This window comes from Ursus americanus, chromosome 34 (assembly GCF_024610735.1).
Source record: "Ursus americanus isolate L20-20 chromosome 34, mUrsAme1.1.p, whole genome shotgun sequence".
In the NCBI taxonomy this organism is placed as follows: domain Eukaryota; kingdom Metazoa; phylum Chordata; class Mammalia; order Carnivora; family Ursidae; genus Ursus; species Ursus americanus.
In genome coordinates this window covers 11,530,440-12,054,878 of record NC_142160.1, presented here as the reverse complement: position 1 = coordinate 12,054,878, position 524,439 = coordinate 11,530,440, and the positions used below count along the sequence as shown (strand labels likewise).

Genomic DNA, 524,439 nt, shown 5'->3' with positions numbered 1-524,439 from the left:
AAGACAACAGGAAGATGTAGGGTTCGTAGGGCATGATGGACTGGGGAAAGACAACAGGAAGATGTAGGGTTCGTAGGGCATGAGAGAACACGTGTCCCACGTCACAAACATTCACATTCCGATTTGTAAATACTTTGCTAGCCAAACAAACACGTCTGCCAGCAGCATTCAGTCCCAATGGCAATAGTTTGGGACCTCTGATTTAGGGCCAACCGGGATCATGTTCTTGATCTTGATACTTGGTGTACACAAGAAATACACCAAGAACTGAGGTGGGGGCGGAGAGGAACTCACCCTATTCAGGGTTACTCCTGTTCTCCCGAATGAGAGATGCATGTGTATTTGCTAGCTGCCTCTTTCTGGACCCTAACACAGGATCTTTGTGAGGGAGATTCAGAAGAGTACCATAGCATTGTATCAAGGCTTATCTGCTTCTTGTCACTACAGCGTCTAACTTGAGTTTATATTGCTGTTCCTGCTGTGCAAAACAGTACACACGGTATACTGTACTCATAGACATTTCATAATCTAGAATTTAGACTCTCATTTGTAAACATTCTAACCATAGTTTATAATGGGGGAAATTATTCAAATATCATTTTTAAATGAATTCCTATAAATACGACAATTTTGAAATTGGGTTTGTTAAATATATATACATCTTTTCCTTCTTTGTGTATGGATAGACCGCGGTTGGCATATCTATCGACATTATAAATATATATAAATCCTTAGAGGAATTGTTCTTTTTTAAAGGTCTATTATTGGATTCACAATGCACTTTGAGCTTGTTTGTTTAGATACATAATTCGAAGCAGAAGTTGGCAGATACCATGGGAAAAACTTTCTGAAATTTCTGTAACAAATGTTTTGCAATAAAAAAAAAAAAAACCTCAGTAGTTTAAAACATGACTTGGGTTTCCTTGTGCATTTATTTGCCATCACTTGATCTCCACCATCTTCCTGCCAAGAGCAGTTGGGGTACACAGAGATAATTGCCTAGGGCCACCTAAGCTAACTTATAGAGCAGAAGTTGCAAACTGGTAGCCTGTGGAAAGGGCTACCCCGGGATGTGCCTAAAGAACAGGGAGGGTTTAATAAGACACAAGGAGGACACTCCAATAAGGGGAACACCGATTTGATGAGCCTTCAAATGTTACAGTGCTTCGTCCTGGCTAGAACTTCCAGACAGCTCCATGAACCTTCAGCATCAACCCCAGTTTTGTGAATGAGGCTTTGTTCCAACTAGTCTCTTCATCTGTACCTTTCCTGTTGGCTCTGTCTACTCAATTTTTTGAAAGTGGAATGGCTGGCATAGGAATTTATCTCTTTATAAATATGCACATTTATGTAACACATACAGTCTTCAACCGCGTGCCCTCAGATTTCCTGGAAAATCGGGTCCACCTCCCTTTGCTACCAAAATCTCAGCAGCATAGAGCTTCCTTGAAGGAGATATTGATGAAGGTTGAAGAAGATTAATTCTCTAGGGCTAAATTTAAAAGTTAATTTAGATTGAAAAATAATTTGTCATTACTTGTTGACATTACCCTATTGGATTAAAAGTCAGACCGTGGCTTGTTGTATGTAGACCTAGATTACACATCCTTATTGGTGGAAAGTTCTCAGGAATTAGAGAACTTCTTTTTTACCTCTCCTGATCTCTGGTTGTTAACTTGGCCTCTGCCCAACATTCGCCACATTACTTCCTTATGGTTTCAGTCATCTCTCAGAAGCCTTGTGCTGTTTCACAGTCATTATCTTATGACATAATACAGTCACACTAGAAAGGCCTTTACTCAAAATCATGAACCATTGCCCCAGTATTCTTCATCTTAGGTACTAAACACCCTTATTTAAGACTAGATGTGTTCATTTGCTAGGGCTGCTTTAAAAAAGAATACCACAAATTAGGAGGCTTACGTAACAGAAATGTATTGTCTTAGCGTTCTGGAAGCCAGAAGTCCAGGATCAAAGTGTTGGCAGAGTTGGTTCCTTCTGAGGGCTGTGAGAATCTAGTCAATGCCTCTCCCCTAGCTTCTGGTGGTTTGCTGGCAATCTCTGGTATTCTTTGGCTTATAGAAGCATCACCCCAATCTCTGCCATCTTCGTGTGACACTCTCCCCGTGTGCAACCTGTATCCAAATTTACTCTTTTTATACTCACACCAATATGGTGCCCACTCTACTCCAGTGCAACCTCATCTGAACGAGTTATATCTGGAATGACCCTATTCACCAAAAGGTCACATTCTGAGGTTCAAGGGACTAGGATTTCAACATAGAAACAGTGGGGGAGACAAAATTCAACCCTTAATACTAGGTGAATTTATGAGTAAGAGTGTGATGGTCATTTATCTTTTTAATATCTTTTAAAGTAGAGAAATCAGAATTCAGGAATCAGTTGGAAACAATATATGTACCGATCAGTAGGAGAAAAAAACAGACCAATCGTGCCATACCATGGAGCCATTAACAATAATTAAATCTTCGTATATTGACATGAGAAGATGCCATCGGTATATTATCAAGTCTTTTTAAAAGGGAATGCAGAGCAAAATATAGGGTCTAATCTTTAATTTGTAAAAATTAAGGATATAGATGTGGATATATTTGTATGTGAATAGTAAAGATTGAAAGAATACACTAAAAGGAGAGGAAGGAGTAGAAGTTGTGTTGCAAAAGTTTTTCTTTTTTCCAAAAATTCAAATATTGTTGAAGAGTAATCCAAAGTGACGCAAGAAAAGTTGGTTCAAGGATCAACAGACACCTTTGCCTTCTTTCTGCTCAGACATCTGTTCTAGACATCGTCACAATAATCGCAAGCCCTCGAAAGGCAACATGTCTCCTCCAAGGAATGGTAAATTTGAAAGAAAAGAAAAGTGGTGGGAGTGGTTTAAGTACCAATGTCGTGAAGTTGTCATTTTAGGCAGAAATACAACCAATGTCTTTTGAGCAGCTACTTTGTTCCCCTGGAAGAACTGAAAATTTTATTAAAAAGGCAAGACTGTCATGACTAAAAAGATAATTACATGGTGTAGTTATTTAATTAGAGCTGTTGAAGAAATCGGGATGAGCGGCCCAAATTTAGCTCATCAACACTGAAAGTGTTCACGTGGAAGAAAAATGGCCGTCAGGAAGGCGGCGTATGGATGGTTTCCCACATTGGGAAGGAGCTGGACTACATAATCTGCTCTGAGACTGCATAGAACAAATGAGAGATGCTTTATCGGTAAGAGGAAGGAATGAACATCTGTAGCCTAGCAGGGCCTAATGGCACAGACGGGTCTGGGAAAACAGGAGGCGAGAAGCGGATATTTATTTCCAAAGCTGTAGCCATGAGAATAATTAAGGCCTGCTTGGAAAACTGTTAGAAGCCAAGCCGATCAGGTCGGAGGACTCACAGTAGAGATTCGTGGGAAAGTATCACAATCCCTTATGCCCACTTCATCTTCTCAGCACGTCTATGAAATCGGCATTATTGTTCTCCTGTCCCAGTTGTGGGGGAAAGGGAGGGGCTCATCATTGTACACATGAATCTAGATTAGAGTTTGGACTTTATTCTGAAAGTGACTAAAGAATTCTGGTAAAAATGTGACATGGCAGGGGAGGGAGAGGTGCCGTGGGACTGACTACAGGATTCCAGGCAAGAGGTAATAAAACCCCACCGATGAAGACACTGAAGTTTTACAACTCAACCTAATTCAATAAATGTTGCATGGAGACTCTTTTGGAAAGACACTTGGCCGAGTGCCAGCACATTCTATTCGAAATGTCACCCTCTTACTTAATTCCCTGGTGAACAGCTAGTCATCCTTTACAGAAGACTATGTTCTTGTGTATGCCCAGCTGAGCATCCCTTGTGATGCTTCCTTGCTGGCAGCCATTTTGTACATCGTGGAAGAGCTGTAGCCTTTGCCTATGGCCACAGTTTTGGGTAGATCTTTGGCAAAGGGTGACATGGACCGAAGAGTGCCAGTCAGAGATTTTCTTTGGGAGTTTGGAACAAAAATGAGGGTGTCAATCTCTGGGTAGTGAAACCATAACTTACAGGCTCAGGAATTGTTGACAATTATGTTCCTGCATATGGCTGAGTTGCAGGGAAAATCAGTCTGCCATGAGAAAGAAGGAATATAGACACAGAGACAGGAGCAAATACAGGAAACAGAAATTCTAGACTCCTTCTGGGACATAACCATAGTCCCATCGTTGGAGTCTAAAAGCATATTGGTATCCCTTAAATAAATTCCCCATGTGGTAAGCTAAGTGATGGCCTCCCAAAGATGCCCACATCCTCACCCCCAGGACCTATGCATGCTACCTTAGATGCAGATGTGATAAGAATGTTGAGATAGGCAGATAATCTTGGATTATCCAGGTAAACCCAATGTAATTAGAAAGGTCTTTATTGGGGGGTGGGAGGGTCAGAATCAGCGGGTGTTGTGACAAGGGAAAGGAAGATTGAAGTGATTCATGCTGAAGATGAGGGAAGGGCCCCGAGCCAAGGAATGGATGCATGCCACCTCTGAAAACTGGAGAAGACAAGGAATAGATTCGTCCCCTAGTCTCCAGAAGGAACCGACCTGCTGCCATCCTGACTTAGCCCCTCACGACTCATTTTTCCTTCTGATCTCCAGAACTGTAAGAGAATAAATTCATACTGTTGAAAGCCCCTGATTTGTGGTGACTTGTTGCGGCAGCAATAGGAAACGAATACACCTCGCATACACACACTTTTATTTAAAATCAAGTTGATATGTTTTATGTGCAACCACAAGAATCTAAGTACCATATTTTAATACTAGGATGCCATAGACTGTACAACACACTGCCACATGAGTATCAGTGTTGGGGTGGAAAAGAAACACTATATGCCACATTATATATATACATTGATCAAAAGACACATTCTGGTTTCAAAATGTGGGGGGGGAAATGTGCACTCAGAATTAATGAAATAAGGCAATATATCCTTCAAGTCAGACTCAACCAGCTCTACCTCTGTGAAGCCTTCTTTAATTCACCATAATAAACTCTCCTTTCTTGACCATGTGTCAAGCCTTACGTGTATCCTCCGTCAATTGTCACCCTACTTGATGGTGGTAGGTTGACTTGTTTGTCTCTCCAGGTAACCCACGAGCACCTTGGCACAGTCTCTGGTGCCTAGTTCAGTGCCTGCACCTGGAATGAATCAGGAAATAAATGAACAGACGGTCTCTGACCTCAGCGAGCTCCCAGTCCAACAGAAACAGATATGTCACTCTACAAATCAGAGTTTTCAAAGCACCATGAATAAATTACATAAACAAAGCCTTCTGGAACACAGAGTGTGCTTTTGAAATATGCAATCAAATTTGCAATAACTGGAAAGCAGGGTTGAACGAAAGTTTGGGGGAGAGGGCTTCTCAGGAGGTGTGACAGACATTTGAGCTCAAATATCTCAGCCTTAAAGGATGAGTGGATTTTGAAAGGCAGAAAAGGGGAAGAGGTGGAAGGATTACAGGCAAAAAGTACAGCATGATCAAAAAAGTCACAATGGAATGAAGAGACAAGAAAGCACCAGAAAACAGGTAAGTAATTCCTTATGTCTATAGATATGCCAACATGTCATGAAAGGACAGGGCGAGTCCAGAAAATTTGATCTAGGTGAGAGGTGAAGATGACCCGAAAGGGGAAATGAGAGAAGCCAAAGTGGAAGAGGGGCAGGACTTTCCCATGGGGTAAAAGGGCCATGGATGGGTTTAAATGCAGCGGGAGGAATCAAGTAGGGCACACATGATAGGGTGAGGATAGAAACAGCCCAATGGAAAGGGGAACATGGAAGATGACTCTGAGATTTTGATTCTCAAATGTTGATCCTAGAAATATTCTGCTGGGTGTGGGGGGGTGAGTAATTGTATATTCCAGTTGTGAGCCAATCAGCATTTACCAAATACATGAGTGAACACATAAATGCATTACAGAACAAACAACTGATGAGTTGAATGGCTGAACGTATGAATGATGGTTCTTTGGCCAAGCTATGGCAAGTGGGAATAAGGCTGAGGCAGAAGACAGATGGGACCTTTTCTGGCGTACTGGATCTGGGCTGAAAGGTATTTTGGAGACCATAGTCATAGACACTTTGCCCACCACGGTCTTTTTCCCCACTGTGGCATGTCTGAATATGCCCTCAGTGACCTCCCAATCTAGTAGAAAGGTATATAAAATCCAACAGATGTCCCATAAGGGAAATGTCAAATTCGGCATGAAAGTCACTGCAGTCGTGGGAAGATGTTGCTAACAGAGAGGTCCACTGGGTCGCTGGATGAGCAGAGGAGCTGACGGCAAGAGAAGACAGCAGAAAGGGGATTGGAGGCAGAGGGAAGCTTCCTGCATGCCCAGGAGCCACCCACAACGGGGGCAGAGGCAGCTTCAGGACACTCCAGACCCTCCATCTGGCACCCAGGTGCTGGAGCCTTTCAAAAATTCCTTAAATGGTATAGAGAACAAACTGGTGGTTGCCATAGGGGGCATGGGTGAAACAGGTGAGGGGGCTCACTTATTGTGATGAGCACTGACTCGTGTATAAAATTGCTGAATCATTATATTGTACACCTGAAACTAATTTAAAACTATGTTAATTATACTTGAATTTAAAAATTAAAAATTAAAATAAGATAAAAGTACCTAAATGGCTTGGTTATAACTATTCTCCAACCCCTTGATACACCCCTATCGTTCTCAATGTTTAATCTAAAGAATCTTTTCTGCCTGTATCTTGCTCATTAGGTAAGCACAACAATACTTCATCAAATAGAGGGCTTTCTTTGTTTCAGAAAGAAGACTGATTTTTCTTGGTTCTCAGTTCTGCCAGAACTCAGTTCTGCCAAGGGACCCACATTGTTTTTAAATGGATTGGAGGGGGCCAAGTGGAGAGGAAAGTGGGCGGAGCAATAGAATTTGTCGACATTAATTTTTCTCAACGATATTCTCTTTCTCAGAACTCAAACGTAATTCATGCCAAAGAATCCAACTGGTCTCCCCCATGTCACTGGCTTCTAGAGACTGCGGACCCTGCTCCCAAATTCTGTTGCCTTCTTAGGGATCTCAACCAGACTTGTCTCTGCTATTTGGGGTTTCTGTGCTGACAGCAAAAGCTCTCCAGTGGCTCTATTTCATTCAACCGATTTTACTGGCCCATTAGCTCAGTCTGCAGTCCCAGAAAACCAGGTCAGTTCTTTAAAGTATACAGACATTCCAAAAATTTCAATAACTGGGACTTTTTTCCTAATTTTTTCTCTCATTCTTTTCTGTCTGCTATGCGGGGTTTAGAGGTTGGACAAGATCAGTGGCTCTTAAATTTCTCGAATTGTAACCATTTATTGGAATCTGTTGATGGATAGGAACCTTTCCTAGGGAAGAGAGCTTAGATACAGGAGACTTGGAAAAGGCATTCACAGAATCCCAGAAGTCCATCCATAGTCACCAAAGGAAGAATCTACAAGCCCCAGGTTAAGAATCAAACGTCTCTCTGGGTCTAAAGCTCTGAGACCCCACACAGGCTGGAAAGACAAAAAGCAAACACGGTCCTTCTGAAACATCTGTCTGCAGAAGAAATCGGGCCGACAGCTGGATGATGCAGACGGCGGGCTCTCACCTGTCCTCCTCCACAGCTGCCGAGCAAATGCACTGAACTCAAGACCATAAGATCCTAAATTAAATAAGGCGATCTATTTCCGACGAAGGCCACGCGAACAGCCTGCGCACCTCCAAATCTCCTGCAAACCAAAGAGTCTCCCACTGTAAACTCCACCTACAAACGAAGATTAGCTAATAGTCTTGTCAATTACCTCAATTCGTCTTGACATCAGGCTCCCCGCCTCCACCTCAGGAAGGACTGTCTGCTGCTGAGAAAGTCGCCCACATCTCAGCACGGGGATTTCTCATCGTGACTTTAAGGGACTGACATGTAACTAGATTTCCTCTCTGTCACATTGAAAAGTCTAAGTGAACAGGCTTCATCTTTTTCTTTTTTAACCAGTAGGCTGCTGGTCCACAACCAGGTAACACAACGATTACCAAATCTTAGTTTTTCCAGTGTTAGCGGGAAATCTAGTACCAACTCCTGAGTCCCCCTCTCTCTTTTTTCCCTTTTCATTATGGAAATTTTCAAACATACGGAGCCATTGAAAGAATAGAATGATGACCACTTTTATACCCTCTGCCTATGTGCAATGATTCTTGACATTTTGCTCTATTTGCTTTATCTTTGTATATAGTTTTTCCAAAGCTATATGAAAGTAAGTTGCAATAATTGAGACACTTCACTTCTGCATACTTCAAAATTTATCTCCTAAGAAAAATGACATTCTCTTCCATAACCACAATACCATTATTGTGCCTATGAAAATTACCAATAATCCTTAATGTCACCTAATAATGAGTTCGAGTTCAAACTTCCCTGATTGTTTCTAAATTTACTTCTGTGGCTAATTTTTATTCTCCAAATCACTGCATTCGATTGACATCGCTCTAGCCTTTTCATCTAGAACAAACCCCCAGCACACACTTATATTTCATGACGTTGATTTTAGAGTCCAGGCTAATTGTCCTGCAGAATCCCCCACATCTTGAATGTGTGTGATTATTTCCTCGTGTCCTGTTCATGCTTCTCTCTCCCTTTTATTTCCTATACTCTGGAAGTTTGGTCTAAAGGCTTTATCAGATTCAGCTTAAACATATTTGGCAAGAATACATCACAAGTATCCTCCATACTTTTGCCTCGCCCTAGGCACGTGTGTGCACTAGGAAGAGTGGCTCTGATGACGAAGAGGTTTTTTTTTTTCCTTAAACCTATTCTGAATAAGGCACTTCTTCTGGGAATTTTAAAGTCAATAAGTAAAACCAGCAAGGGAAGATTGGGAATCATAAATTTCTATTTCCTGAGCTTGTCGCTAGGCTAAGTTGAAGTGCTGAAACATTTCCCACTTGTACATCACAAGGAAAATGACCCCAACCTCCCTTTACTTCCTCTCCTGACAACCAGTAATCCATCTCCTCCAGCTCACCTGTTGGAAAGCAAATGGCTCCAGAGCAAGTCAGAAGGTAAGTGGGGAGCAAAGTCTTTGGTTCGCCTATGGTTCGTCCACCATGCCTCCTGGGAAGCAGGAGCCAGGAGAGCAGCTATGAGTCAGAGACATGCCATGTGGCCACCAGGAAGGACCCGGCCACCGAGATGGCATCTTCTCAGCTTCATGTAACACAATTACCAATTTGCTTCTCCTCTTAATCAACATCTAAGTGCTCAAAACCCACTCCTCTGAGGCAGCCCTCCCCGTTATCAAGAGACACCCCCAAAAGACCAACCCTCCATATTATGTCTTTAGTTCTCTGTGCAGGCACTGTGAGAAAAGAGAAGGAGACCAATGTTTCATCGACTGCTGGCTGAGAGCCAGCCAATTTGACATACGTTTTCTCGTTGAACAGCTACCATAGCCCTAGACAGTGGGCATTATTACTCCATTTTTACAAAGAGATTCTATCTCTTGCTCAAGAACACACAAGTATCAGGTGACAGAGTTGAGAAATCCCAGGTCCGTGTGGCCAGAAAATATGGTAACTCTTGACCCTCGTTCCAAGTGTTCTCTCCTCTGTTCTTTGAGGACACACGGCTTCCCGGGCAAACCCATTCTGGGCTCGCTGTGCTCCCATTCAAGAAAGCACATCAGAACTCAGATAAGCAGAGTGGCATTATGATAGGAGACAATGCCAAGTATGCCTTAAATTTTTATTAAATCAATATTTCTAAACTTTCCTCTTTTGTCTGTTATTTTATCTTTCATTACTGCTCTATGTATTATTATCTATGATTTTATCATCATACTGGGTTGAAAATCTTGATTTAGTCCAACCAAGAGCCAAGGAAGAGGAAAACCCTGTGAAGACAAGCGATGGGCCCAGATCGCACCATTCCTAAGTGGTTTCACCATAACAAGTCTTCCAAAGCAGGTCTTGGTTCCCACCACTACACCATAATATCTGACTCCCAGTCCTGGGTGTGGAGGAACTTTGGTTCCTAGCACTTCCTGACTCCCCCCTCCATGCCCTCTCCTCACCCTGAGGACCCTCCTGCTACCTACTCTGATCTAAACCTGTCCTTCATGGTAGAACCCACCTTTGTCCCCACCCAACTCCCATGCCCAGTGACTTTCTCAGCTAGCTATCTCAGAGAAAAAGCAACTCAGCCCACATCCTGAAGAAGATGGCTAGGTGCCACGCTAGCTGTGCCATGGAACAGCAGTTCTCAAATATTTTGATCTCAGGATGCTTTGCACTCCTCAAAATTATTGACAATTCCAAAGAGCTCCAAAACAAACAAACAAAAAAAATTAGCAAGTAGAATGGCATTGTTTTATATGTTTGCAAACTTCCTCAGCGCCTGACTTACTAGAAGACAGCTGGATTCTCCTATCTGCTTCTGATTCGATCTGTTGTAATATCACATGTCGTGTAGCCTCTGGAAAACTCCACCATACGTCCATGAGGGAATGAGAGTTTAAAAGGCAAATATTGTCTTCGTATTACTATGAAAATAGTTCTGACTTCACAGACCCACCTCAGGACCCACAGGTGTCCTAGGAACACGCACTGAGAACTACTACAGAGACCAATAAATCTGGGGTTGGGGGAGCCCCACTGTTGGTGACCACTGACTAGCTATGTCACCTTGGGCAGGAATTCATGCGTAAAGAAGAGCCTGGCACAGACAGTAACCATATTTTAAAAAGCTTTTTTTAAAGTTTCTCCCAAAGATATTTATATAAAAAGAGACCATGCCTAGGAATGGTGTCTGAATATCAAGATATGGCTTTCTAGCGATGGGATATCAGGCAGGTAAGGAAGCAGAGATGGAAAGTGAATTTTGCAAAATGGTGGTGGTGGTGAGTGTCCCTTGGGCCACCCCTTCCCGACACGCCCTCGTTCACATCATGCACGTGCCCTCTTGATGGAAACATTCCAGCTAGGGTTTGCATGGGGTCTGTTTAGGCCGCAGTATCTATTATATTTTATCTCAATCCACACTGACTCATCTGAACTCGCTTCTGCTCAGGGCATGGAGCACGAAGTCTTCTGCGAGGTTGCCCAGTGGAAATGAGTCCTTTTGATTAAATAACCTATTTGAACCTGCCGTTGGGCCTCTCTTTCTCCCTGTTTGAGGGGCCCTCGCCCTCCCACCCCCACCCCCACCCCATGCCATAGGCAGGGATGGAGTCTGGGTCTCATCCCAATCCATTTTCTCACTAGATAATGAGCAGGAATTCTTAATTAGACTTAGTTCTTTGGGAATCGTTGCTGTGGGTGTTATAAATAATAGAGTGCGGTCTGCATTCAGAATTGTACAATTTATTTCTGGCTGCCTGGTGCACTCTGCCATCTTTCATGGCCATGCAGGACCAAGAAAAAGCACTAAGGCCACAGTCTTGCCAACAAGGAACCAGGGTTTCGAGGACCTTCCAACTTGCGTTTTAATGGAATCACATTGCCCAACCCCCAAAGGAAACAAAGGCCTGAGGAGGGTGGTGGGGCTCTAGGGACCCCGGGCCTGCAAGGGCTCTTGGTTTCCATTTGAATATGGTTGGAAACATGTGACTAAAATGTTTGAAGGGAAGACACTGTGGCAAGGGGAGAAATGCAAATGCCATTATCTGCTGCCCCAAAGTAGGCATTAACGATCTGATAATGGGACAGGTGACAGAAATAAGTCGTGCTGTCCCATGGGGACCTCAGTTAGCCTCCAGAGAGCTAATAAGGCCCCCTGTAGGGGGCGGCACCTCCCAGTGACTGCTCCCTACCACACCACACAGTGAGCCCCGAGGTGCTCAACCTTCAGATTTTTCAAGAGAACCCAGAATCTGGATTTTTTTTAATGTGAAATCTCCCAACACTTAAATTTGTTTACCCATCTTTAAACAGTGCCCTTTTCCCCAATAAAAATTCAACCAAAAAACATTTTTCCAAAACAATTTTAACCAAAAATGTCTGTGGGCTGCCAGCTTGCCTCCCGTAACCCACAGTCTCATTTCTCAGAGAGCAAGACTCCTCCCAACCCCAAACACTGTGGCTCCTGCCTCATATCGCCCAGGGCTCCCTTTTTCTTTGTTTGTGTCTTCCTCTGATGATGAAAATTTGCACTTTATACTGTCACGGAGCGCATAGTCGTGCAGCTGATATTTCACAATTTCAGGAGCTGATTTCCTGCGCTTTTTACAGATCTGACATGTTTACACAAGAAATAGTCTTCCTTCTGGAAGGTTGCAGAAACGACCAAGTGAGTATAACCTTGGGGTTCCTTCTTACTTCTCCACCGTGGTCCCCCAAGGTGCCTCGCTACCTAGTGCCGCCGCAACCGTTCTCCTGGAATGCATTGGCAAGAATGAGTCCAAGTGGAAATATCAATAAGACTAGTCAATCAAACCTAAATCCTAGGGGAAAACTGGAAGGCGAGGCAGGGCAATGGGCAGAGAAACAGAGGAAAATAATATAAAAACTGTTCAATTTATAAAGTACAATTCTCTCTTCCCAGGGAGCTCAGAGAAAGAAGGGTTTTGTTCATGTTTTGATGCTGTTACTCTCTATTTCTGTAGCCATAAACAGCACAGTATTGTTTTGCAGATTTTAATTTTACACAAGTGATATGTTACCATATTCATTCTACAGTCTGTTTTTTATTGAATAGTATGTTTTTGAAATCTATGTTGCCATATATTGATCTATTCTATCGTTTGAATATGTAATACTTTATTTAGTCATTCTCCTTTTGATGGACATTTAGGGTGGTTTCTTATTATGCCCACTATTATAAATAATGTTGTATGCCTGCAACATTAAGAGTTTCTCTAGAAAAAGAATTGCTGGGTTGGAGCAAACGTACTTTCATGTTTTCTAGATTTTGCCAAATGGCCTTTCAACATGTTCCAATGATTGACATTTCCACTAACAATGCACGAGAAGTTCTTCTAAACGGGTCTTGTTTTTCCCTGTGCGGTCCTGAACACTGTCGAGGTCTACATAGCCCATGAACATGGTTAAAAATACTACTTTATAGGCATGAAGAACATCTCCGTATGCTCCTCAGAGAACCAACTCGTTTCCTGAAAACCAATAAATAGAAGGACAGAGTCAAGCATTTAGTCTGCTTTCTGAAGGAACTGTATGTCAGGGCAATCAAACAGCTGACATGGAAAGCTTCTCTTCATCGCTGTCTCCCGGCCAATAAAGAATGACAAAATCAGAATACACCATTTTTCAACAGTAATGAATTAATATATCTAGACAATGACCATTAGTGGTTGCTCACAACCCTGAGGGAGAGATAACCAGACAGAAAATACAAGGCTGATTCTGAGCTCTTAGCAAAACGAGAAAAAGAAGAAGAACCTGACCAAAGCCCAGGTTCTAAAGACCGATGTGCATGCACCACAAAAGAATAGAGAAACACATAAAATGACACCAGGGGAAGACGTGACACAGAGCCAGCAGTATGGCCCGTTATCAGGTTGTTCTTGGACCATTACTACTGCCAAAGCACTAAAACTCTGAATGAGTCTTAATGCTCCTTGAACAATGCACTCATTTTCAGTGAAGCTGAGCCATTCCACCTCTTCTTGACTTCCACAATCGTATCCTTAAAATAAACCCCCTTTAACTGAAGTTCCCGAAACTATCTGTTCCTTCATAAAAAGGCATCCTACGCATGCAGAGGGCAGTACAAGATTCCCTCCTTGGCCCTGGGATCCAAGTACTCCCCCCTCCACGCCCCGCAGTTCCACTGACACACCCACTGAATTAATTCGGAGAACACTGGGAGCCAATGCTGAATGGGCGGCAAAGAGAAGGCTCCTTCAAGATAAAAGATGCCATTTGCTTAATTTTCATATGTCAGGCAGTCATCAGACCACCAGGAAATAGACATGATCATTCACCAAGCTTTGTCCTTTATACATAAATAAAAGCCAGAGAACGTCTCCAGAAGCTGTGACCATGCAGAGGGCTCTGACTTTTCTACAGGGAGGGGACTTCTGATACACTGTAAACACAGCATCAAAGAGATGATTCCTTAACAGAAGGACTAAAAAAAGCAGAACAGCTCCCCTGCTTCTCGTGGTGTCTCAATCTTTCCATATTTAGTGAGCAAGAGTCAAAAATACCCAAACTCCTGGGAAATTCTCAGGAAAAGAATTTATTTTTGCTCAGCATAATTTGGTTCCTTTTGTGGCTTTATCATGCGAGGCTCTTGATCCCTTATCCTTGAGAGAGAGAGAGATGGGAAACAGGATGATGCATGACTGTCAATCAAGTGACCCAAGATTCCTTTCTGGTTGGGCCATCTTTCTAGCACATTCATAGGAAATTAAGGAAAGGGAGTCAAAAAGAACAGGAGCATGGCCCCAACATATAACCCTCAGATGAAGAACACTAGGCTTGGGTGTCACCGTCTTATTCACCCAGGACGACAGAGACCTCACATCATCTGTGACCAGATAGCAAAGGAAGCAAAGTTACTGATAAACGAACCCACGCAAGGAGGAGAGTGTTGACATTAATTGCCCTTAATTTATACTGCAAGTCAGACAAAGGCAACACTTCTGAGAAAGTCATGATTCTTTTTTTTTTTTTTTTTTTAACCAAAAGCCCCGCAATCATAGTGTCCGTGAAGACAGAGAAGTGGGTTCTGCTGGAGACATTCTCTAAAACTGCAAGAAGGCATTTTTCCCATTTCTGCAGAACAGTATCTGTCCGGGGATCTGTGCCCCCTGTCGGGGGCTACGGCCCCATGTTCAAATTGGGACCCGGAGTCAGATTTGAAGTGACCATGAGTGTGGGATTCCGAGCAGCTGGGCGGGGAATTCAGGGCAGTTGCGGCTGAAGCAACCACACTCTGGAAAAGGCGCAGGATTCGCTCCAGGTGTTTCGTGTATGCTATTTTTAGCCCGTTCGTGATGGCTGCGTTAAAAGTCGGCGCCAGCCACACTGGACTAAATTTGGGGAGTAAAGCTTACTCCCAAATGACACGTCGGCTTGCTGTGGACCGAATTGTGCCCCCTCACCAAATTCATAGGCTGACCCCCCCAACCGGCGCCCCCTGACTGTATTTGGAGAGAGGGCCTGGTGGAGGTCATTAAGGCGCGATTAGCTCACAAAGGTGGGGCCCTCAAGCAGTGGGGCTGTGGCCTTACCAGAGAGGAAGGCCTCCAGCGGTCCCCTTCTCCTGTGCGCATGCGCTCATTCGTGCGCACGCTCTCTTTCTCTCGGCCCCTCTCTCTCCTGCGCGCTCTCTCGGGGCACACACCTAGGACCCGCCTTGTGAGCGCACAGTGAGAGGGTGGCCCATGTGCAGGCCAGGAAGAGGGTCGTCACCGGAAACCAAGTTAGCGCCTTGGACTCGGACTTCTGGCCCCCAGGACGGTGAGAAGTAAGTTTCTGTTGTTCAAAGCACCCCGTCGATGGTATTTCATTATGGCGGCTAGAGCTGACCCATCTACTGCTACATTTCAGATGGCCGTGCCGATGCTACAGACAAAATCCTTCATGTTTTCTAATCTCAGGTTTCTTTTTTTAAGATTTATTTATTCATCTTAGCACACGTGTGCCCAGGCGGGGGCGGGGGGCCGGGGTGGCAGTGGGGGCGGCAGAGGGAAAGAATCTCCGGGGGACCCGCTGCTGAGCACAGAGCCTGACGCAGGGCTTGATCCCACAACCCCAGGACCATAACCCAAAATCAAGAGTCGAGTTGGCTGCTCTCCAGCGACTGAGCCACCCAGGCACCCCTCTAATCTCATCTTTCTAATCTTGTATATAGCCCTACAATTTGAGAATCTTTGAGTTTCACAAAATTGTAAAAAATGTCGGTCGATCCTGGGGTATCTTGCGTTGTGTCACCGGCGATGCATGTCTGGGGCACTGTGGGGAGGACTCTGGCAATTCTTGAGCGCAATGGGAAGAGAGCTTAGATCAGTCAGATCTGTACTGCCCCCTCTTGGGCCCTGGAGCTTGTATGTGGGGGTAGTTGGGGGGGTTGTCCATTAATAGGTACCACAGATTGGCCACCCCTGCTCTGGTCCAACATCCTACGTGGAGGGCAAAGACCCAGCTCTACCTCTAAATTCTTCCACCAGCTAGTCTGGGCCAGAAACATTAGAAAGCAAAAAATAAGTCCTCTAAAAATATTTGAACCTGGGTTTGTTGACTCATTAGCAGTCCAGTGAGTATAGTAATTAGTGATAACCTGCTCCAGCTCTCAGGCTAGTTGATGAGATCAAATAAGATAATGATTATGCAAAGGCTTTATAAACCCCAAACTCTCCTATCAGATGATACGTCACTTAGATGAAACCCACAGGGACGGCTACTTATCTTTCACCCGAATGTAACCACTCATGGCTGTGATCCACACATAGGCATTTCACCATGATTACAAAATAAAATTGGATGGTTCCATTTTTAAGCATGGAGGGGTTTTGTTTTTTTTAAGGGGTGAATGTTTGCAAAGTTTCCATTTGTTAAGTATATGTGTTTGAGGATGCATACAAACCGTATAAAAGTATATGCAATAAATAATAATAGAACCACGAGGAAAGAACACTGTCAGACAAGATCGAAATTTTGGATCTGAGCTTCCTGGCAAGCAAAGAAAACATAATGCAACGACAGAGTTTTTATTTTCAGAAGGAAGAAAAGTGTTTTACTTAAGAATTGTAATCAAAAGAACCTTGTGCCTTGTGCCGAAGATAGCCAGCATTTTCCCATTGAGCCTCCCATTTGCCTCTGTTAATGTGGACCCAGTGAACAGTGTCTCTGGAGAGAACTCTAAATAGAAGATTGTCTGTGTCACCAAGAGCAAGGAGAAACTTGGTGGCAGGACATGAATTTCGGAAGCTTAGGGCAGTGCCTGTGAGGCAGCATGGAACCCTATTAAGAACACGGAACAGAAAATCTAAAACCCAGTCTCCCCATGTGTTGGTTGCATGGTCATGGACAAATATTTAATTCTGAGTCCTGGTTCTCGTAGAGGAAGGAATAATTAGACTGACCTCGGATGATTGTGAAAAGGCAAAAACAAAATCTTGGGTAGACGTGTCATCTGTAAAGTGCTAATGACGTGTTTATTAACCCTCATGTTTTACAGGCCATGAATGAGCCTAACGTAGCAATGCCCAATGTGTACTGAATGCATGCTAATCTGACACGCTCCCTCTTGGAGATTTCGTGTGTCCGTTGGCATATTGCAGGCCTGGGAAGTCCTACAAACAAAATGCTCTGTGTAGCTCATTTTCAGTCAGCATTTCCAGACTGACTTGGCTACAAAGACCCCACATCCCTTTTGCATGACCCCATTCCATGATGCATCCTTTGGGAACATGAAACTAACCCAATATTCTCTACTGGGAGTGATTTTGCCCCAGCCCTCCTGCAGGAAACGTGCAGCAACATCTGAACATATTACTGATTATTGCAACTGGAGCTGGGGCAGGGGTCAAGGTGCTCTTGTCATCTATGGGTAGAGGCCAAGGATGCTGCCAGACATCTTACAGTTTGCAGGACAACAAAGGATTACCTGACTCACCATGCCGATAATGCCGAGGTTAAGAAACTCTAAATCTGAAACTAACCCCTTCTTTGAAATTACTTATTTTTATTTATTATTTATATCCTTACAGGGCTAATAGGCCCAGAGATCTATTCTCTCTGTGATTTCACAATATCTTCCCTTCAATCCTGTGTAGTTGGCCCAGCTCACGATCTTTAGTGCCCTAGGACCTCACCCTTGATGTTTCTGATGAGACCTCCCGCTAGCCCGGTGCCTTCTGGGCCTCAGTCATAACCACACAGCTGTGATGTGTGTCAGTGCCACCACGCCAGCTTCTTCCTTCTCTCGGGACCACCCACCCTGAATCTTCTTCCAGACCATGGGTCCTTCTTGGAGCACACGGTCCAGATGCCCACCCAGTACTCCAGAGAACAGGAGAGGCTGGCAGGGAACTGGATGCTTCCAAAAAGAGATGACCAGTACACTTCCCAGGCCACAGTCAAGAACCAGAAAATGTCCCCTCCTAATTACAGTCTAGGAAATGCCTTTCTTTTTTTTATTAATTTACTTAGAGAGAGAGACAGAGACAGAGAGACAGAGCACGAGCGGAGGAGAGGGGGCAGAGGAGAGGGAGAAGCAGGCTCTCCGCTGAGCAAGGAGCCTGATATGGGCTCAATCCGAAGACCCTGGGATCATGACCTGAGCTGAAGGCAGACGCTTAACCACCTGAGCCACCTTTATGTGCCATGCATATAAATATCAGCTAAAATGTGCCCCCAGTGTAACTGTCTCGTTTTCCATGATTAAGCTTAAGTTTCCCTTTCAGCTCCCATTCTGCTCAATGGCAGAAATTTTCTCTTCCCAAATTCAGGATCCCTGTAGATGATCATTTCCTCATGTCTCCCCAGATGCCGGGGGAAGGGGTCCCTGGGCCCTCTGTGTCATCGTCTACCACTCTGGTATCACAGAGGGGTCCCCACCCTCACGGTCTTCTGCCCTGTTGTTCCGGTCCCTCCATGTGTCCCCTCTCTCTCTGTGCAGCATCCATGCGGCTCTCAGAAACTCAGGATCCTGCCCGTGTTTCTCACGCTCCCCTGGGCTTCAAGAAACCCAGAGGGTTTGTCTGAGGCTCTCCACCTTCCACACCACACTGGGCTCTTTCTTGGGCTCATCCCAGGAAAGACAGGTACAGGTCCCCTTTGGCCTCAGTTTCCCAAACCTAGCTGGGGAGGCATCATTCCCCCCCCAGATGTGACCCAGGGATGTAAGGGCCCAGGAGCCCTTGTCAGAGACCCCCTGCTCCCCAGTCTCCAGCCTCCACTCTGGGACTGCTTTTCCCTGTTTGCCTGCTTTCATTCCTTTTTCCACTCCTCCTGTGTTCTCAGTGCCCTGAGCTCCCCTTTGGAGCCATCCTTTTGAAACTCCAAAACTTAAGCTTTTGAACGTCAAAATCTTTTCTTCTTTTTCCCCCCCTCGAATTACCATCTCTGCCAGGAGCTTCAAAAGTCTGTTTAGACTCGTCGCTCTCTCTGCATTTTTGCTGAGTCATTCACTCACTAAGAGAAAAAAGCAAAACGTCTTTAGCCTGCATTCAGGGAAGGGCTATGGGGGAAAAAAAATTGGTTAAATCTCAAAATGTAATTATCACACAATTGTGAGCACCAACCTGCCCCCCCCCGACACCCCCGTGTCCACTGTGGGTCCACCTTAGTGGCCTGTTTGTGTCTTCTATGCAATCTTGAGAAGGTTTAGAGTTTCATTCACTGGAAGAAGTGTGCGTAGGGATAGCAAATAGGTTTCCATCTCCCTTGCCAAATTCAATCGATGGGTCCTGGCTGCTGGAGTAGCGTTCAGAGGCGTTTCCAGGCCTCAGCTGGGCTCCATGGGCAAAGTGGATTAGTCCCATCTGCCATGGGTCAGGGAGGAAACATAGGAGAGCCTGCATGCCAAGAACAAGCCATCACCTGCTTCTCACGTTATCTGCAAACCTGGAGATTCATCTAGAATCTGCCTTTTCCAGATCGCATAAGCAAATATTATTAGAAGGCCTGATGGCAAGCCTAGGATAAGAAGGAACCCCAAGTGTAAAGGATGTCTGGCAAAAGAGGCAGGATCATCCCTGGACCAGCGCTCCAAGTGGCATCCCCTGGGACTGGGACTAGGAGACGGGCTGGTAACAGGATCCCGGCCTATTGATCCTCGCTGCTCTCCAGCTCCCAGGCCCTCCTGCAGGGACGAGTGGCAGAGCCTATGGTTGTACTCTCTGGAGGAAGCAAAGAAGGTCTGATGGCACAAATGGGTTATTCATTCCATGGGCAGTGGGAGCCACTGAGGTTTTTGAGTGGAAGAATGACAAGCTAAGAGATGGGCTTTAGCAAAATGAAGCCAACAGCCACAGATGGAATGGAGGGGAGAGTCTGGAGTCCAGGTGTCTTTCCAGAGTCCAGGAGCGAAGTCTTCACGAATGCGCACAGAGCTAATGCTGACACAACAGAACACGGCAGCAGGACCCCTCACCTGGACACATGTCACGTCACAGGCTTTAGCAAAGCCCCAGTGTTATAAACTTCGCTAATAACTCCTTTACTTTCAAGGGAGCAAGGATTTGCAAAAGTCAGAGTACGTCAATAGAATGTTGCCAGTCTGGCCTGAGCTAGGGAGGGCCTAGCTGGGGGCCCTAAAAAGAAGAAGAATACCCCCCAGGGCCTGGTGCAGCAGGCACTGGGCCTGCCCACTTTCAGGTGCCTGCATGGCCAAGAGAAACTTCTGGCGTCTGGGTGGCTCTAGGCCATCCTGAGAAAGGTCAGGCTGCACTGGGGATGTGACCATAGCTCTGTCCCTCTGGGCATTCATGCAGCTCTCGGAATAATTCCTCCAAGGCACGAATCAGCTTCTCCCACTGAAATAAACTAAACCAGAAACACAAAAACAAAGCTGGGCACAGCCCAGAGAGGACATTGCCAAGGAGGAATACACTCTGGGCTGGGGCTCCTTTGCACTGTCAAGGCAGGTGACTTGAGGAAGACATCGTCATGTTCTCAGGGGGAGGAGGAGTAGGGAAAAGCATAGAAAGAATGGGAGCCCACGACCATGGTCTCCTCCCTTTGGCAAGATGGGAAAGATCCCACTTCCCACCAAGGTTTGGGATTCCTAAATCTATTCCCCTCCCCTCTTCCCCTCCCTTGACTTGCCCTTTCTCTCTGTTTCTGCCTTATCTTCCCTCCCCAATCTGCCTTTCTTGCTCCCTCCCTGATCCCCCTTTCCCCCATCCCTCCACCTAAACCTGGCCACAATAGAATGTACTTCTGGCCCAACCTGAAAGGACCCGAAGCAGAACATGTAAGATCATCTCTTCTCGATGCCCAGTCACCCAGCGTGACCTGGGCAGGTGTCCCTGGAAGATGTCTGGGCTATCCAGAGTCCCCTTCCTCACTCATTCCTAACATTGCACTCACCATCCAACAAAAAGCTTTGGATTCTGTGGCCTTGGCTAATCCCCCTTCTGTCTGGCTCTGCTTGTTTCCCTTTTTGAGGACACATGGCATGAGGGGGATGGTGGGTCAGCCTTCATGCTGACTGCAATCAGTGGGTCCTTCGACTCACTCCGCCCCCCAGCACAGGAGACCCCAACACATAGGAAGTCACTAGCCACGTGAGGCAGCACACACCTGCCCACCAGGGACTGACCAGGCAGCAGAGTTCAGAGAGGAGAAGAGGCTGGAAGCCCAGGAAGGGCGCGAGGAGACAATAGCAAAGAGCCTCCCATCCAGGAAGATAGGAAGCACGTTCCAGGTGGGGATTGCAGAGTGAAGGACCCCAACCCAATGGAGCGAGGCCGTTCTGGGGGCAGTGAATTGAGCAAGCCAGCCTGAAGGGAGCAGAGTTTGTGCAGGGCGCAGTGAGAAGGAAACCTAAATTGAAACTAGTTTGCAGAGGGCCTTGAATGCCAAGTCAAGAGTTTGGGATTGATCCATTCATAATAGACATGGAAAGCTGCTGAGTGGGGGAGGAACGTTATTAAAATGATGCATAAGAAGGCATCAAACAGGACCTTCCTGTGGCAGGTTGGCACTGGGGCTCGCAGCTGAAAACTATAGCAGCTAAACAGCACATACGGTCAAGAATAGAGGCGGGAAGTGGGGCCAGATGCCACGCTCCCCCAGGGCTTATTAACTGTGCTTCCGCTATCATCAGCCCACTTCAAGCTAGGTAAGCATTTTCTGCCAGGGAGGCCGTGGGAATCAGAAGACACTGGCCAGTGAATACAGTGGCTTTTTCCCTGTGCATCGGGGATGTGCTGCCTTCTCCATCTCACCCCCTGCCAGGGCTTGGTATAGCAATGTGGGTGAGCTTCCTATGGGTCACAGGGACACCTCAGAAAATGGCTGTGCTCAAAGACCTAGACTGTATGGTTCGTTTATATGTAATATCCAGAATAGGCAATTTCATAGACAGAAAGCAGATGAAGGATTGCCGGGACTGGAGAGGATAGAAATGAGGAGTAACTGCCTAATGGGTATGGGGTTTCCTTTTGGGGTGATGGAAATGTTCTGGAACGAGGTAGTGGTGATGGTTGCACACCACTGTGAATATAATAAATATCACTAAATTGTATACTTTACAATGATGCAATTGGTAAATTTCATGGTAAGTGTATTTGAGCATAATAATTTTCTTTAAAAAAAAAAATAGCAGCTGAGCTTCAGACATCTTGTCAGTTATCCCGCAGGGGGGCTGCCTGTGAGGAGTAGGGACCCAGAAGCAATGAGCCAGGAAATGTGCCTTCAGTGATAGTAGGCAGGAGTCAGCCGTGTGCAGGCTGGAGTCTGATCTCCCCTGCTAGAGAACAAGGCCGTGCAGAATTTTCTGAAGAACCCACGTGCCCTGTGGTAGACATCAGTACTGTTCCAAATGTCTCAGACCAACCCCTTCTGGGCAGGTGGAAAGAGTGCATTTCCTGGCCCCTTGCCAACTGAATGGCGTAATGTGACTAGTTCCGGCCAATGACATGCGCGCAAGTGTAAGCCACACCCTGATACATTTCAGTCCTGATACAGGGTCTTCCCTGAGCGCAGTCCTCCCGGTACAGCAGCGATGTTGGAGACAGCGGCTGTCCCATCAGCTTGAGTCCCTGAGGGATCTGATGAGCAGAGCTTCTGCTGACCTGCAGTGGACATACCACATAAAGACAAGTCAGGTTTTGCTGATCTGAATTATTCAGATTCGGGGGTGGTTTGTTACCACAGAATAACCTTGCCCCTCCTGGAAGAATCAGCATTTGGACTCTTGCCCTTAGACAGCCTCACTGGGCTCCTGGTGTCAGCCAGAGACTTTCATGGATAAGAAGGATGAAACTGTCTCGAGCTAGATGGAAAAGAGAGATTTGTCCCTTTCCCTCTCCTTCCTCCCCCAACACACAGGAGATGCCTGGTAGAAGACATAAAAGGCTCTACCACACCTTCCCCCTCACATCCCTATCCTCAAGGGGAGGACAAGAAATGAGAAATTAGAGAGGAGATGAAATTTCTAAGCACACTGGGCTCTGTTGTAATAAATTTGAGTGACCAGAATGCAGTGTGAGCTCCCTACATGACAAGAAGGGAGAGTCTATCGGATTTGACTGAAGGTGGTGACTGGGGCCCCAGGACCAGTCATTCAGGGTCCCGGCAGGAAGCAGAAGGCACGCTCAAATGAAGGTCACCCAGGAGAGTTTCATAGGACAAGACTATGTACAAAGTGGCGAATGGGTGAAGGCCAGCAGCAGGGAAGAGAGGTTATCTTCCCCAGGCCTGAAGGGGAGAAGGAGCTGCAGTACTGAGGGCCATCTGACCCCAGCTGTGGTCTGTGTGAGAGATGCACGGCCACTGCCAACCCTCTGCCCATAAGGGAGGCAGCCCAGGAGATAAATACCCCAGCCTCTTCTTCCTCCTGTCCTCTGCTGTCCTGCCAGCGCTTCCCCACTGGCTGAACCCAACAGGAGGCTAGCGGTCGAGGAGCCCTTTGTTACATCCATGCAGGTCTGTCTCTGCTCAGAGCAGGGTGGAGCGGGGTTGAGGACACATGAAAAGGGGCAAATGGAAATATCAGGAACCTCTCTATCTTGAGTGAGACTGCTCCATAAATGGGTTCTAGGTGTTTTGGGGAGATTTTTTAAAAAATGTAGTTGTATGGGGGTGCCTGGGTGTCGCAGTCAGTTTAGCAGTCAACTCTTGGTTTTGGCTCAGGTTGTGAACTAAGGGTCCTGGAATTGAGTCCTGCATCAGGCTCCGCGCTCAGCACAGAGTCCACCTGAGACTTTGTCCCTCTCACTTTGCCCCTCCCCCTGCATGCGTGCTCTCTCTCTCTCTCTCTCTCTCTCTCTCTCTCCCACATAATTAAAATCTTTAAAAATATAATTGTATGTTACTAATGTAACACATTGTTACAGGAGTTTCAGGTGTACAACAGTGATACAACATTTCTATACGTTACGCCGTGCTCACCGTGAGTGTGGCTGCCGTCTCTCACCGCACAACTCTATCGCAATACCACTAGCTGTATTCCCAATGCTGTACCTTTCAGCCCTGTGATTTATTCACTTCATAACCGGAGGCCTGTATCTAGAGAGGTTATTTTTTATCGCTGATTTCCAGATGGGGCAGGATGGAGTGGGAATAAGAGGACCACTTAAGAAAGGACTGTGATCGTTCTCGTCAGACAGTGAACAGAAAGGGAGAAGGGAAGGATGATAGAATAGCATCCAGGAGACGAAAGGAGAGACAGGTATCAAGAAAAAGAATTAACCTGGGCACAGGTGGCTAAAGAAATGGGCCAGGGTGTTCTCTTGGTGTCTTTGGTGACCATCCGGGGAGATACTCCAGAAGAGTGGCAAGGATGAAGGCTGCCTTGGTCAGCGTCCCCACGGGAAGCAGATGGGCACTCCAAAGGCTTGAACTGTAGAGAATTTAATGAAGGGACTCTATAAGGTGCAGGCCGTGTTAAGGGACCCAGAAACAGCTGGAGAGAAGAAGGCACCCGGAGACTTCTGATTGCGGGAAGCTGTTTGCGTCCCTGTGCCCGAAGGGGAAGAGAGGGAGCAGTGACAAGGAGCCAAGAGCAACCCCTGTCCCCAGGAGCTGAGACTGTGGGGGAACACGGCCCCTGCCAGACCCTTCGTGAGCCTGAGGCTGCCCTGGAGAGTCCAGGGGTGGCCCACACGTCTGGTAAGGCCCTCACACCTTCTAGGTGCCCGCTCAGCCTCCCAACTAGAAACCTGGGGGGCAAGGAGCCCAGCAGAGGCAAAACGGTGCAGAGAATGGACCTGCGGGGAGCCGAGGACAAACAGAAAAACCACCAACTGGGAGAAAAGAGGAAATAACAGCGGGGGGACAGGAAATGGCAGGTGAGGCAGCAGACTCTTTTCTGGGTCCCGGGAGAGGGATGAAGGAAAACAGCGGTGCCGAGCAAAGGTGGGTGCTGTCCAGACCCCAGAGAGCAGAGCACGCTTTACGCCAAGATTCAGTTCACCTAAACCAGACACTGGCCTCACGGCCATGGGGGAATCCTGACTCACGTCCTGTTGAGACGTCTCTCCCATTTCCGGTGTCCCAGAAGATACCAAGGATGAAGCGAAAGGGGCAACAACATTGCAAGTTCCTGTTGGCTCTCGCTATCCATCTGCCACACAAGAGAAGGATAATCTTTTAAGAAGAGGAAGACTTTCAGTCATGGTAACACAAAGGCTACTGTATTACATCCCTGGCTCCCTCGAGGCTGGCTGGATCTAGTTCAAATAATTTCTTTCCGGAGTTGCTGTTGCCAGGAGGATTTAGAACAGCAAACAGTGGTGGTCAGTCTAGGTGAAGCTGCCTGTGCTTTTCATCCCTTCTTCCTGGGCATTTCGGAGAAATCGGCATCTGACTTTCCAGCAAGAGCCAACTGTGGTGCACCGATTGCACTGGGTTCATTTTAAAGGGTGAGCCCCCCTCCGCGACATCACCCCTCATCATGGTTAGAAAGGAAGGATCCTCTCCCCCGCCTTTGGAATGGTGTGCGGTGAGCATCTGAAAAGGCCAGCCAAGTCTGAATAGCCAGTGGGTAATTAACTAAAAGAGACAGCCCGGACTGTTGCATTCAGCATGAAGTGAAAATGCGAAGGGAAGAGGAAGATGATAAATGGTCTTAAAGGCTTAGATGAACTTTGCCAGGAAAAGGAGGAGTTAGGCTTCCAGAGTTCAGCCTGCTCGTGGTTCATCATCAACATCAGGGCCACAAAGTACAGCTGTGCAGGTTGTGCACTGCACAGAACTCCCCACCCCTGCCTGGTCACCCTCCTGCCAAGGGGGCAGCAACAGCTGACATCCAGCGTGCTTTCCACTCGCCAACCCATGCCAGCTAGCAGGCAGGTGTGTCTTCTAGGGGAAGGGGTGACTTTTTCTTTGCACAGATTCTATCCACTTGTCAAGCCATGTTCCCTGGGAACTGCACCACCCAGAGGTGGAAGGAGGGGTCTGTTTCTGAATCTCATAAAGATGCCATGTAGGTTTACGGCCACATTGGCCAAATTCCTTCTAGCTGCTACTGATGCATTTACTCCCCTGTCTTGCCTGAAATCACGTTACATCATAATCAGAGAACGAGTGGGAGAAGCTCAGAAAAGACAACAGTAATGACAAACAACAATCCCTGACTTTGGTTTAGCCTTGAACATTTAAAAAAGTACTTTGCTATACAGGATCTCGTTCAATCCTCAGAATGACCCCAGAGGCAAACTGCATAAAGGTATCCTTCCCCAGTGAGCTTCTGTGGGCTGGGATCTCCTCTGATTTCAAATTCTCTGCTCTGTGCACAATATAAACCCAACAAAACCTGCACATTTGGAAAAGCTTCTAGTTACTGAGTTGGGCAGCCAGCACCAATTTGCCTGTCTCCTGGGTGACAGAACAGAAATTTTCCTCTGGGGATCGGCTGCCATTCGCAGTCCACGTTCTTTCCAGGGAGAGAGAGACACGCAACTTGGGCCTGACCATTGAGACCTCTGCCCCAGAGATTGGGGCAGAAATGGCCACGAGACCCGCCAGAGCCAATGAGAGGCCTGTGATCCACCAGAGTGATGAGACAGGAAGGGGGCCCACCTCCCTTCCTCTGGTCTTGAGCAGGGGAGAAGGGGTGTCTAGAGCTGTTGGCCGTCAACCAACGCCGTGTGGAATATGAGAATGAATAAAGTCAATGTGGGTGATAGGACAGCCAAGAAGGGACTAGAGGCAGGATCCTAGTGGTGTCGTTTGAGCCTATAGATTGAGTCACACACCCAAGTACTTTTTATTTATTTGAGCCAGTATATTTCTTTTATTACTTAGGCAGCTTGAAATGCATCATCTCTTTCTTACAACTAAAATATCTTGGCTAGTTAGGTACTTTCTTCCTCTTCTCTCTCATTTTCCATGGGCAGAGGCAGACACTGTCCTGCACAACACGGGGGACCAGCACGAGGTTCACCTGCTGAAGACTGAGCCATGGAAGTTCCCTCAGTGTCATTCTGTGGCTACTGATCAGCTCTCCGCAGCAGCCTGGAAAAGTTAGAAATGTTCCCTTTGCCTGGATGCCCAGGGGAGTTGTCTCGCCTCCTGGGAACAGTGAGGCAATTGTGTGATATAACGAGAAGGACACTCCACTTAGTAGAGGTTCAGCCCTGCTCTGATTATGCTTGGACACCTGCATCAGATAGACCCCTGATGGCGCCCACTGGGAATGGAGGTGACATGCAGGAAAGAGTCTTCTCCCCCAAGCGTGGGACATAAGCCCTTTCCTTCAGTCTGCCTGAGCCACCACAGGTCACGTACTCACCACGGGATCCACAGCAGTTACCAGGAGAATGCCATGCAGTGATTGGCTTAGACTAACCGGGATCTACCCTGGAGCTGGAAATGGTGTCACATCGGGCATCCCTTCGTCACATTGGGAAGGACAGGTTCCCCCAATTGGAATTCTTTCAAGAAGAAAGAAGTAGGGACTAGATGTTTGAGTTAGATCAAGAATGTTCAAGAATGGGGCGCCTGGGTGGCACAGCGGTTAAGCTCCTGCCTTCGGCTCAGGGCGTGATCCTGACGTTATGGGATCAAGCCCCATATCAGGCTCCTCCGCTATGAGCCTGCTTCTTCCTCTCCCACTCCCCCTGCTTGTGTTCCCTCTCTCGCTGGCTGTCTCTATCTCTGTCGAATAAATAAATAAAAAAATCTTTAAAAAAAAAAAAAAAAAGAATGTTCAAGAATGTCCTTATAGCCACTACTTGACCATGTGACCCTGGGCATATCCCTCTAACTCTTTGGGCCTCTGCATGCATGTCTACAAACTGAAGAGGTCAGAATCAAGGACACTGATTACTCTTGGAATTTTCTGATGTTTGTTTTTTATTTGAAGAATTCCAGTGTGTCTCCACACTTGAGAGAGGATTACAAGCTGTCTTCTAAAGGAATATGTGAAGGAACGAAGGTGACTTTCAAAGACAGTATGGGATCCATATGTCTACTCCCCAAATGTGCTTTTTGGCTCTCAGTGTTTTGTTTTGTTTTTTAAGATTTATTTATTTATTTTTAGAGAGAGCTCGAGAAGGAGCAGAGAGGGAGGGAGAAGGAGAGAATCCCCAGCTGACTCCGCACTGAGCACGGAGTCGCACGTGGGACTCAGTCTCACAACCCTGAGATCATGACCTGAACCGAAATCAAGAGTCAGACGCTTAACCGATGGCGCCACGCAAGTGCCCACTCAGTGTCCTGAAAAGTGACAGATTCGGTGTACAAATCCTTATGTGTGTCTTCTCCAAAAACGAAGTGGCTCCAGTCAGCCACCCCTGAGTCAATGTCGCGCCTTGAGCTAGGTGGGACCCCTGCCTTACTCCAGGCCTGTGGCTCCTTGTTGCCCCGAACCCTGCTCATCTCCTCCAGCATTTAGCTGTCTGAGCCCATCCCCACCTGGGCAAGCGTGCAAGGCCGCAAAGCCTGGTTTACGGAGCACTGCCCCCCACCCCCACCACCACATAAGCTCAGGCAGGGCTTCACCACAATCCTGTGGGACGTGCAAGGTGGAGGCTTTTCCTCCCCCTATCTACAGTCAAAAAAAAAAGAAAAAAGAAAAAAAAACCAAGAGTTTTTTCCAAATTTCTTTATTACAAAGTCATATTCTGTGGCATATAAAAAGTAAATTCTAAGCAATGATAACCTTTATAAACAAAGGCTGGATTTAGCCTTTTCTTTTTTCTTCTGCACATGGTCAAATCATACAGCTACAGCACATTATAAATAGCTGGCAAGATTTTTCAGTCCTGATGCCAGATGCACCCCAGACCACATACCTCAGACTCTTAGTGGGGTGAGAAGGGGGTGGGGCAGACACGAGTAGTTTCTTAAATCCCAGGTTTCGTTTCGTTTCTTTTCTTTTTTTTTCTTTTTCTTTTTCTTTTTTTTTTTTAGATTTTATTTTTAAGTAATTTCTACAACCAATGTGGGGCTCGAACTTAGAACCCTGAGATCAAGAGTCATGCTCTACCGACTGAGCCGTCCCTAAAATCCTCAGCTCTCTCATGTGACCTCCAGGCGGAGAGCCACTGCCAAGGAGACCCCCTGCCTTAGCATCTGCCTGAAAACCAATGTCGACCCAGCTTCGGTGAAGAAAAGCAAGTAAGTGAAATACTTCCCAACTCTTGGCTATAGGAAAAATACAACTGTTACCAGATCTTTAAAGTCTAGTGATTCCTGGGGAATTTGGGGGAGGGGAGGTGTTCTATCTCTGAAGGGAGTCTGAGCTTTCTTAATAGGAATGAGCTGAATGGGAAGTCCTACTCCTAACAGGTTCTAAGTAAATCATACTCTCTGGTAGGACTGCCCATCACCCACCATCTCACATGCAGACTAGTGGCTAGCCTTACTTCTGAACGCCCCTCTAACAGGAGCTATTTATATCCTTTGCAGAAGACCGCTATCATTATTATGACTGGACAACAGAAGGCCTTACCTACAAGGGGCCAGAGAGGGCGCCCGAAATGTTCCAGCTGTTCACCAGGCAGAAGCACTTAGGCAAGAGGGACACCTTCAGCTGGAGACGCTCCAGCTGGGGCCTGAGCCAAGGGCGTGTCCGTGTGTGGCCTTGGCTGGAGATGAGACAGAGACCTGGGAAGTCCGCTCGGGCAGCTTCAGGACATTGAAGGTAAGGCAGTGATTTAGTGCAAGCCATAACCTGTTCTGTGAAAATATTCTCAGAAATATGTGGTCATTCCTTGACCCAGGGGTGGAGATGAGCACCATATTGGGAGCCAAGAGTTTGTTCTCTTTGTGTTCGATCTTTGTCTCTAAATAACGTCGAGGCTGTAAAGCATTATTAATCACCAAAGATGTGTATTAGGCAGGTATTGGCTTAGGGCTCTGGAAGGTGTCTGGCAAGGTTTGGCTCTAATTTCTCGTCCGTGCTTATTGAATACATGCTGATGGATTGGTAAGAACTTCTCAGAGAACAGATAAAGCACACGCCTAGTAGCCCGCACTGACCCCCGGGCATTATCAAAACGAAGACTACTCTTTCTCTTTCCCGGTTCTCACTGTATCACCACCACTTGGAGTTTATAAGCGCTCTGGAGACGTCCAAGCTCATTTCTGTAACTCCGGCTCAACGCGAGGATCCTATCGCATTTCGAGATCTGCCTGTCGCAGCAAATGCTAGAGGACCGCCTCTCCCGACGATCTGCACCTACGAGGCCGCACAGGAGCTCCAAGAATACACGGAGCCGTTGAAGGCTATCAGCCCCGGGCCAGGGGCCACGGGGAGGATTTAATGCAGGGGAAGAGGCCATGCTCTTCTGTGGCAGAGCCGTGCGTAAGCGATTGATTCACTTTATTCTGACCCTCAACCCAGCCGGAGCTGGAACGGGAATGAAGCGAGGCCGGTTAGAGCCGGTGAGCAGTTCAAGGCCAGATGCCAGGGAGCTTTGCCTTGAGCTGTTCTGTGCTTGCAGATGACCGTGGAGCGTGGGTCCCCACGGATGCACGGTGACAGAGCTCTAGCAGTTGCACGTTACAGAATCTCCACAGAAACCGGCCCAAGCAAGAAAGAATGCAGTGGCTTTCGGGTACAGTAGCGGCTGGAGCCAGGTGCTTGCAAGGTCTTATCCAGAATCCCTCAGCTCCGATGTCCTCCGTGTTGGTTTTACCTTCGGACGGGCCCCCCGCAAGTCGTGGCAATAATAATTGCTAGAAGCTCCTGGCTCATGTTCCACCAGCTTAGTCGCCTCAGGTAGTTCTAGCAAGAGCTCAGGACTGATTTCCCACTGGCCTCGCCAGGCGCACACCATCTCTGAACCAATATCTGTGATCAGGGGAGTGCAATTCTCTCACAGGCCCACCCTCTGTCACAAGCCCTCTCCTCTTTGAAGGTGGGGGGTCTGGCCCTGCTCCTGCAGCTCTTCCCTGCACTGAGCTGGCCCTGTTTGTGAATTCTGGAGTCATGATACCTCTTCTTACCTTCACTGTCATCGATTTTCCTGCGTCTGAAACTTAATAGGCAATTCAATCAATAATTTTAAAATGAATGAGTGAAGGGGTGCCTGGGTGGCTGAGCTGGTTAAGTGTGCGACTCTTGATTTTGGCTCAGGTCATGATGTCAGGGTTGTGAGATGGAGCCCTGTGTCCAGCTCTGCCCTCAGCAGGGTGTCTGCTTGAGACTCTCTCTCCCTCTCCCCTTCCTGCCGCTCACACATGCCCTCAAATTCTCTCTAAAATAAGCAAATCTTTAAAAATAAGTAAATAAGATGAATGAGTGAATGAATCTGGTTGAGGGTATAAACATGCACCACTTAAATATTCTCCAGTGTTGGGTGATATTCCTCAATGGATGATACAAAAGCAAAGAGGCAAAGATAGAAGAAGAGATCAGAGGAAGCCATCGGGGCAGAGGCCAGATTGGAACGGAGTCTTCAAGGAGTCTTCAAGGATGAATAGAGAGGGGGAAGGAAGAGGTACAGTCCAGGCAGGGACCCAACACAAACCCAGGCACTGAGATCAGACAAGCCCTGTGCATCCAGGGACTAAGAGAAAACCTGCCAGGCTCAGCCACATGTGGGAAAGTCATGGGCCAGGAGTGGGGATGGTGGGTAGGGTAGGGCCAGTGGCAAGTCTGGGATGACCACGTGAAGAGAAGACTCTGATCTGGCATTGAAGGGAGAGAGGAGGGTTTCGGTTCGGGACAGGTGAGTGGGCCCGGTCAGCAGGAAGCACGAGATAGGAGAGTGATGATGACAGAGCTGTTTGGGAGAGATAAGCCTGGCGGAGATGAGGAGGTGGATGACGGACAGGGCAGGGAGGTCAAGGTGACGAGGGCCTGTCCTCTACCCCTTCAGACAGCCTTTTCCAGCCCAGCCGCAAAAGCGCATTCATCAACCTGCCCCACAGCTCCCTTACCCTTTCTCTCTGGCTGCCTTCTTTTCCTGCCTCTGCTTCTTAAATGCATGTCGGATGCTCAATTATATTCAAGAAATTTTTAAAGGCACGGAGGCCCCACCGAGAGAAGAAATAAAGAGTACTGTGAGAACAGACCCAGCCTTGCTGTGAGACCCTTGCTGAGGGACTGATGGGGATTACATGGAGTAAACCAAGGAAGATAGAGCTTATGTCACTATTCTACAAGCCAGCTGAGTTTGAATCTCAGTTCTCCATTCACTGGCAGATCATGGGCAAATTCTCTCTCAGCGCTGATATTTCTCATCTGTAAAATGGAGGTCGTAATTACCTTTCTCTCAGAGGCTTATTATGAAAATTGTTAATAATATATCTCACGTGCTTGATTCAATGCCTGTCATGAGTATTATTATTATTTGCATCAGGGAACAACGTAAGCAGCCCTGTGGGTAGAACTCACCTAGACTTACTCCCAGAGCTAAAAATTCCTCCAGGAAAGAGGGGTCTTTGGAGATGGAGTTAAATTCTTCTGCCTGGGTCTTCAGGCTGAGCTAAGGCTAGCAAGCTCTGATCTCTCCTGAAAGATGCCAACCACTAGAGGGAGAAAGCACGGCCCTTCATCCCAGCGTCTCTTGTGATATCAACTCCCTGGGACCCAGCTAGCATTGTTTTTTTTCTTACTGGAATAGAATAAAATAGAAAATAGCATCAGTTGTAGAAGATACAGGTAGATACTGTTTCATAAAGTCCTTTGTCTTAGATACATAATTCTATATGCATATGCAACTTCTGTTTCTCACTGTGGGTCATGGTCAACCATCAAGAGTTGAAATACTGCCTTAAAGGAAGTGCAGGAGAAAACTACCTATTTTCTTTCATGCTCAGACAGGCACCAAATTCTGTATTAAAGAAGATGAGTCATCATTCTTGTGGTTTTTTTTTTTTTTTAAGACTATTTATTTAGAGAACATGCATGTGCAAGTGGGGGAGGGGCAGAAGGAGAGGGAGAGAGAATCCCAAGCAGACTGCCCACTGAGTGTGGAGCCCAATGCGGGGCTCAATCCCATGACCCTGAGATCATGACCTGAGCCTAAATCAAGAGTTGGACCAACCAACTGAGCCACCCAAGCACTCCCAAATTTTTTTTTTAATTAAGTAACTCTATCCCTAATGTGAGGCTTGAACTCACAGCCCTATCAAGAGCTGTACGCTCCACCAACTGAGCCAGCCAGGCGCCCCCAATCGTTATTCTGTATTAGAGAAAAATCAGATACAGAGTGGAGAACTAGATGGTCCCCCATATTGTTAGGAATTTGAATTATTTCTAGAATGTTCTTCCTCTGGTGTTCGTTAGTATGTCTCAAGGTCTAACCTGGCCCTTGTTCCCCACAGGCCTGTAAATGACCTGCATAGCTCTCTTTCTAGGTGATAACATCTACTCTCAGGGCTTCCTTTGGTTCCTCTGTGTGGCTGAATTCTGAATTACTTTTTTAGCTCTTAACTCCAGATCTGTATTTCTCTCTCTCCTCACATTTAGCCTATCTGAAACTCAGTGTATTATCTGCCCTTTATTAAAAGAAAGGTAAAATGCTCTTCCTGTGTTCCTTCTCTTGGCCTGTCTTCGTCTGTGCAGGCTGCTATAGTGAAACATTACAGATCACGGGCGCCTGGATGGCCCAGTCAGTTGGGTGTCCAGCTCTTAGTTTCCACTCAGGTTGTGATCTCAGGGTTGTGAGATTGAGCTCCAAGTTGGGCTCCACACTCAGTGGAGTCTGCCTGAGATTCTCTCTCCCTCTCCCTCTGACCCTGCTCTCTCTCTCTTTCTCTCAAATAAATAAATGGATCTTTAAAAATAATAGTAATAAATAAAATATCACAGACTAGCTAGCTTGTAAACCACAGAAGTATATTTCTCACAGCTCTGGAAGCTGGAAGTCCAAGATCATGGCACCCGCAAGGTCAGATGAGGGCCCTCTTCCAGGTCTGAGACTTCTTGCTGTGTCTCATAGGTGGAAGGGGCTGGGGAGCTCTGGGGGTCTCTCTTATAAGGAAATAATCCCATCACAAGGGCTCCACTCTCATGACTTAACATCTCCCAAAGGCTCTACCCCCTCATGCCATCATTTTTTAGGATTAGGACTTTTTCAACATATGAATTTGGTGGGGACACATTCAGACCATAGCAAGCCATCTTGCGTCTCAGTAAACCAAATGAAAAAACTCAGTTACTGTCAAGTTTCCTTCCTCTCCCTCTGTTATCACTCATCCTACCTCCCCAGAGCCCGGTCTGTCCAACACATTTGTCCCTCCCACTCACACTGGTTAGGATGACTTGTGTAGTCTTCTTACTGGTCTCTCTGTCCCCAGTCTCCCACCTTTCCCAGGGAGCCTTCCCATGGCCAGCAGCCACCATACAGAAGCATAAATTCAATCTTGGCATTCGCTCTCATCATTCCCATTCTTAAAAACATGCAACAACTCCCCAAGAACAACCAAATAACATACAAATGTGTAAGCATAAGATTCATAGCCCAAGCAGAGAATGACAAGTGACTTTTTAAAAATTTTTTGATCTTTTTTTTTTAGTTGAATGTAGTTGACATGTAATATATTAGTTCCAGGTGAACAACATTGTGATTCAACAGTTATATACATGACAACATGCTCACCATAGTAAGTGTCGTTACCACCTGTTACCATACAAGTTACTACGGTATTATTGACTGTGTTCCCTATGCTATGCTTTTCGTCCCTGTGACTTATTTTTTTGATAACTGCCAGTCTGTACCCCCCTAATCTGCTTTACCTACTTTGCCTGTTCCTCTGCCCACCTCCCCACTGGAAACCACCAGTTCTCTATTTTTTTTTTAATTTTTTCTATTTAAATTCAATTAGACAACATATAGTACATCATTAATTTTCGATGTAATGTTCAGTGATTCATTAGTTGCATATAACACCCAGTGTTCGTCACATCATGTGCCCTCCTTAATGCCCATGTTCTCTGTATTTTTTTAGTGTGTTTCTGTTTTGCTGCTGTTTGTTTTGTGTTTTAGATTTCACATATAAGTTAAATCATAGAGTATTTGTCTTTCTCTACTTGACTTACTTCACTTAGCATAATACCTTCTAGGCCCATCCATGTTATCATGAATAGCAAAATCTCATTCTCTTTTATGGCTGAGTAACATTTCAGGGTGTGTGTGTGTGTGTGTGTGTGTGTGTGTGTGTGTCACATCTTCTTTATCCATTCATCTACAGATGGACACGTAGGTTGCTTCCATATCTTGGCTATTGTAAATAATGCTGCCATGAACATAGGGGGCAGATATCTTTTCGAGTTAGTGTTTTCATTTTCTTTGGGTAAATACCCAGAAGTGGAATTACTGGATCCTATGGTAATTCTCTTTTTAGTTCCACAGTGGCTGCACCATTCCCACCAGCAGTGCCGGAGGGTTCTTTTTTCTCCACATCCTTACCAACATTTGTTATTCTGTTGTCTTTTCATTTTTAGCCATTCTGCTGGTGCGAGCTGATACCTCACTGTGATTTTGATTTACATTTCCCATGTGATTAGTGATGCCGAGGATCTTTTCATGTATCTCTTGGCCATCTGTATGTCTTGTTTAAAAAAATGTCTATTCAGGTCCTATGCTCACTCTTTTTTTTTTAAAAGATTTTATTTATTTATTTGACAGAGAGAGAGACAGCCAGCGAGAGAGGGAACACAAGCAGGGGGAGTGGGAGAGGAAGAAGCAGGCTCCCAGCGGAGGAGCCCGATGTGGGACTCGATCCCGGAACGCCGGGATCACACCCTGAGCCTAAGGTAGACGCTTAACGACTGCGCTATCCAGGCGCCCCCTCTGCTCACTCTTACATCAGATTATTTGAGGATTTTTTGGTGTTGAGTTGTATGAGTTCTTTGTATACTTTGGATGTTAACTCCTTATTGGATTTATCATTTGCAACTATCTTCTCCCATTCTGTAGGTTGTCTCTTCATTATGTGATGGCTTCCTTCACTGTTCAAAAGCTTTTTATTTGGATGTAGTCCCACTTACTTATTTTTGGTTTTGTTTCCCTTCCTGGGGAGACATATTCAGAAAAATATTGCTAAGGGCAGTGTCCACGAGTTTACTACCTGTGTTTTCTTTTAAAAGTTTTATGGTTTCAGGTCTTACATTTAGGTCTTTAATCTGTTTGAGTTTATTTTTGTATCTGGTGTAAGAAAGCGGTCCAGTTTCATGCTTTTTCATATAGCCGTCCAGTTTTCCCCACACCATTTATTGAAGAGACTGTCTTTTCCCCATCGTATATTCTTGCCTCCTTTGTCATAGATTAATTGACCAGAATAACATGGATTTGTTTCTGGGCTCTCAGTTCTGTTCCATTCATCTGTGTGTCCATTTTTGTGCTAGTACCATATGTTTTGATTACCAGTTTTATAGTATAGCTTGATATCTGGAAGTGTGATGCCTCCAGCTTTGTTCTTCTTTCTCAAGATTGCTTTGGTTATCCAGGGTCTTTGTGGTTCCATATACATTTTAGGCTTTTTTTGTTCCAGTTTTGTGAAAAATACTGTTGGTATTTTGATAGGGATTGCACTGAATCTATAGATGGCTTTGGGTGTATGAACATTTTAATGATATTAATTCTTCCAGTCCACAAGCATGGTATACCTTTCCACTTATTTGTGTCATATTTAATTTCTTTCATTAATGCCTTAATGTTCTCAGAGTACAGATCTTTCACTTCCTTGGTTAAATTGATTTCTAGGTATTTTACTCTTTTTGATGCAGTTGTAAATGGGATTGTTTTCTCACTTCCGTTTTTTTGTTATTTCACTATTGGTGTATAGAAGCACAATAGATTTCTGTATATTAATTTTGTATCCTGCAACTTTACTGAATTCATTTATTAGTTTTAATAGTTTTTGCTGGAGTCTTTAGGGTTTTCTAAGTAGAACACTATGTCATCTACAAATAGTGTCAATTTTACTCCTTCCTTACCAATTTGGATGCCTTTTATTTCTTTTTTTATTTGATTGCTGCGGATAGGACTTCCACACTCTGTTAAATAAAAGTGGTGAGAGTGGACACCCTGTCTTGTTCCTGATCTTAGAAGAAAAGATTTCAGCTTTTCACCACTGAGGACCTTGCTAGCTGTGGGTTTGTCAGTATGGCCTTTATTATGTTGAGGGATGTGGTTTTTGTACCGCTCTGTTGAGAATTTTTATCATAAATGGATGTTAAATTTTGTCCCATGCTTTTTCTGCACCTATTGAAATGGTCATATGATTTTTATCCTTCATTTTATGAATGCGGTGGATCATGATGATTTGTTTGTGGATACGAACCATCCTTATATTCCTGGGATCATCCCATTTGATCCTTTCAGTGTATTTTCTAATTTGGTTTGCTAGTATTTTGTTGAAGATTTTTGTATCTGTATTCATCCAGGATGTTGGTCTGTAATTTTCCTTTTTTGTGCCTATAGGATCAGTGTCAGCGTAATGCCGGCCTCATAGGATGAATTCAACAGCATTCCCTCCTCTTCTGATGTTTGGAATAGTTTGAGAAGGACAGATACTAACTTTTCTCTAAATGTTGGCTAGAATTCACCTGTAAAGCCATTTGGTCCTGGACTTCTGTGTGTTGGGAGTTTTTGATTACAGATTCAATTTTGTCTGTTCAGATTTTCTATTTCTTCAGTATTCAGTCTTAGAAGAGTGTGTGCTTCTAGGGATTTATCCACGTCTTCTAGTTGTCCAGTTTATTGGCATATAATTTTCTGTAGTAGTCTCTTATCCTCTTTTGTGTTACTTTGGTGTCTGTTGTAACTTCTCCTTCATTCCTGATTTTCTTAATTCAAATCCTCTCCTTTCTTTCTGATGAATGTGGTAAAGGTTTGTCAACTTTGTTTATCTTTTCAAAGAACCACCTCTTAATTCCTTTTTTTCCTTTTTTTTTTAACTCTCATTTATTTCCCCTCTGACTTCTACTTTTCCTTCCACCTACTAACTTTGGGCTTTGTTTTTTTCTTTTTCTTGTTCATTAAGCATAAAGTTAGATTATTTATTTGAGATTTTTCGTGTTTCTTGAGGTAGGCCTCTATCACTATAAACTTCCCTCTTAGAACTGCTTTGGCTGTGTCCCAAAGATTTTGAACCATGGTGTTGGCATTTTCTTTTGTCTCCTGATATTAGTTGTTTCGTCTTTGATTTCTCTATTGATCCATCAGTTGTTCAGTAACATGTTGGTTAGCCTCCCTGTTTTTGTGTTTGTGTTTTTCCAGTTTTTTTTTTTCTTGTAATTGATTTCCCATTTCATACTGTGGCAGTCAGAAAAGATGCTTGACATGATTTCAGTCTTCTTAAATGTACTGAGACTTGTTTTGTGGCCTAGCATGTGATCTACCCTAGAGAATATTCCACGTGTACCTGAAAGGATTGGGTATTCCTCTTTGGAGGGGCATCAGACCTGGCTGAGGCTGCGCACCAGATGTGGCAGGGTGGGAGCCGCTTTGGAGGGGAGCCTCCCAGGGTGGCTTCACAGGGGAAGAGCAGGGCGGGGCCAGCAGTGCTGGCCAGGTGGATGGACCATGTCAGAGCTGGCTCCTGCCTATTTTCAGCTATCGATGCTAAAGGAGGGCAAGAAAATGGCACTCACCGACACTTCCATTTCCGTAGAAGGCTTCTGCAGATCCCTGTCCCTGTGGCACACATCCTAAAATTAGCCAACAACTCTCCTTCATGTATAATCCAGGCACTTTTTAAACTGCTACCTTTGTGCTGGGTCTCGGGGTGAGCGATAAAGCCTGCTGGCTCCTTAAGGGTGGGGACTCGGTTTCCTATAGCCCTCTGTGTCCCCAGAGTTAAGCCCTACTACTGGTTTTCACAGCCAGATGTTACGGGTACTCATCTTCCCAGTACAGGACCCCAGGGCTGAAGTGCCCAGTGTGGGGCTTGATCCCCTCCCTCCTCCACGCCTGTGATCTCCTTCCCACTTGCAGGTGGTCGTGCTGGGTATTTGGTTCCCAACCACAGCTCTTTCTCTCCCACCCTTTCCGATGTGGCCTTCTCTTTATGAGTCCATCTGTGGAAGATGGGTTCTTCTGGTCTTCAGGTGGTTTTTAGAGTGAGTTGCAATAGTTAGTGTGCCAGTATTGCCTTGGTGTTATCTCTGGGAGGGTGTAAGCTCAAGATCCTTCCACTCAGCCATCTTCCCTGACTCTGACAAGTGGTTTTATTTCAAGTGCCAATGACTGATTGGTGGTGGCTTCTTAGAGAACTGTGTTCAGTAGGATTCTGAGGTTCATACAAACTCAGGAAGAATGGTTAGCAATAGGCATAAGAGGGGGAAGTAGACATCCCCAATCTAGGCTCAGTGTATTTTTTTGCTTCTTCCTACATCCTCTGTCATCAACTGTTCAGCCAAAAGAACTACTCACTGATATCTAAATATACTGCACAATCCTATTAACCACAAAGGCTGTCTATATTTTCATGATTTCTGTATTCTGCTCTCTATACTGCCCTTGGCTCAACTTCCACTTACTAGAATCCTCGTCTTGTTCCTGTAATGCTCTGCCTTCACATTTTATAACTGGTCCCTCCGTTGAACATGTATCGACCTCATTTGTATTATAAGGAATACATAAGTATGATATGTGTATGTATGTGTGTTTGTATGTGTGTATTTCTGCCTCTCCCACTGGACAATAAATTCTTTGAAGGCAGTGAACGTATCTTCCTTATCTCCCAACCCCTAGATCCCACCCAGGAACTTAAACATAGTAAGTATTCAGTAGCATTGTATGGAATGAATGAATGAATTAACCAATATTCTGGTGGCACGTTAACTTAAAAAGAAAAAAAGTCAAAAAGTCACATGGAATGTCCAGGGGACTAGAATCATCTGAGTAGACCCTCTCATAGAAATCCCCCAGTTTCCAGCAGTGTGCAAGATCTATCAGACAGCGGGCCCCCGGTTATGAGGCAGGGGGTAGAGCTGCAAATTCAGAAGAAGACTCTCTTTTGGTCGTGTCACAGGATAGCACTCGACACTTAGAAATGACTGTACGCGTATACAAGACAAGCTCTGTGCCCCTCTCACCAGGTGAGTTTTAGAAGACATGACTTGCCCAATATCATATGTAGACTCACAAGTAGGAGACTCAGACCCACAGCTCACACTTCAAATCCATGACTCACGCAAAGTTGTGCTCTTCTGCCTTACCAGTGATTTGGGGGTAAATATGAGTACAAAGAAAGGAATCCACTGCTATTAAAAATGATAGTAAGTTGGAAAACTCCTGCTGCCTGTCCTATAGAGGTCTCACACTCAGAGCCTCCAAGCAGACCCCCTAAACTGTTTATCAGAGTGCCTCCAAACTGGAGACTGGGCCCTACAACTAGACAAAGATTGTTTTCAAAAAGGAATTTCAAGCTGCTTTAACCAAGCATTGGAGCTTCTCAAGTAGGTGATTTAATGAAGGCCATCAACCCAAAGCCTTCGCTGTCAATTCTCTCAGGACATACAACCAAATGGGGAACACTATTTGTACAATCATGATAGCCTGAACAACTGAAAGAGAAGTCACAGGCACTGGGAGCCTTTCTTTCCCTTATAGGAAAATGGCTTTTGTTGTCCTTGTCCCTTTAATGCCTTAAAGGGAAGAAAGAAAAACAGAGAGAGATGGTTAAAAGGGGGGAGGGGAGGAGGGAAAGAGAGGGGCAGAAGAAAGAAGGGAGAAAAAAGGAAGAAAGAAAATAAGGGAAAAAAGGAAAAAAATCAAGGAAAGAGAGTGACAGACTTGTTAAATTTCCAAAGTTGAAGCCTGTGCCCTGACTTAGACAAAGGACATCACAGGCATTTTGTTCTTCCAAGAACTGTAATGCTTGGGATTTTTCATTACCCGTAGTGAAAAGCAACCGATCTGGGCCAAAACGAGAGAGAACACAACGATTTCAACAATTTGGGGGTTATCTTCACTGCCTTTTCCCCTCTGTGTCTGTGTGATTCCTCAGACAAAGTGGGTTGGAGAAGTTCAAGCTCAGTTCACAGAAGAGAACATTCTGTACTCTGCACAACAGGCTGGGCTGCTCTCTGTAAAACAAAATCAACAGCATGATCTCAGCCGCGGCGGCGGCAGGCACCGCGCCGCCAACCCACGGCCCCAGCGTTTGAATAGAGCGGCTGTCAAAGGCGCCCCGCGGCCGGTCCCCGGAGGTGCAGCCGCACGCACATGCGCACCGCAGGCTCCCGCGCGCTCGCTCACACCCGCCCGCCCGGGAGCCGGAGGCCACAGAAATGCTTCTCTACCCAATTGTTACTTCTTCACCCCAGCAGGTCAAGGAAGTTGTATGGATATTTCTTTGGGGGAAGAGTAATTACAGCTGAAATTTTTCCAAGGAAACAAGCCCCTGCGTGTTCACGTCTGCTCTGGCTTTGGTGGGAGCTTTTCTGCCTGTTCGGATGTTACAGTAATCAAAAGACAGCATTAACTCTGAATCGCCCCTCTGCATCTGTACCGAGGCGGGCAAAGAGGAAGAGTTGGCTGCTGCACCCCCTCCCCCACCCCCTAAGCCTTTTCATTTTCTTCTGGATCCCCGTTTTTTCTTCTTTCATCTGGAAGTTAGCATGCAATTCAGTAAATATCAAATTGGTGCGTGTATGGTGCCAGGGACTGTCCATAGGATAATAGCTGTAGCAGGATTTTCTAGTGAAAGGAAAACCTAGTCTTGAAGCCAATCAGAAGAGGAAGAAAAGAGGGAAGTTGTGTGTGTCTACACTGCGAAGGTGGGAAGGATGTTTGAGGGGGAGGGTCTGGAGACTGGAGAGGTACCAGAAGGCCTGAATATGGGTGGGTGTTCCTCAGGATTAAGTGCAGACGTCTGGAATGGGGCTGCTTCCCCAGTGTGCTTTTCATGCTAAATTCAAACCCATTTGCTGGAGGAAGGAATGACAGCAAGAATGCAGAGCTGCCCACAGCAGGGGAGTGGCGGTGCTGCCTGGGGAGAGAGGGGAGAGGGGCCCCCCTGGAGGTCCCTCTTTCGTGCTGTTGCAGGAGGCCTAGGCCAGCAGGGGTGAGGGGCAGTGTGGAGAAATGGAAAGTGGAAAAGCAGGGGCTTCAATATTGGCCGGAGGCTTTGAATCCTGGTTTACGGTCTGTAAACCTCAGGCAAGATCCCCATACTTTGTGCCCATGAGTCTGTGTCCCCTCCTCGGTTATTAACTGGAACAAGGACTACCTATTTTGTAGAACTATTGACTGTTGTAGAATTTAAGGAAATCATATATGCCTTCGTAGGGCATCGACTAGATAATAAATAGTAACGATTGTTATTAGTAAAGGAAGTACCGTTCAGAGAAAGCTGTTAACTAGGGTGTCAGTTAAGAACTTCCACCAGTGTGTCCTCTCAAATGTTTTCTTGCCCACCCATTTGCACCATTATTGACTTAGCGTATGTCTGCGGAGCAGGTGCACGCAGCACTGTGCTCGGTGTGAGCCACTGCACCAAACACGGGGCAACAAAACCTTGTTCTCAAGATGCTTCCTCGCCTTTCAGGGGAGGGCAGTTTACACAGGACAGCGGCAGAGCCATGGGGCTTGATGAAGGCTTCCTCAGAGCCTACCTTTTTCATGCTCAGGCTCCTTCCTTCTAGGTCCCAAGCCATCCCAGAGAGAAAGCTGCTAGGGAGCAGGGATCGGTTGGGAACAGCCCTGATGCAAGACATTGCTCGGGACTGCTCTTCTAGAATGTAAATAGCCTTTCTCACTTCAGCACTAGAGCTCCTGCCAAGACTTTGAAAAACAAGTTACACAAGCACCTTTGGAGTGGTTGGACATGCCACCTCACGGTGGCTGCCTCACGGGGAGGCGGGGTAGGGGGATGGACACGACAGAGGTAGCCTCAAGGACTCAGTCAGGGACGATGTACGAACCTGAAAACACAAGGCTCACTAGACTGGGAGTTCAAGAAGACACAGGCCCTCAGGCACCATACCAAGCCCCAACCTAGGAAGGAGTCAGTCATTGATAAATTCACGGACATCCCTGCCACCATCACTGATAGGATCCCAGGGTTCAATAGAAGAATCTTCTGCTACAAGAGCCAGGGCCCAGGCCAAGGTAGGGCTTCCTTGGAACTGGTCACCATGGCATCCTTGATTCTTTCTGCTCCATGAAGATCACCTCCCTGACTATACCCACCACGTCGAGGGCCTGTTTAAAATTTTGGCAACAGATAGCAGGTCGCAAAAATGCTCCCCCCCCCGACACCCCCCATTGAACTCCTTTGCCAAGGGCTACTGCCAACTCCAGCCAGTTGCAGATGGAATTTCTCAGAATACCAGAGTGTGCATGGGGCAGTAAAAGCAAAACCCCAGGGATCTGAGGTAGACCAAGCTAAATAAATTCAAGGACTAGGCAAGTGACCAAGATCTCAGAGGGAGTAAATGAAGGGAAGTAGTTCCCAGAGAATTAAGCAAGATTTCATACAACCCACACACATTTGATGGGAGGAGAGCCTAAGAGAATGACGTTGGTTGCCCCATTCATTATGTGCCAGGCTCTTTACATACGTTCTCTCATTTAATCACCACAATAATCCTATATAGTAGGTTGTGATGTTATTCTGGACTCAAACAGCTGAAATAATGGGCCCACAGTCAGGCAGCCAAGTACCTGGCAGAGTTTGCCTTTAAACCCAGGCCGATCCAGTGTGAGAGCCCAGGTTTCCATCATTATGCTCTTCTGCCTCCTTGCATGCAAAGATCATATTAGAATACTGTTGGATTCATCTAGTACGTTTATTTAGGATTTCCAGAGGCCAAAGTCTCAGGTTGAAGTCCTGACACCAGGTCCTACTCTCCAGTCTCCTATATTTACCTTATCTCAGTAAATACACTCAATCAGTAAAAGTTATCGTATGTCCAGGGAGCCATTGTGCTATGTTCTCTGGGGGATAGAAAGGTCAGTTGTGCATGGGTGCTGACTGCCAGGAACTTACAGTCTGTCTGGATAGGATAGGTTGTGCTATCAGAACGCTTTATGTATGTTATTAATTACTCAAATAACCTCTGAATCGAGCCGGTATAACACAACCAGGGTTGACTGCTTGCTTACACCGCATGCCCACTGTGAATCAGCTGGGCCCTTACTCAAGAACCCAGACTGGTGAACAATCCCCCAGATACCTCTCACACTGCCAGGGGGAAAGACAGCATGATCAATCACTCACCAACTCTTAATGCTTCTTCCTCTGAAAGCTGCTTCCCCAAAGGGGCTCATGTCAGTTCTGCTTGCCTTTCATTGGGCAAAGCAAATTAAAGGGGTACACATAACCACATAACTTCAGGGGGTAAGATAAGCACCAGCCTAGCCCAAGTCTGGAAATGGGCAAAAGACCTGAAAATTTCAGTCAATAGGTCTAATCACGACCATGTTTTGGGAAGAGGAATGATCTCAAAACCTCATACTCTCAACTCCGCAGTAATGTAAGTCTGGACAGTTCAGTGCTATCAGAGTGGCTGCATTTGAGGCTTAAAACCTGAGGACTCAAGAGAGTGAATTTTGTCTGGACCGGAGACCTCAGTGACATATCTGGAGGTAGGCTGGGCATTGAACCTTGAAGAGTTGCAAGGACTTGAATGGATCTATAAGACCAGACCAATTGCACCCACCTTGGCCTTCAATGGGGGTGATGGTACCCCACCACCGTCCACTCTCATGAGTGATGTAGGTTATTCCAGACCTGGAGAGACGACCCAAATGAACACCTGAAGGCAAGGTTATGCACGGTGGCCTTGAGGGAAGAGGGCCCGTCATAGCCAAGCAGAGTGCTAGAGTCAGGGAGAAGTGGCAGTTGGCAGAGCAAGAGTGGAGAAGGTATGAAAGGTGTTTGAGCAGAAGAAAGCTATGGTCACAGTGGAACTTTAGGGATTTTAATCTCTGGCTATATTATTTTATCCTTTCATTTCACAAATATTTTAAATATTTTGCATCGGAGACACAAAGGTGTATAGGCTTGATTCCTACCCTCAAGGTGTTCCAGTCTTTAGCAAAAAGAGAAGAAATGTATTTGGTTTTGTTACACTTGCCTTTTAAGAGGGATCTTTGAAGAGATAGTTTGTTCGATGAAAGGCTCTAAAACTTCAAGGATGGGAAAGATTTTGAGGATTTCTCCTTTATGAAGGAGAAAGGGTTGAAAGGGCTGAAGTGCTAAATGGAATTGGGGTGACAGTGAGGCATCCAGGTGGGAGGAGGTCAGAGGAGAGTGGAGAATGGAGACAGCAGAGAGAAGCCTGCTGCTGTAATGAGAGAAAGGGCTTTTGGAATGGGGGCGATTTTATGAAGTTTATGAAGTTTGGCCATATGGTGTTCAATGTAAGCCCTCTACTTAGCTCCCTTGATATTTTACATTTCAGTAAAATACATGTTACTGAAAATGCTTTGGGAAGAGGCTTGAGAGGTCACAAGGAGACAACTGGGTAGCATTGAGGTATTGATTTTGGCCTCAAGGTGTACAGGGTGTGAGCAGGAACTTCCCAAGAGAGCCCAGTCATGTTTGTGTTAAATAGATATGTGCATTTGTGCGGGATAAAGTGGCAGTTCTAGGAGTGGGAGAATGTGTCAAGAAAAGCTTCATAAAGGAAATGAAAGGTTTCCTGGAACTGGGTATTGAAATAACAGAAAGTGTCCCCAGCCCACCCTGATTAATGGGAAGCATTCCATTCCAGGCACAAAAGGTAGCACGTGCAAAGGTACTGGGGTATGGAAGAGCCTGGTTTATTTGAGCTCCTCCAAGCAAACATTGATCGGCAGGATTATGAGGGATAAAGTCAAAAGGAGCAAGTTCAGTAATCTAGTCCAATAATCAGGGTTTGTGGAAATAAGGGCATGTGTTTACCCTCAAAATTATTTACTCAGCATTTATCGACTGTCAAATACTTTCCAGCTTTTATGTCACAAAAGTATTTTGAGTTGGTAAAAACCTGGGAAACTCATGATTTCTTATTCTACTACCTATTGCTAAGAAAAATGGTAGATTCAGAGGTGAACTTTTCTAAGGCTATCCTGACTTATTTATATTCACCCCTCACATACAGTATGCCAACGTTTACCTTGCTGCTAAGCACTACCTCTCCGTGTGCAGTGGTGAGAAGTGCCAAGATCCTTCAGGTCCTGTGTCCCAGGAGGTGAAGGATTGCCTGAGACAGCAGCACACAGCAGCAGAAAGCTGGTGACTATTAAAACACACTTCTTGATTTACAGTCAACTGTCAAGTAGGAAAATTTATCCCCGCTGATCAGAGCAGAAAGTACCCTGAGTGTGGGATATGAGCTTATGTGTGTGCCTGGGTATATTTTCACTATCCACCTGGGAAATCTCTAAATCAGCATTTATTTCAATAATCTCATACATTCATATGGCACCTTTCTCCACAGATGCTTCCAAAGCAGTTTGTAAATTCTAGATAGCTGGGGAATCATCATTGCTGCAGTAGAAGGAAAAAGGAAGCTTATCAGCTTCCTAATGAGAACTCGGGACTAAGTGTGCTTTTGACGAGAAGGACAGGGATCCAAGAATGTGTACTTAGTTCACAAAGTGTATGTACTTAGATGGCATCATATTTCATTAAAATAGTATTCAAATTTCCTGCTAATAATCCATTCAAATTTTACCCAGCCTTCCAGGCTCACGTCTGGATTCAGCTCCACAGTTGATGCTAAGTTTTGGTCCCCCGGAGCAAAGTGATGTCACCTTGCCCTAAATACCCAGAAGAACAGAAGTGGGTGGGAGGCCTTGTGTCACCCCTGGGGGGGTTATACATTATGTACTTCGGGCCCAGGCAGAGGCTGAGAAGTATCTGGAAGGCCAGTGAGCACCTGTTAAAGGAACCTCAAATCATTCTTTCAGTAAAAATTTATTGAGCAATCACTGTGTTCTAGAAACTCTGCTAGGGTGCTGGGGATACAGGCGAGAGCCTCCTGACCTCCTGGAGCCTGCAGTCTCACAGGGGAGATGGTCATCGGTGGAATAATCCAACAGATCATTGTAAACTGAGAGCTGGAGATGAGTGGCACAAAGGAAAGCAGGGAACTTCCCGTGGATGTGGAGTCAGGGAAGGCTGCCTAAGAAAGTGAAGCTCAGGTTTTTGTCTGAAGGATGAGTACGATCTAGCTAGGGGTGTGTGTGTGCGAGAGAGAGAGAGAGAGAGAGAGAGAGTCTCAGTTTCCTTATTTGTAAAACGACTGTAGTAACAGTGCTTTGTCTAAGTTTGGGGTCCCCAGACCCTGGGAGGAGGACTCATGTGAACATGATTTACTAGGAAGCGGCCCCAGGAACCACTGCTCCAGAAGTTGAGGGGTAGGGGCGCCTGGGTGGCTCAGTCACTTGAGTGTTGGACTCTTCCCTCTCTTGGCTCAGGTCATGAGCTCAGGGTTGTGCGATCGAGCCCAGAGACCGGCTCCTCCGTGCTGGGCATGGAGCTTGCCTGTGATTCTCTCTCTCTTCCTCCCTCTCTGCCCTTGCTGACCTCTCTCCCTCTCTAAAAAAAAAAAAAAAAAGTTGAGAAAAAGGAACGGGGAAGGAAAGGAGGCCAAGCAATGCTGAGTCAAGCAAAAATGCATGGGCCAGAGAACTGAAGATAAGGTAGGTGACACGGGGATCTGGAGTGCTTGTCCCCTGCCCTGTTTCGTTACCCGTAAGTACCAGGGACTTCTCTCCAGGCTGGGATGCAAAGAGTTCCAGTAGCTCAAGGGCCATCCCCCAACACGGAGCCACCATCGTGCTGGCTGCTGGGGGCACACAGCTTACAGCAATAAGTGTGCAGGAATGTGGGTGAGGGGGGCGCCTGGGTGGCTCAGTCAGTTAAGCGTCTACCTTTGGCTCGGGTCATGATCTCAGGGTCCTGGGATCGAGCCCCGCATCAAGCTCCCTGCTCAGCGGGGAACCTGCTTCTCCCTCTCCCTCTGCTGCTCCCCCTGCTTGTCCTCTCTCTCTCTCTCTGTCAAATAAATAAATAAAATCCTTAAAAAAAAAAAAAAGAAATATGATAAGGGACGTGATGGACACGGGCAGAGACTAAAGTGTTGGCCTCATAGGATACAGTGAGTATAAGGAATGGTGCACAATGCCAGGTGCCTCAGTAAATATTAGCTCTCATTGTAATTCTTATTTATCAGCTACACAACTGACATGGCCTACACTTTACCTGGTAATCTCTGCCCACTCCAGTCCTGCAGGAACCCCTCTGCCACCCGCCACTCCCTGCCGGGTCTCCTGAGGCAAACGCACATATAAATACAGCAATATATATTTATATTTCCCAGGATTGTACGTTTTGCTGAGCTCATAACGGAACGGAACAAATAGCCCTGTCATCCTCTCTAATGCGTCCTGTCACTCAGCGAGGCTTCTTCACTGTCCGTCCTCCTGGGCTCCTGCAGCTCAGAAAATCATGGGTCTGGCTGCTGCTTAAATGTTATCTGGACCAACCTGACGCAGTCCTCAAGTCTATACTTCCTGGGCAAGCTGATAGAATTTTTAGACCAGAGGGACCTCCTCGATTTGCTCCTCTTACTGAGTGGTACCTTGAACATTTGTTGGCTCCTTCAAAACTCAGCATTTTGAAGTGAAATAGCTAGACACAAAAGACTACTATGGTGTGATTCCATTTATTGGAAATTCTGAAACAGGCCAAATTAATCTCTGGTGACAGAAAGTGGGTCAGTGGTTGCCTGGGGCTGGGGTAACTGCAGAAAGCCCTAAGGGAGCTTTGGGGGTTATACACGTTCCCTGTCTTGGTTGTGGAGATAGTGGCACCCATGCAAACATTTGTCAGAACTCGCAGAACGATCTACTTAAAATGGGTGTGTTTTATTGCATGTAAATCACACCTTTAAAAAATTATTTTAAAATTAAATAGGCATTTCATTGCCTGACCAAGAGATCAAAAGTAGATCCAAGACTAATCACAGGGACCTCCGTCTGGCCCGACACACAGAATCCTTTGTATTGTTTTCCATCTCACACCCTATTTTTTTTTTTTTTTAATTTTGGCAAGAAGTTGGTCTTTATTGTTTGCACGAATGGAGGGGAACAATGGCCTGGAGACTCTACAAAGAGAAAATACACAAGTCATTTATATCCAGTGGCTCTGGAATATCTGGTGTTTGACTAGCGGTGGGCAGGCTGGACATGCCTAAAATTCACTTCACAGGAAATAATGAAGGTCCCTGTAAAGACCTGAATTGTTGGAAGCTTGGGAGCCCTTCACTTTTGCCCGCCTGACCCCACCTCTCCCTGCTCTTTCCGAGCAGGAAATGCAACGTTTCGCCCAGGCTCAGGCCTGCCCTCCAGCAGGCTGTCTGGGCCGGTGCCTCTGACTTCAGGAGACTTGCTGCCTCTGTGTTACCTTGCAGCAGACGCAGGGGGGGAGTTGAGATACTCAGGTTAGGAAAAAAGGCTCGGAAAAGTTTCTTGCAAATGAAGGGGAGTCATCGACTTGCAGAGAAATGAGAACACATCCTACGAGATTTAGTTTCTCGTATTTTGGGTGCAGTTTGGCTGGATTTGGCTCTCTGCTGGCACACCCGCACCTCCCAGGTCCTGCCGGGCCTGAGCCTGGGTTCGCTGCCCCTGCTATTTGCACCCCACCTCTCATCCCAGCACTCTGGACTTTATCCTTCATGGCCCTTACCACGTGTAGGGCAAATGCCTGTTTACTAATCAGTGTCCCGGACCTGACCGAGAGCTCTCTGAACGTGGTGTCTGCCGAGGTCACCACCGTCCATCCAGCCCCTTGAACAGTGCCGGGCTCCTAGTAGGTGCTTAATAAATAGCTCTTGAGTTATTATGATTCTGAACACATCACAACAGAGTTTATTTAAGGTTTTGAAAGTCAACTGCACAAACAGGAAAACTCTGGCACTTCCAACGGGAACTCCACCCAGACAGAGCTCCAACAGGAAATACCAAAAAGTCAGTATCTAGTGCAGAAATCACTGTGTGTGCTTCAGGGCAAACTCTCATGAGCTGATCTCTGAGGCCCCCAAAGCAGGTGACAGCCTGCAGGTGGGTGTTGGGGAGGGGAGGGGAAGTACTTGAGTGAGGAGGAACTAGAAAACCAAAAATACAGGGACCAAGGTAAATACTTAAGAAAACCAGATTAAGCATCTCGAGTCGTTTCTAGCCCGGGGTTGTAGCGAGCGCAAAAGCTTCTCTAAATATGTCCCTACCTACCTAACCACAATGCAAGCAAAGGGTTTTATAAATAACGTGGGCCAATACATTCAGTACGTATTTATCATACCTTTGGTGGGAGACGTCAGGTGAGAGAACCAAACATGAATCGTATGGGGGCTCTCCTGAAGGAATGTGGCTGGTGAATACTTGACGACTTAAATAGAAAGGTTGAGATAGCATTTTCCAGTTTATCACGTTCCGTAGCGTCTGGCTGGTCCCACTCACAGGCAGCCGTTTCCCCAGAGTTGTTGGCAAGCAACGGCGAACGGTCCATTGCTGGTCCGCCACTGTGGTCCTCACGTCACCCAATCAAGTGCCCAGCACTGTGACACCTATAAATACCTTTCTTTTAAAGTCATCTATATCATTCTTGCAACAATGGATGAGATAAGCAGTGCATGCAGCTGAAATGTCTGGATCCCGATCCTTTCCCAGCTGCATACTATGCCACTCTCCGGGGGATGAGGGCTACCCTGTCTCTTCAACCCTCACCTTCTCTCTCCCGTCATACCTTCCTCTGGCCACCGACCAGAGTCTACACCTACAGCAGGAGCTAGAGGGCTGACACTGCAGCCTCTGCCCTACTAACTGCGGTGAAACCCAGGCAGCAAAGCCTTGTCTCCAGGTCACATAGCCAGTGGTAGGGTCAGAAGAAGGACCGGGGTCCTTAACTTCCTGCCCTCCATATACTGTCTTTCTAAGGAATTCAAATCCCCAGTTGGAAGAGAGGCGTGATTCGAAGAGCTAACTAACCCTGAGCACAGCAGAAGTATGGAAACAGCCCCTTCCTTGTGTTTCTTGACTTTGAACTTAAAGGCTTGGGGAAAGTTGTTCTGTTATATGTGGCAAAAGTGTGTGTAGACACATGCTTCTTTGTGTGTACATGTATCCATCTGCAGCGTTAAATCCTAAGATGTGTGTAAATATAGCATTGTATATTATATAATACATAGCTTTATTGCATTTATTTAGCATGTCTGTATTTTATATACATGCATGTATGTATGTATTCAGACATGGCCCGGTCAGCTGTTGGGGTTGGCTCACGAAGAGTTTTATTTGCCTGAGGAACCAAGGTGCCTCCTGAGAAAGATTTCATCCTAATGAAACTTGCACCTCAATGTATCTGCTTGGCTGAAGGAGGGGCAGTTTGCATTTGAGAAGGACGAGGCTGGGTACTGCCTGGAGGGCTACTATTTGGAGTACTTCTGCCCTCTCTTCTTGCTCTCCATTCCTGAAGTTCTCCTCTCCCTCCAGTTACCAGATGGAGGGTGCTGGAAAAAAGGGTCTGCAAGCAGCTGCATCCAAACAGCAGAGGGTTACACCTCATGAGGGAGGGGCACAGCATCCCCCACAGGAGAGGGCCAGGGTAGACGTGGATGCAGGTGCACCGAAGAAGGGAAATTATTCGTTCTGTGAAAACTGGTTAAGCGCTGAACCAAAGAAACTATCTGCTTGTCCCTGGGCCTTTCAGCCAGATCAGCCCCACCCCCACCCCCACCCGCACCCTCAAAACCCTAGGCCTTAGCTGTTGATACTCAAGGAAGTCCCTTCCTCACCCAAGTTTGGAGCCAATTGAAAGTCACAGGAGTCCGGCAGAAGAAGACACAAGTACCATCTTCATTACAATTCTGTGGACCGAATGTGTGTCCCCAAAATTCACATGTTGAAACTCTAATCCCAGTGGGATGGTATTTGGAGATGAGGCCTTTGGGAGGGGATTAGATCATGAGGGTGGAGCCCTCGTGATGGATTGGTGCCTTTATAACAGACACGAGAGCACTCTCTGCTCTCCACCGGGTGAGAACACAGGGAGAAGACGGCCATCTGCCAACCAGGACAGGGGTCCCTCGTCAGAACCCAACCATGCCGGACCCTGCTCTTGGGCTTCCCAGCCTCCAGACCTGTAAGAAATAGATGCTTGTTGTTTAAGCTGCCCAGTTTATGATATTTTTGTTATAGCAGCCTGAACTGACTAAGACATGAGTCATAAGCCTGGGTGGGAAGATGTGGCTTAGGGGTGCGGCAGTAATGAGCTTTCTAATACTGAATTCCAGAATAGGGCAGACCTACCCACCCATGACGGGCAGCACTGAATGATTACAAGGCCCTCGACAAAGGAAGAGGCTGCCCTGTAGAGAGGATGCCTTAGCAGAGTGGAATGGGGGCTGTCTGCTGCCAGGTCAGTCCCCTCTCTCAGACTCCTCATCCTATTAAGTCACCAGTCCTCCCCGCGAGGCACAGAGCTGCTTCGTAAATAATGATCGCTTGGATGAATGAATGAATGAATGAATGAATGAATGAATGAATGATTTGACTTTTCTTCTGAGTCAGAGTCAAAATGGTCAAACGTGGGTTAAAATTGTTAGAAAATGCTCCAAAATTCAAAATAATTAAAATATCCAGCCGTAGGGGAAATGTAAAGAAAATCAAGGTACATCCCCTTAATTGGAAAACTATGTAGCCCTAAAAAAAGCTCATGAATGAAAAATTTGTAAAAAGATAGAAAATGTTTTATAAAATTAAGCACAAAGCACCAACATATACAGAAATAAGCAAAAATCTTCAGATGTTTTTCTTTCTGCTTCATACCACTCTTCTATAGATTCCAAATAGTTTAGAATAAAGCGTGATACTTTTAGAGTTCAAAAGTTAATTTTTCTTTAAAAATTAGGTCATACATCTAGCTAGAAATTCTAGAAATCAAAGCAAAAGACGGAACTGGTATACCCACTTCGATATTTGCCTTGAAATAATGACTAGATAGGAAAAAAAAATGGATATAGCAAATCTCATTAACCCACCTCAAATGAAGTTCTGTTTCTAAAGTTGGTTTATATATTTATTCAGTTCACTTTATTTACTTATTTTTTAAAGATTTTATTTATTTGACAGAGATAGAGACGGCCAGCGAGAGAGGGAACACAAGCAGGGGGAGTGGGCGAGGAAGAAGCAGGCTCATAGCGGAGAAGCCTGATGTGGGGCTCGATCCCATAATGCTGGGATCACGCCCTGAGCCAAAGGCAGACGGTTAACCGCTGTGCCACCCAGGCGCCCCTATTCAGTTCACTTTAACATGACTCATTCTATCATGTAGAAGCTGAGACATATATTTTATAAATCACAAAGTGGCTCATAGGCCTGACTTTTCAGTAATGAAGAGAAGTAACCCTTATAAAGGTTGCTGTGGTAGCCAGCCTACAAGGTGATCTTCAGTGATCCCCACCCCTTCGTCTTCGTGCCCTTGTGGAATTCCCTCCCCTGAGCATAAGGTAGATTCCGGTTGACCAGTCTTTCTGGCTTGCCCAGCATTGAGGGGATTCCCAAGATGTGGGAATTTCAGTGTTAACATAGGAAATCTCCCCGGGCAAATGAGGATGAGCTGGTCACCCTCGCTGGATTTAGTGACTCACTTAAAAGAACGGAATACAGCAGAAGCGATGAGTTACCACTTCCACGATCATGTTCTAAAAGACTGGCTTCCGTGTGATGCTCTCTCTCACGCTCTCTTGGTTCACTTCTTCTAGGAGAAGCTGGCTGCCACGTCATGAGGCAGCCTTGCATAGAGACGCATAGGTGTGAATTCAGAAACAGATTTGAGGCCTGCCAACAGCCACGTGAAGGCAAACAGAAGCAAATCTTCCCTTAGGCCCTCGGATGACGAGCGCCCCAGACTATGCCTGACTACAGCCTCGAGAGAGACTCAGAGCCAGAACCAACTTACAGAGAAACCGTAAGATAATAAATGTTAGTGGTTTTCAGCCACTGAACGTTGGGGAATTTGTTACACAGCACAGATAACAAATATAGTTGTGACAGCATTGGAAATCGACTCTAAGTTATAAGTTATTTTTGAGTCTAGAATATACTTCTTTAAAATGAGCTTTATCGAATATTTAAAAAGGGGGTGTGTGTGTACTTAGGTGGCTCAGTCAGTTAAGTGTCTGCCTTTAGCTCAGGTCATGATATCGGCGTTCTGGGGTCAAGCCCAGAATGGGGCTCCGAGCTCAGCAGGGAGCCTGTTTCTCCCTCTCCCTCTGTCCTTCTCCCCACTCTTGCTCTCTCTCTCTTTTTCTTTCTTTCTCACTCCCTCTCTCTCTCTTTCAAATAAATAGATAAAATCTTTAAAACAATAAAATTTAATTTAAATTTCAATGAGTTTTATCACACAAACCATAACTACTCTCCCCACCCACATTTATAGGAGTGCCCAAAAGCCTAGCATTGTCTTGTCCCACATCACCTCACCCCATTATAACCATTCAGACCAGGTCCCTGACTTCATGTAAGTAACAAACCAAGCACTTCCCAGGGGGAAGGAGTCCCTTACTTTTCCGGCTGTCCGCAGCCGCAGCGTGGGGCCTGAGCTGGTGACCCCGGTGACTAAGTAGTACATCAGTTCATCACAATTTCACAGAATCGTAGAATCCAGGATTCCTAAGACGAGAAAGAGCCTGCTGGGATTTCTTTGATTATAAATTTAACGAAGGTGAAAATGGTGTGCCCCATTGGAGAGGGAATCCTTAATACCTTTTCCTTCCCCTCTAAAGAAAAGCTAACAGAGGCAAGAGCCATTGAGTTCTTTCACTTTGCGTCATGGAGATGTTCATCCTAGAGAAGTAGAGAAAGTCCTACAATAAACCCAGAACTCTTGTAAGCATCTCTTATCTTCAACAATTACCAGCTCAGGGCCAATTGTATCTCGTCTGTCGCCTCCCCTCCCCGTTGCCGTATACTTAACCCCTACCCTGATCCTTCGGGTTATTTTGAAACAAATTTCAGACATTATATCATTTCATCCGTAAATACTTCAGTACCTATCTCTAAAAGATAAGAAGATGAGAACTTCTTTTAAAAAAAACATAATCCCAATGCCATTTAAAAAAAAAAAATTCTTCATGTCATCAACTATCCAGTCAGGGTCTTATTTCCCCCAGTCGTCTCAGGTTTTGTGAGTCTGTTTGTTTTATAGTGAGTTGGTTTGTCCAAGTCAGGATCCAAACAAGGTCTACACATTGCTTTTGGTTGCTACAGCTCTTAAATCTGTTTTAATTTATGGCTTCTCCCTCCCTCTGCCCACCACTCCCCATCTACCACGCCCTGCTTAGTCGCACATTTTGAGACCATCTTTCCAAGCTCTAGTAAACATGCTGCTTTCTGACGTCTGGTAGTGACTCATCTCTCCCGATAAACAAATGGCAACGTACCGGAGCCTCACTTTGAGAATCGCTTTTTGAGGTATGCTTGAACTTGGGTCTACTTTAAAAGTATCATAATTTATCAAAGAAAGACACTCTGATTACACGCCATACTGGAGGAGATAGAAGTCAATTTCACACTACAGTTGGTAGAAGTTTTTTAAAAAGTCACTATTAGGGGACGGTTCAGGAAAGTTAATAAATATTTTGCTCTGTTGACACTGCCCTGGGTTTCTCTTTTAAATAATAAATATATTAGCTGCATCATGGTGACGGTGGCCCTTCTTCCTAACCCTCCTTCAGTTTTTTTCTTATTTTCTCTCTAGGAAATGGGATAAAACTAATAACTTCACAGAAAAATTCTCCCAGAGGCCTTTTCCCGAGTACTGCCCAAGCTGAGGCATATCTGTGGAGGGTCGGTGTGAAGTGAAAACACAGCCAGTAACTGATACCTGCGAATTTATTTGGGTCATCATGATGCTGTTAACTGCGGGGTTCCGACAGGATTGCTGTGAAATCTCCTCCCAGGGCTGGCGTCACTCAGGACCCAGGAGAAAGCACATTCTCGGGCCCTGTTTACTCTTCAGATCGGCTCCCCTTGGGCTTGCACTTCACCTCTGCACTTACCACCTGACCAGACAGGGTCCGGGGCGGGGCAGGTGCTGTCAGGTTGGAGGTGTGAGCCTCATTACTGCGTTTCCTATGTTGCCTGCCCGGGATTTGTCCGGCACTGGAACAGGCGAGAGTTCAAAGCAGATGGCACCTTTTCATGACTTGAGTCAATTAAGGAGGGAGTCCAAGCCCAAGCCGGCCTGGAAGACCAGGCTGCCAGAAGGGCCTTGGAACAGCAGCTGGAATAAAACTAATGAAAACAACCACGAGCAATTTGTGAAAATGTCACGGCCAGCACAAACACCCTGACCCTCGTAAACCTCGAGGTGAACTTGGAGAGGCCGGCCCACCCTGCCTTCGGGATGGCAAAGGGGGAAGGAGGCTGATGGCTCCTCGCCAATATGCGGGTCTTTCCAAATCCCCCTCAGGCCTGGCTCTGTTGCCCGAGCGCCTCTCCTGAGGTGGCTCAGCCTAGCGGATCAAACATCTGGGCCCTCCACTCTTCCCTCTAGGTAGACCCTCTTTCCACACAAAACTCCCTCTGTGACAAATGGACATGTATCTACCAGAATGGGCTGAAGCCTGAGAGACTAAGAGCCAGTTGAAGAAAGCCGCTCTAGAAAGGGCGATGGATACATAGCTCCTCAAGCCTATAGAGACACCCAGAACTTAAATAAGTAAGTGTGAAGAGTCCAGGCACAACAACTCATCCTTTCTTCTCCTCCTTCCCTCCCTGTAAATGGTTTGGGGTGTACTCACCACTGTTGACACAAGAGCAAATGCCTCTGTCAAGATAAATGGACTTTCTGTAAACTCACAGCTGTATAAGCTACAAAAAGTTACAGAAATGATTAATTGAGGAAGACGGCAGCTCAGCTTATATAGACGCAAAGGGCAGCCCAGATCACAGTCCTGTTCCTACTGTAGGGACTGAACCAAAGGACCACTCCAGGAACACCCCCACCACCACCAAAGTCAATCAGACTAAGATGAGGAGAAACTAATCTAAATTGGAAAAGGGAAAATAAGAACAATGGGCTTCTGTTATTTGTTTTATTTATTTAATTAATTTGCAAATGTGTGGTTTCTTTTCAAGTGTTTTCATGAGGATGTGGTTCTCCTGGGGGACAGGGGTATTGAGGAGGAGGGGAGAGTGTCCGAACAAGAGAAGGTGACTGATAGGGACTGTGAAGGGGCTTCCTTCCGGGGTGCTGGCAGTGGTGCCCACATTTCCAGCCCAGCATCGTGGTCACACTGAGGTTTGCTCTGGGATCCATCCCAGGCTTGTACATTTCTATTTTGGTTGTACATTTCGGTATGTGGGTAATGGTTCACCTTTATGTCTGCGTATTTGTTTTCAAGATTAATAGTCCTAAATAATACACAGTTCTTAAAAGAGTTTTGCCAAAGTTTATTTTTAAGTACTTTCCTCTGAGGGGTGCCTCTAAGAACTCCCTGTCCCTTAACGTGTGTCACTCAGCCACCTGTTTCCAAGTTATCTGGAATGACTGTTAGAGGAGCAGAGAGCATGATGCCACCAGCCCAACAGATACAGACTTGGAGAAGGGGCCCAGGTGGGGGGAGTCGCATCTCCGGAGTCCCTTGACCTAGCCAGAAAACCAAGAATGATTCTTCTCACCTCTCTTTCACCTACTGGCCACATCCAGACTCAAGATGACCTGGCCTCTCGATTACTGCCTTCGTCCCCGCTGACCTCCTAATAGGTCCCCCAGCTCCATTCTTACCCTCCGCCCACTCGTCCTCCATGTTTTCTCTAGGACAAGGTTTCTTAAACACAAATGTGACTATTTAGCGAGAGACTCCACTTGCTAAAGCCCTTATACACACACACACACACACACACACACACACAGCGCAGCTCCCTAGCTAGGTCTGAAACTGTACCTCTCCAACCGCATCTCCCCTGTGTGTACCTATTGCCCTTCATGCCTCCAACCTGCTCTCTGTTCCCAAAGGCACCATGCTCTTAAATACCTTCTTGTCTTTGCTAATTTTGTCTCCTCTGCCTAGAAGGCCTGTCTACTTCTTTCTTCTCCTAGCAAAGTCCTACTTAAATGTTACCTTCTCTGCCTTCCTCTCCTGCTGCCCGAGACCCTGTGAGCTCCTCCCCCGCTGTGCTGTCACCACTAGAATGATACATGATATCTCTTCCTCGGGACAACTTCTTTACCAGATTATAAACACCTAAAGAAGGGACGGTGCCCTGTTTATCTTTGAATTCCTAAAGCCTTGCTCAGTATCAGACCCGTAGGAGGTACTCCCTGCACTGAATTTAATTGACCCTAACAACAGCCCAATAAAGCCTATTACTTGGCTCCTCAGCGTCGGCTCTCTTACCAAAACTGTTCTCTTTTGGTTCTTTTCCAGTCGTGGTGAACCCTCGATCATTTCTGACCCACGAGATGCTACTGCTTGCAGCCTTGCCTTGCAGAGCCTCCTGTCCGGGGCCAGGCTGGAGCCCGTGCGGCCAACGTGGTGCCAGCTACGGTAACTGTTACGTGCCTCTCCTGCCAACAGCGGCCACGACCCAGGGCAAGGTGAGCACGGTCACTGGAAAATGCTCAGTCTTTGCCAGTTGATGGAACCTTCTTTGGTCACCTTCCGAAGTAGGAGGCAGCAGGTAGAATTACCCTCACCTGGAACTGAGATGTCTGGTAGGATACCTTCCTCCCTCCCAACCAAACCGTCTTCTTTTCCACATTCCCTTGCGATCTAGACTTCTGTCTCTCCTCCCTAGATCTCACCTTCTTGGAGGTTGCTTTTCCAGCCTAAGAGGGCAAAGAATCATCTCGGAATGCTCTGAGTTCTGTGGGCAGTTGCACTGCTCAGCAGGGGGCGGGGGAGTTGAGGGGCCGTGACTGAAAACAGGTTCCATGTGACACGCACTGGGTCCATAAAGCATTATATTAAAAAAATTAAGATAATGGAGAACATTTAGAATTGCAGCATGTCTGCATCAAAAATGACAATAGGTAAGTGCCAAGGTGTCATAGAAGCAACTTAGAGATCAACAAGCCCACACTCCCATTTTACAGACAGGAAACTGAGGCCAAGAGATGGGGCGTGGCTTGCCCAATGTCACACAGCTGGCTCACACTGAGCTGAGCCTGCTCCAGTCGGGGCTTTTTCCAGCTTCCATACTTAAGCTCAAGGACTTACTGGCAAAAACAGAGTCCAGGGGTTCCCAGCACCTCCTCCCAGCTCAATAGCTTTTAAGGGGTTGCTTTTCTCATCCTGTGGCCTATTTATTTCAAGTGTTCGTCTGTCCCTTCAGCAGCTGCAGAGCGTGCGTGCGTCCTGCCCCGCGCACTGGGAGTGGTTCCACGTAAGCCATGGCTTCTAAACCTGCACCAGACTACCTGGAGTGAGTTTTTAAAATACAGAATCCTGGTCCTCGTTCTGGTGTTTTCCATTTCAGGAGGATGGGCCTCAGAAAGCTGTAGACTTGAACTCCTTCACGAGTTCTCCTGTAAGGCAAACTTTCAGGAACATTAAGCCAGCTGCCCTTTCTAGGTCCTTTCTAACCTGGAGATTCTGTGCTTATGTATAATATGAACTCCCTCACCTCTGATTCACTGGCAATCCATCATTCCTAATTTAAAAAAAAAAAAAAAAAGATACAATCAGAAGCATGGGTGTGTTATCTAGACTCCCGGCAAGAAAACCGGCATCCAGAGAGAATGCGAAAGTCACTCAAGGTCACCAACAGACTGCCTGCATCAGTAGGGGAGCCCAGGACTTTGAACTCGCTGACCACAAGGTGATGCTGTCCTATAGAATAAGCAGCAGAAAGGAGACCTGTGACCCTGAATGACTCAGCCATTGCCCTGCAAGGTGAAGGTCGATTAATGCCTGCACATCATCTCTTCACCCATGACATGAGAGCGATAATGTTTGCCTCCCTTTCAGGTGACAGAGCTGCTTAGAAAACACTGAAAGTATAAAAGTGTTAAGAGAAGACATGCTGCCTTTTCAAAATAACTCAGATATGATATTTCCTCTTAGGTGGTTGCGTTGAGTAAAACTTCCATCAAGATCCACATGGTAATGGGAACTATGAGAATCCTGGCATCTTAAACCCCTGTTCATATAACTTGGGCTGAATGGGTGGCCTCACTCAGTGTGGATAGTTCAATTTATAATTTATTGAAGTCAGCCTAACGCCAAGATCCGACTTTCTCAGGGCAGTTGATTTCTTTTAGTCTCTAGGCAAATCCCAAGCCCTGTTATAGACCTCGCAACAGGCAAGATGCCTCTATGGGAGAAGTCACAAACCTTTTCAACTATGAACACCAGACTCAAGAAGCTGGAAACTAAGAGCTGGCTGAAGACAGCTGCTCAGTGAGGTCCCTATAATCATTGCAGACCCCTTGGAAAATGCTTACGTTGGCTTTCTACACTGTATTTGCCCCAACTCCTGCTAATCTATGAGCTGCTAGAAACAGACTCGTTTAGTAGAATGCCTTAGAACTGAGAGCTTAAGAAAGCCTTGAATAAAATTTAACTTGGATGTGTGGGATTTCAACGGCCACGATCTCCTGAGATTTAAGATCTGATAATGCTGAAATTGTTGTTGCAATTTACTATACTCTTCCACTTCCGTGCATGTAAAGCTCACGCTTAGAGCTCCCTACCAGTTTTCCATTGGTCTGTGGGACGAAAAGCCCTCACTGATCTTCACATACATTAGTGGGAAGCCACAGAGAGAACAAGTATGTGGAAATACAGGGGAAAGAGAGAGAGATCAGAAAAAATGGAGCACTGGGACAGAGCAGAGAGAGCAAAATGGACACACTGTGAAACAATAAAGTCATGTATGGAAACCAGAGAAGCAAAGGCAAAAACAGAGCAGGAGGAGGAAGGGGAAGAGAGGGGAGAATAAGATACATATATTTCAAGGAATGCGTATGCCAGGTAGATGGTAAATGCAAGAAACAGTTCTCTATTCCTGGCTGTTTTAAGTTGAGGCAGTAGGATTAGAGGGCTGACGGTTTTACTGGGTGCGAGGAAGAAGAAAGTCATGTGCCTATCATGTGCTAACTGCCCAACGCAGCCCTGGACCAAGGAAGCTGCAGCTGACAGACTAGAATCGGCGTGGCGACATGACTGGTTTCCAAGTCCACAGGGAGTATAGGCCATGGTGTTACCTTGAGGAATAAGAGAGAATTTCCAGTGGTCTAAACAAATGAGGATCTTTCCACAGAGTGGACTGGAAACTTGAAGGGAATCCATGCTCAGGTTTGCCACCCACACCAAATGAAGGCCTTCTGGGCTGGTGTGCAGACAAGGTCCTGAGGGTGAGAAAATCAGACCACATGCTTGGGCTCTCTGCAGAGCCTAAGTCTCCAGGAGAGATCGTTTTGTCATTACACATAGCATATACCGAATGATCAATAAAGGGTAGCTAATATTCTTCCAGAATATTGTTTTCTTTTCTTTTCTTTTTTTTTTTTTTAAGATTTTTTATTTATTTATAGACAGCCAGCGAGAGAGGGAACACAGGCAGGGGGAGTGGGAGAGGAAGAGGCAGGCTCCCAGCAGAGGAGCCCGATGTGGGACTCGATCCCAGAACGCCGGGATCACACCCTGAGCCAAAGGCAGACGCCTAACGACTGCGCTACCCAGGCGTCCCCAGAATATTGTTTTCTGCACTGACTTCTGCTTGGGTTTCTCATCACCTCTGCCATCATTGTGTGCTCCCCAGTGTTCTCAGGCTTCTCTCACACAAAAAGGGTTCCTTCTGATCTTACCAGAGGGACTTACCAGTGTCCATCCATTCATTCCTCATTCATCTTTCTTTTATGCATTAGCAACTTTTCACCATAACACCTTTTGAAAGTCATACCACTGGTGACTTCTTTCTCTTATATATATAGTAACTTATATATATAGTGACTTCTTTCTCTTATATGTATAGTAACTCTTTTACTCAAAAACTCACTAAATAAATAACGAACAAGCAATACTATTTCTTCATTAGGGTTTCAAACAAAGACCATTCACCAGTTTTCTTGACACGACAGTTTATTGTAGGGAATACTATTTGGAACAAATTTGAATTGTAAGCCATGTTTGTATGAACCCAAAACATGTGCCCCACGAGAGGACTGAGGAATGGCAGCATCTGTGACTCTGTGACCTATTGTGTGCACGCACTATTTCCACATATTTCCAAACACACGCATGTTTAACTTTTATTTGACCCTGGAAATATTTTTCTGGGCCGTAATTTTATTTTTAACCCAGTGTGAATGCAGAAGTCACCAAAAGGTTAAAAAAAAGATAAGTACAAGAAAGTTTTAGTACATTACCTTTTCTGTAGAAACTATATCGATTGAACTTTCAAATTGTGCTTATTCTTTTTCTTTTTAATTAAGTCATCTCTGCACCCAACGTGGAGCTCAAACTCAAGACCCCGAGATCAAGAGTTGCGTGCTTTACCTACTGAGCCATCCAGGTGCCCCAAACTTGCTTATTCTTTAACTTAATTTGTTGCCATTGTTCCATTGATATATTGTTCTATCTGTGAAAATTGTTCGGTGTCTTGGGATGGGATACAACACAATTTTTCCCACTAAAATGAATAGAGGTTTTTAATTTTTTTTTTTCTACATAACAGCTTTTCACTTAGTAGCAGAATTTTTAGTCCATTTAAAGTCACTTAGTCGAAGATGAGTATACTATGTTCAGGGCACCCTAGGAGGCACTAGAAAGCCCAAGATGAATTGAACCCAGATCATGCCTTCAGCTCGTAATCTAATAAGAGGCACTGATGGGTAAATGGGCAATTTAGCAGTAGCAGTGAGATGAACACTCTAGAGAAGGTTCAGGGAGTTTAGTGCAACCAGGAGAGGGGAAATCTCTCAGTGGACTTAGGATTTCAAGGTGGGAGACCATTCAGGGCTTTTGTTTCATCCTTCCGTCTTGAGCAAAGCAAAGGTACTTGTATCTTATCCCCTTAGTAATTTGCAAGTTTGGTTGTTAATCTGTCATAAAGTAATTCAAGGGGGGGGGAAGTCCTCCAGCCCTCTGCTGGACAGCTCCAGGGACACCTTGAACTCAAATCACCCAAAGGCCAACTTTGTCTTGGCCACAGGCTTGTGTCCTACAGTTGTCCGATCCAGAAACTGAAGAGACATGCCCAGCCCCTTCCTTGCCCTGTTCCACCTGATCTGATTCCCAAGCCCTGTCCATTTTTCATCCTCAACTTTTCAGAATCTGCCTACTTCTCTCCATCCCTTTACCCCCATCCTATTCCAAGCCACTTCCTTTCTTCCCCAGGCTCTTCTTTCCCTTCCTCTAAGCTCAGCTCCCCTCCATTCATTGCTCAGAATGTAGACAGAGTGGTATTCCTAAAGTACAAATCTATGTCTCTTTCCAGGCTTAAGACCTGAAGGGCTTACCATTGCCCTTATGATCAAGGCCTTCTGGATATTCAGAGCCCATGAAGATGTGACTCAAGCCTTCTTTCCCAGCAACAGCTCTTCCCCCTGGGGCCTCCCCAGGCTGCACTTCTTTGTTTCTTATAGGAACCTAATCTCTCACCTCTGGACTTTGTACTTGCTATTCCCCTTCCTAGAACATCCCCCCACCCATTTCCCTTCCTTCCTTACTGAACTCCCCCTCAGCTTTGTTCTCAGTCCCTCCCTGATGCTCTGACAAGGTGAGGGACCCCTGTTATGTTATATTTTGCAGCACCCTCTAATACCCCTGTCCCAGCGCTAATCACACTGTATTGCAACTGATTAGTTTCCTTCCTTTTTAGACTGTAGGACCCGGAAGGCAGGGGTCATGGGTGTTCTAGTCAGCATTATATCCCTACTGCCAAGTCCAGTGCTGGCATATAGAGGAGGCCCAATCTATTGAAGAATGAATGAATGAATGAATGAATGAATGAATGAATGAATGAATTGCTTCCTTTATAAGTAACTGCAGAAAGTTACCTATGGGCTTTAACTCAGGAGATAGATCGTCAAGAAGGACTTTTTCGACGATGGTGGTAGGCATAGGGTAGGTATATCTGAAAGTGCCTTATCCCACATCAGCTCTTCTTGGTCCTTAAAGGCCTGGAACACAGGTCTGGGCTCCCTATGAGGTGCCTCTTCTTCCTCTCTGGGTCACCCCCTACCTCCCCAGTGACAGGGCCACACTCTGATCCTTGCTGTAATGTAACTACCCTCCCCAAATCTCAAGACCCTTCTCTGAACATCTCCCATTCCCTTCGTGTTGGTGGGTTCTTCAGAGCCAATGTGAGGACTGGTGTCTGCTTCCAGGAGCAGGTCTAGAAGCCCAACCCCCAAGTGCTGTTGAGTGACCCACCATTTCCTCTACAACAGTTATAGAAAGAGCAATAAAAGATAAATTTAATGATAGACCAGATATACAAAAGCAAAGCAATAATATATGAATTTTGAGACAACCAGTATACTCCCCAGTCAGATCCGTTTTCTCCTTTAGGGGTGAGGGGGGAGATTACACATTGGAGCACAGGGAGTGTTTCTAGTCAGACTCCCTGTCACGGAAGAGCAGAGAACCAACTTGTTGACTTCTCTGCTCTTGTGTTTGCTACTGCTGGAGACTGTTTAGGGGAACTCTTAAGAACTTCCCTATCGGCACCATAATGAATTTGTGGTTTCCCAGGCAACTCCCTACACTGGCAAGTAATTCAAACTGGCATAAACTTTGTGAAGAGCAATTTGGCAACAGAGCAGCCCTGGCATTTTCCTCTCAGCTCCATTCTTGTCCCTCCGTGCTCTGCTCGGCAGGACCAATCACATAATTTGCAGGGCTGGTGCAAAATAAAAATGCAAGACCCCTTGCTCAGCAAGTATTACAAATTTCAAGACAGTGACAGCAGGGGCTTCTCTAAGGACGGGGCTCCGTACAACTGCACAGATCCAATGTCCTTGATACTGGCCCTGCTTCTCTGTCTCAGTGGGAGCTGGATCTTGCAAATGACTTTCCCAGATGTCTTTGCCATCTTGCTTCTGCTTAGGTTCAGTCAATGGAAGGCATGGGTGGGATGGGAGGGGTGGGAGGGGCCACTGGAAGGCATGAAGGAAAAAAGCATTTGTATCCTTTTCTGCTTCCTTCTACCCATTGACCCACTTATTCAACTTCTAAGGTTTATACTAGGGAATAATCAAGGAGTCGGAAAAGATCTAGCCAAAATACTGTTTATTACAGTCTTTTCTGTGATAGCAGGACACTGGAAATAACCTAATTCCTAAATATCCAACAATGCACCCATTAACAATAAGAAGATAAGGGCAAATATTAATGGAACAGAATATAATATAAAATCCAGAAATGGATTCAGATATGAACAGAAATTTAGTATATGACTAAAGTGGTATCTCAAATCAGTATATAGCAAGACTTGACTTATAGATGTCAAGAAAGGCAGTGACAGGCCCATATCTCTCATGAACATAATATAAAATTCCTTAACCAAGTATTAGCAAAGAGAATCAAGCAATATATAAAAAGGATAGTAAGTCATGACCAAGTGGGGTTTACTCCAGACATGCAAGGTTGACTTCAGGGTCAAAAATAAATTCATATAATTCACTACATTAACAGAATAAAGGCAAAAAAAAAAAAGCATACGATCATCCCCATAGATACGGAAAAAGCACTTGTCAAAATTCATGATAAAAACTCTCACTACACTAGGAATAGAAGGGGACTTTCTAAATGTGATAAAGGGCATCTAGAACCTACAGCTAACATCATACTTAATGGTTACGGTTTCCTAGGCAACTCCAAGCACGGCAGAACGGTTCGAATTGGCATCAACTTTGTGGAGAGTAATTGGCAATGCAGAGCCAGCCCATCCTTAACCTGTTTGCTCACATGTAAGGTCAAGAACAAGGCAAAGAAGCCCACTCTCCCTACTTTAGCCAACATTTCGCTAGAGGTTTTGGTAAGTACAATGAGGTTAAAAAAAAAAAAGAAGAAGAAGAAGAAGAAAAGGCATAAAGCACAGAAAAGAAGAAAAACTGTATTTTGAGATGACATGACTATACACGTAAAAAAAAATCAACATGTGGGACCGGAAGAACTGAATATCCCTTGGAAAAAAATTAAATGGGGTACACACTCCACAAATGACACCCGAAAAAAATGTTTACTAGCTCAATAAGATCATAAAGGCATGAGAGGAGGCCATGGGACATTTATTGCATAATAAGAATACGGAAGCCCTTTCTAATTATGAAATAACATCTAGAAGGATGGAAAACTGAAAAATACAACAATAACATAAAAACTGCACGGCACAAATACAGTAAGTAAAGTTATAAAGCAAGTGACAGGTTGAGGAAAATATTTGTGATCCATACTCACGGATAGAAGGCTAATGTCCTGATACAGAAAGACTCTGTGGGAAAAAGCCTATGGTCTGAAAGAAAAGGGGTAATAGTTATGGATAAAAAAAGAAATATCAAAAGCTCTCAATCATGTGAAAAGATACTCAACCTCACCTATAATGAGAGGTTGAAAATTGAAAGCACCATTTTTATCAATCACATCAGCAAAGACGGAAAATGTTTTTAACCAACTCGTTGATGATGATGGGGTAACAAGCCTTTCTGTGTACTTACAAGGAGGCATCTATAAACCTATACAAAGCCTGCGGAAAGCAATTTGACATCTCTCAGAATTACAAACGCAGGTATCTCTTAATGGGGCATTTCATTTCAAGAACTTGATCCTACAGCCGCATTGCCCCAGTGTGAAAGAAGGTTATTTATGGTAATATTTTTTGAAATTCCAGAAGACTCAAAGTCACCTAAGTGCTGAGCAGCAGGGACTTGTTAAATAAATTAAGGTACATTTATATCAGAATTCTTTTTCTTTTTTTTTTTAAGATTTTATTTATTTGTCAGAGAGCACAAGCGGGGCAGGGGCCAGGCAGAGAAGCAGGCTCCCTGCTGAACGAGGAGGAGGAACTCATCACGGGGTTCAATCCCAAGATCCTGGGATCATGATCATGACCTGAGCCAAAGGCAGATGCTTAACTGACTGAGCCACCCAGGGGTCCCTTATAACAGAATTCTATGGCAGCCCTTAAACATGAGGAAACTATATATATTGGTCTGTAGTGATCCGCAAGATATATTATTATGTTAATAAAGTAAGGTGCGGGGGCTGGATGGTGCCTTCGGGTGAGCCTCACACTCTTGGTTTCTGCTCAGGTCGTGATCTCAGGGTGGTGAGAGGGACCCCCACCTTGGGCTCCATGCTCAGTGCAGCCTGCTTGAGATTCTCTCTCTCTCTCTCTCCCTCTGTCCCTCCTGCTCGTGCTCTCACACTCTCCCTCTCTAAAATAAATAAATCTTTAAAGAAAAATAAAGTAAGCTACAGAGCTCTGTTACGATATGAACCATTTGTGTACAATGTGAGCAAGGTATATGTATTTGCTTGGATATACATAAAATATCTCAGGAAGGATTTACCCCCAAAAAGGGGCAAGGGGGGTATAATATTTGGTTGCTTCTGAAAAAGGTAACGGGAAAAGGGACAGGGTTGGGAAAGAGAGTTTTCATTATATAGCCTTTTATACTTTTTTAACTGAACCATGTGAATGTTTACTTATTCAAAAGATAAATGATCTTTTTAAATAATAAGTTAGAAGAATGTATGTGGAATATGGAAAACATTCACAGAAAATTGTTAGCTGAAAATGAGATTTTGAAAAGTACAGCCTGATCTCACTTTTATTTTTCCTAAATGCAGAGATGCAGGACACCTGGGTGGCTCTGTCAGTTAAGTGTCCGACTCTTGGTTTTGGCTCAAGTCGTGATCTCAGAGTCATGAGATCAAGACCCACGGTGGGCTCTGTACTAAGTGTGGAGTCTGCTTAAGATTCTCTCTCTCTCTGCCCCTCCCCCTGCTTGTGTGCGTACACTCTCTGAAAAAATGTAGAGATGTTTGTGACTAGATTCACTTATGTCGTCTTACGCATCCATGTGGGGTCAGCCTGAGATTTGGATGGCATTTATTCCCAGAATTTGGAACCCTTCTTCGTTAGCTCTTTTCTGGAATTTATTCCCTTACTTTCCAGCATTGTGGGCGCCCAAAACTTATCCCGTGGCTCTTCAAGCTAATAAAGCTATTAGCTTTCTATCAGTATTTAGCCATTTTATTTTATTTTATTTATTTGAGATTTTATTTATTTATTTATTTATTTATTTATTTATTTATTTATTTGAGAGAGACAGAGAGAGAGAGAATGAGTGGGAGGGAGGGGCAGGGGGAGAGGGAGAAGCAGACTTCCCGCTGAGCAGGGAGCCCAAGATGGGGCTCAATCCCAGGACCCCAGCATCATGACATGAGCCGAAGGCAGATGCTTAACCAGCTGAGCCACTCAGGTGCCTCTATTTTAACCATTTTAAATAGTACCAGTTAGGATCTTCCCTCAGTTCAAAAGCCATAATAAACAGGAAATTCTCTTCATGTCTTTTCCATATGCCAACTCCTTCCCACTATCTGCCTGCTTTTGTTCACTCTCCAGGGACCTCAGGTAATTGTTTTTTACATTTTGTCCAGAGTTGATCACTGTCATCTGTAAGAGGATCGGTCCAACAGAAGCTTACTCAGTCACACTGGACATGAACCTAAGAAATATTTATCATTCTTGGCCTTCTGGGCGCCTGGCAAGATTGTGCTTCCTGTTTCCCTTATGGCTGGGATGGTGACGTATGAGATGTAAGTAGAAATTATGACCTGAATTTTCCAAATGGTGGCTGTTCCATCAGCCTGGGTCTTAAATTAATAGAGATCCCAGCCAATCCTTGTTTAAAAGGTATTGTGAGCAAGAAACAAATCTATTGCCCCATGCTGTCTCTTTTCTACAAATATGCCCAACATCTTCAGAAGTAGCCAAAATACTCTAGGGCAAGCCAGACACACGGCCATGTCCTTGCCCATCACTCTAACCCTTCCTTCAGCATGAGTCTGGAGTAGGGGAAGGAACCTGTGGGACCCATCTTGCTTCCACACACATAGTCATGTAACCCCTGGAGATGTCACAAGCCAGTGTGCTTCTCCATAGCTGGACTGGGACCACAACAGAAAGAACTCACTCTTGGCCTTACAGCTTACTTATTTGCAGGACCACAATAATGGAGAGCTTAGGAAACAAGAGCTCTGGACTCAAGAGTCCTGAGCTCAGCTCCGAGCTTGGCTACCGTGGGAGCCTGGCTTTGTCATTTGCCCTCTCTAAACCTTAATTTCTTCATCTGTCATCCAGGAGTGCCAAGACCACACAGTGCACGTTGGAGTGCCTGGCACATAGCCAGGGTTCAAAAAAAAAACTATAGCTGTGTGTCACCTGTTTACTCAACACTCAGCAAATTTTACTGAAAGCTTACTATCTGCCAGGCACTGTTCTAGGCACTGACTACATCAGCCAAAAAATAAAGAATAATAAAAATAAAATACATGAGCCAAGAAACCAGTTTGTATTTAGCAGGAGACAGACAATAAACAACAAAGGTCATAAGTAAGCAAACTGTGTAGCATGTCAGAATATGCTAAGTGCCACAGGAAGAAAGAAAATGTAGGAATGGGCAATCACAGTTCTTTAAATAGAACAGCCAGGGTAGGTAGACCACTTTCAGGCGGGGACAGGGGAGCAAAGACTTGAGGAAGGTGAGGGAGTGAGCCATGCCAAACCCTCTTTTGTTTTTTATAGATTTTATTTATTTATTTATTTATTTATTTATTTATTTATTTATTTGAGATAGAGCGAAAGAGAAAGCATGAGTGGGGGTGAGGGGAGCTGGGGTGGAGGGAGAAGGAGAAGCAGACTCCCCACTAAGCCCAACACAGGGCTCAATCCCAGGACCCTGGGATCATGACTGAGACGAAGGCAGACGTGTAACTGAGCCCCCCACGTGCCCCATGCAGAAACCTCTTAGAGAAGAGGGTTCCAGGTAGAAGAATGAGCCATCGCAGATAAGGTGGCAAGTGTAGCTGGTAAGTTCCCAGATAAGCGAGGCATCGGTATGACTACAGCAGAGTGAGGTGGGGTGCAAGCAGGAGAGGAGGTCAGAAAGTTGCCTTCTGGGCAGATGGAATGGGCCTCATCCCCGTCCCTGTTTTAAGGAGTTGGACACTTGATCCAAGTGAGATGGGGAGCACTGTGGAGTTCTGAGCAGAGGAGTGACGTGACCCGACACGGATGTCACGGAGAGCATTCTGGCAGTTGTGCTGAGAAAAGAAGCCAGGGCTCGGTGGGAGCATGGAAAGCAGCTAGAAGGCTACTGCACTTAGCAACCCAAGAGACAAAGGAGGTCATGAAAGTGACGAGAAGCGCCAGGTTCCAGATATATTTGGAAAATACAGCTGACGGGAGTCCCTGATGGCTTAGCCGTGGGGGTATACATTAAAGAGCCAAATGAAGGATAACTCCTCGGTTTCTGGCCTGAGCAACCAGAAGCACAGGAATGCCTTTATCGAAGATGGGAGGGCTTTGAATGGAGCCATTGTGGGGAGAAATCAGCAATAATTCCATTTGAATGCGTTGAGTTTGAGATGCCTGGTAGATACTCAAGTGGCAATGATGAGTGGACAGTTGGATAGTCAAGTGTGGAATTCAGGAGTGAGATCTAGACTGAAGATAAAAATTTGAGAGTCAGGGGCGCCTGGGTGGCTAGTTCAGTTGAGCATCTGCCTTTGGCTCAGATCATGATCCTGGGGTCCTGGGATGGAGACCCACCTTGGGCTCCCTGCTCAGCAGGGAGTCTGCTTCTCCCTCCGCCTCTTCCCCCAGCTCGTGTGCTCACACACTGTCTCTCTCAAAAATAAATAAATAAAATCTTAAAAAATTTTTTTCGAGAGTCATTGGCAGCCAGAAGGTAAGGATTACATCACCAAGAGAGTGAGTGTAGGTATAGAAAAGAGCCAAAAGACAGGGCACGGTGATGTTTAGAGAGCCAGGAGAGGAACTGAGACCAGCAAAGGAGATGAAGAATTAAACTCTTTTACCTGAAACAATGTCCTCCCTTTGCTTCTAAGAAGGCATTTTTTTGTTTTGTTTTGTTTTCCTCTTACTTCACTGCCCACTTAGTCTTCTTTGCTGTAAGTTGCATGAATTGAAATGCCTGGCCAATGGATTCAGTAGGATGGAGCTCATTTGTGACCTTGGCAAGAGCGGTTTTGGTGGCTCAAGGCGGGTGAAAGATTGGCATGAGATCAAGCGAGAATAGGAGGTGTAGACACGCAGGCAACTTTGGGATGTTTGCAGTCAAAAGGAGTAATAATGGAGGGGAATTTGGGGCTAAGGAGATACATACAAATACATATAAAGAAAGGAAGGGGTCACCTGGGTGGCTCAGTCGGTTAAGTGTTGGACTCTTGATTTTGGCTCAGGTCATGATATCAGAGTCATGAGATCGAGCCCCATACAGGGCTCTGTGCTGAGCGTGGAGCCTGCTTAAGATTCTCTCTCTCCCTCTCCCTCTGCCCCACCCCTGCTGCTTGCGTGCACATTCTCTCTCTCTCTCTCTCAATCTCAGTCTCTCTGTCTTAAAAAAAAAAAAAAAAAGGAAGGAGTACACCATGTTTTTGTGTCCATGTGAATTATTTAGGAGAGGGGGACAACTGATTAGCAGGAGATGAGCGGATAATTCTTGGAGCAGTGATTAAATAGTCGAGACAGAGGGACTGTGGTGCCAAGTGGAAGGTTCTGCTTTATATAAGGGCATCTCTGTGTGACAGGACAGAGGGCAGGGTCAGGGCAGAGAGGCAGGTGGGATGGGAGGAATGGGGCTAGGAAGATGAGGCAGTTCTTGAGAAATTGCTTTTACTTAGAGATTAAGGAACAAGGTTTTCAGCTCAGGGTGAGGAAGGAGAGAGGTGCAGGATAATTGAGGACAGAAGGTGCAGTGTCATTTCAGAGTGTGAGAGAGTAAACTGAGTAGGGAAAGGCAGAAGGGCGGTGTTGAGAACCCACTTGAGATTTATGATCGTAAAGTTGGTGACGACAGCACTGTTGTTTTTGTCCAGTGTATTAAGCTGGACAGAATCAGGGTTTTGCCGGGTGGGTGGTCCCAGGAAGAAGACAGTGAGGGGTGTATGGGTGATACAGTGATAGACAGAGACCATGAAATCTAAGCTGGATAGGAGGGATGTGAGACTATAAGGGCAACGATGAACAGTGAAAAAGTAGGTTGAAGGTCAAAATAAGGTAAAAAAATGGTTCAAGTGCGATTATTAGAGCGAATAAGATGGAAGGGAAAGACATGTTGGTCAGGGCACAGGATGGCTTGAGATGAAAAGAGCAGAGGAAGTGCTGTTATTTAGAAGTAAAAAAGGTCCAGGGTGTCCACATGACAAAGGTCCAAGGTGGAGGGGGAAGTGGTTGCAGTGTAGGGACTGGGGTTCCAGCCAGGTCATTATTCTGCAAGGCTGCTAAATTCCCCGAAAACATTAACAGGGGTGGGGAGGAGGTGGAGGACTGTGAGTCAGGTGCTAGAGTCTCCGGGAAGGAGAGGGAATCCACAAGAGACGCTGCAGAAGGGGGTGGTGTCCTCTGCTGGGGTGCAGTCCCAGCAGCTGGGGGGTTAAGGCTGGCTGGAGAGGGGAGAGGAGTCTGATTTGAGTAAGATTCACGAGCGTGGGTGGACCTGCTCTGTTCTGAATTCCTCTCTCTAGTAGCTCAATCAGCTCCTTTCCCCCTTCTGGCAGCTGAGAGGCCAAATAGGGTGAGGGATTGACTCAGGGTCATGGGGTCAGAAGGCAACCAGGGAACCCTCAGGACTTTCGTTCCCCCTTCTCCACTACCCAAATACCAAGGCTGTGTTTGGGATATTTAAAAGAACATTTAAAAGGCCCCTGTTTGTTTCCGCCTCTGTGCAACGTTTGTGCTGCCGAAGGACAGGGAGCTGGTAACCATGGCAGTAGAGCCCAGAGCTATGGTGAAGAGGTGGTTTTTAAATGGGGGTGAACTTCAGGCAGGCGGCCCCCAGAGCTCACCCTCGAGGCCTCCTCAGAGCTCTTTGTTCGTTGAGCTTACTTAGGAAGAGAGGCTGAATTCCTCCCTGCTGGGAAGCAAGCTTTACAAGGGAAGGTTTTGCCAGACTCCATAAGGAGAGGGTGTGTCCCTGGGAGCAGGTTTTGGGGGCTCTGCCTGAAAACCTTGGTCGGCAGGGAACTTCGAGCACCCTGGCATGAACAGGACAGCCTGTGATGGCAAATAAGCCAGCCCCACAGCATCCTGGATACTCAGCCCTTACACACTGTCTGTTCCCTCACTACCCCTCCCCGGACAGGTGGCCACTCATGGGGGTGGCCCAGAGCCCTGGCCAAAAAGGCAGCCAGGCAGGGCCCCCACAGGATGCTATCTGGTGCCAAGGGGGGGAGAGGAAAAGGGAGGGAGGGGGGAGGCTGTCACCTCTTCTACGTTCCTCGATGGGGAGCCCCAAGAGCCTTTCTTTCCAGAGCCCAGTGCCCCAAGTGGACACAGGGCAAGGCAGGGCAGGGCAAGGCAGGGCAGGGCAAACCCAGGCCACAGCTCGGGTCCAGGGAAATCTCATGACTGCAGTGTTTTGCTGCAGGTTTCCCAGCTGCTGGGGGGGGGGGGCGGAGGGTAGCGTGGGGTGGTGGGGGCGAGGAGGAGGGAGGGGGAAGAGGAGGAGGGAAGTAAACAGGAGACCACAGAGAGAGCCAGTTCCCTGCGTTCAGAGAACACCAGCCGCCTCCGGTCCCCGGTGGGTGGCTGGCTGTATGTGTGCAAAAGAAACCGGGAGGGGAAGGGAGAGAGGGAAGGGTAAGCACGCACTTCTCGGCTGTTATCCACCCACCTCGCTTTTCCCGCCCCTCCAGCCCACTCCCCTCTAGGGTGAGGGGGTGGGAAGGAGATGTTCACGAAGCGCCCACCCCCAAGTATGCGTCGCCGGTTTAGCTGTCTGTGAATCAGACACTGTCTCAGCAGCTCGTCACCTGCGCCCAGGAGGGGGACAGGGGGCGGCCTTGGGGCTTGGGAGAGGGGAGGTTGGGTAAGTGGAGGACCCCGTACTGGCCTGAGCAGAGGGTGACGCCTGGGGCTGGGAAGAAGAGTTGTCTACCTCCCAGCACCTACACAAACCCCGACCCGGTCCCCAGGACACCGGGCCAGAAGGGTGGGACGGCGGCTTGGGGGCACAACTTGAGCGGGAATTGGCAGCAGAGGTGGGAACAGGAGGGGGGTGGGAGTGTACCGCCGCGGGAAGCGATGGGTTGCAGGGCTGGCGGGGGCCGCAGGGCAAGCTGCTGCCCGCCGCCTGCCCGCGCGGGGTTATGCGAGGTAACCGCGAGCCGGGAGGAGGAGGGAGGCGGCGGGGGCCGCGGGCCGGGGTGTCTGGCGCTCGTTGGACAAAGAGATGATGAAACGTGAGCGCTATATTTACCAAGGGGGTGGAGACCGGGCGGGGGGGGGGGTTGGTAAAAAGGACAAACTGTTCCACAACAACCACAGGAAACACAGCCCATCTGACTCACCGGGAGGGCCGCGCCGACCCCCTCGAGGGCTTAGCCCCGAGGCGGGCGCGAGGCTGGAGGGCGTGGATGCCCCCGGGCAGACCTGAGCTGGGCTCTACGGCTGGGAGTTGGGTTGATTTAAATAAAGACACCTTAGATCCCAGGGCTGCGTGCGTGCGCACGTGTGTCTGTGGCTTTTGTGGGGCAGGAGAGAGCGCGGAATGGCAGGAATGTTTCCTAACCCCGTGGCCCGACCATCGCGGGAGAGACTGCCTGCAAACTCTTGCGAGCAGGATTCCTGCAAAGTCATCTCCTACTGCACAGCCCGGCCGGCCGGCCAGCCCCGCCCGCGGACAGCAGCACCCGCCTCCCTGCGCTCCCCTCGCTCCCGCCCCAGCCCTGCTCGCGGCGCTCAGAGTTGGGGTGCGGTGCGGGCTATGTTTAGAAGCTGATGTCATCCCGACACCCTACTCCGCAGTGTTCCCAGGGGAGACCGCAGGGCAGGTTTTCCTCTTCTTCGCGGGCGTGGGGGATGGGGAAGGTGACTCTACCCGCCTCCCAATCCCCGCCAACACACACACACACACACACACACACACACACACACACACACACACACCCACCCCTATGCTACCCCGAAGAGTTAAAAAGAAAAAATGCAACCCGATAGAGTTATGAAACAGGGTGGTGGGGGCGGTACAAGCCAGCGGAGGGCGCAAACCCAAGGGCTTGGGCCTCTAGGGGCCAACAGCCGGCCCCCGCCCACTCTCACCCCTGCCAGCCTTCCCCACCTCCCGCCGGGGTGCGGGGGCTAATTTCAAGGTTAGCTCACGTGGGCGCGGGCGCCCGGAGCTCCTTGCACGAGTTTGGGGCGGGTTCCTCATCCCCCAATCTAGGGCAGTTTGTTCAACTGCAGTAAAGGGAGCTTGATGTTCCAGCAGGGAAGGGATTTCTGAGAACTGGGGTTGTCCTCAGATGAACTCGGCTCCTCCGGCTGCTGCTGCGGCGGCCGCCTGCGGAAGACTTTTTAAAAGGGCGATGCCAGGCCGGGGCGCGCAGCCCGCAAGTGGCTGCGCCGCCCGCCAGTCTGCTGCCGGAGCCGAGCTCCCGCCCCCGAGCGCGGGTGATGCACGGTGCGCGGCGCAGGGCCTCTCCGCGCGCTGGGGGCTGCTAGCTAAACTTATCCTCCTGCATATGCATGAACGTGTGGCCTTTCTGCTCGGCAAAGGAGAGGCCTGGAGTTTTTGCGGAAGGCTGCTAAGTGGAGCGAGAGCAAAGTAGGGCGTTGTGCAAGTTTTCGCGCGGGCCGAGCCCCCCCCCCTTTCCAGCCCCTGCGTGTTAACTGACGTTATGGCCACGGGCGTTTTGGCAGATAGGTCTTTACCTGATTGTATTTCAAATCCAGGACACTGCCTTTGCTGAAAGCCCCGATCCCTTCAGCCCGCCTCGCCCTACCCAAATTCACCACCTTCCCCTAATTCCCCAGCTTTCACTAAAATGAGCGCTGCTTCGCCCCAGATAATATGCTGTGTGCCTAGGTGCAGTCGCTGAAGCTGGAGGGCCTGGGTCCTGAAAGAAGTCTGGATCCAGCCCAGAGTGAGGTCCGACACGTGATCCCCTACCCCCAGTGGGCCATCTGTTCTCCTCCTTCCTTCCCGCCTGGAGGCTGGCAGCTCTGCCCAGCACCGTCCACGCCTCCCAGCAGGAAAGAGTGAGAAAAGCCAGAGTTGGCGGAACCCACTACATACAGAGTACTGTTCTAACCTAAACCTCCCTGGGTCTTGGGCAAATACGAGACTGGCAGAGTATGTATTTTAGGTTAATCCCCAGGTGGTAAACTCCACCCAGAGAGCTGGGGCAACTCTGCCCAGGGCTCAGTTTGGATTAAAATCTCCAGGGAAGGGGACTGGGAATGGGCTGTATTCGCCTGGAAACACTTCTGCTGGGGCTAGGGTGGAAAATTTGCACAAGCTCGCTTGAAGAGAGAAAAAGCGAGACCATGAAATTAAGGAAGAAAGGATTTAAGGGATTCCAGATGAGTTTGTATTGCGCCTGCTGTCCCATTAAATATTGATTTAAGACATTCTGACCTTCATTGCCATAAAGACCTATTTGTAGATGCACAGCGGATGAGATGGTCTTGCTCAGTTTTTTTCCCTATGATTTTTTTTGGGGGGGGGAATCCCTAGAGTATTTGGAGTTTGTAAGGGACTATGGAGATGTATTCATCTAATGTCATTAATTCACAGATAAGGAAATAACTCTAAGAGGTTGCCTAGGGTCATGCTGCTCATCTCAGGCCCGGGAGGCCCCTTCTCTGCCCCAAGCTGGCCAAAGCAGGTGCTCAAAGAATCAGCTCAAGGTAGGCACTACCTCTTCTAGAGGTGATAATGGTAATTACTTTAGGATGCACAGAAAATAAGACTTCTAGCTACGGGCCCATAAATGATTGTTCTTGAGAACTTGGATAATAAAGCCAAGCCTTAGACAGAATTCAGAGAGGAAAACACATACTTATAAACTAGAAGCACAGTTATAGTCGTTGAATCCCCATGCTCCTCCCAGTTGGTTTGTGTGGATTTGAAATGTGTATTTACAAAGACTAAATTGGGGGAAAACAGACCTCTCATATTTATGTGGCATAATATATACTTTACTGGTAAATTATTCATTGTAATTAGGAATGATTCATATTAATTTGGGATAATTTACTTTGCCAGAATTTAATTGGGACAACTACATGCTGGCAAAACAGTGTAAGCTGATTTTAATCATAAAACTATTATAACACACATCCCAACAGAGCAAGGGAAGCTTGTTGTTAAATTGCACACACACAAACTCCTGATGTAGGAATTATTACTTGTGATATATGTTATTTTGTGGTGTATATAATTTGCTTTTAGCATATAAGTCTCATCGAGGATAGAGTGTCTTTTCATTTCTGTACTCCCCCATGCCTAGATCCCTGACTGAAACATAAGTCTCTGGAGAAGGAATGAGTGGAAAAAGAGATAAAGGGGAAAGTATTCTATAATTCAAGAATTTCTGGGTTTAAAAAGCTATTCTAAATCAAGTCAAACAGCAGATACATTTATAAATATGTGAGAGAAACTCATGTGCATGAAATCTCTGTTTTCTATTATTACTTTCTTCTATACCTGTGAAATGAATGAGTTGGAAGAATTCGGGGTTTACGTCCAGTCCAAACAAAATTAAATTAAAAGTAATTAATAGAAGAAGTCAAGAAGTAAGGGAGAGGAAAGTTTATATTTTTTAAAAAACCTATGATGATTGATTCATTCAAGTTCTTGGATTACAATGTCCAAGGAAAGGTACAGACTTTCCTTCTTTTCTAGAATAACCCCAATGCTAATTAACTCATGGGCTATCTGGAGGTGCCCAGTGCAATGCCTGTTGCAATGCAAGTTCAAGAGACTGTGCAAGCTGTGATCATAGAGACCCTGGAGGGATTCCATTGGTATTTGTGCCGGACCTTAAAGAAGCAAGCAAAGGTGCAATTTCTAAATGATCATGTATCCTTGGGGACCGAGTTTGTCCCAGAAAAATAATGAAGTAGGCAAACTCCCCTGTGCTTCAGTGAATTCTTTTCTAAAATTAAGGGGATTGGAATACAAGAACTTGAAGACAGCTTCACTTTTACATACCATGATGTACCTACTTTACCATGATGGTGGTGGTGATGATAATATTCTTGGTTGACCACCACCCCCTTTCCATACTTTGCTTTTCCATATAATCAACCTACTGCTATATCTTCTTGTACCACTTCAAAAGCAAAGTCAAAATAAACTATACTGGCCTTCAAACTGGGAGGGTTCATTTGGAACTCTTCCTTAAGAGACCAGGAGACTGGTGTAACTTCCCCAACCTAAACCCAAGGTTAACAGCCAGTGGGAGCCGTGGTTGGACCTCACTGGATCTCCATCACCTAAAGGCAGGCAGATACCTCCCACACCCAAAGAGGAAAATCAGTGTATTTTTAACCAATTGTGCCAACCGTTCGCTTCCTGCAAGAGACATTCGCCCCAGATTCTTTTCTCAGCTATCATGATGGAAAATAACCCATCATTCATTCAGAGGGAGAGGCAAACTGAGTTAATCAGACTCCAAGACCCATGCTAATCATTGATCAAGTAATGCCACAATATTCAATAGCTAAGGATCTCTGGCTCGTTCCAGTTCTTAAGAATCTGTTTAGCACAGTTAATATTTCACAAAATCGAAGAGCTCGGTTGTTGTAAAGCCCAAAGGGCTTGAAATCATTAGATTTATGGTTTCAACTGAGCTCTGTCACTATCTACTTGATAAGAGAAAGTCACGTCTCTGTGTCTCAGTCTTCACATCTGTGAAATAAGAGAAACAAGCCCTGAAATCCATCTGGGGGTCGATGGAAAGAAAATGGGGTCTTTTAAAAAGTTATACAAATTTTTGTCTCCATTTAATTGAAGGTGGGTTACAGTAGCTTCAAAACAAAACTAAAATAACTTACCTAGAATAAATTGCACTACGGAAGGAGAGGAATGAAAAGGCATCACAGAAGCAAAGATGGGGTGTAAGAAGAGTGAGCCAGTAAAAAAGACTTTGGTTTAAATGGAACTTTGTCAGCTCTAGGTTTTGAAGATGAATTAGTCATAGTCAATGCACTGGATAGAAGGATTATTAAAAATCTCTGAAGTATGCTGCATCCCCAGACTGAAAAAAATGAAATGATGCTTTCTCATTTGTGTTTATTCTTGGGCAACTTGGCCTGACATATTTAGTTGTTTTTTTTTTTTTAAGTATTGACTCGCATTGCATTTTTTCATCACCCCTGCCCTCGCATACATATCTCACTTTTACTACTAGCCACACAAAACACAAGGATGTGTCCAGTTTCACTACAGCTCTTGGCATTTACAAGTGTGGAGCGCTTGCTTTCGGAACGCCCTTCTGATTGGCTGAGCCAATGTCAGTGACATCAACCAACTTACTTTTGATTGGAAGGCTGGTTGCTGGGACTCTAGCGTTTGCAGGAAGTCACTTAACTGTTTGCAGACTGGAAAACCGAACCTGAAGTTTTCTTTTGTCACGGGAACGAGCGCAAGTGACTCGGGAAGGTGTGTCCCACTGCTCCGCAGGCGGGAACGCGAGCCCGGAGCCCGGAGCAGCTACCGTACGGAGAGGCGCTCCCGAGGATGAGCAGCTGCTCCCTTCCAGCCTCCCGGCTGTTACCCTTTTAAATGTCAGCGTTCGAGGCTGTAGGGGTAGCACGAGGCAGCGAAACGGAACAGTCGGATTGGCCGCACGCCTCAGTTCTAGACGCACCTCTCCACCGAAAGGCCTTTCTGACTGGCAGGGGGAGAAAGTAAACAGAGTTGAATCACCCTCCCCACTGGCCAATTGGAGGGGGTTTGGATTGTGACGTGATGGGATTCTGCGAAATTGTTACTGAGCAAGAGAATGCCGGAACGGTGCGGACCGGCAAAAGCAGGGGCTCAGAAGGCGTCAGTGGACTGGGGGAAAAGTGTCTCTTAGACCCGGAGCTCGGTCCGGCCCTCGCCACCCGCGTCGGGGTGGTCGGGTGAATGTCCCGGGGCTTTGGCTCGACGGAGAGGCGGCCGAGGGCGTGTACCTCTCTTGCAGTTTCCTCTCCCAGCGCCTCGGGGGCGTTTTCAAGCGAATAAACTTGCGGCCGCCACGTGTGGCATCTTTCCAAGGGAAGCCGGCTCGGAGCGGCCGGCGCGCCCGTCGGGGGGATCGCGCCGGGCGCGGGGCGCGGGCGGCGGCGAGCGGCGGCAGCGCGGCGGAGCCCGGGGCCGTGGATGGTGCGTGCGGAGGCGCTGCCGGTTACGTAAAGATGAGGGGCTGAGGTCGCCTCGCGCTCCTGCGAGTCGGAAGCGCCCCGCGCCCCCGCCCCCTTGGCCGCCGCGCCGCGCCGCGCTCGTCGTCCGAGGCCAGGGCAGGGCGAGCCGAACCTCCGCAGCCACCGCCAAGTTTGGCCGCGCCGCCGGGGCTGCTGTCGCCCGCACCATGTCCGCGGCCGCCTACATGGACTTCGTGGCTGCCCAGTGTCTGGTTTCTATTTCGAACCGCGCTGCGGTGCCGGAGCATGGGGGCGCTCCGGACCCCGAGCGACTGCGACTACCTGAGCGCGAGGTGACCAAGGAGCACGGTGACCCGGGGGACACCTGGAAGGATTACTGCACGCTGGTCACCATCGCCAAGAGCTTGTTGGACCTGAACAAGTACCGACCCATCCAGACCCCCTCGGTGTGCAGCGACAGTCTGGAGAGTCCGGATGAGGATATGGGATCCGACAGCGACGTGACCACCGAATCTGGGTCGAGTCCTTCTCACAGCCCGGAGGAGAGACAGGATCCTGGCAGCGCGCCCAGCCCGCTCTCCCTCCTCCACCCTGGAGTGGCTGCGAAGGGGAAACACGCCTCCGAAAAGAGGCACAAGTGCCCCTACAGTGGCTGTGGGAAAGTCTATGGAAAATCCTCCCATCTCAAAGCCCATTACAGAGTGCATACAGGTTAGCGGCGTCTCCCTCTCCCACCGAGCTCTGGGGTTAGTTAACCTTTGGCCGGGCAGTCTTTCTGGGCGTTAAGGACACCACACTCGGCCTCAAGGGTGCCAACATTTTGGATAAGATGCTGTTTAACTCTTGAAATGATTGAGCCGCGTAGAGACGGAAGGCTCCCTTTCTCCTTAATTGTCTCCAGTCTCTAGAAGCCATGGAGAGCATTAACCTGGCAGGCAGAGTGAGTGCGGAGTGCCAGCCCCTGTGCGTGGCTTCTCGGGGAGTGGTGCCGCCCCTCCGCGGCCCGCCCCGCCCCCAGGACTCCCGCACCCCACGACCGTGGGGCCACCCCACCTGGGCAGGCGCTGGCATTGGGGAGGTCAAATGGCGTATCTTTTATTTGATTCTCTTGAGGGATTGCAGCGAAATGGCCAAAACCTGGGGAGAAGCGGCACACTTTACGTGGAACCTTTTAGAGATGACTAAGGACTCATTTAGCTGTATGCTTGCTACTTTTCAGGGCTTGCCAAGGTGGTTTTAAATTTGGCCAAGAGTCCCCAGGGAGGTTTAAAATAACACTGCTTCAGGCGGCAGAGGAGTTTGATCAAGTGATGGTTGGTGGGTTAACTTCATGACTAGTTAGCCTTTTTAATGACATTCCATAGCTGATCCCCTCCCCCCCCCAATGATTGGTGGCACCCTGTACCCTGAAATGTTAGCGGGAAGGTGTGGTCCTTGCCTGAGGTCAAGGCTCAGTAGAGAACTTGGGCCTAGAGGCCTGGAAGGGTCTCTCCCAGGGAGACCAAAAGGCAAGGGCTGGCCAAAGGAATGTGGTCAGAAAGACAAATGCAGAATAAAACGGGCTTTGGAGGCTTGCAGAGCCCTTGGTCAGCCAATTCTGCTGGTTCTGTTTAACATACTCCGAAAAAGTTGCAAAGGGCTGGGCTGTGCTATCTCACCATCTTTAGTAAGGTTCTTTTACAGCTGCTGTTCTGATGAGAAAGCACAGGACCTGATCCTTTCATGGCACTTCTTTTCCTTCGACCCTCTGACACCATATTGAAGAGGCTGTTGGAGTTACTTAGCAAAGGATCGTCATTTTGGGGTGTAATTGTTGGTGCTTTTAAGACGAGGCCCTGGGCCTGTGGTTTTAAAATGATCATTCGTTGGTTTGGTTTGGTTTTGCTTTTGAAAAGCAAGGCCACGTAACTGCATTTCAGATTTTATTTCCTTTGGACGGTGTCTCTTGTGGAGGTGGCTGCTGGCACAGGAGTGCCACGGAGTTTCCTGCGTGGTGAATGCACAAGTCTGTTTGGGGTTGTCATCTAAAGCTGCCCTCAAACAGCACAGTTGGAAGTTTGTGTCTGTAAGGCTGTCGCAAGGCAGATGCGTGCCTGAATTGGGGGATGTGACCTTTAGCGTGACTCCCCTGGGGTGAAGCAGGGGTATATTAACCCGAGGGTGTTACTCACCAGCAGCTGTTGGGCGGGCCTGGCCTCGTCAGCCATGTTTCCCGGGTTCAGTGGCTCACATCGACACCCACTGCCACCTTGAGCAAAGGCACTTTCTCCTTCAGGGAGCTGCCCCTGGGCGGGTGGCCGGGGAGGCCTGCGGGGTCTCTGTGGGAGCTACCTGAGGCTTTCTGTCTTAGAAAAAAGATTCCTAGAGTTCTGAACCATTCAGCTGAGTGATTTTTCTCAGGCATTTATAGAAATGGCTGCTTCTGTGTGCGTGCATGCGTGGTGCTCTTTAATTCTCCATAAGGCAAGCTGGCTCAGCTGTTCCAGGAGAACCTTCTACACAGGAGTGGAAAACCGAGTGAAATGTTAATCCCATTTTAAATGCTACAGCCGGTCTTTTGAAACTAGTGATAGGGTGCTAGCAGGTGTCTTGTTTATGTTTTGGGGCTCTGTAACACCAGGACACTGTTGAACAAAAACCTCAGCCTCTGTAAATATTGTGGGAAGCATGCTCCTACCCAAGAAGGTATGTGTCAAGGATCCTCTGAATAAAAGACTCAGAGGTCTTGTGCATTTGGAAGTTGCAGATTCAGCCTCAAGTTAGATTGTCTTGGGGAGGGGGGGAAATGAGGTGAGGAACTTCCTGGTTTTTTCTTGTTGTTGTTGCTGTTGTTGTTTTTCTTTTTGCTCGTATTAAATCCAGAAGGTAGACCTGAGATAGCCCTTGGAATGTCTGCATTCTGTGAAGATTTTAGCAGCTAAAATTCCAGCCGCACCCCCCTGCTCCGTGTGGCCAATAAGAGTCCTTCGTGCTGCTTGCTCGCCTCCTAGAGCCTCCTACAGCTCCCACTTCCACAGACCCAGTGGCTTTAGAAGTTGAGTCATTTAAACAAAATGGTATTTGATAAGCCAGTGCAGCTACTTCTCTTTCGTCCTGAGCGAAAACAACAATTCTGAGTTGGGTTCCCCTTTGTCCTCTTGTTTTCCCAGGTGGGAGAAACTTCAGCAAGTTACTTCAATTCCAAGGTTGCAAACTAGAGGCCTGCCGCTGGGTTGGCTTTGCAAATCTGTTTGGCTTGGCCAACACAGAGTTAATGAAACATGTAATTAGTTACCAACATCTGAAAATCGGAAGATTCGGCACAAATCCAGAGTCCTGGCATCTCTGGAAAAATCGATTGATCAGGCAGTACTGGGCCTGAATGCCTACCCAGCAACAATTGGCTTGAGCTGACCGTTTTTTTACAGGGCAGCGTCCTTTATTTTAATCATTTACATCATCTCTGTTGGCGTGTAAGTTTACTACCCTCTCTTGTTTGACCCTCATTTTCTTAATCCACTGGGTAGGCTCTTATCACTGACCCCCTCATAGGTTCTTCTGCAAAGATTAAATAACATAGACAAAGCACCTAATAGGATCCCACGTACAGAAAGCCCTCAAGAAATTCTGGATCTTATAGTTTGTGTGTAATAGAGAGTTTTTCCTCCAAATCAGGAACCAGGATAAACTTATTTTTAAGTGGTACGTCAGTTTACGTTTTGTAATACTATGGTCAATTTGCTTTTCTTCAGCCTCTGGCTTATATATTCTTCTCCAGTAACGTGCCTCTAACATTTAAGTAGCAGATCCACGGTTAATCTGAAAAATGCCACAAATACATTCCTTTTCATTTCTGGACTTTTGGGACACTTTAGAGGTTATTTATGGTAACATTTCAGTTTAACAATTAGACCCATTAAAGTGCTTTGCCTGAAAACACATGGAACATATATATTTTTTTAAATGTGAGCAATTTGAAGTTTATCCTGTGACACCCCCCCCATAGACCCACACCCACATCACCACCGTCACCCATGTGCCCGTGTGCACACACATGCACGCAGAAGTCCTCTCAGAGCCCCCACATCTACACCCACACACTCCTCCCCACCTCAGAGCACATACTTCAAACGGCTCCACAAATACCCGTTCACTCAGAAGGACCTCTGCCATGCCCATGTCTCCTCAACCCCCATGAGCACTAAAGAAAAGAAAAAGAGTTTATCCTATTTCCTGACTTTGTGGTCACCTTGCACAGTTATGTATATGTGGGGGGGGTATGTTTGGGGGAAGGAAACAACAACATCCAAATTCCAGATCAAAATCTTCAGAATCAGCTAGTGTAGACTCGTGCTAGGCTGGCATCCCAATGATAGAGACCTTAGGCTTTACTCCCGTGCTGAGGACCATTTTACTTTTTCTTTTTTTTTTTTTTTAGAAGGACTCAGGTCAGCGCTCCCCAAGTGATGACAACGGGTCGAGCATGCGGACACTGGTTATATCAGTTCAGTTCTACAGAAAAAGTTTTATAAACAACAATTTTTTTTTTTAAAATGGAGCATAAGGATCATTTGTGTAAAATTAAGAAGACACAGTGTTGCAAAACCGCCAAGAGCGATTGCTTCTTTTTCTCCTTCTCCTGCTTGCACATTACCCTGGGATGTTTGAGACTATCTGGCAGAAGGGATCTGGAGGACCCTCACCCTGGAAGGTCTCCTCCAACACTGGAAATAGGTGTTCTGGCCTCTTTAGAAATGTCCATTCAGCCAGGATGTTCCCTCCCTGAGACCAAAGGTTGAAAATTTTGCTAACACAGGGGCCGGGCCTTCCCTGAGCCTCTCGTACTCTTCTCCTTTAATACTGTAAAAACCTTTAGAGTCAACTGTTTGGTTCAGGAGCGTCCAGTGCTATCAGAGGTGCGAGAAAAGACCCATTCCATTCCCCGGGAGGCAGAGGTTCAGGGACAGGGCAAGGTCTCACTTTGGCTGCAGGCCCCCCAGACTGGGGGCCTCAGTTCACAAGTAGCTTCCGGACAGGCTGTCCATTAGCCCATGTCCAGTCTCCGCCGCTTTCTCCTCTTCCTAAGTAGGAGGGAGGCCCTGCGTGTCGGTCCTTGAGGAGACAGTCTCTCTGCCCTGTTCTTTCCTTAGGGCTCCCCAAGTGATCTGCATTGTTGTATTTCATAACCTGACATATCTCATCCAAAATACATTTACAGCTTAGCCCGAGTGGGGCTTGCTTGCACAGGTAATAGTTTTTCTACTTTTTTCCCTCCCGCCGGTTTTCTTTCCCCTGAGGAGACTTTAGACATTTTTTCCCCATAATCGTCCTCCCCTCCCATGACATTTTAGTGCCACGGGAATACTGTAGAGCTGTTTATGTACTGTACCCCTTTAGAATGCGCAAACCACTGTGATAGCTAAGACTTTTTTCACCTGCCAAAGATCTGATTTTTGCCCCCTTGGGGCAATATCCACCCCAATCCCCAGGGAGACTGTCTAGACACAACCTCATGCATTCTGTCAGGGAAAAATGACAATCTACATTCGAGAAGAAGGCAGAGAGCTGAAAATGGCCTCTAGCTGTAGAGGATGGAAGGTTTCTAAGGATCGCAAGGATGGATTCCTAAAGGGATTGCTCCTGGGTTTCAGACAAGAGGCTAAAACGCCCTCTATTCCAAGGAATGGTGGCCCAGACAGCTGCCCCAGCCCCAGCCCGATGCTGGGATCTCGCCCTGGGGATTGAGGCCTTTCAGGGGCCCCAACTGCTCTTTGTTGCCAGTCCCCGAGGTAGGACACGTTGCTCCTCTTCCTCACTTCCCCCTGTCCTCGGATACCCTCCATCCAGCTGTCCTCGCAGAAACAAAGCGGGGTTGCCTTAGAAAAGCTTCTGTTGCTGGCAAGGTTACTATTTCACAACAGAAGATACACATGGAGCAGAGTTACAGGATGAAAACATTATTCCGCTCTTTTCCCCTCGGAGCTTGGATGAGTGGTGAGACGAGGGAAGGGGACAAGTGGGGGGTCGGGAGGAGGTGGAGGAGCAAATATGGAGCTGTTTTGATGGCAACACTCCATTACCTTCAGACGCAAAGATGTAACCTGAGGGAAATGAATTCTTGGATTCTGAACATAGGGTCAGATTTATATGCTTGTCTTAATTGTTGATGCTCATCCCAAGAACTAGTCATTCTGCAACGTCTGTGGGAAATTCCCAGCTCAAACTTCCCAGGGAGAACTATCATATGACATATTGGGAAAGCCGCTGACAATGGTCTTCCTTAAGAAGTTCATTGGGAAGAAAAGTGGGCGGATGGGTTCCAGTATTCACTCTTCCAGGAGCCCCTAAAACAACGTGGTGTGAGCTGGTTAGTGTCGGCTTTCTAGGCCATCAGTGTGGTTTCTGAATGCCTTATGGTCACTAGCATTCTTGATTTAAACAAACAAACAAACAAGACAAAACCAGCTTTCTCATTTCCCTTAGTCTTGACTTCCAAATTTTTCGGGTTTTTTTTCACTCCCCTTGGCTGTTCTGCAAGCTTGGAGAAAAAGCTTGCAGCCCTCCAGGCCTCCCCCACATCCGACCCTCCCACCTTATCCTAATGTTTCTCCAGCAAGCCCAGCGCCCACTGAAGAACGTAAATTAGTGCCTAGTAATTGGTACAAAGGCACTTTCTGTTTCTATGCAACACACGCAAAAAGGAGGGGCGACGGAGAGGGGGAAAAAAAACCCACAGACGGTTAAAAGGAAAGAAATGGGATCCTCTGCAGTGGTCTGTGAACAATCTTGTCTCTCGCTCCGCCCCACTTTTTGTTGGGAAGCTAGTCACAGGCCTAGGCCAGCCAGATCAGAAATCTTGGTGGCAGCAGCTGTCAGTATCGAAAGAAGAGAATTTGGAGCTTGGAAGTGACCTTGAGGGGTCATCACATCTATCATTTTGCCTGTAGAGGAGGGTCTGGCCACCCTCTCAGGTATGGGGATTGTTCTGTGGAAGCACGTTCCCTTGGAGGGTTCAGAGGCTGGCCGGCTGCCCTGACAGCCATGTGACTTTGGGCCCAGAGCCCGGTCTCCTGGGGCCCGGGTTCCTTCAGCAACACAAGAGGGCGCCCTGGACTCTGAAGGGTGGTTGAAGGCGTGCTAAAGGCCCAAGCTTGGCCTACGGAGAGACTTCGCCTCATTGTGAATTCTTTGCAATTCTTTGATCTGAATTCTTTTCCCCACGGTCTCCCGAGAATTCCAGTCTGTGGTTAACATTTTTTAAATCCTGGATTAAAGAGCTGCTTCAAATGAACCAAGTTAACCTAGCAAAAGGGCACAGGTGGAGTCAGCCCAGGACCTCTGCCCTTTTATTATGGGAGCGGCACACTGTGAGCCAGCCTGAGGCCAAGTGCCAGCGAGATTTCCTACTCCGCCCTTCCTGGAGCCCTCCTGAAACTTTAATACCTTTTTGGTGCATTAAGGCCAAGAGTAAACATTTGTCTTATCCTGGCCTCAAGCAGTCCCCTCAGCAAATAATAGGACTCACATTATTATTCATAGAGAATGCCTACCCCACTAAGGGAGTGAGGTACATACATTTTTTATGTGTGGGATCTTCCAAGGCACTCTCTTCCATTTGTGCTCCAAGCCCACGTTTATGAAGGTGCACCCACAGGCTTCCCTTTGAATCTGGGTGCATCATGAGATACGTTAGCCTCTGGAATCCTGAGGAGTGAATGAACATCTGGATCTGAAATTCAAGGATTCTAGAGCTGCAAGAACCACCGGCTAAGCCTGGGGCCACTGGGTGGTTCGAATTTTTTTTTTTTTTAATAAAATTGAGAGCAATCACAAATTTGAACAGGAGAATGGAATTCATCCCTGATTGAGCCTTTTTAAAAAGCGAGGACATTATTTACATAGATGAAAATAAAGAGAGGGGAGCTTAAGCCATGCAAAATTAATGGCCAGGATTTGAAATGCAGGCAGCAGTGTTTTGTATCAAACATTTTTCCAAGGCGAGTCTCTGTCGTTTTGGAAGTGCGTGCCTCCCAGAGTCAACTGGAACGAAAGTGGGAACCGGTGGGGCAGGCAACGGACAAAAGCTTTGCAGACATTTCAGAACTGGAAAGAATTCTATAGATCATCTTGGTTCAAAGGGAGGGAAAAGAAGGTTTCCCCAGCTCTCCCTTCCAGGGGGCCAGCTTTGATGAGGTAGAGGCAGTCAGAAGAGTGTGTGATGGGGAGACCAGGCCACTCTAAGGAGCTCAAATGCAGGGCCTCTCCAGGGCGGCCTCAGTAGGGAGAGCAGTCAGAGCATGGGCGTCGGGGCCCTCAGCCCTGTGCTTGAGTCCTGCCTCTGCCACTCTTGCGTATGATGAAAACTCTGAGCCTCAGTGTTCCCATCTGTAAAATGGAGTTCAGTGATTCGACCGAAGTTGTTCTGAGACTAATTCTGATTAGGCTTTGAAAGCATTTTGGATAGTGTCCCTGTACACCAAGAATTATAATTAAAAACAATTTATAGATGTTGCCCAGATGCCCTTGAGGTTCCTAGAATTTTTGTTTACAATTCCAGAGCAATCCAGCAACAGCTCATTCGTTGAAAGAATATTTATTTATGGAGCGACTGTTAGATGCAGAGAGCTGTCCTAGATGTTGAAAGCAGGTACAGTGAACATTGTGAATAATAGTAATAATGGAAAATGAGTAATATTAATAGTAGCAATAATAGAAATAGCAATAACATCCAGCATTTATTACATGCCAACTTCTAAGCCAAATGGTTTACGTACATCGTCATATATAAACTCATGAAAGTCCTATGAGATAGAAAAGTACTCTTGTTTTATAGGAGGAATTAGACTTGGAGTCAGTTATCTTAGTTCAAAGTTACTCTGGGATTTTCCTAGCATGTTTCTAGCTACCTGGAGTTATGTATGAATTGTTATTGACCTGAACCCCTTGGGGTCCACCAGTGGGAAGAGACCCTGTCTTGCATGCCTCTCCTGGATTTGGCCCCAAAGCCACCAGTCCTTAGCTCTCTACTCTTGCATTCTAATTCTGGCACATTGCTGGTTTTTAATGAACCTTGGTTAAGAATATCTACAGAAATCTTGGACTCTGACCAAACCTATCCTATATTTTCTAAGAGCTATTCAGAACCTGCTTCCTTCCTATTGAAAAAGACACCAGTTCTGGGTCCACAGCTGTATTAGTCAGGACTCTTGGTTGCAAGCAACTGAATCTAAACTTGGACTGGCTCAGTAAAAAAAGAGAACTTTATCGGTTCAAATTATCCACACATCCAGGGTAGCTCTCGTTTCTGGTATCTCTGGTTTCGGGGCCTTGGCGTCTGGCTCTCTCCCTGGCTAAGCTCTGCTGTCCTTTGCTTTGGCTTCATTCGTGGGCAGGCTGTCTCTGGATGGTGGTAAGGTGGCCGCCGGCAGTAGCGGACTCCCAGCCTGCCAATGCAGCAAAGAAAGAAAGTTCTCCTTTCCTAATGATTCCAGCAAAAGTCTCGGGCTCCAGTCTTCATAGCTGAGTTAGAATTTTGGGCCTGTCCCTGAACTCAATCACTGTGGCATGGCTAGGTCACATCGAAACTCTGGGCTCGGGGCGTGGGGTCACCTCTCCCCCCAAGAATTATATAGACTCAGAGTGGAGAAGGGGTAGTTTCCACAAGGAAATTCAAGGTGTGCTATTAACTACCCCAAAGAAGCAAAGGATTTCAGACAGGCAAAGCCAGCAGATACCCTCTCTATCTGCCCACATGGAATTATAGACAGGATGTTCCAAAAAGCAGAGGTTTGACAAAATGAGAGACAGATTCGTATGAGAGAGAGCATTTCCTCCTCCCCTTTGAAGAGAAAGAACTCAGCTATCTCTGGAGTTCCTCCTAAAAGATAGGCCACCAGTGCATGTACTAAATGGTCTTGGCAGAAGATAGATGGTTTCAACATGCATTTCCTGCGCTCACGCTCATACTTCATACCTCTTCAGCGGTCATTGTAGAAGCCAGTACCCAACGCCTCTCACGGAATGAGGTTAACAGCAACAGTGTGGTAAGCGGCACCATTCACTTGGTCTTAATTCCAGTTGTCTGTCTGTCTTAACGCTCGGGGAAATGAATTGTGTTTACATGAATGTTGGTCGCCCTGGGTGTGAACAGATAAAGGCCTCATCTTCACAACCATGGGCTGTTTATACGACAGTTCCCGTTGGGATTCCGGAGTCTCTTCAGCGTGCGTCATGCCCCACAAAAACACCGTAATAAATTGTTAGGCAAAAACTAGCTCTTAAAAATAACTTACAGAAAACACACAAAAATGACTAAAATTCCTGCACTGCTATAATTCTACAGTAGTTTTGTACCACTGCTGTTTTAATGAAAATAAGCAGAATGACAAGCGAACAGCCGGCTTTTCCTCGGTGTTGTTACACGTCATCCCCGTGGCCAGCCACGAAATGCTTGTCTAGGGAGCTTTATCCCTCCGAAGCAGGGGTTCCCCGTGTAAAGAAGCGGGCTCTGCCCCTCCAACCTGAGTCGTTTCCCTCGACGTCCTGCTGGCTTCCACATGGCAAAGCTCTGCCCGGGAATGCCTGCCCAAGGAGGGCGGGGGGAGCTGGAGGGGGGCTGCTTGCAGAAGGTCAGGCCGCTCAGCCCTGTGAAGCTTTGTGGTCTTTGGTGACAAACACTGGGTAATAGGAATCCATGGCTCATCCCATTAAAGCTCGAAAAACTATTTGATGGTGGCCCATGTGGCCTGTAGTCATCACAACCTTACTGTGGGGCCAGTGGTGTATAGAGGTTGAGCCCAGAGGGAAAAAAGCTGACACCATGTGCTGGAGAAGCGTCACCAGTCACTCAGAGCCACCTCAAGGGCCACAGTCTGGCTGGTGGGTAGAGCAGGCATTTTTCTAACCAGACAGCAGTCTTGTCTCCTGTATTTTTGTCTTCTGCCCATTGCTTGATCCTTGCCAAAGGCGTCAGCTCTCTGGATCGCGGTTGCTCCAGACTGGGAGCTGAGGATGCTACCTATAATTGTACCTAAGAGCACAAATGGAAAGGGTTATCCTTGCATTTGCGAAGGATGCCAGAAGTCTCAGTGGCCCTTGTAAAGCAACGGTGTGCGTCGGGCACGATTTTCCCAGTCACAGACGTGGGGTGTGCAAACATGTCACTGTCCATAACCAGAACTGAGTTCTTGAACACTGCCCCGCGTCCTGTCCCCCTGCCCCCCAACTTTGGGCTGTTGGTGGAGAAATTTTATCTTGAGTCCTATTCAGGTCTCTCTTCACTTCTCTATTGAATTGTATTCTTTAGGTAAATGTTTGCAAAATCAGAGTTCTCTCTCTGCCTCCCATTGCCTTTCTTTCTCCTGGGAGTGATCTAGTATTTGGTAGGCAAGAAGTCCTCCTCTCTTTTTTTTTTTTTTGGCATCCTGGGAGGGCTTCGACATTGCACACGATACTTTGACCTTGATGATCTCCCCCGGGGTGTCATGCACTAGCTTAGGTCTTGATCCTCATGTGCTGGCTTCCTCTGCTCAAGAGGGCCTCTGGACAGTGGCTCCAGGTGGTAGATCCTTGCAATCTGTGACTCAGGACCCCTGGAGCATTCTCCTAGCTATGCGGTCCTGGGCTCAGGAGCACACAGTCCCTTTCCCCACCCTACATTTGGAAGGGTGAGACTGTGAAGCATGCACAGAGACCCTCCTCTCAATGTGGCTGTCTGACTCTGCCAGTCAGGTGCCCTGGCACTGGGGGACAGGGGGGACTTCCCCAGAGGGGCTGGTGCTGGCTCTAGGCCAGGCAACAGTGGCCACCCTGCAGGACTGCCCACACCTGTTACTAACAGGACAGTACAGAATGCAGGATATTTCTTAGGGACCTCTACATCTGTTCTCTAAACTCAGCCCCTCCAGCCTCTCTCTATAGCTCAGGTCTTGGTAGGAAGCACTGGCCAATCAAGAGACTTGAAATTTAAGGACTTCCGGGATCTGCTTTCCATTTTTAAAACTCTAAAGCTCAGCAGCACATATCTGTTTTAAACTGTAAATGCCCTCCCTGAGCCAGTCCATCTGGAAAGAAGAGCCTGGGAGTAAGAGAGTGAGAGAAACATGTGGCATAAGGCTCTCTCTCCATTGATTTAGGGCCTTTGCTCTTCTCTCACATCCAGTCTTGTCTCATGTTCCAAGCTGAAGGAGGCGTTTGAAAACTGGTTCTCATCCAAGCATGTCCTTGGACAAGTCATCTGCCCTCCGAGTTGGCTTTATCTGCCAGGTTTGACAGGTTTTAATTTGATGGTTACAAAAGTCACCCAAAATGCAAAGATTCAAAGAATCTATGTTGTCAGGCTAGTTTTGCCATGAAACGTTTCTATCCTGCTCAATGTTTAGTGGGTTCATTTATTATTTCTCTTTCCCACAAACAACTGGGCAGAAGCAGGGTATGAGATGGACAGGAAGAGCGTGGGCATGGGAGTCAGCCAATCTAGGCCCGGACCTAGCTGTGGGCTTGTGGGGAGGTCACCCCACCTCTGCCAGTTCAGAGCTGCTGTGATGGGGCCATATGACTGAGACATCGGGACATTTCTCTTGCTAGGTTGAGAACCCAGAGTCAAGAATCTGGTGTCCACCATCTCTCCTTTTGAGGTCCCAGCACATGAGCTAACTCCCAGATCAGTTGAGGTCGGGGACACACAAGCAATATTCAGACAGGCTTGCTTCCTAGACACTAACATCAAGTACTTCATGACAGATGTTACAGACACACGCCCACTTCCCAGCTCAGAACCTAAAGAATGAGACAAGCTGCTTTCCACAGATAAACACAGGGGACAGGAAGTAAAATCACACATTCAAACTCTGAAATGACTCTGTTGTATCAACAAATAAAATATAAAAAGAAACCTAATCACAAGAAGGATTCAGAGAGGGACGAAGAGCAAATGGCAATGTAATGGGATGGCATTGAGGCAGGATGATTCTTCCAGAGCCGACGAAGTGTTATTTTTTCAGTACATCTCCATGTGCAGGTCACAATATTTCTGGCAAACAGGAGACTTTTGATTTTTCTTTTGAGTTTTGATTTCTTGATTTTTGAGGTCATACTCAGTTGGAACGATTTATGCAGGGAAGTGTAGAATTGTTTACGCCCAAAGATGGCCTGCACACCTCCTCCGTCAGGTGCAAGGTGCTGCGGCACTCGAGGGTCATGGACATGAAAGAGAATAGAACAAAGGCTCATATCCTGTACCTGCGAGTGAGCGTTGCTGTCCCGCAGGAACGAGGACAGTTGATAATGAGCAAGGGGGTGGGGGTGCCTCAGGCCCGGGGTCAGGGCAGGTCTGTGTGGGTGTGCGTCCCACCAGCCTCATCTGTGAACGCTGCATTGGACCCTGGGCTTTGCACTTCTGCACGCTCACGCTCCCCTGCTTCCCAGTGAGCTCACCCCTCGGTGAGGCAGCCTTGCCCTTACTGTCTATGCAGCTCTGAAGGCAGTTCCTTTCTGTCTTTGTGGGGGCCATTTTCCTTTCACATACAGAAAAAGTAGGAGGGGAGGGGGTGAAGGAGGAGTGAGGAAACAGATGAGGGATGTTCTGGAAGTTTCTTACTTTCTAACAGTTTGAGAAGGAAACAGAATGATACTCCTTTCTTTGGTCTTGGACACCAGAGTGTTATTTCTCAATAGAGAGTAAATACCTGCCCCCCTCCCATTCTCTGTGTAGAATATGTTCTTGATCAACGATCGACCCATTTGTGGAAAACTGTAAAATCATTGCATCAGTTTCCTTTGTTTTGTGTAAGACCTTTTTCTGACTGTCTCAAAAAAGAAATTTGAACTTAACTGTTTTTAAAAAACCAGAAATATAGGAAAATTACAGAAAGAGTTACTCTTTATCCCCCGTGACCTGTAGATAGCTGCTGTTCCTATTTTATATATATTCTTCCAGGATTTTTTCTCTCCATGGATGATGCACTACATACATACACAGCTGATCATACACTGCTCTTTTCTCCTGGTGTATTGCCAACCGGTTTCCATTTCGTTCTGTAACAATCTAGTACCTTTATAACAAGTACACATTATTCCGCTGTATGGGTACACTACAATGTATCCAAACTGCTTCTCTATTGTTAGTTGTTACCAAGTTTTAGCTTTTATGAACAACGCTGGTATCCCTGTACACGTCTGTGTTCCTATCTAATTATTACCAAAAATAATTTCTAGACGAATATATTGCCATATAGCCCTAGATCAATTATAAGACCCACCTATGCAGTAGAGGTCTGTTTCCTCATGCCTCCACCAGTGATGGATCTATGTACAAACCATTTTTTTTTTTAAAGCATGGAGCTTGAACTCATGACCCTGAGATCAAGAGTCAGATGCTCAACTGACTAAGCCACCCAGGCGCCCCATATGCACATACTTTTTAACATTTTCACCATCCTGATATATATTTCATTGGTGTTTTAATTGGCCCATTTTGATTACTTGTGAGATTAAATATATTTTCATATATTTATTTATTGGCCATTCGTATTTCTTATTTTACAAATTACAAATGTGCATCCTTGCCCAGTTTTATTAAACTGGGTTATTAATTTTGATTTGTAAGTGTCCCTTTTGTATTACAGATTTTAACCTTTTGTCTTATGCTGCAATTTCCTTTATTAGTTCACCATTCTGACTCTTAAATTTTTTCACTTATGTGAATTTTTACCATGCAGAAGTTTAAAATTTTTTTAAGTATTTCACAACTTCTTCAAAGAGGATTTTGCCTTTGGTTTCATGTTTAGACAGTCTCTCCCCATTCCAGAAATCTAAAAATAGTCACCTATATTTTCTCTCACCTCTGTGGGTTTTTTTTTTTTTTACATTTATGTATATAGCTCATTTGGAATTTATTGAAGAGAATGGCCTAAGTTAGGGGTCCAGATTTAATTTTTCAGATGTCTATGAGGTTTATTGAATTAAACATTCATTTCTTCACTAATTGGAAACACCCCATCCCTATTGAGTCTTGGGTTTATTTTCAGACTTGACTCTGTTCCACTGAGTTGTCTTTTCCTGTGCTGGTCTCGCACTATCTTAATTATTGCAGCTTTAATCATACATTGTAATAACTGGTATCACAAGTGTTCACTTATTGTTGTTCTATTGCAAAATTTTCTTGGCAAGTTGAGTGTATTTATTCTTCCAAATTCACTTTAGGATCATTTTGTCAAGTTCAAGAAAAAAGAATTTCTATGGTATGTGTTAATTTCATAGACAAATTTGTACAGCATTGCCATATTCACACCATTGAGTCCTACCCTCTGAGAACATGAGAAGTGTTCCATTTATTCATTTTCTTTTATATCAGGGTCTGATGATTTTCTTCATGCAGGTCCTGAACTTTCATTGTTAGGCTCATCCTGACCGGCTGTGGTTAGCACATAAGAAAACCATTGTGCTTTCATATATTTATACCTAAGAATGCATTTTTTAGTTTATATTACTCTTTTTAGGTATTTTTCTTCGACTTTCCAAATAGAAAGTTGTATTAGCTGCAAATAATTCTTCTATCACCTTCCCCTTTCAATGATTTACTTATTTTGTTATCTAATTGCACTCACTAGCATTTCCTGAACAGCATTAAGTAGCGATAGTGATGGGGACGGTGTCCATTCATGCCTCGAGCTTGACTTTAATAGAATGCTATCTTTATTTTACTATTGACCTTGCTGGGGAAGGGTTTCGGATCTATATTTTTCTATCCTGTTAAGGAATTATTCTCTTATTTTCCTAAAAGCTTTTATTAGGATTGGATGTTGAATTTTATCAAACACTATTTTGCATTTTTCGAGGGAAGATGGGGGGGGGGATGTATTAGTCTGTTAAAAGGGAGATATGATTATCAATATGATTTTCTAATATCAGATTATCCTTTTATCTCTGGAATCCTAGTTGCTTTTTTAAATCAAAACCCACTATTTTTTCCTCCAGAAGAGACCCTGATTTTGGACATCTGCAAGAAACTCTAATTCTTAATTGGCATTTTTGGAGTTCTGTTCTGAAAAGGAGGCCTCATGACCTTAGATTTGTTTTACTAGATAGTTATTTTGCTAGAAGCCATGGGAGGTTCAGATTTTGTATTTTTAACCTTCCTGCCTTGATTAAGGTTAGCCCATTTTAGGCTCTCCTGTGGAACTGTGGAAGGGAAGGGGAGAAAAGCCAGGTGGGAATGGGTGTGTTGAGAACATAGGCCTCCCAGGCCCTGAGCCAGTATCTCAGTGGCAGCCTATCTGAACTCAAGGGAGCCTGGACAAGGTTGAGTATAACCCGTTGGCAATCCCCACACTGTCCTCTTTCTCCCTCTGTATGGAGAACTCACCGCTTGGCGTTGTCGACTAATACCAGGTAGAGTGGAGGTTTCTTCTTAAAAGCAATGAGCCGTCCTTTGTGCTAAGTAGGCAAGTGCATAGCCAGCAGGCTCTACTCCACTCCTCTTGAACCCCTTGGAGGCCCAGGAGACTTCTGGAGGCCTGACCTGTCTCTGCAAAGAAAGGCTTTTACACACCAGGTGTGGTATTCAGTAGCCGTTTTGATCAAGTTTATTTTATACTCTGAGCCGAGTCTGTCAGCGAGAGGTGCTTAGCTGGTTGCTGGAAGGGGAGGGGAGTGGTATATAAATAATGAGAATGCAGAGGAACTTGTGGTGTTAACAGCTCTGCTCCAGTAAAGCAAGAGTTTATTGTGTTACTGCCTCTGGGTATGTTTTCCTGTAAAGGCCAGAAATAAACCACTAGTACATGCTTGTTCTTCCCCCCCTCCTCCCCTGGAGGACGGTAACTCTCTCATTAATACTAAAGACAAGTTTAAAGATTCTTTAATTGATAGTTGCTGTGCCATATGATTTGTTCGTGTGAAGAAGGTTAACTGTTCTTTTGTGGGCCTCAGCACTGAGCTGAAAGGCCTGACTTGATTTCCCCTTGGCTACTGGGTGAAGAGTTAGCCACAGGCTCTCCAAGACCTCTCTTTTCCTCCTCTGCCCATGATCTCTGGTCCCATTCAGCCTTAAATTCTGTTCCTTCCGTATGTAGGATTTCTCCATTCCATACTTTCCTAGGTACGAAACATGTATCATTTTTTAAATGATACCTTATTAGGTGTCTGTTATTAACAAACATGCCGAAGTGTATCCCAAAGTAGGTTGTATGTAGACTCTTCACTGGGTTAAAGAGGTGGGTGGTCTCAAAGGGCTACAAATTCTAAGTCCCCAAGGAGAATCCAGGCTTCCTGCACACACACATCGTTCGGCTAGCACAATGCTTTGTAAAATGTTGAATTTCAGTGCCTTTGAGGGGACAAAGCACTATCCAGGACAACCCATGAGGGAATGCACCTAGTATTTCACCCATTTTCACCATGTGTCTGGCTCCTGAAGCCACATCTGGATTTGCAAACTCTGGTGTATACCAGATACAAGTTCAAATCTTCAGGGTGAGATCATGGGTCGGCCAACTTTCTCCACAGGACCCGGTAGACTTTGTAGGCCATACAGTGTCTGGCAACTGCTTGATCCTGCTGTCAGAGTGAAAAAGCCGCGGTAGATAATAATACACAAACAGATGAGCGGGGCTGTGGTCCGATAAACTTTGTATATGGATGTGAAACTTTGAATTTCATCGCACTTTCTCCTATCCCAGAATATTATTATTCTTCTGATCCCCCCCCCCAACTATTTGGTAAAAACCAAAGTAGGAATGGTGTTTGTACCATTTTTAGCTTGTAGACTTTACAAAAATAGATGGCAGGTCAGATTTGGCCTGTGGACTGTAGTTTGCTAAACCCCTGATTTAGATCACTGACCCAAAGCTCCTAATGTTTTTCCAAAGGATCCGAGAAGAATCAAAATGATCCTGGAGCTTCTACACTAGGAATTCACTTCCAAGTAGATCTTTTTTTAAATGCTTAGAAACTTAAGGTGGAATTATACAAGTTATATGAGCCTAACAGAGGCTGCTGCTGTTGGCTCAGATTTGCTCTGCACTCAGTAGGTGGCCCTCTCTTCTCCGAAACAGGGATCAAGATGCTACGTCAATGGCAGCATCTGGGTTAGAAGCAGGAGAACAATCACACAGTGACAGCCATGAGGGGCAGTGAAGACAGTGTAGCCATAAGCTAGACTGAAGATGAATTCAATGGGAAGGGACCCTGATTACACGTGAAACATAAATCGTAAGCATAAATACTCAACAGTTCTGCACGTATTGCTGATTCAAGCTTCATGATCACTTTCCGTTGACTCTCTCTTCCATAAAGCCACCTTCCTAAATCAGAGGGAATGTCTTCTTTCTTTTCCAATCCAGAGCATAGCAGAGTGGTCTTCTGATCCATTTTCCCCACAGTGGACACAGATCCATTCCACTAAATTAACCTCTTCTCATGACTCACTTGAAAGAAACATTTGCCAGTGAGTAAGCTAAACCACATTACCACTCCTCCAAGAAAAATCACTCTGATGAGTTTTCGTCCTAACAGGCACCGAGAAAACACCGAGCCTCTCCTTTTCGTCGCTTTTCTCACCACCAAATCACAAAGCCGTGGAGGCACGGCTCCCGTACGGAGAGAGCAGTGAGGGTTGTTCTGTTCGGCTTGCTTTGGTCCTGTTTGGTTTTATAATTCATCGCTGTACGAATTCTAACTCTTCGTTATATTTTTTAACATAACATGTTTAAGAGAACATTTCTCCCATAAACCTTTTACTGGGATTAAGAGGACTTTGGCTGCAGTGTAATTCTGAAAGAGGCAGGGGTTGTCTTCCCCAGTGATCTGGGAACTTCTGAGCTGGCTTTGGTCATGTGAGCGACCTCAGCTGTACATATACATGTGCGCGTGCGTGCACACACACACACCACACACACACACACACACACACACACATTTAGGCATGAACTAAATGCTCGGCAGTATAAGTAGCACAAAAATCAGACATGATGTTGTCTTCATCCCAGGAGGCATAACCTTGTTGGGTTGTGACACCCTGCATTCCACCTTTTTGTTCCAAGTTCTGAATTGGGTAGAATGCTGTTTGATCCATTAGAAGTTGCAAACATGTGGTTTCCAGTTCCATGTTGTTGAGTTTTTCGGAGGGTTCAGTTGGAAGTGTGGTTTCTTTTTGTTTAGTTTGGTTTTTTTTTTTTTTTTTTTTGGCCCTCCTGGAGTCTTTGAGGCTCGTCAGCCCCCAGCTCAGCAAGGGTTTTATACCTAGACCCACGTATCACGAATCTACTAATACAGATTTGTTTTGCGCATATCGGGTTTCCCATAAGAACAAGGAAATTGTCCAGGGCGTGATGACCATTGCTCTGCTGAGAGAATAGCAAATAAAACCTTAGCCATGTGTGGACTGTCACGGAGATGACACAGGCTTGATTTTGTTGTGATTATCAGTATTTCTCCATCACTGGCACAGGGTAGGAGAAGCTGGGGGGAAAGGATGAGTAACATTTGGGTGACTCAGATGCGCCACACTGGACAGCCCTCGGCCTTTTGAGTCTCTGGGTTCCAGGAAGGTGGGGACAGGAGTGAGAAAACAGGCACTCCTCACACCTACCAAAGGAGTGTCTGGAGAGTTCTGTGGAAGGCACGAGCCTGTGTGCCCTGGGTCTGTGAAGCAGCTGCTTTGGGCTGTACTTGAACGAGGTGAGAAGTAGGCAGGCAGGTGCTCACAAGAGCGGCACACAAGACTCTCTCACCTTAAACAGCTCGTTCTGCCTTTCAGCTTGTGTGTGGGTCCCGCAGACGTGGCCACAGGCCCTCTCCTGCCACTGCAGGGACCAGGAGGCCCCAGTGCTAAACTGATAGCGTCTGGAGGGTGAGGCTTAGCTGCATTTTAACTAAGTGGGAGGTGGAGACAATATGCTGGATCTGAGGAAAGCAACCACCAAGGAGGGGCTGCTGGAAACACCAGCCTGTTTCCTCATCTGTGAAATGGGCCCCCTCCATGGGGCGTCCTGTGAGAAATCACTGAGATAAGGCAGGTGAAGCCCTTAGCTCTTACTATTTTAGAATAATGTTAATTCTTTTATGAGAAATATGGAAGACACTGGGACTGCTTTGTCTGAACAGAGATAAGAGAAAGACATGAGAGCTATCTTCAGGTATTTAAAGGATTATTATGTGGCAGAAGGAACAGACGTATTTTTTCTATAAGACAATATGACTTGGGGCACCTGGCTGGCTAAGTTGGAAGAGTATGGGGCTCTTGATCTCAGGGTGGTGAGTTTGAGCCCCACGTTGGGCATAGAGATCAATAAAATAATGATAATCATAATGAAGACAATATGACTTAAAATACCGCCTTCACAGGGAAGCACATCCCATGTCTCTAAAAGTCTTTGCTACCAAGATGCTCAGGAACAAGCAGGCTTTCTTGTCGGGCGCTGGCCTCCCTGTCACCAGACCGGCCCTGACAGAGGCTGGGTGGCCACGACACTCGGGAGCCCGACGGGAAACACCTGCTCCAGGTGAGAGGTCCGTTGGACTAACGCCTCAGTCCTACGGCGCCAGCAAATCCAGCAAAGGGCTAAGGTTCCTGACTCTCTGGGGGAACCTATGCCGCCGGCCACCGCCCCCCCCGCCCGAATAATCATCATAATCGCCAATGCTCTCAGGGATCCACTGGGTATAAAACAGCAAGTTCCTTTGCTTGGAGAACATAATTCTCGGAAAGTTCCTCATGGTATTTATTAGTCTGTTAGGTCCACCGAGGGGGTGGCTTACGCGACAGAAATGTGTTTCCCAGTGTGGGAGGCGGGAGTCCGCAGCGCCGGCTCTGGCCCCACGTGCAGTCCCGTCCTGAGGTCCTGGGGGTCAGGATGCCACCCCGGGGTTGCGGGGTGCGGCTGGTGGCACGGGGTGCGGGGGTGGACACGCCACCAGCCCACGGGCCTCGCCTGCGGGGCCGTGCGGCGCGCGTCCCGGGGGTGGTGGCCGCGCTCTGCGACGTCGCTGTCTCACCCGCGTCCTGTCCCCCTCCTCGCAGGTGAGCGGCCCTTCCCCTGCACGTGGCCAGACTGCCTTAAAAAGTTCTCGCGCTCGGACGAGCTGACGCGCCACTACCGGACGCACACGGGCGAGAAGCAGTTCCGCTGCCCGCTGTGCGAGAAGCGCTTCATGAGGAGCGACCACCTCACCAAGCACGCCCGGCGCCACACCGAGTTCCACCCCAGTATGATCAAGCGCTCGAAAAAGGCGCTGGCCCACCCCTTGTGAGGGGCCGGCCGCGCCCGCCGGACCGAACTGCTCCCGGCGCCCGGGGACGCGGCCGGCCGCGAGGGGGCGCACCGCCGGCCCCCGGGGCCCCGCGCTCCGGCCGCCCCCTCGTTCCTCTCCCCGCAGCGTTTTCTACAAAGCACAGCGTAGCCGAAGATCAAAGTCCACACTTGGTCCCCTTGCAGAGGCAGCTCCGAACGTCTCTGACTGTCGGAGGGAAGGCGAATGCTTTCTCTCTCTCTCTCTCTCTCTCTCTCCTTTATTTTTTTTGGGGGGGTTGAAGGGGGGTGGGGAGGGGGAGGGGGAGGGGGGCAAGGCCAAGACGGGGTAGAGTTTTAAAGATTCAACACTGGTGTACATACGTCTGACCCGGTGAGCGGACCTGTGGCGTCACACGGTGATTCTGGGCCCTTTCTGCTTGCTCTCTCTCAGAATTGTTTTCTTACCTTTTCGATGTAATGACGAGTGTGCTTCGGTTTCTTTAGCAAAACCACTCTCTTGAATCACGTTAACCTTTGAGATAAAAAAAAACCACAAAAACCGACAAAAAACACGCCATAGCACAGCTGTCTTTATGCAAGCAAGAGCACATCTACTCCAGCATGATCTGTCATCTAAAGACTTGAAAACAAAAAAAAAAAGTTACTTATAGTCAATGGGTAAGCAGTCTGAATTTAAACTAATCAAGACAAACCTCTAAAAGGTTACACTAAGTACAGAACTTTTAAACCTTGCTTTGTATGAATTGTACTTTTTGAACATAAGCTGCACTTTTATTTTCTAATGCAGAGGATGAATAAGTTAAATAACGTGCTTTAAGGATAGAAGCAGACATTCTGTTTGGAACCACGTTATAATCTGCTTTTTTTTTTTTTTATAGTATACACATTTCCCTATGAAATCATGGCAGAGTTGGGAGGGCAGAATACATACGACAGATGCTGAAGGAGAAGGAGGGTAGTATTTTTTTTAAAAAAATTCAAAAAGAACACACAGAATTTTAACTCTATTAACTTTTCCAAATTTTCCGATCCTTGTAGTTAACATCACCTTACTGTTCTAATGCCACGACGGGAGAGGGTTTTGACTCTGTTGGGTTTTATTTGAATGGGTGCGTAACAGTAACTTCTCTGGAAACACCGATTTTGTGAAGAAAAAGTGTGTTGGTCTCCTTCCCATGTTCCTACAAACTCCCACTAACAGGTGCAAGAGTTACGTAAAAAGGGAAAGGGAGCTGACATTTGAGAAGAAAAATATATCCCTGTAAGTAGTGAGTCCCAAGGGAAAATACCATGATGATTTCCAAGGTGACTTCAGAAGTGTCCCTTTCGGAGAACAGAGGCACACGGAATGCGTGTGAATGAAAACCCATCACTGTATCTTTGACATCAGAAGCCTCACCACTATATATCTTGTATCCAGGTGTCTACAATGGCCTAAACCACTACATCCATAAAATGCCATTTACCTGAAAACTTAATTTTGGCCTTCACGTGGTCAGAGAAAAAAAAAAACAACGAACTGTTCTCATAGCGAAGAAGAAACCTCAAGTAAAGGGAGTCAGCAATGATCGTGGGAGAAATGTTTACATTTTCTTTTGTCAGAAATCATGCTTTCTGGCAATTTTATCTGCTATTCAAAACAGGGAGCTACGGTGCACTCTCGTTTATACATGTGCTGTAAGCTGTGTCGTGTAAACTTCGGGCGCCTCCCCGTCAGTGAACTGGTTCCTTCACCCGACACATGCTCGTGGCCAGGTTCAGAACCAGTGTGGGCTCCTGCAGCAGGCGTGGGGCATGGCTGACTCCAACTTCCAATACAGTAGCCATCACTAGCATGGTGTTTTTTTTTTTTGTTTGTTTAACCAACGTAGTTGTATTAGTAGTTCTATAAAGAGAACTGCTTTTAACATTAGGGACTGGGAACAGTCCATTGAGATAAAAAGGAAAGTGTTTTCTCACGGGAAAACATGTCAGGAAAAATAAAGAACACTTTCTACCTCTGTTTCAGATTTTTGAAACGCTTATTTTAAACCAAATTTTAATTTCTGTGTCCAAAATAAGTTTTAAGGACATCTGTTCTTCCATACGAAATAGGTTAGGCTGTCTATTTCTTACTGAGCTCATGGAACAGTCCTGCTTGAGATCCTCTGCACGCTGCCTTTTAGTGAGTGAGGAGTTTGGGGTTGCCTAGCAACCTACTAACTTGGACAAACTCATCTTCCCCTCACAGAAAGAAATGAAGGAAAACCAAGCAAAGTCAGTGAAAGACAATCTTTGTAGATTCAGGAGTAAATCTATATGTGGCTTTTGTCCAGCACTTACTTAGATGGATATAAATGCAGCAACTTGTTTAAAAAAAAAATGCACAATTTACTTCCCAAAAAAAGTTGTTACTTGCCTTTTCAAGTTGTTGAAGAACACACATTTGATATTCTCTTATATGTTATAGTAACGTAACGTATAAACTCAAGGCTTTTTATTCTTCGTGATAAATCCTGTTTTCAAATGTCACAAAACAGGAACCAGCATTCTAATTAGATTTACTCTATCAAGATATGGTTCAAATAGGACTACTAGAGTTCATTGAACACTAAAACTATGAAGCGACTACTTTTTATATTAAAAAGACCATGGATTTAACTTATAAAAATCCAAATGCAGGATAGTAATTTTTGTTTACTTTTTTAACCAAACTGAATTTTTTGAAAGACTATTGCAGGTGTTTAAAAAGAAAGAAAAGTCATTTTATCTAATACTGTAAGTAGTTGTCATATTCTGGAAAATTTAATAGTTTTAGAGTTAAGATAACTCCTCTCCTTGGTTAGGGAAGAAGAAAGCCCTTCACCACTATGGAATGATGCCCTGGCTTTAAGGTATAGCTCTACATCACGCTTCTTTTGAGAATTATATTTGGTAGCCATATTACCGAAGTTGATTAGTTGTCAGTTTGCAGGTAGGTTTAGCACAGCGCTCATCACTCTGGATAGATTGAGATGTTCTTTCACAACAGATGAATGATCTGTAACACTGTAAGATACTGATCCTTACAACTGTTTAATCAGTTTTATTTTTGTACAGTATTAGTGACCTAAGTTATTTTGCTGTCCCGTTTTTGTAAATCAAATGAAATTATAAAAGAGGATTCTGACAGTAGGTATTTTGTACATAATGTATATATGTTGTCCAAATAAAAGTAATAAATGACAAAGATTGACTTGTCCCTGCCATTATGTGTTGTACAAGGGGTGTACCTTGCTGTAATGGGGGTCGCTTCTTTAACCCGGGCTCAAGGATTTTTATGGTAAGTCCAAAGATGATTTTACTCTATATCTTTCAACGTGTGCGATGTTTATACAGACCTGTGTGTATTTACTGTTCACAGACTTCTGAGGAAGTAGATGGAATGTGGGCTGCTTGAAACCGCTGTATGATACCGGAAGGAAATATTTATATTTTCAGGTAAATCATTTAAAGAGGTTTATAAAAGCTCGTTACCATGCTGGGGTGGGCTAGGAAGTGGGCAGGGGATGTTAGGGTCTCAGATTGTGGTCTTGAGATATGATATTGATAAGAACACACAAGTTGAGGTCTCAAAGACAGGACAGTAGAACCATTAAACCCAATGAAGGTGAACACCAAAATATGTGTGTGTGTGTGTGCGCGTAATTTATATAGATACATGCTAGCTACAGTTTATTAAGCACTTACTATATGCTAGTCACAGTGCCAAGTGTTTAGGTCTTTCTTCTCATTTAATCCATACAGCAGCTCTGTACAACCCCTTCTAGGAGATGCTTTTGTTATCCACGTATTTCAGATGAAGAAATTGAGGGTCAGATAACTTGCTAAAAGACACGTCTAATACGTGGTATAGACAGTATTGGATCTGCTGACCCAGTTCTCCGTTATTCTAGGCCCTGATGGGCAACGGGATTTATTGAGAGTCATTTTCATTTGACCCATTTTATTGAGCACCTATTAATGCCGGCATGGTTGTCACTGAGGACACAAAGGTGAAGTAAAACAGACAAGCTTTCTGCATTCAGTGGGTCTATATGTCAGTGAATGGAAACACATAAACAAGTAAACAAATTTTCCATTTAATTTCAGACAGTGATAAGCATGATGAAAATAGAGTCACATGACTTAGGGGTGGGGGAAAGGCGACTTTAGACTGAGTCTCCTTGAGGGTCCTTAAACATTTGAGCTGGGACCCGGATGACAAAGAGAAGCCAGGCCTGCAAAGGTGGAGGAACGAGGAGAGCGAGTGGGATGAGTTCAGCAGGAATGTGATCAGGACTTTGGAGGAACCCAAGGAAGGTGGGGTGGCTGGAATATAAACAGAAAGAAAGAACATGGGTACTTGGCAGGGGCCAGATCATGCAGGGGGGCCTTGTACCTCAGGTTACTATATGGTGTTTGATTTTGATTCTAAGGGCAAAGGAGTCTTTTGAAAGGTTTAAAGCAGAAGAATGCTATATTCAGATATGTATTTCAGCAAGCTCTTCCCTGTGCTGGATGGAAAATGGATTTTAGGGAGGGAAGAATGGAGCTGGGAGACTAGCAAGGAGACTGTTACATTTGTCCAGGCAGGAGGTGATAGTCGTTCAGACCAGGTTGTTAGCGGTGGAGTAGGAAAAGGGAAATAATTCCGGAAAATACATCGGAGGCAGCATCATCTGGACTTAGTACTGTTAGCAGTCAGGATAGAAAGGTCCAGTAATGACCCTCAGGTTATGGCCTGAGCAACAAGCAGGTCACTGTTAATGCAATTCGATCAGATGGAGGAAAGGAGAGATGGGCTCGAGGGAAAAGTTGTGGACTCCTGTTTGGACATGTCAGGGTTGATGCGTCCGTCAGACATCGCGCGGAAATATCAAGGGAATGATGGTATATATTAGTTTGGGGCTCGAAAAAGTGATCTGGACTGGAGATTTGGAAGTCAGTCGTATTTGGTAGTAACTGAAGCCACAAGCAGATGAAATCACCGGTGGTAGAATATAGACCGGAGGGGGGCGGGTTCGTGCCTAGTGGGGAGGGGGCAGAGGGGGAGAGAAAAGGAAGAGGGGCGAGGAAGGACAGAACGACAGCAATAACTAGACAGACAAAATCTGGAAAGGGGCAGGGTCCTAGGGTAAGGGGCAGAGCGGGAGGGCAGAGTAATCCGTGGTGTTGAATGTCACGGGGAGGGTGTAGTAAGACTAGTGGTCCTGAAAAGGGAAGTGTTCACTGTATTTAGGAATCCGAAGTTATTGGTGGCTTATTAGAGCCGTTACATGGGAATGGTGAAAACAGACATCTGGTTGGGCAGGGGGAGGAATAATCGGGAAGCGAGAGACATAAAGGGGAAGTATAGTCAAGGCTTGCACAGTGTGTAGAAAGTGAAAACAAAGCAGCCTGGATCCATGCACAGTGAAAGAAGGGAGACACAGGAAACAGACAAACTAAGAACAAAAATAGAATCCACACGTCACCTAAACGTTCTTGTTTAAAGTCAGATTTTCAATTTGGATAAAAAAATGAAGTCTTGTGTATGCGCACGTGTGCATGTGTGTACGTGTGTGCACGCGCGCGTGTGTGTGTGCGTGCGCGCGCACCCGCATTTCACTAGAGGCTCACCTAAAAATGAAACGTCACTGGTTAAACAGTGATTGGTAAAGACAAACAACGCAAAGGGTCCACAAAACAATTCAAGAGTAGACATAATGATATCAGGAAAGAATAGAATTTAAGGAAAAAATTAATTTGTATGGGCGCATTCGCTCTTGAAGACGTAACAGTGCCTCCTAACAGTCCATCAAAATATGCAAACAAAAAATGCAAAAAAACCCAAAACACAACAGCAGAAGGATTTCATGAAAACCACCGTCTTACCCAAGAAAGAGAAAAAGTATTTTTATAATATGCATATTCTTTTCAAATATCCATGGAACCTGAACAAAAATATAGGATATAATAAGACTCTAAGTAAAACATTGTAGACTACATTTTCTGACCGCCAGGCTATAAAGTGAGCAATTCATAACAAAAGGATAATTTTTTTAAATAGTAGAAATTAAAATACTGTCAAATAATTCCTAGATCAAAGAGAAAATATAAATTATAATCAGTTTAAGACAATAAAAATAGGGAAAATTATCCAAAGCTCTACATCAAGTAAAACTTAAAGCCTTTTATGCTTATATCCATGAACAAAATAAAAATAAACTAAGCAATCAATTCAAGAAACCAAAAAGTGAAAAAAAAATCTAGGAAAAGCATGAGAAAAGAATAAAATTAAAGTGGGATTGATACTTAACCCAAGGAGTGGATCTTTGAAAAAACCAATAAAATAGACACTTTTGACAAAGCGAAACAAGAAAAAGAAAATCTGAATTCATACTATGAATGAAAAGAGAAGTTAGCTATCAGTATAATACGTTAATATTTTTAGACATTTTGACCTAATGGCTCTTTTAATAAAAGAAGGTTTTGCTTGTTTTTTTAAAGATTTGATTTTTAAGTAATTTCTACACCCAAGGTGGGACTCAAATTCCCAACCCTCAAGAGTCACATGTTCTACCGACTAAGCCAGCCAGGTGTCCCAAAGAACAGTTTTAATGGGTGGTACAATTATACGGACCAAAAACTACAAAAGAAATTGACAAATGTCAGAGAACTTTAGCACCTAGAAAATGTTATAAGCAAAATCTTTCAAACCTTTAAGGAACGAATATCTCCTTTAAGATTTTACACATTAGAACATAGAGCATAGAAAATGATGAGAAATATTTCAGTTCACTATATGAGGCTAATTTAACCCTACTTGCAAGAACAGTTGAGAATATTTTGTAAAAGAAAGGGATGTAGGGGAATTTGGCCTACCATGAATTACAGCCGGTTTTGAAGACATAATAATTTATTTTAAAAGAGTGGGAGTCCAAATCAACAGGGAAAGCATGAATTATCCATTTTGCTTACCCAAATGATTATCTGGGAAAAAATTAAGATACAGTATACTCTATACCAAAATAAATCCTATATCAATTAAAGATTTAAATAAAATAACTAAAGCACCTAAAGAAAATATAGGTAAAGATTCAAGAACCATGATTGGGGAAGAATTCAAACGCGTGAATCTCAAAGTAAAAACCAACATAGAAAGATGAATAAATTTAACTATTTAATCATGTGAAATTATTATAAATGAAAAAAATTAACCTCAATGAAATCAAAAGATGTGGATATGGAAAAATGCACTTCGAAAGGGTTAACATCTTTAATATATAACTTCCTACAAGTCAATATGAAGAAATGAACACATTTAGAAAAATATAGCAAGTGATATGAATTAATACTTTACAAAATGACAGTCAACACACATTTAAGAAATGTTAATGCTTGGGCGCCTGGGTAGTGCAGTCGTTAAAGCGTCTGCCTTCGGCTCAGGGCGTGATCCCGGCGTTCTGGAATCGAGTCCCACATCGGGCTCCTCTGCTATGAGCCTGCTTCTTCCTCTCCCACTCCCCCTGCTGTGTTCCCTCTCTCGCTGGCTGTCTCTCTGTCACATAAATAAATAAAATCTTTAAAAAAAATGTTAATGCTTTCGATCAAAAATATGATATAAAATAATGAGATATAGTTACTTACCTATGCAAGTGGTGCAATATTTTAAAAACACCCATTCAGTGGAGAATTGAGGGCGATGGGCATATTGCTAGTGGGAATTCAGATTGGCACATGTCTTTGGAGGGCTGATAGAATTCAAAACTACAAAAACGTTCATAGGACTTTAAGAAGAGATTTGGGAAGGAGGGTGGATATAAGGCACCCCTGCTTCTAAACCTGTCCCTGCCCCCTTCACTCCAGCTAAATTAGGCTCCCATCTCTTAACCTGCACTCCTTGAACAGCCTCCTAACGAACCTAGTGTCCTCATTTTCCTCTTGAAATTTCACCTTGCACTTCGCAGTGTCACGATCCCAGCTGTAAATGTGTCCATCTCCTTCCTTTTTCGAGGACCTCCTAGGTCACCATCAGCAACAGGATTAAGGTCAGTCTTTTTCTTTGTTTTTTTAGAGAGAGAACATAAGAGAGGGGGTGAGGGAAGGGCTGAGGGAGAGAGAGAATCTTAAGCAGACTCCACGCCAACATGGAGCCAACACGAGGCTCGATCTCAAGACCCCGAGATCATGACCTGAGCTGAAATCAAGAGTCAGATGCTCAACCAACCAAGTCACCCAGATGCCCCGAGGTCAGTCGTCTTAATGTGGCCTGCAAGGTTCTCCATGTTCCGATCTGTCCATTTCTCTAGGCATGTCATTTCCTGCCCACCCCCATTTTGCTGTCCGTTCATAATACCTATCTGCTCGTAATTTTTACAGGTATGTTACTTCTGTTCCTATTATTATTTCAATTGGAGAGCCAGTCCTGCCCTCTCTTCCCCCATCACTCTAATGCTTTGTAGTGCAAGCTGTACCTTCCCCGGGAAGCTTTCTGTGACTTTCTAGACTGGGTTAGGTTCCCTTCTACTTAGTCCCATGAAACACTGACCTGGTTACTCCACACTGTACGTGAGGTTCATTTGTGTTATTATAAGTAGTGGCGGTTTGTTCATGCTGGTTTCTGTATTCAATTATAAAAATATATCATTATTGTTAAAGAGTTTCTCCAGGTTTTGGCTACTATGAATCATGTTTCTCTTAGCCTCCTGTGCATGCATTTTGGAGAACATTATGTATGCATTTCTGTTGGGTACATATCTAGGACTGGAACTCAGTCATAGGGGGAGGCGGGCAAAATACCACACGTGGCCCCCAGATTCCCTGCCCTAATGACAGGGATGTTATCCAGGTGGGCTTTATGATAGAGAGATGGCCAGGTGGGCCTAATCACACCAGCCACTTTAAATGCAGAGAGTTCCTCCGCAGCTAGGAGCAGAACAGAGCGTCAGAGAGGTTTGAGGCGTAAGGAATCCTTGCTGCATCGTTGCGGGCTTGATGATCCGGGGGTCCACGGCAAGGACTGCAGGGGGGCCTCTAAGAGCTGAGGGTGGCTCTCAGCTGGCCACCAACAAGGAAACAGGACCTCAAGGACCTGAATTTGCCAACAACCTGAAGGAGCTAGAATGTGGACTTGTCCCCGAGGGCTCCAGCTTAAGGCTCAGTCCTCCAAACACCTCGATTTCAGCCTTGTGTGGGAGCAGAGAACCCAGCCACCCTGTGTCAGACTGATCTACAGAACCGTGAGTTAACAATGGTTTTGTTTTAAGCCACGAAGTTTGTGGTAATTGGTTGTACGGCGCTAGAAAACTAATATGTAGAGTGTGCCTGTGTTTATTTTAGTAGACGCGGCCGACGGTTTTGCAAAGTACCAATTTGTATTTTCACCAGGAGTATATGAGAGTTTCAGTTGCTTTTTCATGTTGGTCTTAGTGTAGACACAATATTAAGCATCTAGTAGGGACTTGCGTGATTCAGTGTCTCAGTATTCATTATTAACGAAGTAAAATGAAAAGGGAAATGTAGCATTCAAGTTCTCATGTGAACCAAAGAAAATTTTAATTACAATACCCATTTCTGAAAAAAGAAAATTACAACATTCGCATCCTTGACAAAGCAATTGCATGTCCAGGGAATTACCATGAATGTGTGCAAAGATTTAGTTGCAAAACTGGACGTGGTGATATTGTTTATAATAGTTCATAATGGGTTGTTTAAATAACGGTAGAATGTTAGGCACCATTACAAATGATGTATAACAACTTTTGACCAAGGATATTCTGTAGGATATCAGTTTTCCAAATGTTACATTCCAGAAGGATCCCATGGTTATGTAAGTTTGAGATTGCCTGGCAAGGTGAGCAGGTTTCCCCACTGGAGCTCTTTGCAAACCTCGCTCTGATCTGATCGGTATCGTTAACACCTGCGGCACCGACGCGGCGCAGATTTGCACAAGCCTTTTTGATTACGCTCGTTCCGCTTTGTTTGGGGGGGACATTTTGTAAATTTGACTTTGGGAAATGACCTAGAAACACATCTGCGATACGTTTGGTGCAAAAAGCGGTGTGAATAGCGTAGTCCCCACTTCAAAACGTGTAGATAAAAGGCCAGAAAAACTTGATATTACCTAAAAAGGTGAACTGTTACTATTTGAATGGATAATTTTTAATTCGTAGTCCTTATCTATATTTTCCTCAAGTCTCTACACAGGGATTATGTGTTTGTTAAAAGACGAAAAAAATGCTAGAAGTCCATCTAAATATTGTCTCTTAGAAGAGCAGTGGTAAACCTGTAGCTCTTAGGGGGGTGGGGGGGGGTGACTTGCTCTATGGTCTGGCCTTAATTAAATTTGATTTTTAACGGTCCGCTTCTGGACCAAACCCAGTCAGTTTGGTTGATGGGGGGTGGCCTCTGGGGCTGCCCCATAGCAGGACAGTGAATGCTTGCTCTCTGATCCTCGCTTCAGGCCAGCTCTGTTCCCTGCAGCCTCCAAGCTACTGTTTCTTGGGTTTTTCCCTCTTCTCAGGGCAGCTCTTGGTCCTCCCATCTTCCCATCAACTCCACTCCTCCCTGGTCGAGATACCACACTACAGGTTTTCCAAAGACTGACACGTGTTCAAATCCTCCCTGGGAAGCCGATCTAGGCAAAGCAGTTCATGTCTCTGAGTCTCTCCTCCTCTAGGAAAAGTGTGCTTGTGTGTGTAACATCTCCTAGTATTGTTCGGATAAAATCAGGAAGGCTTAAGTGTAGCACCTGTCACAGTGCTAGGTTTTCAACAAATACTTAGGCTTCTATCCCCCACCCTGGAGTTAATACAGCCTTCAATTAATAAAAGGAGTTACAGCCCCATTTCTCCCTCGTGGGTGGGTAGAAAGAGTCTGAAGTGTGTGTGTGTTGGGGGGTTGGTGTTGGTGTTGGCAAACTTTGGCCCCTGGTCAAACCTGACCCACAGCCTGTTTTTTATGAACCCAGCAAGCTAAGAATGGTTTCCACAATTCTAAATGGTTGAACAAATCAAAAAGAATGTTATACCAGACATATGAAACTTACATGAAATTCACATTTCAGTGTTTATAAATAAAGTTTTAGTGGGACACAGCCATTCATTCATTTACATATTGTCTGACTGCTATCACGCAATGACAGAGTTAAGTATTTGTGGCAGAGACGGTACAGCCTACAAAGCCTAAAATATTTGCAATCTGGCTCTCTACGTAAAATGTTTGACCTCTGCTCTAGGCTTTTTCCTATCTGTTTCTTGAATGCCAGCTTTAAACTTGAGAGGTATTGCTCATTGGATTACATTTTTACAAAGTAACATAAATGTCTTTTGAAGGTTTAATTTTTGAAATGCCCTTCCCTTTTCTTAAATCCCAGTGACTGTGATAGATTCAGGTCTGCAAGCCCGGCACAGCTAAGGCGGTATGTTTCTCTCTAGATATCCCGCCTGGTGGCTGAGAGCTGCCAGGTGAGTGGTCTAGACAAGATTTTAGGGTAAGCTTTTAGGTTCTATATCTATTTTTAAATATTATTTTAGGTTTGTGTTTGTCATACATTCTAATTGATACTCGATCAGCGAAGTCTTCCTTTGTTATTGGCTTCCTTTGTTAATTTATAAACAAACTTCTGAGAAGATGATACTAGAAAGGGACCCTGTAATCCTTTTATAATGGGAGGTGTGATCACTTTGACCTCATTTCTGTGTAAGTGAGATGTTCAGATACTAATGGAAAATACTCTGTTTTATCCTGCAAAGGGCAGCCCTCCGAACAGTCTTGGGTGGAGCCTTTGCAGAAGGATTTTTTTTTTTCCTCCTTTCCTCTCAGATAATGGGTATTTTGGTGGAGATTGTCAGTACGCAACCAGAACTGGCAGGGTTAAATTATGGCTCCATAAAAAGTTGGAGGGTGAATCTAGCCCATCAACCATTCTGTTACAGTTTTTCTATAAAAGTAAAAATCTTTATTAATTGAAACTAACACTAAGCTGTACACAGGAGAGCAGGATTTAAAGGGCCACAGCCCTTAGAACGATAATAAACACGCCAAACCAAACTCAGTTTTGCTTATTCTAAAAGACACCTTTGTGTTGTTCTCAGGCAGAAACACCACACCCCCCCAGAGACTTCTAGCATGCAGGTTTTCCTCCAATACTAGCTCAGAACAACCGTATTTATCCAAGGAAGGATGCTTGCTTTCTATCAATCTTAGGAAAAACCTTAGAGTCTTATACCTTTGCATTTTTAAGCTGTGAACCATCAAATTTTGCAGATTTCTCCATTTTCCTAAAGCAGCAGAATACCTGCCCTTGTTTACTGCCCCCCACTCAGTCCCTTCAAAGGTTGTGGTGACTCGTCTCTACTGGGATTTTCCCCTGGCTCTTCTGATATAGTTTAGGTCCCCGCCTGGGTCAGTCTCTGTACCCGTCTGCACACTGACATACACAATAATCATGTACACATTTGACAAACCAAGACAACTCAAAAAAAAAAAAAAAAAAAAAAAAAGACCGGACAGGGGTCTCCCATAGAGGAAGTGCTAAGTTGTTTATGGCTTTTCTAAGCTTTTATTACATTCTGGGATGTATTCATTATATAATTTCATCATATTTATGCTGGCCAAGATTCCAGCTAACTTCCCCCATTTTTTTTTTCAAGACTAATGATTAAATGGATTCTTTTAAGGGTTATTTATTTCAGTTGAACAATAGTTGACATTTCATGCTGTTCAGGTGTACAAATAGTGATTGGACATCTGTATACATTACAAAATGCTCACCAGGATGTATAGTTACCATCTATCCCCATACACAGTTATTACAATATTATTGACTATATTCCCTATGCTGTACTTTACATCCCCATGACTTAATTTATTTTATAACTGGGAATTTCCGCCTCTAAATCCCCTTCATCTGTTTTGCCCATTCCTCCCCCCCCCCACCCCGGGAACCACCAATTTGTTCTGTTTATTTATGAGTCGGGTTTTTTTTTTGTTGTTGTGTTTGTTCATTTGTTTTTTAGATTCCACATATAAGTGAACTCCTATGGTATTTGTATTTATCTTATCTCTTTCACTTAGCCTAATATCCTCTAGGTCCATCTATGTGGTCACAAGTGGCAAGATTTCATTGTTTTTTATTGCTGAGTAGTAGTCCATTGTATCTGTTTACCCGTCTTTATCCATTCATCCATCAATGGACACTTAGGTTGTTTTCATACCTTGACTATTGTAAATAAGGCTGCCATGAACACAGGCGTGCACATATCTTCTTGGATTAGTGTGTTTTCATCTTCTCTGAGTAAACAACCGGAATTGGAAGTTGCTGGATCCTATGGTATTTCTGTTTTTAATTTTTTGAGAAAACGTCCTACTGTTTTCCGTACTGGCTGTACCAGTTGACATTCTCACTAAGAGTGCGTGAGGGCCCCTTTTTCTCCACATCCTCGCCAACACCTGTTATGTCTTGTCTTTTTGACTTTAGCCATTCTTCAAGGTGTGAGGAAATCTCTCACTATGGTTTTGACTTGCATTTCCCTGATAATCAGTGATGTTGAGCATATTTTCATGTATCTCTTGGCCATCTGTATGTCTTCTCTGAGAAAATATTTTTTATTCAGGTCCTTGACACATTTTTAATCAAATTGTGGTTTGAGTTGTAAGAGTTCTTTATATATTTTGGATATTAACCCTTATCAGGTGTATTATTGGCAAATATCTTCTCACATTCAGAGGCGATTTTTTTGTTGATGGTCTCCTTCACTGTGCAAAAGCTTTTTAGTTTGAAGTAGTCCCAGGTGTTTGTTTTTGCTTTTGTCTCTCTTGCCTGTGGAGACAGATCAAAATAAAATATGTGTGTGTGTGTATACACACACACACACACACACACACACACACAATCTAAGACGGTTGTCCAAGAGTTTACTGCCTATGTTTTCTTTTAGGAGTTTTATGGTTTCAGGTCTTAGATTTAGGTCCTTAGTCCATTGTGAATTTATTTTTTTGGATGGTGTGAGAAAGTGGTCCAGATTTATTATTTTGCATGCAGCTGTCCAGTTATCTCAGCACCATTTACTGAAAAGATGGTCTTTTCTCCATTATGTATTTTTGCCTCCTTTTGTTATAGATTAATTGACCATATAAGCATGGATTTATTTCTGGGCTCACAATTCTGTTCCGTTGATCTGTGTTGCCTGTTTTTGTGCCAGTACCATACCGTTTTGATTACTACAGTTCTGTAGTATAGTTTGAAATCTGGGTTTGTGCTATTTTCATCTTTGTTCTTCTTCCTTGGAGTTGCTTTGGCTATTTGGGGTTTTGTGTAATTCCATACAAATTTTAGGATTATTTGTTGTAGTTCTGTGAAAAATGCTATTGGTGTTTCAATAGGGATTGCATTGAATCTGTAGAGTGCTTTGAGTAGAATGGACATTTTAATAATGTTCTTGCAATCCACAAGCATGGGCTTTTTTTCTGTTTATGTCACCTTTAATTTCTTTCATCATTGTCTTAGAGTTTTCAGAGTAGAAATCTTCCACTTCCTTGGTTAAATTTATTCCTAGGTATTTTATTCTTTTTGATGCAATTATAAATGGAATTGTTTTCTTAATTTCCCTTTCATTATTAGTATATAGAAATGCAACACATTTTTGTATATTAATTTTGTATCCTGCAAGTTTACTGAGTTCCTTTTAGTTCAAATAGTCACGTGTGTGTGTGTGTGTGTGTGTGTGTGTATGTGTGTGTAATCTTTAGGGTTTTCTATGTAGAGTATCACGTTAAATGCCAATAGTCACAGTTTTAGTTCTTACTAGTTTGGATGCCTTTTATTTCTTTTGGTTGACTGATTGCTGTGGCTAGGACTTCCAGCACTATGTTGAATAAAAGTGATGAGATGAACATCCTTGTCTTGCTCCTGATCTTAAAGGAAAAGCTTTCAACTTTTCACCATTGAGTATGATGTTTGCTGTGGGTTTGTCATGTGTGGTCTTTAGTATGTTGAGGTATGTTTCCTCTACACCCACTTTATTGAGAGTTTTTTTTTGTTATCATAAATGAATGCTGAATTTTGTCAAAGATTTTTTTTTTTTTGGAAGCTACTGAGGTGATTGTATGAATTCCATTCTTCATTTTGTGAATATGATGTATCACGTTGATTGGCGACTATTGAATCGTCCCTGCATCCCTGAAATAAATCCCACTGGATTGTGGGGAATGAATCTTGAATTTGGTTTGCTATTATTTTGTTGAGGGTTTTGCATCTATGTTCATCAGGAATGTTGGTGTGTAGCTTTCTTTTCTTGGGGTGCTCTTTCTGGTTTTGGTATCAGGGTAATGAATGAATTTGGAAGTGTTCCTTCCTCTTCAGTTTTTTTTCTTTTTTTCTTTCTTTTTTTTTTAGTAGTTTGGGAAGTCTAGATAATAACTCTTTAAATGTTTGGTAGAATCCAACTGTGAAGACTTCTGGTCTTTGGCTTTTGTTTGCTGGGTTTTGTTTTTGTTTTGTTTTGTTTTGTTTGTTTTTTATTATGGATTCAGCTTCATTACTACTAATTGCTCTGTTCAGATTTTCCATTTCTTTCTGATTAAGTCTTGAAAGAGTGTATGTTTCTAGGAATGTGTCCTTTCCTTCTAGGTTGTCCAGTTTGGTGATGTATAATTTTTCATAGCAGTCTCAGGCAATCCCTTGTATTTCTGTTGTTTGTATTTCTTAGGTTGTAACTTCTCTTTCGTTTCTGATTTTGAGTTCTCTTGGGGGGGGGTGTGTGTTTGATACATCTGACTAAAGGTTGGTAAATTTTGTTTATCTGTGGTCAATTTTGTTTATCTTTTCAAAGAACCAACTCTTAGTTCTGTTGATTATTTCATTACTTTTTAGTCTCCGTTTCATGTATTTCTGCTTTGATATGTAACATTTCCTTCTAATTTTGGACTTGCTCTTTTTCTAGTTCCTTTATGTGTACAATCAGGTTGTTTGAGGTTTTTTTTTTTTTCTTGTTTCTTGAGGTAGGCTTAAATTGCTATAAACATCCCTCTTTGAACTGCTTTTGTTCTGTCCCAAAGATTTTGGAACCTTATGTTTCCATTTTCATTTGTCTTTGGTGTTTTGAATATTGCCTCTTTGATTTCTTCATTGACTCATTGGTTGTTTATTAGCATGTCGTTTAGCTTCATCTGGTTGTACTTCTAGTTTTTTTCTTATTTCTAGTTTTATAACATTGTCGTTAAAGAAGACGTTCAATATGATTTTAATCTTATATTTTTGAGACTTACTTTGTGGCTAACATCTTAACTGCTCTGGAGAATCTCATGTGCACTTGAAAAGAAAGTGTATTCTGCTATTTCAGGATGGAATGTTCTGTACGTTTCTGTGAAGTCCGTTTGATCTAATGTGTCATTCAAAGCCACTGTTTCCTTGTTGATTTTCTGTCTGGATGATCTCTGTGTTGATGTAAGTGGGACGTAGAAGTCCCCTACTATTATTACCCTCATTTTCGTCCTTTATGTCTCTCAGTATTTCCTTTGCATATTTAGGTGTGCCTCTGTTGGATGCAGAGATATTTGCTAATTGTAGCATCTTCTTGTTGCACTGATCACTTTGTCATTCTGTATTGTCCTTCTTTGCTTCTTCATACAGTCTTTGTTTTAAAGTCCATCTTGTCTGATAAAAGTATCGCTACCCCTGTTGTTGTTGTTGTTTCATTCGTGTGGATTGTCTTTTTCCATTCCTTCACTTTCAGTCTGTGTGTGTCTTTGGGTCTAAAGTGAGTGTCTTACAGGCAGCATATGGATGAAGTTTTTTTAATCCATTCAGGCAAGCTGTGTCTTTTGGTTGAAGCATTTTGTCCGATTACATTAAAGTAATTATTGATCGGTATATACTTATTGCCATTCTATTAATTATTTCTTGATTATATTTGTAGTTCTTCACAGTTCCTCTCTTGCTTTCTTCTCTTGTGGCTTTTCTTTAGTGTTATGCTTGGATTCCCTTCTCTTCATTTTTTAGGTATTTTATTAGAGGTTTTTGGTTTGTGGTTACCATGAGTTTCATAGATAACACCCTATGTATATAGCAGTCTTTTTTTAAGTTGAGAGTTGCTCAATTTCAACACATACTAAAAGCACTACATTTTTACTTCCTCATCACCATGATTTATGTATTTACTGTCATATTTTATATCCATATTTTAAATATATTGTGTATCTCTTACCTAATTATTGTAGATAGAGTTGACTTCACTGCTAACTAGCTTTATAAGCAATGAATCTACTACCTTCACTATATGTTTCTACCAGGGAAATTGTTTCTTTTATAATTTTCTCACTTCTACTTATGGCCTTTTTTTTTGTTTGTTTGTTTAAAGAAGTTCTCTTAACATTTTTTGTGGGGCCAGTTTAGTGGGGATGAACTCCTTTAGTGTGTTTTTGTCTGGGAAACTTTCTCTGCTTCAGTTTCAAGTGATAACCTTGCTGGGTAGAGTATTATTGGTTGTCAGTTTTTTCTTTCAGCACTTTGAGTATATCCTGCCACTTCTAGCTGCGAAGCTTCTGCTGAAAAAAAATCAGCTGATAGTCTTAGGGTGTTAGCTTATACGTAAATAGTTGCTTTTCTCCTGCTTCTTTAAGAGTCTCAATCTATTAACTTTTTGACATTGTTATTACGTGTCTTGGTGTGAATTTTTTAGGTTTATCTTCTTTTGAGCTCTGTTCCTGGACCTGGGTGTCTGTTTCCTTCCCAAAGTAGGGCAGTTTTCAGCTACTATTTCTTAAAAGAAGTTTTCTTCCCCTTTGGGCTTTTCCTTCCAGGACCCCTTTGCAATGCAGTACCCCAAAATGCAGACGTCGGTGCTAGATGTTCTCCCTAAGGTCTCTTAACCTATCCTCATTTTAAAATTTGTCTTTTTGCTATTCAGTCTGGATGATTTCCACAGTCTGTCTTCCAGATTGCCGACCCATTCTTCTGAGCCCTTTAGTCGGCTGCTGAGTCCTTGTAGCTTATTCTTCATTGCTGTTATTCTTTGGTTCTGATTCATTTTCTTAATATTTTCTATCTCTATTGAAGTTCTCCCTGAGTTCATCCACTCCTCTCCCAAGCTGAGTATCTTTAATGACCATTGTTATTAACTCTTTATTGCTTATCACCACTTCATTTAGTTCTTTCCCTGAGGTTTTGTTTTATTCTTTCATTTGGAGCATATTTCTGACTCCTTATTTTGTCTGACTCTCTGTGTTTTTTGCTATTAAGTAAATCAACTACATCTGTGGTCTTGAAGGCAGTGGTCTTAGCTAGAAGGCATGCTATGGGTCCCAGGAATAAAATCCCCCCAGAAGCAGGTGCTCCAGGGATATCCACTGTAGAGACTGCATGCACTCCCCCGTTGTGGCTGGGCCCTGACTGCTGTGCGTGTACTGTGGGTGGGGCTGGCCCCCAGCACAGCTGGCTGAGAGGCTTGGCTGCAGCTGCTGCGGGCGTGCTAGTGGGTGGGGTGAGCCCCTGGTGTGGCTGGCTGCAAAACGTGGCTGCAGCTGTTGCGGGCATGCTGGTGGTAAGGCTGGCGTCTTCCTTCCTGGGGTGCGAGACAGTGTGGAGGGGCACTGGTCCCCGCTGAGGCTGTTGGCTGGGCATGCCCTTGCTGGGGCAGATGGGTTGGGGATGGCAAATCAGCAGGGGAACACCGGAGCTGGGTGAGCGGTGCTAGCAATGCGGGCGGAGAATGTCAGAACAGAGCCAGCGAGAGGCCAGCTAAGCTGAAGGAGGACAAGGAAAACGGCTCCTGCCAGCGCTTCCATTCCTGGTGAAAGTTTCTGTGCATCCCTGTCCCTCCCAGCACATGCCCTAAAGTGACTCCACCGATCTCTTTCACACGTGGCCCATGCACTTTTCCAACTGTTGACTCCGTGCTGGGTCTCAGAGCAAGCAAGGCTGTGTGCAGGCCTCTAAGAGCAGAGTCTCCGTTTCCTGTGGACTTCTGGCTCTCCAGGTGAAGTCCTGCTGATTTCCAAAGGCAGACGTGATGAGAGCTCATCTTCCTGGTGCGGGTCCCCGGGGCAGTGGGTGCCCAGTGGGGGGCTTGAATCCCTCCCTCCTCAGTCCCTTCCCCCATTTTCAAGGGAGCCATGAATAAGTGCATTTTAAATGACTTGTTTCGCTTTCTGAGAGGAGATCGGCATTGATGTGCAGCCTGTTGTTCCTCAGTACTTCTGATGATGGCCAAAAAGATGTCCGCTTTGGAAACCGAAGTCCCTATATAAACGTTCACCTTCGATGTTTCTGTGCTGGTCATGGGTAATCAGCTTTGGGCATCCTCAAAAATAGCTTTTTTCTGTTGTCCCCACCCATGGAAATACCAGTTGGTCTCTGAGGAATTTACCTGAATGAGTCAACCTTTGTGCATGTTTCAGTTATACTTATTTTTAATATCAGGGCTTAGCACTTGTGTTTTTTCGTCTTCAGGATTCTATGAAGGAATGTCTCAACATTTAAATATTTTTAAGTGTCCTCCAATTTGAGTATCTGAAACTTTATATGTACTTAAAAGGCGTTTCAGAATGAGGATGCTTAAAGTCTGTTTTTGAAACTGGCATTTAATTTTCCTGGTTCTGCTCACCTGTCCCACCGCCTCCCCATTTGAAACCTGACATCTTAATGATGGTAATGCATACAGGAACACAACTGAAAAAGAAGCTCAACCTATTGCGGCAAGCATTCTAACTAGAAAATGTTGCTCATTTGAAAGTCGGCATAAGCCTTCTCAAGAGGAAGGAGTGGCTATTGGGAGTGAAAGTGGGGGTGGGGGTAGAAGGCGGAATAAACTGTAGAGTTTTTCTGAGGAGATGCTGTGCTGAAGAGAAACGAGGTATAAAGGTCAAAGGATTCTGTGCATTTACTCAGATGACACAACACGGATATTAATCATGGAAGGTTGACTCTGTTTTTAAAAACAAAGATTTGGTCACTCACTCTTCTGGGCTCCCATAGCACACAACATGGTGAAATACAGCAATGTATTTACTCTTCACTTTTCCAGTAGGATCTTAGTTTTTTGACTGCGTTACTTAGCTCGGTGTAGCATGGCTCCACCCCGTCCTTTGGGGACTTGCGTATCCTGTCTCTCCCAGGTACTCAGTTGGCCAAACCAATGTCAGGAAAAGATCTTTCGTCTGCTACATTGGCTAAGTTGGACTGCATGAGTCTGGCTCTGCAAGGGCCAATTTTCGAGCCAGTCAGCTGTACTTGAATCCGAGCTCCAGCCCCGTACTTCAGTTGTGTGTATAAGTGAATTTTATATTGTGTTCAAGCTGGTTCGAATTTGATGTCTATAACTTTGTCACCCTAAATAAAGCGGTTCACTGAGGCAAGCTCAAATGACCAGAAAGCGAGTTGTTTCAGGAACAGTGGCTGAATTGCAATTTAGAAATGCATGCTGTAACAAGCGACTGGGGAGACCACGGAGGGTTTGGGGCAGGCCCTATTTGGGGGCAAGGAGTACAAAGGGGAGGAAGTCCAGCCAGAGTCTAAGCAATATGTTCATTGGCTTGAGGATGGGAAGAGAGTCTTGGTGGGTGTTCATTGGTCAGGAGATAAGTCTTGGTCTTCTGTCAATCAGGAATCTACAGGAAATCAGTCTCTCAGTTCTTCAGTTTCATACTCCTGAGGGTATATGTGTGAGATCATCCATTTCATATCCTCCAGTTCTATTTTAGATAGAAATCCTTTCACGTTTACCTCTCTCAATCAGGATTGTCCACAGAAAGCATCGCTCATCAACATTGTCACGTAAGCATTATTTTCCTTTTTTTCCCTCTCAGTCAAAAACATCGTTAGGTGGAGTACACGTCCCTCAGGGCTGAGGACGACTGTCCTCAGGTGTCTTGTCCCGTGTAGCAGGGAAATGGCAAGTGGACATCATTGATCTTACTTGAACAACAAAAGGAATAAGAAATGAAGAATCTCAGCCATGCTCTTCTAGGCTGGTTAGCTCAATTTCCATGGTCAGTTCATACGCATAAAAACAATGTTCTTAATACAACTCACCAGGGAGACTACTATGATTATTGTGAGATTATAAGGAGGATAATCCCCATGATCTGGAGTGTACTTTGGGACCATGGTCCCCAAAACCCAAACCAATCAGAGTCAAATAAGTGAAAGAAAAACCTTTGTTAAAGGAGTCACTTAAAGACAACTGGCTGCTTCAGAGATCTTGTGTAGCTAAGCCTCAGCTTTTCCGGAAGAGTCCATATAACTGAACGAGTGGTGTTGGCCATAGCACAAACATTTCCCGGCTCTGCCAAGGGGTAATCAAGAACAATCCTATGATCAAGAACGGCTTTGGCCAGAGTCTAGAAATTTTTATTGGGCACCTATCTTTTGAGAAGTATTTTCTGCAGTATCTTCAAGCGTTAAGGAGAGGTTCCTCATGATAGCATCATTTGCACGTACTCCTGGCCAAAGGAGTAGGGGTCTGCCAGACGTAGTAAATTTTGAATCGTGAATGCCTCCTGGTAATTCATTTGAGTCTGTGGCTCAGAACTGGAAATGCAACAGCTATGGAGGCCAACAAAATGTAAAGGTCTATATAAACCACACAGGTGGTCTTATTTGTTATCCTTGCCTTGCCTCTTTCTTTGTACAGAGCCTGGAAGCAAGTTTGAGATGTGAGGTTGTTAACTAGGGACAGGGAAATGGACCCCTAGCTTTCGGGAGTCTGACATGATCACGACGGGGCTGTGTTTGTTTCAGAGAAACTGACACATTAGAAATCAGGGGGAAGCTTCTGAGAGAACCACAGGATCACTATCATTGTGGCAGATCTAACAGTCATTTGGAGGTTGGATTACCCCCATTGGCAGTGGGGGAGATTAGTGAACAATGGCGTTATCTTTCGGTCCAGAGCAAGATAAAAGATGAACAAAAGAATCCTAAAGATCTTCATGGTATAAAAATGAGGAAAAGACCCTCAAAGAGGGAAGAAGGAATGCAAAGAAATGTCCTTGATCCCATGAGTTGGAAGGAAGAAGTCTACTTGGATGTTGGCTACTCTTTTACTAGTCAATTTGATTTTTGAGGTCTCCAGCTTTTGCAAAGGACTTGATGGCAGGTGGAGCCATCTTCATTTGTGACAATAAGCACCCAACATTTGACACCTTGTGACTTACCAGTAGGGTCAGTGGTCAAGAGTACTTAGTAAGGTTCTTCCCATGAATCTCACTTTTGTAAAACCATAAAAGTACAAGCGTATTGGTAAACGACCAAAAAGACTTAAAAATGCCCGTGGTTACAAATCTGATGAGTTTGTTATAACGGAATTGACAAGGAAATTTGGTTATTTCTGTGACACATCACTGAGTGAGAGGAAAAATAATTTTCCCTCTACCCTTCCTTCTAGGTTTTTGTCTGAGACTAAAACCTATGTTAGGAGACAGATTGGCAGAAGAGAAACAAACAGAAGTTGAATAACAACTTGTATACCACCTGTATAAATGGGAGCTACTCAGGGAAAACTGAGTGGCTCCCTGAAATGGCCCAACCCACCAGCTTAAATAGCATCTCCAGCTAAAGACAAAAGAAAATGTTGTTGGGGAGGGCCACTTATGGGAGGTTACCATGAAAACATGGAAAACAACGGTAGGTTGTTAGGCAGTTTTAAGTCTTTGCCTTCTCCATTAGTAAGAGTTTCCAGAGATTAAGAGACCTCCTTCTCTTTTGGTACAAAGAGGAAGACCCCCTTACAAATGGAGATTTTACCTATAAATGGAAATGTTTCTTAGAAAAGGGTGATTTCTACTCAGTTTTCAGAGATTTTTCTAGGTCTGCTAAATAATACTTTGCCAAAGACTGACTTTTTGCCCCCCTTCCAGCATTTTAAGATAACTGCAATTATGACTGATAAAATTATACCAGAACATACCAGATTTCCAGGAATTTCATAAATTTATAGAAGACTTGAATTAAGAACATGCATCTATACAAATAGAAGCTAAGAAGGTTTAGCATTACTTCTTATGTGAGAACACTTCCCAGGTAACTTAACATGTCAAATAAACCTAATAAGTTTAACATTTTACCAAACAAGAGACAAGTCCTTTGAGATTTTTTTTAGTGACCCTGTGGGAAATCTCAAAGTTACTTTGAGGTTGAAAAAAAAAATTTAGAATTTGACTTGGGGAAGTCAAAGGGTTTGAACATTTGACTAAATAGGACTACAGACCATTATGAAATAATAATTATTTAACCAAAGTAAAATAGAAGATCTTAAAGGCAAAACCGGGGATGTACTGTATGGTGACTAACATAATATAATAAAAAAATCATTATTAATAATAAAAAAAAAAAAAGAAGATCTTAAAGGCAAACATGGAAGCTTACCGAGGTTGTGAACAAAACTTAGCTCTTTGAATATTGAGAAGAACGGATTTTCTGAAGTAAAGACCTGGTAAGGACAACAAAAAGCATACTCACTTATTTTATTAAGACACAAAATCTTTGCTCTCCGGGTAGTTTACCTGAAAGGTAAAGAAAAACCCTTCACCATTTCTTACCAGGAGCAGACCAATAGCCCAAAAAAAGTTTTCTTTTCAGTGGATAAAAGAAAATTAAGGTTGAGTTTTACATTAAGTATACTATTCATAGTAAAGCTTATTTAAAAGTATACTATTCATAGTAAAGCTTATTTAAAAAAAAGTTTGTAACAAATTCATTCGATTTTAGCCAGCTTGACCACGCAAGGTATGATTCTCTCTCCCCACCCCACCCATTTCCCTCTCTTCCCAACTTTCTAAATCTATTCACCCAACTTTCTAAATCCATTCATTTTGCCCTTTATTGCCTTTTTTCCATTCTGAAATAACCAAATTTACTTTGGGACAAAATTACTTTCTTTTCCTTGAACAGAAATGCACCTCCATCCCTCACATTTCCTTTTTTTATTAAAATAAACATTCTACTTTTGTGGCATACAGAGATGTTTCCTTACTATTTCTACTGGTTTTAATTACGTGTATTTGAATTCTTAACCCTTAAAAACCCTAACTCCTAGTGAGGATTAGGTAAACAATTGTGAACTGTGTGTTACTGGCAAATTTATAAAAAACATTTCCTAATTCCTAGAAGTATACACTTCTAGAGATGTATGGCATATTTACCGACATGAGCACAAGTATCTTTAGGTCCTCTGTAAATCAGAAGCCCAAAGTAGACCAACCCATGTTCAACAATTGTTTCCAGTAAACATTCAATGAATACCCATCATTTAACTTCTGTCATTATGACTTTAAGTTTTTAAGTAACCAACAAATTTGGAAACCAGTTTTAAATGCACCTATCATAAAGTACAATTACTGTTGAAAAGTTCATTACAGCAACTTCTTTCAAGACACGTCTCTAAAGACAAGGGAAACATAAGCAGAAATAAACTATTGGGACTTCATCAAGACGAAAAGCTTCTGCACAGCAAAGGAAACAGTCAACAAAACAAAGAGGCAGCCCACGGAATGGGAGAAGATATTTGCAAATGACGTTACAGATAACAGGCTGGTATCCAAGATCTATGAAGAACTTCTCAAACTCAACACCCAAAAAACAAATAATAAAGTCCAAAAATGGGCAGAAGACATGAACAGACACTTCTCCAAAGAAGACATACAAATGGCTAACAGACACATGAAAAAATGTTCAACATCATTAGCCATCAGGGAAATACAAATCAAAACCACATTGAGATACCACCTTACACCAGTTAGAATGGCAAAAATTAAGGTAGAAAACAACAAATATTGGCGAGGATGTGGAGAAAGGGGAACCCTCTTACACTGTTGGTGGGAATGCAAGCTGGTACCGCCACTCTGGAAAACAGTATGGAGGTTCCTCAGAAAGTTGAAAATAGAGCTACCCTACGACCCAGCAATTGCACTACTAGGTATTTACCCCAAAGATACAGATGTAGTGAAAAGAAGGGGCACATGCACCCCAGTGTTCATAGCAATATCCATATTGCCAAAATGCCCTTCAACAGATGAATGGATAAAGAAGATGTGGTTCATATATACAATAGAATATTACTCAGCCATCAGGATGAATACCTACCATTTGCATCAACATGGACGGGACTGGAGGAGATTATGCTAAGTGAAATAAGTCAAGGAAAGAAAGACAATTATCCTATGGTCTCACTCATATATTGAACATAAGGAATAGTGTGGAGAACCACAGGGGAAGGGAGGGAAAACTGAAGGGGAAGAAAGCAGAGAGGGAGACAAACCATGAGAGACTCTGGACTCCAGGAACCAAACTGAGGGTTACAGAAGGGAGGGAAGTGAGGGGATGGGGTAACTGGGTTGTGGGTATTAAGGAGGGCACGTGTTGTAATGAATGCTGTGTGTTATATGCAACTAAAGAATCATTGAACACTACATCAAAAACTAATGATGTACTATATGCTGGCTAACTGAACATAAGAAAAGTTCATTTATAAACTTTTATTTACATCTACGTTATTTACTTGTTCTTAATGATTAAGCTTAGATTACTCCTAAAAATTCCGTGAGACATTAAATAGCTAACCATCATCCTAAGTTCTCTCTCTTGCAGAGAAATTCTGTAACAGGGATAACATGAGCTTATTTGACCTTCAGTAAAAGTAGATAGAACAAAAGTTTAATATTTAATGCTGGCAGCTCTAAAGACAGGTTTGTTTTAATTGAACCTACAAACTAGCTTTTATTTACTAAAGATTTATCTTAGATCATGTGAACTTGAAAAACATTTGGGTTCATTTTTGTACTTCTGAGTTTTAGGAATACTTAATTTGATGAGAGCTTATTTTTCTTGAAGCCAATTAAATAGAGCTCTTTTCCAAATTAATTTTAGCAATACCATCCAGAGGTAGAAAAATGTCACACATTTATCTCATACACACACACATACATAGGTGTACGTAAAAACACAGGCAGGCACAACAGAGACCTTAGAGCTTTTGTTGTAAAATTTTAGCCATGAGTCAGGTACACTACGAAAGTCATTAGTTTTTGAGAGAACAATTGAATCCAAATTGCGTTCCTGGAAGTTGGAATAAATTAAAATTAACGGTTCAGAAAGCTAAAGTTTCTTTACTAATATTTGTGGACAAGACACTTGAGAAAATTCACCTGAGTCTTCCAAATAGTCTTTCCCTTACCCCTGAGTTTTTCTTTTGATAAGAATAAACCTGAAGAGTTTGCACTTCAAAGAGGTGGGTCTAGTTGAGAGTTCTTAGTGGCCACCAGGGAGAGAACATTGACCTGTCAGAGGCCCACAGAAAGGATGCAAGTCCCTCCAAGAGGGACATTGGTTTCCTAAGACCAGAGCTTTTATCATATCTGCAGGCCTTTTGAGATGAATAGGGGAGGATGTGAGGCTTGGTGGTTTAAAACAAGCCGGGGGGGGGGGGTTTAAATCGCTTCTAGAGCTTCATTCTTGTTCTTCAATTTTAAAAGACAAGGAACATTGCTTAAAATTCCTCAAGGAATTGGCTTGGAACTTGAATGACATCACTGGCTGACCCACCCATCCTACTACATCATCCTCAGTTTGCTTCTTTAGACCAAGGAGAAGATCTCCAACTAAGATGAAATCAAAAGATTCCTGTGTTCCAGATTTCGAGCTGTTTGTCTTTGGAATTTTTTTTTTTCTACACTTTCCCTCTGGGTCTATAGTTTCATTTTAGGTTAGGGGAGAAGGCCTTAAAAAAATGTTTCTATGAGGCCCTGAATATCTGCTTTCAATATCTGCTTTCAATTTCAACTTCTGACCATAGAGCTGCTTAAGGAAAATCTTTTCAAATGTCTTGTCAGAGTTTAGCCAGGACAAAGAGTTGAAGAACCTCTTCGATGTAAGCCTCCCCAAAGAGGGTGCAAAGGGTACTACATTCCCAAGGTTCAGAGCAACCTCCAAAGATAGCCAAAGGAAGAAAGACTTGGCCAATTCTCCTGAGGACCAACAGTAGTCAGTAGGACCCCACCTAAACATGGAGTTGAACCCACACTTCTGTCTGGCAGTATTTTAACACCCCCAACCTGATTGCCAAGCTGAGTTCTCAGGTCACAAAATGGGGAAAACAAGAAGGCAACAGCTATCCTTGGGAGATAAAGGATAAGAAAAACCCAATGGGTCTGGATTTGAAAAGGGACAACATGAAAATTTATTTTCTTTTGACTCGGCACTATAGACAGATTCGGGAAAGCTGAGTCTGATAAGAATTTTCACTTTTCACCAACGTCTCTGGTTTTCTCAGGATCCCATCTACAGGCTCTGAAGCGAGTGGGGTTCAAAGTACAGCACACAGCTCCAGTATCTACCAGAATTTGGCAAGGTTTTATATTATTTTTTCCCCCTTGGCTGTTTAAGGGAATGACTGGTAGCAATTACAGGAGAACATATCAGAGTCCCATCAACTCTAGGAGAGGCCCTTCAGGGCCCTCTGAGGGTAGACATGGGGGTGTCCTTAAAGGCTACTCACTTGGCTGACTTTTGTTTATGATCCTACAGTCTCTTCAGTATGGAAAGATGATTCAGATAGAGGATTAGTAGGCTGAAGACCCAAGTAAAGGCGGATAGGAGAAAACAGTGGGAGTCATTTGAGTCTTAACGTCTGTTTTCGGTTCCTCTTATGTTATAACATTTCATTAGCCTTTTGCAATGAATCTTCTAATGAAGCTATTACAAAATCTTCAGGGCTTCTAGAAGCTTCTGCCTGGCAATTAAAATAGGTATCCCATTCTGGTTTTTTTTGGAGGGGGGATATCCCTTTTGAGTGTACTTCATAAAGGAAGGGTCTTGTCTAATTGGGATGTTCCTTATAATGGCCATTGTAACTCTAGATTCTCTTAGTAAGATTGGTCCGTTTAGTTAAAAACATGCATAAGAAGAGACCATAATGCCTAACATAAAACCAGTTGGATTTCCTGAAGGGGGGGGCACCCTTTGACCATTTCGATGACTGGGATCCCACTTTTGGAGTTTTCTCAAGAGCAGAGAAAAATCCTAGATAGCCTGAGAGTTGGGACGTGGGTTTTGTTTAACAGTGTGCCTTTCAAGGGATACTTGTTTCTCCTGGCTGCCAGTCTCTGCCCAATTTGTCTGACTCTTGACCAGGTATCCCTCATTGCATGGAGTTTCCTTGTGGGCGGCAAGCCACCAATTGTAAAACTTACTTGTCCGTACCCATCTTCTTCTTACATGGGATTTCTTGTGCTTCTGAGACCATTGTCTGTCACATGAAAGTGGCAAGTGCTTATCCATTTTAGTTTGAATTTTTCTCTGAGGAAAATCCATAGGTTTAAATCCAAACCAAGTACACCCTAATTCACGGTCACTGTCCTTCTGGGAGTTGTCTCCTTCAGATGCCTCTTCTGACACCTGTGAAATATCAACTCAAAGAAGTCAATGGAGGAGAACTTGAATTACCAAAAAATTGAGTTTATTTGTGACTAACAGAAGAATTAGTTTGGCAAATGCATGCTGTGGCAGGGTTTGGGGCAGGCTGTATTTTTGGACAAGAGTCCAAGCAGTAAGCTCATTGGCTTGAGGATGAGGAGAGGTTCTTGATGGATCCTCATTGGTCGGGAGAAAAGTCTTGGTTTTTAGTAAGTGAGGCATTTACAGGAAATAGTGTCTTGGTTCTTCAGTTCTGTTCTTCTGAGTGTGCATGTGTGAGATTTTCCATTTCTTATTCACCAGTTCCATTTTTAAATTGAAATCCTTTCATGACATTTAACCAAGAATTCTTCCATGAAGCTGGTCAAACTTTCTATCACAAAGTTGAGAAAAATGTTCATAAACCACAAAACAATCAGTAAGCAGATTCTTTCTAATCTTTAATTTCACATTTTTTAAAGACCATGATACAGGCATACCTCAGAGATATTACAAGTTCAGCTCCAGACCCCCAGAGTAAAGTGAATGTTACAATAAAGGGAGGCAAATGAATTTGGTCTCCTGGTACATATAAAAACTATGTTTACCCTGTTTCCTATTACATATGTAATAGTATTATGTCTAAAAAAATGTATATACCTTAATTTTAAAATACTTTTTTAAAAAAAGATTTTATTAGAGTACACAAGCAGGGGAAGAGGGAGAGGGAGAAGCAGACTTCCTACTGAGCAAGGAGCCTGATGTGGGGCTTGATCCCAGGACCCCAGGATCATGACCTGAGCTGAAGGTAGCTGTTTAACTGACTGAGCCACCCTGGTGCCCCTAAAATACTTTTGCTTAAAAAAAAATGCTCACCATCATCTGAACTTTCAGAGAGTCTTAATCTCTTTTTTGACGGCTGCTGACTGATCAGGGTGGTGGTCGCTGGAGGCTTGGGTGGCTGTGGCAATTCCTCGAAATGAGACAACAGTGAAGTTTGCCAAATCAATGGACTCTTTATTTCATGAAAGATTTCTCTTTAACATGCGATGGTGTTTGTTGGCATGTTACCCACAGGAGAACTTCTTTCAAAATTGGAGTCAATCCTTGCATGTGCTGTCCCTGCCTTACCAACTAGGTTTATGTAATCTTCTAAATTCTTTGTTGTCAGGTCAACAATAGTCACAGCATCTTCACCAGGAGTAGATTCCACCTCAAGAGACCACTTTCCTCGCTCATCCGTAAGAAGCAACTGCTCATCCATTAACACTTTATCCTCGGATCGCAGCCATTCGGTCCCATCTTCGAGCTCCACTTCTGAGTCTAGTTCTCTTGCTGTTTCTACCACATCTGCAATGACTTCCTCCCCTGAAGTCTTGAACCCCTCAAAGTTCTCCATGAAGTTTGGAATTAACTTCTTCTGAACTCTCGTTCATGTTGATGTTTTGACTTCTTCCAATGAGTCATGAATGTTCTTTACGACACCCAGAATGCCAATTCCTTTCCAGAAGGTTCCCATATACTTTGCCCTGATTCATCAGAGAAACCATTGTCTAGGGCAGCTAGAGCCCATCTGAAATGTATTTCTTAAATCATAACACTTGAAAAGGAAAATGACTCCTTGTTCCATGGACTGCAGAAAGGAACTTGGCTTAGCAGGCGTGGAAACAACATTAATCTCTTTGTACATCTCCCTCAGATCTCTCGGGTGACGAGGTACATTGTCAATGAGCAGTAATATTAAAAAAAAATTTTTTTTTCTGAGCAGTAGGTCTTAATAACAGTTTAAAATATTCAGTAAACCATGTTATTAATGGGTATACTGTCATCTAGGCTTTGTTGTTCTAGTATAGAGCACGGTGGAGTAGAATTAACATCATTATTAAGGGCCCTAGCATTTTTGGAGTCGTGAATGAGCATTGGCTTCAACTTAAAGTCACCAGTCCCTGAGCCCCTAACAAGAGAGTCTGCCTGTCCTTGGAAGCTCTGAAGCCAGGCGTTGACTTCTCCTCTCTAGCTGTGAAAGTCCCGGATGGCATCTTCTTCCAATCGAAGGCTCTTTCATCTACAATGCAGATTGGTTCAGTGTGGCTACCTGCATTGTCCTAGCTCGAACTTCTGGATCACCTTGCGCTTTTATGTTATGGAGGCGGCTGCTGCTGCTGCTGCTGCTGCTTTCTTAAAGATTTTATTTGTTTCTTTTTAGAGAGAGTGTGCAAGCAGGGGAGGAGCAGAAGGGGCGGGAGAGGGAGGGGAAACAATCTCAAGCAGACTCCATGCTGAGCACAGAGCCTGATGCAGGGCTCAATCTCAGGACCCTGAGCTCATGACCTGAGCCAAAACCAAGAGTCAGATGCTTAACCAACTGAGCCACCCAGGCACCCCATGGAGATGGCTTCTTAAACCTCATGAACTAGCTTCAAGCTTTTCTTCTGCAGCTTCCTCCCCTCTCTGTCTTCATAGAGTTGAAGAGCATTAGGGCCTAGCCCTGGAGTAGGCTTGGGCTGAAGGGAATGTTGTGCTTGGTTTGGTCTTCTATCCAAGACCACTCGAACTTTCTTCATATCAGCAGTAAGTCTGTTTGGCTTTCTTAACATTCATGCGTTCGCTGGAGTAACACTTTTAATTTCCTTGAAGAGCTTTTCCTTTGCATTCACAGCTTGGCTGTTAGCCCAAAAGCTGGGTTTCTGTGTCCATCTCAGGCTTCGACAAGCCTCCCTCCCTAAGCTTAATCATTTCTAGCTTTTGATTTTCAAAGTGAGAGATGTAGGCCTCTTCCTTTCACTGGAACACTTACAGACCATTGAAGGGTTATTAATTGGCCTAATTTCAATATCGTCGCCTCTCAGGAAACAGATGCTGGAGGAGACGGGGAATGGCCAGCTTGTAGAGGAGTCAAAATACGCATAATTATCAATTAAGTTCTCCATCTTACATGGGCATCTTCATGGCACCCCAAAACAATTACAATAGTGACCTCAAATGTCACTGATCACAGATGACCATAATACAGTAATAATGAAAAAGTTTGAAATGTTCCAAGAATTATACCAAACTGATACACAGACACAAGATGAGCAAACGCTGTTGGAGAAACGGTGCCAATAGACTCGCTTGTCACAAACCCTCACTCTGTATAAACACAAAACAAAACAAAGAATCTACGAAGTATAATCAAGCAACGTGCAATAAAGTGAGGTAGGCCTGCATTTAGTTGATCTGTCAGAAGTCAAACAGCATTGTAATGTTTCATTGGCCAATTGCCCTTTTGGGACTGTTTTCCCATAATGAGAGGGGGTAGAAGACTTAGGTGGTAGTTTTAATGAACCAGGGGTTCCCCCCACCCCAGACTTTCTTGTCCCGCTCACTCTGAAATGTTTGGGTGCCTTAAGTTGTTTTCTCTCTCCTACTTAAGCAATACTTCCATTGTTTAAAATTCTTAATCTCCAATTCCTAGTAAATTGCCCAAGAGCAAACTGGTAAAAACAATGTTGGCTACAATTAATTTGAAGATAGATAACATCTGTTTACCCAAGGAACTCTTATAAATTTTCTAAATGTATTTTTTTTTTTTAAAGCAGCCACTTTTTTTCTCTAAGTTACTTAATATACTTTTTCCAGGCAGAGCTGCCCCTTGGCCTGCTTATCAACACTTTTTACATTTTCAATTGAATATTTCTCTTATATTTAGGCAGCTTTCATAGTTTGGGGGTGTTTTTGGTTTTTTTTGTTTTTGTTTTTTTTTTTTTTTTTCCAAAAAGAAAAGCCTGAAACCTCTAATAGGATGATCCATTTTTATGACCTATTCCTGAAAAGAGCAAAGAACTTTCTATACACAGCAGAGGCAGGATGTGAGAGACCTCGGTGAGGTCACTCCTTGTTAATCTTTGAGGCAGAAAAGGTCAGCTAACTCAGTGTCCATTATGGGGTCTCAGTTCAATAAATTAATAACAAACCTAGAACACAGACTAACATTTGCTCTTAAGAATGAGGTAGACCTCTGTGCGACAAGGGACACTTCTCAAGATAAATTCTGTGAACAGTGTTCATTCATTCAACAACTATGGAGTGCATGTCTTCTAAAGGCCAGGTACTATCTGAGCCCTGCGGACACAGAACTTAAGATAGACAAGACCTCTGATTCACTTGCCTACTTTAATAAAACCATATTTCTATCTGTGAGGCCTTTTTTTAAGTGTTTGTTTACTTATTTATTTTTGGAATCTCTACACCCAACTCAAACTCACAACCCTGAGATGAAGAGTCGCTGTTCTTCTGACAGAGCCGGCCAGGCACCCCTATGTGTGAGGATTTTAAAAATAAGTATTTGTGTGTGTGTGTGTGTGTGTGTGTGTGTGTGTGTGTGTGTGTTTGCGTGTTTGCTCTGCAAGTTTCTGGTATATACCTAATAAAATGTTAAAGTGATTGCCTCTGGGAAGGGGTAGGAGGGTCTGAGGTTAGAGGGAGACTTCTTTGTTTCTGTGTATCCACACACATGTATTACTTTTTCTACTTAAGATACATTTTTAAAATGAATATTCTGATAATTATAGGCACTATTTATTTTTAATAAAGATTTTATTTATTTGAGAGACAGAGCACAAGCAGAGGGAGGGGCGGAGGGAGAGGGAGAAGCAGGCTCCCGCTGAGCATGGAGCCTGACACGGGACTCAAACCCAGGATCCTGGGATCACTCGAACCCAAGATCCTGGGATCACTCGAACCCAGGATCCCGGGATCATGACCTGAGCCAAAGGCAGATGCTCTACCAACTGAGCCACCCAGGCGCCCCTGTAGGCAGTATTTATAATCATCACTGTAAATATGTAAGCATTGTTGGTTAGGGCGAAGGAGTCCTTGCTGGCTGGAAAGTTGCAAAACCATGAGTGGAAATACTCCTTGTCCAACAAACCCATCTTTTATTGGATGTATGACTGATCAGTAATGCTTGTTAAATTGAGTAAAGACTATGCTATAGAAATGGAAGCAAGAGGCAACCCCAAATGGAAAAGTATAAACACAAGAGAAATAGGACACTGTAATAATATTAAATAAACACCAGTAAAGGATGGGCTGGTGAGAATGCTTGGTCTATACCAAGAAAACAAGGAAATAGTAAATCGGGATAGGTACTATGCTCAGGGGAAATTTAGAAGTCGGTTAGAACGGTGGCGAGGCGGGTGAAGCCACGTCTGGGCACCGTATCTGACACGGTAGCTAACTCAGAAGGGCCCTCAAGAGAGGAACGCGGACAAAGCGAGGAACGCTGCAGGAGCAGGATGAAACTTCCACCCCAAATCTGGTCCAGACGTCAAAACTAATGATCCCACGCATACGCCAAGAGGTACGAAGAGGCTCGTTACTCCTATAACAAGACTTTTTGGGGTGATCAGGGCCTCCCAGGTGTATCCAGAATGGCTCGGGAGGACAGGGAGAGCAGACTGAGGGGGGCGGGGGGGGGGTCAGGCCAGCGTGAGGGTCCTGTAGGTGGGCAGTGGCTTATGAGGGTGTTTGAACCCCCTCAAAGGGGGGAGCCGCCATCAAAGGAGGGAGCCTCTCGCAGTCTGTCAGCCCAGCCATAGGTGGGGCACAAGGAGAGGAGGCTTATAAGCCTCAGAAGTCAAACATGAACGAGAGGGTTAGGCTGTTACAGAAGGCTGATGGGTGAAGAATCCTCCATCCTTGCATTTCCATGTGAAGAAGACAGACTGGGAGAGAGAATTCTAAAACCCACTGCCCTAGGTTTGAAGACTGTTAAGTCCCCAGGCTACTGCTCTGGAGAGAAAGAGACACCCAGCAGATGCAAGTAGAGGGTAAACCAGGCATGAAAAAGAGGACAGAATGAATTATAAATGCCAGGCAACCTCCAAGGGGACCTAAGGAGTGAGTGGATTTGCAGGCAGGGTCGCACAGTGTCAGAAAGCAAGGACAGAATTTGAAGTTGAAGACAAACGACAGGAACTCATGGGAGAGGTTTTACATAAGAAAGGCAAAAATAAATAAAATACCAGCGTTAAATTTTTTCTTCACATCAATTTTGCTTGGCAAAATATTTGAGGTGATAGGACCAATATAAAAACAAAGTTAGAAGATACATCTCGGAAAAAAACCAAGAAGGAAAATAGGGTCTCTCCAAAAGAAAGGGAGGGAGGGCTGATAGGGAGCAGAACAAGGGGGTTAGGACGCCGGGGCTCAGGCTCTGCAACAAGGGAGTGAAGGCTCAAAACTCAGTCCTGTGGCTTACTCCGTGTGTAACTCTGGGTGACTAAGCGACTTCACTTCTGTGAGCCTACGTCCCCCCCCCCCGCCCCCCGCCCTGCAAACTGGGGTAAGACCAGGAATGACCCAGTGAGTGTCACGAGATAGTGTACACACCCTACTGAGCACAGGGCTACAAGTTTAATGTTGGTATTTACATATGAATACAAAAAGATTTTGAGCCGACTTGGCCAACAAACAAAACAGGGAGAAAAAGGAGTGGGGGCGGTGGCGTTTTGGAGTTGACGTCATCTCATGTAATCCCCACAACAGCCCTACGAGGCACGTCAACGGCGCTCGATGGACCTGTACCAAGATGGTTTTTTTGCTACTCCTGAACGAATATCTTTTAAGTGGAAGAAGGGAGGCAGAACAATGGGTCTAGAAAAAATAGAAATGGAGAAGTCTGCAAACGTGTAGGCGTCCGAGGCATGGAAGCAGAATGGGAAAATACATTTGAGGATAAAAAAAAACAAAAGGAAAAATAATGGCCATATGTATATTGTGTTGAAAAAATATGCAGTTTGTGGGAAATTTCTTGGCTAGGCAATGGGGAAAATTGTATGTAAATGTGTAAATGGTTAAGAGAGCTATTATAATTAAAACCTGTGAGCGAGAGATAGGAAATTGGGCAAAATAAAAAGTACTTCGCCCATAAGATAGTATAGAGATGGGGTGTTCTTGAAACGGTTTTTGATAATGTTCTAACCAAGGCAGTTTTTATGGCCAAACTCTTTTAACTGTTGTTTGAAGGTGAGGGAGGTGCACCGTGAATGGCCAATATGCCCCAAATCCCCAAAACTCCTCGTAAAAGTCACTTCATTGCCACTCTCTTGTTGTTTTGTTGATTTCGTGTTCGTTTTGCCTTCACAGTCATTTCAAATGACTGTCCTGGGACAGTGTGAAAGGACAGCATTCTCTGGGTATGCGTACAAACATTAGGCGGAGAAACCAATCCCACTGCCACTTTTTCAACGGTTGGTAGCAGTCCGTGCATCTCACAGGTGGCTAGAGTTTTCCCACTTGAAATTTCTCCACATTGAGTTTCTGAAGAGCCACGAGGTTTGGAACTGAGGAGCAGAAAGAAAACGTGAAGGGAATCTCTCAAAATGAAAACAGCAGTTGGGTATTATAATTTCAAAATAATGTGAAGAACCGTTGAATGGCGAAGTCAAGAGAACAAGGCTTTGGGGGTCCTGTCCTCTGTTCCATCTGCCTTTTGTGATGTGCACTGAAACACAAGTCCTCCCCCTGGGCTCCAAGATCCAACAGGTGCTGAACTCCGGGGAGGACCCAGCCTCTCTCTGAAGACTTTTCATCCATGCAGAAGCTGTAGCTGAGGCAGGTAAAGAATGGAATCTGTCCACCCGGGCTCTGTGGGTTCTGAAGAGTTTCTGCGAAATTTTGTCAACTGAATCCAAGCTTATACAGAATGAATTTATATTTGCACATTAGAATAAAAAAGGCAAGAAGTCACAGGCCTCAGGCATACGATGGTGATCAATTCATTAAGCGGGGCATTCTACCTTCCTGGTTTATATACTCAGGAAGGGTTTGTAGGACTGAACATGGGCTATCACTTCATAACAAGCTTGGGCTGTAATTAGCTGAGAAACTGTTCTCCCTCTAATGATGACAAATGGGTCATTTTGAATTTTAAAGGAGAGGATATTTTCTAGAGGGTTTTTGCGTGTGGGATTTTGCTTACTCTATATCAAAGCAGTCTTATGGAGACTCCCAGGAACTAGTATTGAGGAAAGGCAGGACGAACAACCAACAACAATAAAACAAGCAAACCTTTGCAAGAAACAGTCTCCATGCTCTGATTTGTTCTGGAACGAGAGTCCTTTATTATGAAAGTCTTCCTTTTCCCCATCTGTTCATAGGGATGATCAGATTGATTTAAATTCTCAATATTTTATCCAATTAACAATTCTAACAGTGAGTTGTAATTTACATACAAGAAACTGCGCCTATTTAAAGTGCAGAATGTAAATTTTAACATGTGTACACCTGTAAAACCATTATAATCAAGATCATGCACATGTCTGGCAGACCCCAATATTTTCCATGACCCTTTACTGTCTCCTCCGGTTCCTTTCCACCCTCTGCTACCATCCCCAGGCAACCCCTGATCCATTTTGTCACCGTAAATCAAATTGCATTTCCTAGACTTTTATATGAGTGGAATAATACACATGTTCTATTTGGTGGGGGTGTCCGGCTTCTGGTGCTGAGTATAATCATTTGGAGACTTATCCATGTGGAATTCCGCTGGATGAATATTCTCGAGCTCCCTTACCCGTTTCTCTATTGATGGACATTTGGGTAGTTGCTAGTTTGAGGCTCTCCTAAGGAGGGCTTTTATAAACCTTGATAGAAAAATCTTTGCATGGACGCATATTAGAATCCTCTTGACTAAATACTTAGGAGTTGAAGAGCTGTATCCTCTGCTATATGTGTATTTAACTTTTTAAGAAACTGGCAAACTTGTTCCAAGTGGTGGTTCCATTCTATATTCCCATGAGCCTTGTAGGAGTTTCCAGCTCCTCCAGGGGTTGTCAACACTTGTCATTAAATATCTTCTTAATTTTAGACATTTTACCGAGTGTGTAGTGGTATGGCATTATGGTTTTAATTTATATTTCCCTAATGATTAATGATATTGAGTACTTCTTAATGTGCTGGTCCTATCTTCTCTGGTGAATTTACTGCTGAAATTTTTGGCTGCTAAAGAATCGGTTTGTTTTCTAATTATTGAGTTTTGAGAGTCCTTTATATATTCTGATACAAGTCATTGATCAGACATATGCTCTGAGATGATTTTCTACCAGTCTGGCTTGTGGTTTCTTTTTGTCTTTGTTGTTGTTGTTGTTGTTGTTTTTTTTTTTTTTTTTTATATCCTTCCTATGTGCAGAAGTTTTTTTTATTCTGATGAACTCAGATTGAACAATTTGTTTTTTTATGATTTGTGCTTTTGGTGTCGTAAGAAATCTTCGCCTAACACAAGGTCACAAAAGTTTCCCCCCGTTTTCTTATAGACGTTTTATAGTTTTAGGTATTACATTTAGGCCTATGGTTCATTTTAAGTTAATTTTTTTATATGTTGCAAAATATGGATCAAAGTTTTGTTCGTTTATTATGTTTTTTAACATGAGGGTATCTAGTTGTTCCAGATGAAAAGACTCTCAATTCTCCACTAGATTGCATTGGCAATTTTGTTGAAAATTAGATGCTGAAAAAAAAATGTGTGTCTGGACCCTTTAATTCCATTAATCTATTTCTTTAATCTATTTATGTATGCTAATAGCATGCTGACTTGATTGCTTTCGCTTTGTAATGATTCTTGAAATGTTAGTGTTAGACCTTAAATTTTGTGTTCTTTTTCAAACTTGTTCTGATTATTCTCGATCTTTTGAATTTTCATGTGAATTTTAGAATCGGCTTGTTACAAACTCTATAAAAACGCTTGCTGGGATTTTGGTAGATTGTGTCAGGAGAAGCAAAAACAACACTGAGTGTCCATTTATTTAAGTCCTCTTAAATTTCTCTCAGCAGCGTTCATAGTTTTGTGTGCAAGCCTTTCATATCTTTTGTTCCACTTACTCCCTGAGTTTTCATATTTTCTGGTATCATTGTAAACAATATGTCTGGTATTTTTAGTTTTTGAATCTTCATTGCTAGTATATAGATGCAACTCTCGTATCTTGATCTCGTATCCTGAAAACTCACCAAACTCATTTATTGCCTCTCAGGCAATATAGATCTTATGAGATTTTCTACATAAGGGATCATGTCATTTGTGAAAAACAGTTTTACTTTCTCCATTTCCAGTATAGATGCTTTTTATTTATTCTCTCTTGCCTTATCACATTGGCTAGAATCTTCCATTTTGAGAGTGGGCACCCTTGCCTTGTTCCTGATCTTAGGGGAAAATCATTTAGTTGTACAGCATTAAGTATGATGCTAGTTAGAGGATTTTAAGTAAATGGCCTCTATCAGGTTGAGGAATTTTTCCTTCTATTCTTCATTACCAGAGAGTTGTTTTGTTTTTTGTTTTTTGTTGTTTTTTTTTTTCAAGAATGGATATTAGATTTTCTCCTCTGACTGTCTGAATCTCTGGAGATAGTGACATACAATTTTTATAGTTATAGATATATATTTTTAATCTGTTAATATAAGTTACACCGATGGATTTTTGTATTCAGATGAATCCCCATGTGCCACTGGCCTACACTGATGGGTTTTCAATGTCAGAATAATCTTGCATTCTTGGGATAAACTTTACTTGGTCAAAATGTATTAATTATCCTTTTCACATATATTGGATTCCATTTGTAAAAATACTTTTTAGGATTTTTGTTACCTGTGTATATTACATAAAGATACTGGTCTGCAATTTCTTTGTAATATCTTTGTCTGGTTTTGGTATGAGTCATCTCTGGACTCATGGCATGAGTTGGGAAGCATACCCTCCTTTTCAGTTCTTTGGAAGAGCCTGTGAAGAATTTGTGAATATTTGGAATTCACCACTGCTTCCATATGGCCCTGGAGTTGTCTTTGTGGGAAAATTTCCAACTATTCCATTTCTTTAATAGGACCTGAATAGCCCTAATCTATCTTTCTTCCTGAGCAAGGTCTGGCAATTTGTGTCTTTCAAGAAATTTGTCATTTCATCTATCAAGTTTATTGGCATAAATTTGTTGACAGCGTTCTCTTATCCTTTTAATACCTATGGAACCTCTTGTGGCGTCTTTCCCATTCCTGGTACTGGTAACTTTGGTACTGCATTCTTTCCTAATCACTCCAACTGGTTTTAGTTGTTTTAGTTTCACTGATTTTTATCTACTGTTTTAGGTTTTTATTTTCTTAATTTCCATTCTGATTGTTACTTCCCTTCTCCTGCTTACCTTGAAATTAATTTGTTCTCCTTTCTCTAGCTACTTAAGGTAGAAGCTGAGGTCATTAATTTGAGATCTTGCTTATTTTCTCCCTCCCCACTGATCCCCCACAACACGAGCAACTATCAGTCTGTTTTCTGTATTTATCTGTTTTTTTGGCTTCTTCGTTCGTTTTGCTTTTGAGATTTCACATACAGGTGGAATGATATGGTATTTGTCTTCCTCTGTCTGACTTCTTTCACTTAGCATAATAACCTCTAGGTCCATCCATGTTATGTAAATGGCATGATCTCATTCTTTTTTATGGCTGGGTAACATTCCCTTGTAAAATAAACACCACATATTCTTCATGCATTCATTTACTGATGGAGTCTTGGGCTACTTCCGTATCTTGGCTGCTGTAAATAAGGCTGCTATAAACATAGGGGTGCATAGATCTTTTTGAATTGGTGTTTCTGTTTCCTTTGGGTAAATATCAATTAGATTACTGGATCATATAGTATTTCTTTTTTTAATTTTTTTGAGGAACCTCCAAAAAAGTGGCTATAGTGACTATAGCAATTTACATTCCCATCGACAGTGTGTGAGGGTTCCTTTTCCTTCTCATCCTTGTCAACACTTGTTATTGTCTTCTTGATTCTAGCCATTCTGACAGGTGTAAGATGATACCTCATTGTGGTTTGGATTTGCATTTCCCTGATGGTGAATGATGCTGAACACATTTTCATGTGCTTGTTGACCAACTATTATGTCGTCTTTGGAAAAATGTTCAGGTCCTCTGCCCATTTTTTAATTGGATTGTTTGTTTCTGATGTTGAGTTGTGGGAGTTCTTCATGTATTTTGGATGTTAACTTTATCAGATAAAGTTATTTGCAAATATTTTCTCTCATTCAATAGGTTGCCTTTTTGTTTTACTGGTGGTTTCCTTTGCTGTGCAAAAGCTTTTTACTTTGGTGTAGTCCCAATGGTTTATTTTTGCTTGTGCTTCCTTTGCCCTAGAAGAGAGATCTAGAAAGCTGTTGTTAAGGCTAATGTCAAACTGCCTAGTTTTCTTCTAGGGGTTTGTGGTGTGAGGTCTTGATCTTTCTTATTTTCTAATATGACCATTTCTTGCTATAAATTTTCCGCCAAGTCTTGCTTGCATCCCCCCAATTTTGATATGTTGTGTTTTTATTTTTATTTAGTTCCATATACTTTGTAATTTCCCTTTTGATTATTTTTCGACTCACATGTTACTTAAAAATGTTTTATTCCGCTTCTATTTATCTGGAGACTTCCCTTAGATTTTTCTGTTATTTCTAACTTAACTCCATTATGGTTAGAGAAGATACTTCGTATGGTTTGAACCTTAGATCATATTCAGGGTGATAAAATAAAATTTTCTATCTTGGTAAATGTTTCATGTGCACCTGGAGAATATGTATTCTGTTTTCGTGAGGTGAGGTGTTTTAGAACTGTCAAATAGAACCAATTGGTTGATAGTGTTGCCTCAAGTGTTGAATGTCTTTACTGATTTTCTGGTTAAATGTTCTACCGATTATTGAGAGAGGGGTATTGAACTCTTTTTTTAAACTGAGATATAATTGACACATAACACTGTATTAGTTTCAGACGTACGACATAGTCATTTGATACATGGATATACTGCAAAATGATCACCACGATAAAACTAGGCCACATTCGTCACCACATAGAATTGTTTTTTCTCGTGATGAGAAATTCTAAGGGTGGCTCAGTTGGTTAAGTGGCCAACTCTTGATTTCAGCTCAGGTCGTGATCTCAGGGTCCTGAATGGAGTCCCACCTCAGACTCTACACTCAGCATGGAGTGGAGTTTGCTTGTCCCCCTCGCCCCCCTCCCCCTCACCCCGCTCGCTCTAAAATAAAGTCTTTAAAACAAAAAAAGATCTACTCTTTTGGCAGCTTTCAAATACACAGCACACTATTATTAACTATAGTCACCATGCTGTACATTACATTCCCAGTCGTTATGTATTCTATAACAGGAAGCTTGTACTTTCTGGCCACCTTCACCCATTTTGTCCACACCCCAGGCCCTGCTTATTAACTGTAATTAATTCTATGTTATTTTAGCAATTGCCTTAGGACTTTTAGACTATGGTGAGTTATTGTCGTATCCTGTTTTCAAGTAATATACCACTTCTGTATGTATAATATTATTAGAACCTTAATCCACTTCCATTTCTCACTTTCTGATCTTTGTGCTATTGTCCTACGTTTTACTTTTTTACGTATGTCATGAACCCAACACTACATTATCACTATTACTGTTTAAATGGTCAATAATCCTTTAAAGATATTTAAATAATGTTAAAATTTATATATTTTATATATTTAAAATATACATAACATATACTTTCCCATGTAGTTACTACTTCATCCTTTTTTCATTCATTCATGTTTTTTATTCCTTTTGTAGATCTAGATTTCTGGCTGAAAATTTTAGTTGTTAGAAAGACTTGCATTAACGTTTATTGTAACTTTGGTGTGCTTCTGTATGTCTAGATGCGTCTTTAGTGGCTGCCTGGTTGGCTCAGTCAGAGGGCATGGGACTCTTGATCTTGGGGTTGTGAGTTTGAGCCCCACATTGAGTGTAGAGATTGCTAAAATAAATAAACTTTATTTAAAAAGCTATCTTTAGGGGCGCCTGGGTGGCACAGCGGTTAAGCGTCTGCCTTCGGCTCAGGGCGTGATCCCGGCGTTGTGGGATCGAGCCCCACATCAGGCTCCTCCGCTGGGAGCCTGCTTCTTCCTCTCCCACTCCCCCTGCTTGTGTTCCCTCTCTCACTGGCTGTCTCTATCTCTGTCGAATAAATAAATAAAATCTTTAAAAAAAATAAAAAAATAAATAAGAAGCTATCTTTATTTTGTCGTTACTTAAGAAAGAGATTTTTGTTGTGTACAGGATTCTAGGTTGAGTTTTTTCTTCCAGTGCTGCATATGGGCTGCTTCACAGACCTCTCTCGTTTGTATTCTATCCATTGAAGAATCTGCTACTAATCTTACCTTTGTTCTTTTTTTATATGATCTCTTTTCCTGTGGCTGCTTTTCAGTTTTTCTCCTCCTTAATAGTTTTTAGCAATTTCCTTATGATATACTTTGGTATAGTTTGTCATGTTTCTTGTGTTTGAGTTTCATTAGACTTCTTGGTTCTGTGGGTTTAATATATACTCTTCATAAAATGAGGAAATCCTTAGTTTTTAAATAGTAACAAATATTTAATAGTAAGAAATATTTTCACACTCCCCCATGAAATAGAATTCTGTATTGTATGGCAGTAAGTATCCATAACCAGGAGATATACCAGCAATTCAGATAATGTTTTATATGTTACTTAACATTTTTGGCTCATGCATATTTTAGTATCTTCCAAGCTTTGAATAATTTCAATCTAGGGTATATGGCTTTCCAGTAAATTTTGTGAATAGACTAGCTCATATGAGTTAGGTTTTTTTTTAAATTGCATGCTCCAGTGTACAATATCAGTTTAATAAAAGAAGCCCATGTGCAACTGAGAATTTGGGGTAGGGGGCAAAAGTTTTCCTACTGATTTTATATAATAGTTGCAAAATATCAAGATCATTATGTTTTCTATTTTATAATAGCAGTAACACCAAAATTGGTACCTAAAAATACACTTGATAAGACCTATGCAGTACTTTTGTAAGGAAAACCAAAAATTTCTGTGGAATATAGAAAGTGCGATTAAATAGAGCCATAACTTACTCTTGGATGAGAAGATCTGATATTATGTAAATGTCAGTTATTTGTAAACTAATAGAATAACTAACAAAATCACAATAGCCTTGTTTTTCACAATGCCAAAATGATTCTAAAGTTCACCTGGAAATATAAAGCCTAGGGAAATAGAGTAATTCTGGGCAATAAGAAAAGTGGACTAGTTACTTCCACAAGGTAAGAATATGTACTATGAATAAAGAGTAATTAAGACCATGTAGCAATAGACTTGTTACATGTGGGAGCTTGATTCTTGCTTCATTCTTATGTCAAAATCAATTACAGACAAAGATTTAAATGTAAAGAAAAACTATAAAAAGATTAAATAAAACATGAGTAAATTATTCATATCCTCTAAGAGTGGGAAAAGCCTTTCTGAAAATGCCATAAAGCACAGAATGAAAAATCTGACTAAAGTAAAACTTAAAACAAAACATAGGAATAAAATTTTACCTAGAAGAACAGTAACAACAAAAAACCCACACTGTGAACAGTCAAACAATAGATTGGGGGAAAATATTTGCAACTGATGTCATGGGGAAATGGCTAGTTTCATTATTTCATTTCATGAAATACATTTTTGTATGTTTATATATTTTATTGATTTAATAATGGAAAGTAATGGGCACAGAAGGAAAAGAGACAATTCAAAGAAGAAATGCAAATGATTGAGAAACAGAAAGGCACAGCCTCACTAGTAAGTTCAAATTAGGCAAGAAAAGAACATATTTTATTTTGACTTTATCAGATTTAGGGAAGTGACAGATTTGCAGTGGCCAATATGTGGGAATATATTAACTACAATAAGGCTACATTACTGTCCCGGAGAGCAAACAGTAGCGTGGCTTCAGAAAGATGCTTATTTCTCTTCTGTTCAACACTCACTCCCTCTGTGCATGGTCCAGATCCCTTTGGACGGCTTTGCAAGTGGGGCCCTTGGCCTGGGCCCCGGGACCCAGCCTCCTTCCTGGGCTCTGAGCTCTGTGTCAGGCAGCCTGGGAACGGCCTCCTTCCTCTGAGGGCTTTTGAGACTTGCTCCGCAGTGCCAGCGGGCCCTTCCAGTTCATGTCCTGTCTTGCCTCTGGTCAGCTGGCCACAGTGTGCTCTCCCAGGCTGCTCTGAAGCCCTGCTGACCAGGGACAGGCGGTCCTTGTGCGGATGGGGCTGCTGCTCTCACTGGGCACAGGGGCCCTGGCTTCTGCTTCTCTCTCCGGGCGGGGTGTGGAAGGCAGGGCGCGCGCAACAGAGAAAGAGAGCAGGGTCTGCACTTGCCGTGACGATGGCCTAGAGAGCTCAGGCAAAGGCCCCGCCGGGAAACCTGTTGCTGTACATTTATGCTGTAAAATTCTGAATGGTAACTTGAACAGGAGTGCAAAATGAATTACGGTTCCTAGTTGCTGCATACTGTGGCTACGACTCGCATTTGCCCTCATCGTCCATAAAGCACAGTAACAACGGTTAAGGCCCTGGGAGTCGCTGAGTGATGTACTCTCAGGAGTAGTAATGTGCCAGCATTAAATAAATGGTACCAGGGGACTGCACAGGCAAGATAACCCTGCACTGTTTCAGGACAAACCAATTCCCAAGAGCTACGGTATTTAAAGCAGTAGCACTGTTGCTCCTGCTTTTTCTAGGCGGGATATGCTGTTCGCCAGGAAGGGTGCATTGACAAGACAGAGCATTTCTGGACTTCACCAGGAAGATATGATGCATTTATTGAACAATCAACAGGCATTTAAATACTTCTCATTATTCTAAATCTTCATCATAAGTCACTCTTCTTTACATAGGTTGATGAATTTTGTAATAGACATTTTAAAATTTAACTGTATTTATCATCAGGAAGAAGTAGAGTGGTGGGTTTTTTTGTTTTTGTTAAGACTAAGAAGAATCACATCAAAGTTTGACAATGATTGTGTCTAAGTGTTGGCTTCGTAAGAGACTTTGTTTATCCTGTGTCCTGTGATGTCCCACTAGGTTGGAAAATAAAGACAAACTTGACCATGTTCACATAGCTAGTTAAGTAGTGGAAACAAATTCTCTTTGAGTCCAAAGCCCATACTCTTTTTTTTTTTTTTAAGCTAAAAACCTTAAAAAATAAGGAGTGTTAAGTTATATAATTAAAAAGATACAAACAGGCATATGGTGAAAAATAAGTCTTCTTTCCAACCTCGTTGCTTTCCCCAGGGGTAACCACTGTTACTTTGTATCCTTCAAGAGCTGGAAAATGAAGGTTGTGTGTGTGTGTGTGTGTGTGTGTGTGTGTGTGTGTGTGTGTCCTTTTAAATGCACGCGGCAGTTCCCTCCCCCGCCCTTTCCCCCAGGACCTGGCTGTTTCTCTTAATGCAGCCTGGAGATCTGATCCTCTCGGACACAAAGAGCAGCCTCTGTCTTTTAACAACTGTACAGTATTCTTTTAAATGGTTGTTTGCATCCTAGTTTATTCACCTGTTCTCCGTCGATTGCTATTTCCAGCATTATCGAGCTTCACACTCTCACACGTGCTTAGAAACACAAGTGGAGAATAGGTAGGGTACGTTCCTGCGTGGACGCACTAGGTCAGAAGGGATCTCAGAATATGTTGCCAAACGCTCTCCACTGAGGCCAGTACCAGTTGGGCACTGTCACCAACAGCACATGCGTGTCTTTGCCCCCAGGCTTGCCTGCTTCTCGAGTTTCTCTCTTCCCTGTACTCAGTGCACTGCTGCCTCAGTCCCAACTCCAGAGTTGTGCTAGTCTCATTGAGTGTGGCCAAGTCCATCTAATGTCTCTGAATCACCTTCTTCAACAGAGATAATACTCCTTTTTTACAGTTTCTATCCAGATTAAAGGAGATACGTGAAAGACCAAACATGACACAAATGGGAAGCAGAATCAATATTTTCATATATTCTCTGTATAAATAGCTCTTGTGCTTTCCCTCTCCTTCTCTCCTTCTGTTCTTAGCACAGCAACTGTTGAGGCTTTGTTATGCATCTACCTGCTTTCTCTATCTTTCCCCCGTGCCCTTGTTTCCGTCTCGCTGAAACGGATGGTCCAATGATTCATCCTGGCTTTAAGTTCTAGTTGTGTTATTCTCCTGCTGTAACAACAACAAAAAGAATGTAATTAAGAAAGTTCTGTGCCTTATTTTGTATTATCGAGCCCCACCCTACCTTTATAAGCGATTTTCCACCGCTGCCTTTGGACACTGTTAAATGTAAATTTCCTTTCAAATGCTCCTGCCTGGGCGCAGTGATATCATGTGCATAATTACCAGCACAGCCAACTGGCCTAATCAGGGTAAACTTGAGCGTTCTGAACAGAAAGCCCACCTCAGAGAGGCAGCTGTCAAAAGTGCATCTACTACCTGTATATTGATTAAAACCAGACAGATGCTTTGTTAATTAGCACAGAGTGTCAAAATTGGGTTTTTATTAAATTGATAGCTTGTAATTAACATGATGAATGTTAGGGGCTCTCACTGAGAAATTAAAGGTATTCAAGATACGTATTAATAGCTTAGCTTATTAAATGCTCTGATACTCCCTATTATTTCACGAACTGCTTTAAGAATCCAGCAAGTTCTAAATTCTTTACTCTTAGAGATGGTTCCCAAAGCTTGAGTGCCTAACAAACTTCTTTTTTTTTTTTTTTTTAAAGATTTTATTTATTTATTCGACAGGATAGAGACAGCCAGCGAGAGAGGGAACACAAGCAGGGGGAGTGGGAGGGGAAGAAGCAGGCTCATAGCGGAGGAGCCTGATGTGGGGCTCGATCCCATAACGCCGGGATCACGCCCTGAGCCGAAGGCAGACGCTTAACCGCTGTGCCACCCAGGCGCCCCATTGAGTGCCTAACAAACTTCTAACTGGAGATTGGTCTAAGGATTTCTTGTTGTTTGTTCATTAAAGGATTATTATCACATCAGGTATAAGTGAACCTTTCATGCAAAGTATGATCAAATCACCCAAAATGGTAGAAGCTAGATAGAACTTCACTATACTTAGAAGACGTAATACAGGAACAGTTTGAGGCTTCCTTGTAACAGATGCTTAACAAATATCTATGAAACAAATAACAAAAGAATAATAAAAGCATACCAAATGGCTATGATTGGTAGAATTATCTAAGACTTACTTTCATTGTATCCTGTAAACAAGGTTGTGGGGGAATAGTTAACCCTGATCCATCTTAAACTTAGGCTTTTATAAACAAAAGTCCTAAGAGTTATAGGTGACAGAATTGTCTTGGATCAGCTGGAAATAACTGGACATATATTTTTAATGACCTGAATATCTTTCCACTTCTATAAACAGCCCATGTTAGCGTGCCTGCATGTTCCGTTAGCCTCTCTGGAACACCCGCTGTGAATACCCAAATTCTGTATCTTCACGAAGCCTGCCCATTTCTCAGGTCCCATACCCCGTCAATTCCAATAGTGCGCAATCTTTTGCCATTTACTGTGCTTTGTAATATCTTTGTGGTACAGTTTATTGTTTTGTTTTTTATGTTTTTAAAATATATCCATTTATTTTAGCGCGAGCAAGCATGTGTGAGTGGGGGGAGGAGTAGAGGGAGAGAAGTAGACTGCCCAGGAAGCACAGAGCCAGACCCAGGGCTTGATCTCACAACCGCGAGACCACAACCTGAACCAAAACCAAGAGTCAGACGCTCAACCGACTGAGCCACCCAGGCGCCCCTGTGATACAATATAAAGCGTTTTCAAGGACCAAGTTTCTTTTACTTACTTATTTATTTATATTTTATTTTATTCTTATTTATTATTATTCTTTACCTTTTGAATTCCTTCACCCATTTCTCCCTTCCCCTAGCCCCCACCTCTAACTACTACCAGTCCATCTCTGTATCCATGAGGCTGGTTTTTGCTTAAATTCCAACCGTAAGAGAAATCACGTGGTATTTGTTTTTCTTGGTCTTATCTCACTTAGCATGACACCCTCAAGTTCCATTTGTGTTGCCGTAAATGGCAAGATTTCATTCCTTTTAAAGGCTGAATAATATTCCATTGTGTGTGTGTGTGTGTGTGTGTGTGTGTGTGTGTGTGTGTTGGGTGTGTGTGTGTAATTTCTTCATCTATTGATGGACACTTAGGTTGTTTTAATATTTTGGCTATTGTAAGTAATACTGCAATGAACATAGGACTACAGACATCTTTTCGAGTGAGTTTTTTCATTTTCTTTGCATAAATACCCAAAAGTGGAATTGCTGGATTATATGGTAGTTCTTTTTTTATTTTTTTGAGAAACCATTTTACATTCCCACCAACAATGCAAAAGCGTTCCATTTCCTCCATATCCTTGCCAACACTTTATTTCTTGTCTTTTTGATACTAGCTATTTTAACAGGTGTGAAGTGATCTCTCACTGGGGTTTTGATTTGCATTTCCCTGATGATTAATGACGTTGGGCATATTTTCGTGTGTCTGTGGCATCTGGATGTCATCTCTGGAAAAAGACCTATTTACAGCTTCAGCCCATTTTTTTAATCCAGTTGTTTTTGGTGTTGAGTTGTCTGAGTTCTAGATGTATTTTGGATCTTAACCCCTCATCAGATAGATGCTTCGTAAATCTCCTTCCATCCGATAGGCTGCTGTTCCACTGATGGTTTGCTGTGTAGAAGATTTTTAGGTTGAGGTAGTCCTACTTGCTTATTTTTGCTTTGGTTGCTTTTACTTTTGGGGTCAATTCAAAATATCACCACCAACACCTATGCTTATGTTTTTGTTGTTGTTTTTAGTGGGGGAAGGTTTAATGGTTTCAGGTCTTTCATTCAAATCTTTAATCCGTTTTGAGGTGACTTTTGTGTGTGGTATGAGAAAGTGCTCTTGTTTTCCCAGCACTGTCTGTTGAAGAGACTGACCTTTCTCCATTGTGTGTTCTTGCCTCTGTCATAAATGAATTGACTGTATATGAGTGGGTTTAGTTCTGAGGTCTCTCTATTCTGTTCCATTGATGTATGTGTTTTTATGTCAATGTCCTACTGTTTTTGATGACTGTAGCTTTGTGACACAGTTTGAAATAAGGGAGCCTGATGACCTCAGCTGTGTTCTTTCTCAAGATTGTTCTGGCTACTGAACTTCTTTTGTGGTTCCATAAAATTTTAGGTTTGTTCTAATTTTGTAGAAAATGCCATTGGAATTTTGATAGGGATTGCATTGAATAAAGATTGTTTCGGGTATTAGAGACATTTTAACAATGCTAATTATTCTAACACATGAACATGGAATATCGTTCCGTGTGTGTGTGTGTGTGTGTGTGTGTGTGTGTGTGAGATCTTCAGTTTCTTTCATTAATGTCTCATAGTTTTCAGTCTCTTACCTCCTGGGTTAAATTTAATGCTAGGTATTTTATTCTTTTTGGAGCAATTGTAAATGGGGTTGTTTTCTTACTTTCTCTTTGATAGTTCATTATTGTATAAAATGCAACAGATTTTTGTGTATTGATTTTATATCCTGCAACTTGACTGAATTTGTTTATTCTCACAGTTTCTGGTGCAGTCTTTAGGGTTTTCTGTTAGTAAAACCATGTCATATGCAAATGGCTTAACTTCTTCCTTTCCAGTTTGTATACCCTTATTCATTTTTCTTGCCTACTTGCTCTAGTTAGGACTTCTGGTACCATATTGAATAAAAGTGGCTAGAGCAGGCAATCCCGGTCGTGTTCCTGATTTTACAGGAAAAACTTTCAGATTTTCACTGTTGAGTATGATGTTAGCCATGGGCTGGTCATACATGGCCTGTGTTACATTCATTGAGTTGTGTTCTCTCTATACCCACATGGTTGAGTTCTGTGTGGTTGTTGTTGTTGTTGTTTTTTTTTTAATCATAAATGGTTGTTGAATTTTGTTAAATGCTTTTTCTGCATCTATTCAGATCATATGATTTGTAACTTTCATTTTGTTAATGTAGTCTATCACATTGAGTGATTTGCAGCTGTCAAACCATCCTTTTATCCCTGGCATAAACCCCATTTGATTGTGGTGTATGATCCTTTTAGTGTGTTGTCAAATTTGGTGTGTTAATATTTTGTTGAGGATTTTTGCATCTGTGTTCACAGGGATATTGGCCTATAATTTTCTTTTGTAGCAGTGTTCTTGTCTAATACTGGATCCATGTAATGCTGGCCTCCTGGAAGGAGTTTGGAAACATTCCCTCCTCTTCTAGTTTTTGGGAGAGTTTGAAAAGGGTTTGTATTAATTCTTTGAATGATTGATAGAATTCCCTGGGGAAGCTGTCTCATCCTGGACTCCTGTGTGTTAGGTCTTTGATTCCTGATTCAATCTCCTTAATTGGTCTGTTCAGATTTTCTATTTCTTCATAATTCAGTCTTAGTAGGTTATATCTTTCTAGCAAATTAGAAATTTCTTTCATGTTGTCCAATGTTTTCTCATACATTTGCTCATAATAGCCCCTTATGGTCCTTTATGTTTCTGTGGTACCAGTTGTAACATTGCTTTCTGATTTTATTTGATTTCCTCTTTTTTATTTAAGTGTAGTTGAACTACAAGATAACGTTAGTTTTCAGTGTATAACATAGTGACTTGACAAATTGATACATCGTGCTATAGTCACCACAAGCGTAACTACCATGTGTCACCATACAACGCTGCCACGGGATCACTGACTCTGTTCCCTATGCTGTGCCTTTTATTCCCGTGACTTACACCATACCTGGAAGCCTGTACCTCCCTCTCCCCTGCACCCATTTGGCTCATTTCCCCCACCCCCTTCCCTCTGGCAACCAGTAGTTTTCTGTATTTATAGATCTGATTCTGCTTTTTTGTTTGTTCATTCATTCGGTTTTTTCTGTTTTGGATTCCAGAGATGAGTGAAGTCATATAGTATCAGTCTTTCTCTGTCTGGCTTATTTCACTTATTTCTCTGCTAGGTCCATCCACATTGCTGCAGATAGCATGATCTCATCCTTTTTTACGGCTGTGCAATATTCCCGTGTGTGTGTGTGTGTGTGTGTGTGCATAATATATATGTGATAAATATCACATCTCTCTTTTATCCATTTGTCTGGGGACACTTAGGTTGCTTCTCTTTCTTGGCCATTGCAAATGCTGCTGCAATAAATGTAAGGGTGCAGATGTCTTTGGGGCTAGTGTTTTCATTTTCTTTGGGTAAATACCCAGAGGTGGATTTATTGGATCAGGTGGCATTTCGATTTTTAATTTGTTGAGAAACTTTCATACTGTTTTGCACCGTGGCTGTACCAATGCACATCCCCACCAACAGTCTATGAAGATTCCTTTTGCTCCCTTCGTCAGCACCTGTTACTTCTTCTGTGTTTTATTTTAACCATTCTGACAAGTGTAAGGCGATCTCTCGTGGTTTTGATTTGCATTTCCCTGATGACGAGTGAGGTTGAGCATCTTTTCCTGTGTTGGCCACCTGGAAAAAAGGCCCGTGTAAGTCCTCTGCCCATTTTTTAATTGGATTGGTGCGTTGATGTTATATGAGATCTTTATATATTTTGGATGTTAACCTTTTATTGGATAGATCACTTGCAAATATTTTTTCCCATTCAGGAGGTTGCTGCTTTGTTTTGTGAATGGCTTCCTCCACCATTAATAAAAGCTTTTTATTTTTGCTTTTGTTTCCTTTACCTTAAGAGATATATCTAGAAAAATGCTGCTACAGCCAAAGTCAGACAAATTACTGCCTGTGTTACCTTGCAGGAGTTTTATGGTTTCAGGTCTCACATTTAGGTCTTAAATCCATTTTTAGTATATTTTTGTGTAGGGTGTTAGAAAGTGGTCCAGTTTCATTGTTTTGCATGTGGCTGTCCAGATTTCCCAGCACCAATATTGAAGAGACTGTCTTTTCTCCATTGTATATTCTTGCCTCCTTTGTTGTGGATTAATTAGCCATATAATTGTGGGTTTATTTCCAGGTTCTCTATTCTGTTCTATTGATCAATGTGCCGTTTTTGTGCCGGGACCATACTGTTTTGATTACTACAGTTTATAGCATGTTTGGTAGAATTCACCTGTGAATCCATATGGCCCTTTTTTATTACTGATTCAATTCTATTACTAGTAATTAGTTTGTTTCGATTTTCTATTTCTTCCTGATGCAGTTTTGGAAAATTATGTTCAGGACTTTATCCATTTTGCCTAGGTTGTCCAGTTTGTTGGCATATAATTTTTTTTATAGTATTCTTTTATAATCCGATGTATTTCTGTGATGTCAGTTATTTTAGTTTTTATTTATTTGGGTTTTTTAAAATGAGTCTGGCTAAGGGTTTATCAATTTTATTTATCTTTTCAAAGAACCAGATGTTGGTTTAGTTGATTTTTTTTTTTTTTTGGTCTCTGTCATTAATTTCTGCTCTGATCTTTGTTATTTCCTTTCTTCTACTCACCTTGGGCTTTGCTTGTTCTTTTTCTAGTTCCTTTAGGTGTGGGGTTAGATGGTTTGAACTTTTTCTTATTTTTGATGTAGGCCTATATTGCTATATATTTCCCTCTTAGAACTGCTTATGCTATGTCCCAAAGACCTTGGACCCCTGTGTTTTCATTTTTATTTGCCTCCACGTATTTTTTTATTTCTTCTTTGATTGATCCATTGACACCCATTGATTACTTAGTATCATGCTGTTTGACTTCCACATATTTGGCTTTTCCCAGTTTTTGTGATTAATTTCTAGTTTCATATGGTTGTGGTCAGAAAAGATGCATGGTATGATTTCATTCTTCTTAAATCGATTGAGATTTGTTTGGAGGCCTACCATGTGATCTGTCTGGAGAATGTTCAATGTGCACTTGAAAAGAATGTATGTTCAGTTTTGGGATGGAATGCACTGTATATATCCGTTAACACCCATCTGGTCCAATGTGTCATTCAAAGACACTGTTTTCTCATTGCTCTTTTTGCTTGGATGATCTATCCATTGATGTAAAGGGGGTGTTAAAGTCCCCTATTGTATTACCATTTATTTCTGTCTTTATGTCCATTTAATAATTGCTTTATGTATTTTGGTGCTGTAATGTTGGGTGTGTAGATATTTACAATTCTTGTATCTTCTTAGGTTGATTCATCATTATGTAATGTCCTTCTTTGTCTCTTGCTACAGTCTTTGTTTTAAAGTCTATTTTGTCTGATAAGAGTATTGCTACCCTGGCTTTTCCCCCCATTCCATTTGCATTAAATGCTTTTCATCCCTTCACTTTCACTCTGAATATCTCTTGGAGGCAGCAATTTTTTTTCAATCTATTCTGCCACCCTTTATCTTTTGATTGGAGAATTTAGTCCATTTAGATTTAAAGTAATTGATAGGCATGTACTTGTTGCCATTTATTTATTTATTTATTTCTGCTGTAATCTTTGTTATGTCCTCCCTTCTACTAAATTGAGACTTCTTTTTTCCTTCGAGTTCACTGAGGTATAAAAGTTAGGCTGTGCATCAGGTCTCCTTATTTCTTTATGTAGGCTTTTATTGCTGTGAACTTGCCTATTAGAACTGTTTTTTCTGTCCATTTTCATTTGTTTAAAGGTATTTTTGATTTCTCCTTTTTTTTTTCTTTGTCCCATTTGTTTATCATCATGTTGTTTAATCTCTACATATGTATGGATTTTCTGGTTTTCTTCATGTAATTGATTGCTAATTTCATACCATTGTGGTCAGAAAAGATGCTCCTATGTTGGGTACACAAATATTTACAAATGTTATATCCTTTTATTGAACGGATTCCTTTGGGGCACCTAGGTGGCTCAGTCGGTTAAGCATCTGCCTTTGGTTCAGATCATGATCCCAGGGTCCTGGGACCCAGCCCCATGTCATGCTCCCTGCTCAGCAGGGAGCCTGCTTCTTCCTGTCCCTCTGCTTCTCCCCTTGCTTGTGCTCTCTCTGTCAAATAAAGAAATAAAATCTTAAAAAGAAAGAACTGATTCCTTTATTGTTACATAATGCCCTTCTTTTTCTCTTATTATAGTCTTCTTTGTTTTAAAATCTGTTTTGTCTAATGTAAATACAGCTACTCCAGTTCTCTTTTGTTTCCGTTTGCATGGATATATTTTTCAATCTCTTAACTTCCACTCTGTGTGTCTCCTTACATCAAAAGTGAGTATCTTGTAGCAGCACTGAGATGGGTCCTGTTGCTGTTTAATCCATTCAGTCACTCTGTCTACTAAATGTAGAATTTAGCCCACTTATATTTAAAGTAATTACTGGTAGGTATGTACTTGTTTCATTTTGTTCTTGTTTTCTGGTTCTTTTGTATTTCTTCTCCTTTCTTCCTTCTCTTTCTCTTTTCTTGTGCTATTTGATTAATTTTCTGTAGTGGTATGCTTCGGTTCTTTCCTCTTTTATGTATATACTGCAGGTTTTTGCTTTGTGGAGCTTATACTATACTTATATTTTGCTATCATCGGGCTTATACATAACAACCGACATCTGTATCACAGTCTATTTTAAGTTGGTAACACTTAACATTGAATGCATTCTAGAACTCATCTTTAGATGAGCACTCTCCCCTACATTTTAAGTTTTTCATGTCCCATTTTACATCTTTTTATCTTGTGTTTCCTTTAACTAATTACGGTAATCATAGTTATTCTTACTACTATTTGTCTTAACCTTCATACTGGCTTTAAAAGTGGTTAATCTTCTACATTTACTCTATATATTTCCTTTCTAGTGAGATTTATTCTTTTCTATATTGTTACTAATTAGCACCCTTCCTTTTAGCTTTTAGAGAAGTCCCTTAACATTTCTTGTAAGGCTGGTTTAATGGTGATGAAAGCCTTTAGCTTTACTTGTCTAGAATAAATTCCTTATCTTTCTTTGAATTCTGAATGATAACTTTGCTGAGTAGTGTATTTTGGGAAGGGTTTCTCCCCCCCCCCCACCCCCACTCCTTTCAGTTCTTTAAATATATCATGCCACTCTATTCTGGTCTGCAAAGTTTATGCTGAAAAAAATCTACTCATAGTCTTATGAGGGTCTCCTGGTACATTAACAACTTGTTTTTTTCCTCTGGCTTCTAAGATTCTCTCATCTTAATTTTGACATCTTACTTATAATGTCTTAGTGTGGGTCTCTTTGGGTCATCTTATTTGGAATTCTCTGGGTTTCCTGGATGTGGATGTTTGCTTCTTTCTCCAGGTTAGGGAAATTTTCAGCCATTGTTTTTTTGAGGAAGACTTCTGCCCCTCTCTCTCCTCCTTCCGGGATTCCTATAATGGGAACATTAGTCCATTTGACGTTGCCCTGTAAGTGCTGTAAGCTATCTTTCCTCTTTTCATTCATTTTTATGCTGCTCAGATTGGGAGAGTTCTACTGCTTTGTCTTTGAGTTCACTGATCCTTTCTTCTGCTTCATGTAGTCTGTTAACTGCCTCTAGTGTATATTTTAGTTCAGTTACCATATTCTTCAGCTCTGCGACTTCTATGAGAAAGCTCTCATATTGTTCATCTCTTTGTTAAAGTCTCACTGTGTTCATCCATTCTTCTCCCCAGTTTGGTGAGCATCTTTATGACCATTACTTTGAACTCTTTAATAGGTAAATTACTTACTGCCATTTCATTGTTTTATCCCTCCTGAGTTTTTATCTTCTTGTTTAATTTGCGACATGCTTTTAACTTGCAACATGCTTCATTTTGCTTGACTCTGTTGGTTTCGAGGCATTAGATGAAGCAGCCACCTCTCCAGGCATTAGATGAAGCAGCCACCTCTCCTAGCTTTGAGGAAGTGAATTCATGCAGGAGGTAAACGCTGTTGTTCAATCCTGCCCTAGCTTTTGTCTCTCAAATATTTGTGCTTGTCCAAACAGCCTATTAGGTTTTTAATAGCTTCCAGTAGCTAAGGATGTACCAAGACTTGTGAATACCCCTTATAGTCATCCTCCCCCCCCTTCTTTTTTACAGTGGCTGGAGTTTAACTAGGTACATAGCCCCATAGCTAAAGCTAACATAGTCAAGTCTCCTGCAGGCCATGTGACTAAGTTCAGGATAAGAGTTAAAGTAACTTGGGCCTCTTGCATATAGTACTCTTCGAGAGGTGGCCGTGTCAGGGTGCCTAGGTGGCTCAGTCAGGTGTCTGCCTTCAGCTCAGATCATGATCCTAGGGTCCTGGGATCGAGCCCCGCATCAGGCTCCCTGCTCAGTGGGGAGTCTGCTTCTCTCTCTCCCCGTGTGTGCTTGCGCTCTCATTCTTGCCCAAATCTTTAAAAAGAGGGTGGGTGGCCATGTCTTTCTCTTGTCCCTTTCTTCCGTATTCATCATTTGGATTCAGATGTTGGCAAGAGCCGGAGCAGCCATCTTGAACCATGAGAAAGAACCCAGTTTCTTGAGAAGAGCAGAGCAGCAAAATATGAACTGAGTGAGGTATCCCAGACTGCTTATGCTCTGTTGAGAAAGGAATAAATTTCTATCTTGTATAAGCTATCTGGGTTTTTGTTACCGCAGAACTTGTACCCTAGCTCAGGGGCATATTGGAGCAGCACCGTCTTAGCCATAACGAAATACATTACATAACCAGCAACTGTTTATGGTATAGCTCCCAACAATTGAAAAGGCAAGGTACCCTGATTAAAAAGACAGTACAGTACTCTGGAGAAAAAAATTAAATGTTTCTTCAGCCCCGCCTCTCATAGTAAAAGCTTGAAAAAGTCTTAACACTGCTAAGTTTCTGTTAATCTACAGTACAGGGTTGTTGGGCAGAAACACTTTAAAAGTGTAATACAGCTTATAAAGAAATTACTATTTCCTCTGGTTTACAAAACAACTCCCGGCTTAGCGGTGCTAGCCTAAATCACTCAAATGATTCCTCTTCAAGATTTAAGACAGTGAAAAGAGGAGGATGATCTAAGCCACTTGGGGGATTGTCTCCAAGTGTAACAGCTAATATTTGAAAGCGAAGAATGCAGCATGTCACAGAGATCACTGGGACTAAATTAAAATTTTTAAATAATATGAGAAGAATTTAAAATTATTCTATCACAGCATTTGTTGGACAGTTTGTCCCAAATCTTCTACTCTGAAATGGTGTGTTTCAATCTATTCCTTAGTGAATATTTGGCAGGAATGATGAGAGGAGGTTGAAGGGATAGGGTGCCAAGGGGTCATTTTAACACATGAGCCTGGACACCAACCGAGTGTGTACACGCTCTTGAGAGGCGAAAGGAAATTAAACTGTACTAATGGATGATCAGATAGGTAAGGCAGTATTGGTGACAGAAGATCCTGCATGGTTCTGATCTCCCCCAGAACAGCCAACCTAGGTCCCCGTTTCTCAGACGCCACCAGGGCCCACAGAGCCAGAGCTCAGCTTCACCAAATCCTCGTAGAAGGGAGCTGAGCAGGGTAGCCCTGTTGGTTCTCTTTGAAAGAATTGGGTATTTTTTCTTAAAGCCAGCTTTGAGTGACTACTTGTCTCCAACAAAAAAATCCCAGAAAGTCAAATTTTCCACTGGGAATAAAAAATAAGCCTGAATTGTCAATAAAGTCTCCAAATTTGTGAATTGTATTAATTACAAGTTTTCCAAAATATATGGTGTGACTATGAAGGAATGGGATGAGCTACTCTAAAGATAATTATACCAATTCATCTGATGAATTCAAATTTCGTGAAGGTGTATGACAATTTTATCTGTACTTAGAAAGGCTCACTCAAAATCTATAGGTGTCTATGTCCTTGGAACAACTGACACAATCCATAAAATAACAATAAAAACGCTACATTAACTGCACTTAAAATGGAATTCTCGGAACTTGATGTACAAAATATATAGCTTATTGCATTTTTTAAGATTTAAGATAAAAGGAGCACCTGGGTGGCACAGTTGGTCAAGCATCTGATTCTTGGTTTTAGCTCAGGTCGTGATCTCAGGGTTGTGAGATCGAGCCCTGCACTGGGCTCTGCACTCAGCACACACAGTCTGCTTGGGACTCTTTCCTTCTCCCTCTGCCCCTCTGCTGGTGGTCTAAAGTTTTGTTGTTTTTTTTTTTTTTTTTGAATTTAAATCAAAATTGCAATAAAGCTGGAGAAAAAAAAAATAGGGAAAGCAAACATTTATAGAGTGTCCACTAGGATGCCAGGTGCCCTAATAAGAGGCCTCTTACCTCACCTCCCTTCAACTGTGTGAATGAAGTATTCTCCTCATTTCACAAAATGACAAATCTTAATGTATGAAGACAAAAAGATTATTATGAATGTTTTCAGCAAATCTAGGGTTTCAATCTAAAAACGTTTGCACTCAAGTTGTACCTTGGCTTCCTGAGATGGCTTAAACCTTTTTCATTGCGTTCAGTGCTGCTATTAGACTGTAATTCCCTTGGAGGCAGACAAGGAACTAAACTTCCTATGCTTCTGACCATGGACAGACCAGCAAAGGCACACTGAACGGACTTGTTGTTTTTCAGTAAGTGTGAAAACCAAAATGACTTTTTTTTTTAAATTTTTTTTTAAAAGATTTTATTTATTTGACAGAAAGACAGCCAGTGAGAGAGGGAACACAAGCAGGGGGAGTGGGAGAGGAAGAAGCAGGCTCATAGCGGAGGAGCCTGACGTGGGACTCGATCCCATAACGCCGGGATCACGCCCTGAGCCGAAGGCAGACGCTTACCCGCTGTGCCACCCAGGCGCCCCCAAAATGACTCTTAAATGAGAACTCTTTTTACACTTTCAGCCTTATTAAAATGACATACACCAAAAGAATATGAAAATACGCATTTATTACCAACAAAGTAGCATTTCCCACAGAGATTTTTCCCCCCAGTTATACACACACACGCAGATACACACTATAGCAGGACAAAATTACATTTTTCATATACTAAAGATTCATACTCCAAAGAAAATAAGCACATGTCCAAAAGACAATCAGAAAGCAGCAAAAAAATCTTTTACTTTGAACACTAAAAATCTGTGAATAGAGACTCTCTCCTTTGGCAAATCAATGAAGATTTTGTCATTAAAAATACCTGTCACCTTCAGGTTTTAAATATTTTATTCATCAAATCAGACTTTAACTTGGCGTTTTTACAATTTGTATGTAATTAGAAGTCAACTTCTGCAGAAAATATATGAAGTTTTAAGTGGCTGAGAATATAATGTTAGACATATATTCTTATTAATATGTTAATTATACATAATTTTTCCTTTACAGCTCAAAATCCAATGTAAAACTATTTGTCCAGTAGAGAAATAGAAAATGCTTACAAACAAGGTATAGAGTAATTACTGCCACATGTAAAGTGAAATGTACTTGACTCCCCCCCCAAACACGCCTCATCTTCAAGCTCCTTTTTCACACTGATAATCATTTTGCAGAAATAAGATACCCAGCACTAACTCAGACAATAAGCAAATGACAGCAAGCACATATTAGTAAAGATATTTTGGTGGAAAACAAAGTATTAAACAACAGAAACATTTGGTAACAACATCCACTTACTAATAGGTTACCAAGTTTTTCAATGTTTATGTGAGTTGTTACATGAGTAAAAATGTTATTTTAAAATATTTTCATAATACATGCAATTAGGCTAAGAGGAGAAGGCTCTTTTAAAATTTTTTTCCAGGAAAAAATATCTTTTAAAGAGAAAATGTCCAAGTGAGAGGATATAGACTTATGGTTCATTATTTCTAGACCTAATAAGAATATAAATTTCCATGGCTATTCATGAATCTACAAAACCCAAATTGAATGCAATTCTTCAATTTATTCAGGCTACCGAGTAAAAAAAAAAAAATTTTGTCATTACTGGAACAGAGACATGTTCTTGGATTAGTCCACTATCTCACAAGCTTTATTTTTTAAAAGAAGAGAATTGGTTTTGGCACTGTTAATTAGTGTAACTCAGAGATAAACAAATGATTCTCTCATCTACTTCTTTCCTGCTCAAACAGTTTAAACTAGATTTTTTAAGACAATGAGGGTAGGATCAACACCGTAAGGAAGGACCTAAAAGCTTAGGTTCTAGAAACATTATGTTTTAAATCAATGCTTCCCTCACTCTTGACATAACACTGAGAAATTTCAAATATAAATTGTAGAAACCAGTATATGAAATCTTAAGAAAAAAATCTTACTAAAAATAATTATAAAAATGCTTTTAGAAAGTGAAGATGTAAAATACAATTGACTTTAAATTAAAAACAAAACAAAACCCCACACACACACTTTACAGGGTTATTCTTTAAAAACCCTTATCACTTGATTTTTTTTTTCCCGTCAATCTTTTGGTTGGCATGCTGCGTCATCTAGTGGCCACCTCGTGGCATTTCGGAGACGTCCCCTACCATTTTTGAAGCCCAGTATGTTTTTCCCTAGAGATACCAATAGAGATACCAATACAATTATAGTGTCAAGTTTCATAAAAATTTTTTAAAGGCCCATAAAATTCCATTTCCTAGTGGAGATAAGGTAATCCTTTTTAATAGGAAGAAATGAATAGATTTGTCATAAATTATTATTATACATTAGTCTAGACATTTCCATATCAGTTTTTTTAAAAATTAAATATAACACTGGGAGGAAACTATGACTTGAGCTGTAGAGTCCTCTTAAAACTCTGAAAGTAATTTAAGTTCCTCTGGAATTAAAGCTCGGGATTTCCTGTGATGGGTAACCCCTTCCCCTGTACCTGTGATGTGAACCAGTAAATACCTTTCACCACGGGAACCCAATGACTCAGGGTCAGAGGGCCAAGCGCTTAAGTTCAACAGAAACTGAAGACTTAATTTCTACTATCAGATGAGGTTCCACAGAAGTTACTATGGTGTCCATTCATCAACCCATTTGTATTTAACAGTAGGTTTCCAAAAATGACCCATCTCAGTCTTAATGAATCTCCTTTTATTCAGGTGAGCCATACTTATAAACAGGATTTAACCAAAAAAACTCCAAGGTTCTCGCCCTTTACTTTTATTGAGAAGGTTGCGTGAACGTGATACGGCGCCGCCGCCTTTGGAAAGCCTTTAAATTCCATCTGTTAGGTTCCAGCATGTGGGGACCGTTGTAGACAAACAATACCGTCATTTTTTCAGAATAAGGAAGATTTTGCAGGAGCTGTAAGTGTAAAAACAAATGTTCCTATAATGCCACACATTTAGAAGCACAATTTGCCAACCTCACCCATGTCAAGTCAAATGTTATTTCTAGTATTAATGAAACACTTACGAAGTTCGCAATTCAATATACAGACCCCGTCAGACAGTGATCCTTCCTTGAACCGGTACGCCTGACGCCTGGTCAGCATTCCCAGGCCAAATAAGATCCTACAATTTCCTAGGCTGACCCTGGAAGTATGTCCTTCAGAATTTTCCTAGGATCCATACTTTAACTCATTTATCCACAAATACTTCACAAGCAACTCGAATGGTCCGTGAAAGACTGGTAGCCTGAAAAGTGTGGGCCACAGGGTGGGTTTATAGGCCAGGGTGTCTGGTAGACAATACAATACTAGCATCTGGCTCTTCCAGAGAGTATCTGCTGGACAAAGAAGACAGACTATACTAGTCAATAAAAATGCGCATTTAAGATGGGTGCTCCAGGGAAATTTTTCATGACTACTTAGTTTAAAAAGAAAATCCGATAATATTAATAAGCACATCTTTGAGGATATTGGTCTTACAAATTAGCCACAGCGGAAGATGTAACAAAAGAAAATTTCCTACGCTAATGGTTCTGGCTCTAGAGCGGAAAATTCTCTGTAAGGATAATTCTGTTTTTATCCAAGTTCACCGGAGAGGAGAGGAGAGGTCAGGACTACTTAAGATTTCCCCTGCGCCCGGGCAGTGCTCTTGGGTGAGGGAAGGGCAGCGCAGCCCCAGACAAATGAGGAGTGCCAGACTTCTAGCGTTCTTATTCTCCTCACTCTTTAAAAAGTGCTAAAAGAGGAACTTCTCTAGATGAAGAGTAAGTGCCAGACGCAGGGAGGAAATCTTGGTTCTAGAACATAATTCTATGCCTCTTACATTTCTTCTTCCAATAATAAGGTTCCAGATGAAGTATGTCACTGGAACTTGTCCCCTTGATATAACTATTACTGTAATCTTTTTAGTTCCTTTTTTGGGAGTGTTTCTGCTGGCGTATATGTAACAGGCCGTACTCTACTCCGTGAGGAGGCCACAGGGCACTTCTGAGTACATGAGCACTTTCAGAGGACTTATTACCTACCTTTGGTGTAATAAAGAAGTACTGAGAGGTATTTTCTTTACAAGCAGTATTCACAACCATTTCAAACACTCTCCGTTCATTGATCGGGTCCATTCCCTAAACAATGACAGTCAACGTGAATACCTTTATATCTATTATAAGCTACGATAAAGCCCAAGTAAAAGAGTAAGCACCACACCTGATTGATTTCATCAACGACTCTAAAGGGACACCGATTAAGCTCCTGCAGCGCCATCAAGTACAACATGGTGGAAACGCTTCTCTCCCCTCCGCTCTGATGGTGCGGCGTCAGCTCGTGCAGCTGCGTACTGCTGCGGAACTTGACTCGAATTCGAATTCCGTACTTATCATAGTCTTCCTGCAAAACAGTCAAAAGATGTTGACGGGTTCCAGTTTCTGCAGCAATTTCATACTTCTACTTGAAAATAGACTGAATAAATCAATTAGAAGAGTAAAAAACTAAATTTAGTGGTAAGAGTTTTATCAACTAGTTCTTTGATATGTTATCTATCTTTATTGTTTAATTGTAAGAAAGAGTTGATTAAAGTCCTGCTTTATAGAATAATTGAGAGGATGGCACGAGATCACACTCTTGCAAGTGCTCTGGCGCAGTGCTGGCACGGGGGCAGAATATTATCAATTATATTTGTTACTGCGTTCTGTCCCTTTCCTGGAACAAGCCCAAAGACTGTAGATGACTCCACGGTGGCAGAAGCTACCATCTTACCAGAACTGGAAAGTGCAGTAACAAATGCTGGCTCCCTTACGTCTCCCATCAAGCAGGCGAAGGAGTCACGGGCACGGTTCCTAAAGCACTACCTTGCTTTTTATCTATGCACGTAACACACGTGCAGATCGCATACAAACTAAAATACAAAGATGCTGAGCTGTGAAGGAAAAGGATCTTTTGTTGTCTTCATTTCTGTGCTAAGAAAAACACTTACTAGGGAAATTTTTCAACATACACAAAATCAGAACACTAAGATAAGCTCAGTATATTACCAACTGCCTCAACTGTGATCAACACAGGACCAATCCCGTTTCATCTCTAACTCTACCCTCTCCTCTTTCAGTGACTTCACAGCAAATCCCAGGTTTTACCACTGTACACATTTCTGAATGGAAATGATTTTCCCTACCATTTGCACTGCATTAACTTACAGCCAAGGAATTAGTAACACATTACCAAATATTTTCATTCCAGTGTACTCTCAAAATCTTGATTAAAACAGGGAAACACTGATACTATGTTTCAGTCATGTTGGCCAATCTCTTTAGGACTCTTCTAACGTGGACAGTGGAAGATTTCTAAAGCAAATCACTCACAGCTGAATAACCATTACCTATCTGGTTATCAAGAGTTTTAGTAAGGCATTAGTGACTTGTCTCAAATGCCACCAAAAAAAAAAAAAAAAGTGACCCTGAGGGACTCCAATAGATGTTTTCCTTCCTCTGAACAATTTTTTAGTAAGCCAAATTTTCACAGGTATAACTACAGAATAAACAAATAATTGACAAATACTTTTAGCATCTAATGAAAAGGACTTGTCAGGGAACATTCCAAATGCAGTATTACCTCATTTTCTGTATGCAGATCAACTTCACCAGCACACTGCATGGAGCTGAAAAAATTGCTGAATTTTTCATTAATTTTTTCTACGAGCTCTTTTAAAGGATTAAGCCACCTTTCTTTCACCTGCAAAGCAATTCAATATAAAAGCACAATTTAAAAGAAGTATTACCACATTGATAGAAAACTGTCCATAAAACAACTTCAGTTTCAGTATCAGTCTAGTCAGGAGAACAGACAGCGCGTTCGTTCTTAGAAGCACGTCATTTCAGTTCGCATTAGTCTCCGTTCCCACCCCATCAACGACAGGCACGTGACAGAAAGACAAGTGAAAGGGTAAATAATTACCTGTGAAATGTTCTCCTTGTATTTATCCAGTTCAACTTTCTTTATCTTTAGTTCCTCAGTTAATTGCTCTATTTCTTCTTCTCTTTTTGTGTATTCTTCAACGACCTGGCAGGGAAAAAATTATTTAAGACAAATCTACCGAAGGATAACATTATGGGCAATTTTGTGTCAATTAAAACACGAACAGAAAATGCCAATTGTGTTGCATTGTTTGTATGCAATTAATTTATGTTCTCCTACTGAACATGTTTTTTATCCTTGAAAAAACAGACACTGCAGTATTTCAGGTTAGCCCAACGATTCTTTTTATAAAGGAAAGGCACAGAACAGTGTGTTCCTTAGGAAGAGTCTATTTAAAATTCTAATAGATTCAGAATCTGGCATTTAAAGCACATTGTTCCTGCTGTCTAGCTTATTATTACCAAGAGCTCTAGTACAGAGTGGGAGGCGAGTACTGGAGGGAAGTGAGCGCGCGTGCACGCTGCGTGTGGGGAGGGGGCGGCGGGGCTTGAGGGAGGCAACAGGGAAAGCAGCGTACTGTGGGATTCAGTCCTGTGAAGCAAGAAGCTCTTGATCTTTCTTCAGTTAATAAAGCATCAATCTCATCCAATGTGTTTGGAAGATCCTGGAAAGCCTAAAGAAGAAAAAAATGGTCTGTTATTACAAACAGTTCAGCAAAAGCGGTTTAATTTGAGCAGTTAAATATTCTGCTAAGTATCTACTATGTGTTCAATAGCATGCTAGCATACAAGGAATCAAAGGAATTAAACAGGATTTTCTGCCTTCAAAAAGCTTACACTTAGTAACACTGGAGAACACCTTCAAGCGGAGTACTGGTGTTGAGTATTAAAGTAAGTAGTTCGACCTACGGCTACGGGGTTTACAGAGGGGACCCCAGCTCATGCTAGAGGAGCTACAGAGTTAAGAGACGTGAGAGGCCTCACTTTCCCAGAAGTCTCTGGGCCTTCAAGCCAGGAGCCAGGGAAGAGCAAGGCAGAGGGGAAAGAGGAGCTTGGAAAAAAGAAAGCGCTGCATACCATGGGGGGTGAGGAGTTGTGTCCATTTGGAATGGTGGGTACTTGCTGAATTGGTAGAATGGGTCCAGAATATGTGGGGCATTGAAAGAGAGCAAGAAGTTAGAACTTTATACTGTACGTCTGAAGAACGACAAAAGCATCTTAAGAATCCAATTACTTTGACAGTAGAACTTCTCTGTAGCACAGCTGACCCTCAAACAATACAGGGTGAGGGGGACTGACCCCCACGGTGTAGTCAAAAATACATGTATAACTTTTGACTTCCCAAAAACATAGCTCCCCATAGCCTCCTGCTGACTGCAAGTCTTCTCAATAACATCAGCGTGAGGTGACCCGTGTTTTGTTGGTTACATATTTTATATACTGTACTTTTGCAGTAAGCTAGAGAAAAGGAAATGTTATTAAGGAAAACATAAGAAAAATAAATGTATAGTACTCTATTTGTTGAAAAAAGAAAAATTCACATACAAATGGCCCATGCAGTTCAAACCCGTGTTGTTCGAGGCTCAGCTGTACTAGCTTCTGAGTCCAGGTCACAGAGACAAGTCAGAACAGACATTTCTTATCTGGGAGGAAAGCGGTACATTGACTTGCTGGCAAAGCTCATACAGTATGAAGTACAGAACCAATCCTGAAACTCTGAAAAAGATCCTGAATATGACATAAATCTCATAGTTTGATCTTGCGTCTTTAATCTGCTCAGAAAGCAGTTCATCTTCTACAGGCTTTCCGATACTAGGCGTCCGCTGTTGCTGTGACTCGTCCGCTGCGCTCGCACCCGAGGCTGCACACGTGCTCGGCGTCTTCGCCAGACGCCCGAATAGGCATCTTCAGTGGCAGACGGTCAAAGACAAAGCCTCATGTCAACCACCCTTCCCACCACTTTGAGCACATCTGTTGCTCCTTCGATCTTGTCTCAGTCAATGGCAGAAGCAGGGGTTGGTTCTCTCTCTCACCCTTCACCTCCAATCCGTTAGCCAGTCCTGCTGACTGTCCTGAAAAGATCCTCCTACTGGCAAACTTCCCTCTCCAGTGCTCCCCCCCCCGACCCACGCCCCTCTTCTCTCTCGCCTGGTCCAAAGCCGTCATCTTCTCAACAGTCTCCTTGCTTTCACTCGTGTCCCTACCGGATTCTCCACCGGGTAGTCTGTTCTTCCACATGTTCCAGTCAGTGCCATCGCTCCTCCCGACACTCCTCCAGTGGGTTCCGTCTCCACCTACAACCCAAACTCCTTCCGTGAGACCCTCCATGCTCTGACTTCCACCGTCCTTCGTGCCCGAATGATCCTGTTTGAGCCGGACTGAGATGCCTTCCTTCATGTGAAGCATGCCCCGTGCGCTCGCGCCCGGGGAGCTTTGTATGGAGCCGTTTGCTCTGCCTGGAAAACTTCCCTCAAACTCTCACTTGACCGATTGCTTCTCTCCATTCAGGAATCCTCTAGAATAGTATCTTCTCAAAGGAGGCTTCCCTGACACTATCCTCTTACCTTGTTTTATTTTTCTTCTGAGCACCTCTTGATAGCCGACATGGTCTCTTTGCTTTTTAATTCATTTATCTGCCCCACCCTCCAGACTAGAATATAAACTTCAGTAGAGAAATAGGTCTTGTTCAATGCCTGACTGATCAGTAACATTCGTAATATATGAATTATCTAATTTTGTTTCTTTCAAAAACAATACAACTTATCAAGGGTAGAATCCTACTACTTTCTGAAAGAAAAACATAGTACAGATATTGTACTAATATCTACTTATTTTATGATAATTCCATGTATTCTGGAGAAGTTCTAATATATTTTTAGAAACAACAGCCACTCAGTTTATCTTATATATGTTCTTACTAAATCCCTACTATGTACCTAAATAGAACCACTCTCTAGGGTGTCAGGGTCGGATACAAAAGAGTAAAATCTTTGAGGATTCGAAAATTATAATCCAAACTTTCTTGTCTGACATATCATTAGCTACAGAAAGAGATTAGACATTAACTATTGAAATAGGGAAATAGACATTTCATTATCTATTGACATTAAGATAAAATACTTTATCTAAAAATCCGTTTTCTATTTCCTTGTTTTATTTTGACATCATTCGGAGAGTTGGTATGTTAGGCAAGGTGTGATCCCTACTTGTCAGGTAACACTCAGGGTCACGGGGCAGCATCTCCTTTTACTAACGGAAGAATATGTCAGCACAGAATATACAAAGGAAAGGAGGAAAGCCTCTTTTCTCCTTTTCTTACCAACAGATGTTAGGCCTAAAGATTCAGGTTTCACTGACCCCTAAATAAATACCCTAATTTCCAGAAAAGCATTTTCATTTTACCTTTTTCCAAATATCACTTCCATTTACCATTTGTTATTCAATTACCGATGCTAGGTTTCCAAACAAAAACTACACCCCATCTCCTGACCCTACCTCTTAAAGTAGCTTGGGGAAAAAACCCTTTTATTGGAAGAATGAATGTTCTAGAACTGATAACTGTTAAGGGGCTGTCCGAGCTTTAATTAATAACTTTAGGACTAAGCCAAGACTGATGGATGCCCAAGTTTGAATATAGTAAAGAAAATCCACTAAGCACAATTACTTTACATACATACTCAGTTTAAAAATGGAGGGGATCCCATATTTCTCACAGCACATTATGTTTCTGACGGCCCATTACAACGCCTAACACACTCGAAGCCGACAAAGCACGTGCGCGGCGTGGGACCTCGCAGCCTTATTACACTTGTTATACTTACTGTCTGGTATTCTTGAGGAACTGTCTGCTCTGCACCCAGGTTACATACTTGCCTAGCTCTCTTCATCAGCTCCTTGCATTTCTGCAGTAATCTCTGTCGACTTTCATCCAGCTCGATGAAATGTTGCTGTTGCAAGAAAAAGAATTTTAGACAATTTGTAGGTTACCGTTATGTCAGAGGACTGATTAAACAACCACATTACAGGTGTACTTTGGGGACATGTGGACTGAGTCCCAGAGCATCTCAATAAAGTGACCATCACAATAAAGTCAGATGAATGTTTTAGTTTCCTAGTGTGTATAAGAGTTACGTTTACTATACTGTAGTCTAGTAAGTGTGCAACGGCATTATGTTAAAAACAAAAACAACGTACATACTTAAAAAATACTTTATTGCTAAAAAATGCTACCCACCACCATGTGAGCTTTCACCAAAACCACTCACTGATCACAGGTCACCAGAACAGATATAATAATGAAATATTATACCATATCTCAAGTGTAGGAAAGTAAAGAGCAATAGAATGAGGTAAGCCTGTATATTAACAATTGAATTTCAAGAAGCAAATCATCTACAAGCCGTACCTCAAAAACCATGACAGATATAAGATTAAATTTAAACTTAAACTTTAAAATATATCAGCATATCATATTACATTAATGCTTAAGACCTCTGAAATTTATTTAAGATTTATTTATTTCTTTGAGAGAGAGAGCGCACACACACAGAGGGAGAGGCAGAAGCAGACTCCCCACGAGCAGGGAGGCTTAAACAGGGCTCGATCCCAGGACCCTGGGATCATGACCTGAGCCGAAGGCAGATGCTTAACCGACTGAGCCACCCAGGCGCCCCTTGAGCTCTGAAATTTAAATCTGCTTTCTTCTGACACAGTTTAACTTAGCTATATATAATTATACTCTAATATAATTTGAAATACACAGTACGTAGACTTCCTATCTGAAAACTCAGCACTTGAATGCAAAGAGAACCTTTAAATAGTGGTTGGTAGTTGTCCAAGTGCCTTTCATGTATAGTTATCATTTATTCATGGACCCATTCATTCCTTCACCAGATAATTACTGAGAATCCATTAAATGTCAGTATTTTATTATGCACTGAACACAGAAAGGTGAAAAAGGAGAAAGACACACAAATTATCATTAAAGAAACAGCTCTACTATTTATTGAAAGCTTATGTGCTGTGTGCTTCACACATGATTCCCTTATTTCTCACAATACCGTACAATGATATTATTCCCCCTTTTGCACATTAAAAAAAGAATTAAAGCACCTCGTCCAAGCTCACACACTTAGTCGCAGGCTGTCAGGATTCACATCCATGCCTGCTTCTAGAACTCATGCTCTTTTCATTATCGCACCATGCCCCTCAGAGAGGGCTGGACAGAGGAAAGCAAAGACAGCATGAGGGGGTGAGGGCAGGGGGTGGCGGGTACAGGAAGGCAGGCCAGAGGGGTCACAGAAGCTGACAGGAAAAGAGCAAGTAGGGATGCCTCGGTGGCTCAGTTGGTTAAGTGTCTGCCTTTGGCTCAGGTCATGATCCCAGGGTCCTGGGATCGAGCCCCATATCAGGCTCCTTGCTCAGCAGGAGCCTGCTTCTCCCTCTGCCTGCTAATCTCCCTGCTTGTGCTCTTTCTCTCTCTCTGACAAATAAATAAAATCTTAAAAAGAAAAAGAAAAAAAGAAAAAAAAGGAAGTAGCAGAGCCCATTCCCACGATAGCTGATTACAAATGTCAAGGCAGGGAAGCCTCCTTCGAGGCTTACTTAGGGAACAAGAAATCTGCCATAGCTGGAGGAGAGGTGAGATTGTACAAAGTCAGAGTAATAAGGTAGGCAAGAGCCAGATGATAAGTTTCATGTGTAGGGAGGAGGACATTGTGGAATGCCTTCTGCGGGCCAGGCTTGTTATAACCACTGTCTTGTATGTTAATTAATCTAATCCTCACTATAATCTTAGGGAAATGTATTATCTTTTTTACACATGGCTCAGAGATATTAAAAAACTTGCTCAAGGTTATGAAAATACCAAGTGAACAGGTTCTTAAGAGAACAGGTCTAGCTTGCTCTTTCCACGAAACCTCAAGCTTTGGTCTGCACACAAAAAGAGCGGTGTGCGAGGGAGACAGTGAAGACTATTAAAACAGCCCTGAAGCCCCGCCACATGGCAGATGTACGGATTAAGATCTCTTAGGGCAGAGACCTGGACACGTGTATTATTAACAAGGTCCTCAGGTGATTTTCATGCATAAAGTTTCATTAGCAAATAAGCTCAACCAAGACAAAAGTTAGGGAAAAAGGAACACATACTGGACTGAACCGAAAATACAAAGCCAGCCTGACACTAATCACTGCCATTACAGTTCTCTAAACCTGACACAAATAAAGGAAAATGTTACAGACTCCCTGTCACACCGAGGCAGCTGTCAACATGGGCCAGAGAGAAACCTCTCACTCTGTCAGACTCCTCGGGGCCTTGCCAAAACAAAGCACCAGAACATCATGGCAAAGAAATACCGGAGGTGAACATGTGGGCCTCTGGCCTTGGGAGGACAAAACCTCCTTCAACAGCTGCCTTCTGGTAAGTGGCAGAGGTCTCATTAAATCTTTATCAGAGAAAGCGGTTCTTTCTGTATGTACATGTTTGTGACATAACTCTTCATACAGTGCCTGCCACCCCCCCCAAACCATAATTCTTACTGAATTTTTTCTTCCCCGGGGTGGGGAGGGTAGGTAAGGAGCAGAAAGAGAGCTAACCATAATGTTGTAAAGTCAGACTAGTGAAAAAGGCTTTATTAATAATTCTGCTTACAGTCTAGTCTGTAACAGTTAATGGATAACAGAAACTTTTCATCTGTGGGAGACCTAAGGACAGAAAGAGGCAGATTTACCAACTATGGCCCCCCAACATCTCAGAAAGGACTCAAAGAATATGTGGGTACATATTCTGAAAGAATAAGTATCCTCTTTTCTTGGAAATTCTGAGAACTTCAATGGTCCTGAAAGGTGTATATTGACATTGAACATGGAAAAGCTTCTCTAAGAGGGCCCTCTAGTGGAACATATCAGAATTGCTCACATAATTTCTTACTAAATATAAATAGCATGTTGCACCTAAAATTAACACAGTAAATATTCTATTTAACAACTAGAGTCCAAATGAAAACGATTTTCTGTATGAAAGGAATGTGAGCTCTAAGGAGCATAAACTTTTACTAAAACACTAGTTGTAAATAAAAACATTAATTCCTCAATTTTCCCGTAATACAAATATAAGGCTCAAATTTCATACCAATTTAATGGATTTCAAATTCAAATGTTAACTATAAGATTTAGTACATATCATACAGAATACATATTTTAGAAATATGAAAAGTAATCTTTTAACGTCAACTTGAAATTTTAATGTCAAATTTGAAATTGAAAAAGATAGTGGTCTTTTTACTATACAAGATTACGAATTCTAATTGTAAGCAATTAAGTAATAGCAATAATACTATTTGTTAAATGACCCCTTCTCTCCCCAAATCTATCTCCCTTAAATAAACAAAAGTCTCCTGAAATTGTGTTGCAGGACAGAGGTAAGCAGGTAGCCCGAGAAGAGAACATTAGATAAAAGCAAGGAATTTCTAAATTCAGCGTGAAGATAAACACATTAAACAATTTCTAATTCTTATAATATTAATTCTGACACAAACCTATACTTTTTAAGGAAACCCTGGTTTCATGCTAGGCAGTGTACTAAACACCCTAATATATATTAAATGGAATTATCACAATACCCCTGAAGGGCAGATAGGTATTAAAATACCTATGACTGAAAATAAATAAGAGACATGGAGTGGGGTTAGGAAAGCAGTGCCCAGCTTAAAACAAAACAAAACACACACAGAAACACAAATCCCCCCCCCAAACACAAAAACACGAAACCAAAACCTCAACCAAGTAACAGGTCCATCCCTCTGCATCCACCTTCATATGCAGACTTACACGCAGTCCGCGCGCTACCTGGTCCTCCAGATACTCCAGACACAATTAGCGAACCGACGCTCCCAACCACTGTCTTTCTCGGAGGACCTTCTATAGGCCTGGAAGCCTGCTGCCCTCTTGGCCGTCCAGCAGTCTGAGGACGTATCAAACCCCACGGTGCTCAGCCATCCCTTAAGTTCCCTCATGGATACGACCCCTACTAAAACTTGTCCATCATCTTTTGAGAACTTGTTTTCATGGTCAGCGTCAAGGACAAAACGGGAAGTGGTAGTAATGGCTCCTTAGTGCAGCCTGCCATGTGTTCAAAGGGACAAGTAGGAAAAAACCCCACCGTTTTCCCCTTGTTTCGAATGACATAGGACAGCAAGAATAGTTAAGAGCATCTGTGGGTACTGGACAGCAAACAGAAGAAGAGTAAGTAGAAGGGAAAGTGAACAATGACAGATTCTACGTATTCTTTCACTCAATCTTCCTTATTCCTCAAGTGTGGTTAGAGACCGTGGTCAGTCAGCAACACTTACTGAGTGCACAGTCCAGGAAATGAAAGAACCTTCCAGAGGGGATGTATAAGAGAAACAGAATGGTACAAAATACTGCTGAGGAAATGCACAGTAAGTTCGGGTGGTATCCAGTAAGAGCAGGATGGAAAAACCTGTCAAGGGCTGTGCGCCTGCATGTGTCTGTGAGTGGGGAAGAGGCTGGGAACAGAGTGGCTACTTCCAGGAACCAAATCTAAAGGGACAAGCAGCTAACCAGAGGTTACTTCTTTGGACAGTGTAAGGTGGCCGTCTTTATAAAAAAAAAAATTAGTGACTGAAAAACTGAAAACAAACCCTCCTCCCAAGAAACTCTGCTCCTCTCTAGAGTAGTGTACTCTGCTCCAAATATTAATATTCCTGGGCTACTCCCGAAACAGATCACAGAGATTATGTCTGTGGACACGAAATCGTAGTACGTCCACGTGAACAAAGGCTGAAGAGCAGCCCCATGTCAAGAGTGCGCTGAAGTTGGGAGATTTACCCCCAAGCCGCCATGAGTTCGTGATACTTGTGTAAACATGACACCACCCTATAGTCTTCTCAAGATCATTAACGTGTAATTCAAAAATAAAACTTCACACACAGGATCCAACACTGTATTTTGTGACTAGACTCACTCCATACAGTATGGGCACAACGGGTCAACTTCTGTAATACCGCTTCCTATACTGAACAGCCAGGCTCACAGGCTCACTGGGTGACAAACCGTAGCATGGGCTCTACGATTACCTACCAACAGAAAATATGATGCGCAGAGGACTTCGGTCACACCCCATGAAATAAACACAGATGAGGCTGCTTGGGTAGCTAGCTCCATATCCAGCCCCCACAGCTGCCCCCACCCTCCATTTGGGTACTACCTTTGGTTTTTGTTTTTTGTTCTGTTTTTGTTTTTTGCTGGATCCCTTCACCATGTTCAGAATGACTATGGCTACTCCTGCTGCCTTCCTCTCCTTTGTTTTGGACGGTAGGGGTGAGGGAAGGACTTTCCCATCTTCCAAGCCTCTGGCTTTGGCTAAGTGAACTAGCCAATCCTAGCATATCAAGCCTCATCTTCAGCTCCTTCTCGCGAGGCGGGTTTGTGCTTGCCTACTACTCTAAGATGCTTATCAGCTAGCAAAATCTTGTTTCTTCCCATTTTTTCTAGCTGTACACTTCTTCTAGAAGCCGAGTGTGAAGAGGCTGACTTCAGAATAATGTTCCCACTCCTCTGTGAGGTCCTCCATTTCCTAAAACCTATCAGGGCTGTTTCCATTAAAAGATACGACTACAGTTCACTATTAAGCAACAGGAATGTTTCTGAAAAGTCTGGTGTAACATGAACCATGTACGGACCCCACCGGAGTGTAGCAGACTCCGGGAAGGGAGAAGAGCGGATGAGCAAGGTGCAAGGGGACTTCAAATACAGGACAAGCTTTACAAAATCTGCAGCAAATATGGCAAAGTGTTACATTTGTCAGGGGAAGGGGCACGTGGAGGTTCTATTACTCCTACTCTGGTATATCTTTAGTATTTCATACTAGGAAATATTGGAAGAAAGACTTTAGTGAAACTAATGACAAACAGTTTTTTTCAGCCTTGACGTGTAACTGGTGAATAAGCTGCATGTCAAGTGTACAACTTGGTGGATTCTGATCAATCTATCCGACGGCGAAACCATCACCCTCAATGTATCTGTCCCTTTCAACGCTCTGTGCCCCTCAGTAATCTACCCGCTGTGTCCGTCCCAGGCAGCCGCTGATTGACTTCTCTCACGGGGCATTCTACCTTCTGTAGAATTTCACAGAAATGGAGGCAGAGTATTTTTGATGTGGCTTCTTTCACTCAGCATAATTAGGATCCATCATGCTGTGTATCTCAGCACACAACCGAGTAATACTTGTTGTGAGGATATACTGTAACTTGTGATCTCACCGCTGCTGGACATTTGTTTCCGGTTTTTAACTATGACAAACCTGCCACACATTCCTGTACGTCTTTCAGGGACATATGCTTTTCCTTCTTTTGGGTAAATACTAGGAGAGGAATGGCTGGATCCTATGGCAGGTGTATTTTTAGCATTTAAGAATCTCTCCGATGGTTTTCCAAAGCGGCTACGCACTTGCAGTCTCTACGGGCGTGAGCGCGAGTCCCAGGGCTCTACTCCGCGCCAACGCCTCCGTACGGAGCCTGTCACTCCAGCGGGTCTGCCGCGGCAGCTCCTAGGACTCACACTGCCTACTACTGAAGTTCAGTATCTTTTCATGTGCTCATTTGCTGTCTGTATATTTCCTTTAGTGAAGACCACGTTAAAATCTTTTGCCCATTTTCTGACTGGGCTGTGTGTCGTCTTTGTATCGATGGTTGTAGAAGAGTTCTTTTGATAGTATCCTTCAGGGCCGGCAAACTTTTTCTACACAGGGCCAGTAGGTGTAGTATTTCAGGTGTTGATGGCCCCATACAGAATGTCATTTTTTTTTAAACTCCTTTGAAAATGCAAAAACTAGGAGCTTGCAGGGATTTAATATAAGCAGACGTGAGGCTCGATATGGTCCCCAGTAACAGCCCTTCATCGTGATATAAGTGCTTTGTCAGGTGTTACATGTTGCAGATATATGCTCCCCGCCAGTTTGTAGCCTGCCTTTTCTTAACAGCATCTATTGAAAAGGAAGTTAATTTTGCTGAAGTAAAACTTCTGATTCCTTTTGCCTCATAGTTCGTGCTTTTTGTGTTCCATTCAGTTTTCCCAAAACCAAGATCACCAAGAATTTTTCTTTCCTTCAAGAAGCTTTTAGCTTTAGTTCTTACATTTAAGTCTATGACCCATTTATATATGGTACAAGGTAGGGGTTGTGGCTATTTTTCTTTGTACATGACTATTCAATTGTTCTAGCACTATTTGTCAGACTATTCTTTCCCCACTGAACTGCCTCCGTTATCTGTGCCAAAAACAACTGACTATATATGTGTGAATCTATTTCTGGTTTCCCTATTCTGTTCCACTGAGCCATATATGTCTATTTTTATACCAATATAATGATGTCTTCATTATTACAGCTTTATAATAAGACTTAAAATTAGGAAAGGTGAGTCATCAAACTTGTTCTCTTTCAAGTTCTTCTAAGTCTACTGCATTTTCGAATAAGCTTGTCAACTTCTAAAGACCCTGCTGGGAATTTTATTGAATCTATATATTTGGGAGAGAACTGACCTTTGATCCATGAACATAATCATTCCCTCCATTTACATAAGTCTTATTTACATTTTAGCAAAATTTTGTAGTTTTCAGCACACACAGGGCTTGTAAATATATCCCTAAGCATCGTATTTTTGATGCTATTGTACACAGTTTTTTAAGTAGGCTCCTCAACCAGCATGGAGCCAACGCAGGGCTTGCACTCAAGACCCCAAGCTAAGGGGCACCTAGGTGGCTCAGTTGGTTAAGTGTCCACCTTTAGCTCAGGTCATGATCCTGGGGTCCTGGGATGGAGCCCCACATTGGGCTCCCTGCTCAGTGGGGAGTCTGCTTCTCCCTCTGCCTGCTTCTCCCCCAGCTTGTGCACCCGTGCTCTTTCTCTCTCTCAAATACATAAACAAAATCTTTAAAAAACAAACAAAAAAGACCCGGAGCTGAGACCTGAGCTGAGATCAAGTCTGATGCTTAACCAACTGAGTCACCCAGGTGCCCCACACAGTATTTTTAAACTTCAATTTCTAATTGTTGGCTGTTACTAGATGCGAGCCACATCTGATTTGAATGTCTGTACTGAACTTGTATCCTGCAACCTTGCTAAGTGCACTGATAGCACTGATTCCTTAAGATTTTCCACAGACCTATGTTTGTCTGAAATAGACAAGTCTTTGTTTTTTCCTTACTGCACTGGCTCGGTCCTCCAGTACAATGTGGGACAGAACTGATTAGTGAGTATTTTCCTTGTTTCCAATCATTAGGGGAAAGCTGCCATTCCTTCATCAATCAGGATGATATGAGCTAATGGTTTTGGGTAAATGCTCTTTATCAGATGGAAAAAATTCCCTTCTATTCCTCAATACACAAAGTCTTTATCACAAAAGGATGCTAGACTTTGGCAAACATTTTCTCTGTATGTACTTAGATGATCATCTGGTTTTTCTCTAGTTGTTCACATGATAGATTATACAGATGAATTTTCAAACGTTAGATCAACCTTGGACTTCCGGGACAAACTCACTTGGTTCGGATGTATTATTACTCTTTTGTATACTGTTGGATTTCATTTGCTAACTTTTTATTTTTAAATCTTTAAATCGATGTGGGTGGTGATGGGTAGTAAGGAGGGCACATATTGCATGGTGCACTGGGTGTTATACACAAATAATGAATCATGGAACACTACATCAAAAACTAAGGATATACTGTATGGTGACATAACGTAATAAAAAATTATTATAAAAAATAAAAAAATAAATCGACGTGGGGCTTGATCCCAGGGTCCTGGGATCATGACCTGAACTGAAGGCAGATGCTTAACCAACTGCACCACCCAGGCACCCTTCATTTGCTAACTTTTTAAAAGAATTTTTGCATTTATGGTTCATGAAAGATACTGGTCTGTAGTTTGGTCTGGTTTTGATATTGGAGAATGCTAGCCTCATACAATGTGTCAAGAAGTATTCCCAGACCCTCTTCACCTTTTGAAGACCCTAGGTAGAACTGCTAGTAATTCTTCCTTTTTGTGCTTGGAATTCACCAGTGAAGTCTCGGCTGGTTTTCCTTGTGGGAAGGTTTTTAAATACAAATTTAATTTCTTTAGTAAATAAAGGGCTATTCTAATTAGTTCTTCCTTCAGGGACTTTCGGGGCTTTTCAAGAGTTTGCTCATTTCTTCTAAATTGTCAAATTTACTGCCAGAAAGTTGCTCACCATTCCCCTAATGCCCTTTTACCGTTTGTGAGATCCGCAGTGCTATGCTCTATTTCCTACTGGCTTCCTCTTCCCTACATTGTGGCTGGAAACTCTCCTGGCCGTAAGCTACGGCTATCACAGGGATCACCTTGCACTGTTTTCCCTTCCCTCAAAAATCACTGTCCTGTGCCGCCTGTTATCTAAAGTCTGAAAAACACTGTTTCATTTATTTGTCCCATCTTTTAGAGGGCACATATGGCCCCTATTATTTCATCATGGCTGAGAACAGAAGCTTTTTATGTTTTATTATGGAAAATTGCAAACACACATGAAAGGCGAGAGAACAGTATATATAGTAAGCCTTCATGTACCTGTCACCCCGCTTCAACAAACCTAAACTCATGACCAGGATAGTGTCCTGTATACTCTATCTAGACTCCCTTCTTCCCTGGAGGATTTTGAAGAAATTCCAGACATTCTATTTCCTTCATAAATATTATAACAATGTATTTCTGACTCAGAAAAATCCATAACCACATTCTCAAACCTAAAGATATTGACAATAAATGCTAATATTATTAAATATCGAGTCAGTATTCAAACTTCCACTTCTTAGGAAATTTTTTTTTTTACAATTGCTTTGTCCAAACTGGGATCTAAATTATGTCCATACATTATATTTGGCTAATATATTTTTAAGTTCTTTTTAACTTAAAGGTTCTCTCTCCCCTTTCTCCTTTTCTTAGGTACTGCACTAAAGTAGGCACAAGTCTTACGTGGCCATTAAGCACTTAAAATGTGGCTAGTAGGACCGAGAAACTGAATTTTTAGTTTAGTTTAAATTAATTTAAAATTAAAAACCAATACTCCAGCTATTAGAAAATGTTTAGTGAGAACAACTTGGGTACGTGAATTTACTTTTTTAAGTTTTTCAAAACAGGATCAAATATTTCTGATGACAATTTTTCATCTAAATTGAGATCTAATTATAAAATAGGGTATTCTGAAGACTTGAAACTGGTAGTTTTAGAGCAGTGGTTCTGACATGGGAGCACTTTTGTCCCCCAGGGCACATGTGGCAATGTCGTCACAACTAGAGTGGGGAGGGGTATGCTGCTGGCATCTAGCGCGTACAGGCCAGAGATGCTGCGCTTAGACGTTCTCCAATGCACAGGACAGCCCCCGCGCTAAGAGCTCTCCAGTGTAAGATGATGGCAGTGCTGATGTCGACACACCCTGTGCCAGGGGCTTAGCCAGACTGAAACTTGTTCACAAAATAATTTCACGTTCTGTCTTTTCGTGGGTCTACATATGAATGTCTGGCTATGTTTCTATGACGGCACAGCTAACGTGATCCGCTGATTCACTGGCGGCTGCAAAGTAGGGACACTCTTACCGTAATTCCCTCATACTGATGATCTGAAATGCTTCTGTAAAGAGGAACTTCTCTTACTAATCCTAAGTAATATATCACATAGGAAATTCTGAATAAATGCTAGATTCTTTGCCATTTTTCAAAATGAGCTTGTTCTCCAGGATCCTTCAAAGGTGACCAATATGACTATTTTTTTAAGTGTCATTATAATTTCATAAACATAGATACTTTTGATATCTGGGTCTCTGTGATTGAAGAAAACCCCCTGGGCTCTTCGTCCTCTTATTTAAACCTTGCTCAATCTCTTTCTTATAGACCTCTCACATTCTGCACCATATTGGAACCTGGAAATAATCCCTTTTTTAAGAAGATGAGTTACATCCTTTTATACTTAATGACAAGATTGATGTTTGGCCTTAGTTCTGCTGTTTTATGTCATACTTATTTTTGTGGCATACATGTATATAAATAAAATACCTAATCTTCAGTGGTATGATGTGTTTTATCTTCCTCTCCTTTTCTTTGCATATCTTTTGGTATTTAGGGAAGTTTGCACAAATACCTTATATAATGTCCTATGTCCTTTATATCTTTTGGAATACTGTCTGTGGTTTCCCACTACAAACAATATTGAAAATCTCCCTTATTTCTGTGACCCAAAGCACCCACTCTTCCTGATAATACCTATGGGACAATCAGGAAGTATATTCTATTGTACTTCAGTTGTCTATCTTCTCCCATTTTTAGTGCTGTGTCAGCTACACTGTCAGCCTTATAACCATGTAAGGCCAGTTTTCCAGTCTCTTTAGTCTACCGCGTGGTTCTAGTTCTCATAAGCAGCGTGCTTCTGCAAAGTAGCTCAGTTTGGTTTGAGAGTTCCCAGGGCTTGGACCACCACTGCACCATCCGACCTTTCTAGAGCCTATAGCACCTCCCACTTCCAGCTGTTCTCAAACTGATCTGCTGAGCTTTCCACACCTAGTGGGGCCTCCTTTGTTTAGAGAGGAGAACCTGTTGGTGACCTCATTTCTGGGTTCTCTGAGCTTTCCCCGTTTACCACATAGTGACAACACGCTAGTCATGCTGCTGCTGCTGACTTAATCTTACCCACTGATATTCCGGAGTTCACACATGTTGTGTAATAAAGAATTAGGCCTTTGTCCCTGGTTTTTGGGAAGGAGACTCTATAACCCTAGGAATTTTCTGAGTGATAGGTTACTCATGAGCCTGCCCCTGCGTTCAAGCTTAGGAGATGACTCAAGAGGGGGATAGACAATGCCAGAAAGACAAATCGTGTGATGAGAGGGTTGGGGCACTGAGTCATAGGGTTATTCTTATTCTTGAGCCTTCCAGGGAGAGGGGCTAGAGACTGAAAGGCAGGCTTGTTGGGGACTGTGCCCTTACCCTGAACGGTCTGCTGCTAACGCTGGGCGGGTATGGGGGAGTATGCTGCAGGACACCAGCAAGGGTACTTAGAAACTTGGCTTTGTTGTATATGTTGTCCATGGGTTTGTGGCTGTTATCCTAGTTGCTCTTCTATTTTTGGGAAAGGATATGGAAGACTCAAAAACTATGCCGCTGTCACTAGCAGTTCTTCTTTGGGATTTTCGTTAACTTTAGTGCATCACATTTCACCCCCTGCACGCTATTTTAACACTTACCATTTCATAGATCGATATTAACAGAAGATTAAATCACCACAACTGTACACTAAGGCCACGCTCGGTGATGACGGTAACTCATCGGCAGTTTACGGGACGTACAGAGTGCAGTACACGCTACCAGCTGCTACCTGCTGACAGCGTCGCTCTGATTCATACGGGTTAGGAGAACAGGTGGGGGACTCGGCCTGTCACATGACTATGTGAGGTACTCTAATTACTGCCACACCTCCCGCAATCACATAACATAAAATGCACAGTACAGTGTTTCAAAGAATGGCTCCTCAAGAGAGCATGTAACAAAATGCATATTCCAAGTGACAATACAGGTTTTCAAACTGGTCTGAGGCTGGAACCTCATCATAAAAAGATAAAAGCAAAGACTGTACCTCTGAGACACGGAGCTGTGATGAAGCAGCCATGTAATCGGATTCTAACTTGTTCTGCTCAGAGATCACTGTAGTATTTTGAAGAATTAAATCAACTTTTTGTATATGCAAAGAAGTACAGATCTAGGAACAGAAACCCCTAAAAGTTTAATTTGTTTTACAACCAAGAAAAAAAAATAGTTTTTAAAAATTCATAAACCATGAAAAAAACATTTTTCTAATGCGACTGATATTTCAAATAGTTCTTTTTATAACTATTTCTTACAAGAGAATTTTTAGATGTTTTTCTGTGTGTTTAATTGAATCATTTGGAATATAACTTAGCTCAATGAGTACTTTGAGCCAATTTATTGACCTATAATGAAAAATGTCAAAGTTAAAATTATTGATAGTAAAATCTTAGCAAGATATTTAAAAAAATCTATCTACTTATCTACCTGCTATAAAAAGTGACTAAAATTAAGAAAATGCCTTACCTTTACAGAGTTTGTTAATTCAGTAACAAGTTTTGCTTTTTGAACATTTATTTCTCTGATTTTGGTACTTGCTTTACGCTCTTCCTCTTCAAGGTTGCAAGCATCTTGTTCCATCAGCTTTAAACTGTATGAAACACATGATGTTGGAGAAATCAGTTAACACAAGGATTAAGCCCAAATCCTTAGGTCTCCTGCTATTTGATGGGCTTTTCTAGCAATGATACTCAGACATAAAAACTACTAGCCTCTAGATTAAACAATCTTGTTATGTAACCACTCAGGATCAAACAGTATTTGTTGAGATATTATGTGCCCAGCACAGTTTAAGTCATGATGGTGGTAATGGTGTAGGATCTGGAGTCAGAAAGATGGATGTCAATCTCCTCTTTGCCACTAATGAGCAGTATAACTAGACAAGTTACTCTTCTGAACTTTAAATTGGAAAAAATAATAGTACTTCCCCTAGAGGGCTATGATGAAAATTTAAAAAAGGTAAAATATTTAACACACTTAGTACAATGCCTGGCCCTTAACTTATTAATGAGTATTAGTTACTAACCATTGTTATTAATGTTATTTACACACAGTTCCTTACCTAAAGTAGCTTAATTGGGGAGATTTGATTAACAGATTAAAAATATATAGCGAAAAGACAATACAACCCTAAAAATTAATACTACTTTGCTATTCACGGTGAAGACACTAAGGATCAGAAGTTACATTACCTACGATCATGTATAGTAGGTGGTTGAGATGTGTCTGACACCAGCCCAAGTTCTTTCCACCCCCACCGTGTTGCCTCCAGGGTAAAAGCAAGAACCCAGTTTGGAAAGAGTAACACACAAGAATGAACAAGTTCACCGGATGCTGTAGAGAGGGGCCTGAACAGTACATGGAAGAGAGAGTAGGGGAGGCCAGGGAGATGAGGTGAAATGGGTTAAGTGAAAGGAGACTGGAAAAAGTTGAAAGGCAATCTCAAGGAAAGGAGTCTTGTAACTAGTGATGATTAACTACAGCTATGAGACAGCAGGCTGGTGATGGACATGAAAGGCCCTTTCACTACAAAAATCTGTATTAAAGAGAGAGTTTAGTTTTAGACAGGGGGTCCAGTAGAACAGTCAAACAGGAAAGGTTAAGTGTTTTGTAGTTGATGAAAGATAAGAATGAGGCCAAAGGTGAAGGCTGAAAAGAGGCTTTGAGATGAAAACCTTCCAGGCAGCCAGACGAAATAGTATCTTGCTTTTATAGGTACACTATTACGTTTTCACTAATAGTTAACGGCCAACTGTTTGCTTAAAAACCAAAAACAACCCTCCCCCTGCCCCCCCCCCCAAAACAGTAAATAACAAATTCTCTTAATGCATTTCATGTATGATTTGATGTAGGAAAACACATACTACATTAGGTCAAGGTGAACAGATACCTTAACTGAAGGCAATGAGCAGTCGTTTATGCCATTAACCATTAATATCGAAATCTTTACAGAAAACAAAAGGGATCACAACAAATAGTCTGAGATAGGCCATGAGAAAAACCTCTGAACTGGAAGCCACGTTCCCTTCTGCTAGAATGAACACCTTACTAGCTTTTATCCCCTCTTATATATCCCAGTTTCTACAAAATATGCAAATACAATAAAACATATAATCAGTCTGAGAATGGTTGTCTGGGCACTCACAGTAAGCTAGCAGTTTTCCTTTAGGATAAGATTTAGACTATTCACATCTTTGTATAGAATTCTGTGGAATATGTGACCATTAAGGCTAAGCAGACATAATTCCAATTGTAACAAGGGAGATGACAGTTGGAGTGGGATAAACCCCCAGATGCCCACTCTCTTCTGTGAAAATCAGCATATCCTCCTCCTTCCTTATTACTCTCTTTCAGAATCGGCGAGAAAACACACAGCCTAATGGTCTGGATTTGATGATCTCACTGCCTGTACCTTCTCCTCTCCTCTCCCACCAATCCAAATTCAATACACCTATTATTCTGGATATATATCTGGGTCAGTTTTTCTAGAAGTGTGGTTCAGAGAGGCCTGTGGGGATTCCTGAAACCATTTCAGGGGAATCATGACCTATTTTCACTGTTGTAAGAAGACCTCAACTGCCCTGTTCATGGCAGTGACGTCTGCACTGGTGGTCTAAAAGCAGTGGTGAATAAAAATGCTAGCGCCCTGAACGAATCGAGGTAGTAGTACCACAGCGTACTCAGAGTCGTGAGATTCTGCACTGCTGTGTATTCAAAAATTTCAGCAACGCCAAATTCAATTACTTTTTTTGATGACAGTACAAATTATTAAATTGCAAATCTTAGGTGGTTATTTTTCCTTCAAGTATAATTGACATAACATTGTATTAGTTTCAGGTGTACAACACTGATTTCGTATCTGTATATATCCTGAAATGATCACCACAAAAATCTAGTTAATATTTGTCACCATACATAGTTATGAAAGTTTTTCTTCTGGTAAAGACAACTTTTAAGATCTACTATCAGCAACTTTCAAACATGCAATACAGTATTAACTACAGGCACTCGCCATACATTACCTTCCCATGAGTCTTTATTTTATACTGGAAGTCTGTACCTCTTGATCACCTTTACCAACCCCCCCCCCAAACTGTTCTCTGTATTTATGTGTTTTTGTTTGTTCATTGGTTTTTTAGATTGCACTGGAAGTGAAATCACATGGTATTTGATTTTCTGATTTATTGCACTTAGCATAATACTCTCAAGTTCCGCTCATGTTGTCACAAAAGATTTCATTCTTTTTAATGGCTAAGTAGTATCGCAGCGTGTGCACACAGATGTGCACGTGTCTGTATCTCACTTCCTCTTTACCCGTTCATCCATCCATGGACCCTGAGGTTGCTTCCATGTCTTGGCTCTTGTAAATAATGCTGCAATGAACAGGAGTGTGCAGACATCTTTTCAAATCCGTGCTTTCATTTTCTTTGAATAAATATCCAGCAGTGGAATTACTGGATCGCGTGGTAGTTCTATTTTTAATGTTTTGAGGAACCTCCACACTGTGTTCCACAGCGGCTGCCCCAGTTTGCATTTGCACCAACAGCGCACAAGGGTTCCTTTTTCTCCGCATCCTCGCCAACATTTGGCATTTCCTGTCCTTTGACAACGGCCATTTTGACAGGTGTGAATAATCTCACTGTGGTTTTTAAATTTCCCTGATGATTAGTGATATTGAGCACCTTTTCAGGTGCCTGTTGACCATCTGTACGTCTTTGAAAAAACGTCTATTCAGATTCTCTGCCCATTTGTTAATCAGAGTGGGGTTTTTTGCTACTGAGTTGTAGGAGTTCATTACATTCTAGATATTAAACCCTTACCGAACACATGACTTCCAAATATCTTCTCTATTCCATACCTTGCCTTCTTGGTGTGGCGATGGTCTCCTTTACTGTGCGGAAGCTTTCAAAAGTTTGATGTAGTTTCATTTGTTTATTTTCACTTTTGCTGCCGAGGCCTATGGAGTCAGTTCCAAAAAACTTACTGCCAACACCCATGTCAAAGAACTTACTGTTTTCTTCCAGTAGTTTTAGGATTTCAGGTCTTATATTAGTCTTTAATCCATTTTGAGTTGATTTTTCTGTATGGTGTAAGCTTGTGGTCCAGTTTCAATCCTTTGCATGGGGCTGTCCAGTTTTTCGAGCACCATTTATTGAAGAGACTATCCTTTCTTCGTTTATTCTTCTTTTGTCACAAGTAATTGACCATAGATACATGGGTTTATTTCTGGGCTCTCTATTCTGTTCCAATGATCTATATGTCTGTTTTTATGTCAATACCCTGTATTGATTCATACAGTTTTGTGATATAGTCTGAAATCAGGGAGCGTGATGCCTTCAGCTCTGTTTTTCTTTCTCAAGATTGCTCTATTTGGTATCTTTTGTAGTCCCATAAATTTTTAGGATTCTTCTAATTCTGAAAAATGCCACTGGAATTCAGAAATGGATAGGAATTCCACTGAATCTACAGACTGCTTTGGGTAACACGGACACTTTAACAATATTAATTCTTCCAACCCATGTTCACAGAAAATCTTTCCATTTATTTGTGTCATACTTAATTTCTTTCCTCGATGTGTTATAGCTTTCAGTATACAGGTCTTTTCACCTCCTTGATTAAAGTTATTCCTAAGCATTTTCTTTTTGGTGCAATTTTATAAATTGGACTGTTTTCTTAATTCATCTTTGAATTGGTTGTTAGTAAATGAAAATGCAACAGATTCTTACATGCCGACTTTGTACTCTGCACCTTAACTGCATTTGTTGATTAGTTCTACAAGTTTCTTTTGATGAGTATTTAGGGTTTTCTATGTAAAATCATGTCATCCACAAATAGTGCCGGTTTTACTTCTTTCCAGTTTAGGTGCCTTTTATTTCTCTTTCTTGCCTAATTGCTCTGGTCAGAAACCCTAAGTTCTAACACTATGCTGAATGAAAGTGGGGAGAGTGCACATCCTGGTCTTCATCCTGAGGTTAAAGGAAAGTATTTCAGCTTTTCACTGTTGAGTATGAGGTTAGCTGTGGGTTTGTCATATATGGTCTTTATTATATTGAAGTATGTTCCCCTCTATGCCACATTGTTGAGTTTTTATAAAAAATGGATGTTGTATTTTGTCAAGTGCTTGTTCTGCATCTATTGAGATGACAGTATGTTGTGTTTTTGTGGCTTTCTCTTTTATCCAGACATATCCATAGTACATATAGCACCTGTATATAGAAAATTTGTGCCCATACAACATTATTATTCCATCATTCTCTGAAAAGGGAGAGGGGCTTGGGAAGGGGCCTACTGAGTCTACTAGACTATCTTCATGGTAAGCAAACCCCTGAGGTGACAGTGATGTGCCCTGTAACACCTGAAAACAGGTATAGAACCACTAGGTTAGTAATACTGTTGGTGCCTGTCTGACTGACCGGAGACCATGTTTCATAGCTAAGCTTAATATTTGGCAATACTTTTTCCTATCAAAAACTAGCTGGGAAAGTCCAACACTGTCAGAGTTGGCTATGGCCCCATGATCATCTCCCACTGGCTGGTGTTTAATGTATACATGCAGCACTAAGCAACATTTTCGCTGCTAATTCCAGGAACTAGAATATTCAATACTGCTTCTTGTGAAATTGCTAGGACTTGTCCTTGCTTCAGATCCTCTGAGCAACTCTTCACGGCCAACCCCTTTCTCCCTTGAGGTCAGAGGAGGCATATATCCTACTGTGGTTGCACCTTAGAAGAACAGGTCAAACTGTCAGTCCTGTGCCGACTCAGATGCTGCTGTTGCTGAAACTGGTGTTGCTGGTGATGGGATTGAGGGAAAATGCCCTGTTGCAGTGGAAAAGCAGCAGAGAGGATAAGCTGGTTTCAAGGTTGCTCCACAGGAATCCTTCGAGTCGGTAAAAGTCACTGCTGCAGTAGTTGGGTCAGCTGAACCTGAGATGGTTGCTGAACTACCCCAAGCTTCCCTTCCTGGGAACTGGGCTGTCTGTCACCGCTGGGGTTGTGAAACAGAAGTGGGGGCAGGCAGACCCACTGACCCAGAAGCATAGTGCGAAGTACCAGGACCACCCCACAAGCTACAGGAGCAGTTACTAATTTAATCACTGATCCCAAGTTGCTGACCTTGAGAAAATCTTCCAGGTCCTGAACGAATGTCGTTACCTCTGGGTTCCGTTTTGTGGCACACTAGATGGAGTCTGGACCCTGCTTCCAGCTATGAAATCATCAGAGCGGCATACAGTACGGCTCTAAGAGTGCTCTGGGTCCGACTAGAAGGAGGTGTTTACTGACAGTGCCAGCTCAGAACGTTCTGTTGACTCTGATTTGATGGACTTTTGTAAAGTCTGCCAGTGTGTCCGGTATTCATTCCACTTGGTTAGGGTGAACAACCTGGTCCTTAGCACGTATAGGTAAAAGTTGCTGGATGTTAGATGAATTTCCAGAATAAAGTTGAATGGAATCAAAATTCAACCCAGGGCTTGATTGTCATAAAAACATCTGCAGCCCTTAAACATGGACCATTTGAAGTTGTTCTTGAACTTTTCTTAGCTCTTCTTGTGGCCGATGAGTATTGGTCTCTGTCATCCATGTCTGTTGCCCCAACTGGTCTTTCAGATGCTGCATGGCTCATAACTGAGCTAAAAACAAACTGAGATATGCCTTAAGGAACTGGTAAATTTGGAGCTTGAGACATCACTGGCTGTATCAATGACTGAAAAACAGACTGAACAATGCCCTTCTTTGTTATCTTTCCGGGAGCTGGTATCTAGTGTCTGGGCGGAGTGCAAGTATCTGCTGGTCTCTGTTGGTGTTGAGGAAGGGTCTGAGACTGCTGCATGAGATGATTTTCTTGAACTCTGGAAGGAAGCAGAAGGGGCTGGGCTGTGATCAAACCTTTCCAATGCTTCCTTGAGGCTTGACTGTGTCTATATAATTATCAGACCCAGAATCTTGGCTTTGTCAGCAGTTGTCTCAGGAAGAGACTCTTCAATGCCAAGTACTCATCATATTTCAGCCCTAACTTTTGCATAATTTAGTATGGTGTAAGTACGAACAACGAACTCTGGCCTTGAGTTCCACTGAAGATGAATGATACAATGAGTCTGAAGCCAAATCCACTGTGGTCCTTTGATCAGGAACCTGTAATATTATATTTTCCCATACTGCTTTTCCCATATTGCATTAAGTGCTCATGACATTTTTGCAGAATGTTCTGGACCATCCACATGATAACATACCCGGATGTTCACAGAACTTCAAAGGCAAATGTCCTATCATTGCTTGTGACCTAGCAAAAAAGTTCTAAACTGTCTAGATGTCTAAAACTCTTCATTAAGCTTTTCAACAGTACACATCCTTGATGAACTAAGGCATAGCTAATCTGACAGCAGCTACGATACAATCTCGAACATCTTAGGGCCTATGGTGCCTTGTATAGTTCCTTGGAAATCATTCTGTGCTGAACTGGATACACTGACTTGAAATTTCCTATAAATTACCCATATTCACAGGTACATACATGACTCCTTTGGCCTACCGTTCCTTAAAGCATATGACGACAGAATTCTGATTTTAAATATTCAAGTGTTAATGAATCACTTTTCAGCAGATGGCTAGAGAGTATTTTTTTAAACCAGGGAAATGTTCCCTCCCTGGGATAAAATACTTTGGTCCACAAGATCAAATGGTAAATATTGAAGTAATGATGTTATAGTCTCTCAGACACGAATAATATGCTTCCATCAGTCATGATGGTTTAAAAACAAAACAAACATCAAAAGCTTCGAACATTATTTGTGTAAATTCTTCATTACTGAGGAATGTAGGTTTCCAGTCGTGTCAAACAGCCTTGGTGTCTGACTGTGCAGTGATTTGTTTTCAGTAAAAAAATCAGTGCTCTTCTGCAGAACAGATTTCCTCTTATTCCTATGTGGAAGTCTCTGGGCTTCCTAGGTCTGGAAGTGTGTTCCTTCCTGAGGTTAAGGAAGTTCGGTTATTTTTTTCTTCAAATATGTTTTCTGCTCCTTTTTCTTCCTCCTTCTGCAACTTCTATAATGTGAACGTTATTCTGCTTGATGTCCCATTGGCCCCTTAAGCTATTTTTACTTTTTAAAATTCTGTTTTCGGGGCACGTGGGTGGCTCATTCAGTTGTCAGCCTTTTGATTTCGGCTCAGGTCGTGATTCTTAGGGTCATGAGACTGAGCCCTGCGCTTGGCGCTGCGTGTGGAGCCTGCTTAAGATTCTCCCTCTCTTTCTATGCTCGCACACATGTGCACTCCAAAAAAAAAAAAAATTTCTTTTGCTCTTGGGTGAATCCTACTACCCTGTCTTCCACATTACTGATTTTTCTTCTGCTTCATCTAGTCTGTTGCTGGAACCCCTCTGGTGTACTTTTTTATTCAGTTACCATATTCTTCAGCTCTGTGAAGTCTGTTTGGTACTTTCTTACACTTTCTATCTCTTTATTGAAGTTCTCGCTGTGTTCATTCCTCTTTCAAGTTCAGTGAGCATTTTTATAACCATTACTTTGATTTCTTTATTAGGTAAATTATCACTATTTCATAACAGTCCTTTTTCGGATATTGTACCTTGTTCTTCCATTTGGAACATACTCTTATTTCTTCATTTTGCTTGGCTCGGTGTTGGTTTCTAAGCAGCAGAGGAAACCACCTTCAACAGGTCTTGAAGTGGCTTCATGGAGATGAACCCTGTCGTTCCAACCTCCTCCGGCTAGTGGTGGTCACGGGAATCAGACCTTAAGCGGCCTGATTTACTCTTGACAGGTCCCAGTTGTTGAGGGAAGGCCAAGTCCGGTGTTCTGTTCCAGAGGAAGGGATCTCCGTCTATCCCTAGTTTCAGGCTGAAGAGAAGCTAGAAAAGAAGCTAGGACCCTTAGGCAGCAGCTTTTTAGGCGTGCCAATATAGACAGTCCTATGGGAGCACCGTAAACCCTGCCGGTCTACAGACCAGGCAACCTGGAAGTGTCCCCTAGGAAACCGTTGGAAAAATCAGGGCTCCAGATGAGTGTATGAGCTCCTTTCTGGGAGGCACTGGTGAGCTTTAGCAAGGCCAATAGAGTACAAAGATGGCATCTCCTGGGCCATGTGCCCTGAGAACAATTTCGTAGCCTCTCCATGTGTGGTAATCCTGAAGCCCCTGAGGCTGAAGTTCCAGGACCAGTAAGTAGGTCTTTTTCACAGGAAGACTGGAGAGTGTTTCAGACTGCTGTCTATGCAGTGCCCTGGGGATAGTGGTTTGATAGATTGTTTCAGACCCCTGGGCGCAGGAACTTGGGGGTGGCATGCACCCACTAGCACTAGCAGGTTAGAGTGCAAAAGTGGCGCCTACCAGAGGCTGAGTCCCAGGAGGGATTCCCCTTAGGCTCCTGCCCCTTGGGCAGAGGCTTTTTTACAGGGTTGCTTTTGCACAGGGTCCTGCGGTGAGTCTTTGCATGAGCTCTTTAAGAGCAAAATCTCTGTTCCCTACCGCTGTATTGTTCTCCTATGTATAAGCCCCATTGATTTTCAAAGCCAGACATTTTGGGGACACATCTCTCTGGTGCAGGTCCCAAGGGTTGGGGTTGCTTGACAGGGGGCACAAACTCCTTGCTCCTCAGGGAAAAACTCCATATTTGTGATATTCTTCCCAAGGGCTGGTCACCACACTAGGGGTGCGGTTTTGCCTGAGATCCTGTCTCTGTAGTTCCTACCCTTCTGGCTGTGAACCTGACATCCTTTGTTACAGAAGACCTGTGGACTTAGTTTTCAGGTCTTTTTCAGAGGGAACGCTTTCATATGTAGCTACTGATTTGCTGTGTCTGTGGGAGGAGGGAGCTCCGTATCTTCCTATGCTGCCATCTTGAACCACCTCCCTGTGAGTATCTATCTTCTTAATACTCAGTGTGCTGAAATACAAAGCACACAGTACTTACAGTGCATACCCAAGTACGATGGCTGCCTCAAGGAAACGCCTTGTGTGACTGAGTTGGGAGCTAGACTAGGTACTTTTTTCATGAAATACCATTTTAATTGGAAAGAACAAAGACAAACTATGGTTATTTAGGCTTAAGTACTTGGCAGATTTTACCCCCCCCCAAAATAACAAAGTGAGCCTGTCACTTCAAGAAAAATAACTGCCAATATTTGTCAACAATGACAACGTTTATGTGCCAACTAGAATTTTGGAAAATTTGTATCTACCACTACGAGCTTGACAACTTCCCAACTCTTAAAGATGCTTCTGGTGGGACTGGAAATCAACATTTTTTTTTTTATATTACACAAAATGTGTCAACATTTGAAAGACCTATGTGGCTTGGTGAACCAACATTCTCTAAAGGACCCACACACGATGTAACAAACTCAGCAGGTAAAACATGCAATTTCAGTGCAACAGACTTCAGTGTCAGAGTAATCTACCTCACTGGTTCAGGCTCCACACTGCAACTGAACTTTAACAAAACGCACCTTGGCAGGCTTTGATACAATATTCAACAAGACGATAGACAATTATCCGAAAAGTCTATTAAAGTACTCCTTCCTTTTCCAACTAAAATCTACACATTCTGTTTAGAAAACCGTGGTTTTTCATAAATATTTTACACATTGTCAGTTTTAATTACTGATGTGGTAACTATCAATGATATAAAACCATATAAACAAAACTTCCTCAAGGTCCTCAGTAACTTTTAAGCACGGAAAGGGGTCCAGGGATAAAAACGGCTAATAACACTTAAGATTCACCAACTTTTGCCCTACAGACTACAACTTTCTTTGGATAAAACATGTTTGTGGGAACTGCATCATCATGACGGGGCCCAGGCACACCTCAGAGATCTTGCAGAGTTGGTTAGAGACCACTGTAATCAAGTGAGTCCAAAGAATTGTGTGGTTTCCCAGTGCATCTGACAGTCATGTTTACACTATACTGCAGTCCATTAAGTGTGCCACAGTGTTACGTCTAAAACATGCTAACCCTTACCTGAGCTTTCAGAAAGTCCTCATCACTGATCACCCCACACATACTGTGAGAATCACGAAAATGGGACACAGAGGCAGAAAGTGAGCAAATGCTATTAGAAAAATGGTGCCAAGAGACTTGCTTGACACAGGCCTGCACAAACATTCAATTTGCTTTAAAAAAAAAAATGCAGTATCTGCAAAGTGCAATAAAACAAGGTAGGGCTGCATAATAATATCCTTGTAGTGCCCTGCACCGCCCCGCCCCCCACACCCCTGCCCAAATAGGCTGAAAGATACCTTCCTAGTTTGGAACTAATTTTTTGTTCCAGTTGTCTTTTCTTGGTTTTCCTTTCAAGAAGCTCCTTCTTCTTTTGTCTAAGTTCATTGTCTTTGTGTTCCAGATGTTTGTTTCTCTCACATAAGGCAATCAACCCTGCTTCCACTGCTTGCAATTTTCTATTAATTTCCTATGAAATATTCAAAATTGTTATTTTAAAAACCGTTCTAGTCAAATATTACAAATCCAATTAATACTTTTTTAATACTCAAAATAAAATAACCAACCTTTAGCTGTTCTTCTAAGTGTCTTCTTTGCTCTAGATCCACAGTGACTGTGAGAAACTGGGCTACTTTTAGAGATGTGTTACTAGAAATAACTTTATTTGAATAAAAGGAAGTTTTCACCACATACTTTTCTTCCGCTGTATACATTTGTTTTAACCGGGTTTCTTGTATTACCTGAAGTCAAGCAATGTGAAACAAATATTAGTGTACATCTAATAATAATTAAAATATTTTTAAAAGGACTGAAGCATTGAAAATACAGATCAAGTGAATTCTAGAAGATTAAAACAGATGTACTTTCATTTTTTTTTTTTTAAACTTCTTCAGTAACATCTCTAAAAAGGTGGCTGATACACTTCAGGTTATTATTTTAGAAAATGCTAAAGAAGAGAGAAGGGAGAAAATCCAAACAAAGGAGGCTATTCTTCTACTTGACTATAAAATCTCTCCCAAGTTGTACTTTTGCAGTTTTGCTGGATCTACAGAAGAGATACCAGGAACCAGCTGCCAGGACACGGATCTGTGGTAGCTCAACTAAGTCATTTATTCTCACCTTCCCTCAGTTATACTGTTCACAGATACATAATCACATTTAATTCCTGTATATTTGGAAGACTACTTAATGGAAACACTTTAAGGACCTCAAACCTCCCCCCCCCTTCTTTTTTTTGCATTTTTTTGGAGAGCTTGTCTCTTTAAACAAAAACTAAAGCACATTCTGAAGACAAAAACGTTACTTTATGTACTTCTGAATATTAATGAAGAGTAGGCTATCATAATAGGTTTTTTTTTCCAATCTCTGAAGCTTCACTACCAATACTCTTGTGGCTTGTATCTATCCAGAAGTTTATGGTCGAAGTGAAGAGATAAGACATATTTAAGCACACTTAAGTCTAACAGGGTATAATCTGGCATCCACAAATTACTGAATAATTCAGAATGAAGGGAAAGCTAGAAGAAGTTAGGTTTCTCAAGTTCTAATAAATTTAAATTGACAAAGAGGAAAGGGCACTCCCAACAAAAAGGACATCATGACCTAAGGCTGGCAGTAGACAATTTAACCAAAGGGGAGAATCCTAGAAATTAATGAGAACAAGTCCATAAATGGTCTTATATGTACATATGGTCTTGTCCTCTTTTCTAAATGATAGAAGAGAGGTAGACCCACATAGAGAGCCCTAATATTCATTTCCTCAAATGTTCAACATAATGTAATTTTTAATCGAAGACACATGCAATTTACTATAATTAGCTTGGTGGGATTCTGTGTTTTGTTTTGTTGCAAAACGGGGTGGTAATGAGCCCACATTTCTATCTTTTGTCAGTAAAGTATAAAGAGTTCCTAAATATTGTCCTAGGGATACTGGTACACTAGGTACTGAAATTTTAAAACACATTTTCTAATAAATTCAATACAATAACTAGTAGTTGGGTCCTAGATGCATATAAGCAAAAACCACACACACTGGTGTGATGAAAAACCTGTTTTGGATGAAGAGATTTCTTTCCTGTTTCTGCTTGTGATAGAAGCAACACATGTAATGTGAGTCTTGGGGAACTCCCAGAATTAGCAGGATAGAGGAACTACGAGTGTGTGCTACGCTAGCTAGGAAGGAGATCCTATGAAGGGCGCTCATTCAGACAGGAGATGATCTTCAGTGGCAGCTTTAAGAAAGGAAGGGCTTACCAAAACCGTTCTATAGCCCAGCCTACCATTCTAACGTATAACTTCTCTGAAAAATAATCTAGGATACAAGAACTTAAATGATTAAACCATTAATATAATGTCTAAACACAGATTTGTCAAGCAAGACAGAATGAGGTAAGAGTGCCAGGTGTCTCTCTTCAGCTTTATTCAATAGATACAGATAGAAAGCACTTACCCTAGGTAACTCCACTCACACCCATCATATAGTATGAGTCAATACTCGCTGTTTCGTGACATTATATTAAAAATGTAAAATACAAAGAATTTCTGTGTGGTTAAAAACAACAGAATGACCTATTTCATAATTTCTGCTTGATTTTTTATGCTAAGAAATGTTAACAAAATGAGGTTCTGGTACTGATTCAGTACTTTCTTACCCGTTCAATTCTCTCTCTGGTCCTTTCAGTTCCTACGGGAACTTCATGAATATGATAATGGCAGCAAAGGAAGCTCATGACAGGATCAGGTGCATCAAATAATTCTCGCAAGTAAGAGAAAAATCCATACTGTCTGAAACGAAAAGCACTTACTAGATTTTTTTCTTAAAAAAATCATTCACAGAAATCTGAGAGTCGACAAGTGGCAAATAAACAATAAAGTATAAATTATTTAATGATGGTACAGCAAAAAATTTTGCGTATTTTAAAATCATTTAAATGTTGAGCTACTTCCTTGTCAGAAAAGTTTAACATATTCATGATTACAAACTATTAATCGCTTTCGTTTCTTCCATTGCTTTTATATTTAGAATGTTTACTTATATCCAGAACTAATATATTTATTTATAGCTGTTTCATAACTGCAAATTTTCCATTTAGTCCTTCTGGAAATTAGTTCTGCAATATGAAGTGATGATTTGTTTTACTTCCCAATACCTAACGAACTATTAACAGTCCAATATTATTCCACTGATCTGAAACACCACCACCATATAGTAAGTATTCCATGGTTTGTCTGTTCCCGGATTTCTCCTTATTTTACACTTAAGTAGAGATCCTAAATGGGAATAATACAGCCTATAACATTTATGTGACAGATAATTAAGAGCTAAATGGTTATTCGATATTCAAAGTAACAGGTTAATTCTAAAAATATTTTCGAGACTTACTTTAGCTCATTCAGAGATCTTGAAGGTGCTTTGTCTGCATATGAGCTCTTGGGAGCAATAACGGCATTTACTCTTAATTTTTTATTGTCACGAATCTGAATATAAGGGAAAGAAAGTATTTTAATTACCACATACTCTCAGTCAAAATGATTTTTAAAGTTCTATTCCTACTGGTGTTCATAAGATCAGAAACTGGATATTTAATGGTATTTTCAAGAAAATTTTTCAGTGTGATAATGACACTATTAAATATTCTTACAGAAATAATTTATCAATGAAAGTAGTAAAAGAAATATGCTCTAACAGTTAAGGAAGCAGTAATACCAAAACTCTTTCAGAAAACAGGCGGAAGTGCAATAGCCATTTCCCAAATCATTTTATGATTCCAGCATAACCCTGACACCAAAACCTGACAAAAACAATATCCCTCACGCATACTTTTGCAAAAATCCTTTATAAACTATTAGTACACAGAATCCAGCAATATGTGAATAGTGCACATGTCCAAGTAGAGTTTACTCCAGGAAGGCGAGATTGGTGGAAAACTAATCTAATTTATATCAACAGAATAAAGTACAAAAGCCATATGATCATCCCAATAGAAGCAGAAAAATGTAAATTCTTAGCAAACTAGGAACAGAAGGAAACTTCATCACCCTGATAAAGCACACATAATACTTATTATACATGGTAGTATGGGAAATGGTACTTTCAATGGATAATATTACAGGAGGCAGTTATATACAACAAATTTCACCATTTAAAATACACAGTCACACATGTAAGAGGAAGTTCTGGTCCTGTTGAGAAAAGTTACTTAGCACACACACACAAATAAAGGTCAAAATTTCAGGAACCCATGTCCCATTATCCATATAGGATTCAAATCCTTAGCACAGAGGAAGCATGAGTTTTTGACTCAAAAAAAGGCACTCAGTGTAGGCTAAGCAGGCCATTTCCAACAAGAAACCACCTAATTGCCCCTGACCGAATGCCCTCCACAGCATGCCATGTGTCAGACTTGTAATCCAAGTGATCTACTTCAAAAAGCTCTCACACCAGACCATAAACTCACTGGTTAAGCTTAAATAATTCCAAACTACACAACTGTCTTTTGGGAGTCCATTCTATAATTTTATACAGGCAACTTTTTATGCAATTACCATATATTCACATTCCCTGCCAACTCCCAAACCAGAAGGAGGGCAATACGGTAAAAGCCAAAAAAAGTAAGGATTCTTTTCTTTCCAATCACTAGTGTATCACAGAAAGAGAGGACCACTTGAGGTGACTCAGGGTCCTGTCCTCATTTACACCTAATCTTTAGGGCTTTTAAAAGAAGGTGACATACCCAAAGGGAAGGAAATCTTACTGACAATAACAATAGCTGATTAAAAAATAATCGCAAACAAGCACTATTCTACACACCTTCTCATTTATTAACGGATTTAATCCTCACAATCATCTTTTGAAGTAGATAATATATCTACATTTTACCGATGAGAAAATTATGGCATAAAACATTTAGGAAACTTGCCCAATTTAGTAGCAAAGCCAGAATTCGAATCTTGGCAGCCTCCTTAGAGACTGTGCTCCTAACTACCAAGCCACATTGCCTTGTAGCGGCTTAGAGTCTCTTAGCCAGATACAGAATTCTCATTCTTTTTGAATAGGTTTTATCTAAAAGCAACAACATATTGATTCCCACGCTCCCCATCAAAGAAAAACCAAGTTTATTCCAATTCCGAGTTTATTCAAAAAGGATGTCTAAGACCAAAGGTCCATCATTATGGTTTTTATCTCTTAAAACAGTATTCAGAGTTAGTAGTAAGAATAATTCTGTCATAACTTCAAAACACGTTACAGATGGAATTATGGCTGTTTTTTCTCTTGCAAAGCAAATTCATTCCCCAGTGATGACAGAGATAAAAAGAGAAATTCACAAAATTGAGTGATTGTATATAAGTTACCACTGGTATAATTAGTAGCTATTTTTTGCTTTAGTTTAAGTACCAGAAGATAAGCACCAGGTGAGTCAAAGTATTACATTGGTTACTTGCCTCTTTGAGGAAAACCTCCATATCTTCTTGACTCTCAAATACAAAAGCTCTCAGGTCATTTGATGAAATATGATTTTCAATATATTTGGCATTTTTATTATCTTTCATATTGATCTAAACAAAAAGAAAATATAAGTTAATTCTCATGAAATCCAAACTGATTACTAGAACATAATTTTACTTTGATTTAATCAGTTTAAATGTAATACTTGAGGGGGAAAAATTTGGTATTGAAAACTCAACATTTTAAAACCTCTACTTAATTTAGTACCCAGAAACATTTAATACATAGTAAAACAAAAAACAAGACTTGAATAAGCACCTGATGCATATCAATTTTGATTTTATCTAGGAAATAACTACGTTCCTTTCTAGTCAACTCACTGGAAAACATCTGAAATAGGCTTAGGCTGTAATCTAAGAGTATAAACATTTCTCATTGATCCCCAAACTTTTAATATTTTTCTTAATTTTCCAGAGGAAGTCATACATGGCAATAACTGATCAGTACAAAGAATTAAAATACAACTTTAACAGTGCTTTTAAGAGAAATCCTAGGCTTGTACCACTAGAGTATAAGCTTTAGGATTTATCTTTTTTAAATATGAACAAATCAGGCACTTCATGAGGCTCAATGCTATGGAAAATACTAAGGTCAAGAGAACAAATTGTTTCAAGACGACTACAATCTACTTTTTGCAGATGATAAGTTAACAAAAAGCAGAACACAATAAAGCTCCATAAGAGGGGTATATAGAAAGTGCTCTCTTATGGAATTGCGGGGGGGGGGGATAGATTATCTTCAGCAAACGAAAATCAGCTTTCTTGAAAAAATAAAGATTTATGAAAGAGAAGGTATTTATGTACCATATATATATAAAAGACTAGTTAAGAGCTAAGACTCTGGGGTCAGACAGATGTTGCTTCAAATCATGTACCACTTAAATCTCTGAAAATTTTAGTTCTTCACCAAAATGGGCAGAGTAAAACAGTCCGTATCTCAGGAATTTAGTACAATGCTTGTCATGTAAACATTGGCAAGTATTACTCTCTCTCTCTTAAAATACAAAATATCAGGTAGCATAAAAAAAGGGGAAAACTGATATGCAAGCAAATAAAACAAAGTCACATAAAATGCCTGGACATAAACACTATAGAAATTTAGCCTCTATCTTTTCACAGTTTTTTTGGTACCAATTACTTCATTGGAAGGAATGGTACAAATGAAAGAAAGTGGGCGTTAGCTACAATTTATAGAAAGGGTAAAATAACCCCAACGTGACCGCAGAAGTCACCGTTTTAAAAAGTTGTGGGTAAGTCAGCCTAAGACTTAGCTCCCATTGTCACTCTCCTTGATCAAAGGTACTCTTTCCTGGGGCCTCCATCTTGTGTTCAGTTGGTGATGTGGTCATTCCACTCTGAAGAATGTCACCTGCTCAAAAAGTCACATGCGTAGGGGTCATTTCTGTCCCTGCCCAGTTTGTGCACTTCTAGTAGTGACCGAGTCACACTTTCCCCAGGTAATGCAAACTGCACTGCACTCAGTCTGGCTTCCTGACATTCTGAAGGAAGGAAGACTTCACCACTCTGTTGGTTCTGCAGCGTCGTCCGCGACTTAGCATGCTCCTCCTGGTGAGGTTGGTAAAGAAAATATCTGGCAAAGTTCAAGGCTACTCCTTCACAACATAGTAAAGACAGAGAGAGGCAGACAGAAGAGACAGCACTCCAAGGTGATCTGGTGGTTGATGGCAGACTCATAGTTCAGTTTTTTAACATGAAATCTTTCTACACATCCTATTCTAGAACCTGTTTTATAAATTCATTAATAGGTCATAAATGTCCTCTTCTATTAATAGAGACCTAGGATGGCATTTTTAATGGCTGCATAGTGTTCCATTCAATGGACACAGAATAATTTACTGACCAATCTCTTTGGAAATTTTGTTCTTTGCCCCAGAATCATTTGTGCAATTATAAACACTGCTGTGAGGAACAGAGCTATAAATACATTTTTGCACACTTCTCCCACTGTAGACTGGAACGGTTAGAAATAAGGAAATGGATTGTTAGTTGACAAGTTATATGGCTAAAATTTTAACTTTACTAACTTGTCTACGTTGGTGACGTTTCAACTAGATATTGAAGGATTAAGTGTGTGTGTGTTGGGGTGGGGGAACACAGTCAGAAGGTGGTAGGAAAGGTAAAGGGTTATTCCAGAAAGGATAAAGAAGCAAGACTATATCTTTTTATCTCAGATTCAAATGTAATCTGAAATTTAAATATATGCCAGCTAGGAATCCCTCTTGGCAACGGGCTACTACTATTAAGAGATCAATGATAAAAGGATGGCAAACTTACTAAAGTTGTGAATTTTAATTTTGAGGTTGACATTTTAATAAAAATCTGTTGACAATTACTAGGCATTATAATTTAAGGCTCAAAATATTTTCTTTTCTTTCAGTCCTTACCAGATTAATCAAAACAATAATGTCTGCATCCAAAATAGATATTCCCTTCTTGATCTGGCAAAAATACTCTAATAATACATACCTGAGCAAGAAGAGAATACAGTATTATGCATATTAATTTTGCTAATAAAATCTAAGATATAAAAAAAGACAACCACATGAAATTATTTTAAATAAAGAATAATACAAACATGAAGAAAATAGAAGTTTTCATGAATCCTACAAGGACCTATAGTGCATTCCTTTCTAAAGAAAAAAAAAAAATTACCCAGCAGTAACCACCCTTAAGCCATTTTTGGGTAAGTTTTAAGTGCATATTATACCTAACTATATCATTGCCAAAGACTGTGGTTTTTTACTTAATTAAAATATTTTAGATGGAAATCTTCCTAGCCATTCCATGGCCACACTTCATTAAGTGATTTACTAAATACAGCTTACCCTATTCTTAATGACCCATGATCATCAAAAAGAGCTAGCTATCAAAGGTTAATGAGGTCAACAGACTGCTGGCTGCATTCTCAGAATCCGAAGAATGCTCTATTTGTAGGTGACTTTCTTTCTCTTCTGTTGGTTCCCCCATATCAACATAGTTGTTTCCAACAGTTTCTAGCCCTTGGACAGCATTTAATCTACTGCCTGCTATAACCTAAGAATAACAACTGCCAGAAGGAACTAGCTAACCAAACTAATGTTATATATGATTTCTGGTCAATAAGCCAACAGTTTCATAGACAAAGTTCAAAGACTTATTGGTCAAAACTCAGGTTTGGATCAGCAGCAAACCAGTAGCCACAAGTCTGATAATGGAAAACCAAGGTGTTAATAAGACTAGGGATTCTTAGGACAACAAAAATCTATAATGAATACAATAATAAAACTAACAGATGTTACCCAGATGAACATAATTTCTTACCGTGAGCATTATAGGCTCACAGACTCTTTGCTTAAATTTGTCCCGGTTATTTCTTAGCCATAGAACAGCATCGTATGTGTCACGGTATCTTTGTCTCAGCTTATCTTCCTTCTGATTCATAAGATTGTCAAATCGTACAATATTATCACCCACACCTAAAAAACGAAAATAAAGTGTTCTCTGAAAACTTTAATTAGTGAAATAATCCATTAGTAATACAAAAGGGGATCTTAGATCCAAAAGTTAGTTAGCAACACCACGCTGCAAGTAGCCACCACGGTAAGAGTGAGAAAGCAACACCCTGGACAAACTGTTATCAAATTTCCAAACACTTGACATAAAACATGATCTTTAAGCTATCAAAATTAAACAGGTCACAAAAATAAATCGGTCACGTAAAAAAAAGAGTAAGAAAACACTACATTTCCTAACATGAGATGATTGTACTAGGCCTTCAAAATTCTGAAAAATTATTTTCAACCTAGAGTCACATATAAAACAAAACCAAGATAAGAGGATCATGAAATAGGGATGCAAGGACTCTAAGCTTAATCCCCAAATACCTCTTCTTACAAGGTTACCCAAAGATGTGTAAGGCAGTAGTTTAAGAAAATACTAATGTAAGAGAAACAAACAAAAAGCCCACGGAATTTAGGAATAGCTTTACCCAACACTAGAAAAGGATCTGTGACAAATCCCAGACAATAGCCACGCAGGCAGCTTGGAGAACAATCCGTTTAGATGAGGGGGACGGAGGGCTAGAGAACTCAAGAAAAAGCTTACTCTTTTTCTCTTTTTAAGGAGATGTTAAACCAAATGGTTTTTTTAAAAAGGTAAATTAAAACCTTTAAAGAAAAGCTATCAGTGAAAGGAAATCTAGCCATAACGCACCGCCTGGCTCTGCTGTGAACAAGTTTCACTGTTGTAAGGACAACACCTAGTATTTCCAGCTTTTAGAATTAACCCATCAACAGAGCTCATAAAACCTGATATGGTTCTCAATAAAATGTGTTCAGCCTTGAAAATATAAACACCAGAGTACAAATGAGAGGACTTAGAATGTCAGAAGAGCAGAAAGTAAAAAGGATGAGTACTAGTATTTCAGTTTACAAAGTGTGCGTTCAAGCAATACTGACAACTGTTTAATGACACGAGGTACAAGGATACGACAATAAATCAATAGTAAAGGTTAATGATTAGTAACTAATATTAATCCTACTTGAGGAATTAAAATAGGATGGGAATTGTTATGAGCCAAAATCTCTATCTCAAGTTACAAAATATCAAAAGATAGTATCTAAAATTGGTTAATCAAGCCATGGTGAAATAAGAACATGATAAAAATATAAGTGAGGGTCTACTGGAAAGAACTGCTGAGTTAAAAATGCACACTCATGACAGTGGGTATGGAGGTTTGAAAGAGGAGGAGGAGGAGGGCATTCTGATAAACATATAAAATTGGGGTTTTCTTTTTTACTGATCTTAGTCATATGCACTGAGTAGACAGAACTTAAGACCTCTTCTATCTGAATAATGTTATAAATTTTCAGGGTCCAGAGGAAAGCAAAGCAAAGATGAAACTGGATGGGTTTCAAGGGAGCAAAGCTAATGGAAGGTTCTGAAGACTAGAATGAGGAGCTTACATTTGATCTGATAAACAACAGTGAGTGACTTTGTGAAGAAATCATTTTTAGAGAATTAAATCAACTGTCATGATCTGACATAAGGCAATGGTTAGCCCGTGGCAAAGCACGGTACGTATATGCTACCTAGAGGTGATTAAGGCATTAACTTGGAAAAACCAAGCTGAGCTTCCTCAAGGGGTGTGAGCAGCTAAAGACATGGTACCGGGGAGGAAGAAAGCCCATCAACAGAAACAGATCTCCATTTTACAAACATCTCTTCAACCTAAGTTTCACAAAACTTACTCTTTCTCTCCTTCTCTAGGCTCTCCTTCTCTCCTCGCTTATCAATTACCTCGCCTTCACATAATGCCTTTTCATCTTGAACTCGTCTCAGATCATTTGTAATGGCATCAATCTGGGGCTGAAGATTCTCACAGTTTTCTGCGCTCTTCAGTTCATTTTGCAAATCCTCTATCATCTTCCGAGTGTTACTTATCCTCCTCTGGCGGTCGTGTTCTTCGTTCTGTTTTACGGTTAACGCCTGCTGAAGTTCCTCAATCTAATAAAACAAAAGAAGGATGGTACTGGAGATTTTCTCTTGCTTTATTAGGCTTTTATAGTAATACAGTATTTAAAATGTGAGCCACCAAAGAACATGGGTGTTTTCCTCACTAAAAGGTACTCTGCTATAGTTCTTACTCCTGCCAGACCACCTGTTAATTTGTTCACTGATACATCCTAAGAATCAAGAGCAGTGCTTAGCATATAGTTAGCACCTACTAAATATTTGCTCAATAAACAAAATACTTGTAAAGCCAATTCTCAGATTTCTAAATACTGACAGGAAGTAAATTCATATTACACACCAGAAGACCACAATTAAAACAGCATTTACATGTATATGACAAGACTTTCAATAAAGCAGTAATAATAGAAATGATAATGAAGATTATGTCACTCAAACTTTTTTTAGGATTTTGAGAGAAAGAATGAGGAGCGAGAGCACAAGCAGGGGTGGGGGGTGGAGGGTGGAGAAGCAGGCTCCCTGCTGAGCAGGGATCCCAATGTGGGGATTGATCCCAGGGCCCTGACCTGAGACAAAGGCAAACACTTAATGACTGAGCCACCCAGGCACCCCTGAAACTATTTCGACAAAATTACTTAGTAACACTTTAATATTTTAATAATCCTCCAACCACGTTTAGATTTGTTGACATATTCAAGATAAATTATTTTTAAAAAACCCAGATCATAAAAGATGCCAGTGGATTTTTATCAAAACCTTACCAAGTCTAAGACACACATGCACACACAAAAATAGGTATGTATGCAACCCTATTTTTTAAAAAAATAGAATTTTGTAATGTTAACATAGCACATAATTTGCTAGCTTGATTTCATTCCAAGTCCTATTTACTCTCTTTCTCCCTCCCCATATCAAAATAGGAACAAATTTATTATAGAAAATATGGAAAGTACACTAACTTTTAACAATCATCTATCATCTTAATATCCTTAAACCTTTACATTTTAATACCTACTTACATCTTTCTATAGAACACGTATGTTTTACTAAATGGCATCACTAAAACTGTACTGAATGCAGTTTCTCATTTCTCCCATGCCCTTGGCAAAACAAAATTTTGTTATCTGTGTAATGTCTGGTTATATGGATAGAACACATTTTGTCCCATTCCCTACTGTTGGACATTTGGGTTGGTATCAGTTTTTCCTAAGAATTTAACTTTGACAGTGTCAAGAAAATGAGCTGAAATATCCAAAATCCCCTCTCCTATACCAAACATGCAGAACACAGAAATACTTAAAAAGTTATAATACATATCTGTGATTGCAAGTTAACAATGTTCAATGGGGGGGCGCCTGGGTGGCACAGCAGTTAAGCGTCTGCCTTCGGCTCAGGGCGTGATCCCGGCGTTATGGGATCGAGCCCCACATCAGGCTCCTCCACTATGAGCCTGCTTCCTCTTCTCCCACTCCCCCTGCTTGTGTTCCCTCTCTCGCTGGCTGTCTCTATCCTGTCGAATAAATAAATTAAAAAAAAATCTTAAAAAAAAACAAAACAAAAACAAAAAACAATGTTCAATGGACCTAAAAGAAGGTAGGAGACAAGAAGCCACAGTGTCCAGCCAGGAAACCCATGAAGTCCAAGGCAGTGGAATAAACAGGTGTAGAATTAAGAATCACCATACACTGGGCGCCTGGGTGGCTCAGTCGTTAAGCTTGTGCCTTCAGCTCAGGTCATGATCCCAGGGTCCTGGGATGGAGCCCCGCATCAGGCTCCCCACTCAGCGAGGAGCCTGCTTCTCCCTCTCCCTCTGCCTGCTGCTCCCCCTACTTGAGCTTGCTCTCTGTCAAATAAATAAATGAATACTCAAAAAAAAAAAAAAAATCACCAAACACATGAAGAAGTCCAGCTCCATGAAAAAGGGACAAGAAATTTAGCAAACAGGGGCGCCTGGGTGGCACAGCAGTTAAGCGTCTGCTCGGCTCAGGGCGTGATCCCGGCGTTGTGGGATCGAGCCCCACATCAGGCTCCTCCACAATGAGCCTGCTTCTTCCTCTCCCACTCCCCCTGCTTGTGTTCCCTCTCTTCGCTGGCTATTCCTATCTCTGTCAAATAAATAAATAAAATCTTCAAAAAAAAAGAAATTTAGCAAACAAAACCTCTGTACTCCCAGCAAAACAGAGACCCACCAAGCTATCAAAAATCACTGGGCTACTGAAGAAATCTGTAGGACTATAAGATCTGTCTGACTAGGAAAACTGGGAAGCAGCCCAGTGGTCCCTTACCTTTTTCAGGTAAGTTTTCTGAACTCTCATTCACGTGCAGCTCTCATCCAAGAGACTTCCAGGACTAATCCCATCATACTCCGGTTTTAGCTCAGACACCAAAGGTCCCAACTCCTAGATCACCCATCATCTTCAATTTCCACGAATGTTCTCTCTTGTTCTACGTGACACTGGGCTATTCTTCAAAGACACATCTCCCTAGAATCCTAAGGTGACCTGCCACCATCCTTCAGATAGCTTCAGAACTCAGAGGTGGGGAGGGTGTTAATCCTCATTAATCCAAACTGTACTATTTCCCCTCCATTAACAAAGCTCCACTTAATTTCCCTTGAAGACCGTGGTATCAGGCTTTACCACTCATTTTCTCTGTTGCTGTGTTAACTACCTCCCTCAATCTCCTTCCTCACTCCATTCGTTGATGATTTTAGCATGCCACTCATTGCTTTCCTCTCCATATGTTGAAGTCCCATGATCTCACTCTGTGTTCCTGGACTTCAACTTCAACCATCTTTTCTTAAACCCCTCCTCAGCTACCTTCTCCTACGGTTATACTTCAGATCACGTAAAGCACCAAAAATCGTATATCTGAAAACCATTTCTACAATCCTATTCTTCCAGTCCCCTTTACTTCCATTTTACTTACTGTGGTATTTGATTCCATAGGGTCCTGTAATAGCAATGACCCTACTATCTTTTCACAATCCATCATCCCCTTCATTTCTTTTTCTTTTTCACCTGCTGGGGTTCTCCAACCCAGCATGAGAACCACTCCCTCGCAAAGACTCTTGACCCTCCACCTATGTCACATCAGCCAGGAAAAAAGGCACAGTCTCTGTTAAACCTATCTACCTTCTATGTGTCTGTATCCAAGCAGCTGAACTAATTGAAGAAACTCTCCAAAAACGCATCCCACTTTGAATTCATGGCCACAAAACTTAAATAGGAACTCAAAACTACCAGACAAACCTATTACATTTCTCTAATAAGTGTATGTGCTCATTCTAAAAGGAGTTCCATACCTTGGCCTCCTCCTTTCTCAATCCTTTATTGCTGCAGGCCCTACAGTCACTCAGCTCATGACTTTGTCTCACACTTCATTAATAGCATAGTTAAAATCAGTACTATGATCAGAGTACTATTCTGCTTTAAAACCCATCACCCTATCTCCAACTGTACTCACTCCATTTTATCTTGTACATTGTAAGGAGAGTCCTTGGAGCTACCTAAATCTAACCAAGGCTACTCCAAGCAGTGTTTCTCCAGTTACTTATGGTGAAGGACCATTCTAAAAAAAATTCCAAGCCATCAAAGGTCAACTTTTATCAATTACAACTACAATAAATTATTAATCATTTTTGGAAAACAGTTTGTCAATTCCTTCAAAAGTGAATTGTATACATATGATATTCTACTCCTAGGAAATGATCAAAGAAAAATAAAAGCACATATTTGTACAAGAATACTCATGGCAGTTTACTGGTTAATAGCCCCAAACTAGAAATAACCTTATGTCCATCAATAGGCGAGAAGATAAACTGTGGTCTCAAGTTTAACAAAAATAAAAATACAACATATCAAAATTTGTGGACACAGCCAAAGCAGTGATGAGAAGAAAGTTTACAGCAGTAAGTACATACAGAAGAGGAAAAGTCTCAAATCAATAATCTGAAATTTAAGCTCAAGAGCCCAGAAAAAGAGCAAAATAAACCCACATCAAGCAGAAAAAAGGAAATAATAAAGATAGGAACAGACATCAATAAAACTGAAAAGGGAAAGACAAAGTCTATGAAACAAACAGCTGGTTCTTTGAAAAAAGCAATAAAATTAACCTCTAGAAAGGTTGCCCTCCACCCATAAAAGAGAAAACAGAAATTACCAATATCAAGCATGAAAGAGGGGTATCATTGTATCACTACAAACATCAAAAGGACAGTAAGAAACTTTATGCACACAATTTGACAACTTAGACATGATGGACCAATTCCTCAAAAAACATTAGCTACCACAACTCATTACATATGAAATAGATTATTTGAATAGTTATTAAAATTCATAATTTTAAAACTCCCCAAAAAAGAAATCTCAAAAACCCAGATAGTGTCATTAAGAATTATTCAGAATGTTTAAAGAAAAATTAACACCAATTCTACACAATCTCTTTCCAAAAAAAAGCTGAAGAGGAGAGAACACTTCCCAATTCATCTGATAAAGACAGTTGGTATTCTTGACACCAAAAGCAGACAGTACAAAAACAAAACTACAGAATATCCCTCACAAACACAGACACAAAAATCCTTAATTAGTCAATACAATTCAACAATATATAAAAGTATATTTATATACCACAACCAAAAAGGATTTTCAGGGATGTGAGGTTATTTGATAAGGGAAAAAAAATCGAGGTAATGCATCATATTACTAAGCTAAAGATAAACATGGACACTATCAATCGATAGATGCAAAAAAAAAAAAAACAAAACCACAACTAAATCCAGCAATCAATGATACTCTCAAAAACATGGGACTAGAGTGAAACTTCCCAAACTTGATTAAAAAAAAAAATCCATACAAAACCTACAGCTAATAATATACTTCATGGTAAAAAAAACAGTTGCTTTCCTTCTAGGATCAGGAACAAGATAAGAATGTCCATTCTTGCCATTCTTATTCAACACAGCGCTGAAGTTCTAGCCAGTGCAGTAACGCAAGAAAAGAAAGATAAGGCATACAAATCAGAAAAGACAAAATATCCCCATTTGTAAATGCCATGCTTACCTATGCAGAAAATTCCAAGGTCTCTATTTCTTAAAAAGAGAGAGGGAGACAAAAAGAAATACTTAGGTGTAACCTCACAAAACACAGAGGACATGTACACTGAAAACTACAAAACGCTCACCGAAGAAATCAAATATCTAAATGAAGACATACCGTGTTCAAAGATTGGAAGACTCAACACAGTAAAGATTTCAATTCTCCCCAAACTGATATACACGTTTAATGCAATTCCTATTAAAATCCCAGCAACATTTTTCTGTAGATATAGAAAAGATTTGGATGTCATCAGGAATGGCAAAATCAAACTATGAAAACTCTCTCCTCCATAAAAGCAACGAAAACACTGACAAAAATTGTCAAAATAAACTTTTTCGGAACTCTGGAATTTAATCAAGGCTTATAATTACCTGGAGACTATTTATTCAAGAAAAATGCCTGAATCTTGGTAAAAACAGCAAGCCCTGTGGAATTCTGAACACGCCCCATTCCCTTCCCCAGTTCCATGGCAGCCTTGAAAATCAACAGCCTACAATCCCAGTGAAATCAGCAACATAATGACCACTGGAGAGGTCAGAACAAGGTTAAAAAGGTTTCAACTTCTCATTCGCAGAGAACTACCATTATCTGATCTATCTGCACTTCCTGGAAAACCTTACTACAAGGCCTATCTTTATTTGACATGACTCCACAGCTTTCAGCCTTTACCCTGAACGCATCTGTTAAGAACAATCAGTGTCAAGTGTTTAATACCACAGCTGTTTCACGAGGAATAACAGTTGTGGCAAACAATAAGCTAACCAAAAAAACTTAAAAAGCTGGAGAATGAGACACCCGTAGGAGACCTGTGAACCTCCTGGGGAATCTACAGGGCTACCTGTACGAGTGGACAGTGTGCATGCTTAGGACTCCACACATGCTCAGGACTGGAAGAGGCCCTAAGCTCTCACAGAGGCTCTGTGTACACAAAGAATGTTTCACCTTGAGGCTATGCGCAAATAGGAAGTGATATCCAGAGCTGTAAACTAGCACTGGATATTAACCAAAGCTTGCAACAATTCAGAGAGCACTTCCTGAATCTTGGTATGCAGTAAAAACACTACCCTGCTGTGTGCCGAAGGTGTGACCCAACATGCATGAAGAGACCCTCAACAAAGAAAGAGAGACATCCTGGTTGCAGTCATTTAAGAAATATCTGACCAATACGCTAACTCAGCAAGAAACTTCATCAGACACAACAAAAAATACAAATTTCAAAGAATTAGTTAGGAAAGTAACTAAACAGCAACAACAAGCCTGGGGAGGGAAGGACAACTGATTTCAAAGCTGCCACATCATGCTACTTAAACGGCCAGTTTCAATAAAAATTACAACACTTTCAACAAAAACAAAGTATGGGTCAAAAAAGCAAGTCAAAAGAAAATATCCCTGAGGAAGCCCAGAAATAGCATATAAAGTAAAGACTTTAAAACAGCTATTTTAAAAATGTTCAATCAACTAAAGAAAACCACGTCTAAAGAACTAAAGGAAAGGAAGAGAACAATGTCTCATTGAACAGAGAGTATCGACAGAGAAAAAAAGTATAAAAAAGAGCCAACTAGAAATTGTGGAGTTGAAAAGTAAAATAATAAATAAAAGATTTACTAGTGAGGCCAAAGAGATTTGAACAGGCAAAACAAAGGAAACTTATAGATCAGTCACTTGAGATTATCCAGTCTGATGAAAAGACAAAAAAGTGTGTCAAAGCAAACCACTGTACATCAAACCATGCAGAAGAGTCCCAGAAGAACAGGGAAAGCAGCAGGAGGGCTATCTGAGGAAATCAGTAACCCCAAACTTCCCAGCTTGGATCTAAAATATTGATCTGCACGCCTCAGAAGCAACCTAACTGCCCTGTAGGATAAACTTAAGGACAGTCACATTGAAAAACATCATCCTTAACTGTTGAAAAGACGTTGAAAACAAGAAAAAAGTAACTCATCATGTAAAAGGGACCCCCTATAAGATTAAAAGCTGACTCCTCATCGGAAACCAGGGAGCTAGAAAGCAGTGGAATGTCATATTCAAAGTGCTGGGAAAGAAAGAACAAGAATTCTCTATCCAGTAAAACTATCCTTCAAAAACAAAGGATAACTTAAGACATTGCCAGATAAACAAGAACAGAGAGAATTCGTCATTAGCAGATGTAAACTACAAGAAATCCTGAAGTCTTTCATGACAAAATGAAAGGACACTAGACAATAACTTGAATCTATACAAAGAAATAAAGAGAACCAGTAAAGGTTACTACACAGTTAATACAAAAAAATAGTAAAAATGTACCTGTTGTTTTTAACATTTTTTCTCTTATCTGACTTAAAAGACAATCATTGTGGTATTAATAAAAAATCTTTCTTTTCTTAGACCCTAGTCCTTGGCTTGGAGTTCTTAAAACCCCTGGAATTTCCTGAGTGACAGGAGCATCTTCGGTTATTCATACCAAGCACCCAAGCACTTTTGACTGTGCCTGATTTTATGCTAATAAGATGACTCTTGGAAGGGCTCCCTAGAGAGCTACAAAATGGAGACTGGTTGCCAGAAGAATCAACCACATGGATTAGAGGGCTGGAACGTTTATCCCCACTCCCTGACCTCAGAGAGGGGGAAAGAACTGGATATGGAGTCCATTTACCAATGGCCAAAAAATTTAATCAATCATGCCTACGTAATCAAACTTTAATAAAAAAAAAAATTTTCAATGGTAAGGTTCTGGAGCTTCGGCTTGCTGCAGAGGTCAATATTCTGGGAAGGTGCTGCACCAGAAGAGGGAACGAAAGCGCCGAACGCTATGCTCTACACCTTGTCTTATGCATCTCTTCCATTTGGTGTTACTGAGCTGCATCCTTTATGATAAACTGGCCATTGTTAAGTATGACATTTTCCTGAGTTCTAGGAGTCGACGTAGCAATTACCAAACCTGAGAGGGGCGGTGGGAACCCCTGAATTTGTAGCCAAATTCTTGTAGCCAAGAAGTGCAGGTAGCCTGGTCCTGGGTACTTGAGACTTATGTATGAAGCAAGGGCTGTCCTATGGGACCAAGCCCTTAACTTGTAGAGTCTGCTCTAATTCCAAGCAGTTAGTATCAGAATTGAATTGAATTGTAAGACACCTGGTATCAGAGAATCAAATATTATTATTACAAAAACAGAACTACATGAAGAAATAATTACAAAAGCTGTGCTAATAGGCTTATAATAATTAAAATACAATTTGTAGGACAGTAACAGTACAAAGGAGGGACAAGAGAATGGAACTATATAGGGGCAAAGTTTTGCATACTACTGAAATTAAGTTGGTATATGAACCAGATTGTTAAATAAGTCAAGATACTGTTATTCTAAAGGCAGCCACTAAGAAAATAGCTAAAAAAAATACATGGTGTAAGAAACAAGATAGACAAGGCAAGAAACAACAATTGTTGGAGAGGATGTGGAGAAAGGGCATCCCTCCTACATTGTTGGTGGGAATGCAAGTTGGTACAGCCACTCTGGAAAACAGTGTGGAGGTCCCTTAAAAAGTTAAAAATTGAGCTACCCTATGATCCAGCCATTGCACTACTGGGTGTTTACCCCAAAGATACAGACGTAGTGAAGAGAAGGGCCATATGCACCCCAATGTTCATAGCAGCAATGTCCACAATAGCTAAATCGTGGAAGGAGCCGAGATGCCCTGCAACAGATGACTGGATTAAGAAGTTGTGGTCCATATATACAATGGAATATTACTCAGCAACCAGAAAGAATGAGTTCTCAACATTTGCTACAACATGGACGGCACTGGAGGAGATAATGCTTAGTGAAATAAGTCAAGCAGAGAAAGACAACTATCATATGATTTCTCTCATCTATGGAACATAAGAACTAGAATGATCAGTAGGGGAAGAAAGGGATAAAGAAAGGGGGGGTAATCAGAAGGGGGAATGAAACATGAGAGACTATGGACTATGAGAAACAAACTGAGGGCTACAGAGGGGAGGGGGGTGGGGGAATGGGATAGGCTGGTGATGGGTAGTAAGGAGGGCACGTACTGCACGGTGCACTGGGTGTTATACACAACTAATGAATCATCGAGCCTTACATCGAAAACCGGGGATGTACTGTATGGTGACTAACATAATATAATAAAAAATCATTATTAAAAAAAAAAAAAAAGAAACAAGGGAATTAAAATGGTACAACAGAAAATATTTAACAAAGAGGAACAAAAAAGTCCTAAGACACAGTACAAACAAATCAGCAAAATGGCTCACGTAAATGCTACCTTTGTCAGGAATCACATCAAACGTAAATGAATTAAACATTCCAATTTAAAGGCAGGGGGAGGCAAAACGGATATAGAAGATGGCCAAGTAGGAGGACCTTGAGCTCATCTCCTCCCATGCACACAACCAGATGACAGCTACAACTGTACAACTAACCAGGAAAACAATCTAAAGACTGGCAGAACAGACCCTCACAGTCAACTAACTGTAGAAAGGAAGCCACACGTAACAGACACATGAAAAAATGTTCAACATCATTAGCCATCAAGGAAATTCAAATCAAAACCACACTGAGATACCACCTTACGCCAGTTAGAATGGCAAAAATTGACAAGGCAAGAAACAACAATTGCTGGAGAGGATGTGGAGAAAGGGGATCCCTCCTACATTGTTGGTGGGAATGCAAGTTGGTACAGCCACTCTGGAAAACAGTGTGGAGGTCCCTTAAAAAGTTAAAAATTGAGCTACCCTATGACCCAGCCATTGCGCTACTGGGTGTTTACCCCAAAGATACAGACGTAGTGAAGAGAAGGGCCATATGCACCCCAATGTTCATAGCAGCATTGTCCACAATAGCTAAATCGTGGAAGGAACTGAGATGCCCTTCAACAGACGACTGGATTAAGAAGATGTGGTCCATATATACAATGGAATATTACTCAGCTATCAGAAAGAACGACTTCTCGGGGCGCCTGGGTGGCACAGCGGTTGGGCGTCTGCCTTTGGCTCAGGGAGTGATCCCGGTGTTGTGGGATCGAGCCCCACGTCACGCTCCTCCGCTGGGAGCCTGCTTCTTCCTCTCCCACTCCCCCTGCTTGTGTTCCCTCTCTCGCTGCCTGTCTCTATCTCTGTCGAATAAATAAATAAAATCTTTAAAAAAAAAAAAGTTTAAAAGAAAGAACAAATTCTCAACATTCGCTGCAACATGGACAGCCCTGGAGGAGATAATGCTAAGTGAAGTAAGTCAAGCAGAGAAAGACAAATATCATATGATTTCTCTCATCTATGGAACATAAGAACTAGGATGATCGGTAGGGGAAGAAAGGGATAAAGAAAGGGGGGATAATCAGAAGGGGGAATGAAACATGAGAGACTATGAGAAACAAACTGAGGGCCTCAGAGGGGAGAGGCGGGGGGAATGGGATAGACCGGTGATGGGTAGTAAGGAGGGCACGTACTGCACGGTGCACTGGGTGTTATACACAACTAATGAATCATCGAACTTTACATCGGAAACCGGGGATGTACTGTATGGTGACTAACATAATAAAAAATTAAAAAAAAAAAAAAAAAAGGAAGCCACATGGAAAAGGATAGAAGGACAGACACTACTGGAAAGTAAAGCCTGGAGGTAATAACCACAACGGGAAGGACACTACAGGCACGGAGAAGTGAGAGGATCAGACCCCACACCAGGCAACCCTGGCAGCAGGGGCCTGCACTGGGAAGACGAATCCCTGTAACGCGGGGCTTGAAAAACCAGTGGGACTTAAATCTGAAAGAGCCAGAGGGCAACAGGAAACTCACCTGCTGCCCTTAAAGAGTCAGCGAAACATGTAACTCTGTGCAAAACACAGCAGAAAAGGAGAAGTCTGAAAAGCACCGGGGGTACAAGTGAAGGGGATTTATTGACTGATCTTAGAATGTGTGAAGGGACAGGAATCTTCAGGAGATTTCTCCGGGAACAAAAGTGCTGGCAGATGCCACTTCTCCTCTACTCCACCAGCTGAAACAGCCGGACACTTGCAGAAGCCACGCTCTCCCCAGCTATGTTGCTAGCATTATGCGCTCCACCCACGCATTCCCCTGAGAACTTACCCATCCAAACCACTGCTCCTGCCTCACCACACCCTGGAGGCAGCCCCAGCAGGTCCTGGTGCCACTCCAAAGTGACTCCTGCCCTGGGGAGGGGGGAGATAACCCCACACACTGGCACGCCTGCTGTTCCAGCAGTCCAGAGTCTTAGCTGGCCATGCAGGGAGCAAGCTGTGCCCTTTGACGCTCCTGCAGCTACAGCAGGGAGGCTAACTGGAGAATCCTGGGCTGATGGCCAGCCCTGCCCACCAACAAGCCAGAGGCAACCTCTGACAGGCCTCTCAACAGCACAGAGACCAAACCCTGCCTAGTGCTCCCCCAGCACATAATTTGGGTCATGACAGTCGGCTAGGCTGAAGGCAACAGTGGCTCAGCCACAAGAGCAGGGTATATGCAGCCCACACACAGGGCACCTCCGGAGACCAGGGAGGGCAAGCGCTACAGGGCACCACAGGACCTGTTCTACACGATGCCACAACTTTCACAACTAGGAGACATAGTTACCTACAGCAACAAACACAGACAGGCAAAGAGAGACAGTAATATGTCCCAAATAAAAGAATAAGACAAAAACCACAGTAAAAGAGCTAAGTGAAATGGAGATAAGCAATTTACCTAATAAAGAGTTCAAAATAATGATCACAGAAATTGGGACTTCAGAAAAGAGTAGATGATCTCAATGAGAACATCAATAAAGATCAAAATATAAGATAGAATCAGAGCAGAACAATTTAATAATGGAAATGAAAAATATACTAAGGGCATCAACAGCAGAGTAGAAGACACAGAAGAATATATCAGTGATCTGGGGACAAGGTAAGGGAAAGCAGTCAAGCTGAATATCAGAAAATACTAAAACATGAGAATAAGGGAACGCAGCAGCATCATCGAGCATAGTAACATTCACAGTATAGGGGTCACAGAAAGGAGCGAGAGAGAAGGGGCAGAAAACTTATTTTAAAAAGCATAGGGGTCACAGAAAGGAGCGAGAGAGAAGGAGCAGAAAACTTATTTTAAAAAACACTAGCTGAAAAATTTCCTAAGCTGGGGAAGGAAACAAGATGAACCCAAGGAGGACCACACCAAGATACATAATAATTAATTTTTATGAGGAGAATTTTTAAAGGAACAAGAAAAGTTACACACTAGTGAAACCCCATAAGGCTACCAGCTGATTTTTCAGCAGAAACTTTGCAGGCTAAAAGAAAGAGTCACTGATATAGTCGAAGAGCTGAAAAGACAAGACCTACAACCAAGAATACTCTGCCCGGCAAGGTTATCACTTAGACTAGAAGGAAAGAGCTTCCCAAACAAGTTAAGTGAGTTCATTGTTAAATTTAAGGATGCTCTTTAAGTGCAAGGACAAAGCCATAATTCGAAGAAAATTATTAAAGGAAAAAAGTCTCATAGGTAAAAGCAAACATATACTAAAGGTAGCAGATCAGTCACTTATAAAGCCAGGTTTTAAAACACAGAAGTACTAAAATCAATTACACCTACAAAACTTAGGGATACACAAAATAAAAAGATGTAAAGCATGACGTCATATACATAAAATGTGGAGGGGAAGTAAAAACGCACTGATTTTAGAAATGTGTTCAAACTTAAGCAACGATCACCTTAATATAGACTGCTACAGATACAAGATGTTATATATGAGCCCAGTGGTAACCACAAATCAAAAACCTAAAATAGATACACACAATAACCCAGAAAGGCATACAGGCATAACACTAAAGAAAGCTTTCAACCATAGGGTAAGAGAGCAAGAGAAGAAATGAACAGAGGAGCTACAAAAAGAAGCAGAAAACAAACAAAATGGCAAAAAGTACATACCTATCAGTAATAACTTCAAATGTAAATAGATTAAACGCTCCAATCAAAAGACATAGAATGACTAAATGGATTTAAAAAACAAAAAAAACCCCAAAAAACTACCACCACCAAGACTCATATACATGCTGCATTCATGAGACTTACCTGGGACCTCAAGACACGTAGACTTAAGCGAAGGGATGGAAAAAGATACCCATGCAAATGAAGCATGAAGAAAAAAAAAAGAGTAGCAAAGTATATAAGACAAAATAGACAATAAAACAGACTGAAGCAAGAGACAGAGAGCACTACATAATGATAAAGCGATCGGTCCAACAAGACATAACAATTGTAAGTATGTATGCACCCAACATCGGAACACCTCAATTATTACATAAAGTAAATATTACCAAAGTAAGAAATTGAAAGACAATAACAGAGGCCTTTAACATCCCACTTATATCAATGACAGATCATCCAGACACCCACCCCCCAAAAATCAACAAGGAAACAGTTACTTTGATCATTTAGATTAGATGGATCTAACAAATATACACAAAACATTATATCCCAAAACAGAAAACACATTCTTTTCAAGTGCACATGGAACATTCTCCAGAATAGATCATGTTAGGTCACAAAACATGTCTCAACAAATTTAAGAAGACTGAAATCATACCAAGCACCTTTTCTGACCACAACAATATAAAACTAGAAATCAATTACAAGACAAATCTGGAAAGAACATGAACACATGGAGGCTAAACAAAATGCTATTTAACAATGAATGGGTTAAATAAGACATTAAAGAAGATTAAAAAAAATACATGGAGACAAATGAAAATTAAACACAATGAGCCGAAATCTTTGGGACACAGTAAAAGCAGTTCTAAGAGGGAATTTTATAGCAATACTGGCCTATCTCCACAAGGAAAATCTCAAACAATCTAACCTTACACTCATAGGATCTAGAAAAAGAGCAAAGCAAGCCTAAAGCTAGCTTAAGGAAGGAAATAACAAAGATTAAGGCATCAAAAAATGAAATATAGACTAAAAGAAAAAAGAAACCAAGAGCTGGTTCTTTGAAAAGATAAACAAAATTGATAAACCTTTAGCCAGACTCATCAAGGGGAAAAAAAAAAAAAAAAAAAGGAAGAGGACTCAAATAAATACAATCTGAAATGAAGGAAAAAATAAGTGACGCTACAGAAATAAAAAGAATAAGAAAATATTATGAAAAATTATAGGCCAACAAATTGGACAATCTAGAAGAAATGGATAAATCCCTAGAAACATAAAATCTCCCAAAACTAAATAAGGAAGAAACAAAAAATTTAAACAGACCAAATACTAGTAATGACATTGAGTCACTACTCAAAAATCTCCCAGCAAACAAGTCCAGGACAAGATGGTTTCACAGGTGAACCGCACCAAACATTTAAAGAAAAGGTAGTATATATTCTTCTCAAACTATTCCAAAAACTGGAAAAGAAAACTTCCAAATTCATCCTACAAGACTAGCATTACAGGAATACCAAAACCAGACAAAAAGACTACCAACAAACAAACAAAAAAAAACTACAGGCCAGTATCTGATGAATATAGATGCAAAATCCTCAGCAAAGTATTAACAATCCAAATTCAAAAGTACATTAAAAGGATCATTCACCATGACCAAGTGCAACTTATTCCAGGGATGCAAAGGTGGTTCAATAGTCACAAATCAATGTGATACATCATATTAATGAGAGGAAGGATAAAAATCATATCACCATTTCAACACATGCAGAAAAAACATCTGACAAAACACAACATCCACTCATGTTTAGAGACAAACATACCTCAACATAATAAAGGCTATATATGAAAAGCCCACATCTAACATCATACTCGATGAAAAACTGAAAGCTTTTCCTCTAGGATTAAGAACAAGAAAAGAACATCCACTACCATCACTTTTATTCAACATAATACTGGAAGTCTTAGCTGCAGCAATCAGACAAGAAAAATAAATAAAAGACATCCAAACTGGTAAAAGTGATAAAACTGTCACTATTTGCAGATGGTATACTATACATAAGAAGCCCTAAAGTCTCCACCAAGAAACTGTTAGAACTGATAAGTGAATTCAGTAAAGTTGCAGGATACAAAATTAATGTAAAGAAATCTGTTGCATTTCTACACACTAATAAGGTAGCAAAAAGAGAAATTAACAATCCCATCTATTACTGCACCCCAAAAATATAAAATACCTAGGAATAAACTTAACCAAGGAGGTAAAAGCCTTACACTCTGAAAACTACAAGGCGCCAATGGAAGAAACCAAGTGATACAAACAAATGGGAAGATATACCACACTCATGGAAGAATTAATACCATTAAAATGTTTAAACTATCCCAAACAACCTACAGATTCAATGCAATCCTTACCAAAATAGCAAGGGCATTTTTTCACAGAACTATAACAAATAATCCTTAAATTTGTATGGAAACACAAAAGATGTTGAATAGCCAAAGAAATTTTGAGAAACAAACCTGGAGGTATCTCAATCCCAATTTCAGGATATACTCCAAAGCTAATAATCAAAACAATATGGTACCAGTTGAAAAACAGGCACATAAATCAATGGAACAGTATAGAGAGCCTGAAAATAAACCCACACCTTTACAGTCAATCTACAACAAAGGAGACAGTAATTTACAAAAGGAAAAAACAATCTTTTCAATCAATGCTGAAAAACTTGATAGTTACATGCAAAAGAATGAAACTGGACCACTTTCTTATACCATGCACAAAAATAAACTAAAAATGGATTAAAGACCTAAATGTGAGACCTTAATACCATATAACTCCTACAAGATAACATAGGCAGTAATCTCTTTGACAGTGCTCTTAGCAACATATTTATGGCTATGTCTCCTCAGGCAAGGAAAAAAAAAAAGCAAAAAATAGACTATTGGGACTACTGGTGTACCAAATACAACTACTGGTACACCAAAATAAAAAGCTTTTGCACAGTGAAGGAAGCCATCAACAAACAAAAATGTAACCTAGTGAATAGGAGAAGACATTCGCAAACAATACATCCCATAAGATGTTAATATGCAAATACATAAAGATCTTACACAACTCAACACCAAAAACAAAAACAAAGAAACCCCAAACAAAAAAACTCAACTTAATTAAAACATGGGCAGAAAATATGAACAGACATTTTTCCAAGGTAGACATACAGATGGCCAACAGGTACATAAAGACGCTTTGTGTGCCTGGATGGCTCAGTTAAGGGTCCAACTCCTGATTTCAGCTCAGGTCACCAACTCAGGGTCGTGAGATTGAGCCCCACATCGGGCTCCGTGCTCAGCACTGAGTCTGCTGGAGATTCTCTCCCTCTCCCTCTGCCTCCCCCTCTGCTCTAATAAAATAAATAAAATCTTAAAAAAAAAAAAGATACTCAACATCACTCATCATAAGGAAAATGTAAAATCAAAACCACAATGAGCAATCACTTTACACTAGTCACAAAGGCTGGTATCAAAAACACAATAACAAGTGTTGGCAAGGATGCAGAGAAACAGGAACCACTGTGCACCGTTGTTGGGAATATAAATTGGTGCAACCACTGTGGACAACAGTATACAGGTGCCTCAAAAACTTAAAAATAGAAATACCGTAAGATCCAGTAATTCCACTACTGGGTATTTACCTGAAGAAAACAAACACCAGTTTCAAAATATATACTCACCCTGTGCTTACTGTAGTATTATTTACAACAGGCAAAATACTAAAGCAACCTAAGTGTCCATCTGTAAATGAACGGATAAACGAAATGTGGTGTGTGTCCGTGTATATGTATATAATGGTGTCCGTGTGTGTGTGTGTGTACAGATTCTTAAATACAAAAAACTGGTGGTTGCCAGAGGGGAGATGGGTGAAATAAGGGGATTAAGAGATAAAAACTTTCAGTTATAAAATAAACCATGGAAATGAAAAGTACACCGTAAGGGAAAGAGTCAATAATATTGGAACAACACGTATGATAATACACAGTGACTACACTTACCATGGTGAGCAATGAGTAGTGCACAGAATTATTAAATCAATGCTGTACACCTGTAACTAACCTTGTATGTTAATATTTACTTCAATAAAAAAAAACCCACGATCCACAAGAAACACATTTTAGATTCGAAGATACAGGTTTAAAGTAAAAGGATGACATTTTATATAGTCAACTGGAACTCTTCATTTCCCCTCTCCTAGCAATCCTCATTTCAGTAAAACGTACCACTATCCGTCCAACTGTGAAGTCAAAAGGTTAGATGGGATCCTTGATCCTTCCACAATTCAATCGTTCCATCCACTCCCTGAGCAAATTTTGTGGTTCGATTTTCTAAATTTGCTTGTCTACTGCTACCATATGAGAAGCCAGCGTTCTCACGCACCTCGCCTACTTCGAAGAGCAGCCTTGTAACGGACTCTCTGCTTTTATCTTTGTCCCATACAGTCCACTCTCCATAAGGCAATGCCGAGTGCTTTTAAAGCATACGAAATACTATTTTGCTCCAGCTTAAAAACTTCGAAAGCCTCCTCTGTTTCTCACTGCATTTAGAATCAAATTCAATTGCCTTTCTTTTTTCTTCAAGGGTCTAACACGGTCTCTGCCTAGCTCTCATATCTGCTGCTTTTCAGGAACAATACTGGACCTCACGGGACAGAGGGAGGATTTGTCAAAGTGTTGAGAAAAAAACTATAATTTAAAATTCAGCAATATTAATATTCCAGAATGAGTGCAAAAAATATATTTTCCAACACACAAGCACTCAGAAGGTTCATCACCCAAAGATCATCTCTAAAACACCCATGGAAAATATGCAGCAAGAAAAAAAAGTCTACCCCCTAAGAGGCAGAAGTATGATAAACCAAGTAACATGATCAAATAAACCAATAAAACATATTAAGTCTAAATAAGCACAGACCATAAAAAATATTGTGAATAAATGACAAGTAAAATTTCTAAAGGTACAGATATGGAGGAGAGGAAGAGAAAGTGTCTGAACTAAATGGAAAAATAAAAATGCTAGCTTTTAAAAAAACATATGTTATTTAAACTTTAAGAGTAGTCCACAGAATAGGCTTAGAATATGTAACTTCAGGGAAAAAATTGGAATAAGAAAACCTTTATCAACGGCAACAGGAAAGAGAAAGGAGAAAGGGGAGCAGGCAGCAGAATCGAACCAAAAGCACAGTGAGTAGAAAACCACCATAAAGGGACCTGGTGAAACTGCCTTCCTGCATGACAAGGTGTCACGACAGCACAGTGACAAAAACTGCAGAACAAGACCCAGTACATACTACTCACAGCAGATAAAACATGATGCAGAAATAGCAAAACAACAGAGCTTCAAAATCCAGGAAGCAAATCTAATATATTAGGAAAAATAGATAAATCTCACAGAAGAAGATATTTCACTTTAAAAATGGATAAATTGGGTAGGTAAAAAAGTAGGCAGAACACCTGTGTAAGTATAGTAAACCTGTTTTAGCATATGCGTAATTATATATATTTACCATGCATATAAATATATAGACTGAATACACATTCTTTTTGTATACAGAACATGTACAAAACCAAATATAAATGTCCAAAGAGATCTCAAAGTATCTAAAATAAAGTCATAAAGTCTACATTTATTAACCATAAAGGAACAGAAGTAGAACTCTACATTCAGGTTTTGAAATTCCACATCCATAGAAATTAAAATAGTAAGAACTCCTGTACAACCTTAAATGAATGAAAATGTTAAATGGAAAAGATGAAGTTTTAAACAGAGGTGTAGCCAGGTGGTAATCAGAAAAACACTTACGCCCTGAAATGTATTATTAAAAGTTAATAAAAGTTAAAAGTGAAATAACGGCTGAAAGTGACAAGCCCTGGTAAGTATGCTAAAGCGAAAATAAAAAATACTAGTCCAAGGAGTATTAAACTACTTAAAAAGTCACCATACCACTGAAACACCAGTTAAGGATGAAACAAGATAAAATTTTAGGCCAATCTCACATGGTGCAAAAAACTGTAAATACAAGATTTTTCTAGTTGAATCCAGCAATGTATTAAAATATCAAGTACGATTTGTGACACAAACATAAAGATGATTCAACATTACACAACTATCAACCGGTATTCCTGTTTAGCATTTTAAAGATGAAATCTTTATGCCTTTTCCCTCCTAAACTCTAACTAAATATTAGAAATGGAGTACAAAGGGTTCACTCCCACAAGGACAGAGGGAACAAGGGAGGAGACGTCAGCAACTGGAGACCTCAACAGCAAGAGAGGAAAAGACAGCAGAGGGACAGCTAATTCAGTACCTTATTACAGAAGCCACAGTGTGAAAGGCAGTGAGAGAAAAGGCAAAGAAAGGAGGACTCTTTCAAAACAAAAAAACCCATTCCAGAGCCTCTCGAGAACTCCGAGATGTCAAGTGTAAAAGACAACATATACAACACGACTACCCTGCCCTACACTGCCTATCCTGCTGTCCTGTACACCACCCACCCAGACACCCCGAGCGCTCGGCACTGACGGCCTAGCCTCTGCCATGGAAATCTGAGGTTTATTCTCTGGAGAAATTAAATGAGAGGTGCCTGGGCTCTGACGAAAAAGCACAGAAAAAGGGGTGCGGCTGAAAACTGGAAGATTAACATAATGCTTGAACCACCGGCAATGTTTCAAGTTATGCGTCTATCCCCAAGACAGGTAATTCAAACTCCAGTTTCTTAATGGTTCTGAAGAACAAAACCCCACATACTGTTGGGGATCGCTTAACCTCCTTTCTTGCACAGCCATCTTAAAATGATTTTGCCATCAAGCCTCACCCATGCACAAAGAATTTGTAACCAGCTTTTTAACGTCTTACTCTTAGCATCAACAAAATAAATCTCTTGAAATTTAATTTCTGCTGAGATAACGAAATCCAATTTTACCATCACCCCATTAAACTACAGCCACTCAGTTACAAAGATCGCAGTGCTTATCTAGGACTAGTTTCGAGAATTTTTCGTCATCATCTGTGCAGCTGCTCTACTTCCGACCTTAGTATCGCTCACAGATCAAGGAGAGAATGAGGAGGACCTCAGACAATTTCCAAACAAAAAGTTGTCCCATAATCCCGACCGGAACACAAAAGTTAGGTCAAATTAGCATAGTAAAAATTTCAATACAAAATCTTACCTGTTTATCTTTCCTTTCTATAATATCTTGCTTTTGTTTGCATTTTTGAGAGGTCTCTTTAATATCTGTTGCCTGTAAGATTGAACCAGAAGGAGGGGAATTTAGTTAAAATCTCAAGCAAGCCAATTATGTGGCCCCATCCATCCAAATATCAAGTTAACCCACAATACTTTTCATTTCTTTCAAACCAAATTCATAGTTACCACCAAAAATACTAACTTACTTGCAAATCTATAAAAGGTTATTCACTGATATTAAAAACAGCCGTAGCAATATGCATAAATGTTTCTTTATCCCTTCACATTTATTATCTCGTTAGGTATTTCATCTGATCCTAAAAACCATCCTATTAGGATAGCAAGGTCCAGAGTGCAAACTGTTCTCAAAATCTCAGACTCCAAAATCTCCCTAAAGGTTAAAAGCCATGACCATAAAAAATTTTTAAGTTTAAAATTTTTATTTATTTATTTTAGATTTATTTATTTATAGATTTTATTTATCTATTTTGACAAAGAGAGAGACAGCCAGGGAGAGAGGGAACACAAGCAGAGGGAGTGGGAGAGGAAGAAGCAGGCTCCTAGCAGAGGAGCCCGATGTGGGGCTCGATCCCAGGACTCTGGGATCACACCCTGAGTCGAAGGCAGACGCTTAACAACTGAGCCACCCAGGCGCCCCTTAAGTTTAAAATTTTTAAATAAGTTTTTAATAAATGGAATATTCCATATGCCATTATACTACTTATCCTAAGAAACATCAGGTTTTCTATGATAAATTCACAAAAGTTCAATGTTTCCAGAAATACTGTGAATCCTCTTATCATTAAAATAATCACATTTCAAGGTACTTGGGTGGCTCGGCTGGATAAGCATCTGCCTTCAGCTCAGATCATGATCCCAGGGTCCTGGGATCAGCCCTGCATTGGGCTCCCTGCTTCTCCCTCTGCCCCCGAAATCATGCATGCGCACACACTCTCTCTAATAAATAAAATCTTTGGGGGAAGAAAAAAACCAATAACATTTCAGTTTTCTCTTTTGTATGCTGGAATTTCTATAAAGTAGCAACCCTCCAAAAGTGATGATTAGGACCCTGAAAGCCCTGGTAGAGATGAGTTAAAAAAGGAATGAAAGCTACAAGTAAATCCACAAAGTAACTCAGAAGACCTGCAGAGGAGTTCTGTACTTGCTGAAATACAGAAAATCCTACATTGAGCCAGAAAAGTACCTTCTCTTTGATTCGAGCCTCCAAAACGTGACGCTGCTTCTCAATTTCTTCGATTCGACGGGTCATGGGGATCTGCCCTTCTTTAAGTTTTCTCACCTCTTCCTTTGCTCGGTCTCGAGCTAGTTTTACTTCTTCATACTCCTGACGAACATTTTCATATTCCTTGCAATTAATTCAAGAAACAGAAGTTAATGCACTACTAAGCTTAAACTAACACATATACTAAAATCAAGGTGCAGGCAGAAACCAAATCTATGAAAAGACCGTTTTTGATATCCTTTTGGCCGGTCTACTAATATAAAATGTACCCTCTGAAACAACTTCAGAAATAGTGAATACCAACAATGACTTATTAAGAAGCTTGATACTGAGTACTTATCTCTATCACTAGGCTGGACTCCGACTTCCATCCCTTCCTGGTTCTGAAACTTACACAGTAATTGCTACGAATATGAGGTTTTTTCTAGTATCTCAATAAAGAAGGGATATGAGAATGTATAAATAAATAAAAGAAACTCCGTTACGAAAAGTAAAAATGAAAAATCAAAGGAAAAATGGGCCAAAAGAAGAACAAAAATGCAGGTAAAAATTATGCTTGTTATGTCACAGGAATTAATATTTGCTAAAAAACAGAAGTAAGTGGAGTGCTCAGAAAGCATAGAGTAAGAATGAATGGGACGAAGACAAGATGACAAACATTAGAATAAATTTTAAAAAATGAAAAAAAAGATTGAAATCAATCTCAAAGAAAAGGATAAACCAAAAGACTTTAAAGGAGAAAGATAAAGTAGGTTGAGAGTAATACTGGGCATAGGAAAATGTAGTCAAAATGAGCTGAAAAGCAAAAAGTTTAAGAACAATGGAATTATGGGCGGCCTAAAGGGGTGGTGGAGAAAGGCCACAGATACAGCCACATGTTCTATTAACAGTGACCTCCATCCTAACCCCGGAACAAACATTATAGAACTTTCTTATTTTGTTCTGCCCGTCATAAAGAAATGCACTGAGGGAATGGACTCTTGGAATGGCCTCTTTAGCCCAAACCGTGGTCATAAACAATAACTATACACTATACCGTGATTAAAAGGAAACATCAGCCTCAGTAAACTTAGGAAGCAGGAGTAGACAATTACAGTTCACAGCCTTCAGCTACATCTGTACCTGGACTTACTGGTGGTACATGCCAAGTAAATTCTCTGTGACCTGACGACACTCAAAGGTTTAATTTTTACGTGTAAACATTTTTAGATCATTGACATCTTATAAAACAAACTATCTGCTGGGGACTCAAATCTGGAAGAATTAAGAGCACAATCAACTGTTACGTGTTACACAATATTAACAGTACACAGCTATAGCATAACACCGATTTTATTATGATTTAGAAGACAAAATGAACAAGAGCACCTCATTTGAATACAGAGCAATTAGTGCCTTCTTTCTGGCCTTTCTGCTAGTTAAAGCATCACTGTTTTTGCCTCTAATAATTAAGACTTACCACCCATGGCCTTTTAGCTTCAAGCATCTCAATCAAATCTAAATGTCGCTTACGTTCATAGAACCTCTCCACATCTTGTTTATATCTTTCATTCCTCTGAATCATTTTCTCTAGATACTCAGTTTTCTCTTTGCATGAGGTCTAAAACGAATATTTAACAATTAGCTTAACTGAAAAGACAACAGGTCAAATCCTTTAATGATGAAAATGTACAATGCTAGCAAAATATCACAGGAGTTCTTAAGAACTGTGTACAACTAACATGCATACCTGAGTTCTGGTCTGTGCCCTGCAATTTCTTAGTTGTATGACTGTGAGGAAGCCCCACCTCACCACTGAGCCTCGCCTCTTCCCGCCTAAAGAGAAGACACGTATCTGCCCCACTCACCTCAAGGGTCGAAGCAACGTACTTACTCTAAGTGCAAGTTCAACAAAAGCTGTAATGTGATATACATGAAAAGTAGTAGTATTACGATTAGTATGTTATGAACACCCATGACTTAAGGACTGAGAAATGAGATGAAGGAAGCTAAAATCTGGCCTTTAGACTGAGAGTTAGCAAATGCAAAGACATACTCAGAACCTAGCAGGATACGCGCTTGCATTGCTTCAGAGGACGGCAGTAATTTCAGTGTTTCAGAGGTAGTGTAGTAGTCCTTCCCCTTATCTGTGCGGAATATAGTCCCAAACCACTAGAGGATGCCTAAAACCAGAGAGAGTACCAAATCCTACATATACTGCTTTTTCCTATACACGCATACATACGATAAAGCTTAAATTATATATCTGACACAATAAGAGACTAGTAAGAACAAAACAGAATAATTATAACAAACGGTCATAAAAGTTATGTGAATGTGGCCTCTCAAAATATATTATCGTACTGTTGTCACCCTTGTGATGATGAGATGATAAAATGCCACACGATGAGATGAAGTGAGGCACTGTGACGTAATGTCAGACTACTGTTGACCTGGTGACCACAGTCAGGAGGATCACCTGCTTCTGGACCACGGGTGACCGTGGGTAATTGAAATGGCAGGTAACTAAAAGTGTGTGTAAGGGGGGTGCTACTGTATCAGACTGTCCCACGGGGGCAAGGGTAAAAAGACTGACAGAGCATCTAAAGCAGTATGAAATAATTACTACTCCTTTGGTCACGGACTCTGAAAAAGTATAAATTATAATAATATGTATTATTAAGTATGGACAGTTACAATTTAAAAGAAAGCACTTGGTTTATAAGATACCTTATTATGAAAATTTACTGAATTTATTTTAGTAGCTGGGACATGGAAAAGGATTCATTAAAACACCTTTTCAAATGATACGCTATACAAGGACATTTTAATGTGTATGTTTATTAAAGATGAACATAAAAATAACACTGCAACTAAACACAAAGCTCTCTTACAAAGTCTACCCCCCTGCAACTGAAAAAATATGAAAACAGGTTCAACAGAGACACTCCATCACAGCTACACGTTAACTGCTGTACTACCCAAAGCTTTGTACCGTCCTGGCACATGGCAGGTGTTTAAGAAATACTGAAGGAGTAAAAGAATAATACTGAAACTTCCTGAGAGAAAGAAATACTTTAAAATACTATTATTGGTTCCTTAGAAATTCAATGAATGACATGTATTTGATGAAATGGTAGTCAAATTTTTTCAAACTTTTTTCAAATCCAATTCTCACTTTCTGTGACGTAGTTAAATTAATGTCAGCAATACAATCTTAGGCGGAAAAAAATCACAAATATTTGAAGTCATTCAAAGAATCAGAGTTACTATCACTCTACCACACTGTGAAAGATGGAAATCAGTGAGGGACAATAAAAATGAGTTGTCTGTTTGTACATACCTCTAGTTGTTTTTCTTTCTCCCTGAAGTTTTTGAGTTCACAATGGTATCTGTGCATTTCTGGAGGACCAATAGACTTCTCAGTAGCTTCAAGGAGTTCAATTTTACTCAGTTTAGCAAATTCTCCAACTTTATCCTAGAGCATAAAATTTAAATATCAGTAACTAGTTATCATTTTTTTTAAAGACTTATTTATTTAGAGAGAGCGAGCGAGCGAGCGCAGGGAGGAGGGAGAGAGGGAGAGGGACAGAGTAACTTAAGCAGACTGCACTCAGCAAAGAGCCCGGCACAGGGCTCGATCTCACAACCCTGACATCATGACCTAAGCAGAAACAAGAGTCGCACACTCAAGTGACTATGCACCCAGGTGCTCCGCAACTATTACCATTCATAGATCTCCTCAAAATATATTTCACTCAGAGAACACACTTGTTAAGATGAAACTCATTTAAAAGAAAAAAAATGTAAGATGTGCAATATAGATGAACTCGGTCCTTCATATATTATTCCTTAAAATGATAAACTAAGGGTATGAACTGTCATCTTTCTGAGAACCTTTTGAAATTTTCTAGGTCAATATTTCTAGGGTAAAGTGTTTACATATACATAATAAATAGCTTGGGGGTAAAAGAGAAAACAGTTCCCTGGACTGAAATCATCGTTTTCTACCACACATCATCTGGAATGTTAGAAGAAAAAGGATATTTTTAACATCTACTTCTGGAGATATCAGACATAAGCTAACAATGCTTTCAAATTTTAAATTTTTATTTAATTTAGACATAATCGTTTCTGAATTGAAAAAATGAACTATAATTCAGTCACTAGACAGCACTCAAATTTAACATTTAATGTGCATTTTCAGGATATTTTTACTAAACAAACTTACAATATAAAGTTTTAGTATATCAAGTATTTTATACAAAAAAATGATTAAGAAGTTGTTTATTAACAAAATTTTAAGTGCCTACAAATTGTAGCAAATGGCCACGCAAGTTACTCTACTTAAAAAAATACAACTTTATTTCCTTTACCATATTCTGTAGTTTAAACTTCCAACTTTTTATTAAATGAAATCTTCCAAACTACTATAATAAGATTATGAGATGAGAAGCTACCTTTTACAATGGACTGTTAGAAAATATTAATATTATGAGGCTTAAATAGCCTCCATTACAATATCCCTTGAAAAATATTTACATTCTCCTATTGCATGAAGAGGAAACACAAAATTTTCCCATGTGTACATATAATTCTCTCATACCTGAGGTAGAAATTGGCAAAGATTGCCCACTTGAATGTTTAAGGCTGCAACTTGCTCTTCTACTACTTTCTGGGTTGTAGATTTTTTGTTGATGAACCAAGAAGACTGATTTTTTGCCACGTCAATCTCACGGGTGATTACAAGATTTCCAGAAGTTCTGAACCTAGTTAAAAAATAATTTTAAAAATCTTTATATTCAAAATACATGTATCATTTTAGAAATATAATTCCCAAAATTCTCTTGCAACAAAGGTTGCCAGACAGGATTATTATAACTTTTATTCCTTTTGATATTCTGGCCCCTCCAAAGAAGGAAACCTTGATATTTTATTGGTAATAATACATAATTGACCACATGAAGTTACCACTTATTCAACATCACAATTATTTAAACTGTTAAAATAAAACAAAGCCAATACTAATTTCCAAACACTGACAGAGGATTTACATATCTGGAGTAATTTATCCTTTAATTATCATTCTCCAATCACATGCGTTGACTGCAATTCAAAATGGGTTGGTACATTAAAGCATACAAAATTAAACGCTGAAACTTCCTCTACTTGGAAAATATGTGAATGAAAACCAATTCTTGCATAAGCAGTTCCAGACATCAAAGCTAGCCCGGTCATACAAGCCCACGCCTTCCTTGTCACGTACTCCCCTCTGAATTCAGAGGGGACTATATCATACACCCTCTTAACGGAACATTAAGCAATACAGAATCTGAAAGAAGGGTATTTACTTATTTCTTGCTTTTAGAAGTACTACTGCTCCACACCTCCCATCCATCTTCTTCACTGGGAATCAGCAGCATGTGGTAGAAAGATAAATTATTGGTATTCAATGGCTAAATAACAATGATAATTTGTAAATGTTGTGTATATAGACTATACTGTAATCAAAACACCCCAAACATTAAGATTTTAGAACTTAAAAAAAAGTAGTTTTAAATTTTCATTTCTAGCAGAATGACTAATGAAGTACTCTTTTAATCTTCTTGCTGTAAACTACAGATAATGAAATATTAAAATATATTCATAAATGCATTTATGAGTTAGCACGAAAGTAAGTAAATCTGGCCTAAATCCCAGAGCAGGTGGAGATCCAGAAGTTGAAAAATGAAATTGGCTTTTCCCCCGGGAGAATCTGTTTCACCAAATAACCTTACACATTCATTTTCATAATCTCCCAGGAGAGGGGGTTGCAGACAAGGCCCAAAACTACCCAAGGTAGAGAGTCTAATAAAAACCATCCCCAAAAGACTATACCCTCAAACTAAGGGTAAACCTGAACTACTCCATCATCATCATCGTTGTCATCACCACCACCACCACTACCACCATCACTATCACCACCACCTCCACCACCACTACCACCAACAGTGAGGTAAACTGCCTGTCTTAAACTATGGCTTGAACTGCAAAAAAAAAAAAAAAAAAAAATTCTCCTGAGGACAGTTAATAACTGCAAGCCAGTCTCAAACAGATTAGTATATTGAAATTAGTTACACGATATACCTAAGACACAAAAATGCACAAACTGAGAACTGTGTATATTTTGATCCTGGATTCAAAGTACCCAATGGTCTGTTGCATAAGTTAGTGAAAATGCCCTCAGCAGGAATCTACCTTTACCTTCAAAGAATTAACACAACGTTCAAAGGAAATGGAACAGCTCACTGGAAACACACATAAATGAAAACAAACCATCAAGAGCAAGAACTAGCACAAATAAAGTAGAATCATACTGGAATTAATAGGCAGGTACAGAATAAGTATACTCACTGTATTTCAAGAAATAGAAAACTGAAAAGATTTACTTATATCTGAGCTGAAAAAAAAACCAAAACAAACCCAAAGGAAAAGTATCTAGAATGCAGTGCAAAGACATAAAAAGATGAAAAACATGAAGGATGTTAAGAGACATGGATGACTAAGTAAGAGAACTTAACATCTGTCTAATCAGAGTTCTAGAAGGGAAGGAGACAGAATGGGTCAGTGGCAATATAGGAAGAGAATTTTCCGAACCGTAAATTTAAGCTCACTAAATCCCAAGCAAAATTAAAAAAAAAAAAAAAAAATCCACATCTAAATATATGATGTGAAACTATAAAACAGCAAAAACTGAGCTAGGATTTCAAAAGCCACTTGAGCTACATGAAACTAATGACAAAGAGGAAAATAAAAGTCACTTGAGAAAAAGAGAATCACTATCAAAGAAACTAAAATTACATTCACATCTGAAGACAATGGAATTGTACTTTGCATGTCTTGAGAAAAGACCTATCAATGTAGACTTCTATATCGAGCAAATACATCTTTCAAGATTTAGAGCAAAAGAACATCATTTTCAGACAAAAACTAAGCACTCTTATAGAAGATCCTCACTAAAGAAAACTTTTAAAAATATCCTCTGGCAGAAAGAAAGTAATCTCAGAGGAAATAACAAAAATGAAAGAAAAAATAAAAAGCAAGACAAACCAAAACACATGGGGTAATTCTAAATAAATACTGACAGTATAAATTAATGGTAGTTATTATGTCTAAAAAAGTTTAAAAGACAAGATAAAATTAAAATAGTTCAGACAAGTTATTCAAATAAAAGTACTCTAAGGTCTATATTCAATAGGAAGATACAGACATTTCAGTCCAGACTCGAATTCAAGTATATGTATTAAAAATTCTAACAACCGCTAAAACAAGAATGAATAGTTTCCAAAACAGTAAAGAAAAATTAAACAAAAATCCAAAGGCAAGAGAGAAAAGAAATACTGAAAAATAGAACAAATAAAAAGCACGGAATAAGGCAGTAAAAAGAAGTCCCAACATTTAAGTCAATCAATAAATGTAATAGATAACGCACTATTTAAAAGGCTATATAAACATCCAGTTACATTTGTTGGAATGAGATACAAAAGGTATAAAAAACTTGAAATAAATGAATAAAAAAAGGTAATCTGGAAAGCTGCCAACTACACTAGTGGCAAATTAAAACACATTCTAAAGGAAATGCATCAAAAGATAAAGAAGTCAGTACATAACAACAGAAAGTTCAACTAGGAAGACAGAACAATTTGAATCTTAGCTGCAACTAATACTGTCCTGAAGATATGTAAGGCAAAAATTGACCGGACGAGGGTAACTGACAAATCTACATAAAGGGATAATGTAACGCACCTTTCTCAGTAATTAAAGAATCGATATGATGAATGAAATCAACAAAAATATACAAGCTTTAACAATACAATTAATCAGCTTGAACTAACAAATAGAGGAACACTGCATATAACAAGAGCAGAATACTCATTCTTTCAACCCAGTGGGTAACAATTATGAAAGCTCACTACAAAAAGGATGTCTTGACAAATTTCAAAGGGTTGGTAACATGACCATATATTTACATACATTACTATATATTACACTATGTATTACTATGAGGTCATATATATATAGTAAAACATAAAATATATACTGTACATATAATATAGCAATATATAACTTTACTATGTATTCTTATACATTGTATTATATATACTATATACAGTATTACTATCTATTATATATAGGACCATATAGTAATATATAATACATAGTAACAAATACAGCATGTAATTTTATAGTTTTATAATATATATATTATCACAGAACTACTATCATAGTGGAAATCAATACTGAACTATAACAAGAAAATTACTATATCAGAATTTGAAACAACTTCTAATTATGAACTCGTAAAGAAAATAGGACTGAAAAAAATAGGAAAATGCTATATACCAAAATTTGGGAGACAAGAGCTCAAGCAATACTGAGAGGGAAATTTTTAACTTAACTGTTTACATGAGGGAAAACAAAAGACTAAAAATTTGTATAAAAAATATCCATTTCAAGAAATTAGGAAAAGAACAAAAAAGCCAAAAAGTTTCAAGAATTAGGAAAGTATAGGGGCGCCTGGGTGGCTCAGTCGTTAAGCGTCTGCCTTTGGCTCAGGGCATGATCCCAGGATCCTGGGAGCCTGCTTCTTCCTCTCCTGCTCCCCCTGCTTGTGTTCCCTCTCTCGCTAGCTGTCTCTCTGTCAAATAATCTTAAAAAAAAAAAAAAAATTAGGAAAGTATAGAAAATAATGAAACAGAAAACCATGATGTAAGACAGAAACAACAATGTAGAAGTCAATTCACTGAAAAAGACTAATGAAACTGACAAATCCAATTTTTTCAAATCAAGGGGAAAAAAAAAACCAAGGAGGCTAACACTCCTAGGTCAAGCCACTTCTCTGCTCAAATCCTGGTGGGTTCACAGCTAACTCAAAATAAATGAAAAGTCCTTACACTGGCCTACAAGGCCGTATGAGATGGCTCATCGGTATTTTCAGACTTTATCTCTTATTATTCTCTTGTTCAGTGCAAAGCAGTTACACTGGGTACCACTTCAGTCTTAGCATGCAGATGCTGAAATTCTGTTTCCCCAAGTATCCCCACGCTCAACACCTTATCTCCTTCAAATCTTTGCTCAGGTACTGTCTTCTGAGTGAGAACTTTCCTGATCACCCTATTTAATACTGTAAACTCCACTCTGGAACTCCCTATCCTCCTTTCTTGCTCAATTTTCTACCTAACACTAATCACCATCCAATGTAATATGTATTTTACCTATGTATTTATCTGCCCCTCTCTCATGCCCCTAACCGTAAATTCCAGAATGCTGTATCTCCCTTCCCTCTCAACAGAGATGTACTCAAATATTTGAAATGACTGCATAGATGTATGCTAGAGGTTATTCTACTGTTCCATTCAGTGTGTGACCACTTAACACATTTGTTCAACAGCAGTAACAACTTCCAAGTAAGGACAAGTCATTTTGAGTTTGGTATCCCAACAAGTGACCACAATGTAACTAAAGGAGTTTGGGGAAATGCAAACCTCCCTGTAGTTCTGGAACAGAACTCTGGTTTATGGTCACTGGTTAGATTATTAAACTAGCAGCTGTTACACACCAAAAAGTGTACCTCTTTAGATAACTAAGAAAACAATTGGGCCTTAGTGATTCAGAGCAGAAAATCAGGAGCGCTTAATACCTGCAGCCATCCATAAAAGACTTTGAAACTTATATATTAGTACTTCCTCTGTATTTTATAAATATACCTGGCTTAGTATATTTGTTTCAGTTGCAATATCTAAGAAACTGTTGTGATCCATCGACAGCACCAAGCCTAACACAAGAATATCTTCGGCAATTTTTAAACAAATTAGATATAATTCACATATAACCCATTTTATATATACAAATCAATGCTTCTTTAATTGTGGTAAAATGTACATAACATAAAATTTACCATTTTAACCATTTGTAGGTGTGCAGCTGAAGAAATATGTGTATCAACAACAGTTTTTAACATAAGCACAAGGTTCTACAACCATCACCACCATCTAATTCCAAAATATCTTCATGACCCCCAAAATGACCCCAAACCTGTTAAGCAGTCACTCCCCACTCCTTTACCCCTCATTCCCAGGCAACCACTCATTTTCTGTCTCTATGGGTTTGCCCATTCTGGACATCCCAGAGACGTGGAATCACACAGTATGTAGGATTTGTGTCTGGCTTCTTTCACAAAGCATGTTTCCCAGGTTCACCCATGTTGTCGGATCTATCAGTACCTCATTCCTTTCTATGCTGAGTAAGTTGTCCTTGTATGAATATATCACATTTTGTTTAGCCATTTATCAGATGATACACATTTGGGGTGTTTATAAGTTTTCACTATTGAAATTAGGAAAAAGCTAATTTTGTGCAAATGAGTAAATATTCTCTAGAATAGTAACTGGATCGAAGATTATTTCATCCAAAATCTGATAATCTACTGCCAAATAAGATGTGCTGCTTAGATTTCCACAGTGCACGGCAGGATTCACTTCTCTGTACCTTCATATTACTAAATCTTATTTAAAAAATTTTCTAAACGAAAAGGAAAAAAAAATCCTCATTTTGATTTCCTTCAAAACTGATCAGTTATCACTAATGAGTTGTATCCTTTTTATACTTATTGGCCACTTATATCACTTGGTGTTAAAATTCTTTGCTTATGTTCTGTAAGTTGTTTGTAATTTACTGACTTGCTTGAGACATTGGTATTTTGGTAATTTTAAGATATGTACATGTTGTTTGTGCAGAAAATGTTTTCTCCCACCTGTCACCCATTTTTAACTATGGTACCATTATTTTCAGCTGGATGTGTATGGAATCTAAATTTCCTACCTTCCTTTTTATGGTTATTAGTATCCTATTCTGCTTGAAATAGGCTTTCCTTTTCCGAAGATTTAAAAAATAACCTACATTTTTTTCCCACTATTTTCAAAGTTACATATCTTTTCAGTCAGCCTTTAACACATCTAGATCTATGAGCAGGGTGTTTGATAAAGCTCTAAATTTGTTTAAGAAAATTAATAGCCAATTAGTTCACCTCAATTAAAGTTATTTATAGTCCACACTTAAACTGCCATCTTTACAATAAATTCTCATATACATGTATATCTCCCTATTTTTTCCCTTCTGCTCCTCTAATTTTCTGTACAAATACCATATTATCAACAACTTCATAGTACACTTTAACATTTGGTACACAGATGTCTTACTCGTGGTACTGTTTTTTCAAAATCTTCTTGGGTTTTCCAGCACATTTAGTCTCCCAAATGAATTTTAGAATCAACTTTAAACTTACCTGTGATACTCTGGTTGGAATTGTATCAAATTTATACATTAATCTGGAAGGATTGACATGGTGAAAATGATATTAACTTTATGTTTCTAAGAACACTGTATGCTTCTCCATTTATTCAGGTCTTGGTTTTGTATCTTTCAGTAAAATCCTATCATTATATTTTAATAAATTGAGTATAATCTTACTTGTTTTATTTCTGTGTGTGCCTATTTCTTTTTCTTTTTTGCCTATTTCTCATCACTACATAAATAAAACATTCTCCCACAGTTTTTGAGTAAAAAGATCATTTCCCCATATCCTGTAAAATGATGAGGCTATCAGATGATCTTTAAAAGCTATTTAAGCTAAAAAATTCCATGACTTTCGATAAACACTAGAAAAAACAACACTCACTAAAAATCAACTAAAAGGTGTATCTGTGTTTAAAAGACAAAGTATATAAACCAAGGACGGTTAACCGGTTCATCTTGAACCCTAACTCGGATACATCAGAGATGGCTGCCGAGAGAGGTGATTTCTTTAACAACTCTACTGAAAGAAAAATCTTACAATTTAGATTTTAAAAGATGCATAAAAAAATAACTTGTCTGGATACAAAATCCTTCAAATATTATTTCTAATATTTATGCCATAATGCTATATTATTACTCTTTCCTAAAGTCATCACGAAATCATGATCATAAGGAAATTGTACAGGAAAAAGGGGTTTCAGCACTTTTAACACTTACAATTCAATTTCAACCATTCCTTTGGAACATCCTCTCTTCACAAAAAAACCAACCTAGAACAAAAAAGACAAAGTGCATTGAGTGATGACATTCCCAGGTTATCAGATTCAGCAAAGTCATTATTATTTGTCAAATTAAAATTTTTTCAACACCTATTTTCTCTGTCCACTCCCATCACGTTCCCAGATTTGGGAAACTGGTTTCCACTGTTTCCTCCCACAAGTAACAATACCATTAGTTACCACTGACTGAGCATTCGATGTGCCCAAGAGCCTCTTACACAGCTCGTGACAAAGCCAGTAAGCGATACAGAGCGAAGAACTGAACCCACGTAACATGGCTGCAGAGTCTGTGTACTTAGCCTCTCTACTAAACACTCTCGGGAGAGGGAAGAAAGCCAGTGCGAAAACAGGGTCTATGATTTAATCACAGAGCTTTACCAAATCTCCTTATTACCAATGGAGACTTCTTTGGAGTTGCACAGAGTAAATATTAACAGCCACTCTAAGATCCTGTTATTAATCCTGTTATTAAGATCCCATCCTGTTATTACAGGACATAATTGTCATTTTCTTAAAAAGAGGAATACACATAGTAAATACAATTTAAGTACAATTTACACAGTAAAATAGATTTAGTCTACTTTAAATACATACACGACCATAAACTTGAAGACAGACCCTGGGCCTAAAACAAATCGGACTGGATCTTTAATCAGGCTATAAGTAAGTAATTCTTAAAAAAAAAAAAGAAAAAAAAAAAAAAGTGGAAAACACGTTGCAAATAATTATCTTTTTAATAGTGGTAATAGCAGTGATGACAACAATCGGAACCACAACAAGGAGCATTTATTAAGCATTACTATGCTAAGCAACTTATAATTTTCTTAATATTCATGAGCAACCTCAGGAGGTATGTATTATATCCATCTTATAAACGATGAAACTGAGGCCCAGAAAGATGACAAAGGAGGTCTGTCCTCGTAACTAGAAAGTACAGCTTGATTAAGAGTACATGCTTTCATCCAGGTTCCAATCTGGTGTAAGTTGCTTGACTCTGACCAAGTTACTTAACCTCTCTGTTTTAGTTTCTTCATAAACAGGAAAAACAATGGCATTTTTGTAGGAGTGCTATCTGCTCATTAGCTTGCATCAATTAAAATACTTGGAACCAGTAAGAAAAAAAATCACAAGGCAGTTCCTATAAAGCATACATAGGGATGGTACAGAACATGCTAGCGTTAAATTTTCATATTAAGACTTAACTATAAATAAAACATTAAAAATATTTTTGCTGAGACCTTGTGCAACCCCTAAATGCATCTGGGGATACCCAAAGGTCTGCAATCTGTCATCTGAGAAACGGTGCACTCCACAACCTTCTTTAAAAACCCTACCACTCAAGGGTAAGATCTGTCTTCTTTATGCCGAAAATAAATGGGAAGGTTGGTGGAAACTGCTACAAACCAATCCGTTCTGACTGAACAGAGTCTGGAGTACACTCCAGCAGACCGTTACACAGAGAAAGGATTTAATAAATGATTTTTAACAATTAAAAAACTATACATCAGAATTTATAAAAATGGTCCTTGGAAGTTATCTACTCCGACCCCCTTAACTTAAAGAAAAACTGGTCTAGACAAATGACTAAAATCACAAAGTTAATTATTAACAGAGCAGTATCTGAGTATTCTACCTCATAAATGCCTCCCGTGTAGCATTAAAAAAAACCACATACACACATATTTTGAACAGGTTTATTTATAATCTTCAGGGTGTATGCTTCAATCTTGTAATCCTACATTACACTGTAAGCCGGACTAAAAAACCTATAATGCCATTTTAATAATATTGCAATATTTCCAGTAGATTTAGAAAAATATAAAGAATCATTTAAACTTTTACAACCATTTTGCAGTGGGATAACTCAAGTCTCAAACTTCCTTTTTAAGACATAATTTTATGTGAAATATACACCAAACATTATGTATAAACTTCATACACTGTTTGAAGGAACAGTAAAACAACCAAGCATCTACCACAAATTGAAGGAACTGAAAATTAACTGCATATCCGACATTCCCTGTGTAACTCAATACTGTTGTATCCTCCCTCAACAAATGTAATCCTGTCTTGTTGATCATCCTTCTGCTTTTCTCTAGTTTTGCTATATACATATATCTCTTCAAATATTAATTACACTATTTTATGTTTTGACCATTCTATAAATAAATTCATATTACATACATTCTTCCAAAATAGCATTTTTCCTTAAAATTACATTTTTGAGATTTAACCAATGAGCTAATAAGGATTATTTTCACTGGCATGTAATATTCAATTTTGACTATAACAGGATTTCTTTAAAAACAATACTGCTATAAATATTTCAATACTTTTGCCTAGTATTAATGTACAAGGGCTGTCTAGGAGAATTTTGAGTGATTGGTTACATGCACCTGCAGAGTCACGAGGTTATGCCATTTTCCAAGACTACAAATTTCTAGTCCCACCAAGAGTGCATCAGAGTTCCCATTGCTTCATATCCTTGTAAGCACATAGCATAGCCAGAATTCTTGTGACTTTGAGGAATATACCTTGCCAGGATTAATGTGCACTTCTCTGATAATTAGTGAAGTTGAGTATCTTCTCAGACACAGTTGGCCCTTGAATAACACGAGGGTTAGGAGTGCCAACCTCCTGCACGAAAATTTGCATATAACTTTTGATTCCCCCCAAACTTAACTAATAGCCTACTGCTGACCAGAATCCTTACCAACATCATAAGCAGTTAATACAGATTTTGTATGTTACGTGTACTACATACTGGATTCTTACAACTACAAAATCAAGTTACTAAGAAAATCATATGAAAAATACATTTACAGTACCATACTGTATTTACTGAAAAAAATCCACATACAGGTGGACTCGCAGAATTCAAACCTATGCTGTCCAAAGATCAACTGTATTTACTGGCTGTCTGAGCTGCCTCTTCTGTGAGGTGTCTGAGCACATCTTTCGTCTTAATTGTTACTGTTTTGCTTATTAAAAAGCCTAAATACCAATCTTTTGTTATATGGGTTATATATACCTTCTCCCAATTTGCGGATTCTTTTTCTTTATGGTGTCTTTTGATAAAAGTTCTTTATCAGTATTTTCCTTGTCCATCTATACTTTTACTTAAGAAATTTTTATTTAACCCAAAGTCACAAAGATATTCTCCTCTACACCAGTATCTACTAAAACTTTCCTGGTCAGTCACAGTTAGATCTTCAATCCACTTGGAATTGATTTGTATACAAGTGTGAGGACAAAACTTAATTTCTTTTTTTCCTATGCAACCAACTGTCTCAGTACTATTTATCCATCTTTTCCCCATTTATCTACAATATCAGTCATCGTAAATCAAGAGTCTACTCATCATGGCTTTGGAGCCGGACTTTTCGTTCTGTCACAGCATATGGTCTGATGTCTTTTCCACCAGTACCACAGTTGTTTTTTTTTTTTAATATAGTTGACAATGTTTTTAGTTTCTGATACAATGATTTGACAATTCTGTACATTACATAATGCTCAAAACAGTATGTATAGTTCTCATCTGTAACCGTGAAAAGTTATACTATACTAATACTACTCACTATATTCCCTATGCTGTGCTTTTCATCCCTATAACCTACTTGTTTTATAACTCGAAGTCTGTATCTCTTACTACCCTTCACCTGTCTCACCCAACCCACCTCTTCTTCCCCTCTGGCAACCACCAGTGTGTTCTGTATGAGTCTGTTTCTGGGTTTTTGGTTTTGTTTTTTAGATTCCACACAAGTGAAATATGGTATTTGTTTTTCCCCGAGTTATTTCATTTAGTGTAACACCCTCTAGGTCCATTCATGTTGTCACAAATTCAAGATTTCATTCTTTTTACGGCTAATATTCCATACAATGTTTGCATTTACTGTAACTTTGTGCTGTCTTGATTTCTGATAGGACAAGTTTTCCCATTTGGTTGAATTTCTTTAGGAGTATCTTAGCTATTCTTGGCCATTTCTTTTTTCACCACAATTTAGAACCAGCTTGTAATCTGCTATCGACAGTACTGGGATTTGACCGCAATGACGCTCAATACGTATATGAATGTGAACAATGACGTTTTCGCAGCTCTTCCTGCCCATTAATACAGGTCTGTCCCTCTCCTCAGACTCCAATATTTTCAAATAAAATTTTATAATTTCTACATATAGGTCTTATGTCTTGTTAATTTATTGCTACATAACTTGCACTTTCGGTGCTACTGTAAATATCTATTTTTAATTGCATTTTTCTGTTCATTGTTAGTGAACGGAAATAGATATAAGATTATTTAACAAAAATCTGTTCTAACAATCCTGACAAATTTCCAGATTAATTCATCAGAAGGCTTATCTGGAGTCGCTTTTGTGGTTTTCATTCCAGACTTTCACAAAACCTGTAAATGACGGTTTTCTAACTTGTATCTTTTGTCTTATCTTACTTTTCTGTACTGGAAGTACAACGTTGAGTAGCAGTATTAGTAGGTAACCGTGACTTGTTCCAGAACTTACTGTATATTTTCACTTGTCTTTTATGTAATTTAAAAAGGTAGGTTTCCTCTACTCTTAATTTGCTAACATTTTTTTTCTATCATAAATTACTGTGGAATTTAGTGCTTTTTCTCTACTGAGGGGATCATCCAGTTCTCCTTTAAAATGTGATATGTAGGGACGCCTGGGTGGCTCAGTTGGTTAAGCATCTGCCTTCAGCTTAGGTCATGATCCCAGGATCCTGGGATCGAGTCCCGCATCGGGCTTCTTGCTAAGCAGGGAGCCTGCTTCTCCCCCTGCCTATGCTCTCTCACACTCTCCCTCTCTCTCACAAATAAAATCTTTAAAAATTTAAAAACATAAAATGATATAAAAAATAAAAATAAAACATATGTTAATTTTTTTTCTAATGATCAATCTCATTCCTGGAATAAATTCTATCTGGTCATGATGTATTATGCATTTTATGTATTAGATTCAACAGACTAAAGTTTCTTTTTCTTGAGATTTTTGCTCCTATATTCATAAGTGAGACTATCTTTAAATTTTCTATCCTTGATGGACTCTGGTACCGTCATATTCTGATACAGTCATATTCTCTGTGTAAAACAGGAAATGACTGCTGTTAGAACTAATAGCTAATGGTCTTCGGTGTTCTAAAAATTAACAGCTGACTTTTTTCTACTAAGAGTCAGTTCTGATCATTTATATAGTTGGAGAAACCTATACATTCACAACTTTAAGAATTTAAGCTTTACTAGCATAAAGGTGTTCGTAATGTTTTTTGTTTTGGGAGGAGATAAACCAATTTTATTGTCTATCACTATGCTATACAAAAATCCAGGAACAAAAGATTCGTAGAGAAGAAATAAATGGATAGTAAATTAGAAGACAATGGAAATTAAAATTTGAAATATTTTCCATGATATTAGGATAAAAACCATTTCAAAATACGTGTGTGCCTAGCTTCCGGGTAGGCTGTTCCCTGACCAAAGCCTGCCATTCAATTCAGGTGTTCGAGGTCCTGCCAGCTCTACCGGCTCCTGACAAAACGTCTGTGATCTTCGAGAAAAGCACTGTGCTCCTGGTGCTCCAGCGCTGTGCTGAGCTCTACCCACTCACCTGCTGGGAAATCCGCCAGGTGATCATATAAGGCCCAGTCCAGTGGGTCAGTGCTGAGTGTAATTCAGATCTTTCCACTCAGACTCAGCAATGGACTGAAAGTGTCTCTCTCGACGTTCTCTTCTTGCCCAGCCTCATCTTCTGGATAGTTACGGTCCAGCACCAGAGGCTTCTTGCCCCCAGTATTTACAACTTCGACCACGAAATTGGGAGTGGATGTCCATTCAGGCTATTCTTCAACCTTCTGCCCTTGGGAGTGCTCCTTCTCCCCATCAGATGTTGGCAGGATACTATTATTAAATGTTGAAAGGGACAGTGATCTTTTCTCCTGCAACTTTCTGCACTAACTTGGCTTCTGTCCCATATACTTCTAGCTTCCAACTTCCAGACATCCTGGGGAGGGATTTATGCCTCCATATCACCTTTTCACCCTCAATTTCATCAGTCAGCCATTCAACAAAAGCTCTGTGCCCCTGGGTGTGCAGTGCGCTGCAGCCAAGGGGCCTATGGGAGCGTGGGAGACTGGGCAGCACAGACCTGAGCGATACGGAGCGTCGGGCTGCATGCATGGCCTGGGGCAAGGACTGCAGCAGCGGCTGAGCGGGGTGGGCTGAGACAGCAGGACCGGTGCGGCCCTCGGTGGCTGAGTGGCCCCGGAGCCCAGCACACAAGGCGCTCGGCACGGCAGAAGCAGCTTCGCAGCAGCTGACACAGGCAGGCCCTATAATATTCTCTCGCAGTCATGTAATGCCCTGGTGGATGGCATCCCGGCAGCGCATGAGAACTCCAGTTCTCCAGCAAGGCCACGGTAGGACTGCATTTGCTCATTCCCTCTGATGGAAGGTGTGGTGTTTTAACCGGCTTTGTCCAATGAAAATGTGAGTCAAACAAATACTTATGACTTTTTGGAAGAAATTGTAACAGCCAGTCCCTTTCCTGAGGTGGCAATCATGGGACTACGTATTGAAATGAAGACTCCATCAGCCTAGGTACCCAAGTGACCACAAATGGCCTATACTGGATAAGTAGCAAGAATTAATCCTTTGTATTTTTAAACCACTTAAATTCCAGGGTTGTCTCAACCATCATATATCTTTTATTACTTTTTCTACATTCCTCTTTTCTACTTTATCTACCCCCCACAACCTTCTTCTCTAGAAATTACTGACTTCTGGCAGAGGGAAGAGGGGGACAAAACAGATGAAGGAGATTAAGAGGTACAACCTTCCAGTTATAAAATAGGATACAGGGATGTAATGTACAGTTTAGGGAACAGAGTCAATAATACTGGAGCAACTCTGTATAATGATAGATGGCAACGAGACTTATTGTGGTGACCACTTCATAATGTATATAAATATTGACTATATTGTACACCTGAAACTAATAATATACATCAATTATTCTTCAATAGAAAATAGTAGTAATTCTCTGGAAGATTTTCTTTTTTTCTCCACTATATTCAGAGTTAACAATCAGGTAAGTAAGTAACCCTATGTCCCACTCTGCAGTGTTATTTTTCCTACTAAACACAGTGCTTGACTTCTAGTTTTATCTTCTAGCCTTCCCCTACCTTCAGGATCCCCAATTCAGAGCAATCAAATGTCTTTAGGGTACAAAGTCAGCAAATGCCCCTGGGGAAACAACTCCAGAGCTTGCTTAACTCTTCAGATCCACACAATTTTGTTTCTGCCCGTGGTAAATGTACCTCACCTTTCCACGAGCCCAATGACACATTTAAGACATTTTATACTATTCCTAAGAATTTAAAGTGTTACATACTTGGAGAACTCTCTAGGTGCATAGCCCAAAATACTTCTAGAAATGGCAATCTCCTCCTGGCAGTTCTACACACCAACTTCCTTCCTTACGTTCAAGCTCTACATCTTTGTCACACCCAAGGAAGTGAGATAGAGAAAGTGATTTGTTACTAAAAGCAAGTCACAACTCTGAATTTCTTTTTTTTAAGTACTTATGTTAACTCACCTTATCCGCCCGTCCCATAAAAGCAGGTTTGCCTGCTAATCCAAGACAAATGGCACACACGATGCTAGACTTTCCTGTTCCATTAGCTCCAATAATCATATTCAGATGAGGTCCAGGAGATACTTCACAGATATCATACGTTCTGAATTATAAAGAGGTGAAATTACTAAGACATAAGAATATTTTCTTTACAAAAACATTTATTCTTGCTTACATTATCTACAGGTTTCCGTGAGTTCCTTTAAAAGCCAGACCTTACATTTTAATTTATTTATACATTGTTAATAAACTAGAGAGAAAATAAAAACTTAATGGAAGAAATGAGAAAATAATGCATATCTGAAATAAGAATATGAGTGGGAAAATAAGATTTCATCAGCCCTTTTCAAATAAAGTGTTGAATAAAGCAAATTTGATATGATTTATCCTTTTAATAATTAAAATACATGAGGGGGCGCCTGGGTGGCTCAGTCCTTAAAGCGTCTGCCTTGGCTCAGGGCATGATCCCGGCGTTCTGGGATCGAGCCCCACATCAGGCTCCTCTGCTGTGAGCCTGCTTCTTCCTCTCCCACTCCCCCTGCTTGTGTTCCCTCTCTCGCTGGCTGTCTCTATCTCTGTCAAATGAATAAATAAAATCTTTAAAAAAAAAAAATACATGAGAAAATTTATCAAAGCCACTGTACATATAATTTTTAAAATTTTATGTAAGACAAGCCATGGTTCATCTGAAATCTGTGAATTTTACATTTATATTTCTCTTGAATTAAAATGCTTAAAAGCAACTTCTCACATATTACTAATTGAAACAATCCAAATTTCCATTCTAAAACTGAAGATATCTATCAATTCAATGGTTTCATTATTTTTTTTAAAAATCCATTTCTTTTAATTTGTTGCCAGAGATTCCCCAAAAGATCCATTGTTGGTCCGTGTTCAAATAAATGTTATTCCTATGGGAAGAAACAAGAATGCATCATCACCAAGCACTTTCATAACATTCCCTCAGCCCAGAAAGCTGCCTGCTGCCCAGCAGTTTTCATTAACTATCTGCGACAGTAGCACCTAATCCTTATTAGTCACCAAGGACAACTGCGGCAAAATGTGAAACAAAGGGACTCAGATAATCTTCTACTCTGACTCTGAATACCCCAAATTAGGACCCATAAGTAATATCCTGTTCCCACATGGTTTGAGTTAGCTGCCAACTACTTGCCCAAGAATAAAAACTTACCCTGCTACTAACCTGCTAGGTATGTAAATAAGTCAACCAAGCACACTTGCACTTCAGTACTCAAACAAAAATCATCTGAAATGCCACGTGGTAACAAAAGTAAATACAGGAAGTAAACAAGTATTTTCTGACAGGTTTCAACCCTACATCTCCACACAGCATCTACCTACTTTATCTTTTCAAATGCTTTGCTCTGTTCCACGCTGGATCATAAAGAAACCCTTCATATGATGGTTAAAATGAAACTAATTTGGGAACTTCAGGCATCTGGAAAATGACCAGCCTTAGAACTCAATTCCAAAACACGAAGCCCCATTCTTTCAACTTTTCAATTTCCTGCTGTAAAATCTCTGTGCCACTCTTTTACTAAAACAGTGATGTAACTGATGTTTAAGATAAAAAAACAAGAGGAAAAAGAAGAAGTCCTGGCCTATAACATACACATAGATATTATCAACCGAAAGTTGTCAAAAACAAAACAAAAACCTACACAAACAAAACAACAAAACAAAGCCTCCCCATCAAAAAAAAAAAAAAATTAGTTGGTCTGACTCTATATTTATTGGTAATTCCCTTTCTTCGATTTTCCTTTTCTCTGAGCTCCTCCTGAAAAGAGCTGTTGTCAAATGCCCGCCCTGTTCTCCACCTATGTACTTTGCCTGGTATTTCCTATATTCTCCATGACTTCTGGTAGGATCTACATGCTGAAAGTCAGCCCCTGTGACCTACAGATGCAGCTACCACTTCCAGAACTCTGTTTGGATGTTGTGTAACAGTCGCCTCCAACTTCCCACATTCAAAACTAAACCCGCTAGCTTTCTAATCCAAAACTACTCTTGTGGTCTCTTAGTGAATGGTATTATCATTCGTCCCACTGCCCAAATCAGAAACCTAGGCATTAGTTCTGCATCATCTTTGATTCTACCATCTTCTTCCCCTCTGGCTCCCATCATCCAATCAGTTACCACGTCATGTTGGCAGACATGCAATTCTCAGATCACTCGTTAAGAAAAATAAGAAAATATAGGACTCTTTGGAATTTACCTCTTGCATCATCTTTTTCTACTTTCTACCTCCTTCCACTGTTCTCTAATCAGACCTCCAAATTCTACCTATCGTGAACTTCTTTCAGTTTCTCGACTATCTTTATGTTATTCTGCAAGACTTTGCACATGCTATCCCATCAGCCTAAAAATCTCCCTCCATTCCCGATCCTACTGGACTTGGTTCACTCCTGGGAATTCTTCCAATAACTACTCTTTCAGGCCACTTTGGTTCTCTAAGCACATCCCTCCTCCCTTGTTCTTAAAACTCAGCGTCCTCTCATCATGAAAATAAACAGGGTAGTTCCACACTTTGCAGCCACCTCTTCCTTCTCCTAGTCACATACAAGCTTTATTTCCTCACATTCATTCATTCTTCTAGGACTTGCAAAATGTTGTGCTTACCCTGCTTTAAAGGGTAAAAGAATTCCTAATTGCAGAATGCAGTGGTCTCTTTGCAGTCCTGTTATCCAACTCCAGTGTAGCAGATAGTATTTTTGAAACACTTTTCCCCCCAGGCTTCTTAGAGACTACTCTCCCACGGTTCTCCTCTTACCTCCCTGAACAGTTCCTTCTCTGTCCCAGCTCCTCTTCTGCTCACCCTTACATGTTGGCATTCCTCCAGGACTCCATAGTTGGCCTTCTATTCCTATTTATATTTCCTTTTGGACAAGCTCAACCATTTCTGCAACTTCAAGAATCACCTATATGCATGACTTCCAAGTCTCTCACCTGTTTACATTTTCTGCACCCTTAAAACGACTGCTTAGGGAAGATCTTTTTTAGACATGCCACAGGAAACTTCAAATTGTGGGATCCAAAAAGCATTTATTATTACTCTCCCCAAACTGCTCCCTCTTCTGAAAAGGATCACATCTGACCAAGAGCCAAAAAAGAACTTGAGAAAAATACTGCATAACTCTTACGCTCAGGCCTCTTAATCTGTAGCCAGATCCTGTCAAATCTCTTCTGTCCACTACTTCCCACTGTTCCTCCTAGGTTCAAACTCTCATCATCTCTCATTGTTGTAAAAGTCTTCTTGCCTCCAATCCTGTAGCCCTTTCTAAATCATCCCTCACACAACTTCCAGTGTGAAATGGAAATCACATGTCATTCCCTGCTTAAAATGCATCCTGGTCGCTGAGAGGATGAAGTTGGAATTCCTCAGCATAGAAAACACAGATCCTCAATAGCTGCCTACCCCTCCAGTATCATCTCTGTCCAAGTCACTCACATCCTACGCTCTACTCATACTCAAATACTAGACACTTCCTAAATACAACAAACTGTTTCAGGCAGTTCCTCCTGGCTACAGTGCTCTTCCCTTCTTTTAAGACTTTAGTAAACCTCTTGTACAAAGCCCTTTCTCACAGTTATGGATGAAATTAACCACTTCATCCTTTGTGCCCCCAAGGCATCCTGATACATACATACATACACGTGTGTGTGTATAAGATTATGGTAGGTAACTCATTTGATTTTATTTATCTTTCCTGATGGATTCAAATAGCAATTCAGCTACTTATTAGCAGTATAAACATGGGTACATTAACCTTTGTGAGCTCATCAATGGAGATGAAGAGCTGTTTTAAGGAAAGAATGAGAGTATTGTGTAAATAAAGCATCTACTTCTATACCTGGCACATGATAGATAACCTGGGCCGGGGGCCGGGGCGGGGGATACCGGGTGGAGGGGGGCGGGGAGGACAACGTAGGTATTCTTACCACAATTCTGTTATCCTAAGCGACCATATGCAAGCTTAAAAAAAAAAAAAAGAGACCCTGACCAAAAAAAAAAAAAAAAACAACCTGTAAACTGGTAGAGATAAACAGTATTTGTGTTAAAACATATTTACTAAAATCTAAAACGATTATTATGATTATTAGTCATCTGTAGAGACAGAAAAGGAAGCAGGGGGAAAAGCTGGATTTGGAGGTGTCAAGGGTCTGCTGGGAAGCCCAACAATTGAGAGGAAGGCTTAATTTTCTTGTACCTTTCCACCTCCATCCGGGACAACCTTCACCATTTTGTCCACCTAGCAACTGCTTACTCTTAACGAATCTACCACAGCATCTTTGCTACTCTAACTGTTGCTTCCTCTGAGTTCCCAGCGCCTGCACTTTTGTGAATTAGAGATCAGGTCCTCCCTCTGGAGGCCGCGACTCCCAGGCGGCAGAGATCCATTCCCTACCACGTCCACTGGCCGCCGGATGACGCCTTCAGAAAACGTTGGCTGAATGAATAAAAAACCCGCAGCACCCCAGACGCACACCTAACCACCCCAACACCGACGTCAATCCTCAGGGTAACCCCGGCTCGAAATCACTGCCAGACCCCAGCCGGGCGCACATCCACCTCCCCCCTCACCTACCAGCGCAGCCTGCGCCCCCCGCCCGCGGGCCGCTCGCCTCCCCGCCGCGGCGCGGCCTCCGGCCACTCACAAGAAGTTCTCCATCACGATGCGGACGATAGAGCCTTCCACGAAAGGCCTGGACGACTGCAGCGGCAGTGGCGGCGGCGCCGCCGGCGGGGCCGAGCTCTTTCTCTTGCTCGGGACCTCCGACGAGGGATCTCTCGGGAGAGCTCTCTTGGAGGCCAGAGTGCTCGGGGTCGACGTCTTCCTACTCGGAGTCGCCATCCCGGTTTCCCCTCCGCCCCGCAGGCGCTTCCGTTCCTACCGACCTGCAGCCTCGGCGCCCCTGCGCCCGGCTCCCGCGCGAACTGCCCGGCGCGCGACACCGCCCGCGAGCCCGCCCCGCGCCTGCGCAGTCCCGGCCCGGCGGCGTCAGCGGGCCGCCCCGCCCCTCAGCCCCGCGCCTAGGCGGCTGCGGGCGACGAGGACGCAGGCGGGGGCGACGGCCTCTCGGTAGGCGGCTACCCGACCTTCCTCTCTGAGCATTTGTGCATTTTTCAGAGTTGGGTTTTTTTAACTCAGAAAACGATGTCAATTGCATTTAGTACTTTGAAAGCCCTTTCAGCGCTCCGAGGAAGCCGACCCGCGGGGGGGCGGGGGGGAGGCGTTCGCTGTGGCACTTGGAGCCGCAGGCGGGCGACGTGCCTTCTCCGGACACCGCCGCAGCAGACCCAGACTCGCCTGTCTTTGGCTCTTCCTCTTCCTAATTTGCTCCCTGTTTGCCTTCAAGCAGGTCCCGGTGTCCAAAAAAGAAAGCTCTTGTAATGGCCCGATGCCCGCGTCTCCCGTAAGAAGCGTCGTGCTAAGTCCTGACTCTGCGCTCCCACTTGTGAACAGACGATACCACACAGACTCTCCACAGAAAGAAACTCTCCACCCCCCCTCGCGCCTTCCTTCCCTTTTAAGACTTCCTGCCCCGAGGTTTCTAGAAAAACACGAGCTAGAATCCACGGGCTTCAGTGAGTGCGTGCTTCCACTTAAACCTGGTCACATGCATCTGATTAACCTCATTGAGTCCAAGGAGCACCGAGGCTTACGGAGCTCCTCCTTCACTCAGCTAATAATTAACGTCTAACCTGCAAAAGGCTGGGGCTGCGGCACAGAGGGACCCAGTTAAGGATGCATGCCTGAGCCCTTACTTTCTGGTGTGGGAGATAGAAAAAGAACCAGTGAAGCAACAAAGGATCAGGATAATTCCCGGCTGTGCTAGGTGCTATGAAAAAAATAAACAGAACGAATGTGATGGGGGAGGCACAGAAGGCCCATCGGAAGAGGAGATGTTTGAGCTAAACCCTAAATGAGAAGGAACCATGTGCGTCCGTGAGAAAAGAGCATTCGAGGCAAGAATAAAAGCTCTGGAGTGGAAACTAGTGGGATGTCTGAGGAACAAAGGGAAGGCTGCTGTGGCTGCAGTGGAGTGATCACCATTGCACAGCAGAGCCTTGCCCATCATGGCAGAGCTGTTTATTTTTAAGCGCTGGGAAGCCATGGGATGGTTTTAAGCAGGAGAGAGACATGATCTGATTAAAGTTTTTAAATAATCACTCTGTTTGCTGTTTGGAGAAGGTCAGGCATGGAAGTGGGGGAGCCGTTTAGAAAACGGGTGCCGTAGAACCCGGATTCCTGACTCCTGGACCAATGCTCCTTTCCCAGGTGCCCGCCTCTTCCTCTCACACGAGTGGAATCAGTGCTCTCTAAAGGTTATTATCAAAGAAAATAGAATGAGAAAAAAAGCATATGAACTCGCCATGGTTACTAGAAATCAATAATAATAAAATGCAAATTACAGAAGAACAATTTTAGAACTGTTCAAATAGTCAGTGCTTAGGAGGGTGCTATACTGTCATTCCCTACAATGCTGCAACAAATATTTTGAAAAGTAATTTGTTACCACGCTTCAAGAACCTTAGAAGAGTCAAAGTCTTTGAAGAAATGATTACATTTGGGGGACTCTATCCTAATGGAAAAATAACATAGGCAGAGTAATGGTAGTTGAGGGCAGGAACCCATTTTTGTACCATTATTAGTTCTTTGGTGAATTAATCAAATTGTGCTTATAAACTTGAAAGTTGAGAATGAGTCCCTGAACTTGTGATGACCCCCACAAATGCACACAAGCTAAGAGTTCTTTTCTAAACAGCCAGCCAGTCATACTCCACCACCACTTTTTATTTTATTTTGGGTTTTTTTATTATATTCAGCCAACATATAATACATCATTAGTTTTCGACATAGTGTTCGACGATTCATTAGTTGCATATAACACCCAGTGCTCATCACCGCATGCGCCCTCTTAATACCCTTCACCTGGTTACCCCAACCCCTCACTTCCTCCCTTCTCTAAACCTCGGTTTGGTTCCTGGAGTCCAGAGTCTTTCATGGTTTTTCTCCCTCTCTGATTTCTTCCCATTCAGTTTTCCCTTCCTTCCCATGGTCCTCCACACTATTCCTTACATTCCATATATGAGTGAAACCATATGATAATTGTCTTTCTCTGCTTGACTTATTTCACTTAGCATAATCCCCTCCAGTTCCATCCATGTTGATGCAAATGGTGGGTATTCATCCTTTCTGATGGCTGAGTAATATTCCATTGTATATATGAACCACATCTTTATCCATTCATTTGTTGTTTTTTTTTAAGATTTTATTTATTTATTTGACAGAGATAGAGACAGTCAGCGAGAGAGGGAACACAAGCAGAGGGAGTGGGAGAGGAAGAAGCAGGCTCCTAGCAGAGGAGCCTGATGTGGGGCTCGATCCCATAACGCTGGGATCACGCCCTGAGCCGAAGGCAGACGCTTAACTGCTGTGCCACCCAGGCGCCCCTATCCATCCATTTGTTGAAGGGCATCTCGGCTCCTACCATACTTTGGCTATTGTGGACATTGCTGCTATGAACATTGGGGCGTGTGCCCCTTCTTTTCACTACATCTGTATCTTTGGGGTAAATACCTAGTAGTGCAGTTGCTGGGTCGTAGGGTAGCTCTATTTTCAACTTTCTGAGGAACCTCCATACTGTCTTCCAGAGTGGCTGCACTAGCTTGCATTCCCACCAACAGTGTAAGAGGGTTCCCCTTGCTCCACATCCTTGCCAACATCTGTTGTTTCCTGTCTTTTTAATTTTTGTCATTCTAACTGGTGCCACCACCTTTTAAAAAGGAAAATACTATTGCTTTTGTTTCTAATTACAAAACCAATACATGTTAAGTATAGAAACTTTGGGAACACACAGGAAAAACATACACAAAGGGAAAAGTTACTCTTAATTTCTATACCGAGACTAATCACTGTTAGGGTTTGGGTGTATGTTTTATCTTTTTTCCTTGTGTATGTATGACACGCTCTTTTGTTGCCCACCCCCCAAAAAAACCAGGATGATGCTGCACAAATAATTTTAGTGTGTGTGTGTGTGTGTGTGTGTGTGTGTGTGTGTGTGTGTATGTATATATATAATTATTTAACCCCTTTTCTCACATAATATGAATGTATTTCCATGCCATTAAATATTTTTCTGCGACATAGTTTTAAGTAACCATATAGTATTCCATCAAGCAGATATAGTGTAATTGATTTAACTATTTCCTTTTTGTTGGACTCCTTGTGACTGGACGTTAGCATGAGCCACGGGTGTTCTGGCTGACTGCACTACCCAGAGCGTATACCAGTGCGTCCTATCATTCTTTAATAGTTTCATGCACCCAGAAAAGTATACACCTGTATCTTGCCACACCTGGTTTCTTTAATTCCACTAGGGAAAACTGTCTCGAAAGGGGTGGGGGTAGAGAGGCAGAGGGAGGTGGTCTCTGGAAATAGAATATCAATTAATGGGAACTTGATGCTAATGAATGAATGAGCCAACAATAGCTAAATCTACACTTCCAGGGTTTGAAGTCCACTCATCAGCTGAGGTCATCATGCCATTTTTGCTAGCTAATCGGTGTTGCCAAGCAACTGTATTTAACCTTCTACTCACCAAGGAGTAAGTCACCAGGGGCTATTTTGAGTGATGGCCTTTCAAAGCTCCAGAAACCTTAAAACTGCTACAAACAAAAAAACTGGCAGAAAGGGGCAGGATCAAGGATTGTAAATATATTTCACCTCCCCCTTGGAGTGCTATCTACTGTGTTGTTGTTCTTGGCTTTACTCCACTAGCCCTTGATAATGGTGCTAGAATAGCAAGAAGGTGGGACGAGATACACAGACGGGGACCCTGCGGAGGCCATGGATGACTAAGGTGGTTCACTCTTCCAGTTCTGATAAGAACCCTTACAGGAAAACAGGGATGATCTCCTCTGGTTTGTACACCAAGAGGAAATAGTACTTTTCCTTTTGAAAATTCCATTAAGTGGAAGAGTGAGCCCTTGTGGCTTGGAGAAGAGGGAAAATTCAGAAGCTGAAACTGAAGCCTTGGCACCCAGAAAAAAACCCTTTTCCCCGGTGCCCCTCACCCACACTTTCTAATTAACCTTGTTAAAGAACAGCTGGGAGGGGGGCACCTGGGTGGCTCTTGGGTTCAGCTGAGGTATTGATCTCAGGGTTGTGAGATCAAGCCCCGTGTCTGGCTTTGCTCTCAGCAGGATCCTGCTTAAGATTCTCTCCCTTTCCCTCGCCCCTTTCCCCCCACTCGCACGCATGTGCTCTCTCTTTAAAATAAATAAATAAAATCTTAAAAAAAAAAAAAAAAAGAACAGTTGGGGAAGATGTAGGGAGGGGTGAGGGGTTCTGAGGAGAATGAACAGCCTTCCCGCAGGGGAACTAACACCCGTTGAGCAAGCTTCTGCTAGAAATAAGGATACCTTATCTCTAAAGTTTTTACTTTAAAAAAAATTTGTTTCTAACATCATTTTTATTTAAAAAAAAAAGATTTTATTTATTCATTTGAGAGAGAGAGTGTGAGAGAGCATGAGCAGGGGGAGAGGCAGAGGGAAAGGGAGAAGCAGACTCCCCGCTGCTTATCTCTAAAGTTTTTACTTTAAAAAAAATTTGTTTCTAACATCAGTTTTATTTAAAAAAAAAAGATTTTATTTATTCATTTGAGAGAGAGAGTGTGAGAGAGCATGAGCAGGGGGAGAGGCAGAGGGAAAGGGAGAAGCAGACTCCCCGCTGAGCAGGGAGCCTGACTCAGGACTCAATCCCAGGACACTGGGATCGTGACCTGAGCCAAAGGCAGACACTTAACCAGCTGAGCCACCCAGGAACTCCCCCCCCCCAAAAAAAAGCTTTAAATAATCAAAATATTTGCTTCCTCTTACCGTGATGACAGTAGTCTTGGAATTGGTTATAGTAATAGCTATAGGATTAGTAATAATAGCTGATACTAACAGCATGTATCATATACCAGCTACTGTTCTAAGTACTTTTTCATAAGTCATTTTTATTTTCTGGATCCATGTCTTAACGGATTTGCATCTTTCTCAAATTTCCATCTCTTGGTTACAAAAACCAACTGAAAGATTGAAAAAAATTATTAGGAATTAAAATCAGGTTTCAAATGTTCTTTGTAATGTGTCATGATAGAAAGTCTATAGCTAAATGTTTTGGGGATATGTTTTGGGGATATGAAATGGGAAAACAGTTATTAAATTGCTCCAGAAGGAATTCACCTTCAATGTCAGAAAGATCAGGAACAAGGTGCCACAGCGCTATGAGCAATCCTCTCTGCAAATCCTTGCAAAGTGAACCAATAGTCCTCCTTGCCCAGGCTAGGTCGGAGGTGTCCCTGGGGGAGAGCGAGTGTTTCCTCTCACACTGTGATTCTTCCCAAGAGAAAGAAAGTTGGTAATTGTCAGAGCCATGCTAAATCTGTTGAAATCAGCTACATAAAGTAGAAAATAAACTCTCCCAAGAACTCGTTGGTTTTCAGTTCTCACTTCCACTGTTTCGATTGGTAGCTGTAACATTCTTTTTATAATTGAAATTGCATTTTTTTTATTATTTTACAAATTTTGAAAACCCCAAAAAACACAAAACAGAAACCAAAAACCATGCATGCATATTACTACAATCAAGAATTAAAAAGAGCACCTGGGTGGCTCAGTCAGTTAAGCTTCCGACTCATGATTTCAGCTCTAGGTCGTGATCTCATGGGTCAAGGAATTGAGCCCCGAGTCCGGCTCCATGCTTATTGGGGAGTCTGCTTGAGATTGTCTCCCTCTGCCCCAACCCCACTCATGCTTGCTCTCTTTCTCTCTAAAATGAAGGAATAAATCTTTAAAAAAGAATTAACACTGTTGTGGAGGGTCCTCAAATTTAAAAAAAGAATTACCCTACGATCCAGCAATTGCACTACTAAGTATTTACCCAAAGGATACAAAAATACTGATTCAATGGGGTATATGCACCCTGATGTTTATAGCAGCATTATCAACAATAACCAAACTATGGAAAGAGCCCAAATGTCCATTGACTGATGAATGGAATGAATGGGTAAAGAAGATGTGTTTTACACACACACACACACACACACACACACACACACACACACACACACACTATGGAATATTACTCAGCCATAAAAAAGAATGAACTCTTGCCATTTGCAATGACATGGATGGAGCTAGAAAGCATTATACTAAGTGAAATAAGTCAGTCAGAGAAAGGCAAGTACCATATGATTTTACTCATATGTGGAATTGAGGAAACAAAATAATTGAACATATGCGGGGGGGAGAGAAAAGAGTGAAACAAGCCATGAGAGACTTTTAAAGATAGAGAACAAACTGAGGGTTGATGGAGGGAGGTGGCTGGGGGATGGGCTAGACAGGGGATGGGCATTAAGGAGGGCACTTGTGATGAGCCATGGGTGTTGTGTGTAGTGATGAATCATTTGACTTCTACTCCTGAAACCAATATTGCACTGAATGTTAACTAACTAGAATTTAAATAAAAATTTGAAAAGAAAAACAGAACAAGCAATATCATAAAACAATAACTAAAATGGCCACAGATATTTGAAAAAATATTCACACAAAGCACACAAAAAAAGCAAATGTAAAGTTAGCCTTTCAAATTTAGTCAAAAATTGGAAATGATAATCTTTCATCCAATGTTGGTGAAAGATTAACAAAATTGTCATTCTGGCACCAAAAGGAAAATTGCTGATGTTAGAAGAAACCAGTTCGGCCCGTTTTGGGGTATAATCTAGCAATACAAACACGCCTCTTGAGTCAGTATTTTCCTTTTATGAATTTACCCTAAGTAAATATTCAGAGATGTGAAGACGAGATGTTCATCAGAGCGTGTTTAATTTTAACAAAATATTGGAATTAACTTAAATATCCCAAAGGCATTGATTAAAGGTATTTTCAAAACATTAAAAAAAAGGAATTAACACTTAAGAATTTGGCATAATTTTATTGTCTTTCTTTCCATTATCTACTTCTTAAAAAATTACACATGAAACACATGCATACATTCTCCTCTTAAAAATTACAACAACACAACGAATTAGTGTGCATTTGACATTTTTTCCTCAATCTTGCTGTTGTGCACCTTATTCTCCAGAGCTAACTACCCTACACACTTGTTCGGTGTGTAATATAATGCCCTTTAAGGCTATTTTTATATTTATATGCATTTTATCTACAGAAAATGTGTAGTAATATTTTGAGTGTGAATGCATTACATAAATGTGTTATGTAAACACATAATACATCACCTGCATACATATAAATGTATTAACATTAAAATATACAGTAAGAATAGTTATGCAATTTTGTTTTTCATGCAAAAATGTATTTTCGAGATATATCCATGTTGACACATATAAAACTGGTTCCTTTTTAATTGCTGTAGGGTTTTTGTATGACTACACCTCGCTTTATCCATTACGCTACAGATCTGACATACAGATTGCTTCCAATTTTTCATTTTTACAAACATTGCTTCAGGGAATATCCTCAAACATTTCTTTATGTAGAAGTGCTAGCATTTCTCTAGGATAGATACCAAGAATTAAAATCGCTAGACTATATACAACACTAATTACTCTCCTTCAGTTTCTTGACATTGTTACATGTGGCCAATTTCTTAATAACTGATTGTTTGAGAATTATGTCAAAACAAAATTTCTGTCTTTTGTCTGTCTCTCTCTAGTATTAAGTGTGACTCAATAGCATTTGCTGTCTCTCTCTCTCTGTCTTAGACACACAGCCCTGTCCTCTACACAGCGGTCTCTCTTTAGAACAGACCCAGGTTCTGTGGGGGCCCTGAAGCTTACCTAAGTTTTGAAGCCCCTCTGAGAAAACACAAGATTACAAATTAGGATAGTGATTATTTATTCCAGAATGAGAAGAAATCCCAACCTCAGCACTATTGACATTTTGGGTAAGATAAAATTCTTTTGGGGGGAAGAGGAGGCAGTTATCTTGTGTATTGTAGGATAGTCAATGGCATCCTTGACCTCTACCCACTAAGAGCCAGTAGCGCTTCCCCAGATTCGACAGCAAAAAATGTCTCCAGACATGGGTAAATGTCCCCTAAGGGGTAAAATCCCGCCCCGTCCTCCGCCCACCCCAGGTTGAGAAGCTCCGCTCAAATCCTACCCACACTTGGCGAGTACAGAAAAAGAAGGAAGCCTTTCCAGCTCCTCTTATGAGTCTAACCATGTCTAACTTCTTGGAAAATTAATGGCAATGAAAATTTCCTATCTATCTTACTCATGGACATATACGCAAATACATAGCCATGTTAATAAAAGCAAATATATCATGACCTAATTGGGTTTGTTATAAGAATTCAAGGTTGATTAAATACTAGCAAATCAAAGAAACTACTATGATTCTTCATATTAAGAGATTGTAGGAGAAAGATCAAAGTAGAAAAAGAAAAGCATTCAATTGTTTTCAACACGCATCCATGGTCAAAATTTCTAGGAAAATATGAGCAGAAGAAAATTCCCTTTAACCAGGAAAAGGCAACTCCAGAAGCTTTTAGCAAACTCATGTTCAATGATGGAATGTTTAGAAATAGTCTCTTAAGTTCTGGTAAAGTCAAGGACAATTCTATTACTATTTCTATTGAGCGTTATGTTGGAGACCTTCGCCTGCTAAATCAGTTAGGAAAATTGAGCAGATAGAGGAGTTAAAAAAAGAAAACCAAAACTGGCCTCATTAAGAAACCTGACCCAAGGGGTGCCTGGGTGGCTCAGTCGGTTAAGCATCTGCCTTCGGCTCAGGTCATGATCCCAGGATCCTGGAATCGAGTCCCGTGTCGGGCTCCCTGCTCAGTGGAGAGCCTGCGTCTCCCTCTCCCTCTGCTTGTGCTCTCTCTGTGTCAAATAAATAAATACAATTAAAGAAAAAAAAAAGAAAGAAAGAAAAGAAATCTGACCCGACAGCAAAAGAAAATTGCCGTAGGCAGCATAATGGCTCCCCAAAGATGCCCACGTCGTCGGTAATCCCCGGGACTTGTGAATCTTTTACCTTACCCGGCAAGAGGGAATTTGTAGATGTGATTAAGATAAGGATGTTGAGATGGGGTGACAATCCTGGATCATCCACGTGGACCCATATAGAGAGAGGCAGGGTCAGAGGGGACATGACAATGAAAGCAGATGTTAGAGGGAGAACACAGCTGGAAGCCGGCCGTGAGCCAAGGAATGCGGGAAGCCTTTAAAAGCGGGAGAAGGCAAGAAATGGATTTTCTGCTAGAGCTTCCAGAAGGAACACAGCCCTGCCGAAACCTTAATTTTAGCTCCATGAGACTCATTTTCAGGACTCTGACTTCCAGAACTATGAGATAATGAATGTGTTGTTTTGTGCCACAAAGAGCGTGGTAATTTGCTGCAGGAGTGGTAGGAAATGAATGTAAATATAGAGTGTGTTCTGACAAATAATAGAGAGCTTAGCAAGTTGGCTGGATACAATTCCAGAGAAATCAAACGCTTAAAGGGAATAGACAAAAGTTTGCTTTTTTAGAAGAAGCCATATGGGAGTATCCTTAAAAACACGGGGTAGGAAAGAGTTTCTTAAGACAAAAAAATAGATACAAATCATAAAGGAAATAAAAAGATTGTGCATTCGTACATATTAAAAACTAAGGCCTTTCATGAATCACATTCACAACATGAGCAGGGAGGAGAGAAGCCACATGGTAAAAAAAAAAAAAAGATATTCACACATTTAAAATAAACAGAAGCTTAGTATCTGAAATATTAAGAGAATTTCTACGAACTGTAAGAAAAAGACATACAGCTCACTAGAAAAATGGGCAAAATAAATAGGTATTTTGCACAGGGTGAAACATGAATGGTCATAGAACATATGATAAGATGCTCAGGTTAATTCATAATTAGAGAAATGCAAATTAAAACCTCAATGAAATGCAATTTCCTAATTACCAGTTCGGCAAGTATTAAAATCTGACGTTCGCGTGTTTTGGGCACTCGTCTGCACTGGTAAGGGCTGTGTGGGTTAGAACAGCCAGTTGGGAAGCAGTTTTCCCTCACTTAACAGAGCGTACCTATCGTACAAACCAGCAACTCACATGTCAGTTATGCAACCCAAAGATATTCTTTCACATGGCTACCTGGACGCTTGTACAAAAATATTATAGCTGCATTGTCACAATAGCAAAAAACAAGAAAGAGCCCAAATATTCATCAGCGGTAGAATGAATTAATAAATGGAAGTATAATCATTTAATGGAATATCATACCGCAGTGAAAATGAATTAACTACAGCTAGAAATTCAATGTTGCTGAATCTCAAAAACACAATTTTGAGCAAAAAAGACAAGTTACAGATGGATATAAATACAATGATCTCCTCTGTGTAATTTTTTTGAGAGAGAGAGAGAGTGCATGCACGTGAGTCCGCACATGCGTTAGTGGGGGGAGGGGCGGGGGGAAGAGAGAGAGAGAGAGAATCTCAAGCAGACCCTACGCCCAATGCAGAGCTCACTCTCACATCCTGAGATCATGATCTCAGCCAAAATCAAGAGTCAGATGTTTAAGTGACCGAGCCACCCAGGCATCCTACCTCTGCATGATTTTGAAAACCAGCAAAACTAAGTACTATATTGTGAGGATGCATATATAGGGAATAGGACTATAAAAAACAAAGCAAAGGAATGCTTAACATGAATTTCAGGATAATGGTTACCTCTCTGTGCAAGGGAAGGATATGCGACGGGGCCATAGATCACAGAGTACTTCCAAGCTATTGATAACGTTCTGGGTCTCATGTTGTATCAATGGTACGAGTGCGCATCATTATTCTGTAACATCGACGTACATGCCTTACACTCTTACAGTTAGATCGCGTTTCACATAAAAAGTTAGACATTCTAAATGAGAAAAAAAGAATCTACAATGTATCTATGTAATTCACCATATTAAAAGATTAAAGGGGAAAAATCATATTCTCTCAACATATGCAAAGAATCGTCTGATAAAGTTCAATGTCTATTTGTAATCTGTTCTTAGAAAACTATGGCACTGAAGTTTCTGAACTTGATAGATGCTACTTATCAAAAACCTGGAGCACACATGATAACAGAGAAACTTTCTATTCCTTCTCATTAAGATCAAAAGAAAGAGGTGGGGTGGGGGTGGTGGTGGCAGGGCACCTGGGTGGCTCAGTTGATTAAGTGTCTGCCTTCGGCTCAGGTCCTGATCTCAGGGTCCTAGAATCCAGCCCTACATCTGGTGCCCTGCTCGAGTCTGCTTCTCCGTCTCCCTCTGCTCCTCCGCCCTGCTCGTGCTCTCTCTTGCTTTCTCAAATAAATAAATAAATACAATCTTTAAAAGAAAAAGATGCCAGGGCACCTGGGTGGCTCAGCTGGTTAAGCATCTGCCTTTTGCTCGGGTCATGATCTAAGGGTCCTGGGATCCAGCCCCACGTTGGGTTCCTTGCTAGGCAGGCAGTCTGCTTCTCCCTCTGCCCCTTCTCACCACCACCGCCCCCCCCCGCCCCCCCCCGTTCGTTCTCTCTCTTTCTCAAAGAAATAAAGATGCCGCAATCCTCACTATTAAAGATTCTAGATAATGCTTTAAGATGAGAAAATATACTGAGATTTAAGAATTCTGTGCTGTGTTTTTTTCTGCTTGCCCCACTATATCCCTTGTCCACCCCTCTTCACCCTGTTCTGTGGCCTGGGAGCTCGATTTCTACGGCCTGCATCATCTAGGCTCACTTGCCCTCTGACTTTTGATTGGGTTCACTAGGGAATTGGAGCACAGCTGCGTTTTAGAGGTGGGTGTGTTCTTCCACGTCTGGCCACAGCTCCCCATTTCCCTAAGACCACAGCTCTTCCTGGGCCTGGTAAGAGCTCCTTTGGTCCTACAGGCCTACCTGCTGGCTGCTTCCATCTGCCATGTGAAATTAATTAACTAATTAATTAAAATAAAATAAAATGTAAATAAAGAACAAGACATACTGATCGCCTGGTATTCTCAACTCACAGCCCAATCTGAGACCAGGAATGTTTAGAGCCCCCACACAGGCTCTCAGGGTGGGGGTCCCCTTTGCCTGGGTCTAGGATGCTATTGTCTTTTACGCTTAATTTGCTAGTCTAATTCTTGAGATGTTTTCACAGATTATTAAATCTTTCCCTCATGGAGGTTTGTTTTTATTTTATTAATGCATGCTCTGTTTTCCTTTTTACTTTATTTAGATTTGCTGTTCTTTCTCTAACTTCTTGAGTTTGTTGCTTGGCACACTAATTTTCTCTTTTTTCAGTATTTAATTATTTAAGGTGACAAGAGTCTTTTCATGTATTCATTTAGCTACATCCCATGAATGTCAATACGTGGTACTTTAACTATCCTTGATCTAGATACAGACAGGGTCCCCGACCTACGATGGTTTGACTTAGGATTTTTCAGCCTGACAATGGTGTGAAAGCCGTACACACTTGGTAGGAACTGTACTTCAGATTTTGAACGTAGATCTTTTCCTGGGCTAGCCACATGCGATATTCCCTTGTGACGCTGGGCAGGGGCAGTGCCCACAGCTCCCAGTCAGCCCCGGATCACAAGCATAAACAACCCACAACCATTCTGTGCCCAGACAACCATCCTGTTTTTCACGTTCAATACGGCAGTCAAGAAATTGCATGTGACATTCAACATCTGATTATAAAATAGGTTTTGTGTTAGATGATTTTGTCCAACTGGAGGCTAAGCTGAGTGTTCTGCGCGTGGCTGAGTAGGCTAATTAAAGCTATGACGATCGGTACGTGAGGCGTATTAAATACATTGTTGAGTTATGATATTTTCAACTAGGATGGGTTTGTTGGGACCTAATCCCGTCGTAAACTGAGGAATATCTGTATATGAATAAAATCATGCATATCTATAGACATATGAAAAACACGTGATTTCTTCCTTGTTTATCTGAAAATGTCATGATTTTGTTCTGAACGATAAAATTCCCAGGTGACGTGATATTCTCTCAACATGTTATCTTCACACCTTCCTCATTATTGAGAAGTTTGATTTCGTTTAATTTTTATTCTTCTGTAATTCCTCTGTTTTCTCCTTCTGGTTGCATTTAAAATCTCTCTGTCTTTGGTATTTCATAATGATGGATCTAGGTGTGGATTTATTTTCACTTACATTTGCTCAGAATTTGTTAGACTCCCTGATTTTTTTTTTAAGATTTTATTTATTTATTCGACAGAGATAGAGACAGCCAGCGAGAGAGGGAATACAAGCAGGGGGAGTGGGAGAGGAAGAAGCAGGCTCATAGCGGAGGAGCCTGATGCGGGGCTCGATCCCAGAATGCCGGGATCACGCCCTGAGCCGAAGGCAGACGCATAACCGCTGTGCCACCCAGGCGCCCCGAGACTCTTGATTTTAAACATTTCCAATTCTGAAACGGTCTCAAATGTTCTCCCGTTGAATCTTCCCTCCCCCCATTCTCTCGGAAACTCTTACTGTAATACCCTGAACGGTCTCATTCTCTGCCTCCTTCCTATTTTTTATTTCTTTCTCTCTCTCTATCGTATTCACGTTTCTTATTTTATATTCTAGTTCATCAGTTCTCTCCTGTTAGGTACGTCTAATTAGATATTTGCCCTTCCCATTAAAATTTTAATTTTAATGACTATATTTTCCATGTGCAGAAGTTCAATTTGGTTCCCTTTAAAATTATTCTGCCTGCTCATTTTTTCATAGCGTATTGCCTTTTATGTGTTCAATGCTTTTTTTTTTTGGTGTCTGTTTTTAAAATTGTTATTTTAAAGTGTCTATCAAAAAATTTCATCCTGTGACGTCTTGGGGATCTAATTCTGCTGTTGACAGCTGACCGAATGTGTTGTAATTTTGGATTGTGAGTCCCTCCTCCATTTGGTTTTATATACGGGAAATGTGTGCAGCCTGGGTTGAGAGTCATGGCCATGAAATGTTGATGGATGAATGAGAATCTTTACATCCCTTGTGATTCTTGAAATCCATGTGCATATTTGTATTAAACTAAATGTTTTCTTGAGCATTTATTTAAGCCAGAAATATTTGTTGAGTATGGTAAGCATTTGGGAGTACAAAACTGGAAAAGCAACCATTCTTGAGGAAATGGCCATTCAAAGTAAGAATTTAGGTTTAGCATGATAACTTCCACTAGGGTGTATACACAGGGTGAGCCCCCAAAAGAACCACTGACAGGCGCTGCGGTAGGAGGAGCAAAGGGAAAGGCACTGCCCAGCTGCTGGTTAAAATGAGCCCAGCGTTGTTAGTACAAAAGGAAGACGTGATAAAATGACAAGATTATATGGTTGCTTTCTCCTTAAGATGGCACTATAAACTCACGATTCCTTTGTAGAGAAAGAATACATTGAAAATAACTGTGATTCATCAAAAAAATTCACTCAAACCTCCTAATATAAACTAGGATGGCTTTTGTGTATCAGACACTAAGTGCTTGTGGGTATCACTTTCATTTCATCTTTACAGCCACCTGAAGACATAGAGACGAGGAGCAGTCTGCCCCATTTTGCAGACTAATAACAGGGATCAGAGAGGGTGTCAGGGACTTGCCCCCAGTCCCGAAGCTGGTAAGTGGCAAGGCCAGGATTTTAGTCAGGACACCCTGAATCTGGAAACTGTGTAATTAGTTCACCATGCGGTATCAATCCTTAAAGGAATGCACATGTAGAGAGGATGCATTCTAATGTTCTAGAAGGATCACTTGTGACAACTTCCCCTATCCCCGGCGGCAAGCTCTGGTCAAATCGCCCTGGGAAACATATCCCCTACAAGGGCATAAGAAGTCAGGGAAGGCGAGTCTCCACCCTGAAAGTCACAGAAGACATCCAGGCGCCTGGAAAGCGGCGTTAGTAGGTCTCTGTTGTTCTCACTGCTCTGCCTGGGCTGCGCAGGAAGCCGGCCCTGCCCTTCCTGGTCAGATTCCCCTCCGAGGAATTCCCTCCCCCCCCCCCCCCCCCCCCCCGCACCTGGGCATATGACCTCAGTGGACTTAGCGCTCCAAATTGTGCTGATCCGTTTGGATCTCTGTTTCCTTCACCCACCTGTGAGCATCTTCATAACCTCCATGCTTGGTATAATGCCTGGAGCATAGATTTCTCACCAAATCTTTTTTTCTTTTTTTTTTTTGAGAGAGAGAGAGTGAGTTGGGGGGGAGGGGCAGAGGGGAGAGACAAAGAATGTCAAGCAGACTCCCTGCTGAGTGGGAGCCCTTCAGGGCAGGGCTTGACCTCAGGACCCTGAGACCATGACCTGAGCTGAAACCAAGAGTAGGACACTTAACCAACCAAATGAACAGCCCAGGCGCCCCTGTCCCCAAATCTTTGCTGAGCCTTTTCTTCTTCCACAGTAAACCAGACCTTACGGAGGCCCTATCTTCTCCTTCACTTCCTTCTACACATAACGAATCTCAAACAGCAAATTGTAGGAGAGAAGGCGACCTGTGTGGGAAAAGTTGTCTTTGAAGCACTTGCGTGTTTAGGTAAGAGCTAAAGTAAATGCAAATACTGGGCTTAAATTGTCAAGCAGACCGGTTAGCTCCGTGCCTTTAGCGAGAGCATTTCGAAACCTGAGGAAACTCTACTGTCTTAACTAGCCTTTCGCATTGTCATCCAGGCGGGATATAGTTAAAATGAATGGCAAGAGCAACCTGGAAAGGAAGAGAAGCATCCAAAGAGCGAATCCTGCGAAAGGAACGTAAGCGAGGAAGGGTAAATGAACGAATGCCCTTACCTTCTACCTCCGCTCTTCTCCTGCACGAACTACACGTGGCTTCTTAACAACTGGTAACAGTCTCCTCTTTCCTTGCTGCACTAACTTAATAATTAGTTGCCAACACCCACCTTTCCACCCCAAATTCCCAAAACTGGTGTCCCAAGCCGTATTTCTTTTTTTTTAATTCCTAGCTAACATATATGGTAAAATTGGCTTTAGGAGAATTTAGTGATTCATCACTTACATACAACACCCAGTGCTCATCACAACACGTGTCCTCCTTAATGTCCATCACCCAGTGACCCCATCCACCCCCTGCCTCCCCCCAGTAACCTGCAGTTTGTTCTCTATAGTTAAGAGTCTGTTTTATGGTTTGCTTTTCTTTTTTCCCCCTCTGTGTTCATTTGTTTTGTTTCTTTAATTCCTCATATAAGTGAAATCCTATGGTATTTGTCTTTCTCTGACTTACTTTGCTAAGCATAATACACTCTAGTTCCATTCATGTCCTTGCAAATGGCAAGATTTCATTCTTTTTGATAGCTGGGTAATATCCCATTTTATATATATATATATATATATATATATATATATATATATATATATATATATATATATATATATCACATTTTCTTTATCCATTCATCAGTCGATGGACATCTGGGCTCTTTCCATAGTTTGGCTATTGTGGACATTGCTGCTATAAACATCGGGGTGCATGTGCCCTTTCCAATCACTATGTATCCTTTGGGTAAATACCTAGTAGTGCAATTTCTGGGTCAAAGGGTCGTTCTATCTTTAACTTTTTGAGGAACCTCCGTTCTGTTTTCTGGAGTGGCCATACCAGTACTATTTCTGGTTTGGCAATCTTTGGGGCAATTTTGGTAGCCAATAAATCCTCTGGAGTGAGAGAAACTTGGAACCTTTGCCTAAAGTTTGAATTGGTGTTGGGGATAGGGTTGGCAGGAGAGCTGGCAGGTTCAGGGGGCAGTCCTGCTAGGATCCGAACACAGGTTTGGCAGTGCAACATACCCAGGTTCACACCTAAGCCCTACACCAGCTGCTGACTTTGGACAAATTCAGATTCTCTATTTATAAAATTGAAATATCACTAAATCTACTTCATGGGTTGTTATCAGGATTAAATGAGTGAATTCACGTAAAGCTCTTTGAACAATGTCTGGATAGTTAAGTATTCAATGAATGTTAGCTCTGATGTTTATGATGGATTTATGTAATCCATAAGCAAGGAGGCTGGTGAATGATTTCATTCAGTGACTACATATTAGAAACCCCTCGCTATGCATGAGATACCATGTTAGGTCCCGGAGACACAATTTTCATTTCTTTATTCTGCAAATACAACTAAGCTCTGGACAGGAACAACAGGGTGAAAAAATTATAATGTCTAGTATACTACTGAGTTGGTTCACATCTTGAAATCTTCCTTCCTCAATGTTTCAACTCTATTTAGGGATTTGATTTGCAAAATTTTGCTTTACTCTAGAAGTTTATTTTATTTTCCCCATAAGCCTACGTTTATTTTGTATAATTGAGTCTCATTTTTTTTCCAAGTAATGTGGTTGAAGTAGACTACTCTTTACAGATTAATTTAAGAGTTTTGATTTTTTTTTTGAGTACTCTCTATATCCAAAGTGGGGCTCAAACTCACAACCCTAAGATCAAGAGTCACATGCTCTACCAACTGAGCCAGCCAGGCACCTAGAGAGTTTTGACAGTCTTGAGTGGGAATACCACCCAACTCTGTGAGAGCCATGGATTTTTGGGCATAGAAAGCAGGAAGAGGTATGGACCTTGGGGTCAGAAAGACCCAACTCTAAGTTCCTCCACTGAACACCTATGGAATCTTAAATAATTTGCTCACTCTTCCGAGCCTCAGTTTCTTTCTCTGTAAAAAGGGATAATAATGTCTCCGATTTCGAGGATGTGGGGAGGGCTAAATTCTTTTATTCATTCATTCAACAAGTACTTATATGATGAACACCTACTACATACCAAATATTCTTCTGGGTACTGAGACTACATAAGTAAACAGAACATGGAAGAATCCCTATTCTCACAGTGTTTATATTCTACTAAGATAAAAGTTGGTGAAAAATTATGTTAACTTATGTAAAATAAAATACTTTAAAAATTAATTATTGTATCAACGTATGCAGTGTTTATATCACTAATGGAAGGCCTAAGAAGAACTTAATTACGGCAGAGTAGAAATTCAAGTTAGAATCTGCAGTTGTGTACCAGAGATCTTCTGAACAAGAAAAATAACGTAGAAATGAGTTAATTGCTAGTGAAAAGATTTTCAGATTACCTTTTATTAGGAAGTCTTATAATAGTTGCTTGGGTATACAAATATGTATATACAATTTTCTAAACATGTAAATAAAAAGCAGTAGTTTAGTATATCTGCTTGAATTCAAATTACTCAAAACCTTACCAAAACATTCGTTACAGAAAAAACAGAAAATTGCTTAACATATCCTAAAAATTTTTGGGTGTGTGTCCATAAACATTTTCAAGCTTGCTTTACAAAAAAAAAAAAAAAAAAAAGAGTGCAATTTCTAATCCATGTGTTCAGAGTGACTTTTAAAAGTAGTTCGAAGGGGGAAAAAAGAAAGTAGCATTGCCTTGTAATACAGCATTAATTAATACTGACTTACCCTGGGACATTCATGAGAAGATCCTTTGTTATCACTTATGGTAAAAATATTTAAAAATTAATACTCCAAAAAATTAATACTCCCTTTCTATGAATAAAACATAGGCAATAAGATTTTATTTTCTTAGACTGACTTGTCATCATGAAAAACTGCATTCATTCTGCAGATACTACTGACACCTCACATTATTACTTTAAAAATAGTTATGACGCTTGAAATTCAAAAAGAAACCCGCAAGACTTAGTCTCCTCCCAATACATTCACTGAATGCAGAGTTAAATGAGCACATCTCAGTTTGCTTGTGCCCTTCATTTGCATACTTTAAAATGACTGCACTATATAGTACATTTGTATTTTTAACTGGAACCAAAATGAAGATGATCTTTGCAAAATCAACAGCCTGTACTTTCGTAACAGTTGTCATACGCAATAAGGAAAACAAAACAAAACAAAACAAAACAAAACAAAAAGCCCTGAGTCAGTATTTTTCGCAAAAGTAATGAAAAGGAGTGCTGTGCTGTGAAGTCATTTTATAACTTATGAAATGATTAAGACTGTCCAGTATCCATTTGTTCTTTCATTTTGATGGAAGAGAGGTATGGCTCTTATTTAGTTTATCCAATTCAGATCATTTCTTAAAACTCAATTTCGTTTAAATCCTCAGAATATCCTGATGATTGCAGAGTTAAATCTTCCATTTCTGTCACGAAAGACAAATAGAAAATAGACAATAGTAATTTTCTCTATTTTTATGGTAGAAAAATACTTAATTTGCATTCTTATGATTTGAGACTCTTGCAAAATCCCTTTCCAATCAAGCTGATATAATTGGGAAGAATATTGTTACCTGCACAGGGTCCTGCTTGAAATTTAACATCATCAATGGCAATATCACTTCTTATGGACAGTCCCCGAATGGCTTCAAAAATTACCTGATAAGTAATGAAGTTTGAATTTAGAAATAGAGTCATCCTGATAAAACAATACTCATCAAAACCACAATGAGATACCACCCCACACCAGTCAGAATGGCTAAAATTAACAACTCAGGAAACAACAAATGTTGGTGAGATTCAGAGAAAGGGGAACCCTCTTACACTACTGGTGGGAATGCAAACTGGCGCAGCCCCTCTGGAAAACAGTATGGAGGTTCCCCAAAAAGTTAAAAATAGAGCCACCCTAGATTGAGCAATTGCACTACTAGGTATTTATCCAAAGGATACAAACACAGTCATTCAAAGGGGCACATGCACCCCAATGTTTGTAGCCACAATGTCCACATGTGGATGGAACTAGAGGGTATTATGCTAAGCGAAATAAGGCAGTCAGAGAAAGACAAATACTATATGATTTCACTTATATGTGGAATTTAAGAAAAAAAAAACCCAGATGAACATAGGGGAAGGGAATGAAAAATAAAATAAGAGAAAAGCAGAGAGAGAGACAAACCATAAGGGACTCTTACCTCTAGGGAACAAACTGAGGGTTGCTGGTGGGGCAGTGGGTGGGGGATGGGGTAACTGGGTGATGGGCATTAAGGAGGGCACTTGAAATCATGAGCACTTGGTGTTGTATGCAACTGCTGAATCACTAAATTCTACTCCTAAAACTAATAAAACACTACATGTTCACTAAATTGAATTTAAACAAAACATTTTAAAAAGTAAGCAAAAACAAAACCAAAAAAACTAATACTTGTCAGGGGCAGATCCAGGCTGTGTGGGTCTGGAAGCTTAGACTGTTTTTCGAGCTCCTTTAATGAGAGGAATACAAAATCACAAATTCAAATTTAGGTACAAAAGAGAGTATTTATTTGGGATTTTAAAGAAATTTACAACAAGTTACTAGAGCCTTGGAGATTTAGGTCCCTTTCTTCTGAGATTTCTTTAGTCAATTTCCCAGAAATGCTCACCTGGAAATGCTTCCTGGTGGTGACTGGTTTCCCCTCCCCACCTAGAATATTCTGGTCCCAGCATTCACAGGGCCTATGAAAGTCATGGGCCAGAAGATTAAGCTTTCTTAGGTTCTCCATAAATCTACAGTAATACTGGGACTAGATGGAAGAATTTAACATGGCTGATGAGACCATGTATGAACAGCAAAGCATAATCATTAAGTTTACCAAAAGGTCAATGGTTCACTTATCATGTTAAATACCATAACATCCAAGTACAGCCCAGGAGGAGGGACCCAGTTCCATAACTTTAGATCCTGAGAATAAAATAACTGATCAAATATTCAGGTTCTAGGGAAAAGAGGTTACATCACCAGTTCTAAAGCTGTCCTGACAACGGTTAATAAACCACTGAATACTGCAGGGAGGCTCGTGGGTAATGAAAATTATCCAGAAGACACATTTGCTCTACCAAGTTTATGAGCAAATGACTCCCCATTGCACTAGTTTATGATTTAAATTAAATCAAAGAATATAAAGTGGATAATTAATAAGCATATGAAACTATCTTCAAATTAATGACTCAAAGAAGCTTTAATGACAGAAATGGGCAAAATAACGTTATTAAAAATTCTAAGGACACAATCCCAAACAAGAATCCAAATCAGTAGTTAGAAGAGGGGAAAAATGTCTTAACACATCTAGACAGGAGGATATATGAGTGCAGCTAATAAGCATTCTGGTTCTCTAGACATCAATAAAATCTGGTTTTTGACCTCCAAGTCTACAATTGAAATATAATAAACGAATTACTTGATGGAATTATATTCAGAATAATCTGCACATGAGCCAAACACTTGATTTCATACAACTTTCTTCTTTGACTTTCCTTAATACTTGAATGATAACCATTTTACACCATTATGATTTCCCCCTTGTGTTGCAGATACACATTCTACTCTTAAATAATTGTGGTTATTTAAGAACTAGGTAAGAATTTATTTTTTCTTTAAATTTAACTGTATTATTTTTTTTCCAATGGCTACTAAGTCATTGGGACATAAATCCCTAACTAAGTTGTTTGAACCCAACTACTTAATAAATGAAACTGTGAGGTATTACTTTTGCTCTACTAACACTAGGAAAAAACTCATAAGACTAAGCCCACCATGAACCAGAAAATTTGGAAACGTGGTGTTAGATGAGTACCCAGCACGTAATCATTCCTACTAAATGTTAGGCAGTGTAACGAACAATATGAATGATATGAATATTTCAATGAGCTAAGAATTTGTCTAGCCCTTTCCTCCTTCAATAGAATCAAAATAAAAGAACCCAGGGAGGAAAACAGCAGAGGGGGAAAGATTAAGCAAGGAATCCAAAGGAAATAAAATCACTTCATGTTTTTGATCAATAGCAAGTCAAGTGTGGCTTAGCACTTTATTAAACCCTGAGGAAGGAGCATGATTAAAATTTTGCCACTTGATGCATTTCTCCTATAAGGACGATCGGATGATTGGAATGTCATCAGGAGGCCACCCACATATGTCCCCTACAGGATGAATCTCAAATGTCAGCAGTACTACAGCACTCTGAAAGTCACCTACACCTGCCCACCCCCACTGATGATGCACCCGTTGACTTCTCCAGCTTTGTTCTTTTCCCCGAACTCCCGTCTCATATCCTACTGCTTACCCGACATGCCCACGTGGATGTCTAACAGACATTGAAAACTTTGCATGTCCCAAAAACCCTACCTGTTAATTTCCCTCCTGTGCACACTGCCCTCAGATACGCCTCACCTACAGCCTTCCCCATCTCAGTAAATGGTAGCTCCATTCTACTGGTTGCTCAGGCCAAAACCCATGGAGTCATCTTGATGCCTCTGTCTCTCAAGCCCCACGTGCCATACGTAAGAAGTCCCGTGGGCTTCCGATGCGTCTCACCCCTGCCACACAGCCCTAGCTACCACTCCTTCTGCCAGGACTATTGCAGTAGCCCTAAAGTCTCCTTGCCTCCCTACAGTCTACTCCCAGGTAGTAGCTGGAGTGATCTTTTAAAAATAAAAATCACATCACATTATCTTAAAGCCACCTGATGGTTCCTCATTGCTTCTGGAATAAATTTCAAACTCTACCATGATGTCCAAGGCCTTTCACAACTACGCCCTGATACTTCTTTGATCTCGTTACCTGATCAGCTTGACCTACTTTTTTTCATAGCACTCATTATCACCTGATGGTACATTATATATCTTTGGTTTACATTCTCTCTCTCCCCCACTAGAATGTCAACTAAAAGAGAAGGAGCTTTACATGTTAGGGTCTTTGCTGCATCCCCAGCACTTAGAATAGCAAGCGGTCAATAAATATTCATTAAAATGAGATATTTTGGCCTACTTTAGGAACTCAGTCTGGATGCCAATGTAACTATTGAGAATACCACGGTTGCCATGGCAATATGAATTAGAGACCAGAGATATTTGGGAGGGAATATATTTTTAGAAACAATAATATCTTTTTATACTTCGGGACTTTAAAGTGTATTATTAAACCCTTTCACATACATAATTTCATTTGACCCTCTAACTGGTGACATGAGCACCGCAGGAATTATTATCCCATTTTGAACATGTAGAAACACTCCGAGAGAGGATGACATTCCCCCACGATCACGCAGTGCTTATGACACCCAGGGGAAGGAGTATATTTTGGAACTTCCATGGTAGGAGGGAGTGTAAAGTCGTGGCTTAGGGATACACACTTGGGGACCAGTCAGATGTGGGACTGAATTCTCACTCTGTCACTTACCAGCTGGACATTTAGTTTCCCCATCTGCAAAGAGGAGCTATAAGATCAACTGGAAGAACTTACGTACAGCTCCCAGCGCTGTAAGTGCCTGGCCCGGAGAAGATGGCGGGTTTATTTGCACGGGTGTGTCTGTGTTTCATTAGACATCAAGATGTTTTGGAGAGACTAGTTCAGCCTGGTCTCCAGATAGTCATTTGGGATTCCTGAGGGAATCACTAAATCCAGAAGGAAATTCCTCATGGCAGATTCATATCTGTTCCATTTTAAGCCAAAGGGAATGGTCTGGAGTCTTTTTTCCAGGTTGTGAGCTAAAAATCTCTCAGGCCATTCTGCACCCTTTGAACTTGAACGCCTCAAGATGCTACCTGAGATGCCTAATTACTCTGGGATAAAAACACAAAACAAAACACTTCAAACAACCAGCTACCCGGCAAGTCTAGTATACTCAAGGCCTTGGACTCAACCCCTTGGGTTTAGATGCGGAGAAGCCCCTGGTTCTCTTGAACTCAAACCCCAGAACTCTTGTGCGTCGGCAACATTTGGGAGTCGTTAAAAACATCAGTGCTCAGGCTCCGCCCGAGACTCGGATTCACTTACGCCAGGACAGAGATGCCCCATCTTTAGTGTGCAGTGCAATCACCAGGAGGCCTTGCTAAGACACAGATTTCTGGTCCCCTTCCCTACAGTGTCTGGTTCAGCAGTTCCGGGGTGAGGCCTGAGCATGTGCAATTTCGCTATATGTCATTTTAGGTGAATTTGCATTTCAAGCATCGCTGCTGGCCTCAGGACCACACTTTGAGTACATGTGAGTAGGGAGCAGTATGAGTGCCCTAATGGCCTAACGAAATTAATCTAACAGCTCAGAATGATGACCGATTATATTAGTAAGTTCCTGAATGACCCAGTTTCCTTCTGTAACAGATATTAAAGCACTATCCACATCATTCCTGGGGCTATCTGTTATTCTCCGCTCAATCTCTCGACAGTTTTATCCATGCCAAGATAATGGGCCATCCCCGGGTAATGGCTCATGTTCCCTCTGTCATTTGTTCCTGGCTGGCTCTGCAACCTGGCCCACCTGAGCTTCTGCACTTCCTTCCCATTGAGATCTATAGAAAATTCCACGTGGTTCTCTGATGGTGTAGAATGAAGCCCTTACTATGAGTACCTCTGCCCAGGGAGATTTGGGCTTGGCCAAGCAGCCAGTGACTAAAGCTGAGGGGCTGCTGCCTCAAGACTGTTTATCAGTCAGAAGTAAGGAGGAGGAGGAAGCAGCGCTTTTCGTGGAAGGTCAGGGCTAAGAATTCCACGGAGCAATTTCAGGAACGGCCAGGTCTGAAGGTCATCTCCCCAAGAGCTCCCTGGAGCTTCGGCTCAGAGGGGGCAGGTGAAGTCAGTGGCTGACAGGAGGCCCCCGCCCACCGCTAGGCTAGATGGGCTGCTCTCCTCACAGACTGGAATGTGAAAGGCTCCTTCCGGTTCCTGCCCAGATTCACCCACGACCAGACGCTGTGGGACAGAGGTTCCTCCGACCCATGAGCCTCAGGACTGAGGATCGGGACTCCCTGTTTCTTCCACGTCGGTGCAGACAGAGGCTTCAGATTTCCTCTGGACCACGCACTCTGTGAAATAGAGGCTTGCGACCCAAGCCCTTGCGTGTGGGTAACGATGAGGGGAAGATGCGGCTGGAACATCTAATTAGGTAATACCACGTTCGGAAGAAGAGGGGACTGCTTTAGAGACGCGCAGGACACACAGAATTCGCTTGACACTCGGAATGCGCCAAGACAAAAACAGCCACCCTTTCATCACTGAGTCGCAAAAATCACTTTACGCATAAATACCCGAAGCTTTCCCGGCCCGCTCATCTCCCATTCACTGCTGAGATGTAGTCAATAGAGACTAATTATGTTTTCTCTTAAACAAGTACTGCCTTCATCTATGACCCTGAAAAAGAACAGAGTGTTCCCTTGGGTAGCAAGGAGAAAGAACTGCAGACGCTTGCAGGACCCCTTTCTATCACTTGGCTCTTGCCTCCTCCGGCTTACCTGGTGTTGCCTCTCACAACTGTATTCGATCAGCGCTCGCAGCCAGGAAATGCTCTGTTCCCCTCGCCTTCTCCATAAGAGCGACTCTTCACTCTCACCGTCCCTCTTCAGGTAAACACTCAGCAGGCCCGTCCCTGCTCCGTACATGTGGTAGAAAAAGGTCAAGCACTGTTTTCCGGTGACTCCTCTCAGAGGCCAGGACAAGAGCTGGGCTTTTTGTCCATACACCATGTGGGAGGCCTCGATGTACATGTAGTAGCCTGGAGAGCAACACACAATCAGGTATTGTCAAACACACACACGCACAGGGAATATTCCCTTCGTTCTCTCCTGAGTAGTGTTCCTGGAAACATAGTACAGTAAATGGATGACTTGACCACTGTCCTGATGAAGGATTTTATAATTTTGGAGAATAGAATCCAAGAATAGATTTGCTACACAATCCAAACCATCAAAATAATTCTTTTCACTCAATAATTTAAAATTCAGTTTAATACACAGGATGTAATTAATGTTATTATTATAATACTAGCATTACGTCACTGATGTGGTGATTAACATACGGGAATTTATCCTACTAATTCATAGACAACGTTCTGGACCTTCCAGACATGGGTTTCGGGGAGAGAGCATGGATTTTGTAGTCATGTAGGTCTGGGTTCAAGTCTTGACTCTCATATTTGATCCTGGTCTAAGGAATTATCTTCTCTCAACCTATATTCATCATCTTGAAATAAGGATTAATACTGTTTATATACAAATATATATGGTATATATATATATACCATATATATATATTGTATAAACTTTTCGTTTCCATTTCCTATCTTAATTTTGTTTTTAATTTATTTGCTGGTTTCGGGCAGAAGCAAGATTTGTCTGCACATAAATAAAACAGTGGTTTGCTGGAACCGCTCCCACTGGCTGCCAAGAGTCAACTGTGTGACTTCTGTTGGTAGGTCCAAATGGCTTCATGTTGGTAGGTCCAAATGGCTTCATGTTGGTAGTTTGAAATGGGCCATGTTTGATGTATTTGCCCCACAGAGAGCAGACATAGCTACAAATCAGCTACGGCCCCCCACCCCCAGTATTAGTGTTAAATAGTTACCATCCAGCTACCAAAAAAAGGCAATATATGAATAGTAATTTCCAGAGTAACGCACCAGTGATATAATTTTGTAAACCTGAGGCTCATTTTAAAAAAGGTTCTGGGCTCTGTATCTGTAGTTCTTAACCCTGGGTCATTTGATAAAAGTTTACATCTCTTCTACCTGAAAAACTATGCACAAATGCTTGCAAGCATTTTTATTGTCTTCTTGGCCAACACTGATTTTTTTAATATACAGGATGTAAAACATAATCTTTACATAGTGTTCTGTTATTATTTCATGCAGGAATTAATGGCCGAATTGAGGGTAAAAAGAAAGGTAGCCCAAATACTGCATGCAGATGCAATGGTCTCTGGGGCATCTTTCGTTACAGTTGGACGTTTAATTAATTAGCTCTTGTCATTTCCCCAAACGCCAGGCTTGAAATATCCCCATCGGAAATGATCGGAAGCTCTATCTGTGCTTCTTCGGGGCATTCCTCCTTTCTCCCACTTCCACAGACCCAGACCTGAGAAGTCCCATGGGCTATTAAAGAGGTGGGAGAAATAGTCCTGCTTAGGTGGGTCTTATCAAATTGTATGCACCGTGCAACCCTTTCCCCCAGTGTTCCCCTCAGTAAAGTCGTCGCCCTGTGAAACCGGGCCATCAGAGTTATGGGATGTGGCCTTCACCAACCAGCCTTCCCCAGGATCTCCCTTAAAATATTACAAACGATACTGCCAGTGTTTCTGGAGTGTTCTCCAATGACATCTTTATCGCTAAACCACAGTCAATATTCACCCCTTGTTCTTGTCTCATCTGTAGCATTGACGATAATACATCACTTCTGCCTCCAACAAGTACCTTCTTTTTTTTTTTAAATATTTTATTTATTTATTTGAGAGAGAGAGAGGGAGAGGGAGAGAGAGAGCACGAGCAGGGGGTAGGGTTAGAGGGAGAAGCAACTTCCCGCTGAGCAGGGAGCCCGATGCAGGACTTGATCCCAGGACCTGGGATCATGACCTTAACCAACTGAGCCACCCGGGCACCCTTACAAGTACTTGCTTAACTTGGTTTGCAGGACACTATACTCTCCTGGTTTTTCTCTCATTTCACTGGTCACTACTTTGCTAATTCACCCTTTCTTCTCTGACCTTGTGCCCTTGGAGTGCTCTAAGGCCCAAGTCTCAAACTACTCTATTCTCACGGACTCCATGAGCGATCTCATCTTGTTCCATGGCTTGTAATGCTACATAATGTTATTATAGCACAAATTTAAATTTCCAACCCCATTTGCTGAAACCCAGATGCGTTTATTCAGACTGTCAAATGGACATCTCCCCTTCTTGTCAAATAGACACCTTCAACTGAACACGTCCAAAACTAAACTCTCACAGCCTTACCCTAAAACCCACTGCACCCTTTCTGGAAGTCCTGAGCCAGCCCCTCTTCCCCTCACTCTCATAGTCAGGCTGTCAGGAAGTTCTGTTGCTCTACCTTCAAAACATGTCCAGAATCCAGTCATTTCTCTTCTCACCACCTCCCCTGCTACTTCCTGGTCTGAGCCACTATTATTTCTCACGTGGATTAATGCAACACTTGCTAGCTAGTCTGCCTGTCTCTGCCCTTGTTATCGCCAATCTCATCTCAACATAGTATCCATAATGAACAAAAGCTAAATATTACCACGCCTCTGCTCAAAACCTTCCCTTGGTTCAGCATTTCCCTTCCCTAAAAGCTGAAGGCCTGAGAATGGCTTTTAGGGCCCTAGAATCTCCTGACAATTTTCTTACCTCTGATTTCTACCACATTCTTCTCCTACTGCCTTCCTTCTTACTCATTTTGTGTTGCATGGCCACATTGGTCCCTATGCTATTCCTGGGATATAGTAGGTATGCTATTACCTCAGGGCCTTTGCATGTGCTAATCCCTCTGCCTGGAATGGCTTTCCCTCCATGGCATCTCAGGCCTCACCCACTCATTTCTAGGTCTTTGCTCAGATACTTCCTTTTCCATTAGGCCTATTCTGACAACACTATTTCAAATTACAGTCCCCCTCTGGCACTCCTCATTTCCTACCCTCTATTATTTCCATAGTGTTTCATCATCTCTTAACATACTATATAATTTTCTTATTTTTTTTTAGGTTTGCCTGTCTCCCTCCTCTAGAACACACAAGGCCAGAGACACTCTCTTGTTTACCTCACTGCTATGCCTCCAGGTCCTAGAACATAACATATACCCAATAAATAATTGTTGAGTGAACAAATGAATGCATTTCCTTCAGCAGCTCTAAGCCCAAACCAGTTCGACCAAAGTCACTGCAGTTGTGTGAAGGTCTTGGCAGTGACATGTGCACTTGACTAGGGTGCTCCAAGGCAAAACTAAAATCCAAGTGTTGACAAAACTGAAGTCGTATCAAAGCCGACGTTCTCAGACTAGTACCATGCCATCCAATGCAATTTTTTAAAAACCAAACACATATAAGATTATTTTTTAAATGTTGTTACCTTCATTCTCTCACTGGCAAGAAAATTGCTGTACGAGGAACACTGGGGTTTTTGTATTTTCAGCAATGAAAGGAACTTTCATTATTCTTTCCTTTAACATTTTCTAACTTAAGCTAGGCTCGATGTAAAAAAATATACAGATATAGATCATCCTAATAGAAGGGTGTATATATTTATGTATATATGTGTGTGTGATTTATTTATTGTATATATTTGTGTGTGTGTGCGTGTGTGTGTGTATATATGTATATGTGTGTGTATATATATATATGATTTATTTATTTATTTATTTGAGAGACAGCCAGGGAGGAGCAGAGGGAGAGGGAGAGAGAAACTCCAAGTAGACTCTGCACTGAGCATAGAGCCTGACACGGGGCTTGATCTCATGACCTTGAGATCATGACCCTGAGCCGAAACCAAGAGTCGATACATTACAGATAAAGGGCTGGTATCCAAGATCTATAAAGAGCTTCTCAAACTCAACACCCAAAAACCAAATAACCAAGTCAAAAAATGGGCAGAAGACATGAACAGACACTTCTCCAAAGAAGACATACAAATGGCTAACAGACACGTGAAAAAATATTCAACATCATTAGCCATCAGGGAAATTCAAATCAAAACCACATTGAGATACCACCTTATGCCAGTTAGAATGGCAAAAATTAACAAGGCAGGAAACAACAAATGTTGGAGAGGCTGTGGAGAAAGGGAACCCTCTTACACTGTTGGTGGGAATGCAAGCTGATGCAGCCACTCTGGAAAACAGTGTGGAGGTTTCTCAAAAAGTTAAAAACTGAGCTACCCTATGATCCAGCAATTGCACTACTAGGTATTTACCCCAAAGATACAGACGTAGTGAAGAGAAGGGCCTTATGCACCCCAATGTTCATAGCAGCAATGTCCACAATAGCCAAACTGTGGGAGGAGCCGAGATGCCCTTCAACAGACGAATGGATAAAGATGTGGTCCATATATATGATGGACTATTACTCAGCCACCAGAGAGGATGAATACCCACCATCTGCATCGACATGGATGGGACTGGAGGGGATTGTACTAAGTGAAATAAGTCAAGCAGAGAAACACAATTATCATATGGTTTCACTCATATGTGGAACATAAGGAATAGCATGGAGGACATTAGGAGAAGGAGTGTAAAAATGAAGGTGGGGGGAATCAGAGAGGAAGACAAACCATGAAAGACTATGGACTCCGGGAAACAAACCGAGGGTGTCGGAGCGGAGGGAGGAGGGGGGATGGGCTAGGCTGGTGACGGGTATTAAGGAGGGCGCATATTACATGGAGCACTGGGTGTTACATGCAAACAATGAATCATGGAACACTACATCAAAAACTAATGATGTACTGTATGGTGACTAACATAACATTAAAAAAGAGAATCGGATGCTTAACCGAGCTTGCCACGCTCCAGAAGGGTGTATTTAATTTAATTCTATGGAAAATGAGGTCAAAGCATAAAAATGACCACGGTTTATCACCTAAATATGTACAAAGGCATCCCATGCTATTCTACACATAAATTAGTGCTGTAGTATCCTGAAACCCTATCTTATTGCATGTTTAACCTAAAAAAAATTCTTCCAAAAAAAAAATAAGAAAATCAGAAAAATAACTTTTGTATCTGGCTTTGGGGTTCTCAGAAGGCCCACTTGAATCCTAAATAAAGGATCTTGGCTAAAGATGAAACTCTCAGTTAGGAGGAAAAGCAGTCTCCTCTAAAAGATGCTGTCACTGGGGAAATGAAAAGTAGAGAGCATCAGGGCTCTGAGACAGGACAGCTTTGCAGAACTGAAAGGAAGCAATGGAGCCATCATGAGTGAGATGATCTAAGAAGCACCTTCCCTCTAGTGATGACAACGTGCGTCCTACTGGTAACAGAATCAGTCCGGGACAGAATTAGTCTGAGATCCTGGAAGAGAGGAAAATGCCTAATCACCCCCAGGATTAAATGACATTCTTTCCTTTCTGAGTACAATGCACTAACCATTTAGCCTCCAGTGGGTGAAGCCTTTCTCAGAAATGCTTTCCGCTCATGCACCTCTGGGTCTCAGGTATTAGGTCTCTGGTTCCAGAGATCTTTGTGTTTCAGACCATAAAGTATGAAAGGAAATCTCCCAGGCTTTTGAGCTGTGTAATTATTCCACTTGGGGAAGACAGAGGTAACATCCAGGGGAATGTGAGTACAGCGCGTTGTGCCTTTCTGGGGCACTAACCCCAGTCTGTTTTTCTGGAGTCATGTTAGCCTCTCCAAAAATCCTTGATCGCATTTCTGTGTTAAGCACATAGGCATATTCCACAAGGTAATACCAACTTAAAGCAATCTAGACCAACATCTATACATACAAATGATTTTAACATATTTGTCAACTGATCAGAATTTGTCTCTCTGATGCACAGACCAATTATTCCTCTTGATTCCAAATATGTTTTTCCTTTTGACGTGCATGTGACATTTCCTCTCCCCAGAAAAGATCAGAGCTTCGTAGAGAGCCAGTCTGTCTCACATGTGTTTGGAAAGCAGAGGAAAAGCCCCATGTGTTGACAAGCTTTGCCACATTATAACTCCAAATGCTGTCTGTCTCAGCAAACAAAAGCCCTGGATGGGAGCCAGGAAGCCCCAGTGTTGAAACCTCAGACCAGCTCACGTGTTTGTGCACATGAAGGATTCCAATCTGTGGAAAGGATTATTAACTGAAACCATTTTCTCTGTGTGGGTCATTGTTTAACATTCAAGACAGGGTTCCAATGGGTCTACGGGGAGATCAGGGTCCCATCTGTTCTTTGTGCAGCAACTGTGCTGTGTTGAGACACACACCATATTCATAATTTGGAACAGTGAAGCAGCTGTTACTTCAGTCTCGGTGCCTGCCCCCTTTCACCAGGGCCGGGAAGGAGCTCGAGTGGCCAGTACGAGCTGCCTTCGTTAAGCCAAAGAGGATTTTGAACAATCAGGGAAAAAAAGACATCAGTACTTTGGGCAGAACCACAGCTAAATGTGTCTCTTTAAAATTGCTTTTTACTATGCCTTCTAAGTGATTCTGAAAGCTTGTCATAAATGAGTTATTTAAGGGGGACAGAGTTTCACTCTGGGGAAATGGAAAGAGTTCTGGGGATGGATGGCGGTGATGGTTGCATGGCAAGGTGAATGGACTTTACTGCCAGTGAAATGCACACTTGCAAACTATTAAGATGGTAAATGTTGTGTTATGTATATATTATCAATTTTTAACAGCAGCTTGCCATAGAAGCCTTCTCTGTGTAAGTAGGATCTGACAATATCAGAACCTAGTGTGATAAGATAAATGATAGAAGGAGTGAAAGACACCGGAGATTTTGATAATCTGGAGATAACTTCTCAGAGGGTTACAGACTAGCTGGGCAGCCTTCTTACTTGTCCGGATATCAACTACTACAATTCTTAAAAGACAAGCACCGGAATTCGGCTGCTAGTAAGTTACAGCTATATAACAAACACGTTAAATACATAATTATGATTTTCATTTGTCGGGCAGCCTAATTTTATAAATCCATGTCATTACTTGGTATTTTGATGCATCCTTGATATTTCTGTCACACAAGAGAGGGTGTTCTTAGAAATGAAGACTTCGCCCTTAATTACCAGAAAGACGGAAGACTTATCGAAACATTACACAATATCACAAAAGAAATGGATGGTGTCTCTCTCTGGAAATCATTAAGGAAATGATGAGTAGCTGCTTTTCTAGAATGCAGTTGCGGGGAGGAGGGCGTGGAGGACTTTTCATCTATTGGCTGGTAGACTCAGTGAGCCAGGAAATGTTACAACGGAAGGCATTTTCTCACTAAACTGGATAGTTATCTATTGATTTATTTATCCCACTATATTTGGGCCACAAAATCCCTGTAAACTCCAAGGTGACTAAAACTAATGTTTAGAAGGATTCTGACAGCATGGCGGCATATAAATGTTAATAAAATTCCAATAACCAATAAAACCCTGCGAACGTTAAAAACCTGTCCTTACAGTCTTGTAAATAACTAGCATCTGTGTCAGGAAAGACACATCCTGCTGAGTCCCTCCCTTCACCGTGCAAGTCCACATTCATCTGTCACAAATGTCTCTAGTATTTCATTAATGAAGGAGCCAAATCGTAGGGCGAGGGTTTTGGGTTTTGCTTTTTTTTTTTTCTTTTTTACTAGCATGACTTGTCCTACTACATGACTGACTTAATCATTGGAAATATTTCCCAAACTTTAGTCAGACAAATACCAACTTCATGATTTGACTTTGTTCACATTCCTGCAGTATTGCCCACTTAATATTCTTCTGCAAATAGATTTCATTTTTATTACATAAATACATTTATTCAAATAGGAAACTTCACATTAGCATGAACCCCCCCCCCCCAAAAAAAGCTATAAATCTGGGAAATAATGGGTTTGATGGACTGGTTATGTATTTTTCTTATACATGGATATGACTATCAAATTAAAAATATTTATTCACATACCACTTAAGTTACCCAGTGGTAGTTTAGAAAACATTGTTTGAAGGTCTGTCAAGGGTTCTGGTTACTACTAAGTCATTTTACCTGTAGTCATAGGCCATGATTTTCTACTTATAAAAGCACAGATGGTGATACACAACAGTGAATCCAAGAAAGTATCCCAGAGATGACCATCACATTTTATAAAAGTTTCACTAATTATAAAAATAACAGGGGCGCCTGGGTGGCTGAGTTGGTTAAGTGTCTTGACTTTGGCTCAGGTCATGATCTCGGGGTCCTGGGATCGAGCCCCACATCAGGCTCCCTGCTCAGGGGGAGTCTGCTTCTCCCTCTCCCTCTGCCCCTCCCCACCGCTCATGTGTGCATGCTCTCTCTCTCTCAAATAAATAGTCTTTTAAAAAACTGCAAAAATAATAGAATTCATTTGAGGGGAGCTGATACAGTATCAAAGCTTTTCACAAATATGATCTCAGTTATAATCATCATAGCAACCCTAAGAGATTAGAAGGACACCCGTTGTTAACTGTATTTTACATTTGGGGAAACTGAGGCTCAGAGAACTTATGTGACCATGCCCCAGACTATGCAGGCAGCAAGTGGCAGAGTCAGCGCACTGTTCATTGGTCTTTCCACTAGAGACACCATTAGATTTTGGAAAGATTTATTGCATCGCCAGATAGTGAGTCGGAAACTACAGCTCCCTTGAAACTGCTATGTATGACGATGTGTTGAGTCTAATAAACACACAATAAACTGGCATGTCCATATGGACATGTGGCTTTTGTGAGCTTCTATTTTATTTAATGGGCCTATATTTACTGCCCGTCTAATGCAGTTGTCTATAAACAGCTTTGCATGCCCTTCCTCTTTCTATTTTCTTCTTGTGCGTGTTCTTCCAAGTATAAATTGATAAACTTTAAGGATGGGAAGCGAAAGGTAGAATGCAGTCTCCAAGTACAGGTATATCCTCTGAAAGTTCCAGAATGCACTGCATTCAAAAAGGATTCTGTTATCACCAACACCAAAGCAACACCCTCCAGTCATTAAGGGAAAAGATACTATGTTGCTGGTCCAGAGTTTGAACCTATTTTTTTACTCATGTATCAGTTAGGAAGTTCTGCCATTTTTGTATAATGCCGTGATTTTACTGCCTGTGCCGTAAAAAGACACATAGAAAATATTGCTAGGACTAAATGCAAAAATAGCAATAAATCAACAAAGCAGGCAGTAGGAGATTTTTTTGGATGCAATTCCGTGATTGTTGAAGTTGTACATCTAAATCATGGATGCATTTGTTATTGCTATCCCAGGATCCAAGCAGATGATAATTAAAATTCCCTGGGGTGAGTTTCAGTGTTTTAATATTTAAAATGACCAGGTTACCTTAGCTAATCTATAGGATCCTGTTTACCTCTAGCATCCTATAAACTATGAACTGTTAAAAATTTGTTGAGTCGACTAAAATTTTCTTATTCTTTCAGACTATCCCCTGCTGGAGAGAAATTCTGGTGACTTTCATCTAAGCAACAATACATTCACCATAAAAATCGCCTTTTAAAAAATATGAGGTGATCATCAGGTGGTTTCCATGATAATTAAATAAAAGACATTTGGAGTACTTTATTACTATGTCAGTGGTCTCCAATATTTCCTACTCAGGACTGAGAGTTATAAAGGGAAAAGGGTAGAGAATTATAGACTCTCAGGCAGTTTATAGCCAAAGGCAGTATAAATGTAAATTGTAATATTCTCCTCCTACTACCCCTTCCCAAAGAACAGAACACCTTACAACAACATAATCTCAGATATAGTAAGACCTTGGGTAGAAGAGGCAGAAGTATCAATTAAAGAACACAGTTTAAAGAGGGCAGAGTCACAAAGATCTCGTTCAAATCACCGTGACTGGTTGGTACAGAAAAGCAAATGGCTTCAAATTTTGAGTAGAACAATCATGTTCTTAAATAAACCATGCCAACAAATGAAATACCAGAGACACCCCTTCTGGCTATGGTGAGTAACTTGTTGCAGACCCACACTCCTGCTGAGAAGGGCTGGAAAAACAATGGATAACGGCTATATATTTTAGAAAACACCTCTTTTGGAGCTAGCAGAGAGCTTCCCAAGCAGCAAGGACTTGAGGGGTCCAAGATCCTAGGAAAAGGAGGAGGTCAGTAAAGTGAATTCAACATTCTTCATTTCCCCGGGGGCATCTGCCTCTTCGGTTTATAAGCTAAGCAGAGAGCCGCTAACAAGAGGCAGAGAAACCAACAGAACTCACTGGGTTGGGAAGATAATAACTGCAGTCCTGGGTTGCCAAGGCAGCCAGAGCTTCAGAACCAAGTTTTGTGAGAAAAGAGAGGCACAGAAAAGTGAGCCCATCACCTGGCAACTTTCCCTGGAGTCATGCGCCAAATGCTTATGCTGCGGAGGGCAAGGGCCAGGAAGCCAAATGCAGAACAGAGTTTTCAGCGATCTCACCAGCTGAAGAGATAAAAATTAAAGTCTAGAACATACTAACAAGGAGGACCCCTAAGAAAACTCCAGTGTATGCTCACAGAGAATATCCCTTAGGTGTAGAGAGAACAAGACATTGATCCAGGAAAGCAACACCCTCTCAAGTTAGCCCAGTTCTGACTGGACCAAGGGGACCTGTTCTTCTCAAGTTGGCTATCTGAGGATAGGTTGAATCCTCTCTGGAGAAAAAAAACATCATCACCAAGGATTCCATAATTCTTCATTCCCAATGTCCAGTATTCAATTAAAACGCCAGATATTTCAAGAAACTGGGCCAGAGTTGGGGGGGCAGACAATACAAACAGAACTACAGGTGACCCAGCTATGGAACTATCAAACTTTTAAGGAGTGTAAAAATAATTATTTGTAACAATTTAATAATGTGAGCATTTAGTATTATGGCCAAGAACTAGATGATAAGATGAATTTCATCAAAGAATTTGAATCTGTTAAAGAGAAAGAAGTTGGGCAGGGGAGGGATGTGGAGCTTTGAGAATGCCAGAATAAAGTCCTCCGAAAATGTGTTTCTCTATCAAAGCAATGGGAACACTGGTAAAAAAAAAAAACCTGTCAAATCAACTTATTTCAAACTCTGGAAATTAACTAAAGGCAAACAACAATCTAAGAGTGTTTATTCAAGAAAAATGACAATGTGGCAAAGAAAAGTAAGCTTTTAACCTGCCCTAATCCCATTTTCATCTCTCCTACTCCAAAACAGACTTGACAACCAGGAGCTTTACAACTAAGATATCTGTAAAAAGCAGTAGTCTACAGCAATTCTGCAAAGGGGCAGAACTGGTTTGGTGCTACCCAAAACCCCATCCCCAGAAAATATCATTATATGACTTATTTGGCAAAGCACCAGAAAGTTCCATTCTTGGGGCTTCTCTTTATTTAATTTGACTGAGGTAGACCTTACTTTGTATGTGTAGCCTTACCTCCAGGGCATTTGTCAAAAGCAATCAGTTCAATTAGCAACTGAAGCTAACAAAACACTGACCAAAAATGTTTAAAGAAAAAAACTAGGTCATGGAATGTTCCATGGGGGGTGGGGAGGGGCTTTGCATAGCTCCAAAATATCCTTGGCAACCTCCATGGCTTCTCAGAGGCTCCCATAGGATCAAGCAACAAGTTGGACATGAGAGTGGCCAAGTTAATGATGCATCCTTGTATCAGTTGTCCCTCCCTTCTTGCTTTGCTACCTTCGCTCCACACTTCTGCTCCTTGGGACCACACCCCCAAAAATACAACCTGTATACAAACCTGTATCTTGGACTTCACTTTCTTGGGAATCCTGCCTGACGGTATCCTACAGACCAGCCAAGTAGAATCATTTACAGTTCCCCGAAGCTGCCACACTACTGAGTGGTTCCATACTTTGCACGTGCCACTCCCTTGTTCTGAAATGCTACCTTACCCTGCCATTCGTCGTGGTGAACTCTCACTTATCCTTCAAGATGTTCCCAGGAAGAGCTAGCTGCTTCTCTCTGTGTGGTTCCATCGCCTCTAGAACTCAACCCTTATTACTTCACTTATTATAATTTTGGAGAAATTATTTGGTGCACAAGGCACAGATGCTCAGAAAATGGGGAATAAATCAAGATCTTCTGGATTTATGATTGCTCCCAGTTCTAAGACATTTCATCTTATAGACATGTAGTCTGCAATACTGGTGGCTCAAACGAGTAAACAAATGTTTTCAAGGGGCCTTTATTTGCTTCTGCTTTAGTTTTTGAATGGGTGATGCTTGTCATATTGTGATCTGAGCCAATATATCCTCCTACATATGGCTCCAGCCATTGGATTCCAGAGAAAGAAGAAGCCACCCTTTCAGGCCTTAGGATACACAACAGGTATGCAGGCTACTGCGCTGGAGTTCAATTTACAACACTGGTTCGCTGACATCAGAAGAGCTCAGAAAAGAATTTACTTTCTGCTAGGTGCACTTCTATAGAGGTCTAAAAATACCATCAGTTTGAATATATTCTTTCTAAGAGAAGATACCCCTCTTTGCTTGAAAGGTGTTGGGGTGAGATCATGCTGCTGTGTGAAGAACTGTGCCTTTTACATACAAGCTGTCCCAGCTGTTCCAGGTCATTTGTGGTCTCTTAGTGTCACATAGGCGGGGAACTCCGGTGAGACAGTGTGGACAGAATGTGGCCATTAGAGCCTGACATCCCCAAGATTCTGTCTCTACTCCAACAGTTACTACTGTGAGGCCTAGGAAAAACACTTAAGTTCTCTGAGTTTCGGTATTCTGATGTGAAAAACAGGCATCCACTTACTTTACTTCCACTTACTTTGTGGTAAGGTTGTGTTTACAGACTGAATGTTTGCGCCCCCCCAAATTTATATGTTGAAAACCTATTCTCCAATGTGATGATATTAGGAGGTGGGGCCTTTGGGAGTGGATTAGGTCATGAGGGGTGAACTCTCTTCAGTGGGATTAGTACCCTTTTAAAAGAGAACCCAGACAGAGCCCTTGCCCCTTCGGTCACGTGGGGACACAGCGACAAGATGGCCGTCTATGAATTAGGAAGCAGGCTCTCATAGACACTGAATCTGTTGGCGCCTTGATCTTGGACTTTCCAGCCTCCAGAAGTGAGAGAAAGAAATGTTTGTTGTTTAAGCCATCCGGTCTGTGGTACTTTTGTTACAGCAGCTCGAACTGACTAAGACAAGTGTAAAGTTGCCAGCATAGTGCCTGCACATGGTAAATGTTCCTAAATGATCACTAGCTAACATTATTTCCCCAGCAAAGCAATTGTTAAAGTAATTTTAAGAACAAACCAAAACACCTTCAATCCAATTCTATATATGTAGGTACCCACAGCAAAATTCGCTGCCTCATCTGCATTACTGTAGACAGGAATAAAAAGATCTAACCTGTAAAAGATTTTTCTTTCATTAGAAAATTGAAAGATGCTTTGAGAACCTTCTAAAAATTTGCATTGAAACAGGTGAAATAAAGGCTGAAGAAGAAGGCAGACCCTAGAAGCAATGTGCTGAAAAAAATCAGAATTCTCCTGCTGGTGCACCAGAGAATTTCATTTAACGTACACAGCATTTGCTGGGAGTGAAAACTGGGCACACCGAGATGTTTTTGCATTATAATCTTTGCAGAACATCCAGCCAGCTGAAACATCCTTCAAAGTTTTCAGAGACAAAGCAAACACTACCATATCATTTTCTTTAAACAAAGCCACACGAAGTTAACTAATGCATGCCCTTATAAACCAGGAAAAAGGCAAATAAAGGAGCCAACTTATGAGTCAGTGAATGTCTACTGAATGTGCTTCTGCTAGGTTCTCACAGATTGTGCATAGAGGGGGAGGGGTAGAATGTGGTATACACATTAAACAAACTCAGGTTATCTTAGTAAAAAGATGTGAGGGGCAGAACAAAGGCCATTTGTGTCAGAAGAGCTCCCCCTGCTCCTTCAGCGTCAGCGCACTTCGCTAACTCTGGGGAGGGATTCTGTTACGTGTTGAATCGTGCCCTCCTAAAATTCACACACTGAAGCCCTAACTCTAGTACCTCAGATGTGACTGTGTCTGCAGATAGGGCTTTTAAAGAGGTAATGAAGTTGAAATAGGGTTGTTGGGGTGGGTCCTAATCCAATGATGAGTGCTCAGGACACAGACAACACATGTGAGGACACAGCCGGAAGGAAGGCATCTGCAAGCCCAACAGAGAAGCCTCAGAATGAAACCAACCGTCTCAACACCTTGAGCTTGGACTTCTAGCCTCCTGAACCGTGAGAAAATAAATGTTTGCTGTTTAAGCTGCCTAGCAGTATTTGTGGTATTTTATTAAGGCAAGATTAGCAAGGTCATACTTGAGTCCAAATACCTGCCCCTCAGGTTATTTATAATCCAGTTGGGAAGATAAAAGTGATATCCACATAGAAGGATTAGGTAAGAACCACTAGACTGGCATGAGAGTGACTGAGTGGCAGCAAGAGCAGTGCCACCAGTGAAAAGAGAGCCAAGGGAGGAGAGGTCACGGAGACGCTGAAGGGAGGGGCAGGGACATCTTTGTTGAGTCCCTACTTCCCACAAACACTGTGGGAGCGATGTCCATACGATGTCATCAGAGCTACTGGCTACTCTTCTCAGTCTCCTTTGCTGGTTCTTCCTCTTCTGACCTCTTAACTTTGGAGTGCTCCAAGGCTTAACCCTTGGTCCACTTTTGGGTCTACAAGGGCTCCCTTGGAGATCTCACCCAGTCACATGGTTTTAAATGTCATCCATATGCCAACAACTTCCAGCTCAGCCATCTTTCCTTGAACCCCCGACTGCCCACTCGACACCTCCCCTTGAATCTCCATTAAGAATCTGAAATCTGACACATTTAAAACTGAGCTCCTGATCTTCCCAGAAAACCTCTCCCCTCAATCTGTTCTATTTAGTTGTTGACAACTCATTCCAGTTGCTCAGGTCAAAATTATTGAAATCATCTTTGATTCCTCTCTTTCTCTCATACCCATATTTAATCTATCAAGAGATCCTGTTGGCTCCACTTTCAAAATATATCCAGAATTTCACCCCTTCTTACTACCTGGACCAATCCACTGCCATCGGTATATCCACCCACACTGTAAATTCATCATCATCATTGGTCACCTGGATGCCTCCCTTTATCCTCACTGGGCTCTCTGATTTTACTCTTGCCCCATTTCCATTTCTAGTTTTTTCTCAACAGAGCAGCCACAGTGATCCTCTCAAAACCAGGCCAGGTCACTTTCTTACTAAGCTCAACATTCTCTAGCATTCTCCCATTTCAGGTAAAGTAAAATCTGAAGTCTTTCTAACTAATGAGAAGGCCAGAGCCTGGCCTATGATTATGTCTCTGATCTCATTGCTATTTGTGGGACACACTGGGCCTGCTTCCACTTAAAGGGCTTCCCACTGGCTGCTCCCTCTACTTGAAACACTTATTCCCAGATACACACTAGGATAGCTACCCCAACTCTTTCCGGGTTACCTTCTCAAGGAGCTCTGTTGTGACTCTCCTACTTAGATAAGTGCACTTCACTCATATCCTCCTCCCAATTTCCAAGCTCCCCTGCCTATTCTATTTTTTTCTGTAGTAATTTATTACCTTTTAACATACTATATAATTTATAGTTAAGTGTAGTCTTTGTTGTCTGTCCCCACCCACCTAGAATAGAATGGGGACATTTCTACTCCTTCTTGGGGCTAACTGGTTACCCTTTTGTATGTCAGCAGGGGGACAGCCTGGAGGGGGTGGGGTGGGGGGAAGGGTGGGTGCCCAACCAGAAATTTCTAACTTTTTGTTTTTAATTATTAATCTCCTTCTGCTATGGTTTCTGTTGTCAGTTTTTAAATTTTTTAAAAATTGTGTTTTTAAGCTTTTACTTTTTGCCTCTTGTATATATGTAGGGAATTTATAGGGAAATATGTACTTTATGAATACATTTTAAGAACTAAAATATATTTTAAAGAAAGTAACAGACCTTTAATCTTACACAGCTAAATTACTGATTATATATTTGCTGAACTGACTTAGGGTTCAGAAAATTGTATCAAGAGTTTTATTTTTTTGGGGGGCACCTGGGTGGCACAGCAGTTAAGCGTCTGCCTTCGGCTCAGGGCGTGATCCCGGCGTTATGGGATCGAGCCCCACATCAGGCTCCTCCACTATGAGCCTGCTTCTTCCTCTCCCACTCTCCCTGCTTGTGTTCCCTCTCTCACTGGCTGTCTCTATCTCTGTCAAATAAATAAATAAAATCTTTAAAAAAAAAAAGTTTTATTTTTTGACTTTAAAGCCCTCTTAATAAAGTCTTTTTACTACAAAAAAAAAAAAAATAGAAGGCCCACAAGTGCAAATGATTGCTTTGTCTGTTTTGTTCATCTGTGTTTCCCAAGTACCTAAACTGGACTTGGCACATAGTAGACATTCAATGAATATTTGCTGAGTGAAGGAACAAGTGAATAACAGAGCATTAATCAAGCATTTATTATGTACCAGGTCACATCCTAAGTATGTTTTAGATATTGTCTCATACATAAATGATACATACTAATCATCCCACACACAGATAAGGAAATGAGATTTAGACAAGTTCAAAGGTGGAACTGAGATTTGAACGCTAGCAGCAATCTAGTCCCAAACCTCTCAATTTTTAAACTCAACCAGCCTATAAAGCAGATAGATAGGTATGGAGCTATAATTATCCTCATTTTCAAGAGGACACAAATGAAACTAAGAGACTTTACATAATTTTCTCACGGTTTCATACCTAGTGAGTGGGGTATGACTCCAAAGTTCATTGGTCTGTTGTACCTCCTGGAGCCTGGTGACCCTCCTTGCCCTTTTCAAAGACCTCTTCCCTCCATTGCTTACTATTTTTGCTTTGCCCTCTCTTCCATGTCCAAGACATTCCACATTCCACATTCCCGTTTCCCTGAAAATTCCCCCGTGGCAAGCCACCACAGCATAGCTCTCTTTGAGAGTATCTCTTCTCAGATCTGCTACCACTAGCCTTCTTGGTGTCTCTGAGAAATGGAAGAAAAACTATCAACCCTCCTCCCACCCAAGAAAAATCCACATAAATACAACATCGTGACTATAGTGGACTCTAACTCAAGCCGATTTGTTCTTGACCTTTCTCTACTCCTCTTGTAATAAAAAGGTACCTCCCCACTATCCTGTCTTCTAGGGGTTTTGCTAAATAAATGGCTGGTTATTTATATGTGTCAGGGAAGGCTTAGAGATTCATTTATTCATTCCAAAGACATTTTTGAGCATCTGTAGTATACAAGGTACAAGATTAAGCCCTATGCAGATTCAAAAACAAGGTTGGCAGTACCTTGCCCTTAAGACACTGACAATCAGAGCCAATGAGACTCACCTTTTGTGTTTTTGTTTGAGTTATCTCTTTCCACTCGATTTAGTGTTGAAAGACCTGCAGCTGCTACAGTGGTCTTGCTACCATGAGCGGAGAGCCTGAGATTGGAGCCAACCAAGAAAAACCAGAGCACAGAGGTGGACAAGGAGAGAAACTGGTTACCCTCTGCATCGAGTTGTTCCTAAAGCTAGCCCTACATGGAGTTTGTCTGTTACAAAGGGCAAAAACCTATTCCCAAACAAAACAGTATTAACATACAGGTTTTGGATTCTCTTTTTAACCTCCTGGTGTTCCAGAGTCAGCCCCACATATTCTTAGAGCCCCCCTTAGAATCTTCTACTCAATGCTGAAAGTGGGAATCTGTTCCACTGGACCAGTGCTGAATCTCTTTAATATCATGTCTTATTGAAGCAACACTGTCCCAGAATCAGCTTGCTAAAGCAGTAGGACAGAAAGGAAGGTCAGTGGTAGGACCTGTACATCTTCTTCTTCGTCAGGCAAGAGTGCATTACTACCTGAGGCCAAACAGACACTCACTGGGAAGGTGGCTGGAACCAAGAGCTCTTGAAGGGACCCTAGCCCAAACTGCCAGGTGGAACCCAAGCAGAAAATCTATGTGGTTGTACCTTGTAGAGCAAGCACTAAGGGAAGAGGAAGTGGTCACAGGAGATGAGCCAGAAAGTACATTGCCAGAAATTGTAAGACGCAGTGGTTCTCCAAAGAGCCAGTATTTAGATATCTGTTGTAACAGAAGATAGTCAACAGCCAAGAGAGAAACTGAAATAGCACCACTATTTTAAAAGTTCTTTTCTTTCAATCTCTCTTCCACTTATCCTGATTAAAGATCACGAAATGAGGGGTGGAGGAGGAAGTAAAACAAAGAAAACAGAAGAACTTTCTTCCCTTTTATCATTCCCAACTATGAGTTGGGCCCAAGCTGAGGGAAAGAGAGGTGATTCAATTGAATGAGAAACCGAAGATTTAGATTTGGATTGGAATTTGTAACACACATAAATAGGTAACTACTCGAATACCTCAAAAGGACTGGGAGGCTATGGGTTCTGCCCAGGCATGGGGAAGGGTCGATGCTTTAGGATACATTTGAAGAGAGCATCCGAAGAAAGAATAAAGCTGTTCCTGATTGCACCCCACCAAGTTTAGCCAAGTCACAAACAGGGTACACTGCAGGTTGCTCTCTGGAGTTATTCCATAGGCTTATCTTGGGGTGGGCCATAGGAAATAGCAGTAGCTAACTCACCTTTGTATGTATGTATGTATGTATTTTTAAAGATTTATGTATTTATTTTAGAGAAAGACAGCATGTGAGTGGGGGGAGGGGCGCAGAGAGAGAGAGAGAAAAGCAGACTCCCTGCTGGGTGGGAAGCCCGATGTGGGGCTCCACCCCACGACCTGAGATCAGGACCTGAGCTAAAATCAAGAATCTGATGCTCAACCAGCTGAGCCGTGCAGGTGCCCCCCATCTTTGTATTTACTACCAGAATGGCTTCTCTGTTAGGACCCTTGAGGAAACATCTCCTCGAGCTCACTATCAGGGGTGGACCAAACAGTGTGCTTCCATCCAACGGATACGCCCAGCGAAATGAAGAGCGTCAGGGAGAAAGGTCTACTCTGCCTGGAGTGTTTTACCACGGACGTTGTTTACAGCTGCTGCACATCAACGTTTAGTCTATTTTATCATACTTTTATTTTCTACAGAAAACGCACCCTCTTATTTCCTATACCCCTCGGTGGCGTGCTTTATCTCTTTATCTTAAGAACACAGTCAATCGTGTTTTTCATCTTTGTTTCAGTTGCTAGAAGATGTCGAGTCAAACTTGCCCGTTAACGTTTCCTCCCTTGCCTGCCCGCACATTTTCCATATGAGCCCTCAGTCCTGCCTCCAGCTTAGATCACGACTTTTCTTTTCCTTCACGCTGTCTGTCCCTCTGTCTTTTATTTTTAAACCCACTCTAATTAAATTATTTCTGTGTGCATATCTTTGTAAGCCCATTTAAATCCTCATGCGCAAGATACGTAAGCAGTGTATAAACAGAACGATCTTCAACACCGTTATTTCACGATCCAACCCAGGCGTGTAGAATCGCATGTGTGGTTCATTCTCGACCCAGGACATACATTTGCACCCCTAGAATGCTCTGTCAGGCTTCCTCAGCAAACGGCACCACGTGGCGTAACTCACCTACCCCAGTAGTGTGATCTCCCTTGGGTCCCGTGTAGGAGGTGGGCGTCTCTCCCCTCCTCCTGTGCCAGCTGCTCCGGTTTCTCCTCTCCTGAGTAAATGCACATTCATCTTGCTCGAAAGTACACTCCCCGGGTGCAGGTGGGAGCCTCTCTGCAGGGAAACAGCAGGCGTTGGCATTACTGAGGCCCTTTCAATGCACGTGCATCCCGCGGCTCCCCGGAAGCCCGTTCTGCATGTGTGTGTGTCACCTGGCCACACGCCTGCGCTCACGGAGGGGCAGCCCCCCCACCGGCCGCCCACCGATGCCAAGCCCTTGGCTCCAGCGAGAGCCTGGACTCGACCGTGGCTCCTGCCGTATGGGCGGAGAACAATCAGACGTCTAGATTCAGAAGTGTTGGGACAACGTAGAGCAAGAACCTTCCTCTGACCGGTGAATTTATTTGTCTGAATGAGCTTACAAAGCTCTGAAAGCTGGAGGTAAATTGCCTTTGTGGAAATATGGAAAATAACAAAATTGCCTAACGGAGGAGGTTTCTTCAGAAATCCAGGGTGAGTGAAAGAAATCCTTAGAACAACTCTATAGTTGCTTCGGGGGAGGTGGAGAAGGTTCGAGAACTAAATGTGCTTCTGGAGACACAGTTCGAGGTGTGTGGAGCAGGTGACTGGCTTATTGTGTGCTTCCATGCTCTTGTCTACCTCACGGGATTGTGTTCAATGAGATGATGTAGGTAAAGTACTCAGAACATGAAGTTCTCAGTAAATATTAGCTAATTAAATATTAGGGCTTCATGTTTTGCCACCTGGAGCCTTATTTTCCATTTCCAAAAACAAATATTTATGTCTTCGGATGCTATCTTCCGTAACTTCAACGATGATTCTTAGCATTAGAACAGTGCCACCTCCCACTTACTGGAAACTTCTTTGCCTGAACTTGGCTGTACCTTCCCACATCCAGATTCTTAGCAAATGTCTCTAATATGCAGCCTGTTTTTCACATCTCTCACATAATAATTATTTTACTTCATTTTACTTTACATACGGTATGAGCTAATGAAGCCTTATTCCCTTTTCTATGCCTCAAGCGTAGAGATTCTTGTTTTTCTTTGTGTTGTCCTTGCAGGGCCTCACAAATCAAGGGACTAAAAACAAACTATCTTTTCCTTAAATAAACAAGGAGATTATCCTCTATTGCCACATTGATTCCACAGTTTGCCCGTTAAAGAAATAGCTACCCTCTGGTTTAGGACGCAGTGGTAATTAGTAGATACAGGGACCAATGATCTGGGTTGAGGTATGCACCATTTTCTCATTAGACATAGTGTCCAACACACAGTCACCATCTGTATTTTGTCACTATCATCAGTGCTTAGTCCACTGTTCCACTGTCATGTAATTCACTTAGAAAATAATTTATTTTATTAGCATTTAAAAATTATGTTTATGGCCGCCACACTGGGCGTGGAGCCTGCTTAAGATTCTCTCTCTCCCTCCCCCTCTGCCCCTCCCCGTCTCTCTAAAAAATAGGAAAAAGAAAAAAAAGAGAAATTACATGTTTAGTATAATATCTGTATAATAATGATTTCATCACTATTACTTGAAAATCTGCATTCCTGTAAGACAACATTAAAAATAACAATAGTAACTATAATAGAAGGTGTTTGTTTTAACACATTGTTTTGTGCCAGGTCCTATGCTAGGGAATTTACAGGTATTGTTCCCACTATTCAGGTAGGTATTACTATTACTACCTCTCTTACAGATGAGGATACAAGTCACATGTACAATGTCACACATCGCATACAAATCATCATTTCCAAATTCCAAAACTTACTACACAGATCTGGAGAGGGGCATTTCTGGCAAGAAAAACAAAGCTAATAGGCTAGCCCAGATTAAATGTATTTGGTGTATTCTTAGAGAAACAGGATATTCTGGCATAGGCCCAGGAGACAAAGAGAGCTCGAAACCCTGACCATCTTACCTGGAGACGAGCAGCTTCCCAATTCTATTGTAATGTCGTCCAGGGCTACCAGGCCACAGTCCCAAAAGCTTTTGCATAGGCTCATGAAAACCACCTGCAATTCAGAAAAATGAAACTATGAATTTTATTAACTGCACAATAGGAATTCTTACAACCTGGGATTTACTTAGCCCAAAGCATGCATAAGCTAACTACAGAGCTCTCTTCCTTGTCCACGTGAACTACGGGTCATGGCATGAGTAACCGCTAAGCCTTTATACGTGACCCTGAAATCTCTTCCATTCATTTTTTTAAGCACAGTTAAGCTCATAATGAGAGGTTGCGTATATTAATGTTGGAATTAGTTCACATTCTTTTGTGAATTGAAGGAGGAAAGCAAGAGGTTAACCAGATGGCACAGGAACACCTGTCAGGTTTCAAATATTTTCCCCAGATAACCCACAAAGTGCATACAGAGTTGATGGTATTCCAAGCATTTTTACAAATATTTCCAGTACAAACAGTATTGATTTTTTGGAAATGAATTTCTGGCAATGTGCTTCATTCATATTGTGAACAAAGTCCCAGTGATTTGCCATCTGGAGACTTATGTTCTATTTCCAAAGAGAAGATATATGTCTCTAGACGGTATCACTAATAAAAGCCCTAAATGCAGTCATTTTATCAGGCCAAACATTTTTACTCTTCTATGTGAAAGAAAAACAGATCCATACCATCAATTATTAAATTCATTGTGCCAGAGAAAGGAGGGTGGGGAGGGAGAGAAGTTTTGCATTTCTTTCCATTAGACCAATTTTAAAATCTCCTTTTCATATACAGGATGAGCAAAGAGTATTTTTCCAAACATTTATATTAGATTTTCATTGTACTTTGCATTTTATATATTTTTTAAAAAAATTTTATTTATTTATTTATTTATTTATTTATTTATTTATTTATTTATTTATTTGACAGAGAGAGAGAACAAGCAGGGTGAATGGCAGGCAGAGGGAGAAGCAGGCTCCCCGCTGAGTAGGGAGCCTGATGCAGGGCTCTATCCCAGGACTCTGGGATCATGACTTGTGCCAAAGACTGAACCACCCAGGCGCCCCTACTTTGGGGATTCTAAAGCTGCTTCGCCCGTGTAGCCTAATGTATAATGAATATGAAGTTACTTAGCCCATGTACAGTCCCTCAATTCAAACAAAGACACAGAGAGGTATAACAGAAGCTAAGTCTCAAATTAGGAATAATGAGAACATCTGATTTTTTTATATTCTAATGCTGTGTCTTCAACTTATCTGTGTTATCAGCAGGATCTCTTTGCTTTCTGAGGATCAGAACCATTAGCACACAAAATTTATTTCAAAAGGAATTTTAAAATCATGTGACAGTTTACCACTATGCAAACTATAAAATGTCTTAAGCCAGTAGCTTCAGAATAATTATTAAGAATAAGATGTGTAAAAGTTTACTTGGACTATATTTAGATTGCTTTAAATTATAAAAAGAATAGTTTAGAGATATAACAATATATAACTATATATTATGTATTTACAAGGGACAAGATAAAAGGGGTGTTTTTGTTTTATCTCTGTTAATTTTCTTATCTTTATAGATTCTAGAGATTATCAGTACGGTTTTCTACTTGCAGGATTTTTTTGCAGGATTTTTACCTGGGAACTTATTTCCCGTTTGTAAACCAAATGTCTATGTCATCAGCCCTGAAAGCAGTTATATTTTATCAGCAGTGTTTACTGTTATAGGGGAAAGAATCATAATTTGTCTCCTAATTTATTGAATAAATGGTGCTACAGAGAGAAAAAGTCCTGGCTTTCCTTCCTTTTGGCAATTTTCAAGTCTATTTTTCATCTGAATGGTGAAAAAGTGCTTTTTCCAAAATGAATCCAGGGTGCTGAAATGATCCGCCACGTAAACCATTACCTAGGTAAGACTCAATCATTTGGCATGTAGATGGATTCTAAAAAGGAGAAACAGCGGGGCGCCTGGGTGGCACAGCGGTTAAGCGTCTGCCTTCGGCTCAGGGCGGGATCCTGGCGTTATGGGATCGAGCCCCACATCAGGCTCCTCCTCTAGGAGCCTGCTTCTTCCTCTCCCACTCCCCCTGCTTGTGTTCCCTCTCTCGCTGGCTGTCTCTATCTCTGTCGAATAAATAAAATCTTTAAAAAAAAAAAAAAAAAGGAGAAACAGTAAGGTGCTCTCGTGTGTTTACTATAACATGATTTTATGACACCATAAAACCAAACAAGCAAGCAAATAAGCCAGCAAACCAACAAATGAGACAAACCCAATTTCACAAAAATACAGGAAATAAATAAGCTATGGTACTGCAAGCTAAGTAACAGGCAAACATTAAGTCTGACAGGTTGTGAATATTATTCGGTAGTATGAAAGTCTACTTCTCTCATAATGTTAAGTGGAAAAAAGCTGGTTATAATAGATAAAATTAAACAAAATAAATTACACCGAACTCATCTAAAAGTACATAGAAAAAAGAAAACCTTGAAAATTTATCAAATTTAGAACAATTATGTTAGGCTTATGAAATTATGAGTATTAAACAGAATTTCCTCCCATTTTTCAACCATTCTTTAGTTTTGTTATATTTATAATGGAGAAAAAAGGAATCAGGACATCTATAATTAAGATGTGGAATGAGCTAGTGTTTCCTAGATCGGCGCTGTTTATTGTAGTAGCCACGAGAATACGTGGCTATTTAAATTAAAATTAAGTAAAAATCAAAAATTCATTTCCTCAGGCACACCGGCCATGTTTCAATAGTCACACACAGCTAATGGTCAAATGAACTGGACCCAGCAGATATATACCATTTCCTCATCGCAGAAATTCTAGTGGATAGAACTTCCTGGCTCCTTTTGAGGATTTCAAACAATTCGTGAACTGCCCCAGTGGCTTAGGTGAAATGCTAAAGCTGTTCGGGATGAGAGTAGCTCACTAGATTGTCCCTATCCTCGAAATCTTTTGGCACTTAGAATGCTTGCCAGACCACGCATTGTTCCATCTTATAAAAAGATCCACAGTCAGTCAGCTATGAACTAAAGATTCAAACTACGGCCTCAAACCTCAAATCTGTTTGGCGCTTGCCTATCAGCATTCCAACACACAAAAGAAACATGACAAGACCAGCCTGTTTGGTGGAACACACAAGATTTTCCACTGTGCTATTAATAATGCCGATAATGTCAGTTCCTATTCTTGGGCCACCATCTTACATTTTGAGGGCTACTTGAAGTGGAAAGGTTATTTTAGGGTAGTTGGGACTGGGCCAGTTAATGACCGGGACTGGTTGACACAGGGAAAAGGGAAAGCCAAACATCATGGTCTGCTCTTCAGAACTCTGTCCCTAAGTCCAGTTAAGAATGTGACAAGAAGGGAACTGGTCATAGTCTAAATTCCTAAGGGATTAACCTCTTGCTTATTTGTTGATCTTTTTAAAAAGAGTGTTTATTTCATTTTAGGCAGTATTTTCAAAGCCAGTGGAATACCTCTAGAGACTGGAAAAAACTTCCTGGGCAACCTGAATATATATTTAACGTCCTACAATGCATCAGAGAGTCCTCCTCAAGAAACAATTATCAATAAGAATATTAAAATATCAATAGCGCTGAGATTGGAACACCAGCTGTAGATAAATGAGCATGTGCAATGTCTCTTTTAAGTATGATAAAAAGTAATATTGTTGATCCTTATTTGACTTTTTAAAAAATTGCTTTGCAAATCTGTTTAGATAGCTCCCTAGTTAGTGCCTATTTGTGTTTTCAAAGTTAGTCTAGGTAGGGTTCCTCAACAATGAATATCCTCTAGCAAAACAAAAACTGTAAAGTATCACCAGCACCTAAGAACAGAGACCGTTAATACACTGAAACAACGTGATTTATCCAAATCTCATTTGCCCCTAAGTTTTAGGAGATTTGCATAAAATCAGGAGCACTTGTCTAAGGAACGTATTATTTCACTTTGTCCCTCACCTTCTCCCTCTTAAATAGACTAATATATAGTCCCCGAGGCATTGCAGGATGTTAGGAAACAACCTTGGTCTCTACCCACAAGATAACAATATCACCCCCAAGTCGAGACAATCAAAAATATATCGAGACATTGCCAAATGTCCCTTTTGGGGCGGCAAAATTACCTCTGGCTGAGAACCACTGGGGGGGTGGTAGAACACTTCTGTGTGGATGACAAAACCTCCCTTTATTCTCCCCAATCAGAACAGGACAGTTGTGGATGGTTAAAAAGCAGACTAGATGGAGTGAGTTTTCTGCTCCTCTGTATGTCACCAGGTGGTGGTTCTAACAATGAAATATTCTCAAGCCCTGGAAACAGAAGGCAAAGGAGCCAAAAAACAAGAGATGGACAAACACTCAAGCTAAACAATCATCCCCGAGATTATCAAGGCTCTACTGTTCCAATTTCCTGCTTCAGAAAACTGCAAATTGTCAAAGGGCCATATAATCTTTTGTTTACATTTTCCTCCTTTTCCAAAAAGGATCATCTACTCCCTCACACCAACATAATAATAGGCAGCAGATCGTAAAAAGTAACTGAGCAAACTCTCCTCAAAGTATATAACTTTAATTGGCTTCTAAAGTTATTTTTGGGGGGAGGACGGGCAGCAGGGTGGGGAGAGAGGCTGTATGGGAAGCCAGCCACAAGGCTGTGTTAATCAGAGGAGCTAGACTATCCCTAGGCCTGTAAAAGTCCATAGAAGTTCCTGGTTAAAGCACCCAGGAAAGAAAAAGGAGATAAACAAGTTATTTTCCCAAACCAGATCAGGTTAAATTTTGAAAGAAACTGGGGTTACTGATTTTAGCTTCATGAAGTGTCATAATTTAAGGACTACCCAACTTCGCGGAGGGAGGGAGGAAATAAAGCTTTCCCTGAGACCTGTGGGATAGATCGCACAAACCTTTGTTGCGAAGTTAAAAAGGATTATCTGTCTTAAACAGCTAAACACTGGCTGAATTAACTGGTTTTTCACTGTCTTGTAGTCTCTGCGGCCTTCTCAACAGACATAGTGAGCCAGATTGGTGGCTTAACCCACCACCTACTTTACTCATTGAATAGCCCCAGTTGGGCCTATAATAAGTACGTGAATGATAGTTTCCAAAAATGGCCTTCTATCTTCACATAGAAACATTTCAATCCTTTGCCAACAATACCATAAATTACCCATGTTCACAAAGCGAACCTAGCTAGGTTCCTGTTACGAGCGGTGGCCCTCGACAATTTACCAGACGGTCTGATTCTGAGTTAAATTGAACTTTTCTTCTGATGAGGTTGAAATCATGTGTGCCCATAAATTTGGGCATGGTGACTCCAGAGTTGGTGGAATAATTATTCATAAAATGACTATAATCCAGTCACTGAAGTTCCAGAGCCCTTCATTAAGAAGCTATTGACACAACTGCAGGATCTTCTGCATAATGCAATTGGACTCATATTACTGCTTGACAAAAAGCTGTAGTAGAATTCTAAAAATAAAAGACCCATAAAGCAAAACAAAATGAAAACTCCAATATTAAGACACTTGGCTAATGGGGTGGAATCTTCACAAATCCCTAGAGACAGGCTGAGAGGAGCTTCATCTACAGAAATGAGTAGGGACTAGCATTTTTAGAATCCCAGCCATGTTTTGGGAAATAGTGCCTAAACTGTAACAGCATGCCTCCTGCAGATACTATATTTGGTGCTTAGATCGCACAAAAGGCAGGATGACCATGTGTTTTTAAATAAGTTTTTAGCTGACCAACACTTGTTTTTTTTTCCCTTAAAAGACCCATCTGTTTTGTTTTTCCTTTTTCAAAAGACCTGTCTGATTTAATTCAACTTCTGGCTTTGGCAAGCAACAAAGATTGAGCGCGGCTTCCAGCTACCCCCTCCGTGAGCCCTGCTGCTCGTAGGAGCCTTCCGTTCTGGGGTGGAGGGCATGCTGCGGTAAGTCTGCAGAGAAACCGCAGAACTGTTTCATTGCTATTTTGGTGGTAAATATTCAGGATCTCGCAACTCAATGGTTTCAGAAATCCGCATTATTTTTGGAGCTTTTGGTCACTGGATAGAGAAGAAAGACTCCAGGAGAGTCATCAGAATGGGTCACTTCTTAGAATCTGGGAAGGCCCAGAGACCCTGTGATATCATCTCAAGGTCACACAAAGGCCAGCTGCAGAGCCAGACAGAAACATCACACTCCAAATCCCCGGCAGAGCACGTTTCATTATACTGACCAGCCTCTTTTCTCCCTTTTGCTGTAGGCATTTAAAAATGGAATTAAAAAAAATTCTTTTTATGATTATTTAAATCAAATTTCTTCTTTCTTTCTCCCTTTCTCCCTTCCTTCCTTCCTTTCCTTCTTTCCTTTCCTTCTTTCTTTCTTTCTTTCTTTCTTTCTTTCTTTCTTTCTTTCTTTCTCTTTCTTTCTTTCTTTCTTTCTTTCTTTCTTTCTTTCTTTCTTTCTTTCTTTCTTTCTTTCTCTCTCTCTCTCTCTCTCTCTCTTTCTTTCCTAAATTATGTTGTTAGTCACCGTACAGTACATCATTAGTTTTTGATGTAGTGGGATTCTGAATCATTATGTTGTATACCTGAAACTAATATAATGTTATCTGTCAATTACACCTCACTTAAAAAAAAAATGATCCTGAAAGGCATGATTTTGAAACTCCTCAGCTCAGAGCAGCAGGTTAAACATGTCTAAACATGTCTCTTTACAATCAGCTTCCTGTCATTTTGCCTTATGTCTGTTTATAAGGAGTTTTTGGTAACCCCGCACCAGAACCTGAATCTTACATGAATCTGGTGACTGTGGAACCAGCCAGTAACCTCTCCAGCCCACCTTCCCTCATCTAGGCAACATTCCTCTTTGCCTTAGCTGATGACCCGGCACCTACGTAGTAGTCCTGTAGGAAAGAATGTGCTCAACTCCCCACAGCCACACCTCCCACCTTAATCTTCATCTACATCTGGTCTCACTCCCTTCCCTTTGTTTTGGGAGCAAGGTCTGTCTGATTGCTAAGTTCTTGCTCTTCCCATTGTGGGATAAAATGCCTAATCTACACAATTAATACTGAGGATCCAAATGGAAAACAAATGTGAGAAGCCTCTGGAAAAATGAACGTTAGACAAAGGTAAGATAGTTGATACTACAGATAATTTTTAGGGACGCCTGGGTGGCTCAGTCGGTGAAGCATCTGCCTTCAGCTCAGGTCACGATCCCAGAGTCCTGGGATCGAGCCCCTCATAGAGCTCTCTGCTCAGCGGGGAGTCTGCTTCTCCCTCTCCCTCCGCTGCTCCCCCTGCTTATGCTCTCTCCCTTTCTCTCTCACATAAATAAAATCTTTAAAAAAATGATTTTTAGTGTTTTAGACTCTAATTCACATCCTAGTAACGAGGACAGTGTTGTACATATTTATCCCGTCAGTCGTTCATTATCACTGAAGGGAAATCGGTATGAATGCCTTCCTGCTTTTTACATACTTCAGTCAGCAGGCAGGGGGGCCGAACAAAACGTCGTTGGTTTATCTCTGGCCCCCCTCCCTTAGGGAGGATCCCTGGCTGAGCCCTTCCCTGACCCACGCACAAGGTAATGACCCGTGTCATTGTCCTGTTCAAGGATGGACCTCACACTGAGGAACTATTATTGTAGCTCATCTGGGTGGAGACGTAAAAATGCCAGCTCTACCAGAAGACACGAGGAGTACAGTCACTTAACAGCAAACAAGGAAGAATCTAGGTCTTTGTCCTGACCTTTACCCCGGCTCTGGAACGTGTCCTAGGGTCAGTAAAGGACCGCAGCTACCTTAGCAGTACCCTAATACCCAAGCAGGGGTACTGATTTCCCTCTACTCATGTCTGAGACAGAGAGACAATTTTTGGCCTGATTTCATTGATTCCCAAGGCAAAGTGTGGCTCCTTGACTGGATGAAGGGCTGTGGCTTAAAGCTTGCACAATACTATGCCTTTGCAGCCGGCCACAAGCTATTTGCCAACCCCTAACTGATGGATAATTAGCCAATTTCTAATTTCTCAGTGTCACACATATTGCTGTGATGAATACTGGTGTCCAAATCTTTGTGCATAACCACGATTAGTTCCTTAGGATAAATCCCTAGAAGTAAAATTGTTGTGTCAAAAGGTATTCATGTGGGGTGCCTGGGTGGCACAGTCGGTTAAGTGTCCAACTCTTGATTTCGGCTCAGGTCGTGATCTCACACTCGTGAGACTGAGCCCCATGTCAGGCTCAGATCCACGCTGGACATGGAACCTGCTTAAGATTCTCTCTCTCCTTCTTCCTCTGTCCCTCCTCTACCACCCACCCTTTCTCCCTCCCTCTCTAAAAAAGAAGTATTCATGTTTGGGGGCTTTCTTTTTGAGACATGTAATTGAATTGTCATTTAGAAATATTATATCAGCTTATCTTCATACTAGAGCTTATGAAAATCCTCATTTCCTTGCGTCCTTACCTCTCCGGGGTAATCTTTTATATATATAAATTTTTAAAAAGATTTTATTATTTGAGAGAGAGAACATGAGAAAGAGTGAGAGAGCCAGTGAGCAGGAGATGGGGGTGGAAGGGCAGAGAGGGAGAAGTAGACTCCCTGCTGAGCAGGAAGCCTGATGCAGGGCTCTATCCCAGGATCCTGGGATCATGACCTGAGCCGAAGGCAGACGTTTAACTGACTGAGCCACCCAGGCATCCCTATGTTCTAAGTATTCATAGATATGACTCATATATGCATATAAACATATATATTTTTTGGTCTAAATTGATTAATTTTTAATTAATAAACTGAACAATATAAACAGTATACAGTATGGATATAACTATTAATACAAATAGCATACTCCAGAATATTACAGTTCTAAAATATTTTTATCTATTTGATAGACAAATGTGCTATTTTATAATTTTTTAAATTTTTTGATTACAAATGAGGTTGAATATGTTTGTGTGTTTATTTTCCAGTAGTACTTCTTTCTTTCTTTTTTTTTTAAGATTTTATTTTTAAGTAATCTCTGCACCCAGCATGGGGCTTGAACTCAGAAGTTGCATGCTCTACCAACTGAGCCTGCCAGGTGCCCCCAGTAGTATTTCTTTTTTTCTGACTTGCCTGTACATACCCATTGCCCACTTTCCTATTGCTTAGCTCACTTTCTGCTTATTGATTTATTAGGTAAATTCATATATCAAATATCCTAAGAGTTTGCCATGTATGATGTAAACTTTTTTTTTCCTGGCCTGCCATTTGCCTTTCAGATACATATTTTAGGCCATCCTTACAGGGGGACTGAAACTAAGGGAGACTTAAATATCTTGTGGTAGTGTGTCCTTGGGCATTGTACAGGTATACAGGTCGCCTGACATTAAACAGAAGATAGGACTCACAGCCCGTGAACAGTGTGGCGGGGGACGCCATGGGAATGTAGCTTGGGGACTGTCTGCAGAGACTTCTCCTAGAGGTGGGTACTGAAAAGATGGAGAAGAAAATTGCCAGAGACAGTCACACAGAAGAGGGAGAAAAAGCTGGGGGTATCCATGCAAAAGGAAAGAAAGCATTCTTCTCTGGGTGACAGTAGAGAGTTTTTATTAATGTATGAATTGTCAATTTCCAAGCAAGTGAATTGAGCTCACAGCCCCAGAGCCTAACAAATACTTACCTGGTCTAAGAGCTCAGAAAACCAGAAGATCCCCAGAGAATCTCAATGTGAACATCAAAAAATCATGTTGCCTCATAAAAACTTGGGAAAAGTTTCCCTAAAAATGTAGCTATTTCAAGACTTTGAAGTATTCCCAAGATTAGGAATTTGAAAGTGTGGAGGGAGGTAGTGTTTTCAGGTTCATAAACAATCCTTAGATAAATGCTTGCTGCATTAAGCTTATTAATAAAACCATAGGGGAAGAATGCCTGTGATGTCTTTTCAGATTTCTCTACAGTGCTGGGAGGACTAACGTGGTAATCAAGCAATACTCCAGGAGATTCCTTCCTTGGGAAAGTTCTAGAGGAATGCACTAACACAAATGCTATACTCGTGTAAGCTGTGTTAGCAACCAACAGTTGTGCAAACCAGTCTTTCCAGTCATTCCCACGTAAGTTGACATGATATGCAGAAGCCTTCAACAAATACCTAAAGGCAGAGAAAGGGAAAGCCCTAGTATCTCAACCCTGTGTTGTTCATATTTATGGTAATTGAGAATTCCTAGACTGACAACTAACACTGAGTTTAGCCTGAAAAACTCAAGAAGAGCCTACTTTTCCACACTTAGCCCCTCTCTCCAATTCCACATTAAAACTTATCCCACTTGACAGTGTAATTTTCCTTGCTCTGTGTATGGAACCCCCCTAATCTGTTCTATAATGTGTTGATTATCGTGTCAGTAGTTAATGATCCTGCTATTTCTCCTTCGCACTCAGCAGCCCTGCTTTAATTATGCCGGGACATTACGATCCTGGGGCAGCCATTTCTCAGTGTTCCCGGACATCATGAAATGTGATAGGAAATCTATCTCCTCTCACGTATGTTGTCTACATATTGGTTTTCTGGTTCTTTAGTCCCTTTAGAGCAGGGTGTCTTGTTATCCAATGGCCACCTATTTATAAATCTCTCCAGAAACTTACTAGACTTGCTCTTCTATTTGAATGAACTGCTAAGTATTTATTGCCTTTAAAACTTGCGGAAGCCTAGATATTTTACAACCAGTCGCATTTTCATCATTAAAGGGAAAAGTTAAAAGGAAGATTTTAAAAGCATGAATCTGAATCACAAATGTAAATTTCATTGATTTTTTTTGCTAAAAAAAATTTCCTCACAAGAGGAAATAAGGTGCTACAGAGAGCTCCCCACAAGGGCTGAGCTACACAGTATGAAAAGATAGTTGCTGACATTAAGATGCCTAAAAATACAATACGTGGTAGAAGACAAATGGGGGGGTCACCCTAAAACACGTCTATATTACACAGAGAGGTGACATGACATTCTGAATTACATCGTTAATGCCGGAGTCAAGACTTGAAGCCAAGTCTTCCTATTCTACAAATCTCACTCTAACAAGTAAGATGCAAGTTATGACTTATTAAAGATTCAAAGAGGAAGGTGCACTTGAGGTGGACTTGGAAACAAAGGTAGGGAAGGTTCTTCTCAGGCATGATGCTTCCTGCAGCGCCATCCGCGGGAAATTGTTGTTGTTGAAAAATACTTGGGAGGAAGGGAGAGGTCAGAAGGTAAGAATTTCAGGGATGAGAACCTGCACCAGAGCATAGAGAGTAAGTGCAGGTGTGTTTTCCAAGAAGTCTGAAGACAAAACATGGGATTGGGTGGCAATTTAAATGGGTAAAAAGGTAAAAGGAAGGTTGGTTGTTCGTTTATGTGGCCAACATACCTGGCATTGTATACAGGACTTGTGGATACTGAAGATTTACGAGAGAGGAATAATTTAGGAAATAAGGTCCCAGAAGCAGCAGGATGGCGAGAGCACACGTATAGATGGACGGGTTGGTTTTGACCAAGAGTGAGGGTAATACTTCCTCTGTCACATGCACCATGTGAGAGAGGCAGGTGAGGATTCAGAGAGAAACAGAGTTGAAGGGGGTTGTGTTGAAAGCCTTCATCCTTTTGGGACATGAATCTGTGAACTCATATCCTAAGATGGAGGGATGGAGAGTCAAGTTGGAAAGTTGCAAGTGAAGAAGAATCTGAACGCCTGGGGGTGGGGAATGAGAAAGGAAGTCACCAGGAGAGGAGAGGGGTAAAAGGCTTTTCCAGAAGCATGGAGGGGACGTCAGAGATCAGTCTTATTTTCTCCAGCTCTGCTGAGAATCCTGGCAGTGGGGGAAGAAGATGAAAGTAGTTGAGCACACCTAGAAATTGAGGGGACCAAGGTGGGAGAAGCCAGGACTGGGGGTGGAAGTGAGAGCTTCGTTGACCACAAACACAGAATGGAGGCTGGAGAAGATATATTGGGGGACATGGAAGGAATCTGGAAAATCAAGAGGCCTCATAAAACCTCCTATCAGTTATTGGGAATAGCAAAATGACTCCATGTAAGGAAGGGAAATTGTCTCCAAGAGAAGAGTCACAGCTTTTGGTTTTAGTAAATATCATCATAAAATGCCTCAAACCAGACTTCATATCTATGTGTCTATGTGTGTCCTTATATCTGCTCCAGCAGGATATTCCTGCCTGTAAGTGTTCATTCATATTCCTTGCAGGACAAATTGCTCAGGTGCTAGGCTACAAGCGATGATAGTGCATATGATCCAAAGGCAGAAACAGTTCATCTTGTTCTCTTCCTTGGACCTTTGTGCTCTTCCTTGCCATCAACCCATACCCACTGACAGTTTAGTTGCCCTTTCCAACTATTTGTTGAGTACCCCACCCTGTTACAGAACTGTGTTCACATTAGAAACCAAAAAATAAATGAAACATGGCTCTCTGTTCTCCAGAAGCTTACAGTCTGATTAATGTAAATAGGCGGGTAAGTAGACAATTTCAATATAGCGCATTAAATGCTATAATAATAGTATGATGCTAAGAGGGGCTACATAAGACAAGGGTTCTATGTTAAATGCTTCAAAGGAATTGCCACCTTGCACGAGGTTCAGCAGGATTCTCTAGTGTAGAACTTATAAGAGTTTCTAATACGTTACTGCGCGTTGTGAATCTTCACATGTGTACAAGGAAGGGATCTAGTACGCAAAATTTCCCCCAACTTTGAGCACAGAACACTTTTTCAACGGAACTATTCAAAAGATATGTACTCCGGGGGACATATCCTGAGAAGCACTGACATAAGGTTCTTGCCTACTAAAAAAATAAACGTATTTATCTTTTCTCAGACTGGCCAGTGGAGGGTTTTCTCCAAATCCATAAATGACTTTTAAAGTTTATTTGTTTTTTAGTCCTATGCCAGAGTAAAGATGTAGACTTAGAAGGCTTGACCATTAACACACTGATCATTAAGCTGGGCTCGGATGAAACAGAATGCCTGCTCATTCTCTCATTAATGGGCCAGTTAACATTTTTTTCCAAAAGAAATATTTAATGAACACAATATTGAGTTGCTCCCGGTGCTTCTAATTAACAGACCACTTGAAGATCTCTGTTAAAGAGAAGACTAGCTTCAGGCCAGAAGATATTGTAGGACCTAATATATATGCTACAGTGACCAAGCATAATTTTGAAACTAAGGATTTGAACACATAAAGGCTAATGTTTGTGCTCCATCTTTATGGAATTTCTGACAATGACTCTCCAATCTCTCCTGACATTTGGTTTTTAGGAAAAGCAATTGGGATTGAATTGTTCCCTCTCCGCATTATCAACCCTTGTATAAAAGCCTCAAGGTGACTCTTGATTACCTGCCCTCCATTTAGTAATGCTGGGGACAAACAGATCAAGAAAATTGTTTCATGACTCATGCCTTTCAGAATGTTTCTAAGACATTAAAAAATTTACTGTAGGCTGTTCATGATTGTAAATGCAGCCGTGTCATTAAGAAAGCCTAGTACTATTAAAATAAAGATTTAACTCTGACCTGATTTTTAGCTTAAAGAATTCTTCACAGCAAAAATCAAGGAGAATTATCCACATACTAAAGAGATGTTGCCTATGAAATCTGATGAGGATCAGGACCTGGAAAAAATATTCTTTAGTTTCAGGCACTCATTCTCTCTCTCTCCTTCTATCTCTGTTCAGTTAATTTAATAGATGCTGATGGTGTACCAGGTGCTACAGTAAGGGCTTTACTTGACACATTTCTTCACCATAATCGCACCATAGCTAGTACATTACTACTAGTATACACATTTTAGATATGAAGAAAAATGGGGCTCAGCAAGATCACACGACTAGCCCAAATTATGAAGGTGTAAGTGGCAGAGAACCCACTCATGAGAACTCCTACTCATTACGTTGTATTTCCCTCCACCTCGCAGCTCTCCTTTGTCTGCGGTGATCCACCAAGAATTCTGATCCCTTGTAGGAGCCAAAGTTATTTCTAAAATAGAACAACTGAGCCTTAATGATAAAGCACTAGAAATTTTTACAAATCTTGAGTTAGGGCTGGGTTCTCTTTCTGGCCTGATGACTATGCCTTCAGCCAGGAGAGGGCTGGGGGACATAACGGCCTGGTATAAAAATCATGGATTGTGAATTTAAAAAGATCTGGATTTACCTCTCAGCTCTGCCAGCTCTGTGTGCCATTGAACACTGTCCTTCATTTTCTGCCTGAGCTTTCCTCACCTGTTAAGTGGGGCTGTACTGCCTCCTTCCTAGGGCACCACAGCATCGAATGAAGCAACGTGCACCGAGTGCTTAGCACGGTGCCTGGCACACAGAAAGTGTTCTATGGAAGTTCCTGTTGTGGGCAGCTGTGACAACATCAGACAGAACCCGTCCATACGTCTACTTCGCTAGACTGGCCTCAGGGAAATTGTTGCCATTGCTACCATTCCTTAAACAGAGCTGTATATTATACTTTCCATTTAACATTAGACTGTCTACGGAAATAGCAGGGAGTTATTAATTGAACCAGCCCATTGCTCTTAAAATATGCGGGGTAAGAACCACTAGGGTAAAAAAAGGAAGCATCCAGAGTGGAAGGCATCTGGGAAGGCACAGGTGAGGCAGTGTGTACGTGTTAGAAGTGACGGAAGACAAACACGCAGGGAGAGGCTAAGAGTTCTGAATTCTTTGAGGCCCACGCTGCCTCTCACTCAGCTCAGCTCTGGGCTCACACGACTCCTTCATGAAAGCAGGTTACACGAACTAGCAGTGCAACTGTAAGGGGTCATTGTTGTCATTATTTTGAATATGCAGCACAGAGACTTAAACATATCTACCCAACACTTGCCCCAGTGAGAATTAGGACCAGGATTAAGCCAGGGGTAGTCAAAACTCAAAGACAAGGCTTTCAAGCCAGGGAACAGGAATGAAAACGTAGCCATTCACTCTCTTTGAGCTGGGCCCCGACTACTCATACTTGACCGGGTTTAGGAAGGGGGTGGTGAGGGCATGAAGCAGAGGCAGAGAAGGTTCCTCCCCGCAACAGTGCAGTAAGCTCTGAGCTTGGGCATTCACTTTCGGCAGAACGTGACCTCGCGTCCGTTTCACCCTGCATCTAGGATAGCTAGGACACGAAAAGGAAATGCCTCACTTGCCTTGCAGGAATGCGGGAAGAATTAAATAAGATAACAGAAGGTGCCTACGCCCCAAGGCACACTGGGGAGCCTCACTTTCTGCAGCTGCTCAAGAGCAAGGCTTCCCCAAGACTGGGTAGAAACCTCGAGCATCTAAAGACACCTCTGCCAGGGGTGCCTGGGTGGCACGCTCAGTTAGGCATCCTACTCTTAGCTCAAGTCATGATCTTGGGGTCGTGGATGGAGCCCTGCATTGGACTCCATGCCCAGTGTAGAGTCTGCTTGGGATTGTCTCTCTCCCTATCCCCCCAACTCCCCCCCATCTCTCTCTCTCTTTCTCCAGTAAATAAATAAATACATCTAAAAATAATTTTAAAAATTAATAAAAATCTGCACCAAAGGGCAGGCTTCAGGGCTGGCTAGACATGAGTAAAACCCCACTCTGCCTCTTACCAGCCTTAGGAAGTCTACTCGTTCATTTTTTAAAAACCATTTTTCATTGTTCTTTTCATTATTCATCTACTTATTTACTGTCCACATAGATACCAAACTAAACTGACCGAACAAAATGTCCCTGGGGATCTAGTCTGCATCTGACGCAGTGTTAGATGCTGTAGATACAGAGATGACCAAGACTGACAAGGTCCCTGTCCTCACGAAGGGTCTATTTTTAGAGTTAGAGAGATGGACAGTGAGCACTTTAAAAGCTTTCCGGGTGATCATGATGAGGGTCAACAAGAGCTGCTCAAAAGTAGGAAGCTGAGGGTTGTCCCAGAGCAGTTAGCGAGCCATTGTGATCCAAGGAGCTGCTAGATTCGGGGTTTCAGACGTGAAAAGTAAGGAAGAAACAGGTTTACAAGAATAAGACAATATCATTCAGCCATGAAAAAGAACAAAATCTTGCCATTTATAACAATGCGGACCTTGAGGGCATGAATGCTAAGAGAAATACGAGAAAGGCACATGTCGTGCCATCTTCCTTGTATGTGGAATCTAAAAAAGAAACGAAACCCAAGCACATGGACACAGAGAACAAATTGGTGGTTGCCAGAGGTGAGGAGCAGAGAGTGGCTGAAATGAATGGAAGGGGTCAAAGGGTACAAACTTGCAGTCATAGAGTTACGAAGTCCTGGGAGTGTCAGGTACAGCGTGGTGACTACAGGTAACAATACTGTGTTGCATATTTAAAAGTTGCTAAGAGAGTAGGTCTTAAAAGTTCTCATCATAAGGAAAAAATCTGTTCACTGTGCAGTGACACACTAGATATAACCGTGGGGATCATTTCACAATATGTACAAATATTGAATCATTATACTGTACACCTGAAACTAATACAACGCTAGATATCAGTTACACCTCAATTTCAAAAAGTCTTAAGATTGCAAAGCCCATAAAGGGTGGAACTAGGATTTGAAACCACAGAGACTCCCATGTCTATGCTCCTAATCACTGTGTTATGTTGTCTCCAAGATGATGAACAAGAGGCTTTGGATGCCCAGGGAGCCCTAACCTATTCTGCGGAGTGGGGCCAGAGAAGCACTCTCTGTGGAAATGAGATTTAAGCCATGGTTGATTTAAGAAGAGTCTAGGCAGAGGAAACAGGTGTGCAACCACCCAAGGTAGGAGAGAGCAGTGAGTTCCAGGAATTGAATGTGCAGTGTGGTTCAAACAGAGAGAGCAGGAGGCAAAGCTGGGGAGGGGGCTGGTGTCAGAGCACAGGGAGTCTTCCCTAAGAGCAACAGGAAGCCAAAGGGTTACATCGGGGTGGGGTGGGGGCTTGGGGGGTGGTTTGCTCATGAAAATTTGGCTGCCAGGCGGAGCAGAGATGGGAGCAGGGTAAGAGTGGACTGCAGGTAAGGTCAGGATTTCATTTCAATTTTCAGAATCAACTTACAGACCAATGGTTCTCATCCAAGGATGACTGGCACTTCTGGGGCCATTTGGAAATGTGTGGAAATAATTTGGGGCTGCATTAGTTGCAGATCGGAAAAACCCAGTATTGTGAGGGACACCCCTCCCCAAAGGCAGAACTGTCCTCTTCCAAATGTCAAGGTGGCCCACACTGGGAAATCCAGCCACTGGCAAAACCAGAAGGCTCCACTGTAGGAACATAAATATTATTAGCCGTGACAATGTGAAAGCCGTTGTATGGCTGAGAGATGTGGATGAGAGGAGGGGCAGGAGGCATGAAGGGAAATGGAGAGGTGAGGATTCATTCATCCTACATACTAGGCTGTTAAGAGACACTTTCTAGAGTTGAGGGGTCCAAACATAGATGGCTAAGTGTATTCTAGTTGTAAAGAGCACCAAAAGTTAAAAACAAAATACAACTGAAAATTGTGAGGAGAGAGACAAGAAGGAATAGTATACATAAAGTCTTCATCTTTCAGAGCAGGGAACACTATTTAAGTTAATGAACCAAGAAATGGAGGTAGAAATACGATATTTAAAATTAAAGAAGAAAATATCCTCAAATCAGGAAGAAAACCACCAGAAAAAGAAGTGCCATTAGAGTTTGAATTCGGGGGAAGGTAGTAGTAAGGGCAACTCTGACTTTTCATTATATCCCTTCCCTGAAACACCGTTTGCACGTTATTTCCACCCGCATATGTTACATAAGTAAGTAAACTATAGTTTCAGGCCTTAATGCATGTCCCTGTTGCGGCCGTCAGATGGCTCCCTCACGCTCTGAGGAGCTCGTTCTGTTTAGCAGAGTGCTGCCAAAAACCACGGGCCACCTTCGGACATGTGTCCCGAGTCTTCTGGTGTTGAACTGTACCTTCTCCTCAAGGGCCTTGGGGCCAGATCCTTGACTAGTTCCTTCCAAGGCTGAAAGAACTTCCCTGCCCCCACTGGGTCCAGAGCCATTTTTCCTCACGTGGTCGGGAGGGAACTGAGCAGCTGCTGGGAGGGGCTGGATGCCAGCCAGAAAGGGAAAGGGCAAGCTGTCCAGGGTATTCCCGTTGGCTGCGGGGCTTGCTCCCATGTATGGGTGTCAGGTAAGAGCAGGCATCCATTCTAAAGAAGCGTGTGTGTGAGTAGAGGATATGGGGGGACAGGGTGAAGTGGGGTGGATGGGGGCATGAGCAGGAATTAGAATCCAGACGGCCTGAAACTAACTGTCCACACAGCAGCCCAGCTGGGCCTCTACGTATCATTATCTTTTATGTGTCCAATTAGTAGAACTACGCTATTCTTTTCTATGTGACCCTTCTGTGAGACTGTGAGAGTGTACTGTTGTTAGTTGCTTACATATCTGTAGCTTAATCTTCTATCATCTGTGATCTCTTCCTCAAGGGCAGGGTCTGAGCCTCATTCATCTTTATATCTGCTGCACTGAGCATGTATCTAATAAATTCTGGTTGAATAAAGGAATGAATAGATGAATGAATAAATAAATGAAAGCCAAATGATTAAATGCTTATTATATCCCCCCATCTTTTAAAAAACATTAGCAAAATAGGGTATAACAAAAATTTCCTTGCTTTCTGGTACATCCCTGATTGTGTGAATCTGGTACGTGTGTGTGTGTGTGTGTGTGTGTGTGTGTGTGTGTGTATTACCATAACTACTTGCCAGAGTTAAATAATTGGTAATGGGGAAACAATTTAAGCCTCTGGGATCCCTATGATGTGCAGAGAGGCTTGGATACCTCCAGGACTAACAGATCAAAGAGGAAATTCAATGACACTGCAAAGGTCAGATGACATTTATGGAAAGATAGGCTCACTCAGGAAAGGTTTGGAATTGGCTAGGCAATAAGATTAAAGAGCATGAGTCTAGACTAGGAAGGAGTAGGAACTTGGTAGCAGAAACACCAATTAGCTTCCTCATTACCCAGGGGGTGAACCAAGTAGCTCACTTCAGTCACATGATCAAAGTATACCGGAGTTAAGAAGGGGAGACCAGCAATAACACTACCTGTTTAATTAGCATAACAATAGTATGAGCTGTACCCATGCTCAACCCTTTTTAGAAGTCAGTAAGTCACAGGGGCATCTGGGTGGCTCAGTCGGTTGAGCATCTGACTTTTGATTTCAGCTCAGGTCATGATCTCAGGGTCGTGAGATTGATCCCCCATTGGGCTCCATATTCAGCAGCTCAGTGGGGAGACTGCTTGAGATTCTCTTCACTCCCTCTCCCTCTCCCTCTGCCCCTACCTCCACTCATGCTCTCTAAAATAAATAAATAAATCTTAAAAAACAAAAAGAAGTCAGTAAGTCATGGAGGCTGCCATGTCATTACAATCACAATTTCTTCTTGCCTAGCAATGGAAAAGAACTTTGTAAAGATTTTCGAAGATCTTTGATGAATCACTGTGCAAATTTAATCAGGCCCTGGTGGGTATTCCAATGAACTAAAAGTAACCAAGCATCATTATGATGGGAATGGTGTGCCAAATTTCTCTAGCAGAAAATTATAGATGGATGAAGTTATGTTCTGTCTGGATGGTTATAACTAAGAAAAGCTCAAGCCATTAACGTTTGTAAAGAAGGTTCTACTTACTACTCTTCCAGGTTCGTATCTTCCCCTAGGGAGCCCGGACTCAAGGTAATTCCTGGTTAATAAACATGATCGAATGATCGATCCATTCATTCAACAGTATTTTTTGAGCTCCCATTGTATGAGTCATCTGTTTGAAAAAACGGACCTTTCTTACCCTTTTTTGAGCCCATTCTTGCTCAGAGCAAATACTTGAAAGACATTTTCTGGTTGAATGATGGGCTGAAACAAAATGGATTTTCCCATACTGGTTTCATATCTGGGTTGTAGTTGACAGAATTTATTACTACTGTAAAACTTCCTTAAGTTTAGGAGTTGTTAAATTTGGGAGATTATAGTTTTCTTTTATATTCCCCTTGCAGTAAAGATCTCTTTGTATTCTCCTTGCTGTCAAAATCAGCTGTTGATGGTACCCTTACATAAATTCTCTCCATCTGGCTTGGCTCTCATTTTTTACTGAGCTTCTCTACCTTGTTAACACAAGCTGTTGACCTTGAAGCCTCAATGTAAAACCAGGCTCACTGATGTCACTCCCTTAAAGTAATTTAGTATTACAAATTATAGTAAAGTAATTAGTATTCCTATATGTGTGTGGGCACATGCGTCTTTGTGTGACAGACTGAGAGAGAGAGAGATAATTGGGGCTCCAAATTAAAGTTTAGCTGTTGAACTTGACTATTCATGCATTCTCCGTCTTTGGTCTATTCTCAGGGAATCTAAGAAATAAACAAGCAAACACTCTAGGTGGCCATGATTCTGAGACACAGAAAACTGAAAACAACCTGGAGATAATATAATTTGTGCATGGCTCAGGCAGAGTGTAGCGGTGGGGCTGTCAGAATTAAAAATAACACAACTCCAGCTGAAAATAATTAAACAGCAATTCGCTAACCCAGCCCAGAAACCAAAGATGAACAAAGGGTCAAAGTGTTGCACTGGCTCTACTGTACCTTGGTAGGCATGGGCTTCTTGAAGGTGATTTCAGCTTGCATCCAGACACCCCTTGGAGACTCCAGCACAGACCAAATTTTCTCTTGAACTACATGGTTCTCTTCAAAGATATAAACTGCCAGGGTGTCACTCATTTTTAAAAACCCATAGATGGCATAATAAAAACGTAGACAATACTGCAAGTTTCCAGGCAGGGAGGGACCGTAGAGCCTTCCAATGTAGCCAGGCTGAGATGTAAACTTTGTGTTGGCCAGCAAGTAGTACCCTGCGAACAGGACAAAACATCCAGGCTATCAGCAATGACAAACTTAAATCATCTAGCCCAGTCAAGTGGGAAAATTTGGTTAAAAGTAGTGGGATTTGCCAACAGAGACTATTTCTATAGGCTTTAAATGATAGAACGCATTTTGTAATATCTGCGGCTTAAGGGACAGAACATATCCTGTGACTCTATTACGAATAAAACTTCTCCAGTTCTAAGTAAACGTCATAAACCAGTGTAGATTCCCATCTGCATACGCTCAGATGCCAGTCATCAGTTAGGATATGTGTTTCTCATGAAATAAAAGGGATGAAATCATCTTGGGGCTCCAGCTGCCTGGGTCAATCAGGTGACACAGATTGAGTACTTAATACTGGATCTTGGTGAACGTTAGGCCCAGAGCAGATTTTTCCTTCTTATCTCTGCAGCGACCAGCCGAGATAGAGCACAGGCTGGTCTGGCAGTCCTTGGAGTTTTGATTATTTCACGTGAGTATTGTTATGGATTGAATTGTGTCGTCCCCCGAATCTATTTTGTTTCAGTCTGCCATCCGACCAGAAAAGATCTCTCAAGTACCCTCTCTGTGCAAGAAAAGGGTCCAAGGAAGAACAATTATTTCTTTTAAATAAGAAAAAAGAAACATAAGGTCAAGAACCTTCCCTCCCATCTGCTCCTCCACTACCCCCACAGTAAACTCAAAACCAATCCATGTATCCTAGAAAGCCTGGGTAGAAAAGAAAAAAATAGTACCTACTCTTCTTTCCTTTTTCTGCTCCTCCCCCATCAATGTTCCCTTGATCGCCTCAGTCTTTGTGTTTAGTTTGGTTTTACCCAATGATTTAATTCATCTGGCCAAAAGTTCTTGGGTTATTTTACATGGACTGAGTCGTGTTCCCCCCAAATCCACTGGTTGAGACCTTAATTTCCAATGCAACTTTATTTGGAGATTGGAGCTGTAAGGAGGTAATTAAATGAGGTTATAAGGGTGGGGGGCCTTAATCCCATAGACCTGATGTCCTCATAAGAAGAGGAAGAGACACCTGAGACCTCTCTCTCTCTTCACTGGTACACATAGAGTGAAGGCCATGAGGACTCATGAGAAGGTGCCATCTATCTACAAGGCAGAAGGAGAGATCTCACCAGAAACCAACCCTGACAGTATCTCGATCTTGGGCTTTCAGCCTCCAAAACTGTGCAAAAATACGTTTCTGCTGTTCAGGTCACCCAGTCTGTGGTACTCTGTTTCGGCCACCCGAGCAGACTAATGTGGGTGACCATACACAGCCAGAACAACATTTTTGAAACCCAAATTTAATTCTTCTCTTCTTTTACTTAAAACCTTTCATGGTGTATCATTTCTTTCATAAAAAACAATCCCAAATGCTCACTCTGGCCTGCCACACCCACAATATATGTCCTCACTCCGTATTCCTCCACTCTCCTGCCCATGGTGCAGCCACACTAACCTTCCCATTGCTTGGGCTGTCCAGCTCTTTCCATACTCAAGGCCTTCACAGATGCTGTTCCCTCTGCCTGGATTCCTCACACTCTCCCAGCTAATACTCTCTCCCCTCAGAAAAGCCTTCCCAGGTTCTCTCCCCTATTCTCTCTCAGAGCCCACTCTTCATTTCTTCCATAGCAGGTACCACAATGTATAATTATAAGTTCATTTGTGTATATATTTGTCTGACATTTCTCTTGCCCATTGAAATGACTGCTAGCCAGTGAGAGCAGGACTCGATTTCTTCACTAGTGTATCCCCCAGGACTTAGTCTGGCCAATGACTATAGGTTTTTGTAGTGCCTGTATTTCTACAAGTTAAGCCACCTCTAAGAAAAGAATTCATGATTACAAGTATAAAATTGTAAGAGCCCCTTTCAAGGCCCTTCGCAGGACCTGGGCAAGTAAGGTGCTCTGAAACATAAGTTTCCTCAGTGTATAGTAAGCACACCCTGGTGACCAGTGTATAAATAGCCATTGAATAAATGACTTAGACACTAACCCTTGAAAACAAGCTCTTTGCACCAGTCTCTATGGGAGTGGGCTTTGCAGGGGATGCCATCAAAGTGATTAGGTAGGTAATCCTTATACAAGGGAGCTCAAACTGGTTTCTTACAGCTCCCTGTGGACATAACCATCAAGTGCCCCCCCAACATCTTCCAATAGCTTTTATTGCCTCACAAAATATTTTTCATTGAGTAGAATACACATAACATAAAATTTACCATTTTTACCACTTTAAAGTATACAATTCAGTGGTATTTAGTACATTCACAATGCTGGGCAACCACCACCACTACCCAGCTCCAAAATATTTTAATCACCCCAAAAGAAAACTCTATAACCATTAAACAGTAACTCCCCAGCCCCTGGCCACCAAGAATCGGCTTTCTGTCTCTATGAATTTGCCTTTTCTGGATGTTTTATGTAATTGGAATCTAATAGCTTTTTAAAGGCACTTCTCTATCTAAAGGGAAGAGCAAGATAATTTCCAAAGGTTTGGCTGTTTAAAGTACTGGCAGACAGTCATGCTAACATAGCAACTTAAATGTCAATTTTTAAAAAAAATGGCCAAACGCAAGATTACCGATCGTTTTTGCTTCTTTACGGTTGCCTTTTTTTTAAAAGTGGCCATCTTGATTGCTGTGGAGTAAGGATGGCAGACGGAGCATGAACACTACCCCCACCCCCAGCGTCCCCACATGCAGACTCCTGATTTACCGATGCCTGATGTGTGGTCTCCGGCCCGATACATGTTTGGTTTTACTTTCACCCGGGTCCAGCCTGGACCTTCTTTATCTTGATAAAAGTTGCAGAGATCTTTCTCAAAATTGCAGCTGGCTTCCATGGCACTGAAAGGAAGCTCTGAACAAAGGAGAACCAAAGTTAAAGAGCCAGACCCAAGGGTCTCAAAGGACTACGTCAACTGGTTGACAAATACGTACACATTTGTGCCAGGGAGACTGAATAAATAAAACACAACAAAATATTTTTACCCTAATGGCATGCTGACAGGTTAGCATCAAACTAACATCTCAGCATGACAGGAAAATTGTTCTTTTCTTCCCTTAAGGGACGGAGGGAAGGAGCTCTGTTAATACTCTCTATAAAAAATAAAGAAGTATCAGACTTCAAAAGAAATTTCCTTTCATAATGTAAAGACTGGGAGCAATTATTCACATACTTCTTCACAATTCAAAACTCATTCATAGAAAATTAAAGAGAAAGAAAAAGGTAAAGATTTTAAGGAATTCTTAATTTTTCTCTAAGATAGGTATTTTAGAAATAATATTTTCCAGAAATAATGTTCCTTTCTTGATCAATCTCTGTGTCACCAGCATAGCCGCTGTTTACTTATAATTGACATTAGTAGTAGGAGCTGATCTGCTTGAAGAAAATCATTGCTCAGTATAAATCACGCTGTTCAAAAAGTGACACCAATTTCATCACCCATACTGCTATTATTTTGGCTTTTGCTGAGTTCTGGTATCATTTACCCTGGTCTATAAATACCACCTCATTCCAGATCGCCTGGAGGGACTGGAACATAGAAGATTTCCACTCTTTTGAGAAGAACTTGGTACAGCAACAAGTGATTGTAAATCTCACTGTTCAGATTGTCTGAGTCCAGAGGGGATGTGACTGCCACTGTTTGGGACACATTCGATATAGCCAACTGTGATCCGTTCCGCATGCTGACATACACTGGTCTAAGCTTTTAGGGCCAGAGAAAGAGGGCGCTGTTTTGAATAATTGGGAAATCACCTCCAGAGAAACATTTGAGTTCTGGGAGCAGTGACCTGATGAAACAGGTAGCTGTTTATGGACAAAAACTCACTATACTCTCAATTCCTCAATTTCCAAAGCAAGAAAACAGTCAAGTGGGCTGAGGAGGTGGCCCAGATTAAAGCGGATGAAAGAGGCATGACAACCAAATGCTATAAAGAACCTGAGATTCAATCTTGGTCCAAGAAAACAAAGAGCTACAAAAGACAGTACTGGGACAACTGGAGAAATTAGCATTTGGGCCGTGGGTTAGTTGATAATATATCAGTGCCAAATTTCCTGAACTTTATAATTATCTGATAGCATGTGGAAAATGTGCTTGGTTTTAGAAAATCGCACTGGGGTATTTAGGGGTAAAGGGGCATAATGCCTGCAACTTACTCTTACATATGGCAAATGTGGCAAAATGTTAATAATGTGTACATCTGGGTGAAGAGTCTATGAGAGTTCTTGATAGTACTCTCACAAATTCTGTCTGAGTTGAAAATGATACAAAAATAAAGTTTTAAAAACACGAAATTAAAAAAAGGGATCAATAGCACATTAAAAAAAAAAGAATAGGAAAAAAATGTTCCTGTATAACTGCTTGTACCTCAGGTGATGGGGCCTCGAAAGTGTGCAAAGTGAGCACCCTGACAAACCGGAGGAGAAAAGGAAATGAGCATTCTCAATGCTCTAAGGTCCACCCACACATCACTGTGCCTGGCTCTGGGAGCACCAGGGAGTATCTTTAAGCCATGAAGATAAAGTCTCTGAAAAATGAGTATGCTATCATACAGACAAGGCTCCTCTGACACCAGACCCCCTATGCAGATTTGGGACCAGAGAAAACCCCATACTGGTCTTCAGTCTTAGTTACCCTTCTGCTACCTGGTAATGAACAGGCAGATGAAAACCTACAATCTACAGATGGCCGCCTGGCTCCCAAAAGCCATGCACAAAGAGAATGGCAGGCCAGTGAAATCACTCATCAGGGATATATCCCAAGGAATATACCCCTGGGCGGCCACCAGAGAACCATAACCCATTTGTGAGGCATGCAGGAGAGGCAAGAGGTGGTACTAAGAGCTACAAGGAAGCATGGCTCAGTTCTCTCCATGGTGACAAACTGAGTCACGCAGAAAAGATGTTTCTGAGAATGCGATTAGAGTCCTTTGCTAAATACCTAGTCATTGAAATGGATTTGTCTGGGGTCCTGAGAAGGTCTGATAAAAAAGAAAATCTCAAAAGCATCACTGAAAGCCTAACTCTTTTTCACCCAGAGTGCTGCTTCTGCTTTGAAACAGCGTCTGATTCCTGAAGACGGGGCCAGAGGGCCTGTTTGTGACCCAAAATGAGCTCGCCAGAGATCGGAGGTGGATGGAAAGCCTTTGCTGAAGGCTCGTTTCAGAGCATCTGGGCTGAGCGGCCATGACAGCTGAATGACCTGTCTGAAGCACAGGGAGGAATCAGAGGCAGCTGGAAGCCCTTGAACATCAGCTGATCAAAAAAAAAGGGAAGAAAGGCCCTTTGAACAAAGTACCAAAAAGCATCACAATGTAAGATGTAGTTAATTACTTGCTTTCTGACATTTGAACTTTTTAGAAAGGAGAGGCTTTGAAGATACTCTAATCAGGTGGAGGGTGCTGCTGTTTGAGAAGACTTGTTGGCAGCCTTTCTCATCCTGAAGTTCATGGAGACGGACTCAGCACCAGCCTGAGCGATCTAAACACTCATCCGCAGCCTTTCCGATCCTCGGCCGGGCAGCGCCCCAGAGAGCTGGGTGCAGCGTGCTCTGCAGGCTGCTAAACTGGCACAGGGGTTTTATTTTAGCACGAGCCAGCCCGAAAGCAGGCTGAGACCGCTCAAAGCTGGCGTGGAGACAGAGTGAGTGGGACCTGGCGCCAGACGGAGCAATCTTGCTGGAGCAGGGGCTGGGCCGCTGACCAGGCCGTGGAGATGCTTGAGGTCTGAGCTAAAGCAACTATAGCTGTAACCAAGGCAACAACCAGAGCCAGGTTTCCAATCAGACATAAGATGGGCAGTGTGTGGTTAGGGAACGGGCATAACTGGGATTTCGGCCCAGGCAGGCATCCTTTGAGGGGTATATCCATGCGTCCACGAGTGTCAGGACGCTTCCAGGCCCTAACTTGGGGGTGGGCTGGACCCAGGCCCCGAGAGGAGATTGGTCATGAGGATGGCAAAGCAGTGGGAGCTCGATGTTTAGCGTTGGACAGTAAGCCAGGGTCTCATCGGTCTCAGCCATTCAAGAATGTACAGCCTAAAAGGAGAGCTTATTCCCATGATCTAGGCACTGGGCCAAAAGTGGTGGTGGCCGGGGAGGTCGTGGGTGGAAGAGGCTTGGAAATGGAAGTGCCCTAACTCAAGTAGGGGCAGTGGGGAGGTCTCACTGTCCTCTGGCAGCATCCTGGGGGAATACTTGGGGAGTGACACGACACTGGTGTTTAACACCTGTGACTCTATGATGCGTCCCAGGGTTGGGAGACTGGGTTAACTCTAAGCCCAACCAGATGGTGGGAACGAGACGCTTCTTATGTTGAAATAATTCCTGTCTCGGCCTACTTGGGGAGATGAGGGAAGAAAATGCTAGATCCAGCTGGGAAAAGCAGAGACAACAAGTCTGGAGCTAACCAAGATAAGGAAAAAAATGTTGGCACCTGTTACGAAACAGAAGGGCATAAACTATTTGTGAAATGTGAGATGAAGTATGAAAAAGGGAGGGCTCAGCGTCTAAGACTCAGAATCTGGCCCACAGCTGCTGAAGGCCAGGCATCAAGCAGGCCCCTGCTCACCATTCACCAAGGTGGGTGCCTTTGCAGGTTCTCTTCAGTTTCAGTTGGACCCTCTGGTCCCCAGGGAAGGGACAGGCATATTTTGAAAGTTACATAAATAACATGAAGCCTCGCGCCCAAGCATTTCCTGCGTGCCATACTCTGCTAAGGCCTTCGCGGACATTGACTCATCATCTTCCCAACTGTGCGGAACAGATTCTTCTAACCTTGTCCCATCTATGTGGAAACAGAATCTCAGAGAGGTTAATTAACACGCCAAGGTCACACAGTTCGTAAGTGACAGAGTAGGGATGTGAATCCAAAGTCCTGGCTCGGGAGCGTTACGCTAAGATCACGCAAGCAAACCATTTTAAAGCCAAGTTGCCAGGCTGGGAAGTTGTGAAGGCCAGTATGGAGCGTTGGCTAACCTAATTATGTGAAAATGGGAATTGGTGGTGGTCCCTGCAGAGGAAGGGTCTGTCTGAATGTGGGCTGAATTTTGCAGACCGAGGAGCCACGGGCCCTTTTAACAAATAGTCCTTATTTTGCTGGAATCTTTCTTTCCTTTTCACCAGTCAGTGGGAAAGCGCTCACATCGATTCTGTATCTTTTTAAAAGGGAGAGTGTTTCCACACATTACTATAAGGTGGATTGGCGGATACTATGACCTCCCACCGGCCTCTTCACACCTTCTACCCCGTGCAGGTACTGAATAAACACCTCTTCTCCGGTATGTATAACTTGGAAATAGAAAAGTTCAATGTAGATGCCCGGTGACAAAGAGGAGAAACTTTCCAAAAATAATGATAAAGAGGTTATGAAACTACTATTAACATCACTGAAATATTAGCTGATGAGATTAGGGAACAGTCAGATTTAGAGAAGCAAAACAATGTTGGTTTCTGTGTTCTGTCCAGTTTAGAGACTCTTTTAATCTTAGGGTTACAATTTGAATTAAATCATTTTAGTGAAGATATGTAAATATGAAGAGTCTGGTTCTGTTTCACTAACTTTTTTTCCTTTTTTAAAATTAGAACTAGTAAAAAATAATATTTGGTTTTAGCACATTAGAGTGTTTCTATTTTGGGGGTAACACTTTAGCTCAAGTAGAAAATATTATCTTTCTCAGTCCCCTTGCTTGTAGAATACATCTGAAGCCATATGAAATTAGACACCAATTCTATCTTAAGTGAAAGTCAGGCTATAAAGGCCAAGTTCAAAAATGTACTTCCCATGCTCTGAAACTCAGAATGAGGGCTCATTAATAAGATGGGACAGCCACTGTTTCCCTGCGGCCTCCCCCCAAAAAATACACTAAAAGGTAAGGTCAATTGTATTTATCTGGGTTATCATGAATATAGAGTCATCCTTCTTATTCTAGAACATTTGTTGTCTTCTCATATCTTTTTTTTTAAGATTTTATTTATTTATTTGAGAGAGAGGGAGACAGTGAGAGATAGCAAGAGCGGGAAGGGGTGGTGGGGAGAGGGAGAGGCAGGCTCCCCGCTGAGCAGGGAGCCTGACGTCGGGCTCGATCCCAGGACCCTGACATCATGACCTGAGCTGAAGGCAGAGGCTTAACTGACTGAGTCACCCAGGTGCCCCTGGAACATCTGTTTTCTAATTTCCTTTGAATTGATTTGCTGACGTATTTTCCCAAAAAGTAAGAATTTCCTCTCTTTTCCAAACACCAAGTTTATGGAAATTACAAAATTGGCCATGATAAAAGAATTTGAGGATTTACTTAGAAAGAGAAATTAAATTAAGTCCATGATATAAATATCATAAACTGTCAGAGAGATGATGTATACCAAATATTAACATCTTTAAACATGGAGACATTTATAGGTCTTAGGTACATAAAATTAGAAAGAGTTTTTAAAATTCTACTCAGTAGAGTTTGAGAGTTTTTTCCCACCTACTCAGCCACCTGTATATGGATCTAAGATGTCCTTTAAAGAGAAAGATGGGGAGGGAATGTCTTTGGATTCTTTAATTTTCATGACCTAGTAGGTAGGGACGGCCGAAGCTCCTTAACACGTGACCACTGGCCAGTGGTGTCAGAAGAATTAAATTCACTCTGTGAGGGGGAAAAAAGGGTAATGTAGCTGAAAAATGACTATTTGATTAAATAAGTTTGTAAAGGAGGACATAACAGGAGAGGCAAGAAAATTAGAAAGAATTAAATCAAGTCCTGACCCCAGGCATCTACCGAAAAGGAAAAGAGAATGCTTACCTGTCTGATTCTGGCAGTGAACAGGAGAGAAAGAAATGTCATCCAGGGCAACATATCCTCCTTTGGGACCATTGAAAGCAACTTCAAAAATAACCTGCCGAGGAAGATGGATTGTTACAGGTTTACGTGTTTTAGGCTTCAGAACTCGTAACTATGATTTATGGATTTTTTAAAAAAGATTCATTTATTCATTGGGGGGGGGGCAGAGGGAGAGAGAATCCTAAGCAGACTCCATGCTGAGTGTGGAGCCCAACACAGGGCTCGATCTCATGACCCTGAAACCATGACCTGAGCAGAAACCAAGAGTCGGACCTCAACAGACTGAGTCATCCAGGGACCTCTCTCAACTATGATTTACAATGATGTGGTAGTCAAGCCAGGTCATGGCAAGTTATAAGTACCCGTGAGAAATCACGTTCCTAAATCCAGGGCAGCTCACGACTCGATCTACAGTTTCTCTAAGGAGGAGGGAATACTAAGCCCCAAGTTGTATTTTCTTGGTGGATTCTTCCCCTCACTTGAGTATGTATCACTCTCTGACAGAACCACAGACTCGACAATTTGCGTGGTGACCTTCAGTTAAAGAAACAACAGGCTCCTGGCCGAAAGCAGGCCAGGCTCTCCAACTGCCCTTCCCAGAGAACTAAGACCCTGCAGGGACCTTTCCCCTTTTCACACATGAAATTCTCTGTGAGGGTTCTGGACAAAGACACAGAATCAAAGATGATGACCTGTCTGCTAAGGCAAAATCGGGCCCCAAAGTCTACGTATGGATGTCAGCATTTCAGCATATCCAGGCGCATCCCAATGGGCAGAAAGAACATGAGGTTGTTAATGAGTTCAACCCTTTGGTGTTTCTCCCTTCTCGGCCACCAGCTTCTACTCGGAGGTCAATCGACTACCTTCTGCCTGTGCCCAGGGGGATGGGGAGTGGTGTGTGCACTGCACACAGTGGGGAGCACGGCGGAAAAACCGGCCCAGTGTGCAGCCCATTGGTGAGGCAACACGAGAAGATGCAGTGTTGGCAGGGGTTGAAACTCAGGCCAGACAGATGATGTGAGTGCATGACAGGAGCTTGGTGTGACGCAGCAGGACACGATGCAGACGGTCCTGAAATGGGGAACCGAGCCTGGTCTAAAGGGGCCCAACTGCTGACATGCAGGAGTTCAGGCCCGAAGTGTCTGGATCTACCAAGTTCTCAAGAAGACCTGGGTCTCTAGATTTGTAATGGAAATCTTTGGATTTTTCAGTGTTGGCGATGTATTCAAACACTAAAACGAACGTGGAAAAACAAAGAACAAACAACCCCCCGCTCTAGCAGCCAGGCACATCGCTGTGGGCTAGATCTGACCCGTAGACTTCTAGTTTTCAAACCTCCTCTAAAGAGAAGAGTGTCTTGGAGGCAAGTGGACTAGGGTTCAAATCCCATTTCTGTCACTAGCTAGGTGACCTTGAATACATTGCTAACCTTCTTAGGACTTTGCCTTTGTTATTTGTAAAACAGGCAGAGTAACCCCTACCTGGTAGGACTACTGAGGAGATTAAATGAGATGAGGTATATAAGGCCCCTAGCATGGAGTCAGGTGAATCCTGAGCTCTGTACTAAATTCATGCGGATTTCTCCAGGTTGACCCCCTCTTGAACCCTTATTCAGGTGTGGGCCTACTTAGCCACTAATTAGCTCATGCGGGTTCCTTCTCTCCTCCAGGTCTTAGTGTCTCCAGTTTTGAAAGAAAGAGTGTGGATGAGAGGGCCCAGCTCAGCTTAACATCCATGGTCCTACAGACACTTGGATTCTGCAAAATCTAAGAGGAGCCCCGGAAGTTTTTTGCTGGCAAAGGTGAGAGGGGAGGCCAAGAACAAAGGGGACAGACGTGAACCAGTGAGAAGGGGCAACGGAGTCCACAAACATGGCGCGGGTCCGCAGCATTTCATGGGCAGGGTGCTCACGGATCGAGTGACTGACAGAGCTTGATCTTCTGCGCAGGTGGGGTGAGAATGCTTCTGATCAGAATTGGTAAATCACAGCCCACGTGTCAGCATATTGTTCCCTCTCGTTCGGAAAATGAGGTCTCAGATGTTTTCCTTTCTTAAATTCATTGGAGAATATGGTGACACTAAATTCACTGAGTTCTGCAGAGTTCCCGTGGCTGGCAATTTCCAGTGGCAGCATTGTGAGGCAGATTGCTGGAGCAAAAGCACGCACATGGGAACCAAAAGGATAGACACTGAGGCGCAGTAGTGTCCAGAATTGTGACTTTTCAAGCACTGACGTAAAAGAAAAGTCAGCAAAGCCTCACTCATACAAATGTTGCCCAAGGAGTTTATGGTCAGATGGAAGGAGTTTGCAAAGAGACTGTCGTCACTGTGTGTGTGACTCATTTGACTTTAATAGAAGGAAAAATTTCTGAAACAGTATATGCGTTTCTTTTTCTCCTTATAACCCCAACTCAGAAAATTTTCCACTGGGCTGCAAGAGCAGACCAAGGCCTCGACAGACTTGGGGATAGGAAAGAGTGCACGTCCTGCAAAAGGCATTGTGCTCTCTCTGGAGCTGGGGCGGGGGCCAGGAGGGGATCTGAAGGGGGAAAGGGGAATGGCAGGCCTGTCTTCAGTAGACAGAACGTGTCACCAACCAATCCAATCCCAACACGCTCTGCAGCTCCACATCAGGTGAGCAGATGACAGCCCCCAAAACCATGCAGAGAAGAATCCACCTCTTTTGCACTTTAAAGGGAACCAGGGGAGATATTACAAAGAGCGCAAAGCAAAAAGTAGGGGGTATGAACAAACCTGTGGTAACTAAGACTCTATGTATAGCTCCAAGTCTGCAACCACAATGTTGCACCCACTCATTCTAGGGGTCCTCTGGGGTCCTCAGACAGAGCTGGGCCTCTGCCTTCAGCTCTAGGTCAGATTTGAGCCCAGGACTTTCCTAAGTGCCTGGCACTCACCAGCTGTGTGACCTAGATAAAAAAAATATCAAACTGCTTGGGCTCTCTTCATTCTCCTTCCTTATCTGCAATGTGGGGATGATTTTATCTACTTTGGATTGTTGTAAGTACTGGAATACACACATAAATAGAGACATGTATTAATATATGCGCTTAGAAAAAAGGCCAGCAATGATGAACACCAAAATGTTAGTGTTCTCATCCTCGCAGCCTCAGCCTGCGTGGTGTGAGTTTGTTTTGCTTTTCTGGATTTTCTAATTCTTCTGCACTGGAAATATATCACTCAAGTAACTATAAAAAGTTTTAAATCTAAAGCACCCAGCCTTGTTTCAAACTGGGGCCACAATCATAAATCTTTCTAATTTTCAGGACATTATTTATACTGTAAAGGAGGAAAGAAGAAAATAAGTTGGCTTTTTTTTTTTCCCCTTCTTCTTCTTCTCCTCTCTTTCTCTAGAAAGACTCTTCCCTCAAGTAAGGGAAAGGTTCATCCCTGCTCCCAGGAGTGGAAGTCCAAGAGTGGGTTTCACGCTAGAGGGCGTTCATCTCTTTTGAACTCACCATGACCACAGTGCGAGGTTCAGAGGGGACGTGTGCCTAAGAAATGTCGTTGATGGACTCGCTTTTTCCTATTTGTCCTTAGGGAAAATAGTCTTGGTAGAAAGCAGGAAGACACAGGGAAAAGAGAGGAAGAGGGAGAACCGGAGGGGGCCCAGGGAGGAAAAGGGAAGATGAATATGGGCACACAAGTTGGCCTGGCTTCTCCTGATCCGCAGGCGAGCGCGCACAGCGGTCCAGCGAGGGCGCACCTGCCTCCATACCCACCTCCATGGGGTACGGCGCGCTGAACTCCACCTCAGCCAGATTCCAGGCAGCATTCCCTGGCTGGTCCATCTTCCAGATTTCCTCGTAAAGGCCGGCCGCATCCCGAGTATAGAGCGAGAAGCTATTGTCATTCCCCTGCTGGAGTTGGTAATAAAACGACAGGCAGCCAGACATGGGGGCCGTGGTCATCGGGGAGATGAGCTGCGCCACCTCCTGGAAGTGCTTCACGTACACCGAGTCCACGTACATGTAGTGGCCTGAAAATCACACAGACACGACACGCAGCGTAAGACAGGCTGGGGGAGTTTGCAGGTGACACAGCGCGATGCTGGCATTGACTTCAACACAATCCATGGGGAGGGGTTGCAAGGACGTGGCGGAGTTACGGCCGCAAGACGTTTGGCCAAGGGGGGGACGGGTGGTGGGACTGGAAGGGGAGCATGAGGAGGTCAAGGTGCTCTGCTAAGCTAAAGCCAAGATCCGTCCTTTCTCTCTGCCTCACTTTTGGTTGAAGCAGAACACACCCTTACAGAGGTAGACGCGTCAGCTGCCAAGGGCTGGAATTTTCACAAGCTGAACACAGCTGTGGAAAGAAACAGAACACGACCCCAGGAGGCCCCCCTTCTCCCAAGCCTTCTGTGAGTCACAAGATTTCTAAGAACATACCAAGCGTACCATCTGCTCCTAGAGGGGCACAGAGGGACCTACCTTCCTGTACTCTTTACAACATACACAAAACGGCAGCGAGTCTTTTTTGAGCAGAACTAACATTTTTGACTTCAAACTAGATGACAAGTTTCGCCTCTTTAACAGAACATGTGGCCAGGGTTGGGATTCAGGAGGTCGGACTTGGGAAACCACTCTTGGCAAGGCCTGGGTGGGCTCTGGGCCCAGAGGCCAACCTCCGTTAGAGGCATTTTGGTGAAAGAGAGGAACCAGGAGGCAGAATGGGGGCAGCCTGGATTTGGCATTGAAGAGGCCTGAGGTCAAGTCCTGCTGGGACCTCAAGCAAGTTACTGTGTATCTCTGGGCTTCAATGTCCTAATCTCTACAGGGAAAACCAAATACTTCCCTCCCAGGGCTTGTTTGAGCATTACATGAGATTTATGTATGTGATGTGCTTAGCTTGGCCTTGGCACGTTGTAACTGCCGAATGCAATTACAGTGAACTAAAGGAATGTCATTAATGATTCTGGTACCACGCCTTCCCCATGGTCTGTTTTGTGTAAAGGGTAGTTGTCATTATTAGCAATTTAAGCTGCAGTGAAGGAGGGGTGCTATGCATTGTAGCTTCGATAGAAAGACCTTTCTCTTTATAAGTTCAGAACAATTACAGCTTAATATCTTTGTTTTAGTGCATGGTGCCTGATGAATAGCAAGTCCTCGTATCCTCAGCACACTAGCAGTGAGGGTATTAGGAAGAATATATACCTGCCTAGACCGGACACTTGCTTTGGGTCTCGCACAGCACATGGTTATTCAAAGCACAGATACCATCTCAGAAAGGTCCTCACCTCAAAGTGGCAGAGGGGAGAGGTGGATGAATCAAGGCTCACTTTCCCCAGGCGGCAAATTGTTCGACCCCCTGAATCATCTCCCTTGTTTAACTACAGTTTCTCTTAGCCTCTTGCCAAGACACACAACGGTGAAGAAATAGAGATCACAAACTCAGATGACCAGAGGGGCCAGCGTGATCAAGTGTACCACCGAGGTGAAGTGGGTTCTGGGAGGAAATCGAGGGATCCACTCATTGCCAACATTTGAAACCATATTTCATCAGCAATGAGAAACAGCAAACAAGCTTCTCTGGAAACATCGGAAAATCGGATCGCACTGAGCCCACATTCTCGAGCTGCCGCCACCAGCGGGTGGTCCAGGGTGGCAGTCCCCACGTGGGCTGCATTCTCTAGCCCAGGACTGAGTGCCTCCATCCCTCTGCTCCCAGCTGGTGCCCCGACATCCCACCCGGCACCTCAGGCTTTTCCCACTGAAGCTCAAAATCTAAATTTTCACAGCAAATCTATCCATTTAAAAATGATACCCCCTGTCTGAGTTTGCTCGGGTTGCTGTAATGAAGTACCACAAACTTGGTGGCTTAAACAACAGAAATGCATTTCTTCCCCCCGGCTCAGGAGGCTAGAAGTCCCAGATCAAGGTGTCAGCAGGACCAGTTCCTTCCAAGGACCTCGAAGGAGAATCTGTTCCAAGCCTCCGTCCTAGCATCTGGTGGTTGGCTGGCAATCCTCAGCCCTCCTTGGCTAATAGAGCTCTGCCCTCATATTCACATGTTCTCTCTTTGTACTGGTCTCTCGCTGTGTCTAAATACCGCCCCCCCCCACCTTCATAAAGACACCAGTCATATTGGATTAGGGACCTACTTCAGTATGACCTCATCTTAACTAATTACATCTGCAACAACACCACTGCCAAATAAGGTCACACTCTGAAGTACGGGGAGCGGGGGGCGGGTTAGGACTTCAACATATGGTTTTGAGGAAATACAATTCAACCCATAACACCCACCACTGCAATTTTTGAACTCTGCATATGCCAAATAAGCATATCTGCAGGCTGGAAACAGCCGACGGGCTCCCACTTTGCTGACTCTGGGAAGGGATTTTAAAGGACGAATCAGAATGTCAGACCGAACAGAATCAGAGAACCTCTGAACTGGAAGGGAGGCCACGCCTCCCCCTCCTCAGCCCCAGTGCCGGTGGTAGCACTGCGGGGGGCGGGGGCAGCCTCCCCGAGAATACTTTACTAACAGAGAACACATGCGACCAGGCAGCCTCTGTAACACACCTTTGCTCACCAACAGCTCTTGTGTCAAAGGCAGAGAGGAAGTGTTGAATGTGCTTTGTAACATGTCTTCCAATGAAACAGAATCACTTTCCAGGGTATGTGGGGAGGGTGGGGGCGGGAGGGGCCTGGGTGGAGGAGAGACCTCATATTGCTTCCTTGGTCCCTCATTGTGGGGGCCCTGGCGGTGGCCTCTGACACCCCCTTCAGGTGAACTTGCTGCAGGGACCATGGCTGACTGATAGCCTCCAGCTGCCTCACCTTTGGGCCCACGTCGGCGCTTGTGCCAAAGCCACGTACACGGGGCTGTTCTCAGCTGGCGACTAGGCAGAGCAGCAGCTCCAGAGTGGGGCCATTCTGCCTGACGTGGGCTCTTCGGCAGCTCCCCATCAGCCTGGCCTTTCCGTCCCAGGGGTCGGCCTTCGATCCCGTGATGAAGGCCCTCCCTTGCCAGGGCCACGTTATGACTTTTGTGAGCCTAGACCCTTTGGCTGCTGTGGGTCCGTGCCTCCTTAGAAAATATTAAACATTCTATTTGATGACCCCACTGGTATAAAGATGAACATAATTTAGGCTGGACTGATTATTTTCTTTGTTATTAGCACATTCATTTTTTTCTTTCTGATTTTAGAATAAAATGAAAACATTTTTAGGGATCCCTAAAAATGTGATGGCTCCTAGGCACTGTGGCTACCATGCCTAATGGATACATTGACCTGGGCCCCAGTGACTCCAGCTTTCTCCTCCTTATCCTTCACAGCTGATAAATCTCTCTCTCACCTAATCCAAGCTTAGGGTCTTCTTGGAGGACCCAAACTGACACAGCCATGAAGAGGGAACTCACTCCACCGAGGGGGAGGAGCACCTCTGAGGCCTCTGGGAGACTCTCGGTGAATCCAGAAGACCTTGCAACCCACGTGGAAGCATTCCTTCTACTTGTGTAGTTCACGGTAACCGGGCTTACGGAACTGTCTCACACCCTGTCCCATTAGGAATCCACCTTCCTCACAGCTGACAGATAACTCACAGTCTTCTTGAAAGGCCAGTTACTCACCTGCTGTGTGGACGATATTTTAATCCCCGAATTTGCCGTTAAAGTGCTTCATTAACAACTCATGCACAAGACACTCAGCCAAGGAAGCCACAGTCACATTGCTGATCCCAAAACCCAGCAGACACAATGTGATGTGCCCACAGTGAGTCAGAGAGGCTGCTGGTGCTGAGACCAGGACTGCTGACACCAAGTCTCCTATGGAGCCACTAGACTAGACCGCACTCTGTTGCCCTCCCCTGATTCCCCTCTCCCCGCAACATCATTCAGTTGTTGCCAAAGTTGGGTACTATTTACAGACAATCTGAGTAAGACTGTTTCTCACTGGGGAACAAAAGGTAGCTGGCTCATCTCAGCTGAAGGGGTGGGGATGACTCAGAAATCACCAGGTGTTGGCCACAGGAGGCCAGGCTGGAGGAACGACTCCCAGCCCAGGCTCAGTGCGTATCATCGGCTACGACCTACCCTGAGGAAGAAGAGCCAATGTGTCAGTGAATGCAGGCACCGTTTTGTGCATCTTTCCAAGGGGAATGAAGAAGGTAGCCTGGAATTCTTGGGAAAGTATGTCTCTCGTGTTCGGTATTATGAGAATGTTCCTGCCCAGTTCAATGAGGCCAACCTTTGTAGGGTTCTAGGGCTCCCAGAATACCTGGGAGAGGCAATTTATCCAATCCTTTAAGTTTGAGTAGGACAAAAGTAGGTATCGATGGACCCTAGATGTACAGATCCTGTAATTAACCAAATCTTGGGGGGATCTTGCAGGCCACAAAGATTTGTAAGTATTCAAACTTTAAGTGGAAATGAAAGAGTCTAGGAAACGGCCATGAGTTCTCCATGCAATTAAACATCGAGAAGTTCAGGGCCACTCCCCTGAAGTCATTGCTGCTTTGCCATACTCAGACGTGGAGCCAGTCTATCCTGCCCTAATTCCGGATTATACACAAAGAGGCTGCAGCTTCTAGGGGAAAAAAAAAACAAAACAATTTCTGATTCTGTTGAAAGATCAAAATCTCAGTGATGCCAGCCAAAGGCCCCCTCTGGGCTCATGCCTGTGGGGACAGCACATGATTACTTGCTTCCCTTCGTGCAACAGGCCACTGTAGGTTAGCTCAACCCTTCATGTGCAACCAGTGGCCCCTTTTAGGTAGCCATTTTCCCTTGAATTAGGAAAAACACCTTTGAGGGCCGTTCCTGAACTTGTATTTTCAAACAGTCTGGCTAACCAGCATTTCACAAAAATTGCCCTCGGCTTGGCTCCAATGGCAAGGCACCTCCGACTCAGCCGTGATTCAGCCTCGCCGGCCACGCTCGTGCTCCAGCTGCGACGTCTACATCCGTGTCATGTTGTCTGGACAAGCTGTCTCCTGGGTAAGGGGGAAAGCGCGGTCTGAAGAAACACAGGGCAGCTGGAAAACCCCACTGGTCTGCTGTCGCTGGGAGGAGACGGCACCCAGATCGGGAGGTTACCGTGCCTGCTCTCCCTGTCTACGAATCCAACCCTGAGCTTCATGGATCTTTAGTTCTAAGGGTTTGGGTAAGTGTGACTATAGTAGAGTCAGGCTCTAGCCTTTTTATACAGCTTTCAGGGATGACAGTAATGTAATAAATGAACACGAAGTGGGATGTCTCCTAGGCTCTGCTAAGAACTCAGGGCCAAGAGCGATGGGTGACAAGTACCTCTACTCCGGGGTGCCAGCCCATCCCTGTGGCATATGCTACACTGTGGCAGCCCTGGGGTCTAAGCCAGGGCCACCAAATTGATCCCATCTCTCCCCTCCAGCCTGAATATATGAGAAGGCCAGAGAAGGATCGGAGAGATCGTAGACACAGTCTCTTTGAAGACAGGTGTCCCGGAGCTAACCTGCCATGGATTTTCTTTTGACCCCCCAAGGGGAGGGCAAGGGGTGGCTTCCCCCTTCTTATCTTGATCCAAGAGAAGAGGCTTAAAGGAGCTACATATGGAGAGACTGGAGGAGGGAAACCACACTCCACACTTCACACTCCAATCTCACCCTGACTCATGCTTGTAGAAATTCCTGAATTCTTCAATTGCCCTGGGCCTCAAGAGAGGAGGGTGCTCGGCGTTCTTGGGAGAACTTAATCATTGATAATTGGGGTTTGCAGGGTACAGAGGCTGGCGCCTGACTCCTGACTGTATACTTCTAGAAGCAAGTCGTCTGCAGGGACCTGTGGCGGCAGAATGGAGAGAAAGGATTTTGTTGCCAGCGAGCAGTAACTTCCAGAGTTTGGTGGGGAAAAGATCTGAGTTTTCCCTTAGCTTAAGTGGGCAACTCAGAAGAGGCTTGAATATCTTGAAATGACTCTTCTCAAAAGGACTGCAGGCAGGGTAGTAACTCCAACAGGGGCTGGCGGGGTGTAGTGTTGCTTCTAGGTGCTATAGGAGATTTACAGACGGCCAGCCAGAGAGTTCATCACCCCTGTCTGGGAATAGTGAAGTGGGGTTCCCCACTGGCAGTGAGAGAAATGGGCAACACGTGGCCACCTGCAGTATAAAGGCCATGAGCTCCAGCTTCAACAGCGTTGGTCACATAAAATCCTTTGTCCCCTTCCCCTCCTTTTCTGTTACACTGTTACACCTCCTCCAACCCCAAAGGAGCCAGAAGCAGCATCGTGAGTGGGAGAAGAGGAAGGGGAGAGCCAAGGGGAGAAATAAAGCCCAAACCCTTCTCTCTATGGCTCTACCGTGCTTTGGTCTGGGGAAGATTTGAATCAGATGAGACGCTGGAGTTTTGACCGGATTGAACTGAACCCCTGAAAAGGAGGCTGTTAGTTCTACTTGAAAGTGCTCAGAAAGCTAAGGTAAGTCATCCAAGGACAGGGAAGGGTGAACGGGCAGAGCCTGCACAAAGGCGATGGCGAGAAAATTAATAAAGCTGCTTCCCTACTGAGAGCGTATGCAAGGAACCAAATGGATCAATGCACAGAGTAAGTGAACAGCACCGTTAAGAGGATGCTTGAGCTCAGTCTGAGCTGAAAGGAGAAAAGAGGGCCATGGATTATGAAAAGATGCTCCATCCATCTCACGGTCTTGGAGGGAAGAAAATCACTCTGACCTTAATTTGGGTTTTGAAACCTTGCTCAGCTCCCAGAGTGGCACCCTAAGTATATGTGATTTTTAAAATCTCAGCAAAGAAACTGATTTCCCTCATTATTTTCCCAGTAATTTTCTTCTTTTGGCCAAGGCAGGTAGGAAACAGTAATGATCTGAGCTGTCAGTAGGTTACCTCCTGAAAGATTTTTGTTTCACTTCATAAAATATTAACAAAGAAAAAAAAAATCCATACACGACGAATCAGAATCAGGTGACAAAACACAGGATAATATCCCATCCCCTCCAATATTCCCAAGATGTCCCACGAGAACTCTGAGTGCATTATTTTAGCCATTTCCACCCTCAGACAAACATTCGGAGACAGAGCGCTCATTTGAAAAATCTGACTCATGGTTTGGGGCCAACTGTTAAAAATACGCGGCCAAATGAAGGAAAATTCATATATGCATCGCACTTTTCAGACGCCACACTCACTCTTCCTTCTTCTACGACACAAAGACCAGAGCCCTCCCAGGGAGACATCCCTCAACCTCTTGAAGCGTCTGAGCAGGCACACAGCTTCGCTCGCCCCTGCGTTCACTTCCCAGCTTTTTCCCTGAAAGCAAAGGCATAAGCAGCTTCCAGTATATGAATGAACATGAGATGAGTTTTTTTTGAGCAAAATCTGCTGCCGTGGGCAGCCCTCTGAACCATTTAATCTTTACTTTGCCACCCAAATTGATAGAGCTCAGGAAAAATCAATATAGCTAGCAGAAGGCAAATGTACTAAGAAAGGCAATCCCTCCCTAATTTAGAGCACCGGAGGGTTGTTTTTCGGTTTTTTGTTTATTTGTTTTTTTTTAAGTTCCCCCAAGAGTGATTCTGGTCAAAACTCTGAGTCCTATGGGCTTTTCAGGGAAAGTATCTGAGAATCTTTAGAAATCATCTGTTTTAGCCTTGTCTCATATAGGAAGAAGTCTTATATAGGAGTCCGCCTGGGAGGAGTGTGAGAGAGTGTGTGTGTGTGTGTGTGTGTGTGTGTGTGTGTGTGCACATGTGTGTACATGTGCATTGGGTGAGGAGGAAACAGTTGTCTGGCTACAACTGGTCAAAACATCAGTGTGAAAGTTTAAGAGGAATTGGAGAGAAATAGCAGAGAGCTGGGAGAAGTGAGTAGAATGTAGGCACCCAGGCTTCTGGCTCACGAGCAGGAACATAATCAAGGTCTAGGGGCTACCCTGCCCTCATCTTATATCCTGGAACTCTCAAATACTCTCTAACCACAGAATAAAGTATCCACCCTCAGGCCTGTACACCTTTGAATCTGTACTTCTTATCCATCTAGCCAAATTTCAGTTCTTAGATGGCTTCTTCTAGAAAGTTTTCCCTGAACCCCCAAACCAAGGCGATCTTTCACCTTTCTGTGGTCCCCTATCTTTTATTTCACATCTCTGTCAGTCATGCATCATTGTGCATGTTTACAGATCATTTTGGAATTTGAATAATTTGTGAAATGCCATAATATACATTAAAATAGAACTATATTAAAGGCACTGAGAAGTCCTGAAATAAATAAGTCTGTTCAGTTTTCTTTAGCTCAGGGCTTCCCCAGTTTATTTTTTCCCCCAGTTACAATGAGTGGTGAATTTGGAGATTTTGATGTACAGCATTAGGAGTAAAACACTAGAGCTCAAAGGCATCTTACAGATTATGGAATTCAAATTCTTCAGTTGCCAACAGGCCAGTGACTTCCCTGAGAAGTCAAGGGATTGCCCAAAGCGATCCAGCATGCAGATAACTCGGCCTGGAGCACAAGTGTTGAACTCCTAGCCTGGTCCTCTTTCTCTGTCCCTTGTTGACACAGATACGGACAGAATGTTCACATTCTGACAATGCCACAGAATGGTCACAAATGAGAGTGAGGAAGGTCTAGGGCTGATGCATTCCTCAAGCATGGATGAGACTCAAGTGACACAGTCGAATGGGTGATCTGACAGTAGGACACAGATCTGTTGCCTCTCCCCAGAAATATGTGTTCTCCCTAGCCAACTGGTCTTCATCATCATTGAGGATAAAAAATGATATGGGGCACCTGGCTGGCTCAGTCAGTGGAGCATGTGACTCTTGATCTTGGGGTTGTAAGTTCAAGCTCCACGTTGCGTGTAGAGATTACTTAAAAAAGAACATCTTTATAAAAAAAAAAACAAAGAAAACCGATGTACTGATCAAGTAGTCATTAAATCATGATATTGGTTACTCAGAGGATCTGACTCTGGAACTAATTTTTAAGTGATTTGGGAAAAGTTCTCCAACACTTCCCCACATTAAAGTTTGGACATCGATGATGATGATACCAGGGATGATTACAATTTTAAGGTATTAGTCCTCCAAGACTCTCTCTGCTCCCTGTACTATATTCTTAAGATGTGGCAAAATGTTATGTAAGTTGCCCTATTCCTTAAAACAAAGCTTTCAAGAGTTGGTAACATTTTGTTGTTTGTAATGATCCCAGTTGTTATTTAAAATACTCATGCAGATTCATGGACTAATCCGTCAGGCCAGGTTATCACCCACTCAACACATGACACGGTGTGCTTCCTACAATGGCCACAAGAGGAGATGGGCTCTGTGTCTGTAGGGCCAAAATATGGATATATATAGAGAACCCCAATCTTCTGTCATTTCCAAAAGTACTAACCCTTACTTTTAGAAGAAGGAAGTGAAAATATGTTGTCTTTTTCTAATCTCAATTATTTACGTAAGTGACCTTAGATGTATCTAAAGAAATCATTTCTGGGGTGTTTTTTGTTCTCTTGTTCTACCATTTGGTCCCCTGTTTACTGAGATAATCACTGTCTGGTTAGCTAAACTAAATACACTGCTGTGATTGCATGCATCTCTCCTTGCTCAAAGACCTCCAATGGCCTCCCGTTGTCCACAGAATAAAGTTGAAATCTCTTTCCTGGCATTTGAGGCCTTTTAGAAGTTGCCCCTACACTGCTTTCCCAATCATATCTCTCCCTCAAGTACCCCTTGAGATTGCTACCACGTTTCACTGCTCCGGCCCTCTCTTGCCTCTGCCTGTCACAGTCATAACCATCCCTCAAATGCAGTTGACTTCTTTCATCATGTCTTCTAGAATGTCCAAGCAGTAAGTGATCTCTCTCGTCTCTGAATACCCAGCACTTTTTTTTTTTTTGAGGGAAGTGGGGGACCACTCTTAGAAGATTGGACACAGGCTACCTTGTCTTACATCTATGTGTGATAGAAATCATTCTCCCTTTCTCGAATGTTCTTTGAAACTGGGCAAGGACCATAGAGGATGTGCCATTTTATTGTCATTTTCCCAACCAATACAGGGTCAAACGAATGAAAATCCTAGGCCCAAAGTTGGATTTGTCTTAAACAGGTAAGCCCAGGAGACTCCAACCTTTCACTATATGGTTACTTATGAACATTTTGTTCTAAGAAGCCTGGACATGTTGAAAAAGAAAAGGAACACATAAAATGAAGTTTGTAAAACAGAAGTTGGCTAACTGGTCTTGCCCTGAAGATGTGTTTTGTTGGCCTATACAGTATTTTTAAAGAAAATATTTACCATGGCGCGTGGGTGGCTCAGTAGGTTAAGCACCTACCTTTGGCTTAGGTCATGATCCCAGGGTCTTGGGATCGACCCCAAGTCAGGCTCCCTGCTCAGCAGGGAGTCTGCTCTCCCTCTCCCTCTGCCCCTCCCTCTGCTCATGCTCATGTGTGTGCACTCTCTCAAATAAATAAATAACATCTTTTTTTTAAAAAAAAAGAAAATATTTACCAACTTTAAAAAATTAGGGTAATTTCACATAAAACCCCTGCCTTCCTTATTATCTTATGAAATCAAAAGATCTGCCCCCTGGACCTGCATTCTCACATGGCAGCAATTAATTAGAGATTTGTAGAGTCTGTGCTCCCTAGTTTCCACAATCCTCTCCCAGCCCACATGTCACTCACTTTATAACATCTGCCTGGCTCCTTTAGAAAATTGAGTGTGAGAGTCTGGATATAATAGGAGCAGTCTCAGGATGGAGACTGTCCAGAGCCAAGAGAAGCTTCAGGATGAGCACTTAAAAAAAGTCAGAGACAAGGTTACAAATATTCACATGAAAAGAAATGACCACAAACGAGGAACAATGTAAAGAACCATAAAAAGTTGCCATGTCTTCAGGCTTGGGGACTGAGCAAACGACTTCAGTATCCACACAGCAGTGGATCAAACTAGAAAAAAGACTGTTGGCAGCAGAACCAAAATTCCTATTCTGGCTCTTGATGGAAAGTCAGTTACCAGAATCTTCTCGCTAGTCAACAAGTCCTTGGGGTTGAGGACTGGAGCATCTTGCAACTGTGGGGAGACCCTGGCTTTTGTGAAGCCTCCCAGGGTCCAGGTGAGGGCTGTCATAAACCTTAGGAAGTAAGCCTTTGCGGACGTCTCCCATCTGTGGAGACATGCTCCTCAAAGCGGACTCACCAAGAACCTGTCCTGTCCATTTCCCTGCAGAGTCCAGCCCCCCTTGGCCACTAGGTGGCCCTGTTGCTTTCAGGATTCACTGCTGGGAATTGAGGCTCACCTCAGGGCCACTTGGGAGGTTCTTAAGGACTGGTTCCCATCACTCGATCTATTTTTACTGAAAAGCAACCTAGGATTATTCCAGCCTTGCCTTTAGGGATAAGAAATACAGAACAACAAATCGATAAGGAAGTAGGGCATAATATGGAAATGCGAAAAGAGCAAGACCAGGTCACAGGTGAAGAAAAGCCCTAACTGGGTGGCCTTGTCCTTAGAGCTCCTGCCCACAGTCTGTCTCCATCTCACAGCCCATCCTTCCCTCTCTTCCACCAGGCCTCCCGGTCCCTACTCACCCTCCCTTCTCCTTTCTCTGTTTGACAGGGCCACAGCTAGGTCAATGGAGGGGGCAGAAGGGGGAGGCAGAAACACTTCTCCGGGGAAAAGGACTCCATCTGTCCCCAGCTCACCCAGTTCACTCTTGAACGTGTGATCCTGAGGGAGAATGGAAGGGGATTTCCGAATGTTTCCTCCTCCGACAAACCAGTTCACATTGGGGTTCCAGCGGTTCACAAAGCCACAGAGATGATTTTCTTCGAAGTCACATTCTGGCAGAAGAGAAATGAAAACGCACTTTGTGGAGACACAGTCACACCTAGGTATATACCCCCACTCACTGCCGAGGCTGCTCTTCCGTATTCAGATACGTTTCTCATTCCCTTTGACTACCGGAAGCTTTGAACCAGGCTCCCTGGGCGATGCGGCAAATTGTAATTCATCCTTGCTTCTTTGGATGACGGCCCCTCCACTGACTAGCCATGTGAATTGCAGCATGACCTCTCTTGGGCTCTGTGCCTTCAGTTGTGAAATGAGGGGCTCGCTCCTGCCACACAGGGCTGTCCCCACACAGAGCCGGCCGTGTGGGTAGTCCTTGGTGCATCAGCCACCTCTGGTTCAAAGCCCTATTTGGGACCATCCTCTTAGCCCCAGAAATTGTGTCTGCCACCCTTCTGGTAGCCCATTTCTCTATCCCCTTCTCTCCGGATGGTAGACAAGATACCCAGGGTTAAAGGACATGCTTCCTAGGTGCTAACAGCCTCTGCTTTTCTTATTAACAAGAAACAGAATAGACAGGGCAGGCATATCCTAGGCTCTGGGTCCTTCTGCAGCTCCTCAGTGGAGAAGAGAGAGAAAATAAAAAGATTTCACCTACCACCCCCCTCCCCACTTCTAATAGACTGACATGTTTGCACAGATAAACTGCTGCCAGTCAACAGACTCCTCTAGTGGGAATAAGAAACTCACAAACCAATGCCTGTATTGACCCCCATAATCATCAACTACAAATATGAAGTCTGATTGTCCTGGCCATCTCCCATTACCCCTCTACACCCCTTTTTCACTCCAGCAGTAAACCTGTATGGACTGTATCACTGGCCTCCCCTGCCTTCTGTCTTCCTGTTGGATTTGACTGATGGAAAGTACGAGGAGAATGAGGTTGGTGGTGTTCATTCCTCCAGCTCCCTCCCTGCCAGGTTGCCATGCATTGGCTGTGTCCCTCTCCTGAGGACACAGGTCCTATCAAGGAGCCCTCCCCACACAGCCACTGGCTCCAGGCTCTGGTAGCCCCTCCCCCCTTGCCCTAATGGCTGATGAAGCATCGCTCTTACTAGTCCTGGGTTAGCACCTACGTTTTTCCTGGTTTCCTTTACCCACCCACACCTTTGTAGCCCCTAATGAGTCTTCTTCAAATTACTCAGGTTGAATGGACCCTCTATTTCCACTCCCCTGCCAGGACCCTGACTAATACAGTTATCAATGTGTTTTTACATTAGCAATCACTGAAAAATTTTAAGATTTTTATCTGCAACTTTTCCATCGCAGTGTCTGCCAAGCAATACCCCATGGTTCCGTGACAAAGGGTGCTAAAGAATAACATAGAAAGCAGAATAGTCCTTAATGTGCCAGGTACTATTCTAAGCACTTTAACTGAATTAACTTATTTAATCCTCAAAACAGTCCCATGAGGTAGGTGCTATTATTATCCTCATTTTACAGCTGAGGAAACAAGCAAAGAGAGAGCACAGAAAGGAAGGCAAGGGGATGGTAGATCAGGCATCTCAATGAGATGAAAGCATTGGCACTCCTTTTGTTTTTTAAACAAACCAGAAGCCACTGAGTGATTTGAAGAGAGGAAATTTACATTTTTAAAGTGCCCGGCCCTGGGCCAGTCACCCTCGTACCTATGATCTCATCAGTCCCCACATTATTTCTAGGAGGGAAGCATTTTATATCCATTTCGCAGGTGGAGAAACAAAGGCTAAGGGGCGCAGGCAGTCGAGGGGCCAGCAGGTGGCGCTGCAGCAGGCGCGTCCGACTGGTGGGTGGGCTGTGGGAGGCGCACCTGCCACCCCGAGGTAGCTACCAGGGGGCTCAGGGGTCTAACCCCACTGTATCTTCAGAACATGGTCACATTTTCTTCCCTCATGTTCTCCTTCACTTCTAACTTAGTATTATCGTTGGAAGGTCAAAACAGAGAAGTGAGAGTCCGGGGAATTAGCAAAGGCTCTTTTTTATCTTTGACTCTCTTTCCTCTTCCTCCCCAAAGCCATTCAACCTCCAATGGCTGTCAGTGCTGAAAAATCTCTCAATCTCCCACCTTTTCCCTATTCGAGCCCAGTGTTGGGCCTTCGTTATGTCCCGTCTGTAAGGTTACAACCACTTTGGGGGTTTTCCTCTCCTACCTATTTTCCTTGTTTCCAAGTCACTTTCCATGGGGCCGCCAGTGTCACCATGGGAGGATGAGGAGCTGACTTTGAGCACCTGCCAACCACAGAATCATCCATACTCCACAGCCGGGATCCAGACTCTTCCCTAAGGCTCCCTTGGCTTTCTGATTGGCTCTTCCAACGCCCTCGTAGGCTTCTGGCCGGAGCCTGAGCACGCTCTGTGCCTCCTCCCCACTGGAGTGTGCCCACCGAGAGTTCTTCTCCTCCTCCCCCGGACCTGCACTTCACCGAATTCCACTGCTTCCTGAAACCTCAGCTCAAATGCATCTCTGGTGTTCAGTCCTGCCCGATGTCCTGTCCTCCTGCTCCGGGAGTGCCCACATCGTACAGAGAAATAGGCCAATGGCAGACAAATAGAAGGTGAGCGGCCCCAGGGCACGGAGGGCCAAGGTGTATCTGAGAGAAACGGAGTAAAATGAGGACAGAAGGGAATACAATGCCTGCTTTCCTGGCAGAAGCTGAGCTCACAGCAAACTGGAAATTATCTTTATTAGAATATGTCAAGGTTCAGGCAGCAGCTGGGGTTATAGGTGCGGCTTCTACTCTCCCTTCGTTAATCCAGCCAGTCCAGGCCGACTCCGATGAGCCTTCCTCCGCTACAGACAGGAGCAACACACATCATTCCAGGGAACCTCGAGAAGCATCTAAGCTATGGTGCATTATGCACCTACTTCCATAAAATACCTTGCCTTTAGGGTCGATTCAGTTCCCTCTGGCAACAGATTTTGGAAGAAGAGTCACAATTCACATTCTGAGGCAGTGAGAACAAAACCCACTTACCAATACAGTAGCCGGTTGTCATCTTGATTTCAAAGAGTGCGATGCTGGCTGTGCTTCCCTGTCCGAGCACACCTTCCACTAACAGCTGCATGACACAGGAGGGAGAAGGGAGTTAGCTTCCGACACCGTGTTTCCTTGGCTCAGTGTTTCAGAGACTCGTCGGGAGCTGTTCAGCAATTCAAGGCAAGGCGAGATGGCTTGTCTCAGCTAATTGCTACTGGATACCAATCTCATGCGGGTTCTAAAAGAGTGTGTGTGTGTGTGTGTGTGTGTGTGTGTGTGTGTGTGTGTGTGTGTACAAGGTGAGCAAGGTGTCCAGTAAAAGCTTGGAGCCAACTGTCTTCAAGTGCTTTCCCAATCACCCCCTTCTCTACCGCCAGTGGCGGCACTGGTTGGCCAGAGATGGAGAGGAGGGCTGATGTCCTTGGGGAAATCCATTCTGAGAATGGTCAGGGACTCAGGGCAGAGGCTGCAGCGGGGAAAACCCTTGGAGGAGGAGGTAGGAAGCACAACCTGACTAGCGGTGGGAGACTCCACTTGAGATGGAAGAGGCTCATAAATCAACTTGCAGTTTCCATATTACTGAAAAAATTTGAAACTTTTACATAAAGAACAGAGGGGAGCATGACAATTTACACGGCTGATTTCAAGCACTGCTGTGGTTCATCTTTGATCCTGTTTCTGAAAGTACTGGCTCTTCTTTATGTGACTTCAGCCTGGTCTTTGGCAACTATGCTGGTAGATTTAGGATGTGGCCTATTGCTGGGCAGTGTGAACTAGAGAGCTCGGACCTCAATGCTCCTTCCCTGCATCCTCCCTCCTGCCTGATGGGAGGGGGAGAGGAGAAGACAGCATTTCAACACTTTTTGAGGGAGAGAGATGGGATAGGGAATTGAAAGGGGAATTAGGAAAGGAGAAAGTGTTCATGAGGGCCTTATTCTTTCCTCCATGACACAGTCTCACTACACGTCACACTCAGCATCTGGCCAAGTGAGTCCAGATCTCATCCTCTTTCCCTGCTCCACACATCATCCAGCTTTATGTTACATTGTCTACTTTCCTCTTCCAACACTGCCTACGGAACAACCTCCAGCTTTGAAAAGGAATCAGAATGTATCCTTTATGTATCTTTCCCTCTTCAAAGTAGCTCCACTTTTCCTTTAACCATAGTGAATGTTTTGTTCAAAATTTGTAGCAAACAGACCATTAGGAAGATACCACGCACAATGGAGAAAGATGAAACAAAATGATTAGAAATGAGAATGCTCCCTAAAGCCCATTAGAAAATAAATTTCCATTGAAGAGGTTCGTTTAGATCCTTACAGAAGTCCCATTTAAACAGATGAGAAAGAAATCTGGGAAGAAGCTCTTCTAAAGAATAAACACAATATTAACTTACTAATTATTAATTACTAATAGTCTTCTGGGACACATCTCTTAAAAAAGCAGCACATCCTAACATAAGAGATAGCTAACTTCAGTGGCAGAAATTTTCACACAATTTCAGAGTAGCAAAATGCGACGTGATAAACCAGGCGCCTACATTCTACGTACCCTGAATTTCTTGGAACTGTTTTGTAAATCCAAGCTGGCTATGAGCCAGCTGTCTGAAGGCTCCTTCGCTGACCACAGCAAGCGGTCAAAGCTTTCATCTTCAAATCTCACATACAGGTTCAGCCGGCTGGTGTCTGATGGAGACCCTGAAGACGCGGTTATCTGGTAGACCAGTCGGAGGCAGCTCCATTCCTCAGCCTGTAGATCGGAACTTAGCAGCACAGCTTTTTCCCCCTGCTTGGCAAAGGAGGTGTCCACGTAAATGTAGTGACCTGGAAAGAGAAAAAAGCACAGGGAAAGGATCGATCCACTATTCGCAACTCAGGGAAATAGACAACCGTGGCCCAGGGCAGGAAGCTAAGGGCAGATACAGCCTGTGAATGCATTTCAATGGCCTACTGAATGTTGCCTGAACACGGGATCTCTGCCTTCTTATGAAAAATTAGAAGGTCCCACAACATGAGACCATGGTCACAGGACACATGCCAATGGGCTGGAGCTACGGAGTGCCGCCCCTTGAGAGGGTGGCATGGGCGCTACATGTTGCCATAATCCCCACTGCTCCCTATTACCCCCCGACATTGAAGACAAGTGTCTGTTGCCTATTATCGTCTCATACCAGGCCCATTTATTACACTCCATTCATTTTCCTGGTCCCCATATGCATGAGAGTTTGAGAACTTCAGAACCCAGAGGAGCAGCATGCCTCTGCTGGAGCCAGAATACCTTGGCGGACTCAACCTTCTCCTTCCACAGCTCCCCTCATACCCAATGATTTGATCTGCATCTAATTTGCATCATTATAGGAGACTGAATTTATTTGGTTGCCTCAAATCTTGGGGGCTAGGCAAAGTTCACTGTCAGCTGATTTTTAAAATTGGGAATAAGACTCTCCTCCTCTAGACTCTTCCACAACAAAACCTCATAGTTCTGATAACAAAATGGAAAAGCATATGCAAAATTTGGGGGACAGGGCATTCACCACTGCCTTCTCCTCCACCCCCTCCTCCTTTGCTTGCCCTCTTTGCTTCTCTCCCTTCCTCCTGCCCCCCTTCCCGCATCTTCCTGATGCTGATATGTGGTTCTCTGCTGGTTACATGAGGATATAAAACAAAATTGCTATGAAGAACAGAACAAAATGGATTAGAAGCAGGGACTATAACCTGAGCCTTCAGAATCTGACTCTGGTCAGTGGCTTCCCATAGCAGTGACCTGATCTGCCTGCGCATCTTGGGGACCCGCTGCCTGTGGGACCTGCACTCTCACATATGCTCAGAGGTTCCCACATTCCTGGCCAGCACCTCACCTGCTGCCTTCCATCCTGGATCCACCTCCCCACCCCTTGCATTTTAGGCTCCTCAACACCGAACTCTTACTAGAAAGGCTGTGAAATTCCTCCTTGCTTTGCATGATCTTCTTCAGCCCCTCCTCCCATGTTCATTGCCCCAAATGCCAACTCCAGCCAGGGCCCTGGGCTTTGTGGTGAGTACTGACAGGCCAGCAGAGGCTCAGCTGATGGACAGCCTTGCAGTTAGGGTGCTGTCTTCATGGAGCCTCACTGGCCTGTGAAGCATTTCGAGATCAACATCTGTCTCCAGTGGGCAGTCTTTCACCATAGCAGCCACCCCCCCAGTACAAATAGCAACTGCTTCTAGATGCCAATGCAGGCACCCCTGTGAGGAAATCTGGCCCTTGCTGTCATCACCACCAACACCATCACTCCCTGCACAGAGTGAACTCTCACTATGAACCAGGTGCTGTTCTAAGTGCTTCACATGCTTTACATGCACTTGCTAGCTGTGGGGACTGCTGGGTTTGGAAATACTAGGCTGGGGCTCTTGAGGGCAACTCTTTTTTAAACAGAAATGGCAGCTTCTCTGTGATTTGAGGGTCCATATACGTGCCATCCTCATTTTTCGCTCTCCGCTACTGTTCCCAGAGAAGGGACTCTCAGCAGGCTGGTAATGGGGTGGGCATGGGGACTAGGGGAACTCCCGAGAGCACTTCAAACCTTATCTGAGGAATTAGAGAGCTGGCACATGGGTAAGCAGAGGAAAGAAACAAACTCCTCGCTGTGTCCGCGGGAGTTTCACATCCTGTGCCAATCTCGCTGCCCTATAGTCTCAATTCTCCCACTCCCTACTGCCTTTCCCAGTTCTGGAAAGAAACAACTCACAAAAATGGCTCTCAAACTTGAGCCGAGAGTCACCTGGGGGGCCTGTTCATCCGATTTCTGGGCCCACCCTTGAGTTGCCATCATGTAGGTCTGGGGTTATGCTGCAAGTCTAGCAGACTGCATTTCTGGGAAGTTCCAGGGGTGCTGATGCTGCTGGTCTGGGGGCCACACTCGAGAAGCAAAGATTTACAATATCTGCTAGAGAAACAGGACTCACCATTCAGACACTTTTTAAAAAAAAAGATTGGTTGATTGATTTTAGAGAGGGGGGAGGGGCAGAGGAAGAGGGAGAGAGAGAATCTCAAGCAGACTCCACACTGAGCGTGGAGCCCAACTCAAGGCTTGATTCCAGGACCCTGAGATCATGACCTGAGCTGAAATCAAGAACTGGATGCTTAACTGACTGAAAGAGCTGGCTACTGTAGCATGTAGAGGAGGGAGGAGAGAGCTCTGTCTGGAGGTAAAACTCAAAGTTAGGTCAATGTGTGCTGCAGCAGGCTTGGCGAGTCCATCTACTGGTGATTATCTTGATTTTTCAGTGACTGCCATAACAAAACCCCTCTTGGAGCTAGAGAGTATTACGCTAAGTGAAATAAGCCAGTAACTGAAAGACAAACACATACGATTGCATTCATTTGTGGAATTTAAGAAACAAAACAAATGAGCAAAGGGGACAAAAAAAAAAGAGAGGCAAACCAAGGAAGAGACTCTTAACTATAAAGAACAAACTGAGGGTTAGCAGAGGAGAGGTGGCTGGGGGGATGGGAGAACTAGGTGATGGGGATTAAGGAGGACACTTGCTGTAATGAGGACCAAGAGATGTACAGAAGTACTGAATCACTATACTGTACACCTGAAATTAAAATTACACTAGGTTAACTAACTGGAATTTAAATAAAAACTTAAAAAAAATCTCTCCTGACATAATCTCTCACTATATCAGATTTTATTATAAGCACACACTAATGCTCTCATATTAAGAAACTTTGAGGGGCGCCTGAGTGGCACAGTCATTAAGCATCTGCCTTCGGCTCAGGGCATGATCCCAGCATTCTGGGATCGAGCCCCACATCAGGCTTCTCTGCTAGGAGCCTGCTTCTTCCTCTCCCACTCCCCCTGCTTGTGTTCCCTCTCTTGCTGGCTGTCTCTCTCTGTGTCAAATAAACAAATAAAATCTTTTTTTAAAAAAGAAACTTTGAGAGCATGTACTATAAACTGTATTATTTAAAAATATCTCGATAGTCTACAGTATGAAAGTTGGTGCTATTTATTGAGAGATCTCGGTATCTCAGTCATCAGTGTTGGCTCTTTCAAAATATTGGGATTTTTGCATGCAAACTACAGACCTCGAATTTCTTTTCAGGTCATGCTGTGTGAGTGTGCCTATTAGCTGCATTACAACCCATCCAGATTTATCTACCTAACTGATTTTGCATCCACAGCAGAATAATGCATTTTCCCAGATCAGAGAACGAGCTCAAGTGCTGCCCACCTCCACCAACAATGCCAAGCTCAAGACAGGTTTTCTTAATTAATTACTACTTTTTTTTTTTTCCTTGCCTGGGTACAGCCTCAGAATCCTTCTAAACAGTGTTCCATGTAGCCACTTACCAATCAATTTGAGTTAATACTTGAGTTGAAATTATTTGCTTTATCCTTGTTTGTGGCTTCAGTGTCATAAATGGAACTAGTTGTGGTCATGTTAGAGTTAAATTGAACTAGAAGGAATGTGGTAAATTTTGAATAAGTTTTAGAAAATGAAGAAAGAATGAGGAAGATACTGATAGCAGGGATGGTGCCCTTCCCTGGACTCTCACTAATAAAATCGCTATTCTAGAACAAATTGATAATGGTTTTGGTGAGTTGTTTTTTCTTACTTTATTAAAAAGAATCATTTTACGGGATGCCTGGGTGGCTCAGTCGGTTAAGCATCTGCCTTCGGCTCAGGTCATGATCCCAGGGTCCTGGGATCAAGTCCTGCATGGGCTCCTTGCTCAGTGGGGAGCCTGCTTCTCCCTCTGTCTGCAGTTCCCCATGCTTGTGTGTGCACATGCTCGCTCTCTCTCTGTGTGTCAAATAAATAAAAATTTTTAAAAAGAATCATTTTACTACTGAGTTAATGAGGTCTTCTTTGTGTGGGAAATATTTCATTTATTCTACACTTGATCTTAGCCAAAGGGCTGAGAAGCAATATATTTCATTTATTCTTTCTGAATGAAGCTGAATCTGGAAGTTAATCTTGAACATAATTCACACACAATAAAATTCACCCTTTTAATACCATTCAGTCATTTTTAGTATACTCACAAAGTTCTGCAACCATCACCACTATCTACTTCCAGAATCTTTTCGTCACCCAAAAAAGAAATCCCATACCCATTTTTTCCTCCCACTAGCCTCTGGGAATCACAGATCTATTCTTTTTCCCCTTCGTTTTGTTTTGTTATTATAGCATGTTTGCTTAATTTACAGAGAGCAGAAAATAAGCTGGGTCTTGTTTTGATCCAAACATTGATGTCTTAAAGGTTGTACACAATATTTGTTAAAAAGAACATATAAAAATACCTTTTTAGATGCTTCTACAAGAAAGAAAATACAAAGTTTAACCCCACAACTTTCCTCTTTGCTAGAACTGCAAACTACTGCTACAGTTTTAAATAGACTTTTTGTTATTTAAACTATACATCCAGGAAAATCTAAAAAATTAAAGAAATGTGCATATAAATGATTGCATAGCAGAACATGAACATTAACTGCAAACAGTAAATAAATGAAAGTTAGAAATACTATCAAATATACAAAGGTTCTAGAATCAATCCTTTAAACACATTCCACAAACAGTATTTAAAAACCATCTTTTGTTCTTTATAGGCAAGGCCTATATTACTAAAACCAAAATTGAAAAAAAGTAATCCTCTAAAAGGAATCGTTTCCCCACAATATTTCTTTCTTATACCTGTAAGCAAGCAATCTAAAAAATTTTAAAGATGCTAGCTTTTATTCTGAAATGAGATAGGACATGTCCCTTTTATTGCCCCCTAAACGATCTCTCAGAGAAATGCTAGATGTTATAAATGGTTAGGGTCTTTTCTTTTTTAGTTAGGTACTGCCAGGTACTACATTGATAATCTATCAAACTCAGAGCTGTGACTCTTAATTCTTTCCAAAATATTTTACATTTCATGGCACCATAGAATCACCTAGAATGGGAGTGTTCTCTCTCAACTTGCCTCACATGAAATAAGCTGAGGTGTGAAGAACAAACCTGCTTCATAAAGCAGTAGGCAAATTTTGATACAAATGCACAAACTGAGTGCTATAAGCACCAAAACTCAGTTCTTTTACACTATGCATATGCATAAACAAAATCTACTTGGAAACAATTTACTTGCTGCTTTTTTTTTTTTTTTAAGATTTTATTTATTTATTTGACAGAGAGAGACAGCCAGCGAGAGAGGGAACACAAGCAGGGGGAGTGGGAGAGGAAGAAGCAGGCTCCTAGCGGAGGAGCCCGATGTGGGGCTCGATCCCATAACGCCGGGATCACGCCCTGAGCCGAAGGCAGACACTTAACGACTGCGCCACCGAGGCGCCCCTACTTGCTGCTTTTTAACAGCAGTAAGAAAACTAAGCAACATGACCACCGATACTCCTTAAAGTCTAAAGTAACTACACGAGAGCATTTTTTTCCCTCCAAATTATTTCTGCCATCATTGACCTGCTCAAATTTTAAGGTGAGTTCTTCTGATGTTTATATGTTCCAAATCTTTACAGAAACCAGAAACAAACAAACAAAATGAAACAGTGAAGGCTCCATGTTTCAGTCAAAAACTCAATCTTCCCCCAGATCCTACTTAACCCAGTTGGCATCATTCCCCAAGACAGTGGGGTTAGCAAAAGAGCTATTCCACGCTCTGTCATAAATTAACTATTATCACGGGCTTAGACATCTTAACAAGACAAAAAGGTCCACCCTGAACCTCCATGTGTCTGATCAGTCAGTGTTGTACTGTGGCTACAACTTCGCTTTTGTATCATTCTATCTTATTAGCAAGCTACATTTCTAGGTTAACAGTTCTACCGAATATGGATATGAAAGTTTATTTTTAATAAGACAATGTTGCAAATTATGGTCATCCAACATCTTTTCACCAATACTTCAAGCATAAAAAATGAGAATCTTTACAAAAAATATACAGAGACACCACAAATTGGTAGCTGCCTATAACATTAAACAAACCGGACTCTTAAGAGTGGCTTCTCAACAGCATATCATTTTAATTATAACCATTTGCCTGGTACAGGGAAAACTGACAAGTGTTTTTTAAGCATCATTGCAACATTGTATTCCCGATAATTTAAGTAAACCAAACTATGAGTACATGAATGATACATGCCTGAAAATATCAAGGTTTATACTATCGGTGGCTACTGGACTTAGGACTAGTCCAAGACCTTGATCTAGATTTTGACCTAGACCTAGATTGTGATCTTGACTGAGATTTGGATCTAGGTGGTTCTTTTTTCCTTGATTCCCCTTCATATCTTGAGCCAGACTTACAATGTGTTTTGGAATCTGTTTTAGAGGTGCCTCTAGTTTTGGTGTGAGATGCAGACCTAGAACGTGATTTAGCCTTCATTTCTTTCTTGGGCTGGGACTTGGACCGTGATCTTGAATTGCATTTAGATCTTGAAAAAGATCGATTTTGGTGTTTGAATCTATCATTGTCGGAATGGCTTCTGCTATGCCGTGGTCTTCCAACCGGTCTACTGCTTCTAGGACTAGAAGGTCTCCTATAGTTGTAATCAAAGGACCGGCTTCTTGATCTTCCTCTTCCATAACTCCGGCTTCTAGAACGTCTATATCTGTCATAATCATCATAGTGTGAAGAACTGTACACATTCCTCCCTTCCTTGGCTTTCATCTGATCTGGAGTTTTCCGATCCCCCTGTGCAAACTGTATTTCAATTTGGCGTCCACAAATGCATCTTCTGTCCAAATTATGTAAAGCGTCTTCGGCATCACGGACATCCTCAAATTGATCATAAGCAAATCCTCTTGGACGGCGCGTGTAGAAATCAAGTGGAACATACACATCAACTATAGGACCATAACGACCAAATTCTCGTCGTAAATCTTCAGACCTGGTGTCATAGCCCACATTCCTTACGAAGAGAGACGTGTTGGGGGGGGGGCGCAGGTAGAGGGACATGACAGTGACGTGAGTCTTGGCACTAACGGGCTCAGTAAACTGTCGGTGGATCCGGTGTTGGATTCTCAGACACTCTCAGCCAGAGCAGTCTGCTACCCACAGATCTATTTTCTGTCTATTTGTCTTTTCTGGAAATTTCAAATGAACGGGATCATGTAACATTTGGCCTTTTGTGACTGGCTTCTTTCACTTAGCATCACGTTTTCAAAGTTCACCACATTGTAGCATGTATTAAAATTTTGTTCTTTTTTGAGGCTGAATAATATTCCATTTTATGGATATATTGTTACTTATCCATTCATCAGTTGATGGACATGTGGGTTTTTTCCACTTGTTGGCTATTATGAATAATGTTACTATGAACATTTGTGTACAAGTTTTTACGTAACATAAGTTTCAGTTCTCCTAGGTATACATCGAGGCGTGGAACTATTAGGTCAATGATAATTCTATGTTTAATTTTGTGAGGAACTGCCAAGCTGTTTTCTAAAATGGCAACACCACTTACATGTCCACTAGGGATGTATGAGAGTTCCAGTTTCTCCACATGTTCACCAACACTTGTCACTATCTGTCTTTTGTTACTATAGCCATCCTAGTAGATGTGAAGTGCTATCTAATTGTGCTTTTGATTTGCATTTCTTTAATGATGAATGACGTAGTGCATTCTTTCTTGTGCTTACTGGCCATTTGCACATTATCTGTTTTGTGTTTGTTTGGTTGTTTGGGGTTTTTTTTTTAGAGCGGAGGGCGGGCAGGTGGAGGGAGAGAGAGACTCTTAAGCAAGTTGCATGCCCAGCATGGAGCCCAATACAGGGCTCAGTCTTATAACCCTGAGATCATGACCTGAGCTGAAATCAAGAGTCGGATGCTTAACTGACTGAAGCACACAGACACCCCAGCATATCATCTTTGGAGAAATGGCTATTCAAATCTTTTGCTCATTTAAAAAAATGGCTTACTTCTTTTTCTATTGTTGAATTATAAGAGATTATATTTTCTAGATCTTATCAGATACATGATTTGCAAATATTTTTTCCCCATTCTGTGGGTTGTCTTTTCACTTTCTTGATGGTATCTTTTGAAGAACAAAAGTTTTAAATTCGATAAAATCCAATTTCCTATTTTTGCTTTGGTTGTGTGTACTTTGATGTCATAGCTAAGAAACCATTGTCTAATTTAAGGTCATAAAGGTTTACAGCTATGTTTTCTTCTAAGAGTTTTATAGTTTTAGCTATTACATTTAGACTTTGATCTATTTTGAGTTCATGTTTGCCCATTAAATTGTTCTGGCATCTTTGTTGAAAATCAATTGAGCATAGATATAAGGATTTATTTCTGAACTCTCAATTCTATTCCATTGATTTATGTAATAAATAAACACTCCCAATGTTGCAAGTCTTTGAGTAATTTCAAGTTCTCAAAAAGTTGATTTTCACAATTGTTGACTGTTTTCATGGCTTTTATGGGGACAGGATTTTCTGAAGTCCTCATTGCACCATTATTGCTAACATCATTCCCTTTCTTCATCGTTTTTTAACCAATAAGAAAAGAAAACAATGTTCTGGAGATGTTAAAGTAACACAAATCAGAAAAAGGCAAAGAATGGCAGAGATCACATGCAGATTGGGATGTTGACTGATGCATTAGGCCAAGGGTCTGGGGAGAGATTTACTGGCCATAGTGTTGGAGTCAGGATGACAGAAGGGGAGTGAAGGATACTCTCCAAATACTGCTGCTTAGGCAACTTGAACTGATTTATAAGACATTTATTAGAAATGATAAAATCTTTATGATGGGTCAGAAAAGGGCCATAAACTTCCAAATAGATTTTTTAAAAAAGTAAGTCAACAATCAAAACCAATAATTAAACCACCCTGCCAAAAATGTTGAGTTCCATGAATCTCAGGGTCTGAATGTCTTCTAGTCACACTCACACATCAGAAAACAACAAGAAAAATCTGTTCTGTTTCAGTGAAGGCAGACATCAAGAATGGAGTTTGAGGTCACATTCAATTGCTAAACACATTTGTACAGCTAGACCTCAATGTATTAATGACTTCTAACAGCCGGTGAACACTGTGCTGGGACTTAAATCCCAGGCCATCACTGTGGCAGTACGTCCAGGACATGAAATCATGGGGGGCTTCTTGGTATCCCTGTAATTCTGTTTGCTGATGAATGTATTGTCCTTCAGGTGTGAAGGTCATGCCAGGGTGACCATGTGGTGCAGTGGACCCCACCCGGGATTTGTAAAGCATAACCTTTGTTTAAAGCTTTATCACGCATAGGCTTACTGTGTCATCAGTTTCTTTATCTGCAAAATGGGAATAATAAAACAGTGGAGTTCCTATAACGTATACATTCAATATTTGGGAAACTACTCAACCTACTCAGAAAAAACAAAACAAAACAAAACCAACTGAAAATGACCCAACCACTGTAATATATACGTACATGCATGAAATGATTTCATACAAATAGCCACTAACTAAAATCTCTTTATATATTTCAACACTAAAAGGAAAATGGGCTGTGTTGTACACAGAAATAGTATAATATACAGAAAACCACACACACTGTACTCTAGAATTTAAGGAAGTTTCAAGGCCAATTTTGATGGTATCTAATGTTCACCTTTTGTGCTGACTTAAGAACATAAATTTAAGCTCCAGTGAGATATGACTTCCCATCTACAGTCAGTATAAGAACCTGATGAAAATGATATATATAAACATTCTTTGTACACTGTAATGCTAATTGTTAGCTATTTCTCTTATCTTCGGGGTGGGGGAGGGTCCTTTAGCTGTTCCAGAGATAGTGAGAAATTTATATTGCCTCCTTTTTGTCCAGTATGGTTCAGAGCCAATATTTGTTCAGGGAGCAGACCAGCAGCACCTTTTCAATGCTGGCAGAGACAACAGTCTTCCCTCCTGTCACCTTACTTGACCCTTCCATGTTGACGTCTACACCTCTGTGCTCTTCAGTGCTGGGCCCCTCCTGGCTGCCTGTCCTCAGCAGTGCCTGTCCTCACAGCTAAGCCCCCCGGGCTCTCACCCAGGATTACTCACCATCCAAAGTGGAGTTCAGCACATTTACTCCTGGTATGATCCTGGGTGAAACCTCGTAACCCAGGTCTGATAATGATGCCTACGTCTCTATTTTGTTAGCTCTTAGGACCATGCATGTCTAACACAAGGACACGGCCTTCTTTTTGGCAGCTTCCTTCCTGGGGCTGAAGTCCAGCCCCTGAACTCAAGCGATGACCTTCTCACCAGATGTCCCAAATGCCTTACCGCCTGCCTCCCTGGATGCGGTCCCACCTGTAGAAGCACATGGTGGAGTGGGTAAGCCGTTATTGCTCCAGTCCAACATTGGTTCAAATCCCAATCACACCACTTACAAATCCTGGCACTCTGAGCCAGTTACTTATACTATCTGACACTTGCTTCCTTCATTGGTGAAATGAGGATGCTAAAATACTGATTTTGCAGAGTTTCAAAGAAGATTAAATAAGGTAACATGAGTAAAGCTCAGCACCGTGCCCAAGGGCTTGTGGTCAACTCTTAATAAATGTCAGTTCTTATTTTTCCTGATATCTGATCAGAGTACTCTTCCTAATGGCGAACCCATGTCATCATCTCGTGGTGGACCTCACTGATACTAACTGCCACTGGTTCTACCTGCTGCCACCATCCCGCCCTTCCAACACCAACTCCTGCCCGCTGCACGGGAGCTCCGTCTGCAGCTGTATCCATTCTCTCTCGTGCCTGCTCCACAGCTGTGGGCACACCTCAGCCCCTCCCAGTCTGTCCCATGCCATGGCCCGGCTGCGTTCTCTGCTATGACAATCACCTCTGGGATCCACCAGCTGATCAAAGCAGCCTGGACAGTAATGCATGCAAAGCACCTAGCCGACGTTCATAAGGGTTTTTGCCCATCGTGGGGAGAGGATGCCTCCATGGAACTGCATCTTCAATTATGTATAAGCCATCAGCTTACATTTGGAAGGAGTCTTGCTTTCTTTGCACATCAAAGACTTTCAAAAAATTAAAAAGTCAAATGTATACAAAATGCAGTGGGCATAGGGGTTCTCAAAAACTGTCAACTATGTTGCGGGAAAATAAATAGTGTAGCGTTTCTCAAATGTAAAAACACTGTATTAAATATTTGGGATTGTGAATATCTTCTTTGTTCCTCAATCACACTCACAATTATTAATAAATCTACTGATTACCTCTGGCAAAAGAATATTCTGTTCTGAAAATATCTAAGAAAAATCACACGTTTCTATGGTTTGCATATAGTGTTCTCACCTTCTCTTTCTAGATTTACCAGTAACCTCTGTGGTTTACTAAATCAATTTATGAATATGTATGGATAAGAAACAAAGATTCAAAGGGAACTGACATTTGTTGTGCTGCAGGCACGGGATTCTTGACCTGTGTTCTTCCCTCTCCATCCTGACGGATGATCCCATCAGGCGGAATTTTCACTTTACAAGGGAGGAAACAGAGATTCAGGAAGGTTAATGCAGCAGTCCTCGGTCACAGTTAGTCAACCAGGGTTGGGCTCCAAGTCCTTGCTTTCCCCCCTGCTCCACACTATCTCCAAATATTTCCTCATCTGTTTCTTTATTAATTTCTCTCTTCACACTGTATTCATCGTCTTATAGCAGGAGAGCAAAGTTTTCTTCCTTTTCCTTATTGTGGAATCCTGGAGGGATCGATGTTTCTGCCTGGAAGCCCATTTGGGCTTTTCTACACATACCCTTCATATTGATAACATGATAACTAGATTAACTTTTTATCATATTGCCTCAAATATAAAAGGTTTTTAAACATGTAGAGTTTTATAAAATTAGGGTATGCCTTATAAGTGATCTAGAGCAGTATACCTCCCCACCACCCACAAAAGATGGTAATAAATCAAAGGTTGGAATCAATGCATGCAGAATAAGACGTCTGCACCTGCACTTGGACTAGTGACAGTGGACAGAGACTCCACAGTCTTGGGCTCAGAGCACATTATCCCCTGTAGATTCTGCTGGGTAGTGGGGAATGGGGCAACAAAGAGCCATTCAGCAGGAGGGCGACACTGGCAGAGACTCACAAGTACAAGGCACAGCCCAGGGTTTCAGCCCAATGTCCTAGTATTTACTCACTTGCATTGAGTGGAAGGTACTATTCGTACACCTTGTGGGTAATCCATTTCTGTGCTGGACTGGACCCCTGGTGTCAGAAAACAGGGTGCTCTGTATTATCCAACATCAGCAAGTCTTCAGACTTCCAACCTCCCTGCTGCCTTAGAAAGGGTCTCTCTACTGAGTTTTGCAAGGCATATCTCTTTTTAGTAAACGTTTTTGATGGGAATGGCTTCTCTTCTACCTTCTCCTTGCCTCATGAGGTCCCTAATAATGACAGAATTTCGAGAAACTTTTCATTCCCATTCAATAAAACTTCTCCAAACCCCTGACGTTTAGTTAGCTTTCACGCATAAAGAGATGAACAAACTCTGAAAGGTATGCATTTAAATCTAAATCTCGCCAGAAAGCCATGCACTGAGGAGGGCTGATTTGTAGGGTGACTTTACAGGCAGGACCCATTTCTGAAATGTAATGGATAAAATGATCTATAATTGAGAAGTGACTGGCATTTGCAGTCCTATTTTTGTCCCGAGTGGGAAGAAACCCCTCCCAGAATGAAACTTCTGGTATAGCAGAGGCTCTCATGTCGGGGAAGGTTTCAAATACTGCTTTGCTTTAGGAGAAAGGAAAGCCTGCATTAAAACAGCAGCCTCAAATTGCCACGTATGGGCTTCAGCGCCATCCCGGTGCACAGGGCTGTGGGCAGGGGTATCCCTTTGCCTGCTGTGGAAATGGGCTTTTCGGCTTTCCCAGTATCCATTTCACCAGTGGAGCCAGAGCCGTGCCCTGAACTGCAGAACTTTAGAAACTTTGCATGAGTGTATGAAGGGGCTGGGAGCCACCTTGCTGTGCACTGGTGCCGGGAAGCTTTCCTCCTGCCCTGCACTCAGCATCAACATGGAAGACGATGGGGAGGCCCAGGGCAGACCTGCTGACCAGGGTATGACCAGCAGCTGCCAACAGCTCCCTGGTCCTGGGAGAAGGCCACGGGTGCAAGTAGGGCCTCACTTCTTCCTCTCCCTGATTCAGCAACTTCTCCCATATCTGGGGCGTTTGGACCTTTTGGGAGTGAGGGGAATTTCCACAGGAAATGTTGTGGCACTTTTCACCTCAGAGGTGGCTTTGTTCATAAAATCCTACAGGAGCAGAATTAACCTCTGTGACCCCCTGGGTCGCAAAATGTTTTCTTCCTCTGGGTTCCTTGATACGCTCTCTCTTACTTTTGCTCCTACTTTCCACCTGCTCTTCTCAGACTTCTCCTTGGGATCTTCTCGCCTTTGTTTGTCCCTTTAAGTGTTTGTGTTAAGTGGATGTGGGCCTGGTTTCTGTACTCCGATGAGTCTTTTTCCCTGTGGCAGGAACTGCCTCCCCAGTCTCCATTCTCTCCAGCTTCCTCTGAAGAAGCCCAGCTTGATCAGGGCTGGGACTATACTGAGCCAGGCCACGGTGACTGCCAGGCCATCCCTGCAGGCAGAGGTGGCCAGGGACGAAGTTCCACACAGAGATGGAAGAGAACCTTGTTGGATGGGGTTTCCAGGAAAGCTCCTTTAAAGACGAGCCTCAGGCAGTTGGCTGGTCTTTCTGTCTGAGATGGGGGCGCAGTGGGCTGGAGTTGCAGTGGCCATGTTAAATCCAGGGGGTCACTGGGGTGACCAACTCATCCTAGTTAGCCTGGGATTCTCCTGGCTTGAAAACAAAAAGTCTCATATTCTGGGAACCCCCTGAGTTCCAGGCAAACTGACACAGTTGGTCCCTCTAGCAGGTGACCTGAGGATGGGAGTCATTGCCGGGGGCCTGGCAGAACCATCGAAGGGGCTGGGTTCCTGCCGATATTGTGGAGTCTTCCAACCAGTCTGCACTTCTTACCTCTGGACTTCTCATCATGACGGAGAAAAGCAAGTGCAAGTTAAACCAGGGATTTAGTTGTTTCTGCTACAGACTTTTCAAACACCTATCTGATGCGCACCCCGATTTCCAACTTCCCGAATCTGTATTGGCAGCCTGATCCCTCATTACCTTCCAGGCCCATGTGTCCAATTTCCTGGTGGGCCTCTCCACTTGGACACAAACCCATTCTCTTGACCCCAATCCTGCTCTTCCTCTGGGCTCCAAATCTCAGTGACTACCCAGCGAGCAATCAAGAAATCTTAGCACCCTCAGTGATTCCTCTAACTCCCTCCATCTCCAAAATTCTATCAGTCTTGATGGCTTAACTTCCTAAATTCCTCTCCAAGCCATCCATTCCACTAGGTCCCCTGTCTTGCTCTAGTTTAGAACACCATCTTCTGCCTGGAGTAGCGCAGTAGCCTCCCCGCTTCTTCAGGGAACCTTGCCCCACTCGAATCTGATCTACATGGTAGCCATGGTGTTTATATCACTTCCTGGCCTAAAACACCTGAGAGAATCGCCACTGTCCTTGATTTATAAGGCCCTGATGTTCTGGCTGTCATAGCTTACCACCACATCCCCGTCACAGTCTACACAGCAGTACAGAGTTTTTTTGTTCCTCTAAGCTAAGGTGCCACACTCTCTCTTGCTTCCAGGCCTCCTCACATGGTGTTTCCTTTACCTAGGATACTTTTTCATCTCCCTTCCTTCATAGCTCTTGCCTCCTTTCCTAGCTCACTCCTACACTTCATTCAGGTCTTAGCTCAAGAGAGCCACTATGTGCCGTTGTGCACTGCACAACCGGGACAACTGTACATGGTGATCCTGTTTAGATACTGCTTTTTCCAGGCAATATACTTGTCTGTATTCCTCACTAGGTTTTAAGCATATAAGGGCACATATCACATCCTCCTGCCTCCTGGTAGGTGCTCTCTATATTTTTAAAGTAATGAATAAACTTCCTGATGATAGATTTCTTTTGTTATCTTTACATATAAAGAATACATTAAAAATCTTTTTTATTATGGAGATTTCTCATTAGGTTTGAACTTCAATTCAATTTACTGTTATCCTAGGACATGTGGCATTTAATATGAGCTGTACTTTCAATGGCAACCCACACTACACTTAATATTTTCATGTATGCTCCCACTGTTAACTTCCCGAAACTCAAATTCTCATTATGTCAAGATACACAAAGGATTGTCAAAATACACAATTCTTTGCCTTTCTGGAATGCAGAATTTATGGGAGGCCTTCAGAAAATGTTTCAGTGTGTGACATTTCTAGATTAAAGAGAGCTATAGTTTCATCAGCTTCAAATTGTGAGGAGTTTCAAAGTGCAGAGATCAGCGATACGACGGGAAGTGATGAGGTCAGCATTGCTTAGACTTCTCGAATGCCATTTTCGTTCCCCCTGACAACGGGGAAATTATTCCCATATCCTGGCTAACACTGCAACAGTAGTCTTAAAAGATTACAAAGCATTAAGCCTGGCAAAAGTAAAAACACCAGCAGGCAATCTCCAGTATAAACAATCTACCAACATTCGAAACCACTACCACAGATGTGGGTTCCACCCTCCTTCGTAGGGTCTGGGAAGGGTGCAGACTTGAACCCTGCTGGCCCGTGGCAGCTCAAGGAGAGACGTTTACCTTAGCAACCATCAACAGAACCCAAATGATGAACCCACAGTGAAAGGTCATGGGATATTTGGAAGGGGAGCCTTGCTCGATATGATGTTAAACAGAGAAGTAGGAAAGAAAAGTCTGCATTATCTGATGGTGTTTGTTCTACCAAACAAATCAGTTCTTAGCACACAATTTTCCATCACATGACTTGCCAGGAGGCGAAGATATTCCTCAGAAACTTAGGAAATGCGGAGGGTAATGACCTCAGGGGACGGCAGGTAACCAAAGGCACTCTGGCAGGTCCCCTGAGTGCACCTGGAAGGGAGAAAAGGATCCTTCTTCCGTGGAATATGTGTTCATTTACAAGGAAATTTTCTCATTTCGACTTATAAGAGACTCTAACCCCCAACCTACCAGTTTTGCCAATAACGCTGTTGAGAGCAGAGCTGGGTACTCTTGCTCATGCATTATGCAAGGCCATTTTGTCAAACAAAAGAAGTTATTCCCATTTCAGCATACTTCAAACCAGAATAAGATAGGAGTGCCTATGAAAATTTCACCACAGTACAGGTAAATAAATAAATCTGAATTTAAGTATATTTTAAATATATATGTTTACATAAAAATAGATATACATATTTACTTTTACTTGCACTTTCTCATTTCAAATTCAACATTTTATACCTATTATAAAGTATAAAGGCAAGTAGGAACAAAATATTCAACGTAAAAAGAAAATACATTTATAGAGATGAACACATTTTGTTGTTGTTGCATTATGGAGAAGACATAACTTAACAATGGTTGAACATAATAATAGAAGGAGGGTTTAAATGAAAGTAACCCCCAGAATATCTTTTAAATGAGTCATCTGCTTTAGATTTGTGGCTTTAAAACTTTTTCTTTTTCAAACTTAATTAACACAGAACTTCATCTATTAACAGAGCAAAGAAGAGCCGCTAGGGTTGCCCCGTGGGCTAAAAAGTTTTATTCTGTCCTTTGCTGTCTGGGGCAATTTTGCCTCTGAGGTCTAGTTCCTCCCAATTAATCTCGTTTACAGGGGCCCTGCGGCTTGTTCTGTGGACCTGGGGGTGGCTTGGAGATCCCTGACATGGGCAGTCTTGGGTCTCTCTGACATGCTAAGTACCACAGCCACTCCCTGTCCACTCTGAGCCAGACCCCTGCTCCTTCTGAGTCTGTGTTCCTGAGTTAGCGGGATGCCTGGTCTGGTCCATGAATGCCCTCTCTCCCCATCTGTGTAAGTAACCGCATTCACATGGGCTGAGAAAGCCTCATTTGCCAGATAGTCTTTACTGAGGTTAAGAGCCAACAAGTTCTACATTCCTTCTAATCCAGCAGTTCTCAATCTTGGAGGCACCTTGGAATCACCGAGGGAGGCCCAGACATCAGTCCATGTCCTTGGAGACCCCTCCATCCTGGGCAGACTGGGATGGTTAGTTATCCCACTAAAAACGGAATTTGTAGAATCCTCACAGGTGGCCCTCTCATCAAACCAGGCTTGAGAAGCACTCTGTTTCTCTGTTCGTTCTTTTCCTTTGGTTCTCTCCCTGCTGAACCTCAGTCTGCCCACGCACGCAATGATGGGAGACTCTATGTCTATTCTACTCGCCCCTTTAGCCCCAGTGCCTGGCACATACTAGATGTTCAATAAATACAGGCTAAACGAGTTAAGCAGGATATCTAGCCATTCATTCACCTATGGTAAAGACGGTTTAAAATAAAGGCAACACATTTAAAGCTAATAACGGTAAACACTGGCAATGAAGTCCCTGTTAACATATCTCAGAAATCCTCCTTAAATATGAAAATAAATGTATGACTACGTGCCCAAGGCATATAAAAAATCACAGCAAAGATAGTAGAAAAACAAGGCAGTAGGTTTCGATGAGTTGTCTGCTCTGGAGGCTAAGGTTTTGAGGACGAGAACACAGAGAGCAACTGTGCTTATTCCTTATAATTTTAGAGCATCTACCTGTTTACACAGCCCAGAGGTCTATTTCAGCCTCACAGCAACCTCATGATACGGCTGGAGACTCGTTATTTCACAGGTCAGGAGAGCCAGGCTCAGAGAAAACACAGGTCAGGAGAGCCAGGCTCAGAGAAAACAACTGGATTCTGGATCCCACTTGGATTGCCAGATTAAGCAATTCAAAGTACTTATGTATGCCCCCCAATATTGCATGGGACACATTTCTACTAAAAAAAATGATTTGTCATTTATCTGAAATTCAAATCTATTTTACCGGGCAACTCTAGGCTGCAGGCCAATTCTTCTGTGAAAAGAGACTATTTAATTTGAGGATCACTGTGGACCCTCCCAGATAAAGGGCTGAGATGTGGCCCCTTCTCCTTTCTAACCTCTGTGATTTGGCCTTTCAGAAGGTTCTGCACGTGCGAGCCTGGGGATGTGTGCCTTTCCCCAGCACAGCAGTGGCCCAAGCTGAGTGAAGTCTCTCAGGGCTTCAAGACCACACTCTCCATGTGGACTCAACTTTTTAAAATTTTATGATTATTATTATTATTTTGAAAACAGAATGGTACATAATTGAAAGATATAGCAAAGGTTCTGCACAACAAAGGAGACCACCCACAAAATGAAAAGGCAAACTACCAAATGGGAGAAAATACTTGCAAATCATATATTAGATAAAAGAGGTTAATATCTAGAACATATAAGAATTCATACAACTCCACAATAAATAAATAATCTGATTAAAAATGGGCAGAGGATCTGAATAGCCATTTTCCCAAACATGAAGACGGCCAACAGATACGTGAAAAAATGCTCAGTATCATTAATCATCAGGGAAATGCAAATCAAAACCACAATGAGGCATCACCTCACACCTGTTAGAATGGCTAATATCAAAAAGACAAGAAATAACAAGTGTTGGCAAGGATGTGGAGAAAAGGGAACCCTTATGCACTGATGCTGGGAATGCAAGCTGGTGCAGCCACTATGGAAAAACAGGGCTTTGGGCCAAGTGACATAAGTCAGCCAGAGAAAGACAAAAACCATATGATCTCAGTTATATGTGGAATCTGAAAAGAAGAAAAAAAAAAAAAACCCAAGCTCATAGCAACAGAGAACAGATTGGTGGCTGACAGAGGTGGCAGGGGTCGGGGGTAGGGGGCGGCGAGAAATGGGCAAAGGAGGTCAAAAGGTACAAACTTCCAGTTATAAAATGAGTAAGTCATGGGAATGTAATGTACAGAATGATAACTATAGCTAATAATACTGTGTTGCATATTTCAAAGTTGCTAAGAGAATAGATCTTAAACGTTCTCATCACAGGACAAACATTGTGTAACTATATATGGTAACGCATGTTAACTAGACTTACTCTGGTGATCATTCCACAGTATATACAAATATCGAACTATTATGTGTTTACCCCTCTGTGAGCCCTGAGCCCTGGAGGGGTAGTGCGGCTGGTGGAAAGAACATGGTTTTAAAATCAGGTAGTTCTTACTTTAAAAATTTAATAATCTCATGCATGGGAAGTCCTGGTACAGCATTTGGCGTGCTTTAGGTTCTCAGTAAAGCATGGTCTCAGATTCCCTGTCAAATCATTATTACACTACTCTATCAAAAAAATGTTTTTATATTGAGGTTATATACACTAGTTTTCTCAAATTCCATAATTTTTGTCCCACCCTTGGGGTTTTGCTTTATCTATGCACCAATTATTTAATATTTTTCTTTAACCTTATTCATCTTTAAAAATATAATATTTATTTTACCTGGTTCCTTAGCAATGGTAGCCATGAAATTTGGGAGTTGCTGTGCTGATTCATCTAGTACATTAAAAAATACATACGACATATATATTACTATGTCCCAACAAAACTGGGAAATATACACTATTTTAAAAAATATGGCATGTGCTATGAGCCACCATGGTATGCACGGTACATTTTAGGAAACACTGATTAACGTGAAAGTCAGCTATTACATTGTCAAACTTTACTTTTCAAGACCAGGAGACTAAGGCCCAGAGAGAGTGAGAAATTGGATCAAAGTCAACTAGACAATCTACTACAGAATTGAGACAAGAACACAAGTTTCTGGAGTTCCTGGTCCACAATTCCATTAGCCAGTCTCCTAAAATACCTCTAGTTGAAGCCTAAATTAAGTCCTGCTGCAAAATTACAGGATGGACACTGTGATACCCTAAACCAATCTTGCTTTATCTAGGAAACCTAAAAACATCCTTCCCTCCCAGAATGCCTGACAGCATGCACCTGAGCTGGCCCAGCTATGCGTCTTGCTCAGTTCATATCCTTGCTTGGTGTGTACAAACATACTGCCCCAGAGGCAATGGGACGCAGGAGAGCAGAGCAATCTGGGGGTGTCAACACTGTGTGCCATTTAGAGTCTCTTCTGGAAGTTTTCTGACTTTGTTTTCACCCACTCCTGACTACACACTCTCAAATGCATCAAGCTGTATCAAACCCTCTCATGGAATATCTGGACATTTCTACCAATTGCCTCCAAAAATATAAGGTATGTTAAAATTCTGTACTTTTTGGGGTGCCCAGCGGGGGGCTCAGTCTGTTAAGCACCTGCCTTCGCTCAGGTCATGATCCCAGGGTCCTGGGATTGAGCCCTGCATCAGGCTCCCTGTTCAGTGGGGAGCCTGCTTCTCCCTCTCTCCCTCTTCTGCTCCCCCTGCTTGTGCTCTCTCTCTCTGTCAAATAAATAAATAAAATCTTTAAATAAATAAATAAATTCTGAGCTTCTTAAGAAGAATTTTAAAATCCCTATATGTTCCCGAATTGAGCAATAATACATTGAAAGAGTCCATAATAGAGAGGAGTCTGGGTTCTTGCAGAAGCAGCAACAGAGCTGACGGCTCTGCGGTGAGCCTTCTTGCCTATTTTCAAGGATCAGCCTCAGAGGCCAACGAAGAGTTGAGGATGTTGCAGGAGATGTGTGTCATTTTTACCTTCGGGCATCCATTCCCTCGCCATTCTGGTTAACAGCACCCTGTTTTCTCCTTGCAGAATCTGCCCTTCCTTAGCTTCAGCCCAAATGGTTTGAGTGGCACTGACCCCAACCTCCCTTCCCGGAGTGGACACATGACCCAGGTCTGACCCATCGGGTCACCCCCACCCTCTGGCCACACAGGTTGCTTCAGGAGTGAGCGCATGGAACTACTCAGGTAAATGATGCTCGATTCTGAGAATTTTGCTAGGAGAAGCCTTCTTTCCCTCAGAACCATTCACTGTAAGAATGCTGGGTGCCTCCACCTGTCAGAGTCCATGAGGAAGGCCCCCTGGAAATGCAGCCAGCACAGCCGAAGCCAGAACCAAGAAAAATGAAGAGAAGGAGACCAAACTGGATGGCATTTTTTAAGCCCTTCCTTGCACCTGAAGCCCCAGATACCCCTGAACTTTTAATTTACATTAGGTGATGAAGTCCTTTAGTTTAAGCCAGTTTGAATTAGAGTATGTTTTAGTTGGGTGGCGGTGGTGGGGGGAGCCCTGTCAATACAGAAGTCAGAGTGAGATCCCGATCTGTTCCTTCCAACTATGAGGAAATGGGGGAGGGCGAGGACAGGAGGCAGAGGTTGTGAACTGGGCAGCAGAAGGTGGTCAGAGACCAGTCTCTTGTCTCAACATTGTCCCTACCTCGCTCTGGGGTCATGAACAGTGAGTTAACCTCTCCAAGCCTCAGTTTCCCCATCTGTAAAGTAAAGGAGTTGGACAATCAGTAGTTCTCAAACAGACCTCTGTGGAGCTCTGAAGTCCCTCAGGCGATGGGAAGGTTCTGGGGACCAGGTTCCCAGACTTCCATCCGTGCAACTCACTTCCTTTTGATCTAGATTATTTGTCAGGCTCTCTTCTAGGTTTTGTTGGAAGAACGGGTTCTACTGCTAAAACAAATCTGTCGACTCTTCCAGTTCTGTTTATACTAAAGTCTAAATTGAGTCAAGACTCATCTGGGGCCAGTAAAAATGTGGTGCCTCTATGCTAAGAGTTGGTCAGAAGCCAAGGTCAAGAGCTCAGTCCTGGGAGGGTTTGTTAGCTTCACAGAGACATAAAAAAAATTGTTAATGGCAATGATCTGGATCCTTAATCTCAAGAACTGTCCTAGAAACGTGGGTCAGTGGTCATACAGGGGACTGGGAAAAGGAACGGGGATGGGTCCATGCAGTCATAGCTCTGCCCTAACTGCCAGTATAAACACCACTAGTAACACTCAAGGCAGGCAATCATTTCATAGCTAGAGAACAGAGGGTGGCGTGCTTGGAGGTTTGTTTGTTTTTTTCTTTCTCAAGACAGTGTGATCATTGTCAAAGAAGCTGAAATAACAGAGAGCACTTGCTGTTACACAATCGGTTGCACAACACCTGATGTGTATCCACAGTGCTCGAAGTTCATGTGGATTTCCTTTTTCTTATACAGACAACATGCACATTGCAGTGGAAGTCAGATGAAACAAAAATTTCTATGAAAGCATATAAAAGCATTGCTATGGGAACATCAATTATTATGATTACATTAAAATGTATTCACTTGCAGGCAAGTTTTGACACTGTATGTAAATTTGGAGTGCTCCAAATCTTTAAAAAAATGTATCTTAAAAAATACATTTTAACACCAATTTCCAGAATGGGTCATCCACTACTATAGTCAAAACAATTTTCGTTGCTTAATTTCAGGTAAAAATTGCAAATATCATTAAAATCTACATAATAAATATATGTTCCAAAAATAATATTGATCTTGCCCACAGTAGCTGAATATTTAATTTACTTTAACAAACATGCTGAAAGATAATAAATGAAAATTATTTTTCTACTTGTCCTTCTAGTCTCTGTATAACTAATGGTTTTCTTATTAGCAAACTATTTTTTTTTTAAAGATTTTATTTATTTATTCGACAGAGATAGAGACAGCCAGCGAGAGAGGGAACACAAGCAGGGGGAGTGGGAGAGGAAGAAGCAGGCTCATAGTGGAGGAGCCTGAATGCCGGGATCACGCCCTGAGCCGAAGGCAGACGCTTAACCGCTGTGCCACCCAGGCGCCCCAGCAAACTATTTTTCTTCAATAGTATAGAACTCAGGCAATTTATATTAATACAAAAATAAAATCATATATATTTTGAGGTTTAATTTTTCTTGTTGATTAACTCCTGATTTTTAACACTTAGCTGACATATGCTACAGATACACAAAATCCAGGCAGGGGACGGGATGAGAAAGGATAAGAATTAAATCAGACTTAAGCAGAGTCAAGACAAGATGCAGGCAAAGGGTCAGCTGAGGGCAAGCTATGAATGCAACACAATACATCTCAGGATTTGGAAGCAAGTAGTGGTCAGGAAGAATCCAAATTGGGAAAGACAGATGGTTTCAGGATTAGACAAATGCAAAAGGGTGAGGCTGAAGATAGACAGAAATATATGTCAACACTTGGGACAAAATAGACAGGGAGTTTCAGACAGCACCTTGGATAGCTCCCCAGGCAAGAGGTGCTCTGACAAAGCTAAGACCCTAACAAATGAAGGATCTTATCTCCTACACCCTAGAATTCCCAGTTGGTACCACCCCAGATAGAATGAACTTGGTCCCTGGAGCCTGGGGGAACCAGTTGCAATATTCCTCTGCAAGGTTTGACTTAAAACCCTAAGGATGATGTCTGTGCCGCTCAGTAATAGACTCCTTGGTGATCGGGTGAGGGGTACGAAAAGTATTATCCTTCTAAACTTCAGATAATTTGCTTTCCAAATGCCTGTCTCACTTAATTTGGGAACAGAAGTTCATCCCATGACCAACACTGCTGTGGACAACAAGGGCTCTGTGGTGCAGTTTTCATGTGTTAATGCTGACCTTCGATTTCATATTGTCCCTTTAGCATACCTATGCTTGTAGATTAGAGGAAGTGAGATATAGTGAATTATCTATTTATTAGATGTAATAAAGTCCTACATTAAAACAAGTTTAATTTTCCTATTACTACCACTTCAAATAGAGTTCATGATAATAAAAATCCCTGGGTGTGACTTTCATGCAGGCATCTGTTACCAGACTTGATTCCCCTCTGACCAAGTACTATTATTAGTGGAGGAAAGTTTGCTTCAGTTGACTCCTCGTAAGTACAGCCCAAAGTCTCTTGGATTCAAAGACAAGCATTATCATTTATCTCAAAGTTCTTTGGTTGCTTTTATCTTATGGTATCAGTAGGTCATAACAATAATTGGAAAACCAAAGTAATTTCAAATGGCTTATTCACTAAATGAAACATGACATTAAGATTATTAATCTAGGGGCACCTGAGTGGCTCAGTTGGTTAAGTGTCTGACTCTTGATTTTAGTTCAGGTCATGATCTCAGGGTTGTGAGTCTGCACTCAGTGTGGAGTCTGCTTAAGTTTCCTTCTCCCTTTCCTTCTGCCCTTCCCCCCCATTCTCTCTCCTTCCCTCCCTCTCTCTCTCTAAAATAAATAGATAAAATCTTTTTTAAAAAAGGTTATGAATCTAGTGAATAGGACATTTTTATAGATTAATCTAGGAAGAAAAAAAAACCAAGTTGTAAGTCATGGTTGGGCACAGGCAGGAGTGGTAACAGAGAACTAAAGCCACCTATCAATGTGTGGCTATGACTGTGGGGAGCCCAAGACATGATGATGTGGTGCCAGCCCTGAGATCCACAAAATTTACTGAGCATCTACTCCATACCAGGCAGTGCTCTAACACCCTGGAGATAGAGTTATAAACAAAAAAAAGATGTTTATGGCATTATTTACTCCTTTCTGATGATCTTAAGTCAGGTCCACCATGATTGAGAGCTGCCTGCATAATAATTCTTCAAAGACTATGACCAAGAGGTGGGGAAGTTGGATCTGGCAGTGAGGGGCATGAAAGATCTGGGTAAGAGGATTAGGGGTTGTAGGTCCCCCACCTCGCATTATATAAATTGAGAAGGTGCCAAGGGAAGAGAATAGGATTCTAGTACGTATTTTGAAGCCAAGGAGGACTTGATACATCAGAGGAGACATAAGTGATACCTAGCTGGTTTCTTTGTAGGCTTTTTTTTTTTCATATCCACAAAATATTAACATTAGAAAAGACCTGAGAAGTCTGAGTACAACCCTCTCTTTCAACTCTTCTTACGTCTCTCAGCTAACTAGTGGGAAACCAGAACAGGCTCAGCCATCCTGAAATGGAAGCAAGATGTTTCTCTGTGTGCTTTCCACACTCGAAATGTGTCTGGCTTAAAGAATATCCCTAATAGCAACAGATCACTGATTTCACATCAATAAATATAAATTGGAGGGACTACAGGGCAGTCATCCCCATGGTTTCCTCAAGTCCCCTGCAGGCTGGGCATTGGCTTGGGATGAGGGGTCGAAGACAGAGGAAATCATGGGTAAGGAGGAAAGGGAACAAAGCCAATGGAATGGAATGCAAAGCCTGACCTAGAGCTTGCTGGCCTCTTCCATTGAGAAATACCATCCTCGTCTTCAGTTACAGCTCCCTTCTGGCCTGCCGATTATTATTGCTCTTCAATATAACAGACTGTTGTAAGTGATCAATCAGATAGGACTAGCTCTGGTACAGGGGACATCATAGACATGCAGGAACATTTTCACTGAAGGAAGGAGTCCTTTCTTGCTTTGATTATAAAACAAACAAAAGTTTGTAAAAGCCCTAAAATGTGCACTATTTTCCAAAAATTCAGCACAAAAACAAGTATAATTTTGTAAAACTAAATTACAGAATCCCTTAGATACACACCTTAAAATGAAAATACTGAACTATATCCTTTACTGCTAAACCATCAATGGTACAACATGAATATATACATATATAGAGAGAAGGACAATAATGGACAAATCGCCCATTCGTATCTGAAAATTGTTCTCATTCTTGGGGAAAGACAATCGCAGCCACTGCTCACTTCCGCAGTTTTCAAAACTTGGTCACACTGGCTATTCTGGATTCTGACTTTACTAATAAAATAAAATGCCCTGTTTCCTTTCTTTTTTTTTTTTTTTCCACTTACTCCTTGGCAAGAGATACTAAGAGCTAAGATGACCATGCTTCCAAATTTTATTGGTGATCATTAGAGTCTCCTGGAATATTCCTATTGCAGCTTTAAAAAAAATTTTATTTTTATTTTTATTTTTATTTTTTTTTGCCATTTTCAACATTCCTCTGGTGGAGGGAGGTTGGCATTTATTAAAAAGTTCCGATTGGCTGGTGGTGCTGTATTAAGTGCCAAGAGTGAACCAGGTAGAGGAAATTGCTTCTTAAGCTTGCAGGTCTGAAAGAAAGGGAGCTGCCTCTCTTCGATGAAAAATAACTTCTATGATTGGCACTGTTCTCCAGCCAGCCCTCCAAGCAGGCTCCTTAGATATAAGACTGCAAGAGCTCTTGACTTGCCTTTCAGATAAAAAGCAGCCCGGCCAGCCTCTAAACTCTTGGATTAAAGGACAGAAGATATATGTTAAAAAAAAAATGCCCCAATAGTTTTTGAGATTAAAAGATACTGATACTCTAAATCAGAAACTACAAAGCCAAAAGCATTTTAAAACAACAACAACAGTGACATGAGAAGAGAGAATATACTTTCCCCAACTTTTCTCCTGTGTGAGTTATAGACTTAACTTCCATGAGAAAATTACATGAAAGTAAAGCCAGGCTTTTGAAGAAAGCTATTCTCCCAGCTTTTTTTTTATTTCTCTAAAACTTTATTGAGTTATTCACCTCACTGTTAATAAGGTGTACAGTTAATGCTCTGTGCCAATATTACTAAGCTTGCCCATTGCCGGCAATGGACTTTGAGAAAAACCCATTTCCTGACACCCAACAGTTAAATTACTCTTTTCAAAACGTACCAAACTCCCAATACTTGTGAAAGTATTACATGCACCATTTCCCCATTAATCTTTAAATGTGAACTTACATTATTAATCTACATCAGATGTTAAAATGAAGTCATTTTATTTATTTATTTATTTTTAAGATTTTATTTATTTGACAGAGAGAGACAGCCAGCAAGAGAGGGAACACAAGCAGGGAGAGTGGGAGAGGAAGAAGCAGGCTCATAGAGGAGGAGCCTGATGTGGGGCTCGATCCCATAACGCCGGGATCACGCCCTGAGCCGAAGGCAGACGCTTAACCGCTGTGCCACCCAGGCGCCCCAAAATGAAGTCATTTTAACAAATTATGACTGTACAAATCAAAATACCACTAGTTAATATTAGACAAGAGTATTTTACAAACACTACAATACATATTACCTTGCAATCTGAAACACTACAGTTCATATTTATGTAAGTTTATTTTAGATAACTGAAACTTCACAGAATTTAACAGCAAATAAAGTTTACCTGTGGTTTTTGAAAAAAAGTTTCTAGTGTAGGGAATGTAGTCTTAAAATGTGATAGGCACAAACCCTGTTTTAAAATGGCAAGACAAACATGCTCTTTTTCTATAATTTATAAATCCTGAAGACGGAGAAGAGTTGGGATGGTAACACTGGTTCTGGAAACTGGAATGTTGCTTCAAATCCAGGCCAGGAGTGACACATTATTGTAATGACCTCTGTGAACAGAGAGATGCATTAAGCCACATCTGCTGCAGACAATGTGGTATATTCTCCCAGTTTTAACCTAATGAATTTCACATTCTGGAACAAGTAACAACTCTTTTTTTTTTTTTAAGATTTATTTATTGATTTGAGAGAGAGAGAGCATGCACTTGCACACACACATGTGAGTAGGGAGGGGGAGAAGGAGAATATCTCAAGTAGACTCCTGGCTAAGTGTGGAGCCCGACACTGGGCTTGATTCCAAGACCTACAGATCATGACCTGAGCCGAAATCAAGAGTCAGCCACTCAGCTGACTGAGCCCCCCAGGCACCCTCCCAAGTAACAATTCAAATTCATAGGGCTTTCTGCAGACAGCTGCTACCCACACTGTCTTATTTGAGCTCTGCAACAATCATTTGAGGTGGCTATTACCACTCCACATGCTTTAGAGCTTAACACTTCATGGTCTGTATCGAGAAGGCAGATGGAAAGTCCTATAACCATTTATCCATCTCCTTACATTTGCCCCCCTCCATTAGGCTAAGCCTCACCCATCTTGTGGACCTCACCAGAGCTGGGACAGTCTGGTATGTTCAGGCAGGATCCCTATTATTTTGCCTGGAATGTGATCATCACAAGTAAGAACAGGAAGCACAGGCATAGCAGGCAGTAGGCAAGTATTAGGTGAACCAATGTCAGTTGCTTAGCCTACTTAGGTATTCCTAGCAGCGGTGTCCATCTCCAAGGACCTCCAGGAAAAGATGACCTTTTGAAGACTGTTTCTCTCAGTGGGTTGGACCTGGGGCTAGCTCATATGATGAATACGGGACCTCCAATTTGCCAAATCTATGAGAGCTTCTACAGCCTTTGGGAGAACGGCTAAAGTCTTGAAGGCCAGCAGGAAAGTCAGGAGGACTGACGACTAGTAAGGAAGTTTCATTGTTTCTGAAGCTTTTTAATGTGTTTGTTTGTTTATTAGGTGGAGGGGCAGTGGGAGAGGAAGAGAGAATCCCAAGCAGGTTCCACGCCCAGTGCGGAGCTCAAGGTAGGGCTTGATCCCACACCCTGGAGATCATGACCTAAGCCTAGATCAAGAGTCAGACCTTAACTGACTGAGCCACCCAGGCATCCCATTTTTGAAGATTTTTAAATTGTATCCAAACTATATTTTTCTTTATTGATCTATGGAAATATGTGTTGTGTGGATACCTACACAGAACTCATACTACACCATCGGATGATGAATGGATAAAGAAGATGTGTTACACACACACACACACACACACACACACACACACACACTGGAATATTACTCAGCCATAAAAAAGAATGAAATCTTGCCATTTGCAATGACATGGATAGAGCTAGAGAGTATAATGCTAAGTGAAATAAGTTAATCAGAGAAAGAAAAATACCATAGGATTTCACTTACACATGGAATTTAAGAAACAAAACAGGTGAACATTGGGTGAGGGGGGAAGAGAGGCAAACCAGAAAGCAGACTCTTAACTATAGAGAACAAACTGAGGGTTACTGGAGGGGAGGTGGGTGGGAGAGTGATTAAATGAGTGATGGGGATTAAGGAAGAGGCCTGTTGCGATGAGCACCTGGTGATGTATGTAAGTGATGAATCATTAAATTCTGCACCTGAAACTATTATTACACTGTATATTAACTAACTGGAATTTAAATAAAAACTTGAAAAAAGTGTCATACTACAGAAAAACTCACAATATGAAGAATTGGAGTTTTATTTCTATTGTTCTGAATATTCTTTTGTGCATAGGAACCTGGTGGGACGAGTACAAAAAATAAGGTGTAACAAGCTCATCCCATGCAAAGGGCAGGAAAGGACAGCCCCTCCCAGGTCATCAATCACAATGACACATAAAAAGCCGAAGTCAGCTTCTCCATTCACCAATTTGGCCATCCCCTCCTCTACAGAAAGGATCTTGTGGTTTTCCGTTGCTCTCAAACCCAAGATAAACACCCTCAAGATCTGATTTAGCATCTATCACTACAGCAAACCGCATTACCTCATCTTCTTGGTCCCCTCCTACCCCCAAACTGAATCTTATGCCTGGCCAGCACTTCCCCTACTCTGAGTCACCTCTTTGCATCAAACAAATGTGAGAGTCCCTCTTCAGCAAGACTCCTGTAGAAAATGGTACTTCTCAGCCCTATATAAACCTATGTGCATGGGCTCAACATTTACCAAGCACATACTTTCCGCCAGGCATAATATAAAAGTACATTAAGAGGCCTCCCTCAGTAAGCTAACAGTCTCATGCAGAACTGCCATGGCAAAGGAAGGCCCAAGCGTCGGGGTACCCCATCAAGCCAGTGACTGCAAATCTCTCTTCATTCAACACCAAGTAAAACATACTCTCATTTCTTGGGTACAATGTAAATACTCAAAAGAATTCTTTAAAATTAGGCATTTCCACACTCTTAATCACAAAATAGGAACTAGATCTGTCTTGGAATTAAAAGCTTCCTGACCATTTAGAAACTTCGCAATATTTTCCATTCCTCGACGTTCAGTTTGTGTTTGGCCATGGTTTGGACACCGTGTAGGAAGAGCTGTTTGGCCGCCGAGTCACACAGATTGGCAATGACACAGGGGAACCTAGGAAACTGACCATGTAAACAAACAATACTCCCAAATACTCATGCAACCAGACCAGCTACCCCTGCAAGCCATACCATTGTAGAGCAAGGCATTTTTCTCTTCCTTTTTTCTTACTAAAGGGCCTTAAAAATACATATATTTTTAAAAAGTCATGTTATGTGAAGGACAAAATTAGGAGAAACTTAAAAGACAGGGAAGGAAAACATTCAGCATATGAGGAAAAAAAAAAGCAAAAGCAACAACCTTTGTTTTTGTCTTTATGTCTTAAGAACAGAAGGAAAACTACAGTACTAGCAATGGGGAAATGATTAAATAGATTTTTGTCCACATTATGGACGGTTAGGCAACTACTAAAAAGAATGATCTATCTTGATATTGACTTGGAAATATATCATATGTATGAGTATGTACATATGTGCATATGGTAGGCATATCTGTGCTTTTATAAATTATAAAAATAAGAATTTATGTTTGTAGACACATAGAGGAATTGTGGGAAAGTACACGTGGCCCACCACACTGCTAACATTGGTATCCTGCGAGGATAAGAAGATGAGGAAGACTTAATTAGTAATTTATATATTTCTGTATGACAGGAAGTGTCACAACAGCATGTGACGATCATTTAACATAATCAATAGCATATTAAAGCACAAACAGGAGACTAGGAAAATATTCTCCGTCCTACCAAATGCATGATAAATTTTAAATGTTTCAACACATACAAAGTAAGAATAATATTTAGCAATAACACTCGTAATTGCATAACATCTAACCACCAAGAAGCTCTCTTTGCAGACAAATGTTCATTGGTTTTAATCTACTGCAGCTGCACCCATTCCCACTCAGCCAGAGAAAGGGCAGGTGTGTTTAGCTTGTATCGGGGAGGCCGAAGGCACACCTGTCCAAGACCTCCTCAAGGTCCTGCAGTGGGCTGCGGAACAGAGGAAGGGCCTCTGAATCTCACCCCACAATCCATTCACATGACCATGCCGGGGCCCTGGGTTGTAAAGGACAGATGTCCTAGGACATCTGAGAATAAACAAGTGGCCATTTTCCTCTCAAAAACCCAGAAAGTGACCATTAAATGTGCAGTGTAGGAGCAATCAGTCAAGTGCTCACAAATAACATGCCGAAGCTGACCAGAGAACAAACCCCCTTGGCTTTGATTCATCACCTCCTAGCAGACCACCCACACTGTGTGCTCAAGGACCACATGTGCTCATCAACAGAACAATAAGATCTGAAATTCTAGGGCTGTTTATATTCATGGCACTTTGCTGGGTGGCTTGCTCCATAGGAGAGGAGTTAATGTCATTCTCACAGCAGCTTTTATATTATAAACTTGTTCCTTGAATAAGCCCTTTGGAGAGCTGCCGTGTCCCAATGTCACAAAGTCGTCTTAGATGCATGAGTTGTACATAACAGCCTATACCAAGGGAGTTCACTGTCTCAGGAGTTCTGCTGACAATGGTGGGCAAGTGGGCTGATAGTCATCAGTCTACAGCATTTCAGGACTTCTCCTTATGGGGTCCAGAAAAGCATCCTTTATAACCAATGGGTATGCACCAGAAGCCACGAGATGGTGACCCAGGCCTTGGCCTTAACTGCAGGCCACGCCAGCTAAGGGGCGGCTGGAGTGAAAACTAATTCTGGAAGGTGTTTCCCTCTGTGCTACCTTGGAGGTCTTGGGATTCTCAGATGGACAGTCTTAAGGGTAAAGATCAGCTGGAGATGAAGACCTTACCCAGCCTCAATTTGCTCTGGGCCATCCAACCTCCCACTTCCTAAGGAGTCAGAATTCCTAAGGAAGGAGGACTAGACCCATCTCTTACAAATTCTGGAGCTGTCTGTCCTAGGCCTAGAGATAGGAGTGTGTGAGGGTTGGAGATAAGGATTTTTGTTGGTGGGACCTGGTGGGTTGCATGATGAGAAGCTCAACTATACATCATTTCTTAACCAATAGCATGAAAAATATTAGGTAGTGGGTGATCTGAAAAACACCACCGGAAGGACGAAGTTAAAACATGAACACTCTGAAGGGAGAAACAGGAAGTAGGAGAGGGTTATCAGACTGATTTCAGGTTAGCAAGATACACGGGTTGAATGGTGTTAGCACCTACAAAGCCACCTTGGATATTTATACTGTACACGAGGCTGTTTCACAACATTAAATTATCCCCTAATTGTCACAATCCCACAAAGTATGCACTACAGCAATGAGTTCTTTTCTATTTTCTGGTAAAAAAAAAAAATTATAAGCAGGAATGTGTAGAATTGGGTCATCTGTGAGTAACGTCAAGTCCTTGAAATTAAAGAACTGATTCTTAGTTTAAAGAAATACACACAGATGAAATTTTCTCACTTGCGAATATTAGGTGCAGTATTGTGAGTTCACAATGTTTGCTGTTTGGGCAGTACTTCCATGCTATCCTGCCTCTCCAGGGACCGAATCCCTGGTTTGGTTCTTGCAAATGGACCAAAAGAGTCAAAGAACAGCTTGGCATTGACATCTCTGGCTCATGGAACTTCGTAAGGAAGTCTGGATGGCCCACACCTCTCAGAAAACCTGGGTCCATTATATCTGTCACATAAGATGGACCTTTGACGCATACAGAACTGACATGACATTACCACCATCTTCATCTGACATAAAGACAGAGTTCAGAAATTAGAATTCCTGACTTCCATTCCAAGTGTGGAGCGGTGCAGTCCAAATGGTAGCTGACAGCCATTCAAATGTGACTACTTAAATTTAAACCACTTGAAATAAAATACATAAAAAATTTAGCTCCTCAGTCACACTAGCTACATTTCAACCGCTTAATAGCCACATTTGGCCAGTGGCTGCTGGACAGGGTAGGTACACATCATTTCCATCATCACAGAAAGTTCTGTGGGACATCGTTGGTCCAAATTAACTTTGGATACAGCCCTGGGCCTTTGTGACAAGAATCGCCTACCAAGTGAGAGCAATTAAAGCGCCAAGATGAGGCCCGAGGGAGCGGAGAAGGAGGGTTTTACCTCTTACCGTCCATCCACTACCCCTTTATTCTTTGACACGATCCATTTATACTTCTTGGATCTCACATAAAGGGTCATGGAAATGCAGCATCAAGCCCTCCCCATCCTACATTCTGGAACCACTACTGACCAAGACAGAACCTGGAATAAATTAATCGAGGCCCAGACCACAGGAAGCGATGAAATTTTTATTGTGCTAACAGATCGTCTATTATTTAATCTACTTCCTGATGCTGCGGTGTTTTTTCATCCTTATTTTTTAACTAAAGAAAAAAAAATTGACCTGGGATTTGGGTTTCTCTCCTTTAACTCATGAAGAATTCCAAGGTCTGCCTTCCTGGGGTTCCACAGCCATATATGACAATCTCCGAGGGAATAGTCCGTGCTGCTTTTGCTCTAACAAATTGCCCTGCTAACTCTGAGCCTTGACACCTAGTTTAATGTGAAAGGCCGACAGGACTATTTTTAGAGAACGATCTGTTTCTGAAACTCCCTCGTGTTTCCACTCAAGAGTGTAAGCATTCCCTTAGGTATGAAAGAAAGCATCCTACCAGCAGTGGGCCATCCAAATTCAAGAGGAGAGTGGCATCACACGGAGCAGGAAGAAGGGCACCAATCATCCGAATGCACTTAATAAATACATAAAGTTCACCCCCCAAATCCAGCCCAGGGAGATGGTGAAAGGCTTTCCAACTGCAAATGCTGAGAAAAATGAATGTACCTCACAATCAGAGCTATGTTTACCGTTCCCAAAGAGATATAATAAGGATGTTTTTCTTTGCCATAGAATTGGTGAACAGGACCCAAAGCCTAGGGCATAGGGTCTCTAAGTACCCCCCTTAATTCTGAAGAGAGCTGCTGGGGAGACTGCAAGCACCTAGGGCTCACGGAGAAGGGCCAGAGCTGACTCTGCTGCCGCCTCCTGCCAGGCCAGCCCTGAGAGTCCAAGTTCGGGGGAACACGCTGTTCCTAGTGAGGCGATTCTCATGCCTGCCTCTACTAGGCACACGGTTGGTACCCTGCTTTCTTCACCTCCCAACATCTCCTGGAGATTTCTCTACGTGAGTACTCAGTGATCTTCCTCGTTCTTCTGGACTCACAGCATGGCAAGCCGCTGCATGGACGGGCTTGGCCAGCTCTCCGAGGCTGGATGCCTGGGCCACTTCCAACATTTTGCTGTTATTGACAATGCCACTGTGAATCATCTGGTATGGGTGCCATTTCACCCACGTGTAGGCCTATCTGTAGGGTAAATTTCTGGAAGTGGGACTGCTGCATCACAGGGCCCATGCACCTGGAATCCTGACAGATCCTGTCAAATTCCCTTTTTTTAATTTAATTTTATTTTATTATGTTAATTTTTGATATAGTGTTCCACGGTTCATTGTTTGCATATAACACCCAGTACTCCTTGCAGTACATGCCCTCCTTAATACCCATCGCCAGGCTAACCCATCCCCCTGCCCCCCTCCCCTCTGAAACCCTCAGTTTGTTTCCTGGGGTCCATAGTCTCTCATGGTTCGTCTCCCCCTCTGGTCCCCCCCCCTTCATTTTCCCCTTCCTTCTCCTAATGTCCCCATGCTATTTCTTATGTTCCACATATGAGTGAAACCATATGATAATTGTCTTTCTCTGCCTGACTTATTTCACTTAGCATAATCCCCTCCAGTTCCATCCATGTCGATGCCAATGGTGGGTATTCATCCTTTCTGATGGCTGAGTAATATTCCATTGTATATATGAACCACATCTCCAAAGGCAAAGGAAACAAAAGCAAAAATGAACTTTTGGGATTTCATCAAGATAAAAAGCTTCTGCACAGCAAACGAAACATCAACAAAACTAAGAGGCAACCCACGGAATGGGAGAAGATATTTGCAAATGACACTACAGATAAAGGGCTGATATCCAAGATCCGTAAACAACTTCTCAAATTCCCTTTCATTGGGCTGTAATTTTTTGCCTTTCCGCCACCAGTGCATTATTAGGAGTATCTACTTCCTTGCAACTTCTCCCACAACACTCGTCTCTGGAAGTTAATGGTACCCTAAAGCATTTGAGCAGCATTTCTTAAAGTTCCTGAGACTCACCTGAAGGAATTTGGTTAAAACGAAGATTTTTGTGATCTACCCTCAATATTCTGAGTCAGTGGGTTGCCTTAGAGCTTAGGAAGCTACATTTTAAACAAATCCCATAACAATTCCCGTACAGGTGAGCCGATGGCCTAACCTTTGTATAAGACACTGCCTTGGAGAACTGGCACATCCCCACTGAGGCACAGGTGTCGGTTCACGTGGGCGGAGCTGCACAGGTGCGGAACCCCAGCAGGGATCCTGCATTCAAAATCCAGACAGCCCAGGTTCCTGGCTTCACCCCTTGCCAGATATGTGTTCTGGGTCAAGTGACTTCACATCTGTGTACTGCTGTTTTATCCGTAAACTGGGGCTAATAGTACTGCTGTTTTTAGGATTAAATGAGCTAAAAGTTGGGAATGCTCTCAATAATATTTGGTGCCTGGTAATTATTTTAAAAGTGTTATCGTATATGGTAGAAATTGCTAGCTAGCTACCCTGACATCCACTGTCCCCGACCTCTACAGTAATAGAACTCCCAGCATGGGGCTGGGCACGGTGCCCCGGAATAAAGACTTTTGCAGCTTTTTGTGGCTGGCCAGGGATGTGCAACGGGACTGACTGCATGATTTGTAGGGTTAGGTGCAAAATGAAAAAGCAGAGCCTCTTGTTGAAAAAGCAGGGAAAAGGTGCTATTAGAGGTACTAAATATAAAGCCTTTTCATTTCTTCCAGGATTTCTCTCTTGACCTGCCATAATGATTTTTATTTGCCATTTGATGTTGCTCCCTTGGGCACACAGATACTCATGAGGAAGTGGGAACACAAGCACCAGGAGGCCAGCCCGTGGGGCTGCTGAGCATCCCCTTCTGCCGAACGTCAGACCTGTGTGCAGTGCCCCTCTGTGGGCTGGGAATTCAAGCCAGGCATCTCCTCTTTCCGTAGTCTCACTGCCCCAACCCACTGCAGATGGGGGAACCCCAGGTGTATGGCAACCTCTGTACGCCGGGACATAGGTGTCTATATTGAAGGTAAGGGAGTTGCTTGCCCCAACTGAGCTGCCTGCTTTTGCAGTGTGACCCTGGCAGCTCAGGATGGGGACCCCTGTAGCCATGCCCTGACACCAGCTCTCCCAGAGGAGAGGGGCCACCAGTGGACTCCTAGTCCCGGGGAGATAACAGGAGCCAGGGGGTGGGACCCCTGCAGGAGCTGAGGCTTCAAGCCCCCAGCACATTCTCCATTGTTCCTTTAAACTTCACTTACGAAACACAAATTCAAACAGGAATTTATTAAGAATTTCAAGATGGTGACGATAGATCCCTAAACCCAAACAGAAGGTCCTGTGTGTCTTCTATTGGTTCCACGCCCATGGAGGCAATCCTGCACATAGTGTAAGTTTTTTGTGCAACTTCTGGAAGACACGCTTAAAAATGATCTTTTCCTTACATTGTCCTGCTCAAAATGCATTTTGTAATGGCTGGAACATGTGCCACTGTCTGAGACCACGAGGATAAGGGCCACACCTAGGGATACCAAAGTGAACCAGAAGGACACTGGATCCCGAACAGCAGCCTTCGATGTAAAGCTGGGAGGCCAGGGTTCTTACCCTGGGGCGCGGGGGTAGCTGCCAAAGGTCATGACTGTAGACAAACCACTGCATGTCTGAAATATTTTGCTAGGAGAGCATCCATGCTTTCTCCAGAGTTTCAAAGGGGTCTCAGAGTTTAAGGACCGAGCTCTGAGCGACTACAGAAGAGTTCTCTTTAGTTGTTTACATGTAATGACAGGCATACCCAGAGCAAGAGACGATGGAGAAGTGTGTGACACGGGTAAGACACCGACAGAACTGGAACCATGAGTCGGGGGGGATTGTGGCCAGGCCAGGAGAGAGAGTCTAACCCCCTCACTCCCAGCACTGTCTCATGAGATTCATGGTTTACACCAGAAATATGAGGGACATACAATACTTGGTCAGGATTTGAAAGCTGCTAGGACTCTGTACATAATACATTATTTGAAAGCTGCTGCATACAGTCTATAAATCACTACAAAGTAGCAGTTCTTTCCAACTAGTCTTCTCAGTGTCCTTGGCCAAAGGCCAGTGTTCAGGAATCCCTTCTGTACCTTCAGGAAGGCATTTGCATACTGACATGTGGAGTGGCCAGCCAGCATCTGGACCGGACAAAGTCAGTTGTCCACGCCCACAAGAACTTTCAGTTGCCTGGATGGAACTCTTCCCTGTGAGAGGAATCAGCCCTCTTACACGGGCTCTTGGTTTTACTTTGGGTTTAAACCAACTGGAACACTTTGTTACAAATATGCAGCACTCCTCAGATACAAGATGTACAAGTACCACAAACTGCAACAAACTTGGCTGGTCAGGAGTCAGAGCCTTCTCCCTTTTGAACCACATATTTACTGTTACTTAAGCTTGGAAATGAGAGGTTTACTCCTTTCTTTCTTTCCTTCTTTTTTTTTTTTTTTAAGATTTATTTATTTATTAGAGAGAGTAGGGTGGAAGGGCAGAGGGAGAGAGAGGATCTCAAAGCAGACCCCACGCTGAACAGTGAGCCCACGTGGGGCTCCATCCCGGGACCCCGAGATCAGGACCTGAGCTGAAATCAAGAGTCAGACACTTAAGCGACTGAGCCACTCAGGCACCCCACAAGCTTTACGCTTTTGCAGATAATTTTTTCATTTCCTTACACAAATCTCTGTTGCATCTTAAATAGAAGTAATAAAACACATGTTTTCAGCTTTCCTCTTCAAATGTACCTCTCTCACCTTTAATTTTTGGTGGACTCTTTTATCTCAGGCTTTCCTTTTTTAATATGGCAGAGATAGAGACGAATACCTATTGATCTTCCAATATTTCAAAGGTTTGGGAATGCAAGGATTTGGAGAGACAGATACAGTTTACTGGTTGAGAACCCAGAAGGTCTAGATTCAAATCCAATTCAGTATAATCTGGGCAAGTTACTGAACTTCTTCACTCAATTGCCTCACCCATAAAGTGGGGATAATAATAGTACCAGCATCCAGCTCACAGATTTGTTGTGTGGAGTAAATGAATTGTGGCTGGTATGTAGAAAATGTTTGATAAGTATGTGTCTGCCTCTATTATTCTAGCATACAGTATCGTAATTCTAAAATCAAGAGAATTTATAGTCTACTCTGGAAGGGACTAGAATTCAGGGTCAGCTATTTACTCATCCTGAGTAAATGGGGGGTGGGGGAGCGCTCAGCTAGAACCAGACACTTACTCCTTGGGAACTCAGGCTCCAGGCAAACTAGTCACACAGTGATGGGACCAGTATAACTGTGAATCAAATTTCTTTTTGAGACTGGTTTTATATGGGGACAGTGCTGCTGGGCAGAAAAACTTGATACTTTATTTTGTTGAAAAGAATTAAAATGAAATAAAATCAACTAGATGAGGTCAGCATTTTCCACCCTCCCCAACTTGCCCTAACACTAAACACTCCCTAAAAATAAATGATTGTTAAATTCTTATTATTATCAGTCACAAAACTGGTGGCATGTACCTAATGGGCAGCCAACCTTTAATAAACACCATGAGGTTTTAATCCTGAACGGTTCCTAAAATAGTCAGAATGAGGGCTCTTTTAAATATTCCACATTTAGTTTGTTCTATTCAGCCTCCCAGTGTACCTCTTTCGTATTGCATAAGCTCACTTTAGAATGTATTCCCGGGAACTTTTCGGTAAATTGAAGAAAGAGAGAGATCTCAGTTCATCTCTTGCTTTTTTTTTTTTTTTTAATCTATTTATTTATTTGAGAGAGAGCACATGCGTGCAGTCGGGATGGGGGAGAGAATCTTAAACTGACTCCCTGCTGAGCGCGGATCCCGACAGAGGCTCAGTCCCAGGACCCTGAGATCATGACCTGAGCTGAATTCAAGAGTCGGACGCTTAACCTACTGAGCCACCCAGGCGCCCTTCCTTCATCCTCTTTCTTCGTCAGTTTATAACCAATCTTCTCCAAGCGCAGGTGCTCCCGCTCTGCTCCTCCTGACTCTTGATTCTCTCCCCCCTTTAGCACCTCCCCAAATGGAAATGCTTTCAACCAGCCCTGAAGGAGAAGATTATCCAGCAACCGCATGGTGCCTATTCTACCTTTGGCTTCATCTTATTCAGTAAGAATAAAAATAATAACACCTTAAGTGTGTGTAGAATATTAAGGTTTACAAAACGTCTTCTATTTCCACTGTCTCCATTGACCTCACAATAATCCTGGGAGATAGGAAAGGTAGAGGACAATTCAGCTCGGAGCAATTAAATAAGCATTTTGATCGCATGAAAGAAAGAACATTTTCACCAAAAACTCTAGACCGATGACTCATGTTAGGTTCCTCAGTTAATTATCTCTACTTGAATGGAAAGAAAATTAGAATAGCCTCTTAATTCTGGAACCCCTGGGATGTGGCACGGCCCCCATCAGGGAATTTTCTGGTTCATGAAGATAAACGATGACATCTGAGGTAAATCAAGCACTGCTTCCAAGTTTTCCTTTGTCTCACAGTTGGTCTCCTTTACAAGGAAAAATGGGTCAAAGTGTTTGGTAAAACACACGCTAATAACCCTAGTAACCCAAATTAACTCTGTCAAAACTAGCGCCAATAAGGGCCTCCCACTCTGACAGACCAGTGATCGATCGATCGATCGATCTATCTATCTTTAACATTTAAAATTAATTTAATTAGCATATAGTGTATTATTTGTTCCGGAGGTAGAGTTTAGTGCATATGATGCCAGTAGTCATTCGGTCAAGCGCTCTCCTTAATGCCCATCATCCCGTTAGCTACCCCATTTCCCCGCCCCCAGTGGTCTCCTTCTGACCCCTGAGAAGTACTGTTTATTAAGGGATTCCACTAGGTTCTTTTTTATTTCCTGCAGTTTATATAGTTCTGGATTTGGGATATTCAGTGTTAAAAGGTTAATAGGAATGACCATTGATATTCACATATTTAATTGGTCATGATTTTTTGAATGCCTTGCAAATAGCAACTCTATTTATTGAAATATTTTTTCATTGACACGATATATTAAATCTCAGAATATTCACTGGGAAAAGTGGGGAAGGGGACGACAGAGTGTCAAGTAATAGTCTGGAGTCTGGATATAATTTACTAGTTAGGCTCTGGGCCAGAGGACCACATCATATTGTGAAAAATGTTGCTATAAGATCTTCTTGTTTCTCAAATCGGTCAGACGTCCAATCAGGAGGAAGTAACCGAGCATCTATAACATGATTAGCTTTGTGCTTCCAGTGACTCGAGGCCTGGATATTGTTCAACACTGTAGCTACTCATACTACACTAGCAATGTGGGGGGGGGGGTAGAGCGGAAGGCTCAACCTCTCTCCTCTTACCTTACTTATTACAAAGGGTTAATTAAAAATAAGAGAGAAAAACTCCACTCTCAAAAAAAAGGAGGCAGCTCCTCGAATTGATGATAATGACTGGGCCACACTTTTTATTTTTAGCAGTCCATAAGCCTCTATGGGTTTAGTCTTTCTTCCATGTGCCCATAGTGGTAAAGGCGGCCCAGGCCCACTCTTCCATAGAATGAGATTAGATGTTACTTTTTTCATCCCAAGAAGCAGCCAGCCCCATGCTTTGGGCATGTACGTTTCTCAGGAACCTCAAGAAACTGAGGGGTCACAGGTCAAGAAAGGATCTTGGTATTGGTGGTTGTCCCAAATAGAATCCCTTTCTCTAGCGATACAGAACGAAAACACAACCCACCAGAAGCCCTCACTCACCCTACAACTCTTTCCAAAGTTCATCTCCCCCCTTTTGAGGTGGATTCAAAATCCACCTCCCCCGGGGAGGGGTATCAGAGCAGTCAGACAAGGCTTCCAAAAGGCACATTAAGAATGTTGTTCTTAGTTGAGGAAAATGTTAAGAGGGATAAATTCTGTTTTGGCCAAGATCACGCTGACATGAAAATGATGACCTAGGAAACAGGAGAGAACCACCAAAAGAAAAATGTTTCTGGCTGAAATTCCCCTCCAGCTTTTCCTGTAATCCTTCAGGAACAAGAAGTTCCAGAAAGCAAAGCAGTTCGCTTCCAGGTGCCACAGCGTGGATCAGCGTTAACACTAAATGCGATCATCTTCAAAAATGTCCCCGTCTCCGGAGTTGGAAACCTTCACACTTTTCTCCCTTGAAACACGGCTTTGGATGTATTTTTAGCCTCTGCTAGCCACTCAGGAACAAAGTGGCTTTTAATTTTGAAACTTGTGAGGCGTCCTATTCTTTCTTTTTAATTTAATTTAATTTAATTTAATTTAATTTAATTTAATTTAATTTAATTTATTTATTTGACAGAGAGAGAGACAGCCAGCGAGAGAGGGAACACAAGCAGGGGGAGTGGGAGAGGAAGAAGCAGGCTCATAGCGGAGGAGCCTGATGCGGGGCTCGATCCCATAATGCCGGGATCACGCCCTGAGCCACCCAGGCGCCCCAAGGCGTCCTATTCTAAACAAACTACCAGAAGGCTGTGTAAATTCATGATTTGCTTCTGACCCCATCATCTATGAAATGTTTACAAAGACAAGCCCTGGCTATTTGACCCACACGAGTGTTGAGGATCCTGAGGCTTATGTTAGTGCATTAGCCCAGAAAACAGGCTAGGGTGATGGGGCACAAGAAAGTTGTGCTATGATTAGAAAAACATTAAAAATGCCTGTGGGTATAATAAATATAATTACTTTTGGTGATGATATGGGTCTTTAACTTGACCAATAAAATAACAACTGCAGTAACAGGGGGAAGGAAAAACACACGCGCCCAGAGGAACCACGAGAATACAGACTCTTCCAGTGTGGAAATGAAAGGCCAGCAGGAGATGGAACATCTGTGAAAAAAGAGAAAAGCGGTATCTAGGAGACTCCAAAACCAAAGACTAAATCTAGGGTCTACTTCAGCTTATCCCTCTTTCTCTCTCACACAGTCTTTCCATCGTGTGCTGTCCCTTCCAAGCAATTACCAAATCCTACCCATTCTGTCTGTAGATGTCTCTAGAAGGCCCCCTCTGCCTCCTGGTTCCACTCTCTCTTCCAAAATTACTGCCTGAGCAGATCAGGGCTAGAGCCCCAGCACTGGTCCCGGGCATCTTTGGCCCAGACCTGAAACTTTGTCCTACCCTTTCCCCTGATCTGTATTGTAGGGGGCTGCGTTTCCTAAGTGGGGTTGAGCCAAAGGGAGGCGCTGCAGGGAGGAGTCTGGAACAGTGTCCTTCCCTCCCTTCCCTGATGTCACCTGTATAGCTCCCTGGCTCCCTGGATCCCTGACTGCCTGGCTCCAGTGCAGTTCCAGCTTTTTCCAGTGACCTTAACACCTGGGCTCCAACAAAACCTCTTCCCTTTATCTCTGCAGACAAGGGGAGAAGCAGATTCCTGGGCTGCCTCGATGTACCCATTCTAGCTCCTCAGTTCCTCCATCATCTATGTAACCTACACCTTTTCTCCACCAAATCCCCCTGTTGGAAAGACTTGAACTTCTGTTTTCGGTTGAACATTGATGGATACAGCCCACTAAAACTGGACTCCACGTATCTCACTGCTGGCCTCTCTACTCGATCCTAAATGTTGAGGAGATTAATTTTCCTAGAGTAGATCTGCACATGCCCCCTCTTTTCCAGCAACGTTCCTTGCTTTCCATTGCCCACTCAGTACCACCTCCAACTTTAGGCATTCAAGGGCTACCTTCACGTTTTTTGACAAATCTTTAAAACAATTGTACTATTTATCTTTTCCTTAATACGTTTACTTAATTTGACACTTTTAAAAATACATGCTAAGTAAAAATGTCCATGATCAAGGTTTTTGATATGCTAAATATAGATTTTTCCAATACATATTAAATTAAATATATAACTTAAAAAATTGGTGATCAGTGTAAAACCCCAAAGGGCTTTTCACCTTCACCACCTCAGCCTTTCACCTCCTAGATCCACAGGAATGCAGCCGAGCACAATGGTTTAAAGTGCAGACTCTTGAATAACAGGGTTTGAGTTCAACTCCTGCCTCAGCCACTTATGAGCTGGGTGACTTTGGGCAATTGACTCAACCTGTCTGCGCCCCACTTTGCTCATCCATACACTGACATCAATAGCATTTCTCCCATACGGTCATGATGATAATCACCTGAAGAAACACCTTTAGTGTCTTTAGGACAGTGCTTGATATGCAGTAAGCACTCCCTAAGTGTTGGTTACGGTCATTCTTCCACGTTGACCTTTGCTTCAATAACACAGGACCGCTCTTACAGGAATAGACTGGCCCAGACCTATGTGTGTGCTTTTGCCTTGCACCTGCCTTGCCTTACCCCACTTGCAGACTCCTACCCATCAACTGCAGCAAATTGTAAATTCTGCCTCTTTAAGAAACCTCTTCAACTACCCTCCCTTCCCACACAAAACTCCCCTATTCTTTGGACTTCGTGTGACCTTTGTATCTCTCCTATTACAAACATCACATTCTGTCCTGGGATTTGGATATTTGACAACTGCTCCCTATTGGCTTGGAATCATTCGTGAGAAGGGATCCTGTCTCCATCATGGCCAAATCCTACCCAGCCCATCTCCTGCACCCCCATAGCAGAGATGCACGATAAATCCTGCTTTTCTTGCTGCCCCCCCCCTCCGGCTGCAACGCCTTGGAATACAGGCTGCCCTAGATGCAGGGTCATTATTGTGCCTTTTAGGAAGTAGGATGTGTTCCTTGACTATTCATAAAACAGCCCTTTGCCTAATTTACAAGTTAACTAAGATAAATATTTTCCTTACTTTTATAGTCTCTCATACTTTTTAAAACAAGTATTTATTTGAGAGAGAGAGAGAGAGCGTGCATGCAGGCATGTGTGTGCACACACGTGGAGGGGGGAGGGAGAGAGAGAATCTCAAGCAGACTCCTTGTGGAGCGCAGAGCCCAAGTCAGGGTTCAATCTCAGGATCCTGAGATCATTCCCTGAAATGCAATCAAGAGTCAGATGCTTAACCAACTGAGCCACCCAGATGCCCCTATAGTCTCTCATACTATTAAGACTGCATACTGTCAGGCTGAACTTAGCTCTTGACTCTCTTCGTAAGTCTTTTAACAGCTCACAATTGTATAGGGGTTTACAGTTTATAATGTGCATCCACTCACGTCAGCTCATGTGAAACCTCACAGTGCTCTTTACGGGAATTTTCCTCATTTTAAAGATGTTTAAAACAAGATTTAGTATAACTATCTGGTACAAGACCACATGTGTCCACTCCTCACATGCAGACTGTGGACGGGGCTGTGAAGAGTTGAGATATGGTGCCGTGATCCAGCTTCTTGGCGAGGAGCTGTTGCTATGGTGACAGCACACTGGTGAGCCACACGGCCAGGCAAGCCCATCACAGCTACAGAGAGGTCTCAGGAGGAGTCTTCCGCATAAACAATGTGATTTTCTTAAGTTATCCAAGAGAGCTGCATCTCCCACTTGACTTTCCTACGTTCATCATCAAACTGAAAGGTCCTCTCTTATTTTTTTTATACTGTTTTTTGTTTCTTTTTTTTTTCAGGTGTACAGCACAGCGAGTTGACAAGTCCATACACCATGCTGTGCTCACCATGGGAGTAGCTGCCGTCTGTCCTATTATAGCGCTATTACAGTCTCACTGCCTGCATTCCATCTCTGCCTTTTATTCCTGTGACTTACTCACTCCCCAACTGGGGGCCTGTACCTTCTTCTCCCCTCCACCCATTTTACCCAACCCTCCACCTCCCTCCCCTCTGGCAACAGTTTGTTCTCTGTATTTATAGTTCTGATTCTGCTCTTAGTTTATTCATTTTTTTAGATTCCATCTATGAGTGGGGTCATATGGTATATGTCTTTCTCAGTCTGACTTATTTCACTTAACATAATACTCTCTAGGTCCAGCCATGTTGTCGCAAATGGCACTATCTCATCCTTTTTAACGGCTGTGTAATATTCCTCTGTGTGTGTGTGTGTGTGTGTGTGTGTGTGTGTGTGTGTGTATCACATTTTCCTTACTCATTCGTCTACTGCTGTGAAGGATCGTATCTTTAGCTAATAAACTCAGGTAAAGACCACACCAGCCAGTGACTGGGCCTGAGGGTAACCTGTCAGATCAAACACCTCTGAATCTTCTAGTCTTTTGTTCGATGTACAGTTTTTGTCCCTGTGCATGCTAAGCTCGCGGAGGCTCGGGGCATGGGCAAGTGACTTCTTTCTGAAGCGTGCAAAGCAAAGAGGTTTCATCGCACAGCCATGGCAGTGAGTGTCGGCAGCTGCCCAGAAGGTGCTGCAGGCTTTATCTGAGCACACAGGACAGAACCACAGTGGTGCCTATGCCACAGACACAGGCCATGGAGTGTTGCTCAGGCCTTCCTCAATAGCGTCTTCTCTAATACCCTAACACATGACCTAATTGATGAGGCTGACTCCTTTTTACAGGTATAGTCCCAGATCAGAAGCCATCTCGGAGGTGGAATTCCTTTATTTCAAGCTGTTTGGGATCATGCTCCTCATCTTCTTCACTTGGGAGCACTTGGGGAGGAGAGGATGAATTCGGTGCACCACAAAGCCTAAATATGATGTAGCTGAAAGATTCCTGGATTCTGGCCTGCCTCTGCTAACGTATGTTTCCAGGCTTCTGTTTCCTCATCCATAAAATAAAGGGATGACTAAGGTCCCTCTGTCTGGGCCATTTTGTGTTCCCAAATATTTCAAAAGTAACAGGCAAAAAAAAAAAAAAAAGCAATAAACATAAGCGAAGAAATGGACTCTGCTTTGTTCTTCAGTGAAACAGAGGATACTAAAAACTTTGGTTAATTCTATGGCAGAGAATGCCACCATTGTTCAGTCTGCTCAGCAGTGGAAGGAAATCAGTGTATTTCTCTGTGCTTCAAGACATAAAAACTCACAAATGACTTCACAGAGAGGGCATGAAATTTCACTCTCTTGGCCAAAGGGAAACTGCTCAAAACTGCTATTCTCTACTCTACTCCATCAGCCCTTGCCAAAGTCACCAAAACCCTTCATGTTAGCAAATCCAATGATTTCTCTTTATCTTCATCTCCTCAGCCACATTCAACACAGTTGGACACACCTGCCAGGAAACACTCTCTTCCTTTGGTTTTTAAGGCATCCCTTTGTCTTGACTTGCCTTCTACCTACCTGCCCACCTCTTCTCAGTCCTCCTGGTTGGCATCTTCTCTCTGTTTCCACTCTGCATCTTAGAATACCCCCAGGGCCTGGTCCTCCACCCTCCTTCTCTTCTTTTTTTCATATTAACCCCCCCAGCTGATCATTCAGTCCTGGGCATTACTAGTTGCATGCTGATAATTCCCAAATTTACGGTTCACCCCCAGACCTCTACTCTGAACTCCAGATACCCATATCAAATCATCTACTGGACATTTGCATTTAAAACTCCAGGAACACCTGGGTGGCTCCATCGGTTAAACAGCTCCCTTCAGCTCAGGTCATGATCCCAGGGTCCTGGGCTTGAGCCCCACATTGGGCTCCCTGTTCAGCAGAGAGCCTGCTTCTCCCTCTCCTTCTACTGTTTCCTCTGCTTGTGTGCTCTCTCTCTCTCTCTCTGTCAAATAAATAAATAAATAAATAAAATCTTAGAAAAAAAAACTCCTTAAAAGGGGGGCAGTGGGTTGAGCATCTGCCTTCAGCTCAGGTCATGATCCTGGGATCCTGAGATCAAGCCCCACATCAGGCTCCCTGGTCACCAGCGAACATGCTTCTCCCTCTGCCCCTCCCCCTGCTCGTGTTCTCTCTCTCTCTCTCTCTCTCAAATAAGTAAATAAAATCTTTAAAATAAAATAAAATTGGGGCACCTGGGTGGCGCAGTCGTTAAGCTTCTGCCTTCGGCTCAGGGCGTGATCCCAGCATTCTGGGATCGAGCCCCACATCAGGCTCCTCCACTGGGAGCCTGCTTCTTCCTCTCCCACTCCCCCTGCTTGTGTTCCCTCTCTTGCTGGCTGTCTCTCTGTCAAATAAATAAATAAAATCTTAAAAAAAAAAAAACTCTATAAAAGGCCTCAAATGTCCCATGTCCATATCAGAACTCTTGATTTCCCCTACCTCCATTATGGCCCACCCCCATCTGTTCCTCTCCCACTCTTCTTCATCCCTACAAATGGCATAACATCCATCTACTTGCTTAAGCCAATTACCTAGAAATCATTCTTGATTCCCTTTACTTTCCACATCCATTGTGTTAATGAATCCTGTTGGCTTATCTCCAAAATAGATCTCAAATCCATTCTCTTCACCACCTCTACCAGAATCAAAACCATGGTTTTCTCTCAGCTACATTACCACAGAGGCTGGCTTCCTAACATCCATTCTCACTATACATTTATTTCCCACAAAGCAGCAGAGTGATCCTCTTAAAATAGGATTCATACTTAAATCCCTTCAGTGGCTGCCCATTTCAACTAAATTAAAGTCCACATTCTTCACCGTGGCCTGAATGTCTCTCCAGGGTCTGGCCCTGCCTACCTCTTGACCTCTCTTCTTAGCTCACTGTGCTTTGGCCACGCTGGCCTTCTTGGCCTCCTTCCACCTCATGCAGCTCACCCCTACCTCAGGGCCTTTGCACTGCTGACCATCCCCCTGGTATACTGACTGCCCCTCCCTCACTGGTGCATGGCTGCCCTTCCTCCTCACTCTATTCTCAATCCAATGCCACCCCTCCAGAGAACCACTCTTAACCATTCACTGCAGCATACAGCCATCCCTCCTGCTTTCCCATTGCCCTTTCATTTTATTCATAATACACCTGAATTGACTTTATTTTTTTATGTGCTTGTCACCAAAATTCCCCACCAAATTATAAGTTCTACAAAAGCAGGGTGATGCCTGGCTTCTAGATTCCCAAAATCAAAGCACTAGCCCTTCTGTACTCAGAATTCAGAGTAACCTTTACAAAACCAAACTCGTATCAGCTCATTACTTGCTCAAAGCCTCCAGAGGCTTCCCACGGCCTGTACTTGGCTGATGCGGTCTGGCCCCCCAGGCTCCTGTGAGACCTCATCGCCTCTCCCTCACCCAGCTGCAGCCACACAGACCTCCCAGCCGCTCCCCAAACACACCATGTGCTGCACTCACTCCCTCTCATTGCAGCCTTGGGTCAAACGTTTCCTTTCCAGAGATGCCCTTCCTGCCCACCTGAGCCAAAAGCGCTACCCTTACCCTGTCCATTTCTCACTGCCCTTTGTTGTGCCATTTATCTCCAGCTCTCCCCACCAGAATACAAGCTCCAGGTGAGACAGACGATTATTCTGCTTACTGCTGAATCCCCAGCACCTGGCAGATGTAGGTAGATTCTGGAATGAATGAAAAATCCAGCCTTGCTGAAACTCTGAAGTCTTTCTCGGTCCTGCCTGTCTGGGTGGATTATACCCAAGCAGTGGGAAAGTTTATTCTGATGGAAATTGCTCCCTTTTCAACAGTCTAGCCCCACAGCAGCAATACCTATGCTCCAGTTAAGAAGGCCACACCTTGAGGCATCTGGGTGGCTCAGTCGGTTGAGTGTCTGACTCTTGGTTTCGGCTCTGGTCATGATCTCAGGATCGTGAGATCGAGCCCCGCGTCCTGCTCAGTGTGGAGTCTGCTTGGGATTCTTTTCCCCTTCTTCTCCCATCCCCTCTGTTCCCCCCACTGCTCTCTTTCCACAAGAGTCCACACCTGTAGGAAAGAAAGTCTCCTCTGCCCAATGCCTCACTGGCATGGCACCAAGGGCACCTCTGTCCTCTGAGGGTTCAGTTTCTAGTCCGTCTGACCATTTGCGGACCTGAAGCTCATTTTCAACATTTTAGTTCTGTTGACTTTAGGGAGAAATGTCTTTGGAGGGAGACGAAAGTTCCCCTGGAAGAGGTGACTGTTCTGTATTTGAGCCTGTCTGCGGAAGGAGAAGCTGCCCAGGGTGCACTTAGACCCCGGACTCCTGTCTCGTTACTGTGGACAACAATGCAACTGCACGCCCAGTACAGATTCCTCATTTGGCTAAGTCTTCAATGTCCCAAACACAGACAGTGAAAACAGCATGGAAAAACAGGCTTCGCTGAAATGAAAGTAAATTTGACCTGCCGGTCTTTTTGTTGGGTATAAAGCTTTTTCTTGGCTGTAAAACATAATGGTGACTTCAGATATAAATGTAACTATGCTCAAAATTAAACCCTTCTTTTTCCCACAGTCCATCTCCTAGAATCAGATTAATAGATTCACAAATACGTACTTTGCTTCTTGTTATCTACCTAGCCCTGGCGGAGGTGCGGGGACAGCAGGGAGATATCCACCTCTCTATCTACGCATATATGCACACGTTTATATATGTCATAGCCTGTCCTTTCAAAACAACTCTTCTGATTTCTGGAAATAACAAGACTAAGGAAGGGGGAGAAAATAACAAAATGAAAGAGCAATTCCAGGAACTTCAGACTCTTAGACAACCAAGGGCAGTTTTTAATTTAGAGCTGAGCTTCTAAGAAAACTCTCCCTGGTGGGTAGACCACTGCTAAGGTTGGTAGGGAAGCTGGACTCTGGTGGCTCTTCCAGGCTTGGGTGGGCGTGACCAGCACAGCTGAATCAACATCTTCATGGACAGACTGACAGTAGGAAAGGACAAGAACTGTAGTATATCTGATTCATCAATGAGCTCTGAATGGTAACGTCTCACTGGATCATGAATGGCAGATTTAGCTCATGTGAGCAGACATCAAGTCTACAGTGCATTTGTTCGGCATGTTTTAAGCGTTCCTACAGGGCTGGGACCAGGCAGGAAAGGCCAAGTGCAGGGTGAAGACTATCTTTATTTAAAATTTTGATATTTTGTTCATCATGGAATTTTTGCATTACTTTTATATTTTTTTAAAATAGGTTTTATCCTAAAGAAAGCATACAGATGGCCAACAGGTACATGAAAAGATGCTCAATGCCATTAATCATCAGGGACACGCAAATCAAAACCACAGTGAGCTAGCACCTCACACCTGTCAGAACGGCTATGCTCAAAGAGACAAGAAATAGCAGGTGTTGGCAAGGATGTGGAGCAAAGGGAACCCTCGTGCACTGGTGGTGGGAATGTACATGGGTACAGCCACTTTGTGGAAAACGGTATGGAGGTTCCTCAAAAAATTAAAAATAGAAATAACCCTACGATCCAGTATTTCCACTTCTGGGTATTTATCCAAACAAAGCAAAAATACTAATTCAAAAAGATACCTGTACCCCTATGCTTATTACAGCATTATTTACAACAGCCAAGATATGGAAACAACCTAAGTGCCCAACAACTGATGAATAAATAAATTATGGTGTATGTATATAAACACATACACATAATGGAACATTATTTATGTACATATGTGTGAACATATATACACAAATTATGGTACACACACATACATATAATGAAATATTATTCAGCCACAAAAGAGAATGAAATCTTGCCATTTGCAACAACATGGATGGAACTGAGCACAGCAAGGGAAACAAGTCGGACAGAGAATGACAAATACCATGTGATTTCACTTCTAAAAAAGAACCAAACAACAACAAAGTCACAGATACAGGAAACAGATTCATGGTTGCCAGAGGCAGGGAGTGAGGGGTGAGGGGAATGGGGTGAGGGGGTCAAAAGGTTAAAAAAATTTTTAAATAAAATAATAAATAAACCAACAACAACCAATATCATGTATCTCAATGAGTGGCTTTTTATGGCGTCTCCTTCACTGGTGCACACAAGGTGGGGGCCTCACCGGCCTCAGCCTGGTCCCAGGCCCCGGTCGACTGCGTGCAGAGCACTCTGCAAGGGCATACGGGGGATTCAGAGAAGGAAGGGACGTGGATGCTAACACCTAGAATCACAGCATAATAGGAGGGGAAACACCCGTTCTAAACTAAGGCCAACCAGGCGCAAGAGCAGTAAGCCCTTTAAGAGAAGTTCCACGACAACGCAATGACAGTGCATCAGGAGTGGTGAGGCAGGACGGACACCACGCTAAGCCTTCCTGCCTCCGCTCTGCCACGTGCAGCTGGGTGACACCGGGCAGACCGCTTCGCCATGACACACCGCCATCCCCTCATCCGTGACTTGGAGGGAATGTCCCCCACGTCAAGGGTGACTGTGCAATGAGACAAAGCCACATGTGTAACACACACAGGGACTCCTGATAAATGGCAGCCGTGGGTCTAAGCGGGCCTGGGGTAAAGTCTTGGTTATGACACTGGGCAACACACACCTCCACAGAGAGAGGGCTATGGAAATGCCACATATCACGTGCATTTTCACAAGGATGCTGGAGGACTACAGCCAGACGTTCACGTCCATGACTTGGCAGTTTGTTTGCAAGCAGCTTCAAGAGCTCCACTCTGGGCTCTGTGTCACTGGCATCGTAAAAGAGAAACCTGTGATCAGGGAGGACGTCTTCCATGTGATGTAGAGTTTGATCACCGTGGTGGGTTTCAGGGATCAGCTTGGCTTATCTTAGGGGAAAAGAAGAAGATTGAGACAAGCCTCTGAATAATCCACACATAACCAGTAGCAGGAGGAACTAGTTGATTTTCTGAAAAATCACTCTCAGATCACAGACTAGCGAAGGATTTATGCTTCCCACGCACGCACGCACAGCTTCTTACTCATGTTTGGGGGCAGCGCCTTAGAATTTTGTTTCTGAATGTTCTCTAACTTTTCTTTGTTGCAGGAAATGCTTTCTACATTTGTCAAAAGAAGAAAATACTATCCTGTGTCTGCTAACGTATCTCCGATCCCCCAGTAGACACTCACTCAAAGCCGGAGACCACGGGAGAGCTGGTGCGGCCCCATCACAGCGGAACCAAAGCATAACTGAAAATTCACCTTTTCTGTCTGATGCGTCTGCCTAAACATATCCTTGAGGAAAACACATCACTTATGGGGGACGTCTCTGTGATGCTTGGGCTCATCTGGCACTTCTTATCACTTAACAGTCCTTCACACACTTGGCCTTCATACAGTTCTAAGGCAGCATCTTCACACTGACTCAGATTTGTTCATCCATCCATCGAATATTTATTGAGTGTCTTTCAGGTGGTAGACACTGCCGAGCATGGCAGAATCCAAAGGGACACATGTGGGACAGGCTCCTTGTTCTCCACAAAGTTAGCAGTTTAACAGCTGACAGATAATATATCCACAATGAAATAAACAAGAAAAATACCAGAGAGCTCATGTGCTCTAATGCTTATTAAAATTAGGCGTTGTGGTAGTGACCGTGAGGGGGTGAGGGTAGTGATCGATAGGGTGCTCAGGGAAGGAGGCACCATTTCAGGTGAGGCTGGGATGACAACAGAGACAGCCAGGTGAAGGTCTCGGGAAGAAGGTACCACACATCCTCACCTACTTCATTTACCAGTGAATCAAGCATGTACTGAGCTCCAGTAAATGGAGCTTGAGGACTGGGGACCGGGTGAGGCAGTGGAGGGTTTCCAGGGACATGGCCTTGATCTTAGCCTTATTAGCATCTCTTCCAGCTAACAGAGCCGTGAGCCCTCACAACGTTCCTGGAAAAAGGGTGAAGAAATCTACCCTTCAGGTTTTGAGGACCAAAAGAAGTGAATATAGTGATGGAAGCCTTCTCTTTGTTTCCACTTTATGGAAGCTGGCTTAGGAAGTGGGACATGGCATCAATGTTGTGATAATGGTACTCGGTTCCCTGAATGAATGAGGAACGAACTAGTTTTAGGCTTGGAGGAGAGAGTCATGGAAGACTGAGAGCCAGCGTGAGCAGGAAAGAGGGGAGGGGCATCATGCCCTAAAGGAGCTGAACAGGAAGAGAGGGAGAAAGCTGAGGGGAGTAGAGTTCAAGAGGCTTTTACTAAATGCCTGTCATGCTGAGGCCAGGTACTGGGGACACAAAGCAATCCTCAGCCTCAGGGGAGTTTGGGAGAAATGTTTCACATGGATGATGGCAAAGGTGAGCAGGCGAGCAGCATCTGGCAAAGATAAAGAGGTGAAGAGGCTGGTTTGGGAAAAAAGTTGGTCAAAATCATCCACATATGAGAGGTTGGAATTCTATTCACTCCTAGAGAGCATGCAGTGGAACAGGGAGGCACTGGTTTGGCAGCACACAGACCTGGATCCAACCGATCCTTGCTCCGGCCGTGTGACCAGGGGCAGGCTGACTAACCTCGCCGCTTATCAACTGTTGCATCTTTAAAATGGAGTTAGCCTCAGAAATCATACGAAGTTATAACGAGGTTTAGAGATAATATGGGTGTGGTGCCGGCGACATAGTAACCAATGGTCATTATTCCTATACCCTGGCTGAGGTTCTGATTGATAAGGAATTTTCCAAACTGTATTATTACAGCTCTGCAGAATTAAGTGACTGATCGTTTCAGAGCTGAATACTGACCCTCTCAGCGTGGTGTCTGTCACACTCTTGCATTTTACCAGACAAATACAGCACCACTGGTCTAGAGCTGTGCTTTGACTGCTGGCTACTCACGATCCTGTTTTTATTGAGTCAAAACTCAAGCCTGGAAAGCATGCATTTCTTTAGCTAAGCTAGAAAAGTTTGGCAAGGGTTCAGTTACTGCCCGAAGTGCCAGGTTGCAGAGTCCAGAGAGCAGTGAAAGGGACTGATCACTGCTCTACCGAGCCTACAGGAAACCATTCATCACGTCCCTTACCTACGTGGCGCTGTCCTTGCCAGCTCTTGTTAACCTCTGAATTCCTAGGGTCATTTACATTTTCCTGGCCATGCCCTAGTCTCAGTGACATATGAGGTAGTTACTGTTCATCTATCTTATTTCTTCTAGTAGATTGGTAGGTACCTGGAGGGCAAGCACCTTTATGAGTCCTTGCCTAGCACAGGTAGGCAAATGTCAAACAAATAAAATGAAACTAAGGGACTCACTCTGAATAACAGGCCACAGACTCTCATTATCCCGTGGTGTCTTAAAACACATGTTCACATCCCACAGGATAGACTTTGGAAAAGTTAAAACAAACTCTCTGACCCACAGTGTCTTTGCCTGTTAAGAGCCGCTTCGTCATTGGGTCGTTGTTAGAATTAAATGAGAGATGCATGTTCCTATCCCTTGGGTCAACAGACATCACCCATTATAGAACGAAAAGACAGAGAGAGAGATGCGCTCACCATCTGCCTTTATCCCAAGGGTTTCATTGTCCTTCAGCTTGTATGGTGTCTCCTCCTTACATCTCTACCAATATGAGTCCCTAAGGACTTTTTGCATACCCCAACTGGGCAAATATTACATTTTTCTTTTCTTCTCTCCCTCACTCTCTCTTTTTTTTTTTTTTTTTTTGGCATGAGATGCTTGACTTCATTTTCAAAACAAGACCAATAAGGTTATCAAGAAACACAAGTTCTGCTGGAGTTTGTCCAGAGAATTCAGGGCAGCCGTGGGGATGCTGTAAATGGGAGACTCTCAGAGGAGTTCCCAGAGTAATCTCATTTAGAACTTGGAACCAGACAGGAATTCTGTTGTACCAGGGCCCTGTGCCATTTTTAAAGGAAAAGGTTCATTTTGTATTTCCTCAAATTAGAATGCATTTGGTGGTAGGGCCCTTGTGTATGGAAGAATCTAGAAGAAATAATTGTCCTTTCAATTATTCCCTTAAGATTCCTATCAGAACTCAAGTAGAAAAGTTTCTCACAGTGTAGTGAAAACAAATGAATATATAACTGCTATCTCCTTCACAGAACATAGACGGAAACCAGAAATTCTGTTAGAAAAAAAACCGCCCTGCCACCCAGGAACTCTGGGACCTGCAAGTTACATGACTTCTGTATGCCTCACTTTCCTCGACCCTAAAATGAGGGCGAAGATAAGGCTCAACTCACTGAGGTGCTGAGAGAATTAAATCAGCGAATAACATCAAACATACAGAACAGTAAAGAAATGAGAGAATTACTCCATAAAAGTTAGCTATTATTATAACTACTATCATCACTTCTAACTCAAAGATTCTTTAAGACATCATGCCGAGAGAGTGGGAAAAGAAAAGTAAAACAGCAGAGTGATTATTTTCTTAGTCTTTGGAGACAAATGGAGGTTAACATCCTGACTCCAACAATTACTTGCTCCATGACTTTGGGAATGTAAAACAAAATCTACAAACCCACTTTCTTCATTGTAAAAATTCAATGAGCTTACACATGCAAGGCATCCGGCACAATGCTTGGCATGTAATAATTGCTCAATAAAAGTTATATAAAATAAATCTCATTATTCATTTTTCTACTAGATTTGTTGGCCAACATAATCACCCAGTGCTCAGTAAATGCTTGCAAATACCACTTTGGTCTTTGAGGGATTTTTTCTTTAATAACTGAAATGAGATCTAAGGATAACCATAAAATATGATCACTGATGTGTCCATTCTCAAAATATTTAAATAAAATGTGGCAGGCATCATCCTCAGCTCCCGGCTGACGGTAGTACCTTGATGGCAAGTCGTTCTGGAATGCACCCAGGGGTTGGTGATGGAGAGACTCAAAGGAGAATGGAACTCTGAATCCTTGTAGTTCACTCTTCAGTCCTTTCCCTTTGTCAAATGTCTCCAAGAAAAAGTTCTTAAATCATTTGAGGCTCAAATGCAGCATCTTTTGTGCACGACCGTGATTCACTGCACATTTGAACAGAACGACAGTGAAGACTGTCTATTTTTCCAAGACCCATTAATTTTCTAAGAATTCTTAGACTCCTAGGCTAATATTATGCTCAGCAAGAGATCCCTCATAAATGTGTCCAAACTTATTTTTATGACAGGGACATAGTCACAAATTATGAATGACTTCCTGATAACCAAAACGAAAAACGAATGGAGTCAATTAAAAAATACAAGCCATTTACACCCTGTTCCATCTTCCAGCAATTTTTAGCGTGAGCAGCTGAGTTTGTGAAGAGGCAGAGGCTTGACGGATATTCGGAGGGACAGAGAAACTTTCTTAGCAACTGAGCTGTCCACTTTCAGCTGTTACAAAAATAGGTCACCTTCATCCTGTCTCAAAAGATCCTTAATAGTATACTTGACAGACAAGAGGGCCACCTGGCTCAAACTTGAACATGACATCATTAGTAATTATTGATAAGCTCTTTAAATGGGGGGGGGTGTGTGCTCTAAAAGCATGGGGTTTATGCTCTACCACTGCCAGAGTTTCCCTTTAAATTGAGCACCCTTTAAAGCATATATATGTGCAAAGAAGTCATAGTCCACAAGCCCAAGATTAAAAATGAATCATACTTCATGCCAATACTATGCATCTTTAGATAGGTTATTTTCATCATTTCTCTTTTATTATACATTTAGTAAAGAACTGTGTGTATGTAGTTTGTTGACTTTTTATGTTGACAACAAAGATGAAAATCTGCAGAGCTAATATATAACCTAGGATATATTTGGTTTTTCTCCCCCCCAGTTATTCCTAAGTATCAAATGTGAGTTCAAAAGAGGCTGCTCTTTAGTGTGATTCTTTAAACAAAAAGAAAAGAAAAGAAAAGAAAAGATACTAATGTTTAACTCAGATTGTCCTCATCAGAATTTGTGGAAAAGAGAGAGTCTTCAGGGACAACAGTGTGATTTCAGATTCAAGATTTGTAATGGAAAACCAAAGGGTTTCTGTAAAGCTTCTATTTTAAAAGGACTCATGCACGGTCATAACACCCTTCAAAGGAAAATTCTCTAGTCTATTATCCATTTTTAATAAAGTCACAAATACAGACAAAACCTATAGAAGCTTAAAAAAGAAATCTTCTTAAGTTATAGTTTCAGACAAGATGGTCTTAGTCATAAAATATTAGTAAGCAAAGAAGGCGGGGTCTCGGCAAAGTTAAAGCATATTAAAGTCATCTTCATTATAAGCATGGCCCCAAATAACACTTTGGTTCTCCTTGGCAGTGGAGCAAAAGTTTTTCAAATAAGGGATGGAAATTTTTCGAAGCAAAGAGCTAAGTTCCCTATCACACTGCGGTGGAGCAATGCTGCCATTCTGTTAAGAGTAATAGAATGACTACATACCAACCTGCTCGGCTAGCAGGGCAACTGGCTTACAAAAACACATTTATCTGCGGACTCTTTTGATTCTTTCCCTGTAGGAATGGATGAATCCAAAGTTTAGGAGTACTCCTTAAGACGGCCAAAGTATTTTAGGTCAAGCTATAAATTTTTTCTGACGTTCTCTGCCAAGATTATGCTGAGGACTGAGAAGAGAATCCTTAAAATGGTTCCAAAAGTAAACTTTCATCTGCTATGGAAAAAAGAAGTAAAATCACATCTCCCTATCTCTGCTTGATTCCAAAGGCTCACCACCGTATGGCAGGCGCACGAGATGTAACCGGGGCCTGGACCCCCAGAGCAGGAATGTTGGGACATCGCCACTATTTTGCTGACGTTTTCCGCTACCTCTAGAAAATCATACGTCTTGCAAGTCTGTCCTCCTTGGCGTCGACCTCTGCAAGGACAAAGGCATCATCTCTGAGAGGAGGGAGCCGAGGGCCAAGTGAAGCTCAAGTCTTTGGAGCCAGGTGGGCTGGGGTCCATACCCTGACTCTCCAACTGGGTTGCCCTGGCCCTGTGACCTTAATTTCTCTGTACCTCATTCTTTCTTATCTGCAAAATGTGGTAATAACAGATAATAACCACCCCCAGGATCGTTGTGAAGGTTAGAAATAAGGCCAACAAACGTACGTGGCAGGCACCATGAAATGCTCCCTGTGGATCACAGAGCCGGGCTCTGTCTGGAGCTACTGTGTAACTATTTCATTACGTTTCACTCCACCCTGCTCGCTGGGAACGACTCTTATAAAGACAATACGTGATGCCGTTAAAATTCCCTTATACCCAAAGATTTCCCCTATCGCTTATAAAAGGTTTGCTTCTGTGTTGTCATAAGTAGGTTCCAGGATGCATCGTAAGTCCCACAGATCTAGCCCAAGCTCCTACATCCTCTGCATTTACAGTAGAAATAAAATTTCTCACATTTTGAAGTTGACACTAAAGTGTTCCTGAGCCATTGGGTGGAGGGCTCTTGGGTTGCATGGGTCTGTGAGATTTATACATTCTTGACATTTCTGAATTGTCAAAGCGGAATTAGGTCTAACACAGGGCTAGTGAGGATGCGCATCCCCCCCCCCCCCCGCCCAAAACTTCTTTCTTACTGGTCCTTTCCCCTCATTTCATAAACAAACTTGTCTCCTCTTCTTAAAAAAACAAAGCAAAACAAAATAAAAACCAAAACCTTTCTATCTCATGTTTATGGGTAGGTCTGGGTGAACTTCCCTCTGAGAAAGGGAGAACACCCAGATTTCTTTGCTGAGATTTCTCTGCTCTCTGTATTTCCCCTTCACACTTCCACCAGTTCTGGTTCTGTCCTCCTCCTTCCATGGAAACTGCACAAATTGTCGATTTCAACAGACAAGTCTGCTGCTCACACCTCGGTGCTGCCCGAGGCCCTGCTGGTCACATGCCCCTTCTGAAACTCCCAACTGCTTTGGCCTCTGTGACCTGTACTTCCCTAATTCTCTTCATACCGGCCTGGTTCCTCCAGTGCCTCTCGTTCCACCACCCACTTCGGATGCCTAATCCTCACAGTGAGTTTAGGCTCTGCCTGCAGCCTCCTGCTGTTAATCACTTTGTACTTTCTCCTCGGGTGATCTTATCCCTGCTCAAGATTTCAACCACTGCCTTCTCCCATAGTCCTGCCCAGACTGCACCTGACCTTCTGATTCTCGCATCAATGATCTTCACCTGGATGTTTCCCACACAACTCAGAATGGAACCCATCTTCTACCCTACCATGATGCCGCTCTTGAAATCCCTCAACTGTAGGCACAGCCAAACACCTGCCCAACTTGAAACCAGGAGCTACTCTCCCTCTGACTAATCATTCCCACCCCATCAATCATCAAGTCCTGCCAACTGAGTCTCCTTTTTGTTGTTTTATTTACTCCCTTTCACTCCTACTACCCCAGTCCCACTTCAAGCCCTCATCATCTCGCAGCTGGACTGCTGGACTGTCCCCTAACTAGCCTCCCCATTGCCAATCTTATCCTCTCTAATCGACCCCCCTCACAGCTACTAGACTAGATAGCAGGCCACATCAGTACTCACAGTCCACAGGAAAATCAACAGGCAGGTTCAGCAGGCCAATAACAAAGTCACACAAATGTTCCTCCAGAAGGGTCTTGCCTACACGTTGTATCTCTTTATTCTTGCCCAAACAGAGCTCCCAGACTTCCTGCTGACTTGGAAAGCCGATACCTTTCCAATAAACTCCTTTTCTGCTTAAATAGCCAACTTATGCTGTTTGCAGTGAAGATCCTTAACGAGTGTACAATTCCATTTACTCTCTACCATGATCATAGATTTGTGTCTCCTCCTATCAGTCTACGGGTGCCAAGGGCAGGGACCATGACCATGCATGTATTCCCAGTCCTCTATGTACTTCAACTGCTAATATAATGCCTGATGGATAGTAGTTACTCAAATGCACATTGGTAGAAGGAATAGTCTTAGATGCTCTTTCTGTAAAACATATGATTCTTTCATGATACTATGAAGTTATAGTACATTTGTTATTAGCTTATCTTAGCCTCAGAATCCCCCAAAACACAAATAACTTTCTCACAGAGTAGAGAAGGCAAATATTCTGACAGATCTCACTGAATCAATCACAAGCCCAATCCTTTCGTTTTCTCACGAACCACATCCATATGCAAGGGTGTATTCCTAGAGCAGACAACTATCTCTACCTGCTTTTATCCATCAGGGTGGCTACTGTTGGTGTCTTACATTTGAGTTCCTTCGGGAAAAAACAGCTCCCAAAAGCCAGCTCAAAGTCTGATAATCTTTTGCTACAAATACTTTACAGACTGAGCAGTGTCCCTCTCAAGGTTGCATTGTGATTGTTTGTGATGGCAGAGGATCAAGGGACTCGGGGAGCCCTGATAAGCCAATAACCCAAGGGCTATTTTTTCCTTGGTATGTCCGAGATGGAACAGACCACCTGTGGGTCAGGCAAGCTGAGACACTGCTTCCCTGTTATACTTGGAAATGACAACACTAGCGTCCAGACGTTCTTGAAGTCCTACAGCAGAAAGGATTATTTAATACAACCTCTTTTACTACAGGGGAAAACGTCAAGGGCGCTGTCTCTCTCTCTCTTTCCTATCAATCTCAACAAGAGATTTAGGGATTGATTAAATTTGCCGTGTTTGCTGATACCACATGCTCTTTGTCGGGCATTGTGAGGACGATGTGATGCCTGTTCTCAAAGAGTAACGCTCTGGCCAAGAGAAGGGGTGGGGACCCTGACAAGGAGGTGCTAATGAGGAGACACATGGTGGGGAGTGAAGAGGGGAAGAGAGATGTTCATCTACCAGAGAAGCTCAGGGAATGCTTCAAGAAAGAGCTGGACCTTCAGGCATGGGCAGGGGTAGGATTTCAATAGGCCAGGAAGGAGCAGGGGAATAAAGAGCAGAATACAGACGTGGAGAACAGTGCAAATAGAGCAAAAGGCAAGAAAGTAAAGGGCGTGATGATGAACAGCACATTGGGATTCATGGGAGGGAAGAGCAGATTTATAATTTGGCGCCAATCATGTGGGGCCTTGAGTGCCACGCTAGACAGTCTGCACTTTCTCCTGGGCAACTCATAGTCAAAGGATTCTTAACAAGAGGGCCTTTCTTCTTTCTCACATCTGGAGGGGTGGGCAGTTGGCAGTCATCCCAATGCATTGTCCTCAACCCTGGCAACATATGAGACTCACCTCGGGAGTTTGTTGATTTGTTAGTGCTCGTTTATTTATTAACAATGCCAACTCTGGCCTTATTTCTGGCCAAAGAAATCAGAATCTTTTGGGGTATGACTTTGACGTGACAATTTTTAAAGAAATGTTTAGGTGCTTTTAATATCCACTCAGGGTTGAGAACAATTAGCCTAGTACATAGGTAGGAGAATTTCTCTACAAATTCTTAGTTTTTGTTGGGAATGCTTTGCTGACATAGGTAAGATCCTATGTTTAACTAGGTATGGCCTAATGGGTACAACAGAAATTTCTGATATATTGAGCAAGTTCCTTGCTTTTAAATAACTTCCTCATTTATCATTAGCAATATGTTCGTATGTTCAATATGTTAAGCACTATCTTCTTCCTGTAGCTATTTCATATATATATCATTGGTAATTATGGACATGTTCATATATATGATATGATATATACAGATATACATGAAAAAAGATATATATGATATTTACAGATATGATATATAGAGATATGTGTTTGATACATACAGATGTAAGATATATAGATATATAAATATATAGATATATAGATATAAAAGTTGGCAGATGTGAAAATCAGGATTGACCAACCAAGATACCAAGACATATATCACTTATATTGACATATGGGGTTTCACTTAAATTCCTAAAAATCAAATATTATTTAATAAGAGGTAGAAGTAGGTCTACTGCTGGGGTGACCTAGCAAGGAGGTTCTGCTATTTTAGGAAACAGAATTTTTTATAAATACTACATCATAAGATGCAAGTCACAAAACACACTAACCATACACCAGGGGATTTGAAGGTGGCAATGAAAGCAGAAAGTCCTATGACAAGGAATTATTTTTTTCTCCTAGCATATAGTGACCACAACCAACTTGTACAATTATGAGAAGGGAAGCATCCTAAAAATCCTTGGGTGCCTTGTGGGGGATGAGGGCAGGAGCTGCGTAGCCACTTCCCATTGGGTGACTCTAATTTGAGTAGGGAACAACCCAGACAGGGTGTTGGCCTTGGTAGGAAGGGGGTTGGCCAGACAGAGCCTATGTCCAAAGAAATCAATCAAGGCAGGGAGGAGTAGGGAGATAGAACCAGTCCAGGGAGGTTAAATCCCAAGTGGAGGGGCCAGGTCAGAGAACCCAAGAACCCAGACTGACAGGGAAACCAAGGGGTAGGGCCCTGTCCAAGAGCTTAGGGGATGAGAGATCTGTTTGGCTTGGGCTCTCCTAAATACTTTATGGCATCAATCAGACAGATAATTACCTCTGAAGGGCCAGAATGAACCAGGAGCACACATGAAAATGCATAAGGGCTTTTTAATCATCCAATACTAGGTTTATTCATACAGCAAATTCATCCATTCAACAAAGATTTATTGAGCATCTACTATGTGCCAGGCCCTTTTCTATATGCTGAAGATGCAGGCAGGTGGGATACCTACATATCTGAAAGAGTGAATTGATACACAGTATGGCATAAAACGTTGTGTTTTGTGGGTTTGGTAGGCCCAAAGCACTGTACCTTTGGAACTCATCTTCTTCCATATGTATGAAATACAATTAATTCTCTGATAAAGACTTTCCAACATTTTATAATTAATACACCAAAGCTTCAGGGTCCAGGACCCATGGAGACAGGGATGTTAGGAGAGGGACAGCAAGGCTGGAGCAAAGGAAAAGAGGAGCGCCAAGATACAAGGCCCTGCCCCAGGCTACACAGGCCTTGGTTTATGACCATGACTCCTAGCCTGTCTGGGCCCCAGTGTTCTCCCCCGTAAAATGAGGATGTTGCACTGGACAACTTCCAAAGCCCAGTTCTAGAATCTAGGATCCCAGGCAGGACCAGGGCAGAAAACGGGGCTCAGGCTCAGCACACGAGAGCGCTGGTCACCCTGACAGCATCAGGAGCCAGGGCAGCCCCTGGGAGTAGCATGGGATACTGCAGGAGTATCTTGAGCCATTTGCTGGGGTTGAGTGTCTCTCCAAGAGACACCCCAGACTTGTGCTGCTCTCCAGTCTCTACACAACACGGGGGTATGTTTTTCCTTAGAGAGCACCAGGAGACCAATCTGCAGAGGCAATGCAGGTCCAAGCAGGCCTACGGGGGCAGGAACCACCTGATGAACTGATGTCAGGGTGGGATGCTGAGGCGATCCCCCAGAGTCAGGAAAAGAGCTATCATTCACAAGAAGGGAGGACTGTTCCCCCTCTTCCAGGAAGGCCACTTGGGATCCCAGCTAGACTTTTGGCTCTAGCTGAAATATCAGTTTCATGACAGAACACAGAACCAAAACTCAGGTGGCCAAATAACCAAAAATGTCTTCAAGAGAGAAGGAACGGGTTTGGATAAAGAAAGGGGGTGTCAGAGAGACATATGCATGTGATGTCAGCACACTCCACAGCGTCCCCCACTTTACCCGCTCATTGTGCCAAACCTCATAGCCAGCCTTCCTGCCTCAGATAGCATCACTCGCTCCGAGGTACAAATACCATCCGGACTCTTCCGTATTAGGCAATTTCTCAAACCCCAGCCCCCACCGTTGTACAAAAACTGCATTCTCTACAGCAAGTGCTTTGAATTTCCTTGTTTCCCGCCCATTCACTGGACACATTTCTGTATCTACCTTCCTTTTCCAGGTGGCTTTAGTGTGCCAACCTTCCAATTAAGGACCAGTACCTGCATTGGGTTTTTAGCTGCCCCCCTTCCTCAGTTCCTCCAACGGCTTCCTTATAGAGTCAGGTTAAAGGTGCTAAGCCAAGGTGTCCAAAACTTAGAGTGGAGCCAACATTCACCCGATGACTCATTTGATTGTGACTCTTCCAATGTAAGGCCAACTTAATGGGCTCCAAGAATCCTCAGCCCAAGGCTTCTGCCCCCACAGCTGGCATTGGGGAAATGGAACCAACAGTTTTGATTTCACCTGAGGACCACTGTCCAAAGAGCTTCCCATAGTCTCTGAACTGTGAACAAATAAACAAGGGTTTTTTTTTTTTTTTTTTTTGAGGATGAATGAAGGAATAAAGATTTTTATAGGATTCAATGGATCTCTTGTTTCCTGGATTTAATTCAAACCTAAAATTTAGAAGCGAATTCAAATTTGAGTCTAACATAATCTCATTCCCTTGACAAATTAGAGGAGATAAAAATATTCCATTGGGCCACTGTTGGCAAAGCTAGAAAGTAGAAGAGGCTGGCTTGCTGTATCCAGTCACCCGCACAGGTGTCACCTCATGTCTGGGGGCCCTTCCTTGCGGTACACAACCCAAGCAAACACCACTGGTTGAAACTCAGCCATCCTGTGCCCAGCGGAGATCAAGCATAGTTCAAGACGGCTATGAGCAAGAGACGTTGGAATGGCAATCGGAGATTCTGAGAGACCTGATACTCTACATAAACGAAGGGAGTGGACCTCAAATACAATTTGGGGCGGCTGAGGAGACATTTCAAGAAGGAGACTTATGCAACTACCCCAGATTTGATTTTCCCGTGATGAAATTTTAATTTGCAGATTTGTTTCCCTACTTAATTCCCAGCACTGGGCTGTAGCATTGTTCTCTCCACGGCGTGTTAGACTAACAACCAAGGACATATAGAAAGTGCCACTGGTATTCCAAATACTTGTGGGCAAAGTCTCTGAAATCTACAACTTTCTATGGTGGATTGGACACACAGAAGTGGACGGAACCAGTTTCAGAAGATTTTTTGCAGAAGATGAAGGAAATTTGTAGAGAGACTTGGGAACAGCTTGCCAAATTGCCGCCTGTGACGATTTTATCATCTTTAATTTACCAACCTAGAAATGGGTTTATAACAGAAGTTCTACGTGTTGGCCTCTTAGCAGTTGGCGCACATCTCACAGTCCCTCTGGAGTACGCTTGGTTATGTCCAAGGTCTGGCCTTTGAAAAACACAGTACTAGAGGGACGGAGACCTACCCTGCCTCTTCTGCCTGGAGTGCTCAGAGGAGAATGAATTAACGTTCCCCAGCCAAGCCAGTAGTCCTGGTCTCAAGCCAGAAAGCAGTGGCCGTTAGAAGTTAGAAAGCAAGCAAAAAGGAAAGCAACAGTGCTTCCATTATAATATTAAACCATAATCACCTTTTCCTATAATCATCTTTCTGTCTTCCCAGAAGGGGCACTGGTTAACTGCCGCTCTGGGGCAGCAGTGCAACCTGGCACTTCCTGTGGGTCTGGAAGGCGGTGGAGCTCGGCAGGCTGTGGCACATCCACTGACCCCGGAGCAGGCTGAGAGCGGCCACTGTGCTGGGAGTGGGGGCTCAGAGACGGAGGCTCCTGAATTAAGGGCTGATGTCGATTTCCTTTCCTCGGGGCCAGGACCAGGGTGAGGCAGGAGAGGTGTTTAGGGAACAAGATTTAGGGAGGTTTGCATTCTTGGGGTCATGCAAGTGGCTCTTTCTTCTCAGTCTCAGCCCTACTCAGGGCCCCGGGCACCGGGACGTGTGTGTGAGCGTGTGCATATGTATGTGTGTGTGTGTGTGTGTGTGTGTGAACATGCACTGTGGTCAGTGGTTCTCAAAGCATCGTCTCCAGACCAGCAGCAGCAGCAACACCTGGGAACTTGTTTGAAATTCAAATTCTCAGGCCCCATCCCAGACCCACTGAATATGAAACTCAAGGTGGGGCCCAACAATCTGGGTCTTGGACGCACACACCAGGTAACTCCCACACGGCACAAGTCTGCGAAGCACAGTGCTAGAGAATAACGCTCTCCAAAGCCCGCCCCATGGTCCATGGCAGGTGGCCTCTCAAAATGCTTCACCCACAGCAGGAGCAGGGAAGGGGTGGGGTGGCAAGAAGACAGAGACCTTCCTAAGGCCATCGGCAGGGTAGGTATCCCTCAGACAATAAATCAGGAACTGCTTTTTCCCCAGCTATCCCCAAGTAAACTGTAATAGTCAAGACCTGCCAACTGTTGGCAATAAATAAAGATTGCTACTGAGCTCGTCCCCGCCCGTGGCTTCCCCTTAACCAGGCAGCTCAGAGGCAGCTGCTGAGACACTGTGTCAGGGGCCAGCCATCTGAACGTTCTGAGACTTCGATGCCCTCCTTTGTAAATGGGGCTAGCATCACCCACCTGTGAGGGGCGGAGAAGCTAATGCATACGCAGTCCAACAGAAGTGTGGGGCAGAGTAAACTGTGGTGGATGCCGAGCAGGGGTTCTGGGCTCCACCCTCCTCCAGGGAGCCGGCTGGGATGCCTTGGGGACTGAGGACAGCTCAGAGGGGAAGGAGGTTAGCCGAGCTCCTTTATGCTACAGTGCTTTAAAAAGGAGGTTATTCCCCAGCCCAAATGACCTGGGGCACCAAGCCTCTAAAAACACAGAGTGGGGGAAAGGAAAGGAGAAGGGGCACCCGGGGCCTGCTGTTGGGAGCTGAGAACTGCTTGGTTTTTTTACCATATAATGAAGGGTAAGAGAAACATCTAAAGACCCACATTTAAACTGTCACCAGAACCCAAACAGTATGTAGTGGTGAGACAGTGACCAACGCCCGCCAGCCCAGCCACCTCAGGCACACAGTCATGGACTTGGTTTCCTCTTTTGCCAAGTGCTGGATGACAGATACAATCGCAGTGTGAGGATGAAGTCACACAACACACTTAGGCACAACATAAACATGAGGGCTTAGCACTCAGGTCCCTTCGCAGAATTACGGAACCCTTTCCGCAGTGTGGAAGAGAACCAGCCCCAATCCGACTTTCCCAGCTCCTAAAGGTGTCTACTGAGGACCAGAGGGGCTGATGACCTGCAGAGGGCACGCAGCTGGTGGGTGACAATCATTAGGGGCGCCCCTTTCTCCCTGCCATTAGGAAGTGCTGGGGGGAGGCAGAAAATCTCAGAGCCCCCCCCCCCCCCCACGCAGGCCAGGTAAACAAAGGACGCCCCCCGCCCCCATGTCTTCCCGGGCCATGCGTGCAGCACAGCTGAGGGCTGGAAAGAGGATCCATGACTCACACTTTTCCTCCCGAGGGGATTTAACTCCAAGATAACATTGCCCTTGAGAAAAGGCCAACCAGCAAGGAAGAAAGTTCACCACCTCGGGGCCCGTGTGATCTGGAGCCCCCTTACCTTCCTCGTTTAAAATCCAGGGCAGGAACGCCAACACCGAGTCAAAGCCACAGGTGTTTTCTTCAAAGGCGCAGGACCCGGCAGGCAGGTCCAGGGCGCCCGCCAGTTGCAGGGCTGCGGACACAACACGAATTTCCGTTCGGGCTAGGGCTGGGAGAGTCTGCACCAACTCGGGGCGCCCGGGGGCGGGGGGATGGGACTAGGTGAAAGTGAGGGGCATGAACGCGGGGAGCGGCCGGAGAGAGATGCACTACTACCCCCTCCCCCGCCCCCGGCGCTTCCAATGCACAGCCCTACGTCCACCCCGTCGCCGCCCCAGGCTCGGCAGTGGGGTAAGGCTGTCGAAAAGGATCCGGAGGCGCCCTCGGATGGCCCGGCCCAGGAAAGCGAGCCCGGCCACGGGGGCTGCGGGAGCGGGTCGCGAGGGCGCCCCCCGGGGGTCCCCCTCGGTCCTTGCACTTACCTTGCATTGCCAGGAGGACGCCCCTTAGCAGCATGGTCGCGCTTCGGGGAGAAAGGACGACCGGAAAGGGGTGCAAGCTGCCAGCCCGCTGGGACCCGCTGCTCCGGTGAACCGGAGCGGGGGCGCCGGGGACCCGGGGAAGGAGAGAGAAGTCGAGAGGCTGAGCGTGCACTTGGAGCTGCCCAACTTTGCGGAGCGGCTCGGGAAGCTGAGCGGAAAGCTGGAGGTGCTTGACTGGTGCGCGCCGCTCGCCCGGCTACAGCCGCGGGTCAGATCGCGTCCCGAGTGAAGCCGGCGCACAGCTGGTCCCGGGCGAGGATGGGGCTGGGCGGAAAGGAGACAATTGCACACTTTTGAAAAACCAGCTAGGACTGGCCGGGAGAGGAGAGGTCGGGATGCAGCGCCTGGGCTCAGAGTTTTAAAGCTTGGGACCAGACCCCTCGCAGACACTTGGAGGGGGCAGGCCTTCGAGCAGCCCCTCCGATGGGCCGGGACTGGAGGCGCCCCGCCCCGCCCATCCGCGGTGGGAACCAGCTTATTTCTGGGGACAGCTTCCCCGCATCTGGCACACCAGTACTGCAGGGCTGGCCCTAATTTTAACTTCTTCTCCCCAGAATGGAAAAGGGTGGAATTCTCCTAGGAAAACCTAGAAGAGAACTTGGCAACTGTTTGGTGACATAAGCTTTGTATCTCAGGAGTCGCGCGTTCATGGCCCAGTAATGCTAAGCCTGGAATACCACCCCCTTTTTTTTAGCAGTGGAATGTCTGGCATGCCTGGTGCTCAGCATTCCCTCTGTCCGGTAAAATGGGGGCATTCCTCCTCTCCAAAGAGCCATGATAAATTAGTAGTGTTCTAAATTGGCATGGGGGGGTGATGTCAGGGAGGGGGTTACTGTGAGTGCCTTGAGCACTAAGTGGGTCTTTAAAAATATTCTCTTCCAAGAAAGGACGTGGTGGGGATTTTTTTTCCTTCTTAATGGTCTTTACAATTTTGTGATTCTCAAACTTGAGGGTGCTTCAGAACCCCCTGGAGCGCCCCACCATCTGAGTTTCTGATCTGGTAGAAGTGGGTTGGGGCCCGGAGATTTTGCACATTCTTATCAGGTTTCCAGATGCTGATGCTGATGCTACTAGTCTGGGACCACGCTTTGAGGAGCCCTGGCCTAATGAACTCCTGTTAACCATCCGAGCCCTGTTCACATGCCTTCACCTGGCTTTCCTTGGCCTTCATCGGCAGCTCCTCCTCCCTAACCTGCCTGCCCCCCCACCACCACTGGAGTGCCTTCAAGCTCTGTCCTTTTAGCTCCACCACCACCACCACCCCCAGTAATTTCATCCAGTTTCATAGTTTGAACACCAACTATATAGCCTGATGACTACCAAACTTCTATTTCTAGCCCAGACTGCTCACTGACTCCAGACTCTTCTCCCTCATGGCCACCTCAACATTTTCTTTTGGATGTTTAACAGCTACCTCACACTTCACAGGTCCCAACATGAACACTTCCGAGCCCTTCCCGAGCCTGCCTCCTCTTGTGTTTTTATCTCAGTTAAAGGAACCTTTCTCCCCCACTTGCTCAGGACAAAACACTTCGAGTTATCCTTGGCTCTTCTCTTTCTCTCAAGACATTACCAATTCTGTCCATTCAGGATTCAGAACACAGCAGATGCTGGGCATGCTCCACGCCCACAGTGACTGCCCTAATCTAAGTGGCCGTCATTAGCCAGGGAGGGTGCAGGAGCCTCCTAAGGGCGGTATCCCTGCCTCTCCTGCCTTGCTCGCTTGCACTCCACTCCTAACAGCCGTCAGGGGCATCCTTTTAACACAGAAATCAGGCCATGTGGCATGTCATTTCTTGGCTCCAGACTTGTAACAGCTTCCTACATCAGCAAATCAAAACCCAGTCTTCAGGGGCGCCTGGCTGGCTCAGTCGGTTAAGTGTCTGACTCTAGATTTTGGCTCAGGTCATGATCTCAGGGTCCTGAAGTAGAGCCCCATGTTGGGCTCCATGTGCTTAAGATTCTCTCTCCCCTCTACCCCTACCCCCTGGTCGGGCGTGTGCTCTCGCTCCCAAATAAACAAAAAACAAAGAACCAGTCTTCACAAAGACCTACTAGGTCCTACAAGACCTGCCCTACCCCTCATCGCTCTGATCTCGTCTGCCCTGCTTACACCCCTCCAGCCACATCGACCTCCTGGCTGGTTCTCAGATACAAGGTACCTGTCCTCCCAGAACTTTGTGCTGGCTGTTCCCTCAGCTTGAAATGCTCTTCCCTACAGATCCATGTGACTCACACCCACACTGCCTTCAGGTCTTTATTCCCTGGTCACTTTCAGTATCAGAAATTCAATAGCCTCTCTTTAGAGGCTTTCTTCACCCCCAGGAAGAAATAAGCCCCCAGGATCCTTTTAAAATAAGTTTGGACAAATTCTCATGAGTTCTCTGTAAGCAATGACTCAAAGGACCTAAAATTTGTTTACGGTGTGTGTGTTTATATGCTCTGCCTCAGGTGGTAGTTAATAATGAACAACATTTATCGTGCTTACTATTATAACTATTTTATATAGAAAATCTTATTTAACTTTCACAAGGACTCTATGAGGTCAATGTCATTATTGCTTGTATTTAATAGATGGGGAGACTGAGGTGCAGAGTTCAGTGATAGCAAGAGGCAGAGAGACTTAAACCCACATCTGCTTTATTCCAAAAGCCTATTCTCTCAATTGGTAAAATAACCTGTCTCCTTCGTCTTACATTCTTTTTGGATTTCTTGCTCATAGATGATGCTACGTATCTGAGGGATTTCATCAGATTATGTAATTAAAAATTCAAAAACAGATAGGAATCCACTTGAAACCTCAAAACACTATTTTCAACCAAGCAAGCTTCCAGCAACTATCAAACTGGTACTCCTTTTTCTAGGTACCTGCAGAGTATTTCAGAGTTTTAGGATTGCCTTAGATTCATTTGCATGTTCCAACTCTTGGGAAAGTGAAAAACTTCAAAGCCATAAAGAGATCTTCAAAAATTTTTAAATATATATTAAAACCTCAAGGCAACATCATTTATTGCCACCTATGGGAACCTGAATCCTTACACATAAACACAAAGTTAGTTGGAGTAAAACTTCGATTTCACATATAATTGCATGAACTGAAGCACAGATGATCCTTTGACATTGGTGCAGGTTGGGGTCTGTGGGAAGCAGACTCTGATTTGGAGGTTAGGGTGCAGGCTGCTTCCTAAGGGTGCCCTTGGGCTCCGCACCTGTGGAAGGGAGGAGGAGGAGGCAGGACTGGGCCGAGGGAGAAGTGACATTGCAATGCAGGCCCCACAAAGCCTCTCCTGACCCCATAGGCTACACTGGAGTTAAAACGGCCCACACAATTTACCCCATATTAGGCTGATATGGCCAGATTCTTTGCATTGCTCCTTCCATCACACAAGCGATGTGGTCCTCACAAGGACAGGTGATCCCCAACAAGGCGGCTCTCTACACTGAGGCCGACCCTCAAGGGGGTTGATGGCTGAAGGCTGTTTGAAGACAACAATCCCACCACCTGAGATGACAAGTCCTCCTTGATGGAGGATCTGGATAGCACACTGGTGTCCACCACAGACATTTTGCAGAGAAGGGAAAGAATACTGCATGTGGAGAGAGCCAAGGAGAAAATCCAGAAAATCTAGAAATTATGTGCATCGACCCACTTCCTCTGGTCACAAATCATGGAGCCCTGTGACCATGTGCTGCCTCAACCCCTGGAAAAGCAGCATCAGGCCCCCAGGTGAGAGCTACCCAGGAGTCTGTCCTCCAAGATTTAGCTTCATCGAGTGATTAAATAACACATGTAAAGTTCTGGTTTATAGAAAGCACTCAATAAACATTAGGTATTACAGCGAGTTGAATGGTAGCCCCTCCCCAAAAGATATGTTGTGAATGTGACTTTATTTAGAAAAGGCGCCCTGCAGATGTAGTTAAATTAGGGATCTTGAGCAAAGATCATCCTGGATTAGGAAATGGGCCCCAAATTAAGGGCAAGTGCCCTTCAAGAGACAGAAGAGCAGTAACAGACACAGGTAAGGGTGGAGGCAGAGACAGGAGTGGGGGAGCCAGAAGAGCCTCAGAGCAGATCCTGTCCCAGAGCCCCCGAGGAGTGTGGCCCTGCAGACTCCTTGACTTCACACGTCTGGCCTCCAGAGCTGTGGGAGAAGAACTTTCCGTTGTCTTAAGTCCCCGGCTTTGTCCTGGTGGCTGTAGGACACTAAGGCAGAAAGTGTGAAGCATCAGGCAGTCACGTGCCAGGCACTTTCCGTGTGTCTCTCATTCAATCCTGCTACATCCCTGTGAGATGGACACTTGTTACCTCCGTCTTACAGATGACGGGGAAACAGGCCCAGAAGCGTCCTGTAACTTGTTCTGGGTCCCATGTCCAGCTACACCGCCCCAAGTGCTTCCTCTTTACAAAGGCCTGTCGCGCCTGACAAGGGCTGCAGGGGAAGGGGCCTGCTGCCTCTGGGGCAGCCGCACGAGCCCTCTCACAGGGCCTGGCTATCCTTGTGCTCTGGGCTGCTTCGCCCCCTGCTCCCCTCGGGGGCCCTCAACCAGGGATCCCGCTTTTTGCTGTGTCACTCTTGCGCTGGAGATCTAGCTTGGTCTCGATCCCAGTTTTCTGGGCACAATAGAGGAAGGTGAAACAGGGCGCCCCTGCGCAAGAGCCCGCCTCACCCTCCGTCGGGCCACTGAGGCATCAGAGGGAACAGGCTCATCTGTGAAAGTAAAGAAAGAAATCTGGTGCTTATGACGTCCCCTGAGCGCATGCGCATCGCAGAGTGGGGCCGACTCGGAGGCTCTTCTCGCGCACCTTCCCTTCTGTTTGCCTCTCTCCCTTCTGGTTGTTCTTACAGAGTGCCGTGTCAGGTCCCTTCTGCAAACATTTCCTGAGCACCTACTATGTGCCAGACATAGTGCTCAGGGCTGGAGACCCAGGGGTGAACGAGATACTTTCTCTGTCTCACGGACCAGAGGCTGACCCATGGAAAGACCACTGCAATAAAATATGCTGGTGAGGTAGAGCGAGGACCGCAGACATGAGCTGGTAGCAGGGGGATTTAGGGAGGGATGGTGGAGCAAGCAGGCCCAACCACAGGGCATCACTGGCCCTGGCCCAAGGCCAAGTCATTATGGCAGGAGAGGGGTCCAGCCCTGCTTATTTTGCCCAATTTTTCAAAAGAAGCCCAAGGTCCAGATATAGATGCAATAGCATCGATTTTCAAATACTGGCAATGAATTACAACAGAATATATTTAAATCCCTGTGCGGGTACAGTAACACTTGGTGGGAGGCTAAATTCAATTCCTGAGCTGCCATTTACGGCACCAAGGAAGAACCATGGAGACAGAGACTGGGACGCTTCACCACCATCCTTCCAGAGCAGGTGGCCAGACACAGATGACCAGTCCGATTCTAGAGAAGAGAAAACAGAGGCAGAAAGAGTCTGACTGACTTTTAACCAAGGTCACATGTCTCTAAGCGCTGGGGATAAGATGGGAAGTCATAAGCTTGCTACCTCAATGGCCGGGATTTGGGAACACAGAAAGGACTTTGTATACTCTGAGTCCTGTGCAAAGGTAAGCTATTCAAAATATCCGTATAGTAATTATACTTTGGTATCTTTCTATGACATACTCTATGTTTTAAAATCACATAGACAACTTTATATATGTATATATCTTTTTTCCTTTCTTGCTTCCTGGGTCCCCTCTGATCTATGCCAAGACATTGTCTCTGCTCTGGAGTTTTGTCTGTCTTTGCCTCTCTCCATCTTTCTTTCTTTCTCTCTGTGTCTGTCTGTCTCTCTCTCTTGGTGTCTGTGATGTACTCTGGGGCTCCCTTCTGCCTCTCACTCAGCATTTTCTCTGTCTTGCTTTCATGTTCTCTCTCTCTCTCTTTCTACATAGACCCCAACGTGCCTCCCCCCGCCCCCCATTGCATGCTATCAGGTAGAAAATGAGCTGGTAAAACAATTCCAGACTCTGTGGGTTGTCCTGCCAGTGACCTTCATTGCATTCCTGCACGAGGTGTCTGGGGGCTCTGCCCCAAGGCTGGCTGGCAGTGTCCCTTGGTTCCTGACCAGCACCAGCTGCCTCTTACCCCTTGTGCCTGCTGCAGGTCTGACTCATCTACCGTGAGGGACTGAGGCCCAAGGTTAACCAGTTCTTAACAAAAGAATCTCCTGCTATTATAAAACACGCGCCCCACTCTTCAAATTGCCACACTCAAATGACCTGAACTGGTAAAGTAGATATGTCCTTTACAGTGGGCATTTAAAAGGAACAGACGCTTAAACAGATACTTTCTAACATTAATCTTTGTTCCATCAGTTTGAATGCTAGCTTGGTCAGACATCTTTCACTATGGTTTGATGGCCATCTTTTGAACTTTTTTTTAAGTCAAAATTCATGGGGCTGAGTCATCACAGTGAAAATACTACCACCTTTTACTTAGTGTTTGTGATGTGCCAAATGGTTTCATGGTCAATTTATGGGGGAAGAAGCTAGGCCTAAAGAATTTAAGTGACTTGCCCAAAGGTGTGGGGCTGGGCTGTGAACACAGCTCCAGCTACCACCAAAGCCCTCTTGACCTGTCTACACTTCCAGGGCAGGGAAGGTTTGGGCAAACACTATGCAATGTCCTGTTCTCTGACCCCACACCTTCTTCTTCTACCCCTAGGCTGGGCCAAGGCCAGCACAGCGAGTTTCTCTCTGCCCCATTGAAGCATCTATACCCGGAAGTTCTGCAGGAGAAGCCCTTTGTGATTAGAGTCAAGCCTATCTTTCCATTCTGAGCCCATCATAGCCCAACCTACTCCTGCACCAGCAACGTGCTGGCCCTTAACTGTCCCCGGGCCACTCATCCTATGTTCTCACCTGCTCTTCTCTCTGTTCAGCATCAGAATGCTTTCCTCCCCTTCTCCCATTGGTAAGCTCCTTGTAATGGGTTAAATTCTGCCCCCAACCCCCAAGGTCATACAGTGAAGTCTTATCCCCAAGTACCCCAGACTTTATTTTGAAACAGGGTCACTGCAGTTACAATTAGTTAAGATGAGGTCACTGGAGGAGAGTGAGCCCTAGCCCAATACGACTGGTGTCCTTATAAAAAGGTGACATTTAGACACAAATACACACAAGGAAAGCACTCTTGAAGATGGAGGCAGAGGTCCTGGGGGTGGTTCTGGAAGATCACCAGCAAACCAGTGGAAGCTGGAGAGGGTAGGAGCTGCTTCTCCCTCACCGCTCTCAGAGGGAACCACACCCCCCACCCCCGCTGACATTTTTGGATTTCTGGCTCTAGCTCTGACATTTCTATTGTTAAAGTTACCTAGCAGGTTGTACTTTGTATGCAGGCCTAGGAAGCTAATGTACTCTGTTTTGTGTGGGTCTCACCTAGGATAGTAATGCCACCAGCTAGAAACGCCCGGAGGCACTCACCTTGGCCCCAGTGAGCTTCCCACAGACCTCTCTTCTTTCCAAACCACTGCTACAACTAGACTGACCCTTGTAGTTCTTATTATGATCACAAGATGCCTTTCAACAACAAACTACCAACAAACTTTGGAAAAGAAATGAAGGTTTATTACTTACAAGACCTAGAAATTACACAGCACACCTGAGGCCACTGTGAGGTGTGTAGGTAGAGAGACACGGCGCCCATGGGCCTGGGTTCTGCTTTTGTTGGGGTTGGGGTGGGACCTAGGGTTTCGTGGGCTCACTACTGGTGAATTTAAAATGTCAGGCAGGAATTTAAAGCAAGGGAGAAGAGACAAGTGGCCCAAATGGCCAGTTACCGAAATCAACCAAGATCTTTAAAACAAAGAAGACTCAGTGAGGAAAGGTGGCCTCACTCTTTATCTAGACCCTGTGGCTGGCAACGTGTTTATTCAAGATAGCTATTCAAGATAGTGAGTCCAGTCTTTGAAGGAGATGCCTTCAGCAATCAAAGCTTAAGTCGGGACTTGCTACAAAAGGAAAAAAAAAAAACAGTCTGTCTGCACTGCCCGCTCCCATTCATTTCCAAAGACTGCTCAAGTGTCCTGTCTTCCTCTCTCTGGGCTTCCTGTCCTCATAAACTGCAGTGTATATTATTAGGCTGTATTGCAATCACTTTGTTTATGTCTCTGTAATCTGCAAGGGAAGCTGATACTTCAAGGGCTGAGAATTCGGCTTTTTACTTGTTTCTGCTCCCGTGTCATCTGTGGGCCTGGTTAATTGTAGACGCTCATTAAATGCTGAAGGAGAGGTTCTGGAAGGCACATCCTCACAGGTAAACACGGCCAAGAGGCCTGCTTGGGCTGCAGCCCTATTATTAGAAGGGAAATAACTAAATCTAAGCTCTAGATCACCCAGGAGGTTATTTATGGAAACAAATGAGCTGCACAGATGTGCTCTGAGAGCCTAGAGTCATTGCGAAGAGGAGTGACAGCCTGAACAGTAAGTAGAGTAGGCTTCCTGGGATCAGAGCAACACATCTGGCAAACTCCAGGGAGGGAAGGAAGGTGAGGGAGGCTCTCAGAAGCCCACTTTCATGAGAGGCAGAGGGGGCTGCAGGGAGAGGACTTGACCCCTGGATGGAGGCACCAGGCCTGGGGGTTTGGAGGAAAGTAGAGATCATGGAACAGCCTGCATCCTGCCATCTGAGCCTGTCACAGCCCAGCCCCATGGACTCCTGTCTGGGTCCAAGAGAAAGGTTGGGCTGTCGGGAACCCAGAAAAGTCTGTTCCCCTAAATCCCACAGAGGGCTACAAACAGCTCCATGACCCCTGGGGCAGTATTAAAAAGAGCAGGTGAGCAGTGTCTTGTCTGACCTTGCTGCAGACATTGCTGGCATTTCAAGGTTAACTGCAGGAAGAATGGGCAGCATGTGTCCGTGCTGGGGCAGGGGAGGGGAGTGGTGCAGGCTGGCTTGTGAGCACCCATGTTTGCCCCTGGGACAACCTCTCCAATCCTGGAGTTAAGGCTCTGTGTCACCTGCTGGGGCTAAGAGTGAACTGAAGGACCTTGGAATTGGACATAATGACAGTTAATGGTGGCTCCAGAGACAGGGGGAGCCCTGTGCCCAGCCTGGGCTAAACCCAAGTGGTCTGCTTTCTCCTCTTCACGTTTTGAGTACTGGGGCCTGGAAAAAAAGGAAGAATGAAGAATTCTACAGCCAAAAACATTCCCCAAAAGAGCCATGAAACCTTACAGCCTCTGACATTATTCATGTGTTAGATTGAGGATGTACAGATGTACACTCTGTGTGATTTGATCTAAACCGAACAGAGACCATGATGCTCACAACTACTCAGAGGCAGAATGGACACCATCTGGGAGGGGGACAGACAGCAAATATCAGCTCTGAACAGGCCCGTGCGGGGTGTGTGTGTGTGTGTGTGTGTGTGCATGCGGGCACGTGCGTGTGGAAGCTTAAAATGCAAAGGCCTAAAATGCTGGGTACTTAAAGATGTTAACTGACACCAATGCCTTCAGATTTTCAAAGTGCCCAAGGCCCAGGTGATGGCTGATAATGAAGAAACTCTACCCCTAGGCATTGCACAATGCCTCCATGAGCCAATCCAGTGAAACACAATTCCAGCCGTATATTATAAACACCTGGGGAGTTCCTTCTTTTTAATGCGAAGGTTGGGCCCCAGCAGACCAATGAAATCATCATTTCTGGGATAAGACCAAAGCACAGGTACTTCCTTAAAGCTCTCCAAGCTGATTCTACCAAGCCAGGGTTAAGAATGCTCTGGCTTAATATTTTCATCATCAACACAGTTAGGTACTATTATTGTTCATTTTTTTTTAAGCTGTTTGAAAAGAACAAGAGAGTGTTCTATCATAACAGGGAGAGTAATTTTGTCATTGAGACCATGGACACTGGAGTTTAACTTGGAGCTCTGCCACTTACTACCTGTGAAGTTAGAGCACACTGTTGAGTGCCTCTGTGCCTTAATTTCCTCTTCTGTAAAATGCAAATAGCAGTACCTGCCATATGGGGTGTAATGAGTACTAGATTAGTTTATATTATTATTAGTTTATATTATTTGAGTACTCAAAAAAGTGCTGGCACTATGTAAATATTAATATTCATTTTCTTTTTTAAAAAGAGATTTTAATTTATTTATTCGTCAGAGAGAGCAAAAGAGAGAACACAAGCTGGGGGAGGGGGGCGGCAGGCAGAGGGAGAAGCAGGCTCCCTGCTGAACGAGGAGCCCGATGCAGGACTCGATTCCAGGATCCTGGGATCATGACCTCAGCCGAATGCAAACGCTTAACTGACTGAGCCACCCAGGTGTCCCACTAAGATTCATTTTCTATCAACTAAGTTTTCCAGGTCAGGCTTGTAGTTGAGATTGATTATGGAGTCTATCCATCAAAATAGCCTCTCATATCGTGTCCGGCCTTTGCGGGTTGGGAAGAGGCAGAAACTAGAAATGTAAATTGGACAACTGGTAAACCGTAGCTTTAATGTCTTACCAGAGTAGAAGAAAAATCTAAACTATTGAGTGGATGCATTATTAGTACCAACAACTAAGACATTAAAAATAGTAATGTAGAAAATAGTTTCAGGATTAAAATAGAACCTTCATCTGATGATACCTGAGGTGGTACAAACAAGATGGAGTAGAAGATACGAAGAGGCTTCTTACAGGATTATGTTTTTTAGAGGCTAAAGAAAATTATCTTGGTTCCTGCTTATAGCCTGAAGGGCAGGTTTGTCTGTGTCCAATAAAAATGTCTTCTTAAAAAAAAAGAGAGAGAAACTTTTAAATGAGACATCTTGTTTCTAAACTGCTGGAAGCCCCCATAACTCCTCCCAAACTGAAAATGTTGCTTTTCTCATTACACATTTTAAAACTTTACATACACATTTATTTTATATTTATTTTGTTATGGGGAAGCTTACTTATTCACTCACCCATAGCAGGCTCAAATTAGACTTCTGAATACCCAACTTATTGGACTCAGAATTGTTCTCATGTATGGTGGGATGGGGATGTTCCATGGGAAACTGGTTCCCTCACTTCTAGGCTTCCTTCCAAAGGCAGGCAATAGGACTGAAATGGCTTCTTTCACTCTAAGTATGGGAATGTCTTGCAGTGGTGGCTGCCTTCTGCGTCTCTGCTAGGTTTCCATATTGGGTCAAAGACATCGCCACATTCCTCCAGAAGGGAATAGCTTCTGTGTAGGTAGCATCCGCCTGGGTCCCCACCACGTTCCTGAGTCTATTAATTCTTGCATTCCACTTTTTCCCTCCAAGGTTCAATTTCCTTCTTTTTGAAATATATCCTTTAGGAACTGTTGTTAGCTAAGACCTAGGAGAGGTCAATTTTCCTAGTCTTTGAAAGCATCAGTCAAAAAATGAGTTCAGTTGGATGTAGGCTTCTAGATTACAGTTCTGGGTGAACATGGTGCGTTGAACATGCTCATCCAAATTTGGCTTCTCCAGGATCCATTTAAAAACTACAATGAGTAGGCATTATGTAGAAATGCAGGAGCTTTTGAGGCTATGGAGAACGGGAGAGGAGACAACAAACTTTTGGAAACTAGAAAGAAGGTGGATAAGCAAAAAATGACCTAGCGGATCAAAGTCAGATTTGAAGCTGGCTCAGTTTATTCTACAACGTTATCAAGAGCCCAGGAGATGGTGACACCAGATAATGTTGGAAAGGGGAAAGAAGAGGCTGGCCCAAAAGGAGGAGGATTAGAAAAGCTCTTCGAGAAGCACTATCCATACTCCATGCTACTGATGACTTCTCTTCCCCTAACTAGGGAAGTCAGTAGCATTGTCCCAGTCCAAACTGAAAGGTCCAAAAGAACCAGGAGAGCCAATGGTGTCAGTCCCAGTCCAAGTCTGAAGGCCTGAGAACAGTGAGCACTACTGTCTGAAGGCAGGAGAAGATGGACACCCTAGGTCAGGCAGACAGTAAATTAACCCTTCTTCCACTCTTTTGTTCTATTCAGAGCCTCAAGGGACTGGATTATGTCCGCTTGCATTGGTGAGGGGATCTTCTTAACTCGGTCTACCAATTCAAATGCCAATCTCTTCCACAGACACCCTCACAGACACACCCAGCAATCATGTTTTACCAGCTATCTGAGCATCTCTTAGCCCAGTCAAGTTGACACATTAAACTAATCATCACACCACCCTAGCAAAAGGTGGGTGTTTATTCTCTGGGAAGGGCAGAACGAGGTAGGCTGGACTCAGAGGGCACACACTGGGTTAAGAGGAGAAGTACCACCTGAAACCAGGGTGAAGAAATGAATGTGTGAGACACTGAAAGTGGAGACCCTGCCTCTAAGCCCTGTTCACCCACTCAGCTTCCAGAATGGAAGCTTTTTCTCTCCAAGTAGAAGAACGATAGTGGAGGGGTCATCTCCATGGAATCTGACCAGATATCGAGGAAAAATGTAAACATAGTGATATTAAGGTTCCCCTAACAAACAGCCCAGCCACATCACCTTCCAATGAAACTCACTCAGATCTTCCAGTCAGCTTCTTACCCACAATTAAACACAAGCAGACACCTAAAAATCACCAGACAGCTGAAGAATGCCTCTAATATAAAAGATCAAACAAACAAGCCAGTAACAGAGAAAAATAACTTGGAGGAAAAATAAACCATGAAAGGAAAAGAAAGCTTCAAAATAAAATAATTATTAAAATCCTCAGAGAGATAAGCCATGGTTCTGAATCCCAGAAACAAGTTCAGAATACTGTTTGAAAGAGAACATTTAGAGAACATCAAAGATCTCTTAGAAATTAAAAACATGAGAGCAGAACTGAAACATTCAATAGGAAAGGTTAGAGGTCCAAGTGAGTTGATCTCCCAAAGAGTAGAGCATAAAGCAAAGAAAATAGGAGAAAAACATATAAAATATTATAAGACATCATATATGAATTTATATTTCTTTCTTTTCTTTTCTTCTTTTTTAGAGAGAGCGGGAGTAGTGAGGGTCAGAGGGAGAAGGAAGAAGAGAATCTTAAGCAGGCTCCACTCTTGGCACAAAGTCTGACATGGGGCTTAATCTTAAGACCCTGAGATCATGACCTGAGCAGAAATCAAGAATTGGATGTTTAGCCAACTGAGCCACCCAGGTGCCCCCTAAATTTATATTTCTATATTTGTATTTTCAATAGAAAATATGAAAGCTTATATTTTATTGTAAAACATTGTATCAAACAATCTAGGAAGGACAACATCTGAATAATGGGAGTTCAGTTGGTAGAGCATGTGACTCTTGATCTGGAGTTGTGAGTTTAAGCCCCACATCTGGCATAGAGATTACTTAAAAAGAAAGAAGAGGGGCTCCTGGGTGGCTCATCGTTAAGCGTCTGCCTTTGGCTCAGGGCGTGATCCGGGCATTCTGGGATCAAGCCCCACGTCAGGCTCCTACGCTGGGAGCCTGCTTCTTCCTCTCCCACTCCCCCTGCTTATATTCCCTCTCTTGCTGGCTGTCTCTATCTCTGTCAAATAAATAAATAAAATCTTAAAAAAAAATAAATAAAATAAAATAAAAAATAAAAAAAGAAGAAGAAAATAAGAAAACATGAATAATGGGAATTTCAGAAGAAGAAAGCAGAGAAAATGAATGAGAATAAAAAGCAAAGAAATAATTTAAGGAACTTTCCTGGACACAAATACATGAGTTTCTAGCTTGAAAGGTTCATTAAGTGCTCAGAACAATGGATGAAAATGGATGCACACCAAGGCATATCACTGTGAAATATCAAAACAATGAGGACAGCAGAACTCATTGAACACTTTCAGAGGGCAAAACCAAGTCACATACACTCAAAAGTCATACTTACACTCGTAATAATGCAAACACTGATGATTGATCTAAATAAAAATATACTATTACTATATTAAAAGGATGAGCATCTGGGAAATACAAAAGTGTGTGGTGGAAAAGAAAAACAATTCCGATCTTCTGAAGTGGAAGGAATTATTTCATTATCCTCTGGTCTCTGTTGATGTTGAGAAGTTTATTGACACTGCAGTTGCTCCTTTGTAGGTAATCTATTCTCTGGCTACTTGTAGGTTTTACTCCTTGTCTTTGGTGTCCTGTAGTTTCTCCAGGGTTTCTAACAATCCCAGTAAAGATGTGATGGGGCTCATCTGGGATCCTTTAGGAATCTATGTACAGCGCTCTGATTGTATGTTGGGCTAGTTAATATCCCTGGACACAAACATTATACCCATAAAGATAAATCACTGGAGACACAAGAAGAGTCTTCGGATGAAATGCAAACATATAAATTTCTGAAAGAAGACTCTGGGTTGTGTCCAGGAAAAATATCTAGAGAATGAATGTAATAGATTGCTGAGTAGAGCATGAGCTAGTGCCCAGAGATAAAAGATAAAGAGATAAGTATGTCCCAGATTTGACAGAAAAATGAAACCAAATGGGGCCAGAGAATTCTTCCAGGAATTATTAAGAAGTGGCTGAATAGGCTCTGTAACCCCAGTCATCACCTCAGCCTCTGCTCTATACTCCCTTCCACGTCCAGCCCCCAGGGTAGGAGAGAAAGGACAAGTCTATGAGCTGTGGGTTGCTGGGAAAGGATGAGTACTGTGACTTTTCCCTCCTCTCCCTTTGGGAGAGAAAAGGGAAGCTGCTGTTTTCCAAATCCCCCAAATGTGAAACGGGATCCAAACATTATTCTCAAAGATGTGGAGTGTCTTAATGACACCTTATTCCTTATTTGGTCCTGTTTATACAGTGCACTTGCTGATCATCTGTCCTGTTCCTATATGTGCAAGGGGGAAAGAAATGGAGAGATGAGAGGGCAGAGAGAATGCAAGTGTGTAGCAGTCTGTACTCACACTACTTGGTGGGGAAAAACTGTGTTAAGTCACCTGCGGGTCCACAAGTAGCCAGACTTGAGCTGACTTGCTAGCACCCCACCCAAGAGGGTTACCAATCAAGCAATGATTCCAGCAGCGGGAGGCTGAGGAGTGTTCCACTGTGGACCAAAGCAGGGGGCAGTGGTAAAGGTCAAGTCTGAGTGGATCTCCCAGGTCAGGAGATGGGTCCTCAAACATCTGTACCTTCAGTAACCAGCATGGTAGACAACCTCAACTCAGAGAAATATGAATGTGAACTGGTTCAATTTTCGTCCACTTGCTGCCTTCAGCCATGCTTTTACTGAATCTCCCTTGGCTGTTCTTTAATGACATCTTGTGTAGACTCCATTCTGGTCACTTGCACATATAGAAAAGTCCACCACCGGAGAGCTAGTATTTAGACACGTGCCACACAAAGGGGAATGCTCTCCGGGAGGGGACTACAGTGGTAACAGTTAGGTGAACATTCTTTCTTTTCTTCATCCATTTTCCCTGCCCCTGTTCTGCAAGAACCAAGACTAGAGAAAAAAGATAGAAGAAAGAGTAAACGTGTAGACTATGCCCTTTCCCCACTCCAAGGTTCCCAGGCAGAAGCCTCACTAGTGGCATGGGGCATGGTGAAGACAAGTATTCAACTGGATATGCAATTGAGTTGGATTGGATTGGATGTTTTGGTTGGAGAAATAGGCTTGAAGATGAGCTTCCAGGAACAACACCCACAATCATACCACAGAAATGGCTTGCTGAGGAAATGACACCGTCAACCTACACGTTGGGAACTTGACTGCATTAGACCTATGGCAATTAATGCCTCCCCAAATCCAGATACCATTGCCAACATCCAAGCCAACAAGATGGAAGCACTGAAGAGCATGTATCTCTTTTGTTGGTCATGCAGGAACTTAAATATTGCATAGATGCATCTGATTGGTTGAGTCTGGGTCACACGATTTTATTCTAAGTGAAAAGGAAGCTGGGGATTTGAGCTCTGAGTTCTATATTGGAGAGGTAGAACATATAACATGAAAATTCTCCATATTCAGAAAAGCTTTTCAGAAGATGATAAGTCACTGCAAATGTGGCATGTGCCCACTATAGCTAATACTGTTTAAAATATAATTGATTAACCACTCACACCCATTAGGATGGCTATTATCCAAAAAAATCAAAATAACAAGTGTTGGTAAGGATGTGGAGAAATTGGAACACTTGTGCATTGTTGGCGGGAATATAAAAAGGTATAGCTACTATGAAAAATCTGTATGGCAGTTCTTCAAAATGGAAACAGAATTGCCATATGATTCAGCAACTCTACTTCTAGGTATATATGCAGAAGAGCTGAAAGGGGGGACTCAAGGAGATATTTATACATCAGTGTTCAAAGAAGCATTATTCACCATAGTCAAAAGGCAGAAACAGCCCAAAGGCCCATTAATAGATAAATGAATAAATAAAATGTTCTGTTCACAAAATAGGATATTATTTAGCTTCAAAAAGAAATGAAATTCTGGTACATGCTACAACAATGGATGAACCGTAAAAACTTGATGTGAAGTGAAATAAGCCAGACACAAGAGGACAAATAGTGCATGATTCCACTTTCATGGGGTACTTAAAGTAGTCAAATTTATAGAGACAAAAATTGAATAATGGTTACCCAGGGATTAGGGGTTGAGGAAAATGGGGAATTAGAGTTTAATAGATATAAAATTTCTATTTGGGATGATGAAAAAGTGCTGGAGATGGACGGTGGCAATAGCTGTAGGACAGTGTGCATGGCCTTACCACTGAACTGTATGCTTACAAATGGTTACAATGGTAAATTCTATTTCTGTATATTTTACGACACTGAAAAATAGAATGGATTAATAGTTTTGGAAATCAAAACAAAACTGACCAGATAATTTATTTCATTACCCCCATATTTTAGGATTTAATCAGGCAATAAGGTAGGGAAAGGAGGACATAAAGAAGGATTTGTTTTGTATCTTTTGTGTTGGGACTCCTCACTCAGCAACGCTGCACCGATATGATGTATGAGAACGAGTGTTAGGACTTCACCCCCAAGAACTGAGATAACACAGTGATACTCTTACAGCCAATGGTCGGTGCGGCATATTGAAAAACCCCTCAGGTTAACACTTCTCTCTCTTCAAGTGTCCCTGTTTTGGTAGGAGTCTGCAACTCTGACTGTCTTTGAGCAACGAGAAAAAGATTTAAATCAAGAAGAGCAGAAGATGCACATATTGACAACAAAAATATCAAAAGCCAGTTTTCTTTGGCAAAAGGCTTTCAGTCTCATTTTCTCGAGCTTTAAAGAAAAACCAATTATTAACAAATGCATAAATCAAGGAGAGAGCAACCAAATAATAATTAGCACAGCACGTTGGAGCCAAATATTCCCTGATCTCCGACTGACCTTGAGCAAATCACTTAAGCTCTCTGCTCTCCAGCTTCCCTGACTCTAGGAGGATAATCATAGCTTCTCCACAGAGGGGTTGGGAAATTCCCTGAATTCACTGTTGTCAAGTAAATCCATGGCATGCAGACACCCAGGGAAGACATTTTGTTCCTTTCAAAGTTATAGAAATTCAATAAAACAGTATATTGAGCAAGAATCAGCAAGTGTTCATTTGGGGAACATAAAGTGCTCTGAATAAAATAGAAACTTTATATACAACTGTCGTTTTCTTTGTTATGGCTTTCAGAACCCAAAACACATTGGTTGCCAGTTGCAATGCAATTTCACTGCCTCTTGCCTCTTGTTGTCCTGGTGACTTGCTGTATCAAACGGTGAGGAGAGGAAGTAGTTCAGCAAAGGGGCAAGAGGGCCAGGCTTTTCCTGTCTTGCCAGAGCTCTTGTTTTTGTTTCCTGATCTTGCTCATCCTTGTGCAATTAAGTTGCAGCCCTGAATCCAAATATATGCTCCCGGGAACCTCCTGAGAACATCCCAAGTGCATGATTTACAAAGACTGCTCTGGGGTTGAAGCAAGCTATCTTGATTCTTTAAATACCTTACTTGAAGAGGAAAATTATAAATCTATCAGAAGGACTTTTAGGCTTAAATTCTTCTTCAGGGATTCAAAGTTAACAAAGGGGACAGTATACAAAAGAAGATGACCTTTTCCATATAAGCTAAAACTATACCATCATTAATGAATTGCGTTATAGGCAAGAAAAGACAAGGAGCAGTTCTAGTTGAGGCCAGCATTTCACTTAAGATCATAGAATGGGAGACAGTGTAGTTTATGTTTTAAGTAGTTAAAAAATTTTTACAAAGCCGTTCTTTAAAAACACGTGAGCATTAAAAATAAATGAATATACTCTAAAGCAATAAGCTTTCGCTTAGAATTTGGGGTCATATTACTGATTTATCTTGCCTGTGGCGGCTAAAGATAATTTGAAAGTATCAGTAGGAAAGAAAGAATTATAGTGCTGACTACATCTAACTTACTACATTGTCTCTCGTAGTTAGGTGGTTTTTTATTATATTACCCTGTTGAAGGGAAATTGCTTACATTGATGACAAACCAAAAGAAACTTGGCCTTCCTGGTGGTGGTGGCGGGGGTGGAATGCTATTTTTCTTGAGCAAAATTATATTATAATGTGCTGACAAATTAAAAACAACTCTTCTGAGTAATGAATGCATAAGGAGACTCCAGACCAAAGGGATCGGAACAGTAATGACATAAAGGAAATACCCTGATTTTTTTTTCCCTAAAAACTCAGCTAAAGTTCCAAGTAGTTTTCATTCAACAGTTCCAAATATCTTTCAACAGTGTCACTCCAAAACTGAAATGAGGGAAAACAAAGAGACATCTGAATGCCCAGTCTGTGCTCATTAGAAATGCACGGGTCATTTGCGTGATTAACAAGTCTTTGCTCATTAAGCCCTGGTGCCTGCCGCCCCGCCTGGGGGTAGGGGTCTGAACTCTGTGCCAGCAGCTGCAGTGGTAACATTCCTCTACTCCAGTTTCAAGAGCATGCGGTTTGCTGCCTGACTACCCGGGTTCAAATCTCAGCTCCACCACTTAGCAGCTCTGTGATTTCAGACAAGTTCCTCAGCCTCTCTGAACCTGTTTCTTCTGTAAATGGGAGAAAGTAACAGTCACTCTCTCCTAGGATGAAACAAGCTGAAGCCCACAGCACAGGCCGAACACGTAATACACATTCAACGGATCTTAACTATCTTCTGATTTTGCTACAAGCTTGGATGGTTTAACAACCCTGGGGTGCATAACTAGACTCGCTATTCCAAGATTATTTGAGGCAGAGGGATGTCCTTATTTATAAGCAAATGAAAAACTTAGTAGAATTCAATGATTTCTTCCAGGTGCCCAGACGACTTTCTTGCATAAATTAGAATCACAGGGAACCGCGGAATTCCAGAATAATAGGAAGAAACCACCAGGTGATCTTCAGCCCTGGCAAAGAAGTTTCACAGAGGGAGAGAAACTGGCACAGTCCATAGTGCATTTGTCTTCGAATCAGAAAGTACAGGGATTCGGTTCCTTGCTTGGTCACTGTGGTGGGTCACATGCTGGCCCCCAAAAGATATGTCTAATTCTTAAACCTCAGTACTTGTGAATGGGAGCTTATTTGGAAATCGGGTCTTTCCAGGTGTAATTAAATTAAGGCTCTTGAGCTGAGATCATCCTATAGGTACTGTAGGCCCTAAATTCAAGGATGAGTATCCTTATAAAAGAAAAGGAGAAGACAGACACACCCAGAGGGGAAGCCCACAGGAAGACGGAGGCAGAGATTGGAGTGATGTGTCTACAAGACAAGGAGTGCCAAGGAACGTGGGCGGCCACCAGGAGCTAGGAGACAGGCATGGAACGGATTTTCCTTCAGAGCTTTAAGAATGAACCAACCCTACTGACCTTGACTTTTTTTTTTTTTTTTTTTTTTTTAAGATCTTATTTATTTATTTGAGAAAGAGAGAGAGCATAAGCAGGGGGAGCAGCAGAGGGAGAGGGAGAAGCAGACTCCCCACTGAGCAGGGAGTCCGATGAGGGACTCAATCCTAGGATCCCATGATCATGACCCGAGCCGAAGGCAGACACAACCCACTGAGCCACCCAGGCGCCCCCTGACCTTGATTTTGGACTTCTGCTCTCCGGCACTATGGAAGAATAAATTCCTGTTGTTTTAACTCATGCATTTACAGGAATTTGTTACAGCAGACAGTATAGTCAGTAAGTTGGAAAGTTCATGCACCTGAGAATTAACAAGATCAAGTATGTAAAGGTACCTGGACCTAACAGGTGCTCAGTTATGTTAGTTGAAAACATTCTCTTTATCTTCACAACAACCCAGTTTTGTTTTGTAAGTTAAGCATTATCTTCATTTTCTGCTGAGGAAACGGATTCTCTGGAAGGTCGACCAAGCAGCACCAGGCTAGGTGAGAAAGTGGCCGGTTTCCTGGCTCCAGGGCTTGTACCTTCTCACCCACACCAATTTGTCCCCCGTCTTGCTTATACAATTTTGCCATAATTCTGTTACTTACTACATCACGTCACCGTACAGGACTGAACTGCCATGTATGCTATGTATCTACAAATTAAAATATTATCTGAGGAGGCAGTAGAAGTGGAGTGTGAGAAAGAAGTCTAAGGAAAGTACACAAAATCCAAAAGGCAGATCACTTATTAAGAATTAATAAGTGAAAGTTTTCTAAGTTATAAATCCTTTGGGCTCATTAAGAAACCCTATAAGAGTGTTGAATTACTGGGACGCCTGGGTGTCTCAGTCAGTTAAGCATCTGCCTTCAGCTCAGGTCATGGTCCCAGAGATCTTGGGACTGAGCCCCATGTCGGTCTCCCTGCTCAGGGGGAGTCTGCTTCTCCCTCTGCGCTCCCCCCCCAACTCATGCCTGCTAGAGAGCTCTCTCTCTCTCCCCTTCCTGAAACAAATAAATAAATCTTTAAAAAAAATGTTGAATTGTTTAATGTACTTAAAATAGCCTGAGACTGAGTTAGATTTGCTATGCTAAGGTAGCTAGTAGGTCCTTTCGAAAGTTAATTATACCCCAAAAAGCTCTTCATCTATCTACTGCCCACGGTTCTTTTGAGATTTACTACACCATCAAAAGTGGGACCTAGGCAACCTAATGAAATCCACTACTTACGCCAATAATCACCGCAGTGGTATTTCAAGGCCATCTCCTTAGTAAAAATATTTGTAGTCAACCTATTTTGGACGCCCTTGGGAGAGAAATACACCAAGCACATCAAAAGGGCATAATTCCCTTTCAGAACAGGGCTTTATTTATCAAACTGTTAGAGTAAGTCCCAACACTAGATTAGTGCAACTGCTTCATTCTTTCCCCCCAGAAAACCACAGAGACGCCAGGTCACTTTAGAATCTGCTGAGTTCAGAGCGAAGTCATGCAAACTGGTAGTAGTGCTTCGCATTGAGAGAGAATAAACATTCCGGGGAAATGAGATGCAAAGATTATTGTCTCTCTTTTTCTATCTGGTAGCTTTCAATTAGTTAATACAGTACCATCCACAAAACTGCTTAGCTGTATTACTAAATTTTAACTTAAAAAAATGAGGATTTATAAAGTACTTGCCCTTAGGCATGTCCCAGGGCTTCTGAACATCATGCTCGGCGGCCTTAAGTTAGAAACCCCATTCCTGGCACTGTGATGATGAGACAATGAGACGGAATTCAGATGAAGATCCCAATAAACACTACATCTTCCTCTTTTCCTGCGACATACCCCGCTGACATGTTTAGCATCTCCCAAGCCCAAGACTGGCTCACCTAGTCAAAACACTAGCACTTGGTCTTCAGTCCAGTGTCCTGGTTGAGAGCATGGGCTTCAGTTCTGTCTTCCACCATTTGCTTCCAGGAAGCAGCCAGTCATTCTTCAGGCCGTGGTTTCCTCATCTGTGAAATGGGAGGATAATAGTAACTACCTCACGGAGCTGTTAAAGGAAGGCCACATAAAGCCCTGGGAACTCTGTCTGACATACAATGTTTGCTCCCCTCATGCCCAACCTGATCCGAGGAGGCGGCACTCTAGGCACTGGTACTCGGGGGCGGTCCTGACGGCCTCCCCGGTGATCTCACAGTCCTGCTGACCAGCAGACCCGAGGGAACTCATCACAGTGCTCTAAATGAGACCTACCAGTGTAGAGCACATAGAAGGCCCCCTCTAATTTTCTGTGTGCTCTGCTAGTCCTGAAATTCCTCAGAACTTCACAGGACAGAGCTAACTCTGGCAGGCTCTCGAAGGATAAATGAATCTTCCCCTTGAGTTGAATGATTTAAAATCACACACATTCAGTCGCTGAGTCTTGTTTTTGGTGACACTACATTGCGTAATGCTGCTACGTGGAAGAGCCAGGGGTGAGCGCGCTCACATCACCCTCGAATGCTGTCACGCTCATGTCCAGGCAGAGGAGATTACACATTACAGCTTTACTCTGTCTACGTATATATATGACAAGTGCCACATTGTTTTCGTAGGCTCGGGTCAGCTGACAAACTGTCCCAAAGGTTTTGAGTTGTCCAGTAATTCAGGTCAGACTAGCACTCTGAGCGTTGTAACGGCTTTCCTTGGGGAGGGGTCACAGAGAAAAAGGAGGGGGCTTGAGAAAAAGCTAGTGTGGATATGTATTACCAAAGTGCATCTCTAAAAACTGAAAGAGTTTCCCTCTTTGCTTTGGTTACTGGGAAGCCTGGAGACAAACTGACTATCTGACAATAGTAACTATACAGAGTCATGTGCTACTCTTTTCTCATGTTTTAAATTCTTAACTGTATCTGACATCTTTGCAATTTATTTAATTTACATAGTGTATATTTTTGAAACAAGTTCAAATCCTCTCTGGAAGAAAAGGAAAAGAACATATTTTTAGAACGCTCAAATTATGCTTAAGTAATAGAGTCCCTTAAAGAGTTAACTCCCTTCCAAAGGGCTTTCTTTACTCCCAGACAGATTACTCATTGGCAGATGAAGCATGAAGTTGCCAACTGTCAAACACCAGGGGGATATATTTCTGGGGGGGGGTGGGGGACAGAAAGAGAACCTTAATAGAACTTTCTCTTGGGGAACAGAAAGCATTCAGATGTATTTTTTAGAGCAAACAGCCCATCTAGTGCTAAACTGGCAAAGGACATACTTGAAGGACAGTGGCTGTTAGAGGCCAACGGAAATTCTGAAATCAGTGAGCTGGAGCAGCTCCATCAGCCAGTCCAACTGGACAGCCACCAGGACCGCTTCTAACAGAGGCTCAGAGAAGACAAACTGTGACAGTGGAAAGAACTGGGAAACGAGGAGATACATGCACACGTGTGCATGTGCACACACTGAGCACAAACCAATAACCCTACAGTGTTTGCACAAGAAGGCTACTTTTAGGGGCGTCTGGGTGGCTCAGTCGTTAAGCATCTGCCTTTGGCTCAGGGCATGATCCTGGCGTTCCGGGATCGGGCCCCAAGTCAGGCTCCTCTGCTGGGAGCCTGCTTCTTCCTCTCCTACTCCCCCTGCTTGTGTTTCCTCTCTAGCTGGCTGTCTCTCTCTCTGTCGAATGAATAAATAAAATCTTAAAAAAAAAAAAAAAAAGAAGGCTACTTTTAGGAATATTTTTTTATTTTATTATTTTATTTTATTTTTAATTTTTTTAGAGAGAAAAAGAGAGAGAGCTAGCACGCATGTGAGCAGTGAGGAGGGTCGGTGGGAGAGAGAGAATCTCAAGCGGGCTCCACACTCAGCACGGAGCTGGACACGGGGCTGAATCTCACGACCCCAAAATCATGACCTGAGCCAAAATCAAGAGTTGGACACTTAACTGACTAAGCCACCCAGGCGCCCCTGGAGTATTTTTTTAATGGACAGCTTACTCCAGAATTACTACTGAGATAAGCATGAAATTCCAGTTGATCCCTGTGGTCAGAGAAAGTTATTTATATCAAACGGCTCACCAAAATAAGCAGGACGTGAGGTGACAGTATTATACAGACACAAGGATACATACCATTCCTATAACTACCCACACACGCATCCCATGTACGTAGCTCTATTTCTGTTAGTATGTTACATATGTTAACTCCTTTGCCCCTCCTAAGAAATAAGTTCTAGGTTTGATCACTTGTGCTGTCAGGAGCTATAGACGTTACCTCACTTGCTCAGTAGACATGAGTGGCAGTGATAGCCGGGCTTCCATCCCAGGTCTGGGTAACTCCTCTGTAGATCACGCAGTGTCTATGCAGCTCTATGAGTCAGGGAGGAGTAGGTAGAAGGAAGACCTGGGACGACATCGAGGAAAAATATATTTGAAAAAGCATGCTTTGCTGGCCACAAAAGAGGTCAATGCTACACCATCTTTCCCTATTACTAAAACTACTTCTAGCTTTGATGAAAACTTTACATGATCCAGTTTTGATGCTAGCCTGAAAAGATGTCTTTGTCTGCTTACTTAGAAAAGGTAGGTTTCATCAGGGACAATTTCAATGCCTGTGTGCTGGGGAATCCTGTTCTTGACCTGCATGAGTTACAGGCTATGCCTATATGATGCCACATTGGGAGGAAAAGCTAATAATTCACTCAGGGATAGGAATTTAGCTACATGATCAGAACTTCTGGGTTTTGGAAACATCTGGATGTCTGACATTGAGACACACAGCCTGAGCCTCACTTGCTGTTTTGCTTGGTACATGCCCCTGCATGAATCATACCAGAGCTAAAAACAGGGAGCAATAGAAGACAAAGTAACACAGGCCTGCGGAAAGCCAAAGTCTCTCCACCATCAATTACACCAGGGGTGGGGCTCTATGGGCTTCGGCTGGGACCCACAGTTTGGGTCTGACACCAAAGGGACGGTGGAAGCCAGAGGTGCCACTAAAAGAGATGATCGGAGAGGAAGTGGATGAATGTCATCCCAAAGGAGCAGAAGTGGGAGGAGAGTACAGAATTTAGAGCCAAGAAACAGACAAGAAGCAAAAGCAGGTTGGACTGAAAGGGGGGGTGGTGGAGGGTGGATCCTGAGAACCCTTGCTGAAGGCCAGTGTTGGACATGGCTGGACATGGCTAGAGAAGGGGTGGACATGGCTGGAGAAGGCACTGTCTGTGACTTAGTGAAATATGGCAGGTTGAATTTCACTCATTCATTCAGGTTGAGGGACAAAGAGGCTTAAGCACATATGTTACTCATACTATAAAACGTTCTTGCTAAAAACTGATATTAGTAATCAGCTTTCCTTCTGGATTTTGCTTTTCAGTGGGAATAGGAAATGAACTAAATATGGCCCACATAAAAAGAGAAAAGGGTTGTGAATAGGATTTTTCTCTCATTTATAATCAGTAACTTAAAATCAACAACAGTAATACCAGCTAAAGTTTATGGGAATGTGTCAGGCTTTAGATGCACGATTTCATTCCATTTTCACAATAACCCTAGGAGGTAGGTGCTGTTATCATCCCCATTTCATAGATGAGGAAACTGAGACTGGGAGAGGTTGAATATCTTGTCCACCACCCACAGCCAGGGCCCTTTCTGACTAGAAAATTCTATACTCTCGGGCAGTAATGTCTCTGACACTGACCACAGCAACATTTTCTAAATATGTCTCCAGAAGCAAGGGAAACAAAAGCAAAAATAAACACTTGGGACTATATCAAAATACAAAGCCTCTGCACAGTGAAAGAAACAATCAACAAAACTAAAAGGCAACCTACTGAATGGGAGAAGATATGTGCAAATGACATAAAGGGTTAGTATCCAAAGTATATAAGGAACTTATACAACTCAACACCCAGGAAACAAGTAATCCAATTAAAAAATGAGCAGAAGGCATGAACAGACACTTCTCCAAAGAAGACATCCAGCTGGCCAACAGACACATGAAAAATTGCTCAACATCATTCATCATCAGGGAAATATAAATCAAAACCACAATGACGATCACCTCACACCTGTCAAAATAGATAAATCGAAAACATGAGAAACAACAAATGTTAATGAAGATGTGGAAAAAAAGATAACCTCTAGCACTGTTGGTGGGAATGCAAGCTGGTGCAGCCACTGTGGAAAACAGCATGGAGGTTCCTTGTAAAGTTAAAAATAGAACTACCCTATGATTCAGTAATCCCACTACTGGGTATTTACCCCAAAACCCCAGAAACACTAATTCAAAGGCATACATGTACACCTATGTTTATAGCAGCATTATTTATGATAGCCAAATTATGGAAGCAGCCCAAGTGTCCATTGATAAATTAATGGATAAAGAAGATGTGGCATATATATACAGTGGAATAGTACTCAGCCATAAAAAGAATGAAATCTTGCCATTTGCAACAACATGGATGGAGCTAGAGAATTTCATGCTAATCAAGTCAGTCAGAGAAAGACAAATACCATATGATTTCACTCATGTGGAATTTAAAAAACAAAACAAATAAGTAAAGGGGAAGACAGAGAGAGAGAGGCAAACCAAGAATCAGACTCTTAACTAGAGAGAACAAAGTGGTGGTTCCCAGAAGGGGGTTGGGTGTGCAAATGGGTGAAATGGGTGATGGGGATTAAAGAGTGCACTGTGATGAGCAGCAGGTGATGTATGGAAGTGCTGAATCACTATATTATACACTTGAAACTAATATAACATTGTATGTTAACTATACTGGAATTAAAATTTCTTTTTAGGGGCACCTGGTTGGCTTAGTCAGTTAAATGTCTGCCTCCAGCTCAGGGCATGATCCCAGGGTCCTGGATTGAGCCCCACATCTGGCTCCCTGCTCCGTCGGGAGCCTGCTTCTCCCCTCCTGCTCCCCTGCCTGTGCTCTCTCTCTCTCTCTCTGTGTGTCATATAAATCTTTGTCGAATATATCTCTGTTGAATAAAATATTAAAAAAAATAAAATAAAATTCTGTACTCTTAAATCACTTATGTTCATGATCTCTAGATTATGGTTTCAAAGCCCTTTCACACACAGTATCACATTTGGTCTTTTCAACAACTCTGGAAGCAGGCCTGGTTTCCAACCTCAGCTTTGCCCCTTCCTAGCTATGCTACCCTTCTTCTCTTAAGCACCTAGACCTGAGCTTTTACCATCTGGAGAGGGAGTGTAATGATGGTGTCTAACCACCTATGGGGCTGTAGCGAGGAAGAGAGGCACTAATGGATTCACAGTCGTGCCCAGCACAGAGTTGAAGGCAAGGAAACGAGTGCTCTGTTGATGGCCATACTGGGTTACAGATACGCAGAGGGAAGCCCAGGGAGGTGGAGGACGTCACTCAACACCCCCCGCTGGGCAAGTGTAGAGCTGGGAGCTAAACCCACATCAGCACCCCCTCCCGTGAAACGTCTTGGCCCCACGTTGTTCATGACACCACTTCACGGCAGTAAGTATGGCAGCTGCTGTGACAAACAGTCTCTGGTGCAGGTGCACTTGAGCTCGGTGAAAACATCTGGATGCTCTTCATGGCAGCTTTGAAAGGAAATTTTCCCCATTCTGTTGGCACAACTGCACGACAGGTTTGGAAAAGTGCAATTTGGAGCCCTTCTGCTGCTGATTCCCCTAAACAAGGACATGTGTTTGGCGTGTTGCCTGAAGGCCCAATGCTGTGTGTTGAACTACAGATTCTGTTGTGATTGAAATGATGAGGATTTAACTGAGGATACCTGGCCCCAATGATATATGGGGGTATACGTGTCAACCCAGCGTAATGGTTTGGGGTGGGGGAGGGGAAGGTTGCAGGAGGAAAACAATCCTCAGATAACGAAACAGAACACAAGGCCAAATCTCTTCCAAAGAATTTATAACGAGCTTGTTTATGAGTCATCTGCAACTGAAAGTGAGCCCATTTCCTTCATATTGGAATTCCGTGGTACCAGCCTTGAATAAACTTGTAAAACAGACACTGTTTGCTAGTACATCCTACATCGACCTTTTCACTCTCTTCCTGCCCTCTGAAGCCCCTCTCCCTATCCTCGCTTGCTCAGCGAGGCCAACCTCCCAACCCACCTCCTGGCCCAGGATTCCTCTTTTCCTATGCCTTACTCTCCATTCGAATGTAACTGCTTGCAACTCAGGGTGAGGAGGAAAGCAAACTGAGTGGGATCAATTCACACTCAGTTGTTAATAAGGGATGGCCTTCCCAAGGTACTCACAGTTTAAGAATTATTATGCTCTATGTGGTAAATTGCAGAAAAGTTTTCATCAAGCTCTGAACCAGTTTATCTTCACAAAAGCAAATCATTACATTGATTTCAAAATCCCAACCTCAATACATATTTAATCACCGACCCACTGAAAAAATATTTATTGACTACCTACAATATGACAGATGCTGTGCTGGGGATTAACTGGTGAGTGAGAAGGAATCCATGCTCACAGGACAGTGAAAGAACCTGTAGCTTCCACTAGGCGAATAAACTGGTCACCCAGGCTGCACTGCCTTGGTGGTCTGCTGCTCTGCTAATGTCAGAAGTGAGAGGGAGGGGGAGGGAGGAGGCGAAAGAGGACACAAAGACCAATAAGGCAAGGCTTCTAGCTCCAGGTTGTCAGAAGCCCCTCCATTCCCACTGGTTTTATCCCCCAGTATCTGCCTGTCCCCAGAGGAGTCTGAGTTTACTACCCTGTTCTAGGAGGATATTCTTATAATACATATTAGTACCAAGATTATTTTATGATATTGAAAACTTTTGTTAAAATAGCAAATTTAGTGACAAAACTTGAGAGTATGAAATTGAAAAATGGGCTTCCTTAGGGCATAAAGTTAATGAAAAGGTGGCTGTGTTTGGTGCATTTGTTCCACCTTCCCCTGCTAAAATACACAGGCTATAAATTAGAAGATTTAGATTCTGACTCTCACTCTGTGTTACTTATAAGCTGTGTTACCTCAGACAAGTTACTTCACCTCTCTGAGCCTGTTTCCTTATCTATAAAAAGAGAGGATTGGATTTGATAATCCTTAAAGTCTCTTTTCAGTCAAATACTGTTCTAATGCTGTGATTCTTTGTTGATCTTACAGACTTCAGTGAGATTTTAATAAAGGAATTTGGCATAGTTATTTGTTACATGACTCAGGAATCCATCTCAAAGAAACACAAAATAAAGGTTGTCAGAGAAAACAGCAGACTTTCATTTCCTGGGTAAAATGCTTCCTCTAGGACCAAAGAATGTCCATGTATTAATTCCTGTGACAAATAAGGGAACTATAGAAGAGTAAAAATCAACGAAAAGCTATAGTGGATGATACATAGGATACTTCTATAGGTAAAGATTTATATGTGGTCGATGTTTTTTGGAACCAAAAATGAAACCTAAAGTTCAAGAATATTTTAAAAGTTATCCTTTGTGTTTCAGATCCTGGGCTCTCTAAATAAAAATATGGCTTGTTTCATCAGGCTGCATTAACAGCTCTCCAAGAGGTATTAATTATCAACTATTCGCTCTTAACTATTCCCTTTTTGTGGCTTAGGACTGAGTTTCAGTCTCAGGTGCTGAGCATGAAAAGGGGGAATCAGTGTACCACTCTATGCCTGCTAGAGGCTGGTGAGGCTATGGCTGGGGAGAAAGACTTGGAAGTTTCTTCAAAGTGAGTGGCTGTTTCGAGGGGAAAAAGGAATGATAAGCATGCTCGGTGAAGTTTACAGGTGACATGTCCCAACTGGTGAAGTGACAGTAGAGGCTACCATAGCTGGTGAACTGGTTGTCAATGGATCAGTGCTTAACCCCCAGGTGCCACCCGGCTCACTGTCCACCACCTCTCCACACGCTGCCATCAGTGGCCCATGGATGGGAGAGTCAAAGCAATAATTAGGTTCATGAAACACTAGTTAGGATATTAGAACCAAAAGAAAATCTAGAGGTTTCCTTGTCTCACTATCTCATGATGAGCAAAGGTGACCCAACGAGGAAACGTAATGTGGCCAAGGTAAAGCAGCTCTCCACTAGCAGAACTAGCTCTAGAACCCAGGTCTTCTGACTCCCAGTCAAATGTACTTTTCAGCACAGCACATCTCTAGGTTGAAAGTACTTATGAGTGACTTAACTTCCCAGAGCTTTCCTGCATGTGGACAGTGCAAAAGGACCCCACTGACATCTATTTGAGTAATATACCAACGGTACTGATAATTCACTCTTTCCTTCCGCAGCACATTCTTTGTCTAAGGAATGCTATCACTGTTGTCATACTCAAGGTTTAATTTGTCATATTTACTCTTATTTTATCCCTAAAATGTCCAGGCTGGAAGTTGAGTCCTGGAGACAGTTGCAAAATTAAACCAATGCAGGTCCTACGTGGAGGGGGCCACATGTGACTAGGGATTGCCGAAGTGACTACCAGAGCAGGAAGGGTATGTTTGTCATGGCCATGGGTTACCTGGTCAAGAGACAGAAGTGAGGCATCCCCAAGCTGGTTCTGAGGCAGTAAGATGTGGCCACTAGTGTGGAGAACAAAAGCAAAGAAAAAAATTAAATTTCCTTACAACTAACAGATCACTGGCAAGTCTTTGAGACAGGCAGAGTGATTTTCTCTAGGAACTCACTGCCTCGATGTTAATGCTTTAGCTTAACATTAGCCTGACCTCCAAAATCCTGTAAATCTCCTTTAACATATAAAAATTCCCTTGGAAGCTTCCTTTATCTCCACCCACCAAGATATACGTTAGCAATCATTTTCTAAGCACATGGCCCACTGATACACATCTGAAGAGTCTCATGACTAAGGTTTTCCTAGACAGTAGTAAATGACCTCTTTCGTACATCTAGCCCCTCAAGGTCCTGGAAACCTTGCTTCCAAATTCCTTAGAGATTTATGCTATCCCTAACCCCTGCCCAACATGAAAGTATATAATCAACCACCCCTCAGGATCCCAGAGCAGCTCTTTCTGCCCACAGGTCCCATCCCCGTGCTTTAATAAAACTACCCTTTTTGCACCAAAGACACCTCAAGAATTCTTTCTTGACCGTTCGTTCCTGAACCCAAACATTTTCACATAAGCTACCAGTTCAGGTCTCAATTGGTTCCTAAGTGCCCCTGAGTCCCAGTCTATGGAAATCCCAACAGCCCAAGCTGCTAGAATGATATCAGCCATAACTAGGAGGAAGTTCAGTACTACCTAGACAAATACTCACCCTCCCTTTCTCCCCACCTTTTTATTGCTGCCTATCCCCATCTCCCAAATCTATTGACAAATAGATTTTCCGTATCTGTAGTAGAAAAAAAGGACTCTGTCCTGTGACAAGGGATCCACATCAGATGTTGCTACCTGACCCAGTTTGACCAGTTATGTCCCACCTGGGTCCTAGTCTTCTGCTGTTGCATGTCCTGAGACAAATCAGTCTCTGAGGGTCTCTCTTTCCTCATCTATAAAATGGACTGGCTAACTCCAGGTTTCTAACTATAAGATTCCCAAGATGTAGTAACGTTTGTCTGATCTTATTAGTGGCAGCAAGCTTCCAAAGACACTTTTCACTGTTTATTAGCTGTATAAGACTATATGCAAAATGAAAGATAAAGTTGCATGTTTTTAAAAAGGTAATTCTGTTCTTGCAATATATCCTAAACATTTCACTTTATTCTGCCCTCACTATCAATTACAGACACGGGGACACAGGAAACAGGTGACGTTCTAGTCGATAACCAGAAAAGAGCAAAATCTGCCACTGAGTGAAATCAATGTTGGGTTCACCAGCAATCAGCAGATGTAGCTCCTTCTACGTAGACAAAACCTGAATGGAGCTAAAGCCAAAATGGGCCAGTTTTGCAACACAGAACAAATCATGGGCCAGCCACAGATGTCAGAGGTTGCTATTTTGGTCCTCCACCCATTTATTTATCTATTCGTCTTTCCATTCATTCTTTTATTTTCTTGACAACCTAAAGTAGCTTATCTAAGTTATTAAGCAAGCTCCCAAAATGTTCAAACATGTCTCTGCTATTAAGACATGTTACTAGGGGATACAAGTAGCAGTGAAAAACATTGCAACACTAGGTGTGATGTTCTTTCTTTCTGGATAGTCATATGTCAGTCCACATTTGGAACACCAGCTAAACAGTCAATAATCAAGATGAGGGATATGCCCATAGAGAACTAGTTGCAAAGAAAAATACTAACGAAAGTAGTCCTGTGTGCATGCATATATCCTGATTCCCCTTTCCAGAGAAGAAGAGAGAGAGGAAAAAAGAAACAGCCGTTAAGTAGCCTCTCAGTATATTCCTTAAGTCTCTCTCACCAGAAATGCTAGTTCAATGTTTAACATCTGTCTTGTGTACAAATTCGTACATCATTCTGTGGATTTGAGAAATTAAAAAATATGAGGGTTAGGAAACCCCTAGGCCCAGATTCACATTTTGGCACAAATGTAAGGCTCAAAGAACTGAGTGGTCGGGGTTGTGTATTTCAGACCTGCAGAGAATGGCCAACCTTGTCCCTCTGCCAGGGTCAATGGGCCAATTTTTCCCCGAGGTACTGCATCTATCTCAGACACATGAGCAAATGGGAAAATCCACGCAGAGGTTATTTGTTCCACAAGAAGCAGCAGATGTGATACAACTTTAAAATTCTAATGATTTTACCACAGCCCTGGACTTCTGGCCAGAAGCAGCAGTCTTAGAAATGCTGTTGCCTCCCTGCTTCCACCTCAAATCACCAGCCCCGGCCTCCCGCGCACACACCGTTAAAGACTGCCCCTCCGGATGAGCCATTCTCATTCTGCAGCTTGCTAACTGGAAGGATACAGCCCTTTCCCCATCCTTTCGGTTCTCAGTTATACTAGTATCTACACCAGCTACTTGTGCCAAGTTCAGACAGAGCATTGCACGCTCACTGAATAAATGCTATGTGTCTAGCTTGATAGCTTAGCCGACCAGCCTTAACTGTGCATTACAATCACCTGGGAAGCTTTAAACAAAGAGAACATGCCAGCACCCAATCTCTGAGAGATTCTGATTTAATTGGTCTGGAGTGGGATTCTGGCAGCAGTATTTTTCAGGGCTCCCCCAGGGTTTGTAGGTGCAGTCAGGGCTAAGACGCGCCCCCCGCCCCCATGAGCAAGGTACTGGAAATCCAGAAATGAACGCGGCGTGGTCTCTCCCCTCTAATAGAGCAAAAATCTTTGGCTGATTTGTAACTGGCATTAACATTCCACCTTGGGTAAAGCAATCGCCAATATGGGCTTTGCCGACACTGTACAGGACAGAAATCATTCTGGCGAGAAACATGCACTATTTGCTAGCCAAATAAATGGCCCCACATGGTTATTTTTAAATCTCTCGGATTTGTTTCACTGAGTGTTTCTTTCAGGTACAGCTTCCTCTCACAGAGGAGGTGGTGCAGGAAAGGCTGGTGGCCACTGCCTCCTATCCAAAGCTCTCCCAGTGCTAGAGCTAGGGCAGCAACTGGCACAAGGTCACACACCATCAGTCTTGACTCAGTCCAAGTAAACCAGCAGAGCCGATCACAAACAGAACATAAATTTGTCACAGGAGACATGCCTAGTGAGGTGCTTATGACTAAACTGTTTATAAAACATTACTTCAAGTACTATTCTTAATCACATGGGAGAGATTAAAAATATGTCCTATTATGTTTTTGTCCCCTTCTTTGAGCAGGAGTCAGTGATATTTTCCACCAGCTCGGAGTCTGGCTCGTCATGAGCAGTGTAGGAAGCATCCCAAGTGTGTTGGCACAACTGGCCAGAGGGAGCCTATATCCAAGGGGTGCTGGTGTGCTTTGGGGTACCCAGAGGGGAGATACAGTGGGCATTTCCTGTCTATTTCCCCCTCTGTCCCAACCACCTTCACCACCGCCTCTGACATTGTCTACATGAACCGATGTCTGCCTCAGTGGCCCTGTTTGCACTGAAGTTCTCTGCTGGCTGGAATCCTGCCTCCAAGCCCCACCTGCTGACCCTCAGCCTCCACCACACAACCACTGGCTAGTGAAAGCAAACCCCAGACTGGGGCCCAAATTAGCAATTCTGAGGACAAGCATTCTCAAGTCAGTCTTCCTCTACTCCCTCCCGCCTCACGTTGCCCAGTGGCAAACAAAGAGTCATACAAAGTCATACAAAAAGACCCTCTTGCAACCAGGGAAAGAGATTTTGTCTCCATCCCTCTCATCGAGGCTCACCCCGAATGTTCACATGGTCCAGAGCAGCAATGCAACCAATGGCTGTCACATCATAAGTGCAACTATTTAAAAGTTACCATTCATGATGTACTAACTGTGAAACAGAATACATTCTACCCTCCTGACTTGACAAATCCATACTTTCATACTGAAAATGTTTATTCTTTCCTCTTCAGCTATTTAACTGAACTCCATTTGTAGTATTTTCTACATTTATCATGATTTCAACCTGTACTTATTCTCTATGGTATAAAATATGAAAATATAATTTATTCAAAGTATACAAATCTTGGATATATTTTTTATCAAAAATTTACGTTACAGCTTTATTTTTTTTTAAAGATTTTATTTATTTATTTGACAGAGAGAGAGACAGCCAGCGAGAGAGGGAACACAAGCAGGGGGAGTGGGAGAAGAAGAAGCAGGCTCATAGCGGAGGAGCCTGATGTGGGGCTTGACCCATAACGCCGGGATCACGCCCTGAGTGGAAGGCAGACGCTTAACGACTGCGCCACCCAGGCGCCCCTACATTACAGCTTTAAAAAATAAATTTGTTCATGCTTTTGAGAGTTCATTTCTTCTCACATGTTCAAAATGATCTATTAAGATTATAAGGCAAAATATAAATTATAACTAATGAATAGCAAAGTGAGAAATTAAAAGATTTAAAATAATGCTGAAATTATAAAATCTCTTTTGAAAACTCTAAACCTTAATAAATATTTTAACAAAGTTTAATGTATTCAAGTCTAGGATTCAGTATCAGTCAAGTTGGTGGTAAAGAATCAGTATCACACTTCACACATGTGATGCTTACATCTACATACATATAAATTTAACAGAAATAGTCATTTTTTTTACTATTTCCAATCATTCTTCAGCTGCCATGTGCAACTGTTGCAAATGCTACAGTAATTTGTGACTATCTCTGGCACAACACAAAGAAAAGCAAGAAAACGAACATTTGGCACTACTGGCAAATGATAACTAAGAATTTATTGTATTCGGGCTGTCTGAGAGGAAGCATCCGACAAGTTAATTTTTCTTTTCTTTCACTAAATGTTTCTGCTGTTTTAATTCTCTCAGCACCCTAAATAAAGCAGTGTCCGCCTCTGAACTCCTCAGTGACACATGCTACCAATATTCATGGCACTCAAATGTAGTAGCATTTTGTAACATTTTGATTCAAGAACACGGTGTAAGTCGGGAGAATGTTTTGGTTATAGATCCTGCTGTATCAGTGCTGAACATCAGATCTCAACTGACAGAGGCATTGCTGCCCATGTGCTCCTGAAGAAATTCATTTGTGTGTGTGTGTGTGTGTGTGTGTGTGTGTGTGTGTGTGTGCGTGTGCATGTGTGTGGGTGTTCCTTTCAAGTGTGGGGTTCAGGGCAGAGACTCCCCCTGGCCTAGTCTCTTATCAGTTACCAAAGGGGTTGAGCTAGAATAAGCTCTCAACCACAGCTGGAGAAAGATTACATAATTTCAAAATAATTGATATTGGAAATGCTGCTTCCAACCATGATGAAGAAATTGGAACCAGATTTATACTGCTACCATAACTTGTAAACTTAACAAAATATGCCAAATGACTGGGTTTTTTTTCCCTAGATACTGGACAACAGGCAGCACAGGGCTGTGATTTTTGAGGAAAAGGAAACAAAGGAGGTGAGTCCTAGGACTGCCCTGGCTTTCTGTCTAGAGTCACTATCTGGAAAGCAGTGCAGGGAGGGAGGTGGATCCCAAGAAACTACAATAGATTCACTGAGTTGAAGACACAGAGATTGAAGTTCAGGGAAGCAAAGGCAGTTGGAATCTATGTAGTAGAGAAAGAGCTCCAGAAATTTGCGCAGGGTTCCTCTTGCATCTATTGCTAACACTAAGTCATGAGTGCACAGGGTGAAATTTCTCTAAGAGAGGTGAGGAATTATTGGGAACTGTAAACAATTCTCAGAGCTCACACAGGACTGGGGGATGTTGAAGTTCTGACCAGTTGAAGTGGAGAATACTCAGGGCACTCAGTAGAAACTCCAGTAGGGTCACACCTTGACAATAAGATAAACCACCCTGAGATTAAATTTATTCCAAATCTGCCATACAGAGCTTTTAAATAGCCTTCAAAAAATAAAGCTGATAAGCAAATATTATTACCTACCAAAACAAAGTCTAACACCCTTCAGAGAGGGGGAAAAAAAAACCACAATCCAGTATTCACAATACCCAGCACGCAATAAAAAATTGCTAGGCATGAAAAGCAGCAGCAAAATATGACCCACAACTTAGAGGAAAATCAGTCTATAGAAATGGACCCCAAAATGACAGAATTAATGGAATTACCAGAAAAGTACATTAAAATAGCTATTGTAAATATGTTCACGTATATTAAGGGATACATAATGAGAAGAGAAATTGAAAATACAAAAAAAAATGTCAATGGAAATCTTTAGGTGAAAATATTCAATGTGTGGGAAGAAAAATTAACTGCATGGGATTAATAGCATAGTGAATACTGCAGAAGAAAAATCAGTGAGCTTGAAGATAAAGCAATTGAAACTATCTAAACAGAAGTCTAAAGACAAAAAAGATTGAAACAATGAATAAAGCTTCTGTAATTTGTGGAAACAATCAAGTACTCTAATAGGCATGTAATTGTATTTCCAGAAGGATAGGGAGATATAAAAATATTTGAAGACTAAGAGAATGAAAAGATAAGCCACAGACTGGGAGAAAATATATGCAAAAAATACACTTGATATAGCACCGTTAACCAAAATATACAAAGAACTCTTAAAACTCAACAATAAGAATACAAACAACCTGATTAAAAAGTGAGCCAAAATCATAAGAACTAGGATGATCGGTAGGGGAAGAAAGGGATAAAGAAAGGGGGGTAATCAGAAGGGGGAATGAAACATGAGAGACTATGGACTATGAGAAACAAACTGAGGGCCTCAGGGGGGAGGGGGGTGGGGGAATGGGATGGTCTGGTGACGGGTAGTAAGGAGGGCACGTATTGCATGGTGCACTGGGTGTTATACACAACTAATGAATCATCGAGCCTTACATCGGAAACCGGGGATGTACTGTATGGTGACTAACATAATATAATAAAAAATCATTAAAAAAAAAAAGAAGTACTTAGATATACCCAAGGCATATTTAACTAAAGGCAATTCTGTTTTGCAAAGCATTACTATTCACAACAGACTTCCATTAAGATTTAATAAATCATTTCTAACTGTGAAAAAAAAAAAAAAAGTGAGCCAAAGACAGCACCACCCTGATACCAAAACCAGAGAAAGACACTGCAAAAAAGAGGACAGGACAATATCTCTGATGAACACAGATGCAAAAACCCTCATCAAAATGCTAACAAACTGAATCCAACAATGTATTTAAAAAATCATTCACCACAATTAAGTGGGATTTATTCCTGGGACACAAGTATGGTTCAGTTTCACAAGTCAATCAATGTGATACATCATATCAACAAGAGAAAGGATAAAAACCATATGCTCATTTCACTAGATGCATAAAAAGCATGTGACAAAGTACAACAGCCATTCATGATAAAAACTCTCAGCAAAGTAGGTTTAGAGGGAACATACCTCAACACAATAACGGCCATATGTGAAAAACCAACAGCTAACATCATTCTCAATGGTGAAAAACTGAGAGCTTTTCCCCAGAGACCAGGAACAAGACGAGATGTCCACTCTCACCTCTTTCATTCAACATATTGCTGGAAGTCCTACCCATAGCAATCAGAAAAGAAAAAGAAATAAAAGACAACCAAATGGGAAAGGAAAGAGTAAAACTTTCACTATTTGCAGATGACATGATACTATATGTAGAAAACCCTAAAGACTGACTCCACCACAAAACTGCTAGAACTGATAAGTGAATTCAGTGAGGTCACAGGACACAAAATCAATATATAGAAATCCCTTCTATCTCTATATACTTATAATGAAGTAGCAGAGGGGTGCCTGGGTGACTTAGGTCATGATCCTGGAGTCCCAGGATCGAGCCCCCTGTATCAGGCTCCCTGCTCAGCAGGGAGTCTGCTTCTCACTCTCCCTCTGCCCTTCACCCCACTCATGCTCTCTGGCTCTTGCTCTCACAAACAAATAAATAAAATCTTTAAAGAAAATAATGAAGTAGCAGAAAGTAAAATTAAGAAAACAATTCCATTTACAATGTACCCAAAAAATAATAAAATACCTAGGAATAAACCTAACCAAGGAGGTCAAAGACCTGTACTCTAAAAACTATAAAATAGAAAATGCCACGGATTATTAAGTTCAAAGTATTTTATTTGGACTGTCAACTTTCAGTTGTCTGTGCACAAATAAAAATATTATTTTTATGTCTGTGCATAAAAAATAAAAAATATATGAAACCTGGATTGTCTAGCTCTGATTTCTCATTTATCCTAGTGATGTGTTAGTGTTGTTGATATGCTGGGGGCTGAGGCAACACCTGGCCAGCCCTCCTTCTCACTCGACTGTGTTGGGCTTCAGTTTCCTCATCCATGAAATGAGGAAAGTTCTCCAGAAATCCTAGCATCTCTTTGAGTGTTAGCATTCTTTGATCCCATGGTTCTGTCTTTATTGGAGCACTGGATGGCTATTAAGAAAATGTTTTATTTGATATTTCACATACAATGTAAAATTTAGATAATGTTGCCATCATAGAACATGATTTCTCCTTAAAGGCCAGTTTGGTTTAGCATCTCTCTTTTTCACCTTTGTGTGTGTGTGTGTGCAACCCAGCTCAACATGTTGCTACATTGAAGACTTCATATGAATGTGTAATGATTGAAAGCATTTTTAGCGAGAAATGTGTGTGCTAGATAAGGGGAAAAGAGAGTAAAATGGAAGAGGTGATGGAAGGCTGCTACTTAGAAATAAGATAATTTTCAAATCCTAAGATTAAAATGGGAGCCCTTATGACCCTCTGTGGATCATCTCATCTCCATGGTGCTTTGCAGAGACTACAAACGTGGGTGCTTAAAAATGGCATTAATCACATTCTCTCTCCCTCTCTCCCTCTCTCTCTTTGAATTCTCATGTAACACACTTTCTGCAGTTACAAATTAAGGGCTCGTTTCTGGGGAACTAGAGATACGTGTGGAATCTCTTGAGAAGAAATGACAAGAAGTGAAGTTAAGTGGCATGCACAGAAGAGAAAGCTGGAAAAAAATGACGTGTTTTTGGAGATGTATGGCATCTTCGAAAACATCACACTTGTGGTTTCCTGGTATCTGTGAAACTTGGACCAATTTAAGGTGCCATATTTGATATATTCTGGCAGAAGTGAAGGGAAACTGGGTTGGTGCTTTTTAAAGCTTTATTGCTTTCTGAAGATAAATCTCTTCTTTTAACATTATCCATCTCCTTCTGGAAGATATATTACTATACTCCCTAGCCATTTGGGAGCCAGTAACAGTTATCTCTTTTTTTGGCTGCCTCCTGATCTTACAATGAATCCTTTGAGGTAACAGTCTTAAAAAATAAGAGATGCAGGAATGATACAGAATCATAGAATTTTGAAGCTGGCAAGGGCCCCAGAGGACAAAAGTATGCAGCTGCACAGTGACTTTGTTTCATTCTCTGTACACAGTAACCCATTGGTCCAAGTGAATGCAGAGAATGAGGTGTGAGTGGAAAGCAGGGTTATAGTTCTCATTTCTCAGTCAGCCAGCTAAGGACCATGAATGAGTCACTTAATGTTTGGTTAGCCTTGAGCGGAGCATTTTATCTTCAGTCTTCTCACCTGGAGAATGGAGTTGAATTAGAAAATTGCAAGAGCCTCCTTTGGCTGGGAATATTCTGTCCTTTCTTAATGCCACCCCCACAGCTAAAATAATGTGTGTTTCTCTCTCAGCTCCTGGATTCAGTTGCCCACTGCTCTAAGAAAACTCAATATACATAAAACCTTGATTTGCAAAGAAGTAAGTTAGGGGATTGGTATTCATATTACAAAAGTACCCTTTCCTTTAAAGACATAAATTCCCTTTATTTAAAAAAAATTTTTTTAAAGATTTTATTTATTTTGAGAGAGAGAGAACATGAGCAGAATGAGGGGCAGAGGGAGAGGGAGAGAGAATCTCAAGCAGACTCCACACCGGGTGTGGATCCCACACCGGACTTGACCCCATGACTGTGAGATCATGACCCGAGTCAAAACCAAGAGTCAGACGCTTAACCAACTGAGCCACACAGTGCCCCCATAAATTTCTTTAAATAGCTACCTATTAAACATGTTTTTTTACTTCATGACAATTAGGTTTCCACACAACTTTCCAGGAATGTGTGTCTGATGGGAAGTCGAAGATATCCCCTACCAATCACCACCCTCAAGTATCTGTGTCTCCCCCGCTCTGACCTCATATTTATGGCCTCGCACCCTCTTGCCATACCTTTCCTGCCCATAATTCCTTATGCCCTCCACCCCCGGGTCTTCTGTGTGGCCCAGCTCAGCACCCTTCTCTCTCGCACTGACTGAATCCTCTTCTCCCCGCCCCCCCTCATTTTTTTCTCCTGCTTCTCCTGTGTCAACTGGCCCTTGTAGTTTATTCTGGAGTTCTACAGAGTTCCCTCCCGAACACCTGGTTCAAGCTCAACGTCAAAACAGGCCTTTCTCCTTCAATGTGCATTACTGTGGTGGTGATTGTTCTGAAACTCAAGTGGAGTTTCCTTTTACACTTTCCTACTGGAGCTCACCCCACTCCCTGCTTCTCTCTGAGCTTCAATGAGTGAAATCAACTCCACGGTCAGTAGCTTACACTTATTTTTACGTTACCACTGAGACAAATCAAATTAGGAATTTTTTTGAACCAAACAATAGGTTTTTCCTACTTGAATATAGTCAGTTCTTTTGAGAAGGGTGTCGTAAACCTCTAGGATGTTATTGTCAATTTGGTGGTTAATGGGAAGCAAGGCTGTTGTTAATGAACTTCTCAAACCATGTGCAGCATTTGTAAAAAAGAAAAGAGATCCATTTTCCATAAGAGGTCTTCATACTTCAAAAGCTCTGCTAGAAATACATCTTTTGATCCTAAATCTGTCTTTGAGTGGAGTATATTCTGCATTTTGCCACACAGGTTATGAGGCTCAAGAATTTTCACATCTATGATTTGTGGGGTTTGAGCTGTACATGCCGACAGCACAGTGACCATCAATGATCAGGCCATGTTCCTGACAGAAATCCCACCTTAAGACAGGAAGTTGATCCAGTGTAAGAATAAAATGCATCATTTTTCTCCTGAAGAGTGAATATCTACTTCCAGAATTCACTTGGCTGGAATCCGTAGTGTCATTCCTGGTAGGACATTTGGTATTTTCTTAAGGTTACTAAGACTTAACAATTTTTATAAAATATTAATTCTGCGCGCAGCAAAATTTCTCTTCAGAGAGCTCGAGGGATTTGCCTACATGGACACAGTTAGCTGATGATCGGAAGAATGGAATTTCTCATTTTTTGATGTAGCTTTAAAGTCATATAAAGAGAGAAAACAGGATAAACACACATTCTCATTTTCTATTTACTTTCTATCATTTTGGCCATGGCGACTATGTTAGCCCAAATGAGTCCACAAGTTCAAATCTCGTGTTAGCTACATTTCTTTTCTGTTTCCCTTCTCTCAATTTCAATTTTTAAAGGGAGTCTTAAGGTACTCACTGATATACAGTCTTTGATAACTTCAAGGTTATAAAGTTACAGCTCTTTTTAATTTACTCTGCTATTTTCAGTTACATTAAAGCCAAAACTATCTCTCTTTTTAAATTCAGAATGACAATTTGCCTATTCTTTGGCTAAGTTCACATGTGGGTAATATAATTATTCTATCTAGTTGATCACCTCTAAAAATCATTACAAAAATGTTAAGTTTTAATTGCTCATGGAAATCAATTTATAGGCAAACAAGTTAAAATCTATTTTTGTTCCCTACAATTTGCATTTTTACATTTCAGATTTGCTTGTGCAGCAATACGATGTGAAGTCTGATTGCTAATTGCCTTAACGCATAAGGTAGTTTCAAGAGACACAGAGCTAAAGACAATTTGCATGGAGCAAGCGTGGATCAGAAGGAGCCCATTCTGTGAATACAAGAGTGTGTGCGGAAGCAAGCCAGTGCTCACCTCGGCTTATTCAACGGCCGCTAATGACGGCTGATGAACAGGTGGCTTATTCCTACGATTCATTCCTTTCATTCAATTCCCCCGGTGACTCATGGTTATTATTTTGTTACCGGTATATGTACAAAAAGTGAATAAGAGGGTGAGCTGAAATCGTATTTATTCTCTTCGCTTCTTACCTTAAGAATGCAATTTCAGAAGAGCCTCTGGAGGTGAGCTGCGCCAGGTACTCTAGATGACGCACTGAGCAGGACAGTGCGCAGCTCTGACCTCAGCTGTCAAGCTTAGGATCATAGACTACAAGGCTGCGAGCCCCTGAGAAATGATCCAATCACTCCTGCTCATTGCACAGATGAGAAAGCTTGGGCCCAGAGAGACTAATGACCTGCCCAGTGTCACGCAGATAGTTAGTAACAAAGACAAGAAGAGAACCCAGGTGTCTGGATTCCTAGACCAGTGCTTCCTCCCCCAATTTCTCTCCACAATTCTATTTTGTCTCCACTGTACTTTTCATGCAGGCAATTCAAGGCTTCCTGTATTCTAATATAGCAATAGAGCATGGTAAATGTCAAAAGTTTAAAGGAACAACACCCGGATAGAGGGCCAAGCGCAATGAGTTAAATTTTTGAAGTTCAGGTTCTTTCTGTTCATCTGTCACCATGATTAAGTACTTCAGCCTCACGGAGCTGAAAGCTAGAGAGGTAAGGGGAAGATCAATGAAACAGGCAGGTGGAGGCAGCCGACAGACATGTAATGGTCGCTCAATAATAACTGTCCAGTCTGAACTGATTGGATAACTCAGGCGCCCAAGTAAATGGCAGCATGGAACTCATAAAACCACTTTAATCCTGATTCTTTGTTCCAATTATTATTCCAATGTACCCATTCAGTCAGGCACTATTTATTGATCACCTACTATGTGCCAGCTGGCTGTTGGGCCAGGTACATACAGTAGTCACATAAAGACATGGTATCTACTCTCAGCAGTTTTACAGACCAATGAAGGAGCCAGAGAAGTGGGAAGGCAATGACCTTCCATCATGACACAAGGTCAGAGAAAGCAACGACTGGAATGTTCTAGGAAGGAAAAACACCACGTGAAGATGTAGAGATAAAAGAGTTGAGTGCCCAAGAGCAAGTGGAAGAAACAGATTCTGCCCTGCTTAGGGTGTGAGGCTTGCGGCCTCAGAAGAGTCAGGGGCCTGATAGGCCAAATGGGAAGGCCAGCTTCATGTGCTTATCCTAAGAACTACAGAGAGCATTTCAATCAACAAAGTAAAACCACCACATAAATGGCTTTCTCAATGAGGAAATCAGATTTTTTTTAACTTTGAGATTTTTTCAGCGGCATGAACACATCTAGGGATGGTTATTTCCATATTTAAATAATAGTCTTTTTGCCCACAATCCATATATACCATTACTCAAATTATAATCACCCCCATTAGACCCTCATCTTTTAAAAAATTACTAAGGTAAATTGATTAATTTTACTCAAATGATAGCAGGGCCCATCATCACAAGTCACTAATGAGGATGAAAAAATATTCACGGAATAAATACATGCACAGCAAAACCGTAGTTAAAATTTCCAGCATTTGAATTTAGGAGAGACGACAGGAAAGACTGGAGTAAGAAACCAGAGTAAATAAACGAAAGGAAATGTGAAAACATTATACTTTCAACTGTGAGCCTATTAAAATCACCACACCCAGCCTAGCTGAAAGATGCGGGCAGCTCTGGAAAGCTGGAGAAGCACCATGAACTAGCTTTTTGCCAGATAATCCAGGTCATGCCAAGCAAACTGGGGCCTTGGCGGAAAAAAGATAGACTGTGTTTGCTAGAAGCGATGCCATGAACGAGAAACTTTTCCTGAATCTCAGCCTAGAATTTGGCTCTGCCAATGCAGCCAATGGCTGAGGTTCTGGGTTCAGGACTGGTGAGGCAAAACCCATCTCCTGTGACTCTGAGAGCCAGGAAGGGCACCATGCTTCTATACAGAAACCCTCTTATGCACGGAAGATGCTTGCTCTCAAGAGGACCCTAAATTCTGTGGGGTTTGTTTGTCATTGTAAAATCCATGACTACTTTCTAGCCAGCTTGATGTGAACATCTTCTATGCACTTAAGAACTCCAAAGCAAGGAGAGACGGCAATCATTTGCATTTATAGAATATCTTTCTTCTAAATGCCCAAAGCTTCAGAATTTGAACACAATGTTCTTTGAGAAAAGCACTTCCCTCAAGCTGAAAATTTTATTTTACCAAATGAAGGGATTTATGGGCCACAAACCAGGGGGATGGTAGCAGATGTAGGGGAAAGAGCTGAACATCAAGAGGCCTTCAGGTGGAATTGTGAAAAATAACAGCAACCACGAAAAGGGCCTTCAGGGTTAGAAATGCGGCAGCTGTCTAGGAGACGGGAGTAAGGAAAGCAGACTCTTTCCGATCCTGTTAAGTTCTAACTTTAGCACTTGGTGGTTTAATTGCATTCATAATGCACAACTTTTTAAACATGGTGTATAAAGTTTATTCTTCCCAAAGTTGGAAAATATAGATAAACAAAAATGGGGAAAGAGAATTCCAGGGCTGAAAATATAATCACTTAAATACTTGGGTATCTGCCTTTCCAGATTTCTATTGGCTCTTCCACACTCGCTTTCTCTTGATACGTAACTATACACACATGATGTCCTTTTTATAATAGATGTATATATTCACATGTATATTAAAAATAGAATCATACTGCATATACTATTTCAGGATCTTCTTATTCTTAATAATTACGAACATCACCCCTGGTATCTAAGCTCCAGGCTGGAGACTTTGCCTGTTCATTTCTATTTCCTTAGCATCTAGAACAGTACCTTCATATGGGCATTCAATAAATATCTATTGACTAGTGAGTGAATATCATATTTATTCATGCAGCATATTAATATATAATATATACAATTAAACATACACAATTAACATCCTGCATGCCATCCGCATGTACTAATCCTATCCACCCCAGATCAAATGCTACGCCTCTATCAAATTCATCTCAGCCTCCCCCTGCTTCCTCCTCCCAGTTCTTCCTCCTCTGACTACCATAGAATATTCTTTACCTCTTTTGGCACTTAGCATTTTCCATCTTGTTTTATAGATATTTCAATACGTTATAGAAACATGCATGATAGAAACACCACATTTCTCCCTCTCAACACAGTACAGCTTTCATATGGCATTTCTGTCTAGTTTATCTCTATAATAACAAGAGCAAAAATAATTCTATTGTATTAATCATTTTATGTGCATCAGGGACTATACTAAGTAAAATGTATATGTGCATCACATGAGTTAATATTCTTCATAACCACATAAAGTAGGTGTGTTAGTTTGCTAGGGCTGCCATAATGGGGCCATTCTCTTTGGCTCACAGAGAGGCACTCTCTTGCTGCTTTTCTTCACATGGTCGTCTCTCTGTGCACATGCACTCCTGCTGTCTCTATGACACCAATCACATAGGACTAAGGTCCCACTCTAATGGCCTAATTTTAACTTAATTACTTAATACTTTTTAAAGATCTTATCTCCAAATATGAGGTATTGGGGGTTGGGACATCACATATGAATTTGGGGGAAATATAATTCTGCCCATAACAGACATATTATGATTATTTTTATTTTATAGATGAATTAACTATAAGAGACTCAGAAAGGGAAGATGACAAGCACAAGGCAGAAATAAACTTCCCTCACACCCATCTGATTCCAGGATCTGTCCTCCAGAGCCTCTGTCCCCCTGCATTCTCACCTCTCACTTCCTACTCCCAGATCACTCGCAGTGGTGCCTCAGGGACAGGTTAGATGCTCAGTGAATTCTTGTGGAATGAATAAATTAAACACACATAAAAATGAAGCATGAGTCGGTTAATGATGAAAAGCTAAGTCCTGAGATTGGGATGTCCCGTGGCTGGGTGTGGGGGCTGAGAGGGCAATGAAAGGGAAGATTTAGGGACATAGTCCGAATTGGCCCATCGAATCTTCTGTTCAACAGCCACAAGACATGAGCGTAATGAGCCTTTTTCCAGACAAAGTTAAAGGCAACATTAAAGTGGATCTAGTGTGTAATATCTCCCAGATTATTTGTCGAGTAGCCTCTTGATAGGCGGCCAGTCCACAGAACTCTCAGAAACACTGCCTGCCTCCCAAACAATCCACTGGCAGCCACGGCCCATTCTTGACCTCCCTATTCAGCCCCGTCTCCTTCCGTGCTTTTCTGTTATCTGCCCCCAACTGCTGCCCAGGCTTCAACACAAAAGTGCTTCTCAGGGTTTCCAAACACATCCGGCCCATTCATGCCTCTGGACCTTTGTGCAAGCTGCTTCTCTGCCTAGAATGCTCTCTCTCACTTTCTCACCTGGGCTGATCTTTCCAGACACACCAAGAGATAACTGTCTATGGATGAGCTTCTCCAGAAACGCACATCTCATGATAAAATACACACAGCATAAAATTTACCTTCTCAACCATTTTTAACCATATAGTTCGGTAGTGTTGAGTCCATTCACAGTACTGGGCAACCAATCTCTAGAACTTCCTTTCATCTTTTACAAACTTTCACAAACTGTACACCCATTAAACAATAACTCCCCATTCCTTCCTCACCTCAGCCACTGGCAACCACCATTCTACCTTCTGTCTCTGAATCTGACTACTCTAGGTACCTTGCATAAGTGGAATTATACAGTATTCATCTTTTTGTGCTTTCCTTATTTTGGTTAGTATAAGATCTTTTAAGTTTCGTCCATATTGTAGCATGTGACAGAATTTCTTTCCTTTTTAAGGCGGAATAATATTCCACTGTGTGTATATATATATACACACACACACACACACACACACACACACACACACACACACACACACATTATACCCCACATTCTGTGTGCCCTTCATGAATGGTCACTTGAGTTGCTTCCACCTTGTTGGCCGCTGTGAATAATGTGGCTGTGAACATGGGTGCACAACTATCTTTCCAAGACCTCGCTTTTAATTCGTTTGGGTATATTTGATGATTCTATTTTGAGTGTACTGAAGTTTTAACATATTCCTTTATGATCAGAAAGATACTAAGTAATAATCTAACCTTTCTCTTGGTAGCTATCACCAGAAACATAAAACCAGCAATTAGCTAAAGAAAATCATTGTGCCAATTAAGATTCTCTGATTACCTGTGACAGAAACCAACTCTTGCCAGTCAAAGGCGTTGAAGAGATTTATGGGAAACGTTTGAGGGTGTGCATGGTACCCAATGAAGAATTGACATCACATGAAGATAGGCACTATTGGGTCATAGGAACAAGTGGACCAGAGCTCTAAGTGGCCCTGAGGACCCATCTCTGTGTCTTCACACTCTCTTCTCGGCATGCTCCATTTTTTTCTCATTGTCATTGGTTCCACCTGCTAGGAAAATGACACCCAGTCCCCCTCACTTCTACATCTGTGGTTCCAGCCTCTATAAAGAGACTAGCCTAACTAGCTCTTAGTCCCAAATCCAAAATTCCAGGGAAGAGTGTTTTTGTTAAGTTCCCATCTCACTGATGAAGTATGGCTGGGATGGCATAGTCAAATTGTATAAAACGGCTACTCCCAGTGCAATGATGTGAATATATACTATTTAAGGGCAGGCAGTTACCAAAATTTCATAGCTCCAGAATGGCCATAAACCTGTTAACACCTTAGCAGATGGGCTGCAGAGTGGAAAGCAGTGGGCTGAGAGAGTGTTCAACCACCCTCATCCTTGATGAATGCTCTCACAGGCTCAAGGGAAAGGGGTTGTCAGGGAGCAGTGAGCTTGGGAGTGGAAACACACGTTAATCAAAAGCCTGTCTCACCAACCAAATGAATCCACCGATAATGAGGCAGAGTAAGGGTCTACTAGCCTCGAGATCTCTTTAAACAAGTTTTTGTGTCATAGGGCAAGTCTATCAAGAGACTAGTGAGAGGAAAGAGAAAAACAGGGTTCCTACAACATCAAGCAAGTCCAGAGGCCAAGATTAAAAGGAAATAATAATAACACCCAGAGAGACCCAGGACCATAACATTTCCAGGAGAGAACACTGAAGTTCAGGTCCCTCCAAGGCATCTTATTTGATAATTAGGCAGAGAAATGCAGTTGACCACAGGAGGTGAAAGGAAGAGTAAAAAACTATTGCTAAGAATCAAAGCTAAACCCCACATCACTTTGTGGCCTGTTTCTGGTAAAATGTTTCTCCTGTTTGTTCATCGATTCTGAATGTTAAATAAGTCTTTCCAGCAGTGGTTCCAGGGTGCTGGAGCAATGCATCTCAGACAGGAGCTGAAAAATGAGGGCTGCAAAGTTCAGGGAATAATAGAAAATTAGATCTTAACTGAGCTGCTGTAAATATCACAGCCAGAAAACAGAGCACATCAGCACACCGGGCTGGCAGCGAGGGTAATGAATTCCTCCTCTCCATACAAAATGATCAGTGGTATGTAGTAGGGTATTCTGGGGTGTGGGTGCGAAGAGGTGGTGAAGAGAGACAGAGAAAGGAAAACAAGTGGTGTTTATAAATTAAAATATCTCTTGAGTAAAAAGCACATTTTCTCAGCCAAAGCCAACAATCCAGCTCAAATGACCCTCTTGCAGTAATTCACCTAATGCAAACTTCTACAGCCCATTAGCTGCAGCTCTTTCAGGCACTCATCATTTTAGAGTATCTGTAGTTATTCGTGGGCACACCTTATCTCTGCAATGAGATTATAAACCCCCGGAAGGCAAGAGAGGACTTGTTTCCTTTGTTCGTCTTTGTATGCCACAGGACCTCCGGAAGAACTCGTAATCATTCAGTGTCTCCAAGGTGTAGTATACTGTTGTCATGTGGGATGCTATGGGGTGCTCCCAAACACCCTGCAAAGTGAGTAAGGCCAGTATGTATCACTGAAAGACGAGAATGAAGCTTTGAACAGTAACTTGCCTAAATTCAAATCCCCACAGAGCGGAGATTAGAACCCATGTCTACTTAATTCCACAGCCTGCACGCTTCCCTTCTTGCCACACTGCCCTCTTGGCAAGTAGTAATCAGATTACCCAGTAATCATGCTGATAACACTAATAATACCTACTTTCATCAAGAACTTTCTCAGAGCCAGGTCTTGGTTAGATGCTTTATATGTATTATTATAATTAATCATCATTATAGCCCGAGAGTTTGGTAATATTATTATTCCTGTTTAATAGATAAGAAAACCGAAACACAGAGAGGTTAACAAAATTGCCTAAATCTTAGAGTGTGTGCTCCTAATCATTATCCCATATCTATTTTAAAATATAACAATAAATACACACACACACAACCAGCCAACATGTTTTGAGCAACTACTCTGCACCTGTGAATTTTCTAATTTCATCCTCATTACAACTCTCGGGACAAAGCAAGTGTTCAGTATATTGTGGAATGACTGAACAACTGAAGGTAAAAATAGAGCTACAACTATTGCCAATTGCTAACGTAAGACAGATCCAGAAACTCCTCTGTGTTTGCATGGGTAACACCATAGGTCCCAAAGTGTGGAGGGCCAGCAAAAATGAGGGAGTATTAGAAATATAAGCGCAATTAACATAGTAGAAAGAAAGATTTTAATTTGAAAATAAGAGTTGTAAAAAATCCAGTATGAAACAGGCCTCCTTTGTTGTGATAGCATCTTAAATGAACTGTGCCAGAAAATCAGCATTTACAAATAAGACAAGCAGAAGCCTCTGACTTAGTTTCGATTTTATATCAGAAATACGGCTCTCCTAAGCTGATGACAAATCTATGGGATATATCCAGATGAATTAGATTATGATATGGTAGCCTCCGAAGCATAGATAGCACTAGACAAAAATAAAACTGCCTTGGTCCTACTTCTGGCTTTTCCAGCTCTTTTGGTCACTTGTGCTGTCTGCCAAGTGTTTCTCTGTCACCTTTGAGGTTAGGCATGGTTATATGACTTACTTTGCCCAATGAAATATGACCAGCAGTGATGGTAAATTAAATCTTAATGGTAAACTAAATTTAATTTAATGGTAAATTAAATCTTTTCAGGCAAAAGCATTAGAATCATGCATGATATTCAATGCCCTCTCTTCTTCTGTCATGAAGACAGATGATATTCTAGAAGGCATTTTCTATCACCCTGCATCCCTAAGTAAAAATGACATGGAATAGAGTACCTAGCTAATCTATAGTGGAAACAGCATGAATGAGAATAAATATGTTGTCTTAAGCCATGAAATTTTGTTGTTACTGCAGTATAACTTAGCCCAACCTGATTGATATATCAGTATAAGCTGTGTGACCTTGGGTCAGTCCTTTTACCTACCTGGGTATCAGCTTTCTTACCTATAAACCTAAAGGATTAGCCTAGAAGAGAAAAATTTAATCTGGGGGCCTGTGAGTGGGCTTCAAGATGACAATGAACCCCCGAAATAATAGTAATATTTTGTGTGCATATATATGTGTGTGTGTGTGTGTGTGTGTATAAGAGAAAGAAAGAGAAAAAATTCACATTTTTCTGAAGAAAGAGTTCGTAACTTTTTCAAATTTTAAGAAGGTCTATGTTACTCGAAATGAGATTAAGAACCTGAATTTCTAGCTCCAGTGTGCTTTTTTAGCATCTAGAGTAGGGAAAGAAATAGCTAATTAGGTTCCTCTCTGATCTTGTATTTCAGGACTTGCCTTGAGTCAGATTTTATTAAGGTTGTTTTCAAATAATTAAGTTTATAAGTTCGGCTTAGTAGGATTGCAAATATCAAAATCTCAGGAGGTATTCCTGAGTGAAAAGAGGGGATTCAGAGCAATTCTTTCCAACCCAAAGAAAGAAAGGTTCTTCAAAAATTGAAAATGAGGTCCCACATCGCTTTTGGTGGGTGGAACAGAATGGGACCCATCGGACGGTATGAAGAAAAAAGGGTTATTCTTCCAAAACCACACCCCCAAATAAGAGTTAATGCCTGAAAGACCAGAGTGTGATACTTCAGCAGAAGGCAATGGGCTGTCTTAAATATGGAGATGGCTGGGCAGACTACACTAGTAGAGAGAGCCTGAGCTTTATAGATGGACAAACTGGGTTCAACATGCTCTTTGTTGGGCCACCATTTTCTCATCTATAAAATAAGGACAATAATACTCAGCTGTATCAGGGAGGGCCCCAGTAGCAAATAGGTAATAGATTCAAACAGGGTAATTAAGGAGGGTTTAATGGGGACTATTTACAAAGATCAGTTCAGGGTTCAGAGAAATCAGCCAGGCATGCAGAAACACTCTGGGAAGGGTTAAAGCAGGGAACCCTTTGTCACTCCAAAATCTGAAGGGACAAGGAGAGAGGACAGTTACCATAAGAAGGAGAACTTGGCTAGAGCTGGTACAGCTGTAGCTGTAGGAAAGGTCTACACAGCAGGAGTGTGGCCTTCCAAGGGAAACACAGACATGCTAATCCCTGGCCCAGCAGGGAGGGAGCTAGCTCACCCTCCTACTTTCTGTGGGAGCTTCCCAACATCCAAGAAATGGACAAGGAAGTTAGAATGGCAAAAATTGACAAGGCAAGAAACAACAATTGCTGGAGAGGTTGTGGAGAAAGGGGATCCCCCCTACATTGTTGGTGGGAATGCAGGTTGGTACAGCCGCTCTGGAAAACAGTGTGGAGGTCCCTTAAAAAGTTAAAAATTGAGCTACCCTATGATCCAGCCATTGCAATACTGGGTATTTACCCCAAAGATACAGACGTAGTGAAGAGAAGGGCCATATGCACCCCAATGTTCATAGCAGCATTGTCCACAATAGCCAAATCGTGGAAGGAACCAAGATGCCCTTCAACAGATGACTGGATTAAGAAGTTGTGGTCCATATATACAATGGAATATTACTCAGCTATCAGAAAGAACGAGTTCTTAACATTTGCTGCAACATGGACGGCACTGGAAGAGATAATGCTAAGTGAAATAAGTCAAGCAGAGAAAGACAACTATCATATGATTTCTCTCATCTATGGAACATAAGAACTAGGAAGATCGGTAGGGGAAGAAAGGGATAAAGAAAGGGGGGTAATCAGAAGGGGGAATGAAGCATGTGAGACTATGGACTCTGAGAAACAAACTGAGGGCTTCAGAGGGGAGGGGGATGGGGGAATGGGATAGGTTGGTGGTGGGTAGTAAGGAGGGCACGTATTGCATGGTGCACTGGGTGTTATACGCAACTAATGAATCATCGAACTTTACATCAAAAACCAGGGATGTACTGTATGGTGACTAACATAATATAATAAAAAAAACATTAGGAAAAAAAAAAGAAATAGGCAAGGAAGCCCATTGATACGGTCCATTCAAAGTCTCCTGAGGGCAGGGAGAAGAGTAGAGAACGGTAGAGAGAAGATATGGAAGGCAAATGAGAATTCCATCTCTTGGGTCATTGTAAAGATTCAAAGACATAACATTTAGAAGCATATGAAGTGTTATATTAGCTATAATTTACTCTTTCTGTGAATCAATACCTCAGATCCTTTGCTAAAAAAAGGATTCTGATAGAGTTATATAGGGAGTGAGTCCATAGTCCCTGAGAGAGTGGGGAGAGGACACATGGACAGAGATCCTGGCCTCAGAATGAAGCCCCTGTGCTTGGGCAGATGGTTGGGGGTTGGAGAGCTGCTTCTGAGGGCTTTGACTCAGGACGAGCTGGTATATTTTGCTGCAAGGACAGAGCATCTGAGACTGCTACTCCCTAGAGTGCGGAGACATCAAGCCCTTCTGTGGCTCTTCGTGCTGCAGTCCCAAGCAGTTCCTGTCTTCTGGCTCCTTAGGAGATACCTTTCTAAGCAACAAGATCTAGACTTGACTAAGCTTCATATGCACATATCAGGAGGTGTATTTCCTGATGTATACATAGATGCCAAAATATGGACTTCCCATCCAAAATGCAGCCTTGCAATGTTTGGACTGTGTGGTTTGCAGTAGGAGTTGTCATATTACATTATACTGAAGCTTGTTCACTCACTAACAGGCAGAGAGGTACTTAGCTCAAGAGTGTTTGCAAAACATGGACAGGCTTTGGCTAATCATTTCATTTTCTCACTGTATTCTGCAAAGGCAGCTTTCCCCAGAGAAAGAACAATGGACTATACTATCAGGAGATTGTAGCTTTTCTACTGAGAGTCCTAACCAGAAGAGAGACAGCCCATGCTCTGACCTACTCAGCTTCCCCTCTTCCTTCTCCTTGGAGAAAATGCCCTTCCTTCATTGGGTAAATTCTGGGAGGGACTGTGCACATGTGACCTGAGCTGGACCACGTCAGATTCTTTCCCCTAGAATGCGAAGTCTCAGGGGAGTGACCCAACTTTGGAAAAATCATTGAAACTAATCAATCCCGTTGGTGGCACCCCCCAAAGACTGCTCATTTATTCCTGCCTCCTACAGATCCCCAAAGAAGCCCAGACTCCCATTTGTTGAGGTTTGCTTCTTCAGCACCTCTATTCATTCTCTAAGCTACCCTGTATCCTCTTAATTAATTATTCTTTGGTTTTAGTTAGCTAAACTAGACCACGTAGGGATAGTCCAAGTTTCAGGATTGATAAGAATGATGACCTGGATGACAGTTCAACATGCTTTCACTTCTGTTTATCCCTGAACCTGCCAATAAGCAGTGCAAATGGTACATGCCAGGAAAGGATACAGTTGCGTGAGGGGTCCTGGTTCTTCCTAGAGGCATGAGGACAGAATATCCCATGTGAAGTGAGAATCCCACCTTTTATACTTTTAGACTGGAATAAGGACCAGGTCTTCATTCAAGAGTCTAACTATGGCCATATAAAAAAGCTTTGCTTCTCCACAGTGCTAGAATTCTTACAGGTCTTCATGATCCTAGAATAGGTTCTGCCATGCCAGATCATTGTTGGTCAAACCCACCTCTGTTCCTTGTGACCAAGCATCTCGATAGGCACAGCTGGTGAACTCTAGTTCCTCTATAATCTCAGTCTGATTTCCTTTCTGTCTTATTACCTACTATTTCCTTTCACTACTCAAGAGGATTATTATGGATAAACTACATTACCCCTAATCCTCTTAACATATCACCAATGTAAGTATTATTTTCCCATTTTAGAGATGAAGGAATGAATACTCAGGTAAGAGATCAGGGCTCCCTGCAGAATAGAAATTCAAACCCAGGCCTCTTTGACTTCCCTGTCCACATGCCTGCCCTGTCCCATCCTGCTCAGTTTCTGATCCCAATTCTGATTCTAATTATACTGTGTTCTTGGATAAGTCACTCACTTTTCTTTGGCTCTCTTGTGAGTAAGCATATAATCATATCTTTCCACAAGATTGCTGGGACAAGATGGATAGCTAATAGATGAGCATATTAGATTAGGTGAGAGAGTGGTTTCTGAGGGCTAAAACTATGTATGCTTCTATTCTTTTTGCATTTTGCAGTGGCTACATAAAAAAAAAAAAGACAAACATTCTATCTTTGGTTTGGAACTGGAAATTCCCCTACCCACTCTAAGCCAGTGAAAAACCCCAGCTGGAGCCATATCTAGCCATCTCATCTCTCGTGAATTTATGTATTTCCTTGTACACTGGTGCTCCAAGGCTTAGTTAGAAGGTCTCAGTGGCAGCTTCTGTTTTCAAATTATAGGCAGACCTCAGAGATATTGCAGGTTCAGTTCCAGACCACCACAGGAAAATGCTGAATGATTTTTTTGGTTTCACAGTGCCTACAAAAGTTATGTTTACAATGTACTGTAGTCTATTAAGTGTGCAATAGGTCTTTTAAAATGTACGTGCCTTAATTTAAAAATACTCTGTTGACCCAGAGACACAAAGTGAGCAAATACTGTTGGAGAAATGGAGCCAACAGAATAGCTGAATGCATTGTTGCCACAATGCAATTTGTAAAAAAAACGCACACTGTGTGTCTGTGAAGCACACTAAAATGAGGTATACCTGTGTTCCCCAAATATCTCCTACATGGAGAGTAAGTTTCTGGATTCACCATCATGCTTAGCTTAGGTTACTTAATGCTGGTTTAATCACTCACCCTAAGCCCTCAAATAGCCAGAAACTTAAGATGAAGGGGCTCTTTTGTCCTGTTTCTTGGACCCCAAGTGCATTCAGGTGGCTAGCATCGAACAGGAAAAAAAGCCGAGCCTCTGTGACCCAGGAGCCAAGCTGCAACACAGAACCTGTCCTTTAGAGAACAAAATCTTAAATCAACCAACCCTGCAAGAGAAGCCCTTCCCCCACCACCAGTGTATTGGTTTTCATCTCAGACAAAGGAAATAATTGGATTTCTGCACTGAGCTCCATGATCTACGGCTGCCAATTGCATGGCCATAAAACTATTAACTCCTTGCAGGACATTTTGCCTCTGCTGGAGGAAGAAGTAAAAAGGAGAAACACATCACGCAGGGCCAAGGGAAAGGGAAACACTTAAGTGATGCAATGTAAATTCCACTAACATGTTATTCATCCCAACTGTCCTGAAATTATGGCCAACATTCAGGGATAAAAGCCAGAGAACTTGGAATAGAACAGATTTCTGCCTTTAAGAGCAAACCCATACATTACCCAGCAATTGCAGGGAAAGATCTGGAATTCCACCAGGTGGAAGACAAAGCCAGCCTCTCCACTTCCTCTGCCTACATTTGCTCTCCACTTTAACGAGGCTTTTAATGTTCATGAGATCTTCCTGGGTCCATGTGAATCAAGCCTACTGCAGAAAAGGTAGGGGCTGGAAAAATGCAAAGGCAGGTACAACACAGCCTCTGCCCCTAGAAGCCTCCAACAGGGCACTTTGAATTAGCTAATTAAAAAGTTATAGGGAAGTAGAAAATAGGGATTGATAAATAGGGGTAAACAGAATGTATTCCCGTCCGGAAGACTGTATAAGGACCCTCACCAGGCACCTCACCGCTGTTATTTGTAGTTTTCTTACACATGAATACATGACTCAATAAAAATGAACTCTTCTGTTTAGTGATTTGTAAGACTCAGTCAGACTTGAGGTTGATGAGAAAACTTCCAAGGGTGTGACTAGTTACGGTATCACTCCAAATCTTTTGACGTCTCCCCTATGCAATACGCGCTTGAGCTCGTGGAGGCTGGGGCTTCTCTCTCTAATGGGAGTAACCCCATACAAGCAATAACCAAACAAAAGTCAAAGTTTGAGCAAAATAACTAATGTTTTAAAAGTATCTTTGAGAGTCTCCCATTCTTCTGACCCAAACTTTTCTGCATATTCCTTCAAATTTAGAAATAGCATCTTGTCACTTGTTTCAAACATTATTTTCAACCACTTTTGGTTAAAACAATTGAGGTTAGCACCTCTGTTTGAACAGCTGCTCACCATTAGCAGAGGAACTATTCCTCTCTGAACCTGGGGGGATCCTGCAAAACAGGCTCCCATCCCCGTTTCCCTTCAATCAGAATTAGCTGACCTTGGCCTTGCACCCTTCTGCTCTACTCTTCCTTCTAACCTTCTAAAAGAATTTTCAAAACAGATTTCCTTGGAGAAGTTTTCACAAGGAACATAGGTTTGCCTTGCCACCCTCTTGAGAGTTTTAATATTTGAATTTAAGGAAGTTTGGAGGAAGGGGCTTACAAGTTGAAAAATAACTTGGAAGCCGGCCTCCAAATGACTGTTCCATCTTACGTTAGTGAGCACCAGTCACCATTAGGGATTTTTCATAATCACTGTGAAAAGAAAGAACCACAAAAGTCGAATGTCAGCCAGGAAATAAGTAGGTTACGTTTGGGCAGATGGTTAATATTAGGGGGAAGGATATCCAGATTCATGATTTTCTTTTTCCTTAACAGCAATATCAACAAAACAAGGCAACCCTTTACGGGCATTTGGGGTGATGAACTCATGGTGCTCGTATTTAGGCTTAGCGCATGGCTAATTTCTATCAGTCAAGTACTGTTTATTGACCATTGCTGCATGGCTAGATTGTTTATATGATGAGACACGTTTTCTGCTTAATGCGTTGTTTTATTCAAATTCTGGCTTCCCCATTCATCAGAGTTGTTAAAATTATTTCTTGAGTCCAGAAAAGCGAAGCATTCTACTTGGGTTTGCACTTTTCTCTCCAAAGCTAGCTAATGTTTTTAAAATGTCCCCTCTGGCTTGTAACCACGAATAGTTAAATAACAGTGTTAGGCTAAAAGTATTCTTCTTATCCCAGTCTCCTGATCTGCTGGTTGATGCAACAGCTCACATCTGCTGAAGGAGTGAAGAGCGGTTCCATAATATTCTTTGCTTTCTCCCCTCTGTGGGTATTTGGGATAGTGTAGAAAGTGGAGGCCTCACTACGCAGAAGAGGAGGAAAAACTCAACCTTCCCTTCACTTCTGCGCTGACTTCTAAGCCTGAGTCTCCTGAAAGGCATGTTTGATGCCATTTGTTTACTTAGATTTGCCAAGTGATAGACAATTTCTCCCAAAAGCTTTATTAAAAGATTATCATCCTGGAGTCCGTGAAGCATTAAACCACTCACTTAAATTCATTAGCCACCTCTACCTGGATTCCACATAATTACAATGGAGTCCAGTCCTATATGCCATGAACACCCATAATCCACACTATCCACTTCGGAAAAATGCAAACAGCATCCTTACCACCACTCACAAAAGCATCGTTTTTGGTGCAGCATGTCCTTCAAATGGAGGCCGACATCTTTATCTGTGTTCAGACACTGACAAGTTCCAATGCAACTGTGTCGCAGTGTCTACAGAGAGACACTGAGATGTAAGGGATTTAAACGGTAATTTTGTCTACATTAGATTTCTGCCTCAGTGCCTTTGGAACTTCACCCCAGGTAACTTGCAACCTCAGTCGACCCCAACACTAAATACCTTGTCTTCTGAGGCTAACAGACTTTCCCGCCGAGCTTCCCTCTTACATGCCAGGTGCCAGCATTTCCCTCATAACGAATGCTTGGACACTTGGAATCATCACTAACTTAACCTACTCCTTTATCACCAATACACAGTTTTGGAGCATGGGCTTCATGCAAGGGACTGTACCAGATGTTGTGGGGGATAAAAAATAAATATGGAAAATAGTCTCTGACCTCAACAAGCTGACACTGAGCTCAGTGAGACATTTGTAGAGATGGAAAGGTAATTAAGGAAATACAATGTAAGAGCAAAATGGCTATGGAAGTCACTCTAGACACAGGTGAAGGAAGACCTCAGTCAGCAAGGCAACCTCCGTGAGCAGACACAGCCCTGTGACCAAGATGGAAGCCAAGGGCGTAACTCCCAAGAGAGGAAAGGTAAGAACCAGTTCAAGTCCTGGGAAGCAATAAAGCCTTTGGACTTTGCCTTCATGCTCCATGTAGCCAGTCCTTCCTCTCAAGAGTGTTTACTGCCCACATATTCCAGGGTTGGACCATACCACTATCTACTTGCTAGAACTTGTTGAGTGCCACTGTATGCCCGGGACTATTCTATGTACTTCATACATTTTAATTATTTAATCCTCAAACAACTTTATAAAGTACGTAATATTTTTATCTACACTTCACAGGTGAAGGAGACAGAGGAACAGAGGTAAAGAATCTTGCCTCAAGTTAAATGTCCAGTAAACTGAAGACCACAATTCCATCCCAGTCCTACTTTTCCATCACATTGCTCTACATCATTTAAAATACCAGATCTAGGGGCACCTGGGTGGCACAGTTGGCTAAGCCTCTGGTTTCGGCTCAGGTCATGATCTCGTGGACTGAGCCCCACTTCAGGCTCCCCGCTCTATGGGGGGGGTCTCCTTGGGGTTCTCTACCTCTGTCCCTCCCCTCCTCAAATAAATCTAAAATAAAATTTAAAAAATTATTTTAGAGAGAGTAAGAGCATACAAGCAGGAGGAGGGGCAGAGGGAGAGGGAGAGAGCTCAAGCAGACTCTGGGCTGAACGGAGAGCCCAACACAGGGCTTGATCCTAGGACCCTGAGACCATGACCTGAACTGAAATCAAAAGTCGGACACTTAACCAACTGAGCACCCAGGCACCCCAATAAATAAGTCTTAAAAAAAATATCAACTCTGACCTTGAAAACACAACTCTCACCTGCCCTCTCCCACTTAAGAAAATGTTTAGAACATCCTTATTGCCTAAAAGATAAGACTCACTGTCATTAAGCTGGAAATCCAAGAGCTCAGCCTCTACAACACCTTAGCCTATCCTGCCAATGTGATTTTTCTCATACCTTCTGCATTGAGGACCCTCCACTTTAACGAGCTGGTCTACTCACTGGCCTCCGGAGACACATTGCACATTTATAACTTCAGGACTCACGATCACAGATATGGCTTCCAGAGCCCTTCATGTTGCACTTTGCTGGTGTGGAACTAACCAGGTACCTACTTCAGCAGTAGTCAGACCAGCACAGATCTGAAAGCCCAACTTCCAAAAACGCAACCCAAGATTAAATTGTAGTTAGATCATACTCTTGCTCCAAAGTCCATATGTTATCAACTAAAATTACCAAGTACTGTTTCATTCTGAAATAAGAATTTCTGCCACTCTACATCTCTCCTACATTGTAATTCTCATTTTTTTTTAACCTGATGCCAGATTTTACATACATTCCTTTTCAATTTTACCTTATTAATGTCTATATTTTTCCAACTTGGGAAGATTTTTTTTTTTAATGAATTCTTTCCACCCATGTATTTGCATTGTCTTATCCACCAATCTAAAAAGTATACATTTACATAGTCATGTTGTTGATTTAAAAAGTCTTAACAGCACTGGGCCAAGAGAGCAGGAAAGATTTTTTTTTTCCCAAATTGGCTTTGGTCCATCAAAATCAACATACTTTGGGTACATTTGTTGGGTCAACTCTGAATCCACCTGAATTTTCAGTAGTCCAGTCTACACTTACTTATCTTGTCTGCATAATTATCATAGGATACTTTAGCAAAAGCTTTGCTGAATCTTTCATTTATTCCATACAGAAATATTCCCAGTAAAAGTCTAATAACTTTATTTTTTTTTAAAGATTTTATTTATTTATTCAACAGAGATAGAGACAGCCAGCGAGAGAGGGAATACAAACAGGGGGAGTAGGAGAGGAAGAAGCAGGCTCATAGCAGAGGAGCCTGATGTGGGGCTCGATCCCATAACGCTGGGATCACGCCCTGAGCCGAAGGCAGACGCTTAACCGCTGTGCCACCCATAAAGTCTAATAACTTTAAAACCTCAGTCATCTTACTTGGGGATCACTGATTCTTAATTTATGTACACCAGCTTGTGATGAATACCTATTTCTTTAAGTGCTTGCAAACTACTTGTTTAGGAATCCAATTCGACATCTCACCAATAATTGATAACAAGTTTGTGTTTACTAGAATGCCTCTTATAAAACTGGAATGTGTCCACCTCATCCTCGGGTAGGTTTTCCTTTTGCAGTGTTTTTCCAAGTCTGAGGCAGTGATCTTACATTAGTTTCCTATTGCTGCTGTAACAAATTACCGTAGACTTACTGGCTTAAAGCAACACAGATGTATTATAGTCCGGAGCTCAGAAGTCTGAAATCAGTGTCACTAGCCTAAAACCAAGGTATTGAGAGGGCTGCATTGTTTCTGGAGTGTCTGAGGCAGAAGCCATTCCCCACTCCTTCCAGCTTTCAGAGGCCACCCACATTCTATGGCTCGTGGCCAGGAGCCAGCAATCACATCACTGACCTTTGTTTCCATGGTCACGTAATCTGTTCCTGCTCTGGCTTTCCTGCCTCCCTCATAAGGATCCTAGTGATTACGTTTGGCCCACCCAGATAACCAGATAATCTTCCCATCTCAAGATCTTTAATAACACCAACAAAATCCTTTTTGCCTTGTAAGGTAGCATATTCACAGGTGTTAGGGATCGAATGTGGACATATTTGGAGGAGGCCATTATTCTGCCTGCTACAAATCCCAATATCATCACATAAGCAAGTTGCTTTAATATCTTTAGATAGAATTTATTTGGCTTAATTACTGACATGCATTTTATGGACTAATATTCTTGCTATCATCTTTATTCTCTTGAACTGCAGTTCTCTCTGACCTATTACACTTTCCTTGCTAAGAAAACCTTTCCATAAGAGGGAAGAGGCCCTCAAAAATAGCAGTTGAGGGGTTCCGCTTTGTCTGTCATTTAACTTGACACCATCTTCCTCAAACACTGATCAGTGACCTCTCCCTTCTTTGCTTTTTTTTTTTTTTTTTGCTTTAAAAATAAGTTAAGTGGCACCTGGGTGGCTCAGGCAATTGAACACCTGACTCTTGGTTTCAGCTCAGGTCATGATCTCAGGGTTGTGGGACTGTGCACTGGATCAGGCTCTGCACTCAGTGGGGAGTCTACTTGAAGATTCTCTCCCTCTGCCCCTCTCCCCAGTCGCATGCTCTGTCTCAAATAAATAAATCTTAAAAAAAAAAAATAAAAACAAAAAGACCCCAACATTTGGTTTTTAACATTTTCTCAAGTCTCAACATATTCACAGTGAGCCTTCAGGATTTTTCATTTGCACAGATTTGTGCCACGTCAATGGTCTTATATGCATCCTTGATCATATGCCCTGCCTTTGAGATTCTGGTTTTGTTCCTTCTAAATCTAGGCATGGATTGTTCCTTGAGCATGTTCTATTTCTTTAATGTCTCCTCAGCGTCCTTCTCATTAGGATAACCCAAGATTACAGAGTAAGCATTTCTTTTTTTAAAGCTACTTACTCTTCTTAAGTGATAGTCTCTTGTAGAAACTGACTGTGGACTCACTTTACCTTTCTCTGATTAAAAAAGAAAAAATCCAATGGATGTGTCTGAACAGGCCCATTTGCTCCCTTTTTCTGCTGTTATGAATTCCAAGGTGACTCAGTCACTTCCTCCCATGTTTCTCGTACCTTCTGTTTCACCAACTGGCTTTTCCTTTCTGGTCAGAATTCACTGGAAGCACTAGTCATTTTGTCCTCTAATCAGCTGTTCCATTTTTAGCAATAGGAGCCTCCCCGCAGATGTTCAGGGAGCTAAAGTCATGATATCACTACATGACTATTATAAGGCTGAGTGGTCCTTACCCCTTCACCCCTTCTCTGCATCTTTCACCTCTGCCCACAGGCTTCCACACATGGTTCTGGAGTCTTCCACATGGTACTTTGTTAACGTTTAGTGCTCTGACTTGAGTGGGAGGGCTGGGGCTGAGAAAGGATAGATACCAACTAGACATAAGTTTAGGAATGGGCAGTAAGTGGGGTCCAAACCAATCTGGAAGTCCTGCAAGTAAATGAGTAACAGACAAATATCCTGGTTTAGTTTAAGGGAGTCACTGGATTCAGGAAAGAAAACTCCACTCCAGCTACAGGGGTAGAGCAGGTGACTGCGGCAATGGCAACCATTACATGTCACTCCATAACCACAGTGATTAGAGGTGAACACAATAGGTAAGGGAGCTGCTTGTAGCCATCCTGGGACCACAAGAAGAGCTAATTTTAAATGACGTTGACATCATGGAAGGGGAAACAAACAAAATGAAAGAAATCAGTTTCTTGATGACACTATTGAGCCACAAAACCAAGCCTTCCCTGTGGCCAGTCCCTCTTTAGGATTTTCAGTTCCTTTTAATGTCAAAGCCCACATGAGATGGATTTCTATTCAAAATGTGTCCTTCCGTTCCATAACCTAAAGTTCTATTCCACCAAGTTTCACCAATACCCAGGAGACTAGGTTAAAATATTAAGTTTACTTTGCTTATTTTTGTTAATTACCAGTATTTCTGTGTATTAAATCTGGACAAAGAGAAGTAGTTTGTTTTTTTGTAAATTGGAAAGTGCCAGTGGGGAGGGACAAAATATCCAGATACCCATGATTAGGAAAGAGACAGGTGTCAGGAACTTATCTTAGGGGGCCTGGTAGAATTTTGGCTGAGATGAAAAGGAGGGTTGTTTGTTTGTTTGTTTGTTTGTTTGTTTGTTTTTTAGGAGGTCTTAAAGATATAGAGGGGGACACCTGGGTGGCACAGTCGGTTAAGCATCACACTCTCGATTTCAGCTCAGGTTGTGATCTCAGGGTTGTGAGATTGAGCCCCATGTTGGGCTCTGTGCTCAGTGGAGAGTCCACTTAAGACACTCTCTCCCTCTGCTCCCCTATTTATAAATAAATAAATCTCTAAAAAAATATATTTAAAAAAAGAAGACATAGAGGAATTCCCAGGAGACAAGTCCCGAGAGTGGGGAGGATTGAAGGAGCTCTCACTTGTGTGGAGGACAGGGTAGGACATCTGAGGGGCAACTAATCTGAGGATTGTTGTAGATGGAGCGATAATTGACTTGAAGTTCAGAGTTAATAGGGCATGATGTGGAGTCAAAAGAGGACTAAAGGACTAAAAGAACAAAGACTGACTGAGGGATGGGAGGTGATGTGGAGAGAGAAGGTGAGTTGGCAGGAATGAAGGGGTGGGCATTGGAGAAGACAGCGTGTGGTCAGTGAGTCAGCTCTGAGTTCTATCCACTTAAGGGCATATTTGTCTTCTCTGCCTTGCCTCATGCTGCAGGAAGTGTAAGAATTGTTCTCACAGAATGCTGTTTTTCACGCCTTTTGTTTCTGTGGTCTGAGTTTCGGTCTTAGGCACCAACCTGTCATATGTGGGCAGCAGTGGCAGCAGCCGATCACTTAGTATCGATGATGTACATGAAATTCTGTTCTTCCTCCCTCTACTCTCAACCCACATATATAAACATCCCCCAATCCTACAAACACCCAGAAGAATAAATCTGCAAAACAGCTTCTTTCAGATGCCAGTAGCGGCCCTGAATCAGAAGGATTCAGTTTTGCTAATAAGCTTTATAGTTCTCTTCCCAAGACTTTCCTTCTTTTCTAAACCACTTCCATTTTTCCCCTATGATAGGAAAAACAACTTGTAAAAACTGTAAGTGGCCATAGAGATCATTGAATCTACCTCCCTCCTTTTTGCACCCGGAAAATTGTTGGCCAGAAAAATACGTCCTTTGACATAGAAAAGTATTTTTAATTTGACGAAATCCAATTTATTATTGTTGTTGTTGTGTTGTTGTTGTTATCATTTTCTTTCACTGCTTGGGCATTTAGTCCATGAAATCTTTAAACACCAGCCCTCACTACCTACTAGGTAGTGTCTTCCCTTACTTTCTAGAGGACAAATCTGGTGATGGCCAACTAGTCAATGACTGGCTCCTCCACTGGCAAGTCAAGAGATTTAAAGAACAGGAATAATGGAGGGAACAGCAGTGGGTAGGGTAAAGGATGGGTCCAAAGGAAAAAGTCCACACACACCCTAAGAAAATTGTTGTAGCTGATCTGACACCTGGCAGCTGGCTGCCACCCAGTGATGGAAATGGGCAAGGCTTAGGGGTACTAGTCTACAATTAGTAGTTAAGTTGCTACACAAACATTTTGCTTGAAATTTTGATAGGGCACTCTTTGGGATCGGATGGGTTTGGCTTTGGGGTTGTTTGTTGCTTAAGTGAGTTGGAGTGAAAGACAGGCTGGTCTTCCCAAGTCTGAAACTGGCAACCCTGGAGTGCGGCTTCCATAAGGCAGGGCCCTACATTCCAGTAGGAAGGCATCACTGTCTTCAGTGGAGCAGCTGCGTGGTGACCCACTTGTGCTCCAGTAATATGCCATTTCTACTTTTTATAGATTTCTAATCTGCCAACAGGAGGCCCCTTAATTTGAGGTGATTTTCCAGCAGTGAAAGGTCTGTTAGGATTACAGCTGCAGCTATGAATCAGAGCAGACACAACCTCTTAGCCTTACATTTGACCTCATTACTCTAAACTCTAAATGATCAAAATAAGTAACCATAAATCAGAGAGGAGAGAGAAGGGAAAACAGGCTTAATAGACTAATTATTTAAAAGTTATAACCCAGTCATAACACCTCCAATTTGTCCTCTACCCCAATTCAAGACAACTTTTCATTTGCTAGTGACAGAAATCCATCTTAAATGAGTTTAAACAAAAGGGGGAATTCATAATAATGATTTTGTGGGTATCTCAGGTAATCAAAGGCAGACTGGATAACCAAATTACGAATGGATAATGTGTACTACGGGGCCTTTGTGGAGAGTAAGAACCTAAATTCAGTCTTACTTCAACTCTCTGTCTCCGTCTGTGCTTCAGTCTGTGTTGACTTCATTTTGTCTCACAGCAAATGAGTATCCCTTCATAGCAGGAAACATGACCACTGAAAGCTCCCCTATTTCACGCTGAGCTCCCACCAGGGAATGTCTGTATTAGTCAGGGTTCAGTTGCAGATGACAGAAACCCTTCCTGCAAGTTTAAGCAGAAAGAAGACACCCAGGGGCACCTGGGTGGTTCAGTCAGTTAAGCGTTCAATTCTTGATTTCAGCTCAGGTCATGAACTCAGGGTTGTGAGATCGAGCCCTGAGTCAGGCTCTGAGCTGGGCATGGAGTCTGCTTGAGATTCTCTCTCTCTCCCTCTCCCTCTGCCCCTCCCTCTTTCCCCCTGCATGCACAAGCGCCTCCACGTGCACTCTCTCTCTCTCAAAGTAGAAGAAGAAGGAGGAGGAGGAGGAGAAGGAGGAGAAGAAGAAGAAGAGGAGGAGGAGGATGAAGAAGAAAAGAAAGGATGAAGGAAGGAAGGTAGGAAGAAAGGAAAGGGAAAAAAGGAGACATCTGACGCTCATGCTTTCCCACGGGATCCTCACTCCCTTTATCACTTCTAGAATTAGGCGCTTATGCAGTCACTGGAAGAGCTGGAGAGGTAGGCACCAGGCTGAGCTTCCAGGAACAACTTCCAGAATAATACTGCAGAGATTCCTGCCACAATCGGAAGGCTGCCCACTGCCTCTCTGCTTTCTGTGCAAATGAAACTGATGTCCCATGTTCTGCTTCTATTTTAAGATTTTTTTATTTACTTATTCTAGAGAGATAGAGAGAGAGCTGGGGGAGGAACAGAGGGAGAGGGGCAAGCAGATTCTATGCTGAGCACAGAGCCGCATGCAGGGCTTGATCCCATGACCCTGAGATCATGACCTGAGCCAAAATCAAGAGTCAGATGCTTAACCAACTGAGCCACCCAGGCATGCCCCATGTTCTGCTTCTTGACACCACTCACAAAGCTAAGAAGTAGCCACTGGGACCTCAGCTACAACGGTCAAGAAAAGCAAACATCCATATATGGAAGAGTCTGGGTAAGAACGTGGAGAAATCAGAACCCTTGTGTACTGTTGGGGAGAATGTAACATGGTGTGGCCACAATGGAAAACAATCTGGAGATTCCTCAAACAATTAAAAATAGAACTACCATATGATCCAATAATTCCACTTCTCGGTAATTATCCCAAAGAATTGCAAACAGGATCTCAAAAAGATACTTGCACAACCATGCTTATTGCAGCATTACTCATTGTAGCCAAAAGGTGGAAGCAACCTAAATATCCACTGGTATTTGATTTATCCACTGATGAATGGATAAAAAAAAAATGTGATGTAGGGGCGCCTGAGTGGCACAGCGGTTAAGCGTCTGCCTTCGGCTCAGGGCGTGATCCCAGTGTTATGGGATCGAGCCCCACATCAGGCTCTTCTGCTATGAGCCTGCTTCTTCCTCTCCCACTCCTCCTGCTTGTGTTCCCTCTCTTGCTGGCTATCTCTATCTCTGTCGAATAAATAAATAAAATCTTTAAAAAAAAATGTGATGTAGACATAGTGGAATATTATTCAGCCTTTAAAAGAAGTAAGTCCTGTAATGTGCTATAACATGCATAAACAATGCACCCATTACTTTCTAACATGTAATTTACTTACTTATGCTTATTGCCTTTCTCCCCTCTCCATCAGGGCAAGGAGTTTTTGCATGTTTTGTTCTTTGGTGGATTCCAGGTACCTAGAGCTGTGCTTGGTTCTGGGCACCCAATAAATTGGATACACGGATAGATGGATGGATGGATGGATGGATGGATGGATGGATGGATGGATGGATGGACAAACAGATGGACAGACGGATGGGCCAGTTACCAAATGAAAGGGGAAGTAATATTGCTAACTAAGGGAAAGATTCTGGAAGGAAAAAAAAAAGTTGTCTGCCACATCCAACAGTTATTGAGTACCTACCACATACTAGAAAAGGCATTGGGAAAGTATAAGACATGGTTCAGGCACTCAGAGAAATCATGAAAATATTTAATGACTAAATGAGAAGTGGTAGTTTTAAGAGGAATCATGGTTCAAAGAAGGGAGTGTTTCGTTTGTTCATGGGTAATCAAAGAAGTCTGTATGGGGAGGAGCCCAGGCCTGGGTTGGGCCCTGAAAGCATGAATGATTCAGGTAGATGGTGGGAAGAAAGGAGGATATTCCAGGAAGGGACAGCTGCATGAATAAAGACAGACAGCCCAGGAACAAGCAGAGAAAAATACTTCCCATTTGACAAAACAAGGAAAATGAGATGCAAAGAAGCAGCTGGTACACTGAAATCTCCTCCTTACCAGCACCCTCACTAGCATATGTGCTTGTGTTTGGTATGTCACCACACTGAAGCCTGCAAGGCCACGTGGGTGGGGGGTCCCCCGGGCCCCAGGCCTGGAAAGAAGGGGGAATCCCTATACACTCCACCTAAGGCAAAGGAAGCTCTCCAGGCCCTCGTCAGCATACATTTCACGCGCAGCCTAATATGAGAAGGTCAAAACCTGTGTCCCCATTTTAAAAAATCACAAAACAGGGGGAAATTGTGGAATTTTAGTCACATTGTAGAGTCTAAATTAGAGGTTCATTAATTTGGGTGTGTAAATGGGTTGCAAGTGTCCATGCTAATTTTGGGTGTTTGTGCATATGTGCAGTTTCCCAAAGTCCCAGTTACTTTATCGTTTGGAGCACTTCTCTTTTTCTGAACCTTTCCATCCTACCCAAGCCTAGAAAGGCCTTGCTTAGCATAGCTGAAAAGGCCTGTTAAGACTACCATAGTGTTTTCTTACTAAATGACAAAAATACTATTTTTCTAAATCTATGGAGAAGAATATCACCTCCCTGGAAGGCAGAAGTTTCAGTCATTTTTTTAGAAGGTTTTATTTATTCATTTAGAGAGAGAAAATGAGCGCCTGTACAAGCCAGGGGTAGGGGGATTGGGGAGGGGCAGAGGGAGAGGGAGAGAAAATCCCCAGCAGACTCCCTGCTGATCATGACCTGAGCTGAAACCAAGAGTCGGACGCTTACCCGACTGCATCACCCAGGGGCCCAGAATTTTGTACTTCTCATAAAAAATACTTGCACAACCACTCCAAAGATGTCTATGTCTTAATCCCTGGAACCCGGGAATATATTATTTTATGTGGCAAAAGCGATGTTGCAGATGGGATTAAATTGAGGCCCTTGAGATCAGACATTCATTCTGCATTATCGAGGTGAGTCGGATCACATGGGTTATTAAGATCTGAGAATCTTCCCCAGCTGTGGCCAGAGGGAAACATGACCACACATGGGTCAGAAAAGTGGAACACATTCATTGTTGGCTTTGAAGATGGAAGAGTCACAAGCCAAGAAGGTGGCCTCTAGAAGGTCGTAAAGGTAAAAACAAAATAAAACACAAACACAAACTTTCCCCAGGAGCCTCCAGGGAGGAACACAGCCCTGTCAACACCTTGATGTTAGCCCAGTGAGACCTGTGTTGGACTTCTGACCTCCAGGACTGTAAGATAATAAACTGGTGCTTTTGAGCCACTAAATTTGGTGGCAGTTTGTTACAGTAGCAATAGACAAAAGTGACACAAAAGTGAATTTGCAGAGAAGATTTACAAGAGCATGTGATGGCAGTGACCACGGGGGTGACATGGGGCTACCTTACCCTGCTGTTCTCTGGCTCCTCTGGCGACAGGTTTTCTCCCCCACTGCCTCGTACACTTGTGTGTGGAGGGAACTCACTGGCTTTCTTGCATATGCTTGGCACCCTCCTCAGTCCTGTGAAAAGCAAAGACAGAGATACAAAATAGAAATAAATGGAAAGCTCTTGGAACACTCTTCCAAGTGTTCAGAAGGGGCTGGATTTTGTAAGCGTTATTATCTCATGTCTTTTGTCATTTAGTAAAATCTTGCTTGAATATGTCACCCTTGTCACTACTGAGCTTTGGGGTGTCAGGGCAAGCCTGTGGTTGCATTTGAGAAGAAATACTAAAAATCAAACAGGTCACATACACCCCACACAGAATGATGGTAATAGTGGAAAAGGACAAGGGATTCTTTTTTTTTTTTTTTTAGATTTATGTATGTATTTATTTATTTATTTGGCAGAGAGACAGCGAGAGAGGGAACACAAGCAGGGGGAGTGGGAGAGGGAGAAGCGGGCTTCCCACTGAGCAGGGAGCCCAATATGGGGCTCAATTAATGGACCCTGGGATCCTGACCTGAGCCGAAGGCAGACGCCCAGTGACTGAACCACTCAGGTGCCCCAATGACAGGGGGTTCTTAAAGAAAAGATCATAATAAAGACGAGAGTTAGGACCAGACCTTGGTCTTTGGAGGAGAATCATCCTCTAAGTTGGCCACAGAGCACATCTGTGTCGTCCTTAATATTGGAACAATATTTGTACCTTAACACTAAAGGCTTTGGGGGCTTTGAATTGGGCTTTGAAAAAGCACATACTCTTTTTCCCAGAACTGTTTCTCCTTCTTAAGTTCAGCACTGAAAGCGATTACTGCTTCATTCTGCCTCCTTAAAGCTATAGTGAATAATTTTCTCATGAGATGACATGAAAGGTTATTGGAAGCAAACACAATACATCACACTTGTGAGAGGTGTGACCCTAGTTATAAGGGTCAGCCTGTCTGATCAGACCAACCACTGTATAGCTAATTGCTTCCATATTTCCTGGAAAATCCCAAGGCGTCGTTCACAGAATACACCTTCCTGAGCCAATGCACGTACAGTGGACACTCCCCCAACACGGTCATGGCCATGCAGCTCTTTGCAGTCTCCCTGTATTGTGGCAACAGCTAGTTGGTCTGAGAGTGGGCAGTTCACCCAGATTGGTAAGTCAGAGTCTCTACTCTAAGAATTTTACTTTATTTTTTTTTAGTAGGCTCTGCACCCAGGATAGAGCCCAAGGCAGCACTTGAACTCACAACCCTTCAATCAAGACGTGAGCTGAGATCGACAGTTGGATGATTACCCGACTGAGCCACCGAGGCACCCCACTTCTCTAAGAATTTTAGAACTGGAGAAAGAGCAAAAGGGGGAGTGGGCTGCAGAGGACAATGGAGAGAAATGTTTCTGGAGAGTCACAATTGCAACAATTAAACTCAAAAGCTGTTGGGAAACTAACTTTTTTCCATCAGATGACACTCTTAACTGTTTCCGACCGTGGTTCCCATCTGCTCCTGGCTTAGCCGCGTCCCTGACATGGAGCACCCTTCTGCCCTTTTAATAAATTCTCCTTTTGCTTACACTGGTTTGAGTGGGTTTTGTTCACATACGACCAGTGAATCATGACATATAAGCCCCCCTGCTGCGGAGAGAGTATGCGATGCAACAACATGGCTTTTAGGGGGACATGGCCTCGGGAGCCCACTGTCTCACCCACCACTGTCAGTACCTCATTTCTGTCAGCAAATATGCAAGAAGTAACCAGAAAAGAAGGCTGCTTTTAAATGTCTCTTTTAAAATGTAAGGAGGAGGGTCAGAGATCCCCTTGCCAGTCTCCACAATAGCTCTCCGTCTCACTCTTCTTTCTCACACACATCTCAGGAGGGAAATAAACCAAGGATCGGATGGCTTAGTCACTTACAAAAATGGCTACAGTCAGAGAAGGTGAAAGCAGAAACTGACTAGTGGGCTGAATGCCAGAAACAGCTGTCATGGACCAGAATCCACATGACAATGAAGGAGTGCATGGTATCTTTGAAATTAAAATAGGCGTATTCTCCCTGCCCCCCAAACACACAGAATCTCTCTCTCTCTCTCCCTCTCTCTCTCTGTCACACACACACACACACACACACACACTCCTTATTCACTCTTAATGTCTTGTGTCCCACTCCATCAGTTCAGGGGTGGGAAGACAGAATCTCCTGAGATCACAGCATGATCACGTGGCGGAGAAGTGGCTGTCAGAGCCAATGTAATACGAGATCTGACCTGAGCTAAGACAGGGCATAAAGCCACAGTGCGCCTTACTAACTGGTTTCTGCACTGTCCCAGATAGAAAACACTCCTTGGGCACGTGCAGCATCTCTACAGTCTACTTTTGACCAGCTCTCTTAAGCAACAAAAATGAATCCAAAGTGTTTACTTTAACCATCCTACCTGTTCTTGTGCACAATTTCAATAACATGCTGTATTTTTAATAAAAAATTAAAGGAATGCAATTTTAGAAAAACGTGTCAGGAATATTTATTCTCCAGCGAAACTGAAGATTATATATCCCAAGTCTAAAATTACATGTTCTTTACTACACAAACAGGAAAAGATTTATGAGTGAAAGGAATATAACAGCAGATTTGACATTTATGCAAAAATATTCAAAATTGAAATGGTATAGGTCAAACCATGTGAAAATGCCGATACATTCCTTCCGTGAGGCTTACAAGTATGGGATTTGGAGTCAGGTGGAACTCAATTCACACATGAGCTGCCCTACTTACCAGCTGTGCACAATTTCTTAGGCTCTCTGGGTCCCAGTTTCAACATGTGTAGGGCGGGGTGGAGAGAATATCAAGCTCCCCAGGTTGCTGCACGAGGGGGCTCTAACAGGTGCTCTAGCAGGTGTAAGATAAACTGCCAGCCCCAGTAAAGGGCAAAGAGAAGCTTCAGGCATTCTAAGAACCAAAAGGTCCTTCTTTTCTTCTCTCTTCTCAGAGGTTTTCTAGTTGTTCTTTCCTATATTTAAGCCTAAAGAACTGCCCCAAGCCAAGAGGAATAGAAAGTCATTACTCAGGGATCTTCAAAAGGGAAGATTAAGAAATCTATGCACGAGAGAATTTCTTCAACGCAAACTTATCTGCAAGGTAGAACATTTTCTCTCTTTCTCTTTTCTGGCATTCTCAAAAAATAAGAATAAGGAATATTTCACACTTGTCTCCCAAGACAAAATAAAACAAAAACCCTATTCAGCTATTCCTTATTCAATCTAGATTTGCAGACTTGCCAGGGTTCACAAAACCCGTGTTTAAAATTCTTATTCTCACCTCCACTTCTGTCCCTTACCTAACCCAACTCTACCTCTGTGAACCCCCTCCCCTCAAGACAATCATTCAGAACATGGCATGTGGATGCTTCCAGAGGCTACGTAAGCCCAGCCTGGCTTCGCGCAGACACACGCATCTAAGTGACCAATGATTTATGTCAGGAGAGAGGAGGTACGCATGTCTCCAGCCTTATGTAATCTTCACAATGATCTTTCACAGCAGTTAACGTTTTAGTCACTTTACAGGTGAAGGATCTGTCCCAAAGCAAGATGGAATAGCTTTCCCAAAGCCCCATGTCTGACTTCAGAAACCTCACAGCCTGAGTAGTCCTTACAGAGAATAATTCATATTATGTCGTCCCTCTGCTAAAGACTTCTCAATGATTTCACATCACACTTTCAGTAAAGTCCAGACTCCTCCTCACAATATGAAAGACTTACCATGATCTAGCCCCTGACTTCTCCAAACCAGCCAGGCATTGGCAATCAGGAATGCTGACATAAATTGGCTACTAGGAGCAAATCTGGTTAATATATCAAGTAATAAAGTATAATGTTTGGAATGATTTTCTCTGCAGGGCAGAAATCAGTTGTTTCTACTTTCTCACCATGGGCCAGAATCATTTGCCTTGCTATCAGTTTTCCACAACATAATTTCTATCTCTACAAAGGAGTACAATATCCATCAATATAAAGACTACCAAACATGTCATTCTATATAAATGGCTAATCCCCAAAGTGTCTAGCACTCCACTGAAAGGACATTCAGTAATCTCTCTTGCATATGTCCAAGACTTGGACAATTTTTCCTGACAATAACTTTGCTGTACCTTGGCTTTTCATGTAGTTGGGAGAAGATTAGTGTCAGGTCTTGCTTTCCTTGGAAGTGGTTCAGGTTAGAGGAAGGAGATTGTAGGCTCTGCTGATTTGGGCAGAGATGACATTTTCCAAGTTCACAGCTCTGAACAATGCGTGGTACATGACAGGCATTCGATAACCATTTGTGGAATATATGAATAAAGGAGCACAGAGTTAAGGGGGGTTTGAATCCCAGCTCTGTCATTTACCAGCTGGGTGACCTTGGCCAACTTAATTATCAGAGTCTCGGTTTCCACACTTTTGAGATGGAAATAGTAACACCTACCTGGCCGGTTTTTGTGAAGATTCAAAATAGTGTTTATGAAGTACCACACAGGGTGTCTAGCATATGGTAGGCTTTCGGTATACAACAGTTATTGCTTCAAATGGGGGTGATCACTTCCTCTACCCATATGGAAACCACATATCTCCTACAAAAATCTGGTGGGCAAATTTTCAGCCATAAGTTCTTCCTGTTGTTATCCTAATAATTAAATCCTAATAATCAAACTCATACCCAAAGACAGAAAACCAAATCAGCAAATTACCATCAAAAGAATCAACTATTTAAAATATTAAAAAAAAAAAAACTTTTCAGCAGAGAATGTTAACAATAAACAGAAGTAGACATCATCGGAAGGGGTTCCACATTATTTTAAAGCAAACCTTAGACTAAAATTATAGAAGGAGGAAAACTTTTCTTCTTTCTCTTAGTTTTAGTGGCTGGGGGACTTGTAAATTGAGTTGACAAAAGACAGCTTAATAGGAGAGAAGGCCTATCAATTTATTTTAATTTTATGTGTACAGAGACATCACAGGAGGTGAAAACCCAAAGGAGTGGTGAGATTTGGAGTTAATGTACCATCTTAATAGGGGGCATGGGGAAGGGAGACAAGAGGGACACTTCTGGGAGAACAACTGACTCCTTAGAAGTGGTGGGGGAGAGGGCATTCACAGAAATGTGATGAATTTTTTGAAAGATAAATGGGTCTTTGAGGAATAGATGGGAGACAGTTTGTGTCAGTGTCCATCCAGGTGTGGAGTCAATTTCTCCTCTCCCAGAAGAGAAGGTTAGGGTTGCTCCCAGGGAGAGGATCTACGACAACTGAGTTCTTTGGAGAGGCACTGCTTTTAGGCAGGTAAAGGATTTCAGGAACTCAGATGCTCTCAACTGAAAATAATTCTTACACAGAAGTGGCATAACTTGAGGTGGCATATCCTGATCCCCATCATATCATCCATCCATAGATGAACTCAGCTGTTTTTAAAATCAGCTCTGTATGTAGAAGAGACACTCGGAGGGCAAGAATTGTCTAAAGGAGAACTGGAGTGGAGGCACCTGCAGGAGATGCACTCCAATGTCAGAAAATGTAATTCATGGTAAGCGATGGAGTTCAAAATGTGCTATCTGAAAACATGGTACCTTGGCATCTTGAAGATTATAAGCTGAAGGAGGCTGAGAAAACAGCAGGAATGGGAAGGTCCCTCTGACCTTCCCCCTCCATTCTCCCTGAAGCAGGTGAGAAGACCTTGTGTAAGAGGTGCCCTCCCTACACCCAGAGGAAAGGACCACCGTTATGTCCAAGACAGAGACAGAAGGGCACAGGGAGGAATCTGAATGAACAAGTCTAGCTAACCTCCCCCTAGTTTACTAGAGCTACCTCACACTCCCTAACCTATCACAACTTTCCAGGACTATGCATTGGCCTTCAAACCCAGCATAGAAATACTCAGGTTTAACAGTTTCTTTGGGTCTTCATTTCCTTATGAAGCCTCCTGTGTCATGTAAAACTTATATTAAATACATTTGTCTGCTTTTCTCCTGTTAATCTGTCTTTGTCAGTTCAATTTTCAGACCAAGCCAGGAACCTTAAGAGGGTTAATGCAAACTTTTTCCTCCCCTACATAAGCCTGGGAGTTTAGTGAGACATGATTAGTATCAAGTTCAGGCAATCAATTAAGTGTTTTTTCTGGTCATTTAACTGGAAGATAGATCTAAGTCTGACAGGCCGCTTTTATCTTTCTCCTAATTCTTCCTGGAGCCTGACCTCTTCCAGAAAGTAGCATCTGAGTGGGGGCAGGGTCCTCCTCCAAAGGATGTGCATTTGGGAGGTATCCCAGCTTAGCCTCCAGAGTAAATGAAATGTAAATCCAGTTGAAGAGAAGCTAATGATTCCTCTAGTGTTGTTCCTAAGGAAAGGAAGTGTTGTTCCTAAGGAAAGGAAGTAGACTCAGAGACTTGTGTTTCTCCAGCAGTAGCCTCTTTGGGGAGAGCTGAGAGCTGAGAGAAGTGGAATCCTAGGGGGAGTGATGTAGCAACAATTTTTAGAAATTGGAGCCAGGGCAGTCAGAAGGTGCTTTGCCTATAAGCTGGGTGTGTAGAGAAGGGTGGGCCAAGCTCAATGTAATCCTGTAGGACTTAGATGGTGTAAGAGGCAAATATAAATTAAAAATAAGAGGCTTAATTCTTCCTGCTGAAAATCAGGGAAGAGACTTACCCCTCTTCCCCACTGTTTTCTTTCAGATTTTCTTTCTTTATCCTTTCAAACATATGTAAATCTTTTTAATGGTTAAATAAGCCTCTTGCCAGTCTTGCAACTCAGGAGAATTTCCTCAAGGACAGGGCAGCAGTCTCTCTGGAACGTAATCATTAAGAAAAAATAAGGCCTATCCCCCATTTCAAAGGAAATTAGAAAATATCGTGGGACCTGGGAGCAGATGGATATAACTTGTCACCTAACTGCAAATTGCAAAACCTATCTAATGTACTCATTACATAATATATAAAAGAACAAGATTTCCCTGTTTTTGCAAGCCCTTCGGTGGGTTGCCAGTGACACACATCACCTTCTGGTTTAATGCTTGTTTGATATCAAAATAGTTGTCTTTCTCTCCCACCTTTGTGTAGAGGTTTTCTGGGTTGGGAGATTTTTATTTCTAATTATAGTTTCCCAACAGTTGATTGAAACCCAGAGAACAAGGTGAACTTAGGGTTCAAGTGCCTTCCCAAAGGCCAGGGAAATGGGAACAATTAGCTCAGACTCAGACTGGAAAGTAAAAGCAAACTAGGTAATAGCAACGAGGTAAAAAAAAAAAAAAAAAAATAGCATGGTTGTTAAATTAACGTATTTTGGTCTTTGATACCCCTAGGTTCAGGATCTAGTTTTATCACTTACTAGCTAGGCAAGTTACATTCTCTGAATCTCTGCTTTCACCTGTAAAATCAGCATAAATAGCACCTACCATAGAGAGATCTCATGAGGATATGATAATTTAATCAGAGCACTTAGTCCATGCCTTCCCTATGGGTGGATTCACTCATTCTTAACTATTCCTAATGTATAATCTTAGCTATTTATAATAACTTGTAAATGTTATTATTATAAAAACCCAAATTACATTTAAATGAATGCTTTATTTATTTATTTATTAGAGAGAATGAGAGAGAGCACACGCGTGCATGTGCGCACAAGTCAGGGGGAGGGGCAGAGGAAGAGGGATAGAGAGAACCCCAAGCAGGCTCCACACTCAGTGCAGAGCCCAACAGCTGGATATCATGACCCTGACATCATGACCCAAGATGATATCAAGAGTCAGATGCTTAACTGACTGAGCCACCCAGGTGCTCCACACTGAACTACCTTTAGAAAAAATAGCTGTTGAACTGTAACCCAATGATTTATACTTGGCTCCAAGATTCCCTGTTCTGCAGTAAATCACAAAGGGCTGTGGTGAATATAGTAGGAGAGATTTAGGTGAGATGCATAGGATTATGGACTGGGATTTTGACAGAATCACTTTTGGAGCTTTTTTTTTTTAAACCTGGATTCCCTACATGGGAGCAGTAGAAAAATATCCATTGTTGTGAAATCTGCACATGCCCACACACACCACACACAGCCAGTGTGCAAGTGACAATGGGCTCAGGCTTGTTACATCCCTGTGTCAGGGAGGAGAAAAGTCTCTTCCTTCTACTGTTCCAGTTTCTAACTAGGGCCCATCTTATGAAAGACAGACTAACGTAAAGAAATTTCTTTTCTTGTATATCTCTCATATACATGGGAGAAACTCAGTGATGAGTAAACTCAAAAAGGTGGCTAAAACTTGAGCTTAAATACCATCTTCAGCTAAAACAGAGGAAGAGAGGTGTACGGGGAGGCCAGTTATGGGCAAATGACCAGGAAAAGTACAGTAAACAAGGGTAAGGTTTGTTATGCAGATTTAAGATTTGTTGTACAGATTGAAGTACCTTCTAAATTAATAAGAGTCTCTTAGGATTTAGAGTCATCTTTCTCCTCCTGGTACAGAGATGGAGACACTCTTACAAATGGAATTTCCTTTATAAAAGTAAATACCCCTTACAAAAGGGTAACTACTCTGTTTTCAGAGCTTCTCATGTATCTGCAATCCTTAAGCCAAAAAGGCATATTTAAGGTGGCATATTCTGGCCTCCTAAAACTACCTTTCCATGATCATCTGAGAGATGGCAGAAGCACTTTGATTGTGGACTCTCGTGTGCTATCACTCCCCTGGACCATCTCCATTAGTAAGTATGAACCTTTAACTATGGGGGGTGGGGGCTTCCATTCTAGAAGTTGCCAGTGTCAGAAGACATTTCTATGCCATTCATAAATACGACTGACATTCCTAATCATTTCTGAAATAATAGGTTGGTTTTTTGTGTGTTTTCATGAAAAACAGACATTATTTCTCGGAGCTCTCTCTGAAGTGCTCCAAAGTCAGTATTGGAAAATGTTGACTATGGAGCCATAGAAACCTCATTGGGAAGTCAGAGCACCTGGTGAAAATGCTCAGTACATTTGTCAGAGCTCCCAAGAGCTGATGAAAGAAAGTTCATGCTCCGGTGGGTTTCTTCATAGTCAAGAAACCCCCTCACAAAGCTGTCTTTGTAAGGAGGCCATAGCTCTGGGACTGAGCCTGTCAGGCCGACTTCCAGGCTCAGAAGTAAGTGAGTCCCAAGCCTGACCCCAGCTGGAAAAGTAGAATGTGCTAGAGGAAAAATCTGGGAGGAAGAAAAAGGCAACTCATTAAACTGCCTGCCACATAAAACACAGATAGTTTTAGAGATAAGGAGAAAGTGTAGTTTCTCAGATCTAGAAATAGTGTTTTCAAGTATGTTCATCATAGGGAATCTGTTCCAAAGTTGGAGGGCTGATCCTCCACTCCCAAGAATTCTGCAGGGAACGTATGTGCACAGATGCCGCCCACATCTGTTCTGAACTCAATTAATATGTTCAGTGGGGGAATGAAATTTTAAGGCCTCAAAAATAGCACTGGTGGATCAGAGAGCCGTTCAAAGGGGAATTTTTAAATGCCTGGGGTTGGAATTCTAAACTGCGGGCTAAAAGAGGATCCAGTGCTTACTGCACGTCTCCGTCCGGGGTGAGCAATGAATCTTAATGGAATTCAATTTGATGATCAATGGCTACAAGTTATTCTATCTGTCACTTGAGCCAAACTCAAAAAGAATCATTATTTTAGTCATATATGATGCAACTTATGATAAAAAGCACTTCATTTAAAGATGCATTTGTAGAGCCTAGAGTTAAAAAATGACTAAGAAGACACTTTAGGTGATACAAACAAACTTAACACTTTGTGAAGTGGACAGTCCTTTCAGAGAACTGCAAAATGGGGCAGAAGGCAACAAGAGTCTATAGGGTAAAGAATAAAGAACAAGGAGGAGAGAAATAGAAAACATCTGATTGGCTACAGCCACACAGTCAACCTTATTTGGGGGGAGAAGGCCCAAAACTGGTTTGGTGTTTGGGGACTGGCTGACTGAATACACTGCTTTTCTGGTCAAGCAGAGCATTTGTTCAGACATGAACATTACCCAAAATTTGGCTTGCTGGCACGGCACCCTCTGAAGAAGCGGCTCCATCTGGGGTCTAGACATTGATTTCAACTCAAGGTAAGTGCCTCCATATCACTGGATTTGAAAATATTTTATAATTGATGGCAAAATTTACTAACTATAACCTAGAGTTATTATACTTGTGACATGTTGTTTTTTCCCCACAACAGAATACAAATCTGCAAATCCAGAGGAGCACGAGGTGGCTTTTTCTATGTTCTGGGTAAGCGCCCAACCACCACGTCCATTACAAAATGCCCAAGTGCTAATTCTTCTTGCTCGTCCAACCACCACGTCCATTACAAAATGCCCAAGTGCTAATTCTTCTTGCTCGTTGTCAGGTGTTTTTTCTGATGGTGAACTCACAGAGCACAAAACTAACTCTGTTAAAGATGCCAGGGCTTTGCAAACTTTTTCAAAAGGCAACAGAGGGAGGAGTAGTAACAAACCAACACCAGCAAGAATGTTGGTGCTGGCATTTAAGTTGCTATTCAAGGGGATTATGATTATTATTATTAAAATCCTACTCTCACCCTGCTTTCCTTTAATCATATTGATGCCCTTTCTTTTACTTGGTGAAAAGAGGTTTCCACTGGATTTTTCCATAAGTCATCCTGTAGCCTTTTGGCCTTTCACGAAGTTTTCTGAACATGAGAGTGGTGAGTTTTGCTGTGAAGGCTCCTTGGTAGAGATTAATGAAATTTCAAAGATGTGCACCACTCATTCTGTTCATTTGGAGCCACACGACCCTTTCCTTTATAAGTATTTTGGCCTTTAGTATTTTGCTCAGAGTACAAGGCATCACTGTTTAATAAGCATTTGAAACTATTACTTTATATTATTGCATTTTAAATGCTAGAGAGATGACAGACACACTTAAGAGGAATTACTAAAGCAATAACTCAGTGTCAGTTTATACCAGTAGCCATAAATGTCTAGCATCATGTTCTTGCAGTTTATAATTTCATTTAAATCCTAATTGATTATGACTGTTGAGTATGAGGAAATTCCAGGCAGAGGGGAAAATACAAGCAAGGAGTTAGAAGCAAGAATGTGCAAGATCCATTTGAGGAATAGAAAGCTGTCCAGTTTGACTAGAGCATACATGAGATATAGGACAGTTGCAACAAGAGATAAGGCTGGAAGGTGATTCTCAGAGGATAACTGAAGAGTTGAAAATCAGACTGAGATATCTATACCTGGTTCTGAGGGCACTAAGGGCATGCTGAATATTTTAAAGCATGGAACTTGCATGATTCTAGCCAGGCTTCAGAAAGATTAATAGAGCAGTGACTGTAGAAGAGAAGAGAATTAGGAAAGCAGAGGGTATTGGAGCCAGGACTGGATTCAGGGGTCCCTGTTAAAGCCATTACAACATCTCTACTTGGATGGCCTCAGCCCTCTTAAATCTAAGATCACCAAGACAGAACACATCAGTTTTTCCCACTGAGTATGCTTTCCCCTTAGTCTTCTCCATCTGAATAAATGGTACCACCACCCACCAATTCCTTCAGTCAGAAACTGGAAGTCACATTTGATTCTTCCCCTTTTCCTACCCCCACTGTGACCCACCAGGAAGTCTTGACAGCACTACCCCCAAAGAACATCTCTTATCCAACCACTCCTCTCCATGTCCCCTGCCAAAACCTAAGTCTAGGGCACATGAACCTTCACCGGGACAACTGCAACAACATCCTGAATGGTGTCGCTCTGTTCACATTCTGCAAATGGAGCCCAGAGAGATCTGCTCCAAGTGTAAATCAGACAGTATCACTCTGTTTACAACTCCCCAATGGTCATCTGTGTGTTTAGAATAAAATCCAAACTTTTTATCTCAGCCTAAAATGTCCTACCTATTCTGTCGTCTCCTTAACCCTCAAGATTTAATCTCTCTCCTCTTATTCATGACGTGTTAGCCTCCCTTGTCACCTGCCCTTAGAAGGTTCCTCCCCACCTCAGGTTCTTTTTGGTTTCTCAGTACCAATAGTATAACTCTGAAAACAAAAGCTAGTGGAGTAGCAGCGAGGTCTCATTCTTTCACTGTGAATTTTTCCCAAACAGGGATGTTATCTCACTCATTAAATCTATAGCTTTTCAATAACACATATAAAGATTTTTGTTTGTGGTCACAGCAGCTATTGTAGACATTAACTGTAATAAAGAGGGTCATCTTATGGAGAGCCCCCAAATGGAAGACTCTCCTGGCTCATTTCCTCCCCTTGTCTCTCTGGGGTGACATCTGGTTGATACAAAACAGAATATCAAAGATGGTAGGGGGAAGGGAAGGGAGGGGTGAGATTTCTGCTGGAAGGTTTGTCCTGAGGCTGCATGGACTCCTCCCACCCCCTAACTCCAACACTGTTCCCTTTGCCAAGTCAGTTTCTCTAAAGAATCCTTGGTTCATTCAGGTGTGCAAAGCTTCTATTACTTTATGTTACCGGAAAAGAATATATGCCCTTGAACATGTATACATCACATCTCCCTTCCAAATCACATCCCAACTAAACCCATCCTTAAGATTTTTGAATACATATATTCAAAATACTTTCTGTGCATATAGGCATCAGTTAGTAATAAAAAATTATCCCCAAACTTTGTACTTCGTGGCTTAGAACTATATATAGATATAGATATCTTCAAATATATATATATATATATATATATCTCCATATACATCCCCCCCAATGATTCTATGAATGGTCAGGACTCTGAAGTTCTAGGACATAATGAGGATGGCTTGTCCAGCTTCACAATATCTTGGGCTTAGCTAGTTCATCAGGAAGACCCTCTGACTTGATGTTGGAGATTGAAACCATCTAAAGGTTCATCCACTCACACTTGGGAGCCTGAGATGACTTGAAAATTAGAGCTGCTGACTGGACTGCTCCATCTGCTGAAAAAAAAGCAGGCTAAGATAATAGGAACAAAGATGGGAGTCATATACCAGGCAGAAGGAAAAGCATCTGTATACCAAGGTTCCCTGGTGGGAGGGAGGACAATGCATTAGATGTAAGGAAAGAAAGCCAGTAAGGCTAGACACACACACACACACACACACACACACACACACACACACACACGGGGGGGGCGGGAGGAGAGAGAGGAGTCCCAGGTAAGAGGTCAGATACCACATGTCCTTACAGCCCAGTTTTAAATTTGTGGTTGTGTTTTACCTTAACAACAATGAGGAGCCAGTTAGAATCTTAACTGTGAGGTTGAGGCACTAGGGATTAGGGCTCCAACGTCTTTCCTTTTGAGGGGGACACAATCAACCCATAACAGATGTCAATAGCATTCTACTGCTGCTAGTCCCTGGTGCTCCACCTCCTCCTGTAGGGTATCGCGAGCTTTCTTACACTTACATAAATGATCCCTTCATGAAATTCTCTTAGGTTCAACCCTTTAGTGTCCAGGATTGCTCTGGGACCCTGACTCATACAGCCATTTTGAGAGCTATTTAATAAAGAAAGCGTACAGGGCTTGGTGATGGGTTGCATGGGTGAGGAGTGGAAATGAGGCAAAGGGTCAGATGTAATCCCCAAGTTTCTGTCTGGTGTAATTGATGGGTGTGGTGCCTTTCACTGAGATCAGGCATGCATAGAAGGACCACTGCAAAGGAGATAATGATATGTCTTGAGACATATAAAGAATGTATGAGACACACACACACACACAAATCCTGAATGTCTGTGCGTTATAGAGTTTATGTGACATATAAAGTCAGCATGGATTCAAATCCTGGCCCTGCCAATTACTGGTTGAGCCACCTAGGACTTTGTATTCCTTATTATCTATAGAATGGACATCACAATTCCTGCCTTACAGGGTTGCTCTGAGGACTGATGAGATGAGCCATAGAAAGCACTTAGCAAAGTGTCTGACATTTACTAAGGAAGCAATAAATGCCAGTATTAGCAGTATTACTCTTACATACTTACTTTCCATCTGGAGAAAGCATCATCAATAATAAAGGTCTTGAAATGATCCACCTGAACATGGTCTAATTCCTATTTTCCACTGGAAATTTAAAACTATTTTAAATGCAGTGCAGGATGGAAATAAAGTTGCTAGGAGGCTCGTACTTCTAAAGCTTTCTCTTTTCTATTTGGTTTTGAACTCAGTAAGCCCATTTAAAACAGTTTCTAACTGTGATGCTGGATATCAGTTGGAGATGTGGATACATTTCAAAGCAATGTAGATATTTTAGGATGTAAAGAGGGCTTGGGGAAATTATGTCGTCTGACCTCTAATTTTCGGATGAGGAAATGAAGACCTGAGAGGGTAAATGACTCATCTCAGGCCACACAACTACAGGCAGAGTTGGGGCTAGAGTCCAATCTCATGACTCAGACGCTGGCCTTTTCATCTCCAGCACAGCAGCCTCCAGCAAAACAGTCCGGAAACATGTTTATTGCATGGAGTTTTAAATTTATATAATGAACACAACCCCTCTCTAAAAGAAAATACAAGTTGAAATGAGGAATGAGGGACCGAAGTAAAAGTTCAAACCATTACTATTTGTTTGTTTGATAAATCCACGGAAACAATTCTTTCTGAAAAACAGATGAAAAATTTAACTGGCATTTTAAACTTTCATAAATGTATGTTGTTAGCAAGGTGTCTGACTACTTTTACACACGGGAATAGACTTTTTTCACACTCCTGCCACTTTTCAAATTTATTTTGAAGACTTTTTTCCTCTGTGACAATCAAGTAACGTAACTGTTTTCAAAATTGTCTGTCCTAAAGAGATTTTATTTTAAAGAATTTTGACTCGATGAAGCAATGGAATTTTGAGGAGATAGTTATATGCCTTTTTATAATCAACCTAGTTTCTGAACATTGAGTTAAAAAAAAGTCTAAACATCAGACCTGGGTCAATCATCTTGTTGTATTTGTATTTGATTATGTGGAACCACATAAATCAGTTTTCTTGCTTAGACAGGAAGAAAGCCAGAGATAGTTTATCTCTCCATATCATCTTTTCTAGTGTAGGAAAAAAGAGATACAGGAAGAAAGAAAAACTGCAGGGCAAAATTGGAAAAAAATTAAAATATCACACTTCCTGATGTTAGGAGAAAGGAATATAGTTTTTTGTATTGAAAAAAAGAATGTGTTCGGTAGACATAGTATTCGAGAGAAAGGCCAATCTAACTGAACTGGATTATGTTAAAAGAATTCTATTATCTCAGAGACTTGGTATCCATAGCAACTGAGACATCTCCATACTTACTCTTTCCATCCATAATGAGGGAAATAAACAGCCAAAGAGCTTGCCATTTCCCAATATCATTATATCATAGCTAATAAGTTATTATTTGACTGAGACATCTTAACAAACCCTACTGCTGTTTTACTTTTGAAACAGGACCCCTCCCCCCCAAAAAAGAAGAAATAAGAACTTGCAACCAAGATACAGGCATGAAAAATCAGCTCACAAAGGACAGTTATAAAGCACATCCAAGGAGGGAAGGAGTTACTCTCTGAACTTGGTCACTGGCTGATGTCCAAGGTAGAGAAGCGTGTTCTGGGCTTCTGCCAAGCTACAGGTCCCCTCATCCTCCATCCATGTAAACTCTGTTGGTTAGATAGGGAGTCCAGACCTAGGCAGACCACCCTCAAAGAGCCCAAAGATATTCTAAACAGAATGCTCAACCAGTGACAAATGTGTGGCTTTTGCATATATAACTGATTGTTGTTAGAGGATAGTAACTTTTTATTCATTCATCAAACATTTGCTGCATATCTATATGTTCCAGTCACCGTGGAAGGCCCTGAGGATGTTAGATGTGAATGAGACAGTCCTAGCTATCCAGAAGTTCACATCTTGTGTAGAATCGAGATTTATCACATTTCCTATTAATATTAGAAAAGGACCATTAACAACCACCTATGACGGGCACATTGTTAGATAATTCCCTTAGGACTCAGAACAGTTTCTTGCAAACAACTGACACAAAGTAAATGTTGATTAAATATGACAACTTAAGGGAATGATCAGGATGAAGCTAAGAAAAAACATGAGAATTATAGGTAGCAGGGAGGTCTTCAAAATACAAAGCCTCAAGTTTTTTAGTTGATGAAATAGTGCAATTTATACATCATTATAAATAAAGATAAATATAATTAAGGGTTTCAGAAATAATTCAGCAGTAAGCTGGGACTCAAACCCATGCAGTCTGGCTCCAAAGATTTTTGTGCTAAACCACTATACCATGATGCCATTTAGGGCAAAGTAGAACAGGAAAGGAGGACAGATGTGGAATTCTTTCTATATCCATGGTGATTTCAAAAAAAAAAAAAAAGAAAGAAAGAAAGAAAGAAAAGAAAAAAGAAAGGAAAGGAAAGGAAAAGCAAACCAGTGCTTAAGTGCAAACTGCAAACCTTTAGAAGTCAAACATACAAGTTGAACTATATCTATTCATTCATTCGTTTATTCAACAAATATTCTTTGTGTCTCCCTAAGCCAAGTGTTCTGGGCGCTAGGATTTTCATGTGAAAACACATTCAACCATTATTCTCATTGTCTATTTCCTCCATAGGACTGGCCACCTTCAAACACACCCTATGCTTCACTTATTTATTAAGGTTATTGCTTATTGTCTGTCTGGTTTTAACAGAACATAAACTCCACAAGGACATGAATTGAGAAAAATTGTCTAGAACACTGGTTGGAACATTGCTTAGTTGAAACTTTTGAAGTCAAAAGTGTGTGTCCTTTTACTTTGCTCTTCATTTTTGGGATTGTTTTGGCTAATTTTGGTCCCTTCCATTCCATATAAATTTTAAGATCAGCTTGCCAATTTCTACAAAGAAATCAGCTCAGATTGATAGGAATTGTGTTGAATCTGTAAATGAATCTGGAGAGTACTGCCATCTTAATTTTTCCAATCCATAAATATGGGATGGTCTTCCATTTATTTAGATCTTTAGTTAGATCTTCTTTAATTTCTTTCAACAATATTTTGTACTTTTCCTAGTTGTTCCTTAGATTTTATTATTTTTGATGCTACTGTGAATATGATTGTTTTGTTAGTTTTGTTTTTGGATTATTCATTGTAAAATGTATAAAAATACAATTTATTTGTATCCTGCAAACTTGTTTACTAGCTTTAATAGTTTTTAGTGGATTCCTTAAGATTTTCTGTATACAAGATCATGTTATCTGCAAATAGAGATAGTTTTACTTCTTCCTTCCCAATATGAATGCCTTTTATTTCTTTTTTGGTCTAATATCCCTGGCTGGAATCTCCAGTACAAGTTGGATAGCAGGGGTGAAAACAGACATCCTTATCTTGTTCCTGATCTTAAGGAAAAAGTATCCACTCTTTCATCGTAAGTATAATGCTAGTTGTGAGGTTTTTGTAGATGCTCTTTTTCAAAGGTTGAGGAATTTCCCTTCTAGTTCTCATTTGTTGAATGTTTTTTTTTATCATGAAAGCATTTTGTCAAATGCCTTTTCTGCATCAATTGAGATGGTTCTGTGACTTTTTGTGTTTTTTTTTTATTCTATTAATATGATATATTACATTGATTTTCAGGTGCTGAACTAACCTTGCATTACTGGGATTGTAATGTTGAGAATTTTTTGCATCTATATTCATGAGAAATTGATCTGTAGTTTTCTGGTGATGGCTTTGGTTTTGATATCAGGGTAATACTTGCCTCATAAAATGAACTGGTTCTCTCTGTTCTTTGGCTTGCCTAATCTCTATCTGTCTTCAAGTTTGCTAATTCTTTCTTCTATCAGTTTAAATCTACTGTTGAGCACCTCTGAGTTTTTTTATTTTAATTATTGAACTTCTCAACTTAAGAATTTCCACTTGGTTCTTTTTTATATATAATTTCTATCTTTTTATTGATACTCTCTATTTGATTCAACACTGTCATATCTTCCTTTATTTCTTTAATCATGCTTTGGTGTAGCTCTGTGAACATATTTTTAATGGCTGTTTTAAAGCATTTTTCTGTTAAATCTGACATCTTGTCACTCTCATAGGCAGTATGTATTGTCTGCTTTTATCTCCATGTAGGGGTCATACTTTCCTGTTTCTTTGCACGCCTCATAAATTTCTTGTTGGAACTGGATATTTTAGATAGTCTATTGTAGCAGTTCTGGGTACTTAGACTCCCCTCTTCAGGGCTGTTGTTATTGGTTATTTTTTTCTTTATTGTCTTGCTGGATTATTTTATTGAAGTCTATTTCTTTCTCCTCCCATAATGTTAAACCTCTAACGTTACTCCTCAGCAAAGCATGCCTTTGGGTATGCCCTCAGTAACCCTGGAATGACAGTTCTGTTGGTAGGGCTCTCTTTCTTTCCCCAAACTACACTCAGCTGTTAAACTCTACTAATTGCCAGCTGATTATGTTACTGTTTTCAACAATTCCCTGGGTCATAAATAGCTCTGCAAATTACTCCAATCAGATTGTGGCTCCTTTGAAAGAGTAGTTTCTGATGTTAGTGTTCGATATTTCATTTCACCCCAGGAGGACTCCTCCTAACTGAATTATTCTGACACACTCCTGTAAAGTAGTCAACCTACAGTGTAGGCTCTATCTTCATTAAATCCACCAATTTGCCTCCCAATTTCATTTCATCCCTAGCTCCACTAATCTCAAGAGTGTCCTTTGGCATGCACTTCTCCAAGGTCTGCTGCAAATGAAGTCAGTTCCCTTGGGAAGAGATTGAGAGCTACCTGTTTATGGCCTGCTCCTCCCCCCAGGCAGTTTCTGAACCAGAGTTTCGGAGCTGGAGATGGGGACAAAAGTAAATTTCTCTCTGAATGACACTTGTGCTCTAGGAGCTGAAGGCTTAGGTAGATGGGGGAGGAAGCAGCATCAGCTTGCCTCTCCTGGCATGGAGCCACGACCTCATGAGCTGGGGTACTCCAGTACACTCAGCATGTCATGCCCAAGGTACAGTCTCCATTCCATGAGTGGGGCTGAGGGGAAGGGCACCCTTATTTATTGATTGCATTCACCCAGAACTTAGCCTCAGCAACAGATAGCTGTGGATAGGATGAGAAATGCTGAAGTCTTTCTCCTCCTGGGAAGAAAACCCTTCCACTGGGAGCTGGAAGAGGAGAAGGAGAGAGTGGTCGTTGCTCAGGTATCACAGACTCTCATCTTTCTTACCAAGTTTTTGTAAATTTTCTGGAATAGATGTTTTTTCATTTGCTGTTTGCCCTTAGAACCATTTCAAGGGGCTTTAAATTTTTGAAAAATACTTTCACCAGTTTCTCTGTAAAGCAAGTCAGCAGAACAGTACAGCAACCCTTCATTTTAATGCATTTATTCATTGCTAACTTACAGCAGAATGGCTATGGAATATATGCTGTCCACTTATTAATAGGTTTGTAGCAACTAGTGACATGGTCTGAGATCCCTAATTAATAGTGACAAAATGCTTATGGGGAACAATGCTTTGCTCTAGTGAGATCACAGGCACCAAGGAAAAACAGCTCATGGAAGATGCAGGTTTGTCAGTGATTGGATAAATGTTATATGATAACACAAATGATTAAACATCTAAAGCTCAACCTGTTGTATGGGCTTTGAAGAAGCTGCAAACCAATTAGTCTTTTTATCTTTCAGGAACAGCCTGGAAAACAGGATCTTAATTCAAGCTCAGCTTGATTTCTGGACTACAGAGAATAAGAGATGTCAGTGACATAAAACAGGAAACAATTGATGAGGTCTTATCTGAGTTTTAAAGGCTGAATGCTTGGAAAAGCTCTAGTCATTTGCAATAATCACATTTACATCTACCTTGATGAAAATGAGGCACCACTAAACCTTGGGATGATTCTCAGCTCTGGAAAGTATTTCATATTGTCTAAAGTCTTCAGAGAAGTGCTGAGCAAGAAGCACCTGCTGTTACATTGTGACTATTAAGAACACAGAGTCCTTCTGTTGCGGTTACACCTTTCCTTTGATGATAACACCTAGCACCCAAGAAATACCAATGAATCTGAAATAGAGGAGCCCATGTTTTCTAAAGATGTTTCAGCAGGAAAAGAGATATGATATGCTCAAATATATATTGTTTGACTTTTGCCTCTAGGGGTATTTTCCTCCCTCAATGGACTTAAAAAACGATTTCCACTATGCTTTTATATCTTCTAAGCAGAAAATATGGGAACAGCAGGGGATTGACATTTAGTTCATTAGGGTGAAACTGAGATTGCTCATCCTCGTGCCTGTGGTTACTGAAGAGATTCACTCTCCCCAGAGAACAACTTACTCTACATCTGTGTGTCCAGAGCCATCATGAAATGATATTTATTTAGTTGGGTCATATTTTGTAAACCACCTTTTGAGTCCTTTCTTAGAATTTGTAAACACCATGTTAGTTTACCATGTACATAATTCAAGTAATAATAATGTAACCAGACACATATACATGCTCACTATGTACCAGGATCTGCTCTAATGGCATCATGTGTATTAATTCATTAATCATCACAACAACCTCATGAAGAATGTAAGGCACAAAGAGGTTAAGTAGTTTTTCCAAGGTGACACGGCCAAATAGAACCAGACACGCAAATGTGTTTTCCAAGGAATCAATAAACTTATGGAAATTTTGACACTTCCATTCAAAAGCAACTTTAGATCATTCCCTAGGATAATCCAATGTCATTTTCTATATTAACAACAAACCCCAAAATTTTTAACTTCACTTCAAAACAAATAGCCCTCCCCCATTAAAGTTACTAATTTCCAGTTCAGAAAGCCAGTCAGACCCCAAAGCTAGCTGTATAGGAATCAACACTTAAACAAGGAATTAACTGGCTATGCAAAGAAATTATCAATCATCTTTAGGAACTGGTGTTTCTTAAAGTGAAAAAGTTTATTTATTTGGCCATTTGGGTTTGCAAACCTGGCAACCGTGTCTAACTTGTAATCATCACTTATACAATTTAATTAACTAAAAGTTCTTTCAGGAACAAAAATCATGTCTCATACATCTTTTACATCTCTTGGTATCTGACACACAGCAGGCAATTGAGAAATATTTGTTACTTGATTTGATGCACTGATTTAATCATTATAAAAAGTTAGAGATGTGCATCATATGTAAATTGTTACATATGCACATTGAAGTTGTCCTGCTCTATGATTTTGAGAAATCACCTCATCCGTCTGCACCTATACTTTCCTATCAGGAAAATGAATAGTTGGATTGGAGATCTGTGGGGTTCCTTCCAGCTCTGAAAGCCTAAATGTGGACCAGCAGCTTATGACCCAATAAATGAAGACTGAGTGTCAGGGGCATCTTCTAATTCGCTTGAAGGCCTAACTTAAACAGCTCTGTTTGAAGTGGAAAGTGGGGGGTAGTTCGTGGCTGATTCATAAAAAGTGAAATTCATAAGTTTTTCTCCATTACAGACCACAAGTTGGTCAATGAGACAATTTTCGTATATGCATGAAGATCAGAAAACCCTGAGCTGTGAACTTCATCCTGTACATGCTTGGATGCAGATTAAAAGGAAGGGAGAAAAGGTATGATATCCTCCAGTAGAGGGAGCCAGATTTTAAGCGTTCACCAGACCTCAATTTATTCCATGGCACTGTTTGCCTGATCTAGAAAGAGAAAATAAGAATTTTGATACTAAATCTTCCTTTCTGGGTCTTACATATAACAGTAAAAACTGTAATCACAGAGATCAACACTAATTTTCCAAAAGACAAGATTTTTCCTAGTAATAAATGTTTCTTCTTCTTTAAAAAAACCGCAACAACTTCTCAATCAATTTCATCAGAAGTGGTAGGATTTTTACAAACATTTATTTAGCTTCTGGATATCTGAGTTCAAGATCAAATAAAACTTATAGATCTATAAAGGAATCACTACAGCTTGGACATTTCTTTTAAGTGGAGATTTTTTTGTTTACAAGTAAAAAGTCTTTTTCTTCTTTATCGAGATACAATCGACATATAATGCTGTATTAAGTATACAACATAAGGATTTGATATACGTATATACTGCAAAATGGTTACCTCAATAAGTTTAGTTAACATCCATCATCTCACAGTTATATTTTTTTCTTGTGATGAGAAATTTTAAGATTTACTTTTTTCACAACTTTCAAATATATAATAGTATTAACTATAGTCACCATGCTGTATACTAGATCCCTGGAAATTATTCATCTTATTACTAGAAATTTGTATCCTTTAACAACAACGCCCTATATCCTGCACCCCTCAGCTCCTGGCAATCATCATTCTACTCTCTGTTTCTATGAGTTCAGCTTTTTCTATGATCTCACATGTAAGCGAGATCATATAGTGTCTTTCTCTGTCTGATTTATTTCGTTTAGCATCATGTCCTCAAGGTCCATCCATGTTGTCACAAATAGCAGGATTTCCTTTTTATGGCTGAATAATATTCCCTTGCGTATATATATCCTTATTTTCTGGGTGCATTTATCCATCAACAGACACTTAGTTTGTTTTCACATATTGGCTATTATGAATAATTTTGCAATTAACATGGGAGTGTAGATATTTCTGAGATAGTAATTTCATTTCCTTTGGATAAATACCCAGAAGTGGGATTGCTAGATAATGTGGTAGCTCTTTTTTTATTTTTTGAGGAAACTCCACAGTGTTTTCCATAGTGGCTGCACCAGTTTACATTCCCACCTGTAGTACACGAGGGTTCTCTTCTCCACAGCCTCATCAACGCTTGTTATTTCTTGCTTTAAAAAAAAAGATTTATTTATTTATTTATTTATCTATTTATTTGAGAGAGACAGCATGTGACTGGGGGGCAGGGGGAGAGGGGCAGAGGGAGAGGGAGAGAGAGTTCCAAGCAGACTATGAGCTGAATGCGGAGCCTGACACAAGGCTCAATCCCACAACCCCAACATCACGACCCAAATCAAAGGCTGGATGGCCAACCAACTGCACCATCCAGGTATCCCTATTTCTTGCCTTTTTGACAAGAGCCATTCTAACTGGTGTGAGACGGCATCTCATTGTGGTTTTGATTTGCATTTCCCTGATGATTAGTGATGTTGAGCATCTTTTCATATTTTTATAGGCCATCTATATGTCTTCTTTGGGAAAATGTCTATTTAGTTTCTCTGCCCATTTTTAAGTCAAATTATTTTTATTTATTTATTTTGCTATTGAGTTACATAAGTTCTTCATATATTTTAGATATTAACCCCTTGCCAGATATATGATTTGCAAACATTTTTCTCCCTTTTAGTAAGCTGCCTTTTCATTTTGTTGATGGTTTCTTTTGCTGTACAGAGCTTTTAGTTTGATGTAATCCCACTTGTTTATTTTTGCTTGTTTCCTCTGCTCTTGGTGTCAAATCCAAAAAATCATGGCCAAGACTACGTCAAAGAGCCTACTCTCTGTTTTCTTCTAAGAAAATCTTTCAGGTTTTATGTTCAGGTCTTTAATGCATTTTGAATTGATTTTTGTATATGGCATAAAATAGTGGTACAGTTTCGTTCTTTTGCATGTGGCTGTCTGGTTTTCCCAACACCATTTATTGAAGAGACTGTCCTTTCTGTATTATATATTCTTGGCTGAAAAGTCTTCATTAAGAATAGTATTTTGGTTTGATCATGAGAGAGAAAACAAGCATATACATTGCAGCCTTCATTCCCTTGTGTAGGAAAGTTTACACACTTTGAAATAAAGAGGACTCCTCTCCTGAGAAGCGTTATTGGTGGAACTGTGTCCCTTCAAAATTTGTATGTTGAAGTTCTAACCCCAAATACCTCAGACTATGGCTTTATTTGGAAATAGGGTCACTGATGATATAATTAGTTAAATGAGGTCATACTAAAGTAGGCTGGGCCCCTAATCCGATATGACTAGTTTGGACACAGACATGCACACAGGCAGAATGTCATGTGAACATGAAGGCAGAGATTGGGGTGATACCCACAAACCACCAGAAGCTAGAAGAGAGGAAGAGAAGAGATTCTGCCTTACAGCCCTTTGAAGGAACCAATCCTGCTGGCACCTCGATCTCGGACTTCTAGAACTGTGAAGCAATAAGTTTTTGTTGTTTAAACCACTCAGTTTGTTACTTTGTTACAGCAGCCTTAGTAAGCAAATACAGGAAGTTATTCCAGTCTCTCGCAGTGTTTAGGATAAAAGCATTCTTTCTAAACCTCATCTTTGCTTTCTTTTCATTTTAATTTTAAAACAAAAAATAACTTTTTAATATTGCAAAGAAATATATCAACTTGGTACAGAAATATAAAGAGAATAAGAAAATAAAAATATCACATTTCCACAAACCAGACATTACCCTTGCTAAGAGCTTATTATATATATCCTTCCAGATCTTTATTTACATTTATAAACATTGATGACATTTTTACCTAACTACATCATATTGCACAAGATGCTTTCTTTACATTTCACTTTATTCACTTTATTACTCACACATTTCCACATCAATAAACTTTCATTTTCCTCATGTCCAGTCCATAGTCTAATACCCTCAATTATTACAAAATGCTTTTACAACGGCTCAGTCTAAACAATAATCCAATCCAGGCTCCCTCTTCAATCTGACAGAGTCCCCCCTTTTTTAAATTTTAAATCTCACTGACGTGTTGAATAAACTGGGCTAATAGTCCTACAGTGTCCTATCTTCTAGGTTTATCTAGTTATTTCCTCATTATGACATTTAGCTTGCTCTTGTAGCCTTTGTACTTCCTATAAACTAAAAGAGAACTAAAAGCTTAATGTATTCAAATTAAACATTTAACTAGACCACATAGGTGACATTATCTATTCCATATCAAACATTTTTAAATGGTGGTCTGATGAAATCCTCAAAATAGAATGTGTTGACTTGAATATAATATAGACATTTATACATCACAGAAATTCATTTGCTCTGAAGCAGGAAGTAATAGAGATCTTTTCTGAGTATGAACCTATCCCAGGAAATAGAAACCTCCCAACTGTATCTATTAATTTGCTTGCCACAAGGGGAGGTACGAGACATGAACTCTTAAACACAAATCAAAGACATTTATTCAAGTTTTCTAAGAATTTCAACAGACTTTCTTGATCTCATCCAATTCTAATTCAGTAATGCCCCATTCATTTGTTCATTTGTTCAACAAACATTTATTGAGTACCCATCACAACCATATTTTGCCCTATCTACTGGGGATAAAGAGGTGAAATGCTCCTGCCCTCATAGAACTTGCATTCTACTCATACCTCAGAACTATCCCAGCCTGAAAATTTTAAACTCCTGTAATATGCTCTCTTACCACAAGCTCACACCCTCCCCATGTTCTCATCCCCTCACTACTCCAAATCCCATAATTTCACTTCATAAGACCTCCAGTCTCCTGGCCACTCCACACACCTACACCTGACCACACTTTCCTTCTTAAGGAGTTTGCAACCATGCATGGTGGAGCACTTCAGAGACTCTCTAACAGCTCAACTCATATCTACACACCCTCATCTGGGATGATTTGCTTACTTATTTACTCTTTGTAAGTGAACTTGGATCTCCCTTAGTTTCAATTACTAAATATATGTTCACTGCAGAAAATTCTCATAACTCCAAACTGTTCTTCTGGGCCCCATTCCCATTATACCCAACCACCTGCTAGATGTCTGTACCCGGGTGTCCCAAGTTCAACATATACCAAACAGAACTCATCTTTCTTCACATTCTCACTTTCCCTTTAATGTTCTCTATCCTCATTAGTGGCACCACTGATGTCATCTTGAACTCCTACCTGTCCTCCTCCCCATCTAATTAATCACTAAGACTTGCCAACTCTAAATTTTCTACTTCTCTTTCCACTGCTCTCTGTCCACACTGACATCATCATCCTTACTGGTCTTCCTGCTTCTAGCTATTGCTCTCCAAGCATTCCTTAACACTGCCTTTGAGTTATCTTTCTAATTTTATTTCTTATCATATTACTCACCACTTAAAGTTCATCAACTCCTGGGGAAAATCTTTTATTCTGCATGACATACATGGCCTTTTATGATCTGACTCACATCTTCTTCTATTGCTTCAGTGTCTTAGTTCTGGCTACTATAACAAAAACCACAGACTGAGTGGCTTAAACAACAAACATTTATTTCTCACATTTCTGGAGGCTGGAAATCCAGCATCAAGGTGCAGGTAAATTCAGTGTCTGGTGAGAGCACTCTTCCTGGCTTACAGGCAGCCATTTTATTATGGTCTTCACAGGGTGAGGGTGGAGAGAGAAAGCAAGCTCTTTGGTCTCTTCTTCATAGGGTACTAATTGCATCAAAAGGACCCCACTGTCGTGAACTCATTTAAACCTAATCACCCCCCAAAGGCTATACCTCCTAATACCACTACATTGGGGGTTAGGACTTCAACTTACGAATTTTAGGAGGATACATTAGTCAGTAACTCTCAGCTGCTGCCACTTCCTGACATTCTGCCAAACTACAGAAATTTTCCAAAATTCATCCTGCTTCTGTGACTTTTCCCTAGCATTACATCCATCTAGAATTCTCTCCTTCTCTCACCTTGTTCCATGAAATGACACCCACTTATTTTTAGGCAAATGTGTACTCCTTCATCATGTACCAACTCATGTGTCCCTCCCCATTGTGAAGCCATCTCTGACTTCCTTTGATAGACAAAAGAACATCTCTAGAATCCCATTACATTTGTACACATATCTATTACAGCAATTATCATAACATATTACTGTTTATAGGTTACTTCCCATATAATCTATGGTTTTGGAGACAAGACAGTCCTAGATGTTTAATAAATATATGTGGAATGAGTGAATAAGTAAGTGGACAACATACATTTGTAACAATAACACAGCACTATTAGGTCTTTCACTTTGAAAAGTGTTCACTATTCAGAAACCATTTACAGTTCTATTTAAATAGATGTCAAAAACAAGTTGCCAAACTTCTCAAGTTCAATTATTTTCTTCAATAAACATTTTAATTGAAATATACATATGGAAAATAAATATACAAAACTTATAGCCCAGTGAATTTTCACAATATAAATATTGTATGGTAACTACTACTTACTTCAAGAAAAGGAACATCTGCTCCCTGAAGTAGCCCACATGTCCCTTCTAGTCATACTCCCAACAAAATCATTATTTCAACTGCCAACGTTCTAGATGAATTTCACTTTAATTATATATTTTGAACTTTTTTTTTGTTTTAAAGATTTTATTTATTTGAGAGAGGGAGGGTGAGTGGGGGAGTGGCAGAGGGAGAGGGAGAGGGACAGAATCTTAAGCAGATTCTGCACTGAGCGTGGTGCCCGATGGGAAGGCTCCATCTCACCACCCTGTGATCACAACCTGAGCAGAAACCAAGAGTCAGATGCTTAACTGACTGAGCCACCCAGGTGCCCCATGTATTTTGAACTTTTTATAAATAAAATTATGTAGTATTTTTTTATCAGTGGACCCGACTACCCTTTCTTTCTTCTTTTCTTTCTTCCTTCCTTCTTTCTTCCCTCCCTCCCTTTCTCCCTCTCTCTCTCTTTCTTTCTTTCCACCGTTTTTTTTGGAATTAGTTTTTAAAGGTTTGTTTATTTATTTGAGAGACAGAGAGGGAGAGAGAGTACCAGTGCGGGGGTTGGGGGGGGCAGAGGGAGGGAGAGAATCTCAAGCAGATACCCTGCTGAGCATAGAGCCCAATGCAAGGCTCAATCCAATGACCCATGAGATGAGGGACCTGAGCTGAAATTAAGAGTTGGACACTCAACCGACTGAGCCACCCAGGTACCCATGGAACTAGTTTTGCTGAATTGGTATAGAAGTGTCTTAACCATTTAAAAAATAAGATATTTCATCCAAGCAAATAAACTTAGGGAAAAAATAAGTTTAACATCGCAAGGCTTGGCTATCAAATATGAAATATCACATCCCTGTAACAACTTCTCGGCCAACATCTTCAGGTGTCAGCATTCATCACAAATACTTTCTTAAATGTTTAAATAAAATTTTCATTTTAGAATAGTTGTAGATTTATAGAAAAGTTGTCAAGATAGTATAAAGAGTTTTCATATACACCTCACTCAGTTTCCACTATTATTAGCATTAGTATGATACATTTGTCACAATTAAGCAATATACATTCTTGTTAACTAAAAGGCATACTTTATTCAAATCTCTTTAGTTTTTAACCTAATGTCCTTTTCTTCTGTTCCAGGATCCCATACAGGATGTCACATGACATTTAGTAATCATCTGTACTTAGTTCTGTTTCTCAGGCTTTCCTTATTTGTGATGAACTTGAAAGTTTTGATGAATACTGGTCAGGTGTTTGTAGAATGTCCTTCATTTGGGATTTATCTGATGCTTTTCTCATAGTTAGACTGGAGTTATGGGGTTTTAGAGGAAGACCACAAAGGTCAAGTGCCATTTTCATCACATCAATTGAGCGTACATACCATCAACATCACTTATCACTGCTGACATTGACACTGGTCTGGCTGAGGTAGTGTTTATCATGATTCTCCACTACAGTTACTCCTATTCCCGATTTCCATATGATATAATTTGGAAGAAAGTCGCTATGTGCAGCCCACACTTAACAAATTGGAAGTTATGTTCATGACCTTGAAGGGTGGAGTATCTACATAAAGTTGTTTGATATTCTTCTGTGAGGGAGATTTCGCTATTCTTATTTATTAATTTAATATTTGGGTTAAAATCCAATACAATTTTATTTATTTTGTTGCTTAAATTATGTTCCAGCTATGACCATTTGGAGCTCTTTCGGTTGACTCCTGTGTCCTTTGACATTATCTTCATCATTGTGAGTATTTTGTGTGTGTGTGCTCGACACTTTCTTACTTCTGGACCTTCGAAATGCTCCAGACTTATCTTGTATATTCTCTGCTACATCTAAGAATCAACCATTACTCCAAGGAGTCCTAGTACCACACATTTAAATCAAATGGCACCTCAAGCTAAGTAGCAAATGTACATTTTCTTTCTTTTTTTTTTTTTTTGCAAATGTACATTTTCTACTGCTTAGTCCTAAAAATCTAGAAATGTTTAAAATTTTTATCATTGATAATATTTTTCCACGAATAATCACCGCCTCCTCTTTGCATTAGCTGCATGTCAGAGCTAAGACAATCCACTTATCCTCTCCTCAAAAAACCTTGTTCCCCTACTCCAGGACTTCAATGAAGGCAAACCTATCTTCAAAGAGATCCAAGATTCTTTAGCATGCCATCTGTTTGGCAATCTCTTGAGATAATTTTCTCTGCCTGATTTCTCTGAAGGGAGAGGCATTACATTTGCCTCCATACCCATTTCATCTGCTTTTTTAAATCGTCTTATCATGCCACTCAACTACCCATTTTCTTGAGTTTTTTTTCTTCTTCAAAGCCACTGTTTCGCAGTTATTCAATAAAATCAGAAATGCCAAGAGCTTCTTTTTCTACTTTCCTGTATTATGAAAGAGCTTTTAGCACACTCCACTGGACTTTAAACTACTTATGAGAAAAAGGCATCCTGAAAAGAAATGCTCTTTACTTTATGATTTTCCTATGTTCTTTTCTTCAGCTGGCTTACACAGAAGAAATGCATTTTCTGATTCCTGTATTTGCTTGAGCATTTTAGAAATATTTCTTTGCTTGATGTAACCTCAGTTTTTAAAAAGCTGCTATATACCCTGTGCAGTTTGTTTTTTTAAGTCATGACTAAGGGCTTTTCTATGGCCAACTCTTAGGTCTCATTAAAAAAAAAAACCAAAAAACAAAAAAAAAAAAAAATCAACCAGTTCTTTGCCAGTATCATATCAACTATCTTATCAGTACTACCTGAATTCAATCTACTGGGAGTTTGTATAAATTTTTAATAAAAATGTGAATTAAATGCATTAAAACATACAACATTGAAAAATACTGTACCGTTAATCCATTCTTTATCTCTCCACATTTACAGCTTGAATTTCTCCTCTCCCAAACATTGCCAAATTTGCTTCAGATTATCACTTTCAACCTGTTTTCCTACTTGGGGATTCTACTCATTTATATAGACTTAAGTTTCATTAAATGCAAATTTTTTCCTGATACTTCTTGAGGGTAGGCTAAGCATCTGCAGAATCTTACATTCTCATAAATGAACACTTATTAGGCACCTATATGAATTCAATGCATTAAGTGTTAAGGTAAAAAGGCTCATTAAGTCCTTAGTCTGGTGGTACAATATAGAATAAAAGAATTAGAACCTCAATTCCACCTTTATTAAAGTGATTGTTGAAACCACAAACCACACATTCTATTGGTATTTAATGAAAATGGGTGAAATGTGGCATGAGTAGTTTTGAGACTATAAAGCAGGACATTGGGGAATGTCATCAAAAAGATGTGACTGCCAACTGACCCGCTGACTGGACTCAGGCACTCAGAATGTGGGTTTGGCTTGCCTTTCCTGCTCGCAGAGGCTGCTCCAAGGACAGAGCCTTGAGATGGTGATGTGGTGTTGAGAACACCTGCATGGTATATGTGACTGAGCCCAATTAGAGTCTCTTTATACATTTTTAAGATTTGGAGGGTGGGCGAGGGGATCCATTAGTCCTGCTGCCACCCAAGACAAGCCTGTATGTAAGTTCCCTTCACTGTTAATAAAACTGTCCCTTACCAAACTGGAGTGGCCTGCCTCTTCTTTTGGTCTCACCCTGCCCTCTCTGCCCTCTGCCTTTTTGGGCTGGTTTCAGATTACACCAGGGAAGCTTCTGGGAGGGTTATGAACCAACAAAGGAATTAGCCATCACCCTTTCTTTAGAAAAATGAGGGAGGGGTGCCTGGGTGGCTCAGTTGGTTAAGCATCTGTCTTCTGCTCAGGTCTGATCCCAGGATCCTGGGATGGAGCCCCAGGTCAGGCTCCCTGCTCAGCGGGGAGTCTGCTTCTCCCCCTCCCCCTGCTCGTACTCTCTCAAATAAATATCTTTTAAAAAATGAGGGAGAAAATGTAGAACATGTACATACCAATTGCCTTAAATATAGGTACACCTATATTTTATTTCATCATGAAGTTGGATTTCTATCTAAGTCTGTTCACGAAAAGAAGTACTAGGGCTTTTCTTCCTTATTATTAGCATTGGGATTTAATAGAAAATCGACTTCACCTATAAAAGTATATGGTACTTACTAAATACTAAATAAATATTAATTTCGTTCCTCATCTTTACTTAAAAATTGCTTAGATAAATGTTTCTCTTTCTGTTTTCTGTGAAATACATTAGTATTTCCTCCCTGCAAAAATGATTCTGTGACGAAATAAGTCTGGGAAATGCCAGATTAAACAGGGCTTAACTGCCTTCTGTTCTACAGAATTTTGCAGGGTCTTTAATATTTGAATGTGTATCATAATGATCTAAGATAGGGATATGGTATACAACATTCCCCAAAGACATCTGAGTACAGAACACTTTCTTTTTTAACTTATTTTTTCTTATTTTATTATTATTATTATAGTACAATTGACATACAATGTTTTATTAGTTTCAGGTGTACAACATATTGATTTGACAATTCTACACTTTACTCAGTGCTCACAAGGGTAAGTGTAGTCACCATCCATCACCATACGGTATTACAATGTTATTGACTACATACCTTATGCTGTACTTTTCATCTTCATGACTTATTTATTTATCAAAGATTTTATTTATTTATTTATTTATTCATTTATTTAGAAAGAGAGACAGAGAGAACACAAGTGGGGGAGGGGCAGAGGAAGAGGGAGAATCTCAAGCAGACTCTGCCTTGAGTGCAGAGACCCATGTGGGGGTCAATCTCATGACCCTGAGACCATGACCTGAGCTGAAATCAAGAGTGAGATGCTTCACCGACTGAGCCACCCACACACCCCTCGTGACTTATTTATTTTATAATGGGATTTTGTACTTCTTGGTCCCCTTCCCCAATTTCGCCCATCTCCTTCACTCCCCCCCACCTCCCGGCAATCACCAGTTTGTTCTCTGTATTTACGAGTCTGTTTCTCAATGTGTTCCTGTTGTTGTTTTTAACACTTTCTTTAAGGAACACCAATACTCCCAGACCAGTTTTACGAAGTGCTAGATTAATCTGAAGAGCAAGGGAGAAAGAAATTTAAAACGAGTGTTGGCAGGATGATGGTGCTGTTAATAGCACCAGGAAACAGGAGAGACAAGTGTGCAATGGAAGACTATTTCATTCTGAACAGAGTGAGGTTCCTTTATTGTCTGGCAGAGATGACAGTATATAGGACAGTCAAGCTCAGGAGAGAGGTCAGGGCTGGGGTTATTGATTATTATTGACTAAAAGTCCTTCACTACACAGTCTTAGCACTCCAATCCATTACAATCCCTTGTGACATGGATCACAAGTAGCCTTTTACTAATATTAGTTGAAATACCAAGTTTGCAAAAGATTTACACTTTCGAAGAAAATAAAGAGTTTAAAGACTTTTTTGTATGTAGTAATATGAAGGTAGTTTATTTTAATTAGTGAGTAAATGGATACTTTGATAAATCTGAGGGTGGAGGCTGGGCTTCCAGGTCCTCAAATCAATAGTAGTAGGCAGACCATCCCCACATGGGAGTTGAGCTTAACTCCTAAAATAGGAAAGAGGAGAGAAGGTTTGTGAGGGTTTGGGTGACAGGAAGGACACAGAGAAGGGGGAAGAGGAAGGGATGTGAGGGCAGGGACACTGAATGAAGATTTTCAAGTATATTGTCACATGCTGTATAATATAATTCATCCTCATTCCCCAGGAACTGAAAAAAGTTAAAAACAATTTGCTCAATGTGTTTGATTTTTTTTTTTAAAGAAACTAATTTTTTCTTTGGCAGAGTACCAAGACAGCATCTATCTGTAGGAAAAGAAAAGGGACACCCAAGGTCCAGGTGACCCTTTAGTGGACTTTGTTGGCTACCTGCCCAACATCTGTTTCCCTCCTTTTGTTTTCCTGAGAGGACCCTGTTTGCCTCATGTAACCAAGCAACAGGATCCAGAAGAAGCTCACTCCATTTGCATGCAGCTCAGGAGGAGATTCTGGTTTGTCTAATCCAAACATGGCATTCCCCTTGCTGGGTTTTAAGAATGTACATGTGACCCAATTCTGGCCACAGAGACTGCACGATGGAGACTTTTGGGGAAGTTTTCCCAACTCCTGAGAAATGCACTCAAGAAAAGACAGTCATTCTTTTTCCTCTGGACATTTTCAGCTAGACATGACAGTTAGAACAGCTTCAACCATAACGCAGCCAGACCCAGGAAGGCAGGGGCAAGGTATCTGCAGAGCCTGGATGCTGGCCAACCAGGGGCCCGCCCACTCCTGTGATGTGAGATCGTAAATGTGCTTAGTGTTTAAAGCAGTTTAAGAATTTTGTTTCTGGCAGGCAAAAGTACATGAACTAATGTATGCCTATAATAACATCAGTCTAATTGCATTCTGAAAAAGCTTTCCCAGGTAGGAGAGAAAAGAGTGCAGTTAAACCCAGCCTGACCTAAATATTTCATAATCTGCAGCCAATCTAATCTAGGTCATATACTTTTTAAAAATGCTTTTGTAACTGCTATGCCCACCTTCCAATCCCCTCCAAAAGCATTCTATGCACTACTGTATCAGACAGCATTCTTCTGAAAAACAGAACCAAAAGAATGTGTGTGTGCATGTGTGTATATGTAGATAGATGAATGATAGATTTTAGTCCAAAATCTGCAAGGTGGAGAGCCAAGAAAGAGCTGATGCTGCAGCTAAAGTGTAAAGGAAATCTGAAATATCCCTTCTTGCTGGGGGGAGATCAGCACTTTTGTTCTATTTAGGCCTTCAACTGACCAGATGAGGCTCACCCACATTATGAAGGGCAATCTGCTTTACTCAAAGTCCACTGATTAAAATGTAAATCTCATTCAAAAACATCCCTACATAACACAGGCAGAATAATGTTTGACAAAATATCTGGGGACCATGGCCCAGCTGAGTTGACACACAACATTAACTATCACAACTACTGTTTTAAGTTCCTAACCAATTTCTTGCGACTTCATCACACTCTGGGCATATCTAAGGCATTATGTCATGCACAGCTGAATGTAGAAGCCAGACAGGAATGAGTGGATGGGCAGAAGGTGCAGACAAATAAGCAGAGTCTGCTGTTTTAGAAGGCAACGGTGGTTTCAAAGAAAAGTGGTGTGAGGTGGATAACTGGCAAGGCCAAGTCCAGATGGGAGCACTCACAGCACATTTGGAGAGACCAGAGCCTTTTCCTCCCAACTCGTGGGTTGTTTTAATGCTTCTCTTCCAATATAAGTAATCTATTTTTCTCTAGACAGTGCCCTGGATGTTCTCCAGAAAGCACTCAGGAGGAATAGAGATCTAGGAAATGAAATTTGTAGACAGGCAATACTTTTGAGATTTCATATGTAAGTTTTAAACAGATTGCTCATTACTGTTAACAAACTCAGGAGAACAGAATGACCCACCTTTTCCTAGAATCTTCAGAGTTGAATTATTATCATTTTTTTCTATAATACATCTCCTCCTTGCATTGCTATACACTGAGACTGCAGACTGCATACCTTTTCTGCTATAAATTTCACTATTTGGCCAGCTTCTATACTTACTAAGATCTGGGTATTGTTAAAATAAATGAAGCTTTCATAAAGAGAACATGAATTTTGAAATAACAGTTTTGCCTGGAAGTTGGGAATTGGTACCTATTATTAACTGCAGTTCTAGAGAGTACCTACTTCCATGGTTAATTCTTGGTCATGCATGTGCTGTAAATAGGTACACCATGAAGAAGTCAAATGTGACTGTCATTCCCACACCTAATTTTGATCATTTATTGCAGCTTTTTTGGGGGGAGGAGCTTGTTTTACTTCACTGAGATAGCTGCTGTCCATTCCCAGTCTGTGATACAAAAATGACTTGTAAGAATCAGGTTGAGTTTGTATTCAGAGGACTACAAAAATGACAAAATTCTGTCACTTACTGATATTTTTCAAGCCCATAAAATAAATAGAAGGCACCACAAGTAGGGGTGTAATGAGTTATCACCAGTGACCTTCAGAGAACTTCTAGAATAAGTTCATTTTCCATAATAAGAAATTAAAGTGAGGAAAGCTTGAGACATACACAAAGAGGCAAATTACACCACTTTAAATATTTAGCCTCAAACATCCAATTCAGCACCATCATTCTTCAAGTTTTTAGCTTCTGTGGGCAGTTAGGCTTTAGGTAAAGTGGCTTTAGTCAAACGTGTGTACAATGGTGTGGACCACTGTGCACTGCTTTATCGTTGGTGCAGCATTTCCTCAGAAGAACTTTCCTCTCAGCCCTTCTTCCGCGCCATCTTTTCAGCACCCAAGCTCACCAGCTGCCTATAATCACACCTATAATGCTGTAGCATTCAATTTTGACCTGGGACAGGAGCTGTATTTGCTCTGACTGGTGCTCTGGCTTACAAGCAAACATTATTTTACTGTAAGGATGACTTCAGTCAGATCATGGAAGCTCTGGCAAACTGTTCTGCCATACAGTACATAAAATGTTCATAGGCCAATTTTGCCAACTCTTCCCACTTCCCAAGATTACCACTGAAGCTCTTGGTAATATAAAAATGCTAACTATCTGCATCTTTTTAGCCAAAGCCATTCTGAGTCTACAGATTGCAATTATCAATTACCCCATGCACTCATTCATAACAGCAAATGACTATGACAGAGATCTTTATGCTAATTCCTTCAGCATTTCTTGAATACCCACTGTGTTTTGACACCAGGTTTTAGGTGGCCCCCAGAAGAGGAGAAATGATTCTTGCTCTCCAAGAACTCCTGTGAAATGGCCATAAAACAATCAGGTGAGTGTCATAAGAGACACATACTGGAAGCAATTAATTTCAGACTTGGAGAGAGAATTAGGGACTATTTTACTGGGGATGGAGGATATTTCTCAAAACAGTAAAAAATGGTCACATTTTATGTTTTGAGCCTTTTTGAATCCATAGCATGCTTACATCTTTCATACTCTACCTCTGGTTCGTAAAAACAATAGCCAATAAATAACATGGGAAAATAAGGCTTTCACATACATATAACATCAGGCAGAAAGTGGTCAAGCTCTGGGAGAAGTACAGAGCTGACTTTCTGTTGGGAGAATCGGTGGGACATGAATTGTGTGACCACTTGGCAAACTGCCCACAATGTGAGACACTGAAAAGTCACAGGCTAAAGGAACAGTATCTCCTTAATCACTATGAGTTGAATCATACTTGTCTTAACAGTCAGGATATACAGGGGTGCCTGGGTGGCTCAGTCGGTCAAGCATCTGCCTTCAGCTCAGGTTGATCCCAGGGTCCTGGGATCGAGTCCTGCATCTGGATTCCTGCTCAGCGGGCAGTCTGCTTCTCCCTCTGCCCCTCACCCCTGCTCACATCCTCTCCCACTCTCTTGTTCCCTCAAATAAATAAAATCTTTAAAAAAAAAAAAACAAAACCAACAACAATGATGATATATATAGAAAGTTCTGGGCTTATTTTTAGAGCTCTTGATTCTAATTCCAATAGTCACTTCACCAATTAGAGGCTTAAATGCCAAAGAGAAGTAATAATAATCACACACACATACATACATACGCACACACATGAATGTATGTGTCAGCACAAACACATACAATATCCAGTAAGTTGTTGCGATGATGGAATTTCACAATATACTAGAAGCACTGGTACATGTTTGTTCTTAGCTCTGCTGGCTAACTCTAGACCTGGAAATTTTATACTTTATAATCTCTAGAAAACTCAGGTCAGGCTCCTCACCCAGGTAACTGCTGCCTTCTCCAACTTCCAACCCTTGATGACTTGGCTTTAGGATATCTGTAAAACTGAAAATGTATGCAGCCTTTTGGGTGGATGGTACTATCCTACAATGTGCCAGCTGCTTTGACCCTTTAATTGCAATGAGATAGTTCTAGGACAGCAAGTGATAGAAGTCAACAGGTTATTTTTCTCATTCTTTTATTCTTTACTTGTACTATTTCCAGCTCTCTAACAAAGAAGGGACTTCAAAATTCTCAGCTATCCAGGATCCCTGAGTAGAGGGTTCACTGTATCTTAGGAATGGGCCCAGAGGAATTATCTCAACCCATAACTAGGCTCCATGAGGATGGCCAATGACAGGAGCAAAGGCCTGAAGTGACCAAAAAAAAAAAAAAAAAAAGGACTGAATTATATTACCTATATAAGACAAATGGAAAAGGCCTCTTTGTATTCTCTAATAGAAATACTACACAGGAAGAGGCATAATTTCTATACAAAAAAAGGACTTCTCAGAAGTGTGCAACAATCCTGTGGTAGACTGTAAACATGGACACAAACTACCCCCTCCTTCTCTCCACACTCTTTGGTCGAGCCCACCTACACCTCGGCTGGCCCCAGGACTTGCTCCCAGCTGGCCCTTAGTAAATGTGACACAGACAGCTGTTTGCAAAGCTCTTGTGCACAGAGGCTCCTCCACTTGCTGCTCTTAGGAACCTTGCCACAACCCTGTGAACAAACCCAGCCTATTCTGCCACATGATGAACAATCTGCAGCAAGGGCATCCCGGACCTCCAGCTGACTTTGAGCCAAGTGCCAGCCAGGTAAGTGAGATTAACCCAGACCATCCAGTCCCAGTAGATGCAACCCAGACTAGAGAAGCCACCCAGTAGACCACAGAACAATGAGAAATAACATGTGTTGTTTTAGGTCAGTATGTTTTCAGGTAGTTAGCAAAAGCTAAGTGATAAAATTACATATTCTCTTTTTTGGTTGTCCTATATAAATACATTATGTGTGTGTGAGCATGTGTACATGTATACTTCGGGTTTTAGAAATGAGCATATAGACCTTAATATTAACTTGCTAAATATTCAGATTATTTCATTGTCTTCCAAGGGAAGGAAAACTTCATTACTCAGTTATGTCAGAGTGTTTCCCAACGTTATTCTTTTCACAGAAATATTTGTAACTTTTCCAGAGTAAAAAGTCTAGATTTCATTAGACTGTCAAAGGTGCTCATGAACACAATAGACTAAGATCCGCTGCTTAAAGGGGAGGTTCTAGTATGAGGCAAGAGTGTTGGAAAATCAGATGAGTTTGGTTTGTAGAGAGCAAGCCTAAGGTAATATCCTGATAGATGAAAAGCAGAACTGTGCAAGGAAAATTAAAGATCCATTTCCCCAGCATTTCATGAATAAACTCATTATTGCTTTGACTTACTATATCAACATTACCGAAAACATAGATGAAACACACACGTGTGCATTCTAAATTTTCACATGACAGTGTGTGCCTCCAAAATTTTCCAGGATTTTCTTCATTTTCAAATATTGTCACTTTGTAACAGAAATTCCAATATTTGATTCTAAATGAAATCTTTCAGGCTGCTTCTCAAGTCCAGAACGAAGATCTTTTTTTTTTTTTTTTAGATTATGTGTCCCGATTTTTTTTAGTAATTATGTTACAAAAGGTTATGATCTTGAAAGATAAATAACCCAATTAAAAATGGAAAATGGATCTGCATAAAGATTTCTCTAAAGAAGATATACAAATAGCCAATAAGCACATGGAAAGATGTTCAACAGCACTGGTCATTAGGGAAATACAAATGAACCACAATGAGACACCACTTCACACCCACAAGGATGGCTATAATCAAAACAATGGAAGATAACAGATGTTGGCAAGGATATGGAGAAACTGGAATTCTCATGCACTGCTAATTAAAATGTAAAATGGTGAAGCTACTTTAGAAAATAATTTGGCAGTTCCTCAAAAGGTTAAACACAGAGTTACCATGTGACGCAGCAGTTCCACTCCTAGGTATATACCCATGAGAAATGAAAACATACATTCACCCCAAAACTCATACATGAATATTCATAGCAGGAATAACCCAATGGCTATGAACTGATGAATGGATAAATTGTGGTATATCTATACCATAATGGGCTATTACTGAACCAAAAAAAGAATGAAGTACTATCACTTCATTCAATGTGGATGAAGCTTGAAAACATCATGCTAAGGGAAAGAAACCAGTCACAAAAGACCACACAGTGTATGATTCCACTTCTATAAAATATCCAGAATAGGCTAATCTATAAAGAAAGAAAGTAGATTAGTGGTTACTTAGGACTGAGAGATTGAGAAGGAATAGGGAATGACAGCTAATGGATATGGAATTTCTTTTAGGTGTGATGAAAATGTTCTAAAATTGACTGTGGTAATGGTAGCATAACTCTTTGAAAACACCACAAAGCATGAATCATACAGTTTAAAAGGTGATGGTGTCAGAATCATATCTCAATAAAGCTGTTAAAATTTTTATTAAGCTTATGATCTTAATTAGGAACACCAATTTACTGGGTGAGATTCGGAGTTTTCCACTTTGATATACAATGGTTGGCCCATGTTTGCCCCGTCTCCACTATTTGAGAGTGGACTTCCAGCGATTGGCAAATTGCCCTACCACTATCACTGAAATAAAGTTAGCTGCTGGTCAGCATGGCTTTAAGAATGAATTTTTCTACTGCTCTGTTCTTGATGGTGCAGTGCTAGGCGCTTGTGTGGCCTCTCCCAATCTACCACCTACACTCTTCATCCCATAAGTAGGATTTTACCATTCCTGCCTAGGGTCTTAGTGAATATTTCTGGAACAATGGTATCCAGTGCTTTCCTTTGTAAATAAACCAGTAAGCTGACTAGGCCCTGCTTATCTTCATCTGCCAGCTCTATATCCTGGGGGTGGGTCAGGTATGCTTACTTCCTCCCCCACCGCCAGATGAATTTCTAGTATAATCCAGTGGGTCTGAGGTCTCTCTGTACTTCGAAAGTGAAGCCCCTGGCCCACTCCCCATCTCCCTCTTCTTCATCACATACCCTGGGATCTTGACTCCTGCTCGAACTCAACCAGATTAGCGATGTCCCTACAACTAGGGTTCAGTCTCCACCTTTACTATCCTAATCTTAGTCACCAAGAAGCTGCCCGTTTTGCCACTTTTCTACCACCTGTTCTCCTCCACCACACAACTGATTAT

General features: G+C 42.3%; 3 protein-coding genes, 1 long non-coding RNA gene and 3 pseudogenes across 11 annotated transcripts; 2 read left to right on the top strand and 5 right to left on the bottom strand.

The window, feature by feature from the left end:
* Positions 1 to 79,609: 79,609 nt before the first annotated feature.
* On the top strand, positions 79,610 to 103,107 carry KLF9 (KLF transcription factor 9). Of its 3 annotated transcripts, XR_015722940.1 has the most exons (3): positions 79,610 to 81,073; positions 83,512 to 83,814; positions 84,780 to 88,158. XR_015722940.1 is itself a non-coding variant. In XM_087858841.1 (2 exons), the coding sequence occupies exons 1-2, from the start codon at positions 80,569 to 80,571 to the stop codon at positions 83,721 to 83,723; spliced, it is 717 nt and encodes a 238-aa protein (XP_087714967.1). In that variant the 5' UTR covers positions 79,610 to 80,568; the 3' UTR covers positions 83,724 to 88,158. The 3 variants fall into 3 exon arrangements, 2 of the variants coding, with proteins under 2 accessions (XP_087714967.1, XP_045628309.2); XM_087858841.1 differs by having other exon boundaries at positions 83,512 to 88,158; XM_045772353.2 differs by lacking the exons at positions 83,512 to 83,814; positions 84,780 to 88,158 and adding an exon at positions 101,361 to 103,107 and having other exon boundaries at positions 79,628 to 81,073.
* Positions 103,108 to 160,541: 57,434 nt separating this feature from the next.
* On the bottom strand, positions 160,542 to 250,666 carry SMC5 (structural maintenance of chromosomes 5). Of its 2 annotated transcripts, XM_045772533.2 has the most exons (25): positions 250,376 to 250,666; positions 245,660 to 245,801; positions 237,994 to 238,046; positions 230,549 to 230,711; positions 229,286 to 229,420; positions 227,423 to 227,563; positions 225,925 to 226,086; positions 224,704 to 224,775; positions 204,259 to 204,514; positions 202,331 to 202,485; positions 198,947 to 199,060; positions 196,887 to 196,981; positions 196,156 to 196,288; positions 194,071 to 194,244; positions 193,804 to 193,973; positions 183,019 to 183,142; positions 182,543 to 182,665; positions 169,710 to 169,835; positions 166,966 to 167,010; positions 166,467 to 166,562; positions 165,929 to 166,033; positions 165,587 to 165,706; positions 164,189 to 164,368; positions 164,011 to 164,106; positions 160,542 to 162,900 (listed from the first exon to the last, which is right to left on the bottom strand). In XM_045772533.2, exons 1-25 carry the CDS (start codon positions 250,570 to 250,572, stop codon positions 162,757 to 162,759), a joined length of 3,321 nt encoding a protein of 1,106 aa, XP_045628489.1. In that variant the 5' UTR covers positions 250,573 to 250,666; the 3' UTR covers positions 160,542 to 162,756. The 2 variants fall into 2 exon arrangements, with proteins under 2 accessions (XP_045628489.1, XP_045628490.1); XM_045772534.2 differs by lacking the exon at positions 166,966 to 167,010 and having other exon boundaries at positions 250,376 to 250,665.
* On the bottom strand, positions 183,150 to 193,567 carry LOC123776545 (circadian locomoter output cycles protein kaput pseudogene; annotated as a pseudogene).
* Positions 238,738 to 245,653, bottom strand: LOC123776505 (complement component 1 Q subcomponent-binding protein, mitochondrial pseudogene; annotated as a pseudogene).
* An 18,124-nt stretch (positions 250,667 to 268,790) lies between the features above and the next one.
* MAMDC2 (MAM domain containing 2) lies at positions 268,791 to 491,098 on the bottom strand. Of its 5 annotated transcripts, XM_045772467.2 has the most exons (18): positions 484,310 to 484,422; positions 445,565 to 445,625; positions 439,357 to 439,485; positions 436,996 to 437,121; positions 415,324 to 415,647; positions 414,861 to 414,974; positions 347,599 to 347,870; positions 346,045 to 346,129; positions 342,946 to 343,083; positions 331,037 to 331,293; positions 327,258 to 327,351; positions 321,186 to 321,329; positions 318,202 to 318,467; positions 297,600 to 297,693; positions 295,616 to 295,768; positions 275,919 to 276,178; positions 270,014 to 270,098; positions 268,791 to 269,866 (listed from the first exon to the last, which is right to left on the bottom strand). In XM_045772467.2, exons 5-18 carry the CDS (start codon positions 415,355 to 415,357, stop codon positions 269,802 to 269,804), a joined length of 2,061 nt encoding a protein of 686 aa, XP_045628423.2. In that variant the 5' UTR covers positions 415,358 to 415,647; positions 436,996 to 437,121; positions 439,357 to 439,485; positions 445,565 to 445,625; positions 484,310 to 484,422; the 3' UTR covers positions 268,791 to 269,801. The 5 variants fall into 5 exon arrangements, with proteins under 5 accessions (XP_045628423.2, XP_045628421.2, XP_087714875.1 ...); XM_045772465.2 differs by lacking the exon at positions 445,565 to 445,625; XM_087858749.1 differs by lacking the exon at positions 445,565 to 445,625 and having other exon boundaries at positions 439,362 to 439,485.
* Positions 325,584 to 331,041, top strand: LOC123776472 (uncharacterized). The gene is made up of 3 exons (XR_006775359.2): positions 325,584 to 325,751; positions 328,966 to 329,097; positions 330,669 to 331,041. It is a non-coding gene; the product is annotated as an uncharacterized LOC123776472 (long non-coding RNA).
* On the bottom strand, positions 347,877 to 364,269 carry LOC123776421 (serine/arginine-rich splicing factor 10 pseudogene; annotated as a pseudogene).
* Positions 491,099 to 524,439: the final 33,341 nt, after the last annotated feature.

Bases quoted from the DNA above. Each gene is read 5' to 3' on its own strand.
- KLF9 (XM_045772353.2), top strand. From the start codon at position 80,569: ATGTCCGCGGCCGCCTACATGGACTTCGTGGCTGCCCAGTGTCTGGTT. The intron at 81,074-101,360 runs GTTAGCGGCGTC...CCCTCCTCGCAG, and splicing joins CCATTACAGAGTGCATACAG to GTGAGCGGCCCTTCCCCTGC.
- SMC5 (XM_045772533.2), bottom strand. From the start codon at position 250,572: ATGGCGACTCCGAGTAGGAAGACGTCGACCCCGAGCACTCTGGCCTCC. The intron at 245,802-250,375 runs GTGAGTGGCCGG...TTTATAATTCAG, and splicing joins ATCGTGATGGAGAACTTCTT to AACGTATGATATCTGTGAAG. The intron at 202,486-204,258 runs GTAAGTTTTGTG...TTCGTTTTTTAG, and splicing joins CCTAGAGAAGGAGAGAAAGA to GTGTGGGTGATAATATTGTA.
- MAMDC2 (XM_045772467.2), bottom strand. From the start codon at position 415,357: ATGCTGCTAAGGGGCGTCCTCCTGGCAATGCAAG. The intron at 346,130-347,598 runs GTACGTAGAATG...TGTGTCATGCAG, and splicing joins ACAGTTCCAAGAAATTCAGG to CTGTTAGTGGAAGGTGTGCT. The intron at 295,769-297,599 runs GTAAGATGGTCA...GTTTCCCTGCAG, and splicing joins GGGAAGCTGCTCGTCTCCAG to AGAGGCTCCCACCTGCACCC.